The 576,716-nt window shown below is 35.9% G+C and overlaps 1 protein-coding gene across 1 annotated transcript; it reads left to right on the top strand.

Annotated features, from left to right (window-relative positions):
- The first annotated feature begins 105,835 nt into the window (after window positions 1–105,835).
- On the top strand, window positions 105,836–550,671 carry NALF1 (NALCN channel auxiliary factor 1). Its single transcript, XM_066545164.1, has 3 exons — window positions 105,836–106,651; window positions 530,608–530,779; window positions 542,039–550,671. Exons 1-3 carry the CDS (start codon window positions 105,836–105,838, stop codon window positions 542,332–542,334), a joined length of 1,284 nt encoding a protein of 427 aa, XP_066401261.1. The 3' UTR covers window positions 542,335–550,671.
- The last annotated feature ends 26,045 nt before the right edge of the window (window positions 550,672–576,716 follow it).

The following is a 576,716-nucleotide window of genomic DNA, read 5'->3' as shown; positions in this document are numbered from 1 at the left end:
GTCTACCTGGAAGCTCATTAGAGCTCCAGTAGTATCCCTGACACAAACTTGTATAGTGATCAGTTAAAGAAAAATAAATACCTTAATAACAAAAATTTACTTTCCCTGTGTGATTTCATAAAAACTTTTTCAGTGCTTTGATAGCAGGTGTATTGTTCAGCTAAAGATATCCTTATTTCCTCTATCACCAGTGTGTTTTAAGGACTCAAAGCAATATCTTCCACTGCTTTTGCTGATAATTGGTCAGAAATTATTCCTCTCACAGACACAAGGAAGAAACAGATTTTTCTGGGAACTTATGAGCAAATCCAGAATTTCTCATAATGGGAATGCAGGTCAGTTGTAAATTACTGGTTTTTAAAAGCCAGTTTGTCCTTGAAAGAATTTAACTCTTCACCTCAGTTTGTTGGAGCCCCTTTTGCTGAGCATCCTCCATCTGGCTGAGACTGTCTGTTATATTTCTTTGGCACCCACCCACCACCAGTCAATGACTACCATTTTTACTGTTGCTTCTACCTACTCTGAAGTATCAATTTTCAGACAAAAAAAGACAAGGACTTAATATCTTTATCCCAATAATTCTATTCACAGTCTTGTCCAACAGTTCAGTCCTGATTGTCATTCCTGAAAGTGTTAGTTTTTCTGGTCTGTACAGCTTATCCTCCTGTCTTTAGTGACTTATTGACACCTTCAAGGTGTGAAGCAACAATTTCTTTAATACAGTAGTTGGTGTAAAGGAGATATCTAATTTCTCTAACCCTTCTGTGTAATTTTGGGGCCTGATCACAGGAGCTATTTCCCTTTCCTTTATGACTTCTAAAAGCAAATACCTGGAGAACACCAGAAAAGCATTTTCAAAGATTACAGTGATTTTCCTCTAAGTAAAAATCTTGATTATTGTTAGATTGTGTAAAACACATGGGTTTTTTTGAGACTCAGCAAGTTAAGAGAAAAAGCCAATAAAAGAGTCCTTAAAACTCTATATCTGTACTGGTGGCAAACCTTAACATTTGTCTTTGTGGAGTGCTGATGGACCTCTTAGACAGGAAGGTGGAGATTTATGTCTCAGTTTTCAGGAATTCAATGTCTCAGTTTTCTGGAATCCTATTAGCTTTCCCCCTGACAAAACAACAAACTGGTACAGTTTAGTGCTTTATTTCCTTTTCAGGGAAATCATTCAAAACATCAAATATTCAATAGTCAGTTTTCAAGACGATGAATTGTCATCTCCATACATGTATGGTTCAGCACTGTTCAATAAGGCTTTGAAGTAAATAAATGCCAACTCTTAATTCCTGAATTAACACAACTCATAGAGGAACTGGAAGGTGGGAGCTGGAAGGAGAGCTGTGTTTCAAACTAAATGAAAGTAGACCAGTGAGCAACTCAAGTGAGAAAAATTGTATTTGTTACTTCTTATTAGGTTGACCTCCATTAATGTATACAACTCCATCACACTGCAGCATGCTGAGCATATTGGCATTTTTATCGGCTGCCTTTTAAAAAAACAATGAGCTCTCAGCCTTTCTCAGTTTGTGTTTCAAATGACAGAAACTGTGGTTTATGATGGCTTGGAAAATACATAAATGATCCAGTTATTTCCCTGGCCATACGACATAATGGATTTAGGGTGATATCTCAGCTCCCTGAGACGTTGGGGCAAATAAACTGTGAAGTATTAATTGTATTTTTATTAGTATTTTGCAACAACATGTTTGAATTAAAAGAAAATACTTGGGACATGTACAGAAAGATTTATTTCTTCCTAGTCTCTTAGGACATTTTCTCTTGCCTTGACAGCTGTATTGAAGCTTATATCTTCTTAAACATAGACACTTAGAACTTGCATGTGAGTACCTAGAATTATCTAGGTAGAAAAAAAATCAGTTTTTTTATTTATTTCTCCCAAGGTCATGTATAATACTAAAATCACTAGTGATTCTTCTAAGCAAAGTAATCAAAGTTTCTTTCTTTATTCCATCACTTTCATTTTCTTTGCAGCAAAATTTGTATCATAACTGTATGAAAATCCAAAAGACAAAACTGGCATTTACTGTAATGAGACAATTTAATAGGAAACAATGATCTAAGAGTAGTTTAAATATATACATATAATAAATGTAAGTATAAAGAACTTGAGCTTCAATTAAAAATAATTTAAAAATTAATTACAGGAGTTAGTCTTAAAGATGGTGTAAGTAAAAATAAGTACTCTTCTGTGAAAACAACCTTCTCTTTAATCTTCACCTGACCCTCTCAAGATATGGTAATTTACCATAATTAATTATATTTTCAGATAATTTTCTGTAAACTACTGACATGACATAATGTAGTATGCAATTGTTAATTTCTCTATGACTTTACAGAGACAATTTTTACAGCCAACTTTAACCATGCACACTTACTAATTTAACTTTTTATGAGAGTGGAACTGTTTAATTAGAGAACCGACATCTAACACTCTGATATCAAGGAAATGAAATGTCATCCTTTGGTAAAACTAAACTGCAGGTTTCAGAACACAGAACAAGGGTGTATAGCTATAATTGGATGCTGCTGAATCTCTTTTTCAATATATTAATACATGCTTTGGGGCATGATGGACTTTCCTTCTATTAGTGTCTTTGCATGCAATAGTTTGGAAAGGAAATTAGTGCACAATCATTAGTTTTGAACTCTCCCCAGTTTTATACTTACTCTCTGGGAAATTTCTTCACTTTACTTCTGATCACTACTACAAAACTGTAATCATGAAATTTTTTCAGATTACTGAATTGCTTTTTAGAGATTTATGGTAGCTGAGTAGGATTAAATCCTACATCTATCAGCCTAGAGTCAGTAGTTAATAAATGGATTTTGCTTATTGCCTGTTCCCAAGATAGTTAGGGATAAAAATGACAGAATAAACATAAAACCTCATTTGAAATTAGAGAAAGAAATTAAGAGTGAATGATTATTAGGAATGACACAAAAAAATGTGTGTGGTAAATGAAGAAAATGAAGAATAAGAAAATAACTAAAATTTCTATTTTAAGAGGAGAGGAACAAGTAGCATTTTTTTAACAATTAAGATGAGAGATGTACTTTGGACCCCCCCAAAAAAAGAATAAAAAAATAATCACTCCAAAGGAAAGGAAAGCTCATCAGAATGTTTATTTTAAGCTCTCTTTCTTTCATAGTAATTATCTCTTATACCTTGTGTAGTCTCCTGTAGGGGGATACAATATAAGTAAATAAAGGTAGTATAGAAAGTAATCTTACCCCCCTAAGGAGCTGCAGCTGAGCCAATTATCAGAGATTGGGAACAGGCCTGATTTTAACAGGCCACAGCTGTAGCCAATAAGAAGAAGAGTGCTATAAAAGAGTGGATTGGTTGGTTGGGGGGAATTGGAGTCAGTTGGTTGCTGTGAGGATGAGGAAGAGTCAGTGCCTAGAGGAGCTGCCTACAGCCAACATCAAGGAGGTACGAAACTCTAGCAACATGGAACCTTTGTAATGTACTGATACTAGAACCTCTGCAATATAATGACAGTAGTCTCCCTGTCTCAGTATGCATAGAAATGCTGGCAAATACCTAGACTTGTACCTTTGGCGAGATTTAGTGAAGCTTAAAAGTTTGGTGGGTTTTGGCAGTGTGGTTGCTGGCAGGGGACATGGTATTTAAGTAAAGAGGTGGAAATTGAGTTCAGAGTTGGGATTAATAGCTGAAAATAATGATACAGCTTTTAGGGTTTTAAGGTAGAGCTCATGAAGGAGAGGTTTCACATTTCAGATGCATTTGCGTACTCCAAAGCAGAGTCAGAATATGGATTTAGCCAGTGAACAAAAGCTCAAAATGTTTGGCAATTCAGCAGATGCAGTTCCTTGTAGCAATCTCTGTGACCACTATGAGACAGCAATGGACAAATATCAACAAATGGGGGAAAAGCATGAAGATGTTTTCTAGGAAAAAACAAACATGTTGAGTATATGCTTTGATAACATAGGAAAAACAAGATGCAAAAACATGTGTTATAAAATCTAGAAAATTTGCAACAGTAAAAGGCTCAGAGGTGCAAAACTTTAAATTCAGAAAGTGTTTAAAACAGTGCAGAGCATCAAATTAGGGCAATTTTAAAGTGTTAAAATAGCAGGATAGCTATAAAGCTTTTGACTGATACATGAAAAAAAATTAAGTGGAAAGCTGTGTAGAAAGAGTAGGGGGTAGTTTTTCTTCTGCATCAGGTACTTCATAATAATATCTTTAGGCATTTTAGGGATACATGGAAAAGAGTGCTTCAGATTGTGTTATAGGAAATGTAAAATGTCCAGCTCAGTTTGTGTCATGTGCGGTGTTTCTGTGGTTGTCTGAATTATGAAGACCTATTACGAGTGCCAATCCTACCTAATGGCAAATATCAGGTCTTTGCAGAACCTCTGTCTGCCTGGTAGTTTGGGCATCATGACATGTGGTTTTCATTACTATGATATTCACATTTATGTACCTGCTTTGTGGCAAAACACATGCCTCATTGAAGTAGTTTCTGGCAAAAAGAATTTTGCTTTTTAAGAAACTGATTTGCCTATTTGTCACTGGAAATGGTTATGTAATTTGAGTAAAAAGAAGCAAAGATAGGTATTCAGAAACATTAGGAAACAAAAGAAACCAAGAAAATAGGAGGAGAGGAGGCGTTCAAACAACAGCTGTGCTTTCACAAATTGAGCAACCTGTAGATAGAATGCTAGCTCTATAGTAATTTTTTTTCTCTTGGCTTTAAAACAGAAGAAAACGAAAAGGTCAGAAAGGTCAATACCGAAAGAGCTACAATGAGCCCTCAACAGGAGAGGGTCATTCAAAGGATCTAAACCAAAAGGTATAAAGGACTGGAAGTATTACAAAATGAAGTTAAGCCACTGTAAAATAAAGGAAAGAGAAGCAAAGGCAGAGAATGACAGGAAGATTGCACCAGAGGTTAAGATAAATTATAAGAAATGTTTCAAGTAAATAAAGAACAAAAGGTCAACAAAGGAGACGACAGGAACTCTAACAGATAAGAATAATTTATTGACATAAGGGTTGACAATGCTGGGAAGAAATAGATGAATCCTCTTTGCAGTGTTCACTGAGAAGGCCAGGGAGCAGAAACTGGCAGAGATAATAGATGTGCTTCCACCTGTCTCCCGCTGGGAAAGAAGGAATGCAGACAGAAATCAGGATGCCTTCAGAGCAGGTCACCAAATTACAGCTGCCACCTCCCTGGCCACTATCTCTCCAGCATTTGTGCAAGGCTTTTCTTTGTATCTCCTGCCATGCAATAAACTCCCCCAAAGTTTTTCTTATCTCTTTGTTGGCACAAGTCAGCTCTGACACACACTACAAATTTGCCACAGAGGCTCAAATCCCTTAAATTTGTAGCTGCAGTAGCTGTCTCCATCTGCCTGCATCTTACTTGTGACTTACAAAATAGTGACTCCTTTGGTGAATTGCAATCTGTCTTCATAGTAGCCACGTTCTGCTTTCAATGAATTTGGCAGAGTGCCTTGAAAGACACTGTTTGAAGAAAGATGCCACACAGAAAAAAATGTTAAAAACTGGCCAGGATTACAGACCAGATGAGGGCTGTTATTTAGAGCTGTTGTTTAGAGGGACGAATGAAGAATTGCCATCCCCTGAAGTCAGTGGTGATGATATGTGGTTTATTTCAGTACATGTGTAAGGACTTGTGTGTGATGGATTTCAGCTTTGAAAGAAGTAAAGGAAATGTCTATATTTATTTGTTTCTTTTGGCATCAGGAGAAGATCAGAATTTTAAATGTTTACCAAGCTCTCATGGCAACCTTGGCCAAGCCATAGAGATGCCAGTGAAATAGGTGCAATATAGTTGCATTAAATGGTATCTCTTTCTTACTGAAGATTCCTGTGCATATTGTATTCTATTAAAAAAAAAAAAGATTATAAACTAATAGTTAAAACATCAGGTACATTTATTACCAGGTCAAGAAAACTTAGAGCACAATTTCAATATTTTGATATCAGTAGGTATGGTAGGCCCGTTTCAAGACTCAGAATCAGATTAATCTAAATACAGTGCATTCAGTATGGCAAGAAGTCACTTGCAATTTTTTTCCAGTAAATGTGAGATCAAATTTTGCCTCATATTTAGGATCTTTTACTATAATATTTGATCTAAATATTTTTTAAAGTGAGCATATATAGTTTACATTTAAAAAATGTTTCCTTTTCTCTTACTTTAATGGTTCTGATAAGTCAAATAATTTTCAAACTGAAGTGCTACAAATTATTACATAAGTTAACATTTATTTGACTTTAGTTTTACAATAAATAACAAAAAATAGCTGTAGTGGAAAAAGGATACCTAAGTATTTCAACACTTGGTATGCTCAGTTTTACAGTAAATATGTAAAAATTCTTTTCCCTGTTTTCTGTTAGTTTCTGACCTTATTTCTGTCAACTATTCTTTGTTTTCTTACTTATATATGGTATAATTAAACACAGATGTCACAATAAATGTTGCCTGTTAGATTGCAGAAGTATTTCATTTGACTTCCAAGTAAATTTTAACTTTACAGTAAAGTAACTCTCAGACTTTCAATAAAAAGTTCTGTCTTCTGAACTTTTCTATTGTTGTCTATTGTATAGAATTACTGAAAACCCATTATAATGACACAAAAACTGAAATGTGATACTGATATAACTGACAAATCTAAGGTATGTTAAAAAACCCAGTCTCTCTAAACTTAAATTATAAAAACATTTAAAAAAAATCAGATGCAGGCATATCAATGCAACTTTTTTTGTTCCTTTTTTTTCTTTAGATACCTCCATCAAAAGGGAAGTTTATTGTCTTGCAGTTTGTTGTTTTGCGGTTGTCTTCAGCATACTCAAGAATTCTAGAAGTTCTGTCTGTAGTTTGGGATTTGCATGGTGCCTTATAAATGGAAAATTATACATGTCTAAGTATCAGTGATCCTGGATTTAGCCTTCTAAAGATAGTCCTTGTTGTCTTCAAAGTGATTGTTTGTAGATTTAACGTATTCCAAAATTATGTTTACATCTTAACTTGAGGCAATCTTTCAGAAGGAAGAAACAGTTGGAGAGATTGCTTTCAAAAATTAAAATAAAAACCTACAGAGTCTCAGAAAAAAAAATTCTGTGTAAATATTTTCCAATTTATACTTAATACATTACTAGTGGACATCAAGGAAAGAAATGACTGCTGGGCATGACTTTATACTAAAAGCCTGTGATTCACAGGGTTGTGGCTGTCTTCTGTGCTGTGCTTAATCATGCTGCCCTGATGCTTTAGGGAATGACAGAAGAGATTGCAGCCCACCAGAAGGAGGGGTTTTAGTAGTTTTTGTACTGAATTCCAGTCAAAGGCGGTCAAGCTGTCTCAAAATGCATACTTTGACCTGGGATGTACCACCATCTCTTTTAGACACATGATGCAATACCTTTTTCTTCTTCTGTACCAGATCTTAGCTGAAGTAACTGCTGTGGTTTTAGGATCCCCATTTCAGGAAGAATGTGGACAAAAAAAAAAAAACAAAACTCAATACAGAGAAGTAGGATTAATCTGATTTTTTTTTTTTAAGGTAACGTATGGATTGGGGCTTTTTAGTCTTGAGACAATAAAAATAGGGCAAGATCACAGCCACAGCAAGGGGAAAATTTTTTAGATGCTGTTTAAGCCACAAAAGGGCTCTGACACTTCTAAGTGACCATAAAGGAAGCCAGGACTCAGCTCCCTGCGCACTTGGAAACTGGTGAAGTTACATTCAGGGTAGATAGTACTGAGTACCATGGGAGTGGGAGCAAGAGCTTCACTGGGAAAACCAAGGAGCCACAAGCAAAATTTTTCATATTCTAAAGCCCTGCAAAGTTTGTAGAAGCCTATTAAATGTTGCAAGGAAATAAGCTGTTCTCCAAATCCAGTATGAATAAGATACAAAAATGAGGTAAGGTTGTCAAAGATGTTCTGACTGAACATAAACAGATAGCATTATTTATGTGTAGACTAGCAGATGTCCAGCTAGACAGTAACAAATGTTTTCTAAGCAGAAGAATGTACTGCTTAGTAGGGATCATGGAATTTTTTTCCAAGGAAATTTTAAAAATGATTATTCAGAGAAAACTGTGTTTTGAATAGTGTGGAATTAATAATTGATATTGCTCTGGGACAGGGAGATAGATTTAATGGCTTATTTTGATTAGAGTAGATATTCTATTGCATATACCCCGGGAATCATTCTATTGCTGCAAGGTAAGTGGCAAGAATTATCTACCATTCTTTCAAAGTATTCTTAATTAAACATATCACTGTATGCTCAAGAAATGACAAGCTTTTATGAAATACTTATATATACTTTTTGTGTTTAGTTACTTTCACAGTGCTCAAATTTTTAAATTGGGATAGATAATGCTTTGTAAAGCAAACCACCTATGGTAAGAGTTTTTAAAAACATACATCCCAATGGTAAATACCATTGGTATTACAATTGGAATTGTGGGGGGGCAGTGATGATACCATATCAATGCATAATCATAGAATCAGCCCAAAAAATAGTGTTTGATTACTCATTCTGCTCATTTTAAAGCAGGCAGTTTATATATATTTGTTAACACAAAAATTATCACCCCTGTATTTTACTAATGCCTTATTTGTGTACTCACATGCACACAAACCTTTTGAAGCAAATTGTAATGCATTGTTTGCATGTGGTTTCATAGCCCGTTCTTTCATTAGCATGCTTAGTTAGTAAGCACAACCAACAGTATTATGCACTCGTATTAATTGTATGACCAGATAAAACATTGTTGCTGCAGTTGTTCAATAGACATGCACAGTCCATGTCCTTCTGATGTAAATTTGAGGTACTGTTTCACAAATTGCACACCTGCTTCTCTTAATAGTCTACCCAAATTTTAACCACAGAAAATCCACATTTGTGTTAAAGTGAAAGAAACACAGACTTGGATGTTACAGAACTGTTTTGGCTAAAGTATCTCTCAGGAGTCCAGAAGTCTGCTGTGGTTAAAAGATTTGCTGTTATCCAGTTTCTCCCATCCACTTACTGTGTGTATGCACTTTGTCTCTACCAGGATGGAGGTAGTGACCTCAGTGCACTTGGGTGCCTGAATCTCCTTTCCACCAGCCTAGTTCAGGGGCAAGGGAAGTTCTGGGAAGGGAAAAGGAAAAAGAAATAAGAAAAGAAAGGAAAAAAAGGAAAATGAGTTGCAAGTCTAAGAGATGGGAAAAGAGTAGGAGACAATATAGTAAATGAGGTTTCTGACCTGGATGTGCCAGCTCAGGCATGAATTTTCTACCTAGAAGAAGACCTTGAAGTATCAGGTTTCACACATCAGTTAGCAATTTTCCTGCTCTTTCTCAGTAATTATAACTATTACTCTAGTCTTTCCATCCAATGATTTCAAGCACTGCCCATATATGAGCAAACAAATGTTCATCTATGCTGAAAAAAATATGAAAAAATATCCCTATTTCACAGATGGGGAAAGGGGAAAAATTAAAATACCTCTTAGGATTTTCCATGAAGTTTGTGGCAGAATTGCAAGGGAATCTGTTTTTTCCAGTCTTTAGCCTTGCACAGTATTTCCTGACAAAATTTTTGGCACACTGAGTGAGAAATATTGTCATCATAGAAATGGATGGAAATTTCCAAGGAACAAGTTGTTTCTGTCACTATTACATAGTGGTGAATAATTACACAAAATATACAGCCTCTACACAATTATAGTCTCATTTTTCTTGTTTTTTTTTTTTTGCTTTACCCTATCATTACTACTCAAATACATTTCTAGACCTAAAAGACCAATTCTAATATACAGAGTAAAAAGCGTGAATAAACATGATGAAAACTCTTGCTGCTATGTTGCTGTGCTCTGACAGATATTTAACCTGAGGGAGAAAAATGTAAATGGCAAACTAAAAAAATTTCCCCAGTTTGAGTAAATCATATACAGAGGAAATAATGATTCTTGACATAATCTTGCATGCCAATATTGATAAATGGAGAAATCCCAGGGGAGAATTTTTTTCTCAACATTTCCAGGGATGGAGCCCTGACAGCTTCTGGATGTTCCTCCCCAGAAAATAAAAACCTTCATCTATTTCTGGGCTTTTTGCGTTAGACAAGCAAACTCCATGAGTTTCAATGGAGACTTCATTGCTGTTGTCATTATGCTGTAACACTGAAGCAGTTGAAAGTCTCTCTCCAGAAGCTGAGGAGGATAAATTGAGCTGATAGGATGACTATGTGTGCACCTGGCAAGTGAATTGTCTATTTCTTTACTATACAATGCTTGATCCCACAGGCAAGCAAAGTTGTCTGTAGATACAAATATATTCATTTGCACTCCTATTTAGAAGAAATTAGCTATTGTAGTAGTTATTTATTAATGCTAATGAGATCTTAAGTTGGAAGTTGTCTTTTAGCATTCCAAAAACCAGCAAGCATTGCAGAAAAAAAAATATTTTGACCAAACAATGATTGCTTGTACAGCCTTCTTCTGTTATCTGAGTGCAGTCCTACAGAAAATCTGCCCCAAAATTGTGAATGTACTCATCCCACATGAATGTTAAAAAACAGCAAATAAACATTGCCAGATCTGTCTGAACCTGCATTGTCAGTATGTGTAAAGCACTACTGTAACATTTGCTCCCAAGGGACTTAGCAGAGTTACTACCCTAGTATCAAAATAAGTAGAAAGCAAACAGCAATTTGATTTTTTTGGAGGAGTTCTGTAGGAGTAATGCTTGATAGAAGGTTTATTTTTGAAGTAGAACCACTATGCTTAATTACACTTTTGCTTTCGAAATTAAATTCATATAGAATTTTGTATTGGAGTATGTTTGAAATGGTTTAGCCTTCCATTTAGGAAAAGCATTAATAGACTCTTGTACCTTCTTCCCCATTTCCAAAAACACATAGCACTTTGCCTTTGAGACCATGGATTTAGTATCAATTAGCATGGAAATCAACCCATAGGTGCGAAAGTTACTGGGTAGAAAGGATGGTTTGAAGATGAGCATCTGCAAGCAGAATGATCATGAGTGTCCTATTTCCATAGCTAAGTTGTCTGAAAGTTGCTTAAATTTCAAAACAGCCTATTTATTGTAGAGATGTACTTGGGAGAAATGTTGATTTTTATTTTTTTTTTTCTTTACTACACGCTCCTCCCAAGATGTAACTACTATTGACAGCAATGTAGAAGCAGATCTAAGGATACACTGGGTTAGATGTTAGATCAATATTGGATAGAACAATGCAGAACTTAGGTATTTGCTGCAACACAGATCTTCAAAATTACATAGGGTTTTAAATCCCTAGAAAAATGATGGGAAATTTCAAAGGTTGTACATATTGCTTGAATTAGCACCTGAATCCCTGTGGTTTTCTTCCCATTCATGCATCCATGCCGTGGTAAATTCAGAATAGTTTACTAGTAGCAAAACATTTGAGTTTTACGCAAAGAGATAGTATTTTTTTTTCTGAAGTCACAATTAATGCTTTCTTTTGTAATGGCCTTTTGTCAGAACTCGTGAGTCACCATCATTCAAATCTCTACCACAGAGTGATGGATGAAGCTGGTTGAGCTCCATTACCTGGAAATTCATGGGTTGAATGTAATAAAAAACATAGCTTTCTCAAGCATTTCTGCAAGATTTGGGTCTCCTCTGTGTCACACTTTCTGAAATAGCTGATTTTTATTTTAAGATTGCTTACAGGCTAAGGGCACAGGAACAATTTATTTAACCAGCTGATATTTTCATGTTACATTAGCAAATAAATCGCTCACTATTTAAATTAGCAAACTCCACTTTCTTTTTGGAGTCATGGTCAATATACATACACAGAGCCAACATTAATTGTCTCTACATTGTGTTGGGAGTCTAGTCTATCTTTAGCTGCATATACGTATCAGATGTACAATGTGTGATAAAACAAGAGGAGCCTCTAAGTCATACATCTTTGAAAATCATAAAAAATCCAAAAGCTAGGATTGGGAGCCTGTGGTCCCTGTGCAATACCTGAAGAGAGTTGCATGCCTGAGAAGACCTTTGTGATCCTCTGAGGGAGGACACTCCTAGCAACAAGACAAAGGGGAAATGTTAAGCCTGGGGTATTTCTGACACTCCATCTTCTCTGGAAAGGAGATAATAGAAGCAAGGCTGCTGATAGATTTCTGTTTTCCCTCAGGCTTGAAACCTGAATGTACACAGAGCTATTAATTCAGACAACAAACTGGTGTTGACTCTTTCTTTTAAAATGCAGTTATTGATGTTTACAGCTTTGAAGAGCAAATGGGAGTCCTAGATTTAATATATCCTCAGCCTTATAAGTATTCCAAGTTGTATCTTCTAGCACTCTATGCTCCACATGGCCTGGGCTGTTGCCAGTGTTCTTAACAAAGTATTTTAACTAAGTGGCACAGAATAAGAAATTTAGGAGGCTAAGAAAGAATAACAGGAGAAGTGAACAGAAACTTAATATCAAGCTTTTTAATAAGTGAACTTTTCAACATGCTAGTGGAATAAGTCTTGGGAATCAGAACCCTGGATTCCCCACATTCAACTCAGGATTAGAGGGGCATCAGCTTCTTCTAATGGGGTGGAAAGTGCCACTTCACATTCAACAAATTAGGAACAGTTCTGTGAGTAGAAGTTTGATTTGAATACTGAATTCAAATTGTGGAAAATTTGGACATAAGGAGAGGTAGGTGCTTAAAGACAATGATAGGTGATAATTTAGATAACTCTACAATGTTAAACTTTTGTGCTTGTTCTCTTCTGGTTGTCTTAGTACTTATTTATCTGGTCTTCATTCTGTTCAAGTATCTGGTTGTCAGGCATTTTAAAGAAGGGGAAAAATATAACCAAATTTTGGGACCCTGCTGTTTCTCCAAATTTTCAACATTCAAAACTAATATTGGCTAAAACCACTGAATCCTTGAGCAAAACTATCAAAACAGTAGTGATTGATATCTGCTCTGTATTTCTGTCCTACTTTTGGCTAGGACAGAGTTAATTTTCTTCTTAATTTTCCAGGTGGTTTTAAACCACCACAATTTCATGTCCTTTCTCTTACCCATACCTACATGTAGGTGTTTTCATTTATGAACCAAGGTGTTCTACCATTGTGCTAAAATTGCTCCATGATACTATAGGAGATGGTTTCAGTTGATGTTTATACAATTATCTTTGGTATCCTAAAGTGGTGAATTCTTTTTCTTTTTTCCTTCAGCACAGAAGAACTAAGCACTGCAGTGAAGACCTCCAAATAGTTTGACAATTATTACTCTGATGATTTTTCTCTTTATCTCGTTTTTTTTTTCCAGTATAATATTGGTAAATTTATAAAATGGATTTGTGGAATATGTATTTTCTTAACTACTCATTCTTGTCTAGAATGAACCGAGAAGTGAACACTTAAATGAGCCTGTGTGCTCTCTTTTGAAAAGCAGAGGGAAATCCTGAATTAGCTTGGACTCATTAATTAGAGCAGAAAGAATTTGAAACTTAGAAGACTTGATTTTCAAAATTGTATCGATATCAAGAGACACAGAGAATCAATTAAGATCTCAATGTGACTTTGGCAAATTGCTTAGGTAATTATTGTATATTTGGTTTTATTCACAGGTACATAAACAGCCTGCAGCTTTTCTGATTACATGAACATGTGACGATTCTATGGTGAAGTAAGTCTGGGTGTGGGCAGCATCACTTGTTGTACAGGTCCTGTCTGCATGTGTGTGGTTTTATGCAGCAATGTGAAATGAATATTTTTTACTGTATATTGTGTGGAAGTCTTTAACCCAGATTAGTGATGGTAGACTTTGTCACCTGAGAGCTTATGTAAGTGGTCTCTTTCAGTGTAGTACAGGAAGCTGGTTGCTAAGAGGTCTGAGACCTATTCAGACAGATGAAACAGTCCATTAGTGACATTTGAGACACAGTTTGATGATCTCTCATCATCCTCACTTCTCTTCAGGATATGCTACCACATAGTGCATTGCAAGAGAGGCTTTACATAAGATCAGATGGGCCTGGAGTATTGAAATGTAGCATGCTGTGAGGGGATGATGAAATCTGTATTCCTCATGCAGCATCAAACAACAGAGCTGGATATATCTAATGTGATGTGACAGGAAATATGGACAAAGAGTATAGGAAAGTCATTAATGGCACCCAAAACATACTTGATGTATTTCCAAAGGCAAGTATCTCAAGTAGTGATTTCTGGAAAAAAAATGACATCAAAAAGATGAGGCAGACCTACATTTCTGGAGCAACAATGTATAACCTTGAAGCACAGTAGCAGTTAGTAGACTTTATTATCCAAACTAGCCACAGCATAATAAACATGAATGGAAGTTAAAGAAGATTGGCAAAGCACTATGTCTAATATTAGGTCATACAGATGAATGAGTCAGTATTTGTGGTGCTTTTTCTTTTCACAGAAATTTATTACTCTTCAGTGCAAGCCAAAATAGGTATCACCTGAAAGAAAGCTATAGTATAATTAAATTAGAATAACAGGGTTATTTTATCAACATGATGCTTTGTCATGAGAGAAAGCGGTGTTGAATCACAGGTGGCATGCTCCCAAATACATTGAACCAAGAGATCTTGACAGCAGAACAATGTTGTTTATGAAAAAACAAAATCAAGGGAGGTGTGATTAATTATGCCTGTTCTTGGAAGATGTCAGAATTGATTAGCAGATAAATAGCTGAATGATTCATCTCCTGCAGGTCAAAGTGATTGCACAAAGCTGAAATTAACATACTTAATACAGAGGTTGCCTCAGCAGTTATCCCACTGCAGGGGAAAACATGGGAAAGTGATATCAACTACTAGCAACCCCTCTAGCTTGGCTTGTTCCAGCTCTTCATTTCACAGGAGATCAGAGTTCAAGGAACATTATACCAATCATCCTTCATGCAAAACGATACAGTTGTTTTACAGTTTTTGTTTTGTTTTTTTGTTTTTTTTTTTAATTCAAGAATAAAAGTATTTTTAGGTGACTCCATTTATATCTTTCCTCTTCTTTCTAACCAGAGTATTCAAAACCTAAAAAAAGGAAACATTGCTTAAAGTAATATGAAAATGTGGAAAAACCCCTATTTAAATGAAAGAAAATGGGATATTTGGGAAGTTAAACAGCATGTAGACCAGTATATCTGGAGATTACTCATTCTAATATACAGTAAATAGTATATAGTAAATGTATAGGAAATTAATGTATTGAATAGTAAGAGTTTTGGAAACACCTTGGAAGTATGAGAAGGTCTATAAGCTTTTAGAAGGATCAAGAATTGTACCAATCTTCCAAGAAATTTCAGTCAATTTTTAAATTATTATTAATATACATCATACCCTCTAGCTTATAATATCAGTCATAATATAAAAACATAATTGGAAAAATACTGCAGTTATTTCTATTTATTTCTGCTAACTTTCTTTTTTTGTAGAAATAAATATGAGAATTAGTTTATTTTCCTGTTACTGTGACACTTCAATGCTCCAACCTGTACATGACTTCTAGATTCCTTAGGAAGCTATAGGAAAATGTGTAATGGTAAAAAGCTGAAATAATTTGGTGTTGAACACCTTAAGAAAAAACAGAATGGCAGATAACAATTCTATATCGAGTCCAGTGTTTTATTTGTAAAATATAAGACCACGCATTTTGCTGCGGAGATTTAGAGACACAACAAGAAGGCTCTCACTGAGATTAGGTTACCCTGCTGCTCTTGATGGAAAGCCTCTTAAAGCTGCAGGGCTCCTTTGGGCACCAGCTGGAACTGTGTTTGAATGAAGAACAACAGAAAAAAAGAAATATTTTAATAATGTACAGAAAAACAAAGCTATGATATTTCCAGATTTTGAATTATTTGCATTAGCAGTTCAGCAGTGCTCTTCGACTGTGAGAAAGCATCTCTACACAAACACACACACACAAACACTACAAAACCTTGGCTGAAAATAAGAAAAGAAGAGAAGTATGGCACTACCATTAATCTGTGCATGACATTCAACTTCAGAACAATTTGATACCGTGTTTTCTAAATAGGGTAGAAATTAAATTGAATTGAAAAGAAAACATTAAAAAGATTCAAATGAGGCAAAATATGTTTAAAAATTGGTTTTGATTGTAGTCCATGTGAAATCTTTATAGACTGACTAGCGGTGACTTAGTTATGAACTGCATTGATATAAGTTATTTTTCTCACAGACAAAGATTTTTCTGCTGCATTAAAATAATCCCAGAGCACAACACTCCTGTGTCCTGACATTCTCTAGGGGACAGGGACAGTTTTATATTTTGTCATTGATCACAGCAACAGACACAAGACTATCTAACTGCTTTAATTTGCTCTGGTGAAGAAGATTTAAAGCTAGTAAAACATATGTTGCAGGATTTTGTCTCTTTTCTGTGCTTTAAGATTCCTGTATGTTTTAGTGCTATGATTTTCTGAGAAGGGTGTAAATATCAGCAGGGATGTACTTGGTGAACCTATAACTTTCTGCATTAAAAAGCCATGCTGTGAGCTCTTTTGTCTGATTTTCCTTCCTCATCAGGATAGTGAGCTAGATGTTTGCACAGCAGAAGTCCAGCACATTCATACCTGTCAGACACAGAGGCAATAGAAATGCCAGCTGATAACTAAACATCAAGCCTATAATTTTCAATTCTCTGAGAAGAAAATACTGGCAGAGATTTCAGGGGAACACAAAGACATAGGAATTCAACCAGTTCAGTAAGCAGCTCAGTAGCAGTATTTCAAGGGTCTTTAAGTTTGGGGTTTTTCTTTTACACTTGGAGGAATTGTGCTTTTTTATGTTGTTGTTGTTTGGTTTTCCTACTTATTTGGCACACGCAGTTCTTTTCTCCAGTTGTCAAATCTTTGCTCAGCTTCCTTTACATTTAACTTTTCATCTTCAATGAACATTTATCAGAGCAATGCTGAAAGCCAAAAAATTTGCGCAAGGGACAAATCCCTAGAGCTGCCTTCATCAGATTGCCAGCCCAGCAGAAACCTGCACTGTAAATTAGTGAGTTTCTTCTTAGGACCCAATCAAGCACTGATCCCAAAGACTTAAAATTAAATGAAAAAAATAAACTCCAGAAGTGAAAACAAAATACAGTAAATATCTTCCACCTTATTTTGTCTTGATGCATATGTTATTACTTCCAGTCAGGTCTGCCAGGTACTTGCCACTGCATTAAGTTCTTCTGATTCATGGGCTCCAGCTCAGGAAACACTCAGAGCTGGTTCTACCAGCATAAGCTCATTCACAAAAGGGTCTGATGATTCCATTTTTTATGACACCTTGCTACAGGTACAGACTTTTTCTGTAACTTTCCCATCTTGCCCTAAGTAATCTGGAGCCATCATTCAGAAATCAAGGTTCCATCTTAGTGTTAATAGCTGAAGTGCATTTCCGCTTCAGTAGCGCTGACATCCTTAGTGCCTCTTATCTATCATTTAACATCAAGGTGGAAGTCAGGCTTTCCCACAAGTTCTACAGGAAGATAAATTCTTCTCCATGGGAAAAATCTGAAAGACGCTTTTTCAGATTGACATCAGAGTTTTGGGTTAGGGTTGTTTTGTTGTTTTTTTGTTTTTTTTTCCTTGTTTGTTTTTGTTTGGGGTTTTTTTTAGTGCTTTTGCTTGGTTTTGGTTGATTGGTTTGTTTTTTTTTTTGGTGTGGTTGAATCATTTTGCTTCTGAGAACTGCAGCAATTGAGTATAATTGAGTATTCACCCTCTCTTTTGCCTCTTAAACATGGCAGAATATCTATATGATTCATTTTAGGTCTCTTTTGACCCCCAGTTTGAAAATAAACAAGCTATGAGAGCCAGAAGTCTTCTATAGTGAGTTTGCAATATAGCTAAAAGTTTATATTTAGTTTATTGCAATATAGCTAAATATAAAAGTATATATTTAGCTATATTGCAATATAGCTAAATATAATTTAATTCTATTTATCTGACTCATTAAAGTAAACTTTGAATGAAAAATATATATATATAAAGACACGCACATTTAAATTGTGCCAAACAATATGAATTAATCTTGCCACATTTTCTTTCCAGATATAACACCTGCAATGAGGTACTATTGAGTCCTACTCAGCACTGAATTGCTTATTTTCAAAATTCTTGCTTTTGGAGAAAGTGTTCCCAGAATAAGCAGCTAAAATAGTAAGGGACATGAGAACATAAATTTCAAATAATATATTTTCTTTACTAGTGAGATAACAGCTAGGCAGAAACTCAAGCACAAAGATGACCAGGGCAATGTTTGTTTGAGAAGTGTGTTTTTATTCATGGTGGAAATGTTTTTGTTTGCCTGATGTTGGAGTTTTTTCCCTTGATGTTTTGCTGATGGTCCTTTCTGTAAATTGCTTTTTAACGTGAAATTTTGCTTTTTTTTTTTTTTTGTCAGATAATTGCAGGGTCTATAGCTATACAACTCTGTGGAGCCTGTTGGCTGCAGTTATACCTTGGTTTTAAATAACATTTGAGAAAGGGAAGAGACTGCTTGAGAAATTATCTTAAATATTGGGTCTTCATTTTGTCAGACTGCAGCAGTGAAGGCTGCAGAACAGCAGCAGGTTGCAGAATGCAGATAATGCAGAAACGAAAAGCACTTTGTCCTATTTTGCTGTAATCGTATTAAGAGCAAACAGCAGGGCAAAAGAACAATGTAGGTGGCATTATACCAGATGCTTTTGTCCCCTGCTGGAAGATTGTAATTTTATAATGTATCTCTTATCAATTTAGTAAAAGAAATATTTTTTCTCCCCAGATATAAAACAGTTTTAGTTCTCCAAACCGATATTAAAATTTACTTAGCATTATCAGAATTTTCTGGATAGAAAGAAAATCTAAGCCAGCCTTTCAGAATTGTGAATGAAGTTCTGTCATTCTATCAAGTGAAAAGGAATCCTCTAAGTCCAGGTGTTAGCTCAGTGCTGGGACTAGCCAGAATTGTACACAAACCCCTGTGAGCTGGTTAGCTAATGTGTTGTTAATGATTGTTTTATTCTGTGAAGCCAGAAGTAACTGGGAGTTTAGACTTGCTCTAAGCTCTGTGTTTCTGCAGACAAATCACACCATAATTTGATGTCAAAAGAGATCAAATTGAACTTACCTCAAAAGAGGTAAGTTCAAAGTTAAACATGGGCAAACTAATTAGTGCACTGCACTGCTTTCCCTCACTGCACCTTTGAAATGCCTACATCAGATGGTAGCCGGTGGAGGATGGGAGCCAGCAACACTGAGAGGGCAAAGATTTGGAAGCCAATCAGGGACATTGAACTGGCTGGAAATTCCAGATTTAAAAATCCCAAAAACCTGCCCTTAGAGCCATACATATCTGAGGCTGTTTCACTCTTACATTGGAAATGAGGAGCATTTATATCTACTGGAATAGGGACTTTTGTCCTCTCTGAGCTCCAGAGGAAGAAACCTGCAGCTAATAGGGTGACAGGCTGTTTGCTCTTGGGATCCAGCTGGAAGGGGAAAGGAGGCACTGTTCTTGCACCTGCTGTCTAATGGCCTCCTGTGCAGACAATGAAGAGAGAAAGGCAGTTTAGTGTGCTGCTAAGAAATGGCTCAGAACCATTGAAAGCATTTTGATCTGTCAAAAGCTCAGCCGATCTCTGTTGCATCTTGTGTCTGAATTTCAGCTGATAGCTCTGTGCTCTGAAGTCTTTATGTGGCTGGAGCTGGTCTGTCATTTGGAAATTCACTTGTAATTTAGGACTTACAGGTAAGAGAAACCTCACAAAAGATTTCATGTGAACAGAAGCAGTGGGCACAATGCATTCAATGACATAATGCAATTATCAGAATTTCAGTGACATTTGAAATAGTCATTTTAGGCACCATCTTGTCACATTTAAGATGATCTGTCACAGGTATCATGTACCCAAAGAAGCAAGAAAAGTAATTGGAAAAGTCTCATTAACTATATTTAAAAAAAAAAAATTAGAAAAAGGAACAAAAAGAAAAATAAAAAGAAAAAAAAAAGAAAAGTAAAAAAAAGAAGGAAAGTTGAAACAACTTTTACCAGGTTTCAATTATATCACCCTAATAGTTAGGAGCAGCAGAAAACTGTCAGATTAATGTGACAGCACACTGGAAAGGAAGAGGGTAATTCAGCTGAATCATTGAATCAGTGCTTAGTGCCACAAATCCCTTATCATTTAAACCAGTGTGTAAACTACTTTTGGCGTCAGAAGGAAATTTCATGGCAATTTCTTTAGTAGCAACTAAAAGCTAAACCATCCCTGGATCCCTGGCTCTTAGCAGTAACTCACACAGGAGATTACAAAACAAGTTTGCTCAATGATAATGCTAAGAACACTATGCTAGCACAATAGCAGAATAATTCACAATCTCTCTAGATTTGGTTCTCAAATCTGCTTCACCTTCAAAAATTCTGTTTAAACTTCATCACCACATTAGAGCTCTCTTATTAATATAACTATTATTTGTGGTTGTTTTTCTAAATTATTTTAGTAAACTGACAGCTATGGCAAATATTAAGGTTGGCTATGAAATTTGAAAATGTATCTTCTGTTGCATACATGTCCTTTACAGAGAAAAATATCACTCATCCCATTTTACTTCCCATTTTTCCAGAGCAAAGGTCCATGCCACTGCAGTTCTCAGCTAAATAGTTTTTTCCAGGAATAACTTAGCAGGCAGAAAATCCTGTCTGGAAGCCTTCAGTCCCCTCTGCTTAGAAAAACTTATTAGAGTGGACAAGGAGTCACAGTGAGATGGCTATTGCTGCCATTGGAAAGACTGAGGCTAGGGTTGGAAGAAAAGATCCTGTTTCCTACAGGCAGGAAATGATGCTTTTCACCTGTATCTTTTCACATTAGAGAAGCCAAAAAATGACAACGCTAAAACTTTTGTAATCTCCCTGATGCCTATAATATGTGGTATTATCATGCAACCTGTGGTAAGCATTCTCATGCCATTTTTTAAAACTGTGATACATCAGATAACGCTGTGCTCAGACATATTGATCAAGAATTGTATAACTGGCATGTCTTTACCAAATCACTCCTCAAAAATTGTGAAAACCGCATTGAAAAATTACCTGACAAACAGCCAGGTTTGCCAATATCCAGATTTTATTCTGGGTATCAGAATGTTGTTTTTCTTAAATATCTAGTAATATAAGACCTTTGAGAACCAGAGTAACTACTTTCTCCTTTAAATTAAATAATGGCAAGTTATTTGATTTATTTGCAATCAATTCTATCAGCTGGTTGAAGGAAATGGATTGTCATCAAAGTGTGTACCATGGAAATACAGAAAGAAAAAAAAGGCACTTTCAAAAAATTTTTCTGTTTCAAAGAACCCTTCAAGGCAGATATTGATTTGACTATTGAAAATTTTCAGGGGCAGTAATGCGTTACTTTATTTCCCATTTTTGCACGCACACCTTGAGGCTCCTCTGGAGGTACTATATTGTATAATAGGACTTTATTCAGGCCTCTAGTTAAATAAAACCTGCTGGTTTTAAGCCCAAATGTGCCAACTGGAGTCCAGAAATGCTTTGGACCAAAGTAAGAAATAACAAAGCTGCTTGTGAATGTTAAGAATGGACTTTAATAATCTCACAGAAATCGTCATTCCTGCTTTCTGGGCCCAAAGGTGGAACTGGCTTAGACATGCTGCACTGTATACTCCAGAGCTTCCTATGCTGATGTCAAAGACTCTGCAGCCATAGCAAAGGATGAAGTTAGGTTTGCAATGGGCCTCAGGTAAAGACAAACCTTAAGCTAGATGGAATGGAAGAATACTTCACTGGTCCATTTTATTTGGCATATCTGAACAAGGCTTTTAGCCCCTGTTTTACCTATTAGTTTGCACGCCTTGGTTTGGTTTTGAAGGCATATGTATATGTATTCTTATATCTAAAGTTCTTGTTGAACAAATAAAATTGACCCAAGGCAAATACTTCATGAAACTTGAAAAAAACCCAAACTCAAGTATTGTTCAGTTTTTGATTCATTGTGACAGCAAGAAACAAACTGCCATCTTTTTATACCATTACCAAAACATGTAATTTACATGAACAAACTAATTCAGCAATGTCAATGATTGCACAAAAAAATACTGTTGAGCATGTTCCATGCTGCTTCAGTTTTACATATAAAAGGATTCATGGTATTTGCTAGTTTTCTTCTGCATGCTCTACTGGTTTAGGTACAGAACATTAGTTTATACTAATTAAAACAGTATTACTAAAAACAGTATAGAAGGGTTTATTTTTATTTTAAATTACCTCATTTAAATTTGATTTCTAGGTAGCTTCAGATAAACTGAAAGAAGTCCAATTTAAAATGATGAGTTTTCAATTGTTCTAACTCATACATCAAATTGATCGCTACTATTTTTTTACAAAAATAAACACTCAAGCTAGGTTTTCCTGTGCCCTGCATCTAGCATGGACAATTTACCTTTATACTTGAAGCACTGGCATTCAATGCTTTTAGTAATTTACAGGAGAATGTTCACCTTGTGTGGTTGTAAATGCCCACTTAAAGTAGGGCTCCTTTCCTTTCATCACTTGCCATCAGATTCACAATCTTAGCTTACACCATAGAGATTTCTTCTAAAACTGGTAGACAGAAGTCCTAAAGCACAATAAAAATTGTTACAAAAAACTATAGTCAGATCTACTTTGCTGGTTAGAGTGAAAGCTGTGTATGAGCTAGTATAAGAAGTTGTGTTGTTTTGGCAGCACAAGCATTGGAACAGGCTGTCCAGGGAAATAGGGCCACCATCCCTGGAATTGTTCATTCAAGAAATGACTGGATGAGGCATTTAGTGTTATGATTTAGTTGGTTTGGTGGTGTTCAAATGTTAATCTCAATGATCTTGGAGCTCTTTTCCTGTTTTAATGATTCTGTGATTCTAAAACTACTTTATTTGAAGCCACTGCTGGACCAAATCTTGTATTAATTCATTGAATGGTTTGTGTGCATTATAAAGGTTTTCTGCGTTCCTTTTGTATCACAAAGAAAATTTCAATATTGTCACATAGTTATAGATTTACTGTCACATAGTTATAGATATAAATTTTTAAGTTGTATGTAAGTCCAGCTTCCCTGGTCGAGCAGGATCCAGCAGACCTGGAGCTTGTCCAGCCAGGTTCTGAATATCTCCACAGCCTATCTTGATCACCTATTCCAGTGTTTGACAGTCTTCACAAGAAAAATTAAACTTACTGTGTTCAGATGGATTTTTTTTTCTCTTGTCCTATCAGTGGACAACACTAGGAAGAGTCTGGCTCCCTCATCATTCCCTCACATCTGGCATTTGCATATCTTGAGAAGATCTCTCCTGAGACTTCTCTTTTCCAGACTGAAAAGTCTCACCTCTCGTTTGTTTAGTTTTCTATCTTGTTCCTGCTCCATCAAGAGTAAGTCTTGGTTCAAAACTTCTCTCTGTACTCAGGGGCACAGTCAGGATCCCTAAAGGCCATTTTTAATAATAAAGACCTTTTTTAACAAGGAGGGAATTTTTCTCCCTCAGGCTGATTGAAACAGAAATATGTCTGGGGTCTTCTCTCTGTCACTGCCCAGAACTGCTTACATGGGTGAGGAACTAGGTTTAGTCTGCTGCTGTTTAACAGGACCTTGGCTTAGTGCATCAAGGAAGTGGAAGATTCCTGATGGAGCTTCCACTGTCTGCTATGGACTGTACTGGAACCAGTTTAATATTCTCTTCAGATTTCAGGCAAAGGGCTGATAAAGGCATCCAAAACAGCCTGGGAACCTGCCCTGCAGCTGGTGATAGCTACACGTACAAACAATTAAGGAAGGAGTGATGATCAATGCAGTGTGAATTCTTAGTGGGCAGCTTCCAAATGAAGCAAGTTAATAAAAACAGGGTCTAATTAAGTCACACTCCCTGTGTTTTATCTCTGCCTGCATGCCTGATGCAATGGCTGTTATTCAGGTAACATGTCTGGAAAGTACACAAGAAAAGCAAGTACTTTGTTGCTGCTCTTGGTAGAAATTATGTAGGAAAATTATTAGAGAAAACTCTACGTGGAATGTGATTTTTTTATGATTTCAGTGGAAAAAAAAAAGAAATTTGACATACTTTCTGTTAAAACTTTCTGGGTATAGAACTGCTGAAGATATGTGAAACTTTGTACTTTGGGTGCCAGAATATATGAGGCTACAATTCCTACACGTTCCAACCAGTTAAAAATAAAATCATGATCTCAAGAAATGATTTCAGTAACTCTGCTAGTGCAAACTCTTTCCTGAGGGAGTTCACTTGAAGCAGCATTCTCCTGAAGAGGACATGAGAAGTCTCTGGAGCTCTTTCTGCCACCACTGTCATTCAAATGAATAAAAATTCAGGCAGTGAGTACTGCATTTAGATGGAAGGTGGAAATGCTGAAATAAATAAGACTTTTGGTAGGTAGAGTCTGGTCTCCCATGTAATTACTGTGAATTTTATATATTACCCAGTAGTAAGAATAATTTAATTTGTATATGGCTGTGGGATAAGTTTTATGATTTTTGACAGTAATAATATAATTTAGCTTTGGTTTTTAAATATTTCTGCTAGGAAAAAAAAAACAACATGCCAAATTTTTCAGAACTTTTGTTCCTCAGCCATTCAGAAGAAAATAAAATCTGCTATTTCAACCATTCTCTTGTATTTAGTCTCTTTACCTGGGTCTCTATTGCAAAAATTTTTAAATGGGTGGTGGGCATAGGTTTGCCAAGCAGGAAGAGGGAAGCTAGAAAAATGCCTGTCCATTGACACAGTGCACGGTCTCCTCTCTACTCCTATCTCCAAAATATCTCCCCCCTAGGAGAAGTATTAAAGAGGCTTTACTATAATTTTCCCAAAACACTTCATACTTTAACTTATGATCTTATGATTTATCTATTTCTATTTGTTCTGCTGCACACATAGTTGGAATGCTGTTGAAATTCCCAGAAAAGAAGGAGTGATACTTATTCTCTTAAGAAAGCCACCTGTGAATAAGGTGGCTGACTGGAGAATATTTTCTTGAAATTTTCATTATCAAAAAGATGTGGAGAATATGAGATTATGGGGAATATTAAAATATTTGATATGTGTTAATAGTAAGATCTACATGCATCTCTTTATTTAATTGGAAGGTATTATATTCATCTTGCTCTGAGATGAGACAATGAATGATACACCAAGCATTTCAGCAGTAAGTACCAATGGACTGGCTACATAACTAAAGAAATAATTTGGTTACGGAATATGAAGTTTTTGCCAGATCTTTGCTTTTTGCAAAGAATGCTTAGGAGCAGCTGTTACAGAAGATTTTAGGCATCAAATTGGTTTAGAAGAAAAAGGTTGTGAGCTGAGTCTAGCAATATCATGGAGAGAGTTGAAATCTAGGAGAAGAATCACTTTGTGGATGGAAAGCAAGATGGCCTATTACTCTGTTATGTTGCTGAGAAAAACTTTCTGTGAGTGCCATGATCAAATAAATATCCCACAACAAAATTTAGATTTAATTTGTAGTTTCAGGGCTTCCTATGATGTTGTATATTTCTAGGGTTTTCTATGGCATAGTTAAATCCCTTTATTTTTTTTTCTAACTGTTCCACTATGGCTTTTGTAATGTGTGGCAGCTCCCACAAGGCTGTAGGAAAATATCTGTGCAAATTCCACAACAACAGTTATTTTTGAAATATCTTATCTGATGAGAAATTTTAACTTCTGACAATCTTTCAGATGTAACTATAGGAAACTCTAACACACATTTATCCTAAATTTTTGTGAATCTGTCTGAGTTTGTGTTGTTACCTAACAGCAGAGTTTCTGTACTGTATCATCACTGAATAGTAGGTTTGGAGGCTCTGCTGTTCCATCTTTTATCCATAATTAAAAAATCCACTTAATAGTGGCCTCTCTGTCTACTTTTGTGTTATGAGTGAACTGTGTCACTCCATCCACAACATCTACCCAGTTTGAGTTCATTTAACTTGAACATAGTCAAGTGGCTTCTGCACAATTATATTAGTACCCCACTGATGCATATAAAAGGATTGAGAATTATACTTTCAGTTGATTTCTTCCTTGACAAGCATATCTAATTTACCACTTGTCCCGTTTTTAATCAGATTTGCGTTTCTGTCAGGCTGAGATGCATTCTGTGTTTAATGAAGCAAATTGTTGATTAAGGCCTCTGATATCTTAAAAATTATGTGGCCCTTATTTTCTATTCTTTTTACTCTGTTATTAAAGAATTATGCTGAATTTGGAATGATGAGGCTGATAGTGATATTGATAGCAGTCTAACTCTATTGTGTTGTTTGTACAGCCCTATTGCACTAATAAAACACAGCCTTCCTCATACTAGTGCAATCCTTTCTTCTAGGGCATAACCAGAAGTGATCCATATACTCTCTTTAAAGTTCTAACTGTCAAACCTTTCAAACTAAAAATAAATTTCAAAAAATAAAAAGTAAAATTAAACTATATGTGGTTTCATTGCAATCAGTGTCCACAAAAAACATATATCTTCCTTTTTCATTGTAATGCAAAAGATAAAATGGTTAATTTGATACATTTCATCTCAATTAAGTGCAATCTAACTGATTATTGATGAGTGACATGCTGTTGGTAGAGATTCCATCCATCCTACCTTTGCTCATCAACTAGATTGGGACCTTAAATGTGATTGAATGCTGTCCTAAATATAACTGGAAGTGATTTTCTGGTGTCTGTACTGCAGGAAAATTTAAAATACCATCCATTTTTTAAAGGTATAAAAAAAAACCAACTTCACATTAAAAGTTTAATAATAGAAAAAGCAACTCCCCTAGCCCCCAGTCTACTGCTAGCTTTGCTATTCTACTTCCAGTTGATGTTCCCTAACTTTTTCTTTCAGTGATTTTAAATATTTGCTACATATATGGTTAAGTTAGACTCCTCCACTTTTTATTTCATCTTCTTCTGTAGTCAAACAGTTCTTTCTTTGCAGCAGTGATTATTACCTCCTGCTGTATGCACAGAGAGCAGCACTGTCCTACACTTCCCTAGACTATTACAAGTAGCTGTTATTTGCACTTGGTGTGATAGTATATCAGTTCCTTTGCTCTGCTTTCTCTGTGTTTGCTTTAGCATGATCTCCTGTGTTCTGAGTACAGGTGATAGGGATTTTATTCACCCTCCCACATGAGCTTTTTACAATGACATTAATACTTCTCCCTCTTCACAGTATCAGATCAGTTGAAACATTCTTGACTTGGTTTTTAGCATTACACTGTGCTGTTGAATCATTGTTATCCAATGATTACCTAATACCACAGAATACCATTGTCCTTTATCACTTAGAGTGGATAAATTCCACTTCAAGGCAGACATTCTCATTATTAAGCAGACATTCTCATTACAGACAGAGTGTTTTCCTTATTCTGAATCTTCTGATTCTCTGCAGTATGAAGGCTATGCCATCATCGCCAGATGTCATCAGGAGACTTCCACTCTTTGTCCTAGAGTTCCTCATTTAGCAGAATTCGTATGTGACCTACCTCAAGCTCTACTTAGGAGCTCTGCTGAAAAGCTACATACTCAGATTGTATATTTAAACATACTCATTTTTCTCTTTCCCCCCTCCCCCCAGTGAGTGAGTCTCCTCCATCTGACAGGATTTTATTAATCCCTACCTTCTTCAGCTGCACTAATAAAATGTCTTACATGACATCCCATCAGATGATTTGTAGATCTAATCCAGAGAGATCAGATCAATTGCAACTCATCTGTCTGAAAATTTATATAGCTCTTCATGTGAACAATAAATAAAAGTAAGATTTGTTTTGACTAATGTCCAAATGATAACAAAGAATTGCATATTAATACAACTCCTCCAAACCAGAACACACAACTGTTCATGTCTTTTTAAGTCTTCGGTGAAAAAAAGGTTCTGCTGCCAAAATCCTTCATTCTTCAATTTGTTAAATACATTGAAGTAGAGATGGAAGGGAGAAAAAAAATAATTCCTCTTTGTGGCATATTTTGTTGTTTGGAAAACTGTTCTCACTCTAGTTTAGATCAAAACCCAGAAGTTTGGGTTTTTCTTGGAAATAGTATGGGGTTTTGGCGCTAGGAACATCCACCTGTCTGCCTGTCCTGCTGCTCCTGGAATACCACAAACTAGTGGTTATGGCACCCAGCAGGTGCTTCATTGAGGAACCACAGAGATGAGCTGGCAGGACACCAAGAAAAGTTTCAAAGCTTGTCTGGTGGCAGATTTCCAATGGGATTTCATCACAATTGGACTATTTTAGCACAAAATTTGCATTCCAAGGAAGTAAAAAAAATGCAAAAATAAAGCATTTTCTCTGGATTTTCTGACCAGCTTTAATGTTAATTATTCTTGCTATGGGGAAAAGCAGATAATCTCTTTGTGCGACACCATTTGCGAACTATTTACTGTGTTGGGACTTGCTCTGAACATGCTTCTGGTGTCTCCTGTTGGGGTTTTGAGGGCACTAAGGACCTGTGTGTCCCTGCCCTGGTTCCCTGTGTCTCCACCCCCACCCTGCCCACAGCCCAGGACCCCATGTCAGCCCCCCAGGGCCATCAGTGTCTGTCTCACTGGTGCTGAAGCAGGGCTGGTCTCCTGCTCCCCACAGCCTTGCCCAGCCCAGCCATGGGGACACATGACAAAGGACCTCCACTGCTGCCAGGATAAGTTGATGCTGCATGGCCTGATTGATGCTTTGATGAGGCATGGTTTTTAACCATCCTGGTTTTCTGGCTGGGTCGTAGCCCTTCCTGCTGTTGTGGGTATACTGAGATCTCAGGGCTGGCAGCAAGCCTTAGATAGTTAGTAAGGTCCATATTCATCAGAACTCTCACTGGAGGTGAGAAGGAAATGGGTTTGGTGAAGCAAAAGTGTCTTGCCTGAGTCACAAGAAGAAACCACTAGGTCCTCACAAAATTCAAATTTTTCTTAAAAATTACAATCTTAAAACACATTTTGTATTATATCTGTCCCTGGATTTACGTAGTTTGACGTAAATGAATTAATTTGGTTTGGAATTCTGGTCATAAGGCAAAATTGAGGGTATAAAGTACTTACACTGTAGCTCTATGAATATTTTATATTTTGATAAGCCTAAAGAACCGGCCCAGGATTTAACCATATAAAAATGATTTCTTATTATTAGCTGTTGTAAAGTCATAGTTATCAGTGAACTAGGATTATTAACTCTATGCAAGTGTTTGGAATAAAGTCTACATTTAAATCTGAGAAGAACTATAAATATAATATTCAGTGTTTAGAAAAACTTCATGCTATGAAGTTGACCCATCTAAAAAAATAGTAACCTAGGTAGCTTTTTAAATCTTTTTTTCTTCAGTTCACGTCACTTTCCCATTTCAATTTAGTGCAATCAAATTTATGAGCTGGAACACTGGGAGGAGGAGAAAGACAGAAATTCCAAAGTGTTGAAAACCAGGCCAGAACATAAGACAGGAATGTGAATATTTGAGCTGACATTGCCTGCAGAAAGGATATAAACTGATGAATAACTAAGTAGGTTAATTATAGCTTTCTTTTTTTTCTCATATTTACAAACCTTTTAAAATGTTTTACCTATTTCTGTTTGCCTCTAAATTAAGCTGATGGTGACTCAAAACTATATCTCTAACCCTGAAGGCAATCTGCTGCCTTTCTGTGGTAGTTCCTTCAGCTGGAACTCTAAAATATTCACACCCAGCTTGGATCTCCAATGTATTTCTTTGTAGTCACACAAAAATTGTGCTTTCAAGGCTGCAGGAATCAGTTTGGACTCGAAGGAACCAAGATGAAGTGTCATTTCTCAGATGTTTCATGAAATATTACAGGCATTTAGGAATGCACATTAACAACAATGTAAAGTTTCTAAACTGAAACTTACAAGCAAAGCAATATTCAGGGCTTAGCTCCAGCTTCAAATCCAATTCACATTTCAGAATTCTGATGTTTCATTGTGCAAACAATTTCAAACGCACACTTACAAAAATATTTTTTATCCTATCTAATATATGTGGTATTTAAAGCTCATGCTCCAAGACATAAAAAAGTCATTAAGCCAGAGGAGGTATGAAGAAATGTCCTATCAGCAATTTATCCTGTATTTGTCTATGCTGGAACTTCTTGGTCCTTTGTACATCATCTGGTGCAAACCACAGTGAGAAGGGATGCCGAGTAAAACAGGCTGATGGTCGGATCCAACCTGGCAGTTTTTGTAAAGCTAAGTCACAAATGGAGGTGGCTTTATCTTATAGATAACAGTGGAAATTACATGCTTATTAGTACATCTTGACCTAGTTTCCCTTGATTTATCCAGAAGGTGACAACTAAAGCTAATCTTTGACAACTATTGTTAAAGCACAACTCTGGTGGAGTTCTAGAATTATTTAAGAGCGAACACTTTTGTTTCTGCTGTCACAAATATCTTTGTAAGCATCTATACATTTGTAAATTTTCTTTTGTCTTTATATCTCCCACAGTGTGTCAACACTAATGGCATTTGGGTTCTGTATTTACAACAGAATACATAATGACTGTTTATTACCCTGTCTGCCTCTCCAATGTGTTTATAAACTCAAATAACTCTGTGTTTGGAGTTATAAATCTTATAAATTGTGCCATCAAATGAACATGGTATTCCCTTTTTTCTGCTATTCTTTTTCCTAATACCTGTACCTCCAAATAGCCCTTGCCCCCAGCTTTTTCCCCTTTCACTCTAGAATATATCCCTTTTGTTTCCATTTGGATTTCTTACTTGAGAAAAAAGTGAATGAAGACTTTGGGAGTTGGCTTCCTGATATTATGTGCTAGCTGTGAGGTCTGAAATGTTTCTTGAACCAATTTTTTTGTGTGCTCTTATTAGAGAGCTCTTAGAACCAGTTTCTTTCTGTGCTCTTATTCGGTCTTTTTGATCAGCTAGTGTGACCTGCAGAGATGCTATGTTACTCCAGTGATGTGCTGTCTTTGAACTCCTGAAACATAAGGAAGTCAATAATATTAAACAAACTTCTAGTGTTCACCTCCTGTAGATTTCAAGTGCTTCCTGTCTTAATGAGCTATGTTTTTCTTAAAATGTAAGTCCCCTAGCTATAAACTGTGATGTTTTATGACTTTAAAAGTCCTGGATACATTTATTTGTCTTTAAGAAAAAACAGCTTGGCAAGGGGTTACTGCAGTGCTTGGAGAGTGCAGGTGGGCACTGCCAGCTGGGATGCACCAGTGCAGAGCACCGGGCTCAGAGCTGCCCGAGGAGGCTGCTGGGGACTGCAGGGGAGGTAACTTGCATTGTGCTCCTCTGTTGACATCAGTACGTGGCTGGGATTGAATGCAGAGATTTGCATTGGTCTGCAGTCCTTAGCCTGGTCACTAGAGTTCTCTGTAAGACAGGGAGGGCTAGGGCATGTACGTAGTTCACAAAAAAGCTACTAGTGAAGATGATATTTGAGTAGGATGAGCTTACCCACTTTTGAAGGTGGGAGGCCTGGGTTTAAAGCCTTCTTTTGCTTAAGGAGGTGTATTTCACACTTAACTGAAGTTTCTTTAACACCAGCTGCTCTGGGTTGACCGTTTTTTGGATTTCTTTCATTTTGCTATAAACAATATGAGATTCATTGCCTCAAAGACATGGATAAAGGAGGAATGTCTGGATCACAGAGCAGTACCCACTAACAGAGCTAACTCAGGGAGAAGAAAGCACAGTAGAAATGCCAATCAAAGTAATAAAAATCAGAATATTAAGGCTCTGTTGACATTAGTACTTTGGTTTTGGGCTGCAGTGCAATACTGAGAAAAATCCCTTGATGGCTTCTAACAGCCATTTGGTTAAAAAAGGGTTTAGATACGAAAAATGAGACTTCTTTCAGGGATAATGACATTAGAAACTTTGCTTCAGGTGTTCACCAAATGTGGTCTAACCTCTAATGGGAAAATAATGTTCCCAGGCAGAGACTGCTTCTTCCAGCAGATAGATATCACATGTGTGGGGTGCCAGGTCCAGGAAACCCACTGGCTTGAATTAACCCCTCAAATTGCATTTATTAGAGATGTAGAATTCTCAGCAACTGCTTTGATCTTCTTCTGCTCTTCTTGTGCTGAAGCTTGGATCAGCAGAGAAATAAATTTAAATTATATTGGGCCATAAATGAAAAGTTAGATTTTTGAAATGGATGGAAGAAAGAATTCAGCCTTGAAAATAGATGCAGCCTAGGCACCCCTAATATTGGACTAATTTTAGAGTCATATGCAGAAAAAAAAATTGTTGAGATAGAAGCCATTGAACCAAGAGGCAACGGGGAAAAAGAAAAGTTTTAAGTATCATTAACTCATTTGAATGTAATTTTCTCTAGTTTATTTGGTTATTGAACTAGCAGCCCTGAATACAAGATAACACATAGCTTTTCACTGAAGATATATGTAGGCTGCAGATACACTCTTATGTTTCAGCTATTGAAAGTATTGCTAATAGAATTTCTGAATGCCTTCAGAGGATTCCTTTTGATATGTACAGTGTCATCTGGGGAAACCACATTAAAGTATTTTTTAAAATGCCTGAATGGCCACTTGTAAATTGTTTCTGTTGTTAAATGTAGTTCTGTATTCACATGCAAATGAATTATTTAATAGGATATATTTCAGTAAAATTGCTATTTTTCTTTAACAATTGCTGTTTTACCTTTTCAGCTGCTCTCTTAAGAAAAGAAATCCAGCAATTTAAAATAACACAGAAAAGTAGATCTTGACCAGTTGTTAAATGAAACTGCTTTTCAGTTACATTGAAATGAAAGTCCATGTACTGATAAAAACAGTAATATTAAAAGTATTGTACTGTATTTTAGAACTCTCTAAATCAGATTGTGTAATCTAAAATAGCATCTCTAATAATCTACTTTATCTCCTACTTTTGGCATGGTTTCAGGAGTTAATAAGAAAAAATATATAAAGTAGAAACAATGCAAAGAAATTCATAGTTTCTTGAAAATATGGATTAATTATAACAACATTCAAACAACTCAAATATCTGATCGTCTCAGAGAATAGTTGACATATTTAGTTGACAGAGGCTTTGGAAGAGGTGTGTTCATCCACACACTGCATCAATAATTCCAGGGTGATTAGAGACTTGACAGAGGCTTGCAGAAGCTTGGGCTAACAACAACCACTTTCAGCCCAAACCAACCAGTTTAACGCAGTAAGGAGAACTGCAGCTCTCTCTTTGAAAGCAGTTATTTACTCCCAAAATGACATGCAAAATCTAAAGTTAGATGCATGGGAGGAAGCAGCATTAAAAGAGATCCGAAATGCAGTACTGAGCAGGGCACCCCCTAAACCTGCCTAATAGAAAATGCTGGGAAGATCCTGAAATTTTGTCACAGGCTGGGAATTAGCTCTTGTCTCAGGTCAACATGCTGGCATCCCTGTCTAAGCACAAGGAACATAAAATTATATTTTCCAATGCCTGTGTAACTTGATATTTATATTCATGCAGTAGAGTGGGAAGGTATCTTTCAGGTGAGGGCAATAGAGCAGTTCCTCAGGCAGCACTAAATCTGCCTGTGCTGACATGACACAGCTTTAAAGGTGAGCACAATGCTCATGGAAAGGCACGGGATACTTTTGGCTGTACTAAGGAGCTTAGTGAGCTGTGTACAGCAGGTTGCAAGATCCAAACGTTGACACATTAAAGTCACAATGTATGTGGAGGAATCAGAAAGGAAAATTTGTCACAAATATGTGCATGTCTACTTTTACAAGCAGGATTTTACAATCAGTACATTTCATACATCTTATAATCAACAATGGCATTTGACATTCAGCTAAAGGGAAGTGCAAATTCCCAGACTCTGGACATAATTGCTTTAGTAAGGAACAACAAATACAGTCTTAGCTCTTGGAGGACTTTAAATTAAATCCTAGGAGAGGAATGGCTACCAGCTAGCCATGTCACTAAGTAGGAAATATAATAAATACTTAGATGTTATTTTAGAAATCTTTCACGTGTGGTTGAATCTGGCCCCAGCTGCTAGCAAGCCACACAGCATCCAGACATGAAGTTTCAGATACTTTGGATCAGAGAATAAAATTCCAAAGAGTTCAGATGCATATCATATCACCCTATTTCAATCTAACTTCCATGAGCCTAAAGAAGACTGAAATAAATAGGAAAGTTTTCCTTCTGCCACAGCAGGTGAACAGTAAAATAATGGGGCTTTTTTCTGTGTTAATAACAAATTACCATTTGCATCAGGGTGATACATGAAAGCCAAATCTCTCTGTGTTATATAATAGTCCTACCATTCAGAAAATCACTTCTGTTCTAAAAATCTTACAGTGTAAGCATGCAAGCAGAGCTGATACATAAAACAGAAGGTGGGGAGGGGCAAGAAGAGACACAGGAAAGTAATACAGTACCATTCAGCATCACTCCGTTATAAAGAGATGGACTCATATGTATTATCTCTGGTTGGGCTAGGACATAACTGATAAGAAGAGGCATTTCCAGGTGGCAAGGCTACTGTTGATATTGCAAGATACTGGCCCAGTTTCAGAACTCAAGGATCATCATACTGTGTGGAGTTTTTTTTTTCCTGTAGAACTTTCTTTTAAGAAATCTATGGTTGACATAGAAATAAATCTTAGCACATTGTGAAATCTGACTAGTTAGCTGATTTAGGTTAGTGTTCAGCAGCTTTTCTTTTAGAAAGAATATGTGGTTTGAATAAGTCACAGATAGACTTAGCAGAGGAATATGGGGTATTGTTAGTTAGAAATTTGCATTACAAGTGGGCTATTGATAAATGACAGGAGACAGGAGGTGTCTCTGTCAAAGGTAATGTAATGATTAGTATGCATTGTGAAAATCTGCAAGTTCAATTTTGGAAGCAAAGAGGTCTGGACAATTTTTCTTCATGATTAGCTGAAATTAATTTTGGTATAAGAAACTTTAGTACGTCATCCCTTCTTACAGGATTCAATGCACTTTAGTTGTGCTTAGATACTGGAACTGTATAATCCAAGCCGTTTATATGTACATACATACATGTATATATATAGATATATATATATAAATCTAAAAGAAATTAATATATATTCCCTCAGATAAACTATTTGAGAATAGTTTATCTGTTGAGAATTTCTCACAGTTGTTTATACCTTTTAATCTGAAATAAGTGAGGCTGGTTTGAGTGTCTGACAGTACTACTTCTCCTATGTTAGTTACCCTGATTGCCTGGTATGCACTGGATAGAGCATTCCTGCTTCTGAAACCCTTCAGTCAGCCACTGGAAAAGAGCAAGCACAAAATCTGCACTACAATGTGGAGTGCTTGAATGTTAAATAATAAGCCTATGAATTAAATTCTATATAGTAAGTTCACATTTATTGTAACTGCAATAAAAAGCTATATATAAAAAATAAATACAGAAAAATATATTAAAAATATATATAACTATATTAAAAAATTAAAAACTACTAAGATCCCTTTTATCCCCTTTTGTCCTGGTCATCAAGAAACTGAGGACTCCTTCCCAGTGGGGAACTCTGATTTCTTTAGATTTTAAGACTGTTTTGTGGTGGCATCCATGGGTATATCTTTAGAAAGAATCTAACCTGTATTTTCTTAGTGTCACTCTTCAATAAGAGGGTTTGATCACACCCACATCACCACCTCTCCCTTTACAAATGACATACTGTCATCTTTCTTTTCTTGCAGTCAAGGCAAGATTAGTCTCTTTAGAAGATTAGACCTGTGGAAGGGGCTAACAGCGGGCCTGTTAGCTAAAGGAGTGAGAAGAAGCTGAGAAGTAAGAAGAAGCTGATAAAGAGCTCTCTCCAAGGCTGTAACCAAGGAGACCGAGAGAAGAAAGATAAGAGAACCTTGCAGCTGGACAAAGCATTTTTAGAAAGTTAGTTGAAGTCACTATAACTTCTCACCAATAGTATTATGTTGACTTATTGTAGCCAATAGTTAAGGTAGAAGAAGCATAAACAATTGGAAAGTGTATAAAAGTCAACCATGTTCAATAATAAAGAGTTGCCGAGACTGCTTGTAGTCTCTGCTTTGTGTCGTGACCGCCTCAACAGCGACATAGACCCATATAAAGTTACCAGCTTTACCAGCTAATGGCCTAATCTTCTTAAAAAAAAAAAAAGGAATTAAATAATTAAATACTGTCTTAAATTTTCTCCTATCTTTTAGATGTATATCTTGAACACCAGGTATAAAGAGGAACATAAATCTTCAGCATACAATCTCTATTTCTTAATTCTGGGAATGCATCCTTTTGAATTTAGTTCCTAAATAATTCAATGAAAAAAATTCCAAATGCACAAGTTCAATACTTGCTTTTTTTCTGCTTGTTTCTTTCAAAAGCTTTCATTGAGTTTTACATCAGTGCATAAATATTTTTATTCAGTCAGAATTTTTTTTTCAGAAATAGCTAGTTTAAAAAGTTGGAGTTTCTTATCCTGGGGAATAAGTGCAAAAGAATGAATTAGTGGATTTGCACAAGTAGTAGTTATGCTGGTATTTTCTAACTTATTTTGTTTCTGACATTTTGCCTTAATAGTGTTCTTCTAACATAGATTTTTTATGTGTAATATATTTTATTATTTATTCTTCTTTTCCCTAATATTTATTCAGCTGCAGTCTGCAAACTGGCTTTATGTGCTTTTGTGTCTTTAAATATTTGCTCTTATAGGAAGACTCCTACGTGTACATTTCTGGTGATGATTCTAATGAGGTACCCCAGCCTTCAAGGCACAGTTCTGTCAGCAGGTGCTCCATACAAAGCAATGTTCAAGCTTGCAGGTTATTTTCACAATAGTGTAATTTTCTGGAATGATTCAGGTTGCAGTGGGGGAAATACTGGCAAAGGGCCCGGAGGACTTAAGCATCTCTTTTTCTTCAGAACTAATATTTACAAGTTAAATACCACATGCTTTATAATATAAATCAAAAGTTAACCTAGCAATACTGGTGACATTGTACTAGCAGTACTTTTATGGTGGTCAGTTTTCATCATTTAAAAAGCAAAATGAACCTAACAACAAAAGCCCACTCCTCACTCCCAAAAGTTCAAATTGTTGTTAGACTTGTGATTACAAAAGCAGAGATGTTAACATCAATTTTAAGCTTGCTAGATTTACTTGCAGGTCTTTCTTTTAATTTTATTTTTTTTGTTACAAAACAAGAAATAAACCTTGACTAAATTATTCATTCTTTTGACTTATGTGATGGCTGTGCACAGTGGCCACCCATTAAACAAAAGCCCCTTTATGTGCTTGCAGCACACATATACTATATATAAACACTGTGTGTTGCATACAAGTCATAAGTTTTTTTTACTGATGAGGATAGGTTTTTAAAATATTGTAAAAAAGAAACACATTATTAATTCATTCAGTATTAAAAATCCTTCATAATTATGGTATTGTTTGCAAAATAGAATATGAATTTAAAACCTATGATTAGAGACTTTGAGTTTAAAGAGAATGTTATATATCCTCTTTCCAAAATTACATATTACAAATTCATATTTATACTATAAGAGATTGAAAAATTTTAGTTACAAAAAAAATCAAAGCAAAATAGCTTGGTTTAAAAAGTCATTATGCCAAACAAAATTTTAGTCAAAATTAAGCAACCTTTCTGCAATTAATACTTTTTTAGAATTTTTTCTCAAAGAAGGGGTATGACTATCTAAGAGACCACAAGCAGAAATCACAAATTTTTGTCATCTCTGTATGCTGGTCCTTAGAATAATTGCAGCCCTGAGTCCAAAAATGAATTCTATAAACGATCTTTGCTGGAAAGTGTTTTTAAATGATCTTGCAGCAGTTAAGTGTATCAATCATCAGTCTACTTTTTGACAGTGTTCTTCCTGGTAAAATCGATATTAAGTCGCACAGGTAGTACACTGTGAGAGATTTCCATTTTGTATCCACTGCCAGGAGTTACTGCCAGGGAGCAGCTGCAGTGCTGCCCTGCAGAGACAGGGGAGCCAGGAGCTGGAGGCAATGGGGAGGCAGACAGGGCCAGTGAGATCATCAATCGTAGAACACTTTGTCTTGGAAGGGACCTGCAAAGGTCATCTAGTCCAACCTCTCTGCAATAAGCAGGGACATCTTCAATTAGATCAGTTTGCTCAGAGCCCTGTCCAACTTGACCTTGAATATTTTCAGGGATGGAGCCTCTATAAGTTCTCTGGGCAAGCTGTTCCAGTGTTTTACCATCCTCACTGTAAAAAGGTTTGTCCTTAAATCTAGTGTAAGTCAACCTTCTTTTAGTTTAACCAATAATCCTTTTCCTATCACAAAAGGCCTTGCTGTAACATTGTAGAAACACATAGAAAGTGGTTGTACAGCCTACCTTTGCTTTTGGCATCAGCCACATGCCAGTCACCACAGTGAGGAGCTGAATTCAAGCTGGCACATCCATGGTGGTGTTGAAGGGAAAATGGTGTCCTGCCAGCAACTCAGGTGTGTGCAGCTCCCATCTGCACAAACAGCATATGCCCCAGGGGCCCCTCCTTGCTCCAGGCAAGGAGGGCCAGACCTGGGAGTGTCAGTCTAACTGAGGTGTGAGGGCATTCACCCTGTCAAGGGGTTTCTGACCCCTGCCATGTAGCCTTGTGAAGCTTATGGTTGAACAAATAATTAAAAACGTACTTCCCTTATAGCTTCAAAACTCCCTTATACTTAAAAGATCCAACAGAAGATCTGATAATAAAAGAGGAGTGCACAATGAATAAAAAAAACAGCAGATGGTCAACTGGATTAAAAATTTGGACCAACAAGGCTAAATATTTGAAATTAGGTGATAAACATTGACTGTGATGGTGTTCACAGGGGTTTTCAGGTGAAGGAAGAGACGAGAATGTTGACTCCATGTTCAGAAGGCTTGATTTATTATTTTATGATATACATTACATTAAAACTATACTAAAAAGAATAGAAGGAAAAGTTTCATCTCAGAAGGCTAGCTAAGCTAAGAATAGAAAAAGACAAGAATGATAACAAAGGCAGCTGCCTCAGACTCTCTGTCCGAGTCAGCTCTGCTGTGATTGGCCATTAATTACAAACAAGCAGATGAGACCAATCACTGATGGACCTGTTGTATTCCACAGCAGCAGATAACCATTGTTTACATTTTGTTCCTGAAGCCTCTCAGCTTCTCAGGAAGAAAAAATCCCAAGAAAAGGATTTTCACAAAAAGATTGTCTGTGACAATTGACGAAGTAAAAGTTCAGTAAAAAAACAAAACCAATTGGTTACAGTAATTTACTATAAAGGGGGTGCATTGATGATGAATGTTATCAAAATGGAATGTTTCAGATAAGTCTGAATAAGATGTTCCCAATAGGTTAAATATAAATTCTTTATCATGACTCTCCATTTAGTAGACAAGATCTTTCACTAGTTCATTTGAAAAGGGTCATTTAAAGTTGCTAAATGTATGTTTGGAAAGGCTAGATGAGAATATGATCCATTGTCTTTTTTTTTTTTCCATTGTATGTATTCAGGAAACTGATCCAGAAAAGATATCTAGACAATATAGTAACAAATACAATTGCTACTTACAGCTAGTAAATAGCAATTGTATTTGTTACATCATTGCAGAGTGTCTGAACTGAAGCCTCTTGAATTAATCATGTTTTTCACGTCTTTCATGAGATTTTTTTAAACATTTTTTAAAAATTTTATGTGTTTGCAAGGACCATATGAGTATCTACTGTTTATGAAATGCATTTATAACAACTTATTTAAAAAGCTTTTTCAAGTTCAAAATTTTCTCTGAAACTATATTTTGCATGAAGACCAGCCGTGATTAAGAATTCTCTTTGAAGTTGAACACTTGTGGAGAAACAAATGAAACTTTTTATGCACTTTTCTTTGTGCTTTCAGCTAGCCAAAAATAAAGAATTTGCAGATGGTTTTGAAGAAGGTGGGAGGGAAGGAATCATTTATCTCATTTAGAAGTAAAATTGTGCCATAATGATGAGATTTCAGTGATGGATTTTGTTTTGAAATACAACTGAAATAAATATTATTCAGTGCATGAGAACCCCTAGGTTTCAGGAAATTTGATGTGAGGCGGTTTGAAATCAACAGCCAAGGTAAAGAGCTGCTGCCTGGGAATGAAATAGATATTTATTGCAATGCTTGTCCTGGGTGTGATTAAGGTGCTGTAACCACAAGAACAGAAGCATACTACTCAGTGGCACTACGTATAATTTGTTTACACAGAAGATGGGATAATGACTTCTGTGCTCAGATCCCAGTTCTGAGATGTCTGTTCCTTGGCACTAGGACACTACACAGTCATGCTAACACAAGTCCCCAGTTTCTCTTTGGCTGTGGTGCAGCTCAGACACCACAGTGGACCTGAGGAAAGAGGATTCACAACAACCAAATCCTGTCTGGCAGCTGCAGCCTCTGACTGTAGCTGCCCTTAAGCCCAGACTGATACAATGTGCCAGACACGCAGGTACCAAGTGCCTCTTGAGAGATAGCTGTTTTCATGCTTTATTGATGTTTAGAAACAGATTGGCAGAATAAGCTGCAAAAGGCTTTGGTACTTATATAGCCACAAGCTGATGTCTGCAATATTCCCCATCCCCATCACCAATCAAAACTCACTACCTCTGTCACCATCACCTTCCACTCTCCCATCCCCAACCAGTTTGAGACACCAAGCTGCTAATAGCTCAGTTTCCTTATTCCTTTCCTGCACATACCTAAACCACTAGGGCAGGACAGATCAGCCCAGCCCATGTCTCATTCAGCAGTGCTTTGGATGGACATCCCTATGACCTTTATCTGTGCATCTCTGTTTCTGTGAGCAGACACTAGTACTGCCTAACCAGTGAGGGCTGGGCAGCTGTGCTCAAGGTGCCACCTGCCTAAGCTATGCTTTCAGATAGGTTTTATCTTCCAGAGTTAAATATGCCTGTCCTCAACACACCTTTTTCTCCTGGAGAAAGAATTCTGTATAAATTACATGCATAATTTAAAAAGTTATTTAAAGAAAAGAAAAAGCCTGGTCCCTTATAAAAAGCATTACAGTCTAGCAGGTGGTCTAAATCTGCCCAGCAATTCTCCTGGTTCTATTTTTGCATTTCCTTTGAAATTGCTTCAGACAAATAAGATCACATTTAGGTACTTTGTGAATTTTTGTTTTGGGTGATGTATTACGAGAAGAGGATAAATGGCTTTCAAGTTTCAGACGTAAGAAGAAACATTCTGATTTGTAGCATAGTAGTCATTATATCTGCTAGATTTTATGAGGATTTTTGTGAAAATAGTTGCAACTGCAGCCAGCCTGATACTTCATAATAAAACAAGAAGATGGATTTTAGTGATCTGAAAACAGAGGGGTAATTATATTCTCATTTTCATGTTCATGATGTGCACAATTCTCCTATCAAACTTTAATGGTTGTTGCAAGTGCAAAAACATATGCAAGAACATAGAGAAAACACCACAAAGCTGTTAGCTTTGAAACTCATTGTCAGATAGCAAATATTATAGCAATAAATCTTAACTTTCATAGTCAGCTAGAGCTGCAGGCTAGACTAGAGAAAAAGACAAGCATGGAACTCTAGCTTTGCATTAAAAGCAACATACTGTACACTCCTGAAATATGTATTGTGATTAAATTAATATCGAAGAGTGAATTTTATAGCCTTTTCTGATTTTCTTTTCCCCAGGCAAAAATCAACCCTTTTCTAACTGCAGTATCCTTCACAATTCATTTTCTGTAGTGTCAAAAGAGGTGTATTAAACACTCTGGGAAAAAACAGGCTCTGATATGGTGGCAGCAGGGTGCATATGGTTTCATAACAACATTAAAAGCTCATCTTTCCTACTCTCACTTTCCAGGAGTTGCTGTGGGAAGGGTGACACAGAAGTGAGAGTGCAATCCCTGTGGTCTGTTTTCAGAGAGTTGTGAAAAAAGACCATGTGGGGGAGTGCAGGGTATACTGAGTAACATCTGTTCCTAAATGGATGCAATAACATCCAACCTGCTTAGCACAAACAGAAGCATGTCAAGTTAAATAGGGTATCAGCAGGACTCTAGGTACAGCATGTGGAAATCATGAAAATAAGCAAGTGGATCACTAACATTTGTGACACCAGTCAGTTGCATAAACAGGCTGGTGCATTCTTATTGACATGCCCATTTAGTAAAAACACAGGGAAATGTGGAATACCAACCATTTGAAAAATTTCAGAAAAGAAGCATGTGAAATTGTGATTTACAGTATGTGTTCATAAGAAGTCTAGAGGGCAGGTAAAGTGTTGTCTCTTGGGTTTTGACCCAATCAAAATTTTAAGGGTAAAGCTGGACAGTTAAAAACCACAAAAATACAAGTTCAGAGTTTACAGCCAGAGAGCTGGACTGGAATTTGAAGAGGTAGTCAGAGAGAAACCCTTTGGGCATGCCATTGCCCATATTAGTGCTCCATGTGAAATCCTCCCTGCAGGAAACCTCTCAAACATATCTTCTACTTCAGCCTTTAATTGCAAATTTTTATTTCCCCAAACCAAGTTGTTCTAGAAGAAAAAAAAAAATATTTTTGTGTCTTCCTGGAGACACTACAGAGACAAGTAACATGTTGGATAATTAAATCCTTTTACAGTAGAAAAACAGCAAGGACACAAAAAAGAAAATTTACCCGTTCTTTTAAGAAAGGATAACACTGCCTTCTATCAGAAATTAGATGAGGGTTTGGAAGCCAGTTTTATACTTCCCTGCAGGGGGAAATAGTTTTATACTGCTTTTCCACCAAGTACATTAAACATAAGTCTGGCAGCTTCATCTAGTTTTTCAGTCGTTCTTCACTCAGTGCTACACACTGAGCAAAATTTGATTCACTCTACTCTGGAAGTGCTTTTAGTGCGTTGCCATGAAAAACAGCATGGCATTTTAACCTAACAGCATGAAAGCAAATACAGTCATGCATCTCCAGTGGAAACAAAATAAAATAGGAAGTAGATAATATTACCAATGCTATATGCATGCTACTGCCAGCATCCTGTGCCATTTACCAAGTGCTTGTAAACATTACAAAACAGAGAACACTAACCCACAGATTTTGCATTTTTAAGGGTTGATTTTGTGGAGCCCCTGTGCCCGGCAGCAAACTTTACAATGCCCAAGCCATTAGATACCAGCTTGTTTTGATTTGCTCTTTGGTTTACAGCTGGGTATTGCCAAGTGGGTGCAGACTATCAGGTTTATTACTTTGGCTCCTTATTTGTTAGCTTTGTTTGTTTGCATGCAAAGGAAATAAACAATTCTCTGTTTGGCTGTCAGTAAATCTTTGGGCTGGAGTGTAAGGTGTGACAGTCCTTAGTGTGAAATAATTAAGAGACAAGGTCTGATCAGAGAGTGGCTGTAGAAGAAGGAGAATCAGTTTGCTGTTAACAGAGTGCCTGTGACAGTAAGCCTGTTAATGGGGGATGGTTTTCTGTGTATAAGTGGGGTGGAAAGAAGGTAGGGAAAAACAAACTAGCCAAAACATGTTTTTTCAAAGATTTTGTAAAACAAACTCCATGCTTTATTGTGAGGAGGAAAACTGGGAGAAGTATCTTTTAAGCATTGAAGCTGGTATAAAATGTCTGGTCTAATTTTGAAATGATATCTTATACTTTTAAATTTCTTAAGAATATTTTTGACTTGAAAGTCATCTTGAAACTATTTTTGTTCTGAAAAATACAGGGATTCTTTTGGCTAAATGCAGAGAGTAGCTTTCTTTGGGTTTGAGGATAAAAATAGGAGATAACGAAAAAAGAGAAAAAACATATGGAAGTGACATATATTTGAATAAATCCAGAAGGGTCATGGTAAAAATTAACCTATATTTGCAAAGTTGTTCTAAGAGGTAACACATATCTCACTAATGTAAATTTCCATCTGCCTGGAAGGACTGGATTGTATGCTGGGTTGAAGGTTGATTAGACAGGAGCACAGGTGGTGCTCTGTTCAATTCCTTCGGTAGCAGGGATGAACACTGGAAGAAACAGGAAAACACGTGTAATAAATAAGTGGCTTAAGGATTGGTGCTATCATCACAATATTGCTTTTTTTGTTTGTGGGACAATTTTTATGGCAACACCCCTGCTAGAGTCAGATGGGCTTCATCTATCTAGCAAGGGTAAAAGGATTCTAGCCCTGAGTTGGCAGGTCTGATTTACAGGACTTTAAACAAGGTTTGAAGGAGGAAAGGGATGAAACCAGGCTTTCCAGAGAGGAGCCTGAGGGTGGTAAGCCAGAGTTAGGGCTGAAATCAGCAACCCAGCTGAAGTGCATGTACACGAGTAACAAAACAAGAGGAGATGGAAGCCACTGTACAGAAGGAAAGCTGTGACATTTTTGTCAACATGGAAATGGGGTGGGATGACTTGCATGACTGGAGTGCTGCAAGCTTGTCAGAAGAGACAGATGAGGGAGAAGAGGTGGAGGGAGTGTCAGGAGTCAGGGAGTCTCTTGACACAACAGAACTTGAAATCAGTGATGATAAGGTTTAATGCCTATGGGTAAGCGCCAGAGGAAAGCCATGAAGGCCAATATCCTGATGGAAGTCTGTCATAGACCACCCAACTAGAATGAATAGGTGGATGAATTATTCTATAAGAAGCTGGAGGATGTTTCAAGATTATCAGTCCTTGGTCTTGTGGGAGACTTGCTATCTGCCAGCTATCTGCTTGGAGCTCAACACATTTGAGAAGAGGCAGTCTAAGAAGTTGCTTGCTGTGTGGAGGACAGCTTCTTGTCAGAGCTGGTGAGTGAGATGACCAGGGCTGGGGCTCTGCTAGACCTGCTTTTTACAAATAGAGAAGGACTGATGGGAAATGTGGTAGTTGGAGGCTGTCTGGAGCACAGTGACCATGAATTAATAGAGTTCTCAATATTTGATGAAACAAGGAGGAGCATCAACAAAATTTCACAGTGGGCCTCGGGAGGGAAGACTTTGTCCTCTTCTGGATGCTGACTTGGAGAGTACCTGTGGAAGCAGTGCCTAGAAACAAAGGGATCCTGAAAGCATGGACAAATTCAAGAAAGAATTCTTGAAGACACAGGAGCAGACTGACCCTATGTGCTGAAAGATGAGCTGGTGGGCAAAAAGACTGGCAGGGAGCTTTTGAGGGAACTCAGGGGAAAAAAAGTGTTTATCAGCTTTGGAAAGAGGGAAAGGCAACCCAGGAAATGTTTAAGGATGTTGTTAGGTCATGCAGAAGGAAAATGAGAGAGGCAAAAGCCCAATTAGAACTTAACCTAGCCACTTCTGTGAAGGATAATAAAAATGTTTTTATTAAATGCATTAATAGCAAAAGAAAGGGCAAGAAAAACCTCCAGCCTCCATTCTTTATTAGACCTGGTGGGGAATATAGTTAACAAAGATGAGGAAAAGGCAAAGGTACTTACCACCTTCTTTGCCTCTGTTTTCAACAATAAGACTGATTGTCCTAAGGACAGCTGTCCTCCTGGGCTGGTAGATGGGGACAGGGAGCAGAATAGCCCCCCTGGTTCCCTGATGGAACCAGTTAAAGACTTGCTGAGCCACTTAGATGCCCACAAATCTAAGGGATCAGATGGGATCCATCCCAGGGTGATGAGGGAGCTGGCAGATGATCAGTCCTGGTTGACTGCATGGGCCCCAGATGACTGGAAGCCAGACAATGTAATGCTCATCCATAAGAGGGGCAGAAGGAGGGTTCAGGAAACTCCAGGCCTGTCAGCCTGACCTTGGTGCCCAGTAAGATTATGGAACAGATCATCTTGAGTGACATCACACAGCACAGCCAGGGGATCAGACCCAGCCAACATGGATTTGCGAAGGGCAAGCCCTGCCTAATCAACCTGGTCTCCTTTTATGGCCAGATGAACCCACCTGGTGGATGAGAGAAAGGCTCTGGATGTTGTCTATTTGGAGCTCAGCAAGGCCTTTGACACTGTCTCCCACAGCACACTCCTGGAAAAGCTGGCAGCCCACGGCTTGGAGAGGAGCACTCTTTGCTGGGTTCAGAATTGAACGCTGGCTGGGCCTGGAGAGTGGTGCCACATCCAGTTGGTGGGGAGTCACTAATGAGGTTCCCCAGGGATCAGTGCTGGGTCCAGTCTTGTTTAATATCTTTATTGATGATCTGGATGAGGGGATTGAGTCTGCCACCAGCAAATTTGCAGATGATACCAAGCTGGGAAAAAGTGTTGATTTGCTGGAGGGTAGGAGGGCTCTGCAGAGGGACCTGCACAAGCTAAACTGATGGGCCGAATACAATGATAGGAGTTTAACAAGATCAAGTTCCAGGTCCTGCATTTTGGCCACAATAACCCCCTACAGCTCTACAGGCTGGGGACAGAGTGGCTGAAGAGTGTCCAGATAGAAAGGGACCTGGGGGTACTGATTGACAGCAGCTGAACATGAGCACACATTAGTGTGCCCAGGTGGCCAAGAAGGCCAGTGGCATCCTGGCCTGTATCAGGAATTCTGTGGCCAGCAGGACCAGGAAAGTGATTCTTCTGCTGTAGGTGGCACTGGTAAGGCTGAGTGCTGTGACCAGTTCTGAGACCCTCAATTTAGGAAGGATGCTTGGGGCATGTCCAGAGAACAGCAACAAAGCTGGTGAAGGCTTTGGAGCACAAGTCCTGTGAGGAGCAGCTGAGGGAGCTGGGGTTGTTAGCCTGGAAAAAAGGAGGCTCAGGGGTGACCTTATCATTCTATACAAGCCCCTGAAGGAGGTGATGGCCAGGTGAGGGTCAGGATCTTCTCCCATGCAGCTGGACAGAGGACAAAAAGACACAGTTTTAAGATGCTCCAGGAAAAGTTTAGGCTGGACATTAGAAAGATTTCTTCACAGAAATGAGAATTGGGCATTGAAATGGTTTGCCTAGGGAGGTGGTGGAGTCCCTGGAAATGTTTAAGAAAAGACTAGAAGTGCACTTAGTGCCATGGTCTAGGTGACTTGGTGGTGTTAGGTCATAAGCTGGACTTGTTGATCTCAAAGGTCTTTTCCAATCTAGTTCATTCTGTGATCCTGTAAACACAATTACTCTTCCACGGCTCATGATATACACAGCAACCTTAAACCTTATTCTGAAAAGAGAATAGAGAGTGGTTCACAGTCAGCGCCAGGCCTTCTCACTCATCTCACCCTGTGATAAGACCATGAAATAAGGTGAACTGTTAAAAAAAATAATTTCTTCCTCCCCAGGTCCTTACAGAATTAATGGTCAGGTGTAGACATTTACATTATTCAAATGAATTCTGTTTAATGAATCCTCCTGTGGTGTTTTCTGAGTTTTCTCAAAGCACTGTCAGTCTTGTCGGTGCTCTAGGCAGTGTCAGGAGTAGCCACAGTCCTTCACTCCTGTGGTGAGGGGCTACTGAGCCTTTCTGGACAGCAGAGGTGGAGGCACATTACTGGATTTGGCTGAACACACTGGTATAAAGCTTAGCCAGCTGACCTTGGTAGACTCAGAATAGAGCAGAATTTTTAGCACAGAGTAATACCTCTTTAAATATTTTTCAAATTTGCTACTGATTGTTACCAGAACTCATGTTTAAGGAGACTCCAAGCTCCAACTGGTTTAGAGGTGATTAGGCCTTGTCTTTTGCATATTTTCAATAAGCATTGTCATTCTGATCCCAGCATGAGTCTCATATTAAGTTTGCTTAAGGAGTAAAAAAAAATTAACACCTCCAATGTTTGCACTAACCCCCCTCCATCTTCAAGTGATGTGACAGCAGTACATTTCTCAAGTTTAGTCACTGGCCTGGCAACAACACTGTGATGTGGATGACAAATTTTCTTATCTTTATAATAAGAATACTTTTGCATCAATAAATCCTTTGGGTTCAATAGAAGGATAAATTAATTTTGTTGATGCTCTTTATAACTGTATATGATTTGGAAGTGGAAGCTGGTCTCTGGAATTCCTCTGTCTTCACCTCCAGAGAGTTTCTACCATTATACTTGCTAGCTTTCTTTCCAGCTCTTTTTTTTTTTTTTCTCCGTTCTGTGTAGAACTATATTAAAGAATGCTGTAAGAAAACCCCACAGGTTAGGAAAAATAAAAGAATTCTTTGGAAGGTACACGGATGGCAAGGATTCTTTAAACTTGCCTGAAGAACGGAGAGCTGGGACAAGCTCGTCACAAAACTTGGCAGCATGGTCATATGTAGTAGCTGATAGGAAGAGAGCAAAGGAAACTGCTGCTGTAGAAAAGAATAGGCTGAACACAGCAGCAGCACAAAAAATTTGCTTGCTGATAGTGATGTAGATAATGTGTTACACTAAAGAAGAATGAAGGACACAGGAGAGCAAAAGGCTGACTGACTAATAGTATACAGTCTCTCTACCAGGGACCAGTAAGGTGAAAGCAGAGATCTTCGACTGGAGCTTTCAAGAGCATTTCAGAAAAAGTTTTCAAGGCATTATTATTGTCAGAAAGGCAAATGACAGCTTCATTTGTTGTCCTAAATGTTAAGATGACTCTAAATGCAAAATGTCTTTTTTTTACTGGGAAGTGAAACATCTGATTTGTGACACACATGTCTTCATTTTCCAAATTATTTTGTGAAATTAATTGCTTAAAAAAGTCATGGGAATCCTACATAAATTAATACTGTACAGAATTTATTTTAATTTACTAATTAAGCTTTGATTTTTATGATAATACAAATTATATTAAATGCAACTATGGTTAAATTATTGTGGTGATGATGAAGATGATGATAATATTAAATATTCCTGTACTGTAATAGCTACTGAGAAGAAATTAACACTACTCTAGCTAAAACTAGGGCACCTTTTTTGATAGATGTGATCACTGATCAGGTTTCTTAGTTTCATTAACTGTTCCTCTGCCTTACTATCCTCATAAGTAGATATTTTGTACAATTTTCTAAACTAAATCTCCCTTGCTGCAAATCAAGCACATTACATAATTGAAATACAGTAATTATCTACCTCTTTTCACAGTAATACAATATAATTTGAAAATGGAGTAAACTTTTTGTTTTGCATTTCAGAATTAAGAAGTTTGAATGAATAGAGCTTAATATTGAGAAGTCATTGAAAATTAAAGCCAGAGCACAACATGTATGAGCTTTTCTTTTTAAAATTATTTTTAAAGTGAAAGTGACTATATTTGTAGGATTGTCACACAAAGAGAAACAGGAGAGCATGGTTTTATGTGAAAAAGAGTCATGTTATTTTTTCAGTAAAAGGCAAGTTTTACTAGTTGATGAGCCAGAAGCTCATCTTCTGAATCATATTACCAATTCAGCTGCAAAATGCTTGATTGTAAACATTTCAGTAACAAATCACAGAATTATCACACTAAAGTTGGTCTTGATGCAGCCCATCCAAGATAATTCACAATTCAATGTGGAAGAAAATGAATCCTTCAATACTACATAAAAATAATAAAAAAAATCAGAAAAAGGATTGACTTGTAACAAACACAATTGTGTGGTAAAATACAAGAGAGTGGGGAAAATGAGCAATTTTTTAATCCATGTTGATGAACCAGGTAGGGTTAGAACACTGATGTATAATGTTGATCCTTTTTTTGAACATTGCATGGACAGATCTGACCATTGATTAGGTTTCATAGCCTCAGTAGATATTTCTTTGGCTTACTGTCCTTATAAATAGATGCTGGGTAAAATCTTCTAAACTGTATCGTACTTGTTGAAAATTAGACAGATTACTGAGATATAGTAATGGTCCACATATTATTACAATAATATAATAAGTACCTGGAGATACCTATTACATTTCCTTACATTCTTCTCTAAGCAAATCCAATTCACTTTTAAATATTTTTTACTGGGTTATGTTTTCAAAACCTTGTTTTTCTGTTCTTTCAATTTAGTCCAAATTGTTGGCATCTTTCTTAGTGTGGTATCTAAAGCGGAGACTTGTTTTCCATCTTAGGCCTACCTTGCATGGAGCAATGCAAAATAATTGCCTTCCATAAGATAACAATGACATAATTATGGGGTTTTATACTTAGCAAAGTGGCCATTGACCTTTTTTGAGTCATCTATGGTTTACCTGTTAGAATATTCTCTGCCTTCCTTGTTTTTCTGTCTTATTTATAAAAGCTTTCCTAAATTTGTGTCCCTTATTCTTATTTCTTTCAGTCCTTTTTTTTCTGTGTTATATCTCTATATGAGTAAAAATTTTCTATGGGATTTGGTTTTAGAGACAGTGACAGGTTGCATACCAATCTTAGATTCTGTAATACTAATGACGTTTAATTTTCCCTCTTTTCTCAGTATTGAAATAGTTTCTTCATTTGACTTAATAGTAATATTTGTCAAAACAAAGCATTTTTGAAAAACTAAACTGTTTCTGAACTTTTTCTTTCCCTGCCTGGGATCTATTCTAGCAATTTTCTGTGCTGAAATTTGCATTTATTTGAACATTTTTATTGTTCCATTGCTCACAATTGTTCCCCACCTTAAAATCACAAACTATTCTTTTGTGATCAGTTTTACCCTTGTAGTTTTCTACATTTTGAGTTAATGTCTTCTTATTCAAAATGTACTGTAAAAGAGCTGCTCTTAATCTTTGCATCCAGCTTTTTCAAACCTATTTTTTTCAAATACATACTTCTGTGTATTTCTTTCAAAAACAAAGTTGTCCATTAATATTTTTTGTTTCACTTAGCAATTCACAAAAAGTTATTTTCAGACACAATTTTAATTAATTTTTTATTAATTTTCTATACCAAGCTTGGTTTATTTTATTTAATTTTCAACCACATGCTTTCAGCAGATATTTTTCTCAATTCTTTAGAAACATCAAAAAACCTGAGACTATAAAGGTTGTTCAAATGCTGAAACAAGAAAAAGGCATATGATGAAGTCATCTGTGTAACCTTCTTCATTCTTCTTTTAAGTAGAACTTTGTTCCAGGCATTCTCAAACAATCCTGGACCTTGTCCCCAGAAGATCCAGAACTACCAAAGCAGAAGCCAGAGATGGCTGTGCAAACTTCTTTCTCTTAGCTACTTTTGTCAGTGAAGAGTATGTACCATGTGTATAAAAAGTACTCCAAAGCAAGAAATGTCCTTTTGTATTGAAAAGGCTGTAGAGCAGATCACTAATCAAAACAATCCAAGCACTCAAAGATTGTCTCTTTTCAGTAATCATTGCCTGTTGCAGTTCAGGAAAAATGGTCTTTGGAGAAAGCAAGAGAGAATTCAGAACCTTCAGCTCCTGACCATCTTTCTGCAGAACATCTCAGGAAAGGTGAAACATAATTCCCAGATCAGCTCTTCTTTGTGAATGGTGAAGGACTTGAGTTGCTTTGGGTTTTTTTTCTTGTTGTTTGTTTGGACTGGTGGTTTTGTTTTTGGGTTTTTTTTTTGAGAAATCTTATGCTCATTTCCAGTCCTCTTGCAATGTTTTTGGTGAAGGAGCATATCCCCATTCTCACTGTAGTACAACATCACCACCAGTGAAGTTTGATGTTTGTGGTACTCATGACATCTACTTCCTTGCTTTAATATTACTAATTCTAAAATAGACAGTCTTTTCTCCTTGTAGAAACAGCCACATTTTATCAGCCCGAGAATTCATCTGGTACCAATATCTTTGCTCTAACAGTGGCAAGCAGCATATGCTTGAATAAAATATAAAAATAAACAGAGTCTACTAAATATGCTTCCTTTAAATGCCTTACTGACTTTGGGCAATCAACAGTTCAGGGATTCCTGAAGATTATTCCTAATTGCATTAGACAGTATGTATATCTATCTATCTATCTATCTATCTATCTATCTATCTATCTATCTATCTATCTATCTATCTATCTATATCTATATCTATATCATCTATCTATATCTATATCTATCTCTATCTATCTCTATCTATATATCTATATATCTATATATCTATATAGATATATATCTATATATCTATATATCTATATAGATATATATCTATATATCTATATATCTATATATCTATATATCTATATATCTATATATCTATATATCTATATATCTATATATCTATATATCTATATATCTATCTATATCTATCTATCTGTCTATCTTTATCTCTATCTCTATCTCTATCTCTATCTCTATCTCTCTCTATCTGTCTTTCCTGCCAGTCTGTGAATTCCAGTGCAATCATGTGAAATAGTGTGAAAATGGGAGGATCATTCGCTGAGGTGCTTTACTGCACATAGTGTGATATCACCTAGGAATTAAGTGTAATCATGTAAATGGCTCTTTTCTTGGTTCCTATATAATGCAATACAAACACATGGGCAAGAAAACCTCAGCTACTTCATAACCAGAAAATAGTAATCAGTGGGCATGGAAAATAAATCAAAAGAGGATTAAAGATAAAAAAATGTCTTTTTTCATTTTAGCTGTATATACATATATATACACACACATGCATATACATATACACACACATTTATATATGTATATAAATACATATATATAAATAGTTCTATAATTGACATATACTTTAGAGTTTCAGCCAAAAAATTATTGTAAAGCTAAGAAGTTATAGGATGCATGTAATTAAACTTGAGAATTTTCAGGGAAAGATTCCTTGATGTTCTGAGTGCAGCCTGTGAAGTAAATATTTTAAAAATCATGAAGCACCCTAATACTATAGAAATGTGAGAATGCAATCCCTTTGCTTCTGGTGCACCTTCTCCTGCCAGACTGATTTAAGTTTGCTGGTTTAGATTGCATGCTACAAGGTCCTCTGGAAAAGATTATAAAAAAGCCCCTAAGCAAATGATAAGAAATAACAACAAATGCAACTGGAATGAATGGAAACTGAGAATTAAACAGCTACTCCAGATTCTTCAAGAGCCTGTGTATTTTTTAGCTGGTGCTGAGCATTCTTGACTCCCATTACAGGCATGCAGCTCCTAATGAGCTTACACCCGATTTTAAATACTTTGCTATGGAAGTGTTCATCACTAGATAATCGCATTCTTGTAATGACTGCCAATACAGCCATTATGCTAATGAGACAGCTAGAAATGAAAGGAGATAAAAGGAAAAAATGATAGCTAAAATCCAAAGCAGTTTTAATGCTTCTAGTTTTAGTTTAATTATGTTCTCCTAAAGAATTATGACTGAATTAGGAAGAAAGGAGAGTAAATATTTCAGATTAAAGAAGAAAATTCTTTAGTACTCGTGTGTATTCTCATTTACATCTTCATACTGAACTTAAGTAGGGCTCCATCCTGAAGTATCTCCCTGAGAGACATATTTTGACTTCAGAGTGCTTTGGTAAACTAGATGCCACTATGATTGTTAATAGGGAAAATAAAATACAAAAGCTAAGAGAAACCTTAGGAGTTGAATCGTCAGAATAGCACAAGAAACAGAAAATAATGGAGTGAAATATAGTTCAAATTATTTGCTTGAAAGATTAAATGATGAAACAGATTAAAATAGTGAAGTATGATTCAACATAGACTAAAGTGAAAAGATTAGGGTGGTTCTAAGATGTGTACCTGGTTTTTCTTTTATGGTTAAATACTTTAGAAAATATCTTCATTAATCCTTTGGACACTAATAGGGCACAAAGTCCATTCAACCTTGAAACTAGACTGGGAGAACCCCTGCTGGTTTTTATTTTATGACATAAAGAACAGATTATAGTGACTTTAGAGTAATCTCAAATTAATTAGAGCTTCTTTGTTATCAGGAATGCTCTTATCCAACATAATTAGGATTATTAGATGCTGCTTCACTTCCTGCAACAGCCTGCATCACCTTAAGAAGAGTGAGGCAGAAGGAGTTTGAAGCACATTTTGACCTCGTTCTGACAACTGGTTCTGGATGTCAAGTCTGACTTGGGCAGGTCTCCTCCTTTAAGAAAGATTTTGCCCTGAAGAGAGTTCACTCCAGAATCTGATTCTTGTTCATTAGTTTCCCTTCCAGCAGCTTTTCAAGACTCAAAACTGTATGTTGACTTCTAATTTTATTTTTTTTTTTTTAATGACAGCTTTCCAGGTGGTGATGCCTAGTCCTGAGTCATATTCCCATGATGTTTTTCATTCCATGACTTCAACTATTTCCAACATCCTAGCCTGTCACATTCAGAAAAGTTGGAAAGCTTTAGAATATCTCTCAAGAGTAATTCATTGTCATGATGACTGCACAGAGCTATAAAAGTAAAATGCTGGTAATAAATAAAACCTGCAAACAGCAAGAAAATTGATAAAATAAACATAGAAAAGTAGGAAGACCTTAAACAATGCAACATTAAATTATATTAGGTGAGCTTAAATGGAAAGTGAGAGGCAGTTGCCATATTACAGGGATCCCCAGTGAATCAGTTTTGATTTCTCTCTCATGTTACTATCTTGAATGAGGTAAAGGTGGCACCAGGACAGTGATAAATGTGGGGGAAAAGAAAAAAAAAAAACAGGGAAAAGAAAATTATCTTGATAAAACTTGGCAAAACACTAGAAAACTGAAACATTTGAAACTAAATGTTAGAAGATGCAGTCTTTGTTATCATTGTGCATTTCATCGAAATCTGGTTGTTTTTCATAAACAGGTTTAGGTTAATGATGTACAGAATATATGTCAATAGTATTACATAAATTTTACAGGGGAAAATCCATAATTCTTGTGAGTCTCACCAGTATGAGAATTAGGGTAGCTAATAAGAGAAAAGGGATAGTTTTCTGCAGTATAAAAGCTTGTTAGCAAGGAAATAATCTGATTTTCTCATCTGTATGAGATAACACAGGAAATAAACCCCTTAAATTGCAGCAAGAAACTGTTTTAGACTAGGGGGAGATAAGAAAAAGAAAAACAGATCCAAAAAAAACACAGAACTTTTTAAAATACATTGAACTGCTCTTCTCAGGGGTAATGCAAACTCTCTACTATTTGAGGTCTTCAAAAACTGGTTAGATAAACATCATCTAAATGTTATGTAGTTGATGATCATAACTGTAAAAAAATTGCAATTCATAGTTAATGCTGCAGCCCTTTATGTCCTTAGATTATTTTTAGATATACTTTAGTGTTCTCAGTTAGAAAAAATACATAAAAATAAGTATTTTTAATTAAATTATGTCTTTCAGGTAATAGAATACAGTTTCTGTAATAGGAAATGTAAAACTAATACATGAAACAAGGAAAAAATCTCACCTGACAACAGCTGTTGAAACTCAGGAACATTCTAGCTTCTTATATTTACACTTTTTTATTCTGTTCAGTAGACAAAAATCTGAACTAAATATGACCTGAGCAGGATCTGGACAAAATTTAATCCAAATTTGAATTCCCACATTTACAGTGAAAAAGATGACAAGGAACAGTGGGGCAAAAAGATGTGAATTAGGATGTGTAACAGGGGAAATAAATCAGATTTAATGACAGATTATTTCTGTGCAAGCAAGAGAAATCCTAACAATGCTGGCAAACTAAAGCAGTGAACAGACATGAAATAAGATTGCTCTGATTTGGGCACCAAGCAGAGAGAAGTAAAAGTCTATATTTTCATGCCAAAGAATTTAATTTAATCCAAGTCACAGAACAGTTTTTAACCTTTTTTGCAGAAACAAATTCTTCAGCATGGAAATGCCAGTGAAGACTGAACAAATGTGTCTCCTGATGTTACACAGTCTTCAGCCCCCTCTTAGTCCACCCCCACAATCCTTCATTTGGGAGAAATTCGAGGCAACCCCTCCTACTGTCCTTTCTCTTCCTATCATCGAGAAACAGATTCCCAGAGAGATATTAAGCAGTCTCAAGATACTGAGTTAATTTAGTTTGTTTATTGTTGTGGGTTGGATTTTTTTCTACACTGAGAATGCACTTGTTTTCAGTAAAGAAATTCCCTTCCCTCACCACCTCCGGTTTTCTTTAAGTGAGGCCATTTGTTTTCAGTAATGCTGAATTTTCTTCCCTCCTGTAAACATGTTCAGTTTTTGCAGCTAGAGTACAAACAGCAAATGCTCACCAGAATCACTCACCTCTACTTTTTCTCTCCTTCCCCCGTAGCCTCAGCTCAGCTCCTTCAACAAGCCCAGCAGCAGCACGCATATGTTACACATTAAAAACAGCCAGAGAAGGTAATATTCATCTGTATGCTTCCTGCACTGACAGGAATTGCAGATTCAGAAAAAATGATGTTTATTTTCCTCAGCTTGAAATTTTCTGAATTTCTCAACAGATGATACTACTTTGAAAAGTTGCATGGTTGAACTTATTACTAATTTATTTTCTCATGCTTTCCAACAATTATTCCTAGTGTGAAACTAGGAGAATGCATCTAACTTCTCCTCCAAAATGAAATAATATTTTCTATGCCCATATGTTCATGTATACCTTATGTTTCTTATTTAACCAAAATTGATGTAGTTAACCAATTCTGAACACGAAACACCCTTTCTCTAGCAACAGTGCACCGATTGTCTAATCAAGGTGCCAGAAACCACGACCTCCTGACAGAAATATGTAACCTTTATTTTGTGTTTGAATGCTATATTCCTGTGGTGCTCAATAACCTTTGTCTTGCAAAAAGACTGCATCTGTGCTCTTTATGTAAAAGCTTTTCTTTGTATTTTTAAAATTGGCAGCAGTGGGAGTTTTGCTTTTGCAGGATCTGGTTTAAGGAATACAATAACTAGGCTCTCAGAATGGAGCAAGATAGGAGAAACAAATATGAATATCTACAGAAATTCAGAAGTCATCTGCATCATCCATATTCTTCTGCTATAGAAGTGCAATGAGGGTTTTATTGCTCCCTTTAGTGGAACTAATGTCATTCATTTTGAAGTGCTGCTTCTGACTATTTGATGTCTGAAAACATCCGTCCACAGCTGAGGGAATATTGAGCAGAAAAAAACAATGAAGATGAGATGTTGGATGTCTTCTCTACAGCACGGGCTATATCTGAACAGCTCTTTGTGCTCAGACTATTCAATATTGCCTTTCTTAAACAACAATGGAAAATTGTTTCTTCTTTGCATAACTTTCCTATTTGGTTTTGAATGAGCACGGAGACAGCCAGTTGTGCAAACATCAGTATCACTGATAGCATCACTTGTCTTCAAGATCAGCTCAGTAATCTGATTTCTCACTGTGTCTGCTGTGACTGGTACAACAAGCCCTTAGCAAATAATAGTAGGAACAGAAGTCCAGAGGTCAATTTATTCTGAAAAATCTATCTATATTTGATTGCAAATTATATATTTGTCTATATAAGTGATAAAAAATTGCTGTAAATTCACTAAATCCAAGTTAGGGGATTAGTTGTGTTAAATTTAAACTTTTATTTTTTCTGAAATGTGTTGGTTTTACTTCCAGTATGTTACCTCTTTTTTTTTTTTCTCAAGATGCTGAGCCAGGTGAGATCCTGATTATCTGATTTGGTTTTGTCTTCATGTAAAAGCTTATGTTCATCTTTGAAATTATGATCCATGTTCTTGAAAGCCTTCTGGCTGCATGATCACTATACTACAGTTTTCCATATGATTTTGCAGGATATTACTCTGGTATTCCCCACCTCCACACCCTAAATCTCATCATTCAGCTGATTTTTTTTTTACCCAGTCTATCATCTGCTGAACTGAACATCCTAGGCTGGGAATGGCAAGTGGGGTGATGTACTTGCTTATGCTGGGGAAAGCCTACTTTAAACATGTTAAAACTTGAAAACTATGTCAGCATTTATCACATGCACTTTTAAAGTCCTTTTGAAAGTTAAATCCTAGCAGGCAAATTCTTCACCAAGTAGGTTATATTAGAAGTTCAGGACAGAACAGATGATTTGGGGGTGGGGACACTACAGTCCAGACACTGGTTCCCACCATTTCTTTAAAAATAGTTCTTCCTAAGACTTTGCAACTATTCTGTTTCCCTCTTACTGTAACCTAAACTGTTCTGTTATGAAAGAAATTTAACTTAAAACAGAGGGAGTTTATTGTTTCAGCAATCCATCTCTGTCTTCTCAAGTAAACCTTTCAGGTGTTCAAACCTCCTAATGACCTCCTTGGCTTATATTACTCTCAGAAGTAGCCCCTTGTGAAAACACCAGGTAAATTACTTTTCAGGCCACACAAACTTTTAAGGTATGTTAAAGATGATAAGATAATATGGGCTAACTGACTGTGAAAAAACTAATTTATTTCACTAAGTACTGTCAATGTTCAGTTACTATGTGCTATGATTTATATGCTGATTGAAGAGTCAAGGTTGAGCATGAAGTTGTGTCAAGATGCCAAAAGTTTATGTGAACAAAAAAATCTATGGGGGAGCAAAACTGGAAATTTCTACTATGTTTTTCAAGTACTTCATGACCCCAAGTTCAGTAACCTTTTAAAATTCTTTAGAAGGGGCAATTTCTCCACTGTTATCATTATGTGAGTTATTAAAATTCCATTTCCCAATTAACCTTCTTGAAAAACTGTCCTGAACTGTATCAAATGAGTGCAAGACATGCAACATATTTTAGCATTAATTTTTCTTTGTTTCTGTATCAGATGTATTTTTAGTTAATCAGGAAAACCATTCACTATAAATGACAAATGGATCCTCCCTCCTTGATGTTTGTGTGCATGTGTTTTTTTGTATTTATGTTCCACCATTGACATAACATTCCATGTGGTGAAAAAATCATATAATGATACCTTTAAAGATGTTCAAGAAACTCCAGAGTAGTAGTCCATTGGGAAGTACAGACAAGCAGCTTCTGACAAGAATGTGACGTCGAGGACTAAAAGTAAAGTTTTTTAGGAAGAAATGGGAAATATTTCTGAGACCATTTACTAGATCTCTTTGAAGTGGCTTATTTGGCTCTCCTTTTCTTGAAGGTACTGGGAGCCTGGAGCATTTGAGCGAGACTGTTGTTATTCTCCAGGTCTGCGTATATATATTCTGAACTGTTAAATAACCAGCTCCTGCAGCTCCTATGTTCTAGGCAAAACAGCAGCTTACTTCCCATAGCACTTCAATTTCTGTATGCAGCTGGGTTTTACTGCACCTCCCAGAAAATGTGGTTGAGATTATTTTCTTTTTAAGTTTATTGTGCCTCCACCAACCCTTTGCACATATTTTTTCACTCACTACTAGAGCACTGGCAGATCCTAAAGAAGTAGAGAATTCAATCTTTATTCTGCAAGTTTCAGATAAATGTCTGTCTCTAGGTATCTGCTAAGTGCCTGTCTGTATGTAGGCACAGTAAAGTGGTGTGTCTTTGCATCTCTCACTCTGAAGCTGGGCCTTGGGGCATTCCTTAATGCATGGTTTCTGGCAGCAGGAAGAGAGAGGTAACAGGTATCCTAACAGTAATTTTATAGGAGAAAGAAAAATAATGTTTGCAACTAGGCCAAGTTTGTATTAATCAAATGCTTGATAGAAAAACAAATACCAACACAGGAGAGGTGCTCAGATCTCTTTGAAAGGTTTACCCATGAAGATCTTGTGTCAAGGGTTATGAAGAGTTAACAGTTACCATCAGTGAAGGAAAACAAGCCTTACTTAGTTCTTTGCAAAAACAGTTTGTAAGCGTCTGCCATCACTATTGTTGTCTCCAGATGTTGATCCGACATAGGCATGTCTGTTGCAGCCCTTAATGAGCTGCTCAAAACTCAAATAGGAGTGGGATTATAGACACTGTCTGCAGCATTTGATTTTGGATTGGCACCTCCCCACTCTCCCTGAAGCAACTTTAAATGCCTTCCTGAGGCACTGAACTGTCTCTATATTGTGTGGAGATTACAGATATCTAAATTTGGCCTTGGAGAACAGGGTCTTGAAAGGTAGTTTTCACAGCCACTGTTTTCTTAATTAACTCAGGTTCTCTCTGTCACTTGGTCTCTCATCAACCCTGTTTGGAGGAGCAGGAAGAGACAGTACAATATGTTTGCATATAAAAATGAAGCATAGAACACAATGATTTGACACTGTCTTACTGCAAATAAAGGTTCCACATTTTTAGTGGCTGAAGCTCTTGAACTCCACTTCTTTTGCAGTATCTATCAAGAGATTGCTTTCTTGCTGAACGGTGGGAAGAGGGAACTGTACTTGTAGATTTACTTTGCAAATTGGCTATTTATTTCCTGTCTTTATTATCTGATTTCATGCTATGCAAAGACTCCTTCTCTTGCTGAGACAGTTTTTAATAAAAGTTGGTAACTGATGCCTAGAATTACGTTAATACTGATAAAGCAGCAGCATTTCCTGCTTCTTCAACAGGATCTTCAAAAAAAAGCAGGGGAACAGCGGGGGCTGCCATGATCTTTCATTGTTTTACTTCCTGTAGTAGCTACTTTCAAATAACTAAATATTGCACAGATACTCCAAAACCAAGGAAAACATTCGTTCAGATTAAATACCCTTGTGAAAGTCAGCTGGTGTAGTAGGTGCAGCAACTCAGGATAATATTTCCTACGAATAGTGTCCATAGTGATAGACTCCTTGGAAGTATGCACAATGGAAAAAAAAATCTTTGGCAACTGTGAAAGCACATTTCTGGAATTTGGCATAATCTAGTTAGACTATAGCTATCTCTCTTGAATAAAGGCTGGTGCTATTCATTCGATGTTGAGACAAATCAGAAACCCTGCTGAGAACTTTAATAAGATACCTAACAAGGGAAATTCTCCACATTAGGCAGCCTGGCTAGCTGACAATCACTGCTGTGCTATTTCAAGATGCTTTAATATGCCTCAAGTTAATAAAATAGACCTCTAGGTCCCAGTTTTCTGTAATCTTTATGGAGATATTATATGCATATACATATGTGCCCATAAACACACATTTATGTCTGTACTCCACAAGATGAAGTAGTACAGCTGGATGAAGTTATATCACCAGGTGAAATTTTTGACCATAGTAATAGTCTTCCATTTCAACCTATAAAAATTAAGATTGTGTTTCAGGCACACAAATACAGCATTTAAATGCTGCTGTTGTATGCTAAGGATTTAATTGAAAATATGACTTGAAGTGAATTTCTTTAGGCCCAAACTCAATCAGCTTGAAAATTAACAAAGAAAAAGGGAATGACTTTGCAATGTTTTTTAAATTTGAATTTCTTAATACTGTTTCACACTTTTTAAATATGAATTAATGCTTTTAAAATTAGCAGTAGCTTTGAAAAAAGAGAGACTCTCGCAGTTTGAAAATGTAATGACTTTTTTCAGGTTATTTTCAATTACATTTGGTTGAATCTAAAAGTAGAGACAAGCAACTTCTTTTGAACAACTAAAAATTATTAACTTTTTTTTTAATTAACTGAAGCATTTCCAACAATTGAAAAGAAAAGGTTTTTTTTTTGTTTTGTAAACATGCATTTGTTACAAAGTTATATGGGAAGGGTTGGAGTAATTCCTTTCATTCATCTTGGGATAGAAATATGAGAGAGGCCAGAAGGATTATGATATATGAAGCATTTTTGCTTTAGGGGACTTTGATAGGAAGGACTGTTCAATGTAAAAAGTAAAGGAGAACAAATACAAATAGTTTTTCTCAATATCCAGCTTAAACATGCATGAAATTTTGGAATACATTGCTTAATGAGGGGGAGGTGCTGAAGTAGCTTGGTGACAAGTGTTCAAATAAAAATCTCACCTGATTTTTCTATACTACTCACTTTCTCAGAAGAGATTAATCTGATCTTTGTCTGGCTGGGTGATTCATATGTCTTTCTATCCATCAAGACTTGACCCTCAGACCTTTGTTGCAGGCTCCATACTTGCCAAGTCCTCCCATAGGAATTGTCTGTGTTAGTTTGCTAGCAAACCTTTGCATAAAGTTGTTTACCAGATATTTAAAATAAACATGGGCATGATTGCTTTGGCTGTCATACAGTACCTTCTGGACCTGCCTTCCTGTAATGTCATTGCTTACTTGAAGCAGCCCTGAAAATTTTCCTCTTATTGTTGTTTAAAAAACTAATTTCTTTATTCTCTAAGTTGGATTCTTGTAATTTTACCTATTAAACCAGATCTTGTTATTTAAAACAAAGTGCTGCTGGACATGATTACGTTTTTTCTATCTTTAATATAAATAAGGGAAGCAGTTATAAATAGTTGATGAGAATCTGTGCATGCACAGTGATTTTTAATTGCTGAGAAGTTTCTACTACATTCAGCTTGCAGCTGGCTGTATTGTTATTGTGTTGGTCACATTATAGTTGGCTAACTTATTTTTTGCCTTCCCAGCTATATTTTCGGCTTTGGATTATGCTTTAATAAGCCCAGATGGATTTCAGCCTAAGTAATACATTTAAATATAAAACACAGATTAAACTCATTAAAAATATTGCTTCAGCCACAATGTTGGTAGTTACATTTAGCGAGTGATGTTCCTGTAAATAGGTAAAATGATCTATATTGGGTTTGGATAAATTGTGTTTACATACAAAATACGATTTTCTATAATCACACTGTCAAATTTCATAATGATGGTCTTGCTCATCTCAAAAGAGGTTCTGGGTTTATGCTCACATACCCATAGTCAGAAAAATACTATGTGCTGAGTATGGAAAACTGCTGAAATTAAAATGCTGTTATAAAGCAGGCAATGTTCAAAGCAGATTTGTATACTTTGGTGTTTTATTATGGAGCCTTTATTCCAGTTTTAGCATACCTCTGAGAATTAATCAGACAGTCTGCAGCCAAGCTCTGAATGTTTTGGTAACATAGCAGAGCCTAACCCTACTGAAATCAGCAGCAGGTCAGTCCATGGACTCCCTTCCTGCTTAAGGGAAGAGACAGTACAATATGTTTACATACAAAAATGAAGCATACAACTCAATTATTTGACATTGTCTTATGGCAAGTCAATAACTGCCTGCCACACCCTGTGCTCACACATCCCACTTGGTGCTTTGGTTGTGTGGCTTCATGAGACTCCAGCCAGGCTGCAGTTTTGTTCTCTGCTTTGATCAACAAGAGACCTACCCTGGTACTCCCAGTAAGGATGCTGCTGCCTGCTTGTGGTAGTGGGAGCTTGTGTGAAAATTTTGTAGTTAAAAGAGAATTGCAGTGATTAGTCAAAGGCCTTCAGAAAGTTAATTTTTTTTATTGAATAGGAAAACAAAATTTTGTACATTTTTTTCTCCAAAACACAGGAAAAGGACTAGTGCTTCAGAGTCCTAGTAACTGTGGGTGTTTCTCAACAGAAACTGTCAATTTTGCTATTGTTAGCAGATGGTCCAATACCAACAATTTTTAATAATTATTTGTTTATTAAATAGTACTATACAGCTGAAAAATAGTATGTGTGGTAGATAGTTTAAAAAGGCACAGAACACAGAACACTGGTAGTCTTGCTCCCAGGATGTAAATATTTCAAAGTTTTTCCTTTAAAAAGAAAGAATAATCAGCTCCACAGCTCCTCCAGGAGTAGGTAAGAAACTGGAAAAAGCAAAAGTAAACTGAAAGCAGTATATGATATATATTTGCCAAATCCATCTTGCTGTACTAATATGATATTTTCTTTGATAAGATATGTCAGTTTTTCGATAAAGGTCTTATATTGCTGGTTAAACTAAAGAAGATAATGGAATAGTCTAAAAAATGTAGGGTGTACAAAAATCTAGTATGAGGATTATGATTAACACTGTTTTGGAAGGAATTTAGTAATGATAAAATTTAGAAGTTTTCACAGAAACCAGTGCTGTTTAGTAGTTTCATTTCTGACCATTTCAGAGGGACTAGCAAGTGCTCTGCTATTTTTTTTGCCATCAAAAAGTGATATATTATCAGTATGTGGATAATGTAAATGTCTTAAAATGATGAAATGAGATTAAATAACTTTTTTATCAACCACAGTAATATTCAGTTAGAAATCATGTTAATGACTACTGGTGTAAGCAAGATTTTGGGCTGAATAATGGAGAGGGAGGAAAATCAAAGGGTAGTATTGAGGCATGAAAGACAGTCAGACATCAGTGTAATGTGGCTGTGAAAATCACAATCCTAAGATTTACCAATAGCAATATTTCCATAGAAAGAGGATGATGTAGTGCCATTGCAACATTCAAGTGAAAACACAGTAGTTCAGCCAACCCAGCCCTAAAAATCCCACCAAAGTTTATCTGCAATAGCCTTGGAAATTATTACTCAGATGACCAGGAGAAGGAGAGCCTATATTCTATGAATCTAAACTACATGGCTTCCTTGGTCAAGCAAAACAGAGGTTAATATCTGTGTTTAAATCCAAGAACCAAGCACCAGGAGGGGAAAGTTTTTTAATCAATGACATTGATTAAGAGAAAAGTGACTATGAATTGTTAAGGAACTGATTCAGGCCTGAAGTGTCAAGGTTCCAACCATGTTTTAAAAAAGAACAATCTGAAGAAAACTTCCAATAGGAATGGCAAGGCAAAGAATTAAACTGGTCTTGAATGGTCCTCCATTAATTCAGGAAATGGTTCATATATGCATCAGATACTGGTGGTATCTTTATGGCTGACCAAGGAAATCAGAGTTGTGAAACATTTTTTCGGTTTTGCTACAAAGAGTTTTAAGTACTGCAGCCAGGTTAGAAGTCATGGATGGTTCATATTTGTAAGACACAAAAATGTTTAAACATTAATAAAACCATAATGATTCTAATGAGGTTTTGACTAGTATTTCCTACAGATTTCAGTGAATCCACATCAAAATTCAGTAGCTCAAGGCTGTATATGACATACATTTTTTCAGAAGTCACTTCCAAGAACTAAAATTTCTCTAAGGTTTTTCTATCAAAACATTAGACAGATATGGCAAAACAATTATGTTAAAGTGACAAAAAATGATTATTCACATTTTAAACATGTATTCTCAATATTACTGAACAGATTTAAGAATCATTATTTCATTAAAATTCAAATTATTAATTTGTCTTTACCTGAGACAAGTAATTTAGCCATCAGAGTCTGCTTGATTCTTTCTTTTCCTATACAGATTTTCATTCTTCCCTGTAGACAGATAAAGGCTTTTTATCTCCTTTTCCTTTACCCATTTCTCAGCCTCAACAGTTTTAAGAAGTGTTCTTCACATTCTTGGGGCCATGTCCATTCCATGTTGAAACACTCTTCACTTTTTCTTGTGTTTATAAAAGGGTGAACAACCCAATAATAAATTAATCCTTCCCAAGTATTTTCTCCTGACAAGGACAATGAATTTTCAAATATGGAAAACAAGAGAAATCTTCCTATCACTATATCAATACACATTCATCATCCTTATATTGGAACGAAAGAGAAAATTTCCTCTCAAGATCAATGATTCCTCAAATAAAAATAATTTTATCTTTGGGAAGATGAAAGCTGTCTCTCCTTTTTTAAAAAAAAATATTAGGAAATTCATTGTTAAGCATTATGCAGTTTGGTCAGATTCTGAAAACATAAAGATAGAAAATCAAACATAATGAACCATAAGAACAAATACAACAATGTACTACATTAATACAAAGATTTTCATCGTGAACAAGAGGTGCTAACAATCATGCAGGCTTGCCTACTTTGATCCAAATTATGTGAGCACTTAGCCATAGATTGATTTTTAACCATGAGAAAGTGAGATGAATTACAAAGCACCCAAAAACATCCTCCTGAACATTAGAAAAGGAAAGGATGTTCTGCAGCTCAGTGCCCAAAAGGCATAACATAGCAAATGAACCAAGTGAGACAGTTGATATTCCCTCCCTGAGCCCTAACCAACACATCTGCAACCCTTGAAACCTACACTTGAAAATGAACAAAATGTGAAGTTGATGGGAGTTTAATGAAAACAATACCTAACTTCAATTAGTTACAGTGGAAGCTCACTAATTTTCACTTGTCTAACTCCCAAACTCCAAAATTTTAAAGGAAATGCTATAGCTCCCTTCATCTCAACAAAGATTTCAAAAACAGAGCCATAGGGGTATTGTTTCAGAAAGAAATTGTTGCCTTTCTATAAAATAGAGCATTATACTAAAGAGCATGTACATGGATCTTGCTGCTGGTAATACATTGGTCAAGAGATAAAGATAGCTGGTGATATATTGGTCATACTCTGTGAGCCTCCTTTGAGAGTGCTGAAAATTGAACCTAGCCCTTTAGTGCTCCATTGTGCTTGTGAGATGTATAGTTTGTGTTTCCTAGGTCTTAATTTTTAGCCTGAAGAGCAAACTCCTTGAGATAACTAGACTGAAAGTAGCTCATATCTGATTTTTAGTTTTGGTGCATTAGAACTGGATTAATCTTTTAAATTGTTTGCATCAGCTTTCCTAATGTGTCTGATTGTGTTCACTTATAATCATAGACACTTTATACAAATCAGAAGCAATGTCCAGGCCTAAAATAACTCTTAGCTCTTTATTCTTTTGATAAAAATTAATGAAAAGAAAATGTGGGATCTAAATTAAACTGTTGTCTAGTTCATACAGCAGAACTAAGCAGGTACTAAACTAACAAAGGTAATTTGCTCAGATGAAAAGCTGGCTCAAGTGGCTTTTTACTGAGAGAGGAGTCCCCAGGCATAACCTAGAGGTAATTTTAAATGTGCATATATTAGCAAAGAAACAAAGAAACAAACAAAATAAAATCCCTAGAGTATAATCTAGATGTAATTATAAACATGCATAAGTTAATAAAGAAAGAAAGAAACAGACAAACAAAACAAAACCCAACAATGGTGGCCTCTTTATAATATACCTTATGGACCATACCTCTACCTTAACAAGTGTGCTTTTACTACTCACTAGTCCTTTAAAAAATAAAACCAGAGATATCTTTTATTGGAACAAAAGAGCTTTTAAAAATAAAAAGTTTCACTAACAATGACAGAGAAAATCCATGGCAGAAGGTTTGCCTAATCATTGATCTTTTTTTGAAAATGAAATCAACAGCTCTGCATGAATCACTTAGATTAATTGTCACAAAGGATTTCACTTTTTCTGTATTTTTATGCGAGGTGCTGTCTTCAGTTTTATGAAATTAGTTGTTCACTTAGGGTAACATGCTTTAATAATCTATGGCTTTTTTATCTTTTTTGTAGGAATTAGTCTTCAATGTGCAGGAGGTTGATAGCTCATGTAATTTATGCAGCACTTAAATTTTCTTTCTATTTTCTTTCTTTTCCTCCTTCAAATAGATTTAAGGCTACTTTCTTTGCACTATCTGCATAGTTGAAGACATTCACATTTACTCAGAGGTTGTAAACTGTGTTCAGTGCTTAATCATATTCTTTATGGGCATTGCACAATGGTCTTTTTTTAAAATTGGAACAATCAGACACATCCATCTTAGAAAACAACACTTTCTAATTAAAAGTAAAGTCTTTATATTTATTTAGTAGTGGCCAATCCTGAAAGTCCTTCTTAATGTAGAAGGTCTTTACTGAAGCTTCCCATTAACTTCAAATACATGGAATGGTGATGTGTATTAGAGAGGATAATAAGGATATCTACATATCAGGATATCTTTCTGTCCCTTTATTTAATATTTACTATTTACCCTAAGCTTTGTGATGTGTGATTACTTCTTCTGACAGTTTTACAGAGTTGCAAGGGTTAGCAGTCTAAAACTTGCTGCTCTGAGCAGGTTTTGTATGGCATTCCACAGAGAAAGAGAAAACAGTCCCCTATGGTGGTTCCTTATGAAAATGCCTTTTTTAATTCTTCTATCTGAATTCTCATCTTGTGGTTGCTTTCTTGTTCCTTGCTAGCCCATAATACAGGATAGAAAATGATTGCCAATTTAGGTTATTTTCTCTTATTTCTAATGTGGCAAAGTAAGCCAATGATGAAGCAAAAATCTTTTCTGTTTTGTTTTGAAGACAAATGTAACACCTCACTTAGTGGAATCTCAGCTGACTAACAGATTCTTTGGCAAACATTTTTAGAAGGTTGGAGCTATAGTTGCAATTGCCCTGTAATTGGCCTGATGTTCACAATACTTAATATCTGCATTCTTCCATTTTACTGTAGGCAATTAGAGATCTCAGCTAAGGAGTCTCCAGTACTTTTAGTATTGAAAAAATAACTTTCTGAGAGGAAAAATGCCTTTAATTTAGCACAAAATGCTGTAAAAGAGTAAAATGCTTCTGTGCTTCTGCCTCCTAGGACAGATCAAGTTTTGCTGATGAATAAATGTATATGAAATAGTCCTCCTGGTGTAGCAGTTACTTTAAACAAAGGGTAGAATCCAGTGCTCAGAGGTGAAGAATGAGTATACTCCAAGGTACTCAGTAGTTGTTTCAGTTTGCATGGCTTCTTAATTAGAAGTGTTCGAATGCCTCAAGACATCCCAGTGCATTCATCATTGGGACATAACTTAAAGGAAGTTCAGCAGGAGGTTTTATAAGCAGATGAAATACAACCAAAGACATTTTTCTTTTTTTAGTTATCAAAGATAAAGAAAAGGCTCTCTGTTTTTTTTGTCTCACTTTCTTTAGAACCTGTTTGTGTTTTCAGGACACATATAAATCAGTTTTTTTTAAGTAGTTGTCTCAATTTACACCAAGTGAAAATTTGGTTTACTTTTTTCCTTAAATAATTAACCTTTACTATCTTTTATATACCTTAAGGATTTCTGATTTATCTCAAGCTTACCTTTAATAATTAGCACTGCATTAATAAAGAAGTATTATTAATTAATGCTTGTTACTTTTCTTGTGTTTACTGATTCTGTGCTATGTCCACACTTATTAGGGTTTACTTCTTCTTTCTAGTTTGGCATAACTTTTTATTTTTTTATCTTCTCTTCCTTTAAACCTGCCATATCATCAAATTTCCTATTCTTGAAAGTGAATGTTGTGGTGTATTCAGAGGGTAGGGTCAAACCAGCCTCCTGTCCTACTGACATTTTTACTCTAAACATAAACTTTACAATGTGTATTTATTTGTTAAAGATGAGTTTAAATACAAAATTCAACTTTCTGCACTTGAGAGATTTTCTTATAAATTCAGCTCTTTTTCCAGGCACAAACATTGTTAATCTAGCATTGCTTGAGGTTAGCATTACAGTTTCTCACATGTTGAATTCTTGACAGATTTTTTTGTTTTCTTATAAACAATATAATTTTCTTTCAAGCTGGAGTTTCATCTGCGCTATTTAGAATTTTCTCAATAAATTATAACGAAGTGTTCATTAAAAAGTTCACTTTCCAGAACTGTTAATTAAAAGGGCTTGCTGGGATAAATAAACCCATATGTTGTTGATTAACCACCTTTTAGGGGTCAACAGTTGGAATCTCCTGCTGTGCTTATGTTAATTGTTGTCCAGAATTTTACCAGGAACTGCTTTGTCCATATGGTACTTGCTGAAAATGTAAGACCTATAGAGAGAATGAACAAAACCCAAAGAAAAAAGGTACCTCAGGCTGTGCTATATGTGGAAACTTCACAGTGGCACTTAATGTGCTCTGTATCTTACCTTACATAAAACACAGAAAATTTTAAAAAGTAATAGAGAGTTTATGTGGGTGTATGTGTGCATTCATCATTATCATGTCTATGAATATCTGCCACTATTTATAGAGAGAATATCCTACCTGCTTGTAAAGAAATATAAATGTAGATTTTCCAAATAATGAAAAATATAAGGAGACTGCAATATGTTTTAAAGACCAAAATGACATGGCAAAGCACTCATATTGTTGATTTTAGACATGTTGTTTTTCAGCTAAAGAGAATGCACTTTTCCTTGTAATACCCAATATATGCTGACATTTCTTTTTTTTTAGTTAATTACTCCCTGAAAATCTCTGTCTTCATGCAAGGTGAATCCCAGAAGTATCTATAAGACTGGAAGATTTGTGCTTTGATTCTCTTTTTTGAAGTTTAAAAACATACTCCCTGAAAATCATTCAATTTTTAAAAAGCTATTTTTAAATTCTAGACATACAAATTTTTCATTTCCATCTTTCAAAATATAAAGAATTTATGAAATTATTTGCAGATGAATTTAAAAAAAAAAAGCCAAACAAGCCCCAGACCTTATGCAGAGATTTAAATAAGACCAGAAGTTTTGCCTAAAGCTGTTAAAATTCAGTACCTATTGCACCAAATCTCTGCTGTAATTATGAAGCATTGCTGTCCAAGTTTGAGCTTCAAACAATGATAACAACTGGATCAACTCCAGAAAAAAAAAGGTTTTATTGATCATTTCTTTTACTTACTGTGTCTTTTTAAGAGAGAAAATCAATCATTATTGAGAAAGCCTCAAACATTAAAAACCCCCCAACTTTTGCTCCAAGAAAACCAGAGAATAATTAAGGTTTTGATTAATTTAGTTTAGTTTGTCAGTTCAGAAGGAGACTGCGAGTGACATACCTGAATACCTGGATCACAGTACTTCCAAACCCAGGTGAGGAAAACTGCTATTTTCAGCATGTTATTTGCTGCCCAAAAGTTTCTACAAGGTGACAGCTGACAGCTGGATCTGATTGAAGATCTGTCTCTGCATACAATCCTGTCCATCAAAATATCAGAAGATCCTGTGATAAATCTCCTTAAGTAAAAAAGGACAAATTAGCACCCTTTTGTTTCACAGACCACCAAATTATGCTGAATACATGGCTGCCTCCACTTGCACGGAAATGGCTGTCTTCTCAAGAAAAGCTGGAGAAGGTGATGGGCTTGATGATGACCACACAAAGTGCTTGACTAGGTTCAGTGCTCTGTGACACCACAATCTCACAGAAGAAAGCCACTTACTCCTGGCCCAGTCCATGTCCATATTTCACATTGTCTAGCAAAACAGCTTTGTCTGGAGAGAAAACGTAGTGAGTTTTTTGGCTTAGGAAAAAAATAATTATGAACTATTTAAACAAAATATTGTGTTGATGCAGCTATACTTTATACAGAGACAGAATTGTGCCTCAGCCTCCCCAGGCTCCTCAGATTTTGCTGTACATAGAAGCAATTATGTATAAATATTGTTCAGCACACAACCACGTCTGGTTCTTCATTGGTCAAAAAAACTAAAACAGATACTCCAAACCCCAGTCTGCTTCTGCAGACTCCTCTCCTTTTCCACATGGTTACTTCTCATCTTTGTTTTATAGGCCTGTGATCTTAAGAAGTATTTTTAGCTTGTAAAATAGTTATTTGATTTAACTGTCCTCTATGAAGAGCAATTAAAAACCACAAACAAGTCTTTCTGGATGAAATGCCTCTGAAGATATTCAAGCTTGAATCAGTATCAGCAGCAGTACAGTAAAATTATGGAAACAAAGATGAAAATGGATTTGTTTCTTGCTTGTTTTCTCTCTTTCTCCTTTCATGCTCCTACCTTTTGCCTTGCTTGCAGTATCCCAGCTGTACAGCTACTTTCTTGACATTTCATGGTTTCCCTCAGTATACATTTCCTGGTTTTTGTTATGGGGGATTCTGTGGGAGGTTTGCTTTCTTATCCCACACAGGGATAACAGAGTTGGGGTAATAAGATGTTCCTTGGACAGAGAAGGTGGAAAGGTCAGTCAAGTCCAAGGTCAGCCTGAGAAGTCCAGTGAGCAAGTCAGGGTTGGCAGGGACAGAGCCAAAGATGGGCACTCCGAGAAAATCAGTGGGGCAGGGAATGTTGGCCTGGGATGCGCTGAAATGGAGTCCTGGGATATGGACAGAGAGAAGGAAGACACTGAGGGAGGCTGGGCAGCAAGAGGTAAGCGTGTTGCTGCTCTCAGGGCTGTGAGAGGTTCTTACCCTTCCTTTTGAGTTTCCTCTTTCACCAGATATAATTCAAATTATCTCCAATTTTTGTATTTCACCCAGAGCAAGCTATCACACAGGGGTCCCCCTACTTCCAAGTTCTTTTCAAATATTTGAATTGTTAGTGTTTTCTTCCAAATAGATCTCCACTTCCTCTTCGCTTATGATAAGTAATAGGATAGCTAAGGAAATAATTCTGCTAGAACTGCCAGTTTCAGGGTGGCTAGAAAACAGTTTTGGTGAAAGAAAATGGAAAAAAAAAAAGGAAATCAGTAATATTCAGGAGCTATAAAGAAATGACTAATTCATATTTCCGTTTAATCTCATTTGTTTTTCTGAGACCTGTTAGTTATCAAGTATATTTTCCAGCAGTCATGATTCCAAAATATCCTTTCAGATTTTCTGGAAATAACTTCATCAGATGCTGCCCATATGTCAGTACCATCTCTAGCTTCTTGAAGTACTCCAGGCCAAAGTTTTTACAGGATATTCACTAAATTTGTTGAGCAGTTCCAAAGGTGAGGCATAATCCTGTTCTCAGCAATGGCTGATAATTGCTGAGGGTACACTTTTCTGTCATTTCTGGTGTACTGTCAGAGACCTGATCTACACTATTGCTGGGCTTTTCCAGCTAAAATTTGGTTTTTATGTCCTTGGCTTCTTGGCAAACAAAAACTCAACATAGCAGACGGTGGGTTTATAGCAATAAAATTTTTTAAAAAATGTTTTACAATAGCAACTCCACACTAACGTAAAATGCCTTCTGCACATCCACTTTTGGACATTCAGGCTATAAGAAGAACCTAAAAAATTTCAAAATAAAGTTTGAACTTTTAAAACTACCTTAATTTGTGGGCAATGACTATGCATGAGGCATGTCCAAAAAATGTAAAAGTAAACCAATCAGCAGTTCAAATTTGCCTTTTCCATTCTAAAAGCTTAGAATATTCCTCTTAAATACAGGAATTCTGCTTTTAGATTTTGACCAAACACCTGTTTTTCATTTGTTTTTCATTTGTTTTTGTTTGGTTGGGTTTTTTTAATGTCAGGTGGTCTTGTGATTTTGAAACTAGAACTGCTGCTCTGTTTTTTTTTCTGTAAGAAAGGTGATACCCTGAAATAATCTGTCTTAATGAAATGTGATTTCCATATGGCACAAGGAAGAGTATTACCAAAGAGAGCATTTAAGTAGTCTAGGTAGTGTATTTGGGATGAAGGTTTTGAAATATTACATTGTTATGAATGAAAACATTGATGCTTTTGAGTAGATCCTCAGCTGGTGCTGTTTCTCAGTGTAGCTGCTCTGATTCATGCCATGAAAGGCCTGACTTGCACTCTTCGTTCATTTGTACTAAAGTTGTCTTCTTTTGTATCATTCATTAAAAAAAGAAAAAAAAAAATAACACCTGGAGGAAAAGTGTATCTATAAATAAGGAAACTTGCAGATAATGCCTTGCCTAATTTAGTACATATGCACACTCACATACTGAAGCTGTTGATGATAATAGGTGCACCCTCTAATGCTCAGAAATCTGCTTTCAGATTCCAGAGCCATCTAGCCTTGGGTTAGGCAGTTCTGCATGAGAGAATATAACAAGCCAGAGTGACTGTGATGAGTATTCTCTACAGCTTAATACACTGCTGATCACTTATAAATATTCTACAGAAGTATGTTATTAGATTTAAATTTCTTTATCACTTTTTCTTTTGGTTTCTATTAGAAATACCTGCCCGAGGCATTTGGAGATGTCATTTTGCATAATGAAAAAGGCTTAGCAGGAATGCAAATTTCCAGCAAATATTTTTCTTTCTTTTAGGTGCAAATTCTCATGAAATTTTCCCAAATAAAATTCTCCTCCTTTGGCAGTTTAGTTCTGTATTTCTATATGCTTTCCCCAACCTCATTTTGAATGCCAAATTCAATCTTGATCCAGAAAATTTAATTTAAACTTAAAAAAAAAGTGAATTAAAATCATAAGTTGAAGTGGTTGAAAGCACTTGCAGATGAATGGAAATTAAGGATATAGAATCTTCATATTTCACATTACTCATCCTAGAACATCAAACCAGAGAGTTTATCCAAAGTTCTTACTGCTACACTGCTGACAAGGATCTAATTATAAGAAATAGAATTGTTTGTTTTTGACATAGTACAAATACTGTGCAACTGAATATGAGAACCATATTTCTTAGGTAACTAATAAGGAAAATCATAACATAAAAGCCCAGTTCTTCCTTGTCAAGTATGCATACTTAAAACCTTAATGACACTTCTCATTACTCAGCAGTACCTTTGGAAAATAGAAAAGTGCTTCCACTTAAGTACTTCTATATTGTTTACAAAACTAATTTGAGGAGATGTGCAGTCATCTTCCCATGACTAAGGAAAGGAAACTGAAAACATTAAGTAAAAGGAAAAGATAGGTTGGACATAAATAAGAGTAAATAATCTGTTTCAAACCCTTGCTAAAGTGGGAAAGGATATTTCATAAACATTTCAGAGATTTCAATACTAGCTATGCTGACACAACCCCCAAGTCCATATCCTTGCTTCTTGAACACAAATGCAAATTATTACTTTAGTTTTAGAGCTATACAAATTATTACTTTAGTTTAGTGTTTATCTTTGTCAGGAAGATGAAGAAAATTGCAGAGAGGAATCCATTTCAATATTATTCCCCTTCTATTTGCATAAATAAAATAACTTTTATCTTTCGATTTTTGGCATGTCTATCCTCATTCTTGGAGTTTTTTGATGACTCCTTTTTCCAGTTCTCCCTTATCTCTTAGCAAACTTATATTGCCTTTCTGCAGCTGATTTTCTTGCACTATTTCGGGAGCATTTCTACATTTTTCCCACTGCTTAAATGTAAACTATAGCTAGCTGAATGTTTTTATCTTGGTATTCGAAGCTGGTTGTACATCTGAGGACTAGCAAGTACCTTTGTCTCTCAAGGCTTCTAATTACAGCAGAATTTGCATGGAGGTATATAACATTGTTCTAAAACTGCCTGAAGATAAATTCTAGGTTGCTCATTCCCCAAGTGGTTTGAACTTAAGTATTCCATTAAAAAAAAAAAAAAATTCTTTTTTAACAAATATTTCATATCATTAATTTACAATGCTACCTCATTATTTTCACTATTTGTTTTCCTTATCAATACATACCTTTCCATTCCTCTGTTTTAGTCATATTTGACTTGGATTTTCTTCAACTCTGTCTCCATTTCCTGTAACATTAGATCTGGTTTCTGAATTTTGTTGATCCTGTCCTTCATTCTCCTGCAACCTACATTCAGTGAGAGAGGATAACTCAGACAATTAAAGAATAAATTGCAACAGGAAAGGAATTTATTAAATTAAAAACTCCATTTTTTAATTTCATAAATTACCATGTGCCTTGTCAAACCTGGTAGCCTCCTATTCCAGTTTCTGTGCAATAGAAAACCATGACCACCAGGTTTTTAACAACAACTCTCATCTGCACTGTAGACACAGGTAAGCATCTCAGCCTCTAAATTCAATTACATCCCCTGCCTGTGACTCCTGTGTGCTGGTCTAGAGCTGGGTAACCAGCACTTTCCTTCCTCAAGAGAAATGTGTGAAGGCTGTGTTGAAAGGAAACATGGTATTCCAGTGGGTATAGTAGGCACAGAAGGAGTTTGTGAGCTTTGGCCTCCACACAGAAGCATTTAAGAGCTCTCTTTTTATTACGTGGAATACTTTGTCTTCAATATATGATGGAAAATAATATTTGTTCATTATCTTTTAAATTCAATTTCAAGTAATTTGCAACTGATCACAAACAAGGGGGCTATTTTACCAATTGTCCTTTCATTAAGAAAAAATAGACTTTTTAAGGAGGCTTATGTAAGAAAACTTCCAATAAGCTTGTCTACAGTTATTAGCTTAATGTATGTGAGACTTTCCCTTCATCATATGAGTCAAATAGTTCTCTCACAGACATCAAGAAAACTTTTAATTGATGTTTTTATTTACTAATTTTGATAGGTGTTCCTTTCTCTTTAATAAGGTGAGATATTATAATCTTGTTTATTCCTTTCTCATTTCTAATGTTTTCCTGATTAGAAAATAGCAATATAATTTAATATAACTTTAATTATTGTTAATTTTGTGTTTGTGTCCAAGTAACTTTTGAAATCCCTTGTTTTAGCAATCCCTGTGAAATTAGTCCCATAAATTCATATTATTTGTTTTTTTTAAGTAGCTATAACCTCTGAGGCTGATATTCTTGTATAGTATTTGACTATGCTGTTAGAAAACATCAGTGTCTGCTTTCATTCTGACAGTGGTTGAAAGACCTTGCTTGACTCATTTTGGGTGTTTAGACATGCTGACAAATATTAGACAACACTTATGTGCATTGCACTAACTCAGGAACAGAAGGAAAACTTTTCAAACAATATTGCTGTGATTTCCATCCAGTACACGAGTGTCTTCTCTTCCACAGAAACATCCACTAAGGTGTCATTGTCACTATCTCATCCTCCCTCAGCAGTCAAAACATGCTTTGGAAATAAGTGCCACCTACCCTTAACATACTCCAGTGAAACATGCAAACAGACACACTATTTGTTGTACTCCTCCCATGCAGGGTGATTCCATCTGAAATACAGGTAGACAGCTCTCTTTCTCTTGCAAGTTCATAGTGTGTTGCTGTGAAAACAAAATCAATTTTAGTATCAGGGGATATTTTTGAGTTGTTTTATTTTTTTTTTCCTTATGTTTTTCCTACCCTGAGTCTGCTGCTAGATTCTTCAGTTGCCATGGTGAGCAGGGGTGTAGGCAGTTTCTCCTATCAGAGGAAAAAAATAAAAATCATGAAATGAATGCTAATGTGAGGGGAAACTGGCAATATTTGTTTTATAACCCAGTCTGGTTCATAAATAAAAAGCTTTCCACCTCAGGCTTTCATGGGGCAACACAGGAAAATGTCATAAAATTAGGCACTCATCTTGAAATAAATTCCTTGTTGTTGTTTTGTTTTGTTTTGGCTTTTTCTTTTTTTCTCACAGTCAAAAAGACCATGCAGAGGAGAATAGTCCAGTGAATAGGTAGGTGAAAGACTGGCCCTGAATTCAGGTCTGTTTGGCAATCCAGCTTCTGGTCTTCCTTGTTGAGAAGCTCAGCCAACAGTACTTTTATGGGAAAAACACTAATTTGATAGGTCAGTGTGCACTAGACCCTCATAAATGCTAGAACCTCATAAATAGAGATAACTAGAAAATATGTCAAATTTCACACACACACCACTTTTTTATTCTAAAATTTATGTTTATCACAGAATTATAGAAACACAGAATTAGAGAATCATAGAATGGCCTATATCAGAAGGAGTCTTCAAGATCATCTAGTTCCAACACTCCTGATGATGTGGGCAGGGACATCTTCCACCAGACCTGGTTGCTCAGAACCCCATCCAATCTGGCCTTAAACACGTCCACAAACTTTTCTGGGCAACCAGTTCCAATGCCTCATTTCTCTCACGTAAAGAATTTCTTCCTAATATCTAACCTAAACCTGAAGTCCTTCAGGTTGAAGCCATTTCCCTTGTCCTCTCACTGCATCTGAATAGTACATGTAAATAGTCTCTCTCCATCTTTCTTGTATGCTCCTTGAAAGTACTGGAAAGCCAAAAACAGATCAACCCAAAGACTTCTTTTCTCCAGGATGAACAATTCCAATTGTCCTAGCTTTTCCTCACAGAAGTTGTACTCCATCCCCCTAATAGGAGGTTTTGGTGACCCTTCTCTGGACCTGGTCCAACAAGTCAACGTCCTTCACGTGCTGGGGATCCCACAGCTGGATGCAGTACTTACCATCCTTCAAAAAACATCTCCCTTCAAAATATAACAAGTTTCCATAAATGGCATAAATTTCTTTATATCTATGTGAAATACTGTTTTCTTTTCTATTTTCTTCTTTCCATTAGGACTTTATTTCCTCTACCTTTTCTTAACTTTGTTTTTCTTTCTAATTTTTAAAAAGACAGATGTGGAAGTAGAAAACCACTAAACAAAATGCTAATTTATTTGAAGAAAGCGTGATTTTTGGAATTTAAAAGCTTTTCACAAGATATTTTTTCTTCCTCTCTTGCAGTCTTCTCTCAGTACCTGAAAAAAAAGTAGATGATGAGTTTAAATAGTGAATGTGTTACATAGCTTATTTATAGATACAAGGGTTATTCTGAGGCATAATTAACATCTATAAGGCATCTCAACAGCTTGTGCTATACTAATGCCTAGCATTACTGTCATTGACTTGGAGTCCCTAAAGAACTTTCAGAAACTAGACAATCTCTTAGCTTTAATTTGGACATGGTGATCCTGTAGATTAGTGATATTAAATCAATATCTCATTGGAGGAAGAGCAGTATATTCCCTCCCAACATATTAGTTATGTGCTTAATAGTGGAAAATTACTCTCTTACTTTAGAGCTGGATTAAATTTTGCTGTTATGAAAGCTTGTGAAAAGAGAATTTTAAGTTCTGCTTCTGAAAAATATCCATAATAATTATTTTTTCTGCAATTGAAAGTCCCAAGTCTTCACTTAAGACCTGCTGATAAATTATCAGTGACAGTCAAAAAAATGATTTAAATGGGAATTGCTTTATATTAATATAAGGTAAAATTCGGTGGAATTAATTTTTAAATTTTCTGTAATAGAAAATCTTTACCAGAAATAACTACTTTTATTTGCTCAGCTTTAAGCTTCTTGATAGATAAAAGTATGAAGATAATTTTTCAAGGAAATAAAATTAATTGGTTTGCTTTTTGTGTGTTTATGTGTGAGATTAAAGGATTGCAAGGCACAGCAATTCCTAGGCAAGTCTAACCTAAGACTCACATAGTCTTAAGCTAAGGAATTTTTTATCTTTTTTTCCAGGGACAGGGAAATAAGCCACAGAGGCCATGAAGACACCTTCTGCATGCAAAACTTCTTTACATCTGAGGCTGAGACATAGCAATTGCTCATTGAAGTTATCCCAATAAATCACTTTACGATGCAATATTGTAGGAACAATGCTTTAGGCAAGGTCTAGATGGTCTGAAAATAAATATTTTAGTCTTTCCTAAGTTTTAAAATACATTTCCTAGCAGTTTCTTTCATATGCTTAGAGATAAGAGAGTTCACTTGACAGATATATCGCATCACAGTTAACTGAACCATTCAGCTCCTAAGCACTAAGAATATTCCAGTTTATTTGTTAATAATGATTACATCCTGAAGGCTGTAAAATAAAAAAAATTAAAAAAAAACCTAAGCGAAAGAACTTCTCACTAATTGGAACCATATCTGCACTTAAAGATGTAGAGGTCTGCAGCACCTCTCCTATGAGGACAGGCTGAGAGAGATGGGAAGAGAAGAGAAAGTTCTGCTAATCCCTGAGAGCAGATTTCCAGTACCTAATGGGGGCTGAGAAGAGAGCTGGAGAAGGGCTTTGTGCAAGGGCACATAGAGATAGGACAAGCGAGAAGGGCTTTAATCTGAGACAGGGTAGGTTTAGACTAGATATTAGGAAGAAATTCTTCATATGAAGGTAGTGAGGAACTGGAACAGGTTGCTCAGAGAAGTTGTCTATTCCCCAACCCTGGAAGTGCTCAAGGCCAGGCAGGATGAGGCTTTGAGCAACCAGGTCTAGTGAAAGGTGTCCCTGCCATGGAATCTGGAAGTAGATGGTCTTTAATGTCCCTTCCAACCCAAACCATTCTATATTTCTATGAAAAACAAATTTTGATTTCTTTCACTCCTAGACAGTAAGTTACTTAAGTAAGTTTGCTTTGTGCATATTTTGTTATTACTATCTTGATTACTATTAATCTCTTTTTGCTTGGAAAAGAAGTCTAAGGAATCATAATCTTCCAGGAAAGCTAATAGAATGTTGTCTGAAGTAATTATTGCTTTTACCTTATCTATTTAAACAGGAATTCTTTGTGGTGGTATAGAAGACAAGCAAGTTTGGTTTAGCAAGTAACAGGTTAAAGTTAATTCAGGTGTAATAATTAACTTGTATTCTTTTCATCAGAGTAATTGGTACTAACATTGCACAGAAAAGATGACTAGTGATAGTATATTCACTGTAGAGCACAGAAAATGTTGAAGTCAAATTATGTGGCTCTAGGCATTTTTAGAGATAAACAGTGATTCACTGTGTCTCAGTCCTCATGACCTGCCTTTATTTCACTTATGCAGCTGCCCATGATCAGTGCATGCCTAAAAAAAGAATGAGAAAGTACACAAATATAAGTACGAATTAAAAAGTCACATAAAAATGTGGTAAGGACTGAAAATATAAAATATTCATGCTGTTGAGAATAGGGCTGGATGCAGTTCAGGTATGGATATGGAGCTGCTCTGGAGCAGTCTACTTTCCTCTACCTTGTCCTAGAATATCTGACATTCTGGGTCATGCTGGCATGGAGCTGGATAGCACAGCCAGCAATCGTCTAAAGTCCTCTCTTATGTGTAAGAAACCACCCATGACTGAAAGGGAGAAAACACTGTTACAGAAGCATCAGTGACAAATAAGCTTTATGGATTGAGATAAAAACTTTAGATAAAGAAGAAGAAAAAGTAAAGCCTAATCCATATGTGGAAAAATGGCTAGGGGGACATTCTGTTCACATCTTAACACGTGAATAACGTTATACCCTTATAACGTATGGAAATTATCGGGTGAAATACAGCTTCTGCTCCCTGGAAGGAACACAATGATGGCATGGTCTACAATGATTCCCCAGACAACAGTAAGCACCTGCTGAGGGGGACAGAACAGAGGGTGGAGCAGTGTGGGGACACCTCAGCCAGGCTCCATTGCAATCTTTGCAAGGAGGAGAACTCGATGGTACTTTGCAGCTAAGGAACCACATAGCACCTGACACTGAAGGGAGATAGATGTCAGGCTGCTGAGCCAACAACTCTGGCAAAATAACTTTCTTCAGATGAGCTTGGTTCATTATAATCTAATTGCAATATTAACACACATCTCCATCCCAGTTACCAACCTCCAAGGTGCCTTTGTTTGCTTTTTTCCATATGTACGCACCCTTGGCAGCCCTCAAGTATTTTACACTCGACTAATTTGAAAATTCCATCCAAGTTTACCTGATCTCACCTACAAATATTGAATCTATTGGCATTGTCAGGACATGACAGTAAGTTAGACCTTGTCTAAAATGCAAGGGGAAAGATTCCAGCATGCTGTTTCCTAGGGTAGAGTAGCTCTGTAACAGACCCCAGTTAGGAAATGTATGTGCCTGTTCTTATGGAAAGGCTCATTCAAAACAGCTTCTTTATATGCTAGGAGCCAAAATATTCTGGGGTAAGCCCTTTTTTTTAACTGTTTAAAAATAATTAACTAAATATACAGTGATCCACAAAAGGTAGCATTACTATTCTGTGGTAATTGAGATACCAAACTGGTATATTAATAAGTTTAATAAGTATATTAAGAAACTGTGTTCTTTGCTGTGTTTTGTATAAGAGTTCATGTAACTCTAGGAGAGGATTTGAGGAGCTAGGAATTTCAAATTCTGTGCCATCAAGGATCAAAATATGGGACTTTAGAGGGACAGTGAGCCTCCAATAAGTAAACATAGGCAGCTCATAGTTCTGGTAGCTGACTTCTATGGATATCAGTCTTCAACCTAATTCTTACAGTGTACTGGGGGAGGGTAGCTACATAAATTGAATTTTAAGTTGCAGAGGATGTGTTCTGAATTATTGACATAAAGTGTCTCATTTGGACTCAATTCAGAGAAGTTTGTTGTTATGCCCTATTCCCCTTTAATGGGCTCTAGTTAGCTCACTAAATCCATATTTCAACACAGTGCGCACTGTGCTTTCCATGAAAATGAACCCACAGGAACTTTCATAGCAGTGTCTAGGAGGTGAAAATGGTACTCTGAAGAAGAATCTGCTTTTAAAGCTTTTGGCATGCCTTCTCAGTAAGCACTTAGGATAGGAAAAAATCTTGAATAACAGAGAATCATACAATAGGTCAACCATTTTTATTTCTTCCCCGTTAGAGATGAGCTTATACTGAAACTACCAAAATGTTATAACTTGGGCCAGTCTCTGTGTTCATAGCTTAAGCAGGGATAATCCATGTGTCAAATCAGTTTAGGCTTGCTGCAAGCAAGACCAACAGTAATCAGTAAAAACAGAAGAGCTAGTTTCTGTCCTAGCTTAAGATGAATTCAGTAATTTTGATTTTATCACGAAAGCAAACCTTAGAGTACGCAAATGTCAGTTACTACTTATTTGACATTAGAGAAGAGATTTTGTATTAGATGGTGAGGTTTTGGTAATAGGAGGGGGGCTACAGGGGTGACTTCTGCAGAAGCTTCTAGAAGCTTCCCCAATGCTGATAAAACCAATGCCAGCTGGCTCCAAGTTGGATCTGCCACTGGCCAAGGCTGAGCCCGTCAGCAATAGCACCTCTGGGATAACAGATTTGAGAAGTGGCAAAAAAACCCTTTGCTATTGCAGCAGGAGAGAGGAGCAAGGATATGTGAGAAACAGCCCTGCAGACACCAAGTCAGTGAGGCAGGAGGGAGAGGAGGTGCTCCAGGCATTGAAGCAAAGATCCCCCTGCAACCTTTCCCCTGAGGGGGCAGAGATGACACGTGATGAACTTTTCCCCAACAGGAACTACCATATTTTGGCAGCGCAAGTTTTAAAAATTTTAAGATTCTAAGAGCAATGCACAAAAGTGAGCCATGAAAAATCAATACAACTTCTGTCATAGGACTTTACAAATGTCAAGTCATCAGTTTTTAATGTGTAGAAAAGATAACACTTTTAGCCCTACATTGCCCTCTAGTACTGTGCTGTATATTGATTTTGATTTTCTGAGAGGCCTAGATATTCCTTGGAGGTGTCTGCTCCAAGTATGAATCCAATGAATCCATCCTGACCTGACCTAGCTTAGAAGATCTGATGGGATCCTAGTATAAGATAGTATGTCTAAAGGCAGGTTTTCTTTAAAATATGAAAATTAAAAAAATAAAAGTCTGTGTGTTTCTGCCATGTGAAGAAAACTATGGATAGATTAAAGAAAATAAAAAATAAAAATGAAGATCAAAAAAAGAAAAATCATAATAAATAAGAGTATTTTTAAGATAAAACAAAAATAAGAATCCTACCGTCATTTAAAATTAAGTGAATTATCTAGACTTCCAAAGAGGGTGACCAGAAAGGATGGGGGTTTGTGGAAGGGGCTAACAGCGGGCCTGTTAGCTAAAGGAGTGAGAAGAAGGTGAGAAGTAAGAAGAAACTGATAAGGAGCTCTCTCTAAGGCTGTAACCAAAGAGACTGAAGGAAGAAAGATAGAAGAACTTTGCAACTGGATGAAACATTTTTAGAAGGTTAATTAAGTTACTATAACTTCTCACTAATAGTATTATGTTGATTTATTGTGGCTAATAGTAAAGATAGAAGAAGGATAAACAATTAGAAAGTGTATAAAAATTACCCATATTCAATAATAAAGTGTTGCCAACTGAGACTGCTTGTAGTCTCTGCTTTATGTCGTGACCGCCTCGACAGCGACAGGGGTAGTAAGAGGAAATTGAAGGTTTGCTCATAAAATAGTCTACAAAATAATTCATGACTGAAAGACACATTTTGTGTGTCTTCTCTGAACCTGTATGGAAATTCAACTTTATTAGGCACATGTAAATAAATTAAAATATAATATTTATATTTGTGCATCCCAGGATTTATGGAAGTGGTCTAAGCAGACAAGTCATTTATTCATTTAGTATGTACTGCTATACAAGGAGACTTAATTCCTTTAATCACTTAAATATTTTTAAGTTCCACTGGGCAGCTCTCCTTAGCTTAGGTACCTGAAGATTTCTGTATACTTCCTGGTGTTGTGCATATGTATTTTAAGACATTTTTATTAGTTTCTTTCACCAAATTGTTTGAACTGCAGCTAGACTGACTCTCAGAAATTGTCTCATTATTACTGATAGGGCAAACAAGTACTGGAAGAACTTCAATAAAGTAGGAAACATCTAGTCCATTATAGAATAGAATAGAATAGAATAGAATAGAATAGAATAGAATAGAATAGAATATGTTCATTAGAATGTAGAATAGATATAGAATATGTTTATTAGACGATAGAATAAGCTTCACTTAGGACAGAAGGTCTTATCTGGCTTTTTTAGAAACTCCCATGCAAAGTCTCCACTGACAAGGGATAATATGTGCAAAATTCAAGCATAAAGAATCAGGCTGAGACAATAGAGCCAGCTGTGATCTTATTCTTAAGAAAATAATTTGATTTCATAAAATGTTTGGTGTTGGGGGGGCATAGTATTGTGTGTTCAAAATCACATATCTTATTAGCTGTAGAAATCCTTCCAAGAAACTGATTTCATCAGGCCAAACAAACATGATGGCTGATTTTTCTTCTTTTTCCCTCTACTTTATAATCCATCAAAGTAGGAACATCCTGAGGCATTCTCTTCCTTCATTTATTATTAGTAAATGCTTCTGTAACTGAATGTTCAATTAGATAAGAGAAGCTCAGAGCAGGGCATCCAATCTTCACTTGACAAAGTACACATCATATCTTCTCTGGAGAGAAAATTTTTGATTCTTAGCCTTATCTTTTAGAGTATATGTGATGTAGGAGCTTAGATTTCCTAGAATTACAGTGAAGAATCAGATGAAATCTTGACACATCTGGCTGTAAATGTGCTGCCATTTTAGCTGGTTGGCAGCAGCAGGATGCATGACAATGTGCAACAGATGTTGGAGTATTAGTCACCATGTTTTACTTTCTGTGCTGAAGTATTTAGGAGTTATTCGAAAGAAAAGCCTTGACAGCTCACATAAGTTGTTTTCATTGTGCTGAAGCTGGAAAAATAATGGGGCCAAGCTGCTCCAAAGAAAAGAGTGAATTGTTAGAGTTTGTGTGAGGTCTGCTGTTGAAAAAAATAAAGGAAAAAATGCCTACCAGCTCCTTAAAGGTTATTATTTAAAGGCTGCTTGGATAATAATCAGGATTAGGATGGTTAAGATTATGTCCATGAGGAATGGGCTTTCCTCTGAGGGGGACATGAGGCTTATCAAAACCGCTGAGTAGCAGCTAGTGACTCCTGAATTGAGACATTTCCTTGGTGAAGATTAAAATGGAAGTCTCAAGCCTGCAAAAGAGGTGTCTTGTTGAAAATGTCAAGCCTAGAAGACTTTTAGGATTCAGGAAATTAGTTGTTTCTCTGGAGATTTGAAACCACATTTTGGATTCTTACTAGAGATAGGTAATAACTCTTTCCACTCAAATTCACAAGTCCTAATATTAGAAAAAATGATTATTCTCAAATTCTTGTTGAAATCATTCATTGCTCTGTTTTGATTAGTATTATTATTCTTCTACTGTGTTTCTCTCACATATTTTAGCAATATTCTTTTTTGTATAGGTGCAAATAAAACCATGTGGGACTTTCAAAACCACTAAGACCAGTTCAACATATGGTATGATATCACAGGCAAGTTACAAGTCTTTGAAAATTTCCTCTATGACCTATCACCCCAACAAACAAGGCCACTGGCTCCTTTCAAAAGCAATTTATACTGAAGAGCATGCTTCCATGAGTGTTAGCCTAGCTGAACAGAGTCAGTGTTGAATCATTGTGAATACCTTCTGAATTCTCATTTCCCAGGGGAATAGTTTTGGAATATGAAATTCAGCTTTGTCTCACCTCATCTATTTATTTTTTCTTTTCTTTTTTTTTTTCTTTTTTTTTTTTTTTTTTTTGTGTTCTCCTCTATGAATTCCAATTTGATGGGCACTTCCAAAAAACAACATTCATGCTAGCCACTCTGAAATACAGGCAGGGTCATGACATACAGGCACCAGAGCCTGAGCAATTATGTGATGACAGGGGAAAGTTGTGTACCTTCCCATAAAAAGAAGCACTGATCCTATGGAGACCGATGACTATTCAAGATGCAGTCATTATTTCCCTGCCCATGGGTTGAATAATGGATTGTACTTTCTGACAAGTGGGTTTTCAGCCTTCCAGACACCTCAAATCATGCTTATTTATACCCTGAGTTGAAAAGTGAAGGTCTATCAGTAAGATAAGAATTTGTATGAGTTGTTTCATTTCTCCAAACTCGAATTTGCCTTCAAATCCATTTTAATGAATGGTTAAATAATCAAAGAAAAAAGAAATCCCTCTGTATTACTCAGATGCTAGACTTAGGACTGCTTGTTACAAGAAACACAGTTCCACGTTAGGCAGCCGTATTGTTGCTTCTCTCACACCATCCTATGTTTCTAATTGACTTGACTTTAAAACAACTTTTGATAGCAGATCACTTAAAAGAAAAAAGAATTTTAACACACCATGCAGAAATTTTTGGGTGAATTTCAAGCACTTTTAAAGCTTTTATCTTATCAATACTTAATAATACATGTCTTTGCTGGCATTTTATTTGATGCTGATTCCCTACAAATAAGACTGAAAATTTCAACTGAGTTTTGAGGAAAAAACCCCACCATGCAATATTTTTACTAAATATCACTTTACTTTATATCTTTCATATCTTGTCAGACTGTCTTATTCTTCTTATCTTTTCCAAGCTTAGTTTCTACATATGTTGAGCAGAATAATATATACTGTTTAAAGACACAGTGCCTGAAATCTGGCATTTACTGGAGACAGGTAACTGTAGAAGCAAAAGGTAACTGAAAACCTGTAGTTATCGCTGCCCCACCTGAAGACAGAAATTTTAGAATATATGGCATAAAAGTTCCATGCCTATTCAAACACTTTTTCTGAAATTAAATTAGAAAATGAAACTCAGGCTCACAAGCTACTGAGATATTCTAAAAATTTTACACCAAAAAATGACCAAAAAAATAATTGGTCTGACTCACCACGAAATCTTATGTGGGACCTGCAGGAATAATCGGTTTGGCCGCAGAAATATTTGATTCACAACTCCCAAGATCAAGACAAAAAAGTCATCAGGCTATCTATAATCTTGGTGTTTTTTAGATATTAAAACCTGTACATTTAATGTAGTGCAGTCAAGCATAATTACAAGTCAGACAACTTACATATTGAGAAATTAACTTGTAGGAATTAAGAATTTCTGTTTTGTAAAGTAAAGCCATTTTAAACAAATGAAAATACACAAGTTAATTTCATTTTCAAAATAATTCTGTACTATATTACCCTTAATATATTTTTGTGAAGATATTCATATTGACCATAATGATTTTTATATAGATTTTCATATCTGAAAATGTTTCATATTCATGGAAAAAACCCCAAACCACAAATAAAGCAATGTGCACTTTTCAAAAAACAGCATTGTGTGGTGCAGTGGAGTTAATATTCTGCTTATTGCTTTTTTTATCATCTTTGGACACAACTTTCCTTTAAAATTGCACAAAGGAGAAAATAAATACAAAAAATTCCCAAATCCTACAGACAGTGCAACATATTTTCAGGTGGCATTTTATTTTTTGAAGATGTCTTTTTTTCCCTTGGCTCATTGTGCCTGACACCACTGAAGTCTTAACTTGATCTTTCAGTAATACAATAATTCTAAAGAGTGATGTTGCATATTCCACAGTTAAATTTTTTTTGGACTGTACCTGAATGTCTTCTGTATCAAAAACTACAGAAATTAACACTTAATATGTATGTTCTGCTTTTATTTCTAATATTGGCTAAAATAGGCTATACTGGGGTTATAATTTAACTAAGCAGGCTTAAATGAAATTCAGTTTCATTTGATTGTTTTTCTAGTGTCAGGATGGAACATTTGCATCCATACACATCACTGAGGACTAAGTTACAACCAATGGGGAGAAATAAACACTTTCAAAGTGTGATTCATTGAAGCTAATGTAGATGCCTGCTTCAGGAAAGGATATATTTTACCATCTCAGTGCCTATTTCTCTGCAGTAACTACAGAGAAACCCAAAGGTGACCAGCTCAGATATCAGTATGTGCAAGGTGTTTTCTGCATTTTATCAAATGAATCATAACTCAGGAGTCAGCTTGATCAAATTTAACTGTTACATATCCAGGCAAAAAGTTTCTAGTTGTCTGTTTTGATTGAAAATCAGAAATTATAATGAATTTTTCATAATTTATAATACCAGCTTGATTGTTGTATTTGGCATAATTTGATTCTCATGATGTTACTTTTGGTTTGATTTCTATGCATATGACTGGGGGAAAAGAAAGATATGCACATATCTTCCTCTTTTATGGATTACAAAAATGAAAGAAGAGCTTAGGTAAGTCTTTATCTGTAATAATTACTGTGTTTAACTGCCACTCCAACACATGAACTTTTGCAAGAATAATTCTACTTAAGCATGTTAAGTATCAACTCAAAATTTTAAAACACCCTTAGGAGTTGCAATAGAAATTGTCAAACATGATTCTTAGCAGAAGCTAAAGACAGTCACCTAGTCCCTTTCAACAAATGTGCCTTATCCATCAAATTCATGAACAGATGTCTCAAACAGTTAAGCTTAACTAACAAAAGTAAATATAGTAATGTCATTCATGCCATGATTCTGAATATAGCTAATTTTCCCCCATCATGCTATATACTGCTTTTTTTTTTGTTAAACCATTTGTAAGACCCTAATTTATCATGAAAAACATTTTGCTACTTTCTGAGTCTAGTCCTGTCCCTTTTTGCTTATTTTTTCCAATATGTATTTCCATTTTTTCTTCATAAAACCAACGTGAATTCCCTGCTTGTGATTTTAGCTCTTGCAAATGTCATAATTCTGAAGTTAATCTCCTTTACTATGTTTTCCCCTTTAAAAATCATTCATCTGTAAAAACTGTAGAGATTTTTCACCTATGTAAAATTTTAATTTCAGAGTAAGAACGAGCAAAAATAGAAAGTTTTTGAACATGATTGAAGACATACTTGAAAGTATTATTAGAGGAGTTCCAGAAGTTAAATGAAACCAAAATGAGAGCTAATACTTGACAAGTAGAGATGCTGTACAGTCTCAAAATAATTAGATGTTCTGAAAAAGAGATAAATCAATCAGATTGTCTAGTTAGATAAAATGCAAGGGAGTTATAGACTGTTTGGGGCAATTGTGCTATGGAAAGTTATGAATTTAGTGTTTAAAAAAACATTTTCTGTGATACAGTTGAGCGTGACTAAAAAAAATTTAAAAGATACTTTAAAAATCCTGAAGATATATTTGCAGAGCTTAGATAATGAAGAAAGAAAATATTTTTACAAAACTAAAAATATTAAAAAGTAGGAGACTACTTTCAAAGAAATGGTTGAAACCCATCCCTTACTAAGATTGTGTAGAGGTAAAGCACTTCATGGAAGTAACCTTTCTTCTTTCCTTTCAGGTTTGTAAACTCTGTGTCCATTCCCATCCTTCAAGCATTGCTCAGAAATTAGGAGTTCAGAGAGGAAGCCACTGTTCCATATGCTCAGAAAAATATAAAGGAAGAATGTGTCATTTTGTCTGTTTTGGTTGAATAGTCACTGAAATTAAATTAAAAAGACTTTGTAAAATAAACTCAGCTGAGTCAGATGCATGCTATTTAATACAGGGTTTATATATATATATATATATATATATATATATATATATATATATATATATATATATATATATATATATATATATATATATTTAACCTTTTGATTGTTAGCTAATTTGATTCTCCAAGAATGTGTAGGTGATAGGTACAAGAAAAGCTGCCAGTCCAGTTAGGAGACTGTAGACTAATTGAAAACATCCTACTGAGATATCAAAGAAAATACCACCTCCAGTGTTGTTGTGTCTTCAGTCTTGGGTTCCAGGTAGCCATAAGTACTTGTTCAGCTACTCTGGGTTGCATGAAGTGACCAATTCTCTTTGTGTGGAAGCACAACTATATAAATTGTTAGACTGTCATTGTCTTTATTTTCACTAACACACATTTTACAGTAGGAGTCACTTCTCTTCATAATTGATACTGTCCTTCAAGATGTCCTTATGTTTGCCAAAAGGTATAAAGATGAGCAGGGCAGTCAGGATCAAAGAAAAGCACAATAAACACTGATAATAAATTATCTCCTTGAACACTCTAGAAAATATCTATTTTCTTACAAAGAATATCAAATTGCTATTTAATGTAACTCAAATGTAAAACAATGCCACTTTGAATTTGAGCAAAAATACTAAAGTAATTCACAGAAGTGAAAACTTAACTGGATGAGAAATGAACCAGGTTATCACAGGAGAAAATTCAGTGTGCATCTGTGGTCAAAAATGATCAAGATGTTACACTGCATATGTAAACAAACAATAAATAAACTAGAAAATGTTGTAATTCCCTGATACAAGTCAGTGCTGTGATTTCATCTAGGATATGTAGTCTTTCACTAGCCTGCTCAGTTCAAAAAGAAAAGCAGCAAGAACACTGAGAAGGGTGAGAAGAGCTAAGACCTCCCATTGACTCAAATAAACTGCAAAACATGAAGCAAGTAACCCAGCTGAGCACTCTACCTCGTTGAGATGTCATCATCTTTCAAAATAACTCTGTGCTTCACAGCTAGACAGCAGCACATTTCTTCCACATACTCCTAGAAAAAAGTTATTCCTGAATTCATCTTCACCTGGAGAACTTCGCTGCTGTCACGGCCTTTCCTCTGTGTCCACCCTCTCCACTCATACCTGTTGTGTCACCCCATCTCTGGGTCTTGGCACAACCACAGTGTTACTCTCCAGGCTGGCCTGGATAGGCCAGAAATAGCTCTGGAAAACAGCTCACAGTAAGAGCTGCAGCCCATATGAAATGACCTACTGGACATGTCTTAAAATCCTTCCAGACTGTCTTAGAATTGTTAAGGTTGCAAAAGACCTCTAAGGCCATTGAGTCCAGCCATTAATTCAGCACTGCCATGCTCACCACTAAATCATGTTCCCTCGTGCCACATCCATGTGCTTTTCACATTTCCAGGGATGGAGACTCTGCCACTTCCCTCAGCAGCCTGTTTCCATTGCTGACCACCCTTTCCAAGAAGAAAGCCTTCCTAATATCTTACCTAAACCTTGCCTGGTAGAACTTGGTGCCATTTCCTCCTGCCCTGTCACTTGTTACTCGGAAGAAGAGTCTGACACTCACCTTGCTACTGCCTCTTTTCAGGTGCTTTTGGACATGCTCCTGCACCTCCCTTTCTTGTCATGAAGGAACAAAAACTGAACACAGGATTTGAGGTGCAGCCCCACCAGTGTCAAGTACAGGGGTAAAACCACTTCTTCTTTAAGAAGGTGATCATGGCAGGGAGCGGAAAGTCTCAAGGCATCAACCAAAGATCAGATGAAGAAAGGCAGCACCTTCATGGGATATACAATTCTGTTCCTGACTAAGAATTCTACACCTCAAAGAGGGCTTCACCTCATTGGGAAGGGTGCCAGAGGTATATCTTTACTGACACCAAGCAGGTGCCTACCACAGTGCTGGTGTCATGCTCAGGCCATCTACCTCGACTGAGATGAAAGACATGATACATTGCCCCTCACATTACATTTTATTGATTCCCCAAGATCTGTACAGCTTTCTTGCATGCTTTTTCCTCTTCGCAAGAATTGATTTTTTTAAAGCAAAGTTTACACATAGTTCAGATTTCTGCTAAATCTTTTCCTAAAATAGAAGTTGCTATCTACTGTGATGTGCAGATATCTAGGCAGAGGTGGTCTGAGTACAGGGATCAAAGGTGTAGGTTTATGGAAGGATCTTAGTCTAGCAATGATGGCTCCTGTCACAATGGCTTGTAAGCATTCTCAAGCATAAGGTAGAACAAGGGTTGAAAACCCAGTTAGCACTAAGCACCATGTTGCCCAAGTCTCTCTTGCCTGACCATTCTTCAGTCAGGTGCTGAATGCACACTTCTCCAAGGCCTGTCAGAACTGAAGTGAGCAGAGTCTGTGATGGTCCTAAAGTAATTCCAGAATTCACAACTGTAATGAGTAGGTAACATCATGATGAAGAATGTAATAAGGGCCAGACACAGGCTGATGATTTTAATAAAGATTTTCCCTTTCACATCACTCTGGAGTGCAGAGTATGTTGAGGTATCTAGTGCAGTGGGATTCACTGGCATAGCAAGTGGTGTTGGTTGTGATGATTTCAAGAGAATTCTTTGGACAGCAAAGGTTCACAAGGTAATGACAGCTCATTTCTCCACTGGGATGGACATAGATGATGGCCAGAGGTCCCTGCAAAAAATGTGCCATAGATGTTCTGCACCCATCACTGATCATCCTGTGTGCTGGCTCATGTATCTTCCCACTCGTGGGGCACTGTCTCCAGGGTGCCAAATTTCCATTATAGAGAGTGGGTGTTGTGCACAAGGTGATATCTGCACTCTGATGATTTGGGAATTGCTGTATTGTGGGGAAAACATCTGCCATGCATGGGCTAAAGGAATGGTATGTTTCCTTTGAAAATTTTGTGAAATGCATTTTGTGAAATTACATGGCCTTTGCCAGCTGACTAGCAGCTGAGAAAGGATATTCTACTTTAGGAGACTATGAATATAATAGAAAGGATGAGTAGAGAACAAGCCTTCATATTCTTAGCGCAGAATTGTCAGTGAAACGTACATTGTATAGTTAGTACTCGTAGTCCATGCAGAAACTGTTACAGTAATGGGAGCAGCAAATTCTTGGAAGGAATAAGTAGAGGATGTGAATAATTTTGAAGATGTTTTTCATAATAAATAATCTCTCAACAGTGATTCTTGGTTAAGTGAAGAAAGGAGCTGCTAACACAGTGACTGCAACTACTCCTGACTAATATAGACTTTGTTCAGTAATTTATACACCTTAAGTTAGAGTACTACAAGGTGTTCTACTCAGAATCCTTACAGACCATTTCAATGGTTCTGGTCACAAAAAAGTCAGGCAAACCAACTTTATAAGCACATAAAGGAAGTGCCTTGTTATTCAAGCAGCATTGCTATTACAATGTGTCTTTAGAAAGAAAGAGGCAGGGTGTGAAGGGGAGAATGTGAAGGAAATTATGTAAGATATGTATTTCCATCAGCAAGGTGGAAAAAGATTAATTTATACAGAAGTAGTGGAAACAGAAAGGATAGATAGAAAATCCATAACAAAGTGCTAATATATAATTAGGTCTTCATAAATAACACTATTTACCTGATTTGTTTTCCATGTCTGAAATTTTTTAACTGATCATGGGCCCCTGAAATGTGCATTGTTCATACTTATTTAATAACTTCTTTCTGTTTTGATAGCTTATTCAGAAATTTGGTACAGTCACAACATGTTTGTTCAGACAAGACACAGGATCTACCTTCTGTTCCTGGATTGAAAGCCCTTCCAACTAATGCTTCTATTTTCTATTTAATCTTAAACTGCCTGTGAATGTTTTTGCTGGAAAGTAACTGAATGGATGCATGAACTCATAGAGAAAAATTTAATTAATTATTGTCTTTGTTTTGCCATATACATTTACTCTAGTGGTTACGGATATCACCAGTAAAATTGGGGTGATAATAAAGAATATATGTCAATAGGGTCCAGTGCAGTGAATTAATCAGGCTAGTTACTGGAACTGTAAACCAAAGTGTTACTTCTATAAAGCAAATAGCTTAAAAAAAAAAACAAAAAAAAAAAAAAAACAAGCCCAAAACCAACAAAACAAAATAGGAAGTTTGACAGAGAATCAAAAATCTTGTTCCAATTCTTTCACGAAACAAAAAAACCCCCTGTATTTAGTTTTCCATCTCATGTGCCCTTATAAGTTCTCCCACTTGAATACTCTTTCACTTATTCTGCATTAATTGTGTATTCTCAGATCTTCATTTAAAACAAACATAGTCTTTTTATTACGTGTTACTGTATTTGAAAATTCAGTGCTCTTCATGCATATTTATTACATGATATTTTAAAAAAATCATGCTTCTGTTTTCCACAAGGAAACTCTCTCTCTCAAGGTAAGCTTGAAACTACAATTCCTCAACAACAAAGCTTTCTGAAAAATGTCCATCAGTACTTTAAGCCTTGAGTCTGATCCCTAGAGGATATAAATCTGCAGATAAAACTACAATGGATATATGGCGACAGTGATTGCCTGGATGTGCAGGTCATTGTAATATGATGGGAATGTCAGCATCTATTTTTGATTAATCTTTCCAAATGCATACATTTTCTAGGAGAAAAATAGAGAGTGTCAGGAATACAGTTAGTTTATTTAAAGGAATGCAAAGCGTAGCAGGAAATACAGGCTGTATACAGGCAGAGAAATTAGCTTTTTGTAAACTAATGCAGATCTCTTTAATTAATATCAAACTCATACTCTGCCCACCTTGCCAGCTTAGATTTAAGGGAAAGCTTGGAAAAATATTTATCTTTGGAGAACAGATGTCTCGCTAAGATAGTTGTACAGAAATACATCCAAGAATTATGCAGTCCTTTCAAAATTAATGTTGCTGAGTTTGTTTCGTAATTAAGAACATAATTGAAAATACAAATGTTTGAAATATTCATAAGGCCCAAACTGTCTCTGTATTATCCACTCTGAACAACTCTTCCCCGTTTAGAATAAGAACAGAGACACTCCTTGGGAAATTCCTGCAGCTTGACTGGGACAAAAATACTTAGTAATAGAGTACCCAAGTTTATATCAACAGAACTTTGTTTCCCCCCTTTTTTTATATTTACATATTAAAAAATACTGTAAATTTGCTTGCTGTAACATTAGGAGAATGGCAGAACCATTTTTGTTGCATGCAGAATGCTTCTGCTTCTCCTAGGTGCACAGGCATCAATGGATTTAGGAGCTGAAGAACAACTAAATTAGGAGCAACTGAGGATGCTTAAATCCATATCAGAATATCTACTGTGAATAGTTTTATATTCCCTTGCTTTTCCCCCTGCCTAAAATTAAGTATGTTTGAACAATATATGAGAGCATCTGTGGAAATATTTTCTCAAGATGAAACACATTCATCAAACTCTCAAAGCAGAAGATGGACTAAACTAAATCCTCTGCTGTGAAGACTTCCTGCAGTGGTTACACATGTGGAAAGGAGGGAAATTCCTAAATTCACCTTAGATTTGGGATTGCTGCTTTCAAATGGTTCAAATATTTGGTAATTCCGGCTGTGTGGTGGCACAAGTTGTGATATTTGATCATAATCAAAAGCAGATTACTTTTCCCATCTCTTCCCAATAATAGATGTCTGTATGTGCTTATGATAAGTATATATTTCTTCATTCTTCACAATGCAAAATTATTAACAAATACAGTTAATGTCTTAAAAATAACTTTTCCTAAGGTTCTTGTTTGGATTACTCCTTGAGGTAAAGAGGGCTTGCATGTACAATTCTGTGAATTAACCTGGGAGCAGAATTCTCAAATGCATCTGTGAAACTCAATAATTTAATTTTAAAATTGAAATAATTCTGGCGCTGGAAAGCTAAACTTACATGATCTGAAGCACTCTGAAAGAGCCCTTCCCTTTTTTCTTGGCAAGAGAAGAGTCTTCTTTGGAATACAACTAGCTACTAAAAATAGTTCCTGTTTCCCCCAAGAATCACCAGTTTATATGGTTCTGCTATTCCAGTACCTAAAGAGGGAAAAAGTTGCTTAGGAAATATGTCAAAGCCTTTGAAATGAATTTATGTAAAGTACACAGACTGGTTCTGTGCCTCTGTAGAAGATCATAAAAAAACCATCTTGATAACTTTTACAATGGTAAGTTTTTGAAATGCCTAATATTAAAAAGATGCCAATACTTATTCATTTGTAACTTCATCATCTGATGGGTAGGGAAATTATCATTAAGAATTCAAATTTCTGACAGGCTACCAAAAATTTTGAAATTTTCAAGTCCTAACTTCACTTTTCTGGATGGAATTTCTTCTTATGACATGGAGTTCTCCGTATCACTGTGTCTATAAAGCAAAATATATTTTTCACTTTTCTTGTCCATTCTTTGTGCCACTTCTTAACCTAGCTATGTCAGCTTTGCTTTTAGAATACCTTAAGAAAAGAGTGTATTTACTCTAGGGGTAAACTTAAAACCAGCAGGTCAAAAAACTGTTTAATTTGGTCTGACCTGACACCTTTTGTGAGCAACACAAATTTTGCTGTTCTGAACCCCCAAATTTGTCTCTTTATTCAAGCTAGCCACTGTAAAAAGTACAGACTGAAAGAGGGCAACATTTACAGACATTGATAAATAAGACAGACAGAAACATTTATTTTAATTTAAAAGAAAGCAAACTTGGAAAAAGTGAAACAGTAGCTTTCCTTTTCAAAAGGCTTTCTTTAAGTGTCAGTAATGTCAATATAAATTGCAATGTCCCCACTGGTTATCCCTTAACAGTGAATTTACTGCTATAGCACTCTCACCCTCCCTGATCCTTTAAGTCTATCAATCCCTCCCTACACCTTCTCATGATTTGAATTTATGTGCCCTGCACATCAGAGACTCAGGAGAGCAGCCTTAACCCTCACTTTAGGAGCCAAACTAAACCAGCTCTCTCCAGGGGCTCAGTGGACAGAGAGGAGAGACAGATGTTCTTCAGGTTGATGTGGAAAAGGGGTCTAGTTCAAATTGTTCCCTGCAAAGGAGCCTCTCTCTCTATGCTGACTAAAGCAAGGACTTCAGAGACGAGCTGTCTTACTTTAATGAATTCCCTCACTGTCAGTGTTAATTCAGGTATCTAAAGTAAAGTGGTGATTCTCCCTTCATTTTTGCATTTCTGTTTACTAAAAGGGATCTGGTCTGTAATTCAGGATTTGAAGGAGTTGTTGCCTTTAAGAAATGATAAATGTTTAAAAAACAGTAATGACAGTGAAACTGCGGTACCCTTTTAGAGGAATTCTGGAAAGAAGCTGAAGATCACTGCCCTTGTGAGGTGTTTTCTCTTACTGTTTCATGAAGCCCTTATGCAGCAGAGCTAGCCAACCTTTTATGAAATGATGGTCTGTGAATTCTGAGAGCATGCAGTCACCTCAGCAACACACAGTGCACTTCCACTGACCCTGAGCCAGCCCTGTTTGTGGCTTGAAGCAAATTATACCCATAATGGTGGTACTTAGAGGCAGAATCTCTCTGTCTATCCCTAGCAAGACTCAGAATATGCTAGGTAACAACCTGGGAGCAGTATTTGCTCTGGTGCTGTGGGAAAAGCGAGTGTCACACAGCCACAGCCAGCCATCAGGGGCTGCCTCCAGAAACAAACAAAAAAAAGAACAAGATAAAAGGAAAGAGAAGGAAAATGAACCTCAGCAGAATGTAGGAGTTAAATCTAAGACCCAGTGAAACTAATTAGGAGACTAAAGCACCCACTGTAATTACATTTCTTTTCTCTGTCTTCCCCCCACAAGATAAAAGCATGCAAATAAAGTACCTCTTTTCCAGCAATCTAATGCAATGAAAATGTAATATATTGCCAAATATCAAGTAATGTATTTTACTGGAAAATTAGAAAAGCAATACTGTTTGTTTACTCTAAGACTGAGAATGATCTGAATGAGATCCCTTTTGTAGGAAATCTTTGTGTATTCACAGAGGTCTGCATGCCACTCAGAAATGGAGAGCAATCTCTTTGAAACAATAACAAATATTCAGTCCTTAGGAGCTAGATAAGATAAGAAATAGCATTGTATACTGACCTATATAGTAACCCATCAAGAGTAAATTCATTATTTTTATTATTTAAAACAGCATTTTGCAGGCATTACCTAATTCTTCTAGCCTCTCCTTGTTTATAAACATGCTGAGGAAAAGAGAATGTCCAGAATCATACCCATCTAAAGAGTGGAAATAGTCTAAAATAACAGGAGCTCTTTGCTTTCAGCCTGTGCTCAATTCTCTGAATCTCTTGCAAGGCATATGGAACAGAAGCCAAAGTTTAGAAAATTGCTGGTGATGTTGTAGACAAAAGGAGACATTTGTCTTCGGGTCAGACACATTAAATTGATTGTGGGATGACTCCAAGAAGACCATAAGAGCTTGAGTCATCCTACAACTTGAGTCACATGCCTTCTTCACAGGAATAACCCTGGAAGGCAGAGTGAAAAAACCCACCCTATCTCTCTCTTCCTGGCAGATGGCATTGCAGCCAGTTGGCAGAAGGCAGGATATTACATTTTGATGGAAAAGGATACGACCTGGCTCCAAATATAATGACTGTCAATGTATGGTTCATTCATGTCTGCTTTACTAGTAACCAAAACTAGAAACAAAAATGTGTCAAATATATACTTCAACACTCATCTGCAGATTTTTCTTCAGGAAGAATCTTTTACAGGACACCAAGACAGAGACAGAGATCTTACTGATTAATTTAAAATGTCTTTTCTTTTAAATATTACAAGCTGGATGCAATAGTTTCATGTCCAAACCCCACCCAGCAGCTCAGCCACACGCAGCTTCCTCCTCTCCTGTGGGATGATGGGATGATGATGAATGAATCAGGAGGGTAAAAGTGAGAAAAATTGTGGGCTGAGATAAAGACAATTTAGTAGGTAAAGCAAAAGCCATGCACAGAACCAAAGCAAAACAAGGAATTCATTCATTTGCCCACCACTCCCTGTGGGCAGGGAGCTGTTCAGCCATCCCCAGGAAAGCCAGGCCCCATCACACACAATGGTGACTTGGGAAGACAAACACCATCACTCTGAACATTCCTGCTTTCCTTCTTCCCCCAGCTTTATATGCTGAGCAAGCCACCATGTAGTCTGGGATATCCCTGTTGCCAGCTGGAGTCAGCTGTCCTGGTTGTGACACCCCCAGCTCCTTGTGAAGCCCCAGCCTCTGCGCTGGTGGAGTGGGGTGAGAGGCCTTGGTGATGTGCAAGCACTTTGCAGGAATGGCAAAACCATCCCTGTGTTATCACCACTGTGTCCAGCACAAATCCAAAACATATCCCTGTGCCAGCTACTCTGAAGAAAATTATTGTCAGCCAAAATCAGCTTAGATAAGCAGCAATGTAAAGTTAATCAGGGACATTTCTTCCATATTCAGTGTAAAGAGATGGCAGAAGATAGCTTGCCATACAAGAGGGCCTGTCTTAGAAACTTATTTAGGGATGCAATGTGCTGTGTTCTGCAGGTAGCTGTATTTTCTTATTAATAACCTGGTGAAAGGATAACGTTTTTAAGGATGCTTAAGTCTGCATAGCTGAAGCTGAATGAGATGAAAAGTGCTGAAATTGTTTCTATTTTTAGGAGATATATATATATATTTAGGAGATATATATATATATATATATTACAACGATAATTATTCAACCTGTATTGAAGCTCCATATCAAATCTATAGATAACTACATATGTTTTCCTAGTAGGGATACTTCTGGTCAAACAAGAAACTCCCATATGTAGGAATGTTTCCTGCATGCCCTGTCATGCATTTAAAATTTACACTGCAGCCATGTGTGCTGGAAACATAAAGATATTACCAAACTTTCATACAGTCAACCTGAAAAGAGTTTTCTAGGATGGCATATTTCCAAGGCATGTGGAATAAAATGTGTGGTGAAAAGTAGGGAGAAGCTTACTTGCTAGCATATATTATTTCTAAATTAGTCCTTTCTCTTTTCTATATCCTTCATACCACAGACATGGATGAACATGGGGCTACAAATTCAAGTTAGTCTAAATTCTGGACTAGAAACATCATATCAGTACATCAGAAAATAAAACCTACCTAATGCAGGTGTTGTAACTCAGGGTGATACAAAACATTCTACAGTAACATGCTCAAGGAGGAAACCAAACTGTGAATGAAACAGTGAAGTTATCCCTAAAAGTACTTTTTTTTCTTTCCATGAGAGTAAGAGAGAGTAAAGGAAAACTATTTGACTGATTAAAAATCTAAGACTTTCTACACAGTGCACAGATATTCTTATTTAAGAAAAAGATTATAAAAGAGTATTTAGAAGACAAATCAAATATTATCTCTTTCCTATGAGTTGAATTTTGACACAAGGAAGAGCCAGGATACCTATAAGGAAACAAAGGAGAAAAGATGAAAAAGATGTGTTTAATGTCTGTAAAAGCATAATCACATAGTGAGGCTATTACATTTATTAGAAGACAGCAAATGTATACAATTAGTAACAGAGGGAAACAAAGAAAAATATTTTAAAAGCCATAATCTACCTTTTGGTAGTGCTTTCATTCCTTTTCCTTCCATCCTTATATGGGGGAAATCTTTATTCTTCTGTCTGTTTCCTTTCTACATGCTTGGTTAAAAACCCATTGCAATCTTTCCCCTGATCTCAGCATGCTTTGGATCAGACCTTACTCTAACAGGCATAGGCTAATTTGTGTGAGACATTTATATTATCTTCTTCCTGCTGCAGTCATGTGCAATAGTTATATTTCACTTTTTTGATGGCTTCAGGTAATGAAGAATAGCTTTAGCTCATTTCAGATCTTGTCCAAATATACCCACTGGATGTAATATTATGACTGAGATCTCATTATAATGATGCCATGATAAAGATGACCTACAATTTTTGGAGACATTATCAGACTCCCTGTGCTATCCATTCATCGTTCCACAGCTGAAAATATCAACAAACAAAAATATATTCTCATTCTCCAACAAGAAATCTCATAGGATACCAAGAAAACATCTGCAAGATAATTCAATCAATGACCTCAGTGTCTTTGAAGTTTGTACTGCACAGCCTTTTGAAATCCAGTTGGACAAACTTTTATAACTTGCTGTGTGATAGTTAATTCTCTAATTTGGTAAGAAAAGCTTAAAAAAAATCAAGCCAAAGAGACAAAATTGAAGGTAATGTGGAAAGTGTGAACAAAGGAGAATGGAAGAATCTTAAAATCTGCATTAGTGCTGTTCGATCAAGGATTAGAAGCTTCTGATAACATTAACATAAATTTCCCATTGCTTTGGAGCAATCAGGCCCAGATGACTGAAGCTTTCTCACAAAAATTGAGCTTTCTGAAAAATACTGAATAGGAAACTAAGACATTCGGAATGTGATGAGAAAAAAAATTAGTTCTTCAGTATTCTTAACTTCTTTGTATCTTACAACCATCATGGATATTCTTCTTATCAATTGGATTGAGATAATTAAATCTCTGATCCACTTCCCAGGTAACAGGTAATACAATGCCCAAAATTTGTTGTAAGATGTTGAAATAAACAAAAAACTAAACAACTCTGAGGATGTTAAACCACATAAATGACATATTTTGCCTACAATGAATGTATAGACATTTCTGTTGAAGACAAATAGTTTAAACTGTTAAAAAATCAGTAAGAGGTACTAGTAAAAGGCTTGATTATGTTTGCTTGGTATTAAAAGTGGTGGAAGATCCTCCAGTGCAAAAGTGTAACTGATTATTTCTGTAAATAACTTTTGCAACAATTGGTCCTATCAGTAGAACCAATCAACCCAAAAATAAAATGAAATCTGGTCTATTAAAAATAATCTGCCTTTTAAAAAATGAAATGCTCCCTAGCAATTACGAAATAAGTTGTTTTGTTTTATAAAGAATATACATTACAAAGACAAGACATGTCTCTCAAATCTGTTAAAATCATTTGAAAGACGTATATACATCAACTTGTTACAATTTTGTAATCAACAAAGCAAAGCAAGAGAATTATGCAGGAAATTACTGTTTGCCTGATATTAGGCAAAAATATAAGAACATTTACTTTGAAACAGCAAAGCATTCTACTCTGAAAAGTGTTTATTGCCATTTAACGTGTTACATCAATAAATATTTCTGCTTGTTAAGCTAAAGTATTTTCACAAAGCAAATGCAAGGTATGTAGGTTAAAAAACAGCTCCAAGTATCTGGAATTAGGGCATACTTCTCCTGTTAGACTTTCTTTAGTGCTCAATAAATCAGTTGTTTCACATATTATCAGTCAAAGAATGAAAGAACATCAGCTCTGATTGTATTGATTAAAGCACAGTGTGGCAGAGATGACACTGAACCACATTACTTTAAGGAGATCCATCTGTGAAACATCTGGTGATTCCACCAGCTAGGGAGACAGGATTCCATGAGTTCCTCACACTTGCCAAGCTTTGAAACACGAGTAATAAATACTCCCAGTAAGACAGGTAATTTCAAAGTGAAGTATTTTGCACCACTAGAGTTATTTAGGAAGAATGATGAATATGGGGACATACTTCTGTAGCGATATTTTTGAGGAAACTTCTTTCACTTTTCTTCCCATTCATATAATTCATTAAACTATTTCAAACAAAATTCTGTTACTTAGATCAGATTTATGGTAAAAAATTTTTGAAGGAACTTTTAGAGAAAGCAGCTACAGTGTATAATTCAGATTCTTTCCCTCACTGAATGCAGCTTCTTGATTTTCAGATATTATTTTATAGCCTTATTTTTTCCCTTGAGCTCCAAGACCTAACACTAAGGGGCACCAGAGAACCGAACTGTATTTGTTCAGATCCATCAGGAACCAGTTACTGAAACTAAGTTGCAAGTTATTCACTGTGTTAGGTGGAGAGTGAATGGGGCTTTGGGTGAAACGCAAGAGTGAAACAACAGTTCTGCGTGACGTGTTCTCTGTTACAGAAAACTGCCACTGGGAAAGCAAGGACATGCTCATTTTGAAACTACCAAATGTCTTGTTATAGTTTATTTCTAGGTGTTGAAAAAGAACTCTCACTCTATTTTTTTTCCAGAAAAAAGTTGAGAAATGTGTGAAAATATTAAATGACATGAAAATGGATTTTTTTTTGAGAAGCCAAGTATATCTAAACCATACTAGTGTACTGACTTCGAGTATATTTGCTTTGATCTTAGACAAGTGTAAACAGAGGAGTAAAAACTTAGGGATTAATTTTTTTATTACGTTTCAAAGGACATCTGAATACCAGCACGTTTTCATTACCAATTCTTGAAGATCCACTATGGAGAAAAAGAACTTTTATAATTTCAGTGCGGCTTGCAAAATTGCCAATTATCCTCTCATTTTCCCAACAGGACAAAAAGGAAACAACATTAAAAAAAATTGTATCAATTAAGTCTCTTTGCCAGGCGTGGACTCCAAAGGTAACTTTCTTCACCTCATGTTTGTCTGTCAAACACAGAATAATTACACAGTCACTGCCACATACCTTAATAGAGCACATTTTGTGCTCTAATGTCAGACCTGATGTCAGGAATCTGTTGCTTATCCCACTTATTTTTGGTTGAGGTTTTCTTTTTTCTTTTTTCTTTTTTCTTTTTTCTTTTTTTTCTTTTTTTTTTCTTTTTTCTTTTTCTTTTTTTTCTTTTTTCTTTTTTTTTCCCTGTATTTCTGCTTCAGTTCCTTTATTCTAGCAAGAAATACATAATCAAACTAGCAAAAGGAAGTTAAATAAATGATGCTACACTTTACAGTAGTAAAACTGTCCTGAATGCTTTTTAAAAGTTTGGTCACAGCCTTGTCCCAAAACAGAATGATTACAAAAAGGCAAATTCAGTACAAAAGCCAGTATGTCAAATCATTTCAATTAAAGCTCCAGGACCAAAATTAATAATGTACCATTAGCAGACTGTTGAGCTGATTGACTGAAAATTGCAAAGACACATTCTGCTTTGAGTACTGTAGACCTTTCCTTACAATATTAACACTTATTTCTGTGTCTTTAAATACCCTATCAAAATAAAATCCACAGATCATTTCTGCATGGTGTCGTATTTGACTCCTGTAAGGCCAGATGAGACCATTATGAAAATGTGCTTTGACCCCCAGCACAACACAGGGCATAGAACCTCTCTCAGCAATTCCTACCTCAGATCTGCATCTTCTGTTTGAGGTTTAGGATCTCCTTTTGAAAAACATCCAACCTTGATTTATTGCTCAAAGTGGCAGAAACTCCAGCACATTCCTTGGTAAGATCACCCTTCTGTTAATGACAGCTGCAGTCAGATAAGGTACAAGTTTTGTTCTCTTCTGATATGGCTTAGGTCTTTTCCCACTGCACTTTTTAAAGCTGGACTCAAGAACCATCAGCAAGCTGTATTAGTTTACAGACCATGTTTGTTAAGGAAAAAGGCTTTCTTTAACCAAAAAATGGGGCAAAGCCACCTTTTGTGATATCTTGCACACCTTTTCCAAGGGCAATTATCAGTTCCTCAGCATAGAGAAAACCTCTGGAACAAGAAAAAATATGGTTTCTAAACCTTCTGCCAGTCCAGTGGAGAAATGAAAACACACATCTTGGTATGCTATCCTGTGGTCAGACAGCATGCCTGATGTCTCAAGGTGAACACCAGGTCTTCATTTGTTAGTGTCCAACCTCTAGTTGCACCCGCTCTTATCTTATGTGTGGGATCCAAGTTGTTCTGTTGCTGTTACATTAAGGTGCATAAGTGAGCCAGAAGAAAGGAGTGAGGGACACTTTGGAGTGTCCAAAGTGTATGTTTATTTGAGCAAGAGACCTCCACGGTTGGAGGACAGATGGTATTTGGGTCTCCGTCCTGGGTCCAAGTGGAGATCATCACCCCAGGTGATTTCATCATCCTAGAAGGAGGGCTCTGCCTGGCCCCTTTGTCTTTCTCTCTAAGCAGTGATATCTAAACAGAGGAAGACACAGACAGGCCATATTTACCCAGTTCATGGGCTGAACCAGGGTTTTACAAAACTTCTCTTGGTGAAACAGCTTGGGATTTATGGTCATTTTGCTTTACAGCTCTCTGACTGAGAGACAGGCAACTGTGTTCAGACATTGTACTGTGTGGCCAAAACTGGCCAGGATGCAGAGCCTGTAGTGTCATGTGCCATCTGTGATTTGCTATGACAAGGACAGACACAGAGACAGACCTCTCCAGCCACCATCCTGCGTGGACATAGTGTTCCACGGCCACAAAGGGAAGGAGACCCTGAAGGAGAGAGGGCTGGACAGTACTATTGAGCAGTCCCTTCGGTGAGATGAATAGAAAGAGTTGCATCGAGGAAGCCCTTTGGAGGGTCCATGTGGTCCCCAGTGCATCACCCACCTCCTCCTCCTCAGGCAGGAGGAGGCAGAGTTGCTGCTGCTGCCAATGCGCCAGGATAGAGCGATCTCGGCGCGGGAGGAGATGACGCAAAAGGCAGAGCTCCCCCCAAAAAAGTGTTTCTCCAGGACGAAGATGGCGGCAACTTAGCCCAGGGGCCCAAGATGCCTGTGCCCATCGGGGGCCCCCAGCCAGGCAGTTCCGCCCCGTGCGCCCGGGGACACCGCGCCCGGCGGCAGCAGAGGCGGCAGCCGCAGCCCATTGTCACCAGCAGCGGCGGCGGCCCCGGCAGCCTCCTCCTCCTCTTCCTCTTCCTCCTCCTCCTCTTCAGCATCCTCGGCAGCGCTCCGGGAGCCCTGCAGCAGCGTCTCTCCAGTTAGAGCGGAGCGGGGAGAGAAGAAAGAGACTGAGACAGCGGTGCAGGCATCTGTGCCGCGGCTCGGGGCTGAGCAAGAGGAGCAGCGGCGGCAGGGAGGAAGAGGAGGCGAGGAGCCCTCCCGTAGCCGTCCGTCGGCAGCGGGGGACGCGGCATGCGGTTGTCCGGGCGCAGTGGGCTTTTCTCAGGAGGGAGATGGGGAGCTGCGATCTGACCATGCCTGGGTGAGAGGGGGAAAGGACCAGTCGCGCAGCCCCGCCACCACCAACTATCACCACCACTACCACCACCACCACCACCACCACCGCCACCACCACCACCATCTCCTCTCCCTCCTCCTCCTCCTCTCTCTGCGTTATTGCTCTTATCTTCTCCACGGCACTCCGCGTTGGATGGACTGGGGCTGTTTCGTGTGGTGAGACCAAGGCAGAGCCAGCGGCAAAAACCAACAATATCTCGGAGGAAGAAAAAGAAGAAAGAAGAAAGAAAGAAAGAAAAAGAGAAAGAAAGAAAAAAAAGAGGAAGAAAGAGAGAAGGGGGACAGTGGAAGAGAGAGAGAGAGGGAGAGCAAGCGAGCGAGAGAAGGGAAGGCAGGCAAGAAAATCCCCCCAATCTTTTAAGTCAATGCATATTGTGGTGACACTGGCAAAGGAGCCCTCACGGTGGAGTCGGCCAGGGCTGTGCGTTCCCAAAATATGACCAGGGGTGCTTGGATGTGTAGTCGGCAGTATGATGACGGCTTAAAAATCTGGTTCGCACCCCGGGAGAACGAGAAACCCTTCACGGATTCAGAGAGGGCTCAGAAATGGCGACTGTCCCTGGCATCGCTCTTGTTTTTCACGGTCCTGCTCTCTGATCACTTGTGGTTCTGCGCCGAGGCCAAATTCACGGGGACCGGAGAGAAGGAGCAGCCGCCGCCCGAGAAGCCGGAGCCCGCGGAGCCGGAGCTGCTGGCGGGCATGGGGGAGCCGGCGCCCCCCGCGCCCCGGCTCCTCGCCCCCCCCTCGCCCTCCCTCCCGCCCTCCCCCGGCAGCAGCGGCGGCGGCCGCGGCAGCCGCACCAACGGCACCGAGCCCCGGCACGGCAAGGCTGCTTTCCTGGGGAACTCCACCGCCAGGCCCCCGGCGACGTGCCCCCCCCCGGGCTCCTCGTCCGGGCAGTGCTTCAGCGTGGGCGACGCGGAGGCGGTGTGCCAGCGGCGAGGGGGGTCGGGGCGGCCGCGGGGCACGGGGCAGAGCCCGGCGCCCGGCTGGGACCTGACGGATTTTTACCTTTCCTTTTGTAATTCCTACACACTTTGGGAGTTGTTCGCCGGGTTGTCCAATCCGGACACTTTGAACTGCAGTCTGGATGTGGTGCTGAAGGGGGAAGGCTCCTGCAGCCAGTGCGTCCAGGCTTACCAGCGCTACGACCAGCACGCTCAGGAGAAATACGAAGAGTTTGAGGTTATGCTCCAGAAATATTTACAGTCGGATGAGTACTCGGTGAAATCGTGTCCTGAGGATTGTAAGGTAGGAGCCCCTGCTGTGTTTCCTGTCCCTGGCTGTCGGGCTGGCGTGCCTCCCTCGGCTGTTGTGGCTGCCGTGGACCCTGTTGTGCCTGCTTCGGTCTGTGCCCCTGGCGCCGGCGGCCGCGGTTCTCACGGTGCAGGCGATGCTGCGGAGGGTATCGGCCGGGATGCCCCCCTTAGCGCGTTATTAAAACAGAGGAAGAGAGAGGGGGAAGCTTGAGAAAACGCAAAACGAAGTGATCCTCGGTCCTCTGGGAGCGTAGCGCTGGATTTCCCCCTCCTCATGAATATGCGATTGGCTCCGGCTCGGCTGCCGGCTTCCAGCGGGCTGGGATGCGACTTGGCGGCAGGCAGCGACAGGGTCTGCATGATAATGAGCAGGGCTCGGAGCGGCCACTGGGGTCGGGGCTGCCCGACGGCGCTGCCCTGGCCGCCGGCCCTGGGTGTGCGGCGGCCGCGGTGCCCGGGCACGGGCGGCTCTCCCCCCGCGGGCCCCGGGCGCGCACCGGAGGCTCCGGTAGGTTCCGCCGGGCGCTTGGCCCGGGGCTGGCGATGCCGGACGGCGGCAGAGCGGTGCGGCGCCGGGCCTCCTCGGGAGCGGGAGCGGGACAGTGTTTGCAGGCGCTCTGCCAAAATCTGTGGAGCTGGGCAAAGCTGGAGGACGAGAGTGTCTGTTGGCGGGCACCGCAGTGACCCTTGGTTGGGAAGTGATGGTGACAGCGTTTCGATAAGCCGCGGCTGTTTCCTTTGGTGCCACTGGTGACGGCTCAGAGAGACCCAGAGGCTTTTCTTTTCCTTTGCTAGAAGGCAGAGGGTCCCACTTTGGCTCTTGTAGATGTTGCCTTCTCTGTACTTTTACACAAGATTAGTTGGCCTATCTCTCAAGACAGGGCAGAAGAAAAGAGTTGTCCTCGGTGCCTAAAATAGCTAAGGGCATGCTTTTCTTCCTGTTTGAGTACTTGGTAGGAGGGGAATACTTCTGCCCTGAACTAGATTATCTCGACTACTGTAGCACTAACCAGTCTGAACCAAATTCTGTTTTAGCAGTGGAACACAACCATGCACGCCAATCACTGCTCTAAATAGGAGGCCTGGCAGTACCTCTGTGCTCTGTAACTTCAGCAGGGCCTTCTGAAATCATTTAATGGTAACAGCCTATGCCAAAACAATCCCATTCACCAATCACTTAGTATAATTTTGTGCATATATTTGCCACAAAAATGGATCCAGAGTCCCTCCAGAAGCTGAAATAACCTGTTATCTAATTGGATAAAGGTAGGAAAGTTGCTGTATTTATTTTTTCTTTCTAAACTTGAAAAAAGTAAGGTAGAATCACCAGAAGTGTTGACTCAACTGTTTTTAGATTGCAAACACAGTGTGTACACACTCATTGCATATATGCTATGTACTCAGTTACTGATAATGTAAACATATTTTATTTCCAGTGTGAATTGGATAAGTAAAAAAGGGTATCCAATGTACATAGATCTCTATTGCTGTAAGGAAATCTCTGTCATTTCGGTAGCTCTATAATTAGAAATTGACCTACTATTCCATGATGCCAAATGATCAGCATTTTCATTCCTCAAGTGATTTTTTGTATCACAGTTTAGTTTGACTGAACTTTACCACAAAGTCCTCAGTTGCTCTACAGAATATCAGGGTATGAAAGGTTTTGGAAATGAACAGAACAGCAAATTTATGCTGTTTAACGATTTTCCCTTAACACACCCAACGAGGAGAAGTACTTTTTTAATGATAGAGAAAAGGTTGTTGACATTAAAAATGATTGTGTGAAACTTTAATGAATTAGACAAACGCCAGTGACCTACATTTCTGCGGTTCTGAATGCCAGATGATATTGCTTTATGTTTTGAGAATTTGGCCAACCAATCTGTGTTAAAAATGAAAGATATTTCAGAAGGGGAAAGGAAAAAAAAAAGCCAAACCATGGGTGCAACTTAGTCTGTTTTCCCTTTCTCCAGGGAATCTGGTGGGCAGTGCGGGTGCCCATCCAGTGCGGGTGGGGAGCGCAGTGGGGCGAGCCGCGGGGCTGGTCTGGGCTGGGCTGGGCTGAGCTGGGCTGGGCTGGGCTGAGCTGGGCTGGTCTGCACTGCGAGGAGGGCCAGGGGACCGCTGTCCAAGGTTCTGCAAGGCAGCGCACGCAGAGCCCGAGGTCAGGCGGAGGAGATGCCGCTCTCTGCCCCCGTGCCCTGGTTTGGTGTTTCTGGGTCCCTCTGGAGCCTTTTGATTCGTGTGGATAGTTGCGAGAGCCAAGCGGATGGCACGTCCAGTGGTCTGGCGTGTGTGTTCATATGCTTGTGCATGGGCTGACCTGGAGAGTGTAGAGGTGAAACTGGAAACTCGAATACTTTGCGACTGTTGTAATATTTAGTTTATAAAACTCAGGACTTGGATTTTTGGATTTTTTTTTGTTGTTTTTTGTTTTTGTTTTTGTTTTTTTGTGTGTGTGTAAGTAAATATTAATTTTTTGCATGTTGTATATTTAGCTAATTCTTAGGTAAAGCATCAGAATAGAAAATAACTTGACATATGTGTGGTTTAGGTACACATTATTTGGTGGGCGCCATGGTTTATATGGTGACCTGCTTTTTATTTTAAAAAAAGTTCTAAAAATACTTCCTTTACTCAATAACCACGTATATAAGCCTTGCCTCAATACAATGAAAGGCTTGTTAACTAGTCTATTTATATTTAAGATGTCTTTAGAATTCTTGGAGGGTAGCTTTGTTCACAGAAAAAGAGATATTTTCATTCAGTTGACCAATTATAGCTGATGACAAACAATAATAAAATTTACTCTGAATAACAGTCAAGGATAAACTTGCAATTGGGTGTTGCTTCCCCCTTCCCCAACTCACCTCAACACCATACACCATCCTCAACTCAGTCAATTCTCACAGTAAAGCGTGAAGATTATGGTGGGTTTCTCAGCAAGTTACGCCTTTCCAGAAAGTGCTCTTGGTGATAACAGATAGTACCTATCACAAATGCCTTTGAGGTATGAGTATAAACTTCAGACTTTATGTTTTCATTCTTCTATTTGAAACCAGAAGAAGATGAACTATACTTTCAAGATATTCTGTCTTCCTCTACATGTCTTCTGGTCTCTGAAGAATATTTTAAAGTAATTGCTTTATATTGCAGAATTTTGTAGACAGGAGTTGTTTGACTTACAGATCACATTTAGCTATTCTGTGTGGTGAGTTTCAGTTTTAATATATGAGTATACTCAAGCTTTTTTGTTTGTTTTTCTTAAGTGTACTGTCCTGTAATTAAGGTCTCACCATCAAACTTCTATTGAGTTGCATTGGGGTTTTTGAAAAATTTGTAGAAAATGCTGACAATTTTTAACATTTAGGAAACAACTATTTTTGGTGGTGTCAATGAATATGTATATGCCTTTTATATTGTTTGTATGCCAGTAGACTTTATGTATTGTTTAGAAGCTTGGGATGTCAGTGTTGTCTCACTATAAATCTGTCTCCAACTTATTTCTTATACACTCTTCTTAAAGTCTGATGTCTCTATATACTGTTTCCTTGTCTTGATAGTCACATATTAGTAATGGCTAAACAGTAAACATAGGAGAAATATTTGAATTTATTACATAATTAACTAGATGGTGAAACAAATTTCTGTAGCCTTATTGAATCACTAAAATAGCAGAGTAACTGGAAATCTGGATTTACACTTCTGCTTTTCTGTTTGAAATTGAATTCAGAATTTTAAAAAATGCTTATGAAATATTGTTATTGCCTATTATATATTTGTGGTTATTTTTGCAGGGATTTGTCTTGGAAATATGTATAATTTCTTGGTTTCCAGAAAGTAATTTTTATATTCAGTGTGTCACAGCACAGTATTCAGACAATTAACAGAAACTGTATTGGCTTGATGTTGGAAGACACAGTTCCTCATTATGACTTGTCAGCCTTCTATCAGGGGAAATACTCAAGCTTTTATTCTTAAGGCAGCAGGCAATCGTTCTGTGGAATAGAAGAAAATTCTGGCTACTTCTGATTAAGAACTGGGTCAAATAACTAAGTAGGACATAAAAATGTAAAGATTTTTAATATTTTTCCCTTTTTTCTTTTTAAAGGTGTAGCTTATATCTTTGTGATTAAGTGTCAGAGGCCAGGGCTTTCCTGATAAATGTGTTTATGAGTGTTTGGACAATATACCAGTCATCATTTTTGACACAGGTTTCCTTAACCTAGTGCAAGTTGAGAGTGTTTAAAGTGTGGCCTTTCTTAGCACTAGTTAAAATATTGAAATGTACAATTCAAGTAAGTGCATATCTTTAAAATAGCATTAAAATAATTTGCTTTCCTTCATAGAACATCAAAGAGGAAAAATAAAAAAATACCAACTCTTCTTACATCAACATTGCTAAAAAGCAAATTTTGGCTGACATCCTAGGTGCTCAATGTGTACGCACAGTTTTTTGGTTTTCAGGAATTAGATATCATTTGATAACTTCTGATTTGAGGATTATGGTATTGGTATCAAAAATATGTCATAGAATACCTGAGTTATAATACTACTTAGTTGAAAAATGTGTGTCAATAAAGGCTTTCATCATTAAGTGCAGATTATATAGTTGATAGGAGTATAGAGTTGGTATTTCTCTTACTGAGGAATTTTTTTTTCATCAAAGAACTGTGCTCAACTACTTTTATTTGAATAAGAGGGTGATTGGAAGTTATTTAAAACAATTAAAATCACATTTCTTCTTAGATGTTATCTGGAAATATCAAAGCCTATATGAATCATTACTTTCCTAAGAACTTTTTCCTAAACAGCATATGTAGTCTAATTAGGTTTTGATTTAAAATCTCCATTAAGCTGGCAGAAAAGAGCAGATGAGAAATACAAACCCAAAAGCTCAAATGATAAAAGAACCCTTCAGTTACAAAAGATCACATAGAGCAGCATCTGCCACAAAGTTAGATATTTCAGTTGCACATATTAATCACATATTTATACAATGATAGTTCTGTGAAAGAGTGATATCTAAACTAATCAGAAGAAACCCATACAAATTAAACCTTGAAGATCTGTACTTGTGGTCTAATACAAACAAGAAAAATCCCCACATTAATTACTGAAGTAGTGCCTTTTCTGAATCTCTTGGAATACAATTCTTTTTTTAAAATGAATACTATGCTGTACTTAAAAAATACACAATACTTAAATGTTTACACTTTTTAAGTCTTTGGTATAAAATACTGTGAAACTAATGTGATTGTATAAATTGATGCTTGCACAGTTTTATGTTCAATTTGTTCAGGTGATTTTTTTAAAAAGTAAATGTTGAATTATTTTTCAAAATTAGTTTAAGAAAAAGATGTGGATGAATTTAGTATAACTCTTCTTGTAGTATTGGTATACTTCAAGAAGCAACACTGACTATGTGCTAAGGGATTTGTATTTTGGCCTAGAATTTTGGTACAGCAGTCAGTCCCAGTCTCCTATTTTGAGCTAGGTGAATGGTACTGCACTCAGGGAAGACTGTGCACATGCTTGTGGTCATTCAATAGCTTAAATGCTTTACTGGATCGGGGTCAGATTTCCTCACTCCTAAAAGAGAAATTCCCCAGGGTGTTCTTTCCAGAAGTGCATTAACCCCACATAACTTTTAAAAGTTTGCATCTAGTTGATCATCAAGGTACTCATCCCATTCATAGTGTCAATGGATACAGCATTCCTGATTTAGGAAATAAAAGGACTGCAGATTACTAGCACAGAATAGTTGAAGTGCATTCCACCCTAATCCAGTAACCACCATTTAATGTTTCAGAGTATTAATATCCCATTGTTTGGGGTGTCATGGCTCTGCCCTCAATTTCAGTTTGTTCACTTGTTCTCTTTACCTCAAGCAGGGTGCTTCGCATGCACCTTGCAGAGACTGTGACAGCCTTGCTTCTTCATTTCAGGTTCTTCTGGGAAAGGTAATCAAAATGCAAATTATAGTTCTATCACTTATCCTGCCTAAAAATCATTTGGTCTATACTTAGTCATTTATAACTTCAGTCTTGCACTAAGATCCATACTGTATTTAGATCTGTGAATTGCCTAAAAGGGAAAAAATAACTTAGAAGCTGAATTCTTAAATGTTACATTTTGATAAGTATCAGTCATAACACCCCAGAACACAGAAAAATAAAGTAGTCCATATGACAAAAAAAAAAAAAAAGCAGCTAGATATCCATTATTCACAAAAAATATAAAAGTTTAGATTCTCTTTGTGGATTCTAAAGAGGACATACTGTCATTTTATATCAGATACAAACACTCCCATCCACTGTTGACTTCAAAAGTCATATTAGATGAATTCTAACAAAGTGATTTTGGATAAAAAATTAAGTTAGGATGAAATTATGCTTATATGTAAAATTTAACACTGAAAAAGTTTGTAAAGTCCTACTACTTGTGTCGTCCTACATCAACCTAGTGAAAGCACAACTCTATTTCACTACTAGGATATCTATATTCTGTTGCTGAAGAATCTGTGAGCTATGTAATCTGCTTCTTAGGGATGAGAATGGGAAAGAGCCTTCTATGACATAAGTGTATTTTCATCACTTTTTTTTTTTGAGAGAAAACCAAAATCTTTTACATATGACTTTTCCAGTTGTTATTTCTGTTGAGAAACTAGACAATAACAATTGCAGGTCATCTTCTTAACAGACATTTTTGCAGGTAGATCTGCTAGCTAGAGATTGTTTATTTTATTTTCCCTTCTCTCTTTACAAGGAGGGTAGATTTTTTGGGAGAGTGGAGTGTCTGTGTATGAGAATTTCTTCCCTTAGTCCAAATCAGAGGAAACTCCCAAGACTACCCAAACTCCCTCCATCAAGAAACACACTTATGCCACTTTGCTGCAGTAAGCATACTGTACTTTTCTAAGTACTTTTTACTGTACTTTTCTCTTGTCAGAACTGTAGAGCAAACATCTCCAAGTGAGAATGTGTGTGAGCTTGATTTCCTTTAAAACATCAATCAGTTAGATGAATAGAAATGTAGTGAGGCACTGGAGACATATTCTGGCTTGTAGAGAGATTTGATTAATTTGGAGATATGTTAAAAAAATAAAGACCAAATTTCTTTTTAGATTTGTGAATTCACCTTGCTTGCAAGCAGTGTAGGTACATGAAATATGTGAATTTCTCTCTCCTTTAGAACATGCACACTGAAGAGCTATATCAACTAGGTCCCAATCCATAATGACAAAAATAATAGGGCGTAATGTAAGTGACTCTGAAGTGAAGCTGATCAATGCTTGATACTCTCCCACCCTTCATCTCATCTCGCCTCCTCTCCTTTAAAAAAACTAATAGATGTGTTTGAAAGCTGTGTTTGACACAGGATTGGCCTCAAGCCTTTATGGAACAATCTGGTTGACCCTTTGAAGGGTTGCATTCAATACACTGATTGAATGCAACAAAGCTATTGGTATGAATGGTGATGACAAATACTGAAGTGACGAACTTCAGCAGTTATATATTAATATTTTGGTCCTCTGAAGTGTGTTTGAGAGCCCGATGGAAATGTTCACCTTTAATATCTATTGATTCTGAGAGTTGATTCAGATGCTTCATCTTTAGAAGAAAACCTCATGACTAAAAACAACAGTAAAGATCATCTGAAGTTACCAGCAAACAATATGTTTCAGTCTAGGTTTTTGGAAGTTCTCAACAGCTTGGAAGTCATTGTGGATGTTTTAAATGACTTCAGCAAAATTAAAAGGAAATGGTACCAGACAGATAACAAATAAAAACGAAAGGTCCAAATTTTCACTTTTGATATATGATATTGTCATTTTAAGGATTTTTTAAATGTTGTGATTTAGGTTATTTCATTATTAAGGTATTATATTTTCAAATATTTCCATTATAAAATTTTTAAAAGTGAGAAAAAGAAAGAAATTGTATTATGTTTGCATTTTGGAATGTGCAATGTGTTGCAGCTTTTAGGAGATATTTTCCATGGAGGAAGTATGATATCTAGAGTGCTTTTTAAATACATGTTTAATTCTTGTTGATCCTCTGCATGTTAGATTAGATGTTGCCTTCAATTTGCCTGAACACTTATGTAAATGGTATCTTGGGCCTGTCAACAGACTTCATCTCTGTTAAGCATCATAATGAAGTATCTTTATTACATTTTAAAGTATTAGCAATCCAGAATCAGAGGGCATTCTTTATTAAGAAGATGGGAAAAAAGATGAGATACTTTGAAAAAATATTTTTCTCATTTTATTAATTCTTTTAGGAGAATAAGAGAGTTTCCAGAGTTTGCTGATTGATGATTTGCTAATCATTGCTCTCCATTGGTTAGCTTGCTTTCTGTATTTAGGGGGTTACACTTACAAGTTCTTCCTAAAAAAAAAAAATAAAATGTATGAGACTCATTTATTTATATAAATACTTGGATTTCAAGGGAGACCTTGAGCAACTCTTAAATACTTTAATATCTATATTAAGTTAATTACATATCTCAGAGACCTCTGTATGTAGTAATAGATGACTAAATGCTAGATGATAAATATAAGAATTTATTCATGTAAATTTATTTTTCATGATGAACAGTATACCAGATGGAAAACCTCTGGCTAGTTTGGAAAGTATATTCTTAACTCATATTAGTTGATTTGTTGTCCTCATGATCAAGAAAATACAATATTTTACTGGCATAACTTCATTTAGAAGGGTAATTTTTCACTAGTAAAGTTACATTTTCAAAGGCACTAAAATCATCTCTGCTGAGACAAATTTTTGTATACACATACACTGGATTAAAAAACATCTGTTCTTCAAAATAAAACCCAGCTTGTAGAACAACAACTAAATGGCAAATGAAAAGTCCAATCTGTTTTTAGGCTATTTATATTGAGAATAAGTAAAGCAAGTATATATATTTGAAAATGTACCCACAAAAATTAGATGCGAATTTTATATGACTACTCTTAACATTGCCTTCATCTATATTTGTTGAAACTGGATTTCTGTATAGAAGGGCTTCAGGATAATGAAGACATACTTCATAGCTGGAAGTGAAAATTCCTGTGTATTGAACAACTTACAACTCACTATGCAACTGACTGCGGTGATGTGTGGTATAGCACATCACACTTCAAAAGTAAATTATTTTTAAAATATAAGAGAACTATAAGTTCCAGCATATATTAGCAAAACTATAGCAATAAAATTATGTATGTAAATTGTAATTTTTATAATTAAAACATCTACAAGGAATCCCAAATCCATGCTTTGGTAAAGATTAAAATCTCTGAAGGGATTAAAGAGAAGTATTACTGTAACATCTATTTAGAATACTGATTGTTAGTAAAGTCCTTCAGCAAGTTTCTGGTGGTTTCCCAGTGGGATGTGTCTGTACTGATTCTAGCCCTGTTAAAGCCAGGAAATCAGTGTAAGCAGTGGAAAAAGATCCACGTCATCAGAACCTCATTTACTGGCCTTTTTTATTATTTAGTAAAGTATCCCAAATGCATCTGTTTTAAGATAGTACAAATTTTGTACCTCTAGGGGTACAAACCCATCCTTGAATGTTTTTCCTTTCATACTATGTTCAAGCTGTAAATATTGTGGCACAATGCTTTAATGAGAGACTGGGTGTATTGCGAGCAAGGTTTTCTTTTTGCAGAAGGGAGCAAGTATGGGAATCTCACAGCATCCTGTGAGTGGGGATGCCCCAGCATGTGCTGCCTGCCTGGAACTTAGAAGCTCTGCCCTGGAGCAGGGCCAGGGCTGAGGATATATGAGGATTAGAGTCCACTGGCTTGAGGTTCTGCACTTAAAAGGGGAAGCAAGTCAAAAACATAGCCAAGGTCCCCTGGGATTGACTTTTAAAATTCTTCATGCATCCAGAGATGAGAGATGTTCATTTCCAGTCCTGTTCTGCTCTGGAGTTAAAGTCTCGATGTAATATTTCGACAGAGAACCTGACAGAACTTGGACCAGTATTATGAAGAAATAGGACTTTCTGAACAAGCTACATTTGAAATATTACCCAAATTATACTGAAAACAGAAACAATTTTTGTATTTTTACTGTTTGTTTTTTTTTTCTCATTTATGCTTTATGATGTAACAATCCTTGGGGAAATGACCCCTATTATGAGCTGAGTTTAGCTAACAAGATATAGCATAGCACTGGAGTTCAGGAAATGAGGCTTCCTGTTTTATATTCCAATTCAGTTAGAAGTACATTATGGTTTCTTTTGTCTCTATTTAAATCTCATAATTGTTAAAGTTGAACCTTATAAATGCACATTTTTTGTTGCAACCTCACTATGAATTTAATGAAATTAAATCATTGATGTAACAACTGCTTTTTAAAATCTAGGTACTGAGATTAATTCCTGGGACCAGAGCAGAGAAAATGTACTGCAAGCCAGTCTCTGTACGACAGATATGAATTTAAAATATTACTTTATTTTCATTTGTAAATATAGGCCAATTTTCTTTAGTCAGCAATCCACAACAACATAAACCAGACTAACTCCATTGAAATAAATGGCTTTACTTGAATGTAATGCTGTTTTGAGAGGAGGAACATGATACGTTAAAAACTCAAATATATGAATTCAGAAGGATAGTTTGACTCAGACAGATTTGTTTTACACACCTTGCTACGAAAAACAATATTCAGACTGCTTTAAATGCTCATTTTCCTGTCTTTGACTGACATTACTAATTTGTTATTGTTGTTGGATTGATAGTTTTTTCCCCTTTGTTGTTGCACTTGTCTTGATTGTGTTCTCTTATTCTATTGATTTTTCAGGCACTGCTGTAGAAAAATATTATGAGCTTAAGTTGTTCTGCTATCCAGGGAGAGGAAAACCTTGACGAAAACAAAGCAAAATTATTTGCCTATTTGAGCCAAGGGTGTAGGTCATCCACCAGGGTTAAAAGGAGAGATGATGATCAATAATATTAATAGTTTAAATCCAGAGATGATGCTTTGATTGGTGCAAAGACAGTCTGTATTTATGCTGGCATAAACACAGCAAAAAATTTAAGTGTAAGTTGAAGAATTGATCAGGTAATGGAAGTTTTGCTCTGTGGTACACTTCAACACTTATAAAAAAGGTAGTAATTTTAACACTGACATCTTAAATTAAAATTACAGGTTTGATACACACATATGTGTGTGTATATATATGTATATGTCTTAAAGGAAGTGGAACAAAGAAATTATTGATGTAGGATTAAGTATCCTGGAAAGGCTAGGACAGTTCTGCAGTAGTCCTGTGGATATCTGAAAAGTCATGAATTACAGAAAATTAAGAAGTACAGGAAAATGTAGCAATTGTTTCTAAATGGTCTTCTTCTTTTTTCAGGATTTGTTTGTTTTCTGTGTGGAAGTGTAAATTACTTAGGGTATTTTCTTTCTTTCATCAATACTTCAGAAAGGTTCCACAGTTCCACAGTAAAAGTAGAATACAAATGCATCTATTGTTGGGGTGCCCACTAACCCTGTCTTACACTGGTCTTCACAATACATTTGTAGAGACCCTTTCTGGAATATTTTAGATGATTTTTGTTTCTGTGTCTCTATTTGCACATTACAACAAATTTTATTGTTCAGCTTATATGTGAGGGGTTTTTTTAAGACCAGCATATTTTGATCACTGTGATTATCTGGGAGATCAGGTTTTTATTACTGTTGTATAATGTAATTTTTATATTTTTTCTGCAATATTTTAAAGGGCTGAATGGTGTTAGTTTGTTCAATATAAGCATGAATCGCAGTGACTTCCCAAATATTTCTTTAAAAGTTTTTTTTAGTTTCTGGTGTTTCGGGTTTTTTTTGATTGCTACAGAAACAGTCATCTTTAAATGATGGTATGAAAGTAATTAATTACAGCATGGTTTTTTGGGTTTTGTGCTCAATAGTTTTTAATGTAGGTCTGATTTGAAGAGTGCCAATAGAAGTTTGGGATGGAAGAGATCTTTTTCTTCTTTTATAGTTGTTTAGACTTGCAGGAGGAGGAGATATGTTTTGTAGTTTGCAGAAAATATTTGCATCTCAGAGTATTACCAAAATCTTAACTGGTAGTGAAGATCAGTAGCTCATAGGAAGAAATGTGATAGCTGTGATAGCTGTGAATATCAGTAGACTTTTTTTTTTTTTTGGTTCCTCTAAAGTTGTACTCCTGACTCCTGAGTACAGGGTAAAGTATATATGAATACAGAGATGTTTGAAATGATTTTATGATATGTTTGAAAGAGAAGAAGAAGACCTGAAACCTTTTAAAGGTTTTTTTTCCCTGCAAGTAAAGCACTAGTGGGGAACTTAACTATTACAGTAATTCAGCAGTTCGAGGCCATAGGGGGCAGGTGCACCATGAGATGCAACTGTGATATTGCTCACAGGGCTGGTCCTGCTTCACACTTTGCTCCTGACTTTGTGTCTTAATAGAGTTAAAAGGCAACTATTTATTTCTCACAGGGTCTGTAACAAATCACAAGTGCCTGAGCTGAGTACAGACAGCCTGCAGACCTCAGGCTGTCTCCATCAGCATTTCAGTTCAGGTCTGAGGTGTGCTTTGGAAACTTCCCACTCACTCCTGCTGGCACTCTTACTGCCCCTTGGTTCACCACCCAAGCTGCATTGCTGTCTGCTGAACGCAAAGGCATGCAGGTGCCCAAGAAATGCACCCATAATGAGCAGCAGGCACTTTTAGGGATGTGCAGTCACTAAAAAGGACTGGGGCTAGCCCAAAGTAAAACCAACAAAACACATGTAATGGGGGTACCAGGCTCTTGGCACAGTCTCAGTTTACAGAGTGTCTCTACAGAGTCACACTCCCTGTTAATACTCATATAGTTATGGTTAAAGAGGCTGAAATTCAACCTGGAGATAATTCCCAAAGTATCTCAGCAATCTCTTTAGGACTGCAGCTCAAGGCCCTGAGCCAAATTGCTGAAATGATTCACTGCACCTGGCTCTAGATAATCATGGCAGTAGTGATCATGTATTATCCCTTTTTTTTTTTTCTTTTATCTTCTGTTGGCATGCCTGTGAAGGTGATGCAGATTTTTTGCTCTGTGCTTTCCCTGCATCTGCCAAGCCTCTGTGCAGCAGAACCACTGCAGCTCTGCTGCATTTTGGGTCTGCCTCTGTCCTCACTGTGGATTTCACAGCACCTTCCCAACACACAGACATAAGGCTGAACAGAACTGTCAGTGCTTCATTGTGGCAATTCTAGAGTTTTTAGTTTCGGAATGGTGCAAAAATATCTAAATAATAATGAAAGGAAAAATTTTTGTGAGGGAAACTTGCAGCAGTGAAGCTAGTCTGTCCAGTCTTCATTTAATACTGCCCTCACTATGTTTTAATTGTATTTTCTTTTTTCCTGCTAAAATAAAGAAAAAAATACTATGATGCAGTGTTCAGGCTAGATTTTAGGTAGCCACTGAACTGACAATTAGCTATGCAGGAAAGCCTAAGTAGCTGATTTTCTTTTCTAATTATTTCAGTTTCTATATACATGTGAAGACTTCATTTTCTTTGGCTCTCTTCAGCATACAAGACAAAGGTGTGTCATTGTTATGGATTGATATTATTTTTCTTCACAGAGTAAGACTTTTTTTCTTTGAATGATTAGAAATTACTGTGCAGTTCATAAGAAAATAGAACATTGGAAGAATATTTCTCTGCTGATAGACTATTTGCTGTTGGTATACAAGGAACTACCACCTTTCCAGTTTTTATTATATAGATATTTTTATTGCAATATGCCCAGTAATCACAGGTCATTGCTCTTGAGCCCTGACAATTCATGCCATGTATTGAGCTTGTTTTAAGTAAATTTAATGGACTTTTAGGAAGAAAATCAGTTCTTCTAGAGGTCATATTCTAATAGTAACAATGTTCCTGATGATCTGTTTGTTTGGGGTTTTTTTTTTTTTTTGATGTTTTTAGCCTTTAGTAACCATCAGGAAGCTTTCTTACCTTTTCCTCAAGCTTGAAACCTGAGTAGGGATAAAAGGAGGCAAGAAAAGTGATATACTGACCTAGCAAAAGTGGATAAAGAAATAATTGGCTGAAATAGTATCAGTGTGTGTGTGTGATTGATCAAAACACGAGGAGAATACCTGCCAGGTGATCAGCACTTTCTCCACCACCAGATGTTACTGACCTGACCAGGAACTGCAAGGGAGACCCTGCAGCAGAGACAAGACGTTGCCCAGCCAGCAGGAAAAGCAGTCAGAGTGGCAGACAGCCAAAACTGCAGATGTTTGGCTAAGGTCAACATAAGAGTAGACAGAAAACTTATTCACATAAGACTTCAGTCAAATGTATCTCAGGTTATACTCATGTTGCTTTACCCTGAAGCCTGAAGGAGCTGATACTGAAGAATGACAAAACTGAAAAGACTGTGTTTTTTGGCAAGCCTGTCTGTAGGAACTGACTACTACACTGCTCAGTGATCTGCTCTGGGAATAAGCTTGGAAGGTAAAATGAATTTTACACCAGACCAGAAAATTGTTTGTTAGTTTGTAAAGTTTCTTCTTAATTCATATTAGGTAGTAGTCAATTTATCATGCTTATGATTCATTAAAATACTTTTCCATATTCTTTTCTATTAATACATTTTCATATATGAAGGGATATCTCACTTTTAGAGATAATTTCACTTTCAGTGTTCAAAATCATTATTTTCTCTAAATGTGTAGCAATTACACCAAAATTTCATCAAAATCTGGTTCTTGTTGTTGCATGTGTTAAATCTGTTGGTTCTTTTTAAAAATTGAGTAAAGATTTCTGTTCCTATATTTCTTAAATATTTTTTTGTGTAGCTCCTCTATTTTTTTTTATATATATCTAGGGGCAAACTATTAGATTGAAGTGGAGACTAGGGTAGAAGGAGATGCTTATATTTCTAAGATTTTTATTAAAGAGGTAGAGCTAAACCAGTAATCAAACCCAGGAAAATAAAATTTTGAATATTTTGAGGGATATGTTGCCTATTTGCTCCATACAATTTTGAGCTGTATTAGTGGCTACTGACTGATGAAGGCATTTAAGTGCAGTTTCTTGTTTGACAGAGAAGGATTTTATTTGTATATTGTCCATATAAATGAGAATGTCTGTACATCTGCTGTAATATAAGAGTTCCCTACATCTCTAACACATTACAATGTGGGTGTTACCTGTGATTCTTGGCAAAAAGGATGCATGTATCAAGTGTTCATTCATTACGACTTTGCTTTTAGCAGCTGCCTCTGGTAGACACTGTTTCACACATTACTATTGCTTTAATTATCTAAAGGAACATGGGTACAGGCCATACTTCCTGGTTTGATGCAGCCAGGATTGTCCTAAATGCATTTCCAATTTGTGCCCACCAGTGGTAAAGATGACAACTGAAAACATCTTTTAGGATCTAGCTATCCTTTTCCCTTTATTGTCCATCACTACCCAGCCTTTTCTCTTTATTGTTCATCACTACCCAGCCTTTTCTCTTTCTTTCTCTTTTCTCCCTCCTTAAGCTATCTGCCAAACCTACCTCTCCCGATGAGTTTGGCTGTGGGTCTTTGATGTGGTAATATTCTGTACTACGAAGGACAATTTTCTGAAAGGGGGAATAAACTTTGAGTATCCATGGCTGAAGACCTGTAGCTGAAAAGAGTGGTTTATGATGTATAGAAGTTGGGATAAGAATAAGCTGTGTACCCATGAAATAGAAGATGATAACTGCAGAGGTAGCTGGATTTTTCATTTATTGTTTGTGTTGGTTTGATTCTGGCTTGCTGTACTGAACAGAGTACTGTGAGGAACGTTTATGTATAAATCCACAGAAAAATCTAAGTCCTTCATTAAAATGGTGTTACATTTCCACTTGGCAACATCAAATGAAGAGTTCTGTATCTTTGATTTAAATAATAATGAAAAATAATTCTCTGTTTTAAATATGCTATTTTCAGTTTGGCTGAATTCTTTATTTGTCTTATGAAGAGAGTTAAGTAATGATATAATTTACTTAATTTATGATCTAAATTTACTTATTAATTAGATCTTTTTTTATCTCTTAATCTAAAGGTGCTAGGCTTCTCCCCTAAAAAAATAAATCTCAGTCTTTGTAGCCTTTATGCCAGCACTCTTCCCTTTTTCTTCACTTTCTCAACAGTATCTTTATTTTAGATTGTGATTAGTGCCAGAGAAGTATTTTCATTGGTCTGTGCTTATCAAGAGGGTCTTCCCCTGCCTTCAGTGGTCATACTGGGTTTTTAATTCTAGATGAAGTATTTCATATGGTTCTTTCCCCTGTGCTTCTATTAGGCTTGGCAGTGCTGCATTCCATCTGCCATTGTTTCCCCTTTCACTGAGCTCTTTTAAGCAACCTAAAAGCTCCTTGGCCTGTTTTGGCCTTAATTAATCTAAGACTTGTTGTGTCTGTTGTAAACATTTCCATCTTATTGTTAGACCCATTTCTGGATGATTAATAAATAGATTAAACACTTCCATCCTTTGTAAAGAACCTGAGGGCACCCGCCTGTTAACCTTTAGCCACGCAGAGCAGTGGCCACTAATAAATGCATTCTGCTTCTCTGTTCTCCTCTTTGTACTTGATTTCTAGTCAATGACAATGCTTTACTTCTCATCCTGTGTTTACTTGGTTTCTCTAACAGCCTGTTGTGGGAAGCATTCTCAAAGGCTTTTTGGAAGTCCAGAAAAATTGTATCTGCCAGTTCTTTCTTATCTGCTATTTACATGCCAAAAGAATACTAATAGGTTAAAGACATATACAGGACATTAAGGCTTTTAACTTTGATCCACATACTTAACATTTTTGCTTTTAATTGGCTCCTCAGTTATTTCTGCAGTAATATGTGTGTGTGAAGCTGAATTCTTTCTCAGTTTCCCTCAGGAGTTACATGAAGATCGCTGCTGTCCTGTGTGGTTCAGTACACTCTACTAACTGATTTCAATGTGAAACTGCATAATTGTGGATTTCTTTTGTTTAATCTTAAATTGCTTTGGGAGTCTTGAATAACCTGTCTCCCACTCTTGAGATACATCAATCTTTTACTTATTTATCCGTTCCAACAATTCCTCTTATGATACTTCAATCATCAAATGTTCCTTTTCTTTATTTAGAAGCTCTGGTATATCCTCGGCGCTATGAGTCAAAAAGAGATGTAAAAATTTATATGCTTTCTCTCCTATATACTTGTTTAGTTTCCCCTTTAACTTATTGGGAGGGGAGTCATGGTCTCTCTTGGTCATATTTTTTGTACTTAGTTGCTACACATATTCTCATTTAACCATCCCACTTCCCTTTTCAGATGTATCTGTCATTGTTTATGCATCTTATACACCATAGGCACTTTGTGCCAGGTGCACTGGAAAATCCACAACCCTTGCACTCCCAAAAGTAACTTGAAGCCTCCATGTTCAAAGATCGGATTGGCTTGAAGTGTAATTTATCTATTTTATTTTTATTTTTAGCTCTGTAATCCTTGGAAGGGAGAGGAACATGTTCTCCTCAAAGATGGGTGCAGAATTGGAGCCATGTGTGCTGGGTAATGCAATAGTGTCATAGCTGGAAAGGGAATAACAAGGTAAACTTACATTCTGATGAGAAATCTAGGACAAAAAAGAATCCTGGGAATTCTTACTGATACACTGTTTCTAAGTACTTGTTTTCCAAATCTTTCCCCCTGTATGTGCTGCAGCATCTATGCACACACATGCCTCATTTTCTCAGGTGTTGCTTTATAAAACCATTGTACTATGCATGGGTTCTGTACCCCATTCATTCAGAGAAACAAGCACGTTTGGGTTTTTTTTAAAACTCTCTCCTCCAAAAACCCAGCAGGTTTGGGGATGCCATTCTGCACTATTTGTATAATTGCCTGCTAGCTGGAGAACTCAGTTAAGAGGTAGAGAATTTGCTGGTGTTATGTTCGGTGTCCTCCACAGCTTGAAGATATTCAAAGGCACTTGAACATAGTGAAGCAGTGGGAATAGCATCGAGTGGTAGCTGAAAGGCTTAAGATGAGAAGAAATATATAGCAATAACTTCCTCTGCCTTCAAAATTATTTGGTCTTTTCCTATGTATTTAGAGATTTCCAACTCGATTTTGCTGAGAACTTTTTTTAATGACTAGTAATAATTCTAAAAGTATTTTGATAAAAAAACTCGAGCCACATCTGCTGAATTATTTTTGATCATATACGTCTTGACATTGCTTTCACCTCATATAGAACTCTGATGCTGAACAATCCCCTCCTCCTTTGAGCAACAAAAGGTGCTCTTATGTCACAGAAAGTGTGGAGTAACTGCTCAAACTCTCCTACCTACCACATTAATGATTTTGGACTTAGGACAGGGCAATAGTGGAGCAGCTAGCCTGTTTGAAGCCATTCCCACCTGAGTATACCTACACCAATATATGCCCTCCAGGGAATGTTTTAAACCATTAAAAGCTATAAGGTTTGAAACTTTACCAAAGCTATATATATGCAGCAAAAGACCCAGAGGAACTTTTGCCTCTATAATAGCTTCTTCTGGGTCTTTCAGCATACACCAGGGCATATTACAAACATCAAAATATGCTCAGTGGAAACAGGCTAAATTTCAGCTCCTCCAGGGATGTCTTACAGTGATGGGAATAGAATCCCTTCTCTGTTCTACTCTCATAAGCATTCAAGTAGGAATTACTTAGGAGCACAGTCTCAGAAAACAGTGTCTAAAGGATATTAAGAGAAATGACCTGGCTTTCAGAGATGCTAAGCACTCACACGCTGAGTTAGGACACAAATTAGGATCTAATTTCTATCACGTGGAAAAACTTAACACAGGAAGAAATGCTTTTTAATGAAACTAAGACAGTTTAATGTACTCGGTAGGAAAAAATGTAGTCCTTTTTCAGTATGAATTTTTTTTTTCAGATTTTTTGATGTTTTCCAGTGATCATTCTGGATACTTCTGTAAAAGCTTCTTATAGCCACAATAAAGTATAAAATATTCTGTCATATCATTAAAATGTATTTTGTTGTGAAGGTTACTAAGCATACAACAGAAACAGTGAAGACAGTCTATAAGAAAATTATTTTTTTCACTACAAGTGATTTATCTAGAGATGTTGCTGATGCAGTAGCCAGGTACAATGCCTATGTCTCTTTACATGAGAAAGAACATGTTCTCTATAGACTGGCAGGAGGTGAGTTTTCCAGATGGAAGAAGAGAAATTCAGACAGTGTGGTGTGCAGATCTCTTTTACATAAACCTGAGCTGCTTAGCTGACTTAGTACTAGGGATTTTGTGCTTGTAAACAACTCACTTCAAGTTGACATCATGTCAGGTTTTGCATTCTATTTGGATGTGATCAGTCGTACATGCAGGGGCAAAGGATTTTGTGATAAAGTATTTCTGCTTTCTGTTTTGCTAGAAAAAGACAATTGATGGGCAGCTGAAAAGGTATTATAATAAAAAAAATTCATTTGATTTGCTTCCTGGTTAAGCAGCATATTAAAAGAAGTTCTGCACTCGCTGTGTAAAATTGTGACAATAGAAAACTTTGGAGAAATCATTACTTACACATTACTTTTCAAAGATTTACTGAAGGTCAGAATCTTTATCACACAGTTTTTGAACAGGTTCAATATTGTTTTCTTCCTTTCTGTAATGAAAAAAATACCTACTTACCATTTACCTAGTTAGGCTTTTACCCAAATATTTTCCAAAAGATTGTCATAAACAAGGTGAGCTCAAATTTTTTTAGGTAATATTTCAGTCAAGAGAAGTCTTCCACAAAGGCTGTTTTTTTCTCCTTCTAATAATCACCTCCTTGAGAACTGACTGCTTGCCAGAACTAGTCTCCTCTTGCAGAAGCTCACCATTCAAAGAGTGAAAGAGCACACTTACTTAGCATCTTTATCAAGTGGAGGCACTTTCCATACTGCAGCCTTTTGAGACAGGTGCAGCACGAGCTGCTTCCTTGTGGGTGACATTCCATGGACATAGCATTTCAGGTGAGACCCTCTGGAACACACTCTGGGCCATGTTCATTCAGTATGTCATAAAAAGGACAGCAATTGACTGGCTTAGAATAATCCCTTGTGGTTTCCACCATAAAACTGGATATGTTTTGCTCTGTCTGGCCTGGCTGTAAGATGTTTCCGTGTACAGGATGTTCCCATGTGCTAGTAATCACTAGCAGTTGACTCAGTTCCTTGAGATCATGAGCAAGAAAAAGCAACAGTAACTCACAGTTTTGCTTGTTGCTGGCATTAAGATCAAGCAAAAATAGACATTTTGAATCAGCATTAGAGAAAAGGGTTAACTACCTTTTTGAGCAGAATAAGTGTTCTCTCTACACAGCACCTACTTTTCTAAGTTTTTTCCCACTAAATGAAGAAAATTAGCATTAAAAGCATAATTAATGAGCTCCCTGTGTCCAAAAGGAAACCAGGGAATAGCTGTTTTGGAAAGATGACTATCACTTTTTTTTATTTGGTTGTTTCTGTTGTTTTGGGGTTTTTTTTTGTTTAATAGAGAGAAGATTATATATTGTCATGCAAATTTAAACTTTTAAAATGTAGAAACTGCGATGAACTTGAGGACATTAAAACTGAGTCTGGATTAAAAATCCGCATCAAGGTACATTAAAATAACAATGTTATAAACATCTCAAATAATTTTGAAGTGGAAATTTGACTGGCTATTAAAGAAAGTTTAGACTGACTACCATGTGATGTTTTCTGTCTGTAACATCTGTAATACTATATTTATGTAATGGAATTTACAAGAAAATCTTATATAAAAACCTGGATGGATGGCTTTACTCAATAAAAAAATTTATGTGCATGAAACCTGTTTTCTGTTTTGTTAATTCAGAGATCAAGTATGGTATCCCAGAACTTCTTGGATCTAGGAGATCAAGTGTGTTTATTTCAGGCATTATGAGGGTTAGGGAGTGTCTATTAATTTCATTGGTTTCCATTATCCTCTCAGGTATTTTTTTTTTCTCAGGTCAGTTTTCTTCAAAAAGGCAAAATAATTTGCTTAAAGAGAAACATCATCTTTATTTTTGAGGGACCAAATGCACACTGACAGGAAAAGTTAAAATTGACTTTTCTACACTATAATGAAGAGTTTTGCCTGGAGTTTAATGATGTTCTGCATCTTGAATTTGTATTTAAGGTTACAACATGCTTTAGGCTGGTAATTGGCCATTACTGAGTTAATAAAAACATAAAATGACCTATCTTTTCTTGATGTAAAAAAGCAATAGTACAGTTTCCCTTTAGAAGATTTGAGTGCTGTAAAATATAGCACAAGTGGAGTCAGTTAAATCACTTTTCAATTCCAGTTATGAACAGAATTTGCAAACAAATTGTTTCCTTCAGTACTTTGCACTTCAATCTAAAAGATGCTGATCTCTCATAGAAGAATTAGATTTGCTAACATGAAAGTACATTGAAGTGGTGGCCTTAGATAAGAACTGTGTAAGTTACCTTTTTTTCCATACTGAAAATTTTTATGAAGAGGGAATTTTCCAATGTGACCTTTACAATTGTATTCCATCCATGTATTGATCCAGGGGCTGAAGATGACCTAGTAGTCCTTAGAAGTGATATTTAGTTTGGAGTTGTTTTTCCTTGTCTGGAAAAAAAAAGCATCCCTGAATTATATTTGTTTCACTGGCAGAAAGCTAAATCATGATTCTTCTGTAAAGTCTGAATAAACGAGCTTTATGAGGGGTTTTGTGGGATTTGAAGGGATCGAAAGAAATCCCCTTTTGGGCTGCAGAACACTTGGGATGTAATTTGTCTTAACAACTTTTGCTATCCAAAAGCTAAGTGTCTGGTTAAGCAAGTTAACTTGGCTCCCTACACAGTTAATGGGGAGAAATGGTTTCCTCTCTTCTCTAAATAGGCATTTAAAATGGCTGGGTTGAATTACCCTCTGGAGTTTCTGCACTCTCTCCATTAATTAGGGAAAGATTCATCAGTTCTAGCTTTAATGTCTAGAAGTTAGACTTCAAAGTCTTAGTTAACCACTGTGTATCAAAGAGGAAAAAACAGCATTTCCAAAGAATTGTCCATCTTCCTCTAATATTTTTTGTGATAGGGCAAATAAATGTATGAAGAGAGCCTAAGGTGACAGATATCTAAGAAAGATGGGAGGTCAGCCTAGATAGCTAAAATTAAAAGAGATTAATTTCTCCCTGGTTTCTCGGACAGCAAGTTAGCCACAAGAACTGCAGATCAGGTGTTTCTGTGCTCTGAGGAAAGTAGGGCTATGAATCCATCATGTTATAGATGTGCTGCTGGTCTCCCATTGCCTTTTCTCCTGATTTTCTGTTAGGAAAAAGCTATATGGTACTTCAAAATATGTTCGAGAAGTGAAGTGCCTCTGCGGGATGTCTCTGCATCAGAGCCTTCTGCACAGTGGAGGCTCTTGATTGCTATGCCTTTGAATGCTTTCCACAGACATTCTGCAGTTTTGGATGTCAAAAAGAGGGGGGGCTGTTGTTTGCAACAAGACTTTGTGAGTGAAAATACTACATTTGCTATGTGCCAAGGAATGTCAGTTCAAATTATTTTTCCATGCAAAAGCAAGGATTAGGGAATCTAATGAACTGAATCACTCAAGGTGTACATGGCTCCCTTTCTTAGAAAATGGTGTTATTCTGCATAATATTCTTTGCTCTTCTTTACCACTCAGTGATTTCCTTTTAACCCGCACTTAAAAACAAGCTTATCTTGAGCGGCAGTCTGGATTTCAGTACAAGGGGTTTTTTTGAGAAAAATTTCAACTATTTACTATCAATGAGTCCTTGCTGCCTAGTTTGACTGCAAACCTATTTCTCTAGGCTTTGGTTTAATGAGTAAATTAGTGCAATGTCAAGTAGAATACAGATGTGCAGGATGCCAGCTACTATCCCCTAATTGCCTGCATGCATATGCTTGTTCTCTGACAGTATTGAGAGCAGTTCAACACAACTTATTCTACCCACATTGTCAGTATTATTAAGCAAACATATGGAAATACTGAAAGACACATTAAGAGATGGCTTTCTTCCCTCTCTTTCCTCCTTCTCCCCACTCCCTTCCTTTCATCCAGGGTCACACTTGGAAAAGTGTGGGGCACAAAAAGAACAAACACCTCTCTAATTGTCTCCAGGCAGTTGTTCATAGAAGAAGCACAGTTAGAAGTTGAATAGTAACAATGGAATGGGAAAAGTCAAACAAAAGTTCAAGCTGCAGTAATGAGCCTATGGTCTTCCACTTACATACCCTTTCTTACTCAGGCAACTGTAATAAGTTTTTCCTAAGGTTCCTTAAGGTTATCCTTAAAAGTAATTCTGGTGATCATAGGGCCATTTTTTATTTGCTTTATTCTAGCTTTTTGAGTCCTGGACTTGATATTTTTATTTTTATTCTCCATACATCTCTTTCCATGACTGTATCCATGACTCTTGGAACTATTCAATTGAAACCCAAAACAGGACAGGAATGGAGACTAGCAGTTCATCTAACCCTCTTAAAAAAAATCAGTGTGTCTCTCAAAAGCTCAAGGTAAGCAAAAAATATTTAAAGATTGTGAAAATATGCTAAAATTATTTTTTTGTTTGATTCTTTTTGCTTTATTAAAGTTTATCTTTCCTTGCGTTCCACTGAAACAAAGGGAGTGAATACTTGCCTCTTTCTTTCTGCTGTGAGAATTATCTCCAAATTGCCTCTAAAGAGCATGACTTAAGGACATGACACCCAGAAAGAAAAATGCAATGCCAAGAGTTAGCCTTAATTCAATGCAGTTGATACTATGAAGCATTAATCTTTTTTTAGGGAACCTTCAATGAACATTTCTATATTAGATTTTCTTCCTTTCTTGTACCCTGGTTGCTAAGGAGAATGAATGACAAACATAAGAAACATGCCCAATTAGCAGCACAAATGTAAGTATCAGGAAGATCAGGCTGAGAACTGTGCAGAGCTCTCCAAGAGGCAGAAGAATTTTTTCTGTATTATGCTGAAATGATAGGAGGTTTCATGCTCTAAACCTCACAGTTGTGGTATTTATGAATAGGTTTTCTCCAGGTGGTTTCTGTGTTACTTTTTAAATATTAGACAAGAAATATTTGCTATTTTTCCATCTAATCTATTTTTCTAACATTTGTCTGTCTATCTGACTTTTGTGTGAAAAAGTATCTGTTACTAACTGAGCCTCACACCATCCTTTCTCACATGAAATGGAAGTTCAGCATACAGTAGAAAAAAGTAGAAGACTTAATTGGGGCATAATGGTGAATTACAGTAGAGACCACTGGGAAAGTGGTCACTGCTGCTACATTAACTGAAAAAGAATAAGGAATGAAAAGAGCTGACATGCTAGAAGAGGAAAGGAGGAAGAAATTATTAAAAAAACATAGATTGGGTTGTAGCACATAGTGTTGGTTTACAGGGGTGGTATTGCAGGGCTAAGGCAACAGTTAATGAACCAAGAGGGGTGTGTGTCCATGTTGACAGGTTTATATGTGCTTATTCAAGTGGTTTTCCTATTGCACTTACAGGAATACATTTTTCATAGTCAGGTGTGATGGAGAAGGAGGATAGAGAGAAGGAAAAGGAAGAAGAAAATCCAGGAGAAACATAAGAAGTCTTTATCTGCTGTCAGACTGAAAAAAAATGCAAACAAGTCTTCCCATCTCCCAGATGCAACTTGAAAGTCAGATGTAATTTTATACTACCTGTAGGAATTTTATAAAGATCAAGCAAATTTCACGCTAAACTAGGTGAACTTTTGTCTACGTAGAGCAAATGACACACTTTAAAAACAATGATGTGGTTATAGGACTTACAGAAAGTGAAGAAGCAATATAAATACAAAAGTAGCTGAAAATAAGTAGTTTGTATTATGACACTTTCAGAGCAACACTGTACAATTCATTGAAATAATTAGTAACAACAGCATCAAATATTACAATGATCCACAAATCACAAGGGATGCACTTCACATTTTAGAGAAGCTAGAGTGAGTCTTGAACAGAAAAATCAAGTGACACCAGAACTGAAGAAAAACTTGAACCTTCTATGCTTAAATTTCAAAACTTGAATCAATCCTTTTATTTATGAGCTATGAAGAGAAATAGGACCTCTGGTCTGGAGTTCAAAAGAGAAAAAGAATTAGCCATGGGATTTTTTTCTGATTCTGGGAAAATTGCAGAATGCAGATTTTTCAGAAATATTATATTCCAAACAAGTTGTTTGTGTAAGAATTAAATAAATAAAAGAGAGCATCGTAGTCTGGTTTTGAAGATAAGCTTGAATCTGAACCAACCACCAGCAAATACTGTTATTTGAAGTCTATGAGCACAGCATATGAAATTATTAACTTGTGTTACAAGAGTGTTTATGGCTTCTTGTTCACTAACTCTGAAATCTAACAATGTATGTTCCAACAGTTGAAAACAGTGTTAAAGTGTCAGTTTAGTATCTCAGTCAACAATAATATCAAGACCCCCTTAAGATGACTTCTCAGATGCAAACAAGCACCTGGACTCAAGTTAGCCTTATCTCCAGTCTGCTGTTTTCTCAGAAGCAGGAGGTCAGCTCCTCTTGGCTTAACACGATAGGGAAATAAGGCAGAAATTCCTATGCTATTGCTCCTTCTTTTTTAACTCCTGTGATCCCTTTGCTGTCAGTAATGCTATTTCATGAGACAGGTGGATTGACATAGGGCAGATTTTAGGCCTGCAGGTTTCAACTGTACCTCTGAGATGTTCTTTCCTTATTTTATCTTTGACTGGCCTTGAGCTGAGAACAGAAGTTGCATGTATTTTGCGAACAGATAAGAAAAGGATATGCCAGCCCACTTATCAGTTACAACATAAAAATAAAGAAAAGAAAATAAAAGAAAAAATATAGTAAGAAAAAAATCAGTTACAATATGAAAAAAAAAAAGAAAAAAGTAATTTAAACATAAATCAATATTCTCTAGAAAGTCTGTACTGATTTTTTCTGTCTCTACAACACAATATTATATGACTGCAGTATAAAAAGACAAAAAGAATGATAACATTTATAATTCAACTTCGGGGAAACTTCAGATATGCTTCAAATCGTATTTGAAGCATATCTGAAGTTAAGGCACACAATCACCATATGATTACTACTTAAGATCATGGGATTTGTAAAGGAATTTAGCTTCTTATCTATAAAATACCTTTCTATAGGTTAATAATGCCCTTCAGAAAGACTTAAATATGTTGTCACAGTCTAGGAAATTCGTGTGTGGACAATTGGATCCATTAGAATAATAGGATCATTAAGGTTGGAAAATACCTCCTAGGATCATCAAGTCCAACCACCAACCCAGCACTATCACCATGTTCACCACTAAACCATGCCCTCAGGTGCCATAAATACATGTTTGTGGAACTCTTCTAGGGATGCTGATTCTACTACTTCCCTTAGCATTCTGTTCCCATGCTTCACAATTCTTTCCATGAAATAATTTTTCCTAATGTCTAATCTAAACCTCCCCTGCTGCAATTTGGGACCATTTCCTCTTGTCCTGTCTCTTGTTACCTGCAAGAAGAGTCTGACCCCACCTCCTCATGCAATCTGGCTTTAACCTTCTTTCAATAAGGTCAATAAGAGAGCAATAAGGTCTGCCCTGAGCCTGCTTTTTTTCTGTCTAAACAACCCCAGCAACCCGTCCTAAGGACAAACTAAAGTTACTGCAGAGGTGGATGATACTGGTCAGGGAAATCGCATGGTTTTATTGCTGGAAAACATTTTCAGGAAATCTGGGGAAATCATATTAACCAAGGGAAGCATAAGAAGGGATGGACCTGTACTAGGGTAGAATATATCAACCTGATAAGTGTTCAGCTGGAGAGATCTACTAGAGCTGTGATATATGTTTAATTTTATGCAGAGTGAGTACTTCCTGGAAAGACAAACCAAGACAGTGCATATGTCTTTGTGAGACAGAATCCTGAATTTAAAGTATCACTGAGTTAGAGCTTCGAAAGCATCACCACCCATCAGATGTCAGTAAAATACTCATCAGCATCTTCTTGAGTTGCTTGAAATATGTTCGCTGCTCTAGACAGGCACTAATGATAGCAATGGATAGAAATAAATAAATCTGACAGAGAAATATGATCATGAAAATGGCCCGTCAAAATGGTGTAGATCATGATAATCACTTTCACCTGGGAGCACTGTCAGTTAATAGATCTGTCTGTATGTATCTACATGACCCTAATTGTTTTACCTTCTTGAGAAAGTGTCTGAAAAAATTCTTGGAAAATAGTTGATGCACAGATGTAGCTTTAGAGAGCAGTGAAGGACAAGTGAGTTTCATGTCTGAATAGTTTTGGTTATTGCTAGAGGGTGAAAATTTAGTTCATACAAGCCAATGAGGCTTTGTTGGCCTGGCTTTCCAGCTATTCACAGGTGGCGTGCTATTGTAACTGCACTCAAAATAGCACTGGCTTTTTTTTTTAACCATAATGATAATTGAAGGTTTGGCAGTCAAATACTTCAGATAATTCCACTTTCAGCTTGCTTGGTGGAGTTAGTTAATGGAAGTACAATACACTGAATCTCTGACAACTGCACAGGAGCAGCTTTTGTGGCTGAGGGTAGGCATTAGAAAAGGAAAGCTATATGCAGCATAAGCATGTATCATTTAGAATGTGACTTTTCTTACTGTGTAGGACAGTGACATGTGAGATGAGCTGGGGTGCCTGTGCTAGCAGAATATCACTGGTAACGTTTCTTAACATGGGTCCATGGTGCTGCTGAGGAAATACAGCACACACTGTTGACTCTAAGAATCTGTCTGACTTCTTTGGATGCTGTCTCATGAAGCTAGGTAAGAGGAATCATATCAAGTTTCTTGTGTGAAGCTGTGATATTGAAGTTTGCTTGGTTTCAAAAAGCTGCTTGTGTCACTTTGTGGAATGTAATAGTTTATGTCTTTTACCAGCTACTCACATTTTTCCAGAATATTATTTTTATATTTAATTGGATGAAATTTGCATTCAGATAGAACTAGATTAGAAAGATAGAATTTAATTTAGAATGGGATTTTCCTCATTTTCAATCAATAAGAATAGTAAGGTTTATATCATTGTGAGCAAAACAGGGCCACAGAGACATAATTTTTTTCCCCCAGAGAATGCAAGAGACCATGTTTTGGCAAGAGTAGCCTTGTTATTAATCTTAGAAAGATTTTTCTATAATAACTAAAAATCTTTGTCTTTGAAAGATATTTCTGAGTCTCTCTCTACACAGCTGAGCATTGTCTAATAATTTGTTTCAGTCTATAAGTGGATAGGTATTGTTACCAAATAAGATTGTATTAGTTTTGTGAACTGACTTTGAATTAGTGCAAATGAGCACATAATAATCAGGGCAGTGAGAATTCATGCTGTTGAGAAATGGGTTAGCTAGTGCTACAAATCTGCTTCCCAGGAAAATGGCCAAGTGGAACCTTCAAAAGCTCTTATTTTTACTTGTCTTCAATCAGCAGATGGAATAAACTTAAAGTGTGAATCAAATAATTTGTAGGTTATTGAAAAATTTGAAAAAAAATTGTAGCTAGAAGGCAAAGTTAGTGGCTGAAATCTAAAAGATAATTTGAAATGAGATCATTCTGGTTTCATTTCAAGCTTTGGGTTTTTTTGAGTATATTTCCCAGAGACAAATCTTGTTAGGAATTATTTATTAGGGCAAAAGGATAGGGTCACAGAGATTTTGATCAAGAACTACTAAATTAAACTGGAATTAGGAAATGTTTGGCTAATTTCAATAGGTGAAGGAAAAGCCTAGTTTCAGACTGAAGGGGCACACCAGGTGTGACTTCTGTTAAAAGGTATTGGATTCTCCTATCCTGTACATATGTGTGGTTCAGGTCCAACAGCATTGAAATGGCTGATGTTATGTTAGGCTAAAAACTTAAGGGAAAAGCAGGAAACTTGAGAATTAAGCTAAAATAAAATAAGAATTTGACTCTATATTCAGAGGGAGCTGTAAAAGAAGGAAAATATGTATCTCATGTTTTTATCGGGAACATGTAAGCATCAGAACAGAGGGGACAGAAAATGAACACCTAAATAACTTTTCCTTAAAAATCCTAAAAGTATGTTTTCTTCAAATATGATTCTCTGCTAAAATATCCTGCATAATTCAGCATTTCCAAAGCAGTAAGTGTGTCTCTGGGAAAATTTGGGGTTTTGTAAGCCTGTTTTTAAAAGGTTGAATTTATCTTTGATAACCAATATAAAGTACTCTTCAGGCATGTGATTTTGTTCAAATAGAGAAAATTTCATGCTTTGTTGAAAAACACTTTATTTTCATTGTAGCTACTCTATACTTACTCATCAATTTAATGGTACCTGGATAAATTTCTGCTGTCATGGAGATGGATAAAAAAGATCCTAAGGCAGAAGGTAGGCTGAACTTAGTCTTTTCTATACTCTGCATAGGAAAAAGAAGATTAAAAAAAAAATCTAAATATCATTATCAGTTCTTTTTTATGAGTATTCATACTAACAGCTTCTCCTGACTAGGTAGATTACTCTGGAAAAAAAAAAAATCTAGATGTCTTTTTTGTGTCTTTAGTGTTTTTTGCATCGCTCAGTTTAGCTCTCTAGTAGTCCAAAGGAATGGAAATTGAATTTCAGAATTCAGCCTCAGGCTCTTCCGGATGTATCAGCTTTTTGCTATTCACTCATTCCAGCACCCATGAGTCAGGACACCAAATGTTCCCAGCGAGGCTGCTTCCAGTGCCTCGCTGAAGCTGCAAGCAGTTAGTCACAGATGAAAGCAGCACGGATAAGTATCCATGTGGCATCAGGAAAAATACCATGGAGATATCTTTTTCAGCTGAATAACACCTGGCTGAGATATTTACAGCCATAAGCAGCCTCAATTGTATCGGAAAATGGGAAGGAACTTTCCCACCATGAGGCACTTGGCGAGAGGGCAATGTCAAGACATGGCAAGGGTTATCTGTATGCAGAAGCTGGGCTGAATTAGCTGTAGAGTAGAGAGAAATATTAAATAATTTGTATTCTTTGAAAGTATATTCATTCCACTTTAAAATTACGAGAAGTTGTTGGATTTCCTTAAATCAAAGTGTGATTTATATAATTACTCTATTATGATTATCTTTATTAAAGGACTCGACATTTTGTAATGGTTTCTGCAAATAAAAGGGAAACTAAACAGGATTTTTTTTTCTTTTAAGGGAACTGCTTCATTCAATATTTAAATGAATTCACTCATTGTTTGTCATTCTCTGTTTCAAGATTATGCCTGAATGGAAGATTATTCATTCTGATTTTTTTCAATTTCATTGAAACTTCTTGTAAACATGATCTGTAATACAGAATCCATCAAGACCCAAGATACAAGGACTCATAGACAGAAGAAAAACCCCAACCAAAATCCAACCCATTCTAATTATTGAGTTAATTAAAATATGCTTGCAGTGATTTTGTTTGTTTGGTTGATTGGTTTTCTTCAATTTCTTTCATGGAAACATGGAAAATATTTAGTTTTGTCATCTTTTAAAAACCCAATTGCCACATTTATCTTGTTATCTAGGCAAAGTAATTTATCATTTAAAACCATATGTCATAAACATTTGTTAAATCTGTGTATGAATGATGTTCAAGCCAACAAAAGAAATGAAGCAGAGAAAGAAAGAAAAGCAATCAATTTTTAGACCAGTCAATAGTACAGCTCATATCATTATGTATGCATTACTTCTGTACAGGTAGTCCATGTTATAACTGCTTTGGCAGAGAATTAAAAAGTGGAGAAATGTTTTTACTTAGAAAGATTAATTGGCAGTAACACATTTATAACTAATTTTAAAACCAGCTCTGTCTCATGAGTAAGTCAGTATTTTACATTTCTGAACTGGTCTGTAAACAAGAGTTTTGCTTATTACTGGGAGTGTTCAGTAAGTAATTATAATTTTCTCTCTATTTGGCTCAAGAGTGACCTTATTCATGATACTTAAGAAGACTGAAGTCCTCTACTCTGCAAAAGTACTGCCCAATCCATTACATGTTTTCACTGATTGTAGAAGGCAGTTGCACTTACTGAGTCTGTACGGAATGCTTTATTCCTCCATGTACTATTGAATTGAAGAATATGTCCATCCTGTTCCACATTTTATGTTGAAAGAAAATAAAATGCCAAAGGGTCAGATTCTATTTTATAACCTATAGTAATAGATTTTTACTTGGTGAAGACCTGGAAAGCAAAGGCAACTAGCAGCTCTTTTCTCAAAAATTGAAAAGAGTTACAAGACTGCATAATATACCAGAGAGCTGAAACTAAGGATGGAGCTAACCATGTTTGTGTAGAAGAGAGCTAGCACCAGGCACAGTCCTGAATCTGGTATGTTAAAGTGATACAAGGGGAAAGTTTGACTGAGGCATGACCAAACTCTCTATCTTTGGTGTGTCAGGACAGTCTGTGTCAGTGGAAAGGGAATTCTAAACCCAAAAGTGATGCCCAGAGTTTTATGGCACATGACCTCTTTTCTTCAGAAACAAGACTACTCTTCATTCAGGAAGCAGAGTCTTATGACTTAATCACCAAGATAAGGGTTTTTATAGATGAGTATGTCTTAGTCCCTCTTCTAGACTACAATGCAGGCAGAAAGAAAAAATTTCTGCACCAACATGACAATGGGCCAAGAGTTACTTTACCCTGACATCTGCATTTTACAGTTTTGATTTGGACTTCCTTCTGGATCCTCTTCTTTTTATTTTATAATTTTTGATTATAAATTTTGATATAATAATATATATTCAATTTTTGACTCTGCTGTGTTCTGTAGTATAATACTTGTCTAACTGGAAAACAATGACCATAAGTTCAGCCTCTTCAAAGTTCCATGAGGTTAGGCACCAATCTCCACTTTCTCAGTAAGTCCTGTCACCAGAAGGCTATCATGTAGTAAAGGGGTAGCAGGATCATGGTATCTTTATACTGAGATCTGTCGAATCCTGCAGATTAATTTTGATATGTACTAAACTTGCAAAACAACTTGTTTAGAGTACTTGTGTGGATGACTGCTTTCAGGAAGAAATGTATTGGGTTTATGTAATAGTACGACATGAGACAAGTAGAGAAGTTCCCCGTAAAACTCAGAGTTTTAAATCTTTTGCAATCCTAACTAGGCATTCTTGAATTAGTTTTCTGAACACATTGCATTAAACTTGTAGCCTGGACTACCCTTTCCACTGAGAGGTGTGTTGAGGGTGGTTAAAACTATTGTTATATAAATGACAATAAAATTCTGTAAAATAGTAATCTGACACCCAGTAATCTTAATCTTAAATAAATTTTAAACCACCCAATTCTATAAAAGGCAGAGCTGATTGATTTTGCCTGATTAATTGTTCTTTGTTTATTTAGTTGACATTTACAGTCAAAAATCTCGGGTTTTTATTTATGTGAAGAATATTTTTGTTATTGATATGGTTATTTAATAAGTAAAATTATTTGTCTTGATTCTCAATGTAAAACTGTGTTTCTTTAGTTTACTATAGTATGTTTCTAGATGCTACTTAAATTAACATTTTATGAAAATAAGTAAGTCAATCTCTTTTCAACAAGGAACATTAAAGAATCTTTCAAGATTTCAATAGACGTTAAACCTCACTGATTTAATGGCCTGACAAAATATCTCTTATGATTAGAGAGAGGAGACTTTTGAGATATCTGAAACACATTTGTATTTTCACTGGACAAGAAGTTAGGAGCAAAGGTGATCTTAAATTACCACTTGTGTTCATCAGACTAGATGTCTAACTGTGAGAGTGAAAACAAATGTTTATACACTCTCTCTAAGCTTCATATTGACAAAAAATAGGAAACATACTTTATTGTGAACGTAGAAATGATCATGAATATTTTTTTTAGTTGTCAAACTGGGCAATAAGAAAACTCACTGAGGTCCTCTGGCCAATTGTAAACATTTGTTATGTTAATTATTAATCTGAGCTTTAAAGTCAGTTGAGGTGAAACAGGAAAATGGGATTTATCAGATCTGTGATAGGTTATTAAATGGGACTTTTCTGTAGGTCTTGGTTTCTTAAAATGATTTTAAAGACAGTCTAATGTTTGGCTTAAATGCAGACATCAGTTGTTGACATCCATAAATATACTAGATTAATCCTTCTGAAAAAGTCTATTTTTTTTCTCCAGTTTTCACTTTAATACAAAGGACATGGGACTTGGATGTTGCAAATACTTTAGTATTTTAGTTCTGACCAGGCTGCTCTTTTGAAATGAACCTCTTGATCACTACTGCTTTTGAGCTTTGGTTCACCTTACACAATGGCCTCAGAGCATGTGAACCAGAAATCATTGGGTGGAAATTCAACTAAAACCTGTGCTTCACCTGCTTACAGGCATTCAGTCCGTAGCACCAGGCCTAGACATACTCTGAAATCTTTGTACCCCAAAACATAAATACAGCATGCATCAGAACATCATGCAAAGTCTTCAACCTATACATTTCCATATTGAGTTGCACTGCTTATTACTACAGAAAACATCAAACATTACTTTTTGTTGATAATACAGACACTTCAAATAGTTCAGATAACTCATAAAGGCAAAAAGATGTGACAGTAATAGGCTGGTGAAAAAGACTCAAATTCAGCAATTTTTATTATGAGACTGCATAAATGAGTGCCAAAAAAGGAGTCAGGACAAGAAGACACCTTGAGCAAGCAAAACAAATATACAAACCAAAAATAAAACACTTTTCATATTTTCATTTTAAGAAAACTCAAAACAACTACATATCTAATATCCAGTTTTGGTATTTTTTGCTGGACATTTTATACAAAATTAAACATGTTTTCAAATTTAATCTGATACTTAAAAACCTCAGCCCTGAAAGTGCTCACTAAATTAGTGCTCATTATGTTAGTAATTAGGGATTTTCTTTCCAATCAGTATGAAAAGTATAAAGTAAACTTGCTTCATCAAAAATTTGTGAAGAGGCTGATCCTCTTGAAACAGAAGAGAGAGCAGTGCAAATATAATAGAATTTCAGAGGTTGATTTCCAACAATCATATTTATGAGTAATGTATAACATACAAATATTTTAAAGCTGGTGGCACTACATTTTGAAGTAAAGCTTTTCTAGTCCTTTTACATAGAAGAATGTTGCATACTGAGAATGACGTAAAGGAAATTAGATGCAGAAAAGAAAAAAACCTGCTAAAATTAGCAAAATTGCTCAAAACTCATTTAGCTTTCAAAGCTGTTAAGTAGTCCTGTACTTAAAAATTGGCTGTCAAGGTTAAGAATTTGGGTGACATGACAACCATGCTTTTGGTGAATTCAGTTGAGAGCACTCCTCACCACTTGGGTCTTGCATCTGTTTTCATTAGAACCCAAATCTCTGCCTGGTGCCTGGATCCAGCCTTCTACAGGTACCCTCCTTAACCAGACAGACCTAACAGCTTTTGTTACCTGAAAGTTCATTTCCTCTGGAGGTCTGTGATGACTCAGGTATGCTTTCAATTCTAATCCATTTTTTTTTCTTCCACCCACAAGCTGTAAAAATGTGAAGCAGACAAGATAAAATTTAATAAGAGACCAAGTTATATTTTTTTTTAAATTTAACTTAATTTCTTTATGATTTCCTTTGTGCTTTAATTTGGAACAGAAAGTCTGCTTCATGCAGTCCATGTAGGTGATTACATCTGCTTTCTGTTTTAGTTCAGGTCTATGCCTGTACAAAAACAAACAATAAAGAAAACACAACATAAACACAAACCCAACTCACTCCAGGGAGTGTATTATTTTTGAATCAGAAAACAACTGGAAAGCCACAGCTCCTCAGCAGCACAGTTTATAGAGTTTATACCCATCAAGAAGTTAAAAGTTGGCAAAATATTCACTGCACATTGATGGGTTACTGGTGCTAGAAACCTGTTGGTTACCTTTTCCCTTCAGAGAAGCTGATAGAGTTTTGGAGGCAGCTTCCATTTTCACCCCTACTGAGCTCTTCCCAACAGCAGCCATCTGTTGGAAATATCCCATCAGGTATCTCTCAGCGCCAAGACAGCACTAGCTTTTGAAGACACCTGGGATTGGCCAGAATGCTTTTTGAATTCTCAGGTTTAAGCATGCTTCTTTTGGGCTCATTTTTTTATAATGATCCAGCTGACTATATTTGAAGAGTATTTTATCTATTGAGAAGAATATTGATGAAGAAATGAGAAAAGGGGCTTTGAAGGAAAACAGGTACAGTAAAACCTGTCAAATAACATTAATGCAGTAAGGTTTCCTGTATTACATTACTTTTATTTAATATTCTTATATAACTACAAAAGTAAATCCCCTGAAAATTGTATTCCCACTGACAGCTTCCCTGCTATTTTGTGGTGCATCCTCTGTAGTTAATGGTCTATCACAGCTTCCACTGTAAGTTCTGATTTGTCAAGGCTTTATTGTAGCAACAAAATTGTTAGAAAAGAATTTCATTCTGTGAGAGACTGAAAAATGAATTTTAGTTTAAATTGATTTAGCCATCTCTAAATTAGAGCAAAAAGGGTTGGTTTTTTTTTAATTTTTCAGGTTTTATTTATCTTTTTCTTTAATAGGCCAATTTCTTTTCTATTGTAAACTGGAATAGTTGCTCTGAAGTTGAAAGAAAGATCTAGAAGTTTGGCTTCTGGCTAGAATGTCTGTCTCCAAAATCGCACAAGAATCTATTTTACTACTTTCAATGCACTGCAGATCTGAGTCTACAGATATGTACTTGGGCAATTTTTCAAAATATATCCAACAGTGAGAGAAATTTATAATGTGTGAAGGAGATTTACAGATGCTATGCATGGCAAAGCCCTTGACCAGTTCCTGAATCACTGATTTTGTGTGATATTTGCATTAATATTTGCTCTTCAAACTACATCTGCAGCACCTAAAAGCTGCTAAAAAGTCTTTATCAAATCTAAGACTTTTTAAAAAAGACTTTTTCAAATCTATAATTTAAAACAATGGTTCTTTTCCTACCTGCACAGACTAAAAATACAATAAAAAGACTAGATGTTGTTCTGAATCCCTCATGCTTGTACCACAGAAGACAGAGTAGGCATAGAACTCTCTCCTGGGCACCCTGATGCAATGACAGGCTCTTACTTGATACAACTGCAAGTAGGGCTGAGGGAAAATTGTAACACATAATTTGCTAAAATGACACCCATAAGAAAATAATTTTATGCATAAACAATGTAAAAAAATGGAATGTGTGACAATATGACTCCTACATAAAATCAGTGTTTATCTGTTCTTCTGGACAGAGAAAGACCATCTGACCAATGCTGTAGTAAGACAAATGCAATTTTTTTCAACAAATAGAATAGAATATACCTGACCTGCTTTTTTTGACATGTCCTTGCATATATAAATCCATAATTTAGATACAGCTGTTGAATAGCTGTTACATATAAATTATTTCTGTGCGTCAAAAAGGTAAAAATTCCAATTTTTTCTTTAATAAGGTCAAATAATTGATTTTTCCATGTCCAGGACTTGTGCTATATTTTTAAAGAGCATCAAATAGAGAGGCAGATTCAATGTTCATATTCAGTGCTAGAAATTAAAATAATGGTTTAGGTAAATTGTTTACCAATGTGAAAATATGAGTCTGTGAAATTCATAACTTGCTCATTTTTTTCTTTACTAACAGAAGAGTCTGATGGAGGTCCATTTTCCTTTGAAGTCCACCTTCAAATTGTGTGGCAGTCTAATAAACAGGGTTCTACAGGATGCAATGACATTAGCAACTCATTTTTTCATGTGATACTGTCCCTCAGGCTGATGGACTACAATGAACTTCTGAATGGTGGAAGAAAAAATATTAGTTCAACCTGTTCCGTGAACATCTTTCAAAGAAGTGAATTTTTTTTTTTTGGTGCTTACCCCAGTTTGTCTTTAATATCAGTGTCAGCGTCTTATGGAAATGTTCAGCAGTGTTTTACAAGTGTATTACAAGAATCCTCTATCTAATGATGATAGAGCAAAATGTCAGAAAAAAATAAAAGCAACCCAAAAAAACCAAAATGAAGACTTACATACATTTGTCTATGTATAGAATGCAGATAGTTCTCTCAAATATGTGTATGAACAGTAATTTGATTTTGTTTGATAGCATTTTTAATTTTCAAGTGGCATTATTGATCTTGATTGTATATTATAATCTGGAGTGTTGCTTATGATCCACCACTGCTGGAATTTTATTTTGAAAGTTTACTATTTAATGCAGAAAATGTGTAGTAACAGACAATTGCAATGAGATTAAGTGTTTTCTGACCAGATCCTCTTGAAGTTGTCCACTGCATCACCATTAGGTTTTTGCCGGTCCTTCCCCTCCTTTTAGGGCAACAGTCTGAGAAAAGCAATTACCTGGCTGTGAAACATATTTCTTGAACAGCAGGATCTGGCTCAGCGGCTTGCTCCTTATATCTACAGAACTATTCAACAAATGATGGCAAGAGGGAAAATAGTGACCCTTTAGCATCTGCCTTTGCTAGTTAAACTGTTGATTGTTTTTGCCCAAAGGCTGTTTTTAAGGCAGGTATTATTTAGTTTATGATTTGGATTAATTTCTTCTCTCCCGTGACCATTTGATGTCAAATCCCCAGTCTATATATTCGTTAAATGTGTATGTATGCTTGCAAAAGGGAGAAAAAAATTACTTTCAAAAACACAAATATATATTAAAGTGTCTTTAAATAAAGATGTACCTTTAAGTTTAGACAAAGACATAAGGGCTTTATTTGTTTCAAGAAAACAGATAATTTAGTTCCTTCTTCAGCTTAATCCAAAGAAACATGTCTTCTTCTGCTGATGGGTTGATAAACAGGAATTTTTTTGTTGGTTAGTTCAGGGAGGAAAATGTGTGCTCTTTGTTTTGTTTTCATTTGTTTACTTATTTTCTTGGAATAAAAATGCAAAAGGCACCTTTTTTACCAGTAGTTTTCAACTCTGCCAGCAAATTATGTTCTTTCTCCTGCTTTTAATGTGCAGAGATTGATGAAGGATTGACTCTCTGCAAAGTTCAGGCGAAGGGTACATGACTAATTACAAGGGCACAGTTAACCAGTGCAGGAGGTTGTAGCCAAAGCACTTAGAGTTTTCCTACCTGTGTAGAGGAATTCCTGGATAAAAGTCTGTGGAGTGCAAGTAAATATATCCTAATACTTTTGTTTGTAAAATAATTTTATTTCCAAATCAGTTCCAGAACAAACCTTAAAAATGGCAAGTTGCTAATCAAACACACTACTGGATAAAGAAGGTTAAAAAGCTATGTGATCAATAAGTGAACATTTTTAGGAGGTGTAGAGAACCAACCTTACTATTTTGTTCCATTTGCATTCATGGTATGCTATAAAATAGTTTATAAATGAAATATTTTGTTCAATATTTTGCAATTATGTTTTTTTAGAGGACATATATGTGGGTGGAAAGGGAGTTGCTTTTCACTGCCCATGATCTTCTGCCTGGCCCCTAACCTGCATGTAACTATAGTGGCCTGAGGGAAAGTTTACATCCACTGGAAGTGTGACTTTTCCCAACAATATCAGATGACCTAATGGAAGTTATTGATTCTGCCTGAAAAGCTCACATTCATGTCATCACAACCATTTACATCAGATGTTCTCTCATTCATTTTTAATGGATTCTCACTTTGGAGCACAGAGCCTCTTTGTTATTTACAGTTAGCACTTGCCAGAGCAGCGCTGTGCCCAGTCACCTGCTTTGCTCACAGTTCCCAGCAACCATGACTGCACTGGCCCCTTCTCCCTGCCTTTATCGAGGGGAAAAACTCATCTGTTATGCATCTAGCCTGTTTTGGGCTTTTTTTTAAATTTTGCACCTGCACGCTAAACAGCAGGACACATTAAATCCTGGTCAGTCCCTGGCACTGCTTGGACCACCTCCCTCTTCCTGGTCCTTTACACATTGAGGAACCAGTTCAGCTCTGCTGGGGAAGAAAACAAGGAGCAGCCACCACAGAAGATTATGTAATTAAAGATATTCAAGGCTGTTAGAAGTACTCAGGCACCTCTGAAGTTTGAAAAATCAAAAATCCAGACATGCCCTCTCCCCTTTATGAGTCTGGAAATCTGATTTTTAGCAGTATTCAGGCTGGATGTGCTTTGCACATGAAAAGATTCCCATCTAATTTTTTTAGATGCAGTTTCTGTATCCATTTGCCATAATTTTAGCTGACTATAGTCAAACCACCAAAACACCTACCATTACTGTGGTGGGGAGTTTTCTCCCAGTTCACTCTCTCCATTCTAAAAGTGCTTTCCATTAAAATAATCTGCATTTTCCTTTCCCCACCTTCCTTCATTCACATTTGTATTTTGTCAGTAAGTTGTATCCCACATGCTTCTGTTCATGTACATGTTCCTGTTCATGTGCTGGATACCTCTTTTTGCTTAACCTAGTAATATATCTGGAGTCTGAAGCAGACATTCTCAAACATTGCCAGTGTTTAAACCTAGATTTATCTTCATTCACATTTACAGCATTTTCCCCTGAAAATTCTCTTCCAACTCTCCTTGTGTGATATTCACTGTCATATAAAACCTGATATTAGTTTGGTGTGCTTGCCTGGTTTCCTTAGAAACCTTTCTGAGTTATTTCCTGTAAAGGAAATTATCATCCCACATTTAGGAAGGTACAGTTACAACTGAATAATGTTTTGACAGAAGTATCAAAATTAAATTCCACACCTTACTTGAGCACCCCATCTGAATTAGCCTAATTTATATTTTCAAATCCTAAATGCCTTCTCTCCAGTGCTGAGCTGGAGATCAATGTCCATCATGTTTAGAAAGTCATCTGATGAAGAAAGGTCATAGCTAATCTAGACACTGAAGCATTATATACAATAATTTCATTTTATAAATCTGATTGTTTTAGGGAGTTTTTTAGTGTCAAACCAGACATTTGCATCAGACTCGGGAAATGATATTACACCAACAGTAAATTTTGCTACCAGCATTTTTTTTTCAGTAGCATACAATGAGCCAAATTGAGTCTGTCTCTGAATTTGGTCTCTAGCACAGTGTGAGGAATAACTTGGGGATGTTAAGGCTTTGATTCATATTCCACAGGTTCATTTGCACTGCCTGACATTCATTTGAGACTTCAGATGCCATGGGTCATGCAAAGAATTCAAACATGGAGCAGAACCATTTGTTTTATCCTGCTTGCTTGCTTATGAACATCTGTAGCAGACTTATACACCTTGCTTTACTACTGCTTCTGCACCCTGTATGTGTGTGTGCCTTGTGCTACTGTTTTACTGGCACCATGATGCTACAGGACTGGCAGTAACTGCTTGTTCTTAGTTTGCTTGCTGTAAACAACATTTTAAAAAGCCTTAGATACACATTTATTATTAAAGCAAATGATACATTATATGTATTGATATAAATAATACTATATAACAATATTGTATATGATAAATTGAATGTCATTTGTTGCAATTGTCCTCAGCCATGAATTCTTCACTTAAAATAAACCAATATATTGCAAATCTTTCAAAATTAACAATAATCTCAAAGGACTACTTTCCAGAAGACTAGTGATATTTTTTACCCACTTTTATTAAATATATATTATGAAAAGTAATGGTCCTGGATTTTCTGCTGAAAATGAAATAAGCTGAGCATTCCTGGTTTCAGAAAAAAATCTGACACTCTTGGTAATATTGATATATGATAACACCCAATTTGTTTTTAGGGTTTTTTTTGTTTTTTTTTTTTTTCCTCCTCCACATTGTATTTGTAAGGAAAACACACAAATGAAGAGGGTGCATGTATATGTAAGTGCTGGAGGCTGAAGCTTGCTTTTGTATTGTGTGCCCCTTGTGGCCAAAACATACGAGACTAAAATATTGTGGTTCATTGCTCTCTCCTTCAAAATATAAACTATTATTCTTTGCCTGTGACGTCAATTGATTCTTTCCTTTATTTGTAAAATTTTTGTTCTGCAATTTTGTGAGTATTCTGCTGAAACAGAGGATTCTAAGATAGATGTTAGTATACCCATGAATGCAAAAAATACACAGGTCTCTTTGTAGAAAGCTATGTATCAGAACAATCCTGCTCCTACCAAGTTTAACAGTGCATCATAACTAATAAATGTGTACATATATATGCTGTGATATACTAAAAACATATACAGGTAGAACTGTACATGTTAAATACTTAATTTCATCAGTAGCCTGATGTAGTTAATTAATTCTGGGCTTTTACATGCTGTAGTATAGAACTCCCAAGATAAATGCTAGAGCTACTGGGCAATGAAACTTACATGGATGCAACACTTTCCTAGTCACTGATCACTTTGCTGTTGTTAATTTTTAAAATCGACTTAGTGCTTAGACTTGTAATCTGCTGGCTGACATGGAATTGTATCATAGAATTACAGAATCATGAAATGGTTTGGGTTGGAAGGAACCTTTAACCACTAGATCAGGTTGTCAAAGCCCCATACAACCTGGCCTTCAGCATTTTCAGGATAAAGCATCCACAACTTGTCCAGGCAGCCTGTTTCAGTGCCTCACTACCCTTACAGTGAAGAATTTCTTCCTTATACCTATAGCAAATGTACTGTCTTTCAGTTTAAAGCCATTCCCCCTTGTCCTATCACTACGTGTGCTTGTAATATGCCCCTCTCCATATTTCTTGTTGGCTCCCTTTAGATACTGGAAGCCTGCTATAAGGTCTCTCCAGGGGTTTTTGGTCCTGGCTGAACAACTCCAGCTCCTCATCCTGTCCTCATAGGAGGCTGTAGAGAGCCTCATAGAGGGCTGTAGCCCTCTGATCATCTTGGTGGTCCAAGAGGAGCAAGTCCTCCTCTGGACTTGCTCCAACATCTCTGTCCTTCTTGTGCTGAGGGCTCCAGAGCTGGATGGAGCTCCAGCTCCAGGTAGGGTCTCACAGGTGCAGATTAGAGGGACCCTGCTGGCCCTGCTGCCTTTGGTGCAGCCCAGGATATGATTGACTTTCTGGGCTGTAAGTGCACATTTCTGGCTCATGTTGTGTTTCTCATCAATCAACACCCAATAGTCATTGGACTATTACAAAATGAATTAATATTCTGCCATATCACTCTGATTCAAATTTGTGAACATAAAGTAGATTATGTGGTCAAAATAGTTAAGCAGTATTCCCTAGAATTCTGATATTTCAAGTAGGGATGGGATTTAAACAGATTGTTTTTAAAGCCATTCCAAGAGAAGTGGCTTGGATTTTGCACACATATAATTAAAGTGTTGCAGTGCAAACTGTACCTGCTTTACAAATTAGATTAAAATCCAGGCCACTAGCAGCTCTATCTTCATAAAAATAACTGATCTGGTGTCAAATGGGATTATTGAACCAAAACTGAGAAATTCAGAGTGTTCTTGATATTCCAAAGGGAGATTCTCTCTTGATGAATGATCTAAGTTGAGAAAATATCATGCATAACACCATTTTGATGCATCCCTCTGCTAGTATACACTTTCATAAATTCTTTTGAACCTCACTCAACAATATCTAATCCATAATATTCTAGAAAATCCACAAACATAAAAAGATATTTAGCAGGCTTTATAGATAATTTAATGAAGTAAGTTTTTAAGAATCTGAAATTTTCTGCTAATGATTTTTTATTTTCAAAAACCAAAAAACTTCTCAGATGTCCTTATAAAAGATCCTATTTTAGGGGCAGAGATATTGCAATAATAAAATGTTAAGTCTCAAAAGTATAGAATATTTTTATGCTATTTGCAATATAAAATAGGAAATGTATTATTTCAGTTTATACAAAGCTTTTATTAACATTTTCTAGGCACTGTCCAAAAGATTAATCTATAGCTTGGCTTTTCACTATGAATAATGGGTAGATTCTTGAGTCTTTAATATAATGTATCTGCATTATGTTATTTACTTTAAGTTATAGTAAAGTTCTTTTTCACAATAAAATAAGGAAAGGCAGTGCCATTAAGGAGTCATGTTTTGCTGTATTTTGCTGTGCTGTTGTGAACTGTGTGCTGAACTGTAAAAGCCAAAATCGTTCTGAATAGTTATTAGGATCATCAAATACAAGACTTTTATCCATAAAAAAGATTCCACTTCTTAATTATTTTCACATCACAATTGTAATAACTGTAACTCTAGCTGTCCTCTTTCTGAAATGTTTCAGGCAGTTAATGAACCTTGAGCATTAGTTCTTTGAGAAAGGTTTCTTAAATGTTTTGGCAAATCTAGAAATGAATTTTATTTTTCTTTTTTGAGTCAGAAAGACTGGTGCTTGCAAAACCTATCTTAAGTAGTATAGTGCATGCACAGTAGTTGAACAGTCAAATGCAGTACTCTAAGGAAAAATCTCTGCACATTTTTGTATCTCTAAAGGAACAGTTTTCAGTGTTTTACTTCATTGATCTGCCTCAGGTCCTGTTACACCAGGGTGGGAAGCCAAAATTAAATTGGAACAGTGGGTCTGTTAGCTTAACTGCTGATAACCATTGATAGACAACAATAACCATCTCCTTACTCACCCTTTCATTAAGTTCACATTAGCACACCCCAGGTTCTGAACTAAAACAGTCTATGTAAACACTCGTGGAAAAACTGCCATATGCTGTCAATTTCAGAACTGTTTTCATTTGTTGTGTTTGGACAGTGCAGCCAAAGTCCTCTTTCAGTATAGCACTGGGAGGGAGACCAAGATGTCAGGTTAGCTAGCTAGTCACCCTCATTGCTCGTGTCCTAAGTGTTTATCTGGCCCAAGAGCTGATGTCTTCCCAGAAATGTGTCATGGCAGGCTGCTTCTGCATTGCTGCCCATCAGCCTGCTGCTACTCATATAGTGACATTAACAATTGCTCTTTCAAAGATGCTTGCATGGCAATGCACAAGCTCATGACATATTTCAAACTGTTCCCTCCTTGTTGTATTTGGATTACTAATTAGCATGTATGATTGATGTTTATAAAGATTATTAGGAAGAAAAAAGACAAAGCTTTGTGAGCAAGAAAGGATTAGCTGTTTGCTAAGGTGTACATAATTTTCATAGAAACACAGAATCACATAATGGTTTGAGTTGGAAGGGAAGGGATCAAAAAGACCATTTAGTCCAATCCCCTTGCTGAAGGGAGGAAACTTTCCACTAAACCAGGTTGCTCAAAACCCCCATCCAACCTGGCATTGAACACTTCCAGGACATGGGCATCCACAGCTTCTCTGGGCAAACTGTTCCAGATTGCCAGTCTGTCAGATCACTTGTTAAGTGTGTGATCTATCACACATGGAGTTTTTTTGGTTGTTTTTTTTGTTTGGTTGGTTTGGTTTTTTTGTTTGTTTTTTTTTTTTTTTGGTGGCTTTTTTTTTGTGATTTTGGAGGGAGGTTGGTTTTTTTTTGCATTTTGTTTGAGTACTTTTTGCTGCAGGTCTATGTGGAGTAGAAGAGATATTTGAAATACATGTGAAATCATGTAGACGTACTCATGAAGATTACTGCTCTCATCAAGGCTATAGACAGGTACTTGCAATTCAGAATGCAAACTGGGAGAAGACCCTGTTAGGTATAATTATTGGTAAGTAATCTGGAGGGGGAAAGAAAGACAGAATAATGTATTTTTAAAGTGCTGTCAGCTTTTTAAGATTAAATGGAAATTTTCCCTCCTAAGAAATTACATGGAATGGCAATTCAAATACCCTTTTTGTTTACTGAGATGCTTTAAGGCCTTTACCACCTGCTGAGTGCCTGGAAGGACGAATAAGCATTGGAGTGACAGGTTTCACACTGCTATGTCATAGATTTGCACAGCAGGACTGAGTGGTTTCCGACACTATTGGCTGATCTGTTTTTCAAATAGAAGTCTGCGTTTCAAATTTTGAAAGAAAAAGGTTCTTTTCATCTTTGCAGTTCAGAAAAGAAATTAATTTTTTATGTAATCCTTCCTGAAAATTATGAAGTTTCTCCAAATACAGAACATTAAAGGAATTATATACTAGACAATAACCTGAAGAAGGGAATATAATTTAGAAGCTTGAACCCACGAGAAGAATATATGCATTTATATTTGTGGAAATTACCAGAAACCATTATTCTGTTTAAACTGTCTCCTTTAAAACTGTTCTTTTGTAAGACCAATACAGATACCAGGTGGTGAAAAAAAAGGCAAAAGGCACAAAGTAAATCATGTTGTAATTCAATTACACTGGGCCAAGGTAGGATTCCCATGGTGGCAGCATGACACCTTAAGTGTTGAGACATTGGAATAATTCCTTTGATCGTGGCCGAGTTGGACTTACAGCTTTTTATTTAGGCATAAAATAAATTTATTTATTTATTATTTCTCAGCCTTGGTAAGGAGCAAGGCTTGCATGCCATTTTTACCGTGACTTGTCTGTGGACTGTAAAAAAGTTAAATTTATTAATATTCAAATGTTCAATTACTGTTTGGCAAGCATCTAAAGAAGTCCACGTACAAGAATTAAAATAAATACACATTTAAGTTGTTGGTTAATTTTCAACAATAATCTCATAGTCATTGTTAATGACAATTAAAGGAAAGAAACATTTAAAATAAAACAGGTTTTTTTTTTAAATTTTTAGAGTACCCTTAATTTCAGGAACTCTTTCAGATAATGATTAAGACATGTGTATAGAGGAAGCTATTCTAATTGTTTTTGTAGATAAAATTATCAAAACATTGATTTAAGTTTTTGATCATTATATCTTGAAATTCATCAGCAGAATTTACCAGTTTGTTCTTTTGTATTTTTTACATATAAAGGCAGCCATGGAATTAAAAAATAATAGCAAATATTAAGAGTGTGTTGTTCACCACACCAAGATAACTTAGCAACCAAGATGTTCTCAGTAACAGAATGAAATATAAAACTGCTGTGATGGTGTATAGAAGAAGCTAAAAATTTTATGAGGGTATACAGGGTTACCCGTCTCTCAGATTTAAAGCTGCCCTTGCTGTCCTCTTCACAGCAGAAGAAATAAAGGCCCATCAGCGTGCATGAAGCAAGGATTTAATTAAAAAATATTTTGTGCAAGTAAAAAGAAAAGTCACTTAGAATTACTGAAACTGAAAAAAAAGCAGTTGCCATGGAACACAGAAGACATGGATTTAATTTCTTGTTTCAATTTGTTCACAAGAAGATCTTCTAGTCAAGTACAGCCCAGTCCAAGTGAGTACCTACAGAGTATTTTCTGGACTGAGTGTGAATTATTCTATATTTATGTTGTTGATGCTCTTCAGTTTATGTAAATAAACAGCTGATGGTGTGGAAAATTGAACCTGGGCTCTTCTTCTTAAGCGAAAAAATTAACAACTAAATAGAACCAATATCTCTTATGTACCTTCTCAGCTTTTCTTCTTTTTCTTTTTTTTTTTTCTTTTTCTTTTGTGGCAGCTACCACCTACTAAAGCCTATGTCAGCTTTTCTTTACTACTATTGCAGAAGAACATAGTATAAGCTACAATTACACCTTCATTTTGGTAGCCAACATACTATATTGCCTTCAACACTGTAGTTACTTGGTGCCTCCTACTCATAATGTATTTATCCTCACAGTACTCCTATGATGTTGAGCAGATGGTAAAGTGAGTCACTAGGTACAGAGCTTGACTCTTCAGGATCAGACAAGAAGATTGTGGTGAAACCAGTCCTGGGTTTCCTTCATCTTTCTGCCAGACCCCTGGTGTGTTCCTGGGAACTGTGAGAGCCTCCCCTCAAGGGACAATGGACATTGATTATAGGTAGTGGACAGGTTTTTCTCCTTTACCTACACCATTGGGGGAAAAAAAAAAAAAGAGGAAGTCATGTCATGAGCCTAGTCTTATGTAAATACCCAAAAGTGGTGGTTCCAGCTTGGCAAAGCTGAACAATATTGTAGAGTTCTCAAATTATGTTGATTAGGACACTGTTAAAGACAATTTTGAGACACACAAGAAGTGCAGATCTCTTGCATTTCCTCTGACTCCAGCACATGTTGGCTCCTACTGAGTTCACTCAACAGATGATTAATTTTAGTCTATTGATTCTACTGGCAACTACTGCAAGTGTCTCCTCTTGGATAAGGACACGGGAGCTGTGTGTGATGTATTGCACTCTTTCCATGTAGCCTTCTGCACAAGGTGCCCATCTGGCAGCACTTCTGTGAGACGTGGTGGGTATGACTGAACGAGGCAGATTCTTTTCTGGGAATCTTCTCATCCTCCTAGAGTGAGACACCATTGTTTCCTACTCAACTCTTTTGGAAACTATCTTGTCTCTGACACACCACTGGAAACCTTTTTGGCAGCAGAGGTGAAGATACCTCATTTGACAGTCTTAAGTGATTTTGAGCTTTCACATTGCTAAACATGTATTCTATTAGCCATCGAGCACAGTAGTCACATAGTAATTTGTGTAAAACCTAAATGACTCAGCATGATATGGGAAAGGTTCCCAGAAAGTACAAAAAAAAAAGACTTTTGGTATTTAGTGCAACCTGGCACAATGGGAGCAGAATACAGTTTATTTAAGCATGTCAGGTACCATCTTTTCCCAGCAGTCCTTAGATTCTGATTTCTTTCTCTTTTCTGTCTTCTGTTGTCCGCCCTCTTATTTTACCTGTTATATTCACATGGAAAATTATTTAATTATGGAACTTCATTTTTTACTACTTACTAATAGTAAGAAATTTTCCTGTGGAATAAGTTTCTTTGGGATTTTAGTTTTTATATTTAAAATATTTTTAGGGAAATTGAGATTTCAGAGAATATGCTGGTTCTGATACTTTTGGTATAGATGATTAATATGATTTAGCATGACTCTAATGATCAAAATATATTAAACTGAAATGTTGATACCTTGCATACTAAATTTAAAAAAATCACATCAAAAATCTAAAATTAAGAGAAAAAAAATCTAGAATTTCTAAGTTTGGATAAGTTATTAAGGTATTTTGTCTAACTTGGTTGTATTTTGTTTTATTTGGATTACGGAAAATTTCTAATTTTGATCTATCATGCTATTTGGAGTGGAAAGAATAATTAAAGTCTTGAAGTTTTTATGAGGAAAAAACCCTGTTTTCTTCTATAATTTATTTCCAGTCTATCCAGTAAGTTCTTGGTGTAAATTTTGGCATTGAGGCATATCAACCAATGGAGCTTAATAGGCAACCTCTCCTGAAGAAGGGATATTACAGCTGATAGTGTGGTAGGGAAGATGTTTACTGCTTCTGCATGAAAAGCCTGGCAAACTAACATACAGGAGGGTACAAGACAGCAAAGATAACCCAAAGGCTTAAGGCTGATCTTGAAATAAAAATATGTTTTTAATATTAAATAATATTTACTATTTAATTATATGGGATGTGTCATTTTAATGTTTTGGAAAGAGAGTTTCGCTTTTTTCCTATTCAGTTTTCCATTTCTAAATAAATTCACATTAAATCAGCAACTTTAAGCAATAACTGATGTAGCATATTGCAGAATTCTCAGAATACTTTTGCAGATTATTTTGATTATTTTAAATGTGTTATTTTATTTTGTATTTACTTGTGAATTTACTGAGAATTAGAATTAAATTATATTTGTTATTATAATACCAAGTAGGAAAAGGATTTCTTAGACATAGTAAAAACTTACATGACCAAGTTTATCTGTAAACTCCTTGCCATCCTTGCAATTCAGCAGTAATTTAGGGAGTTATACTGAAGGAATAAGAAGAAAATTTACCAAAATCCTTTTTTTAAAAGCAGCTTTACCTGTGCTACTTCTTCATGACATTTCATTTCCTTCTTCTTTTGCAGAATTTACCCTCTACACTGTCCTTTAATTCTAACGTAGTAATCTAAGCACATGGAAAATATCAGAGACTTCTAGTTTTCTATCAATTTATTTTCAAGAACTAATATTTTTGAAGGTTGCAGAACTCCTGTGTGTGAATTAATATGTGTTTAAATATTATTGCTATGCATGTAAAGTTTTTCAGTCCCCTCTGAAGCTTTTCTTTATTTCTAAAGTGCCAGGGCAATTGTAGGAATAAATAAAAGTCTGCTTGGGAAGAAGTCACCACCTACAGTATGGAAGAGGGGTATATTTTAGATGGCACACTGCAGCTTTGGGGCCAGGAGCTGAGACACCTACTTCCTGAGGAAGCCAATGTGGGAAGAGTGCAGCTCTTTGCCCTCCAGGAGGTCCAGACAAGCAGGAAATGGCAAATTACTTTAAGCTTAGATCAGTAGAGTGGCTGGCAATAAACATAATCCTAGGTTTGAGATAGAAACCTGCAGTTCAGCAAACTGTTCTAGTTGGGTTTGTGACATCTGCCCTAGGGAGTCTGCACTGAAGTATAAAACATATGATGCAGTGGTGCAGAACAAATTACATTTAAAACAAATGAAGGAAAGGACATCAAAATGCCCAGAAATGTCAAGCTTGGCAGAAAAATAATCACAGGAGACGAGCTGATTTAGCACGAGTAAGTTAACAAGAATGGTGTTTGGTCTTCAAGCAAGTGAGAGGTTGCTACAGGAAAAAAATTAATGTCCAGTTCTCCTCCGGGGGTTAGCCAAGGCATGGGTACATTTAGTCCTGCTTTTGGACAGGCCTGTTGATCATAACCCCTTCCACCATACATTTTGTGAGGGTGAATCCAAATATCATCATCCAGAGGAAGGAAAATTGACAAAATGAGGAGTTTGGTCATTTAATGCTTTTTGTTGAGACACATCACATTAGAACTAAAAAATAAGAAATAGAAACCAAAGAGTTGAGGGCTGATATTAAGGCAGGTCACCTGCAGGGGACATGAGCTAGGTGGCAGGTGGCAAACAGCTCTTTAGTGTCCCAACAAAGAAAGAGCTGATGATGATATGTATTATGGTTTCTGATATGATGATGGAGAATGGAACAAACCTTTTGGGGAAAAGATGCTTGAAACTGTTTGTCGCAACTGCACCCTTCAGAATCTACAATCTCAAAATTAAGGACATGCTGCATAACGTAGAAGGTCCAAAGACAGCAAAATCATAAAACTTCTTGAGAGTACTAGGTTCTGGGGAACTTAATCCTATCTCTTTCTACAGGAAGAGAACAAAGTAAAAAGTAAACTTGTATTGATTTCCTTATTTTGCATTCAAAGGATGTGCCGGAAATGCTTTTCAGGAGTTTCAGTAAGATGCATCTTTGTTCCAACAAATCTTACCCTCTAAATTTAAAATATGACAAGACGAATGAGGATGACACATAGTAAGAAGGATGCTGGGGTAGAGAGGACCAAAGATCACAGTGATGAAATGTTACAGGACTCAGGTTAGGCCTAAGAATAAATTGTGTAAGATAATAAAGAAAAATAGAATGGTGACTGTGCTGTTTTGCCCACTCTGGTCAATAAATAATTTCAGTAGTGTTGTGAGTATCATCCATCTTTATATACCTCATCAAGGGAGACTAATGACCTGTTGCTTCCTGGCTTCCTTCAGAGCCCCTCTTCACCCATGTGCATGGTGGCTCCTCTGCTTCCGTTGCCCAGTGTCTTCCTCACTTAATCCAACTGTCTCGTGCTTCCTCATCGCCAGAAGCTGGGCTCTGCTGAAGGGGATGGGCAACATGCCACAGGTTTCAGCATAGCCAAGATTTTGCTTGAGCTAAGAGTAGAGTTATGCCATGTTTGGCAGGCAAGCCCAGCTTGCTCCATCTGCCAGCGTGGCAGCAAGGGAAGCATCTGGAAATAGAGTCAGTGCTTCCGCCTTCCCTCTGCTGGGCGACGCTCATTCTGCCAGCCGTGGGGCTGTAGTGGGCACAGAGATGGTATAGAGAGGGCTTCAGAATGAAAATCTAGGCAGATAAGCAAACAGCTTTTGGCCAGAGGAGTCACAATAATTTCTGGCAACAGAAATTGTCACAATAGTGCCTGCCAAGGGAGGTGAACAGTTATCAGGCACCAAAATTGCTAAAGAGTAAGAGTTAAGGCAGAAAGATAAAACTAAAAATTTAAGCATGAGCTGTGGATACTCTAGGGTATCTCATGGTCAAACCAGAAGCATTTGGTTTACTTTTCAACATAATGCGGCAGATCCTGTATGCTCAGTCTTGACTGTGTTAGTCATTATTTCAGACTCCATGCCATTAAAAAAAATATAATTTCTTTTCTTGAGGCACTTGCAATATTCCATCTATTATTTTTAGGAATACAAATGTTTCCTTCATGTTTTAGATTGAAATGGCAAGCTTATTAATGATAGAGAAACTCTATGAAATTATTCATTTTGAAATATTAACATTGTAAACCTTTTCCCAGAAGTTTATAAAGCAAACACTCAACACTGATATTTTGTTGCCAGATTTTGAGTTTTGATTAAGGGAGGCTTATGAGACTTGATGTTTTTTACCACAACAATAATTCTCTTTTGAATACAGCTATTCTTTAGACTTTAAAATACAAATTAAATATTAACTAAAAGGGCTTCATTTGTTGTAACAGAATATCAAAACTAAATGTAATTTTCAATCTAATTAAAAATTTAGTTCACTGAGAACTGAAAAAATAACTTTGTCAAATTTAAGAAGACTAATTCAGTTCAAAAACACTTTGAAATGAACATTTACTCATTTTAAAATAAAAGCTGAGCTTTATGCCTTTGCAGCATTGAAGACAAAGAAAAATTAGATATTAAACTATCTCACCCATCTGATTGTGAAATAATGACTTTTTTGTTTAGAAATATTTTTGCTATAAATCTTCATTTGTAACTACAAAGGGTGCACATGACTAATGAAAATCAGAAGTCATGAAATAGAAGTCTATTGCACAGACTATAAGTCTATGTGCTACAGACTCTCCATGCTCCGTTTCAAGCTCAAGTGACTTCAAAGTCCTCATAGTCCAGGGCAAAGTATCAAGCTGCCCTGTATAAACCTTTTTTTTTTTTTTATCCTTGGAAGTCAGATTATTGGGAAATAGGCCTTGGACAAGACTCTGAGGAAAGACTAGGGGACATGGGAGATGGTGCAAGGGTTATGGAGAAGCTTTGTCTTTTGTCTCCGTAGCACAAAATCTGCTCAGGTAGTTGAGGGTGCCTTTTGATTAATATATTATTTATGGAAGCGTGGACAACTCCCCCTGCTTGAAATTTTCTCCTCATTGCTGATGAGCAGATCCCTGTTCTCTTCTTACTATTTCTCCTTCTTCTACCTACCTCCTCACCCCTGCCAAGTCATGGCTTCAGATGAGTACTTCTGAGAAATTTATACAGCATGTGACTGAACTGAGCTTATCTCTGCTGCAACACTCATGTAAAACTCTTGCAATTTCACAAGATATGACCTTACAGGGGAGTTTGCAAGCACCTCTAGGTGCTTTCTTAAATTAGGGCATCAGGCCACAATCCTGGGGACACACTGAGTACTGAAATAGTTGTACAATTAATATCAATATAATTCCATCTTTCTATCTCTCAGTATAAATCTAATAAGTTGATATTAATGTCATATATTGATATTAATGGACCTGAGAGCAATCTGGTCTAATGAAAGGTTTTCCCACAAGGAAGTTTGTTATGTCAGAACACAAATATTTGCTTAGTCCACCTTTATTTCCCATTTGAGGTGTACATACATCTGGTGGATACCATAGTGCTGCGTAGAGACAATTTGAGTACTGAAAGCAGTGTCTGTGTGCCCCACTTGTTTTGCAGGGCAGGCATGGTTGATTCTTTGGTTATACAATATAAACATGAGTGTCATTAACCTTCTGCACACTCCAACTGCTATTTTAAGGAAAACTGCAGTTTGAAAGTTCACATAGAATGGAGAATAAGTTCTACTAATGCCAGCCCAAAATGTTTTAATGTTTACAGAACAAAAGTAGCAATATATATATTATAAAGGTCTCAATCTTAGCTCAGATCCCTTATCATTTTTACACAGGTATATTTACATAATTAACCCTGTGCTTATTTCAAAGAAAGTAACCCATTGGTTATGATGAAAATTGTTATGATAAAATTGGTTTCTCAGAGAGAAATTCTTGACACGAACATTTTTAATATACCCTGCTAATATTTGGAATGGCACTTTTAAAACAATTGTAATCAGACAGTTAAGCAGAAGACTGGTTTTTGAATTGACAGAAAGCTTATTCTACACCAAAATTAAATTCTCTAATTTCTGACATGCTTTAACTAAAATGCTTCAATTCCCCTTCCAGCCTGGAAAGTTGAACTCAGAATTCCCTATAAAGCTGTGCTCATCAGTTCCATAAAACCACAGAAATTCTTATTTTCTGTTAGAGGATACTATTTTATAAGTCAGAAATTCAGAGCTTTCACTTAGAACTGTTTGAAAAATTATTCTAATCACATTCTGATATACATCCTTTCTTGACAACTGAAGCTGTACATAACACAGGCTTACAAAATCCATTTAAACAGACTTTCTTGGAAGTAGGAAATACCTGTGGAGCTATATCAGCTCTGGAAGATACAGTGATAAAATCCATTCAAAATAGAGAGCAGAGATATAAATCATCTCAGGAAAAGCAAGTAAACAAAATTATATTTGAAATGACCTGTTGTAAAATTACTGGTTTTTACTGCCTAGCCAAAGAGAGAGGAAAAAAATCCCAAAAAACAATACATGTGAGACGCCTGTGCCCACAGAGAGTGATATTTTTTGATCAGTGGGCCAACATTCCCTCCTTTTTTTTTGTTCCACCTCCTGTTTAGCTCAAGATGGGACAGGGAGGAAGTGTTCCGGTAAATAAAACAGAAGAACAGAAGGGGAAGATCATTTGTAAAATATTTAAAAACACATTTATTTTCCCCTCTGTCTGCATTATATATATATATATATATATATATATATATACACATAATCACCTTGTAAAAAAAGCCTTCTTGACATTCTGTGAATGAAAGCAGGAAGATGATAGCAGAGTGTCCTTTTATGGACAGCAAAGGACTTAGTTTCTTACACTGTGATCTGCACACAGAGAAGAAACTGCTGTGCTTCTGGCAGTGCTGGTTCCTCCTTGTCATTTCAGGATCCTTGGTGGACTCAGTTGAACCTCTCTGCTTCTCGCCCTGGATTTTGACTGAAAAAGAATTTTGTGCTGTCACAGTCCAGTGCCCACAGGGCCCCCCAGGGAGCCAGCAAGCTCCCCAAGTGTGACGCTGCTTGGAACTACTACTTTAATTTTACTTTGGCTTTACTTTGCAAGTACTGAAATTCTACAGCAACAGGTTATGCCTTGATAATTTAGGAACAAAGACATGCAGTCATGCACAACATCCTTCCAGGTGAGTCTGTTTGAAGTCAAGCTGGTGTGGGGCTTCCAAACAAGCTGATAAAGATCTGTTCAGATTTTTTCACCCCAAATAATGAAATTGCATGCCATGCTGCTAGGAGTGCACCTTCTTCTGCACTCTTAAGTGTTTAACACAAACTGCTGCAACACAGCTTAATGCCCTATTATTCTGATGCTAATATATACACTTTGAGAAAACTGAGTACATATGCAAGTTTAAAAGGGCAAGGAAAAAAAGGAAGATTTCCGTTTCTTAACTTATGTATGCACAACAGTTTTTCTAACAAAATATTTTCAGGTAATGAGACTGATCATATCTGAGGTTGGAAGGAGAGATGAAATGGCACTGAAACATTTAGTAGACATGTTTGTTTGGTCAAGCAGTCCTAGCATGCAAAATTTTTCTCTGTTGGATATTTTTGGTTAAATTTGTTTGTTGTATTCTTTTTTAAGCCAGCCTTTACTTAGGATGCAGCAGGAATTTGAAGGAAGTAATTTTCTTCGGGCTGCAGATGAAGTTTCCAAGCAGAGTCCTCTAGGCTCAATTTTCAGGGTGTTTTCTTTGACCAAAGATTCCTGTCAAAAGTCAAAACAATCAGTTTTAGATGTACTCTTGAGTATAAGAAATTTAATAGACCTTTTAATTCTGTGGGCGGGCAAGGAAATAATAGCTAAAGATAAAAAAGATTTGAGAGAAGGATAATTAAATGAGAAAAAGTAGTAGTTGAATAATTGGAATTTCTTTTGATGTTTCTCTTCAGAAGCCCATTCTTCTTGATGCAGCTTGGCATCTATATCTTATTTATATGGTCTGTTATTGTTCAAACTACTTTTCTCTTTATGTGTTGTTAAATATGAGTAGATTGGTATAGCTCAGTCTTCACACACAAACAGGCTCGTGGGTTATGCATAAGTAAGTTGTTTGCTGGAGTTATCCAAATGATGAGTGATATTAGAACAATAATTCTGATTTATTTGATTAAAATTTGTTTTAGATACTTGTTTTCCACTTCTGTGGCTGAGGTGGTTCAAACAAAAAATACAGTGAAAGTAGCAAGCAAAAGTTCAAGGACAGAATCAAAAGTAACTTGGAAGCTTGCATTTCTTTATGCTTTCTCTCATAAAAAAAAAAAAAGAAATCTAATTGCCTGAATCTGTGTGAGAAAAGACACTGAAATGGATTTGGAATATGTGACCCAGTAACCAGAGAAAGTTATTTTCAAAAATACCATCAGAAGTAGGCTAACTGGGAAATTTACCATGCTGCATATGAGTTGCTGGCACCTGTTAAGCTTCAAATAAAATCTGTTAAGGAAAATGGTAGGTAGCATTGGGTGGGAAAGGTTAAAGATGGAGATCAGAATTATGGCAAAACGGTAATGAAAAACTTGCAATCATATTTATTCCTTACCCTTATGTCTGGGCTTATATTTTGGTTTTCCAAGACTGTAACTTGCAGTTTTCAGTTCCACAGAAAAAGCTTCTGTCCCAAGGGCTGCAGCAAGTCTATGCTTCTATTCTGAACCTGATTAGTTTATTGCTTCCCTTCAAGTTGAAATCACTGTTTGTAAGTTGCAATATGCTCTATTCTTGAAAAGGCTTTTAAATGAGGAAAAATAAATAAAAATATACATTACCCAACCTTAATACTGCAAAATGCATAGTAAGGTATTTTGAAATACTGTTAACCAGTGAGTCCAATACACACAAGCCATTAAAGCAGAACTCATATTTATCCTAAAGATTAAAAAAAGACAATGAAATTTCTAAATGGATTCATTAAATTATGTACGCTATTTACAGAGGTAGGGCTGTGAATGTAAATATATCAGTATTTGTAATGTCCTGTTGAAATTATTTATTCCAAATTTTTCTCTTTATTTTAAATATTTTTTTTTCCATTCTACTTGATACAATAATTAACTTTTGACAAACATTCAGTTTGCAATGCACATATATCAATCACTTGGTTAATTTTCACTTATAAAGCCAGAAACAGGCTGGCGTTGAGTTTCTCTTTGTTACCTTGGAAACAAATGGAGGTTTGACTTCAAGAAGCTCTACACTTGAAATGAGGGGTGGAGCTTTGATGTTGTGGTTCTTGTTATGATGCAGAGAGGGAGGGCAGTTCTTGAAGAGATTCTGGCATCTTGCACTTACAAGGATACGGAATCTACTTAACATAATAGCAACCAGGTAGTTTCATGTAACAGGATGAAAGGGAAAAGAGAAAATGGCACTTGCATCAAGTCATTAGCTTTCAGCTTCTGATGATGGGTTGGGTAGCTCATCCTCCTGCCAAGGTGCCTAGACAAAACAGGATAATTGTTGCTGTCAATTTATTTATCTTCCATATTAAGATATACTGCCCATAACTTGCAGTAAAGCATCTTTGCTTACATTAATAACTTATTTACAATTTTCCAATCAGTTCATGAATTAAGTAAAGTTTCTGATGTTTCAGGGAGTGTCTAGTAGGTAATTTTTTGTTCATGCTGAGGCAAGTTTTGAAATTTGACCAAGAAACCCTCCCTATTAAATCATTTGGATAAGAAGACATTTTGAATTGTAGTTTGGATAATGATGATATCAAAATGAGGTACATTATTTAGGATTTTGTAGTTTAGTTTCTACTTTTATCTTTTGCTTGTGTAGTGTGGACAAAAATATTGATATATATCATCAAGACAATTTCAAAATAGAAAAAAAAAGTTTTGGAATATTACTACTTCATTGAATTTTACACAATAGAATGACATAAAGGGCCTCTGGGATTTACAGGGATTTGAATTAATTCTCTCTATACTCTGGCTGTGGTGAGAACTATTAATGTACTCATTTTACAGTAAATGTAATTAGGCTTTCATTGCACTATTGTTAATACCTGATCTGTGTGCTACTGGGTGACCCAGGAGTGCTAATTTCATCTGAATGAGAAATGGACACACAATTTTATTTCTGGAAAATTAGCCAGAACACATATACAGAGTTTATGTTAACCTCTGACTTTTATGCTGGCTTTTGCTGGGCAGCAGTGGACAGACAGTATTTGAGCAGTCTCAAGCTCAACAGTGTAAAGCTAACTCTCCAAAAAAGCCCTGCTTTGTGCTCCTTTGAATCAGCAGCTGGCATTTCCACATGATCAATGGTTTGCATCATGAATCCATGATGGTTTTGATCTAACAAGGTATTTCAAATCTGGATTTGCATTAGTATCAAATACCATAATTAGGCATAGCTTTTGGCAACCAGTTAATATTTTGGGGAATTCTGTAGGAATAGAAATAGGGAAGACTAATACCCTGGTTCAGTTTTGTGTCTCTAAACATTGGTTCAACAAACCTTGTGAGAATGGGTTCTACTAAGCATGTGAATAGTGCTGAAGCAAATGTTACCCTGAGCCAAATAGTACAAATTTACTCACAGCTGTGTGATTGATGAATAGTAATTGATTGGATCATTTTGGATTGATTTTTCTCTTGTTATCCTCTTTCCTATACTTTCTGATGATCTTGTTTGATTTTATTAAGAGTAATTAAATAGAATTTAGTATGTTCTTGGCAAAATGCACATAAGAGTAATAGATAATTTCCCTAAAATTTGTATTCAATGTAAAAAATGTATATTATCAGGAAAAGCATTGAAAAAAGAAAAAACACCCACAAGGTAAACAGCAGCAATATTTAAATAACATGATCAAGACTGCAGTAATTAGATACACCTTAGATTTCTCTCCTTTATTAATATCTTCTCTCCTGTGTGACTATAATAATAAATTATTATCTTTAAAATCTGCTGCTTCTGCAAACCTTTGTTTGGTAAAGTATATTATATGTGATTGCTGTTTTTATATGACTAGCAAGCTGTTCACAGGAATTTATAAAATAAATTCCTAATTTATTTTCACTTTTTATTCTTGCTTCTCAATATTCTAGTTTCACTTAGGGTGGGTAATGAAAGCAGCCTGCTGTCTGTTTCAGTTAGTTCAAGCTGTAGTCCCCAGCCAGGCTAATTTTATGGTTTACACATATTAGCACAGCATTGGCATGATAGGTTTTCCATTTCAGCAGGAACAAGAAAACCAAATAAGTAAGCTGTTTCAATTGATTTCCTCTGTAAAAAACATCATGACAACATTACCTCTGAGATAAATCTGTGCATTAAATAAAAACCAAGCACATATTTCCTCCAGCCAAACCACCACCAAATAATAGTAGGACTCAATTATGTGAAATGGTTTAATTTTGGTTTGGCCTTTTTTTTGTTTTTGTTTTTTGTGCGTTTTTGTTGTTGTTGTTGTTGTTGTTTGGGTTTTGGTTTTGTTTTTTGTGGATACAGTTTTATATTCTATTTTATAGAATAAACTTTGGAGCTTCTTTGTCTCATTCTGAACTCTATTGCTAATAAATAGATGGCTGCTAATTTAGAAGTAATTTTGTTCAAGAACCTTACTGCCTGTGAAAGGGGAGTTTCAGGACAGTGTGCTCCTCAGCCTCATGCGTGGCAGGAACTCGGTGCCTCCTCTCTCACACATCTCAGGCACTAAGGCTCCATCTCCAATGTGCATGTACTGTGATGGCAGCACCTCTCCCCCTCTCCTGCCTGAGCCCTGCAGTGAGCAATCCATGTAGCCAGCCACTGCAGAGCCCTCACTGCATTCCTCCCTCTTACCAGCTGGAGAAGATCCAGGAGGTGATCACATTTTGGGGATACAGAGAACTGGGGAGACTTTGTCTCACTTCTGCTGGTGGTTGCTCTTCCACGGCACTTCGAACTCCGGCTGGCTGAGCATTGCTGTGGAGTCCATGCTACCAAATGTGGTGTGCTTGCAACTGATCTGAATAAGCACTTCAGGCATTTGTTTCTTATAATTTCTGCATTGTAAGGGGGCTGCAGAGCAGTGACATTATCCTACAACTTTTCTGAACCTGCTTCTTTCCCTGCACAATATGGCCAGTTTAATGGGATGATTCAGGACATGTGGGTCTTTCCTGCTTCAGGGAAGCTGGCAGGATAGTCAGACACATACAGTAGATAGATATACTACCATATGGCCATTTTAGAGAGTGGTGTGGGCTTTTTTTCCTGATTAGATCCAAACTTTGACCCTTTAACTACTACCGATTAACTTACACAGTATGTTCTATTGATCTACTTACATCTGAGCTCATTAAACACATAAAACGAACTACAAGCAGAGTAAAATACAGCATTATCAAAATTAACAGAGAGATCACATTGTTATAAGCCTAATACTGCTGTTTATTTAGTTCCCTGGAAGGAGAAGCACTTTGGATGCCTTCTAGCACTCATTCTAGTATCTTATGCACTGTTTTATCTCCTGTCCCACACATAGTTTTGACAAATGAAAACACAGTTTCATTTCTTCTCAGCCAATGAACATGTTCACAGAAATGCTCAAGCTCTGTACCAGCATGAAATGGCAAAAGCATTTGTGGAAGTGTCCAGAATGTGTGGTGTTATATGCAAAAAACGCCAGGGCTCTAGTGGCCAAACATTCATTAAAAAAACTGTTTTACAGTAGTAATGCATACTTTCCTGTTGGATTAGAATAAAACACAATGGCTTTGTTTATGGTCATAGTCATTAATCCAATTTAAGAGGTGGGAGCATCCCACACAAGGGATGGTTTAGTTTAGATAATTCCCACACAAAGCTGAATGCATTTTTTCCCATTCATTTTCCTTCATATTTCCAGCTATTTATTGGCTTAACTACTCCTGGCAAACTGTGGGATAATTCCTCTGAGTTAGGTGACGCTATATTATCCCCAACTGTTATAAAGACATTCAACATTTAGCATTGAAAAGAGATGAATGAGGCAATTTCTTTTTCTTTCTTTCTTTCTTTCTTTCTTTCTTTCTTTCTTTCTTTCTTTCTTTCTTTCTTTCTTTCTTTCTTTCTTTCTTTCTTTCTTTCTTTCTTTCTTTCTTTCTTTCTTTCTTTCTTTCTTTCTTTCTTTCTTTCTTTCTTTCTTTCTTTCTTTCTTTCTTTCTTTCTTTCTTTCTTTCTTTTTCTTTTTCTTTTTCTCTTTCTCTCTCTTTATTTTGTTTCTCTGCCTTTCCCTCTCTTTTTCTTTCCTGTTTGCTTGCTCTTGTTTTCTTACTTTCTTACTTGGTTTTCTGCTTTTCTCATTTCCTTCCTTCCTTCCTTCCTTCCTTCCTTCCTTCCTTCCTTCCTTCCTTCCTTCCTTCCTTCCTTCCTTCTTTCAGTGGCAGCCATAACTAAAAGGAATACTAGAAAAAAAATGTATCAAAAGCAGATAAATAAGATTTTGTCTTCAAATAAGATCTCTCTTGGCTGTTTTAAATGTAGACTGTGCGGAGTTTATCTTATTTTTTAACATTATATTAATAATCCTAACAATTCTGAAAGCCTAGCTAATATATTCCAAGTAGTTACATAGCTGTCTAAGGACAAGTAGATGCTTCATCTGAACAGTTCTGTATATGTATAGATATCAATATCAGCAATATTTTTTTCCTTAATCGTTTGTTTCATAGTGATTCAGTAATTTTTTATATTTTATGTATGTAAATATTTGTATAATGTATATGTATAGATATCTTAACATTTATATGGACCGTTATAAAGCATCTCTTCATATTAGTTTATTAAATCCTTCCACAATTAAAATAGGTTAAAACCATGAATTTTTTGTTATGCATTGACTAAGGTTTAGAAAAAGAGACTAAAAAATACTGCTGACACCAGATATGATTCATCGACTATAGAATTCATCTATTGAAACATTTGATATTTTCATTCATATTTTCAGTTATCATATAAAGTTATAGATGGAGATGAACAAATAATGGAAACGATACTTCCTCTGTGGTGTATTATACCTTCAGGAATAATATTATTTCCTTTAGATGGATGTGCTTGGATTCAAAGCCACAGATCCACTGTAGTCCTGTGTTTGCAGGCTGCAGTGATTGCAAGAGAAAAGTGTTCTGTGTTTGCAGGATAGGAAGATTTTGAGGGAAAAGTTGAATGGGTTCCATAAGGGGCCCATATACAATGTGATCTAACTAGGCAAACCTCCTCATAGGAAGACATAGGGAAGCCAAAACTGGTAGTAGAAGTCTGTAAGAAGCTTACTTGCTTTATGATGTGGAGGGAGGAATTCATATCTGCTACATGCAGATTCGGGGGGCCTGGCACAATGTCCTTATCCTAAGGTTTGTGCAGAGTTATGGAGATTTCTGAACACATTATTGCCAAACACCAAACAAAACAATGACAGTTGCACTGCACATTTAGCTACAATTCTTCAATTTAGAAAAATTTTACCTACTTTCTTAGATTCATTTGTTGTTTAAGGAAAATCCTGAGCAAGGACATGGTTGGGCAAAAATTACAGAATTTGACCATTAGCCCTGCCTTGCTCTTCCTATCTCTGCTTGTTGTGCACACAATTCCCTTGAGTACAGAAAATTTTGATGAATTAGGTCATATTTACAAAACACTTTGAAGCTGGAAGGCAGTGAACAATTATTCAGCATTATAACTTTATTTTTCATTAGAGTGAGATACTTGCTGTAAAGCAATGAGTGCAATTTAAAGTTTCCATCAAAGACTACAAAGGACATGTGCTCCTTTTTGCTTTGAAAATATAATTATCATGTGTTAATATAGTCTGGGAAGTAGGCTATCTTCTCATGCACAGACTCTTCTGAAAAATGGTGGAGGAAGCCAGAAGACCTAATTTCCTGTTTGGATTGCTCTGGGTTGTATGTACTATAACAATGGGGAAATGTAAGTGGTTGCTGATGAGATTTGAAAGAAAATGTCTTTGTGCTTTAATTCTGCCTCTAGATTTCCTCAATTGTTATGCACACTTTGAGAATATATTTCTTATTCTATGAAATGAATAGTAAATGTGAACAACAACATGAAAGCAGAAAGAAACAGAAAGAGTTCTTAAAGTTTTTAGGGGAGTGACCCTATTTTAGTCCTATAGCTCTGGAACCTGTAGCACAATAGTCATGGTCTGTCTCTCTTGTACTCCTAGATTTCATTATAGCATTAAGAACTAGAGGTTTAATAGTAAATAATATTTCTTGCTTACACTGATAGTACTAGTAGCAATACCAAGTAGTAATAAGGAGCCCAGAAACACATATATGTGAGAAAGTCAAAAGGCATACTTGCAGATGGTAATAAAGAGGGCAATTTCCATTATGTACATATATGCCAATAGCACTGATGCTGTAGCTTCTGCCCAAATAAACTTTGATATCCAATGTTTGGATGTCTATTTGACATTTTTTACAAGACAAAGAACAGCTGAATGCTGTGTTGGAGCTCTGAAACCTGACGATTCTAGTTTATTATAGCTGAGTGGACAGGGATTAGCACTTTTATGAACAGTGATACTGATCAACAATTCTAATTCAATTATCTGTACCTTAGGGAAAAAATCATAAATAAAGATGGAATATATTTTGATGGATTTATTTCATGTTTGTAGATCACTACAATCTTGTTAAAAACCCCCACAAACCTACAAGAAGACCCTTCAAATCTAAAATATACTACCAGATTAGGAATGCTAATACCTTCCTTCTCCTGAGTGAGTTATTTAGACAGGAGCACTCTGGAGACAATATATTACTTAGTAGGCATAGAAATAGTGTGCTGAAGAAACAGCTTGTGCTGTTGTGTACCTTTGTTCATACTTTTTTTCCCCACAAGGTTTTATAGCAAGTATGTGACTATTTCAGAGAATCACCAAATCACAGAATGGTCATGGTTGGAAGGGATGTTGTCAGATCACCTGCACCAGTGCCCCTTCTTGAGCAGGGTTTCTAGATTCAGTTGCCCAGGAACATGTCCAGATGGCTTTTGGACATATTCAAGGATGGAAACACCACAACCTCTCTGGACAGCCTGTGATCAGTCAATATCACAGTAAAAAGCCTTTCCTAGTGTTCAAAGGGAACCTCCAATGTTTCAGTTTGAGCACATTGTTTCTGGTTTTTCACCACCAAAAAGGGCCTGACTCTGTCCCCTTTGCACCTTTACTCCAGGAATTCATACAGTGACAATGTCACCCTCTCTTCTCCTGACTAAACAGTCCCAAGTGTCTCAGCTATGCCTCATAGAAGAGATGCTCCAGTCCTTCAGGCATCTTAGTGACCCTTTGCTGTACTCTTCTTGTACTGAGAACACCAAAACTGGGCATAGCACAGTTTGATCTCAGTGTTTTGTTTCTTGGGGCTTTTGTTAATTTAAGAACATTGTTCAAAAAAAAAGAAAAAGAACTTTGGCAGTAGTCAAGATAAAGCTTCTTTATGTTTGGGTGTTTGTTGCAGTTATCTATCTTTAATAAAAACATTTGCCATGTTTGTAGCATTTGAATACCATAAGGACAATTATATTGATTCTGCTAGCAAAACATGGGAGCACATTGTATCATTGATTTTGTATGTAATAAGGTTATAATGGATAATTGAAAGGAGAATTTAGCCCATTGCTTCTGAAACTTAATTTTCTTCCTCCCAAGCCTGCCTAGGCAGACCAGCTGGCTCCAGGCAGGACCTATTTAAGTGCAGAAATAGTGTTAAGCCACCTTAATGTGACAAATGGCAAAAAGCACTTTGTAAAAATTTCATTCAGAAACAAAAGAGTGAATTGTTGAGTGAACTTGCGGAATAGATAGGTTACAAGTACATTTTTATTTAATCTCCAAAGAGTTAAAAAGCAAGTTGAGGATCTGGGATAAGAAGTGAAAAAAAAGCACAAAGATCACCTAGTAAAAACTGCCCAAATTACTGTCTTTTTGGTGTTAATTAGTGTAAAAAACTAAATTTTGTTTTGATTCAAGTAAATCTTATGCCGCCACTGTTGGTGGTAGCTTTTGGCTACTCTCTGACAAGATGCTTTTTCTTCATCCTTCTTTAGATGTCTTAAAGTATGGACGCCACTGAACTAATGCACTTACTCTCTTAGTGACGGCTGCCAAGGTGCTGTCAAAGCCAGCTGTCTCATTATTCCTCCGTCATTACATTTTCTCCTTTTTCCTTGTACATGGGAGAAGAACCATATTAAAGCATTCCCTGTGACTCGGTTATAATTGCACCCTCTGTTAGTAATTGCTCATCCATTCAAAAGCTTTGCTGCAATATTTTGAAACAAATTGACATCATTCTAGTTCTGCAGTTAATCTGCTATTCAGAGAGGCATAGCAGGGGGATGTCTTATTGCTGTACTTTCTATGCATGGGTACTTTGGAAAGAAAATTAGCTTTGGAGACACTGTTTGAACATTTTAATGAAACCATTATACCTAGGAGACTGTAATTTCTAGATTTCAGTCTGATACCAACTACCCCTGTTTATAGAATATTGTTGTGCTCTGGTTGGGCATGTCTTGATTTTGTGTTACCTATTGTACATATTTTACTTCAGTGTGCACAAAAGTTTGACATTTTATTATGTGAAATGATAGAAAAGCATGAAGAGATTTAACTGTCATACTGTCAACTTATATGGAAGCCCTAATGGAGATACATTATGCAAAGCAAACTCTCTGGAATGCTATGGTCAGGCTTTTGTATAATGGCTTTCTTTGATGTTGTAGCATGTCATAAAAATAACGTAAATCACTAAATTGAAAGACCGAAAGACATCTACTGTCTTCTTCCTAACAGGATCTTCTGATCCTGTTCCTCTCTGAAATGTAACCCTTCACACAGAAATTATAAAGCCCTAGCCTGAAACACAGTGCAGCAACGTGTGCCAGCAGCATTAAGAAACAGGAAATGTTTGTCTACATATTAGTATTTAGAAGCAATAAATATCATTGACAAAAAACCAAATTTGACATGAATTTTAACACTGCCTGATTGTGAAGAGTGGGAGAAGTACTGACAAATGAATATGAATGATAACTTTTCCAGACAGCACGTATGCAGCATTTTGACAGTTAAGGATAACCACTATTTAAAAAAGCATTTTCTGCCAAATCTTGATTTGCAAGTGAATGCAGTTTGAAATTTAATATTTCCCAGCTCCACTTCATACCCTGACAATAAAGGCCTTGTATGACTTGCTTGCAGTTTTGTCTGCTGAGCTAACGGCATATTGTCAAGGCTGTAAAAATTAAAGTTTTTCTTCACAGTGAGTTTTTGTTTGTTTTTGTTTTATTTTGCTGTGATTTTTTTTTTCTCATGAAGATTCCCATTGTGTTTATAACCACTTTATTCTCTTCTGTGAAAAAATTGCTTCTTTCACAGCCTAAGAAAATAGTGAAGGAAATGTACTATATGTCAGGACTATGGCCATTTTCTCCCCTCAGTTCTATCACCTGAGGGCAAAATATCAAGAAACTCAAGGAAATTTTGAAGTGTTTCCAAAACCATACTGCTGTATCACATAGCAGCAACATCCCTTCTTTTTTTGCTTACACATCAAAGCATACAGATATCCCAATTTGTCTTTGCCATTCTGAGAGTCAATATAAATTTTGTAACATCGTATTTAATTTTTGAAAACAAGAAATATCTGCCTACTGCATTTAGCCTTAGACCTGCACAAAAATTACTATACTGACGATGGTGCCAATGTGAATATTTCATCTATTATGCTTAAAACTGAAATGAGATTTTTGTATCCTCTGTTTTATTCTTCTTCTTAACTCTTCCTTTGTCAGTATGGTTTTGGCCACCACTGGTTAATATTTACTGCTATCATTTTCAAAATTGCAGTAGTTATTAACTAGTATTCATCAGGAGTTTTTTATGGATAATTTCATGAAAAATTTACATAGATTTGAGGCTGTTCTTCTACAGGACCAAGTGGATAGAGAACTAATAACTTACATGGATATCTACATAATGATTTCTGTCCTAAAAAATGAGGACAATTTTCATTAATAAAAATTGATTTTATCCAATTTATTATAATGAAGCCTATCTTCTAAAAGATGCATCATTTTATTCAATATATCTGTGTTTAAATTTCTTTTTTGGGCCATTCTTCTAGAAAACCTGTTCTAGTGATGTTAATGCAGCTCTGGAAGGGTCTGTCTTTTGAAATATGCAAATTATTGGATTTCATTCAATTGTTTGTAAATGTAGAATGAATTTTTTACTTTTCCATAATTGCTCGTGAGAAAACTGAACTCAGATAGGAAATCATCCATTGTTGAAAATCATATTTGTAATTTGTATAATTTCCTTACTTTTACAAATGTTGGTTTAGCTATAAGACTGTTAAAACGCACTTAGACATTTCCTAAACTTGTTTTCATTTTTAAAATTTACAATGGGCACAAATCTTCCTGCAGTGAAATTAGCGTATGCTATAACTGAGAAGTTCACTCAGAGGGCTCTTCCAATTTTCCAATTTATATCTAGAAATCTGAATTTATAACACATTTCTTTAGGTATGACTGATTTGAACTGTAGCTCTACTAGAAATTAATTCAGATTAACTATATGTGCCTCAGCTATCTTCTACTCAGGAAAACCTTTTTACTAGTAAAAGCATTGAAAGAGTAGAGGGATAAGGGGAAAGCCTCCAGCATAGCACTGAAACTTTAATTTATTCTGTTAAAAAAGACACAATTATTAAGACATAAGCCCCAGACTACTCTGAGAATATTGACGATAGAGTCAATTAATTTAACCTTGTTGCAGGCATGTAATTAGTATTGATAGAAACAACTTAGAACTCTACTTATTTCACTTTTTATAGTTTTCAGGAAACTATAAAAAGTGAAATAAGTAGAGTTTTGGATTTTAGCTTGGTTAAGGCAGTATGATTTGAAATTATCATATTTATAGGTCATCACAACGGTCTCCAGGATGAGAGACCTGGAGCTCTGTATTTAAAATATATCTGTTAAAAATTGCTTACAATATTTCACTAAACATGGCTTTATATTTCCTAAGCATGTCTGAAGTAACTGGTTTTTAAGTTAGTTGTCAATTTGCTAGAAATTTGATGTGTTTTATATTTTGAAGAATTTGGTCTTCTCTGTGTTAGTATATTTTCCCACATGTCTTAATTACAGAATATGAATTCTGTTTTCTTACTTATTACTAGAGTATTTATATGAAATATTGAAGAAAAAAAGACATATTTGGAGTATATACAATATTATTTCAGCATTTTAGAAAGATTTTATCCCTAATATATATTCAATAAAATCTTAAAATATGCCTCCAGAAAAATATGCCATATAGTGACTAGGGCAGGTAACTGTAGGGGCTTACTTAGGTGATACATCTTAATTGGCCTTTGCCAAAACAAAGATTTTAATTTGCTTGGAAGGCAGCTCCAAGCATATCTCTACCTCTCTCCATTGTGGAATAAAAGAGATGCTTCTTGAACTGATGCACATTTATTATTCCTATTAGTTCTGGAGCTATGCAAGAACTCTGAAGAGAAAGCCCAAATTCTTTACCACAATCTTGAAGCATATATTTTTCCATGCTGTCTGTCTTGTATATCAGGATGCTTTCTGCAAATATTAAAAAACCCTTCCCTTTTGACATTCCTCTGAAAAAGAGAGGTTTGTATGCATACGTACATGCATACACATATATACACACATGTGGTTGTGACAGCCTGGTCAGAGAGAGAAAGCCAGATAAACTTTCCCAAGATTCATTCTGGGAAAAGCTGTGAGAAGCTCAGAGAAAAGAAGTAAAGCAATTCCTATCTTAAGGCTTTGCAGTTGGTGTTTTGAACAGTTATTTTCTCATAAGATGGTTCACCAAGGGGTGGTTTCTTAATTAGCCAATGGTGACAGGGTGTTGATTAAAGGACCAATTAGGTCCACCTGTATTGGAATAGTGTATAAAAAGGAATGGATTTCTAAGAAATTGGATTATTAGCCTCTGAACATGTATGGATCCTTTCTGTTCCTGACTCAACAGTGACACACACACTTTAAAATAAAAGCTTCATAACATAAAGTGCTTGTGATTCCAGAAAAGAAATGTACTTGTTTGTGAAAAGAAAGAGCAGAGAGGGAAACTCTTTTCTTTATCCTCTTTAAATAGGCACAGAAAATGACTTTAATTAGTCTAATGATCAGTATGGGCTCTTCACTGACAAGAGAATGCTCCCTGGCTCATCTATGCTTATCTTCTGTGAAAATGGTAGCTCTGTGTTGTTCTTTAGCAGGCTAAACTGAGGTGGCCTATAAATCTTATAAATTCGATTTATCATTACCTTCTGGAAAGTAATGCCATAGTCTTACATAGAAGGGCTTTAAGATTAGGTAATTTCATTCCAGAAACAGATGGGACCCACAGGACTAGGTCTAGCACAGTACAAATCAAGTCTATCCAAAAAAGTGTGTGTGCTTGGGGCTGTGGTATGTGACAGTGTAAAATCAAATCTGCAATTCCTTGAGAGTTATATCAAACCTAACTTGAATTCAGCCTTTTGCACATATAAAAAATTTTGAGGGAAATATAAACTTTTACATGGGTACATTATCTATTTTTATAAACATCATATTCATAACTATCCATGCAAATATTTTAGTGGGTAGCATGTTTCTGATATTCAATCAGATGTACAAAATCCTTGCTGATTACACCTAAGACCTTTCAGAATATTTTAAAAGCTTCTCAGATCTACTGACACAAAAAAATCCATGATATTATGAATCAAATAAACTCATGTGCTTTTAGTTTGCCTATGAGCATTCTGAACTATGAGAACACAATCGTTTCTCTTTCCTCAATAAGGATTAATTTATTGGTGATATTCTTGCCTACTCGTGGACAACTTTGGGCCAATAAGAAAGTAAAATATTGCACAGTGTTTTATGCTATGCAGAATTTTCTTGAGAATACAGCATGGTTCTCAAATCATTTCTTGAGAAGATTTTTTCTTTTCTTCTCTACACAATGCTTTTACATTTACGTATTTGACTGTTAGTACTTGTGCTGTTTGAACAGCCATAATTCAACAATTAATTACTAATTACTGCACTTAGATTTGCCAGTGAGGTGATTGAACATAAATTACATAATCATATTAATTTGTCTATGAGGGGAAAGCAGGGCTGTGGCCAGATTTACTGGAAAATTTATGAACTTAAGATATGACATTGTGGGAAAAATGGGAAATATTATGTGCACTGTCACTATAAAAATAATTTTGAGAATCTTCACACAGAGAGTGTGCAGTAATGAATAGTGAAAGATAGCTGACATCATTGAACAGATAGCATCTAAGTATGCAACACAGCAATAAGGATTTCTGCTGTAATGCCTGCCTGCAAGGAGAGCCCTGTGATTGGTATTGAGTAGTGCAATTGATTTGTCATCTGGAGCAAGCTGTCCAGAGTTCATATATTGCTGAAATTAAGGCAAGGCTTCTCTTATTGACTAGATTAGGGGGAAAGTAGTTGGGAAGAATAATGAGAATAAATGCTATAGCAGAGCATCAGTAACATCATAAATAATGCAATCAATAAATGACAGTGTCAGATGAAGACCACTTGAGACACTAGAAGTTAAGATACTAATTTGGTGGTTGGAAGGTATGGAGGAACACTCTCAAAGGCAAAAGGAATGGCAAAGATAGATCCAAAACTGTCTACAAGTAAAAGAAGGGTACGAATAATGCCCCGCTACAGCTCAAGTTGAAAAGAATGCTTCCATGGATATCACACACATGGATATGTATATCTGGCAGATACAGAGTCCTAGAGAAATTAATATAAATAATAGCAGGTAAAACTCTGAAATGAAAAACCTATTAACATTGAACTTTTAGATACGATATCTGCATTGATGGTAGCTAAGGCTCTGTGTGCAATTTATAAAAGCAATAGTGTTACTGGCATCCCTGGAATCAGTAAAGATCTGCCATTGACTAATAACACCAAGTTAACACTTGCAGGCTGATTCTGTATTAAATCAGTTACCTTTGATATGCATTTAGCAGCCAGGCTGCTTATATAAGCAGAAGTAGCAACCTGAACAAAAGCAAAACCATAGTTCACTGGTAATCATAGAACCACAGAATGGTTTGAGTTGAAGGGACCTTAAAGACCTGCTGGTTCCATACCCTCTGCCATGGCCAGGGACACCTTTCATTATGCAAAAAGTCCTGTTCCATCTCTCTTGTAGGCCTCTTTTAGGTACTAGAAGGCTGCTGTATGATCTCCCTGAAGCCTTATCTTCTCCAGGCTGAAGAGTCCCAGCTCTATCTCTGTCTGCATAGGAGAGGTACTCCAGCCAAAAAAGAAAAACCAGAAGCAACTTTCTTGCCTCACGCAAAGAAGCAAGCAAACATAATAAAAAGAGCAGCATGTTTTAGTGGCAGGAGGAATTTGACTTTGTTACTGAGAAAATGTGGGCTCATATCACAATGGAGTGCAGGTGTCTAACCTTTACCCAGCTAAGAACTCAAACAACTTTATAGGTATGAGACAAATCAGCATTTAATTAGACACTAGATGTCATTCTATTGTGATTTGGGAAGCTAAAAACGTAAGCCAGATACAGATTCCATCATCACAGCCCAGTGAAAGTAGGACAAAAAGAGATAGGGCAAGACATTCCTTGTTTTCCTGTATGATGAACAGACTCAGAGATGATGTGATATGTGACAACTGTGTGATAACTTTCCCATGTGATATCTGCTCCTGCAGAATTTCTGCATTGCAGGTTTTGCATTGCCTACACAAGACCCTTGAAATCCCCCACACTTCAGGTCTGTATCATTCCTATATATTGCTATGGGAGGGTAATGGAGTTTCTGGCAGAAATCTTATGCAAGCACCCCAACATTAAAAAATCCCAACATTATAGCTCTTTAAAAATGCTTGTTTATTAAAAATGTGAATGATTAATGTTTTGGAATGGGCAGATGCTGAAGTGATTCATAATGTGTATAAAATGATAATTGACAAGAGAAATGAAGAAGACCACAGGGAAGAAATAGAAGAATAAATGTCAAAAACAATGATGAGATTGTAGAATGTTAATACAAATGAAAAAAAGGAAAATATTAACAAAAAGATGAAACATTATGTTCTGAAGTACTTAACTGAATGATAGTCCTAATGAAAGGAAAAACAGATTTATCAAAGAACTCCCAACTTTAAAATTTGGTTATTGATCAAATCAATCATCTCTCCTATGCAACAAATATGAGAGCAGAGGCAGGGCACATTTTCCCCTCCTGCTGCAGGTGTGGCTCACGGGATGGCTGCAGCCTCTGTGCACCCTGGAAGTCAGGGAGCAGAGAAGGCCCTGAGTGGCCTGAGCCCCCGCGCATGTAGGGGGCAGAGGAGGAGCAGGGAGGTGGCTGCAGCAGATGGCTTCACTGACATTGGGGTGCTTGGAGGGGCTGGTGGGCAGGGCAGCCTTCCTCCTGTGCTGGTCTAGCAGCATGTATCCCACAGAGAAAGCTCAGTCTTGTCCAGTAAGTTATAGATCCACACTTATGCTTGGGGTCTGAGCCGCATTTTCAAAGCAAAGAAATTTTGAGAAAGGCTTTTTCCCAACAATCAGATTTTCTACATTGTTTGCTTTAAGGAGTAGCTATTAGCCAAGATTGTTGGAAGTAATTTAGAAGGGAATGTGATTTTTGAAAAGCTGTAATTCTCTGCAGGGTCAAATAAAATTATTTTGCAGAATTCTTGACTTATTCTTTTGTGTTGAGTATGATTTGTTATGAATCAGGGTCTGCATTTGTTTATTCTTCAGTGATGTCCCTGGCTGGAGTGCGCCCCCCAGGATCACTCATTTTTTTTTCTCATACAGCTATTGAGAACTGCCTACAGGAGACATGTCAGAACTGTTAAGAAAACAAGAAGAGAACTAAAGCTGAAGCTAATATGAAATAATTCAGTTGCTAGGCAGGTATGATACAATATTAAAATGAATTTACAGGAAGTATTCTGCTGAAGAGCATTTAAAAAACCATTCTTTAAGTTAAAGACATAAAACATGACGCATAGGCATGCCATTGCTTCTGAAATCAGTTTTAGGAGCTTCTGTTTGTCTGTTTGTTTGTTTGTTCCTTCCTGATGTAGTAGGGGAAGTAGCATCCCATTCAAAGTATGGAAAAATTCTGTTAGAACTAAAAACTAGGATATATAATGAAATTTTTGAGGTGTTCTGAAGAATGGGATTTTGATATTTGTTTTCTTGTTCAGACATGAACACAGACAGAGGAACACACACACACAATTTTATGCCTCCTAATGGTGTAGCTCTGGGAAGACTGTTATTCAGACTAGACTCTTGGGTAATAGAAAAGAAAATGAGTATATACCACTATAAGTGAAAGTCAATTACCCTGAATTGGGGAATAAGGGAAGAAAAGATTATTTTTCCCGCTAGCCTCCCGAAGTTAATTCTTCCCTCTTAAGCATGCACTAATTTTTGGCAAAGATTTTCATGAGGTCTTTTAGAAAATCCTTGTGGCATACTGTTTTAGCCTTCAATTTGATTTGATTTGATTTTCTGTTTGATTTTCCTCTGTCAAGGTTTCTCTCTAAATAAAAGGGTCCACAAGAAGTCTTCCCAGGCTAGTATACATGTCCTGATATTTTCAGGTTTTTTGTGGTTTGTTTTTGTTGTTGTTTTTTTTAATTTTCAGGGTTAATTCAAAACCTAAAGGAAGTGCAAAGGTGCATCCACATGGTATTAAAGACTTACATGTATACATAGAGACAGAGTAAAAATGATTTTGTCAAAGGATCTGGTCACGAAGCAGCCATGTGGATTCATGTACTGCTATGTGATAATGTGCACTGGGGCAATATATTTAAAAAATTACAGAAATTATTTACATACTAGTATGAATTTGAAATGGGTAAACACTGATATGCAAATAGGAATCCAAGCCAGCTGATTGGCTTGAAGCTAAGGAAAGTAACTTGTTATTCGTAGTGATTTGGCACTATATTTACATAGGCTTAATTTTAAGCACTTTGCAAACATGTCAGTCTTTTACAAATATTTCTGTATAGGCTTTTACTGGGATGAAATCTTATTCATAGTAGCTTGTAGGGTGTTATGTTTTGAACTTGTGAGTAAGATGGTGTTGATAACACATTGTAAAGCTTTACTTTATGTATTCAACTGTCTTTATCTCATCATAAGAGATTTCTCACTTTTACCTACTGGTTCCCTTCTCCATCCCACTGCAGGGAGTAAGACAGTAGCTGCACAGGACTTGGAGACCTACCAGGTTCTCACCATGTAAATTTTGTAAATAGTTTGTGGTATTTACTGGTTGGTAGAACTAAATAAACTAAAGCAGTATTTCAAAATAAGTTCAGTATCACTGAGTCATAAACAATGTAGTCAAGACACTCACCACTGCTTCTAAGAGGCAAAGAGAAACATTATCTTTTCTTATTATTTATTATTAACAGATAAGTGAAAAATGTAGAGTTTTTGCTCGCACTTACTTTTGTGTTACTACTTATAAAAATACACGTGCAAAAAACTTAATTTAACAGAATTATCTTTCCTTTGACACCTTAAGTTCCACCATCCTTTAGTAATGACTTGGTGATTTGAGTGTATTGCAGCATTTGTTCATACAAGTCCTTTGTCTTTCTGCCTGAACCATTGTATATATGCTCTGCATTAATTGCAGTACCACAAATACCTGATCTACTGCAAGTGAAAAAAAAGATACAGGAGAACACTAAAGCTTGAAAATACTTTTATTGTTGTTATTTTTAAAAAAGTTTGCCCTTTCAGTGGTATTTTTGGAGTGTCTAAGTTTTGTGATGTGGTGAAAAATCTGCAAGTTCAATTAACGCAAAGGTAATAAAAGGTGAAAGATTTGACAATAGAACTCTTTAATTTTGTTTTTTGTCAGCTAGTGAGTTTCTTATAAGTTAATGGTTGGCATATTGAGTTGATCTTAAAATGGACTACAGACTATTTTTATATCATGCTGGCAGTATTACCAGTAGAGGTCTAGTATGCCTGCTGCAATATTATTCAGTGTTAAAGTGTGAGCAAATACTTGCATAACTGTGATATGAAGTTTGGGGTTTAGGTTTCTAACCATGCAGCAAATGCTATTGTGGTAAAAATGACAGCTTTTCCATGTTTGCAGATTTTTGCGATTGCTCTGTTCTTCTCATCCATATGTAAATGTTGTGAATGCCAGGCAGGATTAACTGAGAAATGAGTTAGAACTGGATGGAAGCCCAATTACCTGATGTCACCATGAAGTTAAGACAACAAAATCGAACCAGGAGAAAAGTTTTTCACCCAGAGGGTGGTTGGGTACTGGAACAGGCTCCCCAGGAAAGTGGGCATAGCACCAGCCTGACGGAGCTCAAGAGGTGTTTGGACAGCACTCTTGGGTACATGGTGTGACTCTTGGGGTGTCCAGAGCAGAGCCAGGAGTTGGACTCGATGATTCTGATGGGTGTCCTCCATCTCAGCATATTCTGTGTTTATATGAAACCCAGTCAGCAGATAAAATGCTCAACAGAATGTTTCACATTAATTTCATTGGTTACCTCTTTTTTTATACTATTTTTTTGATGTATTTTTAGCGATTTTTAATGAACAGGTACACAATATAAACACAGAGATTATTGATCAGGACTAGGATTGCCAGGAAGCAAATTCACATCACTGACAGTGAAAACTTTGATTATGGGCAGCATGCTAGAATAGAAGAAAAGCACTTCTGTTGAGGTGTTCTTCAGTAGACTTGGCAATGTATAATGTATTGCCTTAAGTAAGATTTAAATCATTAGGAAAGCATCTAAATTAGTGCCTTGACTACAAGCAGCCCTAGTGATTTCATAGTTTCCACTGAATCACTTGATGCCTTCAACATTTTGGGAATATGTCTCCTAATTACATGCCAAACTAGAGAATGTATTAATACATTTTTAAAGGAGACTGGAGTTGACATTCTCACGTTCTAAAATAATCTGAAGCCCAGATTTTTTACTGATTTAAAATGATATTCATGTCACTGGATAAGACAGTTTGGACATAGCTAGTTTAAGATTTTTTGATAACATGTACTATTTGATCTCATGGCTGTTAGACTCCTAATAAAAAAATTTTCTTTTTCCATGATCTGACACCTGTAGCAGCCTCACTTTTGTATCAGATAGCTAACAGTTTATTTTCAGCTCCAGGACACAGTGTGGGCAGGGATCCACATGCAGCAAATGCTGCATGCACTCTTAAAGCAGGTACCTGCTAGGTAAGAAGAGCTGTCCAGCTGAAAACTGCAGGAGCCTGATGAAGCTTTTGGTATCCCTGTTACCCCCTGCATTTCTTTCTACTTTTTCCCATGCACTAATCTATTTCTCAGAATTATCTCTCATGTGCCTCCAGCAAGTGGATTGATTTTGAATGAGCTCATATGTCATCATCTCTCCCATTAACAGTGAGGACACCATTCTCTGAATCAGGCTGTGGCAGATGTAATCTACACAAGCTGCTTGTTCCAATCTTTTCTAGGAAAAACTTTGTAAAGGCACATAGAAAATGAGGTGAAGCCAGCACTCATGGCTTCACTAAAGGCAAACCGTGCCTGAAAAATTTGGGAGCTTTCTATTAACAGGGTAGCAGTATTTGTAGATGAAGGAAAAGAAACATATTTCATCCACTTGGACTTGTTCAAAGCATTTTATACTGTTCTGAGCAGCAGCCTTGTCTCTAACTTTGGGGGACATGGTTTGATGGCTGGACCTGTTGATATATAAGGAATTAGCTGGATGGTGGCACTCAAATAGTTGCAGTAAATGCCTCCATGTCCAAGTGGAGACCATGAAGAGTTGTGCTCCTCAGGGATCAGCACTGGATCCAGTGCCATTTAACACCAAATTCTTAATACTTTTTCAATTTCACTGAGCTCTAGCATACTCATTTACTATGTTTCTTACTAGCCATATGTCTCCTCAAGGAAAGCAAAATTTTGATACAAAGATTAGGCTATAATGATAACTAATAGGACATTAGAACTTAAGCTTTCTTCATGCCAGAGTTTTAGATTTATCATCAAGAAATACATTATTTTGCATTATTTTTCTTATGTTCCTTAATGACCCTCTTCACAGATTTGGAAACCACGGAGCTAGGTGCTTCTGTATATTATTATTTCTCTTTTCAGTATTGTTTCTCTATTTAGTGTTTGTATATTCTGTAGAAAATTCAGAGTATTATTCAAACTTACTGTTTTACCTGGAACACTACAGCCATTACAACCCTGGAGGAAGTAAATTCTTAAAATTCTATCAGCTCACCAACTGGTAAAACATTGCCAGGTTTTGTGGAGTATCAATCTCATGTTTTGTAATTGTGTACATTGCCTATCAAACTTTTCAAAATACAAATAGATAGCAAAAGTATTTATAGTACAGGATTGGAATATTTTAAAGTTTATTTTGCATGTGGTAATTTTTTTTTATATGTATAAATAATTCTAAGATTTGTAGGTCTCTACATCAGTTTCGAAGTAGAATGTGATAAATCTGGCTACAGAACTACTGTAAGGAAGTTCTTGTATTACTATAAAGTAATACAAGACAAAGAATATGGAAAATTAGTGCATTTTTTTAAGCAGAGGTAGTAGGCCCATAGGTCTTGTGAAAGAAAAGATAGAGATGAGAAAGGAAGCTCCGGGAGAAACATGGTATTGAAAAAGCTGCTTGATTTACCTGAATTTTATGACAGCTCTTCAAGTTTTAACAGGTTGCTTATGGTTGCCCAGAATGGGACCTGTGTGTTTTATGAGAACTAGCAACACCATTTCATTTTCAGAACACTAAACAATCCCCACCTTCAAATTTAGATGGGTACATATGTTAATTCATAACCATTTAAGTACACAGCAGTAATGAGTTTCCTGCTAGGTTAATTTGTGTCATATTCAGTGTAAACACTTGATATCTGCTGGTAATCATTGTATAAAAGCCTGAACAACAGCATGATATTTCTCAGGAAAATTCTGTAATTATCTGGGGAAAAGATGATCATTAACACCTTATTTGGTATTTCCTTGAAGTAAGCAGAACACACGCTTAAAAAAAGAAGAAAATAAAAACAGTTTGGGAACATGTCTGTTGCAATATAATTAATCATGTGTCAGAAAGAGTCTTTAATAACATGGTGTGAGCTGCCTGAGACAGCTGGCTGAGTATCTAGATTGCATTGCCATTGCTTATTAATTTGACTGTATCATATGGTAAAAATAAGGCAAAAAATATTTAAGAGTCATGTTTTTAGACTTAAAAATTATTTTGAATAGATGTAAAACCTGTCACCTAACTCTAGGTGAAAGCACTTTGTAAAAATGTATGGCTGTACATGTTTTCTGGATTGTTTGCAGCGTATTGATGATGCTCTGTTCAAACTTGGCTTTTCCCCATTGAATATGGTGAACATTTTCCTATTGATTTTAACTGGAAAATACTAGATTTCTAGCACGACTGCCTCTGTGGAACACTTGACCAAAATCAATTAAATACTGTGAATTCAGTTAAAAGATTGTGCTGAGAATATTGGGGTTTTCCATCTTAACACAGTACTTTAAAACTGGATGGCACTTAAAACACATTTGGGAGACTATTTCTGTAATATTGTTATTGATATTTTGTAGTAAAATACTGCTGTTTACAGTGGATTGTTATTGTCTGTGATGCAAGCAGGTAGTAAAAGACTGCAATTCTGTCATTCTCCATTTGGTTTAAGGTAGAAAACCTGAACAGAACTGTATTTTGCCATTTATAGAGAACACCGTAAAAAAACCCCTTTAGTAATGCTTAAATAACCTTAAATGCCTGTAGTTGAAGCATTTAGTTTTAAATTTGCTTTTGAAGAGTGGTAATGTAATTCTTGGTAGAAGGGCTTTCCCAAAATTTCTCAGCACATCATTTGTATTTTGTCATGCAGAAGTGAGAAAACTGTCATCCAGCCCCAGAGAAGAGAGTGAACATTTCTGAAGGAAATGAGAGGCAGGAAATTACTTGCTAGAAGAAAAGAAACAGAAGCCCATCATGGTAGAACAGACGGTGTACAGACAAGGGGAGAATTGGAAAAGGAAATTTAAAAAAATGTATTAATTAAGGAACAGTTATTTAAATGTGATCTTCCCAGAACTTAATCAGAAGTTGTAAATAATTATAAAGATGATGGCAAAATGATGATAATGGTCACTTATAGTATCCAGGAAAGGTCTGGTGCTTTTGATGGTTAATTTCTCCATATTGAAAGCCAAGAGATATTGTAGCACGTCAAAAAGGAATTGTTGTCACCATCTGAAAGAAGAAAAGATAAAATCAGACTGCAGAAACTACAGTGTACTGTTTTTGTTGACAGTTCCTGACAAAATCTTGGCCAGATTTCTTACTGACTGCTCTGCATGCCATGTCATCTATTATGTTCTGCCTGATATACATTCTGTGACTTCAGAACCAGTGATGTGCATGTCAAGTGTTATTTGGTATCTTGTCAGCAGCAACAAAAAAAGTAGGCAACATGTTGACAAAAGCACCCAGCACTGTGGGCAGACCTAGCTAAGGGCATGAAAGTTTTAGAGCCCAAGGGACTTTACTGATATCTTGAACTTTTCCCTCAAATTGTGATTCTTTATGGGGGCTATATATCAAGGTTGGAAATCACTGAAAAGCTAATGTAGCTTGTTGCATGAAAGAATGAGTATGTTGTTTAGGAGAATAGAGGCACAGACACCTGAAATTGATATCAGCAGCTGGGAGACTGACAGTAGAGTAGCACAAAGCATTTGGAACAGGAGTAGCTAAATCAAATTTCAGAAGCAAGGTGAAGATAACATTCAGTAAAGGCAAAAATGTCAAGTGCAGCTGGCAGAAATTCCAATCTCCTTCCACTACCTTCATCTGGAGTAAGTCTTTGAACTCTTTTAGCTTGAAGACGAAGCCATTGACAAAAGTTTCTTAGATTATGAAAGAAAATGAGTGTGGCAAAAAGAATTGTGTGCCATTTAAAGAATAGTTGAATAACATTTAGGTAAGTGACTTCTATGGAAAGCAAAGAAAATAAAAGTTTGAGTCTACAAAGTGTGAGTGGTTTCTTCTAATATAAGACTTCAGTGGAGAAACTCATGGGATCAAAGTGTGAGGAATACTTTCAGAGAAATTGCAAATCCAGACAGTAGAAAGATAGAATACATGCTACAGCACCGTAGATTCAGATGTATAGTTGCAGATAATGAGAACCTCCCAATGCATTTAGAGGCTGTCATTCTCAGAAGAACAAAGAAAACAAACACATATGTCTGCCTGCTGTGTGGCAGTTGTATTTCTCAGCTGATGGTGTTTGTTGCCTAACAAATTTGTTTGTTTGAGAATGGCCCACTGGTAGTGGATCCTTTACAAACCCTCCACAGTGACATTGCAGGAGGAATAGTTACAGCCCAGATTCCAGTATTCCAGCCCTATCCCATCAATATTCCAGTCATGAGCTGTATTGGGAATGACTGGTAGCTTTACACCTGGTAGTGTAGCTGTACTAGCATACAACGCCTTTGGGGCAGCCTGCTGAAAACTAGGAACAATTGCTACCTGACCTTAGGTGCCTGCAGTGTAAAAAAGAATTTCTTAGTAATGAAACAGAGAATAAAACACGGAACAAAGATTATAAAAAGGTATTTGTGAAACTGAAGCCTGCTCCTTCATGGTTTTAGGGGAAAGTGTTCCACTTCAATCTTGTTTACAGACAATTCTTTCAAGATCAACTTCAGGAATAATCAGAACATTGATTTGAATTGTATTGATCTCACATGAGGCTGGGGTGAGGTATTACACCTGATTTGTCTGTTTAAACACAGTTTCCAATTATTTCTAAATAAGTAGACCTTCAACTCTGCCTCACAGCCTATTTAAAGCTATTTATCTTAGCTAAATATACTGCTCACTATTTGGGCAGTGTAATTAAATTGGGTTTAGATATAGGGTGTAATTATATAATAATTTTGAATACTATCATATATTATAACCGCACAATTTTTAGTAATAAGATGAAGCTATGGAAGTTGACATAGAAATAAATATCTAAAACAATAGAATTACAATAAAGTTTTTCAGATCTATATATATTTATTGAAATTATAGAAGTTGTCTGAGCTTAAGTTACATGACAATATTTTTCTGGGCTTGTTTTAAACAAACATACAAGCAAAGAATAATTGGAAGAATATGGATATTTCAAACAACATTCACAACCTTTTTTTACCCCAAAATCAAGATTAAATTTTGTTGGAGAACCAGGATGGTATTTTCTTATGTCATTTGAGGCATCTTGTCTGTCTTCAACAGCACTTCAATCCTATATAGCAGCCAGAGTAGCTGGGTACTCTACCCTTTCTGGTTTCAGATTTAAGGCTAGAGGTATGTATATGCTGTTCCACATAAGTATCTATAATTTAACAGAGGAGATTTTGCTGTGAACTTTGCATTCTGCACCATCTGTCACTGCCTACTTTCCTGTTGCAGAAGATACAAAACCTTTTTTACTCTCCATGGATTTCCTAGAGATCTCTCACAGTTCTCCAACACCTCTTCATCTAAATAGTTCCTGCTAGTAGTTTTCACTGAAATTACAACTAGATATAAGTCCAATGTAAGCATAATGCCAAGAATTTCCTTTCTAAATTTCTGACACTGTGGTTTAGGGAAGAATTCAACCTTTCCATTCGTATCACCTTGTACAACAAAGTCAGTATGAAAACCAGATATTTTTATTGACCTTGACGGCTAGGATAGGGTGAAATGCGTGATTTTAAATGTTATTGGTGTTGCTCTTTTATTCATAGCTCTGAATTATTGCAACCACTGTAAAAATGTAATGGGACACTAATTAAAATATACATTCCACTTCCTAGGACATTCAGATGGTTTCTTGTCCACAAAAAAGCTTTACTTAAAAATAAAAAAGCCTAAAAAAACCCCAAAAAACTAACAAACTCCACTTGGGAAATCAGTTCTGGCTTGCAAAGTCCTCTTTTCCAGAAGGTCCTGCACTCATATGGAGTTCTGTGTAGCATCAGACCTTACAATCACAAAAGGACATGGCAAGAAATTCACGTGCTGCCCACAGAAATTCCAGGGCTTCCTCCTTCCTCTGACTCAAAGGGAGATGGGAGGCTGCAGAAGGAACAGAGCCAGGTAGCCTGCTGTCTGTGGTGCCTCCTGACCTGTGGATGGGCTTGTGATGTGTGAAGGCAATTACATGGTGTTTTATGTGGATGTCTTATTAATTCTGGTTAGTTTCTTTGGCTGGGGAGAAGTTGTGGTTCTGGAAACCGTTGCATGGGGAGTAATCTGCAGAGCACAACTAGACCTCACACTGCACATCTGGCTTCATGATTTGGGAAGGACAACAACTCCTGAGTGTTTCTACAGTGTTAATGGATATCTAAATCTCACTTATCTGAGCAGCATAATAATTTGATTGCTCTATTATATATAGAAAGGATCTGACCTTTCAAAGCTCAGAGTGCATCCTTCAGCAACCAAGTGGCTGGGAATTCAATGTTTTTAGGATCCTATTGAAGCAAAAACATTCTAATCTGTTCTGATGGCTTTTTTACAGGTATGTCCTTGCCATGTCCCAAATTGTTTTTCTTGTGTTACTACAGAATTAGGAAGAAGTGAGAGAAAAGCCTAAACCATTTCTTTTCCCCAAGAATCCAGTCAGTACTTAAAATTAAGGACTGAGGACTCAAGCAATAAAGGTCCTCAAGCAATAAAGCAATGATTCTCTTTCTCCTTCTCAGGTTACAATTTAAAAGTTAAGCTATCAAACATAAAATTAAAAATCCTTATTTGCTTAATTATAAGATACCTTTTTGTATTGTTTTGCGGGTTTTTTGCTTTTCTTAATTAAAATATTTTTTCCACGCAAACTTATTCAGTCAGAAAACAAAAAAACAATAGGTTTTCACGATGTTTTTTCTCTAATAAGAGAAATTACATCTCTAAAAAGTCTAGTTGTCCTTTATATACTCACTTCAGAACTGAAGTGACATCCAGTTTAATAAAAGAAGTTATATGCTTGAAATTACCATTTCAAGACTTCTTTTTGTATCTATAGTGATGTATGTTTTGAAAAAAAAGAAAAGTCAAGGAGCCTGATTTTACAGTGGCACTTCATGAACTGGCATAATTGTAACCTTGTCTGTAACCCAGCTGCTGCTGAAAGCCCTGCCAATATGTGCCAAACAAGAGTAACACCAGTATTAAGATTGCTGGTTATTCCAGCATCCCAAAGAAAAACTTAAGGCAATTTCTACACAAAATGCAGTCTGCATATTTTACTTTACAAATCTGGTTGTGCGTGTATGTTAAAATATGTTTAACCTAGAGTGTCTGTGCTGCCTGCAAAAACTCACTTATAAATACTTGCCTTCATAGTGAGGCTACCTACTATCAAGCTGTCAGTATCTGAAATTACTGCAGTAAAATTTAGAGAGTAATAACCTTTCTTTTTCAAGGAAAATACGACAGGTGAGTGTTAATTAAGTGTCAGGGAAGAATAACTTCAGCCACACTTGAGCATTCTTCAGTCTACAATGTCTATAACTTCTGTACTTCCATCATTACATTCTGTCTTATCAATCATCTTTGCTGCAGCTTTCTCTGTGGGATTAGTCAGGTGTTGTACCAGCTGCTGAACACACACATTGTGGGAAAAAAACTCTTGTTCTATGAGAATCCCAGAAGTTATGGAAGCATGTAAATTACCTTCTGAATTAGGACCATTTGTTGAATGTTTGTAGATATGTAGATACAATAGTAATAAAGCTTTTTTTTTTTTTTTTGAGCCTTTACAGACGTGTGCATTAAACAGTCTTTAAGAATTCTTTTTTTAAAAAAACATCAGGGAGATCTTGAACCATAAAATCATCTCTGTGAAACTAAGGCTTTTGGCAATAGCATTTGACAGCAAGTATTGGCAGGGGAAAAACAATCCGCCAACTGCTTTGAAATTATATAACAGGTTTTTTTCCAATTATTCAAAATATTCCTAAAAGCAGGTCCTGAAAATTAAATTTGAGTGAATAGTTATTTTTACAGGGATCTAGCATACATTTCCAGAGAACAGTAGTAAAATTGCTGATTTAGCTTAAGGGTTAAAAATTTCTTCTATTGATTTTCACTATTTTCTGTTGCTCTTTCAGACATTAACGGACCCATGTTTTATTTGGGGAATTGATATTCATAATATACACCTCACAGGAATTATTTAGAATAGTGAAACCTCTCCAGACATACTGAGTATTCTAGAGGTGAAAATACTCATAATACTGAGAACTGCCAATTTAAAAATTCAAAAAAGACCAAGGTATTAAGCTGAGTACTTAACTTGCAGGTCAGACAAATAAGCAATATATAAATATATCAATAATAACACTACATGCATATGCTCTATCACTCAAGATTTATTGATATATTTTAAAAACCTTGCCTTTTTCATAAAAATCACTAAAACTTTTGCATGAATACTAAATATGCCAATCCCACCCCCAGTATAAGTCATCCCCAAACTATTTATGAATCTGTGATGAATTTGTAGGAAGGCATCAAATGAAAATAATGGGAAGAGGTGAGAAAACTGAGCTATGGGAGGTGTGAGATAGCCATGAGATTTAAAACTGCCTCCCGTAGGAGAGATCACTGTGCATGTCTTGCAGAATGTGCTAGCTACTAAAATAGTTTGTAAAGGGAATCTCCTCTGCTAGGTATTTTCTGAATCTGATGCTCCATTTTCTTCTTCTCTTTTTTCTTTTTCTTTTCTTGTTAGATTGTCTGGTTTTAGTGTTCCAGAAAATACATTTTCTAAGAAACAATTTTTGGAGAAGCTTGTTTTAGTGGAGGAATAAGAATTCTAAGTGATATTTTTTGTCTTTTTTTCCTTTTTTTTTGGATTGGCAGACAAATGAAAAATATATTCTTGTGTAGTACATGTTGTGGTTTCTAAATCCACTATTTTATATAGCTCTGCTCCTTCAGAGGCAAACAGGGGATGAAAACAGACTGTGATTGATTTCATCAGTACCAAGTGCTCAAGAATAAAGCTGGTAGTGCTGACTCTTCTCTAGGTGTGCAGATCACAGAAAAACCATTACTACATTGCCCCATTTTTGTCAGACTGAAGATTGCCATGGCCACAGCATATGAGTGCTTCACAACTGCTAATTAATTTCTTTTCACAGGACTCTTGAGATAGCACAGTTTCCTTGTCCTCATTTTCTAGAAATGGAACTGAAATACACAGGAATTAGGTGCTTTGTTCAAGGTCACAGAGGAAGTTGGGACAGAACTTGGAATAGAGCCTAGCTCAAAAATTGTGCCTTAACTAATATATCACTTCCCTCCCCCTGAGGTATCTATGCAAAGGTAGTCACAACACAGTTCTTGGTGAATCAAAACTCCTCCACAAATAGCAAGCAAAACTTGAAAGGTTTAGTTCCAGTAGGAGTAACACTACTTCCTAAATAAAGGAGATATTCTAGAAATGTTCTTTAGGAATATTTTGAAATTTCTAACAGAAACAGATGAAATCCAAATGAAATCATAGAGGGGTTTTTTGGTGGTGGTGGTTTTTTGGGGGTTTCTTTTAGGATTTCAGATCACTGCTATATTTTTGTTACCATTTTTATCAATAAAATGGTATGCTCAGTTCAAAGATTTAGCCTCAATTCTTATTTTGTCTTCCTCAACGAGTTGTTCTATCTTGCTTCAGTGTTTAGATATGCTATCTAAAATCATGTTTATCCCACTGAAAATTTACAAGCAGATTTGTATTTGGTCTCTGAAAAACCAAAAGAACTCAAAGCAGATTATCATAGGAAAATAAAAGTTTTTCATTAGTTTTTCTTTAAAACTAGTTTTGTTTTGTGCATTAGCTAGATCCCATAGTTTTACACTGAAGTAAAAGAGATGGGGATACTATAAAGGTATCAGATTGCTTTTCAACAGTGTCTAATGTCTGAAACTCTTTCATTATCAGGGAATAACTGGATTGAAAGCATGCAGCCACACTGAGGGTCCATTTGCAGTGGCTGAAGGTTGTCAACATTACATTATAACAATAATCTGGTTTCTAAACAGACAATCTGAAATTTGTGATTGAAAATTCTCACTTTCTTGTAAAAATCAAGCAAGAGTAAATGACTGCAAGTATTTTAATGTGTAAAATTATTAATAAATTCACTGTAAAACTAGTCAGGATAACTTTTTGTGGGCTACCTAAAAACAGCATGGAAAGTGATTTTTTTTTGCCTTGCTCTCTCTGTATGTAGTACCTCCTGAAACTACTGCAGTGGTGGGTTCAGAACCTTCTTACCATCCAGCTAATAACCAAGGCTCTAAAAATTGTGTATACTGTTATCAGTCATTTGCACCCGTAAATTCCTGAGTCTGTACAATAATTTTCACTAAAATCACTCTGTTACTGAGAGTTTATCTAACATATCTCAAAAAAAACTTCTATCTGGTTTGTGGCATTACAGATACCTTGTGTCTTGCCCAAGGTCTTCTGAAAAGTGAAAACAGCCTTCACAAAATACATTTGTGCTGGAACTTTGTTTGGTGAAAGATGACAAAATAAAACTTCATATTTTTAACAAATGAGTTCTTGTTGGGGCATTTTTTAATTAGCTACCTTAACCTTATAAGAGCCAATTATTATGTAACATATTTGGCCCCAAATCCCCTCATAGCCTGTTATTTTTCCTATTGATCAAGCCTTTCTCTGCTTGTCCAGTAAATGCTGTGCACTGGAGTCATCTCTGTATTTTGGAGTAGATTGAAAGAGACAGGGCAGCCGCTGCAGGTCAGATCTGCTGGGAGATCCGCCTTGTCATAATAAGCCAGTTTCCCAGTAACTTGCAGCAATGAAGTTCAGAGGCAGTCAGCTCTAGCAGTCAGTCTGCTGAGCAGACTAAATATTGATTGGAAGGGAAAAATGAGGGAGATGGTGACCTTCTATTCAGAGCCTGACAAAAGTGTGGTCGGAATGATGCACTTGCTAATGCAGCGCCTTCCTAGTTATCCTGCACAGTAGCGGGAGGCTGCTGTGCTTCCTTCCTGCCTCAGATCTTCCACTGCTCACTTCTGACATCAAGTCATTAACTTTGTTAGCCTTGCTCCTCCCTTGGAGTTTCCTAAAGGAGCAGGAAGGAAGGTAAGGAAGGAAGGAAAAGAAGGAAATTCTTCTCAACTTGAGCCTCATCAAAGTCATGAGAGTCATTTTCAAGTGTAGTCGAAATGAAACTCCCTCAAGCCTACCTGTATTTTCAGCAATTAATGGGGGAAGTATTTACAATTCAAAAGGCTTTTGCTGTTTGGATTTCCTCCAGTTCAGAATCAGCTCTATCAAATTGGCCAGTGCAATTTATTATCTCCTCAGGGACATTCAGCTGTCCCAGCTAACCTTTCCCAGAATAGATCCAGCTGTGTCCTTTTGGACAAAATCTTTCCACTCCCCTAAAAATGCAGTCAATGTAAGGATGTCCTCGACAGAACTATTAAAGATACCCTTAGGCCTAGCTCTGCATTAATGACCTATAGCTCATGACTTCCATTTCAGCTGTGTATATTTTGATGTGAGGGTTAAGAAGGATAGCATAGGTTAAAGTATAGCAGCAAGATCCCCAGGGAAACAAAAGTGCAATTATTCTGTAAATGGCAATTCAGAATTAATGGTCCAGGAAAATGACTTTGCAGAGAATTCAGCTCCCATGATTTTATTTGGAATTGACAGCAGCTGGAAGACAGTCCATTACATGACAACAATGCCTTGCATTTTTCTTAGCATGTTTAATCTATAGATCCCGACATTTTTCTATGTCTTGTCACAATTTTGTATATCTTGGTAGTGAGAAATCTGGAAATGAGGAAATGAGTTTAATCTGCTTGCTCAGAGCGATGTGGCCACTAGATGAAACTGGAATAGAGGCATCCTAGTTCCTTGGTGTAATACCAGTTTATTCTGACAGGTACTTCACTGATTGTGCTTTGAGCATCAGTGGTGAAAAATTAAATGGATGATAGAAGTAAATGTTTTCAGGAAGTGCATTTTGCTTTAAATCATGTATAAGTTTGGTATGGAATTATATGCAAGAGAGAAAATAACCTAATGGAAAGAATATATTAGAAAACATGACAGGAAGGGAAATTGATTTATCCAAGGCATGAAATGGTCTTACCTAACAGAAATATTTGTATAATATTTAATGTAATCTTGCACATTGCATGTCAATGTCCTCATTCATATGAACATCTTAAAGATAAACAAGGGGGAGAAGCCTGCCTTAAATTATTACTTTCCTGTTTAAAAAGTCAAAGAGACTCTTAGGTCGAACAGACTATTGTGTAATGAAAAAATGTATGTTTTGAAAAACAGTCAAAAAAGAAAAGAAATATTCCTAACTGGGCTGCTGGAGTGGAGGGTGGGTTTTCCATTGATAGAAGATGGAGTTAGCACCTCAGACTTTGAAAATACAGTCAGCTGAGCAGTATAGCTCCCAATGATTAATGTATCTCAGGTGTATTTTATCAGTCAGGCTACAGCCTAAATTAGGCTTGTAACTTATCAGGCTTTTATTCAGAAACTCATGTGAGGTTGTTTTATGATCATGACTTTAATGCTACCTTGGAAACTATACTTGTTGAATGAAGATTTAGGCCTTTCTGTCTGTTTTTCAAGAAATGAAAAGCAAACATGGGTGTGCTCAGAAGCTCTTACTGCTTTGTCTTTTTTCTTCCTTTGAAGGGAATATTTTTTTCTTGGTGTTAATTTTTCAGGATGCTAATTTTCAGTGTTCTCCATAATTCTGTGAGGCACTGTAGGTAGCTGTGTTATTGGACATGACAGAAAAGCTCATGCTAGAACAATTTATCCTCTTAATTGTTCAAATCTGAGGTGGGCAATTTGATGATGGCTTATTTTGTCTGCAGTTTTACCAAAACACCACCGATAAATGGTTAGAGATACTTTTGGTGAAGGGGGTTAGATTTCTTTCTTAGTGGTAATTCTTTTCTAAATCTCTGTATGAATGTTGGTAGGTATGTAGACTTGTGTATAAATTTTTCTTTAAAGTTTTTAAGTTTGGTTTGGATTTAAAAATTATTTCCAGCCTAGAGAGAGAGGAAAATATCAAAGAGATAATTTTATAACTTCTTGATCTATGATCTTCATGATTTATTGTTTCAATAATTTTGTATTAAAAATGTATTCATTTTTCCCAGAATGTGTAAGGAAATGCCTTCTTTTAGAAGCTGAAGTACCTAAAGCAGGTCTGTGTTTTCTGTTTTGTCTGTTTAACAGTTGGTCTAATAGTTACCCTTAGCGATTATAAAGATGGTGTCTTACTCCAACTAGGATTTTTGTGTGCTTTACTAAGTAAATCATTAATTTTGTGGGTGCTAACACCATATACCACATTTATGTAAATATAAACAAGCTGCACCTCCATTTACATCTGTTTTTTGATCTAGACAGCTATTCCTATGATTTAGCTCAGTATCCTGTCTTGAACATTACTCATAACTATCTAGAATACAGCAGTCATACAGACATGACTTGGGTGAAGGAAAGGAGAATGCTTAAAACACATGTGGTATGATAAAATACTTGGAAATATCATTCTGGTGGCATTTTATAAATGGATGACTAAGAATTTTAAAAAAACCCTGTAAAGTAAAATTTAAAAGAAAACCTTTTTCTTAGACTAGTGCCTTAAATGATGATTTTAACGTTCATATTAGGGCAAATGTTTACTTAATTGTGTCTTAGACTTAAAGAGTTAGCAAGTTCATTTTTTGAGTTCCCAACACACACGTACATGTGCGGAGTCACCCATATACACAAACTGCAAGGCATTAAAGTGGGATGACATTGGGAGAATTTTCTTGCAGAGTCATAATTACACATCATGGTAAACTTACTTCTAAGTTTGCATTTTCCAGTCCAAAATTTTAATTTCAATATAATTTCATCTTTGCTTTGAATTTCCTGGCTTTCTGTGGTTATCTTTATTGGATGCTTAGATGCTTTTCAAAAATAAGAGAACCTGAGAATATTGTGGGACTGATCTTAAGTGGAGTGCTCACAATACAAAATGCTTTTGTGAAGAACTCAAGAGCCTCAGCAGCTCATATGTTAAGTAGTTCATAGATTCTAAATAACTTTTAATAGCTCGTGAGCATTTGTGTACCTGAGTAACTACCTGGGTACATGAAGAAAAGCATAGGCTCTTTTGGATGCAGTTACAGTGCAAATAAAGATCCAAGATACATGAAAGAACTCCAAAAGCTCAAAATGTAATGAAAGGCCTCTAGCAATAAGGTATGAAGGTAGAAGAGCTGCTTTCCAAGAAATTCTTTAATGTTAGCTGTATACAGAAAATGCAGGGAGAACAGTGACTTGCAGAGAAGGGGGCTGCATCATTGCAGAAATTCTTAATAATGCTGCCATTTACTTGGGAAGCCAATGACATGACTTTATCTAGCAAGCATTTCAAATGTACTTTAATTATAACTACAGGAACCTCATCTCAGACTGGGAAAGCAAAAAAGAGTGCAACCATCTCACCTACTCTTACGATCCCTATGAACTACCAGCTGTGCCCCATGCTGCCTGGAGACACTTGCACTTCAAATTCTGATAAATCCCCCACAAAGTGCAGTTACCAATATTTCTTCTTTCCAGAAACTACAAATTGTGTGCCATTTAGCCTGGAAAATACTCAAATATATTCAAGTTTATGTTTCTAAAATAATATTAAGAGGAGATTAAAGATTTGAATATAGATCCCATTTGTTTCTTTAATAATTAGCAAGCTGTCTAAAAATTACTGTGAAAAAAAAGAAAGTTTTGATGAATACAAGTAGAAATAGAGTCAAGACTAAATAAAAAGTTTAAATTTAGTTTAACAGTGGATACTTTTAATTTATATTTAAATACAGTACTAATTTTATGATATTGTAAAAAGTGGACTGTGCTCATGTGCTCATTTTACCTTTAATTATAACACTCTTTCAAATATTAATGGTTGAAGACAGAATTTTTAGTGAATACCCCATGAGAATGTCACATTAGACTTATGGGATGATTACATGCGAAATATATTTTTATAGTAAAAATATTTTAAGACACAATAAAAATTTCTAACATTTACAATACTTAACCACAAACTCATTGCTAAAATAAGACCTAAGGAAAATAATAGACCTTTTAGATCTAAGATACTTCTTATCCTAATTGCATTTTGCTGGATATTATTGTGTGGGAAATGGAATCCTGAAGTGACAGCCACTTCACTCAGCATCTAGGTAACAATTATCTATCTCCTCCAACAATGAATCTCTGAAATTTCCTATTTTATATGGGAAGCCACAGTAAATATGTCATTTCTCAAATGGATGAAATGCATAAGGACCATTGAGAATATAATAATTTTCACAGTGGCATATTGTATATCAGTGTTTATGAAATGACTGTAATTTAATAAGAAAACCGGTGAAGCTAAATACTTAGGATGTGCATGATGCATATGTATGAAAATAACTTTTCTAAGGAGCTATCATAAAAAACTTTATTTTTGTTGAAATCTGGAGTAATATTGGTTAATCTTTCCAACAACATCTGTATCAACGTTTCTTTCAGGTGCATCCTCACTACCTAGTTAACCTCCTTCTCAGATGGAATGCACTTCCCATAATGATTTTAAGCTTTGATTTCAGAATTTTTAGGCAATTTCTCCACGTTCCTGTGTATTATTGTTCTTTTAGTTTTGCTGGGTAATCCCTCTTCCTCTCGGTTCCCTTTTGAAATCAAACATATTGATTACTAATTTGTTTTAATTTATTATTTGATTTAAATAATTTCAAGTGGGAATTAAATTATGATAACTTCAACCAGATTTATCTTCTGTTACAAAACTTTAATAAAGTTATTGTTACTTAGGAATGCTAAGGACTGTCACAGATGGTGCAGTGAAGTGAATGGTGACGCTATCACCACCTTTCATTCTTTGCACTGCTTCTGAGGCATTTTGCCAACCTTCCTGGGCAGGTTTTTATTGCATTTTTGTGGTAACTCCTTGTTCAATGTGATTTTCAGTATGCACTAGGAATCCTTCTTTGCAGAGACACAATCAACCAACAGTTTCTAATGTGTCTTCAGAGTCTGTCAGAGCCTTTCCTTTCAAATCATGTAAGCCACAAAACACAGAGAAACTTCATCGAGGGTGGAACATGAGGAAGACCTCATGCCAAGAAGGGTGATGCCAGGTCAGTATAGGTACCTCTAACACACAGTGGCCACCAGAACTTGGAGTCAGTTCAATGTTGTTTTTGGTTTTTTTTAATTTACTTTTTGTATTCTACTTAAATATCATTTTAAACACCAAAAGAGTCTTGAAGAACCAGCTGATTCATTGGATATGTATTTACTGTCAGCCCTGGATGATTCTATACATGAAGGCCTGTATATTGTAACTGGTATAATTGGTTGCTGCTGCTCTAATTGGTAAAATTAGATTTGTTGAGACAGTTTCATTTTAATTTCTTTTCTGAGTGCATCAGCATGAGCCAACAGTTTCTTTATGTAGAAATCAAAGGAGGACACAACAAAAAAAGGGTGCTGCTAGGGCATATATTAATCACAAAGACATTGCAACAGTATCATATATTGCAAATACAATAATTTGTGGTTTCTGAGTCAGGATCAGAAACAGAGGGTTAATGCTGGTTTCTAACCTATGCAGGCAGGACAACAATGGTTTTACACTACTGGGGAATAATAATGCTATATGTTTTTCTGGGAAGTAGTGTATAGAGAGAGATTGACGAAATTCAAAGAACTGAGAGTGCTGCAATACAAATTACAGTCCTGTGGCTGTTTCTGTAGAAGCAAGTGTGTGGACTTCTGCACACAGGTAGCAACCCTTGAGCAGCATGATGTGGGGAAGAGAATTCAGAATGTTCCTTGTGGTCTGTAAAACTGTAAAGCAGTCCACAAGCAGTCTGAGGAGATTGGCTATGCTCTGTTAAATCAGCCATTGCTATACTAACATATCGTGTGAGGAAGAATGTTAAATAAGACCTTGGTAGCTACTGTGTACAATGCTCTTGCTATCCACCTGCTGTTGACTGCATTTCACTTTCTCTCACTGTCCATCTGCCTTTTCTATTTTAATCCTCATTTGTGATGAACGTCACTGCTCTTTTCTGTGATGTCAACAGACTTTGTGGTTGATATAAACAACTGTGGACTCTTAAAAGGTTGTTCCTTGTGAGTCATGGCATCCTAGGGCATCCAGGATTTTATTGGACTCTTTCATTCTGTGTGTGGGTACCAAAGGCTCCTTTAGGCATCGGTACTATTGTCAGGAGAGAAATTTATCAAAATTTTGTGCCAGGAAAAGGGTCCTAAAGAAAAAACAGCAATCTGATCTCGTGAAACGCATATCCAGGTACCTATCTAGAGTAAAGGTAATATTGCTTTTAGAAAACAGGAATACCTAACCAAGAGGGAAAAAACCAAAATGCATCATCATTCTTCAGATATAAGGCTATCATAATAGGTCTCTTGGAGACCACTAGAACCCATGAATCCTTTTTATACCAGCCTTATCTCAAACAGTGGCTATGAAGACTTTCAGAGTTTCTGGTTGGGAATTCAGTTTTATGACAACTTTTTATGTGCGGAAATATGTGCCTTTATTTCAAAATATGAGTATGTTTTGACCTGACAGATTCCTATAGTCAGTACAAGTATCACAGAGACTCAAATTCTAGTTGGGTTTTTTTTTTTTTGTTACTGCTTTTGAGAGAATAATTCAGTGTAGCAAAGGCAGTAAGAGAAAACATAAATAAGTGACTTCTCAACCAGAATAAAGACCAGAAGTGTAAAATCAGCCACAGAGTTGTTTGAATTCAATATCTTTAAGAAATTACTTCATCTTGGAAATAAATATATGTAATAGATTACTTGTAAAAGAAATTTCAATAAGTTGACCATGTTCGAATGCGTACTACAAAATTGCAACTAAATAATTATTTTGGATTATAATAAATGCACTAAAAACACACTCAAATTTAATAACTTAAATCTTGAAAAAATACTTTATGAATTTTGAATCTTGTTAACATATGTGATACCTATTAATGGTTATTTTGCAGCTAGAAAAGCAGAGACATGTGAATCTTGCCTCCCAGTATCACTTGTACTTTCGCTTTGGGGAAATAGGTAATATGATTTCAGGCTAAAGAACTGCCGCTTCAAAGAACTACATATTTGCATGTGTAAGTTCAAGAAAGCAGCTGTGGGTGTTTTTTCCCAGTGTTAATATTTTAAACTGTAATGATTCTGTATTAGTCTTATAGTTTTTCATGTAAAAGGAACATTATCAAATTTATTTTCTCTCTGGAACTGCAACAAATATACAAAGGAAAAATGTCACTTTCTATGTGACATTCAGTACCTAATAAAATTCAGTAAGTTTTAGTCATTTTGTTGCCAGTTCTTGTGATTTTTCTCATGACAGATAATTTAGCTGAAAGCTACAGATGCTAGACTCATGCAAGTTTGTAAGTATTTCAGGTTTTTTTAGAAAAAACCAACAACGTGGTGAATACCACAGGACTCCTCCAAAAAGCAGTAATAAGTTGCAATTAAAAGGAATCCTTTTTTTAAACTAGCTTTTTCTTACTGATAAGTGATTTTTTTTCTTTTAAAAGTACTATAATTGCAAATAATTCCTTTTTTCCTCCTCATAAGTGATGTCAAATCTTTGCCACATTTCAAATGAGTGCCTGTTGTTTTCCTTATCTAACTTGAGCTCATTATAATTTGGTATTTAAATGTCTCTGCAAGGAGAAATCAAAAGTTCTTTCTTAAAAATTTTAATAATTATTTTTCTTCTTTACAAGTGCATCTCAGCACACTTTTGGTTGCTTTGCATGACTTCTCTATCAAATCAAATATTAGATTAATGAGTAATGTTCTGGGTCCTTATGTTTGGTGAAAATTTCCCTTCTTGGATACTAATATTCCAAGAGTGAATTTTATTTTATGAGGAAAACACATTCTAAGAACTATGCTCTTGATTGTACACAGAAAAACAAATCAGCCATAATTAAATGTCATGTTAAGTTTCTGTGAAATGTCAGTGGGGAGTCACAAATGCACTTTAAAATACTTTGAAAACAAAAATTGCCTTATATTCCCAGGTTTAAATTATGTTATCAACAGGCAGGTCTTTATCTTCATTTTAATCTGCTTCCTAAGTAATGAATGGAATTTGCTGCAAAGGATGCTGCTAATTGAAAAACACTCTGCATGTTTCAGTCCAAGATGCAGCCATTCACATCCATTCCTGGAAGCTTGCTTTTGCTATAATTCTTGTGACCTTGTGTAATAATGTTGTTTTTCACACTCTATTGTGCATTAAAATACGCTTTCTCAGGACTGACTATATGTGTGCTGGAGAGGCAGGGAGCAGTGAATGCTTGGAGAGCCATGCTGGAGGTTCTTGGGAAGTACTGGGGTTCCCCAACAGCCATCCCAGGACAGGCTGAGTGGCTGTTATAAAATACTAGTTTGCATGAGATCAAATTTTGATCTTGCTTTCCCTCAGTAGTGTATTACATGCCATGGACACTCTTCCTGTTCCTTTTCTCGAATTGCTGACAAAGAGAAATCTTACAGCATTTCCTAAAATCAAGTTCTGTTATGCTGTTTAGGGGTCACCAACGGGAAAAACATCCACATGAGCTTTCTCACTTAATTCTCCTCACTTCAGAAGGAGGCAAAGATGCTTATCAAGGACATTCTGTGTCCTAAACCAGACGTTTTTATCAGGGGTTTTTCCACAGCTTATGAACTTTAACTTCACAAGTAGGAACACAAAGGTATTTTAACTATTGATATAGGGAAAATAATGGATTTCAATGTATGAATTACAATTTCATTTATCCTAAACTTGAGGAGAGTAGTTAGATTGTCAAAGTGATTTTCATGCCTAATAAAAAATAAGCAGTGAAAAAAGTAAGATTTGGTCTGAATTTTTAATCTCATGCAAAGACCATAAATCTCAGTAAGACAATAGCTGTTTCTGTTTATTTGTGTGTATGTTTCATTTTTTGGTCTGGATTTCTAACACATTTGACTGTCTCCATTTTTTCATGTTTGTATCCACATAGCTTATGATAACAATGATGATGGCAAATGGAGGGCGTTATTAGGGAGGCCACTGTGAAATTAATGAAATGTGTAAGCAAGGGCAGAAAGGAAGTGGATGGAAAGAATTTTAGACTATGAGAGAAACTTGAATTTTTAAGTTTGTTTTTTTTTCCTTTTAGAAATCTCTATGTGGAGCATATGCCTTTGCCATGTAACAGCAGCCAGTCTCATTGCTATATTCTTTGTTTGAACCCACAGCCAAGGCAGATGTTTCACTGACAGCAGTATATTTGTTGCTACTTACCACACTTGTGTTTTATCTTCTTTTAGATAACAAAAGGCAGAGAAATCTTGGGAGATGTGTGAATGGATGAGCTAAAGAGTTGCAACAAGACAGGATAGAGTTGGTTTACATTTGGCAAAATCTGAACTCTTCTGCAGTTATATTTATGGGAGAACTATTGATCTGTATGATTATATTTGGATTTTTTTGGATAAGGGAGAAAAAATAAATCTGGATATAGCAAGTTCACTGACAGTATTGTATAAATGTTAATGAAGCTTCTAACTGTACATACTAACACTGCTGAGGCTTCTAGGTTGCAAAAACTGTATTTTGGAAGGAAATTATAAGTAGGCACTCAAAACCTACATCTGTTGAGGTTTTGCATCTCCTCAGGAGCATGCATGACAGGCTTTCAACATTGAGCACTTTGCAAGCAAGTAATTTGGCATATTTAAGCATATATAAGCTTTCTGTTCTTGACACAAATGTGCTGCTATTGGTGTGCAGAGCTGTTCAACCTGTTTGCATTTTTACAGCTCATGTCTCAATAAGTTTCAGCTGGTTTATTACACTGATGGGAGTTCAGTACAATTCAGACATTTCAATGTCATTTCTACTTTTTTTTCCTAGCACTTTTTTTCCCTAGTACTTTTTAAACAGATTTACCACCTATTACCACAAAAAAGTGCCAAAAGGGGTGAGAGGAAAGATGGTCAGAAGAATTCTTCGTAATTTTTCTTTTTATATATATATACATATATATGTATAAAGTTGTTCTGCACTTGAAGAGCTGTCCTATGAGACATTGCCTGCTAAATGCACAGATCTAACGTAGAAAATCCTCCCTCTTCTTTGGGTCCGGCTCAGTTCGTAGGTGTTGGACAGTTTCAAGTGACCTGAAGAGTTTGGGATGGACTGACAAACTCAGACTGTGGTCCCTGCTCTCCTGAATTCTGCTGGTGGCATTGTGAATCACATTCCTTGCATGGAACATAAATCGGAGAAGAAAAAAATTGTACATTAAGTCTTACTATATACTAATGTCATTAAAAGTGTCTCTTGGCTCTTGGGAAAAGGTGGCTGAAGTTAAATGAGAGAAAACTGGGAAGTTATACAGACACTTTAACAGAGGTTGTGGTGATATAGAAATCATAGGGTGAAACATCGTTGCTACTCACGTGATGGAAGGTGGTTGGCAGCTCAAAAGCTGTTCCACAACGATTCCGATTCCCCACACCCACAGCCTGCAACCTTAAGCACATGCTGAGGGGGATGGCCTGGAGGGTGGAGCAGAGTGGGGACACCCGGCCAAGCTCTGTTGAAATCCTTGGACATCCCCTTGGATATCCAGGATGAGGGGCACTTACAGTACCTTGTAGCTGATAAAGCTCAGGGCAGCTGTCAGCCAAGCCGAGCTGCTGCCAACCCAGCAGGCAGCTCCCGGCAGAGTCCCCACAATGGGACACTGATCCCCTTGGATATCCAGAAGAGGGGCACTTACAGTACCTTGTAGCTGATAAAGCACAGAGCAGCTGTCAGCCAAGCTGAGCTGCTGCCAACCCAGCAGGCAGCTCCCGGCAGAGTCCCCACGACGGGACACTGACAGACGGCTCGGGCACAAGGCTCTCGGCTTTCCTGGGGCACTGACAACAAAACAAGCACTAAAGATTTGGGGAAATCTCCCTTTTCCACACGATGGCCTTGAAAGAAGATGTTAGTTGTAGTTTTTTTGTGCATTAACTACGTGAGCAGGATCTTCCTACAATGTGTTCGAAAGTAGCTCTAACTTTTTCCTAACCAGCTATGTAGAGAATCATTTTGGGAGAGCTACTGCACCAGGGATGCAAAATTTAGGAAGTAAAATACTTCTGTCAAGCAGACTGTTTCTCTCTAATTCGCTGATGTAGCAATGCATATATTCACAACTTACACATTGAGCCAGTACTTACATTGCATTTTATTAAATTGCATTATAGATATTTTGATATTTGTTTCTCAATGTGCATGCAATTTGTATTGACACCCTGCCTGCATTGTAAAAATACCAACACAAAAGCTGGAGTGATTTCAGCTTCTGTCAGAAAGGAATGAGTGGAGCTTTTTCATACATTTTTATGTGTACTGTTAAGAAGCAGCTTGTTTTACACTGTCTAGTAGATATCTTCTATGTTTCCACTAAAGGTATTGAAAATCACAATTTGTATTAAATAGCAAAATAGCAAATTCAGCCATTATGAACGCTTGATAAGAAGAATAAAAATTTCAGGTCTTATGTTGTGAAACAGGCCTTGGGTGAGAAATTACAGCTCTCTTAGGAAACCAGTGCAAGTATAGAAGATTATTAGCATCAAATCAATTAAGTTAAAATTCTTAACAGTAAAAAAACCCCAAAAAAACAAACAAAAAAAAACCAACCCACAGTTAAAAGATATATTCTTTTAAACAGAGTTTGCTTATACTTTCAAGTAAAATGTAAAGAAAGAAATGTTCTGGTCAAAGCCCCATTATTGTCTGTAATAAAAATGAGATGCAATGTAATGATAATTTTTGCCACCAGAGAGCTCTTATTGCATTGTACTAACAATGCTATTCAAATATTTATTCATGGCCCCCATAATTAATTCTTATGAAGTGAAAATACCTTCATATTTATATTCTCTCCTGTTCTTTGTTCCCTGCTCTACTTGCAATTCCCACAGGGTTATTTCCAGTCATCAAACTGCACTAAGGAGAAAAAAAAAAGTCTGCATAACTGACTGCATAGCCAGAAATAACACTAAAATCACAAAAATGAATTGCTTACAGAAACTAGTTTAGCTTGCCATTCTTTTTATGTAATTCAGTTTTAAAACCCTATGCATCTTCCCATCATATATTGCCAAAAAAGTCCAAACCTGTTAAAATTGAAATATATTTAATATATGAGTTTTCTGGGAAAAAGAGGCAGCCAAACTTGAAAGAGCTGATGAAGAAAGAGGTTGCTGAAAAAAGAAGAGAAAACGTTTTGTCAGGATTTGGAGTTTGACTCCATTCAAGTCAATATTAGTGATGCATAGTTAAACTGTTTATGGACAGATCCTGTTTCTTCTAGGACTTCATATATGATTTTTGTATAGACTGAGCAACTAAATTTGTTTTAGTAACTTTCATATTTAAAAAGTAAACGATGCTACCTATATATTTTTTTCATACTTGTGACATTCACATTCCTGCTTTAAGTTCCTGGAACCATGATATAAGGCTTCCTGTTTAGTATGGATGATAAAATTATTTTTTGCTGTTTGAAGTTCAATGGGCTTTATAGGCAGCCTCTGATGGATCAACATTAACCTTTTCTTCTGCTGTTATAATTTAGATTTGTACTTACCCAGTATTTAACCATCAGCCTACACACTTTCTATACACAATTCTACTTCACCTTTTACCTTGTATATATCATACACAGACTGGGTGTAAAAATGACAAAATGGGAAAAATGTCACTTTACAGCTGGTTTTGCTCAAGTGCAGCTATTAGCCAAGTCTTACTTCAAGCCACTTAGGAAAGGCTTTTTAATCTTGCCAAGTAACAATTTTTAGAATATTTTCATACATTCAACTTAAATTATTAAACTTAAATTTATTATAGACAGCATATTACAGCCACAGCCTGTGGGGAGCTAGAATGTAAGAAAATATAGTGCAGAAGGTAATCTCCCCCCTGAGGAGTTACAGCTATACTAATTACTAAAGATTAGGAACAGGCCTGCCCTTAACAGGCCACAGCTGTGTCCAATGAGATGAGTGCTATAAAAGAGTGGGTTAGCTGGTTGAGAAGGGAGTTGGAGTTTGTTGGCTGTGCTGTGAAGAAGGAGGGAGTCAGTGCTATGAGGAGCTGCCCATGAGAGATCACCAAGAAGGTATGGAACTTTTGTAATACGATGATAACGGTGTCCTATGTAGTAGTGGACTGGCTCGCCACACTTTCAAACTACTTGAGGTACCTAATGATTAATTTGAATTCTGTAGGTTTTAAATGCAGTTACTGATAAATCCAAATTAATCAGTGGCAGGTCCATACTCCTGTGTTAATGTGGCTGGCACAGTTTCTGCCAATTATGCTGCAAAGGTATTGTATCTATTTTATCAATGTGATAGCTGATCTGAGGAAAAAATCATAGCTAGCTAGCCTGAATATTCTTCTTATTGTAAATCTATGCTGAAAAAGCTTTTCTGATAACTTTAGTAATTTTTGTAAAAGAACTAATAAGACAAACAAACTAGGATATTCAGGGTGTCCTCCACAAAACAAAATGCTTGCTTTCAAAATTTGAGCTAAAGAAGGAGTGAAATTTTCATAAGTTCTTTCATGGGAATCCTCTTCCCAGAGCTTCCTTTTGTGGAATGAAGGTTCCACAATGGGAATTGAATGAATGTTGGTGGGAATGAAGGTTTCCTTCCCTCTAGTCCCTCAAATGTTAACCTTAAATCTTCTAAGGTAGCTCATGTCCTGGGCATAACTGGACACCTGACTGTTCTAATCTCCATTCCTTGTGTCTCCTAACCAAGATTCTGAAACTAGTGGTGGAGTTTGTCCAGTCACAGTAAATGGCAAGACATGAAGTTGAATTGCAATGAGTCAATGAAAAGACAGGTACAGGGAGGATGAATGATTAATTCAGGTCTCCACATCTACCTTGTGGAGAAAAAGATGGGTGACATAATCCTGCCCTGCCTCCCACTCTAGTGGACCCTCCTCTCCTGCCTCCTTCCCATGGTTTTCATTCCTTCCCATGGAGTATGTGCACAGGGAGAGGTGATGCAGAGGATAAATATACCACCCGTGGTTGGAAGGAGCTTTCCCCACATCCAAAACTCTGTCTCTGCGTGGGTTGTGACATCCCTCAGAGCTGACAGTGTATTTCCCAGTTGATTGCCATTTCTTTGAAGTCTGCATTAATTGTAGAATAAGCTAGCTAAACTACCGAGAAGGCTGGATTTGATTTTATATTCCTGAAAAATCTCCATGAATCATGTGGACATCTGCTGTAGTTATTTAAGAAACAGGTAGTATATACTTGTCCTCTCTTTTCCTTAATTCTAATGTCTAGCAGGATTTTGCACATGGGACTTGCAGTAACCCACTCATGGATTACTTTACGCTTAAGGTGATTTGTCAGTTGCATTTATCTGCTTTGAATTGAGATGAGCTCCTCGACTTTTACATTTTCACTTCTGCTGCCAGGAAGAGTTTGGTCAGAGAAGTTACAGAATTACATTCCAGGTGCTACAAAATGGTGGTGTCATATACAGTGATGTTTAATCCCAGAGACTACAGCTAAAAATTCCTCCTCACAGAGATGGCATTCTTGGTACTCTGTGAACCATATTTTCTATTAGTAAATAAAAAAATTATATGAGACTTTTCTTCTTTATCATGCTTTTTATCATACCCATCAGCTTCACATATACTGTGTGAGAAAGAACTTCAGTGAAAGAATCCAATCACATCCATTTAGTTTTGCTCTGCTTGGCTCCACAGAGCAATAAGGACTGTCAGGCAAGGTCTGCTGAGCTGACAGAAATTTCATTGTCTTTGTGAGGACTTAACTACTTGACTATCCATAGAAGAGGCATGTTGTGTAGTAGCTCTAGCACTACACAAGACAGGTTCTAGGCTGTCATCTTTCACCAGGGTTGTGTTTGCTTATGTGCTTGGTGCTGTCCAGGGAATCCTGCACTTCCCCCATACCACAGTCTGAAATACTGATATTTCAACCAATGGCTAAATCAAGAACATCCCTTTTGGCCAAGCTGTAGATTTCATCTGCAGTTCAGTTGTTCCTCACTGGTGGAGTGGCTGGAGAAACAGCTCAGTGCAAGCTGCAGTTCCGGAATACTGGGCTGCCTCAGGGTATGTGGAGGTCTGTGGCACAGACCACAGTGCAGCAGCTGGGCTACAAGCAATTCCCACATCACCTCCAAGCTGGGAGGAAGAGACAGTCACACTTCAGGCTGCAGCTGAGACCAGTCTTGCAACCACTATTTATATTTCATAAATGCAGCAGAAAGTATTTGAGGATGGGTTGCAAATGGCAAAATTAACATCAGTTGTCTGAAAGCTTGGTATTCAATTGCAATAAATGCAAAATGATTTCCCTCTAGTTCAAAAGAGTAGGAAAAGTAAAAAAAAAAATGGGGCAGATTAGATGAATTCTGAGCTGGATTGTGTAGTCTAAGTAAAAATCAAAACTTGCTATTCAGATAATTTTAAAATTCATAATGTAGTTTCCATTCTTGGCTATTCTTGTTCAGTAATTGAATTCACAACACACATTTCCAATTGATGGTGCATTTCTGCAAATAAAAGTTAGGAATCTGATTGATATTATAATAATTTTAAAAATTATTTCTCTAGTAAGATCCTTAATTAGGTGGGAATGTCTAATTCTATTTAATGCATTATACATGGAAACCTTTAATACTTCTTAATTTCAAAAATATCTCTTCAAGTGGAAGAAATTTTTTACCAAATTTTTTTGCTGACAGTCCAATTCTTGAATCTTTTTTCATCTGTTCAGTCAAAGGTTGGACTTGATGATCTCAGAGGTTTTTTCCAGCCTAGTTGATTTTGTGATTCTATATCAGAGATAAATTAGAGAAATAATTGTGACATATTGGGTAGATGCAGAAGTTTGGTTTGGGGTATTGTTCAGACTAATGCTTAATTGATTGTCAGAGATCCTGGGAAAAAAATTCCTCTGGTGTGATTTAATTCATATCAGTGACATGTATTCCATAAATTCACTTCTATTCAAAAAAAGAGTGGTTACAAAGCTATCTGAAAGGGAATAAAATGTTTTAAAAGGTATTCTAATTTTTTTCTTCAGATACTGCCCTGCTCTGGCACCCTTGTAGTGACCTGGAAACACTTTTACATGACTACTATTTTCACTTACAAATTGAAATGAGGAAGAATTGAAGGAGTCACGTGATCATAAAGAGTGTTTCAGACTTTATTGAAATTATTTCTGCAAAACTGGGGGAGGTAGTCTCAAAAATCTTTTGAGATAACTCAGTTGCCTTTGCACAACTCGGCATGCGTCCACCGTGGGCGCAGTGCTGCCGACCGGGAAAGGACAGCAGGCACTGGTGGCTGCTGTGGCTTGGGAGGCACTGCCCAGGGTCCCAGGTTACTCCAGCTCTGCACTGCTGCTCCTGTGAGCTGGCTGTAGGCATCTTTGTGCTGTGCTAGTCAAGCAGATCAGGGTCAGCCTTGTCCCCTTAGCCATTAAATGACCCTCAACAGGCCCTCTGCTACATACAGGCTGCAGGGAGGCTGCGGAAGGGAAGGAAGCCCTCTTACAGAGATGTCTGTTTTGGGGGGAGCCTTGGCAATCTGAATTGTTTCCTCTCTCTTACTCCTTGTTTCTGCCTGGATGACATTTTGGTGTGGTAAATCTGTCACCATTTCCTGAATTCCCAATTCATTTCAATGTAATACTTTATTACGTGAGTGGTTGATCGGGGTAGACCTCTTTTCTAGCAAAATGAGTTCCAAGCAGGAGCTACAATACACAGGTGTCACTTTCTTATTGTGTATAATGTCACTAGCCGTAAAAACAATTCACAAATAGACACAATGTTTTCTAAGGGATGATTGTGAAGAACAAAAAAATTGAAAAATAGCAGTATTTTTGAGGACTTCATTAACTCAGCTATAAATCTGAACATTCAATAGGACAAAAATAAAAGGAACTTCAGATTGTAATATTTGCTGTAATCTATATTGTCATCCAAAAATAGGGAATAAAGTTGTTTAAGACAGTCATTGTGAAATGCCATTATGTCATTTTCCAAGTCAGTCTCATGACAGAAAATTGCTCCATAACCTGCAAAATCCCTGATTGTGAGTACAGTCTCTGAGTGATTTCTAAGTAATGGACCAGGTGAATGTGTTTGCATCCATAAACTGGATTTAATTCAATTCTATATTTCAAGATAATTGTCCTCAACACAGAAACTACACAAAAAAATGAAATTATTTTCAAATACTGATTGAATGAAAAAAATTCTTTTGAAAATTAAGTGTACTCAGGATGCGGAGCAAAACTGTGATAGCAACTGATGTGAATATAAGTGTGGCACAAAGGTGAACCTAATAAGAATTCTCCTAAAACATGACATAGTTGTTATATGGCTATACTGGTAAAAGAAAGATATCAAATGTTCATTCCAACTTCTTCTATAATGGTGAGTAGGTCTGCACAGTGCAACCTTGTTTTTTAGTCAGAAATACTTGTTAACTATCACATCTGTCACACAGAATGCTTTAACTGAAGTTGCTTTGATTTCAAAAGATAAAACTTAAGCTTTGACTGCTCCAAAGTGCTCACAACCCTCAAGTGTATTTTTTTTTAAAATCACCTCTTTACTTTCTTATGCAGTGCTGCACTCCTGCCCCAGCCATGCCAAAACTCAGCTTCAGAAAGAATATTCAGAAGAATATTTAGTCAGGTAACAAAAAATTTGTGGTGTTGAAATCAGCACCATAAAGTCTTTCAGGACTGGAGAAGCTACACAACTCTATTACATTCTCATACTCTATTCATTTTTGTTTTATCAACAAATAACTTTTTATTTGGATGTATGAATCACTGTTGCTGATAATAGAAACAAATGAGCTGGATTCCCCAGATCAGCTATAATGGATGTTTTTGTTGTTCTTGTTTGTTCTAATCTAATCTGAATTAGATAAGAATTTAAATGTAGTGATTTTTCTGGCTACAAAGAGGAAAAATGTGCAATAAGTGCATGAGTTGTACCAGTTTGAAGAACTACAATGTAAAATTGGTGGCCAGATCAAAATGAATCTAAAGAAAGAGACAGCAAATATCTGTGCACATAAGTACATGCTATACTTATAAATGTGTGTGTGCACTTAGACTGATTTATACAGCCTAAATGGCATTTGTAATTTATATTATATAGTTAGTCTCATTGCATCTTCTGGATTAAAAAAAAAAAATCATCAATCTAATCACTTTTATACATGTAAAAAATCCATGTTTGTCGTGTTACCAAAAAAAAAATTAAGACAAACTAATGTTAAATAATTTTGACCACTTTTTTATCAATATGCACAAAACACTAAAACATCCATTCATAATGATTTAGTGGAGTAAAACATTTAAGGCTAAATGATCTTTTCTTATTCCTGATTTGTTGTGTGCAAGATAAATATTAAAAAATCCCCTTGAACAGAGTACATTGTCCTGTTTGGAATACTCTATATATTTCTCTTTCTCTGTTACAATCTATAAAATATTGACTTTACAGACAGCTCGTTGGCAGATAGATAAATTCAGGCTTCCAGCCCCTGTCTGTTTCTCACATGAATATCAGCAACCACTATGTAAAATCAGCAGCATACAAGTGAAACAGAAGTAGCAGATGGGTGAATTTCATGCAGTCTTTTTAAAATTAATATGGATGGGGTGGGGAGAGAGGGAAGCATGGGAAATTACAGTGTTTTGTTGGTATGAAATGATGGAATTGAAAAATATTAGCCTTTCAGAAGAATAGAAAATGTAGAAAATAGGAATAGATTATGGATCAAATGAAATGATCTGAATACTTGCTTTTACCTACTTTGGCAGATGGGAGGAAGAAACTTTCTGTGCTGCTACTATTTTTCACTTTTCTCTGTATTAGGAGTAAAATAATGGAAAAATTAAATTCAAACTCTCCTTCAATTTTAGAAAGACATAATAGACAACTTTGGGGCTTTAAATATTTTTAACTGCTGATAGAATAAAAATTAAGTGTATTTGGTTGCCATGTACTTGAAAAGTCTTTTGCTATGTGAAAAAGAATTGATAGTACTCTGTTGATAATAACATCAACTGTCAGTCCACTAGTTTGGATGGCATAATGCACACACACACACACCCCAGAAGAGAGAGAATTTTGCTTCATTATTATCTTTAAATACTCTATACATAAGAAACTGAGTTAAATATTACTAAACTGAATCATCATGCATATGCAGACAATAGGCATTATGCAATATACTATACATACTCTAGACACTGGCATGGAGATATTTTGCATTTTTGTTAAGTGTAGCTAATCATTAACTTTAATTAGAATTTAAAGTGCAACACAGGATAATCCAGAAATATGTAGCATATTTCATGCCTTGATTTGTCTAGAAATAAAACTAGGAAAAAAAAGTAGAAATCCACAGGAACAGAAATCCTGACAGACAGTTAATTCCTGAATTTTTCTGCAGAGATGTAAAGCATGTAAAAATCCTATGAGAAAACCAATACCTTGGGGATTAAAAACGGGTTTCATAGCTCATTAGTGTGTCTGTGGTTATTATGTGGATTCCTTAAGCAAATGTATATTTTACAAATTTTTCTGTGTGCATTTGACTTGGAAAATCTATGCAGGAAGCAATTGGCAGAATCAGACTGACAATACATTTAATCTGTTGCAATGATATGACGAACCTTACGATGAATTATTTTTTCTGTTTGGTACTGGGGAATTGCCACACCTATCTGTCAGACAGAAAATTCTGCTCCAAAATTAAGGTTTGGGTACCTTCACTTCTGTACTGCATATCTATATTTTGCTGCAAAGTCAATAGGAAGTGGCATGAAAAAGCATTGCACCTGACACACGACTCATAATGGAATATCATTAAGTAGAGTTTTTCATTCAGTCAAACAGATCTTATGAATAAATGGACAGCTATCATACAGAACAAACTGAATTTTTACACTTAAATGAACTCACTGTTATTAATGAGGAATTACATAGACCTGACAGGAGTCAGGTCCACTTAAAAGAAAGTTCTCCTTAGATCTACAGGGTGCCATCCTCCTCATACTAGATAGAATCAGAAAGGGGAAAGAAAAAAAAGAAGGAAGTCAAAATATGATTTAAAAAGTAAGGGGAGCACAAATACACATGTAAATTAGTCTTCTTTCCTCATAGTAATTGAGGTAGGAGTGGACCACAGTGCTCTTGTGGCATTTTCACATCTATGTGCTTCAGTTGCCACATGCTGCTGAGGAGGTAAGTTGTAAATCCAGCGTTACTCTAAAGGTTGAAGCTGTGGACAAGAGAATGTGCTTACACTATTTGCTGCAGAGTGTCAAGTATCAGCCCTGCTTCAGAGAGCTTGCCAATTTATTTTGTAGAGAAGAAATGGATGGAGGATGTGTGTTCAGGGCATGTGCCAGAAGGAGGGAAGATAAGTCTTCCAATATGCCAGCATCAGAGGATATTTCAATATATTATATTATAATATATTAAGGACATCAGTCTTAACCTAAATGGATCTTTGGGAGCCAGCTTGAGCAGCTTTGCCACAAATACAGAGTCATTCTGTTAATTCACCTGCATCCTTTAATCTTGGTGTGAAATGCTGCATTTTCCTTCTTTCCTATTGCAAAGCATAGTCATTTTACTTTTTCACCTTAGAGATTGATTAATACATGGAGGTATTGCTTACTGCCTTATTATTATGGTGTGGATAAGTGGAACAGCCAAACGACCCTAGAACAAGGTAGCAAATTTTTCTCTAATAGAAACCTGTCTAACTATGTTTAAAAAAGTAAATATTCTTATATTTAAAAAAAATATATACTTGTATTTTAAGTATGTGCATATATAGATACACTTAAAAATTATAATTACAGAATACCTCATGTAAAGCAGATGCAATTTTCAGTTTGTTACCAGACAATGATAGCTGACCAGTCATTTAACAATGCGGATAATTCAGGCCATTGTCAGCCCTATAAGGAAGACACTTCTTCATGTCTAAATGTTTCCTGTGTTTGAAGAAGTTTTGTACTGAATGTACCTGTGCACTGTTTGTAATGTAATTCTGGGGAAGCAGTGGTGATATCAAAATTCAAGAAGCCTTGAAACTTATTTATCTTAAGATTTGAAAAGACATTTGAAGTAGCAGAAGAAACAACTAAAGAATAAGAAGTTCCCGGACAGGATTTAATATAGTATGAAAGTAAGAAAAAAAAAAACAACCCAAACAAAACTAAAATTAGTTCTGTTGACAAGCTAGTCTTGCAGGCAGGACTTCATCTATTTTTCACTAGGTTTTAAATTAGGACTTTCACCATTGTACTGTCCTTCCAAAATAAAGTTTATTGTTGACATGAACTGAATGATAACCTATAAAAAAAACCCCAGTTTTTGGATGCCGGGAAAAATTCTACTGGCCTTAGATAAGATGCCAATGAAAAATCAGCAATGTAACTAATTTCTGTTAGTTATAAATAACCAGGGCTAATAAATAGAATGTTTGTAGTAATCTCATTTATCTTGCATTAGATAACTTCCTTCAGAAAAGAAAAAGAATGACTTTTAGAAGTGACTAACATAAATATTTTGTTGAATCAGACCCAGAATAATCTCTGAGCAATCAGATATTGAAGCAATTTTCACTACTTCTATACTTCTAATTTTTTTTTTTCAGTTGGAAATGTAAGGATTGATTTAGCAGACATATAAAATGATCACCCACTGTTCCTTTCCAGGCAGCAAAACCCCCACTTTTCTTCTAAAACTAAGATTTTGAGTCTTGAGGATCTGGTTATGAAGACCATACACTTTTCTCACTTTAAGGCAACACAGAGCAATATACGACAGCAAAGGCATTTTAGGTGAAAATCTGTGGTTTGGAAATATTTCCTGCATTGTTAAAAATAAGTGCAAATCATTCAGATTCTATAAGAGTGAGCACAAGGCACTAAAGTAATAAAAGCCTCATTGTAAATCCTCATGCAAGATCAAATAATAAAAACATTGCTAGAAAACTCTGTGAAGGCTGAGGTGAAGTGGTGGAAATGGTTAGGAGAAGTAATTTCACAGTTTTTTGGGTGTTTTTTTTATAAAATTTGAGGGGTTAATGAGTGAGTTATGCTAAACTCACTAAAGACTGTGACTAAAGACCACAGATGGGTTTGTTGTGCTTAGGTCTGCACGACCTCAGAAATTTGGGATTCCAGAATACACAGTTTACAAATTACAGGTTTGACTCTTCAGCAGCTTCCACAATAATGACCACTGGAAGGAATTATTTGCATCCTTTTCCATGCTAGGTTGTTTTTTAGCATCATTTCTTTTGTCTCTCTTTCTTTTTTTTCCCCCCGTCTACTCTAGATTAATTCACCTTTTAAGTTAAATATATTTTACACAGGATGCCACCATGGATCCATTAATGAAACACAGTTGGCAATGATGTTTTTTATGGAGAAGGCTTCTTGTAAAGATGGGTTAGAGATCCAAAGGGCTCAGTAATTTTCTTTCCAAAACTTCATGCTTTCTTTCATAGAGTATTCAATGAAATTTTGACAAAGTTTTCAGGCTTTAAAGAATTGCTTGAAGTGGAACATTTTGTACAGTGTTCATATCTTTAGAGATCACAAACAATGAAAAAATAAGAAAATTTTAAATTCCTTTTTAATAGTTCAAGCATTCATTTTTAAAACATCCCATATGTAACGTTGCATAAGGTATAATATATATTTTCCAATATTGAATAGATATATATATAATGTGGTATCAGAGACTCATATAATACTTCATTTTGGAAGTGACCTTTAAAGGTCATCTGGACACCTCCCCTTGCAATTAACAGGGACATCTATATCTTCCAACTAGATCAGGTTGCTCAGAGCCCCATTTATCCTGACCTTGCATGTTTCCAGAGATGGGGCGTCCACCATCTCTCTGGACAACCCTTTTCCTTGTAAAAAGCTTCTTTCTTTAATGTATTTGGAATGTTCTGAACGGTCAGATATATTTACTGATAGAAAGTGAAATGAAAACAGATGTTTTCTGCCTTTTGTTAAAAGGTAGAAACTCTGAGTACATCTTAATTAAAAGAGAACTTGAGTATTTATTTTGAAAATTTATAGTTCAGCTTTTCAAATAATTTTCTTGGGAGAGCCCAGGTGCTTACAAACAGGAAAGGAACCAAGGCCAAGCAGCATTTTGAAGTCTTAAGAGCTGAGCCGAGGCTGCTGAAATAGCAATAAAATGGGAATGCTCTGATTTGAAGGCTGGGTTTTGCTCCTTGTTTTCTCTCATTCATGCCATTGTCATCAGCCCACATTCTAATGAAATGTTAACACAGAAATGTTGTGCAAGAACTTGCTGTGGTTTCCACAGGGCCGACTTTTCTTGTCACATCTTTTTTGTGGGAGGCTAGCATTTAATGTGATGGTCTGATTTAACATGAATTGTTCTTAACAGGCTACATGCCAAAACCTCAAATAGAGTGCTTGTCAAGAGATGGCTAACACTGACAGGCTAGGCAAAGCTGAGCAGCCCAGGAGCTCTTTGTGCTCACACCAGATCAGGTTTAGTGGACTGATGGAAAATGAGCCCAGACAAGCCTCCAGGGTCTTCTGTTTTGTAGTTCGTCTAATAAAGACAAAGGGAAAAAAATTGCTAGGAATTTTCTGAGTTCTGTGGTTTTTTTCTGTCCGTTTGAGAAGGAGCTTTTTTCCCAGTCAGGAAATAAGAAGTGTGCACTTTTACTGCTGTGAAAGACTACTTTTTAAACTCCCTAAGCTGTCTTGATTTGCAGTTCCCTGAGCAAGGGCACGGTCCTCCTAATCGGGACATTACCAGGTTTCCCAGGCATTCTCTATGTCTATGGTCTCTCCTAGGTTAGATTGCTTTGTTAAGCTCTGAGAACTTCATTGCTGAAGAAGTCCATTCATCATCTTCATCATGAGTGTCCTGCTACTTAAAACTTCTTTTATTGTTAGTGCCAAAGTATGTATTGACTGGTACAGTAACTAGCCAGTTCTCCCTCTGCTGCAATCCTCTACTCAAATAAAATCATTTGCTGGCAGAAAACAAATTCCTTGTAAAGTTTTCAGCAATAGTTTATGAATTTAAGTTGTATTCAGGATTGTACTGTACTGCTAAATGAAGCCAACAGCTAGGTCCTTCATTTTGCCATGTTTAAGATGCATCCCTAAACATGTGGTCCTGAACACTGAACCTGCTTATACCTCTTTTCAACCTCCAAAATTTTCCTGTGATATACGTTGTGATGTTTGCTCACAATTTTTTTTCTGCTTATTTGTGATAGCTTCAAATTTTGCAAGGAAATAAAGGATTTCCTTTTATGATAGTATTGATTCTTAAATATGGTCTATTTTTTTTTCACCTGAGAAAGAAAGCATAGCGGATTCCATGAAGGTTTAACAGTGCAGTGCCTCTTTATATGAAATGTATTCACAGAGGTTTCAGTTTGAAGAGGTTGTGCAGCACTTTGACAGGGTGTGTTAGCTGGACATTCATTAAGAGTGACCTGAACTGAGCTGTAAGAATCTTGAGTGTTATACTGACATGTGTCCTTTAGATCGTGTACATGTTAATAATATATTAGATATTTCTGTTGCTTTTGGGGAAATCTTAAGAAATAAATAAGATCGCACAAAGCTAATGTGTTTTAAAGGTGAAGACCATACTTCATTGTTGTCGAAATCCCAATCCACGCTTCTCTGTAACACCCTGTTATAATTACCTGCATTTTAATAAAATGCATTTCTCTGCTTGTTCAGTTCCTCTACAGTGAAGCTTCTCAACTATGAAAAGCCTGAGAATAACACTGTTTTCATGAGCACCAAGGGCAGAAAACCTTTTATATGTAAAGGCAAATTGTTGTGTTTTAGCTGCTTTTGTTCTTTAAGAGAAAGAGAAGCAGGCAAGAAAATAATGGAACAGTTTTTCCTTGACTTGTTGTGGATATAAAACCATATAGTTTTTTACTGTCAGTGATTTACTCAGAAATCACTCCAATACTTTTCAGCGTAGCACAGCATTAGCTAGATCAGCCATTCTCTGTCCTCCCTTCTAACTGCATTAACCTGTTGTCCTTGAATTTCTCCTTCAAGTTGTGAACAAAGAGCTCTTCAGCTTGGGTGGAAGTGGGAAATGTGGTTATTGATTTAGTCATGAATAAATGAATGTGTGCTTGAATGTATGAACTGATAAATGAATAGATGCTATTAGTTTTGTATATTATAGAAAACTTTGTTTTCAAGCAATATGCACAAGAATGCCAAGAGTCAGACACACACACATACATTATTTCCAAGCCTTTATAACCTTTTGAGGCTATCTGTATTTATGTACTGGAGTATAGGCTACAGTGCATTTTAGAGCCAGATACTTCTGAAAGCACACTGCAGTCCTTTCTGGATGAACAAACACTTGGGAAGAGACACACTTCTGAGGATGTTTCTCTCTGAGAAAATCGGGATTCGCCTCCAGACAGTATCCCAGGAAATCTGTGTGAGGTAGATACAGAGTCAGAAGTCCCCCTTCCATACCATGCTTTTAAACACAGCTGTTTGGTTTTTGTTTTGTTTTTACTTTTTTTAGGTGAAATAAATGACCTATAGTTATTCCATTACATAACAAAGTCTCATTTACCTGTACCTGGTTGCCTTTATTTGTAGCAGCACATCTCCATTTCCCTGAAATCTGTGCTTTTTAGAGGTTTCTTTACACAATGATTTTTGTTATCCTAGTAGCTATGTATATATCATTAATCATAGTGCTTTTTATACTCTACAAGACATTAAATTATTAATGCAACAGAAAGAAACATTTGCTTATATCAGGACACCTTATTTTGATAATAGAAGGAAATGCTTTTTGTGTTGTGACAACCCAACACCAGCTTGTTAAAATCAAAATTGAAGGTTTATTTGCTTAATAATTTTGGTAAAAGTAGACTCCTCATAGGAAAATTAAACTGGTGCAAAAGTTATGTGTAGATTAGCCTCAAGGGTAAAAAAAATAAATTGTACTATACTACTAGGTATGATTTTCTGATATTAACCATATATTAACCAAAGTGCCTAGTAGCTGAAAATCAGAAACTAAGTGATGAGGGAAAATGCTATTGGACAGCATACTAGAGGATTATTTTACAAAGAATGTATCATCACCTAAAATGAAATTAATAGCTATTTTAATGGAAGGACATTTTCTTTAGATTCAAAATTTGCCATCTAAAGTAAAGGAAAAGGAGAAAGGAGTGTCTTTCCTTAGCATATTTGAGTGAAATAGTGCTACTACATGACAATAGCAGTTTGTATTTGCTGTGGTAAAGCAGCTTATTGCTGAGCCCTGGCCACTCTAAAATTAATATTACTAAGTCAAGGAGATACAGGAAATAATAGAGATTGAAGTTTATGATAGTTTTTCATCAGAAATGCACAAAGGCTTCCAATAGATACACTTTACTGTTAGACAATATTTACCAAGGAAAACATATCATCTTTTGTTCTGTCCTTCTTCCATCCTGATGTTTCACCCAGTACAGAGGAAAAACACAGTTGACACCATAGCTGGGTAGGACAAGGGAGTGGATTTGGTAACTGAGGAGTCAGGGAATGCAATTGTGTCATTTCCTTGTCTACTATTTGTCAGGAAAATAAATTAAGCTTCACTTCCCTGAATAAATTTCTAGCAAATGAAGGAAAGAATTAAGAGAATATGATGAAATCTGGTGTTGCAATCCTTTGGGAAATTAAAATATTGCAGATAATCCAAAACCTTGATTGTGATCCCTTTTCCATTCTGTTCAACAAGGGAAAAAACCCCCAAATAATGGGAGGGTTTTGTTTGTCTCTTGATTCTTTTAAAATTTTTTGGGAGATATTGAGTCTGACGTGTGAGAAAGAACTATAAAACTTTTTTCAAGCTTTTTCATATTCAGAAGTAGTGACATTTCTTAATGTATATGTTTTAATGAAGGAATAAGAATGTAAAGAAGTATGTGTGTGTATATATTTCAAGATTCCTTTTAAATACTAATGTTTTTACAGCAGTCATTTATTAAGCCAACCAAAGAAAAATGATGTTGTCTTTGAACTGAATTTATGAGTCCTCATATTTCCCTTACCTGGGATAATAGACATAGCTGAAGGACAAAAAGGATGATGGTATTTATACACCACTATTTATAAACAGATAACTGATAATATAAGCAGATAAATTAGAGAGTCTCAGACACTTTTCTTTTTCTCTTTTGAGGTTTGATCTATGGACTTGTCTCATTTTTTTTCTTTTCTGTTTAAGGATATTGCATATACATTGGTAATCTCTTATTTCCTGATTTTATAGGAGAAGGTAGAAGTAACTGAAAACATCCATTGGCTCAGTACTCTACACTGACTGTATTTTGCAGGTCAGATCAACTTCCTCTGATACTATTAAGGCTTGTAAATTTTAATCTTTCTGTAGTCTTCCCCTTATTTCTTCTTCAAAGATGTATCTTTCTTCTCTAAAGGGTGCCCAATGTAAATTTTCTTTTTCTTAAGAGATTTTAGATTATTTGTTATTAAAGATTTTAGATTAAGATTTTAGTTTTGTAGTTATTAAAGATTTGATCATTTGCCACCTAGCACTGACTGATATACTGTCAGTTCCAGAGCATCCCCTATTTATATTGTATTAGAAAAGTTTGATAGTTTGACACATCCACTTATAAGCAAAATGAATTTTTTGCTATCTGATGCTGTATGGGGATGAGATTTCAATGCAAAATCTATTTCTTTGGTAATCTGCAGCATCTTTGGCAGTGCTGAAGTAAGGTGGTTTTGTTCCCCCCACTGGGTTTCTGCCTCACAATATGCATGGCCTTCTTTTAACCTTCACTGCATGTCTTATACTTAAATCTTTCATTTTAGTCTAATTTTAAAAGGTCTGGTTTGTAATTTACCTTTACTAATATATACTCTCAGTAGCAACTCCATTTTAATTTGGGTTTTGTCAGGGAATCATTATGCCTACAGATAATTAACTAATATGTTTCCCAGGCTTTGTAACAGAGACAGTTGTCACAGCATCTCAGCTTTGTTCAGTGTCAGGTGAATTACATTTCTCTCCTAGGCAGTTACGGCTAAAGACCTTGAAATGAAGCTTTCATTATTTGCTGACTGCTTTCAGTGTTGCAAAACAAAACAGCAAACATTTTATTTTCATTTCATTTATTCTTTGTTGTCCACATATGAAAAATTAAATGAAGTGATCTCTTTGCCATTCTGCCATAATGAAGTTATAAAGGCAGTTAAAGCAATAATGCTTTAAAATATCTTAGAATCAGCAGGTTGATAAGAGAAAACCAAATTTGGTGCATCCAAATTATTATGTAATGTATATATTATGTAATGTCCATAAACATAAAGTTAATTAGACAGTAGCATATCTTGATATTTTGGCTGTCAGATGAGCTTTGTGTATTCCCTCCTGTCCTCCCTTGCCCTCCCAAGCGTGCCACTGCTCTCAGCAGGCTGTGTATCTGACAAATGTAGCCCATAGCAAATCAAGCCCTGAAACACATCTGGGGCTGTGGTGAAGCTGCCAGTCCTACTCAGAACTTCCAGAACTGGGGAACTCTCAGCTGTTTGCACAGCCATGAAGATGCCTTCCACCACAAATCTGACCTTGCCACTTTCATCTGCCGAGCTGTATAAATGGCATTTTGTAGCTGGATCACTTAGTGACATGTGGAAGTTCTATTCAGTAGTGAATGGCAAATAAGTTATGTTAGGGCTCTTATCCTGAGCCCACACTCAACTTCCTGTGGACTAAAGATCATTCCATGCAGTTTACCAAGAATATTAAGAGATCTTTGTACTGTAAATCCTTTTGCCTGCTTCACTAATATTACTTTAGATATGGACTTAGTTGCTACAGCTGTCTCCTGGGCAACATCAGTTAAAATCCTACTTCTTCTAAGAGGGCCTCTGGGAATCGGTTTCCTGTCAAAGCCTGTTGATTTCTGAGCTCAGGCCTTTCCTTGTCAGTTAATGGGTACAAATTGAGGAAATGGGCAGCATGTTAGAGCAGTGTGAATAAAGGAAGCATTGCTAAATGAGGTGGGTGGTAGAACCATCTGGACATTTGAAAACTTGCCTATTTCTCAGCTAGATAATTGTCTAATTTCACTATTATTAGGCATGAGAAGTCTAAATGCCAATAACTTTACCCTGATCTAAAATACAACATCAAAATACCTGAGGTTTGTTTTACATATTAAGCTGGTTATTCTTCTCTGCTGCATTTTTAGTCATACTTTTTATTGATGTTTCTTGTGTTTTTACTTACTAATAGCATTATGCAAGTTATGACCTTTTCCCTTAACTTTAATAACATTTTTGAATGCCCTTTGCATCCACTTAAAAATTAACAATAATTTTGAAGGCTTTCTAGATAGTATGCATTAGTGATTGGTCACTATTTTAAAATTTGAGTAGTATTATAACAGTTGTGAAACACTTTTATATTGGAGTTCAGTCTCTAAACCCTACCTCATAATCAGGGGCAGCTGCAGGATATATTGGAACAGAGTGGTGAAACAGCATCTTTAGCCTCTTTGGTCCAACACATGGAACATTTTTCATAGACTAAGACTATAAAAAAAAATTCTTTGTTATAATTTTATATAATTTCCTAAGCAGACAAATTTTAAAATGGAATAGTAAGTTGGGGGCTTTTACTGGCTTGACAGCAGTTGTTTTTCATCTGAGAAACTTGATAAAGTTTAGAGAGAAGGCCAATTATAAAAACATGATGTAGATGCACCTTGTGTCTTTAAAGCTCTTGCATCATTTCTGGGAAACATGGTATTTAGATAGTGCTTGTTTATTTATTCACTGAACTTTACTAGAAAGTCTTTGCAGTGATAAACAGATTTTCCTTCAAAATGCATATATACAAAATTTTATTTTACATTTAAAAATGAAGACCATAAAATACAACATTTTAGACATCTTTTCAAAGGGCAGGAAAGAAGGACAAAGCAAGAGGAAAAACACCAAAGGACAGCCAGAACAAAAACTCAGTCTGACTGAAATTGAAAACAAAAAAGAAGAAATCTTTCTTTGATTTTTTTTACCACTTTTCACCTTCAAGTTTAGAATTGCTTGTCTTTTCATCATGAAGTTCTTGGTAAAATAAAATAAAAATTAGCAGTAATTATTGCAAATGCGATTAATAACTATGATTATTAAATAGATATTTTAAAAATGTGCACTCACATTGGCTTATAATTTTAATCCCAGCATTAGAAACCTGGTAATACTTTTATTCCATTGTTTCATGGCCCTTGCTTAACCAGACACTGAGCAAAGACATCCTCTTTTCTACTAAGAAATACAGAATGTATTTCTTTCCTTTGCATATGAAAATATCTATGCAGACTCCCAAAATACATGATCAATATGGTGGGGGTGTTTTCTGAAGAGGCAAATTTTTTTCTGTGTGAGAAAGAAGGAAAAAAGTTTTAGAATCATATCGCTGGTAAGACATCTCTACCATGCTGGAAATTTAATGCTTTGGAAACTTTCCTCTTTCAGATCTCTTGCTCTCTGATTAGTTGCATCCAAACTTGACATTAATTTCTTAATGAAAGACAGTGAAAAATTGAGATACTAGAAGATTATGTCAGTCGGGAGTCTGTGGGGTTTTTCCTTTTTTCTGGTGCCCTCATGTACCTTTCAGTCTAGTTCAAAGGGATAACAGCTGCTGGAAGTTTATTGCTGGCTACTAAGGCAGCACAGTAGGGCTGTCTGGTTTATATTGAATTTAAAATATGAGAAATTGCACTGGCTTGAGAGGGAAGGAAGACATTTTTACATAAGTAATGGTAGTCAGCTATACTCCTTTTTCTGCTTAAGCACAAATAGACTTTAATTTCTGTCTCGTTTGTGCTTCATTCTTAATGGCTCCAGAGAAGTCAACATTTTCAGTGCTGCCTTAGAGTTTTGCCTTAGAGTTCCTTGGGACTTCTATCTCATGGCAGTTCATCTAAAGAGGAGCTTTATGGCCAACTTGTGGACAGTTAGTTTGATTATTGCCTTACACCTATGATAGTAAACCACCTGTGCCATCAAGTCACAGAGTCCACTGCTTGAGAATCTAAAGATGAAAATATTGAACTAATTTGGTTTATATTGTTACTGTTATTACTTATGGTGTCATGGTTTAAACTCAGCAAACACTAAGTACTACACAGCCATTCTCTTGCTCTCTCTCCTGGTGGAATGGGGGAGAGAGAATTGGGAGGATATAAGTGAACAATCCCATGTGTTGAGATTAAGACAGTTTAATAGGTAAAGCAAGAGCTGTGGACACAAGCAAAGCAAACCAAGAAATTCATTCACCCCTTCCCATGAGCAGGCAGGTGTTAGGCCATCACCAGGAATTCCATCACATGAAACAGAGACTTGGGAAGACACACACCATCGCTCCAAACTTTCCCCCCATATTCCTTCTTTCCCAAGCTTTATATGCTGAGCATTACTCCAAATGATATGGGCTATCTTTGTGGTCATTTGGGGGTCAGCTGTCCTGGCTATGTCCACTCCCAACTCCTTGTGCACCCTCAGCCTGATCACTGGGGGGGTGAGAGGTTGAAAAGGCCCTGCCTCTGTGCCAGCACTGCTCAGAGATGGGGAAAACGTGCCTGTGTTATCAACTGTTTCTAGCACAAATCCAAAACACAGCCCCATGCCAGCTGCTGTGAGGAAAATTAACTCCATGCCAGCCAAAAACAGCCCAAATGGGAAAAATAAAAAAGTGAAAGGCCTATTCCCAATAGAGACATTAGGAAAAGCCATGGCTATTCTAAAGGAATTAAAAATTCAAAAAAATCACATGCTGTTGTTTATATGCATTCTTTCTAATGAATAACAGAAGAAAACAAGAGGGACTTGTGTTCCTTTATCAAAAGAATTCCCAGAGGTGATAAATCATACAGAAGTTTTGGCTTTTTATATCATCTGCAGTTTAACTTAATTAACAGAGTTATTTGTGAGTGAATTTGTCCCAGGCAGGTTTTTGGCTATCTGTGCTTATACAGTCTCTGACATCATTGAGCTGAACTTCTGCACCAGCCAGCTGCCCAGAGCAGCTTGAACATTTGCCAGGAAGGGGAAAGCCCAGTTCACCCAGCCCCCATCACTGCTAAGAGCCCAAATTTCTCATCTCCCTCTTGTGTTTCCTGTTTCACCCTCAGTGTATTGATTCACTTTCACTGCAAAATGCCCTTCCCACACACAGTCCATAGAGAGCTGCAGCAACAAATTCAAGTCTGTTAGTTTTAGGAGATTATCTACGCTGGCATAGGATCAGCCCATGTTTTGCCAGAGATTTCATGTCTCACAGGGTCCCACAGCCCTTCCACCCTTGACTGCACCTTCACTCCCATGTCAGGAGGATGTCCCACAACCTTTGCACATAACCAGATACAAGTATCAAAACAAAGATGTACAATTTTTCTAGGTTTCTCAGACTTACTAATGAACCTTAATTTCAGTGTATTCTGAAAACACTGCTGCAGTAAGAACAAGTGTTAATGTGCAAAGCTGGTACAGAGCATAACCCACGACTGGTCCCTATCTAGTACCCATTCAGCAGTCAGGTATATTGCCCTAATTAAACAAAAATAATAACATAAATAGCAATGATAAATTACCTACAAAATATAAACTATGAGGCATTGCAGGTGTTCAAAGGGGTGCGATCAAGTAAATACTAATCTGAGCACTTATATAGGTAGTGCTAGTAAATTTGGGGAATGACTTTTTATGACTAAGTGGACCTCTCCTTCTATGTGTTTGTGTGGTCTGGTAAATTCAACTTTTCCTCAAAATATCAGTATTTCCATTGCCATTATATCACTGGTCTTGTCAAACAATACAAAATTGAGAACATAGCCAAAGTTACTTTGTTTTCTTTAGTTATTTGAGCTTGACTGCCTTATTCTGCAGTTGAAAAGGGAAAATCTGATATTGTTTTCTTCATTTTTTATTTAGCTTAATACACCTCAGTGGTGTTCATGTTAAATGATTTTGGAAATTCTGTCATGTACTGCGCCAGTTCACAATTGCACTATTAAAGATACAGCTGTACACAAGATTATTTTTCTAATGAAGTTTCCAGGAAACCTGGGTGAATCTAGTGGAGGAGGGAGGAGAGGTCAAGAATGATAGAAGGAAAATAGCAATCTGTAAAAGAAATGATGGTGTCAGGGATACTGATAGCCCAGTGGACTGTGACAGGTGTAGTTATGCTCAGTCTCTGGGGGACGTTTATGTATACAGTTGGATACTCTGGAAGAAAAGGTGGGGAACTAGCTGTTCAGTGAGATTTGCAGAAACTCAACACAAAACTTGATAATTTTCTTCAAAATTTGACTGCTGGGCAAGTTGGGGCAAGTTAAACATTGGAGATAGGTTTAATGTGTAGCAGATATAAATCTATTTCTTTTTTGTATGAGTTATGAATTTGCCTTTGGACAGTTTTGGGTTGAGCTTTTGGGAATTTTAGATACGAGTCTTAAGCTGTGTCTGTGAAATATGTCTGAATATATCTAAACTCATCTTTGCCTGTGTACAACAGTGAGAAATGGCATCGCTATGAATATTCTAAACTTATAGTCTCAGTTTTGAACTGACTCTAGATCAATATAAATACTACCAGAAGCAGTTAGGAGAAATTATCAGATTCTGAGCCCCACCATTTTCTTGATCCAGTTTCTTGGTCCCTGCTCCATCTGCCAATATTCCCAAGCAGTCACAGTTCTCATTTTTAGAGAGAACTACCTGACCTGTCCAATGAAACAAAATACGTTGGTGTAGTCATAAAGATGCATAAGATTTTTGGATGCTGTCCCTCTGCCTCTGCTTTTAGAGAAATTTTCTTCACACAGAATTTCACAAATTTTTTGTGCTGAAAGGTATGTTTGGTCTGAAGTCACTGCTGGGTGATTACATATTGTACGCTGTGTGCAACGACCATAGGTGATGACAGTAAGAAGAATTTAGATTAGAAAGAACCAATTTTGAAGGGTGTATGTATTATTAATTTATTATTAATGTATACAGACAACATATAGGATTTGCAAATAAGCATCTGGGAACATTTAAGGTTTGTTTAATTAAAAGTCCTTGCTGCCTCTAGGCAAAAGCTGGCTTAACACAAAAAAACTTTGAGTATGGGACTGGAGGAAATACTTTTAGGGGTGCATGATAATAAGGTCAAGATTTTATTTCTTGAAGGTAGTGCATTTGATTAATTACTTTTGTTCATCAGGAAGCATTTTAAAAAGACTTGGCTACCTAGGCTTATACAACAGGGGAACAAAATCTGGTAGTCATCCATGTGAAAACAATTTCACAGCCTAAACATTAATGTTTCATGTCTAGTGCTGTTTTAACTTCAGAGTGCTTGAGGTACCTGTGTGTAGCTTGAAAGTATTGCCCAGGATTTGCAGGAGAGCTGCTCCTCCCTGTAGCAGCAATTGGAGACATGTCAGGGTGTTTAAACAGCATCACCCCCTTTGGCTTGACAGCTGCATCCTAGGTTTCTCCTCCTTTCCTCCCAAATCCAGTCAGAGATCAGGCTTTCAAGAAGTCAAAATACTTCTAGTGTCTTCCCTTTCTTTTCAAGATTTTTGTGATGAAGATACTCACTGATCCTTTCGGAGAAAGAAGTTTTCTGATTAGGATACTCAGACACATCTTCAAGAGTCTCTTAATCACCCAGCAGTCCTGGAGAGACGAGACAGGATTTGGCATGTGAAGCTGTTTCTTTTTTTCCCAGAAGATAATTCAGGATTCTCCAAGAAAGGAGGAAAAGGAAACCCATTTCTGTGTACAATTGGCTGGAGTGCTCTACTGGGGTTACAGAGACTTGGCTGCTGGTTTCCACATTTCTTTTTTTGACCAGTGACTGTTTACAGTGAGTGAAGAACAAATGAAAAGGAAATGTTAATCTAAGTGGTATTAAAGTGCAAAAGCAGTGTGAAATACATTCAAGGACTACTTATGTAGACAAATGATATCACTTGAGTTTTATCTCATTAAAAGATAGTTAGAAGTTTGTTAAAAGAATACCTCTTAATTCAGGCTATGCAATTACTAATGAAAACTGAGCTTAATTTGGCTGAAATAGTTGAAACTTAATTGACAATTCAGACATAGTTCTTCAGCTAGGATTAAAACTGAACACAAAGTGTTTGCAATTAAACAGAAATTGATAGAAGAGGAAGAAATCTCCCAGTGTCCATTGAAGTCTGCATGTAAATGTAGTGGGAAACTACATGCCTGCTGTAGTTCAGTATTTTCCTTGGTGTTATATGAAGAAACAAGTTGTGTAAACTGTTGATACCAAACATCCTTAATTTACATTAATGGTAAAACCAGCTCTTAATAAAAATAGTACCTATTTTTCTGAGAAGTATTTTAAACTGTTAGTGCTAAGTCCAATATAACTTCAATATAATTTCTGCTCACAAAGATTTCTGGTCTTCATATTATAATACTTCTCCTAGAAATTCCACTGACAGACATAATTAAATTATTGACTAATTGCCAGAATTGAATGACCACTAAGTACAGCCAACTCATCTTAGAATCTTGGAGGGTGCAGCAATTTTCAGAGTTCTTATCTGCATTTTGCCTTATCTGCATTTCATTATCTGCATCTAACTCTGGTTAGATGCTTACCTGGGCAAAGCCAGCTGCAGGAAACAAAGTGTTAAATTTCTTCTTGCAGATAGCACAGACACTGGTTTAAGGAGAAGAAGAAGGGAGATCAGGAACATGACCTACCTAAGGAAAACTGAACTCCCACTGCACCAGCTGGGCAGTGTGTGTGTCCTGATAGTAACATGTCACTTGGGTGTAGTGGTGCAATCCCAGTGGGCTGCTGAAGAATCAGGGAAAGTAGTGCCCTGAGTAAAATTTTGACTCTTCTTGTTTTGGAGAAGAGTATCTGCACTTGCATGCAGCAAGAAAAATTAATCAAGTGGCTTGATCTCCTTGAAGCATCCAGAATGAAAGTTTGTGAAAGGTTAAGGACAGAAATGAAGGCAAGGTGTTTCCTCTAGTTGCAACCACATCAGTAAACTCAGCAGGACTCTGGCTTTAAACACTGTCACACATTCATCCTTAACAATTCTCCTCAGAATTTCATAACACACTTCTTATGAGAGCTCTTGGCTGTACTAACACACTTCCAGAGAGTGTCCATGCTCCCTTCAAAGATGCTCTGATCAGGACATGTTTTTAGTATGTGCCTAGACAAGACCACCTGTTTTGGGGTACGAAATGTTTAACTGTTGGGACACAAGCTCTGTTTGCCCCTTATGTCAAGTTTTAGAGACCTTGCCCTTTTTATTTAGTAGAACAGTTGTTACTTGTTGGCCCAGGATTAGCTGAACCTGCTTGCTGTGAGTTCACATTCTTACATTTTAGCAATGGCAGGAATAGCTAACACTAGGGTTTTCATGGCATGTACAGCTTTTATCTTGTTACCTACAGTTCCATAAATTTTTGCTATTTTTTAGTATCACAGAGAGATGTTTTGGTGCATGTAGCTGCACATATCAAATGAATTCACCACTTTGCTTTCAGCACCAAACTAGAGGTAATAACATTTTGATGGCTGTTTCTGGTGACTGTGGAATTGTTTGTAGAATCATTCATCTTATTTCAAAGAGCATTACTTCCAGAAGTGCACTCAATAATTTAAAAAAGTCTCCAACGTGTTTATTAAAGATTTCAAAATGTGGGAAATGCACACAAGATTCAGACCAATTTTATTAAGTATGTCAATAAATTAAGGAACATTATATTGTGAGGTCTAAGTGCATATATGGTCAGGCAAAGCTGATCTTTCTAATTTTTGTAAGGATTTTGGTATAATATGACATTCAGCTGCTTAAGAACATTACATTTTATTTTTCCTTTTACTCTAACCTGCCTATTTATGCCTCTGGAAACTGGAAAGTCAAGTTATAATTTTTCTTTTAAAAGCTTTCCCCAGTCAGATTTGCAGCTTGTATTTCTCTCTCTGCTGTCTCTGTTCTCACACTGGTCTTCACTCTCACTGCTCTGTGTGACTTCTGGCTGATCCTTTTTGCCTCTTTGTCGAGTGATGTGCCTCTTACAGGTAGATTTAAGCAGTTTTTATCAGTAAGTGAGAGCTGATAAACCAGCTATTCCTCTGCTTCCCAATTTAATACATGTCACAGACCTACAGGTACTTCTGCAGTAGGATTACTGAATAATCTGAAATAATGCCCTGCAAGCAGGAACTGTGGTACCACTTCCTATGCCCTGAAATCAAACCAAATAGAAGAAGATCGCTTATTTGGGAAATCCTTTGTGAGGCTGTACATAATATTTTATCTAAAGTATGCGCTGCAGCATGGGTAGTAAAATGGAGATTGCAGATGTAGCTCCTATTTAGTTCTGTAATTTGTCTGGGGACTGAAAATTTGACCTACTTGATAAGATCCACAGTAGTTATTAACATTTTAAACAAGCGTGCATTGTACGGGCAGCAGAAGCAGTGGACAGTTAGATTTCCAGGCTAGTAAGTGAAAAGAAATCCCAGAAAGACAGTGATTTGAATAGAGATAATACATCAGGTAGCCAAGAGTGACAAGGGTCAGTGGAAGGACAGGTAGAATAACAAAGGACTAGAAGACAAGGGAACATAATTTGAGGAAATTAAATTGGAGCAGAAACTATAAGCATAAATTAATGTTAGCAGGCTGACAGAAGGAAGGGGTTTGTAAGGACAGGAGCTGAAGGATGAGGATTGTAGTGGGCTGTGTGATACACAGAGGATCGGTAACCAAACAGTAGCTTTGCAGCATCAAATCATGTGTGGGAGAAAGAGACAAATCTTGCTGTACAGCTAGGAGTTTAGGGCATAATATTACAGAAGAGCAGATGTAGACACAGAAAGAGCTTAAAAAATGGTTAGAGCATTAGAAAATATGAAAAAGGAGCAGCAACTATGATGTAAATCTTCCCGAAGTACTGAAATTCTGGAAATAAATACTTTTTGATGGACAAAGACTTCTTGATACTGTTTACACAATTGACTTCTCTCACAATCTGTGGCAATGAGTTTCATAATTGGATTACTTGTTAAAACAAAAAGTAGTCCTTATTTTTTGCTTTTTTAGGCTTATGCGTTGTAAATTTTCAAGTGTCCAGTAGGCCTTGCATGAGAAAAATAAAATTAAAAAAAAACCCTTCCTATTTCTTTTTCTATATCATTTTTTATATATAATAGATTCCTACATCTTCAGATTTCAATGCAAACCTATCCAGGTACATTCCGCATTTCTGTCTTAACCAATTATCATTCTGCTTGTCTTTCCAATCACTGATGAAAACCACTATATGTTGAGAGGACCATCAACATCTGCAGCATCCTTTTTTTTCCTTTGGCAACAGATAATTTAATACACCGTGCAGATATGGTTAGAATTGTTCTTCATGTATGTTCACATATTTTTTATCAGTCACTAAAATGAAAGGTTAAATTCAGCTCCTTAACAACAGGGTTTCCTTCATCAACTCCTTGGTGTCAGCTTTATTCTTGGTTAATGTGAATAATTTTAAAATGGTGAATACCAATCATATTTTCTTGGTCTCTGAAGCTTCTCTTGGCTTTAGTTGAAAAGCCCTTGTTTCCCCATTATTTTTCATCCATTTCTCTTATATTCAATTCTTACTGAGTTTATTAAAATTCCCGACAATAACTTTTAAAATTCTGATTAAAACAAAAGCTTTAAAAAAAAAAACTTCACCATAGTTACTATGTGTCTACTGACTTTGTGTTACACTATCTTTGTGTTGGCCAGAAATCCGTATAACGGGGCACTTAAGAAATTGCCATTATTTTTATTGTTAGCTGTTGTCTTCTGATACTGAGGCTGGTTTGAATGATGGTTCAGTACTAATTTAATTCCTAGAGAAACTGAGTGATGAATCCTGTTTTACTGTTCTTTTTTCTGAGTCCTTCCAAAATATCTTTGATATTTGAATAGAGCAAGCTATTCCAGCTGAGCAAGTTTTTCTCAGCTTTCCCCTTTAGGTTAAAATTAGAAGCTTCCTAAGCTGTTTTTCAGTCAAAACTGATGCAAAAAGGCAATTTATTTTTTTCCTTTGACCTTATTATCAGTGAGGATACTTTTTACACCTTGGTTATCTGTCAGCTCCACTGTATCTTTGCCAGGTTCCCTGCTGATGTTGAATCCATGACGAACATCTGGTACTTGATATGGAAAGGTATCAGAAGCTGAAACAGGGTTGTAGACAGACAAGAGACACAGCTGCAATAAAATTTAAGAGAAGCAATTATTTTGGGATATTGTCTATTAGTGCTATGTAGGAATTGCTGAAGCAAGAAAAAATAAGGTTTTGGAAAAAAAGAAAAAATAAGGTAAGAAAGAAAGGAGCTGGCAAGGTCCTCTAAAACAAATGAGGCAAGATTAAAAAACTTCTGGAGAAACGATGGACACGAGGATTTTAAAAATATATACATTTCATTGTTCAAAAAAAAAAAGGATCATTCTTTCCAAAGCGTTCACTTTCCTTACTCTGAACACTGGACCAAGCCAATTGGAGAGAAGAATTTTGCTGTTTTAGCAGCTCATCTAATTGCCAGGTTCATGACACTCAAAATGCACACCTGATATCTCCCTTAGGGCCATTTCAGATGACAGTTGTGTCAGACCCATGCACAGATGTTTGACCCTGTTGGATAGTATGAAATCAAGGAGATTATTTGGAATTTGACATGATTGGTAATCAAACCATATGTCTAGTTTCTAAGGATGGATTTCAAGAGAAAAAAGCTCTAGGTATTTTAGTTTAAGAGTTCTTAGACTTCTAAGTAGCCCAGTTTCTTTTTTTGTAGATTATGTATAATATTTACTTCTTCTCAAGGAACTGTCAGTTTCTACTCAGTTGTTGAGTTGTTGTGTCCAAATGAATCCCTACAGGAATGTTAAAATTAATAAATCTCAAAAGTCCAAAGGTCTGTATCAATGCTGAATAATTTTCTTTTTGGTTCTTCAAGCGCCAAGGCAGAATATGTAGTTTGGAACTTCCCAGACTTACATGGGGTTGCTGTCCAGAGCATTGTATAATTGCCTGACTTTTCTTGCCCAGTGCATTTCACTTGAAGTGTGACTATCAGCAAAGATTGTAAAGAGCTCAGGGAAGTACAGAGTAGAAGGTGAGTATTTGCTGAACATGTAAAAAGAATGGGGGGGGGGGGGGGGATCTAGCTGCCAGTTTTAGCTAGGAGTAATCCAGAGGCATATATAGATAGCATGATGTAAATGCAGTCTTCATACCTCATCTTTCTGAGCTGTTCTCAATGTACCCTGTCTTCTTTTGCCATCCTTCTTTGCTACTTGCAAATGTTGTTACCCAGGGAAGCCTTTTTTCTGTAGAACTATATTGACAAAAAGATGTGATTTTTTTTATTTTTTTTTACCTAAGCACTGGGTGTAGAGCAGTCCTACATGCCCACTGAAAGAGGTGGTCTTATTTTGGTAGGGTAAACAGTGTTCTAGCCTCAAATCCCTAAGATGCTTTGGAACAAGAGAAAAATGCATATTTTCTTATAAATTATTAATTATTCTTATGTCTGTGACCTTTGTTTATGTTTTTCATCTTGTCCCTGCTATGTCCACCCTTTTCCTTAAGCAAGACTATGGAATAAGTGCCAACTCTTGGAACTGTGAACTTGTACCCAGACAAACTTACACCTAGGTCGTTGAATTCAGACACAAGATAAACTATAAATGATCCATAGAGAATAAAGGTTAAATATTAAATCAAAATCAATAAACAACTTATTCTGTCTATAATATTTTTTAATTGCTGGACATATTTCATGCAGGTAGTCTAGTCTGAATTTTTAGGCTGATTTTAGGCTGGGAACCTCTTTTTCTGCATTTCAGAAGCCAGATTTGGATAAAAGTTAAAATTAATAGGAGCAACGTTTCTGTTTTCTGTATTATACATTTATCATTACATATTAAGGAGTCTAGAAATCTTCTGATCCTAAAGAAAAATCAATATTTTTTTTACACATGCAACTGATGATTCTTTTAAATAAAATATTATGACAACTATGTATCTATACCTGCTGAGGTCCTGTTTTTGTCAGTAATTTTATTTGAGTTTTCACTCTATACCAAATTCCTGGTAGTACTGTCTTCTGTTCTTAAAGAAATTTGTTAATGTTTGCAATAAGGGGGTGCAGATTCAGTGACTTGTTTTTCTCTTACTGTTTCCTTTTGTTAATATAAGAGTTTACTTCTGGAGAGTACTTATTGTTGTGCTGAAAACTGAAATTGCCTGGCTTTTTGCATCTCACTCCTCTGATATTATTTTGGAGACTTTTTTGGTTCCATAGATGTGCATTAGTGCCTATCATGCCAAGTCTTGATTTCCAATTATTTTCGGCATATTTATGTTAACTATCAAAACGTGAATCTTTGAATACTTTCCTCATCCCATTCTTTTCTTCATAACATTGTTATTTAAAACAGAAGGGGCCTAAATCGTTCTTCAAAATATTCCATGTCATCAGATGTTTTGTTTGAAAATGTGGACCTGAATATGGGACTCTGTGCATGGAACACCTGGTAGCATTCGAACCACTTTAACTAAGACCGTATGTCAATTTGAGAATTTAGTCCCAGTCCCCATGCTGCCACTTGTACAGGGATATGGATAGATATGGACATGGATAGATAGAGATGGAAAGCTGCTGAAATGCTGGTGTTAGCAGAACTGAGGCAGTACCTTTAGAGGCAAAGCACATAAATTGTGCCTCAGATAACGCCTCTTTCTTGCTCTACAACTTGAACTAACTCATATAATGGTTTCATTACTTTGTTACTCCCAAGTTGTAATGTCATTCAAACCCTCATACTCATAGTGAGCTAATTTAAAAGCTAGCAAGCACTGTTGCTTTTCCAGAGAGAAGACCACTTTATGGATGCAGCAAAGCCATGTGCTGTGCTGTCATTTTCTCGATCCTGAAGCAGATGAAGATAAATTCAGCCTTCCTTCACTTCAGCTTCCAATAAATTGGTGTGGCAGAAACTTTTGCAACTTGCTCAGTTTCTAGAGTATTTCAGTCATCAACAGGTCATTGATTTCAAAGATTAATAAGCATCTTCGGTACTTAGGGGAATCTGAACATCAACAGAGGCTAGAATTTGCCCTCAAGGTTTATTATGCTGCTTTTGGTAGCCTGATACTGTCTTCTCCTTTCTGTTACTAAGAGTTCTTCAGCCAGTTCATAGAATCATTAAAGTTGGAAAAGATCATCAAATACAACCAGTAACTTAATAATTTCAGGTCCGCCACTGAATTATGTCCCTAGGTTATTTCATTCAACTTAGCATGAAGGCTGCTGCCAGTGAAAGAGCTGAGGATAATAATATCTCTGAGAATCAAGTGTTACCATCTATCAATTCATGCAGCTTCTGGATTTTAAATTCACACTTTGTCTTCTCTGTTTTCATCTGATTCCAAAAATGCATCATATCATTTTAAGGAAGTCTGTGCTGCTCTGACAAATTAGAGCAAATAAATGACTTCCTAGCCTAAGGTGGCAATTGAGAGAGCTTAGAGGACCAAAATGAGTGATAAAGGTCTCATGATTTACCCTCAAAAAATTTGCAAACTGAGTTTTTTGTCCCAGAGAAGTCTATGAAAATGGCTTCTTTACAGTGAAATAGCCTCATTTTTCATGCTAAGTTAATTGACCCTTGGCCAAAATCACACCATGTAAAATTTTAATAGGTATCAAAATACTTGAGACAATTTGTAAAGTTATCTTTCACTGTGTGAAATTATGGACTTTATTTTGGTTTTGTTTCAGTCAGCCCAGCAGTAAGTTAAATATAGTGTGGTTGCTACTACAAAATAAAATTGATAGAAATATTTCAGAAGTTTTCCTTTTGCTGCTCCTTTCTTTCTTGTTTTTCAGTCACTTATAGAACTGACCTTTTTTAATTGAAATTTTGTTGGGGAGGTTCTGAAAATCAAAGATCTTTTTGGTCCTTTCATATTAATGTTAACCAGTGTGATAGAAAACCAGATGTGATTGCCAAGCTAATTGTTCCTAGGCAAATAAATTGCATTTACAAAAGCCTTTTCAAAATCAATCTGATTTAGAGACTTATTCTGGAAATGTTTCCTTTCTGTTTAACATTAAGAATTTTGGTTTTAAGTAGTTAAACTATTATTTATTAATCTATTTATTAATCTATTATATATTTAATGGCCAGTAGAGTAAAACAAACACCCCAGAAAGACAGTGCACTCCTAAGTGCTTATCAAATTTACTAAAGTTTAATACATTAATGGTATATAACACAGTATTACAGTCTCTAGACTTGTCACTGATAATTCTGATGATATTTGATTTGCAGATTTATGATTTATGGTGCTTTTCTGTCAAGTCCAGTCATGTTCAGTGTTTATCTTCATTGCATCTCTTTTGTTGTCTGGCACAATAAAGACCTGATATTGTGTGAAGCCTTCTGGGTCATATTGTCAAAAATAAAAGGAAAAGTCTATAATCATATTCAAATATCTAATTCAGCCATAATTATTAGGTTACTAACAATTGTTGTGCATCTCACCTATGCAAAATATTGTTCAACGGTAACACTTTTTTTGTAAGAATTTTAAATTCAAGGCACAATAGAAGTAAATAATGGTTGTCATGGTACTGGCCGAATTTTTCCTCCTAGGATTCAGCTGAATAACTCTGACCTTGACTCTTAGATATTAACAAAACACATCTGTTTTACTACCTGATCAATGTTATAAGTCATAAGTAGAGACTGTACCCACAGATAAAATGGTGTAATTGGGACTTTGCCAGCCTCATTAGTGTCATTGATTAGTGTGCATTATTCTGTTTTATTTCCACTTCTTCAGAAGTTATGTCTTATGCTAATTTTCCTGTTGCTGTGTTTTTAATATAAATGCAGTTCTGTGGTTTGTGCTGTTGTTTTTTCTTCTGAGAATAATTCTTTGAAATATGTTTAGGCTTAGATTTGTCATGATAAGATGTCTTTTGAAATTGTGTAAAGGAAAGAAAAAGGGTAATAATTTACTAACATGAAACCTGAGGCAACATATAAAAAGGAGCTACTATAAAGGACAGTGCAGCTGAGCAAGCCTGAAAACGTACAGGTGACTTAAATAGCATGAACCACACAAGCGGTTTGGCTGAAAGACTGGAAGGCTGCCACAGCCACATATAGATGCACCCCAGTTCTAGCTGGAGAAGGTCAGAGACAAAAAAACCTTGAGCTTTGGATTTATGCACATGCAGATGACAGTTGTCTCCTAAAGGAGGAGGGAACAAAGTCAAACCGATAAGAGCTTGTCAGTGCGATCCAGGCTCAGCCAGTCACTTTCTTTTTGAAACTTGTCTGAGTGCCACAAGCATGCAGGCAAAATGTAGTCCTGAGTGGTGAAATAATGGGTGGGCTCAGCAGTACAGTGAAAAGTAGTCAGGACACAGAATGACATGGCTGTAGGTTGCACTTGTGTGCTGTGAGAAGTTGAAAGCATCATATCCAAGGATGGAATCATCTCACAGATTAATTTAGTTTCAGATCTTAAAAAAATTAGGCAGCTGGTCTGAGCTAAATGTATAGTTCTCTTTCCAATCAGTGAAAAATGAAATATGAAACTGCAAGATGTAATTAGTCTCTGATACTTGGCCTTAGTGAAAGGAGCCAAATTGTTGGAGAGAACACAGCAAAAAGCAAGCTACACAGCCTGCAGAAGTTGGAAAAAAAAAAAGCTTGCAAAAGAAATATATATACCTGCAAAACCCATTAAAAAAAAAGGAGAATGTAAATTGTTTGGGCAGCAGCTGAAATTTTTCCTGTGAACTTTAGAGCCAACCTAAATTAAAAGTACATTTACCCCACACATGCATTTTCTTCACAGACCTGCTCTAGATTGGGCAAGATGTGGTGTGGTCAAGAGAATTTTCTTTATTACATATAAAAGACACATCTGAATTGAGATTAAAGGGTTTAGAAAAAGTATTTTGGAAGCTGAAAGCAGGAGTTAAGGAGAAAAAGAAACTTATTTACCCTTGTAGTTATATAATTTTAGAACATCTAAATTATTTTAAAAATAGGAAGATTTTTGTGTACCCATAAATAATAAAAAATTATTAACTTTCTTGAACATCCCATTGGTCTGTGTATTTAAAAAAAGCTGTATTTTTCTTAAGGTTAATTTTCTTTGTTGGCAGAAGTATACTTATCATAACCCTTTGTAACTCACAATTTATGAATTAATACAGAATTGAATGGTGAGTAGGGAAGATGTAACTCAGTAACTCCTACCTAATACTGGTGAGCATATCACCATTATACTGACTTTGCCTATTAATTATTTACACCAGTAAAAGTACTGCTTTTAGGAGAATCTTCTTACTCATCCAGATACCATCAAAACTGATGCCAAATTTGTGCTTGAAAAAATTCTTGACTGAAAAGCCATCACACACTAGTTGCCCTGATTTAGTATTCTGGGATGCTTTTTTTGTACATTTACTCAGCACAGACACCCTCCAACAAAGTGTGTTTGCCTCCCTGCATCAGTAGCATTAATTTGCTCTGCTCTGGAGGCGCCGTGCGACGCCTGCCAAGGACCTTTGGGTCTGGCCGCGGCAGGTCGTGAGCAGATGTGCCCCTGTGGGAGCGCCCAGCTGCTGTCCTGACATCTCCTCTTTGACTCCTGCTGAGCTGCTAGGACTTGCTAGGAATTTTATGAAGATGAATGGAATACAGAGAGGAGTCATTGGGGAAAGATTTCAATATGACAATATGTGCTCTGGGCAGCTGGATGTCTGCAAGGCTACTAGATTGCTCTGTAAAAGGGAAAATTTTACTGATGGGTAAAAAGCATTTCCTGAGAATCAGATCTTTCAGTATGAGTGACATTTTCCTTTTCTGAGTCTGATGAAGCATCAAAGTATTTGTTATTCTATTTCTAATATATGTTTTAAATTACTTTGTACTCTGTGAGATATTGATTGTATAATTACAGGGTTTACTAGTCATTCCATAATGATGCATAATCATAACCATTGGAGAGATAGATAGATAGATGAATGTACCATAATGGTTATATTTCTAGCACTGATTGTGGTTTAATATCAATTTGTTTTGTTTTGGTTTTCAATCAAATGCACCAAGTGTGAGATGCAGTGCTAGAACAGGCTGGCTGTAAGAAGTTTAAGTTTCCCATGAGGTCGATGAAGTCTAGCAAGTAATTCAGCCTATCTGTCTGAAGACACATGGTGATTAGGTATTGAATTGTTTGCTGTGTTTCAGTAACTGCAATAGGTTACCCTCCATACTCTGTTACAGATATCTTTTGTAGGTGTTTAAACCTGAAATAAGTCCCACCCACAGTCTTTCTACTTGCAACAATATCTTTAGTGTGAAGAGGAAAATTGCAGTTTGCTGCTCCTGCATTTTGTGTTGCAATAAATGTTAGCAAATAAGAAGCACTAGCAGCAATAACTTCAGCCATTACTTTTATGGCTCTTTTGTTTCATGCGTCTTCTGGGGATTTTCAAACATTTGGGTTTTTAAACAGCGCTTCTCTACAGATGTATTCTCTCTTTTGAGATGTAATTTCAGAGGATTGGGAGAAAAACCCCAAATATCGGTAAATGCATTAGAAGATAAAAGCTATCTCCTGGCCTACTAATTAACATTCTCAACCTTTCTGAAGATTCATGAAGTTCAAGGATTTTTCTTGAAATATCAGAATTTTCTTTTTAAAGAAGTTTAATACTTGACCATTCCTATTATAGAGTCAAGTATAATTAAGCATGGACTGGCCTGTGGCATCTGTGGTTTTTTTCCCAGTGATTAGACATGACAGGATGTTATCTTCAGCTGTGAGATGGAAGGTAATTCATTTTTCAAAGAACTTCTATGTAATACTGATTGAATTAGTATTTAAGATATGTGCCATGTTTTGTGTAGGACAGTATATGTTCACTGCTATTATTTATGACTGAGGTGTTTTACTACCTTCTTGGTATTCACAGGTGTGATAAGTCCAGAGAAATATTTGCAATGAATAGTGGAAAGCAGACTTTGATGTTTTGAGATTTTAGAATTAGGTTCTGCATTTTCTTTAGTCTTTTTTTTTTGGGAAGATTGTCTTTAAATCATGCGAGCAAATGGCAAAAATCTTTTGCCACACAAAAAACCTGCAGCTCTCTAGATCAGTTTGGAAATATAGCCTTTAGGAGACTGTATTGCAAGTGGAAGGGAATGAAGATTCAAACACAGCATTTTGCTGAGAGAAGCAGTAGGTAAATTACTGCTTCATTGTTGCATGAAATTATTAAGAGTTTTGAAATATGTGGTAGCATATATAGGGAAGGAATAACAGTTAACATAATAGTTTCATTCCAGAAAATGAAAACTTCAGTTTAACTCTCCCCTCTGCTAAATTTGTTTTTCAGCAGTTCATTAAGAACAATGAAGGAGAATAAATGTTCCTGTCTTGTTTCATGCCCAGAGTGATTTTGGTGAAGTAAAGGTTTGTGGAAATAACATTTCCCTGTAATTCAAACACCAACATATGTAGAAAGAATCTGTCTACTATTTCTGCATTCTAGACTTTCATTTCATGCCATTTTGTTTTTCATGGGTTTAGATGTTTATTTATGAAATTATTAGGCACTACTTATTTATTGGTAATGTAACCTAGAAATATTATTAATCAAATATTAATTAATCATATATATCAATATCCTTTCTTCAGTGTCTGGCACATCAAAACACTTACACAGCCCTAACATGATTGTACCAGCCCTGTAAAACAGGAGGTATTTTAGTATGTACCCCAGGAGAGTTCTACTTAACTTAGCAGAACACAGAGAAATCTTCCTTGCAGCTATCTTAGCTTTGGAAGCATTTTAAATATTTAAAGATTCTTTCTAGCAGTCTTGCCTTTCTCTTGTTATGAAATCTCTATCAGTTTTCTAAAGATAGTAAGTCTAAATGCAATTGCCTTTATTCTATGGTGAGAAACAGAGTTAAACTACTTTATTTACAGAAAGACTAAATGCCTGCATCTGATAGGACATGCTTGGATTTTTCTGTTGTAAAGCAGGGCACGTGTGGACCTTTGGTTTTCCCATTATTGAGAGTCCCCATGAACTCCATGACAGAAGCAAACAGAGGCTCAGCAAGGCTGCTGCAGTTTCTTTTCACTGATAGTTAGACAAGTTGAACTGTATTGATGAAATTTCAAGAGGGTCACCACAGAGAATGAAAATCATGCAGTAAGTCATGCAGTTGTATGAGAGGTCCATTGCTGAGTCTGGCAGAGATCAAAACAAGTTTCTTACTTCTTTCATAACACTACTCAATAGGAATACATGCTGGAAGGGTGAGATACTAGATTTTTTAAAATTTAAAAGAAGAGATTAGTGCAAGTCCTAGCAGACAGAGCCTGGTAAAATTGGATGGCAAATCGAGCATCATCAGAAATAAAAGATGTCTGAGAAGCTGGTGGACTTTGAATAAAGAGATATAATCAATATATGAAAATTCCTGGATCCAAACTGACATTTTTGTGGCTTGGAATAAATATGGACAATACCTTGTCAACAGCAGCAAATCTGTTTTTGGCACTATGTTCTAGCACCTAATTACTTACTCTAGGGCCTAAATACTGAGTGAATGTTTATTCAGTACAGTTAAGAAGGGGTTCTTTATCTCTATGGAAGCAGAGAGCCTTACTTTACATTTGGTTGTATTTCCAAGAATGTTGAAGCATTCCTGCCCTCGTGGTAGAGAAATGGAGACCACCAAATTAAGGTGTCTCAATCTACTCGTGCAAAAAAAATGACTCACTTGATACCAATTTTTTAAAAGTGAGTCATGGTTTTATTTATAAGGAGTAGGTAGGAGGATATGAGAACTCCTCAAGTCCCCTTAGGCTTTAGGAAACCCACAGTGAAAACAACTTTTAGTTTTCTGATCTGGGCAAATACCGTCAGTGTCCATTATATCCTGGTACCTCAAAAAACTTCCATTCTTACTGCATGGATCATTAATTTTGAGAAAAAGGAGGTAAGGAAGGGACACTATAAAGTAGTAAAAGTGGGAAAAATAACATTCAGCAATCACTCGGTACCCCCTTTTCAGACTATCTTAGAAACACATTCAGCTCTGATGAGGAGCTGAATTCCAAGCCATCTGTGAATCCTCAAACTTGTACACCCACAGTGGAAAATGGGTATAATTTGTTTCTATAGCTGCTTATGGGATCTGCCAAACTTTTTCCTCTTTTGGTTGCTTCTCTTTTCCTTCTACATCCGTCTCATCCTTATTTTCTCTGAATTTCTGACCAGTAAGGAGAGGATAGAAGCACCATCTGTTCTTGAAAAGCTCTAAGTTTGGCTTCTTCTGCTGTTAATCAGCAGCAAATCAGACTAAAGCACAGCAACTGGTATTCCTCAACTATAATGTATGTTACAGCAAACATGAGCAAAAATTAATGTATCAGTGTTTAGTTACTAAACTAATTATAGCATGGCTACTGTGGGATTATTGTTTAATTACTTCACAAATATGTGAAAAATGCAGATTTTTCACTCCTGAGGACATTTCTATCTGCAATCAAGCTATATCTGAATATTTTTCATTCTTTTTGGCATTTCATTTGCAGTATTTACTTTGGTATAACCTATAATCCAATTAACTTTTCCTCCAACAGTAGCACTAAATGTTATTTTACAGTAAGTAGAAATCATGGTAAAAGCTGTGAAGATTCTTTTCTTTCTCTTTGTGTCTATTGGAAAGACTGGTGGAAAGTCATATATATGAGAAGCCACACTAATTGTAAAAAATATCGTTTCACTTCAAGACATTAACATTGCTGTTAAAACTCCACCTGACAGTTACACCAATAAATATGTTAATTAATTTTCCCTTTAAAGCATTGAGAGTTCTTAAGTCATTAGTGACCGTGAATCCTTAGGTGCAAATGAGTCACAATAATTCAATAGTGTGCATGGTTTCATGAAGAAATGTGGTGAGAATTACTGTTTGAATCCGAGTAGTGTGCTGGGTTTTGTGCTGAGACATTTGAAGATTGAAAATGCACGTATAGGGAATACAGTTTCCTCCCCTTGTGAGAATGGAGGAGTAAATCTTAGCAGTGTTTTGTCATGATTCAATCTTAATTTTGATCCTCTGCTTTTACTGCTACAGCATATTCAATCTTTTTTCAAACCAATACAAATAAAAGCATCACAGTCAATTCCCGGGTTCTGACGTTATGACAAACTGCAGAGAAGACCCATTATTCTGTCTCCTTTCAGTGAGCAGTAGATGAAGGAGGAATTTCCAAGTGTTTTTTTCACCGGAATCTCCAGATGGTCTGGTGCTACTGTGCTGCATCCAATGCACTGACAAATAGGCTATCAGTGAAGATTTTTCCTGTAATGTACACTGTGAAACGAAGCCATCTATTTGTTGATATACATTGTTTGAAGTGTGTGCAGTTTGCCATAAGATATCATGGGAAGGTGACACATCTTTGCCTCTGTATGAATGCAATACTTGATTGAAGTGAAAATGATGTGGTTGTTCTGAGATGTCAAATGAAGTAACATGCCAGTGAAGGAGCTATGCTGAACTAAGTCAAAAGTATTTCTAATCTATACAGGGTGTTATTGGCTCTGTGTAGGCCCTTGTTATTATCTTATGTGAATTGTCTGACTAGATGGAATTAGCTAAATCCATTAAGGTTCGGTAACCTACCATTAACTAAAATAATAGAAATAGGGATTCTCATATTCAATTTCTCATTGGATTGAAGGCTACTGTGACACTGGTGATTTGGAAACTTAAGTAAACAGGAGGAATCTTATGTAATCTAATGGAAACTTAAGTAAACAGCATCTTAACCTGTTACCTGTTTCCCTTACTTGGCTGTATCCCTTGGTAGAACTTCACTAGAAGTAGTTTAATTTTCCTCACATTACTACTGCCGTAGATTTTGACCACAGAATTTTTCATGTTGTTGACTATGCTGCATGTTGATAACTAATTAGTTTCAACAAATCACAAATGTTTTCTTGGCTTTGCTGTTTTAAAGTGAGCTTTAGTTCAGTGTGACCAATATGGGTCTTCATTTAATCTCACAGAGTTACATTTCTATTTGTTGAAGGATAATTTGGTCCTCAAACTACTTAACTTATAACCCACATGCATTTAATTTGTTCACCACAGAAGAATACAATTTACAAGAACAGGTGTACACTGGTCTCCCACAACATCCTTCTCTAAATTGGAGAGGAATGGATTTGATGAGTGGACTGGTTGGATAAGAAAGTGGTTGGATGGTTGTGTCTAGAGGGTAGTAGTCAACAGTTCAGAGTCCTGATGGACATCAGTGACAACTGGTGTCCTTCAGGGGTCTGCATTGCTAACACTGTTATTTAATATCTTCATGTATTAAATAGAGGATTTAAGTACATCCTCCGTACATTTGCAGATAATACCAAGATGAGTGGTGTGGTTGCCACATCTGAAGGACAGGATGCCATCTAGAGGCACTTCAAAAAACTTGAGAGGTGTGCCCATGGGAATCTGTGTGGTGTAACAAGGCCAAGTCCAATGTGCTGCACCTGGGCTGAGTCAATCCCCAATACCAGTGATCTTGATATCATTGAACAGGGGGATGAACAGATCAAGAGCAGATCGAGAAGGGCTTGGGGGTGCTGGGGGTTGAGAGGCTGCATGAGCTGGCAATGTGAGCTTGCAGTTCAGAAAGCCAAATGTATCCTGGGCTGCATCCACAGGCAGCAAACCCAGCAGCTCAGGAAAAGTGATTCTGGCCCTCTACTTTCCTCTCATGAGACCCCACCTGCAGTACTTCATCCAGCTCTGGGATCCTCAGCACAGAATGGATGTTGAGCTGTTGGAGTGAGTCCAGAACAGTGTCACTAAGATGATTAGAAGGATGAAACATCTCTTGTATAAGGAAAGGCTGAGAGATTTGAGTCTGCTCATCCTGGAAAAGAGAAGGCACTGGGGTAACCTAATTGCAACCTTCTGGTACTTGAAGACAGCCTAAAAGAAAGACAGAAGGATTTTTTACAAGACAGTGTAGTGAGAGAGCAAATGGGAAGGGTTTCAAACTGGAAGAGAAAGAAAGTTTGAATAACATATTAGGAACAAATTCTTGACTATGGGGGTGTGAGACACAGGCTGGAACAGGTTGCCCAGAGGAGTTGTGGACTCAGCAATACCAGAAGTATTTAAGGCCAGCTTGAATGAAACTCTGAGAACCTGGTATAATGTAAGGTGTATCTGCCTATGTGGGGGGGACTAGAACTAGATGATCGTCAAGGTCCCTTCCAACCCAACCATTTTGTGATTGATTTTAAGTATTTCTTTTATGGTATTCTTCCAGAAAGATGTGTTCCTTGAAAAGGCAACATAAAGATATTTCTCAAAGCAGTCTGTCACTACATGCAGCCAAAAAGGATCTAAATCCTGCCACTACCTACAAAAAGCTTCCCATCAAATAGTTCTAGTGCTTCATTTCACTCCTTATGCAAGTGTATGCCCTGATTTCTAGCTGTAATTTTAATTATGCTTGAATCAATTAAGAAGTTCCAGAAGTTAGGAGTTGATTGTCCTGAATGGTTTTGGGGAAAAAATTGTAGTTTCTCACTTCAGTTTATAGAGATTAGAATCAATGTATTTATGTGTTTAGATTTATTTTCATATTCTTAATTTTATTTGGAAATGAAGATCCATAAATAAGTAACTTATATGGCTCTGCATAAGCTGAACTGCTGCATGTTCATTTTGGCATTTAATAAAATTTCAGAGTATCAATGCCTTGGATATCACTTTTTGATTTGTTTTTTCCCCTTGACCCAGTCTGCTTAAATAATAATTAATTCCTGCAGAGAGATTCTTTTACAATTTGGTGTTCAATGGTATGGATGCCAGCCACAGTGACTGTAACAAGTAAAGAAATATTATATAATTTAATGAGAGTTATTGTGCTCTACCCTACAGAAACAACTGAATAAGCAAATACTCTGAGAACACAAACCAGGCAGTTTCACTTTGGAAAAACAGACAAGGAGATGAGTGGGAATGAGGTGGGCAAATCTAGTTTGCTTCTAAATAGCGTTACTATTCTTGTGTTAGTGTAGAATTACCTTAGAAAAATAGAAAGTTACCAGCAGGATTGACTGAAGGTGACTTTCAGAGCCAAATGTCAGTTGTTGACTGAGCAATCTGAAATATTGCAGACTAGTAATTTATTCAGATTGACTGAATTTATATCAGTTCAGTACATTTAATTAAAAAAAACAGGCTAGGATCATAAATATGCTGATCCTATAAACATTATGGTAGGTAGAGAAGTGTCTGTACTAAAGAATATTTTGCTACTTTTGTAAAATTTCATCCAGGTTTGACCAAATGGCAAAAATTCTAGTTTGCATATGCTCAGTGGCAGTTTTTGGACTCCAACTAGCTGATATCTCCCAGAAGACTGGCCTAATAATCTAAAATACATGTGCATAATCTGGCCTGTGATTTCAGGAATACTTTGTTCAGACAAAGAAGCACTGAACACATCTCTAAAGGCTAAAGTATTTTGAAAAATTAAGTGTTAGGTACCTTGAGTTTGTTACCCATTGTAGAAAGAAGTCTTTTACTTCAATATGTTTCTTTTGCCAAGATAGATCTTTACTGAAATCTAACCTCATTGAGTAGATCAAAGGAAAAGGAGCCAGTCTTTTCAAACACTGTGTTGTACAGATAATCCCTCTAAACTCCTGCTAGGAAAGACTAATTGTGCCTTCAAATTAAGTATGAAATTATGCAATAAATACAAGTCCCTATATTAAGCAACTTCCAAAAAAGAAAGTTCTGGATACTCATTTAATGAGCATTGCACATAGCAGAGTCTGTATTGGATAAAAAATTATACACAACCATAATACACATGTACAAGAGATCATTTTTCATGTTGCTCTTTCCTGGCTCTATGGGGCATGACTTTTAACTTGAGTAAAACTTAACATGTTTTTCAGATCAGAAATATATTGTCAAGTATAGCCTTTAAGATCATATTGTGTCTCTTCAAATTTAATAAAATACATTATATTGCCTTGAAAATAGATTGCAAATTGTATAGACAAAAGTATGTGAACATGCACAACAAGAGTTTTTAAATAGATTTGGACAAGCCTACATATTATAAGTTATTTTGTCATGTATTTTAAAAACATTGCTGTATTTCTGCCTCAATTCTCCTTTGATTAGTTGTCCAATGTAATGTAGATTAATTATAAATTATTAATTATATAGTATTCCTCTACATTAATGACAGACTATTCCATACTTAAGATATAGTTTCAAAATGTGAGTATCTGAACGACTCATACTTGATCTTAGTCAAGACTGGAAGATGGGATCAAAGATTCATTATAGTAATTTCTGGATTACAACAAAGTCTATGTCGAGGACAGATGAAATCACCTTTCTTGAAAAATGATCTGTTTGTGTATTATTTTCCCTCAGACTTGATTAAAAAAGTCTCATGAAAAGTGCAGCTTTTTCCAAGTACCAAAATTTCTCAAGGACTTCCACATTTTTTCTTTAAGTATTTTGTTCAGGTACCTCTGTAAAAGAACAAATATCATTACAAAGTGTAAAAATGCACCTAGGACCATGAGTCCTGTTTTTGCTGATATTTCATCATCTGAAATGCAGTATATACTGTTATCTTTAATGCTTGCTTTCTAATCCACTTATAGGTATTTTATGCAGGAAATGAAATACTGGAACACTAAGAAATGAGGAAAACACATGATACCAGGGGAGCTTGGAAAAGCAGTAAAAATGAATTCTGGCAAAAAATTAATAATCATATTGTTAGAATAGGTCATTTCATCTGTCATTACTCTGAGAAAGAGATAAATGTATTGTTGAGAACATCAGTCAAAGTGTTCACATCCACAGAGGGCATGAAAGGAAAATGAATTTATAATCACCTGTATAGTATGTAGGAGCATTATGAGTAATAAGTCATACAAAATGCGTATGGACTAGGAATGTGCATATACATCCAGATAAATTTCAACTCATAATCTTAGTACCTGTCTGTCTGGATTACTGTAGTTGAAAGGTGATATAAAACATTCTCTCTGAAAAATCAGTATTGTCAGTAATCGAACTTCAATGTTACCTTCTAGAAACAAAATTATTCCTGAATTTGACAAAGCCCTGTAACAACTGCTTCAATGGCCTGAAGATAGGGCAAATGGCTTCACTCCACTAGGGGTAAATTTTAAACTGTTATTATGCATTTTGCATGCTCTATGATTTGGAGTCATTAATAAATTCTGACTGTTTTCAAATTTCCTGAAATAAAATCTCTGATTTGTTTATTTGTTTTGGTCTTTGTTTCTTGTCAAACTCTTAGAACAGGAGGAACCATCCAACCTCAAGGAGTTACTTGTGAGAAGATAATGCCATCTTCTTTGGGCAGAGCAGGTGCCCTGAATTTCTAGGTGCAGTTTCTGAAGAGAGGTGACTTTCTTTGGGGTTGGGGTTTACAACATCACACGTGTGTTTCAATTACATTGCCTGCTTTGAAGGCACCTTTGGTTGGCTCTATGGAGAGCTTGCTACTTTAATAAGGTTCCTTAACTATGTGCTTACGTGGGGTAGGATGGATCTAAGTTTGCCCTTATAAAATTCTCCCTCTTTTCTACACATTTTGAGTCCCTTTTGTCCTTCAGGGTTTTTTTTTGTTGTTTTGTTTTTTGTTTGCTTTTTTTTTTTTTTTGCTTGTGTTGTCATTTTACTCTCTCCCTGCCCTCCTAGCACACAGCATTTCCTTCCTTACAGTTTGGAGGTAAGGTTACAAGACACACTAAGTAATCAAGTTGATTCTGTAACCAGGTTTTTAAATAGCAATAGCTGGCTGTATTAGGATCTTATTCTCTTAAGTTTATTTTCCCACGATTCATGTTTAGATGCTCTTGCTTCCTATGCAGTAGTATCAGTCATCTCAGTATTCCCATGATTTTAAACTAAAAAGACATGAAAATAAAAGTAAAGGGGGTTTTGAATTTCTCCTGCCTGTCTGAATTTGTCCCAATTTTAATCTTAGAATATGGCAAGAATCTGTAGTGAAAAAGTAATTGTCTACTTTGTCTTCACTAATAATCAAAACAAAGCTGCCTTCATTGTAGGTTCTTAGAATATACCAGACAAGCATAAATGTGACTTTTTAGTTGGAAAGATTTAGGGTGTGGTTTTAGAGGAGACCTGACTTTGAATTACATAGATGCAATTACTCAGTGTGGCTTTTTGGTAGCTGCTGCTTGTGTTTCCCTGCATTCTGTGGGGGATCTTTCCTACTTCCAATGTATTGGCACTTCTATACCCATGAATTTCTTCTGTACAAATCGCTGGCAGTCAGGAGAAATTAATTCAGACCAAATGAGGTCTTATTCTCTGAATTTATAGTGCATACTTCAAATGAGAAGATCAACATTCATATAACTAATGCCCCCTGCCCCTCTCCCAAGTCATACCACTTCAGTGTATTTTAGGTCTATTTAAATGATCTTTCATGAATTGGTAGGTAAGAGAATGCATATTAAATTGAGCAAGAATGAATGGATTTAGGGTTGAGGGTGGAAAGCCTGATGGATTTGGCAAGGAATTTACTTAGGTAAAGTCAGGTGCGTTGGCAGTAAGCAGAAACATATTTTATTTTTTGGCAGTAAAGCTGTTATGCTCAGGGAATATCATATGTCTTGTTGACTGAGGTGGAAAATTTTGGAGAGATCCTCTTGTAAAACTTCTGGAATTATATCACAGCCTTTGTCAAGATGTAAATAATTCAGTATTGCAAAGTCATCTGGAGAACAGTCAGGAAAAGAAAGCAGGGATTTTTTGACATTGATGCTTCTCTTATATTCAGGAAAAACTAGTTCCTTGATCCCTTTTATATAAGCACTGGGATTGTGCCAGCCAATGGCACGCTGGTTTTAATCCATAAAACAAAATGTTATGCAAGTTAGAAAGAAGTCTGAGTCATTAATCCCTATAAAACAAAACCAAAACCAAAATTCAAATCAAAGCAACCCCCACCCAAAAGAAAAAAAAGAAAAAAGGAGAGAGAAAAAGAAAAAGGGAAATGAAAAGAGAAAAGGAAAGAGAAAGAGAAAAACAACATTTGACTTACTGAAATGGCCTTGCATTGCCTTCACCTTTCATTGATCTCTTTTATTTGAACAGTATCATTAATATCATTAAATCATACCTCTTCAGTCTGTTCTTTCCTCACTTTTGTTTGGAAGCAATGTTTCAAGGAATTTTTAGAAATTTCATTATTAAAGTAGAAACAGTTTAATCACTCTTTCATCACAACTAATATGATTCAAATTTGGACTTTTTTTTGTCTTAACACTATGTTATGTGTGGGTGCAATAAGCATCACAAATAACTTTTGTGAATGAATTATCACACAATAAAGGTATGTTTAAAATAGATTTGATTTGGGGTTTCATTTGATACCTCTAATTGAGAGATATAAAATACTTCTATCTTGAATTATTTTAACTTCATTTTTCTTTTTTTAATTGTGGCAAGATTAGTGATTTTGATTGTGATTTTTCTGGAATGCTTAACATTTATTTGGCATTTGATTAACCTGTTGTTAAGACACTTGTCGTTCAACACAATTGTATTTAATGTCAACATGTAATTTGTGTAGATATGGGTGATGTAATGTGTATCTTTGAGAGGGACACTTTCCATCTGTGTGTTTGTGGGTAAATGTGTGAACAGTAGTACATTTTTATGAGCATTAATTATTTCTCTGAAAAAAGTGTACATAGCAACATATAGCTATTCCCACATGCACTATGTACACAGGAAATGTTATGTCCCCATTTTAAAATGAAAATTCTTATTATTTAATTCTTAAAATTATTATTTCATCTGTAGATTTTCAGAATAGAATAAGGAGCACAGTTGGCATTATATGGGATTTTTTTATTATTTGTACATGCAAAGAAATCTCTCTAGTTAATCACAACAATTATTTTTAAGCTCATTGTACAGATGCTGCAAAATATTCACGGTATGTACTGTATCAACTTTGAGAATCATTCTATTTTTTTATTTTTAAAATAATTTTTCATGTATATTTGATCTAGGTTTGGTACATGGTCTTTCAAAGCTTGTTTTCCCAGGCTGCAATTAATGAGACAACATAAATAGCATCTTGATGTAAGCCTTAAAAATGTTGGTTTATACTAACAAGCCTGGTCAGAAATGCTCAGTTAGACTATTTTTCCTATAACAAAAAGTGTTTTATATGCAAACCTGAAACATTTAGAATCTTTCATATAATCATGTCTTCTTTTATTTTTAAATTTTTCTTTTTTTTGAAGAATAGTGAATTTTCATTTTGTAGTCATAACTGATACAGTAAATGAAATGAAATATAATTTGTCTGTGCCTGCTGTGTCACAGTCATATTTCTTCCTGATTGCAATGATTTCAGTCTTGTGATGCACCAAAATGCTGCCTAGTCAACTTTATTTTCTTCAAAGAGACTACAGTGTTGTGAAACCATTAGACACATAAATTTCAGGAAATTAATTGGGAATTCAGCTTCACTCAGAGTCTGCCAAGCAGAGAAAAGATTGTGCATGGTGATATTGTTCAAACTCTTCTATGGAGAAAAAAGTGTACAGGTTTCCTAAAGAGGTCAAATTTAAATTGTAAGCAAGCAAGCAATTCGTTATGATGTAAAATGCACAAACATAGTCTTGTAAATGATAAATAGTGAACTATATTTTCTTCTTAATAGGCTAGCCTCAGTAGGTTGGTTTAAAAAAATTGCTTCTGTTGTAAAAACAAAATATATTTATTTTAGTACAAACTAAATAGCTTTTAAGAACATCTTCTGTCTTTCTTAATTGCCATGGAAGTTCAGTGAAACATTCTTGCAAACAAAAAAATGAGTAACTGAAAAAAAGGAGTAACTGAATGAAATGGTCTGAAACTCAAAATGAAAACTCATGATTTTCAGATTTCTTTTTTTATTTTTTTTCCATCTCTTTCAGTCTCTGGTCAAGGAACTAGAATTTCTAGGAATTTCTTGGATTGCAGACTCTCAAATCTATAATTTAAATATAGGGTTTAAATTTAGGGTTATGTTTTCTTTCCGTTGAAAGGAAAAGCTGCAAAGCTATAAACATGCTGCTAGCTCTATCTCTTACAATGAAGGCTTCACCTGAAAATACCTCTGTCTTTTCTATGATTCAGTAAAATAATTAAATATCAATATTTATAGATTGCTACAACGTTTATACAGTTTTGCTAAATGAAAACTGACATATGCAGCAGTAGCTTTTCAAAATAAAATATTTGAAAACTATGACTGCACGTCTTATGGTTTTACTGCTATTCTTTATAAGAATTACAGTAACACATGGCTCACCAAGGAGATGCTGAACTGGACTGACAGCTCCTATCCAACACACCTTTACATCCATCTGTTTTCAGATAAATTCTTATTTTTGTGTTTGATGTTTAGGAAGTGAATAAAAATGAGACTAGAAAAACAAAAAAGTAGTTTATTCTTTTTTGAACAGCTGCTACAAGAAGTGTCATAATACAGTCTTAGAGCTGCATCTTTTTCTGTATTCAAGGGTTGAGTGGAAAGCTTGGGAAAACATATAAGGTGCAGTGAAGTAAGAGATAAATATTGTTTTAACTCATATACTGAAGAAAGTGAAAAGATGACTTAAGTCAAGATTGGCCCTGTGAGGATATGGTTACTTCATGACACATTTCTTCTACATCACCTTTCCCTGCTTGGCTCTGCTTCTGCAAGACCTTGCACACATGACTGATCTTGCTAAACATGACAGGATGGCTGGAAGAACTTGGCAGACCTGGAGCCAATACATGCCACAAATCCCCAGCACTGCAGTGAAACCTGCTGGGTGTCAGGGGACATCTGCGGTTCAGACCTTAAAGCCTCCTTCCGTCTTGCTTTCACACTGGTTTATGTGTTTTAAATTATATTCTGTCACTCTCAAAATCCATGAACATTGCTTTCCTCTATACCTACTTCTGCTTTCTTGATCTGTCTCCTTTCTTTCTTTGGGGGAATAAAAAATAGAAAAAATTACCATGATTACAGTATCTGATACTATCTATATAGCAAATTAGGCAGTAAAGGAAACTGTAATTTCTGTGTATTAATGGGAATTAATTGTGCTGAGAAATCTGAAGGGCTCAATCTCAAACCATTCCCAGCATGGCTATAATATAATTGTTTAGCAGTGCATGCTCAGTGAGCATGGTCACTGTAATACACACTGTCAGGACTTGTTTGGGTGTTGGTAGTAAAGATTAAAGATTAGCACAGTGTAATTGTCACAGAACTTAAAATATATTATAAATAGAAGTCAATATTGCTATCATTTCAACCATTATTAATGTGGATGGGAATAGCCTCTCCACAGAAATTGGATGTATGAGATCAGGTCTCTCAAGATTCTCAGCAAGAGGTCCCAAGGAATCTAATAGTAAACAAATGGAAATAAATAAGTCCCAAAAACCATGAAGAAAGCAAGTGATTTTTTGGGGATAGGATGAATTCAGAATACTTGAGTTGCACTAGATATAAAATCTTGAATTGTTCTCTGATTTTGCTATCAGATTAGTATTTGATTAATCTCATGTTCAATGACATCTTACATTATAATGTCAAAGGGAGAAAGCAATTATGTGTAATAATACAAGACAACATCTGAGGGCAAGAAATGTTTAATTTTCCAAATTGTCCAGTACAATGAATTGACAAAAAAAAGCATTTCTAATAAGTGTTTCTTTCATTTAATCTTTTCCATATTTTAGAAGAGATAAAGTGTGGTGTTTGTTTCTTTCTTCTATGTCAATCAGAACATCTGTTCAAAATCTTTCTGTACTCTGTAGGTGATAGTGAATCTGCAGTATCAACAACGCAGGAAGAAATGAACTTGCCCACTCATATTGCCAGACTATGATTTTCTTTTATTCTTTCCTTTTTCATGTGTCATGCTGCTGCAACATTAGTAATTTAATGTTGCAACATTAGCAATTTTACAGCAATTTGCTGAGAATGTGTCTAACATCCCATTTATCTAGTTATGAACCACACCTTGTTGTGCTGGGGTCAAGCTTTTAGCTAAGAAAACATTTAGGAACTAGAAAAAACAAGTAGCATCACAATGAGTTTTTGTATAAACAGTTCTGTATTTTGAAAACATCCTCTTGCTGTATGAAAAATCTTTCTTTGCTAACTTTCAGAGACATTTGACTTTTTTCTGTCCCCTGTATGAGGAGCAGACTTTGTGGGTCATATTTTCCTCCATGAGTTGTTCTACAAATATTTTCAGAATGAATTTCTTAATGCAGTAACTTTGGGGGATATTGGCAGAAAAGCATACATACAAATATAAAACTATTAGAGGCAGAGAGTGAAATAAATTCAAACTCTTTTTTAGAGACAATTAATTATTCAATTTTTACATTGCACAGAACTTACTTCTGCCATGCTTGCTGAGAAGCATTTTATATTTTGGTTTTATATGGTTATGCATAAACAACCCTAGCATTTGCACATCCTTCTGGAAAAAACATGGATTGACTTTTTGGAGTGAAAGTATCTCCTTTTTTCGGGTGATAGCCATGGCTGCATGAGTGGTAGAGGTTTTTGGTGCATCTTCTTTTATTCTAAAAAAATGCTGACGTTAATTTCATTAATGTCTTTGCATTATTCCACAAGCACGTTTCCTTCCTGTACATGGTCAGTAACCCAAAAGACACATCTTTTCCAGGAAAAAAATGGTCTTATCTTACATAAACTATTGAAAAAGTGATGTCTCAATCACATTAAGAAATTTATTGTTTTCATATTTGTTCAGCAGTAACAATGAAAAGCTATGGAAAGGTTAAAATTAATTTTATGTTTTTACCTCAATTCCACTCTCTAAGACAAGGCCGTAGATCATACTAGTTTTGTTAGAGCTGCTCCTTTAGTCTAATCTGAACACTGGTGACTACACATTGTGAATCTAGGGCAACAGCAGCAGCAGCCCAGGGGAAAAAAAAATATGTAAAAAAACCCCTAAACAAATCCAAAACACAATAAAAACCCCAAAACCCCAAAGAAAATTGTATTAATAATTCATGTGTTCACTGTTCATTGTATGCAGAATCTGAATTTTAATAATGATGGAATAGTATAGTAGTGGACTTGGTTGAGTCAGTTTAAGGTAGGAGAATTGCAACACTTTTTCTCACTTCACTGACTTCCATCCATAATGTGATCATAAACTCACTACCATTATTGTAGACTGTCAATTTTTATGGAGGACAGAGGAAGTATTTTGTATAAAATCAGTGGCTGAAGTTCTTGTAAGGCTTAACCTTTCTTTTCAAAAGGTTGAAACACCTGTCTTCCAGTGCCACTTTTTTTTTTTGTAAAAATCCCTTTCAGAACATTTTTCTTTCCTGATTGCTGCCATCATTTCAGTCATTTATTTCTATTCTTTTTCTCTTGCATCTCTTTCCTTGAACAGAAAATTAAGCTTTTCAAAATTTCTTGTGACTAGATAGGATCCTTCAGTATATTTTATTTCCCTTTCCATTCCCTTCTCCAGAAAATTATTCTCTGTGCACCTTAATCTTTACATCTGTTATGGTGAGAAAAAGAGTTAGTAACTTACAAGCCAATGGGAAAAATGAAGTCTAGGTATATTGGCAAAGCATAAATGTTATTCTTTACTTCCTACATCACCATTCATGAGATTGTAGGATAATTTAAGGCATCACACCAGTGGCAATTTTACAGATTGTGTAATATTTTCCTTAGTCCATAGTGAATTTTGATGTTACTGAAACCTTTTGCTATTCAACTGTGCATGCATGCAGGAAGTGCAGAAGTCAAGAATTGTGGTTTTTTGCTACTTCACAAAGTCCTTCTTTAATAATTTGGCCTTTTGCATGAGCATTTCTGCAGCATGCAGAATGGCTTTCATTTTCTTTATACATTGGCCATACAGTTTAAAACTGTGTGTATACATAAATGGGGAAAAAATAACACTTTGGTATTTGCATGGGAATCTTTGCTCCATTTATATATCTGCACTGCATAAACAGCTTTTAAATATGCTATTATAATATGCAAGAGTCTATTTCTGTCAGTGATATTCCTGTGAGAATATCACAGATATTCCTGTGAGAGGGAAAGACGATCGTCTGCAAGGTGCAGTTGAGTGGGAGAAACAAGTCTTGCAAATTACTGTGGGTAATGGGAAGGTGAGAACCATGTTCTTGTTGATTAAGAATAACCTCCAACAAGCACTCTTCAGTGTTTTGGCAGCAGTTGAAGCAATTGTCTCAGCTTTCCAGGGTTCTGGCAGGGCCAGCCATAGAATTATGGATGTCTACGCCTATAGTCAGCTCCTCTCAGGCTGTTGCCCATGTCGTAATGCATAGGTCAACCTGAGTAAGCATTCCTTAGCACATTGCATGAAATTACAGAGTGTTGTTATCCAAGCTGGGCTGGTCTTTTGCACCATGAAACTACTTTTCTGACACAACTTTTGCTGAAACTTAACTCGAATCCCAGTTGAAATTGTCTTTCAATGTTTGGGCGTCTTGTTAAACGACTGCACTCCTAGCCAGGTGAGTCCACAAGTGTACATTACACAGCCTTTTTTACATGGTGTTAATGTGAAAGGCTGGTTCTCAAAGCTTAGCTGCTATGACCACAACTCAAAAAGAATATCAGGGGTTTCTCCAAACTCTCACCTTGGGACACAGTATTTTTTATGAAGGACAGCTTGGTCCAGATTTGTTCATGATGTTCCAGGGCAAGGAGGCCATCTAGTATGGAGTCCATGTAATTATTACACTATTTCAACAGTTTGAGGGGGAAATAACTAACTAACTAACTAACTAACTAAATAAATAAATAGCTCCTTGCAGCTAGTGTCTATATACAGGCTGAATATATCTTATATACAATAGAGTATATTACTAAATAATGTTCTGTTTGGGAGGGCACTGTGTCAGAATTTAGTCAGTTTATGCAGGGAGCAGATTTAAGTTATGATAATGTCAATGCAGGCCAGCAATAAACTTATGTTAGAGATGGTACTGGCCTTAACCCTAAAAACATACTGGTTGCGCACCACAGTTTGAGATGATTACAATATACAATGTAAGAACCATTGCCATACTGCAATATTGCTCAATCTGTGCTGTTTTTACGTCAGTTCTGACTCATGAACACATTCCAATACTGCAGTCTTGCCATATTGCATCTTATTATATCAAGTGCCAAGAGCAATAACATAAAACCTTTGTTTTTCCTACATGCTTCATTTAATCTCTAAAAGCAGGACTCAGCTCAGTGGAGTGTGTACATACAGCAGCATTACACCAGTCCCATTCTGGAACCACAGCAGCCTTTGCTCATAAATTTCTAGACCACAGCAATGCTCAAGTGAAGCATATAGGTGAAAACTATAGGAAATTTAGTATCTAGTAAATCTAAGAGTCACTTTCTGTAGCATTTGCAGTAAACCTCTTCTAGATGGTTGTATTTTAAAGCTACATGCTCTAAAAAGATTTAGCCTTGTCTTGGCACTAGCTGAAAGAATAGGATATAATGTGTGCAGAACTTTATATTGCATTACAGTAAGCTGATTCATTTCTTATTAGTTCTGGGTGAATGTATGTGGGGAAAGAAGTAAAAGGGAGGGTGAACTTAGTTCTAAGAATATAAATTTAAAAAAAGCCGAACAGTAAACATGGTATTTTAGTATAAATATAGACTGTCATATTTTCAATGACACTCTTACAGTAATTAGCACTTTTTGAAAGTGTATTATTTGCCTCCAGAAGGAGAAAATATGGCTTTGCTGGAGCTGCATGTAAACAGCTTCAAGTGCAAGTTGACATGATTTTTCCAAATAAAAAATCTAGAAGAGATTGAGACCCAACAGTGCTTGACATAGAAAATATACTGTTGATGCATACATAATACATTTCTAGAAAGCTAAGGAAACCAGTAAAAGCAATTTAAGACAGGACTATGGTCTGACTAACTTTAGAAAATTACAGTGCATTGGGCTAGACTCTCTTGAAAATTATTTCAGAGGAGCAGACGCAAGGAGACACAATTGCTTCCTAACGTACATGACTACTTTGGAGGTAACTGAAATAAATTGTACATCATTCCAAATGACCATCATATCTATTTTCCACCCATTCCTAACATCTTCTGGTAAACCAACTATATTTTTTTTTGTTACATAAGCTCACCTTTTCAACACTTTGTATACCAAACTTATAAAACAAATCTCTTTCAAAGGTCTTTCTTCCCATGTCCCAAATTTGCATTACCAGTGGAAGTTTATAATAATGATTCCTGCAGTTGCAGGAAGGGGCTTGCAAAATGGGATACAGGAAAACTGTCACTCACAATTGAGTAGAATTAAAGGCAATAGTCATGCTTCATGGTACCTGTAGCTGGACTAACATACGGCTGTCAGGAAGAGGAACCTAATGTATTTGTTAAATTATTTCTTTTTAAACTTAGCTGTGTGTTCCATCTGGAGTTTTTAATTATTGTACGTGTTTTTTTGCTTTTACTTTTACAATGGTAAGCACTAGTTGCCATGGTATATAAGATTCTGTGTGGTTTTCATTTGTAGTCTTCAAAGCAGTAGTTCGTCTTCAGTGGGTATTTGCATGTTGTTCAGGTTTCTTCTGAGTGCGTTCAGTAAGTCATCTTTCAACTTTTCTTGACAAAGGAAATCCATTTTTAGTCTTGGCATCTCCAGTTTTACCCATTGTTGGTTGATATTTTAGTCATGAGGAAGGCTGGAAGAAATGGAAACTGTAAAAATACCGGAGTAATAAGAAAAAGCTCCATTTTTTTTAGACGTCATCAAGTCTGAGGTAAAAATTAAAACCAGGCACAGTATAGTTGTTGCCCATCACTTATGTTTTTCAGCCTTATAGAGACAGTTTTTAGTTTCCCATTTGCATGTGGTCACTGCAATTCAAGCATTATTCAACATTTACGTCTAGTAATAAAATGTGATCCTAGCAACCTCATAAAGAAAAACTCCATGACCTTTCCTAAATCCTGTGTTAAAAGTCAGCATTTCTTTAGTTCATCAGAATGCTGTAAAGGAGAATAGCTGTATGACTTGCCTTTCTAGAAAAAAAAAACAAAAAAACCCAAACCAAAACCCTTAGAGACTTGTATAAGTTTGCCTCCTAAGATAAATTTCCAGAGTGGGTTTTCTGTGAATCCATCAGCTGCCTTGTAGCTTTGCAAGTTAAAAAATGAGTTAACACTGATGAAGATCTTCTAAAGAATAAAGCAATTGAGGTTTAAAAGCAAAAATTAGATTTGGTTTTGTGATGGGTGACAACTGATCACTAAAACTATACAAGAAACAAAGATGAGGGAAAAATTTACTCAATAATTCTGTTGAAAGTGTATGGGAAAGAGATAAAATTTCCTTAAAGGAAAAAAAATTATTATTTCTCCAAAAACGTAGGCAATGTTGGAGGCCTGTTTCTCTCAAAACCTTTCACTTATGTTTTTTAACTTATGAAACTTTTCCACTTGAGGACTGTATATTCCTCTTTATCATTGTTACTCAAATGCCAGGGGAGTATATTTTTTTAATTTACTCAATATTAAAAAAGATATAAATGTAAAAATGTGAAGATGGCTAAAGAGAATAACATTCTAGATTGTCATTCAGTAAAAAAGGCAAGTTTGCAGTAACTTCAGTATTTTATATTTTGCATGCTGTGTATCTGGTTACATATATTTTTAAATCTCTAACAAATGTAAAACACCCTGCCTCTCCAGGCTCAACAACTCATTGCCTTGATTGATGTTGACCACAAGGGTAAAAAATTCAGTGTTTATTGTCAAACCAGAAACTGTGGTGTGAGAAAAATAGCAGGGGAGTTACAGAAAAGAAGTTGAAAAGAGAGCAAAACCAGAAATCTGTTAAAAATAGTTGAGACGAAGTGTCTCTGTTCTTGAAGATGATGTACTGTACTTTCTGTTATACAATACAAAGGAAAGTGATTATAGCAAATTGGCTGTAAAACACAGACCGGTAACATTTTGTTCTTGTTTTCTTGTGGGATAAAATGTATTGTGGGCTCTGGGGACTTGAAAGGAAGTACATTGCGGGAGGTCTGCAGGAAGATGTGGTTGAGAGATGAGTTTCCAAGTTGCTAAAGAAAGTATAAAATGAGCAAACCTAAAAATAGAAACGTGGAGAAATGAAGAAGATGCACAACGGGAGAACCAAAGACGATGTATACCCAGTTAAGCTTCTTTCAGAATAAAAGAACAAGAAACAGTGCCAGATTGGGATGATTATTCAAATACACGTCTTTTCTTACATTTTTATTCTTCTCATTACTAAGTGTGTTCCTTCTTCTCGTTTTGTAGAAATTTTTAGGAATAGAATGTGTGTTCCATTTTTAGGGTCTCTATGTCTGGCAACGCACAAAAAACATGAAATGTCAATAGATTCCTTTGTTATACTGAAGTTGCTGAAAGAAATAAATTTTGAAAGTAACTGAAGAGATAGAAAATTAGTTGTTATTTCCCCTTTAAATGATGGGGGGAAATATTAAATGGATATTGGCTTTCATTTTAGGGCAGAGAGGAACCTTACTTAAAAATTACGTTAGCATTTTAGAGAATAATTGTGCCGCTAAAGCTACCAAGTTCACAACATCACTTAGAACACAGTCTCCTAAAATCCTGGGCTATCTGCATAAAGATACATGAGATCAAGTCCTTCAGAATCTGTTAAAAAAAAAAAAAACAAACAAAAAACTGTAAAACACTGACAACATTAATCAAACTTTTCATTGTCTTTTGATTTGAAGCCTTTGGTTTTGCAGAAAAGGACACAAGGGTCCTGTGAGGTACCAAGTGTTCACGTGCCAGTGAAACACCCTTGCTGTCAAGAAAGCTAATGGTGTCTTAGGCTGCTTTACACAAAGTATTGCCAGCAAGTCAAAGGAGGTGATATTTCCCCTCTGGTCAGCCATGGTGAAGCCACACCTGCAGTGCTGTGTCCAGTTCTGGGCGCACAGTTGACACATAAAGGAGAGAATCCAGCAAAGACTCACTGAGGTGATTGAGGTCTGGAGCATCTCTCCAAGAAGGAAAGGCTGAGACATCTGACACTGCTCAGGCTGGGAAGAGAAAGCTCAGGAGGATGTTATTAATGTATATAAATACTTGAAAGGAGGGTGCAAAGAGGACAGACCCAGGCTCTTTCAGTGGTGCCCGGTGTCAGGACCAGAGCCAGTGGCACAAACTGTGGCACAGGAGTTCCCTCTGAACATCAGAAAACATTTTTTCACTGTAGGTGTGACTGAGCACTGGCACAGACAGCCCAGAAACGTTGTAGAATCTCTATCCTTGGAGATATTCAAAGGCCATCTGAACATGAGTCTGGGCAGCTCCCTCTGGGTGGCTGGGCTGGAGCAGGAGGGTCGGACCACATAAACTCCAGAGCTCCCTTTCAACCTCAATAATTTTGCAATTCTGTGATTCTTCAGTTAGTTGACAAGATAAAGGTTGTTCTTAATATTTTTTTGATTCAACTGCAAGTATCTTTCCAAGATGCTTGTTAAAATATTTTTTTTCTCATTCTGTTCAAAGCATTCCTTTCTTCCTTCTTTGAGTCTCAGAATAATACCTTCTTCCTTTTAATTGTCACAACTCCATTTGTATGCTCCCTGGTACTCTGTATTGTGCAGGCAGGTTTACAACAAACTGCTACATTTACAAATTCAAAATCAATTTCTAAATTTAAAAAAAAAATCTACAATAACAACACAGCAAAACTTCTTGAATTATAAATACACAAAATATTTCATATCCACCAACATGTTTCAAATCAATAATTTGTAGCTCAAATCAAGTTTATGTCCTGTAGTACAATTAATCAATGATAAGTTGGCTTTCTTTTCATAACAGAAAAATGAATACAGTGAAATACTGCAAAAATTCAAAGCTACTGATACACATGTATATCAAATATACATGACTGAAATGCTATGCATATTGTGCCAAAGTTGCAAGAACTTTTTTTTTAATTAATTTTCTTGCCAGTTCTTCTGAAATATAGAATATACATTTTTATCTGCAGAAAAATTCAGGCTAAAGCCCATGTTTCTCTTTCTTGCAAAGGTAAAAGCGTTCTTTTCTAACTACAGAATTAAGTTTCAAATTCTAATTAAAAACTTAAAATGTATAGCTAAGGCTCTATTCAATTTGAGCTGACAAAAAGAAACAGAAGTAAAATTATTGCAATATATAAACAGCAGAAAGATGGATATATATATATATATATATACATATATATATCTCTTATGAATACCTTTTTCAAATGTGTCTATTTTAAAAGGAAATTTAACCAATAAGGGACATAAGTTTTTTGTCTTAATAGCTGCAAGTTATTTAACAGGGGCTGCAAGTTATTTATCAACAATATAATTACTTTCTTACATAAAAATAGTTAGATAATAAAAAATCATCTCAAGGTTGATGAAATTACATTTATCATAAGGAAATCACATTATTTGTATAAATTTAATTTTCAAATATACAATGTTCTTTTCCCTTTTGAAATGCAATCTGCTGTCAACCTTCTACAGTAAATATCTGCAGTTTCTTTTGGCTGGCTAGCATAAAAAAGAATCATTAATATAAATTTAAAGGGTTGATATTTTAATAAATTATATGTAATTAGGAAGAAATATTCATATTCCTGGTTTTTCAAGCCTGTGGATCTGTAAGGATTTTCACATCTTTCCTTCATTGTTTGTGCTTAATTTGAAAATGTGTGTGTGAATTGTTTGTGCCATTGAAAACCTCCAAACAACCCAGACAATTATTTAATGGGGTTTTTTTGGTAACATTAGACGCATGTAATGGAGGTCTATCAGAAATGAAGAGAGACAAGGAAGACTTTGAGGTGGTCAAAGAATCTGATTTTATTGTGGGATACAAATGCTTGTATACTATTTTAGGGAGACTAGAAATGTTTTGCTACAATGATTGGGTTAAAGATCACATAAACAAACTTATACATTTTAAACATCTCTTACTTGCAGAAGTGTGATGTAATTTTCTTTTTTCCGGTAAACCCGTCTGATTGAACCTTCTTGCAATCTTGATTTAATCCTCAAAGTTCTGTTTGCTCTTGCCAAGGCATTTTGTTTATCAAATCTCTTATGCTAATAAGGTATAAAGTACTCTCTGTCTTGTGTACCCCAACAGAGGTCTAGTAATAAACAAATAGAATGAGCTTACCTCATATAACCATACGAATGCTGGAGTCCTCTAGCTTCACTGGCCGGTCAAAACAGGGCACTTCCAGACACTGGGCCAGCTCCTTGTGTTTTTTCTCCATCTGAGTCTTGGAAAGATCAAAATTTCACAATGTCTGTTCCATCTGTACACTACTGTACTAGTGAAAATGTTCTTCTAAAAGTGTGATTTGACTATTGTGACTATTTCTAACACTTCTTGCTCTCATTTATATCTCTGCTGCTCAAGTAGGCAGTTGTGACTGTCTCCTGAACTCTGTCAGAATAAATGAACTCTCAATTTCTCCTCCTAGGTCTTCTTACTATCTTTCTAACCCTTACCTGAGCTCAGACCTTTGGACAGCCTTTTTGAGTTTTGCTGGCCCAGAACTCAACATAGTATTAATATATTGCTCAACTAAGTTGCAATCTTGACTTTTAACGCTTAGGCTGACTTGAAGGAGAAAATTTTATTTAGAGGCATGTCATGCACTTTTAACAAAGTGTGTAAGAGATTTGAAAGTCTGAGGTGAAATGAACATTTTCCAATTGCTTTGTACAGTAGTATTTAAAAGAAGCCAGATACTTTTTCATGTGAATGATTCAGGTAGACAAATTCAAAACTTATGGGGCCTGTGACGTGCTGTCCCTAAGTACTGATAAGTGACTCAATTCGGAAGAGCATTTTCATACATATTTTAGCTAAAGTACCTCTGAAGTTTCATACAGGATAATTAAACATTGCATGTCAGAATCTTAAAAGAAAAGTGTTATTATTAGCCTTTTTAGAATTATTTCAAAGCATATTTCATCTTAACCACCTACGTTTATAGTCTAGGTAAACATTAGCTTTCTTTTCATCCTTATTTTTAGCTAGTGTATTGCTTGTGTGACCGTGAGAGTGAGTGCTTGCTTTGATTTCTCATGAGGTTGATTTTAAGCCACGTTACTAGAATTCATTGCTTAAAGTTCACCCATAGACTGCTGAGATAATGTGGCTTTATTGTAAATGTATGCCATATAAATTATATTAAAAAGTAAGATGGAGGGAAAAAGAAACCAGAAAACACACTTGTGATTTTTTTTCAAGATCCATGCATGAAATCCCTGCTGCTCGATGAATATTCTTACTTCAACATATTTCTACTGAGTTGAAAGTAGGAATCCAATGAATGCTAAAGAGGTTGAAGAAGTAGTGTTTTTACTGAACTTAACCAGTTAATTCAGAACACGACACAGTGGTGTAAGGATTTTGCATAGAGAACAGGTTCACATTCCTACATGCTTCAGCTGCATTTTAGTGATGCAAATGATACCATCCACTGCTGATTGGGTTCTATATTTGATATCATGCCCACTTTAATTCACGTTACCAAACCAGAATGTATGTGCTGAGTCTTAAGCAGTGAGTCATTGCTGCCTTTAACTTAGCTGCCTTGTAAATCCTGAGATTGCCTTAAAGGCTACAGTAGATAGTCTAAGTTGGGTCACACACAAATCTCTCTTGATTTGAAGTACTTGGGTATGGGTCTTCAGTGATAGTATGTTTGATTGGCATCGATAACTTGACTAGTGCAAAAGGACTTGGGGAATATCTTATCATGTTTAGGAAACTTTGCTGTCTAAAGAAATGTTGAGAACTTGTAATAGATTGCTTTATCAAAACAAGGAGTACATAATTTTGCCCCAAGAAGACTTGAGGGCCATTTGAACAAGAAAATAATTGTTATATCTTAAAAATTGAGCCTAGGCAGACCTAGGGCAAAAGAAGAGAAAAAATTATATTTTCAGGAAAATTCATCCAGCAGTATCATTTCACTGTTGGTATTAGTTGTATCACCTCTTTTTAATGGGTGATATTACTTTGCTATCTCAAAAATACATCTGGAGAGATATTCAGTTCTTAGGCCAAAACCTCTCATTCACTCACCCTAAAAGACACAGAGGGAGAGTGAAACACTAAATTTTATGCAAGAAATCATCAAGAAGAAATAATTTCTGTGACCATCTGCAATATGCATTACAAATGGTAAATATGAATAAAATATATAAATTCAGAGTATATGATAAAAGTCTATCTATGAATAAAATATACAAATTCAGAGTATATGATAAGAGTCTATCTCAAGTGGTAGGCTGTAAATAAATCATTTTGGGTTTTATTTCTTCTGGAAGAATATGGTAAGAAGCCTTGTTGTCATTTCACCCCAGCCAGCAGCCAAGCCCCATGGAGCTGCTCCCTTACTCCTCCACCAGCAGGATCAGGGAGAGAATCGTAAGCGTAAACGCTAGAAAACTCATGGGTTAAGATAAAAACTTTTTAATAGGGAAAGCAAAAGCCATTCACACAATCAAATCAAAAAAAGGATCTAATTCACTGCTTCCCAAGGGCAGGCAGGTGCTCAGCTATCTCCAGGAAAGCCAGGACCCCATCATGTGCAACAGTGATTTGGGAAGAGAAACAAAATCATTCCAAGCATTCTCCTCTTCCTCCTTTTCCCCCCACACTTTATGTACTGAACATGATGTCATTAGGTCCGTAATATCCCTTTGGTCTGTTGGGGTCACCTGTCCCAGCTGTGTCTCCTCCCAACCTCTCAGGTACCCAAATTTCTTCACTGATATGGCAGTGCAAAAAGCAGAAAAGGCCTTGGCTCTGTGTAAATCCTGCTCAGAAATAACAAAAATATCTCTCTGTTGTCAACTCTCTGTTCAGCACAAAACCAAACCAAAGTCCTGTATTAGCCACTGTGAAGAAAATTAACTCTACCCCAGATGAAACCAGCACTAGCCTTTACTCCAAATCCCTTGTGCTGTTTTAAGGTTCTTTAAGGGGTCATTATTAGTCATCAGCTTCATCTTAAATCCATTTTCAGCATCTACCTTGGAGATGCTCTTTGCCTTTCTGTGTTCTCTGAAGTAGCCAGGCAGAGCGCACGATCCTGGTCCTTACTGGTGAAGACTTCTCCTGGCTTCAGAAGTAAGTTCTGTCTGTATCCAGCAAGCAGCATCTTTTATATAAATTTGTAAATATTAAATAGAAAAAAAGATTAAAAAGTGAAGAAATAGCATTTTATTGTCTAAAAAATTTGTTATTTGTTTTAATTTACAGGACTCTTCATGTGCTGATTCTGTATCTGCCAACAAACATTCTCCTGTAAGCCACAGTCGCGTGCTGTCACTAGAGAGTCGCTGGACATAAGGCTGCTTGTGCAGTTCAAAAGAAAAAAACATGAGGCAACAACAGTTCTTTGTAGAGCTCAGTAAAACAGAGAAAACCTTGAAGCAGAAACTTCTCTTTCTCAAATTATTTCCCTTCATCAGCATCCACCCACTTTATCTCAAGCAGAGGTGTGTGTTGCTTCCAATATTCTGAGACAAGCAGGTATTATACATAGATGCTTAGAGGATGTACGCAAAGGAGAGCATGCCCTGCCTGCCGTAATGGACTTGAACTGATGAGAAAAGAACATCAAATTTCAACTTGCAGAGAAGAAGAAAAGCCAGTTCCAAACCCTGGAGCAATTATGTGACTTTCTTCCAATTTATTCTCACATCTTATCAAAATTTATGTCTGCAAGGAATTACTGAAAGAATATCTGTGAGAATGAAGCTTTCAGAGGAATACCTCAGGTCAGTGAAGAAACAGTCAAACACAATGAATTATCATTCAACTTAACGTCATGTTTTTACCTGTGAATTTGGGAGGTGAGGGGTTTTAGTTTGTTTGAAAATAATTGAAAACAAAATCTTTTTTTTTTTTTTTTAATTAGACCATCTTGCATATTCCAAAGGGAATCATATTTTTTGGCCAATCTTAGGAGGATTGCTTCAAGTATGTCTTATGGTTGACTCCTTTAAAAAAAAAAGGAATTAGTGTGGAACTCATGATCATGATTCTGTAATTTTGAACATTCTATTCTGATAATCCTTTTGTAATGTTATTTCAAAAATCATAATAAAAGTTTTCTTTTAATTATGACGTCTATGAGTTGATTTTTTTCTATTAGGCCCAGCATAAATAGAAAAAACACAATCTCCCTTTCTTTCAGTAACTCAAATTTTCTCTTAGCTGCTCTTTTCTCATGTTCCACTTTTGACCTCTCCTAAGATATCCCAACAGCAAAATATCTACATTTAAAGCACAATTAATATCAAATAGCAGATAAAAATTAGCAATCACAGGCTAAACCCAAATGAATCGATTGGGAGGACATATGTATCATAGAGGTAATTAATTGTATAAGAAATAAATGTGTGTTTATATATACATATATATATATGTGCAGAAAGAGAGAAATTTTTCATGTTGATCTGTTGGAAGGAAGAGGTAGTAAAGAAGGAAGATTCAGAAGAATCTCTCAGTGTCATAGGTAAACCATTATGTTCAAATCTATTTTGCTGTCCTTCTCATATAAATGTCATGTAAAGCATCAGTGGTGAGAAAAACTGCTTACAGTATACTAGTACCCATAAAATTCAAGATGCTTAATTGAATGTTGTCCCTAAAAAAATTGCTGTGAACTTCTACTTTTTCTACAAAGCCCCTTTGTTATATAATTGGCTGAAATTTGTGAAAGTTAAAAGTCAATAGGGTACTGGTTTATTCTGAGGGAATATAAATCCAGGAAAATATTGTCTTTGCAAACAAACCATTATGATACAAATAAAAGTAATTAAAAAAAAAGGAAGACATGCAAATCCTTATGTTTATTAATTTATTTGGGAAAGACACTTCATGCTGAAAGCTCAGGACAAAAACCAAACTAATCTTTTAGATGTAAAAATGCTAGGAGAATATTTAAAGTGCTTAGATGTGGTGAATTTCTTCTTAATGGAGCTACTTTAGAGATGAATGGTAACTTGCTTAGAGTCACACAATTATTGCAACAGGGAAGACTGCAAATATACTTCAAAATTCATGGATCGATAAAGGAATTCCCACCCTGCCAAGTTGCAGCTCTGCAAGGAGGCAGAGCATCACATTTGTGCTGCTGAGGCTCAAAGCATGAAGAACCCAGTGGTGTAAAACAGTAGATTGTTTTTCTGCTGATAGGAAATGCAAAAAGTCAATAGACAGGATAGCGTAGCATGTCACACTGCTACTGTGGAAGAAATAAAGCAGAGATGAAGAAAAAGGGGGAGTGTGTAACAAAACAACCAGAGCAGAAATGTGAGTTTTGAGACTTAGTGAATGACTAATCAATAAAAACAGACAGACTCAGATTGGTCAGAAACATGAAATGTCAGTGAAGTTTAGTGTTGGTGCTCTTTTACATCTGTTGCTGAACCATATATTTTATCTGTATTTACTGAATCAATGTTTAGAATTAAATAAAAACTAAGCCTTAGGACTTGTGATTGATTCATAGCTAAAAGTTTGGGTGACATTTTTAACCTAGTTGTTCTTTTTCTGTCCCTTCCATGTGTAGGGTCTGATTGCAGACTAGAAAGGCTAGAAATTTTGATATGAATTAACTTTAAAGGAGAATAAGCCTGCTAGTGTCCTAAAAAATTGTGATCACATTTCTTTTTGTGGGTCTTGTCAGCCCAGCTTAAAGCCAGCACTTCCTTTGCTTCAACTGTGTGGTCTAGTAAACATGGTTTACTCTTCCTGATTTACTTGGGAATTACAGCTGACTGAGTGTGCACTCAGCCAAATAGAGAGACAGCCTTCATTCAGAATAAAACTTTCCTTCATGTTTTATTTGTCATCCTTAATTGATTACTGCATTATTTAGTGGAATGAAAGCACTGATATAATGTACGTGTAAAGTAATCTTATTTCCTCAGTTTTTAGAAGAAGGTTGGAGGGTTGCTTTTTTTTTTGCTTTCAGGTTTTCTACTTTTTTTGGGGACTTGGGGTTTGGTTTTGTTTGTTTGTTTGTTTGTTTAGTGGCAGAAATATTAATCTTAGCTGCAAGTTCAAATTAAGTGTACCTTGACTTGTATAAGGCAATTGACATGGTCCAGTATAACATCGTTGTCACTGAACTGGGGAGATATTGATGAATGGGCTACTGGAGGGTAAGGTATCGTCTGGATGGCTGCATCCAGGTTGCCAGTGCCTCAGTGTCCACATGGAGACCAGTAACAAGTAGTGTCCTGTAAGGGTTGGTATTGGCACCAGAACTGTTCAGTATCTTTATTAATGACACAGATTGAGGCATTGAGGGCACCCCAGTACTTTTTTGTGTTTATGGATAATTCCAAGCTGAGTGGTTCAGTTGACACACTGACAAGAAGGGAAAGGGATGCATCCAGGGGAGCCCTCAACCTTGACAGGGTTGAGGTGTGGGCCCCTGAGAAGCTCATGCAGTTCAAGATGACCAAGCGCAAGGTCTTGCACCTGAGTTGGGGTAATTGGTACTGGTAATCCCCAGTACCAAGACAGACTGCATGAATAAATTGATTGAGGGCAGCCTTGCAGAGGACTTGATGCAGGGCGAGTATGAGCTGGAAATGTGCACTTGCATCTCAGAAAGTCCCTTGTATCCTGGGCTGCATCAAAATAGGTGTGACCAGCAGGTCAGGGAAGGGGATTCTGCCCCTCTCCCAGTTGTGACACCCTATCTGGAGTACTGCATCCCACACGCATTTGAAATCAGTGGATCAACAGAAAAGCTGGGAGCTGGTGCTGCAGATCTGTTTCATGGATTCCATGGAAAGGGGGAAAAAAGGGATCCAAAATTTTACACAGTGGAATCCACAGTGGTGTAATGGAAAGATAGAGTTCCTCAGCCTGTTTCAAAGTAGTAGATCAGTTCAATAAGCCTTACTGGATTTCCTTGTGATTTTTTTATATTTCAGTATGGTTTCATTTTTGTTTGCATAACAATAGTGCTTACTGTGGTGAATGTTATCTCAGGACATAGCGTGCTACACTAGAAAGAAAAAGAGTATTCCAAGGAAACATTGCAGTGAGTGTTATATTCACAGAAGTTGTGACCATTTTGTTTGTTTACTTGGGAAAATAGCTATACCTGCCCTAATACATGTATGAAATCTCCATCTTTTCAACATCCCATATATTTTATATGGCTTCTGCATGTGTCAAGAATGTTGAATTAGTGGAAAATGGTCTACAAATAGTTACTAGCTGATAATAATAGTAAATATAAACATGGAAAAATTCTAAAGTTAAGTAGGATGCTAGAGAGGAAATGTTTGAACCTCAAGAAAGTAGATATTTATTCACTGTACCTCTGTGCCTCTCTACTACTTGGATATTACCTTTTTATTATATTCCTCCCTCCACCCCAATATACACAGACTCAATGTTTACTTTTAAAAGTAATGAAAAATAATATTAACCATCACACAGCTTTGTTTTGATTTTACTCTTTTTTTTTAAATGGAGATTTTAAGTTAAAGTTTTCCTAAAAAATCAGAGGTGAGACATTTAGACCAAAATATTTTTTAGCTTTTTCCAATGGAGAAATGGAAGAAGTCCAATTTTAGCAATCATACAATTTAAATATAACTTAGACAAGAAGAAAATGGGACAATAATTAAAAGTATAAGTTTAAATGCTTAGATAAAATCTACTAGGAAGAACTAATTTGGTTGCAACTTCCCTTTAGAAAATCCCTTTATGCATGTAATATATGAATGGAAAATCAATTTACTAATTGTACAACTTCAATTAACTTTCCTGTAAACATCTTTTCATATAAACATCAGCTGTCTAAATAGTATTTGAAGATGGAATTTTTTTTTAACAGCTCTTTAATATTTTCTTCCTGGCTTCTGAGGAGCAGAGTTAGACAAAAACATAATTTAGGAATTTGGAAAAAGACTGTTGTAGGCCTTGAGCAAGCATGTATGCTTGCATTTAATTGTCTGCATATGGGGAGCTCTGTTACACTGCAAATCCTGTTTAAGTGTAGAAAGCTAATCACAGTCCTGGATGTGTGAAGGAATTAGACCTTGTTTTCCCACTCAGGTTAAATTCTACATTTTTCTCTGCTAACTCAGGTTTTATTAGCTTTGAAATATTTTAGATTAAGCTTTGCCTCAGGCATGTGGTAAGCAAGGTGATTTACCTTCCTTTATTTGTCATTGAAACACTGGAGGGAAGTAATGTATGATCTAGAAGTTATCTTGCTGCTTGATAGCTTGGCAAGGTTATGCAATATGTAAACTACCCAAAAGTAGACAAGTTTTTCCAAGCAGCTGCAATACATTTATTTATTTATTTATTTATTTACTTTTTCCTTGTTTACTTTACATTCAGGAGTTCACACCTCTAAAAGGTCTTTATTCCAAGGTCTACAATGATGAACTTCAAGTAAAATTATTTCCCTAGGTCAACGGCAGCATCTCTGTTCAGAACACCACTCTCAACCCTTCTCAGAACTTCTTTGTTCTTGAGAAACCTCTTGAGTACCTTCTTTCCTAACTCTTTCATCCAGCATTTGGCTTTTAAAACAGAAATAAATAACCTGTATTCAGTGATAATTTCTCAATCTCTTAATGATTTTCCTTAGCGATAATTTCTGCCTATTAGAAAACAAGCTTCGGTCTCCTGACACCTGATAAAAAGAGATTTGGTTTTTCATTGCTTCTATTCAGTCTGAGTTTTAATGTGTTAGCAGGACAGGGTACCTGATGGTTTTGGTTTGCTTTTTGGTGGGTTTTTTTGTGTGTGGTTTTTTGCTTGCTTGTTTGGTCGGTTTGTTTTTGCTTGTTTGGTTGGTTTTTTGTTGTTTGTTTTGTTTGGTTGGTTGGTTTTTGGCATTTGTTTTGTTGTGTTGTTTTGTTGTTTGTTGATCCAGGTAACCTAGTGTTTTTAGGTGAAGTTCATGATCATGTAGTTTCACCTTGAGACATTGGGAAGGTTTCAGAATCCTCCTATATTTTCCAAGCAAGTACAGTGAGTTAGGGCACCTCCACACTTTAAGATCAAGTGTAGAAAGTCTTGCTATAAAAATACAGGTTTGATGGGAGCTGTTGAGATGTTTCCATGACTTTCCCACACAACAGCCTCTGCTCTTATTTCCTTCTGACATCTCAGACAAAGCACACTTAAAGTGGCAGCAAAATGATTCTCTAGTAATTTAAAAATAGACTCTATTCATATTGGTGAATCTTCCTTAGACTTATTCTACCATGAAATGCTTTATTTCTTTTTGTTGAAAAAGCTGTGCCTCAGACTTTTTTAAGGGAAGTGCTCTCATGAAGGCAAGGCATGTTGCAGAAGCCTCTAGAAACACTTGCATGAGCAAATATTTTCAGGGAGAGAGTTAGATAGGTCTGTGCTACTCTTTAGCAATTTTTGGGAAAATGTTTCAGTAAGTAAAGACATTTTTTCAGGCATCATTGAAGTTCCACAACCTGGAACTGATTAAATGCTCCAGTAATTTTTGCAGTGTCAAAATGAACGGGAATTAAGTAAGATTAAAAACCTATGGAAAAGTAACAATTTGAAAAATATGTGAACACTGGTGTTTTTCAGCAAAGGGCTGGCACAGTGCTGGGTGGGTGGATGGCAAAGAAGCAACCTTTTCTGGCATGGTGTGTGTTTGATGCAAAGAGAGCAGAAGGTCTTCAGGAGGAGCAGTGCAATTTCTGACCATTGTAAACAATGTGTGGTGGAACTGAACTGGGAGGTGAATAGGCTGCCTTCCAGCCATCCTGCAGGTCCTATCAATCATTTGCCTTCTAATCCCAGCTTTCTTATAAATCTTTCCACTCTCTTATCCATATATGTAGCAAATGAATTACTCACATTACATGAAATTATCCTCAGCATGGAATCAACCTTGTTAATTTTTGCTTCTTATGCTTATGATATTGACTCTTAAAAAATATTAAGCGATCAAATTATAACAACCTGAATATTTCATATGTCAGTGTATCCTCTGAGTCTGTTCTAGTGATATTTTAATGAAGAAATTATCATAATTCATTAGTAGAATAGCCAAGATGTTGCAAGCAGTCCTTTAGAACCTTTTTAGAAGTCTGTCAGCTTGTGGGAGCACAGATATCAGATGGTATCTTTTGTTGAAACCCAGAAGGTTAACTACTAAATCTGATCAGAACACTTTTTCTGGAAAATTTTAAGTTATTGAAATGTCCCTTGTTTTTAGGCTGAAAGGTAAATCAGGATGTCCCTCACGCACTAATGCTCCAAGTACAGCCAGTTGTGAGCTCAGACCAGGTCGTTCAGGGCTTTGCCCAGATGGGCCTCGGAATCCTTCAAGGACTGGAGCCTGGGCAATCTGTCTCTGCCTGCTCCCTGCCTGTCCTCATGGGGAAAGGTTTCAGCACGCAGCCTGAATACCCCTCACTGCCCTCATGCCTGCTGTACCTTGGCCTGCCAAACACAGCTCTTGAAAAGCCTGTCTGCCCCTCCACATCCCTCTGCACCCCCAGTCAGCACTGGGGTGGCTGTGATGTCCCCCTGAAGTTGTCTTTGCTCCAGGCTGGACAAGTCCCACTGCCTCAGACTCTGGGACAGTGCTCACAGGACACTCTCAAGTCCTGAGTGTTGTGGGGATGAACTACTTCAGGTTATTGGTGTCTTTCCTGTGCTGGAGGGCCTTAAGCTGGCCACAGCATCCAGACATGTCTGGCCTCTGCTGTGCAGAGGCAATAATCCTGCCCTGAGCTCCTGGCCGTGCTCCTGCTGACACAGCCCTGGATGATGCTTTGATACCAGGGTTCACTGCTGACTCCTTCCCCAGCTGTGGGCCCCAGCACCAAAAGCCTGACTGAAGCATATAAACAACATTTCTGGTGCTTTCTTTGTCACAGATGTAGTCATTTTAGGACATAAGGCAACAAGGTAAGATGTGTATGATTTATGCCTGGTAAATCCATCCAGACCATTCCAAATCATCTTGTCCTTCTTGTGTCAAATCAGTAGTTCTGCCAAACCAGAAGATGGAAGGAGAACAGAGAAAGCAAATTCTGGCTTTAATGGCATGGATTAAATTTTGATTTAGAAAAGTGAGATGTAGCTGAAAGTTTTGTTCTATTGATGTGAAATAAAAAATTTCTGCTGTGGATCAGGCAGTCCATGGACTTGAACTGAAAACTTTTTACAATGTCACCTCAGACTTTCAGGAGGACTTTTCTTCTCTGACAATGCTCTTTTTTCTGGAAAACAGTTCCATGCCAAAGGATTTTTTAACTAAAATGCTCAAAATACCTCTGTTCCACTAAGAAGCAAAGATGATTCTGAAAACTTCAGAAGTTGCCCAGAAAAACAATTTCTGCTCTTGCTCTGTTCTTTGTTCAGTTCCTGTGAATGCTAAATGGATTTGGTATAATGGCACGTGGTAGAGGAAATGACACAAGGCACAGCCACATAAAGTAACATTGACTTAAAAGGAGCCTGGAGCAGCACTGATTATTAGAAACAGATGTTCTGTACACATGCTTCAAATAGCTTCCTGCTGAAGAGACACTTTAATATCTGCTTTAGCTGGGGGGACACCATACTTTCTTGCTGGTTTATGTAGTTCTTCTCTCTGTTTAAGCTGCAAGTTTCTCCAAAAATATCAGGAGCAGAAAGGTATTTGGCCAATGTATACTGAAACTGTAGCAATGGGAAGGAAGGGAAAGAAATGTGAAAAAAAGTCTTGTCAAATATATATTTTCAAAAGAGTGGTCATTAAAGAGTAATTTCAGTTAAAAACCCAAACACTTTTCACCAAAACTTTCAAACTAGACTACTACAGAATAGATCTAAGGAAATTATGAAGTGGCTTTGGCTGCCTGAGTTGAATAGCAAGATGTAGAAAAGAATAACTGTATAGTAGTAGTTGACTCATGAAAAAAGGCAGTGCTTGTCAATACAGATTTTAAACATGAAAAGAATACAAGTTTTATTGTCATTTAAATTATGTGGACAAGTGAAGGTCTTTGAAGACCTGCTGCATATTTCCTGGAAAAGGGTCAATGCTTGTTATTAGACATTTTCTAAAATGAAAAATGCTAAGGAAATAATTTCAGGGATTTTATATGAAAAAAGTAATATGCACACCTGTATAGATGCACACAAAAGTTTTGGGTATTTCAGTCACTGCTTGGACTGCATGCTTTAGAAAATCTAGCAAACTGACAATAGAATTTCAGATAACGGATGTTCCTTAAATGCTTTACCTCGATGGGATATTGAAAATTGCTGTTTAAATGCAATTTTTGGGATGCTTCTCCATGAAGGATGTAAAACACTGCATAAAAATCTCACATTTGAAAAGAGCAAATAAAATTAACTGAACTGCACAGTCTTATTACTTTTTGATATGTAAAATAGTTTTGCAAATTTATTTTGGCCCATTATCTCTTTGATTTATCCTATTCTTGAAGGCACATTGTTATTATTATACATTTAATACTGTGAAACATTTTATGGAATGTTACAAGAGTTTAACATTTCACACTCTTTTCAAACACAAAATAAGTTGGATAAAGGGTCATTCTGCCTAGAATAAACTTGCTTAACAAATCTTTAGTGGTCCAAGTTTCAAAATGACTTGCTACAGATCAGTTACTCTGTCCACTTGATATGGTACGGGTGGAAAAGGGCAAAATCATTCAGACCAGCTTGTCTGCCCTGCCCTGCACACATGCATGCTTTAGTGAGAGTAGTAGGAGATGCACTGTTAAATACATTTTAGAGTTCAAATTGTCAGAAAATCGAGCTATAGGAGTGCAAATGAAGTGATTTAAACCATCAAATAATGTATTAAGAAATTGACCTGTACATGAAGCCTGGTCTTTTATCTTTTCTGTTCTTTGAAATGAGACCTTGTGTTGGATAAAAGCAATAGGGTCTTATTAGACTCTTAGTAGTCTTCCATGAATATGATTTGAAAAAAAGCCAGTCTTTGCTAGCAAAGCAGATGACACAGGTCAATTCCCCTGTTTCCTTAAAAAAATAATAAATCCAAGGGAAACAAAAAAACAAACAACCCCCTAGCCCTCTTTTGCCTATTTTTGGAACACATTTTTTTCTTTTAGAATGGTTTTTAAAGTGTGTAAGGAATCTGGACTGTCTGGCAAGTTGTAGACTCTTGTGTTTTAAATCCAGCTTTTTCCACAAAGGCTGACAGCGTGAATACCTCTAGCTATGCAGGTGTTCTGTAACAGATTTTTATCTGCAGAGAAATGTGCCTTGTGTTCAGCTGCCTAGCAAGATGGGAGACTCCATAGTGCTTCATGGCATGAACTAGGGCTGAGAAACATTGCTATACAGGAAGAAAAGTAAGCCATGCTTACTTTATATATGTGCACAGTCAATTTCCTCTCCTTTCCTGTTCTTTCACATCCCTGTCAACTTTGGAAAATCAGATCAATGTAGATGCATGAATTCATGCAGCAGGCCATGAGGATAATATCTTGCTGTTGCTCTGCTTGTTATACCTGAGTATATTGGAAGTATAATTAATCTTCTCATGAAGAAAGTGCAAAAGCGTCTTGATTACTTCATCAGTCCTCAGAATATATTGTTGCTTCACTTTTCTTTTTTACATATATTCATGCATGTGTATGATTTACTACATTGTGAATAAGCAATTAAAAGTATTTGATCTAACTTGCTGCTAGGAAATTATGTTTATTGGTGGGAGGGAAGTAAAGGGAAATGTGAAGGTGTTTTATCTTACCTTGCAGAGCCAATGGAAACATTAGGAAGAGTAAGGAAGAGCAATTGTCAGGAAACAACATACTTAGAATCATAGATTCAAAGAACCATTAAGGTTGGAAAAGAACTCCAGGATTACTGAGTTCAAGCTTTGACCAAACACCACCAGGCCAACTAAACCCAAGTGATTAAGTGCACTTTAACATTTCTAGGAATGCTGACTCCATCACCTCCCTGAGCAGCCTATTCCAATGTTTAACAACCCTTTCAGTGGTGAAATTCTTCCTGATGTTTAACATGAGCCTCCCCTGGCATAGTCTGATGCTACACCTTCTTGTCCTGTCACTGGTTTCTTGGGAGAAGAGGCTGATCCCCAAAGCATGGCCTGTGGCAGCCAAGGAATTAAACAAGTTCTGCTGCTCATTGAGGACCAGGACTGCTTTTCCCTGCGTATGTAAACCAGTACCCAAATCCTCCTATCCCGTGGTCGTGATAGGTGAACACCACTAAATAACTAAAAGTTACCATGAAACTCTACACACTCTGGGGAAATAGGCATACATACCTTGTATTCCTTTCCCCCCTGATGCTCTGAATAAGTTTGGTTTTTTTTACTCTGGAGTTTCGTGATTTTAACCTCTCACATAAAGTTTTAAGAAAAAGCTTTGCTTTATATACTAAATAGCTTCCAGCTTCTTGCAGCAAAAATTGCAGTTTCTACTGGCTAACCAAGTTTGCCTTGACTTGGGCTAAATTCTGAAAAAAAAAAGAAATAATAGTAATTAACTAGTAAATTAGTAATTCATCAAACAAAGTCCCAACCTTCATTATAAGATTTCCTAATAAGTGTCATAGTAGATATTATGATAATAAAAAAGAAGCCTGAGTATTCTCTTTCATTTAACCAGACAGCAGCTGAGAAAATATTGCAATGGAATCAAAATGGTTTCATCCTTGATCTCTCAAGGTCCTCATTTCCCTTCATATCTTCTCAAACTCACTCCTTAAATCCCATATGCCAGACGAAATATTCATATATTCATTATGTAATTAGAAAATTTCAGACCTCATTTGGTTGTATAAAGCATAGTAATTAGCTCAGTAAAGGATATTTCTTTTCTGCTGTTTTGGTTGTTTTCTTTATGTGCTGCCCAAGTTTTACTGAAAAGCCCCAATATGTTTTGAAAAATTATAGACCTTTTGATTTCAGAAAATGTTTAGAAATGAGAAAAAAGACATATGCATACATCTGTAGAAAAGGAAGTACTATTATGAATCTTTGAGGGATGGCTAGAAGATTTTATTAGTATATTCCAGTTTATTCTCTCTTGTCCTATTCTTGTTATTTTCTTTATAGATCATGTATCTTTTTGATAGCAATGTAATTGAAACATGCTGGAAATTGAGAATATGTGGAGAGTTCACCTCCATCTGTTTATCAACTGACTAAATATTAAAACATATTGTGAATGATTTCATGGTTATTTCTTTAGAAGCCCTTTGATAGAAGGTCAAATGCACAAGTTGTGAGAGGTTTCCGTAGCCAACCTTCATCTTACTGCAGATGAGTGAGTTCAGTGCCACTCCTCCACAATAAAAAAAGAAAAAAGCTAAATAAACCCATACAGATTACAATAAGTGTGTGCAGCTTAACAATAGTACTTACATATATATATGCAAATACACTTAGTTTCATTTATAGTGTAGGTAAAAAATAGGCATTTTTTTAATTGAGGGAAGACACCTGGTCTTGAGTTACATTGCTGGTAAGCCTACACACTGAATCACTAGAAATCTAGAAATCATCAGCTTGAAAAGAAACTGGAATAAGTAACTCCTAAAAGTAACTCCTAATATATGTCTGGTGTGTGACTCATAATCCAGTGTTTTCAGTATCTGTCTTAACCAGCTCCTTCGTTTCTAGATAAATGATTCTATTAGTGTCAAACAGTAAAACAGAATATTTAATATTTAAATATTGAAACCAAGTTTTCTATGGCTAACTGAGCATAATGTCCACAAGGGAGTAAAAATTCTAGCAGGTGTTTCTATAAATGACAAATATACTTACAATACTACCTCTTAAGAGCTAAGGGAGGGAAGTGAAATAGATGGCATTTATGTAGGACATAGATAGTGACAACTGTAGCTTAACATTAGCTCAGACCTAAGTCTACATTTCCTTTATTTTGCAGTTGAAGCTGGCTAAGTTCCCTGCACAGAAAGATAACTTATGCATTAAAGCTTGCAATCAGTGGTTTAAAATTATTAAGAAAAAAAAAAAGATGTAATATATATAATGAAGAATGTATTTATATTCAATAACTCCTACCAGTGATACAGGCAAAATTGAACTCTCTTAAAGTATGAAATGTAACTCACTGTTGTTGATATGGCTTGGGAGACCTAGATTTTTTGTGAAACGGTCAAATATATTTCTTTGGAAAATACATTGAAACAGTGCTGAAGCAAAAGTTGGTCTGTAAGTTGGAAAAAACCCCAAGACTAAGTTTTAACTATATTTTATCATTCTTCCCACCAATTAAATTCCTTACATGGACTATTTTCATGTCTATCTAAAACATGAGCAACATTCTTTTTAAAGGGCTTTTATCTCTTGTTAAGTCTCTGCCCAATGTCTCTTCTATAGATGGTAAATTCCTTATGGTCAGAAGTCTTTTTCCTTTAGCCTGGTAAGTACAGTCTCAGACTTAATACATCTGCAGCATTGTTGTTTTATAATTTAGAGGCACTCTGTCACTAGCTTTCAATTTTCCTTATTTTTAAGGAAAGAGGTTTAAGGTGTCTGGCTATTTTTGTTTCAGAATAATGTGGTTGTATTGCCATCTTTTGTTTGAGAACTTAGTTCCTCATCCAGCCTAAAAGATCCTTAGACATCTATGTGGTAACATTGGAATAAATATCTACTGACTACATGTCAGCTTCCATCCTGTGAGAAAGCCTCTGAAATGGGAAACCTGGGCACATTGTATTGATCAATGCCTTTAGTTTTGTAGGCAAAATGTTTCAATTCTGTGCTATGTATCAAATGTGCATAAAATTGTGACTGAAACATTTTTTATATTCCTCTAAACTCTTCTTTGTTTGCTACCATTTTTAAAGGCAGAGTGACATCTCTTCTTCCTCAGTATGTACTTAATTGAGTATAAATAAACCGTGAATGGCCTCACTCCATATCTGTAAATGGATACTGAAAACCAAATGCAAGAAATACTTTTTGTTAATGCAGGAAACATAAATGCTGTAGAATTAATTTTAGTAGCTAAGTGTTCATTTTCAATAACCTCTGTTTCATAATTCTATAGTAATTATTTAAATAATGTCCCTGGTTATTTGGTGATTAGCACATTTTAATGATGAAAAATTCATTAATTCAAAGGAGATGTGTTTTTCCTTATGGCATGGTTCTTCTTCCTTCCTTGGTTAGAATGGCTAAAAAAATTGAAAATTTAGACAAGTACAAGCTCTGTGCTGTAGAGACAAGTTATCTCTGTCTGCTCTCTTCAGCAGAACAGACAAATGGTTCATGGTCTCCCATTAACTGCTTCTCTTCCTTCACATCTTTTTTACAGCTGAGGGAAAAACCTCTGCTCTAGCTCTGTCTCATGCTAAAATATTACTTGGCCTTAGCTGTGCACCCAGTCTATATCTCTCTATTTGAAAGGAATATAGAACCTTTTTATCTCAATGGGTTTTGGGGAAGTTTCATATCAAATAGAGAGTGGAGTATGGAATCTGTGCTACTTACTCCATCTCAGGTCACCGTGACACAGAGTGAGCTGGAACAGCAGATTACAGCTTAATGAATAAGCTTATAGGTACTGTTTGTATGAGTTTTGATCCCAAACTTCCTTGTTTTAGTTCTGGAAAGAGAAGGTTCAAGTGAATATGAATATGTGTCCTTGCTGGTTTAAATTCTTAAAAGTTGGGAGTTTTTCAGTGTCTCCCCTGCTTCTTATTTTTGCAATACCAGATCACTATCATCTTCTAGTTCCAGTAGTAGGCTCCAGCAGGTTCCTGCTAAAGAGAGATCTTCTAATTCAGCTGCTGAAACCAGATAGTTGGACCTCTTGTGTTGTGGCTCAAACATAATACAGTGAAGAAGGCTCTTAACCTTAAAGAATTGAACACAAATGTATTTGTATTCTAAAATACAGTTTCAGAAGACAAGAAAAGGGCTTGAGTAAATGTAAAACTAAAAAACTAAACTCCTTTGATTTGAAATTAGATTTTTCGTATGCAGCTGTACACCAAATAAATAAAATGCACTATTGAAATTATATTTATTAACAGAAATATCAGTATTCATCATAAGACCAGTCTTAAATCATTAATTCAGTACTATTTTAACTCCCAAACGTGTTAATATATTATATTAACCATTTAACTATTACATACTTATTTTTACCCAGTCTTCAGATTCTGAATAATCTCTCTGCTCCTCAAATATCATATAACTGGGATTTTCATGTCATAAATAAAAATGAGGTCACATTTTCCTTAAGCTGCAGCAAAGATTACCCAATTTGTAATAAGAAAAGTTCTCTGCCTCATTATTTAAAAGAAGTCTTAAATTTTATATCCACTTTATGTTATCAAACTCAGAATTTTTTTTTTAAAGTTATTGTAAAAAAATATATACGTGTCTCTACCTGAATTTTTAAATAAATTCAGGGTTACTGCTAACTAGATGACCAATTTTTAATTGAGTAGCTTAAACATAACTAAAGAATATAGGGAATTTCTTAAACTGGAGCTTTTTCACTAGTATTTGATATAAAATTCTACTACATTTTCCACAAAATGGAAAGAATACAGAGAAAATACTTAATCTCACTTTATTGCCTCTTAAAATATTTTTGCAAGATAAAAATATCTAACCTCAAGCATTTTTTTAGAAATTCTTTTAGTTCCTCCTTTTTATGACTGAATCTTCTATAGTTCTTAATGTGAATTAATGCTAAAAATGTTTGATATTTGGCCTTAGATATAATTTATTTCCAAAGAACTGAGCTTGTGCTTAAGACACTTGTTCCTTTTTTTTTTTGTATTTTTCCTATCCCAAAGTCACTCTTTCTGCACAGCCCCTTCAGGTCCAGAGAAGTTTTTGTATACCCCAGTCATTTATTGTGTTTTTGCCGTTCAACTAACACCCCTCTTTCATTGACTTGTTTTCCTAATATCTTAGAAAGAATGTAATGTAGACAAGAAATCTGGGTTCTACCTCTGCTTGATGAAGTGCATCATAGATAATTCTTCTACCTAGAAATCAGATTTAACCTGACACTTACTAGTGTGGTGTGTTTTTTACAAAACTCCAGCAGCTTCTTGGTACATAGGGGAAAGTGTTATTTCATGCTTAGGAGTTTCTGAAAATACACTGAGAAGGTAGCATTATTTGCTCATTAGACTTAATACCCAGAGACTACTGCCTTCCCATCCACTAACAGACACATCTCTATTCCTTCTTTCATGAGAAATGAGAGCAGACTTAGATATATCCATGTCAGTAGAGTGCATTTACTTGAAATAATTTTGACAATGTACGTAATGGAAAAAGCATGGAAGGAAAGAGGTCAGCATAATTAATTTTAATACAAATTGGTGAGTTAAAAACTTATTTTACTGTCTTCCTCATTGCTTTTTAAAATCTCACTACCATCCTGCATATTCCTGATGCCTCTGGATTTTGGGCTGGTTTATGTGTTCCATTCATGACGAGAAGACAGAAGAATAGCCAAAGCAGTTGCCGCTGCAACTGCCTCTGTCTGTCTCCTTCTCTAAAGGGCATGAACTATCTGGGGTAGGCATAAGCTGCTTGTTATCTGAGTTCAGCAGCAGGCCAGTTCTTTTCTCAATAGATTTCACTACAGCCAGAATCAGCTACAACAGTTTCAGGGATTTTTTGGGCTTTTTTTGTTTCCTTTCCCAATAGGAGAAGGTAAAGAAATCTAAGAAGCCTAAAAACACAATTGAGGCTAAACAAGGGGAGGGGAACCAAAGGACTGGTTCTGAAAAATTACATATTGGCCAAAGTTTGTACCATAGTGTGGAAGTATTTCCACAGAAGTGGAGCTTTTTGACGGCCATTCTGATTGTATGAGTATTCTGAAGGATTTCAAATATTCTTGTCACATTCCAGAAGAAGTTCAAACTCACTGACAATATCTTTAAGACTTACACCATCCTGTCTACTACAACAAACTCTAATTTACCTATTTACTCTTCTAAGCTACTTTCTCAAGGAGGCAGGGTATATTTACTAATTATATATATGTGTGTGTGTGTATTTATATATATATGATATACAGTATGCTATATATTAAATATAATATGTATGTAAGGAGTTTGCATACATACATATAAAAAGATTAATATTTATTCATGTCCATGTTTTAGGATGGAAACTACCCTCTCCTGGTGGTTTTTGTGAGTTTGCATCCTAGAACTCTTTTCTTTTTTTCCTTTCATTTATGTTCCTCACTGTACTTTCTCCCTTCAGTCATAGAAAAGATCATAGAGCAGTTCTCAGTGGGTTTTCTCCCTACAGTCACAGAAATATCATGCATGTCTCACAGGGTTTTCTCCCTGCAGTCATAGAAAAAAATCATACAACACTCCTTCCATGTCTACTGACACAAAATCAAACATACCATTCACTGACTTGTTCTCTTCCTGTTATCACTCCTGCTGACCTTTTAGAAGGTTGTCTTGTTACTCCTCCCCTAACATTTATCCTTCCTTCACTCATTTTGTATGGACAATGTTTTTGCTTTTAATAATTTCCCATCTTAATTTAGGGAGGGAATGACTTCGCTGCAGTTAATAGGACCCCTAAACTAATTCTATCAATGTTGCTTTACTGACTAAGGTCAGTATTTCACCTCCTTAAATTCCTGTTGTTTTGTTGTTTGTTTTTTTTTTTTGTGTTCAGAAGTGTATGAGAAGGACCTCTAGATTTCCACTTTTTTTCTAGAGGTTGATAGTGCCATAGATTTCACTGGGAATGAAAATGGGAGCAAGGCCAAGGGTTAAGTATTTTCCCTACATACAACTATCATCAAAAGATCCTATAACCAGTGCAAGCCATAAACTTTCAAGTAGCAATGTAGCTCATTAGAGTCTCAGTCTTAGGAAAAATGGATTTTTCTGGCTATTACGAAAAAAGTAAATAGCATAATGTGGGCATTTCTCATTGAATTACAATAATTGCTTCTAAGGAAGTTTTCAGTATGTGTATGTATGTGTATTATGTATAATATATATATACTTTTATTTTCCAAGATAACTTTAAGGTTTTGGCTTCTTTTTTTTTTTTGCTTTGTTTTTGTTTTCCTTTTTGTTTGTTTGTTTTGTTTTGTTTTTTGGGGGGTTTTGGGGGATTTTTCTGTTGTTTTTGGTTTTGGGTTTTTGAAATTATTTTCTTAATAGCAAGCCTAGAAAATGGCATAGCATAAAAGAAAAATAGCTTCTATATATATGGGCTAAATCCATGTGCTGGTTAATTTTCTTCACAGCAGCTTGCATGGTGCTCTGTTTTGGATTTGTGCTGAAAATACAGCACAAATTGCTGTCTTTTAGACATTGTTAAGCAGTGCTTGCACAATCCAAGACCCTTTCTGCTTTTCACTCCTCCCCACCAGCAAGTAGACTGAGGGTGCAGAAGATGATGGGAAGGTACAGTCAATCCCTTGGATAAATAAAGAATATCTCATTAATATGACACATCTTATGATAAGATTAAACCTTTTTTTTTAATCCTTGTATTGAAATATAACTAGACAGAGTTAGAAATAGTTCTTAAATTTTATGTGCCCATAATTTACAAATTTATAGCTTGGATATATTTTTATGGCCATTAATTACAGTCAGAGCTTGTAACCTTTTTTCATATTGATGGAACCTTTGCCTGAGTGGTGATTACTCAACTTAGAGGTGATTAAACACCTTTAAGTTGAGTAGTATAGTATAATTTAAAATGACCAAAACATTTTTAAAATCCAGAAAAACAAAGCCAAAATCTATTTAAAGGAAATGAGGCTGCTTTAGGGAGAGTGGTGTGCAAGCTCAATTAATGTCAGCAAGAGTTTTGTCATATCAAAGATGCCAGACTAGTTATTCAGGCTTTAGGTCTGCATGGATGCAAAATAGAAGTGGGGTGGGGTTTTTTTGTTGTTTGCTTGTTGTAATAACTATGTTGCATTATTATGCACTATAATTATATTGCACAAATACAAAAAGCTTGTTTAGGAATGTGTACTGATGCATAAAATTTGGAGGTTGGCTGCAATATAATCAGTTCCATGAGGTAAAAGAAAAATTAACTTTATGGATATTGCTTGTGTCAATAGAAAAACACAAAACACTTATAATCTGAGTCTTTCAAATATGTGTTCGTGTGTCCTGTTTCTTTTTCTCAAAACATTGTATTTGAGTAATTCTGTGACAGAAGAAAACCATTTACTATTACTGTACCATTACTTTTTAAAGGGTTCATTTTAACATATTTTAGGAAAAATTTTGATATTAGTCTGGCTATATGGGATCTTCACCTTGAAGTGTGAACAGTGTTGTAAAAGTGATTCCTTTGACCCTCTGTGCTCATTAAAAAGACACAACACCACAGGGCAATGGAAAATTGGTCCTCAAAGAGTGTTACATACTTGAATATGTGGCTTACACAGAATACTGGCAGTTCATCATTATTAGAATGAACCTATATTCATAGACCAATCTGTTCTCTAGAATAGCCCTCTTTGTTTCTTGAGAGAAGGGAAAATAGAAAGTTTTCATCATTGGAGCTTTTACATATCAAATACAGGAGAAAGGGCAACAGTGTCCAGAGCAGATGGTTTTGCCTTTTCTTTATCTTGATAGTCACTGATAGCTATTTAATGCTCATGTTGCTGTCAGGGGAAACTTAATGACTTCCTCAAAAATAAAATACATTTTTCTGTCCATTTGTTCATAGAGACCTTTTACACGTGTAAAAACAACATGAATCCTAGGATTCTACTCAGATGAAATAAACTTCTACCAAGAAGCTATATTCAACCCAACAGAAGCATTTCCTGCAACAAATCCAAAATCTAAAAACAAGAAGTTCAGTTTGCTGACAAGATAAATAATATTGTTGTCTTTCAGACTGATAGCTACTGCATAACCTTAACTTGAACAAATATATCTCTTACAAAAAAACCTTCACAAACAAACAAACAAACAAACAACAATAACAAAAAACCAACAAAAACTCCTCTTATTTTGCCAGACCATCAAATTCAATGAGCAAACAATTCAGGCCATGTTCTAGGGATACCACTGGCATAACAATGGTGGTTAGGTAGATGGAAAAGAAAAAATAATGTCCTGAAAATTACATCAATGGTTATGTAATGATTAAACTATTTAAAAAAAGAAAAGCTTATAAAAAAGGCTCACTGTCATTATGAATGGGTATTCAGATGTGGAAATAATGGCTGTTGTGTAAAAGGAATTGGTATGTTTTATTAAGGCATGCGAGTGCAGTTATTAGTGACCATCATTGCTGTCAGTGACCCTCAATGGGATTTGCAAATTAGCAACATATCAATTGGAGGGAATTTAAGGTTAGATTTATCCTTTCTTCTCATTTTAATAGCAACCATGGAGATGACACAATATAGAATAAAAAAGGCACAATAAAGAAGGCAGACTACAGCTTGAGCTTTTATTTCTTGCTAGCCAATAGAAAAATGGCAAAATGATCTGGCATGTAGACCATTTATAATTATAAGGGAGTTAAAAGTGGGGAAATTGTCAGTAACTGCAAGCATTTGGACAAAACCCCTGCAATTTGAGTTAATTATCTCTCCAGAGTTCTTGTTCTGAGCAAAACACATGTGTTTATGTAGTACTATTGTATTAGGGCTTTATTTATACTTGGTTTTTACATAGCCTTATTAAAAATAAAAATAGAGATCCGGAAACAGTGTTTGAAAAGTTTGTTAAAATAGATCAACTGTCACTAAATAGACATTGGAATGCAAAGCATTTCTAAAAGTCTGTTTTCACATAGCAAGGGCAAAATGCAGAACCAAGAAGGAGGAGGTGTGAGGTGTGTTTAATAATCCCAACTGCATCCTAAAGCAGTGCAAGGGCATGTAGCTCTGGCGAAATCAGCAGACCTGTACTTGCCTTATGTAACTAAGTTTCTGAACAACTGTGATTTAAGTCAGTGCTGCTGTCTCATTTAATTTTGTTTTGGGTTATTTCCTCATTCTTTTAGGAACTATCTTGTTTCTTAAACTGTAGAAAACTCAGGAACTTTTTTCTTTCAGATATGCACTTTTCAAATGCAATGAAATGCTGTGAATTCAGAAAATGGAATCAAATTTGAGGAAACACTTGTCTTAATGTAAATATAAGTAAGCAGACCTAAATTTTGCATGCAATAATGATAAAATACAGAATTTCTAATTACCTGTTTGAGCTAAGTAGATAAAAGATTTTAAAGCACTCAGAAAACTTTAAAAATAAAGTTCAGTAAAAACTCTGTTAAGTCAGTGTTTGAGAATCTAGCATCTATGTATGACTGAAAAGATGTTGTCTTCTCTTATGTATGGGAACACTGCTATTTTGATGAACTGTAAACTGTAATTATAATCAATGTGCACCAAGTGTAACAGAAAGTATAAAATTAAATCATAAAATCACAACTTTCCAAAAGATTTCTAGCTATTTTTTGTGCTCATAAATGAGGGTGTCCTAATCTAGAAGCATGCAGAAAATAACATACTCCTGCTTCACGTAACCAGGCAAGTAAAAACCCCTAGGTAGAAGAGCAAAGCAATTTTTTTTTGTCTGTTTTTTGGGTTGGTTTTTGTTGTTGTTCTTGGGGGGGTTTTGTGTTGTTTTTGTTTTTGTGGGGGTTTTTTTTGGTTGGGTTTTTTGGTTTATTTGGGGTTTTTTTTTTGTTCGTTTGCTTGTTTTCTTTTTTCCCCCATACTTTAAATGCAAAAGCAGTGGCAATTGCAGAAAAAATGAGGTGAGATGAATTTTGTTTTTTTTACCTATTACCTTTCAATACTTTTTCAATAAATGAGGGCTGGATTCAAAAGGAGCACACTGTAGTTGGACATAACTATTCTTCTGTTAGGTGTGCTGGTGCCTAGTTAATGGTGTGTTTGGGGATACTAATTCCTGATTTCTTTTTTTTTGTACTGTGTGAAGCAGTAAGAGATCTAGTTTCTAATCTATTGACCAATGGGTTATTAATTTATGTTTTAACATGACTGCCAGAGCAACCTGATGTAGTGAAAGATATCCCTGCCCATGGAAGGGGGGCAGGAAGAAGGTGATCTTTAACATCCTTTTCAACCTAGATCATACTGCCTCTGCTCCCTTTAGTTCAATGCTTCATCTGAACAGCAAAATGTCCATTCCCTGCTCTCCTGAGACAGAGCCTTTTGCATTTGTTTTTATCCTCTCAGCCTGTGCACTCCCAGATTGTTCATGGCCTGTTGTGGTGATACTCTGCAGTCTGCCAATATTGGTGGTTTTGTTCAGGTCAGACGGGCACTTTTGAAGGAATCTCCCAGTACTTGCTGGTTGGTTTTGTGGTCTCACAGTGGATTCCTTTCAAGTAAAACTAACCAAGAGTTAATCAAGTAAAATTAACCAAGAGAGTAAAACTAAGCAAGAGACTCCAGAAGTGGACTCCTTTCAAGTAAAATTAACCAGCAACAGAGGCTGTCTTAATGCACTCTGGGTGTTAACAAATGCTCTGTTTACAAGACATTACCAAAGCTATTCACCAGTAAACGTCCCCTGAATCGTGTGCAGTGAGGTGATCAGGGACCCTGCACCAACTCTGCTGCCCTAGAGATCCATTGCTATGGCACCACATTGGTTGCTAATGGAGATGCAGTCTGCAAAGTCAGAATCCAGAAGAAAGGCTTCAGCAAGATGGGTTGGAATGGCTTAAGGATAAGGGTGAACCTTTTATTTGTCTGAGGCTGTAGCAGAATCTGAACTCCAGGCCAGAGACCTGATGAAAACTTTCTACTCTTTGGGCTATTATTCTAAAGGCACAGGCAAAAAGCACTCTTCCCCTAACAGACAGAACAATCCTTATGTATATGTCAAAGATTGCCACGTTTTAAACTTACATTTTTTACACTAATATGGAAAACAAAGTTTTTAGACCAAAAAAGAAAAATTCTTAAAATTCTTCCATTAGGGAAATCTTTTGGAATAGGGAATGCTTTTCCTTGATTTTTTTCCTTCAATGGGAACAGTCTATCCATGCCACATAGCAGGGAAGCCAAGCAAATTAGTCCTGCTGCAGGGCAGAGACTGTAGCTGCATGGATGAGCACTGAGTCCCAAGCTGATAAATTGCTTTGTATATTGATGTAACATGCCAAGGAAGGTATTTGGATGGAGGCAATTCTATTTGTGCTTTGCATTGATCCCTGAAGTGCCTAAATATATATATATATATATATATATGAGTGTGTGCATGTGTGTGTGTGTGTATCTTGTATAGTTAAACTGTTTGACTTTTGCCATCATAGATATCTTTTCCAACTTGCAGCATCTTGGATTTTCCAATTTTCCCTTGCATGACTTCTTTCTTTCCTTACCATCTGCTGAGATCTTCTTAGGCTAGTTTGGCTGAACTTTCAATAATCTAGCATTTCATTACCGTGGCATTTCTCAAGCAATTAAGTTCTGTATTTCTTTTCCTAAATTAATGTGCTCATACTGGTGGGGCTCTGCAGTTCTGAATGGATGACTTGTTAATGGAAGTATTTTCTACAAGGCAAATAATAAAGGAAATTGAACCTATGCTTTTGTTGCTTAGATTAGTCTTCCTGCTAGGGAGAAAGTGCTGTGCAGGGGTTTACTCCTGTTATGAGTGTTCTGGCTTGCTATTGTACCTGATTTTATATACACACCTGGGCTATTTAACCAGGCCTGCTCTAACTTTGCTTAGAGATAGAGAGCAATGACTTTATGTCTCTCTCTGGTTCAACCCAGACAACTTCTTTCATTTCTGGGGATTGAACCCTTTAAGTAAAATTAAACAGCAAAAATTAAGCAAATATCCTTTCAAAAGCAAAGTAAGGTAGGAAGAGTTGAAGATTTTTTAGTTCATAACTGTTCAGTCTCAAGTGATAAATTCTATTTGAACAGTTTCTTTGGGATAGGGGAAAGTATTTGTCATGCCCAGAAAAGAGCAGTGCTCTGTTCTGACCTTTGCTGTTATAACTGAAGAGAGCTGAAACTACACTTGAGCTCAAATGGTGAAATCCATATTGATGTGGATTTCCTCCTCAGTGTGTACCAGTGGGAATAAATTCAACAAATTCAGAAACAATATTAGGTAACTATTCATCGTAAATAATAGTTTATTATAAAAAGTAAGATTTAAGAAATGTCTCAAAGCATGTGGATTATCAGCACTGACTGCTCATTAGGATTGTGGAAGAGCAAGACTGAAATGGTCAGGTGCTGCATCATGAAAATGTGTCTCTTATAGTTTTAAACTTCAGATTTGTCCTGAAGGGGTGGATAAGGTGTTTCAGCTGGAGGAAAGGGGAATTTCTGCAACATATTTCCTTCCACATAGTAAAAGGGTTTTCCCTGTTAGATAAAAGTGGCAGCCTCTCACCAGCAGAAACCAGCTTGTAGCAGTTTTCTAGGACAAAAACCATGCAAACATACAAACAAACAAACAAAAAAACAAAGCCCCACAAAATAAATAAAAAAAAAAGGAGACAAAATTTTGATTAGCACATGTTTTGGGCTGCCTATGGGCCTGTATATGGATATTTGTGCCATGTTCATCCATAGGGGTGAGTGAACAGCAGTGCTCTGGGTTGTTCTTCCTCTGGAGTCTGTAAAATAGGACAGAGAAACAGAAACTATTTTTTTTATAAATTTCATTCATTTAATGTAATCCCTTAACAAATTTATTCAAGCATGACATACCAAAGAGTTTTCAAACTCTTTACTGGTTTTAGGGGTTTACCTTCTCTGAATGACAAAGGTGGGTTGTTTGAAAATTTTAAAAAGTATTTTCTTTCCTTAAACTGTAATTGCTTTTAAAAACTAAAATTTTAATTTCTTAATGTAGTAGATCTCAACTTTGTTTTCCTAGTGCAACTTGTTTCATTTCATTTAACTATGACAGATGCTTCCTCAGTTCCAGAATTTACATTGTTGCCATTGATTTTTCAAATTTTTTGAGTAAAAGTGGTCCTTTGAATTTACCACATTTACAATGGAAAAGTTTATAAATTTTTTTTACTAAATTCCTTTCAAATTTCTTTTATGCAAAGCAAATATTCAAGTGATGGAATGAATATTTCTAATTATTTTCTGGAAACCTTTACATTATGTCTGTGACAGATGTTAATAACATCTGTCTCTGACTTTCTTCTTAATAAGACAATTTTAAAAGATGAAGTGATTTCTTTTTCCTCCCCACCATTCAGTTTTGTCTTCAGGACCCCTATAAGCATTGGTAGAGTGTTAGAGTGTTTCAGTTAGCTATTTACAATTATCAGAACTATGAAGGTTGGTATACTTGCAAAATCCCAGCTCTTTGTATCTGTTTTTTCGCTCTTATTAAGTCTCTTATTGGATAGCACTATGTTCCCTCCAAAATGTGCATAGTCATGTAGCTTTATGTTTAGATAAGATTTAGGAGCAAACCATTTTTATTTCAGATTTAAATAAGTAGAAATTTTTGGATTAAGTTCAAGTATTTGGGTTTCAAAAAAAATGTCTAAATATCTGCACCTTCTATCACATTCCTATTTAAAAAAATGCTTGCCTATTTAGGAAAATATTCTTACACTTGTTTGAAAGGCTTTCTTTTCTAGTAAACTTTCTTTGATATATCATCTGCTGTTTTGTAAAGCATTTTGAGATTAATTATTATTTTAGATTCATATAGTATATTTAATTCATTTCCTTCACACATTTGTTATTTATTTCTAAACTTTTAAGCAAAATATTGGAAACAATATTTTGGCTATCTTTTGGGTGAATATTTCTCTAGTGAGTGATAGTCTCCCTACAGGAATTCATCTTGATAGTGAGGAGAGGAAGAAAGGATATGTTGAAAACCAGTGGTGTGTGTGTGTGGTTTAGAATATATTGTTTTTATAATGTGGTCTAGTACTTGACTAAGTGGTATAATTCTAGATAGGATCCAGCAGTAAATTCCTTTACTTAGAAATACTCACTTTCTGGTTTTTTCCTTTTCAATGTGTCCTGGCATGGCAACACCTTCTCTCATGCTTTATAAATTTTGCAAAAGCTATTGCAGGCCTTTGTGGGTCAGGATGGCATATGACTGATGTCTGTGTATCCCTCCCTGGGTCACAGGTACACTTTGTCACCTTTTGGATGCATTTCACATTTTCTGTACTGTCCTTTCAGACACTCATTTTCCTTCACATTTGGCACAATTTAAATTTTTGCATACAGGTCAAATGTTCATATATTCACTTATTTTCCAAAAAAACTTTATTTAGGGTGCTTTAAATATTAAAGTCAAGCTTGAGTCACATTATAGGGACCTTATCTTCTGAAGGGAAGAGCAATTTCATCACAGAAATGCATGCCATGTTTATTTGCCTTTCTAATTTGCATCAGCTTCTATATTATTGTGTTGCTACTGCCAAGATTCAGTTCTTGTAAACCTGTTCTGTCCATCTCTGATCAGGCTGTCTTTTCTTATGCCATCTGGTTTTGAGCTTCACAACCCTTGTTAGTTGGGGGTTTTAATATTTTTTTTTCTTTTCCTTCTATGCTTCCTTCATACTCCAAATACTTCTTTCAGTTATTATCATTTATACCTAGCTGTTAGTTTGGCTACTGATCACCTGGAATCCAATTTACAGTCACAGAATGTGTTAAATTTATAGATATTTTCGAGAAATTCCTGGCGCCACCTTTTGGTTCAGTTGTAGAAATGCAGCTGCAACTTCAGAGCAAAGCCAGCAGTGGAAATAAGTTAATTAGTTACTCAAATTCTTAGGTGCATACGAACTTCTGTCTGACTACACAGAACACTACTAAGTTCTAGTAATTTTATAAAATTTTAAAATACTTTTTTTCTACTTAAAGAGTCAAGTAAATATCAACACTCCTCCTCATTTGAAAACTTCAATAAACATTTTGAAAGTGAGATATGGCAGTTACTGAACCTTTCTGTTATTTTTTTCCCAGTTAATTGGACATTTTCAAAGAAATATGTATGATTTTTAAACACATTTCCTATAATTATCAGAATTTATCAGCAGTTGTGCAGACTCATTTCTTTATAAAATATAAACTTTATCCTAATCAGTGTTTTGACATAGATTTTTTTTTTTATGTGGATATAAGAATACATATAGCCTTTTACTCTTTAGTATATAATCTTACTGGAGAGATACAGTGTTGTGCAGAAAACTTTTAAATTACTTATTTATGTGGAGAATGCAACTTTGTATATTTTACCAGCCAGGTCAAAGTAGACAGCAACAAGTGTAGTGCACTTCTGAGCACAAATGGTTTTACCTCCCAGTCACTGCAGGAACAGTGAATTCACAGAGCTGCAGATACAATTCTATTGCACTGTACTGTCTGGTGCCCCTGTCATACTTACAAGTTAAGTTGGATTTGTATGATTAAATCTGTCTTAATGAGAAGAATTTATGCATAATTGTGGTTGACAATTGAAGTCCTGGCAAAGATGATAGATGATTAATTACTATTAAGTACCTCTCTTGATATACATACACTACAAAATCAATTTTGTTTCAGAAATATGTAATACTTAATTAAGTGAATTACCTAATTGTTTCATTCTCATCTAGAGTAAAATCTGACTAGATTTCTGAACTTTATTTACCTTCTAGAAAGATCTGCATGTAGATATTACATCTGTCAGATACTGTGCTTCTTTCCAAGGGAAAATATTTCGAAGTTTAGCTGAACGAGAAGTGCTATTGCAACCCTGCAATAAAGCACTACATAGATTGTTGCTTCTTCAGAAAAATCCAGAAACAAAACAAGTTCAGAACACCATACCTTTTTATCCCTTTTGATTACTTTATCTATTTTCACTGTTTTCTATGAATAGGAAATTGCAGTACACTCAGTTGTCCAGTTTATTAGAACAACAGAATATCTAACTGTTGGACCCTCTGTGCTTTACAGATAGGAAAAATACACCCACTGCAGATGTGTTTGTAGTTTCAAAGCCATATCAGCACACGTTTAGAAAACAGGGATCCTATTCTGCAGTTTTGAACTTGTACATCCAGCCCAATGGTCTGTCCTCCAAAATGCATTGTGAAAACATGCTGTGATAGCCTTTACATGAGGAGCACTCCATAACTATAACTGTAACAGGTGGGGTTACAAAGGAATAGTAGTGATAGTAGTAAGAAAGGTCCAGTAGAAATTTTATATAGTTCTGAAACCTACTTTTAACAGATATATATATATAAATTTGGGAGTCTTGTAATAATATGTTGTATGAACACTTAGGCTGCTCTATTTGCATTTCACATTTTACCTCTGCACAGTATGTTCACGGAATCAGTCTAGGAGGTAAATAGGATGCTACTTAAATTCTGATGCTTATTTTACACACACACAAGAGGGAAGAATTCAGTTCTGAAGCCACAAACCAAATTCTCTCACAGAAATGTACTGGGATTTTCCCAAAACAGGTTGCAGAAATATGTATTTTTCTCACCTGGCAGGAGAGGGCACGATGGTACAGGCTGGCTCAGTCACACTGTACCCTCTCCTCTGCCAGACTGAAAGCTGAGCTCACTGACTTGGCTTTGAAGAGCAATATCACTGAGAAATCTCAAACATAAGCCACCATAGTGCCAAACTGAGGTTTATGTTTTCCAACCATAATAATACTTTAACCATTCTCTGTGGGTTAAGTGGGGTTCAGGATAATTGCTTCCTTTCCTCACAGAGGTGTTGTAAGAATTAATTCGTTAACATTTGTATGGCTCTTCCAAGATACAAAGTGCTATACACATGCTAATTAATTCAATTATTATTACCTGTATGTCATTTGCACTGCCAGGAAATCTATACATGACTAATCCAACCCAATAGTTCCATTTTATATGCTACATCCTAGTCCATGGTTTAGAAACACCTCTCATTAAAAAAGGAAAAGAACCAAAACCAAGACCAAAAATAAACCAGTAACAAATAGTAGAAGAAACAAGGTGTGTATTGTGTAGTGAAAGAGATTTGCCACCGAAGAGTACCATTTTGATCTTGTAAACATTACCAAAATACTGTTGTAGTGAGCGTTAATTCTCAAAACAACCATGAAAACCATTTTGCTACATAAGGTGTTCTGGACACCATATCTTCAATTACAGGGAAAATTTAAAGGTGCAGAGAAAGATGTCCTTTGGATAGGAGGTAGGGTCCCACTAGCTAAGAATGTGTGGGATTTGGATTTAGATATAATCCAAATTTGGATTTGGATATAATTAAGCAGTTGGCAGACACTATCTCTGTTTGAATGTGTTTCTAGTAGTATCATTCATAACGCTTGAGGCTAAAGACACTTTATGTAGTGACCTTAAATACATAAGAAGAGCAAGAGTTCTCTGAATGTATGTCCCAGGGTAGCAGTTCTGTGCTGCAGGAAAAATAATGTATTAAAAGGAAAAGAGCTTTCATGTGAACTATGACATATGAACACTTATTTCCTAGAGATGTGTTTCATCTCAAAGTCACTCATGTATCTTTTTAACAAGACAAAAGAAATATATTATGTATACTAAGTAAGGAAAAAAGAGAAACATCCAATATAAAACATTCCTAAAAGCATATCTGTCAAATGAAATCCTTATAATAGCTGATGCTACCTATAGTATCCTCTTCCATGAAATTTTTGTAATTGGTAGGAAGTACAACTTATTCCTCTCCCCATGCTTTCTGTGTTTCCCAGCATCTTATTGACTCCTCTTGCCTATTCTCATCATCTCTATGCAACCCTTCAATATTTCTGTCTTATCCTCATCCTGTCTTTATTCAACCTGCTTTTCCTTTTCTTCTCTATGTTGCCTTTTGTGTACAATTTTCATGATTCTTGAGATTGCATTGTAGCTTTTTCCCTTGGTTTTTGTATTCTTTTCCTTGTACTGAACCTTCAGTTTTTTCTTTCTCTTGTCCTTTCTTTTCCCTTCCCTTCCCTTCCCTTCCCTTCCCTTTCCTTCCCTTCCCTTCCCTTCCCTTCCCTTCCCTTCCCTTCCCTTCCCTTCCCTTCCCTTCCCTTCCCTTCCCTTCCCTTCCCTTCCCTTCCCTCACATCATGACTCTCCTGTAACAATACTGTATTTCATGGAATATTAATATCATTGTGAGTTATGTTTTTATGTATTGAAAGTACTCAGAGTTGTGGGAGGATTAATGTTTTCATAGTCATAAACCCCCTGCAGCTGGGAATATAATTTATCACCCAGCTCTTTACCAAAGATGTCTCTGACTCCAATCAGCATAACCACATGCTTAAAGGTGATGTACATGTTATGCTACTCTGCTGATAAGCCCACCTCTGTCTAACATTTTATGTTTGTGATTTATGCACAATGAAAGATAACTAGAATAGTAAGAAGGTCTTTTTGGTTGTGAAGATTTCTTCTCAAATAGTCCAGAGGAACCTGTTATTATATAAACTGCTCATCCCCAAAGATATGATCTTCATTTCATGATTTGTGCTAGCAGCCACACTATAGCTCAATTCCAGTTCATGAATAGCCCGTATGAAAAGGAGGAGGAAAGATTGAAAAGCAACTGGTGACTTCTGTGGGCACTGTGAGTAAAGCTGATTTACTACCTGTCATTCAATGCTAAGATGCTTCATCATCTGGAAAGTGATACAGTGCAGTGATCATGGTAGAAATTCATTACCTAGAGGTGGCTCCTGGCATCTGTACTGTAGGGAGCAAATAGCTGGGGAAGCTGGGGAACTGGCTGTGGTGGCTCTGTAAGAGGTGTGTGGTTGCAATCTGACTTTTCTGTTGGTCCTTACAAGTGTGTTGAACATTTTTTGACATACTGATAAAACATCATTTCTGCTTTCCCTGTTTTTTTCTGTTCCTGCATTTCCCCTGAGCTGGAAAGAGGAATAATATGAAGTGCATCCTTTTTCATCTGATCATGAAGGTGTGCACATGTGTGTGTATATATATAAAAATATTTATATTACATGTATTTCAAACATGGATATATTTCTATATATATGTATCAGTTTGGCTGTCAGAATGCAAGATCAGGATCTACTGTAATATTCAAGTATTATTCACAGTACAATGGAGTAATTTTTTATTGTAGTTACTTGTAGAAATACTCTGTCATTATTCTCTCTCACCTTTCTGCTTAGCTTAGGTCTTTGCAATAAATCTTTTCACTTTTGCCAAAACGGGAGAAGAATATGATGAAGTAGTTTCTCTAGTTTCTCTCAAAATGAGAAAAAAAAAAAAAGTGACCTCAGACTAGCTTCAAGTTCATATGTAAGTTAGTAAAAATGAAACAAATTATTTTTCTAAGGAACTATTTTTTCACATGAGAATCACTTTCAGGAAATATTTTTTGCAATGTCACTTCCCCAGTTATAGAGATTTCTGCAAATGATCTTTGTTTTTAGTTTTTCAACTGAATTACAGTCTTTGTGGTATTTATTTTTCAGTCTGAATCCAGGATGCTTATACTAAAAGGATGGAATTTTGTTTGTACGAATTCACAGTCCTTTCTCTTGTATAGAAACATCTTTTCTTCATACATCAGCAATTTAAGTCACATTCTAGCACATATAAATGTTAAAAACCCACTCTTTGTGTTCAGTTGCGTATCTTTTGTGCCTAAGAAGAAAAATATCTGTCACGTTTCCCATCTTGTGACGTAAATCTGAAATATCCTTGTAATCAGATGGAAACTTCAGGGGACAAAGTGAATACTTTGAAAAAAAAATAATAATAGTGGTACAACAGTTGATTAGCCACAGTCACATCTCTAGAAGTCCTGCTCTATACAATTCCAGTATTAAACACCTATAAGACATGTGAAAAGAAATTCTACATTTAGCAAGCGAGGGGCTACCTGAGTAAAGGAATAGTTGTGCAAGATCCATGAATCTTTTAGAACCACAGAGAGTTTTGGGTTGAATGCAACTTCAAGATCACCTAGTTCCAGCCCACCTGCCACAGGCAGGGATGCCATTCACTAGATCAGGTTTTTCAGGACCCCATTCAACCTGGTCTTGAATGTTTCCAGGGATGAGGCATCCAGAATATCTCCAGGCAACCTGTTCCAAAAGAAATCTCTCTGGGTGACTTGTTTTCAAAGGCAGCTTCTTTTGCTGCAAAAACTTACAGGGTTACTATTGGAAGGTCACCAATTCAAATACCTTTCTAGTGCTTGCATTTTATAATTTTGCTACCTTTATTAAAATAGATAGATTTGGATTTTTTTCAAAGAACAGTCTTAATAGCATCTTCCCAGGGGAATTGAACAGCAATGAATTACATTTTTAAGTGACAACTGAACAAATGGCCAACAAATAAAAATTTAAAAAAAGAGAGAAACTGAGAAATAGAGAGATTGATAAAAACAAAGGGAAAAGGGCAAATCTAAAGAAAATGTTTGAAAAGGCTAATGCCACCTTTCACAGAAACAAACAAATGATAGACAAACAATGAAGACACATGATGGAAAGTCTTCTCGAACTCAAGTTATTATCTCTCTCTTCTCATAATTACTTTTGCAAAAATCTACTTTCAACTTCAACTCTTTCCTTACAGTAGAAAAAAACTGGAAGCTATTTTAGAGAATAATAATAATTTAAAAGATTCAGAATAGAATAGGAATTTTAGTAAAACACAAAATAAAAAATTACTAAGTAACCCTGGTGAGTGTAGCTTTTATCCTGACTTTTGTGTTTTGTGGGAGTTCTGCCTGAATTAAAAGGTGGGTAAGGAAATCAGGATTTACTGTAGAATTAATGCATATAAAAAGCTTATTTTTTTCAAGTGAATGCAGGCAATTAGAACCTGTGGATATTCTATTCTCAGCTGTGGGAAAAGCAGTAATGGTAATTTTGAGGTGTTATACATCACACTTCTTTTATGAGGGATCAAGTACATTGTCTTGATCATTGCCTTTAAAACCTTCTTTGAAAAAAGCAGGCTAGAATGGTGAGGAAATATGTATTGTTTTTTCTTCACTACAATTTCAAAGTGAATATGTTGCTGAAAAACAGAAAAGGGCACATTTCAGCCTGTGAAGTTTTTTCTGCTTTACAATTTGTGGCAAAATTACATTTCTCCACTTTCTTAGTAGAAATTATGAAATATTTAGGAGGCTTATTCCAACTGTTCTCTACTTCTGAAAGGGAGTGAGGTAATTTGAAAAAAATACTGCAATTATTTCACATAGATTTTTTCCAAGAGAAGTTGATACTTTAGATTTTGCATGGGTAGGTTAGTATTTATTCCCCTTAGAATTCACATTGTTTCACAGAGCCTGCTGCTATTGGTGTTTTCCAGCAAGTATAGATATGGAATTTCTTCTGAGGTAATGACAATTTTAAAATAGCAATTAAATGCTTTTAAGCTAGAGCCAGATTCTTTCTTCTAGATGTTGTTTGCTTCAAGAAGGACTTTTCCACATATTAAATCAATTATGAACATCCAATATGTCATGCAAAGGTACCACAAGGCAGTCAAGAGATCTGAAGGTGTTTACACATATTGATCTATGCAGAGGCTTAGAGAACCTTGAGTCAAAGGTGAATATGTTCCATTGAGCAAATACAGGTGGAATCTTGGCCTCATGGACTGGTATAATTTTTTTTTTATTGTCTCCAATAGAAATTAATGCTCCAGCATGATTATTTCAACTGTGGTAGGTTACTGATCCATACATTATCCCAGAGTTCTAAGAAGAGCTATGCCCAAAGGGATGACACTGCTCCACATCACCCACATTTCTATTTTTTTCTGTTTGATGGTCACACATGTGATCTGGACTGAGCATAAAGATTTACAAAATAAAGTTAATATTGTTTAGTTGTATCAGGCACTCCCCAGAGATACAGGTGCTTGTTGTTGGGAGCTATTTTGGCTCTATAATGGCTGAGACTAACTTTGAGTGCATCACAAAACTCAAAAGAGCTTCAGTGAATGTGTTGGATGCTTTTACATGTATAACTGGTAATTGAGTTGCTGTTCTTCCTTAAACTTGGTCTTTGAATATTCAAATTCTACAGCACCTCGCAGGATATTATTCATACACACAGTGCAAGGATAGACGTTGGCATGTGCTGCAGTGAAAACAAGTCACAGTTTTCATTTCACCTCCCTTAAAAATCATGAAAAAATTGACCCATCATGCTCCTTCTCTTCCATGCTAAACTGAAGGATTTTGAGGAATATTTCAGTTTGCACTTAGAAAAGAATGATTTTCAGTTTGACAGAAGAACATGTCTCTAACAATTCACACACCCTCCAAGCTCAATTATTCTTTCACTTCAGGGATATATTTTGGCTGGAATATGGTTCAGAAATTGGATTTTAGCTTAACTGCTACACAACATATTGCATAAATTTACAAAAATTTGATAAAATAAAGTTATCTTTAATCTGCTTTTTTTTTTTTTCCTAGAAAGCTAATTAAGTTCTACATATATTATGAAATTAAGACAACAAAATTCTATAGCATTTAGTTGGTGGATTTTGCTACAGTTTTGCCACTGAAATCCAGTCAGTTAATGAAAATTAAAATATTTTTTGTTCTTTTTACTATTTTATTTGAACAAGAATCAGTCAAACCACTCCCAAAATTTGTCTCCCAAAATTTTTGAACCTTGAGGAAATAATTCATCTTCAGGGCTGAGCAGTTTCTCTCCTTGAGGAAGTTTCTTTGTTTAATAGTTTTCCTTATATCACACTTCTACAAATTAATATAGTGACTTTAATATGTATCCCTTCCTCACTTTAACGACTCCCTCCCTCACTGAAGTCATGTTCCTTAATTTAATCACTTTTATTGCATACAAGATCATGATCTTCTCCTTGTTCCACAGTAGATTCTCTGGTTTATCTCCTTTGAAATTTCTGAACTAGCCTGAGCCAAATCTAGTGGAATAACATTGAACACCATGTAAGAGGTTTAAGTTAGTGTAGTGTGTGCATGCAGTGTGATAGCAGCTGTTTTGAAGGACAGGTGAGATGTTTTCATGACTTACCATCTGATAGATTTACATTCCTTAGTCATAGCATATGGGGGTTTGATTACTCCAAACATACGGAAAGAGTATAGAAAGTAATGAAATAGATAATAATTGGAGATGCTGGATACAAGAGAATAAGTTCATGGGAAGTGACAGGGCAGCAAGGAGGGTACACAGCAAATTCATTCCTATGGACTTTAGGAGAGCAGATTTATGTGCTTTCAGTCTAGCAAGCCAACCACATCCTGGCTGCATCAAAAGCAGTGTGGGCAGCAGGTTGGCGGAGGCAATTCTGCCCCTCTGCTCTGGTGAGATCCCAGTTAGAGTGCTGTGCCCAGCTCTGGGCCCCCCAAGAGAAAGAAGACATGGAGCTGTTGAAGTGAATACAGAGAAGGCCATGAAGATGATCAGAGGGCTGGAGCACTTCTCCTATGAGGACAGGCTGAAGAGTTGGGGTTGTTCAGCCTGGAGAAGAGAAGGCTCCAGGGGGTTCTTCTAGCAACTCCCAGTACCTAAAGGAAGCCTACATGAAAGCTGGAGAGGGACAATTTATAAGGGCATGTAGTGATAGGGGAATGGCCTTAAATGGAAAGAAGGTAGGTTTAGATTAGATACAAGGGAGAAAGTCTTTACTGTGAGGGTGATCAGGCACTGGAACAGGTTCTCCAGAGTAGTTGTCAATTTCCCATCTCTGGAAGTGTTCAAGGCCAGGCTGGATGGAATTCCAAGCAGTTTGGTCTAGTGGACAGTGTCCCTGCCTGTGTCAGGGGGGTGTCATGGTTTGACACTGGCACAATGCCAGTGCCCCCATGAAGATAGCTTTTCTCTGGTTTCTGCTGTGAGATGTGACCAGGAATAAGCAAAGCAGGCTCTTACTTAGGGAAAAAGAGCTAGAACTTTATTAACTACTCTACAACTACAGATAAAAAGGAACACACACACAGGGAAAATGAAAACTTCACAAATGCATTTCCTCCTCCACCCACCAAATTTCCAACTCAATACATTTGTTCTTCAAATCACTAACTCTCGGTCTAGCAGCACTTTTTAGACAATCAATCTTCAGTTCATCAAGAGGAGAGGAGTCTTTCTTGTACCATGGGCTTCCCCGGAAACACAGCTGAAGCTTCGTGTGTTTCTGTGTCACTCGTGGCACCGCCCGGAGTACATCTGCCATTGTGACTTCTTCTTTTTCATGTCCAGTGCTCTCACCACTGAACACGGACCAGAGCTGCTTCTAGGGTTGTCTTTTAAGAATGCTCTGTCCCGATCCAAAAAAAGGCACAGTCTCTCCTTTGGGACACCTGTCCCCCCCATATTTTTTCACCTCCTGGGGCCGAGGGGCATCAACACTGAACTTTCTTGGTTCTGAGGCCATTGCCTCCCCCTAGAATGCAGTCTCTGTATCACAAGGAACATGGTTCTGTCCATGGCTGTACAAAAAGAGTCCAGCAAAAGCCACTCCATCATCTCTTCCCACTAGGATTCTTCTCTATTCTTCTACTATCTCTCGCTCACCCAGACCTCTCTCACACTTGCACATTCCTTCCTCATCTTCCACTCTATCTTCTAGGAAAGGTCAATGTTCTGTAAAGTTCTCATTCTCCAAAAAAGGGGTTAAAAGCTCCTACAAGCGGCCAGCTGAACCCCCGTCTCTTCTCCGTCCCAGCCGTGCTGCCGGCACAGGCCCATGTTTATCCAGTTTCAAGGTTACAGTCCCAGGCAGCGGCTCTCTCTCTCTCTCTCTCTCTCTCTCTCTCTCTCTCTCTGTGTCTCTCAGGGGGGGCTGCCCGGTGGCTCCCGGTGGCTCTCTCTCTCTCTTCCACCCTTCCACCCCGGGGCTCAGGCCTACCTCTCTTGGCCTCATGGCTTTCCCCTCCCCCTGCCCAGCCACCAGCTGGGCCGGGGGAGAGACCCGAACTCTTTCCCGCCAGAAACCCAAGAAGACTCTCCCAGGGGAGAGCTCTGCTTTTAACCCTGTGTTCTCAGAGGCGTGTCCATGTCCCAGTGGCCAGGTTAAATGCCAATATTAAAGTCTGAATATCCATTGGCCAAAAACACAGCATCCCAAAAAACACATTTCCTGTCAAACCACCACAGGGGGTTAGAACTAGATGGTGCATAATTGGATTATGGCTATTCTGTGATTCTATGACCTTCTATTGAGTTGAAAGATTTTTTTTTTTTAATTAGTAATAAGTGATTTATGAAAGGAACTTTGTTATTTTTTTCAGGTTATATCACAAAGTTCTCACATTACTTCAGACTTCATCCCAGTAGTACAGGAATGGAAGAAGTAAATCTCAGGCTGTATTTGCTTTCTTTGCTTCATGCGGGGTTCCTCTGTAGCTGAGAGTTTGGCAGACCTGCTTATTTGTGCCCCAGCAGCCTTCAGGTATTCATAAGCTTCACAGGGAAAGTAGTTATCATTCTTTCTCCCAAACAAAAGAGATCTGAAGAAATTGAAACAGTATATTTCTACATGAATGGCGTATCCTACTTTAAAAAAATATTATATTGCCCAGTTTGCTTAAGGTTTTTGCTTTCATTTTTGTCTTTTAATTCTGGTAGAATTCATTTTGACTGTTTTTATGTATCTGACGCTTTCACATATAAAAATTTTGTGTTATTATTCACAGCTGGAGGCCTTTAGTTCTGTCTGCTGTTTTCTCACTCTGCTGAAGTTTTCTGAGTTTTACGATTGATTGCAACCATAACAGCAATATAACCTTACCCCTGAATTTTTAAACCCTTCAAAATTTTAAAAATGTTTTTATTTATAATCAGGAGAACATTGTCTTTTGAATCATTTAGTTTTATTGTCTCCAGGAGCTGCCTTAACCCACTGAATTCTTCTTTAAATGAAAGACTGTTTAGAGTAATTCCTTTTCTTTCTATTAGTTTTATGGAGCACTACTAATTAAAGAAATTGAAAATGTAAATTATAAGTTCAAATAATAAATTCCCTGTGGGGGGAAAAAATAATGTTTGGACGTGTTTCCATAAAACAAGAACACCTGACTAATGATTTGTTCCTTTTTGAGCAGGCTCAGACCAAAGGGAAGATGTAAAACAAACACTGTAATATTTTCTTATTCTCACAAAATCCTTGTGTGTCCGGACTATTTTTCCCCAAGGATGGCAGCAAACAGGTCCCTCCATAGTGTGTGAAGGGGAAAAGACAGTAACTGTGATGAAGCTCATTTGCATCTCCCACTAAAAAACACCCAAGAACCAGGACACTGGATGGGTTCTTGCACTGCCTGAGACAGTGTGACAGAAGCAGCTGTGTTTGCCAGCAGAGTTCCTGCACAATGCCCAACAATCTACTGCAGATTCCTAACAGTGAATAAAACAAGCAGGTATTTAGCCAGCTACTACTACTTGCCATAACTTTCTGCCATACTGATAGCCTTGCTGCCCAATGAGCCATAGTTTTACCACATTTTTAATAAACACCTAATTCTTGGTATCTCCATAAAGCACTGTGTTTAAACATGAACTCCTCCCTGCAAGTCACATGCATCTTTTCTCCCCACAGTACAAGGGATTGTGCCTTAGGCCTTGGAAAATGTAGCATCTCAATTTCAACAATGCCAGCAGTATTGTACTCCCACAGGGGAACAGCAGGGCTGACTTTTGCAGAGATGAGGCTCATTATCTGCCTTTATATAGCCTACCCAAAAAACCTCTGAAACAGGCCTCGAGCTTCGCTGTTTGCATACCACGACATTGTTGCTATGTTGCTGTTGCTGCAGTAAAAGTGATTCTATTTCTTTTTCAAGAAATGGCAGAAGTGACTTCCCCTCTAACCTCCCCCTCTCTGTTTCCAACAGATGGAACAACAATCCTCCTGTTCTTGGTAGGAGATATGGGAATTAGCAGTCATCTAATCAGGGTCATCAGGGAATGTGCCACGATACTTGAACTAGAGCATCATTATTTTTTGCTGTACTGTTTGTAGCTCGAAATCCTTTTGGCAGTGGCTGTTTTTGTGTTTGTAGCTGAAATTTTAAATTCCTTCCATCCACTCAGTTTCCATTAGCAGCAGTAGAAGCGTTCACAGGTTCCTGAGAAGCCTGTCAGTTCCTTGCAGATCTGATAAAGTTTTCATTGATGTCTCTTGGAGATTTCACCTTCATTGGTGCATGGGCATGTTCTAGAGGATGAAATAATGGAAAATCTCATGATCAAAAATATTAAATTCTACATGGTGTTTACAGTTTTTAATACTGAAATATAATTTGAAAGGAAAAGACAGTATTTGCACTTGTCAGCTACAGGGAATCTATTACTTTGAACCTGTGAACACAAAAATAGGTGTTAACCCATTATATTTCCTTTCTGGTAGAATTCATTCCATTTGTGACAGGCATGTTTTCATTTGTGCATAACACAGAGCCATGACAAAAATTAAGTAATTTTGATGGGTTAATTTTTTTTCAGCTTTAGGTTTGTGACTTCCAAGCATTTCTGAACATGATGTATTGTTACAGCTGTGTCAGTGGAAGTTAAAAGAATTTAATGCCCTCATTTGTTCTCAAAGAATTCAGATTTTATGTGACATGAGATCTGTAATGATGCTGTGCATTAAAACAAAAGTGCAAGGAAATTCCTCAGGATGCAATTCCTTTACAGCTCACTGCCTCTCATTGATTTGAAAGGCTGCTTCACACATTATAAATGGATTTCGACCATAGCAACATTGCATTCTCTACTACTAAAAGCGGGATTGCCTATGCAGTGGCAGCTCTGTGGCTTGACAGAATGACTGACCTTGGGTGTGAATCCATATGTCAACTCATTACAAGAGGATAACATGCATACTGAAATAGCAGAAGCTAAGTTTCTTGTCAAGAAATCCTTTGACTGATAAAGGACAGAGAGATGAACTCATCTGTTTTTAATGATCCATCCCCAGTGGAATGGTAAAAGACAGAGAGGACTGACTGGCCACTGAGGGGAAGGAGATCAGGGATATTATTTTGTGTGGGTGCCTCTTCAGCTATCACTCATTTATAATTCACAGTAGGACTCTTATGAAATGCTGTGAAAACACAGACTTTTCACCAAATATGTACATCTCACTTGTCTGCTTTGGTAATAGTATAAACACTGCATGGGGGCAGGAAAAAACCACAGAAACAAACAATTTCATATTCTAAAAAAGAGGTCCAAAATATCTTGGCAGTGACCAGCTTGTCGTTTACTGCTTCTCTTGTCCCTGCCAGCACTTAAATTAAGCTGGACTAGAATCAAATCAGTTCTATCACCACCCTGCTCTAACCTTTGGTTAAGCTGATAATTTTCAACTTGTTAAAATGTTTAATCTGTATCAAAAATACATCACACTACACTTCTTGGCACATTTTTGTGACTGGTGAATAGGACCCTATTTTCTTGCATGTTTATAGAATATTAATTCTATAGTGTCTTTATGAGACACTTGGTGCTGTCAGTTGCCTAATGTAGAGATGCAAAACATTTTTTCTCCTCCTGAGAAATGTGATTTATTAGATTCTTATCCAAATAGAATGCCTTTTCAATAGTGCCAAACGTGCACCATTCAAGAGAAACATTCATGAGAGAATATCTTCACCACTGCAGTCCAGCTGGATTGAGTCTGCTGTCTGTGACTCAATTCATTTCCAACACCTCCTTTTAGATAGATGAAAGAAATGTCTGCATGTGTTTAGTCTTTTTGCTCAGTGTTGTCATTGGTGACATATTTGTGAGTACCTGATGGCCACACTAAATAACTGAATAATGGCCACAGGCCAGAAAAGGTTTTAAGACTTTCCCCAGAGGAATTTACTACTTTATGTGACATGCTATAATTTCATCCACTTCTTAAGAAATTTAAAAATGTATGAAAACAATTACTTCATTGTTCTCTTTTAAACTTCAGGTGAAAATCAACAAACTATTTCACTAAACTGGTTAAAAAATAAAGTGAGATTTCAGCTATCCAGTATACCAGGTACCCAAAACTATAAATTTTTTATAGTTATTTTTATTAGTGTCATACAGCTCAGATAATCACATAAGAAGTAGTATGAAAAAAATGGGAGAGAATATTGCATCCTATCAAAATACAGCAAAATGTTAAATAAGTTGCATTTTCTATTTGTTTCAATATTTTTTATTGGTGAAATTGAGTCACAGAGGAATATATGATAGTTTTCCTCTTTTGAAAGCTGTCAGCTCATGCTTAACACAAAAAACTGGCTGGAGAGGAGATCTATTTTGGCTGTTATGTGGCATTCAGTATTACCTGACCTCAAAACACCTTTTGGAGAGGAAAGAGAAAAAAAAAACCAAGACCAAGAGGCATCATACTTCATACTAGACAGACTTTGAAAAAAAAAAAAAAGATTAAATCAAGCTTACAAGGGTGAAGAATATGGAACAATTATCAAAGAAAGAGTTACAAAATATAAAATGTCAAAAGTATCTGTCTATTCCCCTGACTATAACTCCAGCTCTTTCATTTGTTGCTACTTCATCTTGCCTGCAGCTTTCTTCTTAGGAGATAGATTGGAAGCAGATTTCAGCATCTCTTCCTCTTCTCACTTCTCCAGTTCAGGTGTCCTTGTGCTCCTGCTTTCACACTTGAAGCTGGATTTGATGCATATTTGCTAGGGGCATCAAGGAACTTCTTGAAAGCATTTACTGAAAACTTTCTAGGGAAAATTACTTCCTTAAACTGTGGACATGATTTGAGGATAAACCTTTCATAAGGTTCTGGTGCAGGACTTGATTAAAAAAAACACCCTCCTAAGCCATTTAACCATGATGAGAAGAGAAAGCAGTGAGGAAGATTCTGCTTCTACTCTGTAGATTGTATTTTTGCTGTGTGTTGTGTCTCTACCCAGCAGAAATATGAATATTTTATCAAATGCCATGATTTTTTTTGTTGCAAACATTGCTATGGCTATTTGTGAAAGAAACAATAAATCAGAGGCAAACTTATCCAATTCATTATCGTGTCACGGTTTCACTTTTATCATTGGGAAGGTGGATTTGGGTTCTTTTTAAACAAGTTTTCAAGTGCTTAGTCAGGTTGTTGTGGTTTTTTTTGGCTTTTATTTTAACATATATTCCTGATGTCTAAAATCCTTGCCAACTTGTTGTACAGAGCTGTTACCAAATTTTTGTTACTAGAATATGTAGGAAAGAAGAATAGTGAGTAAAGAGCCATTTAGAGCCATTTGTGGTCCCAGATTTTGTTATTGTTGTTGTTTTGTTTGTTTGGGGTTTTTTTGGCTTTGTTTGGGATTTTTTTGTTTGCTTATGTGTTTTTTGTCGTTTTTTTTTGTTGTTGTTTTGTTTTAATAATACATAAAATTTTTAGGTTGTCAATGATAAACAGTGCTGCTTCAAATATTCTGCCAGCTAGAACTCCTTTTGAATAGGGATACTCTAAAAGAAAGCCCTTTCATCATTTCACTTTTTAATAGGAAAATGAGGTTTTTGCTTCAAAAATACTTCATCTTAAGCTGGTGTTTTGTATGTCATTTTCTTTCCTCCAGTGCAGATCCTTTTCTGTTTTCATCAATGTTTTATGAGAGGGGATGGGAAAAAGACATGGAGAATAATTTTATCAACACTTTCACAGCTTGACAAGGAATACATATTAGAGAAAGCAGCGAACAACTTGTTAGGTATGAAACAGCAATAAGACATGAAATTCTCTGCTCCACTCCTGTCATTCTTGTCCAAGGATATTAATAGAACCTTCTCACATGTATTATACAAAATTTATGCTTAAGAAATGAGGTATTCTGTTGAAAACTGTATTCCTATTTTTTTCTCTGTAATTCCCTCACCGTTACAGCTCCTCCCAGTGTGAAGCTGATAGATGCTCATATTGTGTTTGCATGAAATTGACTTTTAGAGTTAAATTTTAGCAGTATTTCAAATCTAGTTCCATTCTTATTAACTCAATTTTGCTTAAAAGGGTGATATTTGACTAAAAGTTTTCATAGGCGCTTTCTGATTTATTTGCTTCCTCTGGAAACTATGAAAATATTAAAATGTGAAGATTATTTTGTGGTATATACCTATTTCTGACATATGCTGTTTGTAAGTGAAACAACAGAGCATCTGGGGGTAGAAAATAAAAATTTGGGCCACAAAATCGTGGGAAAGATTCTTACCTATTGTGATGATAATAAAATTTTATTTTGCTTAATCAAAAATCTCTCCAAGCATTTGACTGTGGGGGTTTTTGGTTGCATTGTGCTTGTATGACTCCATGTATTTTAAGCTAAACAGGTAGGTGAGTACACACTTATGTGAACCACATAATGAGGGTCATGTTGTGAGGAGAGTGTTTGTATTCTCTGATCTTCTTTTTAAGGTACCTGATCATGGGCATCAATGCTGTGCTGGGATCATACCTAGAAAACAGTTCCTGTGGGGCATGTTTGGGATGCAGGCTCTGCCCTTCTTCCTGGGTGCCCCCAGACTTCTGCAGCACATGGGAAATAGGGGTAATTCAGTGTGAGGAGTTCTGAAGAGCCAGCCATGAGTGCTGCCCTGATGATTGAGATTATCAGGTAGCACTGAGCAAGGAGAAGGATGGCTGTGAGTGAAGAGTTCAAAGAAAATTCTGAAACTTCAGTTATTTTTAAATCCAAATAAGAGCCTTTTGCTGTGTCTTTGGTGCGAAGCCTTAAGTGAATAGGATCTATTTAAATACCTACTGAACTGAGCAGAATGTCACCCAGATGAAATCTTTACATTTTTCTGAACAGAACAGGCCCCTACAGTGTAAATTTCAGCTTTGAATTTTCTTTTTTTGCCCTCAGATACTCTCCTTAGATTTTTTCAGTACACATGCAACATACTGAAGAGAATAAGAAACACTGACAGTTTCCAAACACCTGACAATTTTTCAAGGAACATGCTTGACTTAACTATGGGCATAAAACAGTTATGCAACTGTGTTCTTGGTAAGAAAAAACTAGGAAAAAGTGAGACTAACACAGGCTCTATTCTTTGGTAATATTTTGGTGATGGGGAAGCTGTCCTTCACAGCTGCCCAAGAAGAGATGGCAGGGCCTGACAGTGAGGTTAATAGCACCCTGCAAGCAGGGAGCAGGTATGATAAATGATGGTTCCTTTCTCACAGTGGAAGGGCAGTCCAGAAGGCTTTGGGAAAGTGAATAGAAACTGGAATAGAATAAAATATCATTTGAACAATCTTCTGATTTTTGGGGAAGGTTTGTTACATTTTGTGTTATTTTTCTTCAAAGCATGGAATGTTCTTAGAATTTTTTCTTTCCAACTGTAGCTTGATTAGAAAAACAATCTTTGCTGCTCTCAGTGAAAATGACTACATGAGAATAATTGCAGGGTTATTCAGGAAAATAACCCACCATCATATTCCAAATAATTTATTTTTCTTTTCATTTTAGAGAGAATGAAGGAGAAACTTCAGTTTTAATTAGAAATCAAGCAAAACCTGGCACACTCCAGATCTAGGTGCATACTAGATCAAGAACAAGGATGCATTTAGATATTTATGCACAGAAATTTATTTCAGTAACTTTTCCAATAAGAATTAATGGAAAGCTGTTTCACAGCTGCTAGGTTTTAGTGTGGTTGACATCTCTGTACTATTGATTCTGAAATATCAATATTGAAAATTTGTGTGCATAGTGATGACTTAGTTTATTTTAGTTCATTAAATCAGAGCTCTTTACCATTTTAAATGGCAGAACTGGAAAATAGGTATGAACTGCATTGTCTACCTTATTAAATGGAATTTATTTAATGTCAATGTCCAGAAATATAGGTCATACTTGAGAACTCCCAGAGAAGGCATACCTAGAAAAATAAACTTTAACATATGTAAGCTTATTGAGCAAAGTCAGGAAAACCATTAACAAACTGAACACAAAAAGCCACACAGGGTAGTCAAGATCCCCTAGTACTTTAGATGGTTTTATTCTTACCTTACACTGAAAAAAACCCAAACAAACCTGATATAAATCTCTTCTTATTAATTCAAGACAGCATTTTAAAGAGAAATTTATTCAAATTTTTCTGCATTTTTTAAAATTTAGTTTACATTTGAAACAAGCTAACAGTGACTACGCACAGAGTAACATAGAAGAGCTGGCTGGGGCTGTCATCCCTACACAGAATATATGAAGAAATGAGGAATAAAATGAATGAGCAGAATAAATGACTTTGTGTTAGTTTTATCAAGGAAGCGTGAATTTGAATAATGACATTCCAGTCACTTCAGCTGCCTTGTTTATATACAGTCATGCACAAAGCTTCCCCTGAAATAAATGAGGCTTTAATTTTTCTTGCTAGCTACATTAATTATGCTGCTTTTATGCTTTTAACTAATGTGACTGTTCCTGTATCAGGTAATACACATCTGTGTTATAAACCAGCATTCACAAATACCTTCATTAGGTGAGCACTTTACAATCATTAATAACAAGTACCACCATGATAATTTATCAGGAGATATCATGCCACAGGGTTCACTGGTTTCCCTGGTACAATGACTACTTTTGAGAGTGGATGTATTGGTTGTTTCCCAGTAAACAGAAGGAAATTGTGGTACATTCAGTTGAAGATGTGGTATGTAGTTGAATATGTGATATGTCGACATAGATGTACTTTTTTTGCCCATGTATGCAAAGCACCAAATCTCTCCAGAATTCTTTGAGAATATGCTGCAGATGTGTTTACCCATCTTTTAAGTTGTAGAGATGAACTGGACATTTTACCTTCTTTGTCACCACTCAAGACAAAACTCTTCATCTTTATCTCCCCTGTTGCAAGCAATAGTTTTGCAAGATTGCAAAACTATTATTAGAGCTTTTCCTGCCTACAATTGTTAATTTTATTATTCAATTGTTATTAAAAACAAAACAAAGCAAAACAAAGTCAAGCAAAACTAAGCCAAACAAAACAAAACAAAACCTTAATTTACTCTAGAGAATAAATCAGGAGTAGAACTATACAGAACAGAGTTAGAAAATGTTTGAAAATTTTAAATTCTGTTTTGGTCTGAGGGTGTTTGAGTGGACATCTGTTGATCCAGGACTCTCATTCATAGTTTGAGAAGGAGGTCACCCTACAACAAAGGACTCCAGTACCTACCAATCAAGCTGAATCCAAAGGAGACTCTCAGAGAGGAAATTTCAGGACCTGAGTACTGCAACCAGATGTACTGGAACACCTAGGAATAAGGAAAGCCAAAAGCATTGATTCCCCAGCCTTAGACAGTTATCCAAAACACATGGCAGAATTTTGCTTGAAATACTGTTTGGATCTTGTAAAGCTGACTTTTGCCAACATAATTTCACATAATTTCTGACTAAACCTAGTCCATAATGGCAAGTATAAATGGTTAGGAAGGTTTTTGCTCCTGGAAAACATTTCAGTTTGACACCTGACTGTAGCCATTTGCGCTCATAGATAGATGCACCATAAACCTGATTGTGGATGCAACATTACTATGAACAGATCTAAATGTTCATGTGCACTGGTAAACAATATTATATGATTATGAGACAGGAAAAATGTCTCTTGTTTCCAGTAAGTAGAGTTATAATTTAATTCAAATTATATACTTAAGATATAAATGCTGGTGAAAAGAAGCATGATGCTATTGGTTTTGCTTAAAAAAATCATGGTGGCCCATTCCACCCTAAAAGCTATAACTTGTTCATTTCTTATGTGTACAGTGAAATATACCAATTATAACCACTAAAGTGGGTTATGCCCGTTTATGTGAATTTTTAAAGAAAAGTAGAGAAGCGTACAGTAAATAATTTTTGCAAACTCAGATTCAAAATTCACCTCAACAAAAGTTCTAAAGTACTTCTTGCAGACATATTTTGTTTATCTGCTGTCACTGCTATCATGCCTTCGGTACAAGAGAAATTTGCTTTCTGAAGAGTATGGATAGTCTAGGAAAAGTTCTTCCTAAATACCTTCTCAAAGGACTTTTATTAAACATGACAAGAATATAGAATAAGAAGTTATAATCCTGTTAGTTTGATTCTTTCATGTGATGGACGTGGGACATAAGGCACAATTTTAAAGCAACATATTTTCAGTTTCTTAATTCCTTTGTTATTTTTTTTGTGGTTACTCATATGAGACTGGTTCTCAACCATATTGGAAACCACTTTATATTTCTCTAAGCAGCTTTTTTATTAGGAAGGCCATGATTCATTGTGTTTCTTGAAGGAACATTTCCTTAATCAATAGGAATTATAAAGAAAGGAGGCAAAAATACCTGTCAAATGGAGTAAAAGGTCAGAAATTTTTTAGACCAAATTAAGAAGCATATTTTTTATAGGAGGCTTGGTTTAGTTCTCTCCTTATTCATAGAACATCCTAATTATGGAAAAATCTGATTAATGCTACCAAATTTTCTTGCTATATGTACATATACATCCAAAAAGATTCTCTCTTCTCTTTCACTTTTGTCCTTTCAGATCAGCATTAGTTCTGAAAAAAATTGGGCATCTATGTCCATTTAGGTGATTATGTATTTCATAACGGCATAATTAATTCTTAAATTGGAAATATTCTTTGATCATAAAAAATATGTCCTGGGAAAAGAAATTTTCTTTCTGATTTGGTTGTTAAGTTTTTCCCATTTTTTTCCCAATGTATCCATTGATAACATTATGTTTGCTAAAGGATATTAATCTAGATCTATATCTTCAAATTTTAAAAGGTGATTTTACAAGACAGAACTTAAATTGTATTTCAGAAAACAATCCACAGAAACTATCAGTAAAGGTTTATTTTGGTTTTTTCTTCCCCATAGCTGGGAAGCTGACTACAAATATCTGTGCTTGAATTTTTCAAAGGTCTGTTTTAGTAATGGTCACTGGAGTGGTATTCAACAGTATAGGATTTCAATACCATTTGTGATTCCCTCTCCTTTCCTAACTCTTTACCTGACTTTATTGGTCTTTACATCACAGTCAATTGTTTGAATCTAAGTATTTTTTTACTATGTTCAATACACATAAGCAGTAAACCTCACTCTCAGAAAGAAATTGTCTTACTCTAGCAGTGATTATATCAAATCTCAAGTTCAAAATTAAGGATGAAAAAGATTGTCCAGTTTCTCCATACAAACTGTCTTCTGAATTTCTAAGTTGCTGGTTAGTACTATTTGCTCCTGTATTTACAAGCCAACATAATAAAATTACTAGATATTTCATGTCAGGAAATAGGAAACAATTTTCCTCTGGGCAGATGGGAGAAGATCATTAGGGAAGTGACTGCATTCACTTTTGGATAACAAACTGCACTTCAGCAATTCAACGCATTACTGGCAACCTTCTTATCTCCCACTCTTTTGCTGATACCCTGAGACATATGGTCCTTTGTATAGAAGTGTAAAATGTGCTCTATTTTACAGGTGTCTCACATATTTATTGTACAGAAGATAATAGTGCAGATGTTCTGGAGAATGTTTTTGAGTTCAGTCCCTATTGAATTGTTTCCCACAGTTGCAGGAGACTGGATCTGGTGGCTGATAACAGTCTTTTCAAGCCTTGAGTTCCGTGTCTTGAGGCATTAAGGAATTTGGGTATAGAAAATAAGAATACCTGGGTACTTGTTCTGCCTAGGCAACACGCAAGATTACAAAAATGAAATTTTACAGACCTTTATATCTTACTGAATGTGAACTCTGATAGCATTTAAAAGTGCAAGGTTTTGATCCTGCATCCCTTGAGTGCAGCATTGCAGCATTTTCCTGTTGATATTTATAAATATTTTTCAGAATAAAACAACATACTTTTGTAGGTGTTGTTTCTCCTGCAAACACTTTAGCTGTTGGAACAAAGTAACGAGCATTTTTAGCCTCCAGCCATCTAAACATTTTAAACATAGATGGGAATATCTGAAGCATATCTGTGATTGTTCTGGACATTTCTTATATACAACAAAATCAGTGAGAGCTAAGACAAAAAGAGAGCCTTGGGGCACTGAATAGTAATGTTTAGATTGCAAGGGATATTAGAAAGCAGACAATGTCAGAATTCTGTTTCTGTACTTTCCAGCATAACATTGCAGGGAGGACACTCTTCTATAATGCTTGCAGGAATTGTCTGATAGTGTTTAAGGGTGTATAAATCCACTGATAATATATAAAAATGAATGGGAATATTTAACAGCTGAGTGAAACATCTGAAATTCCTTTTATCAAAGTCAATACTGAGTTTTCTCTCCTTTCATTTAACAATGAGATTTCTTCGCTGGAATTAAAACAACACAACTTTAGCCTTGCAAATTTTGCAGAAACTGCTTGTATGCCTAAAAACTACTGAGATTTTCTGGAAGAAAAGGAGGGAGAAAGCTGGAATCAGCTGTCTGTTTTGGCAAATGTTAAGAACTAATTAGTGAGAAAAGCCTCTGCCTGAATTAAGGTCCAAATGAGACCATATGCAGAAGTCAACAATACAGATTTTATTTAACAATACATGTAGATAGAGAGATAGAAAGGAATAGAAAAGGGAGATAGAGAGACAGAAAGATCAAGAAGAAGAATATCACCACCCATGGATCCAGAGGCATGCCACTTCACATTCTTCTTCTAATGCCAATTATGCCCCATGTTCAATCTTTTTCTAAGTTGGTTTCTTGAGTTGACGGGCTGCAAGTCCTCATCACAATCTCCCCCTGCCAGAATTACCTTTTACCCATCAAAGCAGATTTCAGCACAGTTGTTAATTTGGCTTTCCATTTTTTTTGACCAGTGATACACTTATAAGTACTTGCTTCCCTACACTGTTTGCCCCAGTGGGAGTTTTTGTCTGGATGCATTAACCAGGATGAGCTAACCAGATCTAGCCTCTCCCAGATCCTGAGTTATCACCACCCTGCTGCTCCATGCTGTGCTTATCTCATGGCAAAGCCCACAGGGACAGGCAACCATGCTCTTTAGCAAACAAATCACAAACAGTCTCCTTAACTCCTAGCATATGGATTTTCAAATTTTCTTGTAAGAAATACACAAAGGGAAAACATTCTTTTCATTTGAAATTAAGTCCAAAATTGCATAATTCTTGCTGAATTCTAGAAGGCAAAGAAATATTTTTTTGGTTCATAAATGATTTAGACAAACACAGGGGACATCTAATACTGTCATGCAGTGAATTTTCCTATAAAAACCTGGGTCTTACTAAAGTGACAGATATGACTTAAAATATTCTGCTACTATTATCTGCCTCCTTTTCAAAAACACTGATGAAAGTCTGCAAGTATGGTAAACAGGATGCAGACTGAGTGGATCTTACCCCACCTGGGGCAATACTGGTCCACTGAGTCAGTGCCCCCATGATAGAGACCCTCATCATTCCAGTCCTGCTGGCTAAATACATGCAGTGGGAGGAAAACTTGTCAAGCAGTGAAGTTCAACCTCTTTGTCTCTTAATTTCATGGAAATGAGCAAATTCAGTCAGATTTAATCTATGAATGATTGGTGTTTCTTATATGACCTTCTGAGATGTCTTTATTTAAATACTGATGTAAAAGACCCCTCAAATTTTAATGTATATAAAAAAATCATCAACTAATAATGTATCTTAGCCATTGTACTATTGAAAACCCAATGAAAATCAAACCTGGATGGTAAATATTGTGAATCTCAAGGGTTTCTTATTTCTAGCTATTTTAAACAGCAGTGAAATTCAATCTTTATGATGCATGTCAAAAAAATATGCTTAATACTTGTATGATGTACGGAGGTATTCTGAATCATACTTCAAATCTGATGCAAATGTTAGTGAAAAGTTCAAAATAATAATATCGTTGTCATAATAAATTAATGCCACTTATTGAATTGAAACTAGAATGAAACATCTGCTCTATAATGGGAAATATTTAGCACTGATGTTTTGCTTTCAGAAGTTTACTTAAGATTTTAATTGGAATTTTATACCTACTGACTTGTAGGATATAGCTCAAGATGAGATTTCTGAAATAGTGTAGAATATAATGAATGTTAATGCAAAGAAAGTAAAATAAATTTTAAAATGCTAATATTTGCTGCAAAAGATATATTATGTTCTACTCCTTTGCTCCTTTTCTTTCATTTCATTGGTTGTATCTCTAGATATTTCCTTTTGTCCTTTTAGTGTTCTTGACTTATTCTACCTACCCTCCTTTCCTCTTGGTAAAAATGCATAGAAAAAAAAGTATTGAAAAATCTTTTTTATCAATTAATTATTTTCCTTTGATTTCATTAATATTTTCATTTTTATCTTTAACATTTCTAAGCCTTTATATTTGCTATTTTTTTATAATTCTCTCTTGCATTTTTCTCATTTGTCTAATGTAAATAATATTATCTGCCACTACCTTTCTCTAATATTCTCCCTTTCCTTCTTTTTTTTCTGTTTTTCCCCTGTCTTTTCCTACTTCTCATCCTCCCTCAATCTGTTGTGTTTCTCTGTGCTTTTCTTTTGTTTCCTATCATGAAACAATCATTTATCTGCTTCCAACAAATCATCATCTAAAAGCTGGATTTTATAACAGTGTTCTGAATCTACATCACTGGCAACAAAAGCAGAAGTTGCAATGCCATTGCTTTCATGTTATATTCCTGTTGGTTGTGGACTGTAGTGCAAGAGAATGCTTTTATTTCAAAAGCTAATATTTGTATTGCAGTGGAGCACAAACACCTCATTCTTGGATAAGAAGCCTAGGACAAGTATTTGGATTACTAAGTATGGGACAAGTACAGAATGAGAAAAAAATTAGAAAATAAGAGGCAATAACATTATTTTTCTGCAGGAACTCTTATTTTGCTCTATGGTGGATCATGCTTGGGAGTGATTAAAATAAATATTCAGGGAAATGGATGAAATATATTCAGATGTTCAGATGCAATCACAGATTAAAGTGTGATTCACATTTCAAGATTCTGTTGTCATTCAAGATGGTACTTAATAAGAGCAATGCATTGAGGTCAAGATGAAGCTTTGTAGTCAACATCACTGAGAAGAGCTTTTTAAGTCTTAATTTGTGTATAATTGTGTCTGAATAGCAGCTTCTTTTTTTAATGTCCTTTTTTTCCCTCTGATTTACTAATAGTACAGACAAATGATGAATGTGAATCTAGTGCTGTGTGGAAAGCAGAAAGACCTGGAAATCACCAGAGAATTGAAGATATTTCTTTATTCACTACATTTTCTTTGCAGAGGCAAAGCTTATTTACTGCTTTTAAAAATTAATTTAATACATGTAATGTACCCCATTCCACAGGTCACATGAGTTTTTGGAAACTCTTTAGAAGAACACATAGATCCATCACTTTAATATGCAAAAAAGTTAATTACACACAGATAATAAGGAAGAGAGATATGACCCTGGATATCTGGCCGGTCATTCTTTCCAGTCATTGCCCAAAGAAAGAGGGAGCTGGGTGGGATGACCTGTTAGGTAATGCTCATGCCTTCACAATCAGCTGGAGAGCAAGCCTGCCCTGGTCCTCAAGTTCTCGAGTTCATGTGGCAGCTGAATCTGGGGACATGCAGGACCCATAGAGCTCCTCCTTTCCCAGGTCCAGCTCACTGCAAGGCTGAGCACATACTCCCAGTAGAGGCATGCACAGCATTAACATGGCCAGGTGCACAGACTGACAAAAGTGTGTCTTTTTAGCACTGCTCTCATCCCAACATGAGCGGCACAGACTGTTCTTCTGCTCCAGTTTATCAGGATGGGAGACAATTAGTGCAGCTAGCTACCTGTTGCATAGCTACCTGTACCTACTTAATCCTCTTCTTAGCAAGTCCCTAAGCCACAGCTTCTCTGAGCTGCCAAAAATGGGCACACAGGACCCACCAACTTGTGGTGTTTCATTCTTTCTTCCCTTGGCCAGCCAGTGTGGCCAGCTTTTCCTTCATACTTGCTCTCTCACAGCCACCTTGTTCCCTTCCTTTCCTTACCTTTGACTCTTCTCCTTAGCATCACCTAAGAAGTTTCTCACATCCTGCAATCCCCTGAAAACATCTTTTGATAAGTTTCATGCAGTGGCCCAGACCTCTGCCACTATCAAGTCCCATGCTCATTGAGACAGCGAGCTCCTTCAGTTGCGTGCAATTAGAGAGAGAAAGCTCGAGTCAGGGGCAACACTCCCATTGTGTGGTCTTAGAGATTAACCATTCGATAATTTAACAAAAATTAATCTCACATGTCAGGTAGAATTCATTATTTATTAATAACAGACATAGATAAGCTGCACAGATAGTTTATGGTACTCACACCTGAGGAGAGAAGGGGCACACCTCTCTTGAGACATCTTTTATAGGAGAGAGTTGTCTCATATACTCCTATACACATAGTTTTCACCTCTAAAGGCTGTATCACTTCATTCACTATAGATATAATTTGAATGAATGGTTTTAAGATGTCTTTAACATGGCTAAAAAGATACTACAGCCCTCATATTATTTAATATACATAGGTATTAAAAAGGTAAGTAAATAAGAAGTAAATAATTTACTGATTAGTATTCCTATGAGGAGAAAAAAATTGATATTTGTAGTTAGCATAGTTTTGGTTGTTGGGATATTATACTACCACCAGTTATTTTGTAATAACATGTCAAATATCAGAAAAAAAAATTAATTCATTTTTTTCTAAACAAGTTATCTCCATGAAATATTCAATATTGTTTAATTTCTGCTTTTTATTTAGGCCAGGAGGAATAAAATAAATGAAATTACAATTATACAAGTAAATGTTATTTCAAACCTTATAGCAGCAGGAAATAGCTTCATAACAAAATTATGTAACAGCTGCTATCACTAGTGATCAGCTTGAAAATGTTTTCTCTCTGTTTTTCATTTATCAATAAGAGTTATTTCATAGCAATGTCTTCAACAGGTTGTGAAGTGAGGAAGAAATAAAGCAGACAGGGTACCCATGTAAATATGGAAGTGGTGAAACAGTCTATGTTCTTTTACTTTGACACAAAAATGTCTTTGGTCTCCTTTGTACAGTAAGCCAGTTGTCATCTATTTGTTTTGTTTTATTTCTGATCACTAGACTGATAAGATATTGTTCAGGCCCAAATGAAATAAGCCCTTGCTTTACATTGCACCAATATTTGAGAAAGACTGAAAGTTCCAAGGCAATTTTGTCATCCTTAAATTCTATGCATGGTATGGTAGCTGCCTAGTTAAACTAGCATAATTATGCAGTTAGGATTGCTGAAAAGTCATTTGGGTTTTTTGGGTCAGTTCAGCTAGGGAAAAAACCCAGGAAATAAGTATTATCTAAGCAAACAAAAAAAAAAAGAACATTTTCCAAAGAACTAGAGAAAATGGTGTGTACTGGGCAACAGTGCAAATATAATGTGATAGAATGAGGAGGATGTTAATGCATATCTTTGGAGACCTATCTGTTCGCAAACAGTGACGTAATGTGTGGAGAAAATTATTTTGCCCACAAACTTCTGAATACAATAAATTCTATAAATAAAAATGCTAAAGGAAGTAAAAAGCATATGTAAGTCCAGGATTAGTAGAATTCATTTTAGAAAAGGAGTCAGTTTGATGATAAGTCTTGGTATTTAACAGGTACAACCAGGTATTTATGACTCTTTGCCCCAGTAGTTGTTTCTCAGTCCATGGACAGCTCTGATTTGTGTAAGAGAAAGTCTTTATGTTATGATGCCTGTACTCCTCTTTAAACATGCTGCTCTCAATAACGCGTAAATAGATCTTGTTGATTTTCCAGCAAGACATACCTCAGACAACCTTTGAAGAGGTTGGCTCAGCTGCTAAGATACCATTCTAGCTGTGGCTGTGAGAGGAATTTTCTATTTCTAGATAACCCCCTTACATCTGGGAAAAATGCACAGTAGCATTTTGGCAAAACCACTTATGTTCACATGCTTTTCCTTTATTAATAAATTAAAAATCTATTAATTCTACTCACCAGCTTCCAGCAAAAGTCAGAAATCTGTTGTCATTTTCTTTATTTTGTTGTTACTAACTTAATATTTCCCACAAAATTCCTGAGTAGCGTGTTATTTTACTTTTGAGAAGCAATATTTGTGCACTCCTGCAGCTGTTTTCTCACTGGAGATGGAAAGAGATAAAGATTCTATATATACTCTAAGAGCAAATAACTTGTTTCCCTTTATGTACATTTTCAGTCTAGAATAAATAGAATTGAGCATAATGGAAGGAATTTATAATTTCATATATCTACAGTAACAAGACCTAGACTACTAGGACCTTGCATGATCTCAACTGCACTTCTTACATTTTCCTATGCCAGATCATTTTGCCTTGGAGCCTTGAAAAAATTAATTTGCCCCAGACAAATTAACCCATCCTAATAACATTACAGCGGATCTGGTGAGACAAAAAATTCCATGTTCATTAAAAAAAAGAAAAATTAATCATTTGCAATTCAGCCATATTTTAGTAATTGCTATCACTTATATTTGCAATTCAGCCATAGGGACCTTTCTCTTGCCCTCCTCTTTCAGCCTCTCCCCCAGCCTGTTTTTTATTTATATTGAGTGGTTCTTTAAATGAAGAGTCAGAGATGGCAGCATGTCAGGAGAAAGGATATGTAAATAATAAGCCCAAATATTCCTTCAGTCCCTGAGGAACAGAAGCAATCAAAGACATTGTTTCTGATTCACTCAATTAAAAAGATTCTAAGCAAAGGTTACTGGGTTGAGAAAGCAGCCAGGTTGAGAAATGCTTCAGAAAGTTCTAGTTACAAAGTGACAATACAGAAAATATTACATATGGAAATGAAATCAAATATGCAAGCACATAAAGAATTGGTTCACCTTTAAAAACAGCCATTTCATTGCCTGCATCAGAAAAACACCCTCCAAAATATGAATTCCCGTTCTGACATACAGTCCTGGCTAAAAGTTCAAGGAATCTAGCATCCCTGAAACAAGGTAGGATATCACAGAATTGCAGGAAAATTCAGGTTATCAGAGATTCCCGATACTCATCAAGCCCAAACACTTGCTCAATGCAGAACTAACTTCAAAGTAGATCAGTTTGCTTAAGACTTTGAGGTCAGTTTTGAAAATCTCCAGGAGCGTCCGGAAAATAGCCTCCTGTATAAACACTTGCAACTGGATCATATATTTTCCTTTTTCTCCAGGCAGGAATTGCCATGCTACATTCAGCCTATTTCCTCTCTGTTTTTTAGTGCATCTCAGAGAATAGTCTGATTCTGTCTTTCCTGTTCCCCCACTTTCTGCAGCAGGTGAATACAGAGTAATTTATAAAGTCACAGATTGAGCACACATGTAGGCAAGTTTTATAGACATAACCTGGAAGGGCTGTGTGAAAGCTACTCTGCTTTCCCAGCCCCACCACGGTCAGAAGAGGATTTGTGGTGAATATTTTGCAATTATCAAGAAGAATATTTTAGCTTCCCCTCAAATACACCCTAGCATCCTCCAGTTACTCTTTCCCAATTATACCATTTCACTAACCATTGAAGAAGTTTTTTTCTCTTCCTCCTTTCTACTACACAACCATAGCATATAAAATATTGTCCTGTTTTTTGTCTCAAGAATTACATGACCATCATTTTTTTGAGTCTCATGTGATCATGATTATTTGTACCTGAAATAATTTCAGTACTGCCTTGGAGCAAAGATTCAGCTGGCATAAGTTTTTCTCACAGCAGACTGCACGATAGAGCTGGCTCTGGTGTTTCTGATTTCCCAGCCTGCTTGTTTGACTAATTAGATGTTGGGCTCTGTAGATGGTTTTGAAGTTGTTTATTCCCTATCTAATGACATTACATGTGTCACAGCAACTGGTAATGTGAGGTGCTCAGCTTAGAAAATACACAGGAAACATCTGGGGTTAGACACTGCCAGTCTGCAGAGAGCCTTGTTTTTTCTTCACCAAAATAAACTATCCTAGAAAGGGAATAAAAGGAAGAGATAAATAAAAACATATTAATACTCAGGCATCCATTACATAGATTGCTAATACATGTTCAATATCTCAGAGAGAGGAAACAAAGGCACTGTTTCTGCTTGTGCACATCTTCCCCTATTCTACAATGTTGACTTGAAGCATTTTATTTAATTTTGATCAGTATCTACTTTTTCATTTCTAGAAGATGTCCTAGTAGTCTGTAGCTAAAAGTAAAGGTGTATTTGTAATAAAGAAACAATAGCTTTGGGTTTTCCAGTGGATTCTAGATTTATTTCATACTTTCCTCGTAAAGTGGTTTTGCATTCCAAATGATCACATCTGGCAGCTGCCCAAGTAAAAGAGCCCTGCCAGCTCAAAGACACACTGCCAGAACATTAATATTCATGTTGCATTTTGGTCTTCTCATTTGTGTTCTTAACTCTCTGAGACACAGGAAGGTCCACGGGGAACACTGATGTGGGAGCTTCAACCAGTTGTGCATCAGAATTTCATTAAAAAACCAGAGAAGAATACAAATTTTAAAAGCATAAGCCCACTACTGCCCTTAGAGAGGTTTATTAAATAATAGCTAGCAAGCATCAAGTGGGACTGTAACCCAGAAGTTGCTGAAGCTGTTGACTATCCTAACCTTAATCCAGAAGAAAGCTAGGATTTTAGGTTTGTGCTACAGTTTTTGGAAGATGCTTGAGAAAATGTCATCCAGTTCCTACAGACATTTGTAATGAAGAAGGTGAAATATGTTTCACTTTCCAATTGAAAGAAACTCACAAGCAAATCTCTTTTCATCCCATCAGAGGTTATGTTAGATGAACTTAGGGTGAAATAGTTTATGAAAGCAGATTCCAATACACATATTCTAAATGAAATTTATTGAAAAATATATTATTTATATTGTAAAAATGTATTTCAAAATACTTTTTTTATAATATAATAATTTGGGAAAAAATATTTACGTGTGATGTTATTAGCATTCCCAAACTTTATCCTTGCATCCTCCATACCTTTAGGAATACCTTTTGTTATGTTCTCTGTAAAATGCAAACCATTATGTAGTAGCTAGAGAGTGGTTAGAAGAATTTTTTATGTCCCTTATATGAAGAACAGTGGTCCAAACCTTCAAAGTGCTCCTAGAACTCCAGTTAAAACTGAAGGTAATTGCAAAAGATCCTCTAGTAAAATAACATAGGTATGGAGAAAGCTTACAGTTATTCTCTCTTCATTCTAAATAGACTATTTTCTAACACACATATTGGAAAAAAAACAAGATTGACCAAATATTCCTTGATTCTTACTCCTGTATTCCTATCACTTTAATTCCTTATTGTTTGTCAGTTAACTTCTTACTGTTTGTCTCCTTTATATAGAGATAAAATATTTAGCTACTTTAACTTCTTGCTGTAGTTATAAAAAGAAAAAAATAAAACTAAAACTAGCTTGTTGTGTAGAGAAAAGTTTGGAAAAAGATTTTGATTACAACCATGATTCGCTTTAACTGAAAAGTGGCTAGTAAACAAAAAATTTGAGAAATGGGACCTGACATGTCACCAAAAAGAAAAAAATTCCAAGATCTTAAAAAGATTTTGTCTAAATACAAACAGCGGGCTGTAACTAAAATGGCATTTTGGGAGATTAACCTTTTTTCGACTTCAAAATTTTGGAGAGATTTAGCTATCATTGACAAAGAGAATTATAAAAAGCATTGGACCTTTATTTTAGCAGAGGGCAAAAGGATAGGTCAGTGTACTGACAGCTTCTAGGAGAAGGTAACACAGTCCCTCTGAGCTTGGTTATCTTTTCTGCCCAACAGAATAAAGCAGGGATTTTTATGACAATTTAACCTTTTTCAATCTTCATGAAGAATGCACAGCAAGTAACCATTAACTTTTGGAGCTTATGCATCACAGACTATCAAGTATTTTTGAGGATGAATAAACCTCTGCTATGTTTTAGATTTTTCATCTAAAAATGCAGTGGATGAGTAGCTCCTAAGGCATACACAAGAGCATAGCATTTGCCCAATATTGCTGTGACAAATTCAGCTTGTGTTACAAAACAAAGAATTTAAAGAATCCATTCCAGACCCCCCCCAACTAGTTTGGAAAAGCAACTTGGTAATTTCAGACTATTTGCACAGGCAATTTTTATTCAGTGCTGAAGATGTAAACAGTAAGGACCCATTTGCACTTGTACTGTTTTGGTCAGTCACCAAAGAACACCTTCCCATTGCACTCTTGGGGAGAAGCCCCAGTACCAGATTTCTTCTGGATTTTTTAAATCAAGGAAATGTATTGTTTACTTTATTAGTAGCACGACTTTTTACATCAACTGATAGAATAGAGACAGAAAAATCTAGGAAAGGCTAATGATAAAGAGCCTTTCTCTAAAGGCACATACTAATATGCTGTGGATTTACCTACAAAACCACAGGAATGACTTGACTCCTCTCAGACACATATGCCTTTGAAATTATTTATGTACTTTCAGATATTCATGGCATTCTCTAGACCAAGATCTCATTTGCTTATCTTGAAATATTTTTTCCAGAAGAAGTCTGACACTTGTTTTCCTGTACTAGGTTGCACTAAATAGATAAATATTTTCTCTTTGGCTACATAAAACTGACTAAGTAAGTGTTATTCTTCTGCTGCTATAGCACTTTGTGGGAGTAATGAACAAAGTGATTGATTTTTTTGTCTAGTTGGTGGCAAATGAGAAAATTATGGCATAGCAACCATATTTTAAAATAGAGTGATTTTTCCAGTCCATTTCCAAGCTCTGTGCACCTGTATTATTAAAACAAATCCCTATTGAGTAGACCTATTTATGCATCATAATTTGGTGTCTCTAGTGCTCAAATCTGATCGTTGCCATTTCTTTTTGTCTCAATACCATGGCTGCCCTGCTGCTCAGGCAGTCCACAGAAAACTGTAAGACTGAAATTCTGGCCTGCAGCTACCTGATTTTTAGTTATGAAGGAAGAAGAACCTTTACTTCATTCTAAAAAATGACAATATTTTTCATTTTCCCTTAAAATGGCATGCAAGTAGAACAAGACAACTACAGTGGTGGGCGACAGCTATGAATGTGGTATAGCTAAGAAAGTGCAGCACCACAACTCCATTTCAAAACCAGTACAGGTATCAGATGTGCTAAAATTGGAGCAGGTTATATTTACAAAAACTTAATTAACCAAAGTATACTTTTTCAAAAACTTGTCATTGACCTCATTGGTATATTGGTATGTTGTGGTATATCATGATATTGTAGGCTACCATCCACCCCATTCCCAAAATCTCCTGCTTTTCCAAAACAGTGGAAATTATTGCAGTAGAAAATACATTAGACCACCTTTTAAAAATGGCTAATGTCTCCTGGGAGAAATTTATTAATTCTCACTGCTCCATGTTGTACAGTAAAATGTGTGTCCTTTGGACTCAGTAAATTACATAAAACACGATGAAGGAAGTAATAAGGTTGTACAGTAAAAAGTCAGATATAAACACAAAAGGCAGCTGAACTACTGGTGAGAGTTCTCTGGTAAAATTACAACATTTATTTAATTTAGAGTTATATAAATTTGTGGGGTATAGTATTTCTTAGGGCCAGGAGTACATCAAAATTGTTACTAAACAAATATTTTACAAATTAAAAAAAAAAATTGTGGATTTGGCTACTTTCTTCATTTTTTCATCAAAAGAACCTAAACACAAAACTGCAATACTTAAAATTATTCTTTTATTGTAAATTGAACTGTTCTTGAAAATATTTGCATGACAAGTGACAAGCCCCAGTACCAGGTTTCATAGCAATGTCTTTAACAAGTGAAAAGAAGTGTTTGGGGTTTTTTTAAGTCTTTTCAGGTTTCTTGAGAAAAGGCAGTTTCAGCTACGTTTGTTATTTCTGCAGCTCAAATGCCTAAAATTTAAATATTTGTAAAGAGTGAGAAAAATAGCTCCATTTTCCATGGCTGATTCTGAAACCTTTGTTCCCTTTCTTTGAATAGGCGTAGGCAAACATGTAATTTGTCCTGCCTTTTGTCTAATTGCAAACAATAGATTAAGTTCAGCTGAACATGCAAGGGAAAAGACAAAAGCAAATATTGTCAAGCACTTTCCATTAGCTGGAGTTTTTTTTTCCTTGAAAATGCCAGAGTGTGGTGAAGCTTTTCTTCTCTTTGTTTTAATAATCATATCCAGTGGCTATGACTCTCAAGGAAATTGAAAGGTCAAGACATGCACACGCTGATGTTTGGGGTGGTAGCATAGGTTTATACATCTTCTGCTGGAAGCTTTTGGATCACAACTGCAAAAATATGCAAAAATTTAAATTATTTAAGGCATAATCCGGATGGCTTTTGAGATGTTATTTCTTCCCAATATATAACCTTAATCTACCATTCTCTTTCAGTTTAAAGCCATTCCCACTTGTCCTATCACTACATGTCCTTGTAAAAAGTCCCTTGCCAGCTCTGTTTTAGAATCCCTGGAGCCTTCTCTTCTCCAAGTTGAGAGGTAGACCAAGCAGGGAACACTAAAGCCCACAATACTTGTGTGTTAGCTAGTGTGGATAAAACCCTTGCACTGTAATTCTTAAGTGTGAAGAAATTTACAGAAAATAGTACCATGGAGTAAATTTCATATGACAGAACCATACCCTGCATCATCCCTTGTTATGTAACTTCTGCTTGTAAAGCATAACAGCTTTTTTTCACTGACTCCCCTGAGATACAGATTACACTAGATTTACTTAAAAATTTACTTAAGATATACTTCTCTGACCAATTTCCATATATTTTGATTACACTTTGTAATAGATATTAGATGTGGTCCATATCTAATAGATATTAGATGTGGTCCATGGCATCCTCAGATCACAAGTTCACATACAGGCAACTAGAAAATTCATGTGGGGGGAAACAAGCAGGTTAATATTAAAATTCAATTAATTGGACACTTAAGCATCATAGGAGTATGATGTCTAGTTTTACTGAAAACTATAAATATGTATCTTAATTTGATACCCATACCTTAATGTTGTCATATTGTGAGGTAGAGTTTCTGACTTGAAAACTGAAGAAAAATGCAAATATTCATTTAAATAGGGCATACTAACTTCAATCTTTTATTGAACTTCTGAGTAAAAGTGCAGTTCTTACAAATTTGAGTAATCACAAAGTTCATCAACAACACAGGAAAGGCCATTTCATTTATATTATCTGTTCTTTGGAGACATGCATTCAGCACTGTAGAGATTTAATGAACCTTCTTTTCAGAATTGCTATATTTCTTATAAAAAAGACTTGTAATAAAACTGTAATTTCTCAGAAAAAGTATGTAATGTCCTACCCTCTAACTGGTCCTCACCACACAAGATTTTAGTTTTGTTAAATATTAGCAACAGACAAGTAGATTTCTTCCCATTCTATTGTGAAAGGAAATAATATTAAAAAATCAGGCTTTTTACTCTACCAGTGATTAAATTTGAAAAACAAAAGAAAACAAAATAAGATAAACCTACCTTTAATAGCAAATTTCACTGGTATGAAAAAAAAAAAAAAACAGAAAAAAACAAAATCAAGAATCTGTTTTTAGAAATATTTCTTAAAAAGTTTACATTGGGACACTGTAAAGCAAGACAGCAAAAATTAAAATTGGATTTCATGGTGAAAGGGACATGCCAAGTGAAGGGATCACTTCTCCTCCTCTCCAAACCTCACTGTATCTGAGCTTTTTTTTTCCTTAGAAATGAAATCCTTTGATAATTTCAGTCAAACAAATACACAATTTTGTGATGTCCATGGCATGCTTTGGAAAAGGCATACTTTGGTAAAGTGTTTGTAAATATGACCTTTCTCCTACTTTAGCATATCTCAACACCAGATAAACAACACTCAAAAAATCTTCCCAGTATCTGTAAAGGAATAACTTAAATTATAGTTGTTGAATGTTATAGATGTGCTGTGGTTGCTGACAGTCTGGTCAGAGAGAAACTTTTCCAGGCATTGCTGTAGGGAGTTTTGAGAAAACTCAGAGAAAATTAAAATAATCTTTAATCTTTGCAGCTGGTGCTTTGAACTAGTTGTTTCCTTGTAAGATGTTTACAAGGGTGTTGGTCCTAATTAGCCAATGATGTGAGGGGTGTTGACTGAGGACCAATCAGGTCCAGCTTTGTTGGAACAGTCTATAAAAAGAACGATGTCAATATTTGCCTTCTGAGAACATAGGAGACTATGTTGCTTCATTCACCCATCCCTAATACAACAGCAACAATGTGCTTTTGTTTTCCTTTAATAATTGTGTAATTTGGAACAAAGATATTAAATCTAACTCTGTGTAGTTGTTTTTCAGAGCGGAATATATTGGTATGAATGGATAGGCTTGTTACAGTTTTGCTAAAGCAGAACAGACAGTGTGAGAGTGATCATAAGATTAAATGGTGTATTAAAAACAGATGATCATTGGCACTAGAAGTGGCTTTCCTGTGTTCCTGATCACTTTGATGCCAGCGTCCAGCAGAGCATGAATAAAGTAAGGACAGAAATGTTGTGTTTTGTCTTACAGTGATCTAAATAACACTTTAGATTTTGCGTAGCCAAATCTCTAGCTGAATTAGAAGCTATGGTCTGTACAGGGAAATATGGATTCTGATAATTTATGTATGGTTTGGTGTAATTTAATTAGAAATGCCTTTAGAAATAGGAGGATGCTTGTCTGATAATGCTGAAGAACAGAAAATCAGACAGTATGCAAAACTTCAATTCAGGTTTGCGTGATTATATTGGCTTTGCACAGCCTGGTTTTTGGGAGCAGGAGAACCACAGAGGTGGTTTCTGTGAGAAGGTGCTGGAAGCTGCCTCCACATCTGGCAGAGCCAATCCCCAGTGGCTCCAAAGATGGGCATGTCATTGGCCAAGGCTGGGCCAATTAGAAATGGTGGTAATGCCTCTGTGATGATATATTTAAAAAGAAATCCAAACAAAAGTTGTTGCACAGCTATAATTGCAGCTTGAGAAGAGTGAAGTGATTTGTGAGTGCAACTCTGCAGACATGAAGGTCAGTGCAGAAGGAGGGGGAGGATGTTGTGTGGATGCTGGAGCCAGGATTCCTCTGCAGGCTGTGGTGAAGCAGCTCTGCCCCTGCAGCCCATGGAGGTCCATGGGGATGCAGAGCTCCATCTGCAGCCCATGGAGGAGCCCCACAGTGGAGCAGGAGGATGCCTGAGAGGAGCCTGTAAACCCGTGGGAGACCCAATGTGAGTGCCCTGCTGCCATGCTGGAGGAGCCTGTCCTTGAGGACTGCACCCTGTGGAAGAGTGACCCATGGGCAGCAGTTTTGGGAGCACTGTTTGCCCGTGGGATGGACTCACACTGCAGCAGTTCACAGGGAGCTGCTGCTCCTGAGATTGGAGCCACGTTGGAGAGGGTGACAGAGAACTGTGTCCTGTGGGAGGGACCCCACGGAGCAGCAGGGGAACAACTCCTCTCCCTGAACAGAGGGAGAAGCCAAGGGTGATGAACCGTAACTCCCTTCCCTCTCTCCTTGCACTGCTGGTGTAGCAGGTAGAGCTGGAAGGAGGGAGGGATAGGGGGATGTAAAGGATGTAAAACCAGCACATGGGAAGGTCTTTTTAAGGGTTTATTTTACTTCTCATTATCCTGCTCTGATTTTGCTAGCAATAAATTCACTTTGTATCTCAAAGTTGAGCCTGTTTTGCCTTTGATGGTATTTGATGAGTGATCTCTCCTGGTCCTTAACTCATGAACCCTTCATTAAATTTTCTCTCTTCTGTTCCACTGCAGAAGGGACTGAGTGAGCAGTTTTCATGGGTGTCTGGCATCTGGCCTGGGTCAGCCCATGACCGTGGTGGATTTCTATCTGAAGTTTGTTACAGTCAGGTCCTGCTTATTTTTGAACACTGAAATAAGGGGAATTTCTTAAAAAACTGTGAAGAAGGATGAAATTTTTTGATGTACCACAAAATCCATTGTGAAACTCATTTGGGAAGACAGGTAGCTTGTGAACTAAAGCATTGAACAAATCTTATACGGCATGAATGAGATTTTACAGGACTGCCTTAGCAATCACCAAGCAACAATCAGATGATCTGGTATCAAGGTTCGCTGGCAACATGGAACAGCTTGATAGCAGCTGAGATCTGATGGTTTGTAATGTGTAGGATGTGATTACTGATTCAAATTAGAAAGCATTGGCATATGCTTGTTTAAGATAGGAAAGACACAATGCTAGCCTAGAAACCATTACATTTCATAGGCTTGCATAGCAGCCTCACCAAATATACTCATTGCATCAACTGTTGCCACTACAAGGAAATGAAATCCTACAGGAAATGACAGTGTGAGTTCTATAAAGTCAATAAGCATTTCTATGCCCAAGAATATGAGTGTTGTGATTTATTTTTGTTTCCTTTGACTTTAAAGGCAAGAAGTTCCTATTACTATTTTTCTGTAGGACTCTGTTAGAGCCTGTCAGAAGCTGTTAGTACCAGCCTTTGTCTCACATAAACTTGTCACACATACCCAAATGCTTTGACTGTTGCCATTCCTAAAAGGTGAGTATGGAAAGTGAAATCACCCATCAAAATCCCTCTTTATGACTGCATCTGCCAGTGCTGATTCTGGTAAAGGAGACTGTCAACACCTCACAGCTGTTCCCTGCATCCTCATCTTCATGGCCTGTTTCTTATCCCAGCTCTTGTGATTTTATCCTGGGTTTTTTTTGTGTTTGGGCTCTGTTGTTGTATAAATGGGTTTATCTGTTCTGAAGCTGAACCATGTTAGGATAGGAAGAAGCAGGAAGTGTCCCAAGCAGGGGAGGAGAATGAAGTCCCAGCAGAAGTTCTGCCCCATGTGACATTCTCTTCCATTTTTCATTTCTCTCTTCCTTGGTAGAAATATTTCTCTCTGTGGCTAAAAAGTTAACAGGCAAAGCCTGACAGGAGATGAGCAGGGACAGCTGGTTACAGCACAGTCTGGCATGCTCTCCTTGGATGTAGTAGTAGCTGATTCACTGGAACACAGATTTCAAGAAAAGGTCAATCTATCTAAAGCACGGGAATCACCTATCCAGAAACGCTAGAGCTTAGTTGGTTTGAGCTTTCTAGCAGTGACAGGACAACCTCAGCTGCAGGCTACAATTCATCAGCCAACCTTCACCTTCCTGTTGCTTGCTTGAAATTATAACATATTCTTCTCTGCTTATAGTAAAAATAAATATTTTACTTTTACAGGGATGTCAGGTTAAGCCATTCTAAGTTTGGGTTACCAAATAAGGAACTGATCAGACTAAATCAATAGTTTACAGAACTGAAGTTGAAACATCCCTACTAATCCACATGCCTGCATGTTCCCATGTGTGCTGTTTATTTTGTTCACTTTATAAATGATTTAAAAAAGAAAACCATCCATTCAAAGTGAGTAATTTTCCCAATGGATATTATGTCAAATTTTCTGGCTTAATTCAGTCAGTTAATTATATTTTATCATCCATAATTGTTATACTAATGATGGAAAAAACAATATTTGCAAGTGTGTTAAACTATCTTCATATATTTTTTTACAGTTTAGGTTTAAAGACATTTTTACCATGAGTGTGATTCACTAGTGAGTTGACAACTTACCTGTACTCCCTTTCAAACATTTTCTGTGGACCACTATTGGGTGTGATTTCTACCATAACTGGCAGTATAATGACATCATCAATAAGTCAGCTAGCACTTCTTAAAATCCATCATGCTTAAAAGCAAAACAAAACAAAGCAAAACACAACAGAAAAGATGCAAAAAATGCTCAGCAGTATGGTGCTCACTATAGACTAGTATTCCCAGTCTCTGACAGATTTGAATAAATTTGACACAATCTTATGGCATTTTTTATTAAACTAGAAAGAGAAAATTATTTTAATACTTCCATAAATGCAGTAAGTACAGTCTATACATAAGATCATCTAAAAGACATAAACTTTCTAAACCTTCTGGTCTGACCCAATAAAATACTAGTTTTTGTGTTGTAATCTGCTTTGAGGAAAGAGTACTAGGCTTTTCAGTGGCTTTGTCAGTATAAAAATACTGCTTTGAGCAATTTAGACATTGCTGTAGTAAAAGAAAGTTAATTTGGATTATTTGGTTGTTAAAATAAGTTTTCTCCTGTTAAAATAAAATTAAAACTCTCCCAGAGTTTTTGGAATTGCAAATTAACAATTATCTAGCTATTACAAGTAGGAGTGGCAACAAATATTCTTTCACTTTGACTGGTATCCTTAGTGCAGTCCTCCCAATTCATTACTGGAATGGCTGGATAGCCCCTTGCCCCTGTTACTTAATCTCTGAGATCACTGTTGTCTGCCAGGAGATGTTCCATTGAACTGAAGAATTCCTGAGGAATTCATTCCCTCAGACTCCTTACTTCTCACTAAAGAAAGTTCCAAATGCAGCAGAAAGAGATGAGTCCATGAAGCAGCAGAGCAGAGGATGTAAGGAGGATGTTGTAAGAGCACAAAACACAGGGAGGGCTGAAGGGGAAGAGTGGTGAGGGCACACTGTGACTTTATGTCCAAAGTTGCAGAGCAAACAGCAAATCTGGTGAAGTTCAGTTGTTGAGAGGTTACGAAAGAGCAGCCACAAGTTTTTGGCTCAGCAGACCAAATGGAGTATTCACTTATCTATGGTTGACTGATCAGGTCCAAGCACACGTGCTATGTAAGCAAAGAGACATGTAAATATAAAGCAGAAAATAAGAGTTAAAAACTAGTGTTTATGCGTTTGATATTTAAAGGCCAGTTAATTCAATTTAAATATGTAAGTACAATCTTCTGTCTATTCAATTTCAATTTATCTTTTTTTTTCTTTTTTTAATAAAATGGATTCTTTTTAAAGTGTGTAATTATAATACAAGCTTTTTAGCAACATTTTATTTCATGGAAAATATTTATATCCAGAGGTGCCTGGAAGTTTTAATTGATTTTTCACACTTCAGTGCAGACAGTTTTCGCAAATGCTTCTTGTGCGTTCTCAGTAGTGGTCTAAACCCAGATTTAATTTTCATGTGACAAGGGAGTTTCTGTGCCTAGAATTCCAACATATTGTTTAAAATATTTTTCAAGTTTAATGTCAAATAAATTTATTTTTTTGTGGGTGTTGAGCCTCAGTTTATATACTCCAAGCATCTTCCGAGTTTTAAGCTGTCCACTCAGCATGAATGGTGAGATAAAATCTTCATTCCTGGCCTGAGTCGTAGTACCTTACTTTTCAAATAATCTCAGTGAAAGACAAAGACTACTTAAAGAATAGGGTTTTGATCCTGAGACATCAAACTCCATTTGGTTTTGAGCAGGGGAATTCTCACTGAAATGACTTTTGATGTTTTATACGTCTAGCCAATACGTGTATGAGGATTTATGGGATTTAGCTTACTCTATGCCTCAGAAGGAAAGCCTGATACAGTATCTGGCTAAAATGATTCATATTTAGTAGATAACTTAAATGGTAGTTCATATTTTCAACTTTCATCTTCTTAGTTGTCTATATAATCAACTAAAATTTCCAGGATTTAACCATTAAAGATTATGAAAAATAGGATACATGAAAATAACAATGTATAATGTCTCTGTTTTCAGATTTTCCTATTGATAATGCAAATTAATAGTGTAATTGCTGCATTATTAATATTTAATTATATTTATACTCTCCCTTTCTATTGTGTTATGGGCTTCAATATCCCTTGCTCAAAGATGAAATCCGTGTATATTTATGAAATGAGCTCTGATATTATACATTGGCTGTGTTAAAGGGTACAAGTCAATATAGCAGAAGGGTTTGGTGAGGGGATAGTTAAGGGAAGATATGTGTTTTTTCTCATACCATTACTGTAATGGAGGAGAAAAATTTGCTCTTTAGACTGTGGCAAAAACATTTGTTTTTTCTTATCCCTCTATCAGCAAATTCAAGTAGAAGATCAAATTTTGATTGGCTTCATGTCTGCTGGACAAATTTGAGTAGCATGGTTTTAAAACTGAGAACAAACTCAGAAAAGAAATAAGGTGTGTCAGTGTGACAGCAAAAATATTGGGAAAATATTCCTTCACAGTTACACAAATAGGAGCTCAAAGGAGTGACCATTTGTGCACACAGGATTCAGCAGTTTATCATCAGAACCAGAGAGGCAAGGGGAAGACCAGCTTTTTCTGCCTGAGGACATCTTCCTGTAGAAGAATTTTAATTAAAATGTGTCCTCCTCTGTATTTTATCTTGTCAAAGGCCAGCCAGTATTTCAGTTAATACCCCTGTAAATTCCTTTGCCAAGTGTCTTTAATTTGACACAACAGCCTTGTGAAGTAAGGGGTCCTAAAGTCAAATATATATATTGCTTCTCTGGGAATCTGTGAGTGCCCTCAACAGCAGCAGCTGGAAGGAGAGGAGAGCAATGAGACTTATATAGATTATCTCTTGATCTGATACAAATGATCCAAATATTGAATAACTGTGTTTTTTGTAGGATCATTTTCAAGACGTATTTTAATCTCTATAAAGAAAATGCATTGTTCAACCTTAAAGGTCTTTTATGTCACCAAGTTCCTGTTTGGGAGACAAAATTCTGTTTTTATCTGATATATATGTATTTGTAGCAATGTTGAATTTGATGTTAAAACAAATTATATATCCCCAGAATTCTATGCTCTCTTTTATTGGAGTTAAAACATATGTCAAATGCCAAATAACAGTGTGCCAAAGCTAGGGAGTTTCTTGTGCTCTTGCCTTTCTTGCCAAATCAGCTTACATTTATTGAAATGAATGAAACTTTGGAATTATGTTATTGAGTTGAGAAGCTGAGGTTTTCTATCTCCTCTGCACTTGGACAACTCTCAGATTGTTAAGGAAGGAGACACTGATGGAGATGCAAACAGCTGAGTAATGTCCTTAACATAAAGCTCCTGTAATTGGGAATAAAATTATTGGAACTAAGTAACTCAAGCACTAAAAAAAATTTAAAAAAAAAATCCCAGATTTGTCAATGGGGAAAGAAGCTCTTAGAAAGCAAAAGAACTCAGTCTGTCAGTTTGAGTCTGTGCCATGCCTAGGGAAAGAAAGCTTACTTTAGCAAAGGCACAACTTATCTTCTCTGGGTTTCTGCACCTACTTGTCTATCCTCACAGCATTCTTTATTCCTTAGGAAGTCTTAGGAAGAGAGCAGAGGCTTAATTAAAGATTTTCATTACTCTACAAGTTAGTGAGCATGATGTACTTTAGATGCTGCAAAATTATTTATTTCACTGCCTTTTACTATTTCACTTAGTGTCCCAAAATTTCTTGTAGTCAAGGAAACTGTTATTGAAGTTAATTTTATTTAAGTAACTGAAGAAATAACCTTAATAAGCAATCTAGTTTCACAGTTTTACAGAAAAATTAATTATCTTTTCTCTGTCTATAATAATTTGAAGACTTTTCTTAAATTTACCAAACAAAACTTATTTTTGAGATGAGAATAAGGAATAGAAAATTTAATCCAGAAATTGTAATTCATCAGAAATAAATGAGCAAATAAAATCAATGTGCAATTCCTGAAGTGAAGTGAGAAAATTTTGAAAGGTGAGACTACAAAGAAAGAGCAAGAGACTTTTTAAAACATAAAAATACTCTTATTTTTTCAAACTCCTGAGTCACATAATTTTGCTTAATATGTAGTTCAAATTTTCCAAGTATTTACGATTGCCTAAAAATCTGATATCAATAAATGCTTATCAGAAGGGTGCAAGGAATTCATAATTAGAGTGTAGGTAGTGGCAACCATAAAATCAAACTAATATCTGAATGGTTTGATAAGAAAATAAGTGCACAGTTTAACATAGGAACTAGTTAATACAGTAATACTTAGGTACTGAAATTATTTAAACTGGGTGTAGTTTATTTCAATATGTCAATTGTAATGCAACTTTAAGGTGATGAACTGTCTTTCAACTCTTCCCTCCTTGGGAGGTCTCATTGTTCAGAGAACCAAAACAAAGACAGCTGGCAGCTAGACTAAGAAACAACTGACTCCAAATGGATTCTTCAGATGATCTCTTTTAGGCAAACCCCTTAAAAACATGATTTAAATACCTCTTGACAGAAACAGAAAAATATTCTGTAACAAAATGTTTCTTTTGACTTGAATGTAAAGATATAATGAGATTTGACCCTCAGAAGATACTGAATGAAATATGTATACTAAGTTTTTAGTGAAGCCTGTCTTACCAGTTAACATGAATTATTATGAAGGCTTTGTGTTATTCCTAAAATCAGAAACCTGATAAGTATGTGGTACACAGGCAAAGAAAATGATATTTCATTTCAAAAAAACTGGATGTGTACTTGCCTAGATTAGAGCAAACTTGCTAAACTAATTTATGACAGGTATAAATCTACATGCAAATGGGAGCATAAGAAATAGCAACCATATTGCCCAAGAAGATATCATGTGTTATTATAGTACTAGTACATATATATGTATATATATATAATCTATTATATATCATATATATAATATATATAATAAATATAATAACATAATATAATGTTATGTTATTCTAGTACTAGTTCTGTTATAAATTATAAAAGCTATTTTAAAAAGAGTGGCATCAGAGTGCTGTGGACATAGAACAGAAGATTGAATAGCACAATGAAAAGTATGTCCCTTTAAACACAATTACTTATGCAGTGTATGAATTACTCTCTCTGTGATCACATTTAGTCAACCTAATGTAAAGCCATTAATGTAGTTCAGATACATTTTGACTTCTGCACCAAGCACAGGGGAAGACCATCATACCAGGGTGAATATTCTCACTGGCTGCTGATCTCAATGCTATAGCTAATTCATTATCCTTCTTCTGTCTCCTTGGCAATCAAATTGAGATATAATGACTATGATTCTAAAAAGACTAAGACAGGGTATATTAGAACCAGCTTTCTCAGAACAGATGTTACACTGCAGTATCTGGACTGAAAACAATTACTTTTCTTGCAAATTCAGACACTATAACCTATTTCCCTATGAGCACAATGTTCAGAATGAGGATTGGTTCTCGCAGAAGATGGAAATATTATCAGTCAGTAAGATTCAGATTGCTTATTTTAAAATCTTTGCATCACAGGCAGGACAAAAGTAATGCAAATTTTATAGATATTCCCTTTTTGAGTAATTTTATTTGTCATCAAAATGATAAAATTAATGGAATCATAGAATGGTTTGGTTTGGTTTGGAAAGGACCTTAGAAATCATCTAGTTCTGACCCGCCTACACAGGCCAGGAACACCTTCCACCATACCAGGTTGCTCAGAGTCCCATCCAACCTATCCTTAAACACTTGCAGGGATGAGAAATCCACAGCTTCTCTGGGCAACCTTTCAGAGCCTCACCACCCTCACAATAAAGAATTTCTTCTTCATATTTAATCTAAATCTACCATCTTTCAGTTTTAAGATTTCCCCCCTTGTCCACTGATCACCTTCATGGCTCTCCTCTGGACTCACTCCATCAGGTCCATGTCCTGCTTGTGTTTGTATGCCCCAGAACTGAACACAGTACTCCAGGGTGGCCATCCATCAAATCCATATCTCTGCAGTTAACAAGAATGTTGTGTTGGATATTGTCAAATGCTTTCCACAAGTCCAGGGAAATTATGTCAGTTGTTGTCTTATCCACCAAAGCTCTAAGCCTGTCACAGAAGACCACCAAAACTTTCAGGCATGATTTATCCTTAGTGAAGTCATTCTGTCTATCACCAACCACCTCTTTATTTTCATGTGTCTTAAAAAAAATTCTGTGAGGATCCAGCCCATGACCTGTCTGGGAACAGACTTAAGAATGACTGCCTTGTAGTTCCTCCATAAATGGGGGAGTTTCCCATTTTTTGTCTGTATGAGCTTTACTGGACAGACATGAATTCTCAGATATTTTGAAATGTTCTCTAGTGGCTTATCCCCTTCATCTGCAAGTTCTCCTGTGACCTGAGGATCTTATCCCGATTTTGAACCTGATCTTAGCCTACTGTTTCCACTACTTCATTCTCCCAGTCCCTGCTTCTGTCTTATGCAACTTGCATGGTGTGGCTGGAGCTGGTGAAGATTGAGAAAAAAAGTCATTGAGTATCTCAGCCTTCTCCATGTGCTGGGTAACCAAGTCTCTGGTTCAAAGACTAATGTATGATAAAAACATAAGGATTTTGAAGATGAGTTTCAGATACATCAGGAAGCTGAAAATTGGGTGACATATTAAAGATACATTTTGTTAAGACATTCAAATGTAGAGCTGTAGTTCAAAAAGTGGACTATTGCTTAGTCTGAAGTTTCATGAGTGCTTAGTGATTTTGTTTGGATTAAATGTAAATAAATAACATGTTTAAAGCATGCTGTTACCGATTCAGAGTTATATATTAGATATATTATATATTTAGAAAAAAAAACCTACAGTCAATCATCCTAATTGTGAACGGGTAGATGCCAGGAAATCACTCTCCTGGTTTCCTTCAGCTGTAGAGAATAGTCTTTCCAGCTCTAGGTTTGTTTTGAGATTGAGGCTGAGTTGGAGTTTTAAAGGTGGAATGAACAGTGGATTTCTGCGAGGATAAGTATTCAGTGTCTCATGTTTTTGTCTCAGGTCATATGGACAATCAGGAAAAAAAGAGGTGTGGAGAACACCTTTGGAATCACCTCAATTATGTCAGCACTGTGCCTTCTTCAGTTTGACATAAGAGGTGTGGAGATCCTAATGGGTTTCTGAGATATGTGAGGACAGATCCAATTAGCTCTCGTAAAAGGCTGGAAAGGGGTTTCTTACCAAAAAAATCTGCCTTGTGGCAGGCAGTATCCTAGTTCTGTCATGAAAGGATGTAATTTTCTCTAGGTTGTAATTAACAACTTTGTTCATGCGATATCACCGATGGATAGATGGGACACTTCTAGGTTCTCATCTGCAACCTGGTGATGTAACACTGATATATGGTCTCCTCAAGCCAGGTCTTATAAGCTCTTGAAGATTTATATCACACCCAAGATGGCTCAGCTACTTTAGAAGGCATAAAATCAGCAGGATGGCTCCCGTGGTAGTGTTGGAAACAGAAAAGTTTTAATAAAAGGCAAAGTACCAAAACTCTTTACAGAGAAAACCTGAGCCAGGTGCAAGAGCTTCTTGCTCCCGATAAAAACACCCTACAAAAGCGATTACTTTCTTTGTTCTCTTCTTTTTCTAGTAAATTGCTTAGGCAGGACTTTTTGGCTCCTGTCCAGTTGGCTATCCTTAAGATTGAGGTGAGGTCCCCCAGGTCCTATGAGGTGTGTATTTACCTAACTGAGGAGAGAAACTTCTGGGCTTTTTTCCTTTTTTGGAGACAAATGATAGTTTTGTTACTCCATCAACAGGGGGCACATTCCTACATAACACCATAAGTGGTCCAAGCATCCAAGCACAAGTATTCACTGCTCTTCTTCTGAGTCTTTTTTCCTGAGAGAATGCATCTTGCTCTCTAAGTACACCTTTTGTGCAGCCCTAGAATAATCATTATGAACGACTTATAAATTTTCTCTGGAGCCTGTCTTTAAGACTGTTCTTGATTTAGAGGCAATCTTAATCCATACCTTATGTCTTGGGGATTAGTTCAAGGTACTTGTCCAAATGCTGTACAGAACCAGATTTCAAAGCTGGACTCTTTGGAAAATTTAATTTCAATTTAGTCACACAATCACAGAAGCAGGAGGGAGGATATGAGTATTCCTGTAAATTCCTGCACAGAATAAGGTGCTGAGAGACCAAACTGTCATTAATCAAATAGTGGTTGTAGGACTGTTCATGTAGGACTGTATGAAAACACAATGAATGGAAGAATCTTAAATCAGAAAAAAATTTTGTAGAATTGTTTCAATTTCATTCTTTTTCTTCCTTTTTTTTAATATTGGCTTTCAACATCTGCTAGAGAAATTTGTACAAAGGAGTTATGTATCTAAAAATCAAGGAAATGGCCTTGTTTGGACAAATGTCCTAATTTAATGCCACATTGCCATTGTGCTATTCTTTCTATTAATAATTTCCAATGCATTGCAAAGCAAATTGACCTCTTAAAACTAGGGAATCACTTTTATTATATTCTATTATCTGTGCTTTGAATATTCCTCTTTCAAATCCAGAAAGGAGACTCAGGAAGGAGGAAGTACTTATTACTGTGAAATTCTGTTCTAAAATGCGGGTTAAGTAACATTCTAGCAATGATTCCAACAGCTGAATGCCAGAATGATGAGCTTTTATCATATGGAAAAGCTTCTTAATTATGTATTCCATAATGCTCTAAAATTAGTTGGATGGCCTCTTTTCTGACTATGTAACATTTCTCAAAACATGTTCTCTAGTATAATTTTTGGTGTCATAGTGATCATGGCTACCTTTTTACACAGAATTACAGTAATACAGAATAACAGTAATTTTACACAGAATAGCTGGAACAACAGCAGTTGCTGCCAGGACATTTTCTCACAACAACCAAAATCTCAGCTTTACTTTTACTTTTGCTACAGTGAAGAACAGTGACAGTTAGGAGAGGGACAGAGAAATGTTGATTGTTGCAAACAGTTGTGTGTGCAACAATTTTATGCTCTCTAATGTGCAAAATTCTTTCTTTAGCATAGTTGACATATGGAAAAGATACAGTTATAGTCCTTCACCCACTCCTCTTTAGTATATTGCTTTAATCTGTCTATCCTATCTACTTCAATATAAGCATGCCAAATTAGAAGGAGATGATTTTCAGAGGAAGAGAATGTTTTTGTATCCAGTGGAGATAAGACCAGGAGCGGTGGCTTAACCACTGCATCTTGTCCAGAATCTCAGCAAAGCCCTGCCAGAGATTAGAAAGGTTGTGGCACCACCATCATGACAGGCAGTTTGAAGAAGTATATTGAAGGTATTTGTGATCATGTTGTTCTGAGTTTCTGTGTCTCTGAAGACACAAAACCTCAGAACACATGGGAGTAGTTCCAAACTCACCTTTTTTGAATCAAGTTCAGTCCTTTGTTTTTGAGGTCAAGATTCTGTACTGTCACTTCTATGGGGTGGAATCTTTTGTCTTATTTTTCCCACGTCCACAGCAAAATAGTTCTCTGAAGATATTATACTCAATATTTCTCCAATATTTTTAATTTCTCTATGTATTTGTCCATTTTCTTGCAATGTCTAGAGCCCTCTGCCAGTGCCTGGTCACTTTGGGAATATTTACTGTGGTTTTATTTTGTCAAACATTGCCTTTTTTTCAGAGGTTGTCCAGTTTGTCTGCATATTATGCTGCATGGTGTGCCTCACCTGAATATATAACCTTTTTTTTTTCTAGGAAACTGAGGGTTGTATAAGTTAACAACAAATGTTATAACATATATATATATATATATATATATATATATATGGACTATATATATGTAATATATATATGTAATAATATATGTAATATGTAATATATATATGTTATATATATATATATATATATATATATATATATATATATATATATATATATATATATATATATATATATATATTACATATCTATAGTCCATAGCAAGGGTTTTGTTTGTGGCTTTACCTCAGTAAGCACAGGGGAAGTGCTTCATTTCTACAATCACCAGGGATTCCCTTTTGCCTGATTACTCCAGAGCCTTTGATTTGATCAGAGCTGTGCCTTTGCTCCCTGAAAGCATCCTTAATGAAAAGAATACTCTGGGAGCTATGAAGGAACTCCTCAAGAAAAGAGACAGCATGGGCAGGGAGGAAACAATGAGGACACAGTCTTGCCAGGATAATAAGAAGGAGTGAAAGAGCCCTGTTAGGAGAGGAGAGAAATATGATTATGCAGCACCAGAACTGCAGTAGCCTCTGCAGAACAGAGAATAATAGAAGCTACACAACAAGACAGAATTTTCCCTTTGAAACCATAGATGGGAGACTCCCTATATAGGCCTGCAGATCTTTATTTAATATCTCACAGGTGAATTATCAATTGCAGTGCCTTTGACAAAGCTTTTGAGGGAAGTGGCATGAATCCTACTTTTATTTTTATTTATTAAAATGGAATGCACACTAATTTTACCATTACAATTTTTCAATTAAACAAATTAAATTTAAGTTAAACAATCAAAATAATGAATAAATCCTTTACAAGTCTGTAATTCTGGATTAAATGGCTAAATTTTGAAATAATTTAGTAAAAATTAATACCACAGTTTAAATGGATTTGCTTGTCAGACATTTCCACTATCTACACTAGTTAATATTTTCAGAGTAGCTCTAGGCCTTAAGTATGAATTCCTTGGCTGATCTAAATTCTGTTAAATCTGGAAAGCAATACATTTTGTTAATCATCATACTATCATCAAAACTAAGATGATGGCTTGTGATAGCCACTTTTAGAACAACACAAAGTCCCTCACTTATTCAATCAGTATAGCAATTCTGAAAGTAGAGAGCTCATATTAGGTGTTTTTCCAAAAATTCTTGGAACAACAAAATATTCAGAGTGATACTTCTGAAATAAAACCAATATTAAAGAAAAGAGCTGTTGTAGCACATTGGGATGAAAGCTTTGTTGTAGGCACATGCATAATTCATTAGTATTACAGGCTTGATATTTTGAGTTCCTTTATCCTTTCCTGAAAACCGTAAAAAGAAATATATTTAGAGAGGATATATACCTGCAAAAAAAAAATAACTGAATGGCAATCTAATATCCTGGCTAAGTGGTATTACACATAAGCTCCAAGACAGATGGTGGTTTGTTGTCTAAATCTTGCATAAGGACTGGGGCATGAACACTACTCTGGCAGGAGCTGAAGTGAGATATTTTGCCCCATGGGGATGCAAAAAATCTGTCATAATACAGAGGGTGCACATCCTGTCACTCTCTCACTGAAGATGTCCTCTTTCTTTTGCAATGTGGTCGTACATTTGATTCTGGAGGCTTTCCATCACCACACCTTTTTCTTACCAGTTCTTAGAGACAGCAGTTCTAACATGACTCAGAAAAGAGTAAGTTTAATTTCTCTACCACTGTTTGGGAGTTGACAGAAAAGAATAAGAATTCTACCTCTCTCACGAAACTATATCATATACTGAAGCTCTGAATAGTGGACAGTTTTCGCTTGAGTTTTTTTCACAGTTTGCACACATACTAAATCACTCTTTATTTCATATATGAAGCAATAAAACTAATGTGATGAGCTGATTTCTTCATGAAAGGCTGTGTTTCTACCAAGTTTATAGCTTGGACCAATTCTGAGTATCCAAAAAACAAGTATCCTGGCTTTGGATACTTGTGTATCTTCCTACTTATTTTCTTCCTACTTATTTTCTTCCTACGTATTTTCTTCCTACGTATTTTCTTCCTACTTATATAATCTGAAAAGGATTGAGCCAATTTTGTTTAAGCATGATTTTAAAGACTTTGTCTACATGTCTTAACATGAAAATTCTAAGTACCTTTTCTCTCCTCAAAACATACGGTTGTTTTGGGTTTTTTTTATCCCTAAGAAGTTAAACAACACTGAAAGTACTCCTATGATATTCTAGTGTTTTAGTTCATGAATGTCTGGAACTTAAGGTATGTGACTATGCTAAGAATATTAAGACAGAAAGCACTGATATTTTGTACTTACCTCCTGTGATGAACAAGATTGGCTAGTATTTTGAACCTCCAGTGTGTCTCCTTATTCCAGAAAAGATAGAAAAAATGGTATATCCCTCCCCCAAATGAGGAAAAAGCCCTACATAGATTGTAGAGAAGATATAGGAGTGAAGAATGTTCTTACAAAAATCACAGATGTTCATCACAAGCACTCAGGAAAAACCACAGCCAAGAGTGGCTGTAGCACATCCATTGTTGTTATCTATAGCTGGTAGCTTATCTGAACTTTACTCTTATCACTATATATTAGGAGTGAAACTTTCAATGCCTAGAAAGAGCCTTGGCTTTGCCCACAAAACCTACTACCTGCATTTATATATTTCTAACTATCATTATTGCCATTTCTTTTCAAAACAGGAGAAAAACCACAAGCAGATACCAATGTGAGGCAAGCAAACATATTTCAGATGCTTTCAATACAAGTTTCAGTGTTGGCCATTTGGACAATGGTCAGATATGGTTTTGTGACTCCATTTCTTAGGGCAGCTGCTTTGACTCTTTCATTAAGCTGAGTGTGATAAAACATCAGTGGAGACAACTCCTCAGACCTGATTTAAACACCTTCATTCATAATATTTTCTCCAGTTTCCTTACATTTAGTATTTTACTCCTGAAGAACTCCCTATTAAATTAACGAATAATGCTCTATTGAAGTCCTCCAGACTGCCCACGTGAGAAAGGACTCTGTAGTTCAATTAAGAAAGATGGTGTTTGATCCATTTACTTTATGATTTATGGTGTATTCCAATGGGAATCTTTCCAAAGCAGTCAGTCTCATCCTCCCCCATGCTTCCTCTCACTCTTTCCAACTCTCACGTGTATACGAGCAGAGCTCTGAAAAGATTACCTAAAAATACCAAAAGAATAAGCTTCTTACTTGAATTTGTCTAACTATACTAGACACTGCAGAAAAGAAAAAGATATCAAATACCTGTGTGTAAACATATATAAACAAGAGTTTATATCTAAATAAATATGCATATATATGTATATACATATCTACATATTTCATTTCATGAATTTATTTTAGCTATATATTTTTGGCCTGCTTTTCTTTGAAGTTGAAATTAAATAATTATTCCCAAATATTTTAAAATCATTATTATTTTTATTATTTTATAATGTTATCTTTGATATACTTTGACAAAGTGAATTGGTGATGAGTATCAAACATAAAAATATCTCATGAAGGTTAACTGGAAAATTTTTAGATCTATAAGGGCGTCTGCTTCATCCCCATGATGAAATGAGACCTGACAAATATTTTTGTTTGTGATCCATTCTGTCCAGTGGCCCTTGGTTGGGCTGTCCCTGGGATTCAGGAGGCCAAGGCTCAGATTTCATCTTGAAACAGACTTTGTGAGAATTATAATTCTCCAGGGTCTGCTAGGTGAGTACTGATGGATGCTGCTGTTTAAAAGCAGCTGTCTCTCAGCCAAGCCTTTCTTGACTTTTCAGGAAATAGTCAATTTCTATGAAAATTGCAGTTTAGGCAAATCATTAAACATTTGCTGACGAGATCAATTCGATAAAGAATTTTGCTGATAATCCAAATCATTCTATGCAGCACAAAAATCAGCATCACAAAACTGCTGGCTTGATGCATAATTTTTTTCTTTTTTATTTAGTAAAATGGGATTGTTAGATGCTTCCAAGCGATGGGAAGTAAAAAAAAAATAGCATTCTGAGATACAAATTTGGGGATAAACATATCAACTGAGATTTTATTAATTTAGTAATTTTCAAATAATTGAAAAGTAGTGGTAATGTGCTCAGAATACAGTTCTTGCTTTATTTTGACCCCGTGTAGAAGAGCACATTTGAATAAGTTAGTTTCAGCAACCTTAATTTCTTTAAAGAAATTTTTCATTGTTGAGTCTGTCCTCTCACAAATGTGGAGACTTAGCTTAAATTTTGCTGCCTAACAATTGAATGCCTAATTTAGGATAAATAAAACTTGCTGTTGTTTCTACTTCTGAATCCTCTGTGATTCTGATGATCTGCATTACACAGAACAATGTAAGATAGAGAGAATAACTCAAAGGAAAGATACTAAGACCATGGTTAAAATCAAGTAGTCTAAATTATGTTTTCATATATTGGTCTATTTCCCAAGCTGCCATAGTAACACACTATGACTGATTCTCAGTCTTCCTGTTTGCATTCCTCACTAACAAACTCAAAAAACAATTTAGAGGGTGGAATTTATTTTTCAAGATTTTTGTTTCCTTATTAGACTTCAAACATGATGTTTAAAGTTGATATGGGGCTATCAGGATGCAGAAGATATCTGAAACTGAAGAAATCCATTCATTAGATGAATCTTCAATTCCAAATCTTAGGAAGAAGAAAGTTTTCACAGCTGATTTTTAATCCTTGAAAAACTGAATTTACAATGGAAATTATGACAGATCCTTAAGTATCACAGTACTACTGGGTACCTGTATTTACTGTATAAAGCACAAGAGCACCAGATTTATATCTGTAAGTTTCATTAAAATGCCAGTTCTTTCTAGATTTTTCCCACTAGTTCAAAACTGTCAGTATTCCCCAACAACACTTAAGGAAAAACAAAATAATTATTATAATAAAATTTACTAATAATATTGATATTATTTTAATTATTGCTCCTGTTGCTGGAAGTTAAAGTTGCTGTGTAATATGCATTAGCAGGAAAATTTCAGAGAAGTGAAGAGGTAATTTCTGTCCTATTTCTGCCTGTTGTCAGTCTCTGAGGGCCTGAAATGTGGGATCACTTTTAGTCTTAAAGTAGGTTAGTCAATATTCGTTCTCATTTTCTCCAGGAAATAGCTTCCTACCAAGCTGGTCTATAAATCTATCAGAAGAAATTCCTTAGGAAGTATTTCTGACATGCAGAAACCTTTATTTATCAAATATTTTCTAGAATTTTTTAATGAACTCTCAGCCTTTTTATATCTTAAAAGTACTTATTTTCCACCATGGAAAACTGAAATTCTAGTGAAGATTTATGTAACAAAGTGAATATGAACAGTGAGGATCTGATCCTCTAAGATAATTTGCTGGCAACAGAAAAGCAACTGGATCTTTCAATTCAAATTAGATGAACTTGTAGATACTGGATAAGGTAGTGCAAAGCTGTAGGTGAGTGTAGATCAGAAGTCACCGAAGACAATGCTGACAGTCTGTTCCTTGCTTAACCAGCCAACAGGCATCTTACATCCACATACAAAGAATTAAAAAGTACATTGTCCTGTTAGTTTTGGCTTCATTTTTCAAGTTCAGAATGGTTCAGCCTAGGTTTAGCTTAGATGGAGTCTATTAATACTATAATTGTCTAATTGTCCAAAGCTATAATTCTTTAGATTTTGAGATAATACCATAAATACACTGGGGAAAAGGTAGGAAACAAGGATGAGAGAGGGAGGGAATGAGAAAAGGAGGACAGGAGGCCTTGAAGAATCTAATAAAACTTGCATTAGTTCTATATTTGTTTTGGGAGCCATAATTTACCTAATGAATATGTATCATTCAAGAGCTTCCCCTATTCTCATGTTCACCTAACCTTGGTCAAGTCACACCTTTCAAGAGTGAATAATCACCTCCCTGATTTTTTTGTCCTCCACTGGTTTCAGTCTTTCAAGGGATTTCCTACTTCTATTGCATGTTGGCTGTGATTTTCTTCCACTGCCTTGCAATTCACATTTTAGCCAAGTATTTTCTTGCTAATTGGATACTCTCAGTTCAGTACAGGCATTCTTTGGCTTTTATTCTGAAATGCAGCAATGTTAGACTTGTGCTGCAGTCTGTGTTAGTAAGAGTCTTGTTGGAGTACATGAGTTCTCTGTCTGGGCTCTTGGAGAAAGTTCCTGGGCACCTGGAGCTTGAGATTCCCTTTAGGTGATAGACAGCCAAAAGTTAATAACTTCATCACTTCATTCTACATTGCTATCCTTCATGGCCTGTATGTTTTTTCTTCACCTCGTTGTAGCAGAGCAAGGACTTGCAAATTAGTTATACTCCTTTGTGTTAAGATCCTTCCAGGTGGCCTTCTCTTTTTCTGCCATAAGAGCTAGTTTTAGCTGCAAAGTGTCAGCATAGTGATGAAAACAGCATGCAGTTAAATCACTTAAGATTTTCATTGAATGATTTTTGAAACCGTAGTGTTTGATACACCTCTGTTTTCCCAGCTGGAAATGCTCTGTCTCTTAGACTTTGATTCAAATATCCTGAGGGTGATCACATTCCTGACTCTTGACAAAAAAGACTTCTACAACCACAGATGATAAAATGAGAAAGTGGGAATAAGCTCTGTGTGTTTGTCTGCGAGAGGCTGGGGGCACCCAAAACTGTCCATTAGGGCCTTTGCCCTGTGCTGATCACACTAAAGTGGAAGGCAACCATCAAAATTAAACTCCAAGCACAAGATTGCAAAGAGATTTCTGACACAGCCGAAAAGACCTTGCTACAGGGGTAACAGGTCAGGGACCCCACCAGGGTGAAGTGCTTTCTCACCAGGACCTGGGTCACTGGTGAAGAATACAACAAAGAGCAACAAAAGATCAGGGCACCCACTTGCCCCACAAAAATGGTGTGCTCAAGCAGGACCCACTCCTGAGTGGGGATGAGCTTGTGACCCACACAGCTGGGGGAAACCTCACTGGGGTCAGGTGGGTTGGGGTGGAGCTTCTTGGAATGAAATATAAATGGAATTTAGAAACCAGAAGGTATGCATACGTGTGTCTAATATTGTGTGTTTTGTTGTGTTTCTGATCCTGAGCATAGTGTTTGCTGATTAATTACATGTCACTAGTAAATCAATAAAATGCTTTAATCCTTATTTGATTTAAAGTGTGTGAATGGATCAGTTTTCCCCAGGGTCAACAACTAATCTATTAAAAACTAGCAGAGTTCTGAGCAGGCTAGTTCAAGGAGAGGATTTACTGAATCATCTAGGGGAAAAGGAGAGAGAAAATAAATTGTGGTTCTAATGGTGAAAGAGGTTATCATTCTAATTCAAAGCAAAATTTAAATATTTTCATAATTATATTCCATGAAAGATAATTCATGCATCAGCAGTTTTTTCTTTCAAGAAATTTTATATATTTCTCATAAGCAAATTGCAGAAAAAAATGTCTAGACTATTAAAATTTTATGTCTAAGTTCTAAGGTAAAAGTGCTTTCCCAGCTTCTCTAAATAGAGCTTATTATTCTGGGTTTTTAAAAATGCAAGTTTAGTATGAATATGCTATTTCTTTCTCTATGGATCATTTCAATGATTAATCATTAGGAAAAGGACCGCCTTCATTCAGAAAAAAAATATTACCATTTATAAGAGATCTGGAGTACCCTGGAGCTGACTTAATAAAATGTTATAGCTAAGATAGTGTAATAATATATCATAAAGATGAAGTACAGATAACCATCCCTGGTATCCTCCACAGTAACATTTTTATTGTTTATGTTGTTTGCAAATTTATTAAAGTTCCTGAAAAGCTTTGCTTTGACATGTTATTTGATTTACCATCCTGAAAAAACCCAAGTAAAAAAGAGAGATGCTTCAGAATTTGTGGAAAAATATTTGTATAGTTAATAAAAAAATGAAGAAATGGAATGTGGAATCATTTGTGGAAAACAAAAATTATGGTGATTTTGTCCAAAGTCTTTAAAAACAAGTTTAATTCTGTCTTGTGAGTGTTTTTTACATATATTTCTCTTATAAGTGAATATTGCTTTTTGGATACCATATCTTCAGCAGATATGGTACCTGCATGTACCTCAAGATAGGTTGATTTTTTTTCTTCATACTTGTCTCAATAAAGTGTTAAAATTTGGCTCAGATGGAAGTAGTATCTTTTTTATGGACATTTACTAGGCTACAGCTTACCATTTCTGTCCACTGGCTGTGTAATATAGCTTATAATACATTATAATTATGTATCCTCAATACTTAAAAGGCACAAGCATACAAAAACAGGGGCACAGTGAGAAAAAATATATGTGTTTTAAGAAAAGTATTAGATATTTGATCATGTCTTCACTAGGGAAATGTTAGGTCAGATTTTTCTCATTTTCTAAAAGTATGTGGGTTTGTTTAAATTTCCATATAATGAAAAAAATTAAAGTCACAATTTGTCTGTGCATGAAAGTTTGCTGAAAGAGTGGAAAAACACTTATTTGTAGAAAAGCTTAGCTAAAAAATTAATGTCCAGTATTGGTGTTACTCTAACAGAAAAGGCAAATGAGATAAAATCAGTATTATTTTAACAAATAGTGAGACAGGTGGGTGCAGATACAGGTGAAAGCTTACTCTTAGTTTCAGAAGTGCTAGACATAAAGATTCAAAAGTAAATGGTTGCTAATTTTATCTTTTCATTGCTTGTAAGGAACACTATAATGGTTTTTCCTACTATGTCTTTCTCCAACACATTCTCAGTTTGTTATATAAAATGCATATCAGCAGTGGTGCAAATTGACTGGAAAAGAGACTCAAAGAAATCACAAGGGTCTGTGTAGGTTCCTGGGCAGCAGAGAAGTATCTTACTTTAAGTAATGCAGTGCAGCATGCTGTGTTCATGTCACTTGCTGCAGGGTAGTACGGGTTCATAAAATCAAGCCAGCTACATGGCTATAGATCTTCTATAATGTAACATTTATTTTCGTTTGCCATGGGCAATAGATTTTCTATTACTGAATGTGAACTAATGAACTGGCAGGCCAAGTCCAAGTTATCAACACCTATTGAATGTGTTTCCATGCTCTCACAGACAGGACAGTTCAGTTGGCAGTGTTCTACCTGCCTCTGACACACTGGGATTTTGACCCCAAGAATGCTCTCTGTGTTTGTGCTGCTCACTGATGCTGCAGCTCTTCTTTTGAAGCACATTGTAAATCTTCCCATCATACAAATCTTCTCAGCCCACACAGGGATGGGTGCTTAACAATCTCAGTGGCATTACACAGCAATCCAGAAATAAATTCTCAAGCCATCTTGTTTGATAAATTTATGGACTTCCTTTCCACAAGTAGAAGGCTGGTGTGACCACCACAGCCAAGAGTCTGTGGGCACTCTACCACTCTGAACTTTACAGACACCTTTGTGCCAAGACAAAAATGAGTCAAAAAGGATATAAAATCCCACCCTTCTGATCAGTCAGCACCTGTTACTCAAACCATTCAACAAGGTCTCCCATAGCCATTAGAGATACTGCTGCTAGTCTAGTTCTAGTTAGGGGGAAAAAGAGGCAGGTGTGTACATTGGGATATGTTTTAGGGAACATGGAAGAAGGTGGGACAGAAAAATATGAAGGAACTACCAACTTTGTGGAGCAAAAGCAAGTGGAATGGAAAAGAACATGGAGTGGTTATGGTGATGTGACTCTGGTTATTGTTCATGTGCATGGAAACACATGTAATAAATTGCCACGGGTTCCACTTATATATCATACTAAGAAAGAGACCCCAGTTTGCTTAAATTACATTTGATTAATACTTTTGTTGGCTACATACAGGCTAATAAAAGTTAATGTTGGAAGATGAAATGGCTCAGGAATATAATTGCATTTATTAAGAGACATTATTAGGTAAAATTCAGATAGTGGCAGGTTTTATATTAAGCTGCTTATATATCTGAAGAAACCAAAAGCAGGATTAGATAGATTTATCTCATTCAGTCCTGCTTGCAGTCTCATATAGGAGCCATTACAGGTGGGGAGCACTGAATGCAAAGACTGTTGGGCTGTCATAGCCTTAAAATATGAGAAGGAATGCTTTCTCAAGTTTCTGTATTTTAATCATTTGAAATAGAACCAAAACCCCTAATGGTCCTCATTTGCTATATTGGGCTTTGTTGACCAAAAGCCTTTCAGCAGTTAGTGCTCTACATCCTGCAGCTACTTTCAGTGTCCTTCATGGCACAAACTTCATTTCTATCTATTATGTATGAGCCAAGCCAAAAAAGGAATCCCCATTGTTCCAAATCTTGCATATGATCTAGCGAAGTTATATGGCAGATTGTACTCAGCTACATGAGATGTGGAAAATGTGGCCCTTCCAGGTCTCCTCATTAGCCCAGTATCATAACTTTAATTGTAGAGTATAAGAGAGGAAAACCCAGTAAGAGGGCAAAATAAACCATTTCTTCTTCAAGTATCAAAACAGGCTCCTGTAGTACTGGTTCAGGGTCAGTTAATTCATCTAATTATAGTGCTAGTCTTTCACGAGTTAACAATTGCACAATACAAATGAAAAGCCATATGTAATTTAAATCACATTATTCAGATGAGGACGTTGGAGTCTGAGGTCCTGTGATGAAGTGGGGCACCCTAATCATTACCAAGGTCTTGGACACATCCGATTTCTGGACAGCATTGTATGCAGTTTCTTTACCCCTTTCAGTATTTTGAGGATGTATTAAATGTCTCTGCAGCAGTTTAGCTGCAGAAATTTACTTTGAAGTGTTATGCAAAAGGAATGTAGAAATCTACAGTGCTATATTCTATTGTTATAGATCTCTTTATTTTTTAGTGCATTGGAAGCATAGAGGAATTCAACACTTAAATGCTGAGATGGGTGTTCTCTTTCATGGATGTGCAGTTGTTTGCTGTATAATTTCACTACCAAAAACAATTTGTATGTGCCAATTTCTTTTAGGTGATTATACAGGTGGTAAACAGGGTGAAGTTTGATAATTTTTTTACCCCTAGCTTTATTTTCCCCTGTTCCAGAGAAATTAAACATAATGGCCTTGACCTGTGTTTTCATGTCATTATGAGTTTGGTTGGGGTTTTATTTCAAATTCAGGGGATAATATTAGTGGAAAGCACTGGGGAAAATATTCTGGGGGCTTTTTGTTTGATTGTTTGTTTCCCAGTTTGGGTTTTTTGTGTATTTGGTTGGTTTCCTTTTTTGGGGGGTGGGTTTGTTTGTTTTTGGGTTTGTTAAGGGTTTTTTGTTTGTTTTGGTTTGGTTTATTTTTTGGGTTTTCTTTTGGTTTTTTGAGGTTTTTTTTTTGTTTGATTGGTGGTTTAGTTTGGTTTGGTTTGGTTTGGTTTGGTTTATTTCAGGGGTTTTTTTGTTGGTTTGGTTTGGGTTTGTTTTTCTTTTTTGTTTGGTTTTGTCCTTTTTCCTCTGGGTTAGAAAGGTGAATTCTTGGCTAGATTTACTTTTTTGGTGTTTTTTTTTTTTTTTTGAGGCAAAGTGCAGGCAGATTCTCCTTTTGATTCTCATAGAGAGGTGAATTATGGTCAGGAAGCACTAACACATACCTGACTCCCATAAATGAATGTACCAGTTCTTTGAAACAGCCACTGCATTTTTACCCACAGTTATGGGAACACTCACGATAAAACCTTGAAAAATGACATTCTTCTTTTTTCATTTGAAAATGTTTTGTTTTCTATATGGAAGAAGAAAGCAGTTCACTAAGATAAAAAAAAGAGTATATAGGATTTAAAAATTCCATTTATAGTCTTTTGTATGCCAAAAGGAAAAAAAAACTCTTACAAAAATGCATGCCTATTAAAATATAGGTACATGATATTAAAAAATAAAACTGTCTTTCATTCACAAGCAAAGAATTAACATGTCTTCAGTTTTATGAAACACCATGAGCTATTGTGCATGGCGTTTTATGCTCTATTCCACAAAGAACATTGAGTTGAATTGTTCTTCTTATAAAAAATAGAACAAAGTTCTTAAGAAATAAATTCTCCTTCTCTGTCCTTAATTTTTCTCCGACACATGGTACATTTTTGCTCATTCCATTGTGGGAAAGAAAAGCTCTTAGTTCATTGGAATGAAGAATAAACAAATATGAAGGCTCAATCTTACCTTCATTGTGGCCTTAGACCTATTCAATATTGGAATAAATGTTTTATTTGCTACCAAGACCCTAGAGTAGAGTTACTTGCAGTTGTTCTACTGAATATGACCCAAAAGCTCTTTAGGGTCATTTTATCTTGCAGGCTTGCTGTACCCCCATTTCTGAGTGCACCTATCCTGTTCAAAATATATGAATCAGCTTAAAAACATCCTATAAAAAGATATTATCTTTTTTTCAGGTTTTGGATGCATGATTCAAGCACACCCAATTTGATTCTGAGTATGAATCAGCTGGTGAATTAGAGGGAATAATGAAATGCCACTATACCAATGAGACAAGGGAAAAAGTCAATCAAAATTGGACACTTAATAACTGTGAAATATGACATAAATATGAAATATGAAATAGATTTAGCTCTTAAATTACTGAGAGAAAAATGACAGATTTTCAGTGTGATCATCATTCCATATTTCCTGACATAAATATTTGATAAACTTACTAAATCTGAGAATCTCCAATAGTATCTTGAGGGTACAGCTAGACCAACAAAGTCTAGCTTCAAATTAGGGAAATGAAAGTATGACAGAACTTGGAGGCAAATTTAAAATTAATTTGATGAGCAATCCATGAAAATATTGAATCTAAAAACAAATGGGTGTAGAATCATTGTGCATTTATTCAGATACACATAAAAATAATAATAAAAAAAAGATCAAAGCTCTCTATGCAATAACTTTTAATGCTGTAAGAGGAACAAACTCTTCATTTCTCTGAAGTGTTTAGCTAGGTTGAAACAGTGACGCTTATTTTTAAATAACAAAGGAACAGAAGCAACCACATGTCTTTAAAATTCAGGGTTCGCATTCAGTTAAGCCACTTTTGAAACAATACCTTAAATCTGCTCCTATATGTGTTAATTAAATTATTTAGTTTCAGATTTACTGGTGTTGCAGTTTTGCCTCTTTTATCCATGAGAGTTTGGGTTTTGTACAGAAGAGACAGCTCCTGTCCAAAAGTACTTGCAGTCAGTGGTTGCAATGAAATACTAATGACAGGTAATTGTGATCTGTTGTACAAGCTTCAATCACTGCATAGCAATTACTCATCCACTAGCAAATATTTGACTAGCATCTCTCCATCGTGGTAGTATAGGAATGACTCTGCTGTTCCTGTGAAGAAGTGATTTCATCTTCATAATGTCGCAGTGATTCTTCATATTTCAACGACTTCTGAATTGAAATGCAATTGCAAGAAGAATAACACACACATATTTTTTGTTCAGCTGGCATACACAGAAACTCAGATTGTGAATCAAAAGTTGTCTTGGTTCTTGTATTTTCCTATGTGAATCCATCAATAACTATCATTCCAGCTTCATTCGTTTATACCAGAACAGTTGATTTTTATGCAGATCGTACAAATCGAAATTAAATTATTGTCTACAGTGATTTGCTTCCCCTATGGTTCTCCACTGCTGCTGTAAGAACTGAAGCAGTGAAAGTACTCCTATACTAATGAGGCTGACATTTAATCATGTTGTGATTAAATGTAATGTGTTGTAAACTAAGTTCAAAAAAAAAATCATTCTTAATTTGAAGGACCTTCCTGACTAATATTGCTAGAATGAGCTGTGTAATACTGAGAAATTTCAGTGGAGAAATATAGGCAAGTACAAAATAAATTAACAATTCTACTAATGGGTGATTTAAGGAGAATTCTTGTCTCATTTCTTTAAAAATACTACATTGTTACTGAGAGTATTAAAAAGCAAACAAAAATAAGAATGATGATTCTTGTTATTATTGTAACAGAAAGATACAACTCTAAGAGTAAATAAATATTTTATTTACCTAAGGAATAATTTTTGCAGTCACTTCTTTGCTACATCATGTGGATTCTTTAAATAAACTTTCAATTAAAATTATATTAAATCATATCAAAAAAAAAAGAAACTAGCTATATAACTATCAAATTAAAAATTTGAGATTCACTGGAACTGATCTGAAGTAAAAATGACTCAAAGATGGAAATAGCCCCCTGAGTAGAATATATCAAAATACTTAGTGTTTGCTCTATGAGGATGATTGTACACAGAATACTAGTAAGGATGGGTTTTTTTCTCTTATAAAGATAAATAACAAAAGCATTAAGAAATATTTAATTTTTTTTAAATAGACAGGAAAAATCCAAACTTTTTGGTTTGGTTTGGTTTGGTTTGGTTTGGTTTGGTTTGGTTTGGTTTGGTTTGGCTTGGGTTGAGTTGGAGTAAGATACACAACATACACATATGAGTTGGAGTAAGATTTTTCTAAGGGACAAAAGAACATTTACTCTGCTGTTTAAAAAAGTGTATGTTATATATTGCACTGAATTTACATAGGGTGATTGTCCTCTCTGGATCTGAACATCATTGATGTAAAATGAAATTGGGGATTTTGGGATGGGGGAAGTGATGAATGAAGCAAAAGGCTTTTTAAAGCTGAATTTATAAGCTCAGCCTGACTAGGAAGATAAATCAAGCAGAACTATTGAGGTTCATGCAGAATCATTTTCTCCTCTTCTGCCCATTACTTCTCCATCTAATCCAGTAAGTTATCCATAATATGTACCTGTAAACTATCAGTTACTTTAAAAAATAAGCTATCCACATATGATAACTTCTGTGTCAGAAGTTTCAGCCTACTTCAGTAATAAAATAGTGCAACCTATACTCTTTGTTCTCTGCAGTAACACCTATCTCCTGACTGTGTGAAACAATTAGAAATAAAACAAAAAGGAAACATTAAATTTAAATTAAAACTAAATTTCTGTCTTGAATTCCTTCTACACCCAAAACTAGGGACAATCCACACAGGAGACATTTTTTGATAGTTAAGAAGTAGTTGTATTTCTGCATTTCTTACTTGGACCTTATGCATGTCTGACACATTCAGAGAAATGTTGCAAGAATTCTTAGGTAGGATTACATGCCTATGACATACATGTCTGCATCTGAGCTAATTCTATAAAATCCCTTCTCAGTCATCATAGAGAAGCACACACTACTTGAGTTTACCTCACACCTCACCTGCCTTTTAGGATTAGATATGACATTATTCCTTAATGACTACAAAAAAAAAAGTAAAAACATGCATTTTTTTTTTTAAACTTGGATTAGGAGAAAAAATTATGTAGAGCAAAAGACTTGAACAATAAAACCTTGGACAGAATACTGCTGTTAAAAGACATGATAATTTCTGATAGTTTTGTTCCTTTCAATTGTCTTTTATTTTAACCAAAATAGCATTATGCCTGTGTCTAACAGATTTTTATAGTGTTGTTTGAGTAGTTTATGTGATAAATCATAGTCTTAGAAACACACAGGGCACAAAGGAAAATCAGATCAAATCACTTGCTTTGCTAGGATTTCCAGGTCTGGGAACTGAAATCAGTGCCTGCTCTCATGACTCTGGTTCTTGATGCAGGAAATGAGCTGCACTGTGGAGCGATGCTAAACAGATTGTTAAATTTCATACATAAGGTAAAGCATAGATGTGTCACCTCGGGTTTGTCTGCATGAAGCTATATTAATTTTGCTGAAATTTTGCCTTTAACTAAGGTTCATCTTATGCTGTTAGAGCCTAAGGCACAGTCTAGAAAGTGGGAGGAATTGCTTCTGTCATTGGACCGTGTGGGTGATATTGCTTTATACCTCCTACCTGGCAGCCTGCCAGATGCCTATGTCTCAGCCAAGGGTGTGCTTCTTCTAGGTCCTCTAATGTTCCTGCGAAGAAGCTACCAGCTAGTGTTAACTTCCCAGTTAGTCATGAAACATCTCATTTTTGCACTGGGCAAAACTTACAAATTATTTATGACTTGTTATTTATCACATATATGAAATATTTCTTTATTTACTTAACTGATGTAAACACAGACAGATATAAATCTGTTAAGTGCAAGCCTGTAACTCTACATTCTGCCTGTGTCTCAGCATTCAAAATATTTACCCTTGGTTCAGTGTCCACTAAGCTTTCTAGTTGAGGAAAGGGAAAAGCAGACAGTGAAATTTGATCTGTTGGCTGGCAATAAACTTCTTTCTCTCAGTCCACTGACTGTTATCTGCTGCTCATATGAGCACCAGCAGTACAGCTGTGAGCAGCCTGAGGAGTATAAAGAATGATTACAGAGTTCTGGGAGTGGCAGTGAGGGAATTTGGAGCACAAGTTATTTTTTCCTCAGTCCTCCCAAAGAGAAAGGGTTTGAAAAGGCGAGTGAAATCTGTAATGGTTACAGACCTGGAGCCACAATTAGGATTTTTCTACTTAGACCATGCCACTCTGAAAAATGTGGTGTACTGGGAGCTGATATGGTCCATCTGTCAGAGAAGGAGAGGAACATCTTTGGTCATAGGCTTGCCAAGATGGTGGAGAAGGCTTTAAACTAAAGTGCCAGGGAAGGAACAATCTGTCCTACTCCTCAATCTGTCCTGCTCCTAATATATGGATGTCAGGGCCAGCAATTGATGCATAGAGGTTGCAGAGAGGTGTCACAGGTCAGCAGAAAAGCACCTGAAGAGCAGTAGAAAGGAATTACAGCCACTAAGTCAGCTTCAATGGGGCCCAACTTAAATGCCTCTATGCAAAGCACATAGCAAAAACCAGAAATTAGAGATGTGGATGCCTGCAGGGCTTTAATCTTTTTAATGTCATGGAGACATGGTGAGATTGTTCCTGTGACTAGATTGTCATAATGGAAGGATACAAGGAAGGATAGGCAACAGAGCTGAGGAGGTGGTGTTGCCCTCTGTGTCCATGATCAGCTGGAGTGCAAGGAGGTCTACCTGTGGATGGAAGAGGAATCAGCCAAAAGTTTATGGGTCAAGATTAAAAGGAGAGCAAGGACAGGATATTATAGTGGGGGTCTGCTACAGGAACACATGGTAAATAATGATCGGTGATGGCCGACATGGCTTCACTAGGGGCAAACAGCTCCTGAAAAATTTGGCCACCTACTGTGCTGGGCTTACAGCATTGGTAGATAAGGGAAGTGCAACTGACATCATCTCCCTGGATTTGTGCAAAACATTTGATATTGTCCAGCATGACATCCTTGTCTTTCACCTGTAGAGACATGAATTTGATGGATGGACTCTACATAGAGTGTTTTGTTTAGTTTTGGGGCCCCAAATATAGGAGGGACACAGACCCATTGAAGAGAGTCCAAAGGAGGCCACAAAGATGATCAGAGAGCTGGAGCACCTCTTGTATGAAGATAGACTGAGAAAGCTGTGGTTACTCACTCTGGAGAAGAGAAGTCTCTGGGGTGCCCTTACTGAAGCCTTCCAGCACCTAAAAGGGCCTACAAGAGAGCTGGGGAGGGACTTTTGACAAAGGTGTGTAGTAAAAGGCAAAGGGAAATGGCTTTAAGTTGAAATGGGGTTTATATTGGAAATTGTTAGAAGTTCTTCACTATGAGTGTGTTGAGGCACTGGAATAAGTCACCCAGAGAAGTTATGGATGCCCCATCCCTGGAACTGTTCAAGACCAGGCTGGATGGGGCTTTGACCAACCTGGTCTAGTGGAAGTCCCTATCCATGACAGGATGGCTGGAACTAGCTAATTTATAAGGTCCTGTGCTTCTATGACTCTTTAAAAACAATTGTGATAGGTTAAAACAAAAAAGTATCCAAACATTTTTTAATGAAGGCTTACCTCCAAAAGAACTAGTCTTTGATTGGATCAAATGATTATCTTTTGAACATTGAAATCATTCCAAGCTGAGGGAGTGCTAGTAGAGCGTGTGTTCTTGTTTATATAATGTTCTTTTCTCTTTGTCATACAGAAGATTTTCTGTGCTTGTGAACATGACTGACTTTACTTACAATATAGGATGTGAAGAGACTGAGGACAGAATTATGCAGTTTCTGGAAACAAAAAAAATATTGAAGGAGTCCACTGGAAGTTGTCCAGTGGGAAATTGAGGTCTGATCTGCTTTCCAGAGCTCCAGAGGTCTGAAGTTTAAGATCAGGGGGCTCTAGGTGATGGCCTCCAGGGGTGCCTCGGACGGAGTCCAGCCGTCTACTACTCACTCTGAAATAGAGGATGGTGCTTGATTGCTGTAGAGCTTTGGTGTCTTGGAGAGAGGAATCCTTCCATTTCAGCACTGCACATTTTATCCATCTTTTCTCCAAAGCCAATATATATATATGAGAGTACTTGCACAACAGCAGAATCCCTTCCCTCAAAAAAAAAAAAAAAGAAATTAACATGTTCTGTTGATGGCAAATGTTAAAAAGATAGAAAATTACTTCCTCAAATAATGCAGCACATGCAATTTCTAATTTTGATTGCATTAGGAATATCTGGGTATTCATTTATGAGACCAAAAACAAGAGAAAAATAGAAGCAAATAAAAAGGATAATTTTTAGACATAAATTTGTGGGTGGATTAGTTTGGGATTTTATACATAAAGCCTGATTTTACCTTTTGTGGGAAGAAAAGAATTTGCAAGTAACCTAGAAATAATTTAACACAGTAGTCTAACAAGAACTGAGACAGATACAGAGAAATAATAATTTCAAATAATAAATCTCTAAGATTTCAGACTAAGAAGGAAGTTTCAAAATCTCTGAGGTTACTTTTGATCAGTAATGTCATCAAGCCCAAGCTTGCCAGTTCTTTCAGATAATTATAACATTCTACAGTTCTCAATTTAAAAGACCAATTTCTGATTGCATATGACAGTTCTTCTTATCCCTGAAAAAAATTCTGCCCGGTAAATGCTTTCATTCAATACTAAATCAGATGCAAGGTTCCCAGTCTTCTTGTGCCTACAACTCTATGCTTGATGAAAATTACCTTTGTTATTCTGGAATGCTTCATTTTACTAAAAAATGTCTTTACACTTTAGTATTTCAGAGCTGGGGCTCTAAATCTGGGAGTTGATGTCTTTGCATTATTAAAACTGTGTAATATATAGTTTTTTCTCTTTGCTCTGCATATAAGAGAAACACTTAACTCTCTCTGCAAACATATCTTGTGTTCTTCTCTCCTTTTAATAACTGCCAATTGCAGATGTTAATGTCCAGATTCTTATGTAAAGAAACTGTGATTGCCTTTATTACAATATTATAGAAAATTCTTTTAAGTCAGTAAACATAAAAAACCAGCTCTCATTCACTGGAACTGAATGAAACTTAAAATTATTTTTATACATCTTTTTATTTGTGAAAAGCAAAAGGGTGCAAGAGGATACTGAGATTCTGCCTGAGGATGTTTAGATTAAGAGTACAAGTAGAGTAACAAGCATATTCAATTATGAAGTTAGATTAACTCTCCTTGACAAGGGAAACATAGTAGTAGGCCCAAAAGAAACTATGATGAGCAATCCAAACTAGGCATATTTTTAAGCAGATCATGCTTGCATATGAAGGGGAACAAAAAACTAAGCCATCAGTTTTCTGTGGTCATAAATGAACCTGCATGGGGAAACCAAACTGAATAAAACAAGTTCCCAAGAATTCAAAAACCTCGGTAACCATTTCTAACAGAAAGGTTAAACAACCACTAAAAATTCTACTATAAATTTACCATGACTCAAAGAAAGCTGTTTCAATTCTTTGAAAGAATCTACCCAACTTTCACTACCAGCCATTGGGTCTGGTTATACTAAGCTATAAATCAGGGGTGATTAATTAACTACTTAATTACAATGTGATAAACTACACAGATTTTGGGGTGAATTTTGCTGAATGGGTATTAATGTAAAGTTTTACAGTCCATTCATCATTCTGGACCCTTGTTTCTGAACTGCCTCCAATTTTTTTTCATTACTCTTTTTAAACCATTTGCAAAATGTTCTTAGTACCACTAAAAATAAATGGAAAAAATAACTGATCCATGCCTAATTAATATTTCCCCTGTAACAGTCTTTTTGGTAATGGTACCACACTAGAATCTATATCCCAATAATCACATTCATGACTATACATTACATATAATTAAAGTAAGCATCTGAAAGGCAAACTTATACAAATATGAACTAGGAAAAAAAAGCCATATATATTTATATTTTTTTTTTACTGAGTTGTTATATCCTTAATGTGAGAAGACTTATGAATATTTTGTTGACCTACTAATTTTTTGTTATACATTGAAAGCAAAAATAAAAAGTAGCATCAAAGAAGCTGAGCAAGCTATGTTGTCTGGCATAAATTATATTAAACTTTTTCAGAATCATAAACTAACAACATTATCAACCTGCATTCGAAAGTATTACCTCTTCCTTTGAAAATTTAGTTTGATAAATTATGCTTATGTTATATTTCTAAAATAGTGTATGCCAGCATTAAAACTGGCAGTAAGTAAACATTAAATCCCTTCAACATTTAGTCCAGTAAGACAAAACAAGGCTGGGAAAGACTTTTTATGAAGGAAACTCTCAATTTCATCTAAAACAGTGTTAGCAGTATTTAGCAAATATCTTGGATGGAAACCCAGGAGTGAACAACAGAAAAAGAGAGAAATTCAATAACAGAATCATACACCTGGAGACAAAATAATTAGGGAAAAAAAAATCCAAACATACTCTGAACATATATTGATTTTGCTTGTAGCATAGTATATAATCAGAAGGGAACTCTATGGCATAAGGCAACTAGTGATAGTATCTTGTTTAATTGACATTTTTTCACAAAGATGCCCAAAGAAGTTTATGTTTGAGTATGTTCTTGCTGCTGTTACTTATGATCCTATCTCAGATTTTGGTATTGTATTTCTGAGACCGAATACTGCAGAGACAAAGACAAATCAAATTCTGTGAAGAGGAATCCCCTGGCTCTTTTGCAACTCAAAAGTTCTGAATTTCTGGATGAGAAGATCATTGAATAAAAAGATGCAACATCAACGTGATACACAAAAGTAAGGGAAAAAAGGAGAAAATTCCAGAGTGCATTCTTTCTTCCTTCCTTCTTCTTATTATTATTCAGGTACTTAACACTCAGACACTTCTTCTTCTGTTGGTTGGAAAAGCGACAGTGACTTCAGTCAGCCTTCCAGGTCTCTCCCTGGAGATGAAAGGAAGGAAGGAATGTTTTGGCATCATTACACATTTGTTTATAACTTGCACTTCATTCCAATCCTGTTCATGTTCTTACTTCAAATATGATAAATTCTGGTAGTAACTGTGGTTGGAAAGAGTTTCAGAAATCACTCCTTCTTTAGTATTCAGACTTCAAGTGGTGGAGAATATAAAGCACCCTGTGTAATCCTATTCCTATATAAATTTACCTTCTCTTCATTGATTTTAAGATATGTGTGCAATAGATTTGAAAGTTCTTTAACACTCAATATCAAAAATGTTGAATATTGCACAAAATCATGAATATTTTGATGTTAAACATGGCTAAGACTGACTAAAAAAAGGTTTTAAAAGTATATCAAGGTTTAAGGTTTGTTTTCATTCAAATACAGAAATCAGATTCTTCAATTGCCAAAATTAAAATGAATTTTTTTAGGAATATCCATATCACCCATTTAAGTAACTGTTTTGTAGATTCTTTATTGTCAGGAAAAATGAATGACAGATATAGAGGAGTATCCAAAGAATAATTTTTGATATTCCAGCCCTATCACCTTTTTTTAAAGTTCAATGGATTGTAAAAGAGACTGAGCCATTTTTGAATTACAATAGGTTTCTACATATAAGTGACACAAATATTCTTCCTTCTTCTTGCTTTTATTTTGTTAATTATGGACTAAAGTTCTCATAGGCAGAAAAAAACCCTTCTGAAGTTCCTAATTGACACTGGAGTCCTATAAATCATGTGTATGGCTTTCTGCAAGCCTTGACCATGTGTTACCTTCCACTGTAGATTTTAAAGTGATTCAAAAAGGATTGCATTATATTTATTTTTTTAATTCTTAACTGAACTAGCTGTTATAGAACCAGGATTCCAAGCACACACAGTTCCCTGGAAGCTGCACAGTTACAGAATTTACTGGCTCAAGAAAAATATATCTAGGAGTATGAGTGGGCTCCTGGGAAATGAATGACCTGACAGAGATGCTAAGAAAGTGAGGTTCAAGAAATATTTTATGAAAAGAGATCACTGATTTTAGTGTCTTCAATCTATTGATCTCAAATTTTTAGCCAAGTTTTTTAGAATAGCTTTAAGTCCTTTGTATAGATTACTTAGATAACACCAACAGAACATTTTCTGAAGAAGCAAAAATTTCCCAGAAAATGTGCTGTTGAAAGGGGTTTTGTATCCTAACAGAAAGATGTCCAGCTGACTAATGAGCAGGACCTCCATGAAATCAATATGCTTGTGCTGGTTTTGGGTAAGCAAGGAATTTGTGTAATAGGTTTCAAATAGAACTCCTCCAAGAAATTTTCAAATGTTGTGTTGCTATAAAATTTATTCTGCTTTGTAAGGATTCTTATCCAGAAAATGATGAAGGAGAGAAGGTAGGTGTGCTGTTGCATTGGCATTCTGTTCATGAAAACAGTGGTAGACTGTTAAATGCTAATGTGTACTGTAGAAGATCCTAAGAAACATTCAACATTGAATCAATTTGTGTCAATAACATATAGCTTCTGACTGCTGCTAAATTCTCTTCTTGAGACTGAACACCAGTGCATGTGAACTTTGCACTGATTTGAACTTGGAGATCAGCCCCAGAAAAGTATAAGCTCTTTTTATTTGTTTTTTGCCTGGTTTATTTTATAGTAACTGCTGTCTCAACAGCTTAGATCTTGGCAGCTGTCTTCATGACGAGATGAGATGGTTTATGTTAGTGATGACATGAGTGTTTAACCAGAGAGAAAGTGAGAGACAGAGGAAAGCCCTGGCAGATTTACAGTGTTGCTGTTATAGGGGTTTTTGAAGTGTGGAGGTGGTTGTTTTTTGGAGTGGTTTTATTGTTTGCTTGTTTGGGTTTTGTTGTTGTTGTGTTGTTTGGGGATTTTTTTGTGTCTTGTAGTAGACTGTGAGTAGGTGGGAAGAACTGTGCAACCAATTTTCTTTAAGAAAGTGTAGACTGGGATTTAGATATGATTTTCCTGACATCCAAATAAACTGTTGTGGTAGGATAAATAGCAAAGAAATCTGATGACTCACTCAGTTGGTAAGATTTTGAGGAATAGTGAAGAACTTCCTTCTTTGTGTGACTTTTTGTTTTCCACTTCACACATTAAAATTAGAATAATCATGCCCTACCTGCCTTCCAGGAGGAAACCCAAAGATATCCATTGCAATGTCAGCCAGAAATAGAACAAAGTAATTGTGAAAATCTGCTGCCTTTTTTCCTGTATTTTCTCAGTTGGCCATTGTTTCCTGACACTATACAGTTAAAGGATTCTTTTAAAGACAGCACATAAAATGGGAGCATAATCACATTAGATTTGTCATTATTCCCAGCACTCCCAAAATTTAGGAAGATTTTATGTACATTTTTCAGAGAATGTACAGAAAGCTGGTTGGGTGGCAAGATAACTAGGAGAAATGGAATAGATGTTATTGTTGTAGAGACTAATGGAATAATAAGGAGTCTCTAATGTAAATCAGAGTAGTCAATATCTCTGTCATAGCATCCTACTGAACCAGTTTAATAAGGCCTCTACAAACAGAGCTACACAGCAGATACTACAGAATTGGAGGTGGTTGCTTTTTTTGAATTCTTGCATAAGTCTTGAGTTGTTTCTAGCAGTTTATGATGCCATGATTACAAGAATCTTTCAAATAGCAGGATAAACTGAGAAAGAAGGAAGGTGTGAGTCTGAAACAACTGATATATTTATACCGAATTAATTTGAAATGTCTTCTTGTGTTAATTTTACTCATACTACTGAAAAATAAAAACTGAAAATTGACTTTAGTGTTCTGAATCCTGAGAACGCTTATGTGGATTTCCAAATCAGAACTTATTCTGATAAATAATGCTAGATTCAAAAAACCTTGATCGATAATTCTTGACTTTTTTCCTAAAATATTACAATGTCTGCATACATATTTGTTGTCCTTAGACAACACCTAGTCTCATAACAATCCATCACATAAATTCTACAGCTAACAGGTTCAAAAGCAGAGTGCCAGTTAGATTTTATTAGCTACAGATGGAAGGGTATGATGAATCATTCACAGGTATCAAACTGTTGTAAAGATCACATGCTATTATTTCAGCAATCTAGTTATAATGCATTGACCCTTAATATGCTAGACTTAAACAAATAATTGCTTTTATGAATGATTATTTAGCAGGTTGTTTATGACATTATTTTCAATTGTGACAGCTTGAGGAAACAATGAAATGTTGCTGCATAATCTGTTCTCTGCCTCACAGGTATTTCCTGGTAGAAATGATCATGAGAAATGTGAAGTTTTTGAAATTATGTTATATGCAGGAAGCAGGAAGGCCCTTTAATTATGCCCTTAAGTACAGAATATTTGCTTAATTGCTTAGTAGCCCTTGTATCCTGAAAATTTAATTAAGTGATGATTAACTATTCATTATAATATTTTCCTGTTATTATTCAGTACAAGCTGCACATTAACTTTTAAAGTCTTTATCATGTTAGGAATTAAGCAACCCCAATTCTCATCAACTGCACAGACTGACTGTGATACTACAATAACTTATCTACTTCCCTTGTTCAATTAATAATACCTGATTCATCAGGCAAATCAGAATTGCCCATGGAAAAAGTCTGGCATTTTAAGCAGTGGCAGCTAATCCTGTTTCCTGCATCAGGCCTCTGTTCTGTTAGGACACGTGCTCAGTTTCCCTGGCCCAACTAATTCAGGCTGGAAAGCTGTGGTATGATTCAAGCTGCTTAAGATGGGGCTCCAGAAGAGAATATGTGGAGTTTAGAGCCCCTTAACCTCCACTAGAATGTGAATTTCTAAGCTCAAAAACCAGAGGTAAAGGTGGCTTTCTTTTTATACAATTAATTGTTGGGGTTCCACTAACTGGGACATTGGAATCCCAGCTAGTTCCTCACCTCTATCCTGAAGTAATCCCAACTGACTTCTCACTTCTCTGGAGAACACGTGGGCCATGAAGAACATGCCACTGTGAGGGAAGCCCTTCACATCTCCTTTGAATCTGTGCTGCTCACTAATGTGAACTCCAGGGAGAACTCAAAGGCAGTGGCCAGTAGACCTTTGCCCAGCCCCGGCGAGATGAGCTGTGCAGATCTGAGATACAAAAAGATTGTGACATTATTTCATCTTTGTAGCAAAGGTTAGCATATTGGGTTCCTTGCTTTTCTTGTTCCCACTAGATAAACTTCGGATCTTGTTTCAGATGCCAGTCTTGCTTTCTACCCTGAGTCATAATTTCCTTTTGGGGCATTGAAAGGATTCCCCTCTTGGAATAATTTAAAAATGTAGCAGAGGTGAAGTAAGTTCTGCCCCATGCACTTCCTAAGCACTGTAAGAAAAGCATTACTTTGTTTAGCTGATTTGCAGGAATGAGAGGAAGAAAGAGAAAGTAGAACATAGGTGTGCTTGGCTACTCAGCCGCTGCATTACTTTCAGTGATGGTGGCATGTGTCAGCTGTTTCTAGAACTAATCAACTGAATTTCTGGAAGTCAAAATATTGGAAAATTGAGGAATTTATAAGGATAGTCAGTAATAAACCACAATTTTTCAGTCATCCTTTAAAAAATAATTTGCACTATATCTAAACTGCATCTCTACCCATATTTTCAAGTTATTGGGTACTCCTGAAACTTTCTGGTATTAAACAACTTCTGAAGATATGACTTTGCAATTTAGTGCTACTACAATATCATATTCTATATATAACAATACATATATTTGCATACATGTTGAACCCAGAAATGCCTTAATCATGGTGCTAAACTTTTGTGTGTGATAAGCAAGTGAAATTAGGACTGAGAAGGAAATGGAATAAAACTCTATAAAGGGGAAGAAGTGGAAACCAGTTCATTCAGAAGCGATGCCATGAACTGATGAAGGAAGAGATTTTCTTTTCAGAGATTTTTGTTCTGACAATCCGACAAAAGTTCTCATTTTTCATTCTTATTTTTATGTGTATATTATTAACAGTACCACATGAAGCCGCAGGGTGCCTGATCCAGAATTACTGGGAGGCTTCTTTGGGGAAATTTAATATATGTCTTTTAAAATAATTTTGAATGACAACTTTATTAGATAAAATTAGCACATTAGAAAATTATCTTATATATGATTTTATGATTGATTGCATCAATCATGGAGATGGATACATATATAGTAGAATATGCATATTTCTAGCTGGTACATTAAATATACCTAGATAATTTTTATTTAATCTTTTAATCTGAATACTTATATTTTAATAATTAAACCCATGAAATGTTAGTATTTTAAAGTACCTTAAAATTTAATAAAATTAATACCATAAGAATATTCTGACAGAGGGAAAACTAGATACATTTCCCACTTTTGGGTCTGACTCCAGTCAGGACTGCCTAAGGGCAAATCTACATTCATCCTTGTAGATTTTTGCTGAAACATTTTGCTGTAACATTTGCTTATAAAGAAGAGCATCATTATGAGTTTGAGTTTTATTAATACTATATAAAAAAACCCATAATGATTTAAACTCAGCAGAGGGTTTTAATCTGATTACTTAACAGCGATGACACTTATATAAGAGAAAACTTATAACTTCTTTTTCTAGCAGGGCCGGTTTTTCAGAGGTGACCAGTCAAGCATATTGTTAGATGTTTTTTCCTTTTTAGTGTATGCTTTTTTAGACATCTACAGCCCACAATTTTTCTACATGAATGTTTTAAGTGTCTCCTTTGTCTTTAAGGGATTGGGACACAATTCTCTAGACACTTACTAGTCATTTGATGATGATGTTAATCTCTGTACAACAGCTAAAACACTAATGGGTTTAAATCACAAGATGAGGCAAATTTAGTGTGCACTTGTCCAGAGGAAGTCCTCCTATCAAAAGTGCTATCCCTATTAAAAAAATTACAGGGCTAAACTTATTGAAATGTAGTTCACCAGAGCTCATGTGTATTTTCAAGTGATATCTAAGTATGAAAATATTTCTAAGGAACTTCACAATAGAAAAATTTCTTAAAGTACTAACTAAACTCAGGTGTGATGGTGTTTAAACCTGTCATGAGTTCTTTCTTAATGATTGCTCCTCTGTTCTACAAAATTGAACAAAAGGCCTGCTCTAAGCAAAGTTTTGCTTTGTGTGGGTGTTTGTGTGGGTATGTACCATGCAAAACAAAACTAATAGGAACCTATTATCAGGTTTTCCTTATGCTCTAGTCAAAGTGATATCAAAGTGTCTAATTACTTTTTATTAGTTTGTGGTCTCCAGGATGCTGAAATGCACTATTTTCAATGCTTTTAGGAGTGCAACCAGGCACAACACAATTGATGAAGCTTTAATTTCATATGGATGACAATTATCCATAAGCCTCTACGTAAGAAAGCAACTAACATTATAGCTGAACATTTGGTTAACTCTTGTAGAAAACATGATGTTTATTTTGCCATACTAAGGTTGAGTTACCTAAAGAGGAAATATTCTGATATGAATTGAAGCACAATCTGCATTTTCTTATTCATCAGACTTGTGAGAAAATAATCAAAACTGAAAACACTTTTATATACTTTCATTGTTGGCCTATAGAAACTCCAAAGTTGCATGTAATTTTCCTTTCTAAGATGGTTTACATGGGACTGATCCTAGATGGTAATTCCCAGCCTGCTGACTTGTGTTCCTGGATGGGAGTATGTTTTCCATATTGTCAGAAGTTCCAAGCTGGAACAGCTTAAGACTGATTTTATGTTTCTTGGGGGAAAAAAACAGAAAAAAACAAGAAAAGCTATAGCCTGCTCGTTCTGTCCTTATTAGAAAAAGAAAAAAAAAGTTAGTGACTGTTTTTTTATAAATCTGAAGTAATAACACTGTAATGTTTTATCCTAGGAATGGATTACTTTGTATTTGATTTGCTCACATTTTGAAGGATCTATCCTCCATCGACTTTGTTATTTAGACATTTTCTTGTCAGAGTTCTTTCTTGCCTTCTAAGCTTTGAAAGAGATCAGATAATCCTGAACTCAAAGCTGTTTTCTAGTTTCAGTCAGAAAATTGGGCAGACTTCTGACTTTTTTAATTTGTTATTCAATTACTGGAAAACATTTTTTCAGGAGGTTAATGATCCTCTATATGCCTATGAGAGATTTGTGTCTGTGTAGGAAAGAAGGTTAATGTCATGAGTGAAAAGTAATTTAAAATTGTTTTAATTAGCCTACATTTTTGTCTCTCAGTGAAATTAAAAGCCAGAATAAACTGGCCTGAGCATTTCTAGGATTATAGTCTCTAAGTCATGTATCATTTTGGTTCAGGTTTTCAGGTATATACTGTATATCTCAAAGCCAGTTTTAGTACAGAAAATGTTTTCTTAAAATACCCGTTGTGCCCATCAGCTACTGACATGTAACAGGACCACATTTAAAAGTTTCCTCTATTAGCAGAATAAAGTATGTTGATTACATAAAGTTTAATTTGGAAGAGAATCGATTTATTTAAATTAATTAATATGTAGCTGAATTTTAGGCCACTAACAAGTTGAGCATTTAACAAAATGTTTTTGTTTCCACAAGAGACTCCTGACCTATGAGAAGCAAAGAAGCCCTAAAAAAACAAAAAAAAAGCCAGAGATATAGTATCAGTCCTTCTCATTTTATAGCTCCATCTATGGAAAATTTACAGAAATAAATCCAAAGCTTTCATGTGTTTACTGTGTTTTGTCTTGTTATGATTATAATGCACATATTTTTGATAATACATTATTTTCATTTTATATCCTAAAAGTTTCATGTCCCAGAGTTCATTTACTTACATAATCAGCATAGAAGTGCTTCTCTAAATAAAGCACTAAACAAAAGAAGTGATATGGTTTCCAAGATTTGAGGGAGTAGGGATTTAATTTTTCATTTTGCGTTATTACCATAACAAATTTATTTAAAGGGTAGGAAGGATAAGCATCACTTACTAAGGGGTTTTTTTGGTCTGTAGTTTTTTACTTTCAGCAATACAGCAAAAAGAGTTTACTACATTACTACTACATTATTTCAAGAGTGACAGCTGAAAAGAGAATTACTACTGAGAAACCACTTCAAGTTAAAATACTGTTTAGTAGGAATTCTAGTGTTCAAATATTTCAGTCTTATAGAGCGAAGTAAATCATGAAATTAATTCATTTATATATCAAAAAAACGTTTTGTTTACAATGTCCTCTTGATCACAGATACTAAAATGCAGTTGTACAGTGCAAAAATCTTACCATGCTAATTATGCTTATCAGGATTTAAGGAGGTTAATTTAATCAGATGGAAATGGGTGTGTCAGACTAGGTTTGAAGTAGCTAATAGAACATATAATTGACAGCTTTCCACATGCTGCTTTAGAAGGGCAAAGGAAAAGCACTGCTTGACCTTGATGACTGCTCAGATTTTCAAGGTGCTACTTTGGAGTACAATCACTGGGGGCCCACAGGTTAGGAACTGCAAACACTTGCAAATGCAGCTACAGAAATGAGACCATTACTGAGATGGTGGGTTTGCTTATGGAAAGTAGTTTTTAGGTGGAACGTTTAGGTGAGGAACTACACTGTGATTTTAATAACATTAATATCTTATTTTCTGTAGTTAGGAATACTGCCTAAGGAAAATGTATGATTATGGGTTTTGATTATGGCTTTCCTCCTTTAATGTTGACTCAGTTTCCCTAGGGAAGGTTTCTACTGTTCTGAGCTGCTCAGCCCAGCGTAACATCGCCACACCTTAATAATACACACGGATTCACAACCAAATCAATGAAAACCAGCTTACAATGTGGAGCATACAGAAAAGAGATACATTTTTTCATGACTCAAGAATGCATTTTATAATAGTTGCTTTTGAACTGAATGAGGATATGTCTTCAGAACAATCTTAGGTTTAAGCATAGGAGTATGCATTGTCCAAAGGGTACTATCATAAGAGCTCAAAGAGAAAAAAAAAACTCCTGAACTTTACAAGCCTGTGTGAGATTCAATGAAAAATAATTTACCTCAATGATAATTAAGACATTATTAAATATTAATAAGTAATAAATTAATAATTGTATCTCAGTTTGTGTTTAGATCATTGCTAATGATTTAAGTGAGGCTCGTCTTTTCAGTATGCACTGAATTTCTATGTAAAGGCAGATTTGTTCTGGGAATGACTTAGCTGGGAAAAGTTGTTCCTTGCAGCATATTTCCAGCTTTCAGAGCCCCTCTAGATTATCTCGCTGTATTGACTGTTAGCACAGCTCAGAGGTTAGTGTGACAGCTCCTAAACTGTTGCAAATCACATTCTGGTGAATTACGGAAAACTGAAATTGAGGGTTTATTTAGGTTGAAAAGTAAAAAAATTGGCTTAAGAGTCACTGCAAATTGTTTAAGAGCCACTGATCAATCCCTGTGTGAAAGACATGACTTTCAGTAAGCACCTAGAACAAAGTATGTTGAAAGTGGGAGACACTGCAATTACCATAGCAAAGCTTATCTTACCTGTGATTTTCTCTATAGATTTTCCCTATAGAACTGCATGAATATAATTACATGCACTCAATATTCCTGGGATTTTGCAATTCAATTTTTAAAAGAGACTGAAAACCCCAAACTGTTACACATATTCTATGATGGACAAAAATCTCTGTGAGACAACCATCTTTATTGTCTTCCTTTTTATTTTGGCTTGTTCAAAACTAAAAAGGAAAAAAAATTGAATATCTCTGATAGAGCTAAATGATAAGAGAACTTGGGATTTTGGACATCATTCCTTCAACAAAGGAATGATAAAAATATTAACCTGTCTCCTAGATAAATTATATGTTATATATTAAAAAAAAAACAAAACAAAACCAAGCAAAACAAAACCAACCAAAGAAAGATGAATGCATAGCTTCTTGTTAAGCCAGATCTAAGAGTTTTTAAAAATACAAAAAAATTTGTCATTCACACAATTCACAGCTTAAGGTTAAGTTGCTGGGTAAAAATGGCATTCGCTCGAAACCATTTGATTTTGGCTTTTGGAATTTTTTAAGTGTTTTTCTATTTAATTTAATCTTTGTTTCCAAATGAAATGTTTGCTTAGATGAAAGAACTGATTTTTAAGCCAAATTTATTTGCAAATTTGGCACAAAATTAGGATTTTTTTAAATGTCCTGAAGTATAACATTTTTACACTATTTTTCAAGGGCAAGTTATTTATTCAGATGTAATGATAAATCCTGCACTTCTGTGCTGAAAATGAAAGATATTCCTACTTGTGGAATTAAATATAATGTCTTTATTGTTTCACTAGATAGTAATGTAGTTCTGCATCAAGGTCACAGGAAGATTATGCATCCTAATACTTTAAATGTGCAAGGATTTAATGACCTGAAGAATTTAGTGTTGGATACTGCTTTTATTTACGTGTAAATTCAGGATCACTTCAGTGCGAAGCCAGCTGTAAATAAAATCTTTATAGCTGGAAAAATCTTTTAAAGTGTGCTGTAGAAATACCTCTTACTTAAGTAGCCACAAGTTGTCTAAACTCATAATTGGAAAAGATTTTGCTTTTTCTTTCACATAAAGAAAAGCCACAAAGCTATTTTAACTCACTTTTTTTGAGAAATGAATGGTGCAGTTTTGATATACTTTCTTAAATGTAAAATGCTGTTAAATTGTGAATATCATAAAATGCTGGTTGAATACCATGTAGAAAAAAAATGAAAGGAAAGACAATTTCATTCATCATCATAATCTCATGCTTCTGGGAATAAAGAGATCAAGAGATCTTGGATCAAGAGATAATATTTGTCTCTTCATCTAGATTACATAGTGGGGGGTCACTGAAAAAATCCTAAATAGAATTACTGTGAATATCATGTTGCTACCAGTTAAGAAGGATGCTTGATTACAGTACAGAACAAGAGGTATCCAACCTCTGTGTATGTGGTTCCAATGGCTCCCACAGGGAATTTAAAGATGAGACAAGCTTAGTTGGGTTCAAAAGAACTCACTGGTGTTTCCATTTGACTATACCACTCACTGAATATCCATATTTCCTCTTTAGATTTTGGAGACTACTCATGTTTTTGACTGGAAACATATATCTGACAGTAGGATCATGGAGACACTGCATAGAGCAGGAGCAGAGCTCTGACACAGGAACATGGAATTCAAGTCAGCTCCTACAGTGTCAGCAGCACTAAACTCCTGGAAAAGAGCTGCCAGAGCTTTACAGCCTTTGTCATCATCACCAGTCTAACACACACTAATGGATCTGGGTCAGGGAACAGACTGCATGCTGCCTCGAAAAGCTTTGGGGTTTTTTCAAATATCTGTCAAAAGATTGATGTCTAGGAATATTCTGTAGAAGCTGTACAGTATTGCTGCACATAGTAGAGTGTCTCTGGAGGCTGCTAAAAGACCTCATTATGACCCCTGCTATACAGAGCCATTTCAAAAGCTTGATCAATCTCTCAAAGCACACCAAAAGAGCTTGAACTTGTTTTTTATTCAACTGTCCTAGAAATCTAAGCCAAAATATATTGATAAAATTGAACTGTTAAACAGAAATACTTTGCTTTATTTGAGAAAATGAGTCAGGTGGAGAATATTACCTCCAGTATTGTCAGCAGCAGTAAGACCAGAAAGAATATCTGTATGATTGAGTATATAAATGCTTCTTTGGGGTTCACTGAATATTGATGCATTTTCTTGCCTGTTGTCTGTTAATGAAGTCCTGCAATGAACATATGAATTCTATGAGTTATAGCTGGGATGGAATGACTGAGTGAAAACAATCTGAGAAGCTGCAAAATAGCTATCAGACCACTCTTAGAAGTTAATATCTTTGCCTTATCCAAGAAACTGTAATGATCATGCAGATTGGTGTGAATTAATGAATTTATGAAGGTCCCTTTCTATATCAGTAGCTGCAAAAAAATTAAGAGCAAGAAAGGTACCTTTATGGAAATATTCAGGTTTTATTCTTTTCTTTTTTATTAGCAAAATTTCAGCCAAGTTCTGCAAATGGTTTTTGGGCTCAGCACAGTCCTGTACAATGAAGCAGAAAGCAGAAATGTCCATAGGAGAGTGAAAAGCAAAAGAAAGAGTAACTGCTTTCTAAGATCTTTGATGGCTTACATGGAGTAAACTCCTGACCTTCAAGCAAAGCATGAAACTCAACTGAGTGAAAAAAGTAACAGTGAATTTCAGGAAGAGAACAGTCAAAAATGGATTGTCCATTAACTACAACTTTTAAAGCTCTGCTGCACCCAACTTGAAGGAAATTTTTTAATAATGAAAAAGAAAAGAAAATAATCAGGGGGTGGTTTTTGTCAGTTTTAGTCCTAATTGTAACAACCTCTATCTTGAAAGTGATGCTTTGCATGATTGGTTCCATTATGTCTAGTACTGAGTCTGAATACTTTCATCTGCATAATGCTGTGATGGAGTATAATTAGAAAAATGTTATTTTGAGTCTGAAGAATCTTTCTGTTGCCCTACCCATCTCAAAACTATTGTCTCATTAAGGAGCTGAAAATTCTATTGTGTCATCAGCAGTTCAACTTTTGTTATATTTGACCAAGTGAGCTAAAACACAGTGAAATAAAGTAGCATATTGGAACACTTTTCTAACATTCTTTTAATATAGTCATCCCAGAGGGTGTAGCCTCCTAAAGAGTTCAGAGAGAGCATTTGCAGTTATAAAATCCTTGTGGCTCAAGTCCTTATTGTATGAGAACATCTTCAAGGACCTTACATGAATAATTTTTTGCTGGCATTAACTACTCTGTAGTTGTTATTAGCTATTATTTAACTATTTCATGAGTCCAGTCCTGGTTATGTGATCTTGCTGTGGTGAAGAAGTGAGTTCCCAGTTCATTCACAACATGAGCTGCTGTTCTGCCCTAAGGGTTAGGGAACACTTAGGATGTCACTTCCTTGGCCCCTGTGCCTGAAAGGGGGATATCTATTCTATACTTTATATGGTGAATAAAGACACAATGCAGCTGCAAACAGCTGAACAACTCAAATGAGGGTATCATTCTTGAAATATAACATAGATATAATTACAACATCTTTCTAGAGCTAACACTTTTGATAACCTTCTTGGGAAAATAAGGATCAGATGTCCTTATCTGATTACAGTAAATAACCTACAGGCATCCCAGTTAAGCAAATTACCATCCCAATTAAGCTGCAGTTCTTGCTGATAAGTATCATTAGGTTTAATTCCATTCCTTGGGAAATGTCCTGATTAAGGCTATTTCTCAATTTAGTGGTATATAATCTAATAGTTATAGGAAAAAAAAGTGACATTTGAAGCAGAAACGTGAAAGAAAAGCTGAATAGATTGGAATATGAGCATAGGTTTGGATGAAATGCATCACAGCAAGCTCTGAAGAAGCCAGATGACATATTGCCACAATTGCTTCAGTTGGTTTTGATATCTCACAGAGAGCACAGGGATGAGTCCTATGAAATATACTTATTTTCTTTTCTTAAAGATAGTATCAGTTTGTTGTAAAAAAAATCAAATGTCTCATCATAGGAAAAAAATTAGAAGATGGGGAGGAAATTAAATTATCTTCTTGGAAAAGAAGCTTCTCATAGGGGCCCAGATTATTTGTAGCTGAGGAATAATTTCTTGTTGAAATAAGATTGTTATTGATAGGCAATACAGGGAGCATGTTTCACCTGGTGAAAATGTGGGAAGTGGAAGAGCAAGTTCAGTCAAATATATTGCACTACAGCAAAGCTGGATCTCCCATATTCAATTCAACAGTGCCTATTTATTATGATATTATACACTAATGTATAATAAGGAGGTGAGGGATTATGTGAGGAATTGCATTTTGCCATGGGGGAGGCAGAAGGTGGCCAAATGCACAGGAACCTCCCTGCAGGGTGTAGTGCTATCAGGGGGACCAGAGCTGGCTGGTGATCTCTGACCTCTTCTCCAAGCCCTTTTTGAAAACTGCCAGAAAGGGAATGCATTCAGTACAGCTAAAATGTTCTACCTCTAAGAATTCTCTGTTTATGCTGAGAGCATTACAGATGAGCAGCTTGTCATTTTTAAAACACCAAGCAAATGTCCTAGAAAAACTGCCAGGAATTTCTTCTGCTGTGACAGTAGGGACAGAGTGATTTTCTAAGTTCTGTTCCATCCCCTGCTCCAAGAAGGGATAATACCAGTTCAGGTTGCTCAGGACTATGCCCTGACAGCAAACAGGAAAAGGAGCTGGTAGAAAAAGATCTGTGAAGATACTTTAAAAGCTATCAAACTCCAGAATTCTCTTATACTATTAAAATATATTAACCCTATGTTTCCTTTAATTTGTGTTCTTGTTGAATCTCTGAAATATTTAAACAGATTGTTTATGCCTGCCCAAGGTTTATTTTATTCCAATGGGTATTTTAAATCCGGTAAAGGCTTTCCTCAGGTTAGGAAACTCTGGAAATATAAAACATAAGAATTGAAATATAAGATAAGCATAGCCTGTCATCTGTAATATGAAATCTAGAATTTTATGGACTCCAAGAAGGATTTGAATACTTTGAAATATTTTCCTTATAAATTGATGTTTCTGTTTTTAACGTGTTCTTCTTTCCAAAGCCTTCCTGGAAGACTAGAGCCCCTAGAACCACTACTGTACTGCATTAAATTAGTGGTAAATGATGGGGGAAAGCCTGTGCTTTTATACAATAATGGTGCATGTAATAGTCCAGTGTCCAAAAGTGTATCTTGCATAACAGATGCCAATAGTTACACAATCAGCAAAATACTTGATACTTCCAGGGACCTGCAGTGCAGTGCATGAAGTATAAACTCCAATATATTTCTGATAATTAGAATGAAAAAATCAAAAGACTGCTTGCAAACAGAAATCCAATTTCCCTGGCAATCTCAGCAATTGTCAAAGAAGGGCTCCTGCAGAGAGTGGCACAATCAGAAAGGAAAATACAATCTAATCTATCACTACAGATACCTTTCTGCAGGATGTGACACACTAAAAAGGTCATTACGCCCATCACTACAGCCTAACATTTTGCAACAGTGTGATTCTCCTTGTTTGTGAAGCACATGCTAAACAGAAAGGGAGCAGGGAGTTGGCTGTTATTTAAAGCTGACAGCCAAAATAACCCTCAGTGCTTTGCCTTCAACTTCAAGTGACTGAATGCCCATAGGCATTGCTTGAGGGATATAACTGCATGGTGTGTGAGTAGATACCAAGGCTGATAGTCCCAGGTGCCATCCAGCCTTGCCCTTTTTCACTCATGATCTTCTCACTCATAGCTGCATTTGTGTTTTTAACAGTGGGGTTAAACAAATATACTTTAAACCACTCCTTTTACATAAATAATACTTATTTAAAAAAAGAAATCTGAAATTTAAGGCAGCCTTTAAATACCATGGGTCCCCCTCAAACTGAATGCGTTATAAATTGTCCATGTGTGTGTACTTTCCATAACAAAAACCAAAGTGACTTTCTACCCTTCATAAAATTCCAAATGTTGGTATCACCTCTTTGCTGCAATCAGAAAACATTCATCTAAACAAAGCTCAACTTAATTGCTGTTAACTTCTGAATTCTACATTTATTCATTTATTTATTCATTTTATGAATGTAAATGAAAGCATTTTGGTTTTGTTTTTAGTGCTGATGCCAACTGATAGGCAATTTGTCAGTTTAAAATAAAACCATCCCTAAGCAGTGCTGAAAAACTGCTAATGGTTTAAATAATCAAGCCCATTCTAAGTCTCTGAGGGCACTGGAACTAGATGAGAAAGTAGCACAGGATCTTAAAGTAGCACAGTACTCTAGCGATTAGGGAGATATACTGAGAAAGTGACAAAGAATTTTTGGTGCAAGCAGTAAAAAATATTTAAAAAATTAAAATAAAAATTAAAAAAAATTAAATTCAACACAAAACCTAAGACATTGTTTTCTGAAGCATGTAAACTACAGCATGTAGATCTCTATTTTAGAGGGTAAATCAGGTTGTGTTTTCAAATCCATCTGAGTATCATTAGATTTTTGGACTTTGATAATTGCTTCTCTCTGCCTTTTACAGCTATAGAATATCAATACAGTGGCCCTAGAGAGCTCCAACTGAATGCTTTAGGAAAAAGGGGGTTAATAATCCTTAACTGCAAGCATTAGGTAAATATTTAAAGGAATAGATTGTTATTTAGAGACAGGATAAAATAATGACTTATTTAATAAGTTATACTAAGGGACTGACCCACATAATTATTGCATTTGGAAATCATGTTTCTAATGTTAGACAAGCTCTTCTGCTGATATAAGACTGTTAGGGAAAAAAAAAAAAGAAAAAAAAAAGAAAGGAAAACAAAACAAATATTGAGCCTGGTGTGCCTAAATTTAGCCAAATTAGAACTTTTAGAGTATAAAAAAAAAGTATGGAGTTGTCTCTACAGTTCTATTTAAGTGTGTAAGTTGTAAATATAGATGCATTCCGACCAGTAAGAACTGTTGCAAAGTAGAAGGGCTATAAGAGGAAAAGGGTGAAAAAAATGCAGCTTTATGGAAGATAAGTAGTATTGGTGTAATAAAATATGTAGTGCCTGAGGGATGGAGAAACCATTCCAGCCTAATCACCACCTTCCCTCATAACATCTGCCAAAGGAGGTTAGGAGTTAATGCTGCGTGAAAAGATTTTAGGGTTCCCTGTACAGGAAGGACATCAACCTGTTGAAGTGAAAGGAGGCCACCAAGATGATCAGAGGAATGGAGCACACCTCCTATTGGATAAATCTAATAGAATTGTTTTTGTTCAGCCTGGAAAAGAGAAGGCTTCAGGGTAACCAAACTGTGGACTTCCAGTAACTGAAGGGAGCCCACAGGGAAGACAGACTTTTTACAAGAGCTTGTAGTGGCAGGACAAGGGGAATTATTTCAAACAGGAAGAGATTTAGTTTAGATTCTAAGAAGTTCTTCACTGTGAGGGTGATGAGGCCTCAGAACAGGCTGTCTGAGAAGTTGTGGCATCCCATCCCTAGAAGTGCTCAAGGCCAGGCTGGATGGAACTCCAAGCAACCCGATCTAGAGTAAGGTTCTCATTCCATCTCGTTCCCCTCTAACCATGGCAGAGGCAATGGAATGAGAATTTTATTGCCCCTTCCAACCCAAACCATTCTCTGATTCTATGATAAGGTTAATCTATTAGAACTCTTGTACTGAGCAGAGGGATTCAGGAAGTTAGCCAACTGAAAAGCATTAACAAGAGGGATAGCACTGAACTCATGTCCTCGTCATGCTTGTAGGTATCTGAGCAAATATTGTTAGGGGGGAAATGCTCCTGGGATCCTTTCCTAAGGTTTGCTCTAATTATGTCTAAAAGACAGGGATAGGATTTAATGTTTGAATATAAAGTAGAAATGAGAGATGAAACCATCGGGCTCAGATAAAACTCTTGAGGCACTTGTCAAAGAAATAAGAGATCTGGGTTCTATCTTTTTCTCATTTTCAAGAGCTCATAGCCACGTTTCACTAGAGAAAACAAATAAGTCTGGTGATTAGTCCTCTTAGCACACTATTGTGAAGTCAAAAATGCAAGTCCCACAGATGGCATTTTATAAAGCAGGGCAAATAGAAATGTTAGAACTGAGTTTGCTTTCTGGTCCTGGTTTGTCTTTAATCCAGAAATTACTAAAAATCCTCTCTAGGTGTTTTTATTGCACAAAATAAGCAACTTCAAAGCCAGAGATCCAAGAAAAAGTAATTTACTTGTTTTTTGCCTCCTCTTATATAATTGTTAACTTGAAGGTAATGATTTTGTAAAAATGTTCTGAATGATAAATTTTGTTGTTATGCAATGTGCTGAATTCCCTTTTCTCATAAGGAAGCAAATGATTATTCTCTACTGCCAGAGAATATTGGAGAGTGGAGAATCCTTTTCTCCTGTATCATCTGGCATGCAGAAATTTTCTGGTGCAGAGTTGCTTTCTAGTTCTTCTAGATGAAACTAATAGAAAACTTTATGCAATTCTAGCAGTGACATGATCATATTCCATACATTTGTAGTTGGTTTACAGAAGCATTAGCATGGGAACATGTATTGCCAACTTATCCTCTCATAAATGGTTTTGTTCAGCTTCCTCTTTTTTAGAGGCGATGTCATTTCAGGGCCCTTGACAGCTAAATAAGCATGTATTACATTTAAACAACAACACTAATTCCTTTGTCACTATCCTCAAAAATTAAAAACTAATTCTTTTGTCACTGTCTTCATATTTCGGGGGATTTGTCCCAATGTTTAATATAGGAGCAAAATAGGTTCTTGTTTGCTCCTCAGATTCCGAGCTGAGCTCAGCTGTCATTTCCCTCCCTTGCTCTCCCTGGTCATCATGACTGAATATTGTGCTATTACATCCACTTGGCCACCCTAGCAATTCACTTTTACCCTATGTTGCCCACAAAACTCTTTCATTAAACAATAGATAAGTTCTTTTTTTGTTTGTTATTTAAATGCATACTCCAAATTATTCATTTCTGATGAATATTTGTAGAGTTTTACACAGCATTATAATAGAATTATCCAAGTTCCTCACACACAAAATTGATGTTTTTACTGTATTTTATCGGTTCATTATTTCACTTTGCACTACAACAGTTAATGAATTTAGTACACAAAACACTGTTGACAGGAACAATTTCTATGTGTTTTTCTACTCTTTTCCTTAATAACACCAGAATCTTCTCTTAAGTACTACAAATTTTTTCCAGTCCTTTTATGTAACATATGAAGATAAATTTGCCCCAAATGGCAAATCCCCCAAATGGCAAAATGTATTGTAAATTTTCCCTCACATGTTTTAATGGGAATCTTTACCTGGAAAATCATGCATAAATTATTAGCTTTTTTTTTTTAAACTAGCTAATGAGAAATTTCTCTCCAGGCATTAAATATGAATGATTCTCCTTTTTTGTTTATCATTTAATATTCATGTTCTTTCTACCTTTTAAAGTATATCTGTTTCACATAGTAAGCATAATAAAACAATCTGCAGAACTGCTGAGGATATTATGGCTAAGCCTGTGAGCTGTACCAGTGAGGTTTTACTGCTTGTAAGAGTTGAAAAAGTCCTGTCTAGGGGGCACAGGCTTGAACCACATGAACAAGCTGAGATTAGTGTTAGCTCAGAAATTTCAATCATACACAGCTTTCCACTTAGGCTTAGGTAATGCCTTTGAAAGGGTACATTACTCAGTACCTGATTCTGTATCAGATATCAGTATCAGTATCTGATTCAATATCTAATAATTTTCTTTATGTTTGGTTGTTTGGTGAATGTGAACCTTTTCTAGGCTGATATTTTACCAATTTTATTATAACAAGAGCAAGAGATAAGAATAAAAATTCATTGTATGAAATAGCTAACAAGGAAACATGACAGGTAAATATATAAAACTAAAAAAGATAGAAAAATATGGCAAACTTTAAGAACTAACGTAGACCCCCCCTTCCCCAAATACTGAGCTAGCTCTTTCCTTTATTAGTTATTTTTGGGTTTCACCTCTATCTCTTCATTGAATGTGTTTTCACACCCATTCAATGAATACATATTTTAGATTGTTTTGTTGTATTTTTGGTTAAAATCAACTTTTACCTAAATGTCTTAGTCTAGTCCCACTGGCAACTTTGGCAATTAGAATTTCCATGCCCTCCCTAAATCTGCTACAGTTACATCTGCTTGTACATGGTTTACTGTGGCATCTAATATCGATGAGAAGGGCATGGGTCAGAAGATAAATTGGACTATGCCAAAAGTCAGAATATACTCTTAGAATGTAAACTTATGAAAATTCAAATAAATTACATCATTTACTGATCCTTCAATAAATAGATACTTGATGAAGCAGTGGAAAGTTAAGACCCCTTCTGGGTGAACTGTTCTGAGTGAACTGTTTTACAATTAACTGTATACTAATACAGTTAATTGTAATATGCTATATTGTACAGTATATTGTAATATACTATACTAATTGTACAGTTTTACAATTAACTGTATACTAATACAGTGCTGTCATGAGTAGTCTGTGGGCAGCTGCTAAACCTGTTGCTACCATTGACAATTGGTCAGTTTTAGCCTTAGCCTTTGTAAAACACTCCTATCTCCCATTGCTCTGGACATGCTAATACAAATTTAGCCCCACTGATGTAGAAGGTTTCCCTCTTTCTTGGGACAAACGTGGAATCCTGATCTAGCTTTCCTCAGGCAGGAGGCATAGACAGAAATTCACAGCTGTCACATTTGCCTCCTTTTGGGTTTTTCCCTGGGAACAGACACGTTAAAAGGGATATCCTCTCCACTTGGCAAAAATTATCTAGATTGTCAGGAGGATGTATTTAGCTTTGCATTTTTTAAACACAGTTTTGGTTTTTCCATGCTGGAACTGCAATACAGCCTTCAGAGCACAGAACTCTCTAAAAGGGTGGCAAAAAATCCTACAGGCACTACTATACTTAAAAGGCATATTTAAGAGTAGGGCTCTTAAGTAGATATTATAATTCAGGGTTGGGACAGTGACCAGTGGATAGGAGAGGTGTGGTGCTGTCATCTAATTCTGGCAATAAAAACATTTTAAAAAATTAATTGTATCTATCTAGTTTTATTCTCTGAGAGTTTCTGTGATTCAACCAAGAAAAGCACAATATTTTCTTCTGGTTTTGATATTGAAGTATCAGATTCTTTAAGCCTGCCTTGCTCCTCTACGGAGTAAAAGTATACAGTATTGTGAAATTTAAATAAATATGTGGAGTCCTTATTTGACTAATACTGAGAAACATTGAAGTCTTAAGTCACAAAGATCCTAGAAAATAATCCTGTAGTCAAATGATCAAAAATAAACTAGAGAACTAATATTATGTTGTTATGGCAACTGAATATTTAGATTTAATTTTATGTAAGCAGAACTTCAAGGATTATCCTGGGCAAATACAGTAAACATATTTGCAAACAATTTAAATATTCCCATCCAAATATTCTATCTCTAGTAGTCGTCAGTTATGTTTACTCTAGAGTTATTTAATACTCTGGATTCCCAATGACTTTACCATTAATCTGGTTCTATACAATTTTATAGTATGTTTTTGGCAGCTGAATGCTCATCTTTGTTGTCCAATCTGATTTCAGCTAGTTCTGGTTTTAGGTTTTATTTTTCTCTACTGCAGCTGTATGTTATTCTTCCCCTTCTTTGGCTGTTTCTTTAAACAATTGTAATTTGCTTGTCATCTGTAGGCTAAACTGCCTTTTTTATTTTTGCCAGATAATCAGTGTACAGTTCCTTTATTCCTCCCCTTTTTTCTTACACCAGTAGCAGTCTGTGTTGCCTCTGAACAATTTATGGAAGTATATGTGAACTGAGGATCCATCTCAATGTGGCTGAGATTGTTCTATGCTGATGTATTTATAAAGAAGCCTGTCTCTATAAGGAGACTCTGGTTTTCACTTAGGTTCAATTCAGGTTCTCAAAGCAGCAGTTTTTCCTCCAATGACACAAGGTATTGAGCAAATGCTGAACATACTCAGCTTGTAAAGAGCAGTGGTCTTTTCACTGAAAGAGGAAATCAGATAAAATATGATTTTTATATGCAGCCTTCAAAATTGCTTTCGTTTAGTATTATATCTCTAACTGCATTTGCCATTATCAGTGACACATTTAATATGAAAGTGCATTGCAAATGTACACAATCACTTGATTTTTCGCAGAAAAGCTTATTTTCCACAGAAAATTTGAATTAACTGCTTTCTAATATATTGTTTTGTAGTTAGTAACTTAATGTACTAATGCAACTGCATTTTCTAAACAGTGATTGGCTCCTTTATTAGTGTTTGTTTCAAAAAGCGCAAAATTTAACCACTCTTTACTGTTAATCTTCACTAATGTCTGCAGGATCTCATTCTTTTATTCAGTTTTACTGTCTCAGCTTCAGTAGTGCTTCTATTTCTCACCTAAGAAGAATTTTTCCACTTACATAAGAAAAAAAAGTAGAAAAGAAACTTGGAAGAAAAATCACATTGTTTTCCATGTGCATTAGGAAAAGTGATAAACAGAGTCATTGAATATATTTGCAAATTTTCCTCTAGGGCAAAGTATACTTGAGCAGAATACTTTTTTTCAATATTTTTTCTCTGCAGTATGGAGGAAAAGCTATTATACAGTCTACTTTACCGAGCTAGGGAAGTGTGGATCTGCCAATTAAATTGGTTTACAGGTATGCAGGCAGAAAGAAACACCTCACCCAAACCAAGCAAGGAAAGAACTCGTTGCTGAAAAAATAATGAGCAATACCTCCAAGGAAAAGCAGAGTTCATTATGCCTTGTTTCACCTTCAACTAGCTGAAACAAATAGTTGCAATTCCTACATAAGATTTTCTTATCTGATAAAACAATCTTCAATAGTCTTGCAACAGATTGTTTTTAAGTGTAACACTTGTAAATCATAAATATGAACCACCAGGAGGGTAGCTGCTATAATGTTAGCTGTGCTATAGTTGCACCTATGTTATAATAAATAGAGCTGAAATAGTCTCAAATTGACTTCTATTTGATAGTCATGAGATTTTTGCCATAAGAGACAAGTTATTTTCATTATATGTTATATAGTCTTTCAATGGCACATCAATGTTTGGCTGTTGTGGCTTCCAGCATGTGGCACACATAAAATAAAGCACACTGTTTAAAATATTTGGGTGCTTCATGTTGCTGAAATGTTTATGTTTTCAAGTGTGATTGCCTAATATACATACTATATAGTAAAAGGCTAGATTCATTTTTATACATTAAGAGATCAGAATTTTTCTGATCAAATATGTGTTTTATATAAAACTCCACAGTTACACTGGCACTATGCTCTCATAAGGCTAATGAAACACTAAGTAGGATCATAGTTTATATGTTATGTTTACAGATGTTTATAACTTAATTTCAAATTATTAGGGCCTTATTTCAATATTTTTGGATTTATGATTTATTATGGTAACTGTGTTAGGTGAAATCAATGAACCATATAATCTACCATCAATGGTAGTCATTGCTAGACATTCATATTAAATAGACAAAAAAATTCTAGTGGGTAATTGTGAAATAGCTACTTCAACTACAAAGATTCTTCATATTCTCAACACTTAGTAAGTACCTTAAATAATGTGAATTTATACTCATTAAAATTTAGCTCATTTTCCATATCAAATTTCTACACATACATTAGCATCTTTTAGAAAGGAACTACTGAATTTGTAAAAACGCATAAATATTCTGTGTCTTCAATTTAGTCTAACAGTATTTGAAACAGGGCTTAAGTATCATTTTTGCTAATTTCTAAACTGAAGCCATGAATAATGAGAGCTGTCAGTCATACATTCACTAGACAGCCATGATTTCTCATATATGATGCTTAGTGACATAGTCCCTTCATCCACCAGTCCTGTGGACATGTACATCTTCAGGTTCCTACGATGGACCCAGAATGGATCTTCCCCTACACTATGCAGTTCTTTGTTTTTCCCAGATCTTGCCCTTATTTTTTTCTGATTTGCTGGTGGAAGCTGAGGCAAAAAAAGTCATTGAGTCATTAGCTTTCTCCATGTGTTAGATAAGCAGGACTCCCACTTCCTTCCAGAGGGGGCCCACATTTTCCCTACTCTTCTTTTTGTCACTGACAGGCCTATAAATGCTGTTGTTGCTTCTCTTTTTCTTTTGATCACTATTAAATTTTTTATTATCATCAATATTGAAAAAAGACCTGTGTGCATTGGAATAGTTGGCATCCATACAATAATATACTTCTGATTTGAACAATGTGGTGTAAGAACAATTAAATGCAGCCTACAATACCAGTTTGCATTTCAATGAATGCTGAGTATTTCTTAAAAACAGCCTCTGCTTCCCTACACACTTCAAGTAGATATCAGGAATATTCTTAAAAATCATTCAAAGATTTTTGTGATCAGTAATGTACTTCCCTAAAAGAAGATCCATTTGAGATGGTATTGGTAAATGATATGGATTGGTAAATGCTCAAAGATGTGATTGAGTGGTCAAATCAAGAGCTGTCCATTTTTTTTTTTTTAATAATGAGTCTTTGGTCCAATTCTTTTGAACACTTAAAGGTAATTTATCTAACTCTTTGTGAACACAGAACTAAAACAGCGCAGTAATTTAACTAAAATATCTCTTTGGCGAAATCTATTCCAATGGAATGTCTGTGCTCTCCGAATACACTCCAGCTATTGGTTGTACTCATTGAACCACACTTGGTAGAGTACTAGTTCAGTTAGATAATATTCTGGTCCAAAACTGAAGGAAGCATCATCAATGTCAAAAAAAATTTAATGAATGAATGAACAGTCTCTTAATGATTGTAGCAGTATTTTTCTCCTGCCATTGCTGATAAATTCATATAATTACAAATGTGCTCAGCTGTTGCAAAGCTCAGAGCTGAACCCTGATTACAATTTTTGCTGCAGTCACAGTAGAACCTCTGACACCAATATGATATTCTTCTGTAATTACTAATATTCGGTTTTTAACTACACTGATTTTTTTTTAATAGGCAGTTAAATATTAGAGGAAGGAGTTTGTGAGGATTGTCTGATTCTGTCACTTTTCAGCAGTAACTCACTCTAATAACCATTCCAAGTCAGTATATTGTAATCAGGAGATAAGAGATATTCATTGACTGTGCATGAAATACTGAGTGGGTTGCATTCACACCCTAGGCTTCTGGCTAAAACCAGATGCTGCAGCTGTCATTGTTTGGTCCATCTGGAAATTAGCTATAATGTGCTAACTTCATTCCCCCAAATGGCCTGAGGCTGAATTGTCACAAAAATGAGTACAATGTCTTGGGAAAGAAAAGCAAGACAAAGGAATTTAAAGATTTTATTCAAAATTATATAGTCTGTGAAAATGACTGTAGTATTTAAGTCCTTTAGTAGTGTATTGTGTAAGCAACATGACTAACACATTCCCAGAAATGGCAGAATTGGGTGTGATATGTGATAAGGGGCACAAAAACACCCCCAAAAAACCCCACCACAAAACACCCCTGATGGTCTGTTTCCAGCAACAGAATACACTTGAAATGAAGGGTAAACATCTTGAATGAATCTCAGTTATATAGTGGTGCATCTGCTTTGTATACCAGTTTTTGGAAAGCTAAGCATATCAATGAAGAGCTGTGTTTAGAAAGAAATCTCTGACATTTCTAGGTCAATTATACATCATTAGGATGGTCTTAGTAATAGTTTGACATTATATATAATTTTTTTGCTTGAATTATAAGCAGACAAGAAAGGGGCAGAAGAAAGGAAATATCACTACATTCATTTTACCAACAAGAAGAGGTAATACAGAGCTTCAAGTTCTTTTATTTGCCTCCAGTTACATAGCTGTAAGATTTTTAAAGGCTATTCTGCCTTCCATGGATGGATATAGTCTTGTTTCTGTCTCACAACCCTATGTTCAAGCTAGAACTGGGCATGTATCCATCCCCCAGCCCCTGATGAAACAAGGCTTTGGTTCCTACAGAGAAAAGCTGATTTAACAGATTTAACCCACTGCAAAGCTCTCATGTAATACTCTAGACAGAGTCCACCCTGGAAGCCATGATGACACATGTTGTTAAACCCATCTCCCATGAATTAAATATAGTCTTAAGTAAATAGCTTTTCTGTATGATGCTAGGGAAAATCAAGTCACTTAAGAATCCATGAATGCCAAGACCTGAAGTAGAAGCAATAAGGCTGAAAATCAAAAACATGCTGCTTCCTTAGTATCCCACTTTCCTTATAGTCTTTGACTCCTGTCACTGCATTCCTTCTTATAGAGGGAATAAGAGGATGGAGAGACTGATTTCTGCCTCTCCTGAGCCCCAGACTGTAGACAGAGTACTTCAGTATAGCTTCAGTATCCATTTGGGAGTTGTACCCCATGTAGGCTCCATTTATATGGAAACCAATTCATAGGTGTTTACAAAAACTATAGGATCATTTCAAACCTTTATGACTCTTCTTTCAATGAAAGCTAACTTCCCTTAAAAAGTCCAGTACTATGTTAAAAAGGCTATAAGTTTGAAAAGCTGGTTTATTAGCTTGACTTTCAAATACAATTGTTAATTTCACTTTTTAGTCATCCTTAGTCTCCTTTTTTTGAGAATACATCAGGCTTGTTCTTTTCACAGAGTGCTGTGATTTCCTTGGTCCATCCTCTGCTGGGAAGAATGGATTTTATTCAGAATACAGACTCCTGTGCTGTGTATTTTCCCAGTTCTCAATATTGTTTGTTTACAATGATCAGGAGCTGCTGGAGACCAGAACTGAATAAAGTTTGCCATCAGCCTTGGATGTTGAATAACCTGGAATTTCTTAGTGTTTCATAGCAAGCTTTTGTACAGCCCAGCAAGAGGGTTGTAAAATCTTTCTTTCATGTATTGAAAAGAAAGCATGAAGTGAATAAGTAAATATGATATTCATATTGGAATGCTCTGTTTGCTGAATCTCTTCACAAATTATATGTGTGCACCTTAGAAATGAAATTCTATCTTTCTTGAAGAAGGCAAATAACAGAGAGTTTAGAATTAGAAAGTTTTTCGAGCATATTATAAATAATGGCTATAGTTATTCATATTTAAAACTAATTCCTTCATGACAATAGAGAGGAAGTAAAATAGGGTGGGTTTGTTTGTTTGTTTTTTGAAGGAGATTGTTAGTTGTGAGAAATTTACAGGGAAAGTTTGATAGAAAAGCAACAGGAATTTTACAGGGAAAATTTGATATTTCTATAAAGCCAGTCCAGCTTTCTAGATTGCCAATACTAGCCCTGGAACTTAGCTCTTGGTAAGTCCTAGAATTTTAGCCTCAGCTGCTTTTAATACTATTCAAGAATGATGTCATAAATTAAATTTTATTTTTCACTCATAAGAGGCTAAAAAATCATATCTAATTAAGCTAAAACAAGCTGTGTGAAATGCTGATAGGAATGTTGTATATATTCTCATTGCATAAGCAGTTGCTTGATAGGATCTCCATAAAATATTTAATTAAGACAGAAAGAGAAAAACATTTTAGAGATAATTTGAGTGCAATATACCTCATCTATGTGAGAATTCTGACATGTCTCAGTTTTAGAATTCATAATCAGAAAGAAAGACATTAATTAATTTCTACCCTTCTTGTGGACAAAATGGCATGATATGAGTAATCATTTAGTGGAGATAAATGCCTTTGGTTTTAGTTTATTCAATCAACAAATGCAGCATGACTAAATAGAAAGAGGTATAATTTATTTTTAAAATATAAATTTAAAAAATTTTAAAATAATCTTATTTTAGTTTTAATTAGTCATCATTAGGTAGTAATTTATATTTCTACAGGTACTGCTAGGTAATTGGAAATATATAGAAATGGAAGCAGTACTGGAAAATTTAAAAATAATAATCATGGAAACTAGATATTGTAAATATTAATGACATATTAAAAAGTAAGCAATAAAGCACCAGATCTTTAGATCTGAAGTATAGAATGTTTTTCTTCCTGTTCTTCATAAGTCAAGAACTTGTTCTAGAAAAGATGAACATTTTCTAAGCTAATTAATGAATTCCTGAAATCTAAGGGTTAGGGGTTTTTTACTTTATACTTTTTATTCATGCAAATTAGACACAAATGGAAATTTCATAGGAAAAAATTTCTGAAATACTGTCTGAGTTTGATTGTAAATTAGAGACTTTCAAAATAAAAATGTAATGGTTTTTTAAATAACAAATAGATTAGTGCCAGAAATAAGTAGTAAAAAGTTTTTATTCCAAATGGAAATCAGCCTATGATAGAAATTTATGGTAAAAATGTGGTTAGCAAAATTTGACAAAGTTACTATGTATATCCACATAAAATTGTGGTTCACATATGGTGGTGTGAACTTTTAAGATCATAAAGCCAGGTAAAATTTTAAGCCAAGGGTAGAATTTGCTGACAGCTTTTCAATAGATCAATTTTCTTTTTTTTAAGGTTTTCCCCAAAATTCTGGGATCAGAATTGCCCCAGGTGACCATATGAAAACACCTGCAACACCAAGATGTACATTTTCACTGAGAACTTTTATTTTCCCTTTAGTCCATAAGATCTAACAAGTCTGAGGGGTTGTTTATTTCATATTACTCCAGACATCTGCACTTGTCAAGGTAAATTACAGACTGAAAACCTTAATTTATCTTAAATACTTGTGAAGTCAAGGAAAATTATGGTGTATAAGATGGCACCAAGCTAAGATCAATCCCATTCCTCTCTTTCGTATGACCTTAAATGTATAGGCATACAAATGTATAGGCAGAAATCATGTCATTAGAAAAAAAGATTCCTTCCCCTTCATCTAAGCATCCTTTTTCTCTTAATGATTTGGGCAACAGTCCAGACAATAACAGGAAGCACAGTTTTACAAGGCAAATATTATTAAAAATACAAAATTAATACTGTGAAAGACAAATATACAGTATGCCAATTACTGTGATAAGTAACAGTGTGAGCTCATTATAGCAGAGTCATAGAAGATAATCAGATAATGCAAAGGATCATGTTAATCTGTGCACAAAATGCAATTCATATTATCAGGGAAAAAAAAGTGAAGTAAAATAGTGTAAAATTTATCATATTCTCCAGCATTCCTGACCAAAAAACACGCACCAAAAATGCTTCAAAAAGAGTTGTTCTATGTTTAAGTTGTTTCCTTTCTGTCAGCCAAGAAGCTCTGGGCATCACGATTGACATCTGTGAATATCCATTTCCTCCCTTAGGTTTCAGAGAAGCAAAAGATTTTAATAACAATCAAGAAATGCTCATGAGGACAGATTTACTGGGTCTTTGGGACCATTCATCAGTGTAGTGTAGGAGTAATTCTAAAACTATTCTGAAAAATTCTGATTAACGACTGTCTCAAGAGAATAAGACACTGCATGGAGTTCAGGAGAGCCCTGGCCCTGCCTGCAGAGCCAGCATTTGCAATTGAAATGTAATACCACATTATTTACCTAAAGAGCTGTACTGAATAGTGTATCCCAGTATTGGTGCTGCTGCTGCTATTGTGGTGGAAGAAGAAGAAACAGTAAAGAAAAGAAAAATCACTGAGTTGATATACTGGCCTTCAATATCCCTAAAAAGCAATTGTTCTCCTACAACTCTGTATGTATCTCTTTTTCCCGTAACATAAATTCACCACATCTCTTTCCCTATTTTTTTTTGCTCCTTCTCTCTGCAACATTTCTTATATTCTGCTAGTACCAATTACTTTTTCTCTCAGAGGGCAATTTGTTAGTACATTATTTGTTAAACTCTGCCAAGTTCTGCTCTAGAGTTGTAACTGTTCTCTCTGTTTCAGAACTAAAGAAAGGCCTGTGTGCCTAAAAGCTTGTCTAGTTTTCAAGTTTTTTTTCCCCCAGCTATACTACTTTGGTCTAATAAAGATTTGTCCTTTATCACAAGTCTTGTTTGCCTGCACTGTGCATGAGGCCTGGAACATGTAATAGTGGAGCTATGCATATGGCAGTATAAAGTCAAGGGCAGTCCAGGCTATCATTACTTTTTTACCAAGTTTCATTTCAATAATTTTTCTCTAAGAATCACTTGTAGAGAAAGAACTTATATTTTATTTAATAATAAACTCTGTTAAAAGTTAGAGAAACTGTGTTTCTGAATTATGTAAGACTGGAGCTACAGGTAGCAGATTCTGTTAAAAACTTTTCTGTCTTAAGCATTATTTAGCTTTGTTTCACTTGTGTTCTCTCAAACTCTTAGAAATTACAAATATCTTTTGTCTCCCTCTGTTACTCCCTCCTTGTTCCCCTTTCTGTAGATAATTGTCTCTTTTCTTCTTCTCTGGCTTGAGGGGAGCTATAAATTCCTGAAAGAAAAGGAGAAAGAAAGTGCTATAATTACCAGCCCAGGCACTTAGCACAGGTAGGAACTAGCTACCTCTGATTGCTAACAGCAGTGTGGCTGCTTTAGAGTGGAGGAGGAAAAACTTTCTATAACCACCAGCTGAAAGCATAAGCTCTCATTCTAAGACTAAATGAGCTGAGCCAATGCCAAGGATAAGGAAAGAGAGTCATTCCCTGTTTTGTGCAAGCAGTTTGTGTCTCTTTCACACTTGGGCAAGAGTTGAGGACTACTCTTTTCCACAGGAATTTGCAATGCTAGAATTAGTGTGTGATGTTCTTTTTTTTTTTTTTTCCTTTACTGGTGGGTTTAGAAAACCAGTTTAACCTTAAAAGTTTATCATTTTCTGTAAATCTCTTCAATCTCTTGCTTCTTTTTATTTGTACTTTCATATGCATCTTTGGTTGGTTACAGTGGGCATGAGGAAATAAGGGATAATAAATGAACACATAAAGAAGACAAAGAAAACTAATGAACTAAATCAGAAAATGTCACCAGTTGGACTCAGATGGGACTACGATACTGTTGCTGTGTGGTGCTTCAACTTAATAGATTTTATGTTACTCAAAATAGAACCCTTCAGCAAATACCATTTCCTTGTCTCATATCAAATAAAAGGAAATAACAATCAGAAAAATAAAAATGTTTTCTGAAGGGGAAACCTGAAGGCCCTGAATATGGTTCTGGGTTTTCTCTCTCTTTTCTTTCTTTTCTTTTTCCCTCAGTCTATGAATAGGAAAATAATAATTTTTTTTTTTTTTTTTTACAAATTTGCAGCTCATTTGGTTCATCCTTTATCTTTCCCTTAAAGGGTTCATAGTTTTAGTCAAAATATCCTTTTCTTTGGATTTTCCTCCTTGAGAATGAATTGTTCCAATACCTATTCCAATGTATGAGCACAAAAAACCAAAAAAACCCACAAAACCAGAACAAAACAAAAAAACCCCCAAAACAAAACAAACTACAAACAAAAAAAGAAAAAACCCACCCCAAACTACAAGCACCACCCTCCCAAAAAAAAATCAACTCCAACCCCTCCAAAACAAAAGAACAACTACAAAAAAAAACCAAAACAAAACAAAAAAACCAACAAAAACAAATGCCAGATGTAACCTACATTTCCTGCTACACTTTGGTCCTTTGCTTTTCAGGAATTTATGTAGAGTATGTGTCAATCATCCTTTATCCACCTTGCACATCGTGCTACTCCTCATAGTCTATTATATGAAAGACATTCTTTTTCCACGGGATATCCAAAATGAAGATGTATCTCAGAGATTGAAGCTGCCTGCTGCTGTGCCTGCTGTCATTGCTCCTGTCACCAACATAAATGCAAGCAATCAGAGCAACAGTGAGGCAGACAGAAGTGGTGACAAAAGCAATAGAGCTGGGAAAAGAGGTTGCAGTAATGCCACAGTTGCTGTCATTTACCTGTATGGGGAGAGTTCAGCTCATGCTCTGCTCTATTTTAATAACTGGAAAATAAGGTGTCGCTTATCTTTTTAGATTGCTTCTCTTTAGGCCTTATGCAGGTTTCTGTGCATGTTTAGTTTCCAACACTTCCAAGTAGAAGCTAACTTCATGAAGACTGTTCACAGAACATTCAATTGAAAATCAACATGTGTGCACAGGATTCCTTCCTTATGCACAAGAAAATCCTTTTTTAAACACAAACACAGTCTGATCAGTAACTCTATATATTAAGTGAACATCCTCTGTTGCAGCTTAATGCAACATCCTGTTTCAGCTATCCCAGTCCCTCCCAGGTGTGCCAATACCTTCTCCCTCCCCCTCCCCCTTGCCCCCTTGCTAAGTGCTGTCCGTCAGTCTTAACATTCCAGCAAGGGCATCGTGTGACTGGCAAAAGTTCAAAAGATGCTTCTCAGCCCTGGGGTCATTGGCCTATCCAGGTGTCACTTGTCCCCTGAGCCTTCCCCCCCTCCTACCTGGTTGGTGGCTCACCTGTCCCTTCCCTCCCCCTCTCCCTGGGACTTAAAAGACACAGGGACCATACGGTCAGTATTCTGTTTGAGCTGTTACAAGATTCAGAGATCTGTGACCCTGGAATAAACCTCTGGATTAAACCCTCTGGCAGAATCCATCTCCTTTTCCCTTCACCATCACCTAAGGCCTTTCCACCAGAGGTAAAACTGAGTTCCTGCATGCCTGGACCTGTTCCGAGTGCCCAGCTGCAGCATCCAGCCAGCCAAAGGTGTCTCTGAGGTGAAACACCACAGCTGCCGCCTTTGGCCCAGCAGCAAGAGCCAGACCAGCCCAGGCACGTTCCATCCGGCAATACTGGGATCATATTCCAATAATCCTCCATTTTTAGTGAAAGGCTGACAATTTCTTTTCAAATTTTATGGGGAGAGGGGGGAAGACAGAAACAACATCAGAGCTATGTCACAATGCTGTAATAAAATATGCAAATAAAATAAGGAAGGGAAACTGGTGCTTAGGGGTTCAAAGTAAGTTCATGACTTCCATTATCTCAGTTTCTCATATTTTTATGTTAAACTCTTCAATTATAGCTTTAGTATAATTTTAGAGATACATTTAAAAGAGAAATAGAAATATTTTTTTTGGATACAAATTCAACTAAACTTGGCAGCTTAATTTCACACAAAAATTCTGTACTTTGCTAAGACCTGATGAAGAACCTAAAATTGGAAGACTGGACTGAAAACTGATGCAAAAGAGAGAGTATAATAAACTCCCAAGTACCTAACTTTTTTTTTTTTAAGAGCTTTCGTAAGAGTCAATTTGAATATTGCTCATTAGCTGACTGAAGAAGTTTTAAAGCTTACTCAGTTTTGTAGTCCATACCCTGAACTCTCCTGCATTTCAGCCTAATGATAATGGGGACTTGATTCTTAAACTGTACTGGAATCAAAATGTCTGAGTTCAGTTTTCAGATCTTTTATAAATGTCCCCATTACTTTCAGCAAGTCTGAACCTCAATTTTTCATCATTAAAACAGAATACAATTTTTTCCAGTTTTTTGAAATAAGAAAAGAGCACATTTTGTAATGTGCTGCATGATATCTAGCCTAAGGATTCACAATCTCCTTTAATGTTTATTGGCTCAGCTACAAAATAGAGATATAAACTTTTAATTATGTTTGGGTTCAACTGAACAGTTTTCAAGGAGCCACCTTGGGTGAGATCAATTCCTTTCCTGCTTAGCTAACTGTTCTACCTTCCACAAGTCCCATGTGGGCAAACAGCCCAGAGGAACAGCTAAAGCTGCTAATGGGTGAACATAGTTGGTGGGAGAGTGCTTACTTTTCAAATAAGTAAGATCTGCTCACTTGGTAAAGATGTAACTGACTATACTGTGTAAGAAGTTTTCTGTATTTAGACTACACAGTAACAGTTTGGGTTGTTTTCATAATTCTACCAACATACAGCTCACTTCCTGATTACTCAGTCCAGGTCATGTTAATTGAAAACCACTTTTCTGAGTAATGTAACAGCTCATGGTAATAATTTTCCTCTATTACTTTAGAAAATTAAAGAAAATAACTCCAGTCATCACTTCAGTGAAGAAGATTGGATGGAATACTGCTGAGTGTGTAATCATGGAGTATGTTTTGCATTAACCCCACAGTGGGAGAACTGTGTAGGGAAAACGATAGTGCTTGTGAGTACAATCGATTGACTTAGTCATCTCAGGACAGATCTAAGAGCTAACTTAGTCAGTCACCTGCAATGACATAAATTTATGTAGGTGACATTTAGGAAGCTTCCTGAATGTCACAATTTATGTACATTACACGGTCACCCCAAAACTGAGACAAGTGAGAGAGTCTGTTCAATCACAGATCTTGAAAGAGAAGGGACAGGGGACTGGGCATGGCAGCATTGCCATACTTTAAAAATCTTAGGGTGTGCATACTCCCAAATCAATGTGTTTCCCTTCACATACAAGTACACTTAATGATAACTTGTGAAAAACAGGCAAAACCAGGAAAAACAATTAATAAAAGATGCGCCTTCCAAAAGCCTTTCTTGACCTAAAGTATCAGCAATAAATCTTGCCACCTTCGTCTCTCTTAGCAGGAGCTAGAGAGTAAATCAAAAACTCAGTTAATCAGATACATATATTACTGGTATTCTGTTTTATTTAGTTTTATTTTATAAATGATCCATAATACCTGCAAACCATATAGTATTTTAGGCTGCAGATCCTCTGACTGAATCTAGATGCTCAAAAGAGAATTCAATTGCTGCTTTTCACTTCTTCCTCACTTTGAATGTATTTATGAGAACTTTTACCCAACCAGCACCTTCTCAGTTTTCTTCATCCAGAAAGAATTCCTGCTTTAGGCAGAGCATAGCCAGCAGGTCAAATGAGGTGATCCCTCCCATCTGCTCAGCTCTGGTAAGGCACATTACTGGTGCTGTGTACATCCATGGGCTCCCAGCAGCAGGAGAGACATGGACTTGCTACAGTAAGTCCAGCACAGGGCCACAAAGATAATAAAGGGACTGAAGCATTTCTCACACAAGAAGAGGGGGAGAAAGATGAAACTGTTCAGCCTGGAGAAAACAAGAGGAGATCTCATAATTGTGTGTAAATCTCTGATGGGGTGAATAAAGAAGATTGACTTTTCTTAGCGATGCTAATGAAAAGAACAAGAGGCAACAGGCACAAACTGATATACAATAACATCTGTTTAAACATCTAAAAAAACCTTATTTCTGAAGGTGGTTGAAAAGGAACTGTCCAGAGATGTGGATTCTCTATGCTTGGAGATATTCAAACTCTGCTGGTTAAAACACTGAGCAACCTGCTGTATGTGACCTTTCCTCTATGAGTGGCTTCATACTTAATTAGATAGTTTTAATAAAGTCAAACCAATTAACCAACAGGGCATTTACTTGAAACAGAATAGAACAAGGTTAAATTTGTTAGTGTGTATTGTTATGAATGTGAAATCTGGAAATTGAAATTTGAAAGCCAGATTATCTGCATGTCGTATTTTTCTATGTGTTTCTTGCTGGCAATTCTATCCTTGTCAAAAGCCTCACTTATATCCTTTTAGTAAACCAAGATTTTCTGGGGAAAAAATATTAGAAGAATTGCGAGAAATTTTCCTCTGAAAGGTTATATAGAGAGGTCCTTATAATCACAAACTGCTGTCTCTTCCCATCTGACCACTTATTTCTGCCTTTTAGCCTCTTCTGGCTTTTCATTAAAAATGGACCTACGAGCCTGAAAAAAGTTGTCAAAATGTTCAGTTTATATCTCCCTGAAAATAGTTTTCACATCTTCCTGACACTCACTGAGAAAGACCAATAAACAAATAAATTTAGTTAGGACATTAAAGAATTTCTTTGAGATTCTTTCTTCTCCTTATTCTACTCAGTGGTATTTCCCAGATTCCTCTTGATATCATCTTACATAGAAATGTGCATGTACATGTGTAGGCACTCATGCCATTTTGTTATTGCAGAGAAATCTGCAAAAATTCCCTGTTACATGGTAACTTGAAGGTCTCCCCGTAGCTTCCAGCATTATTTTACTTGATTGTTAGTTAAAGATCTGACAGTTGTTAGGAACAATCTTTGTAAGTCCTTCGGGTGATAACTGACAAAGCCTTTATAGTGTGCTTCATATTTACATTCCTTAACATCAGGCTATAAAATACCAATTTGTGAAAGACTATAATTTACTAGGAGATAACAAGTATTCATGCCTTTTATTCTTGTATTTTTGCATTGAATGCCATAAATCAAACGTGGCATGAGATGGAGAAGCAGCTTATTTTAAGGTGCATGTAGAAAGAGAATTAAAACTGAAGACTATAAATTTTCAACATATTTATGGGACTGTTCTTCTTTGTGTCTTTTTTTTTTTTTGACCATGGCTGATTCAAGTGTGGTAAGCCAGGACAGACATGAATGATAAATACACATCCAGATTTGTTGTTCTTATATTAATTATTAATGTACAACATTTCTTAATATATAATATATGACAAATTTATAAATTTATAAACATGATTTCTTCAAAGAGAAATCCTTGTGAAAATGTTACCACCATTATGTGCAACAGTCTCTGAAATATTTTTTTGCTGTCCCGGAACATGTTGCTCAATCCAGTTTAACTTTCTCATATACTCTTAGAAACTGACCTCTAAGACTGGTATAGGGGAACCGAGTTCTTTAGTGCAATATGTTCAGAAGTGAGATACAAGCTGGTAAAATATGTGCATGTGCACAAAATTTAGTTTCCAAAAATTCCGCAAGATCATTGATCCCCATTCAAGTTAATGAGTGCTCTTACTCTGTAAAACAGTTTTAACTAATATTTCTTTATGTTTATATATATATAAGGTCTTGAACAATGTTTTTAATGTGACTGACTTGTTTTTTTATGGTGATAAAATTTCCTGTGTTGAGATCCTAAGAACTGGATGTAGCACTTCAGATGGGGTTTCACCAGAGGTCAGTGTCACCTTCCTTGACCTCCTGTCCTGTTGCTTTCTGGGCTGCAATTGCACATTTATGTTCCAGCACCCCCAGGTCCTTCTCGGCAGGGCAGGTCTCAATCTGCTCATCTCCCAGCCTGCACTGATACTGGAGATTGCCCCAGCACAGGTGCATCACCTTGCACTCAATCTTGCTAAACCTCATGAGATTCCCATGACTCACTTCTTGAGCTCGTCTAGGTCCCTCTGGATGGTATGCTATCCTTCAGGTGTGTCAACTGCACCACTCAGCTTGGTGTCACCTGCAAATTTGCTAAGGGTGCACTCAATCCTTTTGTCTAAATCAGTAATGAAGATTTAGTACAAAAAGTTTCTAGTAGCATCATGAAATTTTTTAAATTAATGAAAAAGTCTAAAAATAGAAGAGAGATAACAAGAAAAAAGACACTCAGAATACAGCAATAAGTGGTAGCATTAATAATGAGGTATTTCCAGGCTTACACACAATATGAAGTGGCCTGATGAGAAATGCATCTCTATCACTCATGTACAGAATTCAAGTATTTCTTGTGATACTCTAAGATTAAGCTCTTCCTCCTGAGTTTTCCCCCAAATCTCTGGTTCTTCCAGAAGAATGTCAGGAATGGCAACTTCTTCCTTTTAAGAGTTACCATTTGCCTACTTTTCCCTGTCCTAAAACCGTTGTCCTTTGTAAACTGTGGTTTCTTTGTTATTTGTATGACATTCTTTATGATAATAAGAAGTGTATTAGAGCAAAGTTGCATACAGAATTCAACAACGTGTTGTCTATTCAAGTGTGCTTTCTGTCTGTGACCTTCATGCAGCAGCTTCTGTCCCACATATCAATGAGTTCACAGCAGGAGTAGATGAAAAGAGTGTAGATGATAAGGATAGTTAAGGTCTTAAGGATGGGAAAAGATTCAAAGCCAGAAGATTTTGAAACTGCAAAAAATGCCCATTACTATGGTATATAGGAGTTACTTAGCATCAGAAGACTGTTCACAGAAGACTGCATGCTGAAAAATAATACTTTTTTGTAAAGGAAAAGAACCTGCACTGGATGTTGGTATTTGAAGAGATACCCACAGAGTTTACTCTTCAGATGCCATGCAAACTTTCATCAGTTGTCTCACCTCCAAATATTCTTGTTAGTATATGTCACGTGAAGTCCTATGTTTAAAATTTACAGGGTAAGACAAGAGTAGAGTGAAAATAACCACTTTAGAGGAGATTTTGTTTTGTTTGATTTGCTTTGTTTTTTGGTTTTTTTTTTTTTTGGTTTGGTTTTTTTTGTTTTTTTTTTTTTTTTCCCTGAAGATAGATACATAATTTTGAATTCAGAAGGGGGGGGGGGGAGGGGGTGGGAAGCAGAACCAACGAATGTTTATTTCCAGATGATGTTTCCTTATTTTTTGTGTGAGCTATACAAAGTGTATTGAGTTAGTATAGCTCTGGTGTGCAATTTTTCAACTTGCCACTTTTAATTTAGCAATAGGCTCTTGTTAAGAACAGAATATTTTAAAGAAATGTAACTCTTTCCATTGTACTGAACAAAATTTCTGAGCATAACATAACACAGAAAACATCTTCCTTCTGTACCTCTATTTCTTAAACTGTCTGAACAGTGAACAAGACTAACAGTCAGGACTCTTCATGTTGTTCATTCCTATATATAAGAAAAGACAGAAAGGGATTTCTTATACACCATCTGTATATTCTAACCAGCAGTACTGGGCATGTTTTTCAGTCTGAAATGGTCTCAGTCTCATCATAATATTAAATGGAAATAGTTATTAAAATATTTGTTATTTCCATAAAATTATAATAAATGTATATTCAGTCAGTTATATTTTGGATTTTCAAGTCAAGTCAAAAGAGTAAGCTAGTTAAGAAAAATTTGTAGATCTCCTTAGATGTTCTTTTTCTGAGAACCATATCATTTGGTGCCATCACATTTATTAGAAGTGTACGTACTTCCTCTTCATTAGTACTAACAAAAAGGTATTGAAAAGGTGAGTGGCACCAGAAGAAAGCAAATCATGCCAAATTAGGTTAAATCTTAAATACTAGGCTTTTCAGATGTCCAGCTTTTGAGACTCATATTTAGGATATTGTACACAGACAATAGCTGTCTGGAGGAAGAGATACAAATGCAAACTGTGCTTCCCTAGTCTGCTCTGTCCCAGCCAAGTGGGCTGAGGAATAACACCTAATGCATTGTGTCTGAGGAAAAGCATGCATATATCAGATACACTTAATTCAGAAAAAGCTGGAACATCCTTACAGAGCAGTGGAACTGTGGCAGATAAACTAATTCCTAAAACAATTTCTCCTTAAGTGATGTTTCCTACTTTTTGCAGTAAATACTAATAAGAACAAAAAATACTCGAATTCATTTCAGAAATTCAGGGTTGGTTTACAGGAAACTTATTGCTTATATACATAGAGACTCACAGTTCAATATAATTTGGTTGGTTAAACTTCATGTGGGTGGAGTTCAAATTTACACTTGAAAAGACTGAGGAAAGAAATTGATCTTTTACATCATTTGACAAATAGGTCTTTTAGCTCATGTCAATTAGAAAGCTAGAGGTGGTTTTTTTTCAGAAGGAATGATAGATTTTTTCACTTTTCTTGCATCACACAGTCGTGCAAAAATCGTGCCTTTTAATGATATGTGCATGTAATCTTAAATACAGCAGTAACCATATCAAATACTTTATGCTGGAAAACTTAAATCGCAGAGTAATGACTTACAAAGAAGGAAAAATCAGGACATATCTAACCTGCTTTCACAGATTCTTTCTTAAATATGTGTCCTTGTGCTTAATGATAATGTATAGTGCTTGAAAATCATCATGGTACTTCTTATTATAGCCCTGATTGTTTTGCTTATGAAGTTTGTACTTGAAGAGAATGACATGTGTTGGTATACTCCAACATTAAGTTCTGAATGAATTTTAATTCGTAGCAGATCTGAATGAATATTCCAAATATCTATAAGGTACTTCAAGCTCTTTATTCCCATTTAATATAATAACACTTGAGGGTATCCAACATCTTTCAGTATCAGAAGCTGTATTTTATTAAAAATTTGAAATGCTGAAACAGTTGTTAATAACAAAATATCACCTAGAGTATAGCTAGCCTTGAGAAAGTTTAATTGCCTGTACCAAAACAACATTGTGGCAAGAAACAAGAGATATTTAAACTCTCCTTTGAAGTGTTTATTTTCTTAGTAATAATGTGTATTAAGATACAGTGTACATAGTATTATTCCCTCAAGAGCTGAGTGACCAATTCAGAAAAAACTTGTGAATCATTAAAGTTAGTGGTAGCATACCCTGAAGAGACTCCTTAAGAAAAAGGACATACAAGCACATTGGAAACATACTATTTACCATTTAGGCTATGGAAACATTTTAATTCACATATTTGAAGTGAATTCAGGGAATAAGAGCGGATGCTTCTTTTTTGCAGTCTAAACTGTACCATAGCAGATGATTCAGTAGCTTGAATTGCAGATCTTTCATTTCTATATGAGCTTTTATGTATAAAAGCATGGAAGTGTTTCAACTTTTCAAACCAATTAAAATTACCACTGCTAAATTGAATTTAAATATCGCTTGTTTTACAGTCAGTTCCTTCCGATTCCTTTTTCTTTTTTTCTTTTCTTTTGGAGTGGGTAATATTTCTGCAGTACTACTAAGATGAATGAAGAAGAAAGTAAATAAATGCACAGATCAAGACCTTGATCTTGATCAAGATCAAGATCAAGACATTCAGACAGAACTCTGAAATATTCATCACAAAGAAAAGGAAAAGGAAAGTAGGAGAACAGTGCAGGAAAAGAAAAAAAAATCACCCTTTACTGTTTACAGAGATGGTAAGAATATCACAACAGGTTTAAGAAATTGCCCTTGAAAATATCAATGTTGGATGAATCAAATGACAAATTGTCAACAGCATGCCAGTAATTATGTCAAATAATTGTTTTTCTTTCATGCAAATAAAAATGGAAATCAACACACTTAACAGAGGATTGTATGCAGTTTAAGAGAGGGATAAATCACTTTGAAACAGCTCTGTGTGTTTACCCCTAAACTGCAAGTAATTAAGCAATAAATGTTTGGATATTTCTGTTGATTCAATACTTAGGAAAAAATGACTTGCATACTAAAAAAAAAGTCTGTGATCTTGCTTGACTCCTCATTCAATTTAATTTTTCCACTGCTTGGCAAAGAGAGATTAGGTTACTAGCTTTCAAATTATAACCATTTTAGGTTCTGGTATTCAGAAATAAAGAGCAACATATTTGTCATAACACTTTCAAGGACAGTGCTGTATTCTTCCATGATTATGTATATCCATGTCAACGGGCCTACTGAAATAAAGAAACATAATTGTATGTGGGTTTAAAGAAGTTCAAGAATATCATAAACTCCCGGTCTCAGCTTTCAATTAGTGCAATATTAGCTATGCAAATTGGGAGGGACAAAATGATCATTTTAAAAAGGAGATGTTTGTGGTAAAAGAGAGATAATCTATCCTATATACTATTTTCCCCCATTGTTGTCTTTTATACAAGTTATATCCTTTATACTTGTTTTTATACAAGTTATATCCTTTTAATAACCTGTTACATAGATTTATATCCAATTGACTAAATGTCCATCAGTATTCATTCTAACCTCATATGAAAACTACCATGAGCACATTATAGAAAAAGCAGAATTAGCTTAATAATATATGTATATATTTATTTCTAATACCTTAAAAATCCATGTCACTCTTTGTTGTGCATATATAATATGCACAACAAATAGTGACATGGATTTTTAAGGTATTAGAAATGCGTTAGTGCCTTCTCTTATAGGAGTATTTTCTTTCATTTTATAAAAGCAGCTATGACTGCAGCCTCATTTTGTAATGACTGTATCATTTTAAGCATTTTCCCCAAATAAGTTAGCTTCTCAGTGTGTTTTCCACAACCTTTGTATTCCTGCCTTTACCAGTACTATAAAATAGTTTGGCATAATCAGCCTGCTCTTATCTGTCTAGACTTAAATTTTCTTTTCCTTCTGTGATTTCATTGAGTCTGCTACAGCTAGTGCTAGTGACTGATTCTCTTCGAGATCTTGAAGCTATGAATATGTGAAGAACAAGGACAAGAAAAGGATTTCTGTATTTCCTTTTCTAGTACCCAAACAGATTATGGACTACTTGAACTTGGTTTACATATTCAGGAATTACTGCAATTTGAAATTAATAATTCTCTTAGGAGATTATTTAGATTATCTCCAACCTTGCTTGAACTGGACATAAACATTATACTTCTTTTCTGCTTTCCAGATGGAAAGATTTTCTGCTTTACAAATGGAAATAACTTTTGGTGATGGTTCTTTTCAAAACTTGATCCAAAAAAATCAATGAATTTTGCTGCTCCCAATTGACATGATTAGAAACTGGTCTTCAGACAAAGGCAAAGTGGCAATGATTCGCATGCCCAACACCACATAGAATTTAGGAAACAAAGGCAGTAAAGCAAGGAGAGGTTCTGCAGTTTCCCCTAGCCTGAAAACAGTGAAATACATGGACAAACAACAGCGAGGATGTGGGTGGTTTAGATTAAGCAACTTGGTCACACCCACGCTGTGTTAGTCTCTGCCCCCTTCTCTGTCCAGGACACCATCAAATTGTTTATCAACTCAGATGCCATTTAGAACTTTACATCATCATTATGGAAAGGATTCACACTGTTTTCTTTCAAACAGTAAGATATCTATTGCCAGTCCTACTACAGGCCCCTTAAGTACCTGGTATCCCTTATTAATGAACAGTCAACAAGTCTGAGGCACTTCAGTGAAGGTAGCCCAATCAGACATTTCTGAACTGATTCAGGACTTTAGGAGTGTGAGAGCATTGTTCCATGCAAAATTAGTAAAATGTCTCAACAAATTTAACATTAAAAGAAATTCCTTCTGCACCATTTGCTTCTTATTGAACCAAGCCTTCAGATCTCAGCAGGGTGTCTTTCAGTTTTTCAGAAAAATCTCAGAACTTCTTTAAACCTAGAACTTAGTTTTAATCCTCCTACTTTCTTGTAATATCAGCCTTTGGCTTCATTGTAGCTTAATTACAAACTTTTCTAGTGATCCAGTCTTGTAGGCCTGTCATTTTCCTTGAGTCGTTCAGAGATATCTGGTAATGGAAGCAAAGAAGTAAGTACAGGTCCAAGAAAGAAAGCACTTTTTACAGTAGATAAGTCAGGAATTTTCCACTAAGGAAACAAAAATATGCTTGTTGAATAATATGTTGTCTCATTCTTCTTTGATTTCTTTACACTTAAAAATATTTTCTTTTCCAAAGTCCTCCCTTTTGCTTGGCTAAAAAATTACAGACTGATATCTACATAGTGTTAAGATGTCCCGCTTAATGTGACTGCTTAATAATCTCTAGCAAAATTCATACAAAACTCTCATAGCTGTCCCATCTATTGCTCTGTTAAACATTGAATAGTTAAACTTGTTCTAGGGACTTCTTTTTAGTCAAAAAAAGGATTTAAATAATAAAAAACTTTTTTCCTCTTACACCACTGAAATTTCAAAACTTTTCCTTTACACAGTCTGTCTCATTCAAAAATCCATCCGAGAGATGGTGAAATATTCCTACAGAGCTAGCTGATATACCTCTTATTGTATGTTCCAAGTGAAAATTGTCAGGATAGTATCTTTAAAATACTGCCACTTACATCACTGCAACAACAAACTATTGTTTTTGTTTAGAGCTTGTAAACAAGCACCCTATTTTGTAGGTATTTCTCAAAGAAAGTATTTATTGTCATAGTCCTGCCTTTGACTCATGGCACTGTAGATATCATCTTTGGTCTTTCCAAATCACTGTGTGGAACAAGTGAATTGTCTGAGGTTCTGTTCCAAGAAAATATTTGAAATAAAAGCACTCTTTTCTGCCCACATATCCAATCAATTTTTAACTCGGTGTTAGCCTGAAAATTCTATTTTACTTGTTGGTTGTTTGTATGAACAAAAATTAAGTTTCATCTACATCACAAGTGAAGCAATTCCATCTATGTCAGTATACCAACATGCTTTGAAATGGGAAACCAAGGTTGGAATGTGTCTCATTTTCTTTGCATCCTTTTTCAGATGTGGTACCAAAGGATGTCATTCAACCGTGCATTTTCTCTGATGTAAAATCCATTTTAAGAACAGCTGGACACTCATTTGTCCATCCATGTAACAAGCTCATGTCTTCTCTGCTTTCTCAAGTGTTAGTGAAACTCTACAGTAAGCTAAATACCTGAAATAATTCAGGTAAATCTCAACATTAAAATAAACATTAAATCTTTTGCATAAATCTATAGTCTTATAATGGTAATATAAAAAAATTTCCATTTGTATAAGAGAGGGAAGTGGTAAGAGTAGGAAACTAGGAAGCAAACTAATTTTTATTTTTTTTAGTAATGGACAACTATTCATCAAATCTTTTGGATTCTGACTTGATTCTCCTTTTCTCCTTATAAACAAAATTACTAACTCCCTGTTTTCCATAGTACTAGTTTTTTAATTAATTGTTCCTTCACTGAAATTGAAAGCAAGTTAATTCTCTACTAAATCTTATTGAGCAATATTATGAGGATTTAATAAATGTAGTTATGTTTTTGAAAAAACACCACCAAACAGGTATGGATCAGATATGTGGATGAGACCCCCCCCAAACCCTGAAAGCGGTGTAGGGTCTTAGACCTACATTACAAAGCCCTTTCAGGAAAAAAATTAATTATTCAGAATGATATTATGTAAATTCATGTTTGTGTTTCTTAGAAAGAGACACACTCCTAATAGTAGAAAATTAATAGCAAAGAGCTTTCCACTAGTTTATTCTCTTGAGTTATTCTGCTTGGAAACTGGGTGCTTCTTTTATAATCAAAAACAAATTAGCATTACATATCTCAAGGAAGGAAGGATTAGCTTTGAGAGAATATGGTCTGGTTGCATCTGGTTTGTATCACAAAAATACTGAGCTATTAGAGAATGTGTATATCTTTTTATTACTGATGTAGCTATCTTATAAATGTCCTTGCTCTTCTGTGCCACAACAGATTATAATTATTTTCCTCTTTAAAAGCTGAATGTACATCATATGTGAATCTGTTTCTTCTACGCATTATTTCTGCAATGTATTTTCAAGGCAAAGATAAATAGTTAAATGGTTGCTGTGGACATGGTTTCGAGGCTGAAAGAAAACTGTAGCAGGGTACCTTTCAATTCCAGCAAATCTCAATACTCAGTTGATTTGCAACTGAATAAAGATTCATTTTCACGCTCATGAAACTTCCATATTAAAAAAAAAAAAATCTTGTTATGCATGATGGTGATAAACAAAGTATGAAAGAACAATGCAGGAGACTTACATTGGATACAGAATGTCTTTTTCAGGTCCCTCCTCAGAGAGACTGAGAGGAAAGACTTATGCCTGGGTCTTCTGTCTTTAGCTGGGTGTGAAAAAGGGGTTTGTTCTTTGTGCATAAGAAATCTTTCCTATGCTTCTAACAAACGTATCCCAATTTTTTTCTTAAAAATGATGAATCTTCACAGAATTATGTGATTTGCATGAACAGGAATTTTTCTGAAAGGAACAGAAGGAGAAAATTCCTATACAGTTTAGACAGCTGGTGTAAATGGCATCATTGCCACTTAGCTCTCTTTGATATAGTCATACCTGGATACATTTAGGTGTTAATTACACAGTGAAGAGCCGTTTTAATCAGAGCATTGATACAGCAATGGATATTCCATAAGTTAAAACAAAAATTAATAATTTCATGCATGAATAATCAAACTTCATGTCCTAATGTAGTGCAGAAAAGAGTCACAAAGCTTTAATGCATTCAGGTTCGTAAGAGAGACAAGGAGGTAGAACAATGATAAATTATTGTTGTTTCTGTTCCATTTATTTAAGAGAGCTGGCTAAAACACTGTCAACTAAATGGGTCATCTAACTTCTCACTGTAGAATGATTTTTCCTGAGGTTTCCCATCAGTGCTTATTGTACCTCATCTTTTCACAGCCCTGCAGCTGTGGGATTGTTAATGGTATTTCTTAGCTATCTCAGGAAGGTGTTTTCACATGGTTCAAGCTCTGCCAGCTCACCTGCATAAGTATATGTCATTTTCCTGATCCTGTGGCCTTCAATTCAGAGTACTTCTCAGATTCAACACAGGCTCCCACTTAGCTGTGCATCACCCTGTTAGCTCACACTGTTTGCCACTAAGCCTTTTTGCTCCCCTGCTCTTTTCCTAATACCTCTAACTAACAAAGATAAAATTACTATAGTATTTAATGTTAGGTGTCATTTTTACAGTAAATGGTAGCACATTAGTGTGCGAATGTGAAAAACATAATGCCAAAAAAGTCTTTCATCATCAAATATGTTGACTGACTTTGTAAAACAATATATATTTATCATATTGTAAATCATGAACCATATTATGAAATGTTAAGATCCTTAAATGAAAATTAACTAGGATAATATGAATCATAATCAGGTCCTCCTTTGTCACATCCTTGCATAGCACAACTAATAATGAAACGAACCTGTTAGATATAAATATAAAAACATTTCACTGGAGCAGGTTTCTCAGGCTCCATCCAACCTTGAGCCCTGCCAGAGATAGGGCATCCACAGCTTCTCTGGGCAGCCTGTTCCACCACTCCCGCAACAAAGAACTTCCTCCCAATGGCTAATCTAAACCAAATCTAAACCTTCTTTTAACTTTAACCCCTTGTCCTGTCACTACATGCTCTTCTGAAAGGTCTCTCTACGTCTTTCTTGTAGGCTCCCTTCACATACTGCATGTGAAGGCTGCAATTTGATGACCCAAAAGCCTTCCTTTTGTTGCAGGCTGAACAAACCCAATTCTCTCAGGTTTCCCTCACAGAAGGGGTGTTTCATCCCTCTAATCATTTTGCTGGTCCTCATCTGGGTGCAGTACTTCAGGTGGAGTCTCACCAAGGTGAAATAGAGTCAGCATGATCTCCCTCAAACTGCTGGCCATGCCACTTTTGATGCAGCCCAGAGCATGGTTGGCTTTCTGGGCTTCAAGCACACATTGTACAGAAGCTTCTTTTGTCTGTGTGCTTAAAGGGAAAACTGCTTGAAAATGGGTTAAGTAGTTTTGGGACCAGCAATGGCTTTCTACAGCTGCCAGCCTGTCCATTGTTTAGGCAGAACATAAAAAGCAATGCCTTTCACAGCCAGTCTCCAATCCTAGAGCAGGGCCTGCAGCTGCTTTTAAAATATAATATTAAGTAATTATAGCTTCTCAACTAAGAAAATAAAATTGCAGTTCTCATGTCATGACATAGCCAACATGAGAATAAAGAAGAATTCTACCTTTATCACTCTCACCATGCTTTGATGTGATCTCATCATCCTCTCTGAGGTAGATTGAAGTAGGCAAGCCTCAGCCATTCTGACACAACCAGGAGAAGAAAAGGTACTTTATTAACAGAGGATGGAACTGTCCATTCCCCTCCTTTTTCTGCTTCTGACTCCAAAACACTCTCAGGCCTTACCACAATCAGAAAACTGACTTAGTCTCCTGTAGCTGACCCCTGGGTCTCCAAGTTTCTGTCATCTGGACATGACAATCACTGAAGCCCAAAGCCCTTCTGCTGTTGCTAGAAACTCAGGTATGCATACACAGAGCAAGGTGCACATACAAGGGCACACAGTCTCACACACCTTATAGATCACTACAATCATCCAGTCTGGACCTAAATCCTCTTTTCCCCTCACACACAGGGATTCACATTTTCTAAAGAGTCTTGCCAGGAGCAGGACCAGACCTGTATGCTTACTTGTAGATGACCTCTATCCCCATGGCCTTCCCATTAGCTGACCTCCTGCCCTCTCCAGCAGCCAACTTGCAGATCCTTTCACCTCTTCAGGGTAAGCTCAGACTCATGATCATTCCACTATATGGTTCCCAAACCTTTTATCCTACTTGCCAGCTAGTCCAGCTTCATTTCCATCAGCAGTCACATGCTGCTGCAAGCAGCCCAGCTCATCATGCAGCTTCATTGGCCTCTGCAATTGCTGGAAGCAGAAACAAATGGACAGACGGACAGCGAGACCTGGTCTGATTCCTGTTTCTGGCATGCAGCACACAGAGCTATGCACACACATGCACCCTGAAGAGTCCTCTCAAGAGGAAAAGAGTTGAAAATTAGCTCAAAAAGAAGCGAGGACAAATTGTGCTGAGTGGGTGCAGGGAATGACCTGACCAAATATTTGATTACCTGGCTGGAGGTAGATAAATTAGTTAACTTCAGCAAAAGGGGACATATGTATTTAATATAAAAGATCAAGTCAATTTAAAAAATGAAAATAGATGAAGAAAAAAGACTCTCTGTTTTGTCTAGCACAAGTTACCCATGTCTGTCACTAAAAAATTACTATGCTGTTCATCTACATTCTGCTCTTTTCCCAGTTAAAAAAAATCATAAAAAAATTATGACATTTTGACCTTAATAAATCTATATTAAGCACTATATCCTGTATAATCAATACTGGAAGGTTATTGAAATACTTCTAACCAATCTAACATTTTTGCTTTTTTTCCTGACAGAGACATGCTAATATGACTCTATGTAATTGAAGAAAAAAGAGTGTAAAACAGTACAGTCAAACTTCCAAGAAATCTGAGGGGTTGTGGCAGGGTGTTTTTCATGCAAGGGTGTTTTCTTGTTGTTTTCTTGTGACTTTTAAAACAGGATAAACTGTTAGTATTCTCCGACAGCCACCTTGAAACTGCCTGGTTTTCCATATTCCCAAAAATTATATTTTCCTTCCAGAATCCATCATACAGAAGATTACTTAACATCTTGTACTACTCAGTAAGGAAGGATCTTCAAGCAAATAATCCTTTTTCTTTGTCTTCTTTGACAGTATATTATCAGCAGTTTCAGTGCTTCTAGCATGATTTGATTAAAGTAACTATTTTTAGGGAATAGAAAGATTTTTGTTCAGGAAAGGAAATTTAATTATCTCATTAATCAGTTCATCACAAAATATTTGGACCTAACACTCAGCAGTGAAAGCTGGGGCATATGAACAATGGAAATAGTAATGATATTGTTGGTGATGGTGATAATAATAATAGTAATAATAAATAATATTTAAACATGTTTTAATAATCCAATGAGCAATTAATCTGATGAATTTAGAAACTCTTTGTGCTCCTGAAATATCTACAAGCAAATAAGATTTCCCTGGAAAAGATATTTTCATTGATATATCTTTCAGCACCTAGAGAGGTTTGAGTTGTGTAATGGAAACAAGTAGTCCTCAGGAGACAAGCCTTATGATGTTTTTTCTCACCTAGTGGAAACATATTAGTGATTAAGACACAACAACAAGAACAGGGTTAAGTATTCTTTGCTTAGAAGAGCAATTTTTCCATTCACACATGTATATGCAAAATTTTCAAATTCGTCTTCCCCAAAGATGCATTGTACAAATATCCATAAGAAGTTGATAAAAAAAGAAGTACTTACTTTTCTATTAAAAAAATGGTTTCCATATATTTTATTTACATTTAGTATTCCCTTAGCATTCCTTTTAAGTTCTACAGGACTTTCATTATTATAGCCCACACAGTAGGATATTTCATGACAAGGAATAGTAATGAGCCTCATTTCCATAGGTTAGGAAGAGTGACAAAACAAACTCTAGGCAGCCTGTGTTTTATGGCCATTGGCTCTTCGGGATGCCAGGAGGTCTCTAGGGCATCCCTACACAGATCAGAACCAGCTGTGAGATCAGACCACACTGTTCAGGACTCTGTTGAGCTGGGTCCTGAAAACCTGCAAGGATGGAGCTTGCACAGCTTCCATGAGCAGCCTGAAGAATGCAGTCTTGCAACCTATCCCTACTGCATATCTCAAACTGCTTTAAAATCAGTAATTTTTTCTCTGAATACCTTATACCATACTGTCTTCATCACTGAGAAGCATTTATCTTTATTTCAAGGATGTGATTTTTGCTTCTCTTTTAATATTTCTTCTTTAACAAAACCACTTCACACAAGCCACATGGAGCACATGCAATATTTTCTACATTCCTCTCACCAAAACTTCTTAGTTGGTCTGAGTTTAGGGAATGGAAAGGGTGCAATAGCTATATTAGCATGCAATCACCTTTGAGCTATTATGTATCCTGAGCTGCTTATTTCTTAATAACACAACCTATTAGCTTTTATGTATCTCAAGTTCGTTGTTTCACTGTTGTATACTCCATACTGAAAAGAGAGCACCTATATAATGTCATTAAAACATACTAGGCTGAAAAATTATGAATTTTCCCATACTCTGGAAGATCACACAGCACAGATTTTGCCATTGAACCAGAGCTTTCTGCCAAACACATTTTTGGTAAACAGTTTTGGCAAACTGTTATTTCTAAAAGTAAAGAAAATAGTTTTGCGGTTTCTTTTTTATTATATTTTACCAGCCAGCAATGTTCTCAGTCACAGATGCTCATTGTACAACGATGACTGGTCATGGTAGGACTGAACTGTATGGGTTGTACCCTGTGAGTGATGATTTCAAAGACAAATGGCCTTGTTAGGTGAATTGTTATAGTTTATCCCAGCATTTTTTGGTGCTCATTTAAAGCGCGAGGTGTAATCTTTCTCACTTTCTTCTCTTGTTAGTGTTGATACTGGAGACCATAGCAAGCCTGTACATGAGTAAAGTTCTTCTTTGTCTCCTTTGATTTTCAAAGGCTAAAAATACTCTAAATATTTAAAACTACTCAAACACCTTTCTAAGTCCTGCCTAGTGTTACTCTCTGCTGCATGTAGATTTTTAGCTTAATGATAAGTTCAAAATGAAAAATATCTGTTGAGCTGTGTGAACTGTGACTGCAAAGGACATGGCTCTGTAGAACAGTAAGAAAAGTAACATTACCTGGTACTATATTTGAAGTTATTGTATTCCTCATTATTTATCCATAATAGGAGGGTCAAGGTCTGATTTTCAAATCCCTGACTGCTGAAAGCTTGTGTTTCTTAGTATAGTCACTGGAACTTTTTTTTTCCAGGTGGACACAAAGTGTATGCATATTCACACAAATATAAGAAATGTTAAGGCCCAGGCCTATTCCATCCAATGTTAGTCAATTAACTGAGTGTATAAATTAGAAATCTAACATTGTCTAATGGAAAAGAGATAGCTTTCCTTAACCTAATCTACCTCTTTTCAATGTCTATGACAAGGGTCCCAGTCTCAAGCACAGGCACTCAAAGATGATGTCTCCATTTAAAAACTTGAACTCAAACATCAAAGCTTGACGATATTTGCACTAATCAACAGGGAAAAAAAAAAACAAATTGGAATCAGAATTTAATTAAAATTAGATAATGACACTTAATTTGTTACCTGAAAAAAAAGTTGTTTTCCAGTTCAAAAAACCAAAATGCCAGACAACAGAAGTCAGAGTTGTATCTGCTTGCCTAAGGTCACTCTTAAGGCCAAAGAAAGGAACTGAAAAGCTTCTATTCAAGAATTATTGGAAGAGGATTTAACCAGGTGTTGTCAAACTTTTTTCTTTATTCTCCAGCTTGGGGTAAAATATTAAACTCTGCTCTCTTAAAAAAAGAAAAATTGTGATAAAATAAATATGTCCTTTTTTTACCTCCTCATTCTTTTCAATCCGCTTGTGGACCATAGATGTATATTTCTAATATACTTTTCTTGTTGATAGACCACATCTCCTCTCTAACTTGAGAACTAATATTTTGACAGGCCAATATTTAAAAATAATTAAGAAATTATAATATTATGGCTATATTTTTCAAACTTTTTTTAAATAGTTAAGTAATCAGAAATGATAAATATTAAGGTGGCCAAAGTGCTGAAAATTAAAATTAAAGAAAACAGCAATACTTTGTCCATTTTTAAATGCCAGAAAAGTTATCTTTTTGCAATCTATATGCCAGGAGTTATTCCTGAGTGTTTCACAAAGCTGAAAGATAAGCTAATTCTTCAATTTGATCCTGTGTATTAAAGGGAGATCTTAAATACCACTTATTGTAGTAACATATCTTTCTATAAATGACGTGGTATGCCATGTTCTTGGTCTCTTTATGCAGAGTTCAGTGACAACCTTTTAGCTAGTTAAGGTTTGTTTGGGTTTTTGTTTTTTTTTCCAGTCAGTCTTGTTTCCCTAATTCACCATCAGTTTACCAAAAATCTCAGTGGAAACAGTGGTGCTGACTAGGGATTCTGAAGGGATACAAGGATTTAAATTCTGCATGATAGCTGTGTCTTATTTACAATATTTATATTCCCAAGCTTTGTATATTGCAAGGTTTAATTGAAGTTATACACTCACATCTTGACAGAAAAGCTGTCTGAAGATCATCAAAATTCTTGAGGTAATTTGAAGGAAATTTGCTATCAATTGTGGATCTATTCATCTTTTCTATTGGTTTAATTCTTTCACATGCTAAAACTTTATTATTCTTATGCCAATTTAGAAGGGATTTTGTGATGAGTACACAGATAATGTGGCAGTTCAGCATGAGCCAGGCATTTAGCAACTCACATCATAAAACGTGACAGAATTACCGATTTCAATAACATTTTATAAGTTTAGAAGGAAGCAATTTTTTATTAACAATTAATTTATGTAACTTTAATCACTTTCATTATTTTGAAATACCTTGTATTTGATATTTATGGTGGAACCACAACTTTTTGTCATTTAGTGTACACACTAGTAAAGCAGTCTACCTTTTGTCAGTTTTAGATATTTCTGATGAAAACTCTTACCTGGAATGGTCATGTTTAGATTTATTTGCTTTCATGTGTATGATTGCATACTGGAATACAAAATCTTTGTATTTTTTTTATCTTTACATATCATACTAAACTTATCAAATGCAAGTGTATCACTGCTTCACAGCTTGAGGTATAATTCCACCCATTAAGAAAATATAAAGTCTAGTCACCTTGGAAGATTATTATTACCATCTCTTCTGCTGTTTTCAGAAACAGAATTAGTGGACTGGAGGTTTTCAGTATAAGTGTTTGAAGCATTTTCTCAAATCTGTTCCTACATCTGAGAGCCTAAGACTTTTACCAGAATTGTGCTACATCTACTCATTTGCTCTTTATGTGTTTCCTTCCTTTTTGTCATGAGTGTAGCATCATACTGGGGGAAAAGAAATGAATGAAATTTTCCGCTACACCAAAAAAAAAGTTATTTCCTTGTCTTAAGAAAAAAATTATGTGCTTTAACCATTCATAATCTGATTTCTTTCTTTGAAAGGGAGGGAGGAACCTGGGCTGGGCAGGTGTGAGAGAATGGACTGTATTGTCCATGTAGCCAACAATATCTTAATTTTGCTCTTGTCATCAAAGTAGTTGGTCACTTAGCTTCTTCTCTAAGACAATTATATAATCTACATTTCTTATGGTTTATCAGAAATTTCTCATACAAAAGAAAGAAACTAAATATTTGAGCAGAAAATATATTTATTATTTTTGGCATTTGTCTAGAAAACAGGCCAATTTATTGATAAACAGCAAAATCCTTTGTTAATCAGAAAAAAAATTATGTTGACATTCACAAGTAGAAGAAAGCATGGTTTGGTCTTCTTTTTTGAGCACGAAACACAAAGGCTACTCTCTTAGCTCAGTTCTCTCCTTAGGAACCTTTTCTTAAAACCTTACAGAAAATTGCTACCTAATGCTTTTATTTCTAATGGAAGACAATTTAAAGCTCTTCCTGAACCATGACTTGCACTAATCCTGCTGAATAACCATGTACTTTCATTGAAGTTGGTCTTGTCTGTCATTTTATATTCTAATATCTTGTAACTTTCCTAGTTGGACTGAATGCAAAGTCTCTTTAAAAGTTACTCAAGAAGTCTTGTTTTGCATCTATAGAGGAGCATCATCTTCCCAGTATGCTTAAATTATCTCCTAACTTTTAGCTGAATTTTAAAAAGATATTTTTAATAACTTTTCATGTAATCTTTTCCCTTTTGGAGACTGGAAAGGAGGTAAAATACTTACACCTACCATGTGTTTGTGCTTTTCCCCCCTCCCCCTCTATGTGTAAACAAGATTTAGATATATAAAGTATGCATTAAGCCCTTTGCATAAAACATTTGTGCTGTGAGACTTCTTCATTCAAATAACGAAAGAGACCACAAAATATTTTTATATTATTTGACTGTCTCATCTACAAAGAAGCAGGCAGGTCTTTTGTCAGAATTTATTTTCCCCTTGAAGTTCTGTAATTTCTTCAAGTCCTACCCAATCTTGTAAGAACTTAATGCTATAATCATATGAAAAACATTGAAGGCATAACTTTTCTTTCAGGCATATGTGATCACATGTGCACCAAGTACAAATGTTTGCAATATAGTAACTTAAATGCAGCCAGGATGATCAATTTCTTTTCTTCTCCATTCCAACTTTTAATATTGATGATCTACATCTCTATTATTAATATTACCTCCTGCTCACAGTACTGTAACTACTTTTAGGAAATTGGTTCATTTTTCCATTTCTCTTTTCATATACCACATTTGCTTTTATTGCTAATGAACCTTCTGGACCTCCAAAAGGATCTGTTCCATTACTTTTCCAGGAAAGGAGTTGAGGCTGACTCACCAGTAGTTTCCCAGGTCCTCCTTCCTGTCCTTTGAGTATGGGAGTAACATTGTTTTTTCTCCTGTAACTGGACACCTCCCCTGTTCTCCATGGTTTTTCAAACATAATGGATAGTGGCTTAGCAACATCTTCCAGCTCCCTCAGCACCCATGGGGACATCCCATCAGGGCCCAGGGATTTATGGGTGTTCAGTCTGCCTAGCTGATCTCTGACCCAACGCTCTCTGACCAAGGGGAAGTCTCTTTCTCCAGCCTTCCTCTCTTAAATCCAACATTTAGGATTCCTGAGGGCTTGCCTCATCAGCAAAGTCAAGGGCATAGCAGACATTCAGTATTTCCACCTTCTCTGTGTCTGCCATCACCAACTTTCGTTCAGCAGCAGCCTCACATTTTCACCAATCTTCCTTTTACTGCTGATTTTCTTACAGAAGCCCATCTTGTTGTCCTTGCTAGATTCAATTCCAAGTGGTCTTTGGCCTTCCTCTTGCATTCCTGAAAATGTTCCTATAGTCCTCCCATGTGACTTGTCTCTTTTTCCACATCCCATAAAATATCTTTATGCTCTTTGATATTTGATAAAAGCTCCCTGATCATCCATGCAGGTTTCCTGTCCCTTTTACTTGATTTTTTTGCTCAGTCCTTATATTTTGTTATTTGTCCACTGGAAGAAATCTCTGTGTGCAATTTCATTTTCAATCTATCTACTTTTCTACAGCAGCAATACTTTTCAAGGATTTAGATGACTGCCTTATGATTTTTTTGTTTATCTCACAACTGATCAAGCTTAATTATCTATATTAAGCTTGCAGCGACAAACCTGATATTTAAAGTGTTTTCCATCTTCCAACATCTATAATTATACAGTATTTGAAGTTCCCATCATCTCAAAGTCTCATATCTGACAGAATTTTAAAATTTTTTTGTGTTCACTTAGAATGGTCAGAAATTATTGCACAATTGAGAAATCCTCAAAAACCTAAAAGTAAGACCTCTGTAGTTTTCTTGTGTATTGGTTTTGGCCCTGATTGACAGCCAAATAACCAACAAGTTGCTCACTCCTACCTACTAGAAGAAGGGGTAAAAACCAAAATGATCAGTAGTGGGAAAAACTCAAGGATCAAAATAATAATGGGAAGTTTACTCACTAGTTACTGTCACAGGCCAAACAGACTCAACTTTATGAATTTACTGCTAATTAAATAAAAACAATTAAATACTGATTAAAATATTCAAAAACTAAGCCAAACATTTGAGCAATTACGGAAAGCACCTCTCCTCCCCATTTCCTAATCTCTACATACCTTTTTACTTCTGCAGGTTGCACTCAATCTCTTCAGTGAAGCACAGGAAACTGGTGACATTTTGCTTCCTACCATTTCTGTTTCTTGTACTTTTCTCCCAATTCACTTTTCTCTATACTCATTTCTGCTGCTCGACACATCACACTCCCTTCAGGAATGTGCCCATTCCAGCACATGTCCTACACAGCCTGTGGGCCCTCCAGGAGTTTTACCAGCTTTGCTATGAAGCACCTCCTTCTCACCTGACCCTTATATTCCCCATACCAGTTCAGTGTGGCCCTCTCTCTCAGATATATTTCCCAGAGTCATCACGCACATGGCTGAAGGGCTCAGCTGTGCCCTGTGATGAGTCCATCAGAGCCAGCTGGAGCTCCTGTACTTAGCACAGGGCAGCCCCTGGCTTTGTCTCACAGAGAACATCCCTCCAGCCCCACCACTGTCAAAACTTAAAGGTAACACATCCTGTTAAAGATAGTATTACATTCAGAAACACCCAAACCTGATAAAAAACATGCATTCAAATCCATCTAAGTTTTCTTCAAGGCAGAGTTACTAAAGAACAAGAGGGCTTAGAAATTTCTTGCTGTTTTTGGTGGTGGTGGTAGTTTTGAGGTTGGCTAGGATTTCTTTTTTGCTTTGAAATGGTTAATACATATTAAGAGCCATGCTAATTTAGGAAGCAAACAAAAAAGGAAAACAGCCACTAGGGGATTAGAAACAGATACTAAACAAAGGAATGATAATGGACAATGTTTTTGTTTGCAGTAAACAAAATGTAACCACTCAGCTGTAGATATTTCTTAATCAGGTATTTTGTGCTTTTTAAATAGAGTGTACCCTAAAATGCTGGAGATACTTCTATTTCATTTACTGAAGAAAATCAGCTAATTCTATCTCTACCAATTACACTTTAAGTTTCTGCATCCTGTTACCTTCCTTTGCTGAGCAGCAGCGTTTCTCTGCTTCTCATAGAGCATCTTACAAAGTAATCTTCCTCCCACTGGAGGATCTCAAATAGAGTGCAAAAAAGTGAAAAAAAGCATCAGTATTTCTTTTTTCCATTTTTTTCTCCCTTTACTTCTTGTTATTTGTGTTACAATTAAGGACTATACAAAAATTTTTGTATTCATCCTTGTCTAAAGCTCTGACATTGCTTTGCCTTCTTCTCAGATATTGTGTTTCGAATTTATGGAGCCCCAGTAAAATAAAACCAGTAATTGTTTTCTTAGCTATAATCATGTTTTATTGAGAAATTAGGATCTGCTACCATGGGAATGGTTAATGAATCCAGGTGTTGATTTGATATTGAGCTTTCAATTCCCATCTATGTATTTCCAGTGTTATTTTTTGTTTGCAAAAGAAAGTTATGTTGCTTACACTGCAGCTGATGAAAATGGCCATGTAAATAAAGAAGTCATTAAAACAATTGTAAAGCAAATGCCCACTCTCACTGTTTAATAACCTTTTACTCGTTTTTCTGATAAGTTGCATGTAGTTATACACAATATAATACTCTTCAATTAAAAAAGTATTTTGATATGCTCACAGGTCACTGGATGTTCAAGTTCTTTATCAAAAATCAAGGATTACTTTTTTAATTGCTTTTGAAATGTTTACCCAGTGCAGTTCCAAAATTACTTATCTAAAAGAAGTGGATATTAAGCTCCTCTCCTATGAGCTGGAAGATAAGCTTATTTTATATTTGCTTACAAGGGATTTATGCAGTTAGTGTTTACTGAAGTTTATGAAAACAAAACATCTCTTCATAAAAACATTATATCCTCAATTCTGAACAGGGGAAACTGCCATGATGTGCAAAACGCAGTGTGAGTAGGAATTTTTTTCACTCAGTGATTTTTTGCAAAACCTAAAAAAATGCCACGGGTTTTGTAAGGGCGACTCATGACTGGGCCTTTCTGTCACTGTACCTGACAAAAAGGTTTAGCTGGGGCTTTGTTCAGAAAACTGCAGAGGAATTGCGAGAGGACTGTAGGTATAAATGCACAGTAAAAACATATCCTGGTTTTAATAGAAAGCACACAGGTGCTCCACCTCCACCTTGGGGTGACAATTGTGCTGATAACAAGAGGGGATGGAACTAATACCTGAAGGGCTGTTAATTTCACTGTCCAGACCCCAGATCCAGTTTAAGGTTTTCTGAGAGGCAGTTACTGGCTTCAAGAACAACAGATTGACATCTTGCTTTAGAATTAACATGTGTCACCCTCTGGCTTAAAAGCTAAGGAAAAGCAGAGTTTTCCAGGAGGAAGTAAGACAGGGTATAACATACAAAGTATTTCCATTTTGCTGTGGTTTATAGATAGTTTGAAAGCAAATTGTGTTCTGTGACTAAAATCTAAGTGTATAAAGGTTTACCTAGATGAGGATGGCTACTGCATCCACTCCTGATTTGAGAAAGTTTAAAAAAATTTTCTTTAAAGTGTCTCTCAATTTTTTTCTTCTAAAAGAGCGTATGTCATTTATAATGACACATAAAAATAACAAAGAGAAACCAATCTATTACTGTTTAATTTCGTTCTAAGCTTGTAAAAACAGAGGTTGCCAATAATTTCATAAATTAATCTATACTTTCTTGTGAATTTAGACACTGGGAGTCAGAATGAATGGCAAAGACCATGATCCACAAGTGGATTTGGGTACCTCTGTTCTGCTTTAAAAATCAAAGTGCAAGAGTAATTCTCATCGTTCTTGAAATGGTCAGCTTTCTTTGGGAATCTAAAGTTCTACTGTTAAGTATTTGAACAGACAGAGCTTGATGAAGGTGGCTGATTAACACCCCTCTCCCATCACCTTTCTTTAATCAGGGTCCTTTAGATTATCTGGTGAATGTTTCCCAAGCCTGTTTACATGAACTCATGCTTTAATATGTTTTAAGCAGTGCCAAGGAAAATATAGGATTTTTACAGAAAGGGTGATAAAGTACTGGAATGGAAGGTGGTGGAGTCACCATCCCTGGATGTGTTTAAAAAAAAAAACGGAAGTGGCACTTTGTGCCATGGTTTAATTGAGGTGTTAGGGCTGAGTTGGACTCGATGCTCTTGAAGGTCTTTTCTAACCTAATAATTCTGTGATTCCTTTTTGGGAAAGAAACACAAAAGCAAACAAAAAAAAATACATATTCATTATAAAAAAATCATTTATTACCTTGCATTAAAAAAAATAAATAAAAAGAGTAATTCATCCCTATTCTGACTGATGCTCAAATAAATTGCACTGAAAGATTGTGAAAGTGACCCAAAGCCCTAAACCTTGAATATGCCAAGACAGAATTCTGGGTGGAAATACCTACATGTAGCTACCTACTGCAAATATCAGAGGAAGGCAGCTTTCTGCCAGGTTTTTCCCACAGAAGTCATGATTCCTACTAATGCTGAATTGCTGCATAGAAAGCAGTCAAGTTTTTTTTAAACTTATTTCACAGTGAGTTTATCCATTTGCATGCCTGAAGACAAAGAATATAGTCCAAAGTTTAGAATCTTGAACTGACATTTTTGTCCAGATTATCATTAAATTATCTCTGGCAATAAAGTATTAGTCATACTCATTTCCGGTACTCATTGTTGAATTTAATCCCAGTTTTCTGGCTTCTGTAAATCTTATTTTTAGCATTTGACCTTTCTAAAAGTATCATTAAGATTGCATGGATTCCTCACCTTGAAAATGCAGATTTCATTAGTCTCATAAAATTTAATCCAATGTTGTCTTTTTGGATGGTAAATGGAAGACACCAGATTCAGAGATTCTCAAGATGTCAATGGGAGAAATGAAATACAACACCATGAATTCCAGCATCGACCCAATATCTCTCAAATTCAGTGGGATCATAGAAAAGACATGTAGTTATAGAAGAAGTGATTAGTTTTGAAGAAACATCTTGTCTACACTAGAGAGAGATTTTTGTAATCTCAGAAAACTGAACCATATGAAAGCTTATTACTTCCTTTACAGGATGCGCCAAGGACTGTGGATGTTCCACTTGAGGCTTCCAGCAAAACATGTCATTCACCTACAATGCTCTGCTAGCTACAAAGGCCGAAATCAAATCTTTTGTGTTCTAGTAGCGTTTTCAATGTAAGTTTTCCCATTAAAGGTGAAAAATTTAATAATAGAAATAATAGGAAAATGGACATATCTTTTCATTTTCTGCAGTGCATCCTTCCTAAAAACCTTTATTCCTTATTGCACTAGAAATATAGTGGACTCACTTATGGAGGTTACTGAAACATCTCTTAATTTTAGACTTCAGTGATGAACACTATGAAAAAGTTGTTTTAAAAATGATCTCTGTATTTTTTAGCTGAAAGCAGTGATACTTTTTTATTTCCAGGGATATAAGTAGTTTCATAAATAAAGCAGCTGACTACTCCAAAGGAAATTGTTTTCCAAATAGAATGATGATTTTTTGTATATCTATATACATGGGGAGCAATTAATGCGGGTAATAATAGTCTGTTAAATCATTCCCACTAGGATGCTAGTGCAAATTACAAATTCACACATTGTATGTTTGAAAATGTTGTGAATTATCTGTATTTTCTCTTTCTACACCTATTATATTCCCCAAAGCCAACAGAAAAAACTGAACTGTCCAATTTATTTGAAGAATGAAAGAACTTCTAATTCATACAGTGCAGCAAGAAGTGTCATTCATCATTAATGTGATGAAGATAAATGCTGCTGGCCACAAAGAGGAGCCTTATGAAGATGACTGTGACTTGTAGGAAAAAGGAATATTCATTTGTCTTGAGTGAACATGATAGTCTGAGAATTCAGGAAGAAATAGAACATTGGGTACATTCCTTTAAAGATATCTTTAAGTCCATTTTCACTGTTACTGTTAGCATCCTTTAGGATCTATGAAAGCATTTGAAGAAAAGTCTGTAGTTAGTGCCTTTTTTAAATTTTGCATTGGAGATTTTCCCTGCAGAACTTTAAAAGTCATAAAATTGTAAACAGTTGACCACTACTTTGAAACAGGAAAATAATTATAATTGGATACATGGAGGTATATTTTGAAAATCATGTCATAAATTAAAGAGACCATCCCTATATACAGATAATTTTTAAGTTTAGTCCATTATACATGCCGTTATCAGTTCACAGGTTTTTGGGCATTTGTGTTGGCCAAATCAATGTACAGGGTTACAAGATGCATCAGCAGTTTCTCTCTGATGTGGTCTGGTTTTTGGGGAAAAAAACAAACAAACAGAAAAACATGTTACCGCCAAACACAAAAAATGTTAACTTTAATTCCCATTAGGTAATGGTCTGTCAACATGAATTAGAATGCTCTAATTTCTATGTGAGGGATTCTGGATAACATGTTATTCTTGTGATATATATACAGGGCATTCAAACAAACATAATGTTTTTCTATGGACTAATGGCAGGAAACTGAGAATGCACTGGAATATGAAACTCTAGTGAGACAGACTTTACCTCTGCCATTCTTTGAAAATCAGTATTTTGATATCCACTTTTAATTCTCTTTAGTACTGAAAAAAAATGTATGTGTTCTTAAAGCAGCTCTTTGACTTGTCTGTGTGTGTGGGCTGAGCTGGACTGGGTTGGTTAAATGCAGTTGCTGTCACTACCATTGAATTGCCATGCCAATCACTAAACAGTTAAATCATTCACAAAGGCATTTTTTGAGGTATTTGTCTTTTAAAATTAAAATCATGGGTTTGGGCCTGGAAAGTTAGTTACTTTATTTGTTTTTCTTATTTACTTTGAATTATTATGAGCCTTTCTCTGAGAACTGACAGAATTGAAGCTCTTTTTATTCTTTTACTACAGTTATTTTGAAGCAAAATTTGACAAGTTGGGTCATGAATGTTCCTAAATAATATTCACACTCAATTGTATAGCATGTGCAGTTGTTGAAAGAAAGGATATTGTTTCCAGCTTTGTAATATAATATATATTTGGAGTTAGCTAATTTCTGTTTATTGGAAACTTGATTCCCCTCAAGAGACAGGAAATAGGCATGGGCACATTTTTTTTCTCAAATCTATTATGGAATTCTAAAAGATTTTGGAGTCTCATTAAAAATAACCTTAAGTTGTTAGAGGCCTAGTTTCACAGGATTAGAAAAATAGTTTACTTTTAAAAAAATCATTATTTTTTCTTCACATATAGTACTTTAATAAAAAAATATCTAGCCTGGAATTAATTTTAATGGATTATGAGATAAAATAGTTTAGCAATATATGTTAAAATGCATTTAAGTCTTATAAAGCATGCAATAAGATCAGAAATCTTCTAGATAATTTTTGAAAAGCTTATAAGAAAAACTCCACAGCCTCAGTGGCTGTTGTTGGCATTTGGCATCATTTTGGGCAAAGAATAATTCAAGGTAATATGTACTGGAAGGATATAGTAGGATTCTTAATTTGATGAAGAACTGTATTAGCTTCCTCTGATGTGACAGCACCATTACAAATAAGTTGCAGAAGTCAAAAAATATTTCATGCTCTATTTATCATCTCTTTTATTTTTTCCTTTGAGTTCTTTATACTTCATATTTCTAATGTTTTTATGAAAACTACTAAATATTGCCAGCCCACAACACCGATAGGAGGTATTACTAAAGAAAATGTCTTGATGTGCAGCTGCTCATAGGAATAAAATAAGGTTACAGGTGTAAAAGTGAATTGTGAGGGCATAGCTAAAGTATGATGTGTTTTACATGTTTTCCTTGTGTCTTTTTGTCCTGTAACATTGCTAATCTCAGCACCAAATATTATTGAAGTAATTAGCCTATTAATCAATCTCTTAGTTCTGGTTGGACAACAAGGCTTCATTTCTGAATACATGAAACTGTTTCATAAAAATTCACTTAAAATTTGTAACAATAAATCCTTTTATTTCAAATTGAGTATTCTGGGTGTAAAAGATTCACCCTTAATAAAACCACAAAACATACTGTTGGAAAATAATTTGAAAATAAGTTTTAATTGTGAACTTTATGGAGTATTTCTCAGCTGTGATTGCCCATGCTTACAAAGCAGAAAACAAAGTCAACCATACAACCCATACATGCCTGAAGCTGTTGACTGTGTGAGGCATTGGTGCATCTCCATATAGATCTTCAATTTTAGAAAAATCATGATGCAATTCTTAGTGGTGTCCCATGTCAAGACTAAGACACAGGAGAGATATGTTAGAAACCCATTATTCAGAATGCAAAAATGGTATTTATACTATTTGGCATCATTTTTGGCAAAGAATACTTATTATATTATACTATAATAAAAAAGGAAAGGGAAGCCCCAATATTCATGTGTTTAATGTCATTTTGAAGTAGACTTTTCTGTTCACTAATAAGAAAATATAATAATTATAAAAGAGATGTGCAGGTTCAAAGGGCACTTAAGGACCATTCAAATTGGTCTCCTCTTAAGATCCTGTATTTTTTCTTAAAATATTCAAAGCCTTCTTATCATTGTAAAACAATAGACTTTTATTTGTTATATAAATTAGCTTTAAAAATTCTTCTATAACATATTTGACCACATTCAGGCTCAAAAAAGACAATTAAAGTTGCTTTTCAAACACTTGTTTTTCCCTGGAATATATTATGAAATAATAATAAAATAATACTAAAATAATTAGCTAAGAAAAAAAAAGAAATGTCTTTTGAACAATTCCCAAATCCATTTATTTCCTCCTGTGCTGCTTGTACCAGAACTGGCATGTGCCAGATACCGTGAAAGAAACAAATTAGAATGTACAGATGTGCTGGACCCCTTCATTTCTCAAGCCTTCCTGATAACCAGTGACAATTTATGCAGTGCTGGTCTGCAAAAGGCTCTGAATCCTCTCTGCTCTATTCAAAGGGCCCCTTCCCAGGGGTGGCTAAAGCCACAGCTGGGAGTGCTGGGCACTGGAGGACAGTAGCCAGGACACTCTCGTCACTCTTAGGTTGTCATCCAGACTCCAAATCCACCTGGATCTCGCCTCAAATCCAGTCTAAATTTTGCCATGGAACAAACATTCAGCAGAGACCCTTTCGTGTGAGAATACAGAAGAGCACACGGTGGGGATTTCAAAAACAAAGCAAAATATGTTAGTTTCTGAATTCATGACAAGTGTGTGTCTGCTTATTACCTGCTCCTGAGCATTTACACGAAGGCAGGTAGGAATGTGGTGATATCCTTACACATCCTATAATTTTTTAAATCTTATCTGCATCAGTATATATTGATGTCTGTGTTCACAAACTGTCATTTACAAAATATTGTTATGATGCTGGGACAATTTATACAGATTATACAATTTACACCCACGATTTGCAGGCATGGCTTGACAACTGCTGCTATACTGACTATGTTACCTGCTGGCCCATCATTCCTAGTCTTTTATTAAAAATGCAGCAATGTGGTTTACATTACAAAATACTGCCTACACTGCTGACCTGATACTCCTTTACACTCCTCATTTCAGATTGTATGAAAACAGAAGAAATGGGCCACTCCACTCCTTCTGGAATCAAACATTTTTACTGGATGCATTTTGCTTTCTTTATGAAAATAAAGGTTAATATTCTAATTACAACTTCAATTCATGCTATAACAGCTGTGAGGAGAATTGCAAGACTGATACCAGTTAACTTAAATGGCTATTTTTACTAATTTGGGAAACAAGATTAAGAGGGTTGAAAAGCTGCAGAAGACAAAGTCTTGGGTAGTCTCAAGCCCAGATTTGATCAGCAATTTCCTGTGTAAACAAGAAACAGAAGCCTCCATAATCTAGATGGAAATGGTCAGTAACCTTCTACAGTACTTGGACACACAAATCTGTGAGGCAGAATGATATTGAAAGAGCTGATGGGAGTGCTCAACAAGCCCATTTTCATCATTTATCTTCAGTCCTGGCTAACTGGGACAAATTAGGTTTTTGTTTTTCTATTTTTTTTTTCCTGACAGTAAGATATATATAGTTTATATTTTTAGAAGTGATTTGTTTTCTCTGTTTCCCAGTATTCTTTAACATTTCTGCAGGGATACATTCATGCACAATCCTTGAGGTCATCTTTATAAATTTTAGGGATATTATAGATGCAATCTTTTTCAGGAATTTATTTTTAAAAAATCAACAGATATGTTTACAAATATGGAACTAAATTTGAGTGATAGAGCTGCTGAAAACTGTGTGACTCAGAGGAACATAAACCAAGTTTGAACTCTCTTGACAATTACAACAGGGATAAATTCGTTGTTAATTAATTATTCTTAACAATTAGGTAAGCAGAGAGCTCCTACTAGCCCAGTTATGAACTTATATGGATTTCTGGATGGCAAACTTTCATATAATGTGTGGCCACTGTGTGTTTTTTGTTCCATGCATTAAATTTTCATTTTAGCATCTAACAAAAGTACACAAAATAAAAATTCATGTTCAAAAGATCCATCTAGGTCTTCCAATGGCAATTCTGTGCTAGGATTTTCTTCATACAAGTTAGCTTGAGCAGCTTCTATAGAACAGCACTACTCTTAATTGGAAAACAATATTAGAGTGTTATTTAACTGTATGGTGATTTGATTTATGCTTTCATTTTTGACCTGAAAAAATATCTGTGAAGGCCATGATAAGTTCATCTCATTACTTCAGACTCTTTATGTATTTCTTAATAGCCCAACATTGATGCCACTCTTCAAACTTCTCACAACCTCTACAAGACCTTTAGAAAATGACATATCCTTATGTGAAAGAGTGCAAACCTTCATGTATACCTCAGATGTGCTGCCTCATTACAGATTTACTGAAGAAATCTAAATGAATAGTGAAGGTTTAAGGTTTTGTTTATTGGGTTTAGAAAAAATTCAACAAATCAATCTTTCAGAATTCTAGAACTATATTTAAACCTTCAATAAAATTTTCAGAAAATTTTATTTGCTTCAAGAAACTGCATCCCCATTTTCTTCTCAATTTACTGATATGAAGCCATTCCTCAGGGACTGAAGGCTGGGAAACAAAAATTGTGAATTGGCAGAGATGTTTTGAGGTACTCTGAGATAAAGCATTGATGTGAATAATAGTTGATGCACATGTTTTACTTTCTCAATGATGCTGGTTGCCTGGTAACCAGTAAAAGGCATATGTCAGACAGGAGTTCAAATGAAACAGATGACATCAATCTCAGCAGGGTGAGGAAAAGGAAAACCACTGATTAGCTCACCCAGACTAGTATATATAGGAATCTTGTCATGTTTTCATGTTACTAAATATCTAAGCTGATTCTAAACCTCAATTTATCACAACACTTGTGGTAGTTCTTAACCAGAGATAGCATTTCTGTTTTTTTCTGATGATTTAAAATGTTTATTTTCAGAATCTGCATAGTGTCCCTGCTCAGCAGCATGCGTTGGAAAAATACTGTTTTCATTGCTCTGCCACTGGCTGGGCAGCAGCTTCTTTTAATTTATCACAAAGTTGCACTCTATTTTGCATGTAGAGTCACTGGACCTTCAAAGATGGTCACAGAACCTGCATGAGGAAGTCACAAGGCCAAAGACACATTTTGAAATATTACAATTTTTTTTCCAAATTCCTCTGATTGAGCCTTTTATTCCACACCAAAAAGTACACAATAATTCCAGTAATGTTTTTAACCTTGCTTTTCCAAGTATTCAGAAAACTATATTTATCTATATCTAAACAATACAAGAAACAGTCTAATTACAAATGGATATAAATTTTTCCTACAAGCTATTAGGATTCACATTTTCAGTGTTTTTCATGGAGAGGTATAAAATTTCCATTAGGATTTCTTTTCAGATGGTGGTAATAATTCTAGCCCAGTATCTTAGTTAGTTAAAAACTCAAAGCTTTTTATCTTTTCAGAGTCTTTGTTAGAATAATTTATACTTCTTTTTTTACACAGAAAACCACACAACATTATTTTTAAAAAAGTGCGTTTACAGTAATGACTTTATTCTTATGATGTTCAAAAATTATGAAGCACTTTTAAATTACCCTGTCTTATAATACCTTAGAGTTGCATATTTATCCTAGGATTTCCTCTCATTGCTCTCTGTTGTCAATGGAGAAGTGCAGCACACCTTCCCTAGATTGTGTCAAATTGACATCTAGGGGTGATAATTGTTTCCATTAGCAATGAATCAAATACATAACTATCACTGGCTAAAAACCTGTTCTTTAAACATCAGATATCAAACCCACCAATTAAACTTTTTTTTTTCTTTTATGAGTAAGTAACAATAATATGATGGGAACAGCCGCTTCACATTCCAGTTGCTGATGCTCATTACAAAACCCAGAGTTGCTAATCCAGAAAACAGGCAATAGGAAATATTTCTAAAAATATTTGATTTAGGTAACTTGCTCATCACAGGGCATTACTGCTGTGAAAAGATCTACCCATATTTTTCCATCTGTCTCATACATGAAATCAGCTACACACAAAATTAGTTTTCCTTTTTCCCCTGAAATAATTTCCCCCATACACCATACTTTCTCCAGGGTCTGCAATAAATAGGGCATCGCAATACTAACAGGTTTCTAAAGTGAGGCCACTAAACTTTATTTTCTGCATATGACTTTATCTTTTTGAGTTCTCATCCTTTTCACTGTGAAAACCTCCACAAACTGTGAGAGCATGAGAGTGGGATCTCAGACCTCATATCAGGGAGATTAATTACTGGATGTTTACAGAGAAGCTACAATGAGCAATTCTAAGTCCCAGAAGATCTCATACCCTGGAGATGAAACAGGCCTGAAGTGTCTGTCAGTGGTAGCAGAGATGCTGCCTCTTGTCTTGCTGAAGGAATGTTTACTTCAGACTGATTAATGGGAAAAATTAATTAATTTAACTCTACATAATCTAAGATGTGTAATCTAAGATTGTTTTAAGGATTAATCTCATCAACAAATTTAGAAATATTTCAAGGCAAGATGAGACATAATAAAACTACAAAAGCATCATTTTATTATTGCTCCATCATTTGCCAGCAATTCTGGCTAACCAGGCGAGTTCCAGAGGACTGGAGATTACTCAGTGTGTTGCACATCTACAAGAGTAAGAAGGAGGATCCGGGTAACTACAAGCCTGTCAGCCTGACTTCAGTGCAATTATCAAATAATCTTGAGTGTCCAGCACATGTCAGAGAACCAGGGGATCAGGCCCAGCCAGCACGGATTTAGGAAGGGCCCAGAGAATGCTGGTGAATGGTGTCCCATCTAGTTGGCAGGTGGTCGCTAGTGGTGGTGGCCAGGGCTCAGCCTTGGAACCAGCTCTATTTAATGTCCTCACAGTTGTAACAGGATGGGGCATTGACCTCTTCTCCCAGGTAAGAAGCAGCAGAACAAGAGGCCTCAAGTTGCACAAGGGGAACTTAAGGTTGGATATCAGGAAGAAATTTCTCACTCAAAGCGTGGTTAAGCATTGGAACAGGTTGCCCAGGGAGTGGCAGAGTCACCATTCCTGGAAGTTTCAAGAAGCAGCTGGACATGGAATTTAGTGCTGTGATTTAGTTAACATGGTGGTGTTCCATCCAAAGTTGAAGTCAGTATTCTTAGAGGTCTTTTCCAGCCTTAATTCTATGATTTTATGATTCTATTCTACCATTGTAATGGAGCTGGTCCCTGCTCTGAAGCACTGAGATCTTTGATGCTGGCAGTGAACTCAGTGATCCACAATGCCATTCTGAAAAATCAATGAAAAATTTCACTAGAATCAAAACAAAGATTTTTCTTCAGTTACAGTTTACAAAGAATATTCTAGCCTGACAAATGGAGTTGAATATAGTTAGAAGCACAGAGGCAGGGGCTGTATGGTGGGCTGGGTAGGAGATAATACTTTTTAAGGGAACTCTAAACAGGATATGGAAGCACAGAAAGGACAGAAAAACCTGGTTGACTGAGCCTAATCCTCATAAACTGCAGTCAACTATCAAACAGACATGTTGCTGAAAAAAATCAATAAGATTCTTTTTCCACACACAGCATAAGCCATAAAACGCATCTTTTGACACTTAAATATTGAACCTCAATCAGAACAGTTAGAAAAAAAAATAAAATAACTAACTTTGTATAATTTCTTTTAGATTATAACACAGCATAACGGATGTTTTAAATAGTACCATTTATCAGTGTATTTCAGATGTGTTCTTTGTTGAATTTACACTTTTCAATGTGGAAATTAAAATTATTAACTTGATTTTTAGTTCAAACCACTGTGCAGTGTTTTTCAACTTTCAAATGCACAACATGGTAAAATTTTGGCTTCAAGCATACAAGGGGGAAAATTGCTTTTATTTCAGTTTGTTTTGTTTTGTTTTGCTTTTCCCCTAATTTGGTTCATTTCACACTGCATAAACAAAGAATGTAAACAACAATAACAAAAGCAGTTTATTTGCCTTAAATATGCATTATGTGGTCATCTTATGAATAATCCCATAGAGACGTGGCCATTTCTTGCAAAGGAGCAAGATTCAGAATCAATCTTCTAAATTTTAACAACTTGATTAGACTGAAGTCCTAATCCTATTGCATCCAATTCAGTCGTGAAAATTCCACTAGTTTCGGTTAAGGTAAAAACAAACCAGTGCATTTTTCCTTTAAATTTGCCAATAATGTCCTCTTGACTATAATAAATCTCTCTTATATTCTTAATACCACAGGAGACACTGTCACTAAGAAAAAATAGCCTTTTTCCTGAAAAATGTTGATAAAATCATTATTTTAACTTTACAGAGAAAATGTAATGGAAGTAGCCTAGGAACTTCTAGTTTTATTTATTTTCAGAAATTCTCTTTATAGATATCTTTAAAAACAACCTCGCTATTTCCTTTTATTCTCTTAATTAATTTAGACACTATTGACAATGCCATTTTCCTCTAATCTCTCTTTGGAAGCTCTTTGAAAGTGCAAAGGAATTCCTCCTTGCTTTCCGTATCCGGACACTTTTTCCTTTTGGAAGCTGCTTGATAATTGAGAGAAGTCAATGCATCACATACGTTCACTTTTGTACTTAAAACAAAGGGCACCTTGAACAGGAAAGCACAAATGAAAAATTCGAGTTTTGACAGATGTAGCTGTTCCAGAGTTTAGTATTAGATGCTGATATTAAAACATGGCATCCTATTTATTTTCTGCAAGAAGTTAGATTCCTTCACTGAGAACACAGTCATGTACTTGATTCTGGTATTTTCTTGTGTTATTCACTTCAAAGACTGATAAATATAGGTTTACATATATTATTACTGAAAAAAGACATTTGCTATGCTGTTCAAGTTTACTGAAACACTCCTAACATTTATCTGAGTCTTCTTTTCAGTTACAGAACAGACCAGGGGCCAGCAGCCTGCCATGCAAACTGCTTCTATTATCCCAACAGTCACCACTGGAATTGCAAAACTATTATTTGGAGTTTTGCAGTAAAAGAAAGTGGCAGCATACCTTATAGGAAGTTGTGAAATTAGAAAAGGAAGAAATACAAAAGCTTTTTTTGAACACCTAACACATCTTTCTGATGAAATATTTGCTGTCTACCATTGCTCTTTTTAAATTCAAGTAGACTTTAAAAGCTGACAATTTACTTTGTCATTTTCATGTTGTAAAAAAATTCTGGGGATAGGATAGAAGATAAATAGTTCTGATGCTGAATTTGAAGCTTTGAGGAACCTGGGTTTTATTTTCTTCCTCACATGTTTCCTCTCAAAGTTAATGTATTTCCACAGTATTTGAATGGTGATTGGAAGACTTCTATCAGTGAATTGTCATTATGAGCAATCAACAACTTGGTAAGACTGGTACTTTATTAGAGCTCTCTATGTTTTATAGCATATCAAAATCTGGGATTATAAATCGGAATTTTTTTCACAAGACTATTTAGTCAAAATAGACATATGATAAAAAAATGCCATTACTTTCTGTACAAGTAGCCTAAAGAGGGAATATTTAACTTCTTTAAATTCACTGCACTCTGATTCATTGTCATTTAGCAATACTTTGATATCATGGATCATTCAGTATTTGAGAGCAAGTTATCATTTTCCAACCAAAGATCTAGTATTTTCCAGTTAAAGTAACACTAAACTTTGTGGAAAACAACTATAATAGGTTTGCACACCTACCCTCTTTGCTAATGACACCATCAATTTGTCTTTTTAATTCCAAAATGCTTTCTTAGTAAGACCATCTAAATTTCCTGTTTATTTGCTACCAAAAGAATCTCTCCAATATCAAGCATTCACATTTTCTGCTTTTTGATCTTGCCAAATTCCAAACAGATGTCTTTCCCTTTTCCCTACATCACATCCTTAGTTCACATTTCTGCATAACTTTTCCCTGGGTCTGGGGAATCATGGGGTTTCTGGATGGAGAAAATTAGAGATTCTGTTCTGGTTCCTGGACTGTGCCATGATTTCCTATCTGTGATAAAATAATAAATTTAACAGTCTCAGAATTTAAAAATTGCTATTGTCCTTTCAGTGTTCTCTCTTCATCTGTGCTAGGAATGATTGCATAGATTAGGAGTTGCCCATCCTGTCTAATTTGAAAGAAATTTCTATGTGTCCCAGTTAATACACTACTCTTGCTATGCCTTGTTCATACCTGGTGGAAAGAAATGGCTTTTTAAAAAGTAATTCTGAGAAGAATTCTTTATATTCATTCATTGCAGTAAGCCCTGGGTAGAAAATTCTTTTTTAAAGAGATCTGTTGTATCAAAAAACCTGCTTTCTAACTCACACACATCTACTATCTTCTTAAAATTAGACAATGTGGAACTCTCCTTTTGGAGTGCATATGCTTGATCAGGCTTTGGTGCCCTCCTATGCTTTTGTGACATGATGAGTTTCTGGCAGTTAGATATGGCAATCAAAAAATCCTTACCTTTAAGCCAAGGTAAAACTTAATGGCTATACTCTGTCTGATTTTTAAAAATCATCACAAAAGCTATTATTGAATTTATTAAGTGTTCAAATCCTGTAAATATACTAATGAATTAACTTAGATACAGAATCAGTCACATAGCAGAGATCTCTATAGGAAAGTAAAGTTAATCTTTCAAACCACAGATATTTTCTGTTTTGAGAATTTTCTGATGTTTATGTCAAGTGAGAATTAGCCACTCAATGTATATTTGAATCTCCTACTTCAATTCCCTTAAGAAACTATTTTGTAAAACATTTTAATAAATATTTGAGAAAAATTTAAACCATTTTCAAATAATTCAGCTGAAATTAGACTTTAATTATTATGATGGAAGTAAATATTACTGAATTTTATAAATAGTTATCTTAAGTTAATTATGTTTGTTTATACCTGTATAGGTATATAAATCTTTCTGGTTTTCTGTGACTTTTATAACTATCTTTGTCTTTAATCTATTCTGGATACAGTCACATGAGAATCCTCTAAATGCAATATGAAATCACATTACAAAGTGAACAATTGAAAAGATTGAACCACGATAATAAATTAAGGCAGAAAAACAAGGAAAGAACTCTTTTTAAGAGTAGAATTTTGCAATTATATAATCAGGATGGCACATAGGCAAGCATGTGAGCAAAATTCATGCATTTCCACACATATTTTGCATAATTTCATTCACAAATGCATAAAAACAATGATTGCACTGCTAGTAGTTTCTCATATGCATAAACGTTTTCTTGGTTTAAAGGCTGATTTCTAGATGGTAAGTCTTAGTCACTACTACCTTGATGTTTATAACATTGTGCTTTTAAGCTTGAACTTCCTCTTAAGCTGCAGTAAGTTTTACCACACCACCATATTCTAGGATTTCGTTTTTAATGAAACTCCATGGACCTTTGTGCTACTTTTCCTCTTGAAACAAGTATGTCAAATGAAGAATTCAGCAGCAGACAGGTAGGCAAAGATTCACATTCAGGTGATGTAGACAATGACTCAGTGAAGTATTAAAAATAAATAATGCGTAATCCTGAAGATTTTAGCACTGCTGAGTAATGAGAAACATCAGTATTCAGTGTATTGTATTGTATTTGTGAAGTGGATGCAAGTGGGAGATGTCAGCTTATTGCAGAATAGGTTCTCAAAAAATAATTTCTCAGATCTTTTTCAGTATCTAGATACTAGGACTTGACAGGAGAGTTCTGAGGCTGGGAACAATTTCTTTTGAGTTAATAGAAAAAATTCCATTTCTTAGAGATTTCCGCGAGTTTTGCATCCCGTCTATTTTCTCCTGTTGAGACAACGAATAAAATGCAAGGTGTATTTGCAAGGCTTCTCTTCCATCAGGGCTTCATACTCTTCATGTTACAATAGACAGAAGCTAAAATAAATTCAGAACTGCTCACAGAAATTGAACATGTGATAAGGCTTGTTTGGAGATACACAAAGTGCAAGTGCATCCATCCTAACAGGCATTGGTATTGTTACCTCACTCTGAGAAACATCCTGGAATGTTACTTCAGGCGGAGTTAAGTTTATTACATTACAAAAAGTTCAACTACATAGGTACACTAATTGCTGTGTAAGAATTATGCCTTTCCCACAAAGGACACTGTTCTGATTGACTGTTCTGTTCTGTTCTGTTCTCAACAAAAATTAGTAGCAGCTTTAATAAGTCAGAGAATTAAATATCCAATTTTCATTCCAAAGAAATTTTTAAATTGAGCCTATTTGGAGACATACAAGGTACAGCTGCAATCCATAACGATATCATAAATATGCTTAAAAGTAGAAAGCACAAATTACACTTATTATATTTTCCCAAGTGACAATTGATTTATGTATGATAGCAGTTCTTATATATAGCCAGTTATACACACATATATGTATATCATATATACATAAATGTTTACACAATTTAACATTTCTAAAACTACAACCTCCTTAAAAGATCAGTCTGTTTTTCCCTGCTATTATCAAAAATATGTGCACTTTGTAGTACCACTTCGGCACAAAATGCACTATTTGGATATATTACATCAATATCTAAGTATTAGCTTTTATGTGACCAGACAGTTATATAATCTGTTTTATCTCATTATACGCTGTGCCTCTGTGCTTTGATGGCATGTTATAGTCAAAGTGTTCTGAGTTTTAAGATATTTTGGAGTATTTCAAATTTTCATGGAAAGGATGATTACAAATTTCCTACATGCAAACATGGAATTCAATAATAATACACCTGAATTTTTCCCTTTCTTTTGAAAAATAGAAGTTTAATATTTTTTCCAGTGATCAAATTAGAGGCTAGCAAAATATGCTTCAATTACAATAATCCCAGCATATCTGGGTATACTAGACAAACTTTTACTGATAGATTTCTTATTTGATTTGCAAAATATAAACTGAGAGAGAAACCAACTGTGATATCAAAATTATATCTAAAAATGATAATTTTAATGCAAGTAGAACAACAAAAAGGAGGTAAGCTTATAATTTTTTCACACTTCCTTCACCTTCTTCTTTGATGCTGTCCCTACAAGATGATCATAAATATTGTATTGCAGTTTGCCTATTCAACCCAGTTTCTTCATTCTCAAATTGTTTAAATCTCATTTCTCGATAATGTTCCCTCATTACCTATACCACTGACTGTGGTTCTGATGCTACTTACAAAGAGAAGAATTAAAAATAAATGATACAGGCTGTTCTTTTTTCTTGAACTCACTCTTTCCTTATTAATCTGCAGAGAAAACTTCCTGCTATGCAGTGGAGTAAAATATTTCTGAGGAGGAATTAAGTAGAGGTCATTTATATCAAGGGAATTCATTGTATGAGGTTGTCCTGTGGAAGTCAATATACTTCAGCCACATTACTAACAGTGGTAACTTCTGATCAAGTAGAAAGAGATCTCTTTCTCCTTGAAAGACCTCAGGAGCAAGGAGAAAGCAAATCAATTACATGTTACCAGAGCATCCTTCTGTTGTTTAACCACATTGCAGAATATTTTCATTTCAAGACTTTCATACAGATCCAGGCACATTTTTTGTAGCTATTCCTATTCTTTAGAAACACAATTATTTACATACTTTTCAAAAGCAATGAAATGTTTGGACTAGTCACAATTCTTTAACTTCTTTATCTGGTTATCCTCCATAAATATAGTAGATATTACTTGTTTTTCTCACAAAAAAAAAACTGTCATTGATGGAAATGTTGTAGAAGGAGACTTTATATGTTCTACTTTCAGGAACACTAACAATAATCCATTTTGAAAAAGCTTATGAGGGGCACTTGAGGATAACTTAAAGACCCAGATAGCGGATACTCATAAATTTGCTACCTGCCCACAGTAGCATGAAGGGTCATTTCCAGAAGCTGCTGAAAGTCAGTTTAAATTGAAACTTCTTTCATGATGCAATCATTTAGGAGGAAAAATATAATTTTTTTACTAGGGCTGGTGATAGAAGAAAGACCTAACTGCGATAACCTCATTCCATATAATTTTTGGTCTAATTATACAGTCCTGTTCGTGACAACCATTTTGTTTTGTCATAAGAGCAGTGGTTCTTCTGAATTTTCTTTAGGGAAAAAACCTTCAAATAGAAAGAAATCTAGGGTTTATCTGACAAAAGAACAAAGCAACTGTGAAACTGTGCAGCAGCACATGCAGATCTTATTTTAGGACATGATACCTGGATCCAATGCTGCAGTGAGCCAATACCGCACTGGAGGGCTGACAACCAAGCAGGTTTGTCACCACAGGGAATCATAGAGAAATCACCTGTTAATGGAAATGCTACTGCACTGCTGCAGATGCTGATTTATAAAGGCACTAAAACCGATACTATGTCAAATTTATTGGTCTAAGTCAAAGACTGTATTCTTAAAAACACACACTTAGATTCTAGCTGCCGAGGATTCTATTGCTAAAATCACTGTGTGCATAAGGATCATCCATCCTTGTATGGGAATAACCATCCTGAAATCACTGAGCAGTTCAATACTTCCTTTAAGAACTTTAAGATCCTCCAACCAGATTTGCATTCTCATCTCTTTTATTTCCAGAAGGATATAGCATAAAATCTGTGCTCATATTTTCCTTAGTAAACAGTGACATGACTGAGTGCTGTATAAAGTACACTAGGAATGGCCATGTTCATTTCACTTATGATTTTAGATAGAGAACTACTACTGAAATTTGTCCAATAACTCTAATTACTGCACTAATCCAGCATTTGGGAGAACAGGGTTCTCTATTTTCCCATCTGTGACTTGATTCTCATACATTTTTCTTTGAGCAGCTCCATAATCTTTTGTCTTTAGCCGAGCTGGGGTATATCCATATTTTCTGAATGCTCACCATTCTTTGTGCCACTTTGAGTAATAAATGTTACCAATAGCAGCAAGAGTAACACAGATTCAGACAAAAGGGAAATGCTTTTGTAATTTGGCAGTGTAGTCGGTGCACAGTAGGAAGAAGAGGGGTCTAGGTCATGGGTTTCAGTGCAAGCCTTGCTTGCATGTTTCATGGGGCCTAAACAAACCTCAGAGGACAAGTTTGAAACTGAATAGTTGCAAAATAAATTTTCTATCAAAAAAGAACACTTGCAAATTGCTCTGCATTTCCCTGCACTTCACTGTGCTTCATTCATTAAATTGTGGTGATTGGGCAACAGAAGTTGAGTCAATTGTGTGTGTGTGGTTAGTTGGTTGATTTAATTTTTAATGTTGTTGAATGTTTGCAGTTTCTGTGTATCTTGAAAAGAAGCTGAATGAGTGCATGGATAGGCATATTTAGAAAGAATATGCCTCTTCAGCATGTAGCACATGTAGCCTCTTGCCTGCAGCACAGCAAACAGGTCTCATAGCAATTTTATCCCCTGATTGTGTGGCAGTCAGAATACAAAGGTTGATACTGAGAAACATCTCAGCTTCTTTTTCCTCTTAATTTTATGCTTATCAGTTTTATGTAAAATCTGAAATGAGAATTACAATTGTCTAATTCATTCATGTCACCTGAACATTAATTCTTGTTGGGCTTCTTTAGAACATTTTTCTTCATTTATTCCCTCTTCTAGTCTTTCTTATGAGCATCTCTTTTTCTAGCCCAGATGTTTGAATAAATCACTACTGTTGTAATCTGAAAGTTATAGTTTACAGTTTTGAAGTCCTCTGATATTGGTCAACTTGTTTTGTTCCTGTTAGAGCTCTGTCATTTCTTATAAACTCTAGTGTTTATGCAGTAAGAAGGGGGTAGCTCAATTAGCAAAGATTGGTTTTGAAAGAGAGCCAAGGATGAATGCATTCCTCTCTCAAAAATAATTTGAACTAGAATATTCCTGTAGAAGCTCATAGATATGTTTCAGACAGAAGAAGGAACTGAGGCTGGGGTTTCCATATCCCATAACTTCTGGGTTTCAGTAAAATGAAATACTATTATATTTTTAGATTGGTTTCTTCACTAAAAATATCTAAATGTTTCTTTCCAGCCTAAATATAATGACATCTTTGATACAGAAGGAGTATTTTCAAACTTTTGTGTCTCAGGAAAAAAAAAAAAAGCATTTTAGTGTTCCACCTAAAACAGGTTTTCTATATTAGATTTTTCTTTTTTTACCTGCCAACATAAAAATCAGTTTGAACAACCCTAGATCAGACTATGGATGTGCTTGTGTTCCTATGATTTTCAGCATCCAGAAATCACTTGCCTTTGACATCACAACCATCTGTTCTTCAAAAAGAAAAAACAAAATCACCTAGAAACTTATCTAATACTAATTTATTTACATTGCATAAAAGCTACTATATGAATGCAAATTTGTAAAACCCACAGAACAAACATCAAATTATGAGTAAAATACTACCAGTCTTCTGATACTTTTTAAAGGTTAAAATAAGGTTGGGGGACAATAGGAAAGAAAAAAATAAAAGAAACCCCAATACTTCCAAAGCAGACAAGACTTTTAGATTTGCTTTCTTCTACAATAACTGCAATAAGACGGACCTCAGAACATAACAGTAGTGAATGCTCTGAGGAAAGGAAGAGGAAAATTGAGGGAAAACATGTAGATGTCTGGGACCAAAATTTTGTGTGGTTCCAATTGTGAAAAAACTCAGCCCTGCTATCAACTTATGCTTATGCTGTAGGGAGGAGGATTTTTAGTGAATACAGTTTTTATTTGTCTCTCTATCATTTGCATAGATAATTGCATAGAGGTTAAGTGTGAAAGAAAAAATCAGGCCATGTGCTTTGGCTTCTACTGTATTATTTACCTGAATTTGCTGGTAAATAGCATAAGGTTGTTGTGAGCTACCAAGAAATGACTCTGAAGCTTAACTAACATTGCATTTTTGTTTTAATTGGAGTTTCACATTCAAGATCTTTCAGTAATGGGGCGGAGTGGAGGGAGGGGGGAAGTCAAGAAATATAATAGTTGATGGTTTAAATTATTTAAATTATGAAAATAAATATGACTAAGAAAGTTCTACACTTTTGCAGTCCTCTTCTGATCTGCTAAGGACATGTCACAAATTTCATCACGTCATCAAATTCAAACGTATCCCCTGCCAGGCTGGGAACAGAAGGAAGGCAGGCTGCTGCAATGGTACACCAGTTTCTTATCACTCCCTTTATGGATTCTTGCAAAGGTGATATTCTGAAGCAAGCATATGGAGTAATTTCTAGAGCAAGTAGCATAAATGCAATCTATGCTTTGGATTACCAAATATCTTTTGTTAGTGTAGTCAAAGAGGTAATGTAGTAAACCAGATCCATGCATTCTCTAATGCCCTACATGCTTTTTGTATTCTTTTCTCATTGTCATTGTCCTGCTGTCTTACTACTCCTTCTATTAGTGCCTCTGATGAGCACTTTGTTTCCATATTTATCTTCCAAGGCACAATTTTGTGTTGGCGCTGAAAAGCTGAAATTGGATGAAAGCCTCAGAGAAATGTTCCAAGCAAGTGAAGACAAGTCCCTGTAGCTCCAATGAAGGACTCCATCTAAATCCAGAATTTTGTCAGTGTAGACCAAATATCTCACTAGTATAAATAATTACTTCAAATTATCATTTATACTTTACCACTACTCTTTAACATACACTGGGTATGCCTTATAAAATACAGCCAAGAAAAGAAAAAAACTATCTTGTGCCTCAGACACTGATGCTGTGTCCTTAGATATGTGCCGTATCATTGTCAAGATTTATATTTCAAAAGGAAACAACTTTGCACAGTTTACTGTTTTGAATTTCCAAGAATGGCCAAGTTGGCAGATAAGCAAACCAATTTAATTCTGCCTGGCACCACTGTTCTTTTCCTGGTCCTCAAAGACTATTCTTTGAAAGAACTGAACCACAAAAGGAAAGATTACTCACTACTGGACAACACATGTCTTGTCTGGAAACAAATGGGAACGTGCTTGCCAGCTGTTAATCAAAGTATACAGACAAACAAATTATTAAAATCCCAGAGAGACTTAAATTTCAGTAATAGCTTTCTGATCTTAGCAATACAGCCCTCTTCCCAAATATTACTCAATGCTCAAAACATTGTTTCTAATCTTATTTTCATATTTTGGTATACATTTTTATAAATACATTCTTTAATCATATTCATTATAAATGTGAAAGCTCCACTTGATGTTTTCTACTCAGCTAAATCAGTGCAGACAAATTGAAAACCTTTATTACACCCCTCTCCTCTCAAGAGGGCCACTGCAGCAGCAGTTGACATGATTTGAATAACTGAGATGTTACTAGCCATAAAAACAAGATTTAAGTAAACAGTGTTTGCTGCATGATGTGTAACTACCACTGCCTGAATTCTAAATCTTTGTGAATTCTCTGTGTTACCAAGAACTGACACTGTGTTTGATAAATTTTATTTAAAACTGAGTGAATCAACATTTTATGAAATATCAATTAAAAAAATTAGTCTAAAAATTGCTTCAGAGTGGGCCATTTAGATTCCAGTAAAAGTTAATCAATAGCAGAGTTATTTTTTGGGAATTGCTATTGGTTACTGTATCTTAGATTTCTGCCAATGACTCTGAATTTAAATAAAGGAGCAGAAAATTTAATCAAATTTAATAATAGAAAAGGGAAGTTATACATAAGCATTATATGCACACTCAGATTCTGCTACTGTACTGTCCATAAGTAAAATAAACAAAGCTCTATAATTTGAGATCTAACTTTTTTGTTAACTTCAATAAAAGTCAAGGTAGAAAAGAAACAATAGAATGATATTATATTGATATGATCAGAATTTACCAAAAACATCGTACCAGGATACTATTAAATTTATGGTGAGGGGGGTTCAGAACTCATGTATATGGAAATTTACCAATTCTCATCATCACCAGGATGTTAAGAAAGTCTATTTTAGGATAAAGACAAAGAAGAAGCTAGAATTGTTTCAGTCCTTATCAAAAATGGTGTGTAGAAAATGTTTTGGGCTACTTACAGTTTGGTGGAGCAGTTTAAAAAGTTGTATTTCAGCACCTATTAATTTGTGTTGACTGTGAATGAGAAGTATGTGCATGCAGGTAACTTTCACCTCCTTAGGTCTTCCTAATCATTCCTAGCTGTTGGTGAGGCAAGTCCCAGGTTTCTGGGAACTGTGTAGGACCTGGGAGTTACACTAATTCTTGGGAAAGTTTTAAAGACAAATTCATCTTGTTTGGAAAGCACTGTGGGTTGCATTGGTGAAATAACTTAAGCTTCCCATTCTTGTTCTACCTCTTGTGTGGCTGTGGAACTGAAGCTCTTTTCTGAACATAGTGATCATGGTAAGTTGTAAATATAATGATCGAGAGGTTAGGTGCTGAAAAAATGTTAGCTATAAAAGGATACCATGTTATTCTGCCATAAAAGAAGCTGGGGAAAAAGGTGCATCTGCATTTTTGCTATCCAAGTTATTTCTACTCAAGATACTTCTGGAGAGTTGTTGAGTATATTGGCTATGCCACTTGGAAAACTGTCATTTAGTCAGCACAATGAATTTAGGAAGGTAAAGTTACAGATCAAAATAAGTTTTAGTCTTTCCTCATGAGGAAGAAAAAAGATATAAGCACTTTGTAAAAGTATTTAGCAGGATGTGTAGGAAAATCAACTTCTCTCTTCTCACATTCTGAAGTTGACCTTCAAATTTCTTAACTGCTTTGAGTAACTGTCAATTTTCAATAGACAAGGAAACCAGCAAGTGTTCTATGAAGGGGAAGAGAAAGTAAAATTTAATATAATTTTTCTATTTCCACTGAAAATCTGAAAAGTTAGGCCTTAAAAGATTCCCAAGAATGGGGACAAATTATATTTAATGTCTTTATTTATAGACATTGAAAAAAATCTCAACGGAAAAAGTGATACCTATATAATGAAAATGCATGAGGACCATTTAGCAAAATATCTCAGGCCTGCTGGAATTAACTGATCTCATATTGAAATATACTTTTTTATCTTTTGCAGTTTTATCTTCTGACAAAGCAGAATAGCAGCAAAGTAAATCACAGGAAGCAAAATCTGTGCTATAGCTCAGGAAAGTGGAACATGGATGTCATGCCTATTCATTATATCCATTTTGGCTCTCAACACAGTAATAATTGCTGGAGACACACCTCTAAAAGCACCTTCCCTTTAGTATGTACAAACCATTTGCAAAGTTCCCAAACCAATCTGTATGTAAAAAAACTTTTTGTGGTTGTCATCTCAAAATCAATTTTTCCCTTGTGCCCATAGTGAAACGGATTACAGGTTATATAAATGCAAGTTTTATCATGGTAGCAGAGAAGAACTGATACAGCATAATAATTTTTTCATTAAAGTGTAAATGAGGAAATTATAATAAGAACTAGTAGCATAGTTTGCTCCCGCTACCTTTGGTAAATCTAAACAGGTATATTCAAAACTGATGGTTTTCCAAGAAGCATCTTCACAAATTTCTTCCAATTAATCTGCTCTGCCTTTCTTTCAACACTGGTTACAACATTTTATAAATGAGATATCAGTCTCCTGTAGTCATCAGATGGTGAGAGTTCATTAAGGGCTATTTGAGTGGGAAAGGAATTGGTCGTAGGGGGAAAGGAGCAGGAAGAATAAAAGTGCAGATCTGCTGGATTACTTGTGTTAAAATTCACATCAAACTTAGTAATTGCAATATACCTAAATAATTAGGTATATTATTATTATCCTGTGATATTTATTAGTAGCCAGCTGAAAACAGTATTAAAAATCAAAACTTTTAAAAATTTATTATGGAAACAATGTCAAACAAGAAGTAGCATATACATCAGCCTTCTCTTTGGTTTGGGCTTTAAGATACTTAATATACTTTCAATCCTGGAGGTATAACATGACTATATTTGCTACTATATTTGCTATAACTTGCAAATAAGTTTATATTTTGCTTCAACCCTATTAATTTAACAACTAAAAGGTATTCAACTGATGCTAGCTTAAAGATAATTAGACCAATTTTGAGGGTTGAGTTAACAAAATTTTAAATTAATTAATCATGAGATAGTAATAAAATAGAAAAGCAACTGACAAAGACAGGCACTGTTTCTGTTTGCAAAAATGTTACGGAGTTTCTCTGTTAATATTTCATCAATGTCCCTACCCACGTTTTGCAAGGGAAAGTAGCAGACAGAAAAAGGGGAATTATTTGTACGTTGGTTCTTAAAATGTCCCTGAGATTTCCTGAGTTACCTGGTGCTGCAAGAGAAGCCTTTTATGGAGTTATAGGTATGATCACACATGGAGAAATCTAGTATTTTATCACTGCACTTCAAGAGAAACCCCACTTATTTTCCTGAAAGACAATTCAGGAAAATTTCAATTTTCCAGCAAGCAAATTCATAACAGTTTTTATGTCTCAATAGCAGGTAAAAAAAAAAGCAAAAAAAACCCCAATAAAAACAAAGAACAAACCCAAGAAAAAAAAAACTAACCCCAAAGAAAATAACCCAAAACTTCTAGATTAATTAATCTTTCATAATCCTTCAAGAGACATTCGGAACAAACTGAAACATGGAACGTTCCTTCTGAATATCAGGAAAAGTGTATTCACTGTGATGGAGACAAAGAAAACACCAAGAAGGTTGCCCAGAGATGTTGAGGTTAGTCCTTGGAGTTAGTCAAAAACTACCTGGACATGGTCCCAGACAACCAGCTTCAGGTGGCCCTGCTTGAACAGGGAGGTTGGACCAGATAACGTCCAAAAGTCCCTTCTAATCTCAGTCATTCTCTGATTCTTGATTCTGAGACAATGGGAGTAAAGAAAACCTGATTTCTTCTCATATGTGTAAAATATAGGTACAGAAAATTGTTCACATTCATCTAATAAAGGATATTTTAAGTACATGAAAAACATACAACTTCTTGTATTTAATGTTTGGACTTGAATAAGTAGCGTGGTGGTGAGAGACTGTCAATCTGATTTTGTTTCTGTCAGTACCAGAGACTTTTCCCTGGTAAATATCAGGAGGAAAGCATCATGAGTTTGTAATATTAAATGAAGAGGCAAATCATTTGTAATGTGTATTCAAGTAGGGATTGAAGCTGCTTCTCAGAATGTCCTTTGGACCAGTACACAAACATTTTCCTTTTTGGTTTGATGATGATATAGACAAGGGCATAATGAAAGTCCTTTAGCATTCTAGTTTATGGATTTGGCTAATGCATGAACAGATTTGATTGTGCCTCAGTGATTGAGTGATTGTAGTTTTTTCTGCAGCGTGTTACATTTCATGGACAACAGGTAATTAAGTTTCATCTGTATAACCACTTGGTCAGTGTTTAAGTGCATTTTGCATTTGTGTTTTTAATGGAGCAACAATTTTTCTAACTTTTCATAAGACAACAGTGACACTTAAATGTTTTTCTTGAGTGATGGAGATAAATCTTAACATACAATTACTATATTAAAACAGAGCTGCTAAAAGCCTCACTCTGGCTGGCTTCAGATAACAGGAAGTTGAGCATGTTTCAAATTGTCTGAAGGCATGGGGAAGCCAAGAGAGCCACTACATCAGGGTGACATTTTCAGATAGAGGAATCACTCTAAATTTGGAGTCAATCTACTGGGAAAGAAGATGCAAATAAATCAAGCGTTCAGAAGATCAAGCAGATCTTTGATCAAGCAGATTAGGTGAAAAGAACAGTTAAACTCATTGAAAATGAAATCAAACCAAAGGTAGATCATGCCAGACCAAATTTGATTTTATCTTTCATAACTGATCTTCCAAATAGTCCCATCTATAGATACGATGGTAAAGCACTGATGTAGTACCATGTGGGAAATCCCGAACTGTACTGAGAAATAGAGCAGTAGCACAAGAATTACAAAGTAATGATCAATGGATGACCAAACAAAGTGTCAGCTATGCAGCTCTGTCTTTTGCCATTTTCCAAATCTTGTTTAAAACCACAACTGCCATCTTGGAGCAAACTGGTGAATTGTGTGGAGACATGAATTGCAAGACTGGAGAGATATGACTAGTGGAATTAAAAACCAGAGTTGAGGGGAATGGTAATTTAGTTGATGACATCAAGCTGTGGAAATGTTAAGGTAGAGGGTACATACAGCCAGAAACAGATCAAATAGTATGTATGAGGAACTGAGTGTCCTCAAGGGGCTTAGGTGGACTAGAATGAAATTTTATAATTACAAGCATACGATTAAAGGTTAGTAATTACTAATAATTTTACCATTGATTATTTACTGGAAATTATTATAGGTAGAAAGTCTTGGTTACACAAGCTGGACACAGTACCTCCTGAACACTTCAGCTTATAGAAAGGTAAATTTAATATTAGATAAAGGCAAAATTAACCTAAAGACTTTGGAAAATATTAAATACTTTCTGTAAGGCACTGAGAAATTGCTATCTTTGGTGCAGTGCTACCAGTGTCCAAGAAAGATAAAGAAAGAAAAGCTTTGCTGAAAAGATGCTTCAGCTCAGCCTCCCCAAACACTTCAGACATTGAAATCCTACTGAATAGCCAAATGCCCCCTGAAGTAATTGGTTTCAGTGGTAAAGTGAGGCCTAAATAAGAATACCTTAGAGGATACAATCCCAAGTTTTCTACTTTAATGAGAGAATAGCCAAGAATGGATACAACTGCTCTTTTTAAATTCTTTAGGGACATAACACTTGTAAAGGAGAAGAACACACACAGGTAATGTTGGTATAAAAAGAAATAAGAACACAGAGGTCATGACTAAATCTAGGCTAGAAACAGGTTTCTGACCACCAGAAAACTAAAGTTGGAGTAGGGGGAAGAAAGGACAATGACCTTCTGACTTAAATAAAAAGCGCTAACACATTTCAGTACATTTATGATAGGATTGCAAAATATACTGGCTAATAACAATAGGGCTCTAGTTGAAACCTATTTACAGCCTATTTGCTTTGGTCTAAAAACATCTGGAGATCAACTGTTAATGCAACTAGTTCTAAATATACCATGGTATATCACCATGTTAAACCTCAACCTTGCTTGGAGCTGAGAGATATATGGAAAGAAATTTCATTACTTCTTGGTAACATCCTGAGTTTCTGGATCTGTATAAAGATGAGTTGAGCCCTAAATGGAAACAGTAAGCTGAGGTCAGGCTTCCAAAGGGTAAGTGTTGATTCTCATTGATACGAGGAATTGCTCTCAATGATTATTGGAAGTGTATCTAAAAATCTGTTGTTAGGAAATTAAAATAAATAAATTAAATTAAAATAATGGTGGATCTGGAAACCATCTGGAAATCTCTGGATTGAGATGGCAGAAGATCTTCTGTATGTGTTTTTTTTTTTTATCAATTGCAGCATAACTAAAATAATTTTATGAACTGTAACTTATCCTTTTAAAAATTTTAAATGGTGTCAAATTTAGTGAAGGAATCCCTAAGCAGATCTTACAGCTTCTGTAGGGACTACAGAATTCCTAATGCCTCGCTCCTGGAATAGGTCTGCTGGACATCCTAAAGTTTTGTCTTTATTCTGAAACAGTAAAATGCTCCCCTAATCCAGATCACTTCTGCTGCTCTGAATAAGGTAGTACTCTTGTCTTGTCCATCTGGTTTACATCTTCCTTTTCTTTCCTCTATGAAGAAAGTAAATTAAGACTGAAACTTTTTCTCCTACAGTGGCTTGGTCTACAGGGTACGAGCCAAATGTAAGAAATGTGCAGCTTGGGATCTTTATAATGGGGTTTCTCTTTCTGTGGAAAATCACAGCAGGGAGAGAGAGAGAGAGACTGAGAGTTGAAAAGGGACAAAAAGAGACATAAAAGAAGGAGAGACAGAGACCCTGGTGACTGTGATATACTTCTGCTTTGGTTGATGTCAGGGCCTTTTCTGTTTCAAGGGCCAGCCCAATTCCAAACACTTGCTGCTTTGTAGCAAAATGTCACTGTGGGCATCATGCAAAGTTTATGGATTTTTAGAAAATAGTAACTTTAAAATGAGTCTGAGGTGTTTAGAAACACTGATTGGGACTGAGATTGGGATGAATAATAGCCCATCCTTTTCTGCTAAAATTTATTAGTGTGCTGTGGAAATTCCTTGGCTAAATGGAAGTCCAGTCTCTCATTTTGATCATTGAAATGGTATCGCTGTTTCAGATGGATATTCCTGTCTATGGGCTACATAGTGTCATTTCAGGAAAAGTTGGAGTATTCTTAGTCTAAATGAATCCATCAGTTATAGCTCAATCGCATTGTGCAAAAATATATCAGAAGTATGATAATAAGATGGAGTCAACAGCTGACTTTGATCAAGTTTCATTTATATAAATTTGACTTTACAAAACCAGATTAAAATACAGTTTTTGATCAAAGTGTGCTGCTGCCTCCAGTGTAATCACGTGTTCATCCTTTTGCCACCAAGGTAAAGGTAGTAGGACCTTCTTGACTAATATGATTGCAACAGAGTGTTGTAGCTGTCTCTAACTCTGTTTTGGATTCTGATATACTTTAGCCAAAATATTTCAATTACTCTATGCTATTTAAGGATAGACAACTATACAATATATTCGAAACAGTATCTTTTTATCACTCTCTGAAAATAAATATCCCTTTCATTACTAAGCATTTTGTAGGTTTGACTTAGTGATTCATGAAGCAAAAATTATAGGGCCAATTACACAAACTCCAAATTATTTTAAGCTTTTTATACTATTTCACTTACATGTGCCCTTCATTTTAGCCATTAACATTTGGCATTGGAGCTATAGTATTTTGATTAATCAAACCAAGGCATTAGTTTTCAATTAGCATAAAATCTAACAACATTTAAACTGAATGATAGGACTGGACCATTTACAAAAGTATTCCTGCACAAGAAAAACAAGAATGAAATGAATATAAATTTCTAACATTCAACTTTGCACTTAAAGCATATTTGCTCAGATAAATGGATAGCATTTTATCCGAGTGATTAGAATTATTTGAAAATTTTCTCCACTAACTGAATATAGTTCTGGAAAACAAAACATCATTGCTTTGAAAAAAAGCTTATCTCCAGATACTCTCTCCATACACAATAGAAAAACAGTTCAGCTGCTCTATGGTTAAATATGACTATGATTTAGAGGTTATGTTTCAGTCTGAAAGTCAATTTGATGCATTTGTTCTCACTAAATGCAGATGATTCTTCTAAGAGGAGATTTTACTTTAGCCACAGTAGTGCACAACCCTCAGCATTACAGAAGCCATTGAAGTCTGCAAAACATAGTTTTAAACATGCTGATTTTTTTTTTTATGTTTAAATTAAACAGAACCTAAATATAGATCTATTAACCTTAGACTTAATTTTAGAGTGTTGTGTGGTCAAAAAACATTCTAATAAGACAAGGATTACTGCACCTGATTGTATGGCTATAGGGTGTCCCTCTGCTTCTTTGTTATCTTTAGGAACTTTCTGGACAGGAAGTATGGCTCCCCCGTTTCAGAGGCATACAATCAAGTTCCCAAGGAATGAACATATTGCTCACAACAATATTATATTTCCTGATAAATTTGCTTTAATAAATGTGCTTTTCAAAAGATTTCAACCTAAATTTCCAAGGCTGTCCCAGGGATGTGGCATCTGAGCCAAGAGCCGATGACTCCACAGAAAATCAACATATTTGGGAATCTGTACTTGAGATGTACTTGAAAACTGGCAAAACCACCCTCAACACAGTAATAAGATATCCACTTCCAGAGATGGTTGTTTTCCTATGAACATTAGCAGGAGTGAAAAAACCTTTTAAGGATTGGGTGTATTAGTACTTCATTCTGACATAGCAGTGCCCACAATCAACATTAGTTGTATGAATAGTGTAGGTAGTGATGAATGTAGTTGTATTGCACTCACCAGACTGAAACATTGTGTGGGGCAGCCAGGGCCACTGTTGCTATAAAACCAACACAAGTCTTTACTGGAGGGGTGGCAGGAGCTCTGAACCTCTTTGCAAGCACCTTCCCAAATAAAGTGGTTCCTGTTAAACCACTCATCTACAAAATTACCCCAGTTCATTTTCAATCCAGCTTTTTTTATGAAACTAGCTGAAGTCCAGACATATAGACTTTTTTTCCTTTTTCCAGTTTTCTGAGTAAAGCTAGATGTATTCTAAGCATGCTGTGAGCAGAGGCAGAGGGGGCAGAGGGGCAAAATGTGCTGCAGGCTGCTCTGCTCACTCTCTTAATTGACACAGATTCAGGGGAATATACCAAGCTTGCAGGATGTTTTATATAAAATACAGGATTCTTCCAACAAGGAAAACAGGGATATACTGGGACCCTAGCTGCATTCTGAAACCTTTTAAATACAAAGTGACTAATGTTCCTGACCCAAGTGTCATGTTTCAAAACCCTCTGTGAAGGCACAATCCTCAGCAAGGAGGATGTGGAATGTGGGAGTTTTTGATTAGTTGGAGATAAAGAGCCAAATATTCAAATTACCCAAAGTCTATGTACCAGGTCTGTTCTGCTGCTGACTCTGTGTCACCACTTCAGCAGAGGAGCAGCCCAAGGGACCTGTAAGCAAGCTACTTGTGAGCTGCTTAAAAACTCACCAGTTGATGGATTCTGCTATAGAGAATCTGACATCCTCTGATGTGATGGAGAATAACATTATTTGAAAGAAAAACTCCCTGAGGGCTTGCTTGTATCTCCATGTCCATAAATACTCTTAAAAATCTGCTGCTTGGCTAGCTATTTTCATGAGGGTTTCAGCAAAACAACTCTTTCTTTAAGTAAGCATATTTAGGTGGCATATCTGCTATGTTAATGAATTTCAGAAGAAGGTGAAGCTTCTGCTGTTATAAGTTTGATGGGGCGTAAATTCATATTAGTTATTGCTATCTAACAGAAAGTCTCCTTAAATTTTATTAGCAGTTACACTGTAGTGTTAGGTGAGTTGCTGAGCAAGAAGTGATTTTTGCATCTTTGGAGAGATGACTGTGCTAAGAGTTAAAGATAATGCCAAATTTTTTATAAAATTAATAGAAAAACAATAGCCTGAAAATATGCTGCTTCATTGTATGTATGAAAAAAATCTATGTGCATAAGTATTGAATATTATCTTCTACAAAGGCAACTACATAGTCCTTTTGCCAATATTTTTTTTTCTCCTTAGTATTATGCATACTATTTAATGACATAAGCTCCCAGAGAGATTTAATGTAGCATCACCCTCCAACAGGCCCTGAAGCAGCAAGGCAGACAGGGGCCATCTCCGACAGCTGTAATTTATGCTGCTGTCAGTCTGCTCCTTTAATGCAAAGCATTAGTATATCTATTTTTTTTTGTATGGCCTTTTCAATCATGACACCTCTTCCACCTGTTTTTAGACTCTGGAAAATCCCTGAATCTTGTTAAATCTCACTCACTCTTGTCCATCTTCATTGGATATTTTTCCTAGACTTTTTAAGCAGTCAAAATGTTTTAAAGACAGTAATTTAAGAAAAGTGAATGCTTTGTCTGCAAGACTTGCTCTTCTAACTTCTTTCTTGGACAGATTTTAAACACATTTGGATTTTTTTTGTGATTTGAGAATCTAAACCACTCATCAAAAGGTTTCTGGCTAACATGCCCTTTAAGATACTAGTAGCTCAATAGTAAAGGCTTTGAATAACGCAGAATGTACCCATGCTTTCCTAAATGGTCCAAGTAATAAATTAGTTCCTTGATTAAAATATTACATTCATTGCAACTGCATTTTTTATTATTATTTTGAATGTTTTAGATTTCTATTGAGTGTATTTTAAGTTTTATGCACATTTTTTTTTAATTGTTCATGGTTTATATTTAATTTGCAGTGGATGTGAAAACTTGGGATTAACAATTTTGCTTCTTATATCATCTATCAAGAAACTAAAACTGGATAACTAAACTATGTCTTTACATGTCTAGATGAGTCAGTTATTAGAGAAAATATATTTTTGATAGAGATCTGGAGTTGAAAATATGGCAGAGGAGAAACAAAAAACAAATGCAAAAATAATAAAGTATAGCAAAAATAAGAAAGTATAATGGCAAATAAAAACTCCAGATGTTTCTATGGGAACACTTGATGACTGGTTAATGGAAGAATACAGCTGGCAAGTAAAGACCAGAAAAGATTTCGAATAAAGAAGACGATGAAATGAATCAACAAAGAAAGAAAACAGATTCATTAATGAAAGTCTAAATGAAGATCTATTGCTGTTCAAACAAACATGCCTGGATTTGTATTCTATTTCATACACTTTACCAATAACGTTGCACATGATAAAAGTTGGAGTTTTGGAAACTTCATGCTGAGATGATAAATATTACTGGTATATAGGTTTCATAAAAATTAGTCTCAGTGACTTTTTCTTTCCTATTTTTCATACAGATTAGTTTGAGCTTGCTGCTATTTCCTGTGCTTTTCACACAGTTACCTGTTGTCATATATATATCAAGCATTGTGGGAAGGATACAGAATCATTATCCTCTATAAAGTAGGTATGAAAATACCTGAGTCAAAAATGTTTGGGAAGCCTGCAGTCTTTTTAAATGTAGCTAGACTAATTTAGTAGGAAAGGAAAGTGGTTAGTTGTAAGCAGGTCTTTTATTCCTTCATAATTCACTGAGATGTAAGTGCATACAATTAACTGAAGCATGTTAGTCTGGGCCAGGCTGTTTCCTCTAAAGTTTTCTATTTTTTAACCAGGGCATTCTCATCACTTTAAATAAGGTCCTTCCTCCAGAAGCAGCTTCTAGGTCTACCCAGGTCCTGTGTGCTAACATGATAGCAAATTAATCTTAGGATCAGGAGATGGTACTAAACTAGAAATACATGACATCTCTGTACAGGTCTGAGCAAAATTGATGCAAGGCTTTGACATGGATTTGGCCCTTGATTTGGTGAGGCTGAGATGTGTGAATGGAAAATGATCTGCTCTAGCTTGTGGTAGTATTTGACATTCACAGTGAGCATCTGAACGACATAAAATCATCAAAACAAAAATGGTTTAGACTCAAGAAGATGAACAGAATGTTCAGAGCAAACTTGTCTGCCTTTTCTTTCCCACTGCTCCCCTGCCCTATTCCTGCAAATATTGCTTCAATCGCCTGGTTTCAATTCAAAACAGAGAATTGTAAATTTGTTAAATAATTGGGTTTCATGCCAGTTAAATTAAAACAAGAACTACTCAGCTTTAGTGATGCTTCCTGTTTTTTGCTGTGTTTTTCCATGGCAATATTTTTGCTTCCTAGGCTCCAGACTGTTGTGTTCTGAGCTCCAGGACCGCATCTGCTTAGGAAGTTGCACTTAAGAGGATAATTCTATTGTTATTATAATCAAGGGCCAAATCACAGTTAACCAACAGAAATAATCTGGAATTGGAAATTATTTGTCCAGTTATACTAACTGTTTTATATTGGCACATTTCTTTAGACCGCTTTTAATTTACTGAAGAATAATAGTAGGAAGTAGGCAAACTTTGCAAAGTTTCCTTGCCATATTCAACCCTGAGAAACTGCAAGTGCTTTCTTGGTAGTTCATGGGGAAAAACAGCAATTTGTTTTATAAAAGTTTAAATGAAAGTGGTATCTCCACTGCATTTGTGGCTGATTTTGGTGGTCCTAATATTTTATCAAGTTTTGGTAAGAATAAAGGGGTCTTCAGCTGCTCTGAGTTTAGCAAAATTTCCTAACACAACTAAATAAGTTTGCAGGTTTCTAGGCAGTCTTACATGTATTCTGCAGAAGCACTTCCGTTTTATTCCTTTTAGCAAATATGATAACCAGATTAAAGCTAATTCAAATACCCTACACGTGTGATTACATTTCATAATTACAGCATGCACAAGTCTAAGTGATACTTTAGTTTCATCCTGCCTGGCTTGTTTGTTGGAGTAGTTGGAATTCAAGTGCTGGTGGCTTTAAATAGTAGCACAATAGTGATGCAGCTTGTTAGATTGTAGCAGGGGAAAAACCCAGCATTTTGCTGATTTAATGGCTACTCCAATGTAATCTGAACAGGGGTTAACCCCAGGCAGCACATTATTTCTAGCAAATATTGCTGTGGCTGCCTTAGCCTCCACAACGATTTGTTTTATATGTTTGGTGGCAATCACTAACCACTGCTGCTGATGTAGGAGCCAAGTTCTCCCTTTCTACTCCATAGGATGGGAGTCTACAATGTGAATAAGCCAATCTATCAACTGTTTGCACCAAAGAGAACAGTCGTCTTTTGGACACTCACAGGCACAGTTTTCTTTCCTTCTTTCATCCACCTACACATGTTGTCCATTCCTGTTTTAATACCAGCCTTCTGCTGGTTAAGCAAGTTGAACTGCGTCACTTTCCGGTCAGATGAGTGCAAAAGTCAGCATCTAGGAGAAGAGAACACAGGAGAAAGGGGCAGCCAATTTTGCTGGAAGTGAGCCATTAGATTGGTTCAGCTTTATCACAAACTCTCACCCTCAGAGATGCAAATGCAAAGCTGGAAGTCTCCGTTTAGGCTGCCAGAGAAGGACTTTGTGCAGAGGCAGCTGACAAGCTGGCCCACATTATCTCTGCTGACTCTGCTGTTGACCCCTGTCAGAAGGGCAGAGTCGCCAGCTGGGGGCTGTCGCAAGATTTGTCATCATTTGCCAGTCAGTGTCCTCGCTCTGTGATCCCTCCTGCTGAGTTAGGGACTCACTATGGTGCATTCATTTGGCCTTTTTGTTGCACTGAAGCAAAGGTATTTGGCAGAAGTCTGCAGGATCGCAAAGTTCCCTGCATAAGGGAAAGTTTAACAGAGTGGCTGTTGGTATTATCACCTTGTTTACTTTTTGGAAAGCAAGACCAAGGTTTTACTTGTTTTCTTTTCTCAGGAAAAATTGACTTATAGAGAAGGAAGAAAATTATTATTCCCTTTTTAATTTTTTTTCACTCAACCTTTGTGTAAAAGAGAGCAAGAGATCTAGTTCTAGTTCACTGACCTGTTATTTTCCAACTAAAATTCATTTTGCAGTCCCTATGACACTGATGAGTTTCAAGGGCAAAATAGTATGAAACTTGAAGTCTTAATGACTCTGTGAAGGTTTGATCACAGAGTAACTTTTCTGCATTAACTCCTATTAATGGCTGCTGTGAAAGTTAACCTTCAGTGGGTTAGAACTTGCTTTACTAAAATTAGATTGGAAACCTTCAGCTATGCTTCATCCATCTTTATATGGATGGTTTTACATGTTCTGGTTGGCATTAATATAAACATGTTTAGATAAATATATGTAAACATGGTGGTCCAACCAACTTCCTGCTGGTAAATCTCTTGTAGCAATGATGAGAGATGCTGAAAATGTGTATCTACAAACTGCTAAATTTCAGTAGTATTGTAGATTACAAATAATGACTATTCACAGACCTTTCCATAATGACAGAAAATGCACAGCGTTATTTTCATTCTCCCTTTGACTATCTGGGACAGAAGATGAGGAAGGATGAAAATCCATGAGTGATTTTTTAGCATGGTGTGCCACAGTCATTTTAGCTCATTGTGTAAAAGTAACTTAGAGAGATGAAAGTGCCAGGAGGTTTTTGCAAAGACACTATCTGTATCTCATATTATTTTCTGTCTCAGGAGTACTCCCCTGCTAGTGAACTCAATAGTTCAATAGTTTCTCCATTGGGAGAAAAAAAATGCATCAAGTCCAAAGAAGTTAATTGGCTGTGATGATTTGAATAATTGCATTTACACTATTTACAGACTTTGTTTCATGAGGTAGAAGTATTACAAAATTCATCTGCTTTTCTGCTTTTCTTTTTTTTTTTCAATTCTTCCATACTAAAGTCAATACAGTATTCCTGGCAAGGACTATTCTATATCCCTCCAGACCACAGACAGTAGTTAAAAGCAAGTTGGGAGGATGGGTTAGCAGAAGCCCAGGAGAGCTAGTGTTCTCTTCCTTGCCTGTGGGAAAGGGTTTATTTTGAAACAATGGAAAGTTACCCGAAGCAGAACAGAGAAGTCTGTGATCCACTGGGTGTTGTACGCCAGTGGAAGCCTCATCAAGAAAGGGCAGGTAGGGAGGAAAAACAAATAAGAATCTTTAAGAGACAAACACTGTTCAGAACACAGGGAGCTTAGGCCAGGATCAGAAATAGCCTGACCTAACTAGACAGCTGAAATCAGAAAAAAATTGAATGTGATAGAAAGGTTCTGCAAATCAGGAAAGAAATCACAAGTTTCAAAAGCCTGTTCCTGCTGCAGGCTGGTGAGTTCTCAGAGAGTAGGAAATTGAGACAGGAAAATAAATACAGAAATTAGTTTCTGCTTATTTCTTATCCTGCTAAGTGTTTCTTATCTTACTATGCAATGAGCAGTGGTGATGGAAAACCCTGTACTGATGTGTGTGTTCGATTATACATATTCTGTTCTTGTACTGTAGCCAAGAACACCCTTCTGGTGGGGTTTTGGACATTTTATTTTTCTAAGAACACACCTAAGGCTTTGAGAGGTAAGGCTGCAGTCCTTAAAAAGGGCTCCTGCACACATTTGGCATTGAAATATTTGTACATCCTGTCTTTATCCAGGGGAAGGACATGCACTCTTGTGGCAAACTAGAGACTTGCAACACTTTGTAAACTGAGACTCCATGTAATGCCATAGAAACAGCAGGATCCCAATTACACCTATAGATCTGCTCCTTCTGTTGGAAAAACTTGAGTTCAGGTTCATAACAGATGACACAAACAAGACAGGCAGCGGTTCTCATGACAACTGCATCATCTTTTGTTCTTAGTTTCTCTTGTCATGAAGGCAGCAATGCAGAAGTTAAGACCATTTAATTGTTTCAACTTAAAAAAATCTTATTCAACAAAATTATAGCTACATAATGGTGCAGATTCTTTGCTTAGTTTAGTAAGTACTAATGCAGTAGCATTTCAGTAGCATTTGAAGTATAATGTAGCAATTTATGTTAACCTAATGTTAACAGTAAAAATAGTCTTGGTAAAGAAAATTAAGTCTGCATGAAGCCCACATACTACTGTTTTCAAAATTTTCTTTCTGTCAGCCTATACCAAGAATTTAGTTTCATTTCTTTGAGTTTTTTTCTTTAGTGTTTGTGGAAAACAGGGTTGATAATATCAGAACTGAAATAAGAATGAATTTAAATAAGCAAACTAATCTCACAGAATTGTTATGCTTTCCCCTTTATTTTCTAACAAAAATCTCTTATTTTTCAATATAAGCCAAAAATAAGACACCTTTATCCTCTGCAGCTATTTCAATTGCCTTACATACATTCATATATAACTTCTTGAGGATTAAATAGTCACTTTCCTTTTACCTGCAGAAAAATTAAAAGAGAAATATAATATTTTCTACTTTTTAAAAATCTCTGTCTCTGAAAAGGCACTCAGAAGAGCAACATAAAAACAAAAGAATTTAATTCAGAAAGTATTTTTGAGAAAAGTTATGACAATTCCAGGTGCTAAAGGCACTGTGGCCACCAGTTCTATGAGAGTACATAAGTTTGTCCTTGTAAAAAGACCTGAATACACCTAAATCTTCACATGCTGTTGTCCATCTGTACATCAGCATAGTTCTTGAGATTCTACTCACTGCAGTGCTCATCACTTTAAAATCAACTCACAAAGAAAAAGAGTAAAAAAATGCTCCATGATGTGTGTTTTTAACTCACTCTTCAGTTGCAAACTTTCTAGAGAAATGATCATTCACCCTTTAGTTTGTCACTGATGTGATTACCATGAACATTAGTATTATAATCTACTAATGTAGATGAGCAGCAATGTTAGTATTCCAGAAAGATAGACCAAATGACCTCCAGTGATAGAAAAGGTAGTTTTTTCCCCCCACAACCCTGGTGTTGCAAGGTATGCCAGAGCAGGTGAAAGGAAAGTGGTCGAAGGAATTAAGAAAAATTAAGAGTAGATTATAATAGAAAGAAACAATGATATCGTTTTATTGGTTTTGAGATAGTAATTTTTTAATATTACAAGAAAAATATATTTAACTGTTATAGAGTGGAAAAGATAACAACTGCTAATGACTTTGTAAAGAACTTTGTAACTTTTACCTGTACCTCTGTTCCTATTCAGCCCCAGCTGCTACGTGCTCATCTCTGCAAGCCTGAGTAGTCAGAGAAATCGCCTCCAACTGCAGAGACATTTTCAAGTACTTTGAAAAGACAAGCTTGCAGGTGGACAGGCTGACCAAGACCTGTTCCCAAGATACATTCTTTTCAGTTCACTTTTGCACCAATTTGACATGACAACACATAGGGGACAAATGAAAATACCCATGGTCAAACCTTCAGCATTGGTTTCATGAAAAAAGGCATATAGGTAAAGATTAAAATTTCCTTTGAAAGGTAATGCCCATTTTTTTATTTTTTTGCCTTAAAGCTGTTGAACATTTTGGGTCTATTTATATTACCTTGGATATTAATACCCTACACAGGGGTTTTTATCTTTTCCTCTCTGACTTATAGCTTTGATTAGAAATTACTTAACCATTTCAGTTCTGAGACTGAAGGAGATACAATAGGATGTATGATTGAAGAAAATAACCTGAAAGCTGGGAATAGTCTTAGAGGTAGCAAAATTATTTTTGCACTCAGGCTTTGAGCAATTATTTCTGTCCATGGAGAACTGGAAAAATATAAAGGTATGATGACCTTTTGACATGCAAAGGTAGTTTTGTTTTCAAACTTTCCTGAATTAAAAGAAAGTGAAGAAAGCCAGCTTTTTTCTTCTTGATCTTAATGAGATACAGCCCCATTTTCATCAAAATTGCATAGCTCTGCTTTTTGCACATGGTCTATTCTACTAGTTTCCAATTTCACTCTGTTCTCAGCTGCTTGAAAGATGGCTACTGAAGCATGTTGACACCATCTGTGCTTTCAGAAAACAAACTCTTCGATAATAAAAGTAATTTTTATTTTGGAGACAATTAGTGTACCATTTTCCATTCCACAGATAACCTTCTCTTAGAACGGTTCTCACAGCCACCTCAAAAATACTTGGAAAAGAAGATCCTCACCTCAGATTCATCATGGTTAAATGTCTTGCTTACCAGTTTTAGAACTGCCACTGACTTGATGAATTGTTGCAGTTCTGGCTTATATTTCATTTCGTACTTAGCAATTTTTTCCAAAGTTGAATGAGTAGAACCTTGAGACAAAGCACTGCACTATTTAGTCTTTGCAATGAAGTATTGTTGTAGCTCTACAGAATTATTAGTTCATGAGTTACAATACCATGAGCCCAGCCATACCATAGAAGCAGTGAGTGTGAAATCACTTTTTGTCTATTGTGTTGCAGAACAGAGGCTTAAGAACACTTGCTTAACTTCAGGTATCTTATACATGTATAGGCAGATTCAGTTATCTGTATCTCTAACAGATAGAAAGATTAGAGTAAATGTCTAATTAGAGCCTTAGTAAATATCTCTGCAGGACTTTGAAATATTGTGCCTTAAAATACTAACAGTATTAAGCAAACCGCTCTGGGGTTTTCTATCATCTAAAAAAAATTTAGCAAAGATTTCAATTTAAATTTCATTACCTTTTCCCAGTATTAGCCAAACTTTTTGAAAAAATAAATGTCAAAAAATTTGATCTTATCAGCTTTTTTCTCAGTTGTGTTGCTCTGATTAATTTTAAAGTTTCTAGCAGAAGTTACATAGTTGATAAACTGTATTTGACAACATCACTGCTCAATAGATTAAATAATTGTGATATAGGTGTTATATTAGGTGCAATTTCATTGCTCAATAGGTGTTTTATTAGGTGCAATATCATTGCTCAATAGATTAAATAATTGTGATATAGGTATTATATATCTTTCTTCCTAATCAGCAAAGTGCTTATTATACATAGGTTTTTCTCTTTTCATAATCAATATAGCATTTTATTTGTTTCCTATGGAATCAGAAGACTTATTGAAATGAAAATTATAGTTGCAACCACCTTCAATGGAGAGGCAGAATAATGAACAGAAAGTACAAAAGAATAAGCTTTTGGTAGAAATGTCTTTGTATTTGGGAGAAATATGTCAAGGTTTTTCTTCTTATATAAATAATTATATTTTGTTCATTGTCATAGCATTTGAATTCAGAACAGTGTCATATTCAGTTCGAAAGCAGTTTGTATACAAATAAACAGAAATTATTCAGAAAGCAAATGCATTCTGAAATAGTAATGTTACTATAGCTACTGTTGTTCCCTATACTGAAGTGAAAATGTGAAGAATTACCCAGATAATGAGAAAAATTTCCCTCAGGTATGTATGACGAGCCCATAGATTATTAGATAATTTTGAGTGGATGATGAAGCTTCATAGATTTTAAAATCATCTATATTTATTTTACATTTGCTAATTCATTTGAGGTCTTCTTTTGTGATTTCTGATGGTCAACAAATTTTCCAGACATTTTTAGTTTTTTGCAACGCTTCTCCAATATAAAACCTCTTTCAGTACAGTTGTGATGAATAGAAAGGTGATCAGTTATTTCTTCTAAACTCATAATTTTTCTATGCTCTAAGCCATGAATATAACCTCTAACTTGTCTCAATGTTAAGAAATACCGTGTACAGGAATTTTTTAACAGTATTATCACTGCAACACTAATGTTATCTACCACAAATCTTTCTGCTTTAATATTAAAATCCTACTCACACATGTGTAGTAAAGATAAGATGTAAAGTGGTAGAAAAACTAGAACCACAATGTAGATAAACTGTAATATAAAAGCATAATTGTAAAAAAGTAATTTGCATTTTGGACATTCCTAAATGTCCTTTCCTTTTCTGACTTCCAGCACTGAGGACATGAAGAGAGAAATATTTTCGTTTAATGCTTAGGTAATTAAATCAGCTTTGAATATCATAGTGACGGACATTTGTTCAGTAAGAAGAAAGAATTATTTTTGATTCTGTATAACCCATGCAAATATTTTCTAGGATATATTTTAAGAAAAGACCATATTTTTCTGAGACACAATTTTTTTTTGAGAGAGATTTACAGAACCTGACCATTTTACTATTACTTTTACCAAAATTCTTATTTCACCAGATTTATTTCATTTTGATATTTTGACTATTTGTTACCTGTGTTGTAATGGGGGCATAAAAATCAGAGCTGAGTCTTCTAGGAAGCAAAGGGTGCAATGTTGATCCTAGGTGTTGCAATGTTGATTCCAAGTTTCATGTCTATTTTCCAGTTGCTTCAATAATATTGTAGGCTGGATGAAAAATCTTTTTCTTAGTTCAGAAAAATTTATACATTTCTGTGGTGTGTTTCTTGATGTTCAAGCCACTGAGAGACCTAAACCTGCAAAGATTCTAATGTGGAAGTCCACAACTATGCATATTGTTTTTGCTATGTTCTTAAGTCATAAATCAATGCCTTTCAGCTATAAAAATGGGCAAAATTATCTGATTAATTTAAAACTTTGAACAGGTTTCCAAGGTAGAGTTTCTTGGTAAGTAATTTTTTCAAAATTTACAATCTTCAAAAATGTTGAAGTTTATTTATATTTATTTATATTTCTTTTCTTTCATATTTATTCAATTTTCAGCCTCTGGGCTCATTGCAAGACAAAACGCTACTTTCATTTTCACATATTTCTTGAGCTGATGCAACAGATGAAAATGTGTTAGTTTACCACCTTTTCTTTCTTGGATCAAAAAGAATGAAAATTTCCTACTTTCAGTGGCCAGCAACTTTAACATAACTTGAAACCCTTGTTTATGAATAGAATCCCATGAGGAAGAGCAAATATTTTTTAAGAGGCCTAAACCCATCATCCTTTTGTATTCAACCTTCAGTTTCTTGCTCTGCAAACTATTTTCTAGGCAGCAAGGGTTCCTGCTTGAATGGGTACCATAACAACCTTCACTTTGTAAAAATATTAATATTGTATTTTGTCATGTTTTATTTGCTGGTTTTGAAGACAGAGTGAGCTCAATTCAGAAAAAAAGAGAAAGAAAAGTATGTTTTTCCCTTTTTTATGTTCCCCCTAAACAATGCTGCTTTTTGTGCCTGTGAAAGAGGGAAAGCAAATAAATAATATTTTTCACGTAGTCAATTTAGTTTTCATTAATTTTCAGATCAGTTGAACAGTTCTGCTCCTCAGAAATTTTCTGCTGCTGCTTTCAGTGATGCAAATCCTGCAGATATTACTCTTAGGACTCTCATTTTTACTTGGTCAATCACACATTAAATTTAAAGGATGTGTAATTGAGGAAAATTGAGTATAAATAGGGTGAAATGTCAAGATTTGGTCAATATTAATGGACTTCATGTAATAACTAGTATATTGTGATATAAGGACTTTTTTAGCCCTAAATACTTAGGCACGAATCTATCCAATCCAGCTTCAAATCCATCCATATCTTAAGTGGGTTGAACCAATTTCTCTCTCAATTTCTTTCTCTTCATCTAAGGACTTAGACGTATCATTTAAATTCCTAGTTAAAATGAATCCTAGGATTTTGTGAATCCAGTCATAAAATCCTTTTTGTACTAATCCGGTTCTGACAATGACAGAATGGCTGGGCAGGTCATGCTATCCTTAAGGTAATGAGCAGTTTATCATAGAGTCATAGACTGGTTTGGGTTGGAATGGACCTAAAAGTTCATCTAGTTCCAACCCCCAGACAGTGTGGGCAGGGACACCTTTCTCTAGACCAGGCTACTCAAACCTTCATCCCATCTGCCTTTGAATGCTTTCAGAGATGTGGCATCCACAACTTTTCTGGGCAACCTGTTCCAGTGTCTTACAACTTCCCCAGTAATGACTTTCTTCCTAATATCTCATATGAACCTATTCTCATTCAGTCTGAAACCATTGTCCCTTGTCCTGTCACTACATGTTCCTGTCACAGAGAAAATAACTATTTAGCAGTTATCTGTAAGATTAATCTTGTAGATTTTCCTGTGTTTCGATCTACTCCCAGGATATAGTGTTTTCCCAGGAGGCAGCAAAAAACAGCTACAAATTCTGAGATTCACAGAACAAAATACAGAGCCAAACAGTTGCTGCATATGTTACAATACTCCACTGAGCAGCATTCAGTTACAATATTTAGCTAATTTTTGAACTGTGCTGTTGTTTGGATAGAGCACATTTAAGATATGTTCAAAACCAGGTCATACTCAACATATTGAATGTGACCAGTAACTAGGCTATGCATGCTGCCTTTTGTATTATTTATCCACCACCATCTGATAGTGCTATTGGTATTGATTTTCATAAACCATATCATGCAAAGTTTAAAACAGAAAAATGTGGGATGCTACTTACCTATGCCTTCAGGAATAGAAATATCACCATATAACTTGTCTGGTCAGAAAACCAAATTTGGAAAACATTATTATAATTTATTATTATTATTATTATTATTATTATTATTATTATTATTATTATTATTATTATTATTATTATTATTATTATTATTATTCAGTGGAAAGCACAGTATTTACTTCAATACAATATTTGAAATAATTAATTTATCTGATAACAGGTGTTCCAACTAGAACTATATATCATAAAATATTTTAAATCTGAAGCCTGATCCTTTCAATACTGCTCTCTGAAGGAAAGTTGGAAGCTTCAGGGACCTAGAGATCTGTTGTGCTCTGATGCCCTTGACAGTATAGAGACCTAATGAGCTTTCAGTGGAGATCTTGAGGAGTTGAGAAGGGGAAATTGAAGAGCCTTGTTTACTAACAGAAGTTATTTGATATTGATTTAATATAGCACAATTGTGTCATGACACTACTTGACATCCACAAATATTTCCTCAGGGGGCTTCGATTTTTTTTCCTTTTTCTTTTCCCTAAAGAAGGAGTCAAATAAAAGTTAATAGGAGAATAATTTGATATAGCACTTTTTGCTTGTCTTGTAGCATAGGGTTATTTTGCATAAATGGTTATTTGTTTCCATAGCAGCTCTTTACATCTTCTTGAGATACTACAGGGGTAGTTTAAAGTAGATATATCAACTAGCAGGGCCACTTTCATGTAGCACTTCTATCATGTTTTCTTTTCAAATGCAACTAACACTTCACAAGACATATTTGTAATCTGTGCACAAACAGCAAAGGTAGAGGTAGCTTTGTCAAATACTCCCTTTATGGTAACTGCTACTTTGTTTGTATTTTACTGTAAAAGATACTTTTTACTTTAGAGAAGTTTAGTATACAGTCAAAAAACGTTCACCCATTTACTGTATCTCACATTTACTTTTGCTTTGATGACCACACTTTCCCATACTACATACATATAATTTTACTTCTTCTCTATGTTCTTTTTTATATTGTTCTAAGACATTTTTAATCCTTCTTTTTGTTTTCTAATGATTTCCATCAGTTTGGAGATAAAATTAATACTACAATTGCATGCATATCTGTGCTGTTTTCCTATTGTTACCTGTGGGCTTGTTTGTTTGGAGTTTTTTTCCTCCTGTACAGCAGTTAGATTTATTTCAGTATTGAGTTATTTTGACCTTCAGAATTCTTAGTGGTTCTATATCTTAAAAATTAAAGTAAGCATGGAGCTTTATACATTTACCTTTTTTATTATTCTTTCTCATTCTTGTTTCAAAATAACAAGTACAAAACAAAGATTAATATGGTGTAAGGGCTTCTTTATTCTCCTAAGAATTATATTATTCTAATTTTAACAAATGACTTTTGAAATATATGTAGTGGATGTAGAATTACAGACATGAAGAAATAGTGCATTTTCATGAAGCTGAACAGCACATGCTCTGAAGCTTTTTTAATTTAAACTGTGTTTTTAAAACAGAATTCAGAACATCAGACAAATTTTGGATTTCTCTAGTCTTACAACAAATGTTACCATTTAAACAAAGAATAGATTGGATTTCAGATAATAGGAAGCTATCCAATGCAGTAACTGATGTTTTGTTTTCTTCATCATTGATATCAGAAGGTCTTTTCTGCATATGCAGAGAGGCAGAATGAGAACATATGACAAACAACAAAATGGAGCTGTTTCCTTATTTCCTTACACTTCATTGAGAAAATTATTATAAAACCCTCTTATTTTCTCATAAACAACAATTCATAGTATGTATTAGCTCCTCTTTCCAACTCTGTTTTTCTATAATCGGTTTGGAAGGATTTTCACTGATTTATTTAGTGAAAAATTAAATAAGTTACAGGGCTTTCAGATTACTGCCTTCATAATTCAAGAGGATTTATTACTAAGAACATTTCTGTGAGGAAAATAACTCAGCTAATAAAGAAAAATGATTGCTGAAATCTTCAAAGTACATAAATATCAATGAAGCTGTATTGATCAGTTCATTACATAAAAGTATCTGAACTGGAAAGCAGAGTACACATGGCATTCAGTAAAGAGCTATTCTTATTGGCTATACTGTAGAAAATTCTATCTAGAAAAAAATCAGGTCCATCAACAGCAATTAGAGAAAAATGATTAAAAGCATGATACTTGAAATTATTTTAGTAGATATATTTCAAGAACATTAAACATAAGTCTTTCTACACATAAATTAATGTTCTCAACAAATGCTCTCCCAATGCAGAGGTGGGTCTCAGTCATGAGGGTCTGTTCATTCAGTGATTAGAAGAACTTCTTGGTATTCTGAATGAAGAAGCAGTGTAATGTAATTTAAAGCTGAGATGTCTTGTGGCTCGGAGGAAAGTGAGAGGAAAAAGTATTTTTGAGACTCCATCAACAAAGATAGACACTGGATAACCCTCAGAAAATTCTGAGATGAAAGGGATGTGCCTGTCTGATTCTCCATATCAGTTGATGGGTGCAGACATTCCTGGCACTATGATGAACTGAAAAATGCACTTTGAAAGAAGTTTTTTGGGTTGCTTGTTCTAGGAAAAAGAAAATCAAATCAGAAGGAGAAACTTCCTTTTAGAAGAACATTAAAGAAAAATTAAATTAATGTTACTCAAAGCTGGTGAAGATTTTAATTACTTGTAACACAACAGAAAATAAAACACATTTTTAAGACTTATAAAAGTTTTAAAAGTTGTGTTGTTTTGCTAGCTCATGAGATACAAAATTGGTGCAATATGACTCCTTAAGACGACAAATTCATCTTAACAATAGCAGAAATACTGAAAATAATATTGAAGTATGTATGATAGATTTTTCATAAAATTCTTTTAAAAGTTTCTTACTGTTGCTTTTGTTTAAACAGAAAAGTTTTGGAATTCTGGCAAATGCAGAACTAAACCAAATGCAACATGCCTTACAAACAGTGCTGTACTTTGTAGGATTTGAATTTTTACTTATGTAATACTACTGGTTGACTTCATAAGATGAGGGAATAAACTGTCTATGAATCCTAATTTGTCATTTTAGTCAACCAGGAGCCAAAACTGGACTGCAAGATTTGAAAAATCTTATGGTTAGAAATAAAAAGGTTTAAGTCAAATTTCCTTATATAAATTGCTTCTCTATTAAAAGAAACAGAGTGGACAGTTACCCTTGTCAGTAATAGAACACAAGAGAAAAGCAAACTCAGGCTTTAAGCTTAAAACATGTATGCCATGTATGTATTTCTAAATTAAGGTACACTACAAATCAACCAAAGTTGTAATGAAGTAGGTTTTTTTTGTCCGGTACATAGTGAGTGACAAGTGATTTTGCCTTTTGGCACTTATTTTGTAAGCTTACTTCCAAAGAAGACATGAATCTTCCAAAGTACATAATTGCCTGGAAGAAACACTGAGGAATTTCAGAAAGGCAAGTCAATGTTTCAAGAAAATAATACTGAGGCCATAGCTAATGCAGCTAACATATTTTACATGGACACTAAAAATTTAATAATGTTTTCTACTGAGCCACATTTTTCCCATGTAACAAATTTATCCAGTATTCATCTGAATAAGTGTAGCACTTGACACATGACTTAGCATGCCTATTAGCATGTTAAACCTCTGTGATGCAGCATTGCACTTCACATAACATCCTGCTAACTGAATTAGGAGTGTCATTGGGTAACTGCATGCCTCACCAACTTGTGGAATCTTTATTTTTCTAGGTGCACACTGGTTTAATGACTGATCTGAAGTTGAACTGATCTCTAGTAGAGCTGTAATAATCAAAGTCCAAGCAGCATTTTTAATTCTATGGACCTGCTCCTATGGTCTTTCAATTCATTTCATTTTCCAACAGGTTTTATACTTGAGTAAGTTTTTATACACACAATCATCATATTGTAAACAGGATCAAGATAGTGAGAAATTTCTTCTCTTTTTTATAACCTTCCCAAAAGGCTGCATACCATTATGCTTATTGAAAAGTAGAAGTACAAAGCAGACAAGTTAATAAACTGGTTGAACTCTACAAAGGGATTTGTGGACTCACATAATATAATAAAAATTGGGATTTTTTTTTCACTCCAGTCACACGCTTAGACTTGCATATTGCAGCTTAGAGTGCCACAATAATATTAGTACTATCTGAAAGAGAATGCTGTTAATGTGAATGAAATTCTTAGTGCTTTATGGTTATATTTGGACAGACAATTAAAATCTATATTTTATCTTCATCTAGTTATTTAAAGTGCAGTGATGGTCATTACTCTGTGTGCAAAGCAATAATGCTTACAAGAGCCACTAACAGTGATAAGTTATGAGCAGTTTCTCCCAGTGCTCATGGGAAGGCTGACCTTCAAGAGGTTGCTCTAGCTTTGGACAAATTAAGAATGGGGAGTCCAATATTCTCTTTCCAACAGTAAATACAGTGAATGTTCACAGAGGAGCCTAGGAACAAGGCAAGTACACAGGAGTATTTCTCCAGAAAACACCTGCACCTTCCAGCAATTTGTGGGTTTCTGAAGCTAGAGAACACATCTTTGTATTTAGCAAACTTTTGTATATTTTCCTGCATAAATTTGCCCTCGAAAAACTTTACTTATTGCTTTTCCATATAAGAATACTGATTATGCAAATGTGACTTTTTCACAATAATAACTTTTAAATTACCTATTGGTCAGCTAGGAATAAATTCTTCAGAGCAGAATATTCTTAACAGTTCCTCCTTTATCATATAAGGCAGAAATTAAAATATACAGCTTACACAAGTTATGCACAAACATATTTTTGCCAAGCTGGCCAGAGTGATATAAAGCATTACTGTCTCCATCTGTCCAATTACTGCTTCTGCATTCTGAACACCATGTTATTAAGAAATCTCTCCTTGTTCATAAAACAAATTAACTTAAATCACCCTCTCTAGTGATTAGTCTGAACTTTTTTATTATACGAGATAATATATTGTGCTCACACTATCATTTATGGCATATCAACTGTGTTATCTAAAGTCTCCAGCACAGAAAGGGCTGTAAAACTTTGACTAAAACTGTAAAAGTGACTATCTGCAAGTGCAGTTTTCTTTGGTTTTGACTAAATTTTTTTTAAAAATTAAAAATTTTAAAACCCCCCAACACTTTTAAGTAATAAAAGACAGAGCGTTAATTGCATTTGGAAGTGTGTTGCATGTGGCTAAGATCTGAAATATAGAGTATTAATGTAGGAAACAGGATAACTGAAAATTTTTCCTTGGTTCTATTTAAACAATAAAGAAATATAAGTGTCCTTTTATCACTTATTCAAGTACACCCATAGCCCAAGAAAAAGGCAGATAGATCACAAATTTTATGAAATCATCCTGACTTTTTGTTTGCCTTCAGAGTGATTTGAAAGAAATTTAGTTTAGGGTTTATAACCCATTAAAATAGATTTTCACTAGGGAAAAATATAGACATATTTTTGTGAGGTTTTCAATGGTTTTCATGAAATTTCAGGGTTTTGTTAGCTCAAATGTTTTCAGACTCAGTTATAGCTCTGAGGGGTGAATGTTTGCTGTTGGAGTGGATTAACAGGAAAAAAAAGTTCCTCATTTGTTAATTTGTCTTCACAATAGACATCAATACTTGGTACATTAAAGAAAAGACACTATTGTGCATTCTATTATTTAGAATTTGTTTTCATTTTTAAAGTCAATTAGCATTAACCATATCTCAAAAAACACAGGAATGCATTTCTCTTCTTTGACCAATACAATTACTCAATTCTTGATTACATGAACAGCTGGATTTTTTTCAATTATTTCCTGAAAATGTATGTTCATTTTTGTATAAAAATAAATGTGCTTACACACACACACACACACACACACACACACATACACACAGACAGATTTATTGCCATTTTCAGGTATTTTTTAAAACTTCTTTTGTGTTTTTGCTTAGCCATTTTCCCTAGATGATAACCTTAAAAAGTAGATTAAAAACAAAGTACAGAAATACTTCCATACTAATACATCTATATATGTTAAATATATGTTAAATAATTTAAATTACTTTGTTAGTACTTGGTAGGCTAGTGCTGCAGCATGTTTCTTAATAATTTCCATCCCTGACTAACCTAATTTTCAGTGATCTCCACAGTTAAGCAATTTTCAGGTAATTAATTTCTATTCTACATTTGTTTACATTATCTTTTTTTCCTCCTCTGTACAAATTATCAATTTCTACTCTATAAAAGCTGTATTATGTAAAAGTCTGAAAACTTTTAGTGCATTATCCATTTTAAAAAATCTGCCAATTCCTAGGTAAAATTTTTCATTCCCTTTTAATATGGATGCATTACAAATAATAATAAAAGTGGTTTCAATTACAATAGAAATTTGTCTTGTAAATATGCTTTCTCTAATGGAATCGTATTAGAGGAAATTGAGAATGGTCATTCTTAAGGCAGCATTTCTATTCTTGTGTTCTTTTTTTTTGTTGTAGTTGTTGTACAGTTGAAAAATGTAAAAGATAAGTTTTCCCAATTAAGACCATGCTTGAATAAATGACATTGAAAAAGGTTAGTGTTACGTTTCTCTACAACTTTTCCATATAATGAATGCAATTTTAAAATATATTTCTTTTCTAATGCTGGCTAACTTGAAGGTGATCTGACCTGAGTAAGAGAGGGTGGAAGATTGCTCACAGGTATTTGTGTGAATCTGCCTTGGTCTGTCATTGTCTGTATGAAGGAATGTACATTCATCTTGAACAAAAATAGAAAAGTGATGAGTTTGGTGGACATGTATAAACATTCCTCCCACATCAAGCCTCCAGCTATTTTATGAAAAGGCAGCTCACACAACCAAATGAAGAAATACAATTCTTTACTATTTCAGAGTAAAAGGAAATCCATCTAAATCACAAATTTATTTTATCAGTAACAGAACACCTTCAGAGGAGCAAAGACTTTGAAATTAAGCATTTATTTATCTGTTTATATAAACTGAACTTTTACAGCCATTGGCTACAGTTGTAGGAGTTCACCTAAACCAGTACTTAAAATAGTTCAAACACGCTTTTCTTGTTCTGAGGACAAATAGCACAGCTTAGATAATGGTCTTGTGTGTAAGGCACCCTAGAAACAGTTCCTCATCACTCAACACCCAAAAAATTTCTTAGGCATTGTCCAAAAGCTTTGAAGTTGGCATAAATCAAATACACTCTAGGGAGTGTACTGGCAGCTAGGAGACAAAGATCATCTTGCCTCTGGCACTGTTTTATTTAGCCCACCAGTACAGATGGTGCCATAGCAGAGCTGCTCTAGATGGAGTTCTTGGGCTCTGTTTTATTCTGTAAATATATCTTTTACTGACCAAAACAGGAAAGCCTCACCCTGGGTTTTTGGTGTCGCTTATTATGAGAGGTGTCTTTGTTTGCTTATTTGTTGATTAATTAATACCAAACTGTAAGAAAGGAAATTCTTCAATGTACCTGCTGCATTCAATATGTTCAGACTGTAGCTTCAAAGCAAGCAGTAACTTATTAGATCTGACAGTGTGACTTTAAAAGGGCACTATAACCACAGATTAGCTTGATGTGGAGGTCAACATCCTGTTTTGCTTCACTAGCTCATGAGCCAATAATCTTTGTTCTAAATGAAAGTAATTGTTTTGGGTAGCATCTGATAGAGGTCCCAAAGAGCATCTCGAGTCCCAAGGTCAGAGAAAAAAAAACATGTAAAATGGAATCCATCATTATATCAATATAACATCATATACGTTAAGTTTAAAAAACCAGCAACCACCTTAAGTAAAACAATCAGGACAACTCCTGTTCTTGTATTCGTTTTTCTATTAGTACCTTTAGACGTGGAAAATAAAGGGGACAATGTAGATGTCCTTAAAATAAGAGAAGGAAATGATATGAATTTTCTCATTTTATTTAAACATGCAAGTGAACCTTGAAAGTTGAAGATTTCAATTATATGGTCATTTGGCTTCTCTGAAACTGATGGCTTTCACCCTGCCCAAATTGCCATTCCCTCATCTGAGAGCAGCTATTACAGATTTCAGCCTTACAAAGCCTTCTATCCCAACCTGTCTTTTGTAGAGAGAGAAAAAAAATGTTCACTCCATCTCTCAGTCAGCGATGTATTAATTACAATTATAACATGTAGAGGGAATGAAAGCTGCTTGCTAAATTCATAATCTGCTTCAGATTTACGTGTATTAAGATTCATCTAAGAATAATTTTTTGCCCTTCTCTGATGGAACATCGAGTTCCTTCACTTGCTCAAATGTGAACTGCCTCATTTTAACACAGAATGATCAACCACAGCATGGATATGTGCTTTCTATTTATATCCCTGATGTCATTCATCTGTTGATCAGAATAAAAAGCCATCAGCCATAAAGTCTATCTGTTCATTTTATCAGATACTCTTGCATTTGAAAATAAGATGGATTATATCTTACTTTATCAACCAAAGAAAAAGAAACAACATATCAAGTTAGATTTTTCTATTAGTCATTCTCAACTTGGTGTGATAAAACCAAACTCTATTTTCATGAAAGCTCATTTTTGATTTTGATTACAATGAACAGAATGATACTGCCATCCAAGCAATCTCTTACATTCAAACAACCACACAAATGACAGAACATCTTGAAAGACAATAATAGGAATCCCTTTTTCAAGTAGTGACAATGCCCACAATATAGTCGTAAATGTATATTAAGAAATTGGAAAGGCAATCCATACCAGTGACTGCATGTATTCAGTTAGATTAGTTGGTTAGTAGTACTCTGAGCAGCAGCTGTAGAGACAAAATAAATGTCAGTAAAATCTAATAAAAGCACAACAGCAACAGTTTAGAAAGAGCCTGTTCAGCAACTCACAGTTACACTCACATAGCTCATTTATACGCCAAATACAAATCATCTGTTTTTACAGAGCATGTTCTTGCCACCTTGTTCTCATTATTCATTTCTACAGTCTTGGAGCAGCCACTTCAGCCACTTCAAGAGCTGGGAGGGGACCTCATCAAAGTGCATAAATTTATGAAAGGAAGCTATCAAGGGGATGGAGCCAGGCTCTTCTCTGTGGTGCCAGGCAATAGGAAAAGAGGCAAAGGGCAGAAACAGATACACAGGAAGTTCCACCTGAATATAATGAAGAATTTATTTACTGTGTGGGTGACCACACACACTGGAACAGATTGCCCTGAGAGGTTGTGGAGTCCCCATCACTGGAGACATTCAAGAACCATCTAGACAAAATCCCGTGTCGTGTGCTCTGGGATGGCCCTGTTTGAGCAGGGAGTAGCACCAGGGCACCCATTCTGACCCATGCTCCCAACCTTACCCATTCTGTAATACTATGATTTCCATAAGTTGTCTAGAAGATATTCACTGAGTTTGATTCACTTCTTATGCAATTATTAACTAGTTCTAGTAGTAGTAGTAAAGCAACAGAACTGTCATTTCTACATCCTACTGTGGATATTATTAATGTCTATCTGTATCCTCAGATGCTTAATTATGTTGACTTGGGCAGCTGTGAAATGCTTGTATATTTGCTTGTAGCCCAGTTATAATGCTTCTTTGATGTACAAAACTAGAAATTCAGTCAGTCTGAATTTCTTAACATCAGACAAATGACTGGCACCTAAGAGCTGGTAGTAGTATATCTATTAATCTAGTGGTAATATACCTACATATATATATATTAAGGTATCTGTTTCAGAAAGGTGAATGGTATAGAACACACTCTTTACAAGAACACAGTACCTGGCACATCCATATGTTTCATATCAACTACCCAGAACTTCCTCTCTGGCATGATAGTGAAATTCAGAGGTCTTGCTTCTACATCTGATAAAGGACTTTCTGGCAAAATGTCTTTCTGCTGAATGTAGTGAATCAGAAATTGAACTTCTCATGGAAGCCTATAAATTCTGGTAAAGCTTTAAGTAGGTCTGGTAAAATTCAATTAAAAAGGACATTAATTACAGAATAAGTTCTGTTTGGAGAAAATGAACAGAACATTGTAAAATTCAGTTCCTTTAGTATTTATGGGTTTGGATATGAATTATCTTTGCTTTTGATCCATAGATATTTGCACTTGTTAGTACCATTTCTTGAGTTCCTATTCTGACAAAAACCTAAACAAAAAAAAATCCCACACCAGAATCACAAACCATCCAGTCTAAAAAATCTATCTATATTTTTTCAGAAAAGAAAATGGAAACACCAGACAACAGCAGTGCAATGCCCACAGTATAACTTTGAAATAACATATGCAGTATCTCAGAAGGCAATTGGAAACTAGGCCTTCAGAAGAAGCAATTTCAGCCATTATTCTTCTTTGTTAAGCAGAAGAAGTTAAGGGTGTGAAAGAACTCTCCAACTGTGTTTTCCACTCCCACTTTATTTCCTGTGAATATGCTGATAGGAACATAAAAGAAATCTGTATCTTTAAAACTGAACTTGCTCTTTTTTGAGGAAACTATTTTGAGAAATGCCACTATAACTGCCAGTTCCTCAAACATATGCTCAAAGACTACCGGAAGACTGTCTTCAGAGTTAGGCTAACAATCATAAAATGATGCTGCAAAGTACCCACTTGTGTTTAAACATGCAAACAGTCATTATACATACTTTCTGACAGTGGTTCATAATATCTGTTGGTTTCTGAGCAAAATTGTAGCCAGTTAATAACACATTCATTCTTTATAATATGAAAACCCAGATGGGAGAAGGTTTCTCTCAGTGATGATTGCCATTGTGTGCTTATTAAGTATAGCAGAAAAAAATTCATTAATCAAAACATAATTTGACAAATTCTTGATTATACCAATATGACTAATTGGAAAATAACAGTCATTCAGGAAAAAAGGTACAAATTTAGAATATGACTTTGCATATTTGATTGTGGTTAATAACAAGCTCAATATAAAATCAAAATACAGGCTTTGGAAAGCTAGATAATTTGTGTTAGACTGCATCAAAAGCAAAGGTATGTTATGGTAAACAGTGATAATCTATTAGTCAACACTGAATAATCAGAATTTTATCTCTTTGGAGATTTGTGATGTAACTTCAAGTGCTTGATCAAAAGACTTTGCAAGTGTTATGGGTTGACCCTCTTTAGATTCCAGGTCCCTTCTACAGAGGTCTATCACTCCCTTTCTCAGCTGGATAAGGGAGAGAACATATATTGAAAGGCTTGTGGGATAAGGACAGGGAGAAATCATTCACTAGTTACTGTCATGGGCAAGACTCAAGTTGGGGAAAATGATTTAACAACAAATCAGACTAGGAAATTAGAAATAAAATGAAATCTTATCATATCTTCCCCCTATCCTCCCTCTTCCTAGCTTTAACCCCATTCCTTATTTTCCTTAATTCATCTTACTGGCAACACAAGGGAGTAGGAAATGTGGACTGTGGTCAGTTATTACATCTTGTTTCTGTCACTCCTACCTCCTTAGTGGGCAGACTCCTCACAGTCTTCCCTTCTCCACTGTGGGGTCCCTTGCATGGGAGACTGACCTTCCTGAACTTCTCCAGTGAGAGTCCTTCCCATGGGCTGCAGTACTTCACAAACTGCTCCAGTGTGGGTCCCTACTACAGGATGCAGTCCTTTAGGAGCAGGATGGTCCAGAGTGAATCCCACCACAGGGTAACTACTCATGCCATTAAACCTGCCCCACTGCAGGTTCCTCTCTCCATGAGGCCACAGGACCTGCCAGAAGGCTGCTCCATCATGAGTTTCCCACAGGTTCACAGCCTCCTTTGGGTACTGACCTGATATGTGATCCCATGGAGTGGGATTCTCCATGGGCTACAGGTGGACCTTTACATCCCTATGATCCTCCATGGGCTTCAGAGAGAAAACCTGCTGCCCTGCAGCAGGTCTGTACCATGGGCTGCAGTGGAATCTCTACCCCAGCACCTGGAGAATTCTTCCTCCTTCTTTACCATCCTTGGTATCAGCAGGACTGTTCTGATGGGTTCAGCCTTGGCCAGCAGCAGATTCATCCTGGAGTCAGCTGGGATTGGCTCTTTTGAAAATGGGGGAAGCTTCTAGAAGCTTCTCACAGAAGCCACCTTGTAACTCCCTCGCTTCCAAAACCTTGTCACATAAACACAATACAGCAAGATATTGTTTCAAAGGTTAATTGTTTTCCAAGAGTTATTCACAGTGACATTACTTCTGCATGTCCCTACTGATACATGCTATTAAAGTAATTTTATTTCTTCATTAAATTTGTAGAGATAAAAATGTCTATTTTCAATTGAATTGTTTTCTGTCTGCAGATTTGAGAGCGTGTTCCTTTGGCGTATTTAAAAGCAATAGGCAAGGGATTCAGTAACACACACTGCTACTTTTGCTCCTAGAGTACTTTGATTCCAGTAGTAAAACATAGTTTATTTGGAGGCTAGGGTAAGAAGTGATTCAAAACACTCTAAAAGAGAAAATAATTAATTGAACAGTGTAAGAAGTTTATCAGCAAAATTGTCTCAATGTTATTGGAAGAGTAATTGTACATTCTGCCATTTGAAGTGGTGATATTTTCATAGAATAGAATACCCTGACTTGGAAGGGATCTGCAAGGATCATCAAGTCCAACTCCTAGCCCTGTGCAGGACAGTCCCACGGGGTGCCTGGAGAATTGTCCAAAAGATTCTTGAGCTCTGTCAGGCTTGGTGCTGTGACCAGTTTCCCTGGGGAGCCTGTTCCAGTGCCTAGCCACCCTCTGGGTGAAGAACCTTTTCCTAACACCCAACCTAAACCTTCCTGAGACAACTTCAGGCCATTCCCTAGGGCCTTATCACTGATTGCCAGAGAGAAGAGATCATCACCTTCCCTTCCACTTCCCCTCACAAGGAAGCTGGAGATGAGGTCTCTTCTCAGCATCCCCTTCTCTGGGCTGAGCAAGCCAACCGACTTCAGCCTGTCCTTGTATGGCTTTATATCTAAGCCCTGAACCATCTTCACAGTCCTCTTTTGGACACTTTCTAGTATAAGAAAAACATTTCTATATCCTAAAGAAAAGAAAATACAGATGTATTCTCAGATCTGTATCTATCAGGCATTTAAGTCTGTTGTGTAGTGAAATAATAAAAGATTTCTGGAAAAATAAATTAAGCAAAAAGTCATGGGAAGAAAGGTGGCAATACGCCGCTTCCTTTCACTTCTTTATCATTAAGCATGTTGTCACAAATATGATCCCATCTATTAGTTACAAGATAAATACTGATTATTTCTAGTCATAGATTATGAAATTCATTAAATTAACAAACGTCCACTTTATGTTTGCTTTTAGATTATGTAATACAATAAAATTTTCTTTCTCCAGTGTTGTTTGTGATCAATTAGAAAAACTGAAACTTAATTTCTTTACGTCTTTCTGTGCTTTGCAAAGCATTCCCAGAGTGAAACAAGTGGAAAACTGTTGGAAGGATTAAAATTCGGCTTCAAATGCCTATGATTAATATTTTCTAGTTTACAATTTTTTTGGTATTTTTATGAATATTATATGAGGTTATGGAGCCCAATTGGCCTGTCTTTTCACCAAAAAAAACCCTACAACACCCTAAAATCAAAATAGAATCAGACTTATGGCAATGGGGCCCAACCAATGTTATCAGGGTTTGCTGGTTCACTGAAGAAACCAATATAATTTTCTGTACTTTTTAGTGTAACCGTTGACTTTCTTCACATTTTTCCTTCCCTTTTCTCTTTTTATTTGTTCAATATATTTCTAAGTTCTGTCACAGACCACACAGAAGAATGTTTCATGCAGAATTAAAAATAATTTTTAGTTAAATGTATCATCTGTCTCAATGTGATGCACTCTGTGGTAGGTTGGCCTGTCTTAAAATGACTTCATTCAAAAAAAATGTCAGAAGCCAGAAGGTTTGAATTGGTAAATTCTTAAGCAACTAAAAATTGATTGAAATATTCCATGGAGCAACCTGAGAAGTCTTAGAGCTGTATTTCATATGGCCTCACTGAGTCTCAGTTTTTGATTAATTATAGGATCCACAAATACTCTTCAGAAATCTGATTTATTTTAAATGTTTATTGTGAACTTAATTTTAAACAAAATGCAACCTAACAAAAGATTTCTTGCGACAAAAAATCAGCCTGAAGCATGTGCATAAAAAATTCAGTGTTCTATGAAAAATCTCTTACTTTCATTAATAGATTGGATTAATGAAGAATGTAGGGTCTGTATGATTGTATGTTCATGTATTGCAAATACTGGGCACAAAGAAATGTGATATGCCTGAACTATGAGCATAGGACAGCACAAATAGGTGTACTACATATGTGAACAGAACTAGTTTTCTGTACAAGAGCCTACTTTTGGGGTTTTGGGATTTTTTTAAAATTTATTTTTATTGTTTAACTTTTGGTGCCTGTAACTATGAACAGACTTCATTGTGGATATTAAGAAACCTCCACCTTTTACTGGTAACAGGACTTCTACATGCAAAATAAATGCTAGCTTTGTGTAAATTATTTTATCATGAGAAGTCCTCTGGAGAAGCTTTTCAGTTGAACATTCAGAGTCAGAAAAATCACAGTATTTATGCATATAAAAATAATTTGATCTTGTTTTTTTCTCTATACAGTGTTTAGATGGTGTACTTTTTCCTTGGATTGCCACAGAAGTTTGAGACAGGCTGGGCCTTCCTATGTATCAAATTAATTGCTTGGATGACTACACAAAACATATTAAAAAGTGTAAAGAAAGAGTGTGCCATTAATTATAAGGATTAAAGTTTCAGAGGAATTGAGTGCATTACTGTGGATTATCAAAGGCTTTCTTTTGCTTTGAAATGGGTTTTCATTTGCCACTGGAAAACAGAACTTGTAGTACTTCTCCAGTTCTTATAATAATATTTAAAATAAACAAAAAGGATTGTAAGTTACATGAGGTTTGGATACTAGGTATTGAAGTTTTTGGAGGTACATAAAATTTGAATAATTAAACAAGCATATTTCATTTGGAAACCTAAAAGATATTAGAATTTTTCATGCAACTTTGCAAATAATTTTAAAAAATCACATTTTTGTTAATTCTTTGATAAATTCATGTTAATGGATGAAAAATGTTTTGAAGCATATTTGTGAGGTCTTTAGACCCAGACTGACTAGATTTTGCAGCTATAAAACTGCTAAAATTATCATTATTAATGGGAAGAGTAATTCCATCAAGAATTTGTTGTATTTATTTTTTTTATTTTGACTAAAAAAAGAGAACATAAATTACTTTAGCAAAAATATTTTACATTATTTTTTAAGTTCAAACTCACTCACTTTTCAGTAGATGAGAACAAGCTTAATTTTTTTAAGTGTTTTAAACTTTAAATTGTATTTCTATGAAATCTTGAAAATTAATATTTTAGGTCAAATATTTGTGACAGAATCTTTTGCCTCTGATTTTTCCCTTTTTTTCCCTAAGACTTTTTTGTCAAAAGAAGCTCTTCTTTATCTACCATACGGGTCCTTCACTTATAATCCGGACATTGAAAACCAAAGCTCGTTTTTCCAGGAATTAGAGCAAAGTAAGTTGCCAGTGGCTGTGGAGTACATTTGCCTGGTTCTGAAGAATCAACTGAAGGCACACAGAGAGATTAATTAAATATTTTTTCTACTCATTTCACTACTACAGGAGAGGGAAAGATGAATTGTTTTTGTTTGGATTTCTTTGTAGCTAGGGAAAGAGTTTGGTTGTCACCTCTTTCTTCATTTCTGAAGACCTACAGATCCAAAGTAATTAATATTTAATAAAGACTCTCTTATGATGGTTATGTTATTATTGTTAAGACAGCTTATTAAAACTGTGAATTTTTAATTATTTATAGAGATAATCTGATTTACAGAATGGGATTTTTTTTCTGAGTATATCTTTGATCACTCTTATTTCTCCAGTAAATCTGTACAGAATTAAGTAGTTTTAAAAAATCCTTTCTCTTAGGAGAAAAGTGTTAAAGAAATCATTATAAACAAACCAAATTTAATTCAGAGAGGAAGTGGAAATAAAAAGTTTTGGAGGAAGGGAGCAGAACATAGAAAACCAACTGGCTGAGGCCCAATAATAGCATATAATCTTCTTGAAAAAATATTTCAGTTCTATTCTGTTCTTCAGTGAGGAAAGGGAACATCTTTCCACTTTCACATGAAAAAGTAGGCAAGAATTTTTTTCCAAACAAGTGTTATAGTTTTCATGATAAAACATGAATAGAGTAACAGATGAGCCTGACACTTTTCATATATTCTGGTAATCCATTACACAGCCATTCAGTATGAAGGAACAATAAAGCTAACAAAAATTAGGTCCTAAAGGAGGTCTATATGTAATCATTTGCCCAAAAAAACAGAATAAGAAACCAATTTAATTGTTATGTTACAAGTCTGAGCTTGAATGTTTAAAATAATAATTAGATTTTCTTTTGTGAGTTTGTTACAAACTTCAGTAACTTTTAATTTACTAACCAATAATTTCCATTGTCAGCCCTAATATTGGAGTGCTGACATTTTCCTTTCATAGGAAAGAATTATCTTTAAGCATCTCAATAAGAAAAACAAGGTCACTCGTCGTTTAACTGGATGGTTAAGACTGAAATTGTAGAAAAGGTGTTAGCAGTCTCATGTCCCTTCTGGTGCTGGGAGCCCCAGCTGTTATAACATGAGATGAATCTTCCCTCATAACATGCTGCTCAGATCCCATGTGTGGTGGGAACCAGCCCTAGTGTTCTTTACATCTTTACAACATTCTGACAAGTGAATAGATTTGTCAGTCTTTTACCTGCGCAATGCTGAACAGTCTAGATGGCACAGCAGAGCTCACACTGAGCACTGTGCTCTTGCAGGGTTCCATAGGACCAGATCTTATGAGACCTTACAAGAAGGTTCACCATTTAAATTGGAGAGACCATGCAAGACCATAAAAGACCTTGTAAGAGGGAGGTACGGGTAGCATTGGCAAAGGCAGCACAGGCTCACAGGTGTCACAGGGTGTGCTCAGGTTATCTCATAGCCACTCCCACTAACATGCTGGTCCCTGCAACTGGCCTTTGGTTAAACTGTGCCTGGATGTTGCTTGAAATCTCTACTGCAATATCTTCCATGTGGAAGGTGGCCTATGATGCATTTGCCTAGAATAAAATCTTATCTCAAAGGAAACCATTCTCCAATGACACATCCCAGAACCTTTTGCCTGGTTTAGCTTTGCTCTGATCCATTCCCTTTCTTGACAGCTTTGAATAAATATTTTTTACTGCTGTCTTACAAATTTCCTAGCTGTTGTCTGGAGTACCCTGTGGTCTAAGAGATCATCTGAAATGCTCTTAGTCTGTTCTCATCTCTGACCTGCAGCCAAAGAAAACACTTTCTCTGTGGGAATTCAATTTCATACTTTGCTCCTGTATGAACCCATAAATGACAGGTACCAACATGAACATGTAATATACTTACTAAAGTTGTCATAGCACCCAAAGATTTTGAATTTCCAGATCTTTTCCAGATCTTCTTTTTTTTTTCTGTTTTCTGTCATAAAATAATTTCCTTGTCAAAATGCATGTCCATTGATGAGGTTTTAATGAAAATATTCATTCAGCCATACCATCAGTTAATTTTCTCTGGAAGACTTTCAGTAACATAGATCTTGTAATTAATTACAGTGAGAACTTTTCAGTAAGGGCATAGCTAGAGAAAGCACAAAAAATAAATCCTCTTTGATGCAACTGGGAGAGTGAGCTATAGTCCAGATACTTCTGGGAGTGAGTAAATGTTGCCTCTAATGCTCTAAATTCACATTCTGCTATATACCCTTTGTTTCTTCTATAACAAACACTGTTGTAGGAGAACATCAAAAGTGGAGATGCTCCTCCAAAACCACCATTTAAATTGGAGAGACCATAACTACCTTCTGCTGAATTTTAGGTGAACTTTAGAGAAATAATTAATTTGAGGTTATGGAGAGATTCCCTTGACATCTTATGACGGATATTGTAAGCAGTCCTGAAAATCTGGTCACCTTTATCCATGTTCTTTCTTCAGTCAGATCCTCTTTTCTGTTTGTTATCTGTTATGCAAAAAACTTGCTGAAGTGTAAGCATTTTTCATCCACACAATTGTGTGCAGGAGCACACTGTTTGTGTGATCACTTCAGGTTAAAATAGATTAGGATAAAGAAGGAGTTTAATCAATTCTAATTGGCAAACCTGACTTGCTTTGACTAAAGAAGAGTAGAAATACACAGGTAGCAAGCAGTTCAAAAGAAGCTGGTTGCTACATGTCAACTTCTGAAGTACAGATATGTCTCTGCATGATACTTCAGGGAGGTAAATAAAGCCTTTATTTTCCACTTCTAAAATCTAGATATTGTCTCTCATTTCCTGTGCTTCAAACCTGTAGGAGTAGGGAACAGGCATCTGCTGTCCCTGAAGTGAATCAATTCCACTGGTGCTAACTGGGGTACCTGTTTTGCTGGTAGGTGTCTGTCTTTTGAAGGCATTGTCAATAGAATTCTGATGGGAACTGAGCAATAGAAATCCAGGTTTAGATGATGACAATAGCTCCTCAAGACCCTGAAAGCTGTAAAAATATCAGGTCCTGTTCCCTGGCATAAAGAAGGCAGCTCGTTTAGTTACATCATTTACAAAAGGTGTTTTACAGCCCAAACTCAAAGGTATATTTTATCACTGTTCCAGACCAAAGAAGAAAGGAGGAATGGAGAGTTCCTGCCTAGTCACCTGTATTATTACCTATAATCTCCTTTTTTAACTATTAGGATAGCAAATACTCTGCTACATACCAGCTTGCTCTATATTGTGCTGCTAGGCTGCAACATGTTGGATACTTGATTTGATGGTCACATTTTGATTATGGCAGGAGCAAATTAATCTAGACTGACTTAATTGGAAATTCATATATTTTCCCAGGCAAAGTCTCAGACAGGTAGCATAAATGAAGCTGTTTGAGGATTTTCTGACTATAAAATTGAAGGGAGAAAAAAAAGACAGTAATTTTAGTAAGTTACATAATGTTATGAAATAATAGAAAATGAACTGTCATCACCTCAGTCTTGTTATATTTTAATTCACAGCTGAAATGAGCCCAGACTGCCTCATTTATACCAATCATCCTCCTCCACTTCATTCCTGAGCTGAGTGGTTCAGGAAAATAAGACCCAAGTCTAACCAATGCAAAGACAAGAAAGTGTTGTCAAACTTTTGTCTCCAGAGGACTCCTTAGCAGTCAGGACTCCTTAGAATTCAGCTGAGGAATGCTTGAAAAGATGTATCTCAATCCAATGTGGCGCAGAATACTTAGAAAAGCTTTCACTGAGCCTCTACTCACCAAGAGTATGTGCTTCAGGAATTTAAAATCTGATTACTTCATTAATGATGTATTCCATGTTGCCATCCTGATTCTCTTTTTTAATGTAAATGTATCCTTTACTGTTGTCATGGTGAGGCAATAGACTTACCATATAAATGTTTGGGAAAGTAAAGAATGGTCAAGTAGGATTAAATTTGGATATAGGTTAGTATTCAGAAGTGGCCATTAGCACACGCCCAGAAAAAACACTAGAAATGGGTAAGAACAACAATACTTGCTAATACTAGAAAGAAACTTTCCTACTATTTTTAGCTCAGGAACTTCCTGAAGAGGTATGGGAAACCTGGGAGAGGATCTATTACCACAATTGTTGTGGCTTTCAGTAGATTTCTTTTTAGATTACACAGGAAAGGCATCTCATGACAGCAGTGGGAGATGATAAAAACATAAGTGTCATTTAACACTTGAAAAATATGTTTTTTTCCTATCCAAGACTGCCAGTTGTGTGAAATAAATGAGATGAAAGAAAGTGAGATAATAAAACAAAATAAAATATGACTTTGCTGTGAAATAAGGCATGAACAAAAAAAAAATCTGGACTTATTTGAATGGGAAATGTTTTTTATTCAGAATCCACCTCAAATCTGCTTTAAAAACAAATGAAAAAACACTACAACTGAAACATTAAACTTTCATCAGTCTTCTAACTTTCATACTATCAAAAGTGCAATATAAATAACATGAACAAAGGGATTGTAATGTCAAGCTGCAAGAAGTATTTCAAATTTGCAGGATTCAGTTGTTTAAGTAGCATTTAAAAAAGAGAAATAAATTTAAAATGTGTCTTTTCTCGTAAATGTAAAATATTTTTTTTTACATTTTTTTTCTTTTTTTTTTTCTTTTTCTTGTAAACACTGCTTTTGGTATATCAAGTGATTATTTGTTATGTTATAAATCCAAATGCCTTTGTACAAGTATTGGCAAGGCTTAATCAATGACCATGTGTAACTTTAAACTAAATATGTGTTTTATGGGAAATAAAACCAGGCTGTACTAAAATAAACTGTGTTTTTTCTTATGTTGGGAGTTATTTAAAATTATTAATAACTCTTTAAAATAAATTATTCTTGTTATTTTTAGCATATAAAAATTGTCAAAACAATTAGAAAAAGTGTACTATGGAGAAAAGTAAATGGGTAAGAGTAATTCAAATGGACTCAGATGCAAAAGTTCTACCTAACAAAATTATATTCTTTCCATTCCACATCCTCCCCTATTCAAGAATAGGTGCTACAGAAAGTAACCAAGAGGATATTTAACATGTTTCTAAACTTTAAAAAATATATATGTACAAATAAATTGAAAATAGTCTGGATGCTTATTGAAACACTACTCAAACATATGTGGCAGAGGGTGGAAAATAGCAAGCAGTTAACCAAATTTAATTTCACCTGAACTTCATTATTTGCACCTGTTGTACATAATTTTATTTTACTTTAAGTTTTCTGAGACAAGTATTTCAAATGAAAGATTTTCTGAATTTTGAATTTTTCTTTAAAAGTATTTCTTCTATTTCTATTATTTTATAAGTTCTTTTATTTTCAGCAGGGCAAAGTTCCTTTGCTTTCCAGCGAGCTTGTTTTCTAATTAGCAGAGAAAACATAAGGGAAAATTCCCTGTAATAGTCAGAGAAAAGGCAGAATAAAGAAGTTCTAAGACATCCACACTAAATATCAGATTGAATAATTAATAATTTTAAATGACTTTTCATATTATAACAAGAGTCTCAGCATTTTCCTTTCTCAGATAATTTTGCTTAAGGATTTCAGCATTGCTCTCAGCTATACAAGTGTCTGCAGGAGTTAAATAAAACCATTTCATTCTCTCTAATCTTTTTAATGCTGAAAGCACTAAGCTGGACAAACAAAACCATTTAGTTCTTATTAATCTATTTCATGTTAGAAGCCTGTATGAATACTTTCTATATCAGTTTTTAAAAAATAATGTAGTATCTAAATTTATTGGAAGTTAATGAACCTTTGCCCCAGACAACAGTTTATGACTGTGGTTCTTCTAGAGCTCAGTGAGAGGGCCTGGAATAACAAATAGGATATCATTCCATGTAACTGATAGGTGTCTGCCACAAAAGGGATTAATTTTTCTTGGAAGGTATCTCTCTGTTTACTTCAAAGGGAGCCTGGATGACTAGGTTATCTTAGAAATCTCAGCCAATCACTGTTTTAACAGTTTTGGGAGGGATGATCTAATTATTGTATCTATACACATCAAAAGAAAATGAAACAACAGAGAGTATTTTCGCTAAATCTTGCAAATGATGAAAGATCCTTTGAATGAGTAGCAAGAAATCCTCTAGTCCATCTGCCTGCTCCAGGTCCTGTACAATAACATGTCTTGGTGCAGTGTCACAGTCACTGGCTGTGTATATCCACTCACTCTGTCGGTGTCGTGAGTCCAGTGTCACTGGGACTCTGCCTGGACCTTATAATAACCTCTGTGCCTGGACTTTGGCCAAGAATCTGTAGAACATTTCAACAGGTCTTTCTCCCCATCTGGTGTGTTAATTAACCTCTGTTCTATCACGGGCGGCTTCTACTGCTTAGCATTATCGAAAGTCTAAGGAGAATAAAACTGCTAGCAGTGAAGAGAGGCCAGGGACTGCCAAAGATACATTTAAGTTCCATAAAAGCATGATGAAGGACACTCACAATAAAAGCACTGTCAGTGTAGTTTTATCACCACAATCTGTCACTGCTCCTGGTACACAGTGGTGTTCAGCTTTTGCAAAGAAAAAGAACAATAAGTTGAAAAGAAAAAGCAGTTTCATTTCCATTTGAAAATTATTTTATTTTGTCACTAATGCTGCAACATTTAACTCTTTCTTTAATTTGTCAGAAATTTTGCCAATACTTTTCTAGATCAGTAGTAGAGGCAAGGTGAATAAGAACCCAAGAGGTTTTACATACATAAAGGATTGCAAACAGGAAACGGACTAATGGTTTTGGACAAAGGAAGATATTCTGGTAGCGAGAAATAAAATAATATATCCTTTGTGTTTAAACTCTAAATATTTTAAGAAAAAAGAACATTAATTTTAAGGAAATACGTAATCAGGCACTGTTCCATACTTAGGCATGGTGCAGTATATAGGTTAGAAAGAGCTGGAAATAGACATTTACAGCAATATTCAGAACACCTAACTTTAGGTGATTAAATAAATCCTAGATTCAGAATCTGGTCACCGATGGAGCATGTACCAAAGTTTAAGAGGTACTGCAGAGGAAAATCCTTAGTTTTGTAATGCCATCTGTCACATTCTCTCACTCTTTCTTTTAGTTGAGTATAATGGGAAAATAAAGATTGCACTGCTAATTTTGTCACTTCAGTAATTAAAATTATATAGAAGAGAGAAAATCCTTGAGGTTCAAAAGTGTCTCCAAAACAGCATTAAAGAGCTCTTATTTTCATTCTTCTGCAAAACAGAAGATTTTTTCTTTTAACATTTAGTCTCATTAATAAATATGATAACATTTTTTCCACTTGACTCCATTCAAAAAGGAAAATTCCAAATAAAGCAAGTAATTTTTTTTCCAATATCACAGTAGATATTTTTGGCTGTAATATGGAAGTAGATTCTGCAAGAAAAAATGTATCCTGCATATTCACAGAACAGAAAGGTTAAAATATTCTTAGGAATGACACATGAGACTCCAGCAGAAGTTGAACAGTGAGCAAAGCAAATTAATACTGAAGCCTCAAAGACATTGCTGAGGCCCAATAAAGAAGGATTTTATATATATATATATATATATATATATATATATATATATATATATATATATATATATACAGTCTAAGGAAAAAAATTGGTAAATATTGTATGCTTTCTTATGAGTGAGAGGAAATAAACACTAGAGTGCTAGAGTGTATTTAAGTTCCAGAAAAAAAATTCTAAATTTATGGTGTTTTCAGCAAGGACATAGTATGACATAAGAGTCCTTTGCTATGCAGAGAGGATGCAAGGGATCTAGTCATCACATGTTTTAGTGGGGATGCAATTGCATAGACAGTGCAATGGTGCATGTAGCATAAGGATCTCATATTCTATTTCTACTAAAGATTTTTTACTGTTCCTTTCCGCTTATTTCTTACCTGTAAAATGTCAAATTTTTTTTCTGCACTCATCAGCATAAGTAAGAACAAGTATATGACAGTGAATTATTTTTAAATCTAATTTTTTCTTATCCCTGAAGTGGTTGATACTTAAAATAGAAAAAAAAAATTCAGACATGGACTTGTAAAATTTTCCATTTAATGTAAGACTGTTTAGTGTGACTGAAGGACGAGAGAGTAGATCACCATTCCTTAAGTTTTTAAATTTTTGTTTAATTAGCCTGGCACAGACAGACATTTACCTACTACTGAAGCTGGCAGCTTCTCTGCTTTGGGTGAAAATGTTCATATCTCTGCGATGAGGACTCACAGGCATTTTGAGACACTTGAATTATCCTCTTTCCTGAGCAGTCTAGATTCTGTGTAGCTGATATTGGGCTCCTTACGCTCAGTTTGACAAGAATCAACACAAATTTCATGAATGTGCTTCAGTTTTCAAAGCAATGGAGAAATTTTGGTTTGTGAATTTTCAGGAACCAGAAGGCAGAGAGTCTTTGAGTATATCATTTACATTGCACAGAATAAAGTAACAAAGGCCAGTATCTCAAAACTATTCTGCACTTTTTCACATATATGTAAAAAACAATAGCCTTCTCCATCACGTTTGAAATAAATATATGAAAAAAATTGATATACATTTTTAATCTAGTTCTATTTCTTGTCTTTTTAGTTAAAAAAAAAAAACTGACTGATATAACATTGAAGAGGATTTTAGTTTTTGAACACACATGTGTAGACAGGTGTTTTTTATGTCATACCATAAAAGAAATAGGATTAGTGTTTATCAGATTCTGAGGGCAGCATATTATAGAGAAAAGGGTCTTTCAACACCTTTAAAAAACATTTTGATACAAGTAACATATCTGCATCTTGTTTGGAAATTACAGAGTCACTTGCTTTTTTACAGGTGTAAAATTCTTCACTTTGGGGTAATTTTAAATTTTTTATGCCTTTGGCTGGCAGAAGAATATTTCACTATATATCAAAGAATGGAGAATTAAATTAAAAGCTATTAACCATTTCCATTAGTATCAATCATTGTGACAATAGGTCTTTTATTTCCAGACTTTGTGCATGGTTCTAGGAAATATGAAAATATTTTATATCTAGAATTCCCTGCATGAATTTCCCTTAGCACACTGAAAACTTTTATAAATAAAATTAGGCCAACAGTGTGAGAACCAAGTGTTTTCCCATTACATTTTATGTCCTATGGAAGAAATCACTCAAATCATCCTCCTTTTTATTTGGAACTTTTCATTTGTTCTCAGGAAATGACATACCAGCTATCTTTAGTTTTCCACATTTTGTATTAATGATTAAATAAGAATTTGATCAGGATTTATCTTTAGCATAGCAATAGAATGGCCTATTTATTTTCTGAATATTTTTTTTCCTTTAGAGAAGTCTGCAGCTCATCTGGGGATTAATGACATAACAGAAATGGAATTAATGTAAACAACAAACTTTATAAAATGCATGTAGACAGCTGCTAAGATGGTAAGAAGGGGAAGGCAGCATAGGATCTCTCTTTGCTGCTCTGAGTTGCTTAATTTACCACCACTGCTTTAGTATTTATTAAGACGTATTACTTATGAGTTTTACTGCAGTACTTGGTAGAATGAGTCTCCAAGCATTCAGAATCTCCAAACCACAGCTGTTGTAAATAAGGAGTAAATTCAAACTTCTCAGCAGAATATACAGCACTGATTTACAAACAACATCACCTGCCCCCTTAACTTTTCCTGGAGTGAGGACAGGTGACTAAAAGTTAATACAGACTAAAGGAACTGGAGGACTGGTTGGATCAGGGACTCCTCTTTTGCTTCAGGGAAGTGAAAAGTTGAAGGTTGCAATTGCAGCTTCCTGGGTAGGTCCTGCTGCTGAGCAGAGGTTGCCCTCCCTCTGAAGAAGTTCTCTGCCTGGTAGCTGAGTAGTAAATTTATCATTTCACATCTCTGGTTTGGCTGAGTAGACAATGGGATGTGAACACTTTATTTCACAACTTTGTTGCTTTTAGATTGTTAAAAACTCTTGTATGATCTCAGCAATAAAGGGTAGAAAGCATTTTGTGTTTTATATTTCACGTCTCAAGAGCTTGAAAATTACAGAGGGAACTCAATTTGGGATTTTTAAAATAACTGTGAATAGGAGAGAAATTAGGAAGCAGTGCTGATCTGGTGTACTAAGTCTACTTTAACAAATTGCATTAAGAAAAGGAGTAAAGCAGCAGGAAGTTTGCAGAAAGAATTTGCTTTTCTGATTAATATTTTTCAGTTTCCTTGCTGCTGTGTTTCCTTCTGTTATGATGACTATTTTATTTGTAAGGAAAGTTCCCAGTATTTCCAAAGTCTGAAATAAGCTTTTTCATCTAATAAAAGATTGCAAAAACAATTAACAATACATGAAATAATGTCTGCTGTACAGCAAGCACAATATATTCTAACTACATTTCAAAATAATGCATTTTTATGATGATGATCACTATTACTTATTATGTGGATTTTTCTTTTTCCTTGTGGTTACCTAATCTGTTTCATACAAGGAATTAACTTGACATATACCCTTTGTTCAGTTTCATCATATTAATTTGCAGATAGGCTTACTGGGAAACTGTCCTTTCTTTTTTTATAGCAAATACATAAATAGATTGATGAAGTATAAAGAAAAAAGTAGTTAAAAAAAAAAAAACTAAGCTTAATGACATCATTATTTTCTTAACTTCAGCTTGGAGGCATAAAGTTTGCAAAACAATATATAGATGCATAATCATAATAAAAGAAAAATTGTTTTCAAGAAGTGTATCTAATTAATCCACATTACTTTCTCATTTTTAGAGATCATAGTTGACATTTTCATCCACAGGTCAAGAAGTAATTAGTAACATATTAAATGAAATCTGAATTTGAATTCCTTTTTTAATTGTGAAAAAAAAATCAAGTTACTTCTTAATTAATACTTCTATAGGTACCTTAAGACTTTATCTAATTTATACCAAAGTATATATCTTAGGCATCAATACTGGCCTAAATTACTGATTATTAGATTTGGCATGTTCTTAAAGTTTTATATTGTGAAACTTACATTTGGAAAAGACAATCTTAAGGCCTCAGAGTTTAAAACAGATATTGGACCTATATGTGTACATAGACCTATGCAAAGCTAAATTAGGTAAAATTACAGCAGACATTTTTAAAGTACACATAATTTCTATTTGTAGATATAGAGCATATTAGTATATATCTTGTGTATAGTTCTCATACAACTGAACTGTTTAGAATAAAAAATTGCTAATTTCATGTTATCATCAATTGAAAATCCTTCATTATACATATATATATGTATATACATCTTGTTTGAAGATAGAAGATGTCAATATGAGTAAATAACAATGAGTTTTTAGCAGGGCTTTTTGTACACATACCCACACATGGACATGCCATACCTGCATGGGCCTACTGAAATTGCACTGAAGATCAACTTAACTGCCTGCAAAATTCAGGACTTCCTTGTGGTTTTGTTCTTATTCACAGTACCTCCATTCTCTTGTGAGTGTGAGCCTGACTTGAGAAAATGTTAAGAGTCACTGAAGTGTAAGTTATTCACAGGATTTAATTATGCACCTATTTAAACATGCTTTTACTTTGGTCCTAAATTAATATCATGCACATTGTTAAACTGAAAGGTGAGCATTTTGATGTTTTACATGCTCTTCCAAAGGAATTCAGATTTCTAGCAGATAAATTTTACAAAGTGCTTTAGATGAATATGGTGAGAATATCAGTGCCATGCCCAAACCTTACATGGGTGAAGAGGTAAACTGCAAATTGCCATACAAATTATTGAAATCAAGATCCAGTGACAGGAGTAATATCTTGACATTCAGTAGAATGGAAGTCCAAAAATTATTTCTTTTGTTTCTTTTTCAAATCATAGACTATTAGTCAACTTGAAATTTTAATTTTCCTCTGTCTTATACCAACTAAAAATAGAATCCTTTTAAAACTTAACTTCATGTAAGGTACTAAACTTATAAAGTTTTAAAGCTAAACTTAGTTCACATTTCAGAGATAGTATCTTCCTATATCCTTGTCCCATGTTTTATAAATTGAATAGACCTTCAATAAGTGGTCCTGACACTGAACCAGAATATTGATGAAAGGAAAAAGGTGAAAGGAAAAAAAAAAGGAAAGGAAAAAAAGAAAGGGAAAAGAAAGGGAAAGTAAAGGGAAAGGAAAGGAATATATATTTTTTTTAACTTAGAGCAGTTCTGGAAAAAAATGGCATGAGAATTTTACGACCTTTAAGAATCAGTAGGATGTATTTTTGTTACATTTTCTTTTATTAAAAGTATTGTTAATCAATGTGTTTAACAGTATTGGTAACAGAATATGGAATATACCACTACAACTTGATTAAGCTGGGGTAGCATAACAGTGTAAATTTTCACCTAAATTGCTGTGGTAACAAAAAAAACCCTCCAATTTAGCATGCAATTTGATGGTAAAGCTGTGCAACCTGAAGGCTGGCTGTTGCAGAAGAGGACACTGTCCACTTTTCATGATGGCCACACGTTTCCTCCTCTCCCTTTTATTTGGTGGCAGAACAGAATCTTGCCTGAATGGTTGGTGAACTTCCATTCCAGAAGTTAAATGGCATTAACAGGTTCCTTATATTTTTTGTGTGATAGTAATTTTGTATGACTTAAGTCCCTAAATGAACTCACTGAAAGTTCAAACCAGAGAATTAAGGATTAAGGGAGGTGAGGGCAGAAGAGGTCTTCTTTTTGATAGTAGGAACACAGAAGAAAAATGGTTTGGAGTGATTATCAACCATGGTCTAGCCCAGCCTCTTGCTTACAGGAACAGGTTGGGAGCAGCTATTCAGCAGATTGGCTTAGCTGTAACATCAGACAACATTTTTTTTGTTGACTTACCTCAGTGGCAGTTCTGTGTCATGTACAGCCTTGCTGCAGCCCTATGGCTACAATTATGCCTTTTACTCTTCAGTGCATTAGTGCATCTAGACACTAAATGTAAAGTAATCTATGCTGAGGAAACAATCAACAATACTGAGGAAATAATCAACAATACTTAGGAAATTAAGAATCTTTTGAAGAAAGTGATTATAAATCTAAACAGAAGTCCTTACAATGAGTTACCTTCAACCATTCTCACCATTCAGCCTTGATGCTTTTTCTCATCTCAAGGCAGCTTTTGCAGGAGTAGGCAGGGGATGCCTCTGTTTAGTTTGTCTTCTTGCTTCAGGGCATTTGTATGAAAGCTATGTTATAGGAGGGAAAAACATAGCCATTATACTGTACTGCTATCATATATCCAGGATTATTTTCTGGAAATTTTCTTTTTTTCATAACTTAAATCCAGCCATGAAATCTTAGCTCCACATGAGTCTTCTTGTGATAATTTTGGTGCTAGTCATTGTATCTGATCCTCCTTTTCTTTGGCATTTAGACAAGCAATCTATACACTAGTGGTTTTTCTAGCTTCCCCTCTGAAGAAACACACATATATATGTAGAAATAAATGGTATTAAAATATTTTGCAGCAGATGGACTATATGGAAATAATTTCTAGACACAATTAATCTCTGTGCTACTTTTCTGGTACAGTATATGGCCTCTGTGATTATACATAATGTATCTTTCGAGCATAGATCATTGCTTCATTTTATTTATGTTCCTCTCAGACTGGCTGCATATAACAAGAATTCTGTCTTGCTAATTAACTCCAGTGATCCCTTTAAGTCCTGATTAAGTTCTATTATTAAATTATTAAGACCTTTCCCTAGTGTTATAGAGTTTTTCCCTCTAATTTTGAATGACTTCTTGAAGCAATAAAGAACCTTATGAAATAATTTTTCTCTTTTTTTCCTGTGCACATATTTCAAGACTTTCAGGCTGGCAACATATTACAGTTAGAGGTTATAAAACAAGGGATTTCACCTGGAATAACTTTGAAGGATGTTTATAGTGATATTTTCATACTCTAAGTTAGCTATCATTACCCAATGGATTGCAGTAGTTTTAATTACTAGACAGAGAAGCAAAAACAAAACTACATAAAATTCACAAGGAAACTTCCTTTCAAATATATGGAAGGCTTTATGCTGTAAAATTATTTGATGCAAAAGAAATACGTTTTTGAAAGAGATTTTTTAATATGTATTACACTGTGATTTATTCTAGGTTTTTTTGCTCTGATTATGCAATGTCTTTCTAGAAAGAAAGAGTTTGCATATATTCTTATAAGGGAGTAATAAAAGACACAAGTGCAGCATGACAGGACTCTCAGACACACAAGTTTATGCACACATGCACACACATATTTCTTGCCATTCCCCTATGCTACAGCCTATATATTCCTCTGATTCCTCTGTTAAACATAAAAAGAATTATTAGTGGGCAATAAATAGGTCAAAAAATTGTAAGATTATTTGGGGCAAGGAGGGAAATGAGAGATATTTAACAAAAAAGTATTACAATTCAAGAGAGTGAGATCATTTAGTACAAAGTAGATATATTATAATTTTTTTAAATTTTAATTTATATTTTGCATAGAGCTCTGGAAAAAGCAGATATTCTGATTGACTGCATCAAAACCTGGGAGAAAACTATTTAAAATATGAGGATTAAAAACCATATGAATCACATTTTTTGGGTTTTTTTTTTAAACCCTTCATTTTAGTATCCTTATAATGTTACTTCTTTAAACAATCCCAGTAATTATAAATGGAAAAAGACTTCAAGCTTTTTGCAAGTAAATGAATTTTAAACTAATATACTAGGTTTTATATCCATATCAATAAGACTAAGCAATTCTTTTTAAGAATAGTTGCTTTTTTGTTCTATCTTAATATTTTTTGGTTTATCTCCCTTAAGTGACCTGCTGTAAACTTTGGCTTTTGAAATCCAAGTTTGCCTTTGTGAAGCAAGCGCAACTGAAACCCCACATACACATTTAAAACAGTAATAGGATGTGACAGCACAACATGATTCAATCATGTCAGCAGATGAGAGTTGTACAGAGAAGATCAGTGGTGCATTTTTTTCATCTTTCCAAATGGCTGTTGCTTTTTGCAGTTTTCATTGAAGCAGATGACCTCTTTAGCCTCATACAAAAGTAGAAACAGCAAATTCGGGTCTGTTGGAGTAGCAGGGTCTTAGGGAGCACTAAATATGAATAGTGTTAAAAAGTATAAGTCCTTTTGTAAAGAATAATTTTCTAACTGTGTAAATGATAAAATCTCTCACATTGCAACATCCAAATAATTATTTATCTCTCCCTCTTGCTGTTTTTTTGGCTGTCTCTCCCTTTTGATTTTATTTTTTATTATTATCTTTATCCTAACAGCCATGACATACATTTAATCAGGTCTAACAGCCACACATTATATTTTATCATTCACACTGAGAGTTCAAGTGACCAAGGCTATAAAATCTGAAATGCTCTTCAAATAACCACAGGAAACATTTAATTTCCTCCATAATAGCTTCCATGTTCACACTATGGTGGTATTTTCCTGCTGCTCCACACTGCCAGGTGACAACACCTCTTGCTGTTTAGCAGTAAATTGTAGATATGGGAACCTAAGTATCATTTGGGCACCCTTTATCTGCTTCAGAAAGGAAGGATTAAACAAATAATAGTTTATTCAGTATCCTGTCATTATTTCCCCTTCCAGCCCAGGAAAACTAATAAACTGATTTGCATCTCAGACATTTTTTGTTATGGTAAAGTCATGAATTGATTGTGTTTGACTGAGGGTCAAAGCACATGAAGCTGAAGAAGAATGAGTAAATATAAATTGAAAAATACAACACATCAGCTTCAGAGATCACACTGAATATTAAAATGTCATAACATGCTTAACTTAAATAAGATATATTTTATTTTCATAGAATGGTAGAATCACAGAATCACAGCATGGTTCAGGTTGGGAAGGACCTTAAAGATCACTTAGTTCCAATTCCCCTGTCATGGGAAGGAACACCTTCCACTAGACCTAGTGCTAGTGGCTCAAAGCTTAGATACTTTCCTAGATACTAATGAAAAAACAGTGTTTTCCTGTAAATAAGTTGAGCTGTTAGAAAACCAGAGAGAAAACAGTTTATAATTGCAGAAACCACAAGTTTTATGTGATTGTCTGGCAAAGTGCTTTGCAGAGATTGAAAACTTTTACTCATAAAAACCCCAACATCTGTTATTACAAAGTAACAACAAAAAATGTTAACAAAATTACAGGAAATTAAATCAAAGAATGGGGAGAAAAATCTATTTTGAGGAGATTTTGGCAAAGGAATTGGAAACATAAACAATAAAAATGTGCAAGGTGTGACTTAGTACCTAGCAAACAATCTATTCAACTTATTTGACTGCTTTACATATGTAGAATGTGGCTTCTGGAAAGCAATTTTGCTATTTTTTTTTTCTACTTTTAACACATAAAACCAATGAATTGAACTACTCCAGACAGATTGTACTGACTTCAGTGTTGTTCTACTGGGACTAGACTGCCTTGTAATATTACAGAATGAATGAACCTCCCTGGATCTATAATTGCTCACATCCTTCTCTGTAAATTCCTCTTTGGGGCTTCTGGGTTTAGTTTAACCTTAAAATTGTTTTATCTTTTGTAAAAGTTAGCACGATAGTGAATTTTCTTCTAGACCTTGAAGAAAATGGATTTTTTTTTCATTTTCTGATTATATGTTTAAATGTAAACTTTTGAAATATTTCCCTTTGTTAAAATTCATTCATATTCCTGTACGAGACAGGTAGACATTAAAAAGATAGACATTGCTATCTTTTCAAAAGGGCAACAGTTAAATCTTCTTTTCAAAAAGAAAACTTACTGTATTTAAAATTAACAGCTAATAATTATGGAAACATTTTTCATTTAGGATAGTGTGCTGTACTTCTGTCTCCATAGCACTTCTGTTAGTTAGGAGCCACAGAAATTACTTGTATCACTTGAAGCAGATATTTTCCTCTGGTTTTGGTAGAGAGAAATATAGGAGAGCACACATGTGAAGACATACTGCACTCTATTGGCAAATTGTACTCTACAGGTGTCAACTAGACCTTTTTTTTAAGCTCCCATATTTTAGTCAAAAAGAGTAAAAATTCAAGTTCCGGGGCTTGGTTGAAGAATTCTGAAAAGGAAATAAATTTCTACAGATATGACTTCTTAAAAGAATGTTTGAAACTATCTCTTTTGCAAAATGTTTTGGTTTGGGATATGGAAAATTCATTTTATGCTTCAGCTTATTTTATTAAATCATATCATGCCTTCATATTTGCAGCATATTTCAATTTGGGCCTGGATTCATGGAAAAAAGTTTTGTAAAAAATTGCAGTTTCAAAAATTTTCTACCAAATTAATGTGCTTAAAATATCTCCAGCAGGAATTTTAGCCCATAAAATAACTGAAGTAACTGAACTGTGTTCTTAGCGGTATCCCTGTCTCTGCCAATCCTAAAAATCCAAGTCCTAAACCACTGGAAGCACAAACTTTGGGGTTTGCTGTGGTAATAGATGTTTTGGCATATCCAATCACAAAGTATGAGTTTTTCTGGAGTTTTTAGGGGTTGCTTAAGAGGAGAGGTTTGATAATGACTATTTTAATTAATTTCTCAATGATGCTAACCTTATCTTTTACAGAAAATTATAGCAATAATGTTGTATTTCGTGCTGATAAGGAAAATCTTTTATGTTCTAGAGTGTTTTATTCTAGCTCTAGGATAAAGTCATAAAACAAAGCAGAATTATTCTAGCTTGCCCAAACTGTGAACAAGATGCCCTGTGTTACATGAAAGGTACCCCCAGGGCAACATATAAATTTATTCCAAATCAAAATGCATCAGTTTTACTGAATTTAGAATTAATAGAGAACATCTGTTTTTGCACAGCTGAATGGTAGCACATGCTGGCTCAGCATAATCATAAAGCAAAACCCTGTTAAGACATCTACGACAAAATCACAAATTGCTTTAAATTTATGCATACAAGTAGTCTCATAGTCTGGACATGGCTAAGTGCTTTACTGTCTCATTTTGATTAATTCATGTAATCCATTACCTTAAGTTTTCTCGTGGAAATTACGAAATTGCAAGTCTGATTTTAAGAAATGCAGAATCTAATGGAGAAAACTGTAAAATCATATAATTCATAAGCATTGGGGATGGCAATTCAACAGCATTGGGGATGCTTAATAATCTCTTCTTATTACTTTTTAGTTATAATTGATTTTAGCAACAGAGATATTCTGGCATAATAAATTCTCAATAATCAAACTTTTTATGGCTAAGAAAAGTTGTGACTTGAAAGTTTCTCTTTCAGAAAATATAGCTTATTTTTTGTACATCTTGGGGAAAAAGATATAATAGTAGTATTTGCAACTACTTCTTGATTTTTGAGAGGTTTTCTACTAAATGAATTTCAATCTTTCTCCTTAATAACTATAATAGTAAATGCTCTGTAGGTCTCCGTAGTTTTAAGGATAAGAAGGATAAGGATACTGCTAAGAAAAGGGATATAAAGAAATTTTTTTGTTGGCAGAATGGTTTCCTGGAAATCACTTTATAAGCAAAACCCTCAGCTTTACATGCTCAAGTTCTCAAAAATTTCGGAAGAGTATATTGAAATTTCTTTTCAGGTTTATCTCCTGAGGAGTATAACATTCACACTGAGATTAGGGACCAGGAGGAGCAGACTGTAACATACTGTACGTGCAGAAGGGTCTTATTGGGTAAACCAGAATGTCTTAGAAGAGAAAATAGGAACTTCTCTTTCAGCATGTCCCCTTTCTACTACAGTATAGGTTCAGGACATAATTTCAGTGTATATGAAACACTGAATTGAGAAAAGTTTCTGAGTTTGGGGGTTTTTAGATATGGTTTTCAACTGAAGGTACGCTATTTGACATAGCTCTTATCTGGACAAGAAGGGAGATTACTAAACTGGAAACCCCTTTTTTTAAAAGACTCTGCAGACAAGGTGAAGAGCTATGTGCAAAGACATAAAGTAATATGGATAATATTAATAATCACAAAATCACAGAATCATTTTAGGTTGGAAAAGACCTCAAAAATCATGGAGTCCAACCTTTGACCTTGTCAACTAGAGCATGGCACTAAGTGCCAAATAAAGTCACAAACACATGTTCATGACCTTTACTGTAAAGGAACACCTTTGCCTGCAGCTCCAGCTGTTGTAGGTCATGTTGCAACTCATCCCTCAAATGCAAGAGGTCAAAAGTTCTGTTTGACTGACCTGAAGCTCCACTCTTATATCTCCAAACTTCAAGTTCATTCAGCGGGATGTGCACATCAGCTGATACAATTATTGTGGATTTGAGGAACTCACCTAGAAAAATTCTTGGCCAAGGACATGTGCATTTTCCATCTTCTATACTTACATAATAGCAGATAAATCAAATTTCATCAATATGTATTTCATTTATTTGGGTGTAACTAGAAGACCAGAATGACCTGCTTATATATTTTTGTTTAGACCTACAGAGGAATTTTAGTTTAGTATGTAGGCAAAATTAGTGACTACGCTTTAGCTGGTGTTCATCCAAACACCTTTTCTCCCTATTAAAGAAGAAAATAATTTGTCTTTTCCTAGAATTTTGACCAATATCAATTTGCTGAGATTTCCTGGTTAAATTTAATTTCTGTCTTAATTTTTTTATAGTATCATATCAGTGTCTTCTGAATTTTTTTATAAATAAATTATTTGTATTGGGTTTTTTTAGTTATGTGATATTTTAACTGAGCAGAGCTTCTGTTGTTGTATTTTTCAAGTTTCAGAGAATATAAAATATTTTGGGTTTATTTTCAATGAAGGAATTTCCTTATATTTGGCTTATTTAGGATAACACTTCTTTAGGGTAATGTTTCAGTAATTATATGAGTTTGAATTTCTAGAGGTGCTTTTTCCTTCAGTTGCTTTTCTATATAAGCCAGTTTGCAGATCAAATATGAAATTCTTGAGTTTCTTTGAACTTTTTTTACTGGATACTTTAATATCTGTTGGATTTTATCATCCATGCAAGCACAATATTTTTTCATAGCAGCTTCCTCTTTTTCTTTTCTTACACATCACGTATGAAATGAACTGATTATTAAGCAATTCTAAGTGTTGCCTATTTGTCGTGAACGGCGGAAGAAATTGCCTCACACAGTATGCGTGAACAGCAAATCCCAAAGTTTATTGATAGCTCACACATATTTATATTGGTGTTAATGAAGCTTATACATATTGCAAAAGCTGAGCTCATTATTGGTTAAAGCACACTTAGATCAACCACACCTACTTCTATGCTCTAATGATTATTTTGTTTCTATGTTTACATTCTTATAGCTACTCTACCTAGGCTATCTTCATTTTCTGGCAAGCAATTTTCTCCCCCATCTTCCTGTTTCAGCGAAGGTCACTATGACCCTTGTCAGTGATTGGACACTGGTTGCTTAATCCCCAGCTTGTTTCCCCTATCCTTATCCAACGGTATCACATCGAAGTGGCCTTTCTCAGCTAGCCAATTATCCAAAAAGCTCTCCACACCTATTGACAGACTGACAGTCTATTTAAAACCTATTTAAAATTAAATTAATACAACCTGTATTGTGAAGTTCACTATTGCTTTGTATTATTAATTTCAGTTAACTAAATCTCACTCACCAAGATCACCAGAAATATTTCAACCTTTAAATTTAAAAATACAATAATGACATAAGAAAAGTCAAAAAAATATCAAAGTGTGATAGCATGATGTAAGCTATTTCATCAGATGAAATTATTGGGAAAATTTGTATTTCAAATATTTTAAAACCAATATCCAACTCTTTTGGTTGTTCAGAGTTACATGAAGTAACATGATGATTATGTCAGTGCTAAGGTATTGAAAACAAGAAAACAAACAAAAAATCAAGCCAAGAAACATGTGAACAAGTAATTTTCTTGCTTCTTCTAGAAGCCCCACTGTAGGCTAAATGATCTGTGGCTCCATTATTCAGCAGGAATGTGGATCTGAATCTGGATCTGGATTAGTTTGTGGTAGACCCACCACTGATGTAACATCTTTCTGAAACATCAGTGTTTATGGATATATTAGTGTTCCAATTCTGTAATGTCTTTCCTGGTCTGAATTCTAGCTCCTTTAGAATGCCAGAGTCACAGAACATCAACAAGGCTTTTCTTCTTAAAATGCCTAGACAGATTATAATTCCAGAGCCTTAGCTGTAAGATAGTCCTACTACTTCTACTGATGAGAAAATCCATATTTTCCCATGTTTTACATTAATGAAAGTCAGTGGGTGTTGCAGGGTGCACAGAAACAGTTGAAATAATTAGGAAGCAATTTCCACATGATTCTCCTCCTCTCCATGGAGCTTTCAACAGAATTTCCTTAAAGCATGCATTTGGAAAAAAAGAACATTGGTCTGTTAGGATTGTAAAAATTGCTAGCTTTCACAAAATTCTGGGAATCACAATATTTTCCATTTAGAGTTGATTTAGATAACATATCAGTCATAGTGAGTGTTTTCTTTTCCATCTTCATTTTCCCCTACGCATGTAATTTCCACAAAACTATAATGCACTGAAAAGCTTACTTACAAAATAGACAAGAGTAGTTTGAAAAGTGTTGCCACTTCCCTATATTTTTATCTTTCTCAAAGCTGTGGATTGTCTCAGAAGGAAATATGAGCCATTTCCATGACCAAACAGTTTTATAGATGCTTTTGGACTTGAAGAGAATAGGCAATTGTCCCAGGTTCCCTTTCAGTTTGACTCAAGGCTGTGTGAGGTAAAATGTAACCAAATATGCAAGTAGAGAGGAGAGAAGGTCTTCTACCTTACCTCCCTCTTAAATCTCCACAACTGTATTGTAAACTCTGGTCATTGTGTTCCATTTAGTTTAAATGGATATGGAAAATAAAAGCTTTTTTAAAAATAGCAAAATAGTAGAAGTTAAGGAACAGCAAGGAATAGCTCTTTTATTGTCAGGAAAACAGACTCAGTACAAGAACTTTGTGTCCTACTGTCATTGTCCTTGCCCTTGTAGAACTTGGGTATTTGTTTATTTTTTTAGTTCTGATCTTGAATGGCTTTTCCTTCACACCACAAAACAATGATGTGGTAAAAAGTACTTGTATGAATTCTTTGCTGACATAGTAATAGGCTTTGCTTGCATTTGTGACCTCAAGAAGTGACTGTCCCACAAATGTCCCTGAATTGGTAACAGCTTTTTTTTTCTCTTTTCCCATTGTAATATTTTTATTGGCTGTTTATTTAAGTACTTTTCTGAATACACATGTATCTTTAGAGTGCTTGCTTTCACTGCTTTCAAGTGCTCTGCTGTTTATTGGCCTGAGTTTCTTCAGTAACATAATGAAGATAACCTTGAGTTTTTGTTTTTTTTCCCCAAGTGTCTCATATTTTACCTCACTGAGTGCTGCAGAAGCCAAGGACTACCGTGTTTTACCTTAGAAGTGAATCTAGAGTACAATGGAATTTCAGCAACTTATATGAAATGGCTCACATACTGACCATGCTCATGCTACCAAGTTATGCTCAGACCTAATTTGTAATACCTGAAAATCATGAGGGTCATCACTGTTTCCTAAAGTTTGAAAAAATAGTGCAGAATACCTGATACTTGCAAAAGAAATGCAGACAAGAAAAAAAGCAAGAGAGAAAGCTCTGGATCCTAATTACCCACACTATTTAACTCTTGTCTCCTCAGCTCTGCCTTTGAACTGCAACAAATACTACAATTACCACAAGGTCTAAAAGCTTTGAGCAGCATAAGAACCAATGGGTGCCATTTGGTCTTCACCTTTTACTTAGCAGAGCAGAGACTATCTTTTGTAATATTTTTATTGTTTATATTGTCATCAGGCTTGCATTCTTGCTTTGCAGTCTTTTTAGACAATGCATGAACGAAGAAAAAAGATTAATCTAAAAACTGACTGGGAATACAACTATTTTATACAAAGCATGAGTAAAGTTGTGTGAGACAGCATTCCACTCACAGCTTGTGCTTCAGTCTTGATTTGGAAAGGCCCTCAGGTACATGCTTAACTTGAATCCCTCTGAAGTCAATATATTTACATGTGCATGGTGTCTGTGGTTGTTGTTTCAGAAATTGTTTTTTTCAGTGCATCTGCAGGATGTATGCTAGAGAAAAAGAGGGGAGTATCTACAGAAACATAACCAGCCACCTCTGTCTCAGCCCAACAGCAGCACAGCACAGAATGCATTTGGGGATGGCACATGAGGGATTATTGCTTTGAGATGCAATTGCCCTGTTCTTTCCCAGAGACTGGTGTGTGTGCATGAGCAGCATCTCCCAGAAGCAGTTCAAGCTGTGGCAAAATTGTCTCCCTGTTCCTGCTCTCCAGAGCTTAGTGCCATGTAAGGAGAGGGGTGCAACAGCCCTGCTCCTTTCTCGCTGCACTTCAAGGAGCTCTGTCAGGCATGCCATCCTGCAGCCTCTTACCTCCTATGTAAGTCCCTGTGTCAAAATCTAGAGGTTTTTCCTAAAGTGTTTTAGTTTAGAGGTGATCTAATCAGATCATATCCAATGTTTAAACCACCTTAAACCTATTCAAGCCAGATACCTGAGTTTTACCATGCCTCTCCACATGCCTGGTGCTTGCCTCAGACATGTTAGTGTGAGTAAACAGTGAAGGCACCAGAGCTTCCTGTGCCTTTGTCTTCCTCCATGATGTACAAACTGCTCTTATTAACAACAGGAGGAAATTACATCTGGTGAATCTCTCTTAATGGCATTAATTGAGGGGTTAATTTGGTATGGTAATTTTCATTGGGTACCTGTTGAAATCTGCACAGAAGGAAGTCCTGTTTTTTAGCACTGCTTTGAATGTCTTTGCTGAAAAATTAAGGTAAAGTCTTTCCTTTGCACCCTTATTTGTTTTTCTTTCAGAAGGAGAAGGGTCAATTATTGTGATCCATAGAGGTTACTGCTCTAGAAAGCTAAGAAAGAACATTTCATCTGAGAAAACAAATACACTTGGAGAAACAACAGTGAAATTTGATAACCTTTTAATGTATTTATCAAAGGGCCTGCAGTTCCATTTCAAGGCAGGTGAAGGAATACTTACTGAACCCAGAAAATGAATCTACCTCCACAGAACTAAGATAACCAAAAAGGAAGAAAGAAGCAGGCACAAAACCGTTAGCACCTGCCAACTCTTATTAAGAGATTAGAATGCTTAAAAAGACAGTGAGCAGCTCAATATTTTCTTTTAAGTTTCTCTTGCCTGACTTCTCATGCATGCTGCTGTGCACTGCAGTGAAACAAACAGGTCATATTTCACCTCCTCAGAGCTTCAAAAGCACTTTGTAGCTTAAGAGCAAGTAACTTCTCTACAGACTTTGTAAGATATTTTTACAAAATGTATATTTTTAAGAAATGTATCTGTGCCCAAGCGATTGACTCTTAGGAAACAGAGTGAGGCTAAGCGTTGGCAAGAAACTTAGTTCCCAATGTGAACCTAGAGTTACTTTACACATGAATGCTGAGTGATTTAAGAATTGTTCTGAGATACACTGAAATATCCTACAATTTTAACAAGTTTCCTCTTTAATCAGTGGAAAACACAGTTTACAAATAGGCTTCTTGTGAAACGGTGATGAAAGCAGCACTGCTAGTCATGCAGATCAGAGAGCATAAATCCCAGTGAAGCTGACAGGAATACAGACAAATGTTTTAAATTGGGAAGAGCTATTTCTGGCAGAAATGGGGGGCCTGCTCCCCCTGTGAAATGCTAAAACTTGCAGGGGAAAAGGCCTGCAGCTACCATAATGTGAACCACATGCCTCCTGAGAAGGGACAGTCAGGTGACCCATTGCATTTGTTGCTTCACCACCCTTTAGTTTAACCAGGAATTAGACCAAACAAAGGCTGAGTGAAAACTGTTCAGTTGCAGAATGAAGTGAATTGCTGCACTGAGCTGCCTGTAGAGATGCAGTCTATCCCTGGCTGGGAGTAGGAAAAGGGCAGGGTTAAGGGGAGCAGTGCAACAAAATAACAGAGAAATGGGGTCTTCACTGCTCTCATAACAACCATGGCTGGGGCAGCACCAGGCAAAAAAAAAAACAAAAAACAAACAAACAAAAAAAAAAACCCACAAAAACCCAAAGCAAAACAAACAAAATTTAAAAATAATAATAATAAAAAAAGAACTACTGACCTCTGTCTTTGTAAGACACCACTTGGAGTACTGCATCCAAGTCTAGGGTCCTCAGCATAAGAAACGTACTTGTTAGAGGGGGGCAGAGAAGCCACAAAGATAAACAGAGGGATGAAGTGCCTCTCCCACAAAGACAGGCTGAGATACCTGGGACTGGTCAGTCTGGACACGAGAAGAGTCTGGGGAGATCTCATTGCGATTTTCATCACCTTAAGGGGGATTATAAAAAGGAGAGAAAGGGAATTTTTATAGGGGAAGAGAGTGACAGGGCAAGGGAAAAAGGTTTTAAACTGAAGGAGGGCAGGTTTTGATTAGACAACGGGAAAAAATCCTGTAATGAGAGGATGGTGAGGCACTGGAACAGGTTGCCCAGAGAAGCTGTAGATGCCCCATCCCTGGAAGGCCAGGTTGGATGGAGCCCTGAGCAACCTGATCTAGTGAGTGGCATCTCATGCCTGTGGTGGGGGGTTGGAACTAGAGGGTGTTTAAGGTCCCTTGCAACCCTAACCATTCTATGGTTCTATGAACTGAGGTGACTAGTGTTATCCTTGAACAGGTCTTCACTTACCAACATTGTTACAGTGTTTAAATTCTCCTTTTTAGCTCTGAGACTACATTACTTGTTTGGTTTTTCTTGAAAATGCAGATAATAGATACAGAATCTGTTAGACACTGACTGACCAGAGATCAGACCCAGATATAAAATGCATTTGTGCAGAAAATGTCACTGGAAGAAAAGAAAAAGACCTTTGTGCAAACAGAACTCTGCAGAAAAATATTGATATTAAAAAGATTACATTTTATGAAGCATCTTAGCAATACTGGGAGTTGAAATGAATTCATTGTGCTTGAATGAAGAAGCCAAAGTGAAAACAGTTTTGGTATGCACAGCATTTTAACTTCAGTTGTTTTCCCCAGTTCCTGTTCTATACTTTGAAGCTGTACCACAAAAGAAGGCTTAATTCTCAACTTTTTCACTGATCCTGCATGGCTGAGATAACCAAAGTACAGATCATGTTAGAAGAAAAAGTGAACCTAACCTTCCTCAGAATGGAGACAGCACATGGGACAAAACAAAATATTTTATAACTTCATTAAGTCTCCTGGATGCATTTTACACACATGTCCCTTTGTGTAAAGATCAGAATCTTTATATTCTGATTTTTAAAAAATATATCGCATAATGGTACTGCATATTCATTACAGGAATGCATCTCTACAGACCCTTCAGTTCAGGCCTATTCAATGACAAAACATCAATCAGCAGCTGGATATGTGTTGCAATCCCATAGTTGCATGATAGCCTAAACACTGTGAAGTCCTCAAATACAAACAATGCTATATTTATTTCATAGGATGTGTCATTTTTTTATTATTAAAGCAAACCCATATTTTACAGCAAGAATAATTTACAGTTAAGTTTTAATTTAACAGACATTATTGATCTAAGCTCCAAAAGAATCTAGTGGCTTTTTTTCTAAATTTGCTTTCAATCACCTTGTGTTCAATTTAATTAATTACATTGTGTGCCCTCAGCAGTTTTGTGTTTAATTAGAATACAGCAGAGAAAGAATTTATTTTAAAATCTTGTGTTATCTCATATATGCTTATTTATGGAAAAGCTTTTGTAAGTGGATGTAGAGCAGCTCAGCCACTGTGAATGAAGTAGAAATAGGACAATTTGTGTATATATTCATTATTTTCATGCATTAACATTAGCCTCTCAAATTCACATTTATTGACCTTTTACTCTCTACTACTGCTTGTATATTTGTCAAACACTTTTCATGTCTTCTTGTTGATGGTGAGAGTTAACTGGTGTTGACAATGCCTTTGAAAACTTGAATTTAAAAGTATAAAGTATCTACATGGAGCTGCACAATACTGGAAATTATTAACATTAAACAGTTATAATTAATTTCCATGATGGAATTATGTTTTAAAGTTGTTACTTGATCCATGATTATTTGTAACAAACCCTTTGTCCTGACTTGTCTTTTACCAATGCTGGTTTCTCTGCTCTTTGGAAACTTTCCCTACTTGCAAATTTTTTTCTCATCTTTTTTACAGGATAGAGGAACAACTTTTGGGAACAGCTACATAAATCTAAAAAACCTTGTGGCAGCTGCCATATTTGACAATTTTTATCAGAACCCATAAAATATAGTGTTTCCTTTGAAATTTGCAATTGCACTGGTTTAAGAATAATCAAGTCATTTGACTATAGAAAAAAAACTCCTATTTTCTTAAAAAGGGTCTATTTGTAAGTTGTAGAAGAGCTTAGGGAATGTTTGAATTTGCTGTCCATCATCTTGAACTTTTTGGATAGTAACTTTACATGTAACCTTACAGACCTCTTCTATCACTACATAAGGAAGCACTTTTTTTTTTTTTTTCTAATTTTCTGAAAAAGTAAAGAAAACCGATGGATCAGGCTAAAAAGGTACTTTCTCTGAACATGACTGCTAACTATATAAAGTAAAGAATAAAAGTCAAGTGATAGTCTCTAAAGTTTAGAGGTTATAAAAGCAATCCAATGATATCTAAATGGAAGTCATTAAGAAGGCAAATACAAGCTCTTTACAATAAAAAAGTAACAGACATAACTTAAAACAAAAGAGTTTCCAAAATATAATCAGAAAATACTTTTTACAAATGAGGAAAATCAGGAGTGGAACAGGGAGCCTCTGCAGGCTCCATCTTTGGTGAAGAGGTTCAAGAAAAATCGCTGAGTAACTTACTCTCACCTCACAAGTGGCTGTGCTTTGAGAAGGGGGGCGCTCTAGAAATCTCCTGAGGCTCTTTTCCACCTGGATTATTCAATGAATCTATTTCATGATTCTCCAGACCTGCTTCAAAACCACCATATCATATAGCCTTTAGTGACCATTTTTGTAATGAGAGCAACTCTTCATTCAGTGCATGTCTAATCACTCACAAATGTTGTTGAAATCAGACCCTCAGTTTGATTCTCCATTTTGTAGAAATGAATTTTCAACATACTGTTTTATAAGAGTACATGATAATTAATCTAGCTTTGTGATTTTCTCAGTCTCAAATGTTTGGAATAGGTAATGTTAAAACATGACTTTGCATATGTTTAAAAAGACAACACTCCGTGATACACTGTCTTTTGTTAGACAAAAGAAATACAAATCATTCAGTCAATCAGTCAGTCAGTCAATCGATCATGTAAGCCAGTGATTTGTTCTGTGGTTCAGTAAACAAAGGATTTAAGTAATAATGTCTGTAGAACTTTTGAGATCTGTAAAACAATTTGGAATGAACATAAAATTGATGAATACAGGTCAAGCAATTAATATAAATCAATCACAGGTACTAGAGTGTATAAAAAGAAAAATATTGCTTTTGGTTTTTCACCAACATTTCCTAGCAATTTTTCTGAAGTGATGAATTCTGATCTCTCCTTTCTTGCGTCTTTTGCTTATAGGCTATTTCCACATAAATAAGACCAGTGTGAATGAATCAGTTTCCCAATAAAATAATAAGAGATGTTCATTATTGCATTGAAATTAGTCCTTGTCTTTCCCTGTCCTTCAGAAAAAAAGATAATCAACTGTCTTCATTATAAAATTTGTCAGCATGATAGAGCTAATATTAATGCATTTTAAATTGAAAATAAATAACAGGGTTGACATTTATCTACAATGCTAGAATGTGACAGGATACTGTATGTGGTGATGTGTGTCATTGGCTGATGCAGAGTGAACACATTATCCCCACTGCTCTCTCTGTGCATAAATCAGTGTAATTATTTAATCTTTAATTTTAAACAACTTCCACTTTGGTCTAGCTACCATGTTTCTTTTTTACAGGAGCAAGATAGACACTGGAATTTTTTTGCATCTCACAAGGAGGACTTCCTGATGGGAGAAATTATATAGCAAATTTTGACATGAAACTACTTTGCACAGTTTGTTGCAAAGTCCTTGGCATGTCTTTTAACTGGTCATGTTCAATTCAAAAGCAGAATTGTCTGCCAAAAAAGTTGTTCCTAATTTTGTGACTACAGCACTTTTTGGAATGAGAGTTTAACAATAATATTGTTAGTGGCCAAATTCTAACATATTTTTGAGCTACTTAGAAGAGGGTAAATTTACAGACAAAGAGTATCTAAATCCATAGAACACAAAGTCTACTTGTTTGCCTGGATGCATATCCTTTAATGGTACAATCGTATTTTAAAAATCAAAAGCAGAATTAATTTCACAATGGGTAATTTTCTCTATAATAATGTTCTTTTCTAGGGAAAATGCCACATTTCCCAAATACAGACATCTCATTGCATTCTGTGATTCACTTGTGCCATGATCTGTGGATGTAAGACAAGACTACCCAGTAAAATAAGTGCTAATAAACTTTCTTTGCTATTTGGATTTATTTCATATCCTTAGAATTAATAGCAGTTTATCAATAGAATATGAATAAATATATCCCCTAATATAAGAGTATATTGCAGGGGAGGATAATCTGTTTAAATCTCTGCATCCCTAGGGTAGCTAGGCTCTTTCAACAGGTGAATCATATTTGGAGCCAATGTGTCTCCATTGATTATGCAGAAACCAAAGAAAAAGATGACCCTGGTACCTGAAGTGCCCAGTTATTAATGATTCATTAACAATTTAACTGGTATAATCTCCACCTCTGCTTTACAAGTACAGCCTTGCTTGAGCTAAGAATGAAACTTCCTTTTAGAGGAATGAGGGGCATCATGGGGCATGAATTCCACCTGCATTTCCCTTTCTAACAGTTAAACCACAGCCTAAGATAGTGCTGTTTGGTGCTTTTAGGTGTTTGAGAGAGATGCAATTTTACTAAGTATATCAAGTACACAAAAATAACCCTAAACCCATATTTGAAAAATCAGATCCAAAATAAGAGTAAAGAGTAGAGACTTAAATAACTACATTTTATAATATCGTACCCAAAAACAAAGTCTATTTTGTAGTTCTTTATTTCTGGTCAGAGTATTGTAGACAACAGAAGTGAAGTGACATCAAACTGAGTAGAATGGAGATAGCAAAATATATCTCTACATTTTGAAGTTCTACCTGCAAGGAATTGAATGAATTTAAAGAGACACAGGCCATCACGTATGGTGCTGCACTTTTTAAGACTCCTTAGCCCCTTCTTTCTCCTTTTCTCTTGTCCCACTCTGCCTAATTGTGTTAACAGAATATGCATTTTAAAGAGATATTAAAAATTAACTCCTGCCTTGACAATTGCATTTTGAATTAAGCTCTTCAAAGACTCTTCACAAACAGGACTGGGAAATCCTACTTATTGTTCAATATGCAATAGCTCATACAAACTCCTGGTGCTAGAGATTGTTTTGCTGACATTGAAAGTAAGATCCAGAACACTGGTGGGTCCAGAACACTTAGCAAGTGCTCTTCGTTCTGAAGTGAATCCTGGGATTCTGTATATACACCTAGACAGCTTATCTGATTGTACTGGTGACAGACTTCAGAATTTTCCAACGTGTATTTCCTATCACACTGAGTGGTTAAGTGTTCCATTATTCACACCAGAAAGAAGGTCATATGGAAGGATATAGAGAGTCTTTGTCTTTGACTGATCCTCTGGCCAGGTCCTATGGCTCACCTCTCTCTTGCAGGGTTGGAGTCTCCCACAAACACATGTGCCAGGGGCAGTTTAGATTGGATATTACAAAAAAGTCTTCCTTGAAAGGGTACTCATGCACTGGAGCAGACCCTCTGTCTGGAAACTGGACATCTTCAAAAACTTGTAGATATGGTGTTTAGAGACATGCTTTGACGGTGGACTTTGATGCTCTGACTTGAGTTGATGATCTGATTTGATGACCTTGGAGGTCTTTCCTTATTCTTAATTATTCTATGAATCAGTTCTACATGCTGCTTTGAACCATTACTCTTTCCCTCCGTTATGCTCATGTTCTGAGCTTTTCCTCTCCCTAAAACTCAGAGCAATATTCTGGCCTCTTGCTGTCCTTTGATATCCTAACCCACAATTTCCCACAAACAGGATTTTCATGAAGGCTGATTAATGCAGACTCTTTCCTTAAATATTTTTCCTGTTATTGCTGGTCCAGGGAGCATAAAGATGTAACATGGGATAAATTAGCTCTATAAGAAAATAGTGTCTAAATGCCTTTAATCCTCAAAATCAGGAGTGGCTGTTAAGAGTGAAGTTCCTGTTCTGGTAACCTTCAAGAAAATGGTTTACTGAGAAATCCCAGTAAGTTAGATTGTCACTATTCTCCAAAATGAGGCTGTCTCACAACTCTTCAAAATCAACTCCAATTACAACACAATATAGTATCCCAAATTGCTGACTCTTTATTTGAGACTAACAGTTCTGGAAACAATGAATTTTTTTATTACAATGTTGAGACTACAACAGTACAAACCAAACAGGTTTTATCTACTTTGACAAACTTCTGGGAATTCAGCATGTCCTGGTCTTCTGACTTTGTGACCATTTTTCTTGTATCATTTTAACTATATAAGGGCTGCAGGAATCATCAATTCTGTTACACTCAATGGGATTTTTGGTGTTTTAACACTTATAAAACTAGATGACTGTAAACAGATTTTTTTTAAAAACTTTAAAAATTTAAAATTTACATTAAAATTTAAAAAATCAAAAGGTAACTTCAAAAAATATTTTAGCTCTAGACTTGTCAGTAGTCTGCTTCCTTGTTGGATTTTGTCCACTGCAGTTAATTTAAGTAGCGTAACTGGGCTCTGATTCCGACCAGGAATTGTGGCTCCTACCCAAGTCTGTGAACAAATAGTAATTAAATATGACTGCATTTAGAGCTAGTGAACAAGGAATAGAACTGAAAGCAAAATATGAAGTAAAAAAAAAATATATCAGCTAGCACAGCATGGTTGGGAACTAATTTAGTATAGATAAGTCACTAAGAAGGAAAAAAGTAGACAGGGGAGATTTGCTAAGTTTCCAAGCAGCTTGTTAGTATTCATGAGAGTGAATCTTTAGTAATTATCATGACACACAGATAGTTCATAGCCTAGATGAAGGATTCTGTGTGTCAATCAGTGAAAATGTAATCACCCAAAAAAGGAGATGTCTGAGGCTGGTTTCTGAGATTAACCAACTTTGAAGGAATTTGGAACTTTTGAATTTTTAGAACTTTAATGGCAAAGGAGCATAGGAGCTTAATGTATTATTTTCTCCTTCTACTGAAGAGGACAACTTTGCCTCTCCACTCAGCAGTTGTCAGGCCATGTCTGAAATACTGGGTTTGATTTTTTTTTTCCTATTATACAAAAAAGTTTGGACAGGCTAGAGAAAGTCCAGAGAAGGGCACAAAAATTATCAATGGGGAACCTTCCATAGGAGAAAAGGCTGAAAGCCTTGAGATGAAAAGGTTTAATGGAGACCTCATTACTATGTTCCAGTATTTAAAGTGTTACACTTGTTAAAGAAGATGGAGACTTCCTGTCATGGTTTAAGCCCAGCTGGAAATAAGGTACCATGAAGCTGCTCACTCAACCCCCTTCCCTGACCCTCACACTAGTGGAATGGGGAGGAGAACCAAAATAAAACTTTTAGGTTGAGATAAGAACAGCTAAGAAATTAAAAATAAAGTAAAATATACTGGTAATGGTAAATTATAACAATAATAATCATAAATAGGAAAAAAATAGTTTGGTGCACAATGCAACCACCACCGCAACCACCACCCGATCAGACCCCCCTTCCAAACCCAGATCAGCCCCCACTTCAGGGTACCTTCTCCCATTTTATGTTCCAGTCATGATGTTCTGCAGTGTAGAACATACCTTTGGGTCGCCTGTCTTGGCTGTGCTTCCTCCCAGTTTCTTTTGCACACCTCCTCACTGGCAGAGCATGACTTAGGATAAAAACAACTTAGCAAAAGACCAAAGCATCAATCAGTGTGTTGTCAACACTATCCCCATTCAAAATCCAAAACATAGCACTGTAACAGTTACTGAAAAGAAATTAGCTCTACCCTAGGTAAAATCAGGAGATTTCCTTTTTTACAAGGAGTCACTTGGGAAAGACATGGGTAATGAATAAAAGTTACTTCTGGGGTGATTCCAGTTAAAAACAGAGGGAAAATTTTTCACAAGAAAAATCAGCCCTTGGAATCATCTCACCAGGGAAGTGGGGAACACTTAAGATTCATCTGTTCAGGGTGCTGGGCCATGTTGCAATTTTGGTGCTAAGAAAGGCTGGACCAGCTGATTATTATCTATTAACATTTTAAGATAATTCCAGGTCTGCCATTGTGCAGATTAACACAATGTATTAGCAAGGGTGAGATTCCTGGGATGAAGAAAAGCAGCTGAAAAAATGTATTTGGTTCTGTGTTCTTATCCCATTTCATATTCCACAAAATACCATTATGTCTACAGCACAGGATGACAGACTATGCTGTCAGTGCTGAGTTCCCAAGATGTCTTTGATCTTCATAAACACAGAATCTGAATTTCAAAAAAAAATAATAAAACCTGTCAATATGAGGAGAAATATAGCTTAACCAAAAGGAAAATTAGCTAGGTCACAGTCTAACAGAGAAGAATCTGCAATTATTGTGTTGAATGCATTTAGGAAAGAGGTATTTTGGAGTAGTCAAAGGAAAGCTACCAGACATAGTGGGTTTTGATTAAAAAACAAAAATCATAAAAAAATGACAGGGAAAACTTAAAAATAGCTATGTTATCAAAAGTTTTATAGTGTCTAAATTCCAAACAAAGTTAAAGTTCAAAAATAACTTCTGGCCTAATTTTAAATAAAGATCTGTTAATATTTAAATAAATATTAAGTAGTGTTTGTTGCTGTTAAACCATTTGGATTACATTTTCTATGTTTTTCTGCTTTTTTTTTTTTCTCAGTCACTTCTGGGCAATGTCACACAGGAGCTATGATGTGTGCTTCTGATGTTCCAGCTGGCCAGAAGCCATCTAAATGTGCAGGTTTGAGCTGCACAGTAACTTTAAGTCTATAAATTACCAGCACTGAACAAAAAGACATAAGACTTCCTTACTACTCATTCCCAATTATTCTCTTCTCCCATGCTTGCATTTCACAAGGCTGAATCACAGGTCTAATTCAGCTGAGAATGAAGTCAGTAAAAAAGAGCCAGTTTTGAAAGGACTTGTGTTATAAAAAAGTTACACTTATTTCCTTTTTAATTTATCTTTCAGGATTTTTTTTTCTTATATTAAGCATTTAAGTTCTCTTTTTGGTATATTAGACACATATCTTTTAACCTTATTTTATTAAAGTGGGCAAATTAGACCAAGCATTTCCAATGACTGATTATGTAGGTTTCCCATTGGCTTTGACAGCAAATATGAGTGTTCAGTCAACAAAGAGTAGAAGCTTACAAAGCCTTCTGAACCTCTAATTGTGCTTTGGACACACATCAATAAAGCCAACACATGATTTATTCACAGTTGTCTCCCACTGAAATTTGGAGTAATTTCCTAGATGGCAGCAGTCCACAGGACAATAGTCACTCACAGGGCTTTATCGATTAGCCATCCCATCCACAATCTTATTCCCATGGTAGTCAACAGTAGCCTGTGCAGAGGAAGAAGCCAGAAATTTCGGAATAAGGCATTGTAAGGCATCCAAGCCACCTTTTGTGCATCTGCATTTTAAATATCCAATGCTGTAACTCTTCAGAAGTCATGTAAGTGCCTTTACATATGCAGAGAAAAGCCTAAAAGTTCTTCAAAAAGAGACCAAGTACACCTCTGCAAAGTATCTAAGGTGAACAGAGTTTTACACTTTGAAGGTCTCCAAAAATATTTTTCTTTAGAAAGTATATTCTGGCCTTACCTTGGAAAGATCATTTTCTGAATCTTGTTCTCAAGAAAATATTACTGTCTGACTGCCGATCTCACACATTACATGAAAAAATATTTCCATCTATTATTTCAAAAGTTATATTTTTCAATTTCATTACTCCTTTGACCCCCACTTCTGGAACATAAAACAACAGGCTCAGAAAATTGTCCCTCCTCTCTACAACACTTATAGATATTATTCTGTCACCATTTTTTTTCTGAAATTTCATAACTTAATCTTTCAGTCTTTCTTCAGAGGTCCCAATGAGAGAAATGCTGTCATTTGTAATTCTCTGCCTCCCTTTTGATGTGGGGTTATCTGTTTCTGGGTGGAGTATTTCTGGTAGGCCCGTGGCACTGGCTGTGCAGGAGATTTTTTTTATCTCATTTCTCAGGTGTCATAAATCCACTTGTCCTTTCCACCTGCAACTGCACAGAGCTCACTGAAGAGCAAGACACAGATCATATTCCAGGATTGACACATTAAACATAAAATCCCTTATGGTATACAAGTAGATACAATTTTCTTCACAAAATTTCTTTTCTTTCAATTCTTCAACAGTGAACTTCAGCAAGTTTTCAGTTCAGCTGAAGTTTAATTTCTTTTTTTTGAAATTCATTGACTTTTTCTTTCAGTACACTTGTTTTCTTCTTGTTTAGCTTTCTTTCTAATGCATTAATGCATTAATAAGCAAAACATTGAATATATATGAAAGTCTGAAACATCCTACTTTTAACCTTTTGTAGTGATGAAAACTGATTTTTCCCTTTTGTTTTCCACTACTTATTTTTTGTACAGGACTGTGTAATATCCTCAAAAAATAATAATTTCATTTGTTTATTGCCTTTCTTTAGGGACCTGGTAAACAGGTTTTTGAAAGACTAAATAAATTGTCATTAGGGTTGCATTTTTATTTATATACTTTGGAAGGGTTTGAATTCATTAGAGAGAGAAATTACCTTTGTAGAGATGAGGTTATTTACCATTTCTCACATCACCATCTACATTTAATTTTATTATTCCACTTTTAAATATTAAGCAAACTATTTGCTTCCAGAAATGTCTGTGGCTTACTTGTCAGAGAGTTTCTGAATGACAGGGAATCATTCTGAAGTACCAAGTAAAATATTTTCTACTGTCAACTCTTCTAATCTAGGAATTTTTTAAATGGCAGACTGTAAAATTTCTGGTAGCATGTCTGATGTTTTACTCTCAGGCTCTTTGGTAGTCTTCCAACAATATCTTCTATTTGCTGAACAAGCTGTAGCAATGACAAATAAAAGTAAATTTGAAGGGCAAAATATTTTCCTTGATGCTACTGACCTATGCAAATTGTTGGATGTGTCAGCAAATAGTTACATTCAGACTTGACCCAATGTACCACAAGAAATCATCTAAGAAAAACTGCATTGGAGTAAATATTTGAAAATTAGAGAGAAAACAACACTTGTTCAGAGAGAAAAAGTTCCCATTACAACAGCTTGCATAAATACCAGTTTTGTATAGTTCAGGCAAGCCCCTACAAAAAGAGGGGAAATATGTTCCTGTAAGGGCAAAGTCAAATACATATAATGCCATTGAAACAGTGTGGCAGTGATGTAATATATTCATTACAAGCTCATCCTATTTCATTTGTGTGTAACTCTTCTACAGTATCTTTGTGGAATACACAGTGTCTTTTGTGTATTATTATTGCATACCAATCAGTGAAGGAATACAAATGAATTATGAAAAACACTGAGCCCCAAATCCTCTTATTCTCTCTAAGATGGCACCACATTTAACAGAGAGTCTCTAAAGGCTGTAAATAAATTGATACTGATATCTAATTTACAATAAGAATATAGTATTTTCAGAATAATGTCAAAAATTGAGATAGCATCATATAATCCAAGAGGATCAAATAGAAAAAAAAATTGTAGTAAAGGCTGCATATTATGATACTGGGTTTTATTCAGTTTCCCATGAAAGTTCTTCATCAAGTAGTGAAAGGATTTTGATATTTCAGATAAAAACATATATTTGGATTTAATACTATTAAAGAAGACAGAAATTGGGCAGAGGAAAAACAAGGAATATTTCTCTTCATGGAGAAAGCTGCTAGTACAGCCATTCACAGAGCAGTATCACACTCATCATGCAATTAGATAAGATGAGAGGGTTTTGCTAGCTGAAAACAGTACCTAATGTGACCTATCTTGAAATTTCCAATTTTCAGTCTAGCATAAAAAAACCTTTTCTCTTCCTGGAAGAGGCATGAAAACTGATCCCAATATCAGGCACTTTGAAGACAAGAAGTGCCATATGCATTGTATATACTATTAAAATCAGCTATTTCTTCTGCAGAACTGTATAATGGTGCTGAAACCTGACCCTCTCCTCTCAGGCTGGAATCACTGAGATATTCCTGGATCTTCTCTGGAAACTCTGAAGGCACAACAAAGTTTGAAGGAAATATTCTTTCCTTCCAAAAACTTTCAGGCACTAAAACATGAGGACAGGTTAGACTACTGCTAACACAGAAAATGATTGGGAAAAATAAACAACCATTTGCATTTTGGAAATGCAGGATAAGAAAGGAGAAAAACAAGAAAAAAAAAAGGAAGATAAAAGAATTGTAGCATTCATATCGTCTTAACAACTGAGTGAAGCAAGTATACTCCACTTAGACAAAAGGGAAGATTTTATCAATTGGAAAGGCTAGTGATATCACTTGTTTCAGAGACACTAAATGTGGGTTTATTTGTCTGCTTGCTTAACAGCTTTGAGTTCTGCACCCATGATTAACTTGTGGTCTCACTCTTGAGCATGCAGTGAAAAACTGTGTACTCCATGAGCTCTCAAAGACTACAGACTATGGCTAGCAGTACCTGTTGACTACATACCAATCCCATTAACAGAAAGTTATTGAGACTTTTTTTTTACTACCAAGTCTCAAATATCATGCTCTGAATCTAAACTTTTCTCAAAGTGATATCTATCTCACTTTTTCCTAGAGAAAACCTGATGGAGCCCCTCTTCCACTGTGTATAAGGCATGACCACTGGTCTGGCACTCAGAACTGCGTAGAAGTCACAGATCTTGCCTGTCTTCAATGGAGTCATAATTCCAGACCTTATTTTTTTGATTTGTTTTTTCTGATTGACCAATAAGCAAGATTTAGTGGCTTAAACTGATGAAGACCATTACAAATTTAGGAGATAAAAAATATTAGATTTAGATTTTAAGTGGCAAAACCTGATAGATTTAAGTATTTGAACAGGAGTTTCTAGTGTCAATAGCACTTGAAAAGTTCTACTTTAATCTCTGAATGTCAGCAAGAATATCCAGTAATTATCTCTGATTTTAATATGGCTCTTATTGGTGGAGAATTTACCTGACAGAGATTTAATTTTGTGTTTAACTGCATCAGCCATCTCTGTCTAAAGGCATGTTATGTAAGTGCAGTGCTTGAATAACTGCATAGGGTCTTAGCTATCTTAAATTTATTTTACTTACCTTTATATATGAGCAAATGTAGCAGAAAGAATCAATAATGTACCTCAAATTCTCTCTAAGGTAAATCTCCAAGGTAAATCTAGTTAAAAAAAATATTAAAAGATAACTAATGAATTAAGGCCCTGTTGGTGAAATAGAAACTTCAAAGGCATATGGTTAGATTATAGAGAAAAAGCAGAATTTTTTTAAAAAGTAATATGAGTTTCATAAGGTGGTCAAAAGTTTGAAGTCCCATAAATACTGTGTTATATGGTGTAAAAGCTTTGACTGCTGAAGTTATAGATGGGAGTTGTTACTGGGGGCAAAGCTGTAGACAGTTTGCACAAATCCTTAAATAGACACATAATGCTTTGAACATCTTTTGTGAAAAGAGAAGTGAGATTTTGTTGCAGTCTCTATGCTGGTGATTGTCAGATTGGCAGGTGAAACAGCACAAGGTATGTGAGAGCTGTTCTTTACTATTTTATCCCCTATGATGACAAGCATCATTCTGCTGCAGCAAATGTTTATTCCCTTGCAGAGCCACCCCAGACTAGGGAAAATCCTCTCTTGAGACATCTGCTCTTGGATGAGCTTATTGTTGAGCTTAATTGTGACCTCTTTGGAGAGCTTATTGTCCCCTTCAAGAAAATATGAATTATCAATTGCTTGGTCACAAGTTGTCATGGCTCTGATTGCAATGTTGTATATATCCCTATCTTGCCCAAATTTGGCTACTGGGGCTCAGCTTTTGGTGCAGCTGTGTGACCTTAAACCAGAGCTGTGTGAGAAAAAAAAACCAAACTGTGAGAGGAAAAGTCTCCTTGAGAGCTGCTTTTCAGCTCAGCCACTCACCCTCTTTGAATGTCTGAATGTCTCACTTAAATTTCATTACAACAGCATGCAACTCTGAGGTCTTTATGTCAATCTGCAAATTAAATCTAAGTAGGAAAAGTAGCACAACTCTAGGATACAGAGTGTAACAATGTTGAATAGTGCAGTGGAGTCTCTGGCCCTGTTCATGCATTCAGAATTGTCTAGAGAAAAAAATAAAGACAATCTGGTTTGCCTCTAGAGATTTTACAACATAATAAAGTTCTCCTAATCAGTTCAATTAACCATGATTAAAACAAACTTGATGCAGTGCAATATATCAAGTGAAAATATACTTGATATCTGTGATACAAATGATATTTATAGAAACTGCACCATAACAGGCTCCTTCCTTAGTTTTACGTTCTGGGGGTCTTTGTTTTTTCATATATTTCAAGCTCTAAAGCATTTGTATTACATCTGGTGACTAAGAAATTTTCTTCTTTCTTCTGGATTCATTAGCTCCTTGTGTTTGGATTTTGTCATATTTACAGAATTTTCATAGAATCAAGAACTAGCACATAGAATGTGCTAATGACCCCATTTGGGTTATTGAGTCTGACTCCTGACCCTGCACAGGACAGCCCAAGAATCACTAAATGGAGCATTGTTCTTCAACCCTGTCAGGCTGGTGCTTGACCACTTCCCTGGGGAGCCGGGTCAGTGCTCAACTACTCTCTGGGTGAAAAATCTTTCCTGATATCCAACCTAAACATTCCTTGACACAACTTCATGCTGTTTCCTCAAGACCTATCGCTGCTCACCTGAGAGAAGAGATCTGCATATGCCCCTCTACTCCCTACATGATCAAGATGAAAATTCAATAGAGAAGTTGAGAAACTCTTATGCTTAAACAAGGTATAATTCTAAATGGAAAGAGAAACTTGAGGCACTTTTTCTGTGCATATGTTTATATCACCTTATGGCAAGTCCCCTCATCTGCCAGGAGTGTGCAGTGGCTGTTGCAAGTTGATTGGAAGCCCTCAGAACCCATAAGGGATTCTCTCTTCTGAGCAATGGTGGAGATCAGTAGGCAGTAAAAATCAGGTCCTTAATTTGAGAAAGCAGAGGATATAAAGACTCTCCTTGTGTCCTGCACACACTGTTAATCAGTGGTATCAATCTTCTGAATACTGTCATGGTGAGCTGATTTATACAGACTACCCTCACCTCAGAAATGATGTAGAGCAGAGTTGAACAAAAATACTTTCCAATCTTAACAGATCACTTGGTTCATGAATTCAGATGTAATTTTAGAAGGCTGTAAAATTTTAAAAGAGTCTCCTGACCATTGTGAGCTGACTTGAAATCAGTAGATCTTAAATTTTCTGGGGAAGCTGACCAGACATTTTAGAGATTATTAATTTGTTTTATTCTCCTTAATTTGAACATGCTAATATACTTTATGATTAGATGGAATGCTATTAAGCTCACAAAACCAAAGACTTGCACCTCCTTTTTTTTAACAGACTACTTATTTCCATAATGAGTTATTTAATCTTCAGTTTTCTTTAAGTTCACCCAAAGGGATGTTTATGATCTTCAAAAGAAAGTTTCCTTGCTATATTAAGTAACAGCTAAAACTGAATTCTGATACAGAGGATGAGTTCAGGTTTTAGGGCATTATAAAACAACAGTGTAGTTAATCATCATGATGACTTCAGTTGATTGGATGGCTAGCCACCAGAAAGACAGGACTGGTGGATCAGTTTTTTGTGCATTTTTGCCTTGCAGAAGCTTGATTTATTTTGGCAGATAGAAACATTATAGAGCTCTCCTATATATGCATATACTTTCTCCTTAAAGTTACCAAAGTGAGACATTGATACCATCTCCTCTGCAGTAATGTCTCCTGAAAGAGAGGAGACATTGAATCAAAGAAACATATTTCTATTAGGAGATGACATATTCACATCTTTCAGTTCATCATTTCCAAGATAAACCACAAAGATATAAGCAGAGCAGCTTGCTATTCCACATCTGTACTTCGTTAAAAGAAATCTTGTTACATAGCATATGAACTGAAGCTGAGATTAACAATGTTCTGGCAAAACAATTTCAACCTTGGTTTACTTTTTTTCTATCTTCAAAATAAATAGCATGTGCATCTTTCACATGAAATTATTCACATAAAAATTATTCATATTTATTCATGTAAAATCGGGAAAGAAACAAGTTTGTCTATTTAATTTAGGAAACATGAAAGTTTTTTGGTTTTTAACACAATAGTTTGCATTTTTTGGTATCAAAATCTTCTGAATAAATATTAAAATATTTATCTTATGATATTCCATCCATGCAGATACAGAAGATGTTAATTATAATAAACTACAAAAAAAAAATCAAAGGTTAAAATAACCAAAAACAGATGCTTTCATTCCCAAATTACTGTAAATTTCAGGCATAAGTATTCATAATATGAAAAAAATATTCTCATTTTCCAGTACAGTCTTATAACACAAGGAATTTTAAAAATGCACATAGAATTGAATAACTTGAAAATATAATGTCTGTTGTACAGGAAATTTAGATTGATATATTTTATTCATTCTGGATCAGATTTTTTAAAAAATCAAAAAGGAAATTCCCCAGGAAAAAAAAAAGTGGGGGTAGGAGTGAGGGTTGGTGTGAATGCATATACAAAACAACTTCCCCAAAAATCAGAACACCTATGAATCAATATCAATAAATAAAATACAATAATGTGACATGTCTTTAAATGAATGTTTTATCAGAAACATTTTGGTGTACAAACAGAATGAGAATAGTTTATTTGGAAAAAAATATTTGAAACCAAATGGAAAATAATTCCCCAGTCAAAATTATTTGATTTTGATAATGCTGAAAAAAATGAAAATTATAACTTAAGAAAAACAAAATCTCCTTTCAGAGACTGTTCCTATAAAATACCTTTTATTTTCAGCAACCCACATATTTGAAAGCCACTTGTCATACCTTTCCTACTGCAGGTAGTGAAGAATGTTAATCACTGATGTTACCACTGATATTCATTGGCAAAGATACCTTATGGAGGGTATTGTTCCCTCTTATCTGGTCACTGTTGCTGCATTATTTGTGTGCTTTACCAGCCCTATCATGAGGCTGCCAATGTCTCAGAATGGGACTGGGAACACAGCCCAACAAAAGAGACATGCCAACAGCACTCCTGCAACTCTCATGGGTAGAAAGCTCCCTGTAAAAGCTGATTTTTATCCCATAGTACACATACAAAATGCAGTCTTCCTGAAGTCAGACTGCCCTTAATGCTCAAAAATGACAAGGTTCCTTGGGGAGTCCACATTTATAACACTACTGTTGTCAAACTTAATCAGGTTTTGTACCAGTTAGCCTTCTATATTTTGGTTACACAGTCTATATAAAATGCACTTGTAAACGATCTAACAGACATCTTGCTTGTAAAACATGATATCTCAGGTCCTAATGCACAAAGCAGGCACTGAACTGACCCAAGTATTTCCTAAGGAAGATGTACTGTCTTTCAAACCAGCACATAGTACCCTGGTGATCCAAGTAAAAGAAACCTTTTAGAGGTTCCACTTCACAGATGTAGCATTGCTTTGCTGCTGTAAAGTGCCCATAATATTTGAAGTGACTTTTACAGCAAAATTTTTATCACTGGGAGAAATAGGTGTGCTCTTCTGAGGTTCCTCATTGCTACATAAAATCCATAATTGCAAACTCATCCCCCTATTTCCTACATATAGTGTTTAATAGATTCATCTTTTGCCTGGTCGGTGTTCAGGCACTGTTTTAAGTGAAGGAGTGAGTACCTTTATTTGTGGAAGTAAGGGTTTGAAAGGTTTTTTAGCCTTTGCTAGTAGCTTTTCTCCAACTCTGTTATTGGCAACACATGAAGTATTATTACTGTTCTTAATGTCTACACTTTGAGACTGTGGAATAATAAAAAAAAATTTAAAAAAAGAAAGCTAAAATGAAGCAAAGTAATTTAGGCTGAAGCAGATACTTTATTAATATTTCATAGAAATTTTGAAATGTTGAAGACCCTACAAGACACAACATTATTGGCTGTGGTAATGTCACAGAATACCACAGAGACAATACATCAGGATCAACAGCAACAACCAAAAAATTAACTGTGGTATTTAAACATATGGCCTAACTTTAAATGCACATATAATGCCTTTAAATAGTTCAAAAATCCCTAAGTCTATGAGTCAGGCAAATATTAGACATGTGAAATAGACATTGCCATCTGCATATAAGCAATACCTTCTGTACTAGAATCTTTAGGGTTTCAGAAAGTCATATGCTTTAGCTGAAGCTGACAGGAAACAGATCTCACTGTCCATACACAGCTGATTCACTGTCAATGAGTAAACATGTACCAGGCACCACTAAGGTTAATTGTATCAAAACCTGAAGGCCACATCACTATTCATTTTTAAATGAATGCTGCTTCTCCATCCAGCTCTTCTGAAAAAGCTCAGCTTACATAACAGGTTATTGCATGAATATTCTTCGAAAAATTAATATATTAGTCAGTCATAACCTGAGGTACTCCTGAGTACACATAAGAACTGCAGAATTTACCTCAAAATACTCACAAACTTTGAGAGAAGTTGAGCTGAAATCATATCACACCTTCTGAAGGCAATACCTTTATTCCAATAAGGTACAATTTCCTGGTGTCAATGAAAGTGTCACTGATCAAAACACCTCTCAAGTTCATAAGGGGCCTCTTCCTTCCAAATTGGTATGTGAAGTAATTTAGTTGTGCTCTCTTTGAAGACTTCATTTTCACAATGAGTAATGGATATGGTCTCAAAGCATCAGTTAAAAGCAGTTAAAATTTATTTTGATTCAGAAAAAATTACCATTTTGAGAGAGAGAATTTCTGTTGTGACTTCTTTCTTCCTACTTTCTTTTCCTCCCACCATCCTCCACATCTACACAGTAAGAGCTATTTGATGATTTTTATGTTCCCTTTTGTGCAATTACTATGATAGCCCAGCCAAAACATCAAACATTTCCTCAGTGAGGAAAAAAAATCTTTTCTATGGAAAATGGTTAAAGTACTTCCTGGAAATGGCAGTCAGAAACAACAGGGGAAAGGGCAGAAGTGAGTTGAATTCATCTCTTGAAAAGCAGGAAGAAATGGCATTTGTAGAGAATGAGACTGATTGAGCTTTTCCATTTTGTTCTACTGACACCTCTCCTGCAGTGTGACTCAGATGATTAAGGCTGCATGCTCAATCTGTTTTGTCAGAGCTCAGGTTATCCAGAATCACATGTATTGTGTGTGTATGGGTGAGTGAGAATGAGACAGGGAGGAAGGGAAACTGTGGGCATATACACACGGTGCTTTATCTTCCCATTGGTTTTGCCGTCTTAGCAAAGACAATCTTAGAATCAGGGAATCATAGTAGAATGGGCAGGCAATTTTTCTTGTCAAAATTAGTTTTGTGCAGTTGCACAGCCAATTGAAAGTCTACTAGTATATTGACCAGTGCCGACCCAGCCATTCGGTCCACACTGGGAGCCAGCAGCTCCTGGTCCCTCTCTAGGTGATTAATGCAACAGTATTAACTAAGAACTCTGTCTGGTTGCTTTTCAAGAGCAGAAAGAATAACTCAGACACCTCGTGTGTGATATGAGATACTGAATATCTGAAAAAAAAATACCGGGACTGCCAGTCTCCACACAGACAAAAATAAGTGTTCTTCCTAATGTCCTGAGAGAAAAAGCACAAAATGTGCCCTTCCAGTTTCTCAAAATTCTCCATACACACTCTTGCTTTCTTCCTGTTAACTCTGAATCCTTTTATTATTTCTAATGATTTGACAAGTAGATGCAGTTTAATGTCTAGTTTGTTGGTGATGCTTTAATTCTTTGAATTTCTGAAGCTGGATATTTGTGTAGGGTTATTGGTCACTGAAGTAATAAAATATTTTTTCTGCTTGAAACTTGTACAGTAGAAATAAAATGAATGCCAAATAATAAATTATTCTGCCCAATTGATAATGTTTTTATCATAATACTGTTAATATTTTAAAGCTACCAAGATGCCTTTGATGATGATCATTCTAGATAGGCACTCAGACATATGTATATAGGTATATAAAGCCAGCACTTCGCGCATTTTTTCAAACATGTAATCTTATTTTTTTTCCTCCAGGTACAAAGTAAGATAAATTAAATTTATTTAGGTGAGCAAAATTGCCAATAAATCCTTCTGAGATTTTATATCTATGATTCTGTACATAAAAGATTACTTTATTCTCATGGGATACTACCATCTTGCATTACAGTGTCTCATCTAATAGCCAGGACTGGATGTCTTTCAAATGCAGAGTGTCTAAAGTTATGTTGATGGTAAAGTGGTGAGATATTTATATCTATTCAGGTATTTAGTCTATGTATGGGGTTGCCATGATGCATTAATAATCTAGTTCATCTTAGTTCTTTCCCTTGTTAAAAAAGAGTTAAAAGAAAACCAACAGAAAAACATGAGGGTTTTTCTGTTCTTTGAAATTAGTTTGCCAGATATCTGTTAGGAGCTATGATATTTCAAAGATTTCAATCACCTTATTGTATCTTTTTTATAAACCTATTGTGTCTTATTTATAAACACATTTATTGTGTTTATAAATCTTTGAGTTTAGCTATTGATGTTCTTTAAAAAAGAAAGGACTGTCATATGAAGCATAGTTTGTAAATTGAACACCAAGCTCAATATATAGGCCAATGTGCATTTCACTGACAGTTTCATGCCTTGTTACATAATGCATGTCTTAAGTCTCTGAAAATCAGCATTTTGGACTTGCTAGGAGATAGAGTAAAATTCCCAACCAAAAAAATCTATATTTTCCTGGGGAAAAGAAGGAATACTGGCCAATCAAAGGCTGTAATATCTGCTTTATTATTTGGAAAATTTCAAGAAATTTCAAGAAATTTCAGTTCCAGATTATGGACTTCTACTAAAGCTTAAAAAGCCACCTCTCATTGTCCCTGAAACAGACAAAAAAAACTTCAGACTGCTCTGGGTCTTCTTTCTCAACTGGGTTAGTCATGGGAGTTATGCAAGTGCTGTTGAGCAGAGTTATATGGACAAATATGAGATCAATTCTCCCACTTCTGTACTTCCTCCTGGGTAACACATATTTAAGCATGAAAGTAAGATGTCTGTGTAAAACCTTTGGTGCTTAGAAAGTCCAGGAAAGGTAGGAGAGATTATTTGGGATATTTGTTAGGAAAGCAGGTATTTAAATCATGTCTGTAGCAGTGAGAGCAGAGAGAGACCACGTTCTGGTCTACCAGCTAAACCAGCACAGTTCAACTACGAACACCAACCTCATTTCCCCTTTCTCCAGAAAAAGACAAAACTATTTACTGCAGTTCTTGGCACACACCTTTTTCCAGACAATGTCTGAGCACTCTATGGAAATGTAGGAATTACCACAGGCCAAAGCTGTGAAGGCAGTGGACTGACAGATAGACACTATGAATGTGCCTTGTCTAGGAGTCTATGTAGCCTTACTTGGTAAAACAGAGCAAAAGGCAACCAGAATATTAAAAATGTCAATATAGGCTATAGAAACACTTTAAATCAGCTGCAGGGTAAAGAAAATAAGGAAGGATACAGAGTGGGAGGCATTCATCTGAGAAGCAGATTTCAGGAACAGGTATACTCATGCACTCTTTAGAAACATGGACAATTCAAAAGTAATTTTGAGACAAAGCTGAGGACTTGTGAATCAGAGCAGGAAGATGATGTGTATGAACGGAGATTGGATACACAAAAATCTTCATAGAAGCCCACGATTGCATTATTTACTTCTGCTCCTGAATAAACATTTTCTGTCTTGCTTCAGTAGACACATGGTTTTGCTCATTTTCTTGTTACCATGTATGGTGGACTGTTCAATATACTTCCTAAAAACTGATTTACACTTTCAAATATGAGTCATAAACCAACTTACTTCTATTAGATCTATTTTATGAAGAGGACATGTCATATTAACAGGTCTAAGATCAGGAAAGAACCTCTTTGAATGTATAACTGTTACCAGACCCAGCATTCCTGCCCCCAAACAATTGACTATGATTAGTAGTTGAAAATAGAAAAACTATTGCTGTATTTCACCTAACCTTGAGTGCAGTTTTGGGTATGACAACATAAGATATAAAGTTATTAGATAGCATCCAAAGGAAGGCAACAAAGATGGTGGAGGAGAAGCCATGTCAGGAGCAGCTGAAGTCACTTGGTCTGTTCAGCCTGGAGGAGACTGAGGGAAGACCTCATTGGAGTCACAATTTCCTTGTGAGGGGAAGAGGAGGGGCAGGCACTGATTTCTTCTCTCTGGTGACCTGTGAGAGCAGCCATGGGAATGGTCTGAAGCAGTGTCAGAGGAGGTTTAGGTAGGAAAAGGTTCCTCACCCAGACATTGAGAACTGGAACAGGCTCCCCAGGGAAGTGGTCACAGCACCAGCCTGACAGAGTTCAGGAAATGTGTGGACAATGCACATGGTGTGACTTTTGGGGATAGTTCTGAGCAGGGCCAAGAGTTGAACTCAATGATCCTTGATATTTTCCAACTCAGTATATCCTGTGATTTTATGATTTATTGTTGCAAATGTCAGCAAAGCAACTGAAGCACCAGAAATGTGGTGCTTTAATTGACAATGGGAAAACCACTTTCTGAGTAAAAGTTTATTTATGAACAAAAGGTACACACATCTCCTGGTCTTCCTTATAATTAATCATTTACTGTGAATAAGAGACCTTAGTAAGCAATTAAAATTGAATTTTTAATGAAAAAAAAACCACGTTCCACAGAATGCAGTAGGCAAAAAGCGCTATAAAGAGATAATCACAAACCACAGATTAGTAATAAAGGCTTCATTTTATCACCTAGAAACTTAACACATACCTGCCACTGTTGCAAACAATCTAAAATAAAAGTTTTGTGATTCTGGGGCTACTACATTGATATTAATTATACAATTTAGGCTACTATTCATAAAATTATAATCACTGAGATGAAACATACTGAGATCAAACCAAACTCTCATCTAGATTGGTCATTTCAGGCATCATTTTTTTTATCTTTCTCGTCTTAGGAATTTGATCTGCAGTTTCCTTTTCTATTACATCATTCCTAGAAAGAGTGGAAATGATGAGCTGACTATATTGGTTTTCAGTCTATGTTTAATGAAAAGTAGTTTCCAGGATTTTCATATAATAAAAAAATACAAAAAAGGATATTTTTTTTTGTTATGTAACAACCTAAATAGCAAGTATCTAGATAGTAAATAATGTACTCCAAAACAGTTAAGTGGAAAATAAAATAGGGAACAAGGAAATTTCTCTGTACTCAGTCACAGAGGTTTTTTATCACCTTTGTAGCCTGGTGTCTAACCTAATTTTACGTTAAACATTTCCATGTCCAAAAAGTTTAATACTAATGACAAACATCATTGTTTGGAAGACAAAAGGTAGCAAAAATTAAAATCAGCATGTGTATATTACTTCTCTGTTTAAATTGTGACAATAATTGCAATAATCACAAGTCCTGCAGCCACTGCCGTGCAGCATCAGATATGAGTATCCCTAAAGTGTTCCTTTTAGCACCCAAATATAGACTTAGGTTTTCACTGCGGCAGATTTATCCCCTAGTCTGCAGCTCTCGGTGTTCAGGTACCCTAATGCGTGTTTTAATGCTGTGGACTGGGTAAGGTTTTATTTGAAGGGAAGCAGCACCATCTATTGCAACCTGATAGCTTAGCTCTAGATGGTATAAAGACAGGCTTGGCCTGAGCCCAGCTTTCAACTCTTTCTTGCAGGCACTTTTTATAAATTTGTCCTTGTCCAGCTTCAAATGAGATTAGGATCTCACTTGGTGAGATTTGGTGGTGCAGGGACAGGGCTGTGTTCCATGCATGCACATGTCTAATAAAAAGTCACATCTAAGAAACATAACTGTTTACAAACTAAGATAATAAAATAGCATAAGCCCAGTCCTAAATAACTGTTGCTTTTAAATGACTTTGCTGGAATTTTCATTTCTGAAGTGGGAGGACAGTCAAAAGTTAAGAGCATATTTTACCCAGGTGATATTCTTTCAAAATTTTCTTCCAAAAGTAGCATTAATGTAGGTGTGCAGTACAGTATGTTCTTCTAATAATGACAGTGCTATTGTCATCCATCTATATTTCTGGTTCTTCTCTTTTTTCCAGACTGTCTACAAAGCCTGGCTCTGTTCCCAGTATTTTGAAGTCACACAGTTTCACTGCAGCAACAGAATTCCTTGCAAGCAATACTGTTTGGAGGTTCAAACGAGGTGTCCCTTTATATTACCAGACAATGATGATGTCATCTATGGAGGACTATCAAGTTTCATCTGTACAGGTATAGTACAGAAAAACCAATTTCACTTGTTTTCTTAAGTCTAAATGTCATGGATTTAGCTGTAACTCTGAGACCTTAAAGGTATTCCACATCAGAAAGATTTCTTGGAGGTGCTAGGATTTGAGCTCAGATCTAGTAATGCACAGTTATGATATAGCCTGCCAGTCATCAGCTTTACAAAACAAAATTTCTAGAAAAAAATTATTCTGCTCATTTTTTACATTTAATAATTTGGTGGAGGATTTATTTTACTTCATGTCATGCAATACTCAGAGGTTGCATGTCATGCAATATTCAGAAAAAGAAAGAGAAAAAGTTCATCCAGTTTTTAGCATATTCGTCTTTGTTTGCCTGCATTCTTATGCCAGATGAATCAAGAATCTGAAGCACAGCATTCAAAATTGTGCAGCAGCTCTCAGAAAGTGTTTAAGAAAACATCTTTCACTAGTGAAGAAATTTAAGAACCAGTTGTTCACCTGTGAAGAACTTTGATTTTTGTTTGTTTTCCTATTGAGTCTGGTTACATTTTATGAATACTTTTTAATTGTAAAAGATATTGGTAATGTATATCTCAGGTACCACAGATACTTTTATCAGGAATGGATGGGGATTATCCACACAAAATTTCAGTTTATACCAATATTATCTTCAGACTTATGGTGCCTAGACTATCATCTGAGAATCTTGAAGATATTCAGGCAACTTATTCCCAGTAAATTCATAAAAAACAAGTTTCAACACTTAGATCATTTGACACGCTCATGCAAATATCAGAAATTAAACTGTCTTCACCTCTTAATTAGGGCTCCACTGGAAATCTTGATAGTAAATAAGTTGTCTAAGGTAAGCTACTTAAAACTAGAGTCAATTATAAGAATCCATAAATGTTATATACCATCTTAGATGCAGGCATAAGGATTATGGCAACTCACTTCACCTTGTACCCTGTGTTTAGATTTAAGGTGATTCTGGTAGCAAGGCATTTACTGGATTTTTTTTCCTTGGAAATTAAATTTATTGCACAAAATCAAGCAATATCCATCCATATACAAAAGAAAATACAAGAAAAAGTCAGCTGAGTTACAATTTTGAATCATCACTTAGCACTTCAATGCATTTTTTAAAAATTAATAGCCTTCCAATATGTATATGCAGTAAGCAAATGAGCATTATTTTCCAGTTTAAGGTAGTATAGTAGAAGTGAGAGACTTAGGAAAATTTTATTTACCACAAGTTCACAATCTATATATGTATGTTCACATATATGCATGTACACACATGTACACAATGGCAAGAAACCAAACCAACAGCAAACAAAATCATCGTGGCATGTATTCCAGAAAATCTGTTAGGAAGTACACATCCATCCCTTCATTTTCCTAGTTTAACTCATAATCCAAATTCCTTCCTAAAACACATAAAATAGATGATTTTGAAAAGATTACTGACATCCCTGAGTCTGGGATGAAAAAGCAGCTTTAGGGGAGGATTAAACTCATTTTGTTGCAGGTATTATTAAAAAAATGAGGGTATTTACACATGAACTCTGTGACTAAGCTCTGCCTAGAGTCTTGGTGTAGCCAGTAGAGCTGAAAGCCATTTGACTCACCCTAGCCAGGCACCTGCACCTGACCAAGGACTTGCTCACATTGCTGGCTGTGCTCTATTGCTGTAGCTGCTGTTAAACCAGAGTTTTACTGCAGACACTTAAAATCAGGGTGACCTAAATCTCATCTCAGCTGTCCACTAACAAATATTTGGTTGAACTTTTTGTCCTTTCAAGGCCAAACCCAGCAGCATCAGGGCAGAGCTTGTGTTCACAGACCCACAGGAGTCAGTATGCTGACCCTAGAGAGTTGTGTGCAAGGGAAGATGCTGAGGACAGGTATGAGGCAGCAATTCAAACTCTGTCTGGAATACAGTCCCATTTTCACCCTTATTAAGCAGCAGCTCACTGTAAGAGTGCTTCCTGCCACTAAACAATGAAAAATTAGACTTTAATCTGCTACAGGAATAAAGAATTATACCTCTCTGCAGCTTAATGAAAACAGATTTATTTCATGCAAAGGACAGTGAGCTCAAGAGCAGGCAAAACACTCTATCTCAGCATAGCTTGTCATAGATAACTTGAAATCATTTCAAAGAAAAAACAGCTGAAAGAAGGTGACCCATGTCTTGAGGGACAACTCCTACTGCACTTTTTGTGTTTCTGTCTGGTATACACCTTCTGAGATTTCTAATTATTGATCTGTCTCTTCATTAGAAAAACACAAAAGAGTAAGGTAAAAAGGTATTCTTATTTAATATTTAGATGTCAAGTAACAAGAGAAGGTATATAAGGGATAGCTGATTTGATTTGGTGTTGACTACAGTCCAGAGCTTGGGATGAACACAAAAACATTACCTGTAATTTTCCAGTTGCAGACAGGTAGAGGTTGGTGTGTCTCCATACCCCATGCTGGGAGGTGCCCTGGCAGTGGGAGCTGCGACCTCCCCTTTCAATCCTGTCCTACCACAGCAGTAAGTCAGAGCTCAGAGATCTGCTGGAGATAAGTGCATGGCAGCACTGGTGGACAACAGGGAACCCACAATTTTTTTTTATTGTTTTTTCTTTCAGGCCAGGATTTTTTGTGGTGTTGGGGCCTGAAAAAAAAAACCTGGAGGCCGTAAAAGGATATAATAACAAGGTCTTGACCCTTCCTTGGAAGGCCATCATGATGAGAAAACAGCATAGAACTGGCTATTTTTCCCCAATAAATACTGCAGTCGTTGTTATATTTGTAATTAAGTTTAAAAGAAAATAAAGTGTGGTTTATAATATGGATTAATAACAAGTTATTGGAAATTCCTGAAGACTTCATATAGTAAGTAACAAGTATTCTAGCCTGAGAATGTCTAACTATATCACCTCCAAAGAAAGCCTATAATAGAAAATGGACAAGGCATGCTACCCTCATTTTGCATCACCAGAACTCATCTTTTGTAGAAATGCATGTGAGGATGTGGAACAACTGCAGTGCAAGAGAAAGTACTTGAGAGATTAATCAAAACAATCAGAATCACAGTGTGGTTCTGATTGTGGAAATATGCAGTTAGGTAGAAAGAATTTAGTGTTCCCTTCTTGCCCACTTTCTTCCAGGACATAGAAGGAAAAAAGTTGATCCTTCCATCAGGTGCTGCGCTGTAGCCTGCTGGTTTTCAAATTCATTAAAACTGAATGATTACTTTCAGTTTAGACCTTTGGAGTTCATATCCATACGAGTAAAGTTTCCAGTGGTTTCATCCAATGTTTCTCTTTATAGCTCAGCTGTCTAGAACTGCCCATGCAAACCAAAATCTCATTTGAGGGAGATAACAATAGTTTTCAGGTGTACATGGAAAATTACAGTGAATTAGTCCCATGCAAAATTCCAGGTCAAGGTTTTTACCTGTAACTTCTAAGAAAACAGTGTTCATACCAGCAGGATTTTTTTCTATTGTAAATGTAGTCATCTCTTCCTTAACTAAATGGGCTACAGCACCAAACTACCCTATGCCAACCATTGATGCACATTTGGTCTACAAAATTAGACTAGAGGTAGAGTGGGAAAAAATCCCTTCAGAGGCATTTAGGGTTGACATGAGATAGGTACTCAGTACCAGCTGCTTCGCTGTACAGATCTTCTCATATTTACAAAAATTACTTGTTAATACAGCCTGTTCTGACTGTTTGGAGAAACTGCTGTCCATGTGCCAAGTTTGGACCAATTTAGAGTGCAGACTTAGGGCTAATTGTGTCCTAAAGGCTTTCTTTGAAATGAGAGGTCCCTTTGGGCCCTGTGGCATAACAGGGCCATCACCCAGCATCAAGTCTCAGGCCAGAAATCCCAGCCACATACTCACTCTCTTTATCTGTACAATAGATGTCATGGCATTTAATGGAGAAGGAGAGTTCCTCTTTGAAGGAAAGGAAGAGAATGGAGCGAGCAGCAACAAGGCAGAGATATGTTGCATTACTTGTTCCAAAATTAGCATGGCACTCTTTAGTACTTCCCAAGGGCAGTGTCATCAGAATGTGTCTTCTGCCATCAAGAGGAGAATCAAATTTGTCCATTCTCCTGTGTTGAACAGATTTGTGATACTTTTCAGAAAGTGTTGAACAGACTTGTGATACTTACTCCTACAGAAGGAGCAAGTAAAGAGAGAGAAGAGGTAAGTAGACAGGTGATTCAGGTACTTTAAATCACTAATATTTTTCAGTTCATATTAATTTAGACTCCTAATTTTGTGTTCTGATTAACGTCTCAGTTGTTTGGAACACAGTGTGAACCAATTTTTGGCAAATAACAGTAACATATGTGATCCATGCAAAGTAACACATGAAACTCCACCTCCTTTAGAGTAAAGAATTCACTGGAAATAGCACTGTCAGTCATGCTTCATAGCACACAATAATGTTTCTAAAGACATAGTGAGAATTATTACAGAGAATTCTCATAATCTGTAGAAGTTTGATGACTAGCAAAGCTCAGCAAAAGTATTAGAAGAAATTCTGTAAACTGCAGCTTCCTCTCAAGGGGCAGATGTGTGACTGGGTTTCACCAAGAGGTTTGGCTATAGTGTCTCTTTCAAAACAGATGCCCTGATTTCAGTGAAATTTGAAAAGCAATTTCCTTGAGAAAATGTAATATATAGAAAGGAATACAATCTATTTCGTAGAACAATTCAAGAAGAGAAAATCACTCTGAATTCAATCTGCTTTATGTTGTTCTTGGCAAATTCAAAAAACCCATATATTTGATCCAAATTCTTTCTCTAAAAATGTCTTATAATAATGTGTCATTTACCTCCTGTCTTCACCTCTTAATAGGTCCTAAAATATCAAAATATTAAGCTAACACAGACAGCACGATAAATCCCTTTTATATTTGATAAGCATGGTTTAAATCAATACTAGCCATGGATCTGCTTACTGGGAAAATTTGACATGGTTTTTTCAGCAAAATCTATCAACTAAATAGCTCATCTTTTTGAATCTAGTGTTCTTCTAGTCTTGAGTATGTGGCTTTCCCATGAATGAGGGCTTTCCCATGAATCAAGGGGCTTTCCATGAATGAGGTCCCATATCATAATAGGTTTATTAGCTGTAAATTTTCTTCTCCTATAATAATGACCCAGACAATTTACTTATTGATATCCCTAAACTTTCTATGGTGACACAGCACTTAGATATGTATAACCCTTTCCTATCATATCACAATAGTACATTCTTTTGGTCAAAGATACTACATATAAAACTAAAACTAGAAGTGAGTCTTCGTGTATCTCAAAGGTGTAGAGGTAAAAATCTTCATTATGTAGTTTTGAGAGTCAGCTATTTACTCATCTTTCTGACTTGCAGCAGCTCAGTTTTAGAGGAGTAACACTGATTTACGCCCACCAGCAGCAGGAAATTAGCCCTATGCATAATTTAGGGAAGAAATACATATATAATGAAGAAACACTATGAATCCTTATTGGACATGGGCACATACACATAAGAAAATGTTCATGAGTTTACTATGTGAAATAATAACCAACATATAGTGATAAAAATATCTTAAAACACAACACATATCTCCAACCCAGATCTCCTCTGACAATTGGAATTGAGTAGTAGAAGTTAACCTTTCCAAAAGAGCTGAACAGTCTTAATCGCCAGTTTAAGAATAATCTGTTTGAATAAGAATAATTTATTTATCTTCAATATTCTTCTACACATAATCTTGTTTCACTTTTTTGTAATGTGAAAGGTATAAAATACATGTCTAATCATCATGATGTGTCACAGACACAGCAATTTAGAAATTGAGAAGACCATCTGGATAAGATCAAAAAGTTCTGGCTTCCAGATCAGTTGTACGAAAGCAGTGAAATCTAGTCATATTATATCTAATGTGTTCTCTTCTCTTCCGCAGTTGGAAAATGTTAATACTGAAATCTCAGAAATAATTCCTCAGAAACAGAAATGCCATGCAGAGTGCTGGCATTCACTGATACAATGATGTCAGTGCTGGATGGATCACTCTTGGCAGACGCTATTTACTTTGGGCATCACAATAAAATGGAGTATTCAAAACTTCTGGTATAATACATCCACTTATCTTGTTTCAAGGTCTTTTCTTCGAGCACAAGAAGCTTCATATACCTCTCAAAAATAATCAGGAATCTATGTGAAAAATGAACAGAGGTTAGGGTTCTAAAGAAAGCAAAAGAGGAAAAAGCATAACATATCATAAGATCTGATTTGTTTCTGTGGCTTCCCAAATACTTTTCCAGCAATGACAACACATATATCAACCAGACTAGTGTCCCATAATGCAGAATATTATGGCTCCATAACTCTTTATCTACAAATAAACCAAGAAGACAAATCAGACCACCTGCTGCAGATTCAAATTCAGCCACAAGTGTCAGACATCCTGACAGTGCTGAGGAGAGTCATAGGAATGCAACCACTGCTTTTACAGGCTGTTTCCTGCAACTGCTCAGGCAGAAACCACAGCAGTCTCTGAGTTAGATGGTGTTCTAGCTGATCAGCAGACCATGTCTTTGTGATTTCAATTTTTGTGTAAGAACTTTTTTTGGCTTTGCTGCTTTTCCCCCAAGGCACATTTTATAAAGTGAATATGGTATTCATGCTGTCACTCCTTTTTCTTTCAGTCTGATTCAGCTAGGCAGGACTTGCAGGATTTCTCTCTCATGTCTCCATTAACAATCTCAGTGGAACCAGTAACCTTAATACTTGCATCAGCATTAGTAACATGCAGTCCCTACAGATGTAACTTCTGTGCTGATCACCAAAATGTTATTTTCATGTGGAAAAAAACCTATCTGATTACAAAAAAAAGAGAGAGCTTTTGTATGACCTTTGTGAGTGATAGTGTATCTGTCTGGAGAATGATTTGAAATCAAAAAGTCTCTTGGAAAATTCTATATCCTTGATTATAATAAAGGTCCAAGTACCTCCGTATGGACTAAGTTTTCCATTGGTGGAATATAGCTGAGTGCTGGGAAAAGTCGAGTAATGAAGACACAGAACTGAGAATTTTAAGAGAAAAGCACTTTAAAAAAATTTAAGTCAAGCCAGTAACAGCTGACCGGTCAGCCTCAGAAAGAGAGTTACCAAACATCCAATTAATATAAAATAATGATGTCTACAAACGACTATAAAGACAAGTGAGGAAGGGGGAAGTCTTGATAGTTTGGTGGGTACAGATATCGTTTTTATTTCTTATACCTATGTATTTAATATTTAAACAAAAATACCAGTCAAACAAAAGGGAGAGAAGCAAATGCACAGGCAGTGGAAGCAAGGACAGGTAACCCTGGAAAAGCATAGAGATGAAATCAGATTATGTAGGGACAGGGCAAGGAAGGTCAAGAAGAAGCTGGAACTGAACTTGTAAAGGCATGCAAAGAATGAATAAAAAGGGATTCTATACATATATTAACAAGGAAAGGAAGGCCAAAGAAGGCGTATCCCCATAAACATGGTTGGAAAACTGAACAATGGATGAGGAGGAGGCTGAGGTACTCAACAACAGTTTTGCCTCAGTCTTGAATGGCAATCTCTCTTCCTGTATCTTTTAACTGGACTGACAGCAGGATGTGGACTAGATCTAAAGCCCCTCCTACTGTAAGTAAAGATCAGGTTCACGCTCTCCTGAGGAACTTGAACATACACAAGTCTGTGAGACCTAATGAGTTACATCCCCAGCGACCCAAGGGAATTGGCTGATGTAGTTGCTAAGCCACAGTCCATGATATTCGAAAAGTCATAGCAATCAAGTCAAGTTCCAGGTGGCTGAAACATGGGCAACACTGAACCCATCTTTAAAAAGGGCAAGAGTTGATAGGTCAAGGAAGAGGCTGTAAACTACAAACCTGTCAGACTCATGACTGTGGCTGGGAAGATCATGGAACAGATCCTGTGCTAGAAGCTGTGCCAAGGCACATGGAGAACAGGGAGGTGGTTTGAGACAGTCAATATGGCTTCAACAAGGGCCAGTCTTGCCTGACCAACTGAGCGGTCTTCTACAATGAAGTGTTATCTAATATCTTTCTCAATGAAGAGATCAAGTTCCCCCTTTGTAAATTTGCAGATGAGTGGAGTGGTTGACACTGAAGGATGGGATGCCATCCAGAGGGACCTAGGCAAGCTCAAGAAGTGGGCCATGGGAATCCCATGAGGTTTAACAGGACCAAGCACAAGGTGCTTAGGTCGAGGCAACCCCTGAGGTAAAAACTGGCTGGGGATGAACAGATCAAGAGCAGCCTTGCCCAGAAGGACTTGGCAGCTCTGGTGGATGAGAGGCTGGACATGATCCAGCAATGTGCACTCACAGCTCAGAAAGCCAAATGTCCTGGGCTGCCCAGCAAGGCAGAGGAAGTGACACTGCCCCTCTACTTTGCTCTGGTGATGCCTCACCTGGAACACTGCATCCAGCTCTGGGGTCCTCAGCACAGGAAGGACGTCAATCTATTGAAACAAGTGCGGAGGAGGGACAAAATGATCAAAGGAATGGAGCAGTTTTCCTATGAGGAAAGACTAAGAGAACTGTGATTTTTCACTCTGGAAAATAAAAGGCTTTGGCTGCTCTAATTGTGGCCTTCCAGTACTTGAAGTGAGCCTGCAAGAAGGATGAAGACTTTTTTTTAAATAGTGAGTGGTGATAGGACAAGGGGGAATTGTTTCAAACTGAAAGAGTAGCTTTAGATTAAATATTAGGAAGGAATTATAGGAAGAAATTCTTTACTGTGTGAGTGGTGAGGAACTAAAACATGTTGCCTAGAGAAGCTGTGGAGTCCACATCCCTGGAAGTGTTCAAGGCCAGGTTGGGTGGGGCTTTGAGTAACCTGGTGAAAGATGTCCCTGCACACAGCAGGGAGGTTGAAACTAGATGATCTTTAAGGTGCCCTCCAACCCAAGCCATTCTATGATTCTATTAATATTTTGATAAAAGAACAAACTGGGTTTTTCTCCTTGATTTTCCTAGGAGATGTAGCCAGATTACCTGGATTTCTAGTTAAGTCACGCATTTGCAAACCTCTGACTTAATAGATGGACTAATTAATTCCAATTAGTCCAAGGGGCAAAAGGTTATATTTGTGGCTACAAACTAGTATGTGGTGAAGAACACATATTGTGTTCAGTACAAAAAGTTTTACTGAATGTATCTAAATCTTCTACACTGTCATATGAATAGAGGCTCTGTACTTAATTGTTTATTTAATATGTAACTGCAAATTCAAAACCTAAATTCAATTGCTGAATTGAAATAAAGAGGAAATGCAATTTTACATTAAGGAACATGTTCAATTCATCTTTGAATATAGAGCTGTCATCAATTTATTTATAAGTCAGTAAGTGCATATGAACTATTTAAATACCTTTTGATTGCCAACTTATATACATAGCTTTGATTTGAAAGGAAGTCTGGGTTTTCCAGTAACAAGAAAGTCAGAAAACATAGTTTGAAAAGTAAACAAGCCTCAGTGGAATCAAAGCATTAACCATTCTCTGTGTCTCTTCAATTACTACTAATCATTTGAGCTGCTGCAGTTCACAGAACAAATCATAATTCCCTGCTTTGGGAGGCATTGCCTGTATGTGGCAATGTTTAAAAACAGACTTATGCACAAAAGATGGGTCTCAGAAAATAAGACTGTTTTATTATACATTGAATGAACAATTGTCCAGAAGTTCCCAAACACAACAGAATTTCTTTTTTTAAAAATGATTCTTTCAGCCATGATCTAGAGTGAGAATTAATGATTTTCAACCTTTGGAATGCTGCATTAAGTTTCTGACTGCAGAAATGGAAAAATTGGTCAGGTTTAGCATAGGATAAACTCTGAATTTACAGAACATGAAACAAGTTGCTTTCTTCCTGTATCTTTAAAAATTTGGTTAAATCCAAAAACAAATGCAACTTTATTTGGACTCAGCTATAGCTTAGTAGAAAATTGTGTCAGCTATGTAAAAATCTGTCAACCTAGGCGTCTTAACATTCTTAGCATACCTAACACATTTTTTGTTTATGGAAGTAGGAACCAAAGCATTCAGGTTTATCATATTTTAAGGTATATTGCTTTTCTTTACAGGGTATTCGCAAAGTGCAAGAAATCTGGTGCCTGGACCTCAGAATGTTATACCTTAATTTCCTTTTTGAAAGTAATATTGTTGTTGTGATATTTTGGAGAAAATGTAATTATTGTTCTAAAAAATAAAGCTACTTTCAAAATCACTATCCTAATATCTCATCACAGATAGATTTTTTTTTCCTAGAAAAACCTAGTTTTACCACAGAGTATATTATTTACTGCAGAATTTAATCTAAGATCAGTTTAAACAGAGAAAAGATGTTTGTCCATTATGTTAGACATTCTTGCATTTGAACACTAGTTAAATAGCCAAATTTGTTTATTTTAATTTATCAGAGGAAAAGGTATGTGAGAAGCAAACAGAACACTCTGGTTATGTTAATCTGCTTTATAGTAATGCAGACAACACTGAGAATTTCCAAAAAGATACAGTTCCTCTTAGTGTTCAAAAAGTCATAATCAGATTATTTGAACTCAGTAAAATCCAAAGGCAAAAATGGCCTATCTGTATAATCAGAAACTTCATTGTGTGGCAAGGACAGATTTTTTTTTCACCTCTGGGATATGTTGAAGGCAATATCCAGCTGGAAGAACTCAGATGAGTTAGGATAAACAAATAGGTTCTGAACAGCTCTGTTTGGAAGCTGTTCTTGTGATACAGCTTAATTTACATAGGTTTGAAAATTAAAATAGCCAATATCATCAGTGCATCATTATTTGTTATTTAATGTCTGTCTTTATGTGGTCACATACTGAAAGAAGAATTTTGAAGTACAAATTTTGTGGAAACATCTCAGTTAATTAGTTCTTACTTCATCATTGTTTGTTACTTCCCAAAAAGGAAGAATTCAAACACCCTTATCACAAATATCAATTGCTTTTTAATGTTGCTTCTTTACACAGTCATGCTCAGTGTCATACTTCTGAATGACCTTTCGATGCTGCTTCCTGTTAGATGACGCATATTCCTTCAACATCTATAATTAAACAGAGTTACAGGACTTCTGAGGGCCTCAGTCTCACCCAAGGATATGGATTCGACAGATTAGACTAAATGTCAGCTGTTCCTTCAAGCTACTACTTCTGCCAATCCTTGTGCCTGGTATTTATTTTTCTTTTGTGTTTACCCTACAGGGCTCTATGAAAACTATCCAACCAATGCAGAACCAGAATGCTGTGATGTCAGATGGGGACTATTATCAGATCATCAACCCAAAGGGACTATAAAAACAAGTGGCTCAACAATGTGTCACAGGACATCGCTCACAGTTTCATCAGCATCAAGACTGTGTAACAGCAGACTTAAACTGTGTGTTCTTGTATTAATTCTCTTACATACAGTACTTACAGTCTCAGCAGCACAGAACTCAACAGGACTGGGATTTGGAAGCATAACAGCTTTGGAAGATAATTCAACCAATGAGGAATAAAAGAAAGGATTCATCTTACATGATAGAAACACAACAGGCCCAAATTACTACAGTCAAAAATAGCAAGGACTGAGTGCTTTACCCTCAGAGCTCTTCTTGAATGACCTTTTGGGTAAAATGAAAAGAATGGGCCGCTACCTAAACAACAAGGACACATAAATGCAGCTTTTTATTGACTAAAAGGCTGTTTGGTGACTTAACTTTCTCACACCATTTTATACACTGTGTTTTAATGTTTGGAGTTTCTTTTTTTTTGTTTGTTTTTTGCACTTGTTAATACAGGATTTTATTTTTGGGACAGTTTCTCAAAGCTAAATTAAGTCTTTTCTCTGTCGATATATTTCTAGTCATTGTGTGTGTTCATCTGATAGTTCTGTCTTTTATGTCCTGTCAGTTTCTATTAGAGGAATGACTGCTATGATTTCATGACATAGCAAAAAAGAAAAAAAAAAAAGGAAAAAAACAGGAAAAAAAAGAAAAAAACAGAAAAAAAACCAAATAAGCCAAAAAAACCCGAAAAAGCCCACAAAACACCCCAACAAAAACCCACAAAAAGAACATCAAAACAAAATTTAACCAAAAAAGAGAAAAGAATAAGAAAAAGAAAAGAAAGAAAAAGCAACCACGAAAAGAACCCCAAACAAACCTTACTGTCCTCTTATCCATGGGAACCATTCATCTCCTTTCCCTTTCCCATCTACCATCACAGACAACATACATTTGCTTCTGTCTGTGTAATCACAATGAATGGGTACACAATTCCAGTGTGCCTCTGCCACTGTTGCACAAAACAGTTGACTGAGCAAACCCTAAAGGAGCATGAAGGGGGTTCCTTTTAGCTGAACAAACAAGTGCTCTCCTTACAAGGTGGGATTGGACAGTTAAAAAGTATAAAGAAATATATAACAAACTGTTGCTCCAATACCCGTTTTGAAGAAGTCCAGTCCTTTCTCACTGGTCAGTTGAACAGGAGCAGCCTTTTCTAGATATGTTAAGTAAAACCAGTTATGCTCAGCAAGTTGAATAGTTGAGGAGCCTTCATATTGGAGGTGAAGGATTGACATTCATTGTGAATCATGTTTTGAGTTCTCCTGCTGTCACATAACCAGCAGATTTCCATAGAAAATGGGAGCCAAGAACTTCCAAAATTCAACTCTTTTTTTTTGCAACTGAATTACTCAAGAAGTCTATTAACATCTACAATACAAATTATCTCCTTGGTTTGATTCCATTGTTTTTCTATTACCTACATGTTGTTGAAAGTAACTAGTTTATTAAGGATGCACAAGAATGTGTTAGCACAGATAAAGAAACTATTTTTTTTTAAATATATAGGACAACCGTTTTCATAAATGTGCAATAAAAACAGTAAATATATACTAGGGTATGAGTAGTCAAGAGAAAAGATTGTAATATGCTGGTTTTTCATTGTTGGGGGTGGTTTTGAATTTGTTTACTTTTATTTTTTGTGGGAACATTTCACCTGCTGAGTGTATGAGAATTTGCTTTTTAAAAAGGCTTTTTAGAGTTTACAGTAGAATCAATGGAAGGAAAAGTTAATAAGGGCTGTTTTTAAAAACTTTACATTCCTTCCTATTCTCTAACTACACTTGGGAAGTGCACTTTAGAGATGTTTGCTGTGTAGCTGGGAAATGAAGGAAAACTATAGAAAATGTTCTCTTAGGAAATAAAATATAGTTACCTACTTTCTAGCTATGAAATACCCCTTGATAAATATTAATGTTGTAAGAACATTTAATCACTGGTGCATAATGCGTTTTTGTATACAATTTACGGTCTGTTAAATTCTGGAGAAAAACAAAAAGAAGATAACCATGCTGCTTAAGCGGTTCAAGATGCACATGTTAAGCTGCGAAGCTCAAACATTTTGCAAGAGTATTTGTTTTGATAGTGTTTTGCTACAACCTGGACTGAAGAGCCTAAAACGATCTGTGCAAATACGACAACAAAAAGCACCAGCTAATGCAAAATTCTTCAGCACTGGTTTGTTTCTATAATTCTTCCCTTCCCTTCCTTGCACATGCTATATTTTGTTCAATAAAACATGGTGCTTTTTTATTTATTTTCTTTTCTTTTAGAGGCACATGTATTAATTACAGTGAATTGATGCAAAATTGGGGGAAAATGTAGAAATGCAAAAGAAAAAGCCTTAACTAATGGTAGAATGTAGACTTTTGAAGGACAGAAATGTTACTGAAAAGTGATGGAGCAATAACTGGGCAGTGCTCTGGTACTGTACAACAGCTGATAAGTCACACTACTGAGAAAGCTCTTACTAGGTGAGCTCTTGTTCAACTGACCTCTTAATTCTAGTAAGTGTACATGGTCAGTAAACAGTTTGTTATAACCTTTATCTACCTCTGCTGTGCAAAGGCCATCCAACATCCATTCCTGTGATGTTCCTCGTGGTTTTTTGTTCACACCATTACTCACTGTCATCTATTTTTACACTGTACCAATACCGTACCTGGTCTGGTTCATCTCGATTGAATTAGCACCTGAAGAAGATTTCTTTTTTATTTCTCTTTTGCTTCATGATGAATTAATGTAGAGATCTATCTTTAAAGTATTTTATTTCTTCTTTTCTGCTCTTTTTCATTCTTCATCCCTTATTTTTCTATAAAAATGTTTTCAAGTGGTGTCAGTGAAAAATGACTCTTCACTGCTTGGCTACACTCAGTCATGTGTCATACAATATGAGAGAGACAGGAGGAAAAACAGTGACAACAACATCACATACATAATGTAGCCTAATTAAACTTGGGGAAAATGAAGCAGAAAACAATTACAGACTTTCAATTGCAAATATAAGATGTAATAAATTCATCCCCCTCTCCCTACCTGGAGTTAGTGCCTGCAGTTCAATGGTCTGTGAATTTTCTCTGTCATCTTTTTGAGGTCTGTTTCTTTAATTTCTGAAACAAAGAGTCATGTTGCAGTTGAATACTGCTGGGGTATCTGTTGCCATTTTCACTCTAGCAGTGTGGTAAGAAGCTTCTCTTGGTGGTACCTGGGACATCAGGAGTAGACAAAGACTCTTCTATGAAGTTAAGCAACATGTAATCATGTATGATGCAAAATTCCATCCCATCCATTCTTCATTCGTAAAAGTTTTCCTGGCACAAACTTAAGCATGCTTGATATTGTGCACATATTACTTTTTTTCAGAATAAATTTGCATCTTGCCACTGCTATAACTGCCATCTTGTTCCATTTCTCCTTGTACTGTATGCCTAATACATACATGATAAAGAGCTGGCTTAACAAAGAAGTAACACTAAAATCTTACTGCAAATGACTGAAGAGAAGAAAAAGAAAAAAAAAAGAATATTTATTTTATGATCATATGGAAGAAATTAATTTCCCATGTCTTTTATCGTCTTATTTTCTGCAATAGGGAAAATGCAGATTTTGTGCAATATGTTAATACTGCTAAGCCAAATGTCATATAACATAACCAGAGCTATATGTTATTCCTTATTGCATTTGCATTCAGTAATACAGTATATTGTTGCTTTTCTTTCATTAAAGAGACAGTATCTTTTTTCTTTTTTTTTTTACTATAGCAGGTGAAGGCTGTGCTTCTCCACACCATAATTTAAAGACAAAAAAACCAACAAAATGTTAGGATGAAGTTTTAGTTCTATAAATGATGAAACCAAGCCATCAGCTGCCAAAGAATCTGTTGAACAGTAGTTACAAACAAAACAAAGATATTTCTCCTTGAGAGATAAAAATAATTTTATTCTGCATGATTAAAGAAGAAAGAGTAAAAGAATGAGAGATGTATTTCAAAAAGCAGAGACCAGGTGTCATCTGATACACGCTGATACAGCTTATATAGTTATACTCTTCTATTAAAGAGTGAGGGACAAAGCATTGTCTTCTGCTCTCTCTGTATTTATGATAATGAACGTCCTTTTTGCAAGCATTGCCTCTCTGCACAGAAGATACCTGCCAACCATGAGAGCTGAAGGTAGCACATGCACACCAATTTACGCAGTGAAAACTGTCTTGAATGACTATCCAAAGCACAAGCAAAACTCATTTGTGGAGTAGACCTAGTTTTTAGGAAAACTCATGATACACATGAAGAGTCACTTAAGCAAGGGGTCTGTGAAGGTGCCTGGTCCTTACTTCAGCTTTCACAGTATGTCTTATCAGTGCCACAGCCCCATGATAAGCCCTGCTCAGGCAGGCTTCCAGCTGGGCTCAGAGCCATGCTGAGTTCAGGGAGCCTTGGTACAGGTAAAGGCATGCACCCACAAAAAATTCATGGTAGCACATATGTCTCAATTTGCTATCCCATAATCTTTACTCAGGAATTGTTCATGGGAATAGTGCATAAGCAGAAGATCTCTGGGTTCAGCCCTAGCCAAGTCTTGATAAGAGATTGGCAAAAGCATATTATTGGTGAATGGTCCTTTTTTATTATTACTGTCTACTCATATTAGTTTGGTGAAGGAGTGGCTTCCAAATTTAACTACAAGTGCGGAGGACAAAGTAGCAGAAAATTTGTCTTTGTGGAGAAGAAATTAAATAGCTTTGTGAGGTAAAAAGAGACTTTGTCATTTTTCAGCAGCTGTCAGCAGTCTTTCAGAAAAGCTTGGGAAAATAATATGTCTAGTTCTGAGTATGATAATTCTCATTAAACCTAGATGTTTTTATGAGAAATAGGACTGGATCACAAACCATCTCAACTGAGGGATATAATTTGCCAATATTTCCTACAGCAACCCTGAGAAATTACATTACTGAACACCTCTAGGTATCCTATACTTAACAGCATTTTTTCAAATGTTAACAAGCTTGAGATAGGAGGGAAAAGGCGGGAGAGAGAACTATTGTCATTCTGGAAAAAAAAAAAGTCTTGGCCAACTTAGAAAATCCATCCAAGAAACAGTTATAATTCTTCAAAATACAGTTGAGACTAAAAAAAAAGAAAAAAAAAATCATATGTAGGTGTAGATCTATATAGAGATAGACCTATATCAAAAAAGAGAGAGAAAAATATATGTTCTCTACAATTATTTCAAATACAGCATACTGTAGAACAAAAATGCCAAAGGATAAGACCTAATAAAAAATAGAGCAAAATTGCTGTATTTATATTCCTTACTATGGAGTGTGAATTTCCAGGTAGAATTTCAGATGTAGAAATAGATTTTATAATAAAAAAGTAAATAATTTGGGCAAAAGGGACATGTTTGGCTATTCTTTCCACATACTGTCTCCTATGAGTTTAGTTATTTTTCTGAACTTCTTCTTCAAGTCATTGACTTACACAGGAAGATCCCAGGGGCACAGACCTCATCCCAGCAGTTCCAGTGGCTGTTGAGGACACAGGACATCTCAGTCATGAGTCCTAAGGGATAGTCTGCACTCAAAGTGCTGCCTCTGCTTCAGCATGTTAGTCCAAACTCTCGGCTCTCCCTCTCTCTCACTGTGTTCATCTCTTGGACACACATGAAGTGACTCAGTTTCCTCTTCTGAGGAGCATGTGCTTGGCCTGCTTGCATCTTCAGCCTCAGTCAGAGAGTCATTACACAGGTCAGAGGAAACACTACTATGCTTTAAATGCTACATGTGCACTGAGCACCCCAAACAGCTGAAATAGGATAAACATAACAAGCATGCTTTGGAACCAGCCCTCTGAGTAAGCCAGCTGCATAGATCTCTAGACCTTTTTGTTATTTTCACACTGAGAACTGTCTCAGCAGAAGGGTTTTATCAACCAGTCTTTGTCAAATCTCTCTGCAGTAGTTAAGACACTCCTCCCAGCTGCCCCCCTTGTATGATTTTAGCAGGACTTATTGTACATGGTAGGACAAGATAAAAGAAGATGTGATGTCCTACCCCAGTGGAAAATGAAGGACACCTGGATGAAGACTAGAATGCCAGCTGGGACAACTATAACAAAGACATACAAACCTTTCCATGGAGTCTTTAGCAGTGGGGAAATTGAAGATGGAAGAAGGGTACTTTCTGTCAAAGGGATAAATCAGGCAGCGGAGGGATTTATTTTCAGAGATCACTACATGATGTATTTGAATGTATTTGAATGTAGTTTTAGTCAGGACAACATTGAGCATTGCAGCACCAAAATTTTATATGTCTTATAAGTGGCAAATATGCAACTCTGAATTAAGGTGGATGAAGCATAATACACAGTAGGATTTGGTGATACAAACCAAGAATCTCCTGAGGAAGGTACTATCTAAGCAAGTGCTCTACATAGAATGGGATAGCCCTATTTTACTCCTGCTCTCTTGGGGTCATTCTTAGAGCATCTAGGAAGTTCCTATGTCTGGAATTCACATTTCTGAAAGTTTTTTACTAGACAGGCTCCTCCACCAGCTTTTTTTGCCTGAAATGCAGTGTAGGATGAAGTGGCAACATGATACCGTCTAGAACACAGTGAATGAGTTTTCTGTGAATGCAGATCAGTCCTTCTCTAATCAGCAGACTACTCTTATTAAATGAGGAAGAAAAACTATTTTTTTTTCTTTTCTAGTGTTTCTCCAGTGGACACAAATCAATGAACTAAAAATTGGTCTAGTACAAGTGTACAAATTCTGGTTACTACACACATATAAGAGAGAGATGTTCTTTTCCTCCTCTGAGGAATGTTGATAGATTATCTGGTAGCATTATGTAATTTTGACAGTCTTCATTATTATTTCCACAGGGAATTCAAGTGTGCTCAGTTCCACTTGTTTCATTTGATGATGAAGGGCACCTAGCACTTTACAAGACCAAGTTCCTATGTGGCAGTGGCACTTAACAATTGCAAGCTGCTATGCAGTTTTCTAGAAAAACTCTGAAAAAAGGCAGAGCAGCTACATAAGTTGGAAGATATCATAAGAAAATAGTGACTAGTTGTTGATAGTTTTGTAGAAAGCCAGTAAAAACAAGGGCAAAAGAAAAAAGAATTGTCTTTCCCCTTTCTTTCCTCCACATTTCCCTTTCTCTGACAGTGTCACCAGTCTGAAGTAGGACATAATTTTGCCTTGGTAGCCCTCTGAAAAATTAAATGCATTTGATAAGAGGTAAAATTCTCCTATTTCATATTTTCTATGCATGTAGAATAAGAAACAGAACAAAATAATAAAAACAAAACACAAAAAAATTAATGAAATAAAATTATTTTTTCATCCGCACAGAGATGTTTCCACATCATTTCCTATTCATCATTAGTCCATAGGTCCACTGAATTCAATGGGACTCATGCTTTTCATTTAGATGGAACTAGGATTAATGCCATGGATCAAAATCTGCCAGTGTCAGAGCAAGTCCTTCCACTGACTTCGGGGAGGATTTGAAAAGTCCAAGGTCCCTTTGAGCACAGATAAACTCACATGGATAAGATAAATAAACATGTGATCAGCTGAAAGATTGAAATGTTCCCAATGTTTGTCCAAGGGTTTGGTCAAATTAGCTGCAGCTCTATGCAAAAGTCATGTTGAGCCAAAGCTTTGAGCTTTGATTTGATAGACCTTTCTTTTTCTGAACTCTAACAAGTTTCATTCAGGGTTTGAATATGCAAAAACTTACACAGGATTATAAATACAAGGAGAAAGACTGAAAAAAATTTATAATATTTTCACTCCCACAAGTGAAAATGAAATTTAAAAATTCTGATAATTTTGGGTTTTTAAAGTAACCCTTGGTGACAATTTATTTATGTAGTTCTTCAGAAGCTGCTTGGTTTCACTTGTTTGCTTTCCTTTGTTTTGTTGAAAACCAGACTTTTGGCCTTTTAAAGATTCAGATTGAACTATGCAGCTACAAATTATATGTTTCTGTTAAAAGATTTGCAATTAAAATTATTCTACTCTTCTGTTCCTTCCAAATTGTATGACAGAAAGCTCATGTTAAAAATAGATTTATCTAAGTGTGTTTAATCTTTGTTTCTTTTTTCTTTTCTTTGTTATATGTTTTTATTTTCTTTCTTCAGAGTTAAGGACTGGATTTTATTTGAAATGGGCTAAACTGGCATCAGTGTTTTTTAACAATATGGAATGTCCTATGATTCTTAGCATTGAAAAGAGGGCTATGTGGTCCTGTCAGAAAAAAAAAAAAAAAAAGAAAAAAAAGCTGTAAATTGTAATAATATATTAAATATTGTATTATTATAGCAACTTTAGTTAAGCAACTAATACTATCTTTAATTTTTTACAGAGAACTTTGATGAAATAATTTATTACAATGACTCACAGAAAAAACTTGTTTTCAAAATGACAGGAGAAACTGTTGAAGATTGTGAAAAAAATATTAACAATAATGCTCTGCTAAGAATAAATTTAAAGATGCAAACAGTGAGTCTGACTTTTTGGATCAGGGTTTTGTGACTGAAATTAAATCCAAAGTGTTGGGGGGAATAATTACTTTAAATAATGCTTAAATTTAAACAAATTTCTTTTCAAAATAAAAAGAAAAGAGATAAAAAAAGCCAAAACACTTATGTTCTGGCCTGGACTGCAGTTACTTATTTCAGAAATTGCCATAGACAAAAATATAAAGATTGAGGTAATTTCCTCATATTCAGTTGCTTTTCCAGGCTGTACTGTATAACACAGCAACAGTACTTTACAGCTGTTTAGCTCAGATCCCTTATGAAAGGAAAAAAATTAGAATAAATAAAAAATAATATCCACAAAAGAAGAGCATTTAATTTTTAGAAGATGTATGTTAAATTTCAATGGTGCAACAGCTACAAAAATACATGCTCATTTACTACCTATGGGATATTCAATGGGGGTGTGAATTGGTAGTAGATACTTGCCCATCTGATTGCACAAGGATCAGTTCTTCTCAAAAAGGATTTGCAACCAAACCACAGCTCAAAGAGGTGAGTTCAAAGATCTTTAGAAGTCAGACTTCTTATGTTTTAGGAACTATTTTGGGTAACAGTAAATGATAGCAACCAGTCTGTGGAAATTAGTGCTGATCCTCCTAATAACATGATTAAAAATTCAATAAATCCAGTTTAAGATACTGCTACAAATCAAAGATGAAAATAAAAAGTAATTTGTAACAATCTGAGCTGTAAATAAGGTGAGGAAATAAACCAGAAGCCTCACAGTTTCCTCACAGACGTGTAACTTAAGATTGCCTCCCCACCTTCACAGCCACCTACTTTTTGCCCTACCCACTTGTTCATAGAGGTAGGTACGTACAGTAGGTGAATGAAGTCCCCTACAACTGTTCTACATCAATATATAGAGTACAAACAAGTTTGTACTACATACAAACTCCTTCTGCATGTCATAAAGTCGGTGTTGAAACCAGGTTTTCCTTGTGATGAATAGCATCCGATGTTGTGAAGGAGACAAATTTCACTGATTCAGTAGATTAAAATCTGAGGTCCAGAAATGCCAGTTTTTCATTAGGCTTCCTAGATGGAGATATGAGGACTACACTTTGTTTCAAACCTATGGTCAAGGTCTCCTCTACTGCAAGGATATTGAGGTTTTGTTTTATGTATGCAACATCATCAGGCATAAAGTAAATGCCAGATAAGTGTGATGCCTATTTTAATAAAACTGTTTGGGGCATGGAATGAAATATTTTTTTCTGACTGGCCATTTTCACATGGGGATGAGAAAAAGGAAACAAAGTATGCATAAACCAAAGTAAAACTAATTAAGCATTTGATATATGTAATGTTATTTCAAGAACCCTGTTGGGTTTTTTTGTTTGTTTGTTTTTGGTTTTTTATAAAATATCTTCCATCTCTTTTAGCTTATGGTGGGATTGGTCCACTTTTTTAATAAAACTTCACAAGATTATATTAGTCTATGCTCTATACTGAAAGTGATGCATGATGTTCTTCAGAAGTAAATGTATTCACCAGACCAAGCAAGCAAAGATTTTTTCAGGCATTCACTCCTACCCACTTAGCTCATCGAGCCCTCTTCCATGCCCAGTTGTTTACTGTGGCCTTCTGTTTAATATGCCTTGAGTATTTCATAGAATCATAGAATTTTAAACAATTTAGATTCAAAGAGACATTCAAAGATCACCTAGTTTCCAATGCTCCTGACACGGGCAGGGATAGCTTTCACTAGACCAAGTTGCTCAGAGCTCCATGCTCCATGCTCTTGAATACTTCCACAAATGGGATATCCGTAACTTCTTTGGGCAACCTGTTCCCATGTCTTGCCACTCTCATCATAAGAAAAAAACCTTTTCTTGTGTCCAATCTACACCTACCCTCTTTCAGTTTAAAATCCTTGTGGGTGTTGCTTCAATGTCTCTCGCTTGCTAAGCCCTCTTCATACTTTGAAAGGGTCCACAGTCTTCTCCAGGCTGAATAACCCCAACTCTCTCATCCTAACTTTGGAGGAGAAATGTTCCAGCCCTTGACCATTTTCGTAGTCCTCCCTTGGTACACTCTATCTGGTACTGGTGACCCCAGAGCTGCATGCAGTACTCCATGTAGTATCTCCTGCAAGAATGGAGTAGGCATTCGTCTTGCCCATCATGCTTCTTTTGACGCAGCCCAAGAATGGATTGTCTTTCTAGGTTGCAAGAGTCCACTGCTGGCTCACGTTCAATTTTTCATCTACTGATGTCCCCTTTTTCAGTTTGGCTGCTCACAATTTGTGCATCCACCAAACTGTATTGACCCTGAAGATTGGCCCAACCCAGGTATAGGATCTTGCACGTGGCCTTGTTTGAGTGAATGAGGGCCACCACTCAAGGCCACCAGGTTCTTCTTGAAGAAGCATATTTGAACACTCAGCTTGGTATCAGCCACAAACATGTGGAGGGTACGTTCAATCCCACTGCATCTAAATAGATTACAGACCCCAGAGGGACAGCACATGTCACTGCTTTCCACTTGGATATTTGGTTACTAACCATAAGACTTTAGACATGGCCATCCAGCTAATTCCTTATCCATTCAACAGTTCATTGGCCAAACACATATGTCTCCAATGTAGCATCAAGGATGTTGTGTGGGACCATTCCAAAGGTCTTACAGAAGTTCAGGTAGATGGGATTTGTAGCTCTTGTGTTGTCCACTGATGCAGACACTCCGTCACAAAAGGCTAGTAGATTAAGCAGGCATGATTTGCATTGGTTAAGCCACATTGGCTGTTTCAAATCATCTCCCTGTCTTCCACATGCCTCGAAATAACTTCCAAGAGGATGAGTTCCATCATATTACCAGGTGCAAAAGTGATAATGACTGGTTAGTGGTTCACAGGGTTCTCCTTTTTACCCTGCTTAAAAATGGGTGTGCTCTCTCCATTTTCCAGGCACTGGGACTTTGTCTGATGGCCATGACTTTTCAAATTTCATGGAGAGTGGCAACTACACCAGTTAATTCCCTCAGGACTCTAGAAGGCATCTGTTTGTGTCAGGTTCCTCAGGTGCTTTTGAATCTGATCCTAAATGATGATGAGTTGGACTTTGTTCCTCTCATCCTTGCCTTGAGTTTCAATAACTTGAGAGATTTACACTCTTAGAAATCTGTATTTTTCCAGAATCAGACAATATGTCTTCCTGTCAAATGCATAGACTACTTCACCTTATTTTAATCTAACAGTGATTTAACAAGGTTATGAGGAATTATATTTTTTCCCCAAAGACAATTAAAACAGAGCCATATGGAAAATAAAGCATTTTACTTTACTTATACTATTCTTCAGATGCTTCACAGAAGCCTTGGCTTCCTCAAAATATTTTAGGAAGCTACCAGGAGAAAAGCTTAAAAGAAAGAAAGCTTAAATTAAGAAGAGCATAAAGGTTGCAGAAATAGCTAAAACTGGAGGTACAGATGAATGTGCTACAGGTATATGCAGTCAGAAACTAGGAGGAAAGATACTCAGCATAGGCACATAATCCTGTATGAAATTTAATAACACAGAGTATGTAACAATAAAAACAAATAAATGTCAAAGCCCATGTCTAGCATTCTAACAAGTGAAAATCTAAAAGTTAATAACAAAATTAAAAGTGACAGCAAAATTTTTCAAACAAACCACAAGTTGGGTCAAGAACTTAGGCTTTTTTGTTGTATAAAAATTATTTCCAATTTTGAGGGGTATGTGATTTCAGGATTTTGTTCAAGGGGTTTTACCAGCATTTTAAGAACATCCTCTATTATTAGTGAAACAAATTTTTCAGGCTACTCTGGAAAATTTCTTCATAAGGTGATCAATCCTTTTGTCCTTGATAATGTGTTACTCTAAGATTATGCTCACAGTTAAAAAAAAAAAAAAAGCTGCTTATTAGCTTTAAAAATATCATTCCCAAATGAGTGGATTAGCCCTTTTTTCTGAGGAGGCAAAAATTTCATATTTGGAAAAAAAGAAAACGAACAACCTGTTATAGAATACAGCAAATCTAATATAATGCTATGATAACTGCTTATCCAATAGTGAAGAATCTCAATAAACTTACTTAAATGATCCAAATTATGTGGTATAAGAAATACACATTTCTTGTCAATATTAACTTTATTATGCCTACTGTTATATCCAGTGTCAGCTCCAAATCAGATGTATCTTTTATTTCTATGGTGTACTCCTACTTTATCAAAATATCATAGAATTACAAAGTTGTATACATTTACTTCAAGGTGTCTCATGATTGTGACAACATTGTAAAAATTTAGGTCTTCCACACAGAGCTATAAAAATCAGCCTTGCAAAAAAACCAAAAAATGTGAATTAAGAACTGTATCCAAACCCCAAATATTTCAAAATATCAAAGGATACATGGAAACCATGTCAAAATCAGTTTAGACTCACGTGACTTACAAAACCTGGAGGCTTAGGTAAATGGAAGGAAACTGGGACCGTGGTTGTTTTGGTAGTGAGTCACACATACAGCCCAAACCCTCTAGGTCCTAAATCCAGTTGCACAGTTATTCCCATTTCTTTTGATGAAACACCATAGGATCAAAGGGACTGTGACTTCTTACTGCCTGCAACAAGTAGTTCTCTAAGTTTTAGTCCTCACCCTACCAGTATGTGATTCTTGGCTTCATTAATACTGTGAATTTCTACACACAGAGGTACACAATTTTTTTGTTACCCTTGGGGCTGGTTTATTCAGCAGGAGAAGTCCTGCTACAGTCAAGAAGTACTTCCAGAGCTCTACGGAGGCTTTCGAGATTGTATTGGCTCCATAGGGTTTGGGGTGAGTTTTTTTCTGTACCATTATTACACGAGGTGCCATGGATGTTGATACTGTACTTTCCAGTAGAACAGAATTTAGGAAAGTAGTTATGAATTTTTCATCTTCAGCCAGAGCACTAAGTTCAGCAATAACACCAATATATCCTGCCTTTGAACTTGCACAGTATTTTATTAAAGCAAAGATGGATATAAAACAAATGTTCCATAAGGTTTGAAAAGTCTCTTTCTTTCTAATGCTTAGCATTTGGAAACTTGAAATTTAATTTATCTGCCAGGTCCTGTATTGTGTGCAATTGAATCAAAGACCTAGACTTAACCTCTATTCTTATTTTCTAGAAATCAAAACTCCCATTTAGGTGTTGATATTCTGTCTCCTTTATGATTCAGACCTCATTTCATTTCTTAAGAGGTGTCCCTGAAGTATCAAATTTTAAAACAGAATAAATAATTTTCTACTCTAAGTAAAATGCATTAATCTATCCATTATAAGTACAATGAATTAAATAAACAAATGAATACAATATAAATTGAGGCTTGCACTGCCTAGCTGACAACTACTATCACCTCTGGGTCAGATAAACATGATCTATAGAATATGATGAGAAAAGAAAGTTCTTCGTTTAATATAAACATACCCAGAAAACTGTTTAAGCTAGTCAGAGGAAATGCAAACATCCCCCATTCTCCATATTTGTAAAAATTCTATATTTTTGCAATAATTTACACCCCAGGATTTAGACACTGTATTCAACACTGAAGGGAAAATACATGCAAGAATATCAAAAGTAATTTCTCTCTTTATGTGAGGTATTCCTTCTCCAAATGCCCAAGGATAGAATTTAAATGAAGAGAAAACTAAGCAATACTTCTGATATTGGGGGTGGTAGTGGTGGTGAGTTAATTCCTTTCTATTTCTCATCTTCTTTCCTCTTGCCCTCCTAATATTATTGCACACTCTCATACTATTTTCCATAAAGAACTTTAAATGCAGCATATATATGGTGGTTTAATTTCTTTCTGTGGCTGAGATCTGCTTCCTTCTTGCAAGTGCCTTTCAGGCTGGTGGGCATAGTCCCATTGCTCTTTATCTTCTTTTGCCACCATGTATGACATATTTCCAGTTTCAACTTAATGGACACAAAAAAAGGAGAGCCTGGGAACAAGAATGAAATAGTCAAGAGGACAGATAAATTTGCTTCCTTCATATCCTTTTTCTTCTCCAAGTCTCTGCTGTAATACATTTCACCTCATCCATCACATCTAGGGACTTCATGACTCATTACCTCCTTTTTCCAAAAGGTGATCCTCCAGAGATGTGGCTGCTCAGGACACCTGGCCCAGAGAAAAGGAAGGCAGAGTCAGATGTTTCATCCATCATGAGGCACAGAACTTCCAAATCCAAATATTTTGCTTTACACTCACAACCTTTCTTTAAATTTGAATACTTTTCTGATCATTGTATAAAAAAATTGTAGCCAGTTCTATCTATTTTTGAATGACGTAGTGATCCCAGGATCAGGAATTTAATTTTCTGTCACTAACATTAGCCTCTTTCTTGAAATAGTTGGGTATTTGCTTCATTACAGTAAGCCTGAATAGTCATTGATACTGAGTTCATCAAGAGCCAGAAGGGAGATTTGTAATCCAACATTTCAAATCTTGACAGCATATTCTCCTTGCTCGCTCTGATTGTTATTTCCATAGCAGAAATTCCTCTAGAATCAAATAGTCAATGTAAGACAAACAACAAATGCAGGAAAACAAATTTGTTATTGGTTTTGATTGTTTATACATAGTATTGCTTTTTATAAATAAGTTTAACCCCAAACAAACACCAGCTATTAAGAAAAATCCACCCATGTATGGATGACAGAAGGTAGTTCAGGGATGCCCTTGTGAATGACATATTGACTTCTCAAAGCTCAGGTCCTGTGTTCAATATATTGGTTTCTTTTTTCCTATTAAATATTCTTTAAAACAATGAAATGTGAGGAAAAGAATGAATGAAAATTCTGCATGCATTTCTCTGCCTAATTTCAGCTGGCTTTTCCTCAGGATTTACCTGAATCAAGTACTCAATATTTCAATACAATTTCTTAATAACCTCAGAGCTTCCAAAAACTAATTGATTTTCTTTACTAGCCACCAGGTGGCAATCATAAACTTCCATAAACTTAGCCTGCACCATCAACTCTTCTGAAGCAGCTACTGCAGACAGAGAAAATGCTGCAAACAGAAAGCAGAAACAGGTATCTCCATGGTTACCATGATACTATGTTTGTTGTTTGTCGTGGGTGAAACTAGATGAAACCATGCTCTTGCTTCTAAATTACTTATTTCTTCATTAAGTTCTGAGCAGATAACCTTGAAAAAAAATGTCTTCTGCTGAAAGATGTACTTTGTCTCTCAAAGAGCCTGTTGATAGCTTATTATCCATGTGGCATTTTTAGCCTTCTGGACAGTAACCATAATGAATATTACTGAAGAAAATCTATTTGGAGTTTTAAGTTGCGTTTTCTACCCAAGTAAAGTCTAATAATAATTTGGCTCAAGTACTTGTTTTTCTCCCTCTCTTACCAGGGCTTTGAGTGAGATATTGCAAAGCTATGGCAGGCAGCGAAAGACAATCTGCATTTTCCCTTTCTATATGATAAGGCTTTTAAAGGACAGAGAGGTCTTTAACATAGCCTTGATTTTCAACATCATTGTCATACTTAGAAAACTGAATATGGAAAGCTCTGGTCTGCTTCTGTGCTTTATTTTGAACATTCCAGTCGAGAGAGATATAGCTAGACATCAGCAGATTTTTTTTTTTGTTTTCAAAAGTGTTTTAAACCCAACTGACATTTGATTTTCGTTGTGTTTTTCTTCTTCTAAGACTCTTGCTCCTAGATCTTTACCTGTAGGTCATTCAGTCTTAGCTCCCATAGCTTTGGATTCACTGGAAACTGTTTTCTACTTAGTTGCATTACAGCTAACTGAGCAACAAAACAGCAAAACAAAGATGTAAAAAATACATTGATTCTCCATCTTCTGATAGGAATCATGTATTTTGATTAGGCAACACTATGTTTCGTCTTTAAAAAGATGGCATAAAATAAAAAAGAAAGAAAAGTTATGAAAGTTATGAAAACTCAAGACACAGTAAGAATATCTGGAAAAGAAAAGTTAAATAATTAAAAATAATAAAAGAAGTCACAGAAAAAAACCTGCAGTTTAAGAACTGTTGGAAGCCCTGGCTAGTTGGAGGGAAAAACTCCACCATCCAATAGGCTTGAAGGACATCAGATTAAGAGAAAGGATCTAAAAGACTTTTTTTAAAAGTTTCCTGTTTTCTGGTGAAAGTTGCTTTCAGAAACAGCAGCATTAAGAGGACATGAAAAAACAGTAATAATTAGATCATTTCAATCAAGTCAAGATAACATAAAGATAAGACAGAACCCTATAGACTGATACTGTCTTTGTCTTAATTATTTACCATTTTCTATTTTAAGTGTTCTTCAGCATTTTCTTGGAGCATTTGTTAGGTATAAGGTAGGGAATTGGCAGTCTAGGTGTGAGATTTGATGTAGAAATTCCTGTGATGATGCAGTCTTTTGTGTCTTGGGCTTTTTACTGCCTTCCAGCACATAGGCTGTTTTGTGTGTTTTTCTTGTCCCTGAGCAAGCTCAAATTTCCAAAGTACATTTCCATTACAGTTTTAAATTTCCCTCTGTCATTCAAAGACAAGCCATTCTTCAATTCTTATAGTCAAATTAAGAAGAAAAACAAAAGTGTAATATTGTTACTTGTAAAGAAAAATCAGGTAATTTCTTATTTTAAAAAGAGAGAGACTATCTCCATGCATTCACCATAAAGAATATAAGGACTCTCTAAGTTTGTGAACCTGAGGTATTTTTCCCTTTTGATAACTTGTGTTCTCTGTAGGAGCAGTTAGATGGCAGTGCTGCTACACTATTCAAAGCAACCACTTCTGGTTTTGTCAGAAACCATCACTTCAATCCAACATTACAAAGTCAAAGCATAATTACCACTAATGCTCCTCCTCTCTTGAGCAATGCCATCAGGGTATATCTTGCAAATGAATGTAAACTGTTAATTATAATTATATTAGACACCCATATTGTATGTTTCAGCAGTGCTGGTGTCGTCTTTGGATCTTTGTTTATCATTACACAGGAGATATTAAAGTAAAAGGATGGAGACCACAGTGACAACACTCCTTTATAGTATGAAAATTATGCATCCTATTTCATTAACAGCTCAGCCCAGTAATTTGAAAGTGCTTGTAATTGGATTATTCTGTGCCCAAATTTTACACATATGTCACTAAAAAAGAAGTAAATGTTTAATTAATCTTTTTTTTTTAGGTTGTTTGCAATCTAATTAAGATGTTTGCTTTCACTGACAAAGTAATATTTCATATTTATTTTACCTTGAAACATATATCTTCATTTTCAACCCAACCTCCAGGGAACTATTTCAAGTAGAACTATAATATGTGTACAGAACAAATCCTGTCTGTGAGGAAACTGGGGAATAGCATGTGCTTTCTTAGCTCTTCATCCTTTCTTCTTCACACCAATTTTCCCAACTCTGTTTTCCTTTTCACAAAAACCCTAGCTTATTCTTAGCTTCCTGACCTTTCCAGAAAAGACCTGTCATCTTTCTCTTAGCATTTTACTAGCTGATCTTCCACAATGTGTCTGGTGCACCTCCCTGACATTTTTCAGCTGTGCTGAATCCTGACTGCTACCCTGACCCTGCAGGTGTGTTACTTTCTTTGAACTTCTGCTGTGTCTTCCTAGAACTTGCCTGAAGTCAGGAAAGTACCCCTTTAAGCACCCACAAGCACATTCATTTGTACTACTTTAGGTTTGTCTAAATTACTGCAATGCCACCCTCTGCAGTGGTGATGCAACTATACTGCTGTAGAAGACCTCCTGCTGGCTGTACATCTTTTCCAGCTACAGCAGGGCTGAGTAAGCTGTTAAAGCCTGCAGTAGATCCTTACTTAGGTCTTAGCAAGCATCTCTACCAGTGTTTTCTCCCTCTGAAAGTCAGTTTCCACAGTTCTAAAAAGTTCCATTCAAAATGAGCCAATCTGCAATGAATTGCTCATCATTTTGAACTGATTAAACCATTAAGCATGCAACTTTTCCCTAATCAGACCAGGATAATAAACAGGAAAAGAGCTATCTCACCAAAGTGCAAAATACAGGTGCCAGGACAGCTTTTCCTCTCTGTAACCAACAGAAGGTTGTTCAAATAGCCTTTTACTGTCCTAAATCATACTGCTAAAAAGTTGGCTGCTCTTACTCATTGCAGTAGACCATTTAAGCACCACACAGATATTTCTCCCTGAAAGGAAATTCTTGGCTAGCTTTCTTTTAGGCAAAACAGCTTACTTTTCTTGTTTCTTTTTTTCCTAGCTCGACTTTCTAATCTCCCTCAAACTAAAGCTGTTATTTTACCAGGATTTGTACCATGCGGCCAGTAGCCTGGGAGCTCCAGGAGCTTCAAGGTGAGCTGAGGTACTCAGGGCTGCTGGGGACTGTGTGTACAGAAGAGGACAACTGAAAGCAGAGTTCCTTGGATTCCCCAGGTTACCAGCATTGCAGGAGCTTGCTATGGGGAGTGCCCACGGAGGAAGGAATCAGGAAGCTGGCTGTTAATGCAACAGACTTTTCCTAAGAAACCTTCCTGGATCCAGCTGGGAAATTAGAAGAATTTGACATGGTGGAACATTTGAAGTGTTGTTAAATGTGCATTTCCCAGTGGAAGGTTCCCAGACAGCTGTCATAATTTCAGTACAAAAGAGATAAACACACAGCTGAAGACACCATAACCATTCTTTACTCTTCTTTGCATTAATGCCTCAGAAATTAATTTGCAATAAAATCCTTTGAGTTTATTCACTTTATCTGAACTCAGAGATAATTCTGTTGATATTTTGCCAGTCTTCAGATAGAAGTCATCTTCTGGAAGAAGTGATAGAGATTCTGCATGAATATATGATGAGTATATCTTCATTCATCTGCAACACGCAGGCAGAGTGTCTATTATATATCTATTCTCCACATAAACAATTACTCATAAGCAATTATTAGATCAATGTTGACATTGCCAGATATTCTGAGTCAGCTCCCATGTCCTTGCTATGTCTCAGGGAGATTTATACATAGATCTTCATATGTGCAACTCTCAAGAAAACAAATTATGAAATGGAAATTAAAATGGCATATTTTTGACTGATCATTATGGAAGATCTTACTCCAGCATCTTTGAGGTTGTTATCGTGGCCTGACATTGTCATCTAAAGTTTCTCAGGGAGAAGACTGAAAAACTATTTGAGTGACACATCACCCTAAAGTTCTCATGGTAGGAAGATCTAAGAGAGGTAAAACAAACTAAGCCTAAGCATGCTTCTTACTCTTTGATGAATATAAAAAATTCTTATGCAAACAGGTCAAACCTGGATATAAAAGTTGGGGAGACTTAAAGTTAATTGAATTATACCCTAGTCTGTAATCTCCATATAGACAATCAAGGTCCCTCTCTCACACAAAAATATTTCCTTCAATTTACTAAAGCCATGCTGGCCACATATGAACATATGAACCTATCAAATATAATGTTGATATTGATCTCTTTGATCTCAATGTAACCTCTTTATCAAAAGCTGGTAATATGGTGTCCCATGAACATATTGTAATGCAAGGCCATTCCACAATTCTCATTTAAAGTCAAGGTTCCATTCAAAGGTTTTTGTTCTCTTATTTAAAGCTCTCCAGGGAAAAGTGACCTAAAACCTTTACATTTATTTAGGGCAACTGTTTTTCACTTGAACATGGAAATCTGTCAGTAGGGAGACAATTGAAAGCAAAAAAAAAAAAAAAATCACACTGAATTCTCCATATGAGAGATATCACATATGTACAAAAACTTGGTGGCCATTTAAGAAGGTTGTTGGAGCTCCTAGTCAATCCCACAAGACTTCAGGATAGCTTTGCTATCATTTTGTCTCACTCTCTGTGGTATGTATGCATATACTACAAATCTGTATTTTAAAGTCAAGGCAAGTAGATATAGCTAGTTGTAATTCATTTCAGTACACACAAGTCTCAGGTTTTTATTACTCTCAGTAACATCACACATTGAAAAATAGACATTCAGAATTTTAATTTATTTTCGCACAAAATTATTTTTAAAAAGCCTATATCTCTTTTCAGTTGTATAGGAACCACAGAGACAATAATTAATGATATGTCTGTTAAAATCTTGTGAACTTTTCCAACTGTGTTGTTCTTGAAGTTGGATAAATAAACAGAAGCAAATAAACAGGGAGTGAGAGAACAAGCATACGGTATTATATAGTTTTTTAAAGAAAATAATACTGGAAAAATGCAAAATAATGGACAAACACCACTGCAAGGTGGTGGTGAATGTCTATTCACCATGGTGTTTCCTGTCCTTAAAGCACAGGAAGTCACTTATGGACACACTGTAAACAAAATAAATTGATAGGAATTTGTTTAGATTAGCTCTGTATTCAAGTCAAATGATTTTTTTAACATAATCCAACAGAAAAGTAAAGATTCCACTTAAAGATGTATGGTAAGCAGATGCAAGGCCATTAGAGATCTTGAAACTGAGGAGATGAATTTAGAGTGATTATTAGATATTTTGCATTTATGATTTTCCTTACCACATTATTTTGTTTCATGAAAATCATCCATAATTTTTATATGAGAAAATATAGGTTTTAATGATTTTTTTTTTCATTTAGTAATTCATGTTTGAAAGGCAGAATAATAAAGCAGAAAAGTGCATGTTATTTTCCTTATTCAAAATATTCTCAATATTTCCTCATTTTATTTTGGGCCCTAGATACTCACAAGTAAGGCTACTGCAAGTTGCATAGTGATATTTCACTCTGTCAAAATAAGAGCATAAACTCAAAGAGGGCATAGTTTTAAGATACACCAGAGTTCAGAATTGGGAAGCTAATACTGAGTCCTACTATGGAAGCCATATGTGAATCCTATTATGATACATGTAAGGACAGAGTTCTACTAGACATGGACCAGCATGCCTTGGTCCTACCTTAGCTCTCATCCAGCCCCATGATCCCTATATTTCAGAGGTGATCCAATGAAACACACACTGAAATATCCCCTTTTCTCCCACAAATGATACGTTTTTCTTCATCATATCCTTTAGTCAGGTCAGTGCAACCCAGCTTTACATGAATGACAAAACACTGCTAAGTCAAATGCTTTTACTAGTCAGGCGCTTTTTCTAGTCCGGATAGTAAAAGGCAGGTCTCCAGCTTAGGATAATGCAACTACTAAGTAAGTTTTCTGAGTGGATCTTGTCTTATATATTTAATGAACAATACAAGTCTTATGGACTTAGTCTTACAGACAAGAAAGCCAAACAAATTTGCACATGAAAGATTTCAAATATCCTTGGAGATTGGTTGTGATTAGGCAACTCAAGAGTTCATGTGTGTATCTGTGTTTAATTAGCAGGCTACACCACAGTTTAAAAGTCCTCTGCAAGTAGATTCTGCCATGACTGTAAACAAGGGCAAGAATTAATATGCCTAACACTTTTAATAAAGCTGCTGTCTCTACTCATTTCAAACTTTGTCTTTTAACGTGGGAGTCTCCCATTCCTCTCAGTTTGTAATTTGCCCATGGCTGCTATTGTTGATCAGCCTCTCTAGTCTAGATTACCTCTGCTGCTACAAGACCTCTCAAGAAACCCTTTTTTCTACTGCCTAGTGTGTTTGTATTAAACAATGTAATGAGGCATATTGTAGTAAACAATATAACCAGAATAACAGAGTAATTGGGAGAAAACCTTGCTTTAGAGTTCCTACATTTAAACAGACATAGTTTTTTACCTTTTTCTCTTTTTTTTCCTCTTTTTTTTTTTTTTTGATCACTTCATTGTATCGCTAGAGCTTTCCTCCCTTCATCTGACCAGCTGGGTAATTTAATTTAGTGATGATGAAAAAAAAGTTCAATTGGGTGCTGCTTTGTTTACTTGATTGTATTTTTGAATGCAAAATGAAACTAATTCACTGAAGAACTCTGGGAGAAAGTGTAGGGCAAGCAGAATGCAGAACTTTAAAAGCTGCCTTTATTTTGTTCATTCTTCCACTTCAGACATTAAGTAGTTCTCAGCTGTCTGTCTCAGTTTATCTGTCAAGATAAAATAAAACTGACAAGGTGGCAGGGTAAAAGAAATAAAGCTGTACATATTTGAAGAAGACAGAGTAATCAAAAAGAGAATTCAGAATTGACAAAAAAGTGATCATGGCATAAAAAAAGACTTCTTCCATTATAATATAAGCTAAAAAAAAGCACCTCACAAATGCATTGCACTTTGCAAGATACTGTTTAATAAAACTCTTCAAGACATTCAAGAGTGAATGATTCTACAAAATCTTTTGTATTGCCAGTAGTAACTGATTTCAGGATTTGAATTGCGGGTCTTTATGGAATATACAATAATGAAGAAAAGATGGAAAGGTCTGAAATAAAAGGTCAAATACAATTCTAAAAATATAATTTTTTAAACTATCAGATAATGAAAGTGGACCATCTAGTAGAATAAGGGTAAGGCCATGCCCATTACAGCCCCAAGGTATAGGCAGAGACAGTAGATCAGTGTACAAGCAACAGCCACTGTATGTTAGTTTGATTTGGTGCCCAAGACAGGGACAGATCTTTGCGATCAACAAAATTATAGCAGCTGATGTCAGAGGGTGAGGAGTAGTGAAGAGCAAGCACCAAACTTAGCCTCTTTCTTGAACTGTAAAGTCAACCAACCCATCCCGCCAAGCTCTGAGCCAAGAGGTTCTCAGGAAGAAGGGTTGAAGCCTCTGCACCTATAGGGAGCCTGGCAAAGTGGAACAGATTAACTCCTTATGGAAGCGCAATGCCTGATAGAAATAGACTTTGTCCTGCAACAGAGGTATGAAGCAAGCAAGGGTGCATGTTAACCACTGTTGTAGCAAAGGCTGCTTAAACTAAACTCTACAGCACAGAGCTTCATAGATGGAATAGAATGGCAAGGAGGAAATGATGTGACAAAAAACTGGCATCACAAATGCGTAGGAAAGGATGTTTTCCCTTTGCTTGATTACCATGCACCAAACTTTTTCACTGCTCTTTTCCAAGGAAAGTTTTCATTTGCTTCCTAACTTCCCTAGCCCTGTGTCTACTCTTCTGAGATCAAGCTGCTGGAAGTGACTTTGTCTCATCTTGCAAAATGAGCTCAAAAAGCAAGGCAGTAACATTGATTTCTGGAAGGAATGTCAGGCCCAATTCTCCAACTGTCTTGAAAATTCCTTTAGCAACAAATTGCCAGAAATGGACAAGACATACAAAGGGAACATCGCTTCATAATTACCTTGTTATTCTCTGCTGTTGGTGACAGCCAGAGACTGAATTCTGACTTTCCTGAAATTTTGGTCTGATTCAAGATGTCCATCTTGTACATTTATATGATAGCTCAAGTCTCAAGATAATATGGCACTTTAGGCCTAGGAATATTCCCAATAACTTCAGAGACATTTGTACTACTGCATTAATATTGTGCTTTTTCACTGCTCTGGTTGAGTGAGGCAGTCAAATGCTCCAGCTCTAGAGTTATTGTGTATGGAAATATGGAATTTTAAAACTCTATTCAAACTGGAAAGACAGTTCCTGGGAGAAATTCTCCAAACAGTTGGAGATTTGGTTAGGAAAGCTAAATCTGATAGAAGTAAATCTGGCCAAGAACATCAAGGGTAATAAAAAATGTTTCTTTATACATCAATATGCATCAGAAATAAAAGAAAGAATAGGAAAAATGTGGGTCCTCTGTGGAAGATTATGGGAGACCTGTTTTCCCAGGACATGGATAAGGCTGAGGTACTCAATGGCTTTTTTTTTTTTTTCAGTTCTCACCACCAACTTCTCCAGTCACACTACCCAAGTTGCAGAAGGTAAAAGCAGGAACTGGGAGAATGAAGAACTGACCACTATAGGAGATGGTGTTCAAGGACATCTAAGGAAGCCAAAGGTGCTCAAGTCCATGGGACCTGACAAGATACACCCAGGGGTCCTGAGTGAAAGACCAATGAAATGGCTAAGTCACCATCCATTATATTTGAGAAGTCATGGCAGTCCAGTGAGGTTCACACTCTCTGGAAAATGGGAAATATAACTCCCATATTTAAACAGGGAAGTAGGGAAGACCCAGGGAAATAAAGGGCAGTCAGTCTCACCTTAGTTCCTGGCAGGATCATGGAGTGAATCCTCCTGGAAATTATGATAAGGGACATAGAAAATAATGAGGTGATTGGTGACAACAAAAATGGCTTCATTAAGGGCAAATCATGCCTGGCAAAGTTGCTGGCCTTCTACAACGGGTTTATATCAGTGGTGAGGAAGGGGCATCTGCCTGGATTTGTACCAAGCATTTCACACTGTCCCATGCAACATCCTTTTCTCTGTACTGGAGAGACATGGATTTAGTGGCTGTACCCGTTGGTAGACAAAAAATTAGCTGGATGGTGAAGCTCAAAGTGTTGCAGCCAAGACTTTAATATCCAAGTGGAAAGTAATGATGAGCAGGGTCAATATTGAAAGCAGTGCTTTTTAACAACTTTGTTGGTGATACAGACCATGGTATTGAGTGGACCCTCAGCAAGTTTGCTCATGACACCAAGCTGTTGTATGAGGTTGTCACACTGGAGGGAAGGGATGCGTTCCAGAGGGACCTTGACAGGCTTGAGAGGTGACTGTGTGAACCTCATCAAGTTCAACAAGGCTGAGTACAGGGGCCTGCACCTAGGTTGGAGCGATCCCTAGCACCAATAGACTAGGGAGACTGGGAGGAGAATGATCAAGATGAACCCTAGGAATAAAGACTGGGGAGTGTTTGTTGATGAAAAGCTCAATGTGACTCATCAATGTGCACTTGCAGCCTGGCTGCGTCAACAGTGACATGACTGGTGGAGGTGATTCTGCCACTCTACTCTGTCCTTTTGAAACTCCACCTGGAGTACTTCATCCAGCTCTGGAGGCCCCCAAAGAAGAAAGACATGGATCTATTGGAATGAGTCCAGAGGAGTCCCACTAAGCTGATCAGAGGACTGGAACACCTCTCATCTCCTAATAAGACAGGGTGAGGACTGGGACTTGTTCACAGAGCCCTATATCATCCAGTACCTAAAAGGATCTCACAAGAAGGCTGGAGAGGAACCTTTTACAGTGGCATTAGTGAAAAAGACAACAGGAGAATGGCCTTCAGCTGAAGGAGGGGACGTTTAGATTAGGTATAAGGAAGAAATTTTTTACTTTGAGGGTGGTGAGGCAAAGGAACAAGGAGAAGCTGTGCATTCTTCATCCCTGCAGGTACTCAAGATCAGACTGGATGGGGCTCTGAATGAGCTGGCATGTCCCTTGCCCATGGCAGGGGATTTTGAGCTAGCTGAGGTATAAGGTCCCTTCTGGCCCAAACCAGTCTATGATTCTATGATCCTAAAATATCAATTATGGTTATTTATAACAATTTTTTTTTTTACTTTAGGCAGTTGTTCTTTGTTGTTTGTTTGTTTGTTGTTTGTTTGCTTGTTTGTTTCATATCAATCCCTTTATAGTGGTTGCTTACCAGTTAAGTTCTGTTATCTTGAAAAATGCAAATATCCCTGATCCACACTGAGGATGAGTATTCAGTCACAGTCTCTGTTTAGATGAAGTGGCATATTTTATTTCTCTGCTGTATATACAGGAAAGAAATCTTCCAGAAGAAGAAAGCAGCATAAATACAAATTTTACAGTACCAAAATTTGTAGAAAAAAATCTCCAGAAAAAAATCTCCAGAATTTTCATTCTGTAAAGTATAAGGATAATGGGAAAGCAATAAAGCAATACACTAGATGAATATTTCTTATGAAGAGATACAAATACTGACTAACACATACTACCTATTACATCCCTGAGTAATGTACAATATCTAATTGAGCATTGTTTCTCATTTCACATGGATGCTGCAATCTCCTTAGTTAGATTCATCAGGTTATGAGAAATTAAACACTTGAAAATAAATGCGGTAGATTCCCATGCTCATTTCTTAACCTCTCATAAAATTCATTTAGATTCCAGATGAAGAATTCTCCATTAGTCATGAGAACTAATAGGCTTATAAATTCATTAATTTTGGATAAGCTTTCTTTTTTCCCTAGCAAGTTAATAAACAGAGTTTTCAGATAGCTTTCTGTCTTTCTTTTAGCAGATAGGAAAGAGCTGGTTCCATTACATTTTGTCTCTATTTAATCCTTCACTGTTACAAGAAGTGGAAAATGCAAACCTTTCCCTGGAGAGCTGTTTACAATATTGCCTGCATTATGCAGTCCATGTGAGATGATGTATCTGCTCTTCCATATTCATGACAGCCTTAAGAAACTTCAAAAAATATATATTTATTTTTAGTTAAAGAACATACACCCCACAAACAACAACAACAACAACAAAATCCAAACCAAATAAAAACACTCCCCTCACCTTTTAGTATAAAAATATATTTATGAAAAAATTGTAATGTCAGACAAGGATTCCTGACAGTTTTAGAAGCAGAACATTATCAAATGTGCCTTAATTTTTGTTCTCATGCTGTTTTCTCCCTTCCACAAACTAAAAAGTCCCTAAACTTCCTGATTACTTCAGCTGACTCCATACAAATTTCATGGATGTGTAATTTTGCTATCTGTTCATTCTAAGCAACAAAAAGAAAGCTGATAGTTTTTGCAATGGAAGCGCCCTAAAAATGTTATCTCCTCATGCAAACTGTCCCTAGATAACCATGGTGGGATATATCTCTATCCCCCTATATCTGTAGGTTTCTACATCCGAGGTCATCATATAAGCTCTTTTTTTAGTTAGTGGGGGGAAATAGCCAGGGGTTTTTAATGATTGACCGATCTGACTTTTTCAAGACTTGCATCTTAGGATGGGATGAGTTACAGCTATGTGTTGAACTGTTACCTTCCTAAGCTGCCCAATGTTTGCAATGCTGTAATTAAGCCTCCAAAATCACTAGTTTGTTTTTTTTTCCATCTTGACCCTCAAATTGAAAACTGTCAGAAAACACGTGCTTGGAATTCTAGTGAGTTAAATATAAATTTCTCAAATAACTTTTGAAGCACAGAGGAAGTGAGAATGGTCACAATAATAAAAGATTACATGTAAGTAATGAGGTTAAAAGAGAAAAAGAACCCACTCAACATGAGAGCATTACAAATGGCTTAATATACTGCTGTTAATTTTCTAGGAGAATCTTCAACCAAGTCTCTTAGAAAAGGAAAATCTCAGGATTTGTTTTTTTCTAGGATAAGAAGTGCTCTTACAGACTAGCAAGCAATCTATAAATAGGATACAAAGGACAGGAATGCACATTCAATATCCAGAACAATGGCATGTGTAAGCAGCTTTACTCCATTCCTAGAACCTGAAATAATCTTAAATACCCTGGGGGGAAAAAAAGGTGTAAAAGCTGAAGATGACAAAGAATAAATTCAAAACTTGGTTATAAAATTTAAAGTGAGGAGTCCGAGATTTCATAATACATGGTGAAGCAGGTAGCAAAATAACACCCGAAATTCAGCATCAGTGAGTAGAAAGTGCCTCATGTGGCAAAATATGACTATAAAAACATCTGTGTAATGGCAACCTCTAAATTTGATATTACTTACTCAGAAAAGCATAACAGTGTCACAGTATATCACTCCCAAAAATATCAACCTGGTAGTCAGGAGAAGAGACAAAATTATAGAACATAAAGAATTATGAAGGAAGGAACTGGAAATAAAGTAGAAGTTTTACTGTCATTATGCTATTGTATAAATCTGTTTTAAGTCCCCATCTATGGATACTGCACAAAATTCTTGTTGCTGTGTCTCAGAGATTTAGAGAGAAATTGGAAAAGGTACAAATAATGAAGACAACACATTGACAGAGGTGAGGAAGAGTATATGTCTTCTGGTTTAAAAAAAACCAATACAGTCTTAGGGTAGTTAGCAGGTAAATCAAGCATGACAAGGAAAAACTGCTAAGAGATGACTATATACTTTTCCTCACCACACAAAACTGAAGAGCACCTACTGATATCACTATGCAGATATCACAAAAGAGAAATAACCTTTTCACAGAGAGGACAGTTAAGCTGAAGATGGTGGAAGCTGTAGTTTGAGAGCTTACCAAAGAGGATTGAGTATATTGGAAGAGGAGCCAAAACAATGGTCAAAATCAAATTTTTGTCTTAGTTTCTGGTTTTAACTGGAAAGCATAAAAATACACAAAGGAAAAGCATTTACTCACTTCTTACACATTTTTTCCTAAATATCTAATACTGGCAATCACTGGAGACAAGATGCTGAGTTTCCCAGACTCAGGTCCTAGGGAGTATAAACCTTCTTTGTACTTAAAAAGAAATATTTAGAAATTGATGTCTTACAATAGTTATGGCCAACAGTTAAGAGCTGGTGTATTATTTAACAGTTATCCTCTCAATCTCCTCATCCAAATGAAATGTCTACCTCATTCTCATTGGCTGGCTAGGAAAAATTGACTCCCAAATATGAATTCTCATAAGGTAAGAATCAAAAATTTAATTCTCAACGGGAAGAGGATGTGTTTCTCAAAAAACAAATATTTACTCTGAAGCGTTGGAATTACATTTTCCAGAAGTTTTCTTTATTGTAGCCTCTAAGTTGTTATGGCTCATATATTTCTTTGATGGCAAAAAATAAATAGAAAATTTTAAATTGTTTGTGTCTTGCAGAGCAGAATTCTAGTTTTGTTGACAAAATCTGTAAGTTGAATAATTTAACAGTATAGTGACAACTTAATTTTCTGGAGGTGTATTTATAAAACACAACCAAAGGATACAAAGCAGTGTCTTCCACTCCCTTGAACAGAAGTTGAAATTAAATAATAGGCATTTTCGAATTTGAATTAGTTCAAGTTGTAATCATATGAGATCTTATACTGGCCTCCAGGAAGAGACGCAGTGGTCATTCATTCCTTTTTTTTTTTACAATATGGGAATACACATTCCTGTTCTCCCAACATTTATTATCTGTTCTTATTTAGCCTTGATAGATTTTTAGGTTAAGTTGCCAAGCAACTTGTATAGTCTACTTAATAGACTTTTATAGGTTCAGGGTAATAAAAAGATATTTAATCCTTGATTCTTACAAGAACTTGATAAAAGCTATAAAATTTATCTGAGGCCTTTCATATAATTTTGGAAGAATATGAAAGATTTTTGAATCAGTCTGAGAAAGCGAAGCTTCTGATCTAGTGGCAGGTAAATACGAAATAAAGGAAAAATCATACTGTACATATTTTTTCCCTGAAGGGACCCATATGCACAAAATTTCTGCCTTGTAAGAGCTGTGTAAAGTGCATTTTTGCTCTCTTTTCTGGCATATCATGTCCTTTGATCCATGAAATGTAACAGAGAATTAGGAAGACTGTTCAGTAGGAGGGTTTCTGTGAACCCTTAAGTGTGTACTAAGGTTTTTTTGCTTTTCAGGCCAGACTTCCTATATTTTGAGTCTGTTCTATTGTTAAGAGAGAAGAAAAAATTTCTTCACAACAATAAATTTAAAATATTTTTGTCTTCTCTTAAATTTCAAATGTATTTCTATGTTATAAATTGTTGTAATATTTTGAAAGAGGTTGGAACACAAGCCTTCACAATTGAAAGTTAGTACTGTATCATAATTGGATGGGAAATGGTATCTCAAAACCACCCCCACAAGGAAAAGAAAGTGTACAATTTTAAGCTATTACACACATAAGATCGGTAGGAGATTTTCCAGAAAAATAATTTTGGGTGGGTTGAAAATGAAAGCACAGCAGGGTCATCTATCCTTCTGGCACTTGAGAAATACCCTGCAATATACAGTTCAATTCCCTTCCAATTGTTCAGCTGTTTATATCATTAACCCTGCAGCCAAGAAAGTAAACAGACCAGCAGTTCGAAGACTGCTGTTCAATGCCATGAGGAATTCAGACTCATGTCCCTACAATTATCTCCACTGCTAACTATCTGGAAGAGGAGTGTTTTTACAAGTTTGGGTTGCTAATGCTTGAAGGTAGCAGGATTGGTAGTCTTTTGATTGCTGAAGTGGACTTAGTTTTCTCCAATTGCACTAGCCACTTTTGCACATATATTTGATGGGTTTGATTTTAGTTTTAATTTTTAGCAGACTAAAAGCAGGGGTGCTCTTGCATTTTGTATCTTTTCTTTGGCACTTTGGTATCTCAGTTTTTGTCACTAAGTAAAACAGTAAACAAAGTAAAACAGAGTGGGCTGACTGCTGTACAGAAGGAGGAAGCTTGTAAAAGAGCTTTTCTACAGGAAACTTTGAATAAGAATTAATTGACTCAGTCAACATTTTGGCAAGTGGAAAAAAAGACTAAATAATGCCTTAACCTTCCTATATAATAAGAGACCAGAGAGACTTGTTTGTTAGAGATCAGGAGATCCTGGTTGCAGATATTTACTCTGCAGTTTGCAGCTCTCTATTGAACAAAAACTTGTACACCAATTGTGTCACATCCTATTTTGGAAGTATTCCTACAAGTAAGGTAAAATACATTCTTGGAATCTTTGTCACATCAACACTTAGTCACCATGTACAATTTATTCTAGCTGTTGTTAATGAATGGATTCTTTGTAGAGCTAGTGGGGACTTGGGAAAGATTAGGGAGGAGGAAAGAAAAAACCAAACCCCACCTTGCTTTCTTGCTTTGTAAACACACATATTTCTTGATGTGTGGATGTTTCCTCTTCCCTCTTCCTGCACTAACCTGCAACCTGACTGCTGAGGCAGTTTCTTGAAGTGGGAAAGTGTCAGGCTTGTGATTATCTCTTTCCCCATTCCCATGGGACTACTGTAACCTCTTGGTACTTAAACTGAGGATAAATCAACCTTTTCTGGTGATGTTTTTAAAAAAACTGTGGCAACTGCAAACAGATTTTGTGCAGAACCCATTCCCACAAGCCTCAGTCATTCCCAGACAAACCTCACAGGGCGCTCAGGCAGAACGGTATCTTGTTTCTTAATTCCTGTGTTCGGCAGGCGTTAAAAATGCAGACATAACATCACAGAGCTTCCCTAAGTATTTTAATGGGAAAAGTAAGGTGCCTCCTTAGTAGTCAAGAGCTGAGAGATTTTGCAGAATCTTCAGTCTGGATTTTAGTGTATTAGTTCTTTGACTGAGTCAAAGTTCAAAGTTTATATTCACTGCAACTGGCATTGGCTGGATAAATTGTTGACACTTTTAGTTTCCACAGTCAGTGGTGAAAGGCAGGAGAGCCACTCCAGGAAAGTAATTAGTTTGATCCTAAATTAAGCTGTCTTAATTGTTTTCTGGAATTTCACTCCACTCACTAGGGAGAAAGTCAATATGTCTCAGGTTGGAATCCTTGAGCCTGGAATACTGAAATCCAGAGATATGAGACTTGAAAATGAAGGTCTTCAGATTTGACTCAAGCCAATAAAATGTGTATTTTATGCTATATTTTATTAAATATGTAACATTTATAAGAGCAAAAAAACAGTCACCATCTCAAATTTTTGTGGTTTTGAGGACTTCTGCAGGCTGAGCTCATTCTAGTCTGTGAAGATCTAATGACAAACAAAAGTTTAAATCCATAGATAAAGTCACAATGAAAATTTCCATGGAATTTTTCCCATTTAACTAGAACAAAAGACATTTTCACAATCTATCTAGAATTCAGTTCTTTTGATATTTGTACTTCTGTTTTACAGGAGTGTCAAGCCTGAAGTTTTTCTCATGAGCATTTTGCATAGTTATTGAATGCAATTTCTGAATGTGGAGAGAATCACCAATGTGAAGGCTTTCTTTAAAGTGGACTTTTCCACTCAGTTAATGGGGAGACAAGGGTTGTGGTTTTGAGTGATATGCATTGTGGTATACCTAGAGGCTCTACTTCAGTGTGGGCTAAAGCTCCTTTCCTACTGAAACACTTCTTTGTCACAGAAAGGTCACGTGGAGGTTGTTGGAGAGAAGAATGCTCACAAAATATTTCATCCCAAAATACATTGCACAAAGGGATTTGCATGCACATGTGCGAATTTGGGAGTTCAGACTCTGATGTTAAATATTACAATATGATATTTAATGAGGGAAATTCACATCTTCCAATTTTAAATACTTGTATCACTTTCACTTTTCATATCTCTTTCTTTTTCTTTTGATTTTCTTAAAGAAATCTGCCTCCTATTTTACCATTTTCCTTTCTTTACTCTGTGTACAGATCATCTTTTAGACTTCTTTCTCTTGTGCTTTCATTTTTCATCTGAGTCAAGCATTTCTACAAACTGCTGCCTTCCATAGAGCTTGCTAAATGGATAGTATTATTGCCAGGTGGCAGAAAATTGAGAAATGATGTGAAATGCACAGAATCCATTATTTTATACTGCCCATGATTTTCCAGTGATCTTGACTACAGCTTCAACTATCAAAAATGCAGTGATTACCCTTGCTGCTTTTTTACAGAAGAAAGATTTCTGGGGCTCTGCATTATGTTCTCTAGAAAAAGCTATCGCACACTTTTTAAAATGCAAGAAATTCCCCATCTACATAATATCTGTGGGCATTCTGAGTACATCCTTTCAGCATAGATCAGTTAATTTTCACTGTCATTCTTAACTGCCCAGTGTGGATTGCAAGACTGGATTACAAGAATTGACTTCTGCTCTGAATTCACTTTGAAATAATCTGTTTTTGCAAGTAACTGTTCCATATTCATATTCTTGATAGTGAAATTATCTAACAGTGTAGCACAACTCAAACAATAAAGCAAATTTGGGGTGGGGGAAGAAGAAAAGAGCTCTTCTCAAAAACTTTCCTCAAAATGAATGAGCATGAAAGTATAAATATTCCACATTTGGAAGTAGTACCTGAGTTTTAGGTACATTTATGAAATCTAAATCTCACACTGAACTTCATTCAGTTAGTGAAAGTGTGTAAGGAGGATGCAATTTCACATTTGATTTAGGTCAGCTTAAGAGAAGTAGTCTCACCTTCCTGCCCTTGGTTATGTCTTCCCACCTCTTTTCTTATGCTGTTGCTATCACTATAGCACTCGTGAGACTACACTGTTGGCTGAATGGGGATCTAATTCAGTGGCAAATTTCATATACACACAGAGAAAGAAGCAGCCAGATAGGTTTCATAGCGATAAATTTCAGCTGGATCAGTTGACTAATCTGGCTGACCACACAGATACTAGAGCTCATGCAAGAAAAAGACCAAGAATGATGAAGTAGAAGGAAAACACTGCTTGATTCTCACAGGAAAGAAGTGAACATTGCACACTCATTCCATAAATATGCAGCAATAATAATTATCAGTGCTACTTTGAGAATAAGTCCTGCATGATCCTCTAGTACTGAATCCTGTGTGTAGAGTGTATTCATTTAGATAGTTAAAATGGCAAACTATAGTTTAAAGCAAAGCGCTAGTACTGAGCTCTTTCTTTGTCACATTCCTTTTTGAGGAATATTGGACAGTTTGTCATCAAAGAATACAGAAAAAAAAATTACAGCAAGGTAGACTTTGTCCTAAATGTCCCTCAGTTCAGTGAAAGGAAATTTAGTGTATATATCAGAAAATAAAGCCATCCTAATATATACAATTATTTATTTCTGTGAATGAGTAGTATGCCACATTTTAATATTAAAACATCATCAGCAACACAAGCCCTTTTTTAGCACAGAATCATAGAATTTCTTGCTTGGAAACAACCTCTGATATTACCTGAGTTCAACCATTAACCCAGCACCACTGAGTCCATCCCTAAACGCTGTTCCTAAGCACCACATCTGCACATCTTATGAATACCTCTAGGGGAGGTCACTCAAACTGTTCCCTGGGCAATCTGTTCCAACACATGACAACCCTTTCAGTGAAGAATCTTTTCCTAATATTTAGATGTCCCCTGCTGCAGGTTGAGGCCATTTCCTCTCATCCTCTCGTCTTTAAGAGAAGAGATCAATTCCACCTTGATACAGCCTCCTGTCAGGTAGCCATGGAGAGCAATAAAGGTTCCTCTCAGCCTCCTTTTCTCCAAGCTTAATAGCTCTCTCAGCCACTCCTCATCAGACTT

This window comes from Molothrus aeneus, chromosome 2 (assembly GCF_037042795.1).
Source record: "Molothrus aeneus isolate 106 chromosome 2, BPBGC_Maene_1.0, whole genome shotgun sequence".
In the NCBI taxonomy this organism is placed as follows: Eukaryota; Metazoa; Chordata; class Aves; order Passeriformes; family Icteridae; genus Molothrus; species Molothrus aeneus.
This window is presented reverse-complemented; position numbering and strand designations above follow the sequence as displayed.

Coding starts and splice junctions, on each gene's coding strand:
- NALF1 (XM_066545164.1), top strand. CDS start 105,836: ATGACCAGGGGTGCTTGGATGTGTAGTCGGCAGTATGATGACGGCTTA. Junction 106,652..530,607: donor CGTGTCCTGAGGATTGTAAG/GTAGGAGCCCCT, acceptor TCTTTTTTCCAG/ACTGTCTACAAAGCCTGGCT. Junction 530,780..542,038: donor ATCAAGTTTCATCTGTACAG/GTATAGTACAGA, acceptor TTTACCCTACAG/GGCTCTATGAAAACTATCCA.